Raw genomic sequence first — 576,716 nt, 5'->3', positions numbered from 1 at the left:
GATTCACACTATAAGTTTGATGAGGCAAGCACTCTCTGCTTGTGATACTTTTGCAGTTATTGTAAATCATCTGTGAGATTAGTCTCTCTATATCATCTAAAACCTTTTTAAAATGTTTAATTACAACACAATCATCCTTTTAGTTACTTTGATATATTTTGCAACTCACATCTGTTGGAGTCATTAATTTTACATCAACCTGTATTCATCAATTCACTTATAAAAATTACTATTATAGAAATTACTATTATAGATATTTTCTTCAAAAGGATTCACTTTAAGACTTCAATCTTTTGACCTTTTTATCTCTTATTTCTCAGACGAAAAATGTCACTGTCGTCATTTAAACACTGATCTACTTTCAAACCAATATTATTACCAAAAATGTGTTGTCATTTTATCACATTTTAAACACCTTCTCGGTGGGCATTTACAGTTACGTATTAAATGGTCCTGATGACCACCATTAAAACACTCTCGGCTCCAACTTACTGCACACCCTTGAAGCAGTGTGTCCCAAACAGGAATGCAAACCGAGCTGATAAGCAGTTCTCTGTATTCTTTTACAGTCCACCAGTGGCTGATTTAATCATAATAGCCCAATCATAATCTTCATCATTATTATTGGCAGAACATTAATTTTCATAAGCTGCAAAATATTCTAAGTTGTTTTCACAAAGTGTCTGTTTAACTTTAGTCACACTTGTCCAAGGAAATGATCTTCGACCCATAATTTAATATACTTGCTTTTTGTAATCATCGTAAGCAATACAAGGCTAAACATTTTAATTTTTCAGTTTCTTTGTTTGTTTGTAGCCAGTCAAGTTGTTGTTTAATTTTCCAAACAGAAGCAAAACTTATCAAGACTGCCATTTAGCCTAATAATTTCTGCAAATTTCTCTGAAGTGAGGGCTTCAGAGCACAGCTGCTTACAGCGTTCGCTCTTTTCTGTCTCACTATTAGTTTCAGGACTGTTCAGGTTACTGATCAAGTTACTCAGTTTGTCTGCCATATCTTAATAACAGTTCAAACTCACCTGAAGTCATTGCAGAAATGGAGGCGGCGATCTTTGAACAACACAGCTTGGCTTCTCCGTGATGAAACTGCAGAGTATACTCCAAAATCACAGTTACATATACTGGTCCATGCCAATTTGGGTCACAACTTTTTTTTTTCTTTTTTTTTTTCTCTCGGGATCGTTCCTGATGCATCCCTGGCAAACAACCCTATTTTTGTTAGTATCCCTAACTGCCTGATTCACTAAATTCGGGGATCCCCTATCTGAGATGGAAGTGATTGAGCAGGTTTACGGTGCCACTGGACCTTCCGTCCAGGGACGTACTCTGCTGGGGTGGTGCTACACCATTAATGCCCAGCGGGGCCCACACAGAGCACGCTTCGCTTGCGCTATCTGCTGCCGTTACCCTTAACGACGCTCTCAGCGACTTCTTATCCTCTCAGCAGTAGGCCTACAACTTACTCCTTCACTCGCCTCATCGGAGTGAAGGCTACTTACTCCTTCACTCGCCTCATCGGAGTGAAGGCTCTCCCGCTCTCCTTCAAAATCTCTTCCAGTCAGACAGCCCTAACAATTAATAAAAGCTTACTACCTTGTGTGTTGATTTGCCAGAGATGTCACCACGGAATGATTGCCCGCCGCATCCTCCACCAAACTGTAAGGGGTATACAGTTAAAGACCCAGAATCAGATATGAAGAATGAAGACCCAGAGTCAGAATTATAAAAAATTAAAGAAAATATTTACTGAAGATAGTTTGCAGTTTCATCAGCAGAAGTCAGCTTCAATACTCGCACAGGAGTTCGTAGGCCGCCCCGCTTACAGTTACAAAGATCACAGCAGTTATACGATTTCCAAGGTCTAAGCTACGTCATTGCTTACAGGATGAATGATTCTCATTGGCTATGAAATAGATAAACACAGTAATTTTCCACACATATACAGATAGACTGAAGCATATCTCCATCGATTATGCAGCTGAAGTTAGGCACGTCATGACCTTCCAGGTCGCAGATTTGGGTTGCTGGGCGCCAGCATGTCCAGAACAACGACTCAGTCAATCTCCAATAATGCCAGTGGTTCCTTAACCTGTAACCAAGAAGACTAACACACACACCGACACACAGCTTTTCCAAGGTTGGATTTGGCCAGGCTCTCACTATAAACAGGAGAGTCCTCTCAAAACATCAAGATAATGCGTTCTTTCTCTCAAGGATAGCTAAACTTTACTCTAACTGGAAAGAAAGGCTTTAACAAAGAAATGGCCCCTTAAACTATTGGCTTCAATGACCCCTATATGTTTTAACACATTGAAGACCTTTCTCAAACACAAAACAAGTCCCTATTTCATTTCTGGAAGCTGGGTTAAATAAGCAAGCACTGCATTCAGATATCAAATACAGACATTAAAGAATACATGAAAAGAACATTTCAGTAATCACAATGGTAACTTATATAAATAAAGTAAAATCTCCAGAGAAGTCATTCAACTCATTTGATATTTAGAAGGAAAAATATTGATTAATACCTTAATTATAATCAATCATTACATATACATTGAAGCAGCAGTGGATTCCAATCCACCCCCTTCAAAAGCTATTGAGATTATTCTCAATAATAGTACATTTCCTTCCCCTTCACCCACTATTAATGACATCAGTAACGTGTATAAGTATTACATGGACAAATGTCAATCACTCCCGTCTCACATACTGGCCACGCCCCCTTGGTCCACCAACATAGAGACAACTGCTCTAGCAAATTATCCATCCACTGCTCATTTCACTCTTGACGAAGTAGACAAGGTTATGACCCACCTGCCAAATAACAAAGCCTGTGGATATGATGGAGTAAAATATGAGGACCTTAAAACCACAAAACCCTGGTCCACCCATATACTCACCTGTATTTTTAACACCTGTTTGATTAATGGAAAAGTACCAGATTCATGGAAGGGGGCTCTTGTCCATAGAATTCCAAAGAAAGACAATATCCCAAGTGACCCATCTACATGGTGAGACATATCTCTCCTCCCCACTGTTTATAAGGTGTTTATGAAATGCCTGCTTGCCCGAATCCTTCCATGGCTTGTGGATGCAGGCATCCTCTCACCCAAACAAAAAGCTTATATAGATAGACAGGGTATGAACGAACATGTGTTCTGCCTGAAAACTGGAATTGACGATTTCAAACATGAATCATGTAAACTCTATATCGTATTCCTGGACTTCAGAGATGCCTTTGGGACATTATCTCACAAACTGTTGCTTAATGCATTAGAGGAGATCCATCTACCTCAGCCTTTTGTGGACATCATAACGGATGTGTACAGAGGATCTTTTTTGCAAGTCATTTGTGGTAAACAACTTACAAAACCTATACCTCTTGAGGTGGGGATTAAAACAGGTTGCCCATGGAGTGCTGTTAATTTCATTCTGGCTATCAATCAGTGGATGAAATGGATCTGTCAGTGTGCACCACCACATATCAGATCCCCAAACCCTGTCCAGGGATACGCTGACGATGTTGAGGTTTCTTCTAGGGAGGAGAATGTCATCCAAAATATGCTGGCCAGAACGGATGAATTCCTTCAGTGGTCAAAGTTGGAGGTGAAACATACCAAATGTGCAGCATTTTACGAACGGCGAAGCGGTGGAAATCGGTGGTACAAATCTAAATCTGATAACCCCCCCTCCTTTAAAATAATGGGACAGCCTATCAGGGTCTACTCTCGTCATGAAACATACACCTACCTTGGACATAAATTCAACATTGCAGGTGAGTGGGGTGAACAGGTACAGGAGTTATCCTGTGCCTTTAAGAACAGGATCGATCCGATCGACTCCTCCCCTCTACCTGTAGTCATGAAACTGGAGGCCGTTAGAGAAGTAGCTCTGGCAAAGATACAACACCTCTTTGTAAACATTCACATTCCACAAAATGTCCTACGGGGCATGAATAATAAAACAGTTGAGGCCGTCAGGAAATGGCTGGGACTGAATTCACATTCCACCAGGGACATAATCTTCCTCACACGCAAGGAAGGGGGTCTGGGGGTCCCAAATGTGGAATTGACGTACTCCGTTACAAGACTAACACACCTGATCCGCATGCTTAACAACGACGATGCTGCGGTCAGAGAGTTAGCCAGAGCTTCCCTCTTACTGGACCTCAGGAAGAGAAAAATCCCTTTGGCCACCGGTGATCAAGACAGCTTCCTAGGCTTCAGGAGGAAGAGCAACAGTAAACTGGACACACAAGCCGCAGGTTTCGGAGTTCGCTCAGACTGGCCGGACTTAAACGACTTGTGCAATAGATTGGGTGTCCTTGAGTGTCAAGAAAGGCGCCTATAAATAAAATGTATAATAATAATAATAATAGATTGGCCGTTAAACTACAGTGGACACCAAGCAACTCACAAACCGCACCAGAGGTATCTGACGCAGTGGTCACAGACCCATCTGTTACTGTGAAGGCCACAGTCTGTCACAATGACACAACACACACTACAGAGCACGACAGCAAGAAGATCTTTAATGAACATCAAACAGATGGACACAAAACAACACTGGACTGGACTAAAAATGCAGGGAAAACTGGCATTTCTTGACTTTGCTGACCATTCTACCTCTCATTCTATGTACAGAAATGCTGCAATAGGGGCGGATATTCTTTACTTCACTGTCAAGGCCAGACTACAGGTGTTACCAACCAGATACAATCTAGCATTATGGTACCCTGAAAAGTACTATCCACATTGCATAATTCATTCTAACTCTGATCACCTTGAATCAGTTGCCCATATTGTAAATGGCTGTAATATGTACAAAGGGTTATACACAGCACGCCATGACCGTATTGTAGATCTCATTGCAAGTGCTGTTCAAAGCATATTTCCAAAAAATATGCCTATGTATAAACATTCACGAGTAATACCGGACTGGTTTAACAGCTCTGATGATTTGTTTAGAAACATCTCTAACACCCCTGACGTTGTGCTCATGGATACAGATAGAAAGGAGGTGCTAGTCCTTGAAATAGGTTGTGCTTATGATTTGTATATGGACATAGCCTTTTTAGAAAAAATGACTAAATACCAACCCCTCCTTGCAAAGATTAGTGACCTAGGCTATGCATGTAAGTTTGTGGCATTGATATTTGGCAGCCTGGGACATGTCCACAAATCGGCTGTTAGTGGACTGAGACTGGCAGGGCTACCCAAAGGAAAGTCTAAACAGCTGGCAAAATTTTGCTCTATATCTGCTGTGATAGGCAGCCTTGCTGTGTGGCGTAAGAGATGCTTTATGTACCCTTGAATGTCAAAGCTGTGTTATCTCTGAGAATATTTGAACCCTTTCTGTAAGAAATTTGATTGGTGGATTCAGATAAAGAAATCAAATGTGTGTGTGTGTGTGTGCGTGAGTGAGTGAGAGAGAGAGATGCGCGGGCGCGATCGAACTGTGTGTGTGTGTGAGTGTGAAAGAGAGAGAGAGAGAGAGAGAGAGAGAGAGAGAGAGAGAGAGAGAGAGAGAGAGAGAGAGAGAGACGCGGGCGCGATCGAACTGTGTGTGTGTGTATGTGTGTGAGAGAGAGAGAGAGGCGCGGGCACGATCGAACTGTGTGTGTGCGTGAGACAGAGAGAGAGGCGCGGGCGCGATCGAACTGTGTGTGTGTGAGAGAGAGAGAGAGAGAGAGAGACGCGGGCGCGATCGAACTGTGTGTGTGTGTGTGTGTGTGTGTGCGTGTGTGAGAGAGAGAGAGGCGCGGGCGCAATCGAACTGTGTGTGTGTGTGTGTGCGTAATACATGTAATAAATAAATAAAAGTGCGTATAAATATAATTTTGGACACAAGAGGGCAGTATAGCCCTATTTATGATTTTGTGTTTAAACTATCACTGGAAGAGACCACCCCCCGCCACCCCTTTCCTTCTCACCCTCCCTACACAGACACACACAGAGAATGGCAGGGAACACTCTCTCTGTCAGAGAGAGGGAGAGAAAATTCTCAGAATCCACATTCAAACAACAATATCTGACTTTCTGTTGGTCGGAACTAATAACTGTAAATTAGAAAGTTGTTCGGCTTGAAGAGAACAATATACACGCCAAGTTTTGTAACTGTAGGTAAAACTAACTGAGTTATAACACACTTTATATGTCCATTTTAGTCATAAATTAATTTCCTCGCCACGGCCAAACCGTTCGAGATATCAAAAATCCGCTGGCAATTTATCATCCTCAATGTTTTGACTTCATGCTGACTGAGTTTCGTGGTGTTTGGATTAATTCTCTAGGAGAAGTATATAAAAAATAAAATTATGCATTTTCCAAACAACCCATAATAGCTGACTTCCTGTTGAGCTGTCGTTAAACTTAGAGCACGAAAGTTGTTTGGCCCGATGAGATCTAAATATGTACCGAGTTTCATATTATTACATGCAAGCATGTTTGATATATGGACAAGTGTTCGAAACGCATTCCAGGGGGCGCTGTCGAGCCCCCCTGCCACGCCCGGGTACCAGCTTCAGCCCGGCCCTGATGGCCGCGGGTTCTGACCTGTGTGCAAAGTTTCAAGAGTTTTCGAGCACGTTAAGGGCCCCAAAACCTTGAAAAACAAAAATAAAAGCATTCTCACTCAGCAGACAAATCCCCCTCCCCCCAAACACACGGAGATACGTAGGGTCAGAGAGAGAGAAAGAGAAAATTCTCCAAAACATCCACATTCAAACCAAAATATCTGACTTCCTGTTGGTCTGAGCTAATAACTGTCAATTAGAAAGTTGTCCAGCTCGATATGAACAATATACATACTGAGTTTTAAGATTGTAGATAAAAGTATAGACCTAACTCCCCCTCTTTTGTCAAAAGGTGGCGCTGAGCCCCTGCACCACGCCCGTTTCTGAAACCTTGCACATGCTAACTGGCTAATAAATGTGATGTGTCTGTCGAGTTTCATGCAATTTCAAGTATGCTAAGAGTCTCAAAAGCATCAAAAAATAATCTTAAAGTTTGATGCGTTACCACGGCAACAGTATCTAAGATATCAATAATCCTTTCACAGGTCTACATCTGCCGTGTGTTTACATTATACACATAAAGTTTTAAGCAAATCGGGTAAAAATAAGAGGTTGTTTTAAAAGCATTTTGAAAGTGACACACTTCCTGCGTGACTTTGACTCACAATAGTCACATCCATGTGATCGGCCTCTTACAGCGAACACACTGCTGAAGTTTCATCAAGATCAGTCAATGTATGCAGAAGTTATAACACACTTCTTGTTTCCATTATTCGCCATCAATTTGTTTCCTCGCCACGGCCAAACCGTTCGAGATATCAAAAATCCCCTGGCAATTTTTCATCCTCAATGTCTTGACTTCATGCACACCGAGTTTGGTGACGTTCGGGTGAATTCCCTAGGAGAAGTGTTTCAAATTCCTGAGCACCGAGTACCGAGTTTCATATTATTACATGCAAGCGTGTTTGATTTGATTTGGTTTGATCAACCACTAAAGCATACACTTATCGCCATAACGGTGGCTTACAATTTGTGATTGTATCCTTCAGTGATTCTGCTTGTTAACATCAGGTGTCTTCAATAATGGTCAATCATCACTCAATCAATCACTTAATTATCTCATTAACTTTAACACTATTGAGTGTTAATTTAACACTCATTTTAACACTTTAACACTCTTGAGTCTGGAGCCAAATAAACTCTTAGGGAAGTTAATTTAACACTGAAGTTTTTGCTGTGTGAGTTCATGGGTGGAATAAAAATATGGCAGGACTTTTACTTTCTGACCCCTGGACTTTCCACCTCTGCTTGATGGTAGGGACTTGAGACTTGACTTACTCCCATCTCTGGCGTGAGCAACCTTCTGAAACCTAAAATGAAAAATGAGACAGCCTACGGTCTCATGGATTTAACGGACACATGAAATAAGTACACAAGACCGAAAATTCATATGTGTTATGAATGATCCACTGGAGGCGAGCTGGTGAGGACCCAAACGCAAACTTTAATACCAATAATAAATCAACACAAAACAAAGGCAGGGCAAGGCCTGAAACAAGAACAAGGGCCGGAACATACAAGACTACAAAACATTCACATGTAACATTCAATCCCAGACAAAGACACAGGGCAAACATGAGGGCTTAAATACCCCGACTAATTACAAGACAAGGACCACCTGTGAACAATGATCAGACAATTAACAAATGACAAGACACATGGCAGGATCACATGACGAACCGGGAATCACATGACAGACAAGAACAAGACACACAAAACCCAAACCATGACAATATGAAGTGTGCCATTTGGGGACAGGGCCTATGATCGTGAACCACAATAGCCACATATATGAGATCATTTAAATTTAGAATAATTTTAAGGTCAATATGTTTTGCAGCACTTAAATGTGACCGGTCACTGAAACTAGGGACACAAGTCGGTTCTGGGGCATTTTGAGTTATTCATAGATTCTGAAAGTGTAATCTCCAAGCTTTCCAACGATGTGTAACATGTGGAAATCTGATAATACTTGGAGAAGTTGTGGCCATTTTAAAGTAGGCATTTAAAAAAGCTCAAAGATGAGATAACGACCTCTAAAGATTGTGCAGTTCTCACCTGTCTCTGCTGCTGGGGGTCACAGGGCTCATTTACATCTCATTTAGATAAGCCATACCCCCTGTAAAGCTCCCCCCTGTGCTTTACAGCTTTTTTTGCACTTCGAATGAGTGCACTTCTGCCGCACTAGGCGAAAAACAATTGTGCTGCCCCTCTATTTGCAATGTACCAGCAACAACACACAAAGACCAATATGCCATATAGCCTGCATATAACGCAAAACCAGCAACAACACACAAATACCAATATGCCATATACATATAACGCAAAACCAGCAACAACACACAAAGACCAATATGCAATATACATATAACGCAAAACCAGCAACAACACACAGAGACCAATAAGCCATAGGCCTACATATAACGCAAATAGAGCGCAACGCTCCTGTGCCCAAAATGTCAACAATATTAAAGTTTATGCAGGAGGTAAATGCCTGCTGGCATTTTTCTTTAAGCAGTCATGACAGGAATTTTCCAAATAATCACATTTCACCTCCTCAAATTACGGTTGCAAATCTCTTTACACCACTTTCTTATGTGCGTATACACACACAAATGAAATGTCCGCAAGCACATTATATCATCAGCAGGTTCAGCATCTTAAATAACGACTAAAGAACAAATGAAGCTTAACTTACATTTCGGAAACACGCACGGCAGGCCTTCATCGCAGCAAAGGTCTTAACTGCATCCTCTATTTCGATTCTCTGTGCCAGTTCATGTTCTATGGAGATTGTTGCCAGTCCATTAACTCTGTTCCCTGTTCACAAAACGTTCCCCATTCAAAGCAATCGGGACGTCAGTGTGAAACAGCCAGCCACCGGTGTCAATGAGCCGAGCCGCCGTATTCAAGCACTGAGGGCGCGAGCGCCGCGCCCATACCTCCGGTTCAGTTTCCCGAGCCCACGAAGTGCGGCGAAAACATTTTCGGTGTAACTGCCAGACGGTTCAGCTCGTCTGCGACAATCTTTGCGGTATCCATCTTCATCGAATTTTGATATCAGATAGAGCCGGCCAGAGCACAGCATAATAAGTAGCCATGCGGTTCACTTGGAGGGCGGGGGCAAAAGCGTCGGGTTATTCAGTATGGATATACACAAAGACAATGACACGCCACGCCCCTACTGCATGCTAGAATCTCCGAAAACAAGCCGATTTCAACCTCAAAATGTAAGCTTTTAAATATACCAATACTGCTATCTCAAACATGGAGAGGCTTCTTCGTGATTTCAATTAACAGATTCTGCAAAAAAATGAAATTCACCAAATTTGAAAAAAAAAACTCTTCTTTCTCATTTTGCTCGAAAGTTGTGCTGCCGACTTGTGTCCCTGGTTTCTGTGACGGGTCACAAATGTGTAAATCCAGAAGCCCAGTATTTATCTGGAGGTCTTTGTCCTTTGCCTGTCAACCTGGTTTGTCTCTGCCTTTTCTGTTCTGCCCTGTTTGCCATTGTTCACCCTGCCTGTCTTGACCATTCTTAATAAAAAGCTGCAAATGGATTCCTCTGGCCTGACCCTGCCTCGATACAACACATATGCTGCATCTGCTCGCTATCTGCCGATCGGCTCTGGTAGTTCGGCTTCAGCACTGATGATGTTGTAGGAATAGTGCGCTCTGGTGGGTCTGGATTATTCTAGAATTTTTATTTTATACAGAAATAATTTATTTATAATTCCTATATATATATATATATATATATATATATATATATATATATATATATATATATGGCACAGGAAATATTACTTGCCTTACCTGATTAGAACAATGAAAAAATAAATAAAAAAAACTGGGTGGCGGAATCACTAAACCAAGAGAATTATTCTGATTTGATGATACACTCAAAATATTACACAAGCAGTCCTTTAAATTTAATGATATTCAGAACAGAACAAAAATTTTAAAAAACTATAGACAAGAAGTAACCGAATAATGTAAAGCGAAAGTGAAATTAAGTGGTGTTGGGCTCACGTAACTCTCTCATTAGAATCAAACTGTTTCAACATTTGCTATGTATTTGGATGCTAAACTATTCTTTATTATAGGCTTTGTACTTCACTCACGTTCCAATATGTGTGTGTGGTGTGTGTGTGTGTGTGTGTGTGCGTGTGAGAGAGAAAGAGAGAGGCGCGGGCGCGATCGAACTGTGTGTGTGTGTGTGTGTGTGTGTGTGTGTGCGTGTGTGAGAGAGAGAGAGGCGCGGGCGCGATCGAAATGTGTGTGTGTGTGTGTGTGTGTGTGCGTGTGTGGGAGAGAGAGAGGCGCGGGCACGATCGAACTGTGTGTGTGTGTGTGTGTGTGTGTGTGCGTGTGAGAGAGAGAGAGGTGCGGGCGCGATCGAACTGTGTGTGTGTGTGTGTGCGCGTGAGTAAGAGAGAGAGATGTGCGGGCGTGATCGAACTGTGTGTGTGTGTGTGTGTGTGTGTGTGTGTGAGAGAGAGAGAGAGACGCGGGCGCGATCGAACTGTGTGTGTGTGTGTGTGCGTGTGTGTGTGAGAGAGAGAGGCGCAGGCGCGATTAACTGTTTTTGTTTGTGTGTGTGTGTGTGTGTGTGTGTGAGAGAGAGAGGCGCGGGCGCCATCAAACTGTGTTTGTGTGTGCGTGTGTGAGAGAGAGAGAGAGAGAGAGAGAGAGAGAGAGAGAGAGAGAGAGAGAGAGAGAGAGAGAGAGAGAGAGAGAGAAGCACGGGCGCGATCGAACTGTGTGTGTGTGTGTGCGCGCGTGTGAGAGAGAGAGGCGCGGGCACGATCGAACTGTGTGTGTGTGTGTGTATGTGTGTGTGAACAGTGGAAACATACTCCGTCATTTTTTTCATACAGGACATCATTCATACTGCAAACTGTTTACTTATATTTGTGTACACTCGCTATAAAACACAACATCCTCAGTCAGAAAATTCTCAGAATCCACATTCAAACCACAATATCTGACTTTCTGTTGGTCGGAACTAATAACTGTAAATTAGAAAGTTGTTCGGCTTGAAGAGAACAATATACACGCCAAGTTTTGTAACTGTAGGTATAACTATCTGAGTTATAACACACTTTATGTGTCCTTTTTTAGTCATAAATTAATTTCCTCGCCACGGCCAAACCGTTCGAGATATCAAAAATCCGCTGGCAATTTATCATCCTCAATGTCTTGACTTCATGCTGACCGAGTTTCGTGGTGTTTGGATTAATTCTCTAGGAGAAGTATATAAAAAATAAAAGCATGCATTTTCCAAACAACCCATAATAGCTGACTTCCTGTCGAGCTGTCGTTAAACTTAGAGCAGGAAAGTTGTTCGGCCCGATGAGATCTAAATATGTACCGAGTTTCATATTATTACATGCAAGCATGTTTGATATATGGACAAGTGTTCGAATCGCATTCCAGGGGGCGCTGTCGAGCCCCCCTGCCACGGAATAAGTTACCTAAAGGCACCGGAGCGGCGGTGCCACCGGCTTTGGCCCTTCATCGCTATATTTATTTATTATATATATATATATATATATATATATATATATATATATAAACAAGCCGGTGGCACCCCGGTGCCTTTGGGGTTACTGTGCATGACGGGCAATAACGTAACCCCGCTTTGACCTTTGAGAAGATGTGTGCTGTAGAGCTTGCATTGGTGTGGGCTCTGCAAAAGTGTGCATTGAGGGCACATATCAACCACAAAGTATGCGTGAGCAACCTTCTGAAACCTAAAATGAAAAATGAGACACCCTACGGTCTCATGGACTTAATGGACACATGAAATAAGTACACAAGTTTGAAAGTTATATGAAGTGTGCCAAGACAGAATATTTGCCTGATCTGATTAGAAAAATAGTTTGTGTGTGTGTGTGAGGCGTGATTGAACAATGTAGACATAAAAACATACTCCGTCCTTTTGTTCATACAGGACATTATTCAAACTGCAAAGTGTTTACTTATATTTGTGTACAATCGCAATAAAACACAACATTGTGCTTTTGTCAAACTGTACTGCTAAACTACAACTGTCACCCAACCAAAATCTCTTACACACACACACACACACACACACACACACATACACACACACACACACACACACACACACACACACACACACACACACACACACACATAGTTTAAAAGCAAAAAAATCTTTTGGACATTCATCATATTGCATTGGTTTTCATTTCTTGTCCTCGAACAGAGCCCTAATCTGTTTATTTTTTCAGTTACACATTCTACATTGATTAAAAAAGAAAAATCAAATGTGTTTTTATTTTATACATAAATAAATAATCTATCATTCTGATGAGAATAAAGTTAGTGTTAGTTCAAATTTTAAGGAAAACAAATATATCAAATATAACAAACACATTCATTTAAAATTCATTCAGGTTCAATTACCAAACATACAAATCTCAATGTAATTTAAAGCAAACAATACATTTAAAATATATGGGTTGTATGCTATTTTTTTATATAAAAAGATATATATCCAAAAAGACAAGGCCTAAACTTTAACAAGGGTTAAACAATCACTGTAACAGACACAATCACAGACACAATCACACACACACACACACACACACACACACACACACACACACACACACACACACACACACACACACACACACACACACACACACACGTCAAATCACTTACATTTTAGATGCAATATTGACTTTTATTCTGTTTCAGCAGCGAAAATAGTTAAACAAAGATCACAGCAGAACCATCGAGGATCTCACAGCAACGCGTTCTCATTACTGAATGATTCAGCATTTTGAACGAATCGGTTGACTCAAAGATTCAATGACCAATCCATAATCTGTCTCATTCATGAATGACTCAGCCGTTCGAACGAATCGTTTGAACGAATGAATCAATGACTCGCTCATTAAGACGGTCGCCTGGCGACACCTAATGACGGTTTAGTGATATGTTTAAAAGTATCATTCTTTCCAACGATTGTTAATTAACTCATATTTGAAACATAAGCTATATATATATATATATATATATATACACACATGCATACACAAAAATAAAATAAAAACACATTTGAAGCGTGTTTGCTTACTAAATTGTGAGCTGAACGAAAGTTGCAGCAAAGATCAGCAACAGGAGTTCATTAATTCATTAATCACGAGAGTGAAGAGCTGACTGAAAAAAATTATGACGGAATATTTTGTGTAAAAGCGCCTATTTAAGCGAATCTGTCATTTACTCATTTGTTGTTCTGTTTTACCTGAAAACCGGAAACAATCGACCCCCGATATGGTGCTAATTTTAAAGTGACACAAAAAAGTATGCGGCTGCACTGGCATTCATAACGGTGCGCGTCCATGGCGACGAGCGAGCAGAACAGAGCGAACGTTTTTTCATTTCTACTTCCATAGAAATTCATTCGAGCGCACTGCGAGCGCCACCACTATAAATGTCCGTGCGGACGTCCTTATACTTTACTTTCACTTTTATATTAGCGATTTAAAAGGCCTCGCTGGTGTCTAACGTCGATTAACCGGTGGGAAAAGATCCTCACAGCCACATACCTAATATATTTATATTTAATTACAAATGCCATACCTGATAAAAAAGTTTTATATACTGAGTTGATATCATTTTGGACACAAGAGGGCAGTATAACCCTTTGTATTACTTGATGTATTTATTTTTTAACTGAATAGCACATTCTGGCTGTTTTTAAACTTGTACATTATTCTTAAATTGAAAACAAGAATAAAATGGGTTTAGTTCTGATATTTGTATAATTTTATCTAGAAATAAATGGTGTATAATTAAATTTTTAGAAGATAGGCTTTTAGTGTTTATTTTTTTTACATGACTTTAATCCCTCGCCATACCAAAACAATTAGAGATATTCAATAGATATTCACAATTATGCTTCTTTAATGTATTTTCATCATGTTGAAAAAGTTTGGTGGGAATAAAATAAACCACTTAAGAGGAGTGGGTAAAAGTGTAGAGCCTGGTTTTGCAAAACATCCACATTAAGACCAAAATAGCCCACTTCCTGTTGGGCTGGCTTAAAGTTGTTTGGCCCGATGAGATCTATATGAGTACAGAGTTTCATAATATTACATGCAAGTGTGTTTGATTTATGGACCAAATTTTCTGACCAAGTTTATGGACCAAGTTAATTTAATTAAACTAATTATATAAAACTATTTTCAATGCACTACAATTCAACTGGTTATATGCCTTTACTTATTAATACAACTTATTTAAAAAATACAAGGCGTAAGACATTTATTTTCTTTTTTAATGCAGGCCAAACCACACAGCAGTGAAATGGTTAATCTAGCCCCCCTCCCCCTCCCCACACTCACAGAAACACACACACACAGAGACGTAGGCTCAGAGAGAGAGAGAGAGACATAAAATTACAATTTTCAAACCAAAATATCTGACTTCCTGTTGGTTGGAGCTATTGAGTGTAAATTAGAAAGTTGTCTGGCTCGAGGAGAACAATACACATACCGATTTTTATTACTGTAGATAAAATTAATCCCCCCACTTTTGACAAAAGGTGGCGCTACTGAGCCCCTCACCACGCCCGTTTCTGAAACTTTGCACATATCTACTGGCTAATAAATGTGATGTGTCACGTTCAGCCCGGCCCTGATGGCCGCGGGTTCTGAACTGTGTGCAAAGTTTCAAGAGTTTTCGTGCACGTTAAGCGCCCCAAAAGTGCCCGAATAGTCGTTAGAATAATAATAATAATAATAATAATAATAATAATAATAATAATAATAATAATAATAATAATAATAATAATCCTTAGGAAAACAATAGGGCCTTCGCCCTTTCAGGGCTTGGGCCCTAATAATAATAATAATAATAATAATAATAATAATAATAATAATAATAATAATAATAATCCTTAGGAAAACAATAGGGCCTTCGCCTTTTCAAGGCTTGGGCCCTAATAATAATAATAATAATCCTTAGGAAAACAATAGGGCCTTCGCCTTTTCAAGGCTTGGGCCCTAATAATAATCCTTAGGAAAACAATAGGGCCTTCGCCTTTTCAAGGCTTGGGCCCTAATAATAATAATAATAATAATAATAATCCTTAGGAAAACAATAGGGCCTTCGCCTTTTCAAGGCTTGGGCCCTAATAATAATCCTTAGGAAAACAATAGGGCCTTCGCCTTTTCAAGGCTTGGGCCCTAATAATAATCCTTAGGAAAACAATAGGGCCTTCGCCTTTTCAAGGCTTGGGCCCAAATAATAATCCTTAGGAAAACAATAGGGCCTTCGCCTTTTCAAGGCTTGGGCCCTAATAATAATAATAATAATAATAATAATAATAATAATAATAATAATCCTTAGGAAAACAATAGGGCATTCGCCTTTTCAAGGCTTGGGCCCTAAATAATCCTTAGGAAAACAATAGGGCCTTCGCCTTTTCAAAGCTTGGGCCCTAATAATCCTTAGGAAAACAATAGGGCCTTCGCCCTTTCAGGGCTTGGGCCCTAATATATAATCCTAAGGAAAACAATAGGGCCTTCGCCTTTTCAAGGCTTGGGCCCTAATAATCCTAAGGAAAACAATAGGGCCTTCGCCTTTTCAAGGCTTGGGCCCTAATAATCCCAAGGAAAACAATAGGGCCTTTGCCTTTTCAAGGCTTGGGCCCTAATAACTCTTATTTATTTTAATGACCCTAAATAATAAGTGCAGTCAGTCACAGTGCATTAAGAACTCAGTGGCAGTAGTGAAAATCCAGGTATTCATTTGAAGTTCTAAACTTCCTTTAATGTTTCAGAATCTTAGCAGTGCATACAAAAGGTACAAAAACAGTATTATTCGCTTAAAATTTCAGACTATCAAATACTTAATTAAAAAAAAAAAAAAGAGTAATAGTTGTATTGAACAGCATCACACAGAACAGTCAGGTCCAACAATTGGAGTCATGGAACAAATTACACTGACCAAAAAAAATAAAATAAAATTGTTATGCACAATTTTATCAAAAATATACAATACTTCAGTAACTTGCTAAAAATAATAATAACAAAAAAGCTAAAATAATGACCAATCAGTTAGTTCAAGATATAAATGCTAAACCAGGCAATTTTTTATTATGTCACAAAGTTAAAATTACAAACTAGGAAATTGATGTGTAAAAAATACTGCAACACACTCTATGACCAACTTTTCTTTACACTACAGCAAAGTTACAAAGCTGTGAAGAATTAGAGTTTACAATCCTATTCAAATAATGGAGTATGTCCAAAACTGTTTGTGGGAAGCTTTCATCACTCCTTTCCTCTTCAGTTCCTCTGTCATTATTCTTCATTATTCAGAGTAAATGAGTGTGGATTCATGGCTAATGTTGAGCCTCTTCTCCTGCAGAACTCCACTTATCGTGCTGAAGCTGTATTAAATGGTGATAGAGACAATAAAATAGAAACAAGAACCCATATTGCCCAAATCATTAAAGGAACAGTGATAAGTTATAGCAAACCTAAAACACTTTACAGATGGGTAACTTTTCCCTTTGGGACATAAGTGTAGTATTTTTAATTTAGACTTTTAAGAATTTTGTGAAGATCTGTAAGTTAATAAAAAAAATGCTTTTATCGCAGAAGACCTGTTTGATTTTTTTCAACAACTGTTATCTCTGTAAGTACACCATTAACTAACTTTTTAATCTTGAAAAAAATTGTCTTTGTATTGCAAGTATTTATTGCAAAACAATAATATAATAATTATTATAAATTTATTGCAAGTAAACCATAAATTAACAGAAAATTTCAATTTTTTAATTACACGACAAAGTCAGAGTAATGAGCTACCTGAATATCTTCTATTAGTTTACGGATTTATTTAACATTTGCAGTTTTTATAGGCTACCAACAGAAAGTAATAACAGAAAGTTATTATATATTTATATATTATATATTATATATAACAGAAAGTGTCCTGTTTTTTTGTTGTACGTATATGTATATATACACCATAAAACACAGAAAGTCAAACACACTGTCAATTAATAGAAAATTAAAAAAAAAAAAATTCTATGGGACCAAATCCTAGTAATGAGCTGCCAGTACTTAGAGTGATAACAAGACTTCTCGGTATAGTTGTAATAAATCATTTACCCACTAGAGGGAGGAATTGCGCCTTAAAATTGACACATTAATTGCTTTAAAAACAAAAACAAACATCAAGCTACACACAAACATTCATTAGATCATTGCAGAAGAGCGTTTCTCAGGAATTGTTTCTGAGGTTTATTAGAAAATGTTCAAAAATAATGTCTGACTATAGTCGAGTTTAAGTGAGCATTGTGCAGGGCTTTACTGTGGCAGTATCACAGTGTATAAACACAGACGTTTTTTAATATGGAAATATTTTTCTCTCAGGTCCAGTCAAGTGTGTGGTTAAAATTGTGCAATTTCATTTGACTTTGTCCCTGCATGCTTCAAACCATGATTACGATGAAGGAAATGCTGTCGATTGTTTTGTTGAAAAGAAAATTTGAATGAGTGCTGTGACTTTGAACAGCTATTGTGTCCAGCATGTCAATGCGACAATGTGGTTTGTTCCTATTTACCTAATGTCTGGCATAATAGTTTTATATAAGTGCAAATGTGAAAAGAAAATCATTATGTATGCAATTTACGCCTGTGTTTACCACGTGAAAATGTTAAACACAGAGATTTTATATAGAACACATAATAGACAAAAAGTATACAATATTATAGACAAAGAAAAAACAATGTGAACAACCCAAACCTCCTCAAAAATATGTTTTTCTTTTTGGGATATAAAATTCTGTTAAAAAATCAGTCTAATTATCAATTATCCTTTAAAAAAAAATATTGCATACTGTATTTATATTTTGCTTGTGCGGACTTACTCTTGAACTTTCTCTATATGGACTATTTTGTTTGAGTTTTATTCAAAGAGTCAACAGATTTATGTTATGTTTGCGTGTGCCTTACAAGTGTCTAAGTTGCCTTTATATTTTTAATACAATGTTTTTTTGGGGACTTTGCTGTCTTTGCAATCATGCTTTTTTGTGTAGTACTTTTGATAAAGAGTAAAAGGAAACAATAGTCAGCTCCCCTTGTTATAATGATTCAACCCTTTTATGAAAAGTTGAAGTTGTTATAACACAATGACATTGAAGGTCTCTAGGGTCACAGTGTTAGTGATAGTGTTTTGCAGTGGAAATGCCTATCTTTGATCTCCCTATTATCTTTACTGGGTGGCGGTTAGGGAAAAAGGGGTCAGAGGCAGGGGAATGCTGACGTTGTGGAGGTGCGATAAATGGGAGGAAGCTGCTTCCATTGCATCCACAATGAGATATGCAAAGTCCTCGGCTTCCTCTGAGTGTTTGGAGATGGGGAATGCGATGGAACGCCGAAAAGGGAAGGGTGTGGACAGATTAGAGGGAGAAAGGAACGATCTGGGTATGAAAAATAGGATTGGATCTGTCTTATTGCCTGTGAGAGGCTTTTGAATCAAACAACCAAGTCTCACTGCATCTAATCTGGGATTGTTTACACTACACACTAGCAATAAAAACATGTAGCGACCATGCCAAACACATGAGTGAAGAGTGAATTTATGTAATAATAAATATCCAGGCTTTTGATAGAGATGCTTTTATGTATTAAAGGGACAGTACTCCCAAAACATTTTTTGTCATCATTTACTCAAGATCATGTTGTTCCAAATTTGTCTGTATTTATAACACAAAATTGGATATTCTGAAGAGTATTTTCATCAGTTTTTGTCAAAAAGGAAGAGAATTTTCATAACATCTTGTGTTTCACAGTGAAGAAAGATAATATGTGCATGGTTTGTAACAAACAAATTTGACTTTTAAAAATGTCATCTTGCAGAACTTTAGAAAAAAGTCTGCTTTGCAAGATTCTTAATAAAGATGGCTGTTGTATTATATAAGATCTGATTCTTTATGTAGGGTTTTAATTGATTTACTTAGCATGAGTTTGTTAGTAGAAAATACATCCCCATTTTAAACAAGACTATCTAAAGTCTTATTCCTGTTTTCTCAAACATGTATGCAGTGATTATCACAGACAGAGAAGTAAGGGACATACCATTGTCCTCTCCAACTGATGTCTTACTGACTCCTAACAGCATAACACCGTCTTTGTTACTGTCTGTCCTCTGGAAAGAAACACTGAGTGCCCGCAACAACATGAAAGAACACCATTGAAAACGATAATGTGAGCCATCAAAATATAACAATAGCTCGTACACTTAAGAATTTTCATATTCGATCAGCAATTTAGTAAAAATAAGATTTTAGACAAGGGTAATGTATAGAATTGAATACTATCATACACTACTGTGCTACACTGTTCAACCCACCCAAAACGTCATTTGCAGTTCATGTTTAATATAGGGCGTGGCATTTACATTTTTAAATCCAGATTTTCGTAAAAAAAAGGCATTCTGATTAAATACTATGCGTATAAAATGATTTCCAGTTCAATCAAACTCAGCCATATCACTGTACTGATATTCAGAACATCAGCACTCTTGTTTGTGAAATATTTTACAACTAGATGGTAAAGTTCGTAGACAAACTTTAAGTTGGCTTGGAAAAGCCTACCCAGAAAGTTTGAAAAAGTTTTCAACTGTTCTAGCACGGTTTAACATGTTTCAAGTATGGTTTGCCACGTTGCCACATGATTTAGCATGTTTTAACATGAATGAATGGAGATAGGAGCAGGCTTCACTCAATGCTTAAACTTAAACTTTAAGAATGCTGGCCTGATGATTTGAATATATAAACAGGAAAGAGGCCGCACTATGCATAAATTGTTTTATTTGCACAAACGCGTTTCGGCACGTGACTTCTTTTTTGTGCAGCAAGATCAAAATGTAACCAATCTTATATACCCACACCCATTAACACACCCATAAAAAAAGAAAGATGAGTTATAAAGAAATAAAGATTAGTTGAAAATAGTTAGAAATAAATAAAAATTTATAAAATGTAGTTAGAAAGAAAGAAAGATCAGTTTGAAAAAAGAAAGAAAAAAGATCAGCTTGAAAGAAAGATTAGTAAGAAAGAAAGATTAGTTAGAAAAAATAAGTTTGGAAAAAAATAAATAAATAGTTAGAAATAAAGAAAGTTTAGTTTGAAAAAAGAACGAAAATAAATAAAGAAAAGTAAAAAAGAGGAATAGTGAGAAAGTAAGAAAGAAAGAAAGAAAAAATGATGGATTAGTTAGAAAGAAATATAGATTAGTTAGAAAGAAAGATAGATGTGGCGAGGGACGGCCGAGGGACGAGAGAGAACGGCGCGAGGCCGGTGGTGCGATTGCTAATGAGCAACGCCTGTATAGCACACCGGTCTCACATCTCTCACGGAGGAGCGGAAGCATAAAGGGGGAGCGACGACATTAATGATCGAGAGAGGAACAGGCCTGATTTTAGTTGTTCTGGTTTTTGTATTTGTGTTTTATTTTAGCCAGCAGGGAGCTGGAGGGGCGGCTGCCGTCCGGGAGGGAGCGGGGGAGTCGCCGCCGCTCGCCGTGGGCCGGAGCCTTCTGCCGTCCACCAGCAAAGGGGAGGAGCAGGGAGCGGGGGACTCCTGCCGTCTGCCCCAGATCCCAAGGAGCCGTCGCCGTCCACCGGGCGGCGGAGGAGTGTCGAGCCGTCCATCGAGGGCTACCCAGCGTCACCGCCAGGCACCGCGAAGGAGATCGCCCAGCTGGTGGAGGCAGCGCGTTGTGGGAACCGGACCATGTTTTTTTTTTTTTTTTTTTTTTTTCTCTCTCCCCTCTCTCGATCTGTCGCTCCTCATGCTTCCGTCTCCGTTTCCCTCGGCTTGTCGGTCCATACCCCCCAGGGATCGCCGCCGCCGGGGGGGAGTAGGCACAGGCTCCTGGGTGCCCCCCGGCCTGTGAGGGGCGATGGGGGTATGTGGCGAGGGACGGCCGAGGGACGTGAGAGAACGGCGCGAGGCCGGTGGTGCGATTGCTAATGAGCAACACCTGTATAGCACACCGGTCTCGCATCTCTCACGGAGGAGCGGAAGCATAAAGGGGGAGCGACGACATTAATGATCGAGAGAGGAACAGGCCTGATTTTAGTTGTTCTGGTTTTTGTATTTGTGTTTTATTTTAGCCAGCAGTCATCCGCGAGGGGCTGCTGGCCGTTATGTTTATTTTGGGTAAGCCAGCAGTCGTCCGCGAGGGGCTGCTGGCGGTATTTTAGTTTGTTTATTTTATTTTAAATAAAGTTTGTTAAATGTTCGCCGGTTCCCGCCTCCTTCTTCCCTGAACATTGTTACAATAGATTAGTTAGAAAGAGATAGATTAGTAAGAAAGAAAGATAGATAAAATAGTTAGAAAAAAGAAAGATTAGTTAGAAATAAAGAAAGATTAGTTTGAAAAAAGAAAGAAAAGTAAAATAGAAAGAATGGTTAGAAATTTTCGGAAAAAATAAAGAATAGTTAGAAAGAAGAGAGAAAGAAAGAAAATGGATTAGTTAGAAAGAAAGAAAGATAGATTAGTTAGATAGAAAGAAAGATAGATTAGTTAGAAAAAATTAAGAAAATAAAATGAAAAAAGAACGAAAAGAAAGAAAGAAAGACAGAAAAGTAAGAAAGAAAGAATAGTTAGAAAGGAAGAAAAGTAAAAAAAGAAAGAATAGTGAGAAAGAAAGGAAGAAAAATTGGCCGTTCTAGGGTTGAATCAGCTATAAACTGGCAGCACTTTATCTCACATTTATTAATATTAAAAGTGCAGAAAAAGTAAATATGCAATGCAGACATGTCAGCAATGTAGCGTAATACATTTTGAAAAGTTCATCTTTGCAGAATGCGAAGAAATAAAGAAAGAAAGAAATAAAGATGGATGGATTTGTCAGAAAGAAAGAAAGAAAGATGGATTTGTTAGAAAGAAAGAAAGATGGATTAGTTAGACAAAAAGAAATAAAGATGGATTAGTTAGAAAGAAAGAAAGATGGATTAGTTAGAAAGAAAAAAGAAGGATGGATTAGTAAGAAAAAAGAAAGATGGAGTAGTTAGAAAGAGAAAAATATGGATTAGTTAGAAAGAAAGAAAGATGGATTAGTTAGAAAGAAAGAAAGATGGATTAGTTAGAAAGAAAGGAAGATTAGTTAGACAGAAAGAAAGAAAGATATATTAGGTAGAAAGAAAGAAAGATAGATTAGTTAGAAAAAAGTTAGTTAGAAAGAAAAAATATTTGTTAGAAAGAAAGATTAGTTAAAAAAGAAATAAAGATTAGAAAGAAAGATTAGTTAGAAAGAAAGAAAGAAAGATTAGCTAGAAAGAAAGATTAGTTAAAAATAAATAAATAAAGAAAGATTAGTTAGAAAGAAAGAAAGATTAGTTAGAAAAAAGAAAGAAAGATTAGTTAGAAAGAAAGAAAGAAAGAAAGAAAGATTAGGTAGAAAGAAGGGTTAGCTAGAAAGTAATTAAGAAAGAATGAAAGATTAGGTACAAAGAAAGAAAGAAAGAAAGAAAGAAAGAAAGAAAGAAAGATTAGTTAGAAAGAAAGAAAGATAGATCAGTTAGAAAGAAAGAAAGATTAGTTAGAAAGAAAGAAAAAAGATTAGTTAGAAAGAAAGAAAGAAAGATTAGTTAGAAAAAAGAAAGAAAGACTAGTTAGAAAGAAAGAAAGATTAGGTAGAAAGAAAGAAATATTAGTTAGAAAGAATGAAAGATAGATCAGTTAGAAAGAAAGAAAGATTAGAAAGAAAGAACAAAGATTAGTAAGAAAGAAAGAAAGATTAGTTAGAAAAAAGAAAGAAGGATTAGTTAGAAAAGATTAGTTAGAAAAAAAGAAAGAAAGATTAGTTAGAAAGAAAGAAAAAAATTAGTTAGAAAGAAAGAAAGAAAGATTAGTTAGGAAAAAGAAAGATTAGGTAGAAAGAAAGAAAGATTAGTTAGAAAGAATGAAAGATAGATCAGTTAGAAAGAAAGATTAGAAATAAAGAACAAAGATTAGTAAGAAAGAAAGATTAGTTAGAAAAAAGAAAGGAAGATTAGTTAGAAAAGATTAGTTAGAAAAAAGAAAGAAAGATTAGTTAGAAAGAAAGAAAGAAAGATATATTAGGTAAAAAGAAAGAAAGATTAGGTTAAAAGAAAGAAAGATTAGTTAGAAAGAAGGAAAGATTAGTTTAAAAGAAAGAGATCGGTTCGAAAGAAAGATCAGTTAGAAAGAAAGATTGGTTAGAAAGAAAGATTAGTTAGAAAGAAAGATAGAAAGAAAGATTAGTTAGAAAAAATAAAGAGAAAGATTAGTTAGAAAGAAATAAAGATAGATTAGTTAGAAAGAAAGAAATATAGATTAGTTGGAAAGAAAAAAGATAGATTAGTTAGAAAGAAAGAAAGAAAGAAAGAAAGATAGATTAGTTAGAAAGAAAAAGATTAGTTAGAAAGAAATAAAGATATTTTAGTTATAAAGAAATATAGATTAGTTAGAAAGAACGTCCTGGTTGCGTATGCAACCCACCGTTCCCTGAAGGAGGGAACGGAGGACGTAGTCGACGTCGACTGAATTGGGATCTCGCTAGAGAGCCTGTCTTCTTCGAGTACTATTGAACGAGCCAATGTATTTGGCGTGCGTGATTCGCATCACACACTCCGCCCCCGCGGCGCGGGTATAAATACGGAAGTGGATGTACGCACTAGTTGCTTTTTCGCTGAGGAGCCGAGAGTAACCCGGGGTCAGCGGTGGTCCAGCGGTAGTGGCAAGGGGACTACGTCCTCCGTTCCCTCCTTCAGGGAACGGTGGGTTGCATACGCAACCAGGACGTTCCCTTTCAGTCGATAACGTCGGACGTAGTCGACGTCGACTGAATTGGGATCACCCTTTGAACACGCCACTAACGCTGCCACCTTCCAGTGCCTAAACCAAAGCCTCCTGATGCCCCCGCAAATTTAAGGCGGGGAAGGACAGGGCTTAGGCCAGGGAAGTCACTGCTGTTCCTACAGGACCACTGGGAAGCGTTCCCCGTACATTGGAAGGAAGGGACGCTGCGGAAGCCACGTCCAACCCAGAGGGAGGTAACGTGGAAAATACACATCTGAACTGGGCGGAAACCGGGCAGTCTAACATATGGAATGACACTGGGGTGGCTCCAGCCTAAGACGGGGGGAGACACACCGGACAGTGACGGCATAGAGACTCTGCCGAGGGAAGACACGGGCTCACCGCAGGGAGGTCGCAGGGAGGTCACTCACATATGGGGTCGCCGAAGGGACCGCAACATATGGACCCAGCCTAACACAGGTTCCACACTGCTTACGAGTGGTAGGCCTAACACCAGACGTTCCGCACGTCCGACGTCGGAGGGGTGTGGAGGAACTCAACAGGGTAAAATTTTAAGGGAACTCAACTGGAGTAGAAAGGCGCACGTATCCAGTCCATAGGAGGGGAATGGCTCAGCAAGCCGACACTTGAACCGGGCTCACGGTGAAACTGGCTTCATGAGAAGGGAGCCCACGGGAAGCAGCGGTTCAACTAGGTGTCATCCAGCCCCCAACTCTAGAATCTGTTTTAGCAAAGCATATCATCAACGCCCAGGCGGAGCACTTTACACTCATCATAGAGGAACTCAACACCTAAGTGGACATGTTGCATCTCGGATCTTTACCGAAATGAAGGCAAGCACTAAGTGCAACTTTGCATGGAAACAGCCTTCCCTCACTGCTGAATTCCAACAGATATTTGTAGAGCTGGTCTGTGGTCTATGACTTGCATTCTGTACACGTCCAAGCGAACGGACAGAGAAGCCAGGGCTGGATCTGCCTCCTCCAGGGCAGCGCTTGCAGGCTCACCACCTGCTCCTATTACGGGAGAGGTAGGAACCTTGGGCACAATCCGAGCCGGGGTCTCAGCTTGTTAGAGTTAGCCGGCCCAGACTCCAGGCACAATACGTTGACCGAAAGCGAGCAAGTCCCTACCCTCTAGTAGAGACCACGCGAGCAGGAGAACTGATATAACAGATTTTTTAACTCACTGCCTGCAGGGGCTCAGGGGCGGTCTCTGCAGTGCAGTCGCACCAGGGACAAGGCCCAAGAGGATAAAGAGGGACACAAGGATTTACAAGACCTTGCTCCTCAGGAACCTGACGATCAGAACGTGCTTCTGCATACTTCTGCAACACGATGAGCGTCGTTTAAACACCGAGACAACATCATTTTGAGGGTGAAGGAAAACAGCCTACTGCAACCCATTTTGCAGGAAAGAGAGCACTGAAGTGATCGAAAGCTTTCAGGATCTCCTCTGGAGAGAAGACGCACTCAACGACTAGGTTCCACTTCTAAAGGCGTAAGCACGCTACCCAATTCTAGGGGGTGCTCGCAGAAGTGATGGTATCTATCACATGTTCTTGTGATAGCCACCTGAACCTCCGCGTTCAGATATAAGACCGCCCGGAATCTCCGGGGGCAGAACGCGTGTGCCATCGTGCCCCGTCCCCGAAAGAGTTTTCAGGGGAAGTCAGGAAGGCTGTTGATGGGAACCAGGTCTAGTTGGGCCAATAAGGGGCAACTATGAAGACCTGTTCCTCTCCTGACTTGGCCCGTAGGTGCAAGCGACGGGCGCAAAAGACAGGAGCATTGCTCAACACAACATGTGAAGATCACTGGGCTTCAGGAGCATTTTCTGCTCAGCACTTGGGTGTGACAAGTTCACTGAGCTTCAGGAGCATTCCTGCTCAACACCGGAGTGTGATAAACTCACCGAGCTTCAGGAGCATTTCTGCTCAACACTTGAGTGCGAAGAACTTCACTGAGCGACAGGAGCATTTCTGCTCAGCACTTGAGTGTGACAAGTTCACTGAGCTTCAGGAGCATTCCTGCTCAACACCTGAGTGTGATAAACTCACTGAGCTTCAGGAGCATTTCTGCTCAACATTTGAGTGCGAAGAACTTCACTGAGCACCAGGAGCATTTCTGCTCAGCACTGCGTGTGACGAATTCACTGAGCTACATGTGATGAACTCACTGAGCTACAGGAGCATTGCTGCTCAACACCTAAGTGCGATGAACTTCACTGAGTTTCAGGAGCAATTCTGCTCAACATGAAGAGTGATGATTTCACTGACTTGAGCAGGCGCAAGGCGACCATGAGTCGCAGTCACTTTTAGAAGGCTCACTGGGGTTAAACGCATTTCTGCGGGCCCCTGGGGCAGCTGAGACCCAGTGTTTGTCCAAGGGTAGTCCGCTCGGTTTACACAAACACTGGCGGAAAAATGAAACCGGGGGGGGGCAACTGAGCGGCCCTGGAATGGTCATGACCCAGCCGGACCCAGGGGATGGAGTCTCCACTTGCCCTGGCTATAACTGTCGTGAGGCTCGATGGCGGCACGATTGAGTAAGCGGGAGGAGTGGAACAAGGCGCCCTCAGAAGCGTCTGACTCCAAGGAGGAGGTGACGGGTGAGTTGTGACATGCAGGGGAAGCTTGCGCAACGGTCGCAATGTCTAACAACTCGAGGCACGCATGCCCGTGTAGTCGGGGGTCGCCCAGGCCCATGAGCAGTGGCCCCTCTGTTGAAGAGGGTTTGGCAGCAGACCGGGATGAACTATAGTCACACAGGGTGAGCTGCTCTGCCACTGTCACCTCGGGACTCGATCATGAAGCTAGCGCTGAAGCTGTCACATATGGAGGAAGCCAATGGCTGCAACTACCATATACCCCAGGAGCCTCTGAAAGTTCTTCCAGTGGGACCCTCTCTCACTTCAAACACCACCTGAACACATTCTCATTGGAGAAACGTGTTAGACCGAGTCCATCTCCAAAACTGAAAAAGAGATACTAAGCCCGTGGGCGAGATTACTCTCTTCCAGTGGACCTGAAGACCCAACGGGCTCTGGAGCACTCGAAGGGAAGGACACTGTACTGATACTCCACCCTTACACGCAACCCACAGGATGGCCTGCGGTGCGGAAGGTAGAGATCTGTTTTTAAGCACATGTCTTTCAGGTCGGAGCTGCAGACCAATCTTGGGGCAAGATGGTCACGACCCACCACCTAGTAGCACGAAGAACGAGTTTACAACTGGCCTTCGTACCGGCTGGAGGAGCGGCTATATCAAATCCTTCGCCAGCAGGATAAGATAAGCACGCACAAGTCAGGAGCACTGCTCAACGCTCGGTGTGATGAATATCACTGAATTTTCAGGAGCACGTCTGCTCAACACCTAATGTGATGACTATCACTGACTTGAGCGGGGTAGCCGAGCCTGAGGTGGGGCAGCAAAGTAGAGAGAGTGGTGTTAGTGTGCTGTGCAACACTTACCTGTCCCCACAAGCGGCAGGGGGCGCGTGAGAAGGCGGATGACCGGGTCCTCGAACGCACCAAGCTGCCTGCTGGCGACCAAGGGGGAGCTGAGGGGTGTAAGGCTATACAGGGTCACACCCGCCAGACTGGCCCTCTTGAGACCCAGGAACAGATGAAATTGCTCTCTCTTTGAAGTGTGGGTACCGCTTGCTCCGTTTTTTTTTAGTTTTTTTTTTAGGGAGCCAGCGGCGGAACAGACACAAACACAAACAAAGGCTCCACCCGGCCCTCACCCGGGGGGAGGGAGTGATCGTGCCACTCCAAGAGCATCTCATCCATTCCTGGGCGGCCCGCTCCGGAATGCTTTCGCTGTCGCTTCCCACCTGGCTTGGCAGCGCATGGAGCGGGCTGGGCGTCCCTACTGTGGCCGGCTCCATGCTGAGGCCTGGGTGGAGGCTGCTGCGGCCGGGGAAGGATGTACCGGATGACCTCCGTCTGCGCTTGAGCGGCAGAGAACTGTTGGATGCAATTCTCCACTGCGTCGCCGACCAGCCCAACCTGGGAAATTGGGGAGACCAGGAACCGAACCTTGTCCGCATCCGCCATACCAACCAGGCTGAGCCAACGAAGGCGCTACTGGACCACCAAGGTGGACATCGCCAGACCGATCACGCACACTACGACACCCGTACCCCGGAGGGTGAGGTCGGATGCAGTGCGGTGCTCACCTATGAGCGCACGGTCTGGATTACCCTCGTGCATGCCATGGGTGCCCTAGCCTGCAGCAACGCCATGGCACGCAAGAGGAAGCGGCTTGCCCCCAGGCTTTGTAAGCTCTGCCCGTCGGAACGGACAAAACCTCACAGGCCTTAGGGGGGAGACGAGGATCCCCCCAAAAGGCAGCGGCCGCCGGACACAGGTGCACCTGTGTCGACAGACCACTCCAATGGAGGTACACCTCGCAACCCTTCACCGTTCCTCCATCAAGGGTAATGAGGGGGAAAAGCTATTCAGGCAGTTTCTGGCAGAGAAAGATGCTGTTCACCACCTGATAAGCTCTCCATGCATTTCGGGAAAGAAAGGCACTGGGGCGGCGAGCTGAGAACCAGCGCGGCCCGCCCCAAGATACCAAACTCCAGATTCCAACCGAGACTGAACGGCAGCCTCGGTGGCCCGTTTCAGCATAGCTGATAATTTTGGATCCGGCTCGGCCGAGTCATCATCTCTAGAAGTCAGCTCACCCTCCGATGCTGCAATCGGCGTCCTGTCCTCCAGGGGAGCCCCGAGTGAAACCGCTGGCCCATCCATTACAGATGGACCAGCAGACAACACAGGAGGCTCCAGTGGTTGCAGTGGAAGGGAGGAGTGAGGAGCCCACAGGGAATGGTTACCGGGCGGGACATCCAACACTATCCTCCGGTCACCCATCCCACACAGCACCCGAGGGTGGGGCATGGTAATGGGGACTCGCTCTCCGCGAACGAAGGCGAGTCTCGCCCTCAACACTGCGACAGTCATGTTCCCACAGTGAAAACACGAGCTGTCCACAAAAGCTGTCTCAGCGTGCTGTAAGCCCAAACACGTGACACAACAGTTGTGACCATCAGAGAGAGACAGGGAACGACCGCACCCAGAAACGCACGGGCGGAATGACATCTTGAAAAAGACGCAAACGCACCCGTGTTGCTCTTTCAGAAAATAGGACCGTCACCAGTGCCGGAGCACACAGGGGAATGACCGCGGCAACACTGAACAGAGAACTGAAACAGTGAAGCACTCACTTTTCCGCCCTCTAACCAGCCATCAACACACACAAACATTTAGAAATTTTTTGCTGTTAAAACAGCAGTTGAGAGCTCAAAGCTCGCGATCACCGCTGCACTCGCGCTGTAGAACACCAGCACTGGTAGAGTCTTCCTGAAGAACACCGACACACTCGCTCGTTGTAGATAACAGCACTCTCAGAGACATCAAACGATCGGCTCCGAAGCGAAAGGCAACTAGTGCGTGCATCCACTTCCGTATTTATACCCGCGCCGCGGGGGCGGAGTGTGTGATGCGAATCACGCACGCCAATTACATTGGCTCGTTCAATAGTACTCGAAGAAGACAGGCTCTCCAGCGAGATCCCAATTCAGTCGACGTCGACTACGTCCGACGTTATCGACTGAAAGGGAACGATTAGTTAGAAAGTAAGAAAGAAAGAATGAAAGATTAGGAAGAAAGAAAGAAAGAAAGAAAGAAAGAAAGAAAGAAAGAAAGAAAGAAAGAAAGAACAAAAAATTAGGTAGAAAGAAAGAAAGAAAGAAAGACTAGGTAGAAAGAAAGATTATTTAGAAAGCAAGAAAGATAGATCAGTTAGAAAGAAAGAAAGAAAGAAAGAAAGAAAGACTAGGTAGAAAGAACGATTATTTAGAAAGCAAGAAAGATAGATCAGTTAGAAAGAAAGAAAGATTAGTTAGAAAGAAAGAAAAAAATATTAGTTAGAAAGAAAGAAAGAAATATTAGTTAGAAAAAAGAAAAAAGATTAGTTAGAAAGAAAGAAAGATTGATCAGTTAGAAAGAAAGAAAGATTAGTTAGAAAAAAGAAAGAACGATTAGTTAGAAAGAAAGAAAGAAAGAAAGAAAGAAAGAATAGGTAGAAAGAAAGATTAGTTAGAAAGTAATAAAGAAAGAAAGAAAGATTAGTTAGAAAAAAGAAAGAAAGATTAGTTAGAAAGAAAGAAAGATTAGGTAGAAAGAAAGAAAGATTAGGTAGAAAGAATGAAAGATAGATCAGTCAGAAAGAAAGAAAGATTAGAGAGAAATAAAAAAGATTAGTAAGAAAGAAAGAAAGAAAGATTAGTTGGGAAAAAGATAGAAAGATTAGTTAGAAAAGATTAGTTAGAAAAAAGAAAGAAAGATTAGTTAGAAATAAATAAAGATATATTAGGTAGAAAGAAAGAAAGATTAGGTTGAAAGAAAGAAAGATTAGTTAGAAAGTAAGAAAGATTAGTTTAAAAGAAAGAGATCAGTTACAAAGAAAGATTAGTTAGAAAGAAAGATAGAAAAAAGATTAGTTAGAAAAAAATAAAGAGAAAGATTAGTTAGAAAGAAAGAAAGATAGATTAGTTAGAAAGAAAGAAATATTGATTAGTTGGAAAGAAAGAAAGATAGATTAGTTAGAAAGAAAGAAAGATAGATTAGTTAGAAAGAAAGAAAGATTAGTTAGAAAGAAATAAAGATATATTAGTTATAAAGAAAGATTAGCTAGAAAGTAAGAAGGAAAGAATGGAAGATTAGGTAGAAAGAAAGATAGAAAGAAAGAAAGAAAGAAAGAAAGAAAGAAAGAAAGAAAGAAAGAAAGAAAGAAAGAAAGAAAGAAAGAAAGAAAGAAAGAAAGAAAGAAAGAAAGAAAGAAAGAAAGAATAAAGAATTTGGTAAGAGAAAGGTTAGTTAGAAAGAATTAAAGATTAGTTAGAAATAATGAAAGATAGATCAGTTAAAAAGAAAGAAAGATTAGTTAGAAAGAGAAAAAAGATTAGTAAGAAAGAAAGAAAGATTATTTAGTAAAAAGAAAGAAAGATTAAATAGAAAAGATTAGTTAGAAAAAAAAGAAAGAAGGGTTATTTAGAAAGAAAGAAAGGTAGATTAGGTAGAAAGAAAGAAAGATTATGTAGAGAGAAAAAAAGATTAGTTAGAAAGAAAGAAAGATTAGTTAAAAAGAAAGAGATCAGTTAGCAAGAAAGATTAGTAAGAAATAAAGAAAGATTAGTTAAAAAGAAAGATTAGTTAGAAAGAAAGATTAGTCAAAAAGAAAGAAAGATTAGTTAGAAAAAAAGAAAGAAAGATTATTTAGAAAGAAAGAAAAAAGATTAGTTAGAAAGAAAGAAAGATAGGTAGATAGATTAGTTAGAAAGAAAGATAGATTAGTTAGAAAGAAAGAAAGAAAGATAGATCAGTTAGAAAAAAGAAAGATAGATAGATTAGTTAGAAAGAAAGATAGATTAGTTAGAAAGAAAGAAAGATAGATAGATCAGTTAGAAAAAAGAAATATAGATAGATTAGTTAGAAAGAAAGATTAGTTAGAAAGAAAGAAATAAAGATTAGTTAGAAAAAAGAAAGAAAGATTAGTTAGAAAGAAAGAATTAAATTAAAATGAAAGAGATCAGTTAGCAAGAAAGATTAGTTAGAAAAAAGAAAGATTAGTTAAAAAGAAAGATTAGTTAGAAAGAAAGATTAGTTAAAAAGAAAGAAAGATTAGTTAGAAAAAAAGAAAGAAAGATTAGTTAGAAAGAAAGAAAAAAGATTAGTTGGAAAGAAAGAAAGATAGATAGATCAGTTAGATAAAAAGAAAGATAGATAGATTAGTTAGAAAGAAAGATTAGTTAGAAAGAAAGAAATATATATTAGTTAGAAAGAAAGAAAGATAGATTAGTTAGAAAAAGAAAGATATATTAGTTAGAAAGAAAGAAAGATACATTAGTTAGAAAAAAGAAAGATGTATTAGTTAGAAAGAAAGATCGATAGATTAGTTAGAAAAAAGAAAGATAGACAGATTAGTTATAAAGAAAGATTAGTTAGAAAAAAAGAAAGATAGATTAGTTATAAAGAAAGAAAGATTAGTTAGAAAGAAAGATAGATTAGGTAGAAAGAAAGAAAGAAAGAAAGAAAGAAAGAAAGAAAGATAGATAGAAAGAAAGAAAGATTAGTTAAAAAGAAAGAAATATTATTTAGAAAGAAAGAAAGATATATTAGTTAGAAAGAAAGAAAGATATATTAGTTAGAAATAAAGAAAGATAGATTAGTCAGAAAGAAAGCTTAGTTAGAAAGAAAGAAAGATAGATTAGGTAGAAAGAAAGAAAGAAAGAAAGAAAGAAAGATTAGGTAGAAAGAAAGATTAGTTAGAAAGAAAGAAAGATTATTTACAAAGAAAAAAGATTTATTAGAAAGAAAGATTAGTTAGGAAGAAAGATTAGTAAGTAAGAAAGAAAAAAGTTTAGTTAGAAAGAAAGAAAGAAAAATTAGTCAGAAAGAAAGAAAGAATAAAGATTAGTTATAAAGAAAGAAAGAAAGAAAGAAAGAAAGATTAGTCAGAAAGATCGAAAGATAGAAAGATATATATATATAGTAACAGATAGATAGATTGATATATAGATAGTTTGAAAGATAGTTTGATAGATAGATAGATAGATAGATAGATAGATAGATAGATAGATAGATAGATAGATAGATAGATAGATAGATAGATAGATAGATAGATAGATAGATAGATAGATAGATAGATAGATAGATAGAAGTTTGTTAGTACATATAGAATGGTAGTTCAATTGAGTCTAGGGTTTCAGGGAATTTAGATTTGAGTTTATTTGTCGTGCACTACTGGGCCACCATAGTCTTGGCTCAATTTGAACTGTTGCAATGAAAGTCAATGGGATTTTTATGATTTTTAATATTAATTTTTAAGAAAACTGAAACTTAAATCAGTCTGAAAAGATATAGCAACTCAAGTCAGAACAGTCTGAAGGTCTGACCCGAGTTTGGTGGTCGTAGCTTTAACGGTCTAGGAGGAGATACAGTCTAAAATTTGGCTCAGAAGAAGAAGAAGAATAACTAGAAAAAAAAGTTTGATGAGACAAACTTTAAGTTGGCTTGAGAAATAGAAAGATAGATTAGTTAGAAAGAAAGATAGATTAGTTACAAAGAAAAAAAGATTAGTTAGAAACGAAGAAAGATAGATAGATTAGTTAGAAAGAAAGAAAGATTAGTTAGAAAGAAATAAAGATTAGTTAGAAAGAAAGATTGATTTGTTAGAAAAAAAGAAAGATTAGTTAGAAAGACAGAAAGAAAGATTAGTTGGAAAGAAAGAAAGATAGATAGATTAGTTAGAAAGATTGATAGATTAGCTAGAAAGAAAGAAAGATTAGTTAGAAAGAAATAAAGATTAGTTAGAAAGAAAGATTGATTTGTTAGAAAAGAAGAAAGATTAGTTATAAAAAAGAAAGAAAGAATAGTTAGAAAGAAAGAAAGATAGATAGATTAGTTAGAAAGAAAGATAGATTAGTTAGAAAGAAAGATAGATTAGTTAGAAAGAAAGAAAGAAAGATAGATTAGTTAGAAAGAAAGATAGATTATTTAGAAAGAAAGAAAGATTAGTTAGAAACAAAGAAAGATAGATAGATTAGTTAGAAAGAAAGAAAGATTATTTAGAAAGAAAGATGGATTTATTAGAAAGAAAGATGGATTAGTTAGAAAGAAAGAAAGATAGATTAGTTAGAAAGAAAGATAGATTAGTTAGAAAGAAAGATAGATTAGTTAGAAAGAAAGATTAGTTAGAAATAAAGAAAGATAGATAGATTAGTTAGAAAGAAAGAAAGATTAGTTAGAAAGAAAGAAAGATGGATTAGTTAGAAAGAAAGATGGATTAGTTAGAAAGAAAGAAAGAAAGAAAGATGGATTAGTTAGAAAGAAAGAAAGATTAGTTAGAAAGAAAGAAAGATTAGTTAGAAAGAAAGAAAGATAGATAGATTAGTTAGAAAGAAAAAAATGTTAGAAAGAAAGAAAGATAGATAGATTAGTTAGAAAGAAAGATAGATTAGTTAGAAAGAAAGAAAGATTAGTTAGAAAGAAAGAAAGATAGATAGATTAGTTAGAAAGAAAGAAAGATTAGTTAGAAAGAAATATGGATTTGTTAGAAAGAAAGATGGATTAGTTAGAAAGAAAGAAAGATAGATTAGTTAGAAAGAAAGATGGATTAGTTAGAAAGAAAGAAAGATTAGTTGGAAACAAAGAAAGTTAGATAGATTATTTAGAAAGAAAGAAAAATTAGTTAGAAAGAAAGAAAGATGGAATAGTTAGAAAGAAAGAAAGATTAGTTAGAAAGAAAGAAAGAGAAAGAAAGATAGATAAGTTAGAAAGAAAAAAGACAAAGAAAGATAGATTAGTTAGAAAGAAAGATAGATAGATTAGTTAGAAAGAAAGATAGATTAAGTAGAAAGAAATAAAGAAAGAAAGAAAGATTAGTTAGAAAGAAATAAAGATTAGTTAGAAAGAAAGATTGATTTGTTAGAAAAAAAGAAAGATTAGTTATAAAAAAGAAAGAATAGTTAGAAAGAAAGAAAGATAGATAGATTAGTTAGAAAGAAAGATAGATTAGTTAGAAAGAAAGATAGATTAGTTAGAAAGAAAGATAGATTAGTTAGAAAGAAAGAAAGAAAGATAGATTAGTTAGAAAGAAAGATAGATTATTTAGAAAGAAAGAAAGATTAGTTAGAAACAAAGAAAGATAGATAGATTAGTTAGAAAGAAAGAAAGATTATTTAGAAAGAAAGATGGATTTATTAGAAAGAAAGATGGATTAGTTAGAAAGAAAGAAAGATATATTAGTTAGAAAGAAAGATAGATTAGTTGGAAAGAAAGATAGATTAGTTAGAAAGAAAGAAATATTAGTTAGAAATAAAGAAAGATAGATAGATTAGTTAGAAAGAAAGAAAGAAAGATTAGTTAGAAAGAAAGAAAGATGGATTAGTTAGAAAGAAAGATGGATTAGTTAAAAAGAAAGAAATAAAGAAAGATGGATTAGTTAGAAAGAAAGAAAGATTAGTTAGAAAGAAAGAAAGATTAGTTAGAAAGAAAGAAAGATAGATAGATTAGTTAGAAAGAAAAAAATGTTAGAAAGAAAGAAAGATAGATAGATTAGTTAGAAAGAAAGATAGATTAGTTAGAAAGAAAGAAAGATTAGTTAGAAAGAAAGAAAGATAGATAGATTAGTTAGAAAGAAAGAAAGATTAGTTAGAAAGAAATATGGATTTGTTAGAAAGAAAGATGGATTAGTTAGAAAGAAAGAAAGATAGATTAGTTAGAAAGAAAGATGGATTAGATAGAAAGAAAGAAAGATTAGTTAGAAACAAAGAAAGTTAGATAGATTATTTAGAAAGAAAGAAAAATTAGTTAGAAAGAAAGAAAGATGGAATAGTTAGAAAGAAAGAAAGAAAGATTAGTTAGAAAGAAAGAAAGAGAAAGAAAGATAGATAAGTTAGAAAGAAAAAAGACAAAGAAAGATAGATTAGTTAGAAAGAAAGATAGATAGATTAGTTAGAAAGAAAGATAGATTAAGTAGAAAGAAATAAAGAAAGAAAGATTAGTTAGAAAGAAAGAGATTAGTAAGAAAGATAGATTAGTTAGAAAGAAAGAAAGATTAGTTAAAAAGAAAGAAAGATATATTAGTTAGAAAGAAAGATAGATTAGTTAGAAAGAAAGATAGATTAGTTAGAAAGAAAGAAAGATAGATTGGTTAGAAAGAAAGAAAGATTAGTTAGAAAGAAAGATAGATAGATTAGTTAGACAGAAAGATAGATTAGTTAGAAAAAAGAAAGATAGATTAGTTAGAAAGAAAGATGGATTTGTTAGAAAAAAAGAAAGATTAGTTAGAAAGAAAGATAGACGGATTAGTTAGAAAGAAAGAAAGATGGATTAGTTAGAAAGAAAGATGGATTAGTTAGAAAGAAAGAAAGATTAGTTAGAAATAAAGAAAGATAGATAGATTAGTTAGAAAGAAAGATAGATTAGTTAGAAAGAAAGAAAGAAAGATTAGTTAGAAAGAAAGATAGATTAGTTAGAAAGAAAGAAAGAAAAATTAGTTAGAAACAAAGATAGATTAGTTAGAAAGAAAGAAAGAAAGATTAGTTAGAAACAAAGAAAGATAGATAGATTAGTTAGAAAGAAAGAAAGATTAGTTAGAAAGAAATAAAGATTAGTTAGAAAGAAAGATGGATTTGTTAGAAAAAAAGAAAGATTAGTTAGAACGAAAGAACGATGGATTAGTTAGAAAGAAAGAAAGAAAGATGGATTAGTTAGGAAAAAAGAAAGATTAGTTAGAAAGAAAAAAGATTAGTTAGAAAGAAAGGAAGATAGATAAGTTAGAAAGAAAGAAAGAGAAAGAAAGAAAGATTAGTTAGAAAGAAAGAAAGAGAAAGAAATATACATTAGTTAGAAAGAAAGATAGATAGATTAGTTAGAAAGAACGATAGATTAAGTAGAAAGAAAGAAAGAAAGAAAGAAAGATTAGTTAGAAAGAAAGAATAAAGATAGATTAGTTAGAAAGAAAGATAGATTAGTTAGAAAGAAAGATAGATTAGTTAGAAAGAAAGATAGATAGATTAGTTAGAAAGAAAGATAGATTAAGTAGAAAGAAAGAAAAATAGAAAGAAAGAAAGATTAGTTAGAAAGAAAGAAAGAAAGATAGATTAGTTAGAAAGAAAGATAGATTAGTTAGAAAGAAAGATAGATTAGTTAGAAAGAAAGATAGATTAGTTAGAAAGAAAGAAAGATAGATTGGTTAGAAAGAAAGAAAGATTAGTTAGAAAGAAAGATAGATAGATTATTTAAAAAGAAAGATATATAGATTAGTTAGAAAGAAAGATAGATAGATTAGTTAAAAAGAAAGATAGATAGATTAGTTAGAAAGAAAGATGGATTAGTTAGAAAGAAAGAAAGAATGTTGGATTAGTTAGAAAGAAAGATAAGTTAGAAAGAAAGAAAGAGAAAGAAAGATAGATTAGTTAGAAAGAAAGGTAGATAGATTAGTTATAAAGAAAGATAGATAGATTAAGTAGAAAGAAAGAAGGATTAGTTAGAAAGAAAGAAAGAGATTAGTAAGAAAGATGGGTTAGTTAGAAAGAAAGAAAGATAGATTGGTTAGAAAGAAAGAAAGATTAGTTAGAAAGAAATAAAGATTAGTTAGTTAGAAAGAAAGATATATAGATTAGTTAGAAAGAAAGATAGATAGATTAGTTAAAAAGAAAGAAAGATTAGTTCGAAAGAAATAAAGATTAGTTAGAAAGAAAGATGTATTAGTTAGAAAGAAAGAAAAAAGAAAGAAAGAAATAAAGAGTAGTTAGTTAGAAAGAAAGATAGATAGATTAGTTAGAAAGAAAGATAGATAGATTAGTTAAAAAGAAATAAAGATTAGTTAGAAAGAAATAAAGATTAGTTAGAAAGAAAGATAGATTAAGTAGAAAGAAAGAAAGAACGAAAGAAAGAAAGAAAGAAAGAAAGAAAGAAAGAAAGAAAGAAAAATTAGTTAGAAAGAAAGAAAGATAGATAGATTAGTTAAAAAGAAAGAAAGATTAGTTCGAAAGAAAGAAAGATTAGTTAGAAAGAAAGATGTATTAGTTAGAAAGAAAGAAAAAAAGAAAGAAAGAAATAAAGATTAGTTAGTTAGAAAGAAAGATAGATAGATTAGTTAGAAAGAAAGATAGATAGATTAGTTAAAAAGAAATAAAGATTAGTTAGAAAGAAATAAAGATTAGTTAGAAAGAAAGATAGATTAAGTAGAAAGAAAGAAAGAACGAAAGAAAGAAAGAAAGAAAGAAAGAAAGAAAGAAAGAAAGAAAAATTAGTTAGAAAGAAAGAAAGATAGATAGATTAGTTAAAAAGAAAGAAAGATTAGTTAGAAAGAAAGAAAGATTAGTTAGAAAGAAATAAAGATTAGTTAGAAAGAAAGATGGATTTGTTAGAAAAAAAGAAAGATTAGTTAGAACGAAAGAACGATGGATTAGTTAGAAAGAAAGAAAGAAAGATGGATTAGTTAGGAAAAAAGAAAGATTAGTTAGAAAGAAAAAAGATTAGTTAGAAAGAAAGGAAGATAGATAAGTTAGAAAGAAAGAAAGAGAAAGAAAGAAAGATTAGTTAGAAAGAAAGAAAGAGAAAGAAATATACATTAGTTAGAAAGAAAGATAGATAGATTAGTTAGAAAGAACGATAGATTAAGTAGAAAGAAAGAAAGAAAGAAAGAAAGATTAGTTAGAAAGAAAGAATAAAGATAGATTAGTTAGAAAGAAAGATAGATTAGTTAGAAAGAAAGATAGATTAGTTAGAAAGAAAGATAGATAGATTAGTTAGAAAGAAAGATAGATTAAGTAGAAAGAAAGAAAAAAAGAAAGAAAGAAAGATTAGTTAGAAAGAAAGAAAGAAAGATAGATTAGTTAGAAAGAAAGATAGATTAGTTAGAAAGAAAGATAGATTAGTTAGAAAGAAAGATAGATTAGTTAGAAAGAAAGAAAGATAGATTGGTTAGAAAGAAAGAAAGATTAGTTAGAAAGAAAGATAGATAGATTATTTAAAAAGAAAGATATATAGATTAGTTAGAAAGAAAGATAGATAGATTAGTTAAAAAGAAAGATAGATAGATTAGTTAGAAAGAAAGATGGATTAGTTAGAAAGAAAGAAAGAATGTTGGATTAGTTAGAAAGAAAGATAAGTTAGAAAGAAAGAAAGAGAAAGAAAGATAGATTAGTTAGAAAGAAAGGTAGATAGATTAGTTATAAAGAAAGATAGATAGATTAAGTAGAAAGAAAGAAGGATTAGTTAGAAAGAAAGAAAGAGATTAGTAAGAAAGATGGGTTAGTTAGAAAGAAAGAAAGATAGATTGGTTAGAAAGAAAGAAAGATTAGTTAGAAAGAAATAAAGATTAGTTAGTTAGAAAGAAAGATATATAGATTAGTTAGAAAGAAAGATAGATAGATTAGTTAAAAAGAAAGAAAGATTAGTTCGAAAGAAATAAAGATTAGTTAGAAAGAAAGATGTATTAGTTAGAAAGAAAGAAAAAAGAAAGAAAGAAATAAAGAGTAGTTAGTTAGAAAGAAAGATAGATAGATTAGTTAGAAAGAAAGATAGATAGATTAGTTAAAAAGAAATAAAGATTAGTTAGAAAGAAATAAAGATTAGTTAGAAAGAAAGATAGATTAAGTAGAAAGAAAGAAAGAACGAAAGAAAGAAAGAAAGAAAGAAAGAAAGAAAGAAAGAAAGAAAGAAAAATTAGTTAGAAAGAAAGAAAGATAGATAGATTAGTTAAAAAGAAAGAAAGATTAGTTCGAAAGAAAGAAAGATTAGTTAGAAAGAAAGATGTATTAGTTAGAAAGAAAGAAAAAAAGAAAGAAAGAAATAAAGATTAGTTAGTTAGAAAGAAAGATAGATAGATATATTAGTTAGAAAGATAGATAGATAGATTAGTTAAAAAGAAAGAAAGATTAGTTAGAAAGAAATAAAGATTAGTCAGAAAGAAAGATAGATTAAGTAGAAAGAAAGAAAGAAAGAAAGAAAGAAAGAAAGATAAATTTGTTAGAAAGAAAGAAAGATAGATAGATTAGTTAGAAAGAAAGAAAGATTATTAGATAGATAGATAGATAGATAGATAGATAGATAGATAGATAGATAGATAGATAGATAGATAGATAGATAGATAGATAGATAGATAAGTTCATCAGTACATATAGAATGGCTGTTTAATTGAATCTAGGGCTTCAGGGAGTTTAGATTTGAGTTTTTGTGTTGTACACTACTGGGCCACCGTAGCCTTGGCTCAATTCGAACTGTTGCAATGAAAGTCAATGGGATTTTTATGGTTTTTAATATTAATTTTTAAGAAAACTGAAAGTCAAATCAGTCTGAAAAGATATAGCAACTCGAGTCAGAACAGTCTGAAGGTCTGACCCGAGTTTGGAGTTTGTAGAGTTAAAACTCTAGGAGGAGTTAGAGTCAGAAAATTTTGGTTAAGAAAAAGAAGAAGAAGAAGAAGAAAAATATTAAGTTTAAACAGGATTTTAGTAAGTTCGCTTTCACAAGCCAACTTAACTAGATGGTAAAGTTCGTAGACAAACTTTAAGTTCGCTTGGAAAAGCCTAGTCAGAAAGTTTGAAAAAGTTTGCAGAAAGAAAGAAAAATTAGTTTGAAAAAAAGAAAGAAAGAAATAGTTAGAAATAAAGAAAGATTAGTTTGAAAAAAAAGAAAGAAAGAAAAGTAAAAAAGAAAGAATAATTAGAAAGGAAAAATAATAGTGAGAAAGAAAGAAAGAAAAATCTTAGATTAAAAAAAATAATAGTAAGAAAGAGAATAGTTAGAAAGAAAGATAGATTAGTTAGAAAGAAAGAGATAGATTAGTTAGAAAGAAAGAAAGATAGAATAGTTAGAAAAAAGAAAGATTAGTTAGAAAGAAAGAAATATTAGTTTGAAAACAGAAAGAAAAGTAAAATAGAAAGAATGGTTAGAAATGTAAGGAAAAAATAAAGAATAGTTAGAGAGAAAGAAAGAAAGAAAGAAAGAAAGAAAGAAAGAAAGAAAGAAAGAAAGAAAGAAAGAAAGAAAGACGGATTAGTTAGAAAGAAAAAAAATGGATTAGTTAAAATAGAGAAAGATAGATTAGTTAGAAAGAAAGAGATAGATTAGTTAGAAAAAATAAAGAAAAGAAAATGAAAAAAGAACAAAAGGAAAGAAAGAAAAATGTAAAAAAGAAAGAATAGTTAGAAAGGAAGAAAAGTAAAAAAGAAAGAATAGTGAGAAAGATAGAATAGTGAGAAAGAAAGAAAGAAAGAAAGAAAGAAAGAAAGAAAAATGGATTAGTTAGAAAGAAAGATAGATTATAGAAAGAAAGATAGATTAGTAAGAAAGAAAGACAGATTAGTTAGAAAGAAAGAAAGATAAATTAGTTGGAAAAAATAAAGATTGGTTAGAAATAAAGAAAGAAAGATTAGTTAGAAAAAAGAAAGAAAAGAAAACTAAAAAAGAAAGAAAGAAAAGTAATAAAAAAAGAAATAAAAAAGAAATAAAAAAGAAAGAATAGTTAGAAAGAAATTAGTTTAAAAAAATAAAAAAATAAATAGTTAGAAATAAATAAAGATTAGTTTGAAAAAAGAACGAACAGAAAGAAAGAAAAGTAACAAAGAAAGAATAGTTAGAAAGGAAGAAAAGTAAAAAAGAAAGAATAGTGAGAAAGAAAGAAAGAAAGAAAGAAAGAAAGAAAGAAAGAAAGAAAGAAAGAAAGAAAGAAAGAAAGAAAGAAAGAAAGAAGGAAATCTTAGATTAAAAGAAAGAATAGTAAGAAAGAAAGAGAATAGTTAGAAAGAAAGACAAATACAGAAAGAAAGAAATAAAGATAGATTAGTTAGAAAGAAAGAGATAGATTAGTTAGAAATAAAGAAAGATTAGTTTGAAAAAAGAAAGATAAGTAAAATAGAAAGAATGGTTAGAAATGTTAGGAAAAAATAAAGAATTGTTAGAAAGAAAGAAAGAAAGAAAGAAAGATGGATTAGTTAGAAAGAAAGATGGATTAGTTAGAAAGAAAGACAGAAAGACAGATTAGTTAGAAAGAAAGAGATTAGTTAGGAAAAAATAAAGAAAAGAAAATGAAAAAGAACGAAAAGTAATAAAAAAAGAAATAAAAAAGAAATAAAAAAAAAAGAATAGTTAGAAAGGAAGAAAAGTAAAAAAGAAAGAATAGTGAGAAAAAAAAGAAAGAAAGAAAGATGGATTAGTTAGAAAGAAAGAAAGATAGATTAGTTGGAAAGAAAGAAATATAGATTAGTTAGAAAGAAAGAAAGAAAGAAAGAAAGAAAGAAAGAAAGAAAGAAAGAAATATAAATTAGTTAGAAAAAAGAAAGATTGGTTAGAAATAAAGAAAGATTAGTTTGAAAAAAAGAAAGACAAGAAAAAAGAAAGACAAGAAAAGTAAAAAAGAAAGAATGGTTAGAAAGGAAGAAAATTAAAAAAGAAAGAATAGTTAGAAAGAAAGAAAGAAAGATTGAAAGAAAGAATGGTTAGAAAGGAAGGAAAGTAAAAAAGAAATATAGATTAGTTAGAAAGAAAGATCAGTTTGAAAAAAGAAAGAAAAAATGATCAGCTTGAAAGAAAGACTAGTAAGAAAGAAAGATTAGTTAGAAAGAAAAATTAGTTTGAAAAAAAATTTGTTAGAATAAAGACAGATTAGTTTGAAAAAAGAACAAAAAGTAAGAAAGAAAAGTAAAAAACAGATAATAATTGGAAAGGAAGAATAGTAAAAAAAGAAAGAATAGTGAAAAAGAAAGAAAGAAATATTAGATTAAAAGAAAGAATAGTTAGAAAGAAAGACAAAAAATAAATAAAGAAAAATAGATTAGTTAGAAAGAAAGAGATAGAATAGTTAGAAAGAAAGAAAGATAGAATAGTTAAAAAAGAAAGATTATTTAGAAATAAAGAAAGATTAGTTTGAAAAAAGAAAGAAAAGTAAAATAAAAACAATGGTAAGAAATGTTAGGAAAAAATAAAGAATTGTAAGAAAGAAAGAAAGAAAGAAAGAAAGAAAGAAAGTAAGAAAGAAAGAAAGAAAGAAAGAAAGAAAGAAAGAAAGAAAGAAAGAAAGAAAGAAAGAAAGAAAGAAAGAAAGAAAGAAAGAAAGATGGATTAGTTCGAAAGAAAGATAGATTAGTTAGAAATAAATAAAGAAAAGAAAATGAAAAAATAACGAAAAGAAAGAAAGAAAAGTAAAAAGAAAGAATATTTAGAAAGGAAGAAAAGTAAAAAAGAAAGAATAGTGAGAAAGAAAGAAAGATGGATTAGTTAGAAAGAAAGAAAGAAAGAAAGAAAGAAAGAAAGAAAGAAAGAAAGAAAGAAAGAAAGAAAGAAAGAAAGAAAGAAAGAAAAGTAAAAAGAAAGAATAGTTAGAAATGAAAAGTAAAAAAGAAAGAATAGTGAGAAAGAAAGAAAGAAAGATGGATTAGTTAGAAAGAAAGATATATTAGTTAGAAAGAAAGATAGATTAGTTAGAAAGAAAGAAAGATAGATTAGTTAGAAAGAAAGATAAATTAGTTAGAAAAAAGAATGATTAGTTAGAAAGAAAGATAAATTAGTTAGAAAAAAGGAAGATTGGTTAGAAAAAAGAAAGACAAGTAAAAAAGAAAGAAACAAAAAGTAAAAAAGAAAGAATGGTTAGAAAGGAAGAAAAGTAAAAAAGAAAGAAAGAAAGAAAGAAAGATTGATTAGTAAGAAAGATTAGTTAAAAAGAAAGAAAGTGTCACAGTGTTGGGTTTGTGTTCCCTGATGTCCACTAGATGTCCTCCTTTCCCACGGTGTCCTTCACTTAAGAACTACACTTCCCACGATCCTTTGTCTCATCATTGCACTCAGCTGTTCCTTATCACTGATCATTGCACTCAGCCAATTCCCCATTATCATTGTCGATTCCCTGTGTATATACCCTGTCTGTTTCAGTATGTGTCACGGAGTCCTTGTATCACGCTACTTCTGTCACCCAGTCTCCTTGCTTCTTGTTTTGTTCCTGTTCATGTTGGATTGCCTTTTGGATTTTGACCCTTGCTTTGGACTGGTTTACGATTTTGGATTATCCCTAATAAACTACTGCTTTTGGATTTAACCCCTGTTTCCTGTGTGTGGATCGTGACAGAAAGCTTAGTCAGGAAGAAAGATAGATTGGTAAGAAAGAAAGAAAGAAAGAAAGAAAGAAAGAAAGAAAGAAAGAAAGAAAGAAAGAAAGAAAGAAGACCCTCTATAGTTTATAATCATGTATTGATTTTATTTATATGACCAAAAATGACGGAGTATTTTAAGTCTATGTTGCTGCTATGTGGAAAAAAAACAGCCAAATATGCCGGCGCGTTTCTCGACCCCAGAGAGTTAAAAAGAAAGAAAGATTAGTTAGAAAGAAAGATAAATTTGGTAGAAAGAGATTGATAAATAGAAACAGTTTGAAGATAGATAGATAAAAAATAGTTTGAAGATAGATAGATATAAGTTCGAAGATAGATAGATAGATAGATAGATAGATAGATAGATAGATAGATAGATAGATAGATGTTTATAGATAGAGAGATAGAAAAAGTTTCATGAAACAACTTAATGAATGATTGGTTAGAAAGATATATAGATTAGAGAGAGAGAGAGAGAGAGAGAGAGAGAGAGAGAAAGAGAAAGAGAAAGAGAGCGGAATAAAGAAAGAAATATTAGTTAAAAAGAAGATACATAGCTTAAAGCTTAAATGAGTATCAAGGGCTTCTGGCAGTTAAACAGTTCAAACAGTCTTGGACATTTGGTCAATGAAAGTCTATGGGAATTTTTATGATTTTTAATATTAATTTTTAAGTAAACTGAAACTCAAATCAGTCTGAAAATATATAGCAACTGAAGTCAGAACAGTCTGAAGGTCTGATCCGAGTTTGGTGGTCGTAGCTTTAACGGTCTAGGAGGAGATAAAGTCTAAAATTTGGCTCAGAAGAAGAAGAAGAAGAAGAAGAAGAATCAGTTTAAAATACAATATCAGTAAGTTGGCTCTTCCAAGCCAACCTAATAACAGCTAACTGGCTGTACACCATCTTTATATGATAACTAAACCTTACAATCTTAAGATTGCGATTCTGTAAACATATACACTCACTTCTCTGTTCCATTGTCAGCCATTTCTGAAAAGAGGGAAAATATATAATTATCATTTATGGAGTTACTGACAGAAATTAAGGAAATATTGCATATAGGATTCATTCAGATTTAGTCACCTGCCCGATGCTGGACTTTTTTACACTTGAATTTCAAGTATATCATTGCTGCCAGTACAATACACAGAACAGGTAACAGAATCCACAGATATATTTTTTCTGAAGATATATGAAGAGAAAGATGATCATGATTACATTTTACTGAATAATATACTGTCTGCACAACAGCAGCGGTTTGTGTAGTGATTGTGCTTTTTTTAAAATAAATATATGAATCAAATATGAATGAAAGATATATTCTCAGATTTTCAATTGAGCTTAAATATAATGGAATTTAATACACCTGATTTATCTGCAAGCTTTACTTGACTATTGGGTCCTTTTATTGGAAAATAAACACATTTTTACACACAGGTCTATTGTACAAAGCATTAAAGCAGTCACAGACACACACATACTTTAAATTGTTGTATTTTAATTACTGCTGTCATTTTCTTTGTGTGTGTTGGAAACTAATCTGATCTACATGCATTACAATATAGTACATGAAAAACAATGTTAGATTTGTGTAGATCGAAAAGTAGATCATTGTGCTAGGAATGCCGAGATCATGGCTTCAGTGCCCAGAGAATGCAAGACTTATAAAATATACCTGCAATTCAATGTAAATCACTTTGGATAAACGTGTCTGCGTAAATTTTCCTCCACAAACATTTGTAAAAATATATTAATGGCATTGCATTAGATACGAAAGTTTCAAACTATTCAACCATTTCAAAGTGTGGATTAAAGGAGAACTCCGGCGCAAAATGAACCTGGGGTGTAATAACCATAGATATCATAGAGACTAGATGCCCTATTGGCCGCTGTGGCGCAAGAAATGCGGCGGCCATCTTAAACCGGTCATACTCCTATTTGCGTTGCATAGCAGCAGTAGATGCCAGAGCACTGTGCAGCATATTCCTGCTCAAATCGGCGGACCATCACTCGGGGATTACTTTTCACGAGTAAGATTTAACATTTAACATTACCGTACTATTGTTTGTATTTTGTGAACAAAATATTCAATGTGTCCTGTATCGTAGCTACGTGTATGACCTTTGCAGCAAAAAAACCCGCGTGAAAATCAGTTCGGTATTCAGTGAGATATGATTAATTAAATGCGCTGGCAGCTCATTGCACCTGCCAACAGATTACACTGAGCCAGATTACGGGTGACCGGTTTAAGATGGTGGCCCCACGGTTCGTCCGCGCCAATAGGCAGTAGCGGTCGATAGGGCGTCTATCTATATGATGTCTATGGTAATAACACATTGGTACCGAGTACCGATAAAGACAGTACCATCGCGGAGCCATCTTTGGAAAACAGTCCCGACCAGTCGAACCACGAACGCCGTGCTACGAGCTGAACTGTGACTTGGAATCTCACAGTTCAGCTCACTTAGCACGTCGTTAGGGGTTCGATTGGCCGAAGCTATTTCCCAAAGATGGCTCCTGCCTGTATACGCGATGGTACTGTCTTTATAAAGTATATTATTATTAAACTGTCTGTACACTTACAAAGTTCTCAGTGCTTCGGTTTGTATGTAGAGACCCTCATTAAGCTACCGTGTTAGTGTGGGACTATTTTGAGCCTTGTTAGTGGTATTAACTAGCGATCTCTTTTTACTTATTATATGCCCCATTTACTAGCGTTATTAGCTAAACAGTTTTTAGAGATTAAACTCTTTACACTCGATTATCATGAAAACAAATCCCAGAGAACAGTCAACTCGGTTCCAATGTGTTATTACACCCCAGGTTCATTTTGCGCTGGAGTTCTCCTTTAAGTATCCAAATAGTTTTTGGCAGGGGCGTAATTTGTGGGGGGGATGGGGGGGATATAACCCCCCAAATATTTAAATCTATGCATTACAACCCCCCCATTATTTATACCATGATCACAATATCAGGAGGCATACCCAAACTTCAACCCCCCCAATGATCAAACCAAATCTACGCCCTTGGTTTTTGGGGTGAATATATTAATAGTTGGAGCTCCAAAAATTTTATTTATAGCAGAAAGAGTGTTTAGTACATTTCATTCAGGAATATTCCCTTTACAAAAGCCATGATTGCAAAATCTACATTTGATTGTCCTTGAAAACTTGAAAATTGTGAAGAAATGCTCACCAGGAGATGCTTTGCTTGATGTTGCAGTGATGGTTGGTTGTGGTAGTGAGGAAGGATGGCTGGTAAAAGTGCTGTTGTGATTTTGTTTTTTAGTTGGATTTGGAGTTGCTGACGAGGATACAATACAACATATAATAAATATTACTTCACAATAGAAAAAAAAAACATAACTCAGACTTTACATGAAAAAATAGCTTACTGGTAGTCAGATTGTTTACAGTAACTGGGTTTTGTTTTGATGGTGTAATGCCTGTTATTGTATTTGTGGAAGAAACAAACAATCATTATGTATTTACAGAAAGCAGAAAACAAATTAAAAATCTAAAGCATATTTCAGAAAAGTTATTGTTGCCTACACATTAGTGTCAAATATATAACAGAAGTATATTTTAGCTGAGTTGGTTAAATGAATGACATGAAGAATCAAATTATACAATAAAGACCATAACTTTTCTGAAAGAAATCAAAATTTAAATCAAGACTCAATCAGTGGAAAGAAAATGATTTTATTAAACTGTGACAAATCAAAGAAAAACTCACTGTTGGAAGTTAAAGCAGTGGTGGTAGGACTTGATCCTACACTTGAGGCTACAAAGAAGCAGATATAAACCACATTCTAATGGTCACTGATACCATTTATTGAACATGTTCAAACTGAGCATGGTAGAAACATACTCAAACAGAACATGTTGTTATGTTCATGTCTTTAAACTATTTATTGAATCTGTTTAAAATAATTGTGTATAACAACAAATGTGTATAAAACAATTCACCAGGTCTGCAAAGTGGTGTACTGTCTCTGTGTTGATTTTTGCTATAGCAGTTTACCGTTGGCTATATTTTTAGTATGATTTGACTTGTGAAAAAGTTATTTTGCTATAGAGACACCATTAGTGCCAATTGACTCTTGTCCGTGGTTTGCCACTCAAGTTTTTCTCTCACAAAAGAGCTTACACGCGGCACGTCTTTTTAAAGATGGCTCGCCCGTGCACTTCTGGTTGCGGTCCACTTGTATCTGACTCTGATGGGCAGGAGCGCTGTCTGGTGTGTTTGGGCATTGATCACGCTAGAGCAGCGCTCGTGGATGACTCATGTTCTCTCCGTGGGAACATGACCATCTCAACACTATGATCAAGACTCAATGACCTCGCAAGAGTGAGAGCCCCCTCATCCACACCACGATCTAGCACCTCCACGAGAGGTTCTACTTCGGCTGGTGGGAAGGGTGATCTGAGGGTGACTGTGTGGAACAAAGCGCCGACTATCTGTCCATGCCCCACAGCACATTTTCAGTGTTGCAACCCGCGAGTGTTCAGGGGATTGCCACGGGACCATCTTCGGGTGCCCCGCGGGTTTCCTTTGGTGATGTCAATCGCAGCATCACAAGGTGGGTCTGATTCATCTGGAAGTGATGACTCGTCACAGATGCCACATTCGGGTGTGAATACGGCTGTGGCTCAGTCTGATCCAGAGATGACGGCCATGCTTTACCGGGCGGCCGCGAGCATCAGCTTAGAGTGGACCCCTCCACCCTGTCCCGAGCGCTCGCGGCTGGACGATTGGTTTTTGGGTGCAACTGCAGGTTCCCGTCCGCAGCCTGCCCCAATACCTTTCTTCTCGGACGTGCATGATGAAATCTTGAAGTCCTGGAAGACTCCCATGTCTTCTCGCGACCGCTTGTTGGTTTCATCTGCCTTTCCTCCCCTCGATGGGGCAGCTGCCCATGGGTAGACTGGGCTCCCCCCGGTTGAACGCTCTGTTGCGATGCAACTGTGTTCTCAGAGTGCTTCTTCTCTTGGCGAGCCTAAGCACCCATCCAAAGCCTGTAGGTTTTCGTATACGTTAGTGGCGAAGTGCTGCAGAGCGGCGGGACAGGCGGCTGCCTCTCTGCATGCCATGGCCACTCTGCAGGTCTACCAGGCCCAGATGCTAAGGGACATGCACGAGGGTAGGACAGACCCAGGGCTCTTCGATGAGCTGCTCCCCGCCACCGACCTCGCTCTCCGGGCGACGAAGGTGACCGCGCACTCCCTGGGTCTGGTGATGTCCACAGCCGTGGTCCAGGAGAGACATCTGTGGCTGAACCTGGCTGACATGCGGGATGCTGAGCGGTCCCGGCTGTTCAACACCCCCATGTCCCATGCCGGCCTATTCGGCGGTGCGGTCGAGGATTTCACCCAACAGTTCTCAACCGCCCAGAAACAGACTGAGGCGATTAAGCATATTCTGCCCCGACGGCCCGCTGTTGCCTCCACCCAACCGACCGGGCAGAGTACTCAGTCTGTTCGCCGCCGAGGGCGCCCTCCTGCGGCTCCTGCCCCTCCCGCCCGGCCCAAGCAGCAGCCTCCACCCGGGCCCGGTCGCGAAAGAAGCCGTAAGAAGGCGCCCCAGCCCTCTCCATCCCGCCCCCTGCTAAACGCCGGGCCAAGCGGCGCTCCTGAGACTGACTGGTCAGGGATGATGAATGTTACTTCTCAGGAGGTGGTAGCAGGACCACTCCTTCCCCCGGTGGAGCGCCTGGGGAGAATCTTTTGTTCTCCGCTCCCCGCTGCTCACCCCTGGGTGGGCAGCACCCTAATGTGGTTAAAGAAAGAAGTAACATTTACATCTCTGAGCACACAGAGTTCTCGGACGACACGGTGCGCCGCTCCCGGGCCGTGGACACCTCTTCCTCCTCTGTCCCAGGGCCGGATGACAGTGAACGCCATCTCCTGACCGTGCCGCTCTCATCCTCCTCTGTCGCCAGCCCCCTGGCAGAGCAGACCCCCGTGGAACGTTCGTCCTTCCCTGGTCTCCCCTGTCAGGGCGCGGTCAATGACTGTGCCCCCACACCGGGCTGCTATGCCGTCCAAGTCTGGGCCAGTCATTCCGCCTCGCTGCACCACCGATGGGAAGTCTGTGGTTCGTATGACCCCGCTGGTACAGTCGTTGGGAGCCTGGCCAGAGCTTCCCAACCTGTCCTGCTGGGTCGCTCGGACGATCAGGCTCGGCTACGCGATTCAGTTCGCGCGGTCTCCTCCCCGATTAAGGGGAGTCCGCTCCACTTTGGTCGGTGGCAATGCCCCTATCATGAGAGCAGAGGTTGCTACCCTACTGGCGAAGGGTGCGATCGAGACTGTCCCTCCAGCCAAAATGAGGTCCGGCTTCTACAGCCCGTACTTCATTGTCCCGAAGAAAACCGGTGGGTTACGGCCAATCCTGGACCTGGGCATTCTGAACCGCTCCCTTCACAGGGTGCTGTTCAAGATGTTCACCACCAAACGCATTTTCGAATGTGTGCGGCCCCAGGATTGGTTTGCAGCGATAGACCTGAAGGACGCCTACATCCATGTCTCCATTCTCCCTCGACACAGACTGTTCCTACGGTTTGCTTTCAAGGGGCAGGCATATCAGTATGCGGTTCTCCCATTCGGGCTAGCCCTGTCTCCTCGCGTCTTCACGAAGGTCGTCGAGGCAGCCCTTGTTCTCCTACGGGAACACAGGGTTCGCATCCTGAACTATCTCGACGACTGGCTGATCCTAGTTCACTCTCGAGACCAGGTTCGCGAACACAGGGACCTAGTGCTCCGGTACCTAGCTCGTCTGGGCCTTCGGGTCAACTGGGAAAAGAGCAAACTTTGCCCCGTGCAGAGGATCTCTTTCCTCGGCATGGACATCGACTCGGTCGCCATGTCCGCGCAGCTTACGAGCGCGCGCGCGCAGTTACTGCTGACTTGCCTGAGACAGTTCGAGGGCAAGAGTGCGGTTCCACTGTAACTTTTTCAGAATGTAAATCACTTTGGATAAAAGTGTCTGTGTAAATTTTCCTCCACAAACATTTGTAAAAATATATTAATGGCATCGATGATTAGATACGAAAATTTCAAACTATTCAACCATTTCAAAGTGTGGATTAAGTATCCAAATAGTATTTGGGGTGAATATATTAATAGTTGGAGCTCCAAAAATTTTATTTATAGCAAAAAGAGTGTTTAGTACATTTCATTCAGGAATATTCCCTTTACAAAAGCCATGATTGCAAAATCTATATTTGATTATCCTTGAAAACTTGCAAATTGTGAAGAAATGCTCACCAGGAGATGCTTTCCTTGATGTTGCAGTGATGGTTGGTTCTGGTAGTGAAGAAGGATTGCTGGTAAAAGTGCTGTTGTGATTTTGTTTTTTAGTTGGATTTGGAGTTGCTGACGAGGTTACAATACAACATATATTAAATATTACTTCACAATAGAATAAAAAGAAAAAAAAACATAACTCAGACTTTACATGAAAAAATAGCTTACTGGTAGTCAGATTGTTTACAGTAACTGGGTTTTGTTTTGATGGTGTAATGCCTGTTATTGTATTTGTGGAAGAAACAAACAATCATTATGTATTGACAGAAAGCAGAAAACACATTAAAAATCTAAAGCATATTTCAGAAATGTCATTGTTGCCTACAAATTAGTGTAAAATATATAATAGAAGTATATTTTAGCTGAGTTGGTTAAATGAATGACATGAAGAATCAAATTATACAATAAAGACCATAACTTTTCTGAAAGAAATCAAAATTTAAATCAGACTCAATCAGCGGAAAGAAAATGATTTTATTAATCTGTGACAAATCAAACAAAAACTCACTGTTTGAAGTTAAAGCAGTGGTGGTAGGACTTGATCCTACACTTGAGGCTACAAAGAAGCAGATATAAACCACATTCTAATGGTCACTGATACCATGTTCATGTTCAAACTGAGCATGGTAGAAACATACTCAAACAGAACATGTTGTTATGTTCATGTCTTTATTTTGTTTAAAATAATTGTGTATAACAACAAATGTGTATAAAACAATTCACCAGGTCTGCAAAGTGGTGTACTGTCTCTGTGTTGATTTGTGCTATAGTAGTTTACCGTAGGCTATATTTTTAGTATGATTTGACTTGTGAAAAAGTTATTTTGCTATAGAGACACCATTAGTGCCAAATGACTGTTGCTCTAGCGATAAGAGAGGATGTAGCCTAATCCATGATGATGCAATGCAACAATTTCTGCTGCTAATAACAAAAACAGAAAACAAGAATCGTCCCGGGTTACGTATGTAACCCTAGTTCCCCGAAGGGACTACCGCTGCGTGAAATCGCAGTGGGAACGCCCTCAGCGTGACGCGTCTGAAGCATGAATGAAATCAGTCAATGGAGAGAATGAGCGTACGGCGAGTGACGTCATCGACCAGGAAGCTATAAATATCCCCTGAGTACACAATACGCCAGCTTAAAAGTTACTGAAGCAGCGACCCAAGGGGATGCCGAGAGTATGGTAGGACACGCAGCGTCCGTCCCTTCGGGGAACTAGGTTTACATACGTAACCCGGGACGTTCCCCTTCAGGGACTACCGCTGCGTGAAATCGCAGTGGGAACGCAATACCCACATCCCCATACGACCAAATCCCCGTCGTGTGTCATTAGGAGACACAAACCGACGAGAGAACTTGAGCCCCGGGAGTGGAGCTAAGATCGAGGGAATAAAATCTAACGAAAGTGTGCGGTGAGGACCAGCCTGCTGCATCACAAACGTCCTGAAGAGAAGCTCCTGAAAGAAGAGCTGTAGAAGCAGCCATACTCCGGGTGGAATGAGCCCTTACAGCCAAAGGTGAAGGCTGATGGGCCGAACCATAAGCAAGTGGGATGGCCTCGACCACCCACTTGCTCATCCTTTTTCTAGATGCAGGACACCCTTTCTTAGGTGACCCAAACAGACGAACAGTTGTTCCGATCTCCTCCACAGGGCAGCTCTGTGGACGTAAGCATCAAAACCCAAACTGGGCACAGCAAATTAATTTTCTCCTGGTCTGACGTCAGAAAAGGCGGAGGACAGAAAACCTGCAGAACTATAGGTCTAACTGAAACAGTTGGAACCTTAGGAACATAACCTGGTCTCGGAAAGAGAAAGGCCTTAACCAACCAGGAGCAAATTCCAGGCACGAGGGAGCCACCGAAAGTGCTTGAATATCTCCAATTCTTTTTAGAGATGAGATAGCGAGAAGAAGGATAGTCTTTAGAGTAAGAAACTTTTCCGAAACTTCCTCGATGGGCTCGAAAGGAGCAAGGGAGAGACCTTCTAAGATGATGGCCAGATCCCAAGCTGGTACCCTCGTGCGAACTGCAGGCCTCAGCCTCAAGGTGACACGAAGGAAGCGAGACATAAGTGGGTGTTTCCCGAGGGAACCTCCACTTGAAGGGCTGTGGTAAGCAGCTAAGGCCGCCACATACACCTTCAGTGTGGAGTGGGATAACCCTGTGGAGAGACGGTCCTGCAGGAAATCCAGGACTGTACCAACCGGGCAGTTAACTGGGTCCTGCTGGCGCTCTCCACACCAAGAGGTGAAAAGTTTCCACCTCGCGGCATATAACTTCCTCGTGGAGGGAGCTCTGGATCGGAGGATGGTCTCAACGACCTCAGCCGAGAGACCAGAATCTATGAGCTGGGCCCCCTCAGAGGCCAAGCCCACAGCCTCCATAGCTCTAGACGGGGGTGAAGGATCGACCCACTCGCCTGAGAGAGCAGATCTCTCCTGATCGGTATCTCTAGGGGAGAGCCGTTGAGGAGAGACACTAGATCCGCAAACCATACCCGGGCCGACCAGAACCTATTAGCAGGAGACTGAGCCCGTCCCGGCGAACCCTCTCCAGAACTCCTGGGAGCAGAGCGATCGGGGGAAAAGCGTACAAGCGTGACCTCGGCCACGGATGTACCATCGCATCCAACCCCAGCGGGGCTGGATGGCTGAGAGAGAACCACAGCGGGCAGAGTGATGTTTCTCGAGAAGCAAATAGGTCTACCTCGGCAAGACCGAAATGTTTCCATAGGAGTTCCACCACCTCGGGGTGAAGACTCCATTCCCCGGGCCTCGGCCCCTGTCTTGACAGGATGTCTGCCCCCTGATTTAAATACCCCGGGAGATAAAAGCTCTCAGAGAAAGAATTTTCCCCTGGGACCATAGAAGGATCTGACGTGCCAGTTTGTAAAGCGGGCGAGAACGCAAACCCCCCTGATGGTTGATATAAGAAACCACCGATGTCTTGTCTGTCTGGACAAGAACATGGTGGCCCCTTAGGTCTGGGAGGAAGTGTTTCAGAGCCTGAAACACCGCCAACATCTCTAGGCAGTTTAAGTGCCACAGACGATGATGGTCCTCCCACAGACCCTGAGCCGGGCGACCATCCATGATCGCCCCCCAACCCGTGAGAGAGGCATCTGTCATTAGCATAACGCGACGACAAGGAGCTCCTAACACAGGGCCTTGGGACAGAAACCAAGGATCTTTCCACGATATCAGGGCGTGATGACACCGTCGCAAACTCACGATCATGCAAAGCGGATTTCCCCTCGGGGAGAATCCCTTGGTCCTGAGCCACCACTGTAACAGTCTCATGTGCAAGAGGCCAAGAGGTATCACGTTGGACGCAGCTGCCATGAGACCTAGCAGTCTCTGGAACTGTTTTACAGTGGATGACTGGCCTAGCTTGACCTGATCTACTGCAGCGAGAATCAAAGCAATACGAGCAGGTGACAATCGTGCCTGCATCGTCGTTGAATCCCACACTACACCTAGAAAAGTGGTTCTCTGTAATGGAGAAAGAACACTCTTTTTGGCGTTGAGCCTCAGCCCCAGTCACTTGATATGAGCAAGAACGACATCTCGGTGCCGAACCGCCTGTTGTTCCGATTGAGCTAGAATCAAGCAATCGTCTATATAGTACAGAAAGCGGATGCCCTGTAACCTCAGCGGGGCTATAGCAGCATCCGTACACTTCGTGAATGTTCGGGGTGACAGTGCTAGGCCGAACGGAAGAACCCGATATTGGTACGCTTCGCCCCCGAAAGCGAACCTCAGGAACTTCCTGTGTTGAGGGAGGATAGATACATGGAAGTAAACGTCCTTTAGATCTATCATGACAAACCAGTCCTCGGATCTGATTTGAACATCCCCAGTGACAGACACAGCGCCCTGTAACGTACTGGCAGGGAACAGCTGGTCTGGGCACTCCACAACCCTCCTCGGAGGGGGCGAGCGTCCCTCGGGAAATCGCTCGCCGAGTCTCTCTACGCCCTGTGAAGGCAGGGTTAGTAGAGCAGACCCCTGAGGGCATCGGAAAAGGCAGGGCACCGTGTTCTTGTGCAGTGAACTCAGGTCTTTCACGATAGGGACCACCCTCAGAACCCTGACGTTCAGCACGTTAGGATTTTTTTTTTTTCTCTTTTTTTCGATGAAGTAGTATCCTAACTCCCTGCTGGGTGGGGGACCCATTCCGCCAGGAACTCTACTAAGGGAACCAGCCTCTCGAGGCTGGCCTCCGGATGAGCATCCCGAGTGACAGACACAGCGCCCTGTAACATACTGGCAGGAAACAGCTGGTCTGAGCACTCCACAACCCTCCTTGGAGGGGGCGAGCGTCCCTCGGGAAATCGCTCGCCGAGTCTCTCTACGCCCTGTATAGGCAGGGTTAGTAGAACAGACCCCTGAGGGCATCGAGAAAGACAGGGCACCGTGTTTTTGTGCGGTGAACTCAAGTTTTTCCCGATGGGGACCACCCTCAGAGTCCTGACGTTCAGCCCGTCAGGACTTTTTCGACGCGGCCTTTCTGGCGACAATGACTGTCCTCAGATCAGTCCTGCCCCGAGAAGGCCGCGCCGGAGAGCGCCCCGCCTCGTCCCTCCAGTTTCTCTGCAGGGGGGCACGAGACGTGACACTCCGCTTCTGCTGTGCTCTTTTGGAAGACGAACTCGACGAAAGACTTTGCTCTGGTTGAACATTCTGCGTGACAGACACAGTGCCCTGTAACGGCGCACCGGCAGGGAACGACTGGTCTGAACACACTAGAACCCTCCTTAGAGGCGGCGAGCGTCCCTCGGGAAAGCACTCGCCAGACCCTTCTACGCCCTGTTTCGGCAGGGTTAGTAGGACGGGCCCCTGAGGGCGCCGGGAGAGACAGGGCACCCTTAAGGGAGGTGAACGCAAGTCTCTCTCGGCGGGGACCCCCCTCAGATTTCCTTTGAGCAGGTCGGCCTGAAAAGCCTGCATAAAAGTTATCGTATGCAAACATGCAGCCGCCTGCCGAGCCACCGAGTAAGCCTTCCCCACCAGCACAGAGGTATATATATTTATTTATTTATTTATTTTTTGGTGGAAGAGCCGGTGCTTTAAGTGAAGACGATGAAGCAGGAGAGAGATAGCTCGCGTCTCCTCCGCCTACAGTATCGTCACATAACCAGCAGATTTAGCACCAACAATGTTACCATAATCATTGGACTGATTTGTGTAAATTCTGCTTGAAACCGGTCTAACCCAGGTCTTTGAAACCACAGCATGAAGATCTGGGAAGAACGGTAAGCACCGGCTAGAAGGTTGAGGTCGTGCAGACAGAAATCTATCATCTAGATTGCTTTTAATTCTAGAAACCTGTCTATCAGCTGGCCACTCGATACTGTTATTTTTTTATTTTTATTTTTTTAGCTTTTCAACAGCCCGAGATAATACATCCATCAAACCTTCTTCATTTGCAGTATAATGTGATAAACTAGTTTTCTCTGATGCAAAACTTTCGACATCCAGCTCCTCAGAACTGGAAAATCTCAATTCAACATCATCATGTGCCTCCACCCGGACAGAAGTAACCGCCGCAGCGCGTGCTTCCAGAGCCGGGTGAGAGGCACTAGATCTCGTCGGAGATAGCTGAGATAGGGCGGAGCCCGTCTCAACGTCGCCAGCGAGATCTCTCTGCGAGCCCCAAGACAAGCGCCGCCGCTCTGCCTCAACAGAAGCGGGACCCAAGCCTCGGGGAGCTCGCAGCAAATCACTCTCCTCGAAGAGTGATCGCCGCGAGCGCAGAGTTCTCAAGGGAAAACGCTCGCAATGCTGACAATCGACTCCCTCGAGAGCCGACTGGGCATTGCTGCACTCCCAAACAAGCCACACTTAGCTCGTGTGAATCCCCACCCGTGATGTACCGAGTACAGGGGGGAAAACACTTCTTATACTGCTCGCTCATATTGGTTTTTTTATATAAAATATATATAGTGAAAACTCCTGACAAAACAGACAAACACAATCGACAGATTCAGACACACACAGAGCTGCTGAAGTAACTAAAAGCTGGCGTATTGTGTACTCAGGGGATATTTATAGCTTCCTGGTCGATGACGTCACTCGCCGTACGCTCATTCTCTCCATTGACTGATTTCATTCATGCTTCAGACGCGTCACGCTGAGGGCGTTCCCACTGCGATTTCACGCAGCGGTAGTCCCTGAAGGGGAACTTAGATTATATGCATGTATGATTCTGTAACACTGATATCCACAGAAGATGAATATAATAATCCAAGGTTTTTTAAACAAGTACCAACAAGAGAGCCAACATGCAAAACAGAGTGTCAAAAACAAACAACAACAGACAATGAACAGGACTAAGAGAGGAACTTAAATACACGGTGATAACTAACTAAAAGACGAACAGTTGTGATGAATGGTGTTAGAGTCAATGGTGACAAATTGTAGCGGGAAAATAGAACAAAGGGAGACACAAACTGAAGAAATGCAAACTAAATGAACTAAACTAAACTGAACATAATGGTTGGTGACAGATGCTGCATGTCCTTTCTCTGGTTTTCCACTATTTGTAAAGTCTGTGTTTGAATAAGCTACACACACACACACACACACACACACACACACACACACACACACACACACACACACACACACACACACACACACACACACACACACACACACACACACATACACACACACACACACACACACACACACACACACACACACACACACACACACACACACACACACACACACCTAGTTTGAGCCTCACATGACATGCCAACAAACCACCCTCTGATGTATTCTGCACACACCAAATTCACAAAATCTAATTGGTTGACTTTAAACAACTTCTGGCAGTAAGGGCACACAGTTTTTACGTACAAGGTAACAGACTGATATTATGCATCCATTCGAGGAAAAACGAATCGCTGGATTTGTCAAAGTCCGTCACTCTTTAAAGATATTAAGGGTTTTGTTGATGGAATTAAGCAAGTTAACTAGATATTTAAACAATGAATGCAATTAGGACGTTTCAAAACGTCTCAGGTTACGTATGTAACCCTGGTTCCCTGAGAGGGAACGAGACGCTGCGTTGAGAAGCGGTGGGAACGCTCTGCGTGATTGCGTCGTGCAGCACGTGTATAATCAGTCCAATGGAAGAGCGAGACGTCATAGGCGGGTGACGTCATAGACCAGGAAGCTATAAAGCACACCAGAAAACAGACCACGACAGCTTCTGAAAAAGCCTGAAGCAAGTCGATCAGGGCATGCAGGAACTATGGCAGGAGAACGCAGCGTCTCGTTCCCTCTCAGGGAACCAGGGTTACATAAGTAACCTGAGACTTTCCCTTTCAAGGGAACTCGAGCTGCGTTGAGACGCGGTGGGAACCCTATACCCACTACGCCATAATGAGAAATGCCCGTTCTGGGTGAAGTCCTTGCCCACTTGCTCATTATCTGTTTAGATGCAGGGCAACCTATCTTAAGTTACCCGAAGCAGACAAATAATTGTTCCGATATACGCCACTGAGCAGCTCTGTGGACATACGCATCCAAAGCCCGGAAAGGGCATAACAGATTAAGTTTTTCCTGATCTGGGGTATTAAAGGTGGAGGACAGAAGGCCTGGAGCACAAATGACCCGCACATTTAGTAGGGAACTAAGAAAATACAACCCGACCTGGGGTGAAGAAATACTACCACCAAACCAGGTGCAAATCCAAGAATGTGCAGGCCTCAGCCTCATGTACCACGGAGAAGACGAAATTAAGGATCTCTCCTCAGAGATAACCCAGCAAAGAAACATTCATTACAGAAATCAAGTACTGTACCAACAGGGCAGAAACAAGATTGAGAAGGCGTTCTCTGCACCAGGCAGAGAACAGTTTCCATGTCAATGCATATTTAGTCTTCTCGTGGAGGGAGCTCTGGACTGGAGTACGGTCTCCACGACCTCGGTCAAGAGACCTGAATCTATGAGCTGGGCCCCCTCAGAGGCCGAGCCCACAGTATCCATAACTCCAGAGCTCCCAGAGCAAAGATATTGGGAATGCGTACAGGTGTAGCGTCAACCACACCTAATACATCACGTCCAGTCCAAGCGGAGCTGGATGCGTGAGGGAGAACCACAAAGGGCAATGCATTGTACAAACGATGCGAAAGGTCGACTTGAGTTGACCGAAGTTCTCCCTAAGAAGCTCCACCACCTCGGGGTGAAGTCTCAATTCCCCGGGCCACAGCCCGTGCCTCAACAGGATATCTGCTCTGATATACGAGACCATCAGTGTGTTGTCCGGACCCTTCGCCTAGCGACCACTCATGATTGCCCCCGACTTGTGAGGGAAGCATCCGTCGAAAGCATTATGCGTCGACAAGAAGCCCCCAACACTGGGCCTGGGCGAGAAACCAAGGTTCTTCCACATGACCGAGCCACGAAGGCATAGCCACGTGACCTTGATCATGCGAAAACGTATTTCCCCTCGGAGAAAACCCCTTGGTCCTGAGCCACTACTGCAGGGGTCTCATGTACAGAAGGCCAAAAGTAACTACGTTGGACGCAACTGCCATGAGCCCCAACCAAAGACCTTTCACCGAGCGGCCACTCATGACCGCCCCCCATCCTGTCAGGGAAGCATCCGTCGATAGCGTGACGCGTCGACAAGAAGCCCCCAGCACTGGGCCTTAGGCAAGGAACCAAGGTTTCTTCCACATGACCGAGGCACGAAGGCATAGCCGCGTGACCTTGATCATGCGAAAACGGATTTCCCCTCGGAGAAAACCCCTTGGTCCCGAACCACCACTGCAGGAATACGTGCAGGAGACAGACGTGCTTGCATGTTGTCGAATCCCAAATTACACCTAGAAAAGTGGTCCTCTGAGCTGGGAGGAGTACACTTTTAGGTGTTGAGCCGCAACCCCAACCTCCTTATGTGGGACAGAACGACATCTCGATGTTGAACTGCCAAAAGCTCTGACTGAGCTAAAATCAACCAATCGTAGATATAATTTAATACGCGAATGCCCTGGAATCTCAGAGGAGCCAGAGCTGCATCCACGCATATTGTACAGGTGCGGGGTGATAACCTAGGCCGAATGGAAGAACCCGATACTGGTATCCTTTGACCACCCTTAGAAGCCTGATAGCCTCTGCGTCAGGGCTTCCTCTTTGTCCAAGCTATTTTAGAGATAAAATAGTCCTCATATCTTGCATATCTCTAACTAGCTAGACTACTACCGCCACCCAGGTCCCCCTCGATTGTGGAGGAGCCCAAATGGTGATGCTCGTTTTGCACTCTGTGCTGTGAGGAGCTTAGTAGACCGAGACTGCTCCCACCCAGCAGTCTTGGGAACATTAGTTTGGTGAGGAAAAAACCTCGGGAACGCTGCTGAATGGATTATTTCTTAGTTTTTTTGAAAGCGGAGCGTCCAGAAGAAAATACATAAATGATCTTATTTTCTTTATTTTTGAATCAGAAAAAATATATATATATATATATATATATATATATATATATATATATATATATATATATATATATATATATATAAATATATCACTCTGTGGCCACCAGCAGGAAAACAACCGAACTGGCCGTGCTGCGACCCTCCTCAGAGAGTCGACCCCAGAGGACGCAGAGGAGAAACGATTTCTCGAAACAGTCCCTCCCCAGTATAGTTTATCTGTTTTTGCAAGACGCAATTCTCGAATAGCGTCAGTGCTGACATCCTCACATTCATCCTTGTCCTTATACTTTACCCACCAGCGCTGCCTAATAAAATGTATTTATTTAAGATGGCTGGTGGGTAACGTCGGGGTTAAAAACGATGACGCTGACTCGAAAGAGAGAAAGCTCGCAAGCGTCTCTTTAAGCCGAGGCACTGTCATACCATGATACTTAATACCCAAAGTGTTACTATAGTTTGACGTTTGGGCATTAAACACATAAAATAGAAACCGGCTTGTTCCACGATCTCAACACCTCAGTGTGGAGATAGGGAAAAACAGCAGTCCCTGACGAGGAGGCTGAGATTCTGTTTTTAGATATATTTCATCTAATAAACTCTGTTTTATTTTCACTCTCATGATGTTCAGCTGGCCAGTAAATATTTAACTAGCAACATCACTAGATAAACCTCCTTGTAAAGCTCCTCTTTATTCAACAGAGTTATGAGCTGACTTATTTATTTATTTGTTGAAAACTCAAACATCTGCCTTATTCTTAATATCTTTATTTGTTTTGTTCTCTTTTTTCTAAACAAAACACTAACGATACCAATTCCTCTGAACTGGAAATCGCCAGCACTGGATCTGACAGGTGAAAGCTGAGATAGGGCGGAGCACGTCCCAACCCCCGCTGTCAGATCCGTCCCAAAATGCGAGTCGCCGCCGTGACTCAGCAACTGCGGGACCTGCGCGGGGAGCGCGAACCGAACCGTCCTCCTCGAAGAACACCCGGCGGGAGTGGAGCGTCCTCACGGACAGCTTCTCGCAATGCTCACAGTCAGCCCACTCGAGAACTGACTGTGGCATGCTCCACTCCCAAATAGTAACAAAAAGCTGATCTGTGTGTCCCCACCCGTGATATAAAGTGGGGAGGGAACAACACAAAGCTGCTTGCTCTCTTTTGCTATAATATATATATATATATTGCAACTTGACAGACAACAATAAATATGACAAGGACAGAATACACAGATCGCTTGCTGAAGGCACAGAAGCTGTCGCGGTCTGTTTTCTGGTGTGCTTTATAGCTTCCTGCTCTATGACGTCACCCGCCTATGACGTCTCGCTCTTCCATTGGACTGATTATACACGTGCTTCACAACGCAATCATGCAGAGCGTTCCCACCGCGTCTCAACGTAGCTCGAGTTCCCTTGAAAGGGAACTGTCTAGCTTAACTAGCATGGATACACATCTTAAAGAAGGTCTGGTGAAAATGATCAAATAGATGACACAGTTACTGATGAATCATGAATTTGGGCAACATTTTTTATAAATAAAACCAAACTGGAAAAAAATCGGAGTTGTTAATTCATCTTTTGCAGACTGTATGGCAAACTCATTATTTTCTGAATAATCACAAGCTGTTGCTGCTCTTGGAGCTGCATTAGACAGATCTACAGTCTTGTTATCATCGACTTCAGTTACTGAAAATTTTCAAGAAGAGCATAGTAGAAACACATGAAGATTGAAGATCTGTTTCTATATCCATGTCTTTGAACTATTTATAAGATGTCTGAGCAATATTTAGAAAAGTGGTCCTTCTGTGGCTTTCTGCTAGCAGTTACATTAGTAACTTGTTACTTGTTAAATATGTTCCTCGATTTTATGCGATAAAATCTCTGATGTGATAATCTCTGCTTCCAAATACAAAAACATACATGTACATGTTAAGTTATTTCTCAATAAAATAACCAATGTGGGTAAGCCATCATTTAAAAAAATCTGACTCCATCAGCGGAAAGAAAACGTCCCGGGTTACGTATGTAACCCTAGTTCCCTGAAGGAACGAGACGCTGCGTGAAACGCTGCGGGAACGCCTCTTGCGTTGTGCGTCATGAAGCACGTATGGAATCAGCCCAATGGCGAGACGGAACGTCACGAGTGACGTCATCGACCAGGAAACTATAAAGCACACCCCTGAACACAATGGCGACAGCTTCTGGAAAAAGTCTGAAGCAAGTCGATCAAGGGAATGCCGGGAGTATGGCAACGACACGCAGCGTCTCGTTCCTTCAGGGAACTAGGGTTACGTACGTAACCCGGGACGTTCCCTTCCAGGAACGTCGAGCTGCGTGAAACGCTGCGGGAACACTAATACCCACGTCGCCATAAGAGCAAGTGACCGACTGTGTGAATCAAAGATTAAATTCAGCCGAAAGCACCTGCGCCCCAGGGGTGGAGCTGAGGTCTAGGTCATAAAACCTGACGAAAGTATGCGGTGAGGACCAGCCTGCCGCATCACAAACGTCCTGGAGGGAGACTCCTGACAATAAGGCTTTGGAAGCCGCCATACTCCTGGTAGAGTGAGCTCGGACAGCCAAAGGTGAAGGCTGACCAACCGACTCATAGGCAAGTGAGATGGCCTCAACCACCCACCTGCTCACCCTCTGCTTAGACACTGGGGACCCCTTCTTAGGTGGTCCAAAACAAACGAACAGCTGTTCTGATTTTCTCCACAGGGCAGCTCTGTGGACGTAAGCATCTAAAGCCCGAACAGGGCAGAGCAGATTAAGTTTTTCCTGATCAGATGATGTAAAAGGAGGAGGACAGAAGGCCTGAAGAACTATAGGTCTGGCCACATTGGTAGGAACCTTAGGGACATAACCTGGCCTGGGGTGGAGAAAAAACCTTCACCATCCCAGGTGAAAACTCCAAACACGAAGGAGCAACCGAGAGAGCCTGAATATCTCCGATTCTCTTAAGAGAAGAAATGGCAAGGAGAAAAATAGTCTTCAAAGTAATAAACTTATCAGCAACTTTTTCAATAGGCTCAAAGGGAGCTAGGGAAAGACCTTATAGGGCGATAGCTAAGTCCCATGCTGGCACCCTCGTGCGGACTACAGGCCTCAGCCTCAAAGTACCATGCAGAAAGCGAGTTATAAATGGGTGTCTCCCCAGAGAGACTCCACTGAAAGGGACATGGTAAGCAGCAAGTGCCGCCACATACATCTTTAGTGTGGAGGGGGATAGCCCTGAGGAGAAACGCTCCTGCAGGAACTCCAGCACTGCACCCGCTGGGCAGTTAACTGGGTCCAACAGGTGTTCTCCACACCAAGAAGTGAAGAGCCTCCACTTCAAGGCATATAACCTCCTCGTGGAAGGAGCTCTGGAATGAAGGACGGTCTCAACAACCTCGGTTGAGAGACTAGCCCCTACGAGTTGGGCCCCCTCAAAGGCCAAGCCCATAGCTTCCACAACTCTGGGCGGGGGTGAAGTATCAACCTGCTCGCCTGAGAGAGAAGGTCCCTCCTGATCGGAATCTCCAGAGGAGAGCCGTCTAGAAGAGACACTAGGTCCGTGAACCATTCTCAGGCCGGCCAAAACGGGGCTTCCAATAATAGACTGACCCCGTCCAGGCGAACCCTCTCCAGAACTCCTGGGAGCAGAGCAATCGGGGGAAAGGCATACAGGCGTGACCTCGGCCACGCCTGCACCATAGCGTCCAACCCCAGCGGGGCTAGATGACTGAGAGAAAACCACAGTGGACAGTGTGATGTCTCCCTGGACCCAAATAGGTCTACCTCGGCACGACCATACTGCATCCAAAGGAGCTCCACCACCTCGGGGTGGAGTCTCCATTCCCCGGGCCTCGGCCCCTGCCTCGACAGGATGTCCGCTCCCCGATTTAAATACCCCGGGAGATAAATCGCCCTCAATGAGAGAAGCTTCCCCTGGGACCATAGAAGGATCCGGCGAGCCAGATTGTATAACGGGCGAGAGCGCAGACCCCCCTGATGGTTTATGTAAGAGACCACCGATGTGTTGTCGGACCGGACAAGAACATGATGACCTCTCAGGTCTGGCAGGAAGTGCTTCAGAGCCTGAAACACTGCCAACATCTCTAGACAATTTATATGCCAAAATCGATGATGGTCCTGCCACAGACCCTGGGCTGGGCGACCACTCATGATCGCCCCCCAGCCTGTGAGGGAATCATCTGTCGTTAGCGTTACACGACGACAAAGAGCTCCCAACACAGGTCCCTGGGACAGAAACCAAGGATCCCTGCACATGACCAGAGCACGGAGACAACTCCGTGTAACTTTGATCACGCGGAGGGGGTTTCCACTCGGGGAGAACCCCTTGGTCCTGAGCCACCACTGTAATGGTCTCATGTACAGCAGGCCGCAGGGTATAACACTGGACGCTGCTGCCATCAGACCCAGCAGTCTCTGAAACTGCTTTACAGTGAGCAACTGGCCTAGCTTTACTCTTTTTACAGCTGAGAGAATCGAAGCGATGCGGGCAGGCGACAGGCGAGCCCGCATTGCCACAGAATCCCATAGTACCCCCAGAAAAGATGTTATCTGTGATGGAGATAGAACACTCTTTTTGGCATTCAGCCTCAACCCCAATTTTTTTTTTTTTGATGTGTGCGAGGACGACATCTCGATGCCGAGCCGCTTGCTGCTGCGATTGAGTGAGAATCAACCAATCGTCTATGTAGTTCAGTATACGAATGCCCTGGAGCCGCAGCGGGACTAGCGCTGCGTCCATGCACTTCGTGAACGTGCGGGGAGATAAAGCTAGGCCAAACGGAAGAACACGATATTGGTACGCTTCGCCCCCGAAAGCGAACCTCAGGAACTTCCTGTGTTGCGGAAGGATGGAGATGTGGAAGTATGCGTCCTTCAGATCTATCGTGACAAACCAGTCCTCGGACCAGTTTGACTCCTCGCTGGGAGGAGGAACCCGTTCTATAGCCTCCTTTTGAAGGAGCGTTTTCACCTCTTGTTCCATTACCAGAGCCTGCTCGGAGCCCACCACGGTGAGCAGGACCCCGTTGAATCGAGGAGGAGGAGATCTGAACTGAATGGCATAACCCCTTTCTATCGAATGCAGAACCCACTGAGATATTTTTGGAAGACTTTTCCTCTCTGCCAGAAAATCTACTAAGGGTACCAGCCTCTCGAGGCTGGTCTCTGGAATATTTTGAGCAGCAGACACAGCGCCCTGTAACGGCGCACCGGCAGGGGACGACTGGTCTGACTGCTCTAAACCCCTCCTCAGAGGGGGCGAGCGTCCCTCGGGAAAGCGCTCGCTGGGCCCGTCTGCGCCCCGACACGAAGGCGGGGTTGGCAGAAGGGACCCCTGAGGGCACCGTGAGAGAACGGGCACCGTCTGAAGCGGTGAACACCTCCCTCTCACGGTGGGGACCACCCTCAGCATCCTGACACCAGTGGCGTCAGGACTTCTTAGACGAAGCCTTCCTAGCCATAATGACTGTCCTCAGATCAGTCTTACCACTAGAAGGATTCGCCTGAGACTGTCGCGTCTGTTCCCACTGTTTAGAAGGGGGGCCACGAGACGCGACACTCTGCCTTTGTTGCGCCCTATGTGAGGAGTTAGTCGACGGCCTGGTCTGCCCTCGCCCAGCAGACCCTGGGACATGAACTTTAAGTGGGAGGAATTTTTGAAAAGCTGCAGCTTGTTTCTTTTCTTCCTGAAATTTATCTATGACCGTGTTTACCGCGTCACCGAATAAACCAGATGGAGAAAGTGGAGCATCCAAAAGAAAAGCTTTCTCTTTATCCTTCATATCAGACAGATTAAGCCACAAGTGTCTCTCTGCGGCCACCAGGGCTCCCATAGAACGGCCCATTAGTTTAGCCGATTCCCTGGTGGCACGCAGAGATAAATCTGCAGCCTGACGCAGTTCTCGAACCACGTCAGTGCTGACCTCCTCACTCTCACTCATATCTTTTAAAAGATCGGCTTGGTATGCCTGCAATATTGACATCGTGTGCAGACACGCCGAAGCCTGACCAGCCGCCGAATAAGCCTAACCCACCAGAGCCGAAGTATTTCAGAGAGGCTTGGTGGGTAAAGCTGGTTTCTTAAGAGACGAGGAAGACTCAGCAGAAAGATGGCTAGCTAGAGTCTCCTCCGCCTTGGGCATCGCCCCATAACCATATAACTTAGCCCCCGATATATTAGAATATGTGGAAGTCTGGGGGCTAAACACTCGATAACAGGCGGGTCTCTTCCACGACCTCGACACCTCGGTGTGGAGATCGGGAAGAAACGGAAGGCACCGCCGTGGAGGCTGAACGCGGGAAGGCAAAAATCGTTCGTCAAGTTTGCTTTTAGAAACATATTCCTGCCTAACAGCTGGCCAATGCTTAGTTTTGACACAGCACGAGTGAGCACCTCCATAAGCTCCTCATGTTCAGGGGAATGAGGTGACGAGTCCTCAACATCCCCTGTCTCAATACTGACAACATCCAGCTCCTCAGAACTGGATAGCTGCAGTATTGGTGCCTCAGCCTGGGGGGAAGAAACCGCAATGCGTGCTTCCACACCCGGAACTGAGGCACTGGAACTGGCAGGTAAAGGCTGAGATAAGGCAGAGCCCGTCTCAAACACCGCTGACAGATCCATTTGCGATCCCCACGACAGGCGCCGCCGCTCTGCCTCGACAGAAGCGGGACCCGAGCCGTGGGGAGCGCGAACCGAACCACTCTCCTCGAAGAGTGATCGGCGGGAGCGGAGCGTTCTTAATGGAAAACGCTCGCAATGCTCACAATCAGCCCCCTCGAGAGCTGACTGGGCATGCTGCACTCCCAAACAAACAACACACAGATCGTGTGTATCCCCACCCGTGAGAAAACGAGTACAGGGGGGAACACACTTTCTGTATTGCTGCTCGCTCGTCATACTGATATATGTGAATATATATATATAGTTTTTTAAGTGAAAAACTCCTGTCTAGCAATCACTAAGAACAGACAAAAACACAGGGACAGATTCACACACAGAGCGCTTGCTGAAGACAACAGAAGCTGTCGCCATTGTGTTCAGGGGTGTGCTTTAAAGTTTCCTGGTCGATGACGTCACTCGTGACGTTCCGTCTCGCCATTGGGCTGATTCCATACGTGCTTCATGACGCACAACGCAAGAGTCGTTCCCGCAGCGTTTCACACAGCTCGACGTTCCTGAAAGGGAACTATTTTATTCATCTGTGACAAATCAAACAAAAACTCACTGATGGATGGTAAAGCAGTGGTGTTAGGACTTGATGGTGCACTTGAAGCTGCAAAGAAACATAAACCAAAGCACATTGTAACAGTCACTGGCTCTATTTATTTTACATGTTCAAGCTAAGCATATTAGAAACATATTCAAACAGAACATGTTGTAAAGTCTTTGAACTATATGGTAGAAACATAATCAAACAGAACATGTTGTAAAGTATTTGAACTATAAGGTAGAAACATACTCAAACAGAAAGTCAAGCTAAGCATATTAGAAACATATTCAAACAGAACATGTTGTAAAGTCTTTGAACTATTTGTTAGAAACATACTCAAACAGAACATGTTGTGATGTGTTTAAACCAATTGTGTATAACAACAAATGTGTATAAAATAATGCATCATGTCTGACGTGGTGTACAATGTGTAAGCTTCTGCCATAGCAGGTGCTCTGGTTCCCTTTCATTGTCACTCCGAGTTACGTCGGATGACGACGAATGGGGTTTCGCTTAGAAAGCCTATCAACTTCGAGTATTACAAAACGAGCCAATGGCAAGGAAATGCCATGGGTCTGCGGAATTTGCATAGCGTAACACCGCCCTGGCTCCATTCGGAGCCAAGTTTTATTCTTCACTCCTTTAGCCATCTCTGATTTTGTCAGCTTCTTACGAGACGAGCAAACTCTCCAGTGTTGGTGTGATGGCGATCTCCCGGCGAGTGCACACTTCCTGCTTATCTGTACCTAGTTTGCCAGTGAGTGTGTTTCTCCGCAGGGCGCTTCAGCACTCAAGTTTTTCTCTCACGAAAGAGCTTACACGCGGCACGTCTTTTTAAAGATGCCTCGCCCGTGCACTTCTGGTTGCGGTCGACTTGTGTCTGACTCTGATGGGCACGAGCGCTGTCTGGTGTGTGCGGGCATTGATCACGCTAGAGCAGCGCTCGTGAATGACTCATGTTCTCTCTGTGGGAACATCACCATCGCAACACTACGATCGAGACTCAATGACCTCGCAAGAGTGAGAGCCCCCTCATCCACACCCCAATCTAGCGCCTCCACGAGAGGTTCTACTTCGGCTGGTGGCCAGGGTGATCTGAGGGTGACTGTGTGGAACAAAGCGCCATCTATCTGTCCGTGGCCCACAGCACCTTCTTCAGTGTTGCAACCCGCGAGTGTTCAGGGGATTGCCGCGGGACCATCTTCGGGTGCCCTGCGGGGTTCCATTGGCGGTCCAGAGGAAGATGCGATGCCCGTCCGCAGCCTGCCCCAATACATTTCTTCTCGGACGTGCATGATGAATTCTCGAAGTCCTGAAAGACTCCCATGTCTTCTCGCGACCGCTCGTTGGTTTCATCGCCTTTCCTCCCCTCGATGGGGCAGCTGCCTGTGGGTACACTGGGCTCCCCCAGGTTGAACGCTCTGTTGCGATGCAACTGTGTCCTCAGAGTGCTTCTTTTCTCTGCGAGCCTAAGCACCCATCCAAAGCCTGTAGGTTTTCGTCTACGTTAGTGGCGAAGTCCTGCAGGGCAGCGGGACAGGCGGCTGCCTCTCTGCATGCCATGGCCACTCTGCAGGTCTACCAGGCCCAGATTCTAAGGGACATGCACGAGGGTAGGACAGACCCAGGGCTCTTCGATGACCACCGACCCCGCTCTCCGGGCGACGAAGGTGACCGCGCGCTCCCTGTGGCTGGTGATGGTCGCGGAGGAAGCCGTAAGAAGGCGCCCCAGCCCTCTCCAGCCCTCCCCTGCTAAACGCCGGGCCAAGCGACGCTCCTGAGACGGGCTGCTCAGGGATGATGAATGTTACTTCTCAGGAGGTGGTAGCAGGACCACTCCTTCCCCCGGTGGAGGGCCGGGGGAGAATCTTTTGTTCTCCGCTCCCCGCTGCTCACCCCTGGGTGGGAAGCAACCTAATGTGGTTAAAGACAGAAGTAACATTTCCATCTCTGAGCACACAGAGTTCGAGGACAATAGGGTATGCCGCTCCCGGGCCGTGGACCCCTCTTCCTCCTCTGTCCCAGAGCCGGATGACAGTGCACACCGTCTCCGGACCGTGCCGCTCTCATCGTCCTCTGTCGTCAGCCCCCTGGCAGAGCAGACCCCCGTGGAACGTTTGTCCTTTCCCGGTCTCCCCTGTCACGGCGCGGTCAATGACTGTGCCCCCACACCGGGCCGCTATGCCGTCCACGTCTGGGCCAGTCATTACGCCTCACTGCACGACCGATGGGAAGTCTGTGGTTCGTATGACCCCGCTGGTACAGTCATTGGGAGCCTGGCTAGAACTTCCCAACCTGTCCTGCTGGGTTGCTCGGACGATCAGGCTCGGCTACGCGATTCAGTTCGTGCGGTCTCCTCCCCGCTTAAGGGGAGTCCGCTCCACTTTGGTCGGTGGCAATGCCCCTATCATGAGAGCAGAGGTTGCTACCCTACTGGCGAAGGGTGCGATCAAGACTGTCGCTCCAGCTGAAATGAGGTCCGGCTTCTACAGCCCGTACTTCATTGTCCCGAAGAAAACCGGTGGGTTACGGCCAATCCTGGACCTGCGCATTCTGAACCGCTCCCTTCACAGGCTGCCGTTCAAGATGCTCACCACCAAACGCATTTTTGAATGAGTGCGGCCCCTGGATTATTGGTTTGCAGCGATCGATCTGAAGGACGCCTACTTCCATGTCTGCATTCTCCCTTGACACAGACCGTCCCTAAAGTTTGTTTTCTAGGGGCAGGCATATCAGTACGCGGTTCTTCCATTCGGGCTAGCCCTGTCTTCTTGCGTCTTCACGAAGGTCGTCGAGGCAGCACTTGTTCTCCTATGGGAACACAGGGTTCGCATCCTGAACTATCTCGACGACTGGCTGATCCTAGCTCACTCTCGAGACCAGGTTTCCGAACACAGGGACCTAGTGCTCCGGTACCTAGCTCGTCTGGGCCTTCAGGTCAACTGGGAAAAAAGCAAACTTTGCCCCGTGCAGAGGATCTTTTTTTGTCGGTATGGACATCGACTCGGTCGCCATGTCCGCGCAGCTTACGAGCGAGCGCGCGCAGTTACTGCTGACTTGCCTGAGACAGTTCAACCTGCCGCCAGACCTTCAAAACTTTTCTACAGCCGGAGTGCCTCTGGAAGGAGCTTCCCGGCATGTTGTTGTTGTATTATACCCTGACCGAGGGCACGCTTGGCATGGATGCACTGGCGCACAGCTGGCCGCGGGGCCAAAAATATGCGTTTCCCCCAGTGAGCCTTCTTCCCAGACCCTGCGCAAGGTCAGGGAGGACAAGGAGCAGGTCATTCTGGTTGCGCCGTACTGGCCCACCCAGACCTGGTTCTCCGAACTTGTACTCCTCGCGACAGCCCTCCTTGGCTGATTCCCCTGAGGAAGGCCCTCCTTTCTCAGGGACGGGGCACCCTATGGCACCCTCGTCCTGATCTTTGGAACCTCCACGTGTGGCTCCTGGACGGGACGAGGCAGGTTTGAGTACCCTACCACCAGCGGCTACCATCACTTCCGCTAGAGCGTCGTCCACGAGACACGTCTATGCATTGAAGTGGAACCTCTTCGTCAACTGGTGCTCTTCTCACCGAGAAGACCCCCGGAGATGTTCGATCTGTGTCGTGCTTTCCTTCCTTCAAGAAGGGTTGGAGCAGAGGCTGTCTCCCTCCAACCTGAAAGTCTATGTTGCCGCTATTGCCGCACAATTTGACTTTGACAGACTTTTATTGTCATTCAGAATACAACAAGTGTATACAGAACGAAATTTCGTTTGCATAGGTTTTTTTTTTAGTTTTTTTAAACTTATGATCCCTTGATGACCTTTGACCATGATCCCATCGAAGGTAAGTCTGTGGGGAAGCACAACCTGATCGTCAGGTTCCTGAGAGGAGCGAGGAGACCAAATCCTCCTCGCCTTCCTCTCGTTCCCTCTTGGGACCTCTCAGTGATTTTAACTGGCCTGCAGAGTGCTCCCTTTGAGCCTTTGCAATCAGTGGAGCTTAAGTTCCTGTCAATGAAGACAGCGCTCCTGGTTGCATTGGCCTCCATCAAGAGGGTAGGGGACCTGCACGCATTCTCCGTTGACGAAGCGTGCCTGGAATTCGAGCCGCCCTACTCTCACGTGATCCTGAGACCCCGGATCAGATAAGTGCCCAAGGTTCCTACCACTCCCTTCCGGGACCAGGTGGTGAACCTGCAAGCGCTGCCCCTGGTGGAGGCAAACCCAGCCTTGGCACTGCTCTGTCCAGTACGCACTCTCCGTGCCTATGTAGACAGGACGCAGTGTTTCAGGACCTCAGACCAGCTCTTTGTCTGTTATGGTGGGAAGCTGAAGGGAAAGGCTCTCTCAAAGCAAAGGTTGTCTCACTGGATAGTGGACGCCATTGCTTTGGCATACCAGCAGCAAGGTCGACCGTGCCCCCTTGGTGTGACTGCCCACTCCACCCAGAGTGTGGCGTCCTCTTGGGATCTAGCGCATGGCGCCTCGCTAACAGACATCTGTAGAGCTGCAGGCTGGGCGACACCGAACACATTCACCAGATTCTACAATCTCCGAGTGGAGCCACTGTCCTCTCATGTACTCGCTTCAACCAGCTAGTACTGGACCTGCTCAGGTGTCTTTGCTTGCTTACCATTCCACTCCACGGACTGGATACGTGCGATATTCTCCTCAGGTGAGCTTCCCCGAAAGCCCTGAGTTCATCCAGCACTACTGACGTCGGCGCCAGTGTCTATTGCCTGCGCGTCGGCTAGGTGCCTCCCGTGTGCATGGTCCCTCCCCTGAGCGACCCCCACATGTGTATTTCCACTGTAATCCTCTCTGAGCATGTGTCTTTCCCTTGGCAAGCCACCTCGCCACCCCTGGGGTTGAAATATTCCACCTGCGGCTGGACACCCCAGTGTTTTTCCATATGCTTCCCTCCTGGTCATATGTGTATTCTCTAAGCCCCCCCCACCCCACCCCCCCAGTCTCACGACAGGGATCTCAGATTTATGCAGGGCACTGGAAGACAGCCGAGAAGGTGAAGTGATTAGACTGGTAACCCCCTTCGTCGTCATTCGACGTAACTCGGAGTGACAACGAAAGGGAACGTCTCGGTTATGTATGTAACCCTCGTTCCCTGAGTAGGGAACGGAGACGTTACGTCTTCCTGCCACTTTCCGCTGTACCCCGGGGATCGCCTGAGCTCAGTATTGGCTCCTCAGCAAAGAAACATATTTGCATGTTGCCAGCGTCCTCCTTTTATACCCACGAGGTAGGGCGGTGTTACGCTGTGCAAATTCTGCAGACCCAAGGCATTTCTTTGCCATTGGCTCGTTTTGTAATACTCAAAGTTGATAGGCTTTCTAAGCGAAACCCCATTCGTCGTCATCCGATGTAACATCTCCGTTCCCTACTCAGGGAACGAGGGTTACATACGTAACCGAGACGTTTTCCACTTTTTGGTGAGCAAGAGTTCACCACGTCCGCCGAACGCTGACTGACCCTGCTACACACATACCCTCACACACACACCCAGGAACACTCATTTTTGACCATTGTGTTCAAAGTACCTTTCTAAATGTATGAAATGTTTCTCTTGTATGTTTCACGTTCCCCATGTGACCAATTGCTATAACTATAAGCTTTATGGTGTATAATCAAACTTTTATTTTTTTTATATTTTTTTATATATATTTTATTAACAGAAGCTCTTACAAGATGTTAATTGTGTATAGGAAGGATCCACATTGATACATTGAAAGTGGTATTTCACAAAAGGAATATACAGTGTTTAATCAAACTTGATCAAACTTAATCAAAGTTCTTCGTCGTTACCTAATTTTGTTTTAATCTAAGTTTCTTTCTATTGATCTACCTCAGTGATAGTTTTCCTTCGTTCAGTGTATTCACGAACTAAGCGAATTTAAGATTAATCATCTGTCGTACGAGCTGAAGAGAGCGCAACATCTACTTCCGTCCGAACGAAACTCCGGAAATTCAGCATACGCTTCTTTTCAAACCAAATGCACAAAAAGGGCCCATATCAATGCAAGTATAATCAAAAGGAAATGCTGTTTTACGGTTGTCTAGAACTTCCTAAAGAGCATTTGGGTCTCATTTTGAAGTAACTGTTTGAACTGTTCTGTCCTGAGAAGATCTCTCTCTCTCTCTCTCTCTCTCTCTCTCTCTCTCTCTCTCTCTCTCTCTCTCTCTCTCTCACCCTCTAACTTTCTCTCTCCAATATTTCGTATTGAAATCATTTTGTTTTTCTTTGTAATTGTTTGTTTTGCTATGAATATTTACTCCTGCGTGATTTAAGTAGTTTATGTAATCTTTAGTCTTGCTTTATTAAATTCCATAATCCTTTGAATTGAATCTGTCTCATTGTTCCATAAACTTGAAGTCCCTGAAAATGTCAATTTAAGCTACAAGCTCGATTTAATTGAACTATTGAAATATCTAAAGTGCCTTACATGAAAATATCCCTCCTAATGGCCATAGGAAGGGTATTGTCGCTGTTTACAGGCCGATAAATTGTTGTGATAAGGAAATGTTTGCCTCCTGTCCGACCGGACGGACAGATTGCGTGATAAACTAAATTTGAATCACATGAAAATTTACCCTCATAATTGAACTGATTTTACCGACCTATTTAATGATTACTACGAGCAATTGTTTTAATGATTCATATATGGTGAGACTTAGCCTTTTCCCTATTTGGGATAATCTAATTTGTGTATGTGATAATGCATATTCATGATCTTATGAATAATATTTTCCCTTTGAGTTAATAATTTCCCCAAAACAAGTCATTGTCGCTACAAGATGCTTTCCAACAGTTTTTATCGTAGTTTTTGTCCAACTCCATTGACTTGATTTGGATGTTCTGTGAGGTACGTTATTACTCCGCCGACGGCAACAGAAATGGGGTTGTTTGTATTCTTTCTGTAGTCTTCCAGTCGCGGTATCGTAGGCTACGCTATCCAAACATTGGTAAAGGTGCATTATCGCCACCAACTGGGCTGAAGTGTCTATTATTCAAGCTCTCAACGGAAGAATGTCCGGTTGTGAGGCGTTTGGAAAAATAGGTCCACAGTTTTAAAACGAATGGTAAAACACCTGTTGGAAAGCATCTTTTGCAGCGATTTTTGTGTGAGCATATCAGTGAACACCCCAGACCTCTCGGTGAGTTTCACGCCTTTGTAAACTAAAGTTTAATGCGTTTTATGAATGATATTGTTCCAGTGCCCCTGCCATTGTGGAGGTGGGGGGTGCTAACACAGAAACCTAAAATTCTCGGGACAGCAGCATTTGTCCAAATTTCAATCTTAACCGTTCTATTTCATCAGAAACTATCTTAAAACAGGGCTTTAAGTGTAAAGTACCAAACTTGTCCTTTAACTAGTGTAGCAGGGTGGAATAAGTCCACCTATTGAGAGAGCGTGCGCATGCGTGTGGTTTATTGGCTGCTTGTATGAAGTATAAAAGAGGTGGGTTTTAGCGACTGGATATGCGTCTTGGTATTGACGTGATGTCACGTAATCTGTTGCCGCCGAAGGTTTAAACTAAGTCCTTGTCTTCCTGTCTGCTGTGCGCTCGGTGCCTACTTATCAGGTATTTTGTTCAGCCGTGTTATAAACAAGTGTTGACCGTGTTTAGCTGCTTTCAGTGAAATATTCATAGCATGTCATTTACAGCGGCATGTTTCTGATCGGGTGGCTGTATTCCCGCATGGTGTGCGACCATGAACGGTTTGTTTACATTGCAATGAACATCTCGCAGTATGTATAATTATAGTTTTGTTGCTTTAGTAATCTGTTACTCTTTTTAACATATTGTTGTTCTGCTCTGCAGATCTAAGGGTCTTCCCTGCCTCCTAATGGGATTCAGCGTCAATATTAAATCGTGAAGCGTCTGATTGTGACTACCTTGCTGTTTTGCCTCTACGTCTAATCTTGTAGTAACGATAACTGTGTTTATTTTCATAAAAAAGTTTATTTTTATGAATGTTTGTTGTTTTTTTGTGATGTTCATAATTCACTCTGGGCATTGTAATTTATTACTGCTGAGAGTCTGAGTGAATTGTGTTTTTATTTGTTCTCTCAGTCATTTGTATGTTTCTTTTTGTGGTTGTGTCTTGTTGTTAAATCTATATTGTTTTATAAGTTGTGTTTCTGTGTTATTTGCTTTCCAGGAGCTGGAGTTTCTGGAGAGGGGAGGCTAGCTGCTATCGTGTGTGGTGGTTACTCCTAAGCCGTGTGTTTTCTTGTATTCAATCTTCACGTGTTTGTGTGTCTGTAGGCGTGTGTATTGGGTTACTGGGGCTCCTGTTAATTTGGTAGCTAGCCTGTACCTCCAGTTCCCTTTCGTTGTCACTCCGAGTTACGTCGGATAACGACGAATGGGGTTTCGCTTAGAACACCTATCGACTTCGAGTATTACAAAACGAGCCAATGGCAAAGAAATGCCATGGGTCTGCGGAATTTGCATGGCGTAACTCCGCCCCACCTCGTGGGTATTGGTATCGGACTCTGATGGGCACGAGCGCTGTCGAGTGTGTTTGATCATGCTTGAACAGCGCTCGTGGGTGACTCATGTTCTCGCAAGGGAACGTGATCATCACGTCATATATAGGTCGAGACTCGGTGAACTCGCAAGAGTGAGAGTCCCCTCATCCACCCCCCGATCTTCGGCTGGTGGCCAGGGTGACCTGAGGGTTACGGTCTGGAACAAGGCGCCGACTATGTGTCCGTGACCCCAGCCCCCCTCTTCAATGACGGTGCCCGCTAGTGAACTGCTGATTCCCGCGAGTCTACCCTCTGGTGGCTGATTTGGGACCAGTTCGGGGACGCACAGTTAGATCTGTTTGCCTCTCACGACTCGACCCATTGCGACCTGTATTATTCCCTGACCGAGGGCACGCTCGGCACGGATGCACTGGCGCACAGCTGGCCGCGGGGCCGCAAATATGCGTTTCCCCCAGTGAGCCTTCTTGCGCACACCTTGCGCAAGGTCAGGGAGGACGAGGAGCAGGTCATTCTGGTTGCCCCTTACTGGCCCAACCGGACCTGGTTCCCCGAACTAGTACTCCTCGCGACAGCACCTCCCTGGCCGATCCCTCTGAGGAAGAACCTTCTTTCTCAGGGACGGGGCACCCTATGGCACCCTCGTCCCGATCTTTGGAGCCTCCACGTGTGGCTCCTGGATGGGACGAGGCAGGTTTGAGTATCCTACCACCAACGGTGGTGGCTACCATCACTTCCGCTAGAGCGTCGTCCACGAGACACGTCTATGCGTTGAAGTGGAACCTCTTCGTCAACTGGTGCTCTTCTCACCGAGAAGACCCCCGGAGATGCTCGATCAGCGTTGTGCTTTCCTTCCTTCAACAGGGGTTGGAGCGAAGGCTGTCTCCCTCCACCCTGAAGGTCTATGTAGCCGCCATTGCCGCACACCATGACCTCATCGAAGGTAAGTCGGTGGGGAAGCACGACCTGGTCATCAGGTTCCTGAGAGGAGCGAGGAGACTAAATCCGCTTCGCCCTCCTCTCGTTCCCTCTTGGGACCTCTCAGTGGTTCTAACTGCCCTGAAGAGTGCTCCCTTTGAGCCCCTGCAATCAGTCGAGCTTAAGTTCCTGTCTATGAAGACAGCGCTCCTGGTTGCACTGGCCTCCATCAAGAGGGTTGGGGACCTGCACGCATTCTCCGTTGACGAAGCGTGCCTGGAATTTGGGCCGGCTTACTCTCACGTGATCCTGAGACCCCGGCCTGGATACGTGCCCAAGGTTCCTACCACTCCCTTTCGGGACCAGGTGGTGAACCTGCAAGCGCTGCCCTCGGAGGAGGCAGACCCAGCCTTGGCACTGCTCTGTCCAGTCCGCGCTCTCCGCGCCTATGTAGACAGAACGCAGTGTTTCAGCATCTCCGGGGGTCTTCTCGGTGAGAAGAGCACCAGTTGACGAAGAGGTTCCACTTCAACGCATAGACGTGTCTCGTGGGCGACGCTCTAGCGGAAGTGATGGTAGCCACCAGACCAGCTCTTTGTCTGTTATGGTGGGAAGCTGAAGGGAAAGGCTCTCTCCAAGCAAAGGTTGTCTCACTGGATAGTGGACACCATTGCTTTGGCTTACCAGCAGCAAGGTCGACCGTGCCCCCTTGGTGTGACTGCCCACTCCACCCGGAGTGTGGCGTCCTCTTGGGCTCTAGCGCATGGCGCCTCGCTAACAGACATATGCAGAGCTGCAGGCTGGGCGACACCTAACACATTCGCCAGATTCTATAATCTCCGAGTGGAGCCTGTGTCCTCTCGTGTACTCGCTTCAACCAGCTAGTACCGGACCCGCTCAGGTGTCTTCGCTTGCTCGCCATTCCACTCCACGGACTGGATACGTGCGATATTCTCCTCAGGTGAGCTTTCCCGAAAGCCCTGAGCTCCTCCAGCACTCCTGACGTCAGCGCCAGTGTCTATTGCCTGTGCGTCGGCTAGGTGCCTCCCGTGTGCACGGTCCCTCCTGTGAGCGACCCCCACATGTGTATTTCCACTGTAAGCCTCTCTGAGCATGTGTCTTTCCCTTGGCAAGCCACCTTGCCACCCCTGGGGTTGAAATATTCCACCTGCGGCTGGACACCCCAGTGTTTTCCATATGCTTCCTTTGGTTCATATGTGTATTCTCTAAGTCCCCCCCCCCCCCTCTGGGTTGGCATTAATTGCATACTTCCCCTAAGCTTGGGATATGCTTCCCAGTGTACTTTGGTATTCCTGTGATAAATGGAGTCCTTTGTCCAGGCTGACAGGGATCTCGATTTACGCAGGGCACTGGAAGACAGCTGAGAAGGTGGCGTGATTAGACTGGTAACCCCATTCGTCGTCATCCGACGTAACTCGGAGTGACAACGAAAGGGAACGTCTACGGTTACATATGTAACCCTCGTTCCCTGAGTAGGGAACGGAGACGTTACGTCTGCCTGCCACTTTCCACTGTACCGCGGGGATCGCCTGAGCTCAGTCTTGGCTCCTCAGCGAAGAAACATATCTGCTTGCTTCCGGCTTCCTCCTTTTATACCCACGAGGTGGGGCGGAGTTACGCCATGCAAATTCTGCAGACCCATGGCATTTCTTTGCCATTGGCTCGTTTTGTAATACTCGAAGTCGATAGGTGTTCTAAGCGAAACCCCATTCGTCGTCATCCGACGTAACGTCTCCGTTCCCTACTCAGGGAACGAGGGTTACATACATAACCGTAGACGGTACCTCTGCTGCTGGTCAACTAGCTTAATTTAAGTAGTATTGTTGTTGTTGTTGTGTGTGTGTGTGTGTGTGTGTGTGTGTGTGTGTGTGTGTGTGTGTGTGTGTGTGTGTCTGATGCAGATTGTGCATGTTACTGTAAAATTGATTCTAAGAATCTTGCTGTGATGTTTTTAAGTATTTATTGTACAAGATAAAGTGTACACTTTTCTATATGTGACCCACATCTCTTCACCCACTCTTTGGATACGAACCTGTGCGTCCTTAGGGCTGTTATTCCCCAGTATTCTGGGGTTGCGTAGTCGATCATTGTTTTGTTCATTATAAAGCGTCTACTTTCTCTAGAAGGAGAGTGTGCTCCAAAGTCCTGCTTTGCCACACTAGCATGGATGCACATCTTAGGTCTGGTGAATATTATCAAATAGATGACACTGTTACTGATGAATTTGGGCAACATTTTTATGAATAAAAACAAACTTGGGGGGGATCAGAGTTGCATAAGACAGATATACAATCTTGTGATCACTGACTTCAGTAACTGAATATTTTCAAGCAGAGCATAGTAGAAACACATGAAGATTTTTCTTGTTATTTCCATGCATTTGAACTATTTTTAAGATATCGGAGCAATTATTCATTATGCCTAGAAAGTGGTCAGTGTGTGGCTTTCTGCTAGCAGTTAAATTAGCTACTTGTTCAATATGGCCGCTATTTGTGCCAAATCCTTTCACAAGACTATAAGGAGAAGCTATCACACAATGTCCTGTTCTAGTTAATCAAAATGCCTTTCTTATTTTCTAATAAAATTAGTCTATTAAGATGTCTGTCAACTGGATAGCTCAGTCTTTCCCAGTTCTGTCCCATCTCCCTTATCTGACCCATCCATTATCTTAGTAGTATCTCTACTAATCTTGGTATTGAAGTCTCTACTAATGAGCTGATGAGTAGAAAAAAAAGTTTACTGTTGGTTTTTCCCTTCAAAAAAGGGCTGATAAGCTTACTTACCATAAGTAACAGAAGATAGTGATGTCCGGTTTTTGAACAAATCGTTGTAACATGGCGTAAGGGATCTGGAGAACGCTACACGGAAACTCAGAAGGCGTCTCAAGCGATGCGCAACTTCCTTCCAAAGCGCTCCAGCTAAAACACCACAAGAGGGCGCAACCTCCTCGCCTAACAAGGCCAGCACCACCGGTCTCTCAGCCCCGACCAGCAGCTGAAGTCCGTCACCACTCACGCTCAGCAAAGCGCCGACAGTTCCCAGAGAGGTGTGGTCCCCGACCCAAGATTGTGTAGAACCCCGAGCCTCGCAAGCCTTCCTGGCCAGAGAAGAAAGAAACAGAGCTTAAGTCCCGCCGAGGCTGGACCAAGCTCCAAAAGACTTCTCAAACATTTCCCAGTTCCCTCTTCTCAGGCGACTGGAAATGTGAATACTGCAGTAAATGAGTCTGTTATGAAACACGCACACCTGCAAACAAACTCCGTTTTTACGGCAACGCAAATAAAGCACAAAAAGTGTATTTTCTGTCTCCGTCATATGTAGGTCACGTGCCCGCTGTGAAGCGCGCGCGCCCTCACACAAGCACTGGTTCCACAGTAACTGCTCCCCCAGTTCATGCTGTAAATGTAGATCATGTGCCCACTCTGAAGTACGCACATCTACACACAAGCACTGCAAACACGGTCTCAAGCCCTCCCTAAGCTCAGGCTGTATGTGTAAAAAGTGTAGTTCATGCGCCCATAGCGAAATGCGCGTGCTTACATATAAACACGACCAACGAGTCTTCAACTCTCTTCCCGCTCACAGCGGAAGAGTTAATAAATGTAGAAAGGGTACTAAGGGTACACAAAAAAACTGTCCCCATAGTGTTAGTTCCCCACTGTGTGTTAGTGAGAAATGTGATAAAGGAGGCGCCCGCGGGAATGCGCGCGCCCCTAAGCATAAGCGCTGCTCATGCAGCACAAAACACACAGAACAACTGGACGGCCAGGTCCCTATATCACAGTCTCTATTCAACCCCTAGCTATGTGGGCCAAGGCCTGGGAGTTTATCCCCGGTATATCACAATGGGTGTTGAACATAATAAAACGAGGCTACTCGCTTTTCGCCGTGGTCATGAGGACAGTAGAAGGGGGCGTGGCTCACGTTCTCCGCTCAGAAGTGTCGAAACTGTTAGAAAAGTGTGCTGTAGAACCAGTTCCCCTTTCAGAAAGCAAGTCAAGCTTTTACAGTCGCTACTTCCTCGTCCCATCACAGGCCATTCCTGAGATTCGCATTCGAAGGGCAGACAGTACTACCCTTCGGCCTATCTTTTGCACCCCGTACATTTACGAGGTGTATGGACGCGGCACTTACCCCCCTGAGCAGCGAGGAGTGTTAAACTACCTCGACGATTGGCTAATCATAGCTCAGTCGAAAGTGCAGTTAATAATGCACAGATCCTGGCTCCTCAGCCACCTAGAATGCCTGGGTCTCAGGATCAACACTTCCAAAGCACACTGTTTCCCAGCCAAAAAAATTCTTTCTGGGCATAGTGTAAGACTCTGTGCAAATAAGAGCGCGCCTCTCAGCAGAGCGCGCGCTCGTCATTCAGCGCCTGGCAGCATCTTTCAGATCGAACGCCTGCACTCCTCTCAAAAGATTTCAAAGGATGTTGGGTCTGTTGGCTGCAGCATTATCGGTACTCCAGCTAGGACTGCTAAACATGCGTCCCCTTCAACGCTGGTTAAACCAACGTGTACCAGCTCATGCGTGGCAATCTGGCCAACTACAAATCAGAGCGACCCACGGCTGCATCAAAGCCCTGGCTCCCTGGAAGGTGACAGACTGGTATCAGTCTGGCGTGAGTTTGGGTGCGATTTCAAGGAGAAATATGATCTCGACAAACACCTCCAATTTGGGCTGGGGAGCCCTGTACGAGGGCAGGCCCACCTCTGGTCTTTGGTCGAACCCAGAGAGGAGCCTGCATATAAACTGTCCAGAGATGAAAGCGGTCGCACTAGCCCTGAGAGCATTTCTCTCATATTTGAAGAACCACCATGTCCTGGTTCGAACAGACAATATGGCAGTGGTGTCATACATAAATCAACAGGGCGGGCTCAGGTCGAACAACCTACATATCATGGCCAAGAGCATCATTATATGGGCTCAGCACAACCTGCGCTCGCTGAGGGAGGCGCACGTGCCAGGTTTTCGGGACCAGGGTGCGGATATGTTATCCGGAGTCAACGTTCCCCCAGAGGAATGGTCTCTTCACCCACGACAGTGCAATTGATATGGAGCATCTTCAGCGAGGCAGAGGTCGACCTCTTCGCCTCAGAAGACAACGCTCTCTGCCAGACATTTTTTTTCAAAGACCCATGACTGGCCCAGCCGCCCGCTATACTTTTCCCCCGGTCACGATGCTACCACAGGTCATCGAACGGATCAGGGGGGATAGGTGCACAGTGCTGCTGATAGCCCCACTCGGGAAGACCCAGCTATAGTTCTCAGAGCTGACAGAGATGACGGATACAGCCCGATGGCCGATACCGTTGAGGAGAGACCTCCTTTTGAAGACGAACGGGTTTATTTGGCATCCCCGTCCCAATTTGAGGGCCCTTCATGTATGGCCTCTCAACGGGTATCCGAGTGTCTCACAGAGGGAGTGATGAAAACCATCACTGAAGCGAGAGCGCCTTCGACTAGGCGCCTCTATGCTTGCTCAAAAATGGGTGGTATTTTCGAGCTGGTGTAAAACACGGAGCCTGGATCCCTACTCATGCGAGATACCAGGTGTACTCACCTTTTTACAAGAGCTTTTGGAAGCGATTCCTGCCTTGAGTTTGGCCCAAACAATTCCAGAGTCGTCCTCAAGCCAAGACATGGTTATGTTCCTAAAGTGCTCTCGACTCCGTTCAGAGCACAGGTTATTTTCGTTGGTTGCTCTTTTCTCACCGGACGATGAAGGAGACGCAAACTTACTCTGCCCTGTCAGGGCTCTCAGAATTTATATGGAGCGTTCTGCCCCGTTCAGACAGTCAGAACAGCTCTTTATCTGCTTTGGTGGCCGCACTAAAGGGCTTGCCGTTTCAAAGCAGAGATTATCGCGCTGGATAGTGGACTCTATCGCGCTGGCTTATGATTCTAAGGGCCTTCATTGCCCCTTAGGCGTCAGAGCTCATTCCACAAGTGGTATGGCCTCGTCTTGGGCTTGGTCGAGTGGAATATCTATTCAAGATTTCTGTGCGGCGGCCGGCTGCGCCTCGCCGTCCACATTTATAAAATTTTATAATCTAGAAGTACCAGCTTTGCAAGCGAAGGTTCTTTCAGTATAAATGTAAACACATTTCCCCAGCCATAGGGCTCGACACATGTCTGGTTGGCCATTGAAAAAAAGGTTCTTATACACATTCCCTATATGAAGCTCGTCTTTGACTGGCTTATATTAGGCTCATATATTCACTCTGTTAAGTCTCAGGCAGTTGCCTCGGGCTATAGTAGGGCGAAGTTAGTGTGCACGGCGCTTTAAATGGGGTTCCTATAGAGTAAGCTAGCTTACGCAATACGAGAGACCTCTCGAAAGGGAACTACTTTGGTTACTAACGTAACCTCAGTTCCCTGAGAGGATGGAACGAAGTATTGCGTAACTTGCCGTGCTACTGTACTGTGTTTGTGTATCGCTTCAGTCGATTACAGCTGAGCTCCCTAGGTGAGACCTGGTCCTGTATAGACTCGGACCACGCCCATTTTGGCGGACTCTGACGTGCCAGGGCGCGAAATGCCCTGATTGGTTCGAAAATGCCTCGCCATAGGTTCGAGCAGTTTGCCGCAGCACAGCCAATGACCGCACTCGCGCTTATCTGTGTCTGCTGTGCATCTTCACTGCGTTTTAAAGTTTTGCTTCAGTATTCTCGAGAAAAGGAGTTTTCCCATAGCGTAAGCAATACTTCGTTGCCTCCTATCAGGGAACTGAGGTTACGTCAGTAACCAAAGTAGTTCTCGGATCACCAGTACAGAACCGAGAACTGTTTATTTCAGACGTGTTCGACATAGAACCAGATGAGCTGATGAGCTGCATGTGTGCAATTTTTTCAAAATGATGAAATGTTTCTTAAGTAGGCTATTTTGTTGAACATCAATACGTGTAACAAAATAAAACATGTTGGAAACATGTTTATCACATAATTTTCACTGTATTATTTTAAAGACTGGAAACATGGATTGTAAACTCTTGCCAAGGTTTTAAGGGTGCAAAGTAAATGTTTATAGTGTGTTATAATCAAAAGAACATAACGTATTAAACTGTAGTGTGTAAACACACACAGACCTACTGCTTCAGCGGTTCTCGAATCACAAGTACAGAACCGAGAACTGTTTCTTTCGGACACATTCGATACGGAGAACCAATGAGCTAGAGATACTGTGCAAGCGTGATAGTACCGTCTCTGAACCAAACTTTCTTTTGGCCGACTGATGCTGTGCTGATACACAAGCACGGGTGAACCGAGGACTTAAAGGCAGGGTAGGCAATGTGTTTCTAAAACACTTTTTGCCAAATTTGTTTCAACTGTCTTTATATAGCAATACATATCTAAAATGTAAGTACTCTGAAAAGGAGTTTATAAAAATAGAGTGTCTGTAGTCCTCTCAGGGCTGCAATAAACACAGCTCATTATTCCATTCGAACCTAGTGTTCTGAATGACTGGGCGACTGTCACTCTCCCTCGCTGCTATTGGTACCAGCCCTGCTGCAACAGGAGCTGCCCACATGCGCGCACTTGGTTGACTCGCTCTTTTCGAAAGAGGAGAGGCACGTACCGACCGCAAGCCACGTAATCTCACAATTATGGCAGAGAAAGAGCAGTCAAAATTCCCAGTACCACCTGTACCTGCATATACAGTCAGCGCAGGCAAACAAGGCAAAAAAAGGTGATGTCACTCCATGCACTGTGCTACTCTCCGCTCGGCGCTGGTAAACGCGTCCTCCGGCTGAGTGGTCGGCATCACACGTTCATGTGTTTTGGGGGAGTGGCTTTGGAAGGAGCCCAGTAGGGAGGGGGTGGGAGTTTCTCTGTTGGATACTTTCAAAATCCAGCAGTTTTCTGCTAGTTTCTCAAACCTACCTAGCCCTGCCTTTAAATGAAGGGCCGAATTTGGCGAAATATAAGTTTATTTAATAACAAATAAAATGATGAAGACGATTTACAGGGTTCATTTGCAAAACGTAAATGTAAGAAACTTATCCAAGATGATTATGATGATGAGTACTGTTATTTAACTGAAGTTATGATTACAAATGGCTTTATTTGAATGTATTTTTATCTGCCGGGATGATAGAATTGACGTCATTATGTGAGGACGTAAAAGAACTGGTGAACCGTTTTTTTGAACCGGTTAATTGAAACGAACTGTCCGAAAGAACCAGTTCGCGGAAAAGAACAGGACTTCCTATCACTAACAGAAAACAAGAGAAAATCAATTAGTTAACTGGCAACTTGTAGCTTCTGTAATATGATAAGTTATAAATAAATTAATATACAGAGATTAACAAGTAACATTTATGGACATAATGCTTCTATTTATATAATGCTCTTCCCAAAAGAGTTCCAGCCAAATTAATTGCTTTACGGTTGTTGGGTGTGGGTCAGGCTTGACAAGACATTGGTTAGACACTCATTGGTCGAGGCCTTGATCGATTGCTCCTGTCTGCCTTGCTGCTGAGTGGTTTGCTTCTGTAAGCTCTGTATTGCTTTCTGTTTTGAATCTTTATTTACTATCATTCCTTGTTATTTATATTGCTAATTATATCATACTTATCACCACACATTAATCTAACATCGCTACTTCTATCTATATCGTTATCACAAGCACAACACGCTAGTAATTAGGTTAGCCTGCACAACACGCTAGTAACTCGCTAGCCTGTTAACGCACCATCCGTCCCTGTTGTCTTTATTTTATTTATTTTTCTCGCGCGTGCTCGCGCCATCCGTGCCTGCCATCTTTATTTTTATTTTTTTTCTCACGCACTTACACCTTTTACGAATCCATCAAATAACTGTGGTAAGTATAGGATTAGTCAACAAACACGGTGAGTAATGTCTTCTCCTGTTATTGTCACTTGCACTTCATGTCACATGTATAGTATAGCCTTCTCTGTCAGCAATATAGGATTTACATGTGATAAATGCAGGGAGACAGTCAGGCTGACAGAGAAGATTTCAGAACTAGAGACACGCATCCAAACTTTCATTGAGGATAGTAAGAGAGTAAGGGCTTTAGATACGGCTTTGGATGCTACTAGCTTAGTGAACTCCGTACATTGTTCGGTTCCGATCAGGCGATCAGGGCATGCAGGAAGTATGGCAGGAGAACGCAGCGTCTCGTTCCCTCTCAGGGAACCAGGGTTACATACGTAACCTGAGACGTTCCCTTGCAAGGGAACTCGATTTGCGTTGAGACGCGGTGGGAACCCCATACCCACTACGCCATAAAGACAAATGCCCGTTCTGTGTGAAGTCTTTGCGCACACTAAGAAGCAAGCAACCTAGCCCCACTAGTGTAGAGGTCTAGGTCAAAATCTGACAAATGTGGTGAGGACCAGCCTGCCGCATTACAAATATCCTGAAGGGAAACACCCGAAATTAAAGCCTAGAGGCAGCTATACTCCTTGTAGAATGGGCCTGAACAGCCATAGTTGAAGGCTGTACGGCCGCTTCATAAGCAAGTGAGATAGCCTCAACTACCCACTTGCTCATTATCTGTTTAGATGCAGGGCAACCTATCTTAGGTTACCCGAAGCAGACAAATAATTGTTCTGATATTATGCCACTGAGCAGCTCTGTGGACATACGCATCCAAAGCCCGGACAGGGCATAACAGATTAAGTTTTTCCTGATCTGGGGTATTAAAGGTAGAGGACAGAAGGCCTGGAGCACAAATGACCCGCACATTTAGTAGGGACCTAGAAATACAACCTGACCTGGGGTGAAGAAATACTGCCACCAAACCAGTTGCAAATCCAAGTACGTGCAGGCCTCAGCCTCATGTACCACGGAGAAGACGAAATTAAGGATCTCTCTTCAGAGATAACCCAGCAAAGAAACATTCATTACAGAAATCAAGTACTGTACCAACAGGGCAGAAACAAGATTCAGAAGGCGTTCTCTGCACCAGGCAGAGAACAGCATATTTAGTCTTCTCGTGGAGGGAGCTCTAGACTGGAGTATGGTGTCCACGACCTCGGTCGAGAGACCTGAATCTATGAGCTGGGCCCCCTCAGAGGCCGAACCCACAGTATCCACAACTCGAGAGCTCCCAGGAGCAAAGATATCGGGAAAAGCTTATAGGTCTAGCGGCAACCACACCTATTACATCACATCCAGTCCAAGCGGAGCTGGATGCGTGAGGGAGAACCACAAGGGCAATGCATTGTACAAGCGATGCGAAAGGTCGACTTGTAGTCTGTACCGAAGTTCTCCCTAAGAAGCTCCACCACCTCGGGGTGAAGTCTCCATTCCCCGGGCCACAGCCCCTGCCTCAACAGGATATCTGCTCTGATATACGAGACCATCAGTGTGTTGTCCGGACCCTTCGCCGAGCAACCACTCATGATTGCCCCCAACTTGTGAGGGAAGCATCCGTCGATAGCATTATGCGTCGACAAGAAGCCCCCAACACTGGGCCTGGGCGAGGAACCAAGGTTATTCCACATGACCGAGGCACGAATGCATAGCCGCGTGACCTTGATCATGCGAAAACGGATTTCCCCTCGGAGAAAACCCCTTGGTCTTGAGCCACCACTGCAGGGGTCTCATGTACAGAAGGCCAAAAGTAACTACGTTGGACGCAACTGCCATGAGCCCCAACCAAAGACCTTTCACCGAGCCGCCACTCATGACCGCCCCCCATCCTGTGATGGGAAGCATCCGTCGATAGCGTGACGCGTCGACAAGAAGCCCCCAGGACTGGGCCCTGGGCGAGGAACCAAGGTTTCTTCCACATGACCGAGGCACAGCCGCGCGACCTTGATCATGCGAAAACGGATTTCCCCTCGGAGAAAACCCCTTGGTCCCGAGCCACCACTGCAGGGGTCTCATGTACAGAAGGCCAATAGTAACTACGTTGGACGCAACTACCATGAGCCCCAACAGTCTCAGAGACTGTTTTGCAGTGAGTGACTGACCTAGTTTTACATTCTTTACGGCTGTAAGAATCGCAGAAATACGTGCAGGAGACAGACGGCTTGCATTGTTGTCGAATCCCATAATACACCTAGAAAAGTGGTCCTCTGAGCTGGGAGGACTACACTCTTTTTGGTGTTGAGCCGCAACACCAACCTCCTTATGTGGGACAAAACGACATCTCGATGTTGAACTGCCAAAAGCTCGGACTGAGCTAAAATCAACCAATCGTCAATATAATTTAATACGTGAATGCCCTGGAATCTCAGAGGAGCCAGAGCTGCATCCAAGCATATTGTAAAAGGTGCGGAGTGATAACCTAGGCCGAATGGAAGAACCCGATACTGGTATGCTTCGCTTTTCCTTTTCACTGAAAGCAAACCTCAGGAACCTCCTGTGATGAGGATGGATAGATAAGTAAGCGTCCTTTAAGTCTATTGTGACAAACCAGTCCTCGGACTGAGTCTGTGACACAATCATATTTAGCGTAAGCATACTTTGAAATTAAGATTCTGAAACCTGCTGTTTAATTGACGCAGGTCTAGAGTAGGACGCAACCCCTCATCCTCTTTCGGAACAATGAAGTAATGGCAGTCAAACCCTGACAGTCTGCCGGGAGGAGGAACCACTTCTACAGATCCTTTGCAGAAGTGTCAGTACTTCCTGCTCCATAACCAAAGCCTGCTCAGGGTCCACCACAGTGGGGAGGAGAAATCTGGGCGGACAAGAACCGAATTCTGAACCCTTTTCTATGTTGTGCAGGACCCACCGAGAAATATGTGGCAGTAGTTTCCACGCTGCCAGAAATTCTACTCTCGAGGCCAGCCTCTCAAGACTGGCCTCTGGACTTGGTTGAACAGTCACTACGGTGCCCTGAAGCGACGAACCGACAGGGAACAACCGAACTGACTGTTCTACGACCCTCCTCGGAGGATCGTATGGGAACGCTGACACCTCGGTGCCCTGATCGGCGAACCGGCAGGGAACAACCGAACTGGCAGCGCTGCGACCCTCCTCAGAGAGTCGCACCCCAGAGGGCGCCCAGGAGAAACGATTTCTCAAAACCGTCCCTGCCCTGGAGGAGCCCTCAGAAGCCTGATAGCCTCGTTTTTTTTTTTTTTTTTTTTTTTTTTACGACAGGACTTCCTGTCTAAGCTTTATTAGAGATGACGACAGTCCTCAGATCTTCCCTACCTCTAAATAACTTAGTTCCTACGACCCTCCTCGGAGGATCATTGGAAAAAGCAGGCACCTCGGCATCCTGAAACGGCGAACCGGCAGGGAAACCGAACTGACTGCTCTACGACCCCCCTCGGAGGATCGTTTGGGGACACTGACACCTTGGTGCCCTGAACGGCGAACCGGCAGGAAAACCGAACTGGCAGTGCTGTGACCCTCCTCAGAGAGTCGCACCCCAGAGGGCGCCGAGGAGAAACGATTTCTCAAAACCATCCCTACCCCGGAGGGGACCCCCCTTTAGAAGCCTGATTGCCTCGGCGTCAGGGCTTCTTATTTGTCCAATCTTTTTTAGAGATAAAATAGTCCTCATATCTTGCATATCTCTAACTAGATAGACTGCTACCGCCACCCAAGTCTCCCTCGATTGTGGAGGAGCCCAAATGGAGATGCTCGTTTTGCACTCTGTGCTGCGAGGAGCTTAGTAGACCGAGACTGCTCCGCCCAGCAGTCTCAGGAACATTAGATTGGTGAGGAAGAAACCTCTGGAACGCCTCTGGAATTTCTTAGTTTTTTGAAAGCGGAGCGTCCAGAAGAACAGATATAATTTTATCTTATTTTTCTTTATTTTTAAATCAGAAAAACGTACATATATATATATATATATATATATATATATATATATATATATATATATATATATATATATATATATATATATATATATATATCACTCCGTGGCCACCAGCAGGAAAACAACCGAACTGGCCGTGCTGCGACCCTCCTCAGAGAGTCGCCCCCCAGAGGATGCAGAGGAGAAACGATTTCTCGAAACCGTCCCTCCCCAGTATAGTTTATCTGTTTTTGCACGACGCAATTCTCAAATAGCGTCAGTGCTGACAACCTCACATTCATCCATGTCTTTATAATTTACTCACCAGCGCTGCCTAATAAAAAAAATTATTCTTATTTAAGATGGCTGGTGGGTAACGTCGGGGTTAAAAATGATGACGCCGACTCGGGAGAGAGAAAGCTAGCAAGCCTCTCTTTAACCCGAGGCACTGTCATTCCATGATACTTAATACCCATAGCATTACTATAGTTAGACGTTTGGGCATTAATCACATAAAATAGAAACCGGCTTATTCCACGATCTCGACACCTCAGTGTGGTGTGGAGATAGGGAAAAACGGCAGTCCCCGATGAGGAGGCTGAGATACAGAGTTTTTTCTGTTTTTAGATATATTTCATCTAATAAACTCTTTTTATTTTCACTCTCATAATGTTCAGCTGGCCAGAAAAAATTTAACTAGCAACAGCACTAGATAAACCTCCTTTTAAAGCTCCTCTTTATTCAACAGAGTTATGAGCTGACTTATTTATTCATTTATTGAAAACTCAAACAGCTGCCTTTTTCTTAATATCTTTATTTGTTTTGTTCTCTTTTTTCTAAACAAAACACTAATTCCTCGGAACTGGAAATCACCAGCACTGGATCTGGCAGGTGAAAGCTGAGATAGGGCGGAGCCCGTCCCAACCCCCGCTGTCAGATCCGTTTGCGAACCCCAAAATGCGAGTCGCCACCGTGCATCGGCAACAGCGGGACCCGCGCGGGGAGCGCGAACCGAACCGTCCTCCTCGAAGAACGCCCGGCGGGAGCGGAGCATCCTCACGGACAGCTTCTCGCAATGCTCACAGTCAGCCCCCTCAAGAACTGACTGTGGCATGCTCCACTCCCAAATAGTAACAAAAAGCTGATGTGTGTGTCCCCACCCGTGATATAACGTGGGCAGGGAACAACACAAAGCTGCTTGCTCTCTTTTGCCATAATATATATATATATATATATATATATATATATATATATATATATATATATATATATATATATATATATATATATATATATTGCAACTTGACCGATAACAATAAATATGATAAGCTGTCGCGGTCTGTTTTCAGGTGTGCTTTATAGCTTCCTGGTCTATGACGTCACCTGCCTATGACGTCTCGCTCTTCCATTGGACTGATTATACACGTGCTTCACGATGCAATCACGCAGAGCGCTCCCACCGCGTCTCAACGCAGCTCGAGTTCCCTTGAAAGGGAACAAAGTTGCTGCTGGAAGAAGTGTTAGTGAGGCCAGCAGGGGGTGCTCACCCTGTGGTCTGTGTGGGTCCTAACAATGAGTAGGTCCTGACATGTGTATAGTGTATGGTATACATTATAGTGATGGGGACACTATACTGTTAAAAATGCACGTCCTTCGGATGAGACGTTAAACCAAGGTCCTGACTCTGTGTGGTCATTAAATATCCCAGGATGTCCCTTGAAAAAGAGTAAGGATGTAACCCTTTAAAAATGCCAAATTTGCCCCTTGGCCTCTGCCCATCATGGCCTCCTAATCATCCTCATATACTGATTGGCTTCATCACTGTCTCCTCTCCACCAGTAAGCTGGTGTGTGGTGGGCATTCTGGCACAATATGGCTGCAGTCGAATCATCCAGGTGGATGCTGCACATTGGTGGTGGTTGAGAAGATTCCCCTTCCATGTAAAGCACTTTTGAGTACCCATAAAAAGCGCTATACCTGTATAAATGTAACAAATTATTATCATCAGAATTACTGAGAAGTCTAGTTTTTAATATAATTCTTTTGAAGTGTTGGTGCTTAATGTAAAACTATCTAGTGTAAATGATAAATCACGTTTGAGATTTGTGCTGGCTACTGTATACATGCCACCAGGTCACCAGATAGACTTTGTCAAAGAATTTGCTGATTTTCTATCAGAGATAGTACTTGCTGCAGATAAAGTCCCAAATGTTGGTTATTTTAATAAACATTGTAGATAACGAAAAAGATCCATTGGGATCGGCATTTAACCCCCTGGAGTCGGCGCGCGATAGTCTTGCTTTTTTTTCTTATCAGTGCAAAAGAAACTGAAAATACTCTGTTAATTTTGATCTTACATATTAAGTGTTGTACATCATTAGATCCTGATAAGTGTCTATTTTTTTTGTGGATACCCACAATAAAAACAAAGTGTTGTGCTTTTCGCCAAATAAAAAATAAACATGATGTGCGTTTTGCTTTTACTCTGTCAGTTAAGTCCATTCTGAAACGCGTCCGAAAATTAACTGTAACTTAGGGGTTACTTGTCATACAGGCACGAGAGTTTTTCCATAATTAAGCTTGAACTCTCTTCTTTTAAAAGAATTAATTTATATAAAAAAACAAATATTCTCAGTGTATGTAATCTGTATGAAAAGAGAGAGATGTCAGTCTTTTTCTTTCCAGCTCATTATACCCCATTACGCGTTAATGTGCCACGCCCACGGAGACCGCGCGGTATTCAAAGGCAAATGAGCTAAGGCAAGCCATGCAAACATGCCAACGCCCACCAACTGGATTATAAAACACATCGTGTTTAGTAAGTATCTTACTACCGCTGTGTACACAGCGTATCCTTTCACTGTGAGGAATAATACTATCTAATAACCCTGGAAAATGTATCAAAAGTGCTGGTAGTTTCATTTCGAGGAGCAACGGATCCAGCTGATGTAGTAAGTCATTTATTCTTAAGTGCTTTGTTCTAATCGCGATATTGAATAGTGTCTGACTGTAAACCGCGAAAAGACTGTTTAAATATGAATTGCGTGTCTGTGTGTAGGCTAAATGATGAATGAACGGCACAGGCGCGCGCTTTGTTAACTACAGTTATACAGCGCGTGTCTGTTCCATTCATTCACTCTCGCACCTACATTAGTAAACGTTACGTTTACATGAACACATCCAAACTATATTGCTATAGCCTACTAAGATGAGTAAAAAAAGACTGAAATATGTTGAATAAAATGTCTGTATAAGCAACAAACTGCAAATTCACGTCTATATGGTTTTTTACATTAAATAGGCACGCTTTTGTTTACAAATTTCTGCTCATAGTTAAATATACTGTAGTATGATGTTTTGTCAAAACTAAAGTAGGTATATTGATTTATCAACTAAGATGTTATTATAGTGTTTGTTCCAATATTCAAACTAATGAATCCTACTCTTTTTAATACGTATGATAAAATGTATACTTTTTACAAAGAAATACAGTTGAAATATTGTTAAAATTGTAATTGTTGTTGTAATTGTAACCTATTTGTAATCGGTTACAATTTCTAATTATAAAATATGTATATATAGATAATTTATTTTGTCCTTGCATTCTTTGGGATCCTGTGACACACCTGTGTGAAAGGCTACTTAATATGCAGCACATTTGCGGCACATTATCTGGCCTTTGTCTTCTCAGGTGTGAATACGCCTCTACGCATATTGCCTTTACAAACTAAAGGTGTCTTATAAAATTTAAATCAATGCATTGTTTTTTGTAAATAATTAGGCAGGATGATTTTCAGATCATTTTGAAGCAAAAATTCTAGGCAACAACACTCATTAGTCAAAAGTCTTGTGGACACTTATTTAGTATGTGTTTTGTGACCTTATTTCAGACACTTTAAGTTTTAGTTTTTTCAATAACCACGCATAAACATTATTCTCTAAAAAATACAAACATGTACATATATGTTGCTCAAATATTACGGTAGCCCGTTTGTGCTAAATAGAGTGAATTTACACCTTTGCCATTAACATGTTTATAAATAACTGAAAAAAGCACAAATGTCAGAGCATGTCAGAACACCTCAAGGACCCCAAAAATCCCTCAGACCTCAGAGGGTTAATGACATTCTGAACTCTATTGGAGTAAGACAACACATGTCAGGACCTACTCATTGTCGTAATCATACTCTAGATCTAATATTAACGCATGGAATCAATGTTGATGCCGTTGAAATTCTACAGCAGTGCGGTGATATCTCAGATCATTATCTAGTCTCGTGTATACTTCATTTAGCCAAGGTTGCAAAGTCGACTCCGTGTTATAAATATGTTAGACCTATCACTTCTGCCACTAAAGATCGCTTTATTAATTATATTCCTGACCAGTTTCATCTACTTTTCATCCCAGATAGCTTAGAAGAACTCGATATTGAGACAGAAACTTTTGACTCTCTCTTTTCCAGCACTTTAGACACAGTTGCTCCTTTGCGCTTAAAGAAGATTAAAGAAAATAGTCCAACACCGTGGTACAACGAACAAACTCAGGCCCTTAAGAGAGCAGCCAGAAAAATGGAGCGCAACTGGAAGAAAACAATACTAGAGTTTTATTGCATTTCATGGAAAAAGAGCACGATTGCATACAGAGAGGCCTTAAAATATGCTAGATCTGCTTATTTTTCAACCCAATTAGAAGAAAATTTTCAAAACCCTAGGTATTTATTTTAAACTGTGGCTAAATTAACAAAAATTAAGTTTCCAAGCAGTACAGCAGTAATGAATTTATGAACTTCTTTACTTACAAGATTGATAATATCAGGAAGAAAATTATAACTATGCAACCGTCTACTACAGTATCGCATCAGGCATTGCACTGTAGTCTACCTGAGAAATTGTTTTATTCATTCATTGCTATAGGAGAGGAAGAATTGTCTAAACTCGTTAAATCATCTAAATCGACAATGCATGTTAGACCCTAAACCGACTAAGCTATTGAAAGAGATGCTTCCAGAGGTCATAGATCCTCTTCTTAATATCATTAATTCATCTTTGTCATTAGGATACGTACCAAAAACTTTTAAGCTGGCTATGATTAAACCGCTTGTTAAAAAAACACAACTTGATCCTACAGAATTAGTCAATTACAGGCCAATCTCAAATCTACCTTTTGTGTCAAAGATACTGGAAAAGGCAACATCCTCACAACCATGTTCCTTTTTAGAAAAAAATGGTATCTGCGAAGATTTTCAGTCAGGATTTAGCCCTTACCATAGTACTGAGACAGCTCTCATTAGAGTCACAAATGATTTTCTCTTATTTGATCATGGCTGTATCTCTCTGTTAGTGTTACTCGATCTCAGTGCTGCATTTGATACCATTGACCACAACATTCTTTTAAATAGACTTGAAAATTATGTTGGCATTAGTGGAATTGCATTAGCATGATTTAAATCAGTGGTTCTCAACTCCAGTCCTCGGGACCCACTGCTCTGCACATTTTTATGTCTCCTTTTTTAACACACCTGATTCAGATCACCAGCTCGTTAGGAGAGACATACAAAATGTGCAGAGCAGCGGGTCCCGAGGACTGGATTTGAGAATCACTTGTTTAAATCATAATTATCAGACCGTTATCAGTTTGTAGATTAAATGAAGAGATGTCTTATCGATCAAAAGTTCTGTATGGCGTACCTCAAGGCTAAGTAATAGGACCGTTGCTGTTCACTCTGTACATGCTACCCTTAGGAGATATCATTAGGAAGCATGGCATTAGTTTTCACTGTCATGCTGATGATACTCAGCTCTATATTTCTTTACGACCCTGACGAAACTTACCACTTCACAAAGTTAACGGAATGCATAGCTGATAAAAAAACTGGATGACTAGTAATTTCCTACTCCTTAATTCTGAAAGAACAGATATTCTAATTATTGGGCAAAAAACTTCCTCATGTAATAACCTAGAATACTGTCTAACACTTGATGGCTGCTCTGTGAAGTCTTCACAATCGGTTAGGAGCCTAGGTGTGCTCTTTGATACCAATCTATCATTTGAAAGTCACTTGTCTAGTATCTGTAAAACCGCATTTTTTGCATCACAAAAATATATCTAAATTACGTCATATGCTCTCAATGAACAAATGAGATACTACAGAGCTTGTGTCAACTAGACTCTCCCCTGTTTGAATCCAAGATGGCGCCGCGGATGGCTGCCTCGGTGTGGAGCTCTCCAGCTATTGTGTTGTTTTTGTTCGTTTGTTCTGCGTTTAGTCATTCTTTTCCTATCAGTTTCACCAAAGACGAACTACTGGACATTAGGAAACACACACCAGAGACCTTTTCTACAGTTTTTGATTATTCGGACGTTTTGCTGGACATTCTCGTCGGAGGTGCAGCGTTGTTGTTCAAACGCGCGTTCAGACGCAAACGCGGGAAGCGAGCCGGCGCGCTGGTTAAACTCCGCGAGCGCGGTCTGCGCACTGCACTCCCCAGTATTCATCTCGCGAATCTCCGATCCCTTCCTAACAAAACGGATGAACTTCTTCTCCTCACCCACACTAACAAGGATTTTTTAAACTCTGCTGCTTTGTGCTTCACTGAAACCTGGCTGAGTGAAGCCATACCGGACAACGCAATACATCTGCCGGGCTTCCAGCTGTTCCGAGCGGATCGCATCGCGGAGCTAACGGGGAAAACGAGAGGTGGTGGATTGTGTTTCTACATTAACGAAAGTTGGTGTTCAGATGTAACAACACTGAAGAAGATGTGCTCTCCTAATTTAGAGGCACATTTCATAAACTGTAAACCCTTCTACTCACCTCGGGAATTTTCCTCTTTCATTCTCGTGAATGTTTACATCCCTCCAGACGCGTGCGTGAGCGCGGCGCTACAACAGCTGGCTGAACAAATATCTGAAACGGAACAAAGGTACCCAGACTCTCTTTTAATCATTCTTGGGGATTTTAACAAAGCAAATCTTTCCCGTGAACTACCAAAATACAGACAGCACGTTACATGTCCCACCAGAGACAGTAATATACTGGACCACTGTTACACCACAATAAGAAATGCGTATCACTCCGTCCCACGGGCAGCTTTGGGGCTCTCTGATCACTGTTTGGTTCATCTCATACCGACCTACAGGCAGAAACTGAAATCAGCTAAACCTGGAATACGGACTGTAAAAAGATGGACTAATGAAGCAGAGCAGAATCTACAGGCCTGCTTTGATTGCACTGATTGGACTGTTTTTGAAGCTGCTACCAATGATCTGGATGAGCTCACAGATACTGTAACATCATATATAAGTTTCTGTGAGGATACATGCATTCCTACCAGGACATTCTTATCATTCACTAATGATAAACCATGGTTTACTGGGAAACTCAAACACCTTCGTCATGCCAAAGAGGATGCTTACAGAAGTGGGGATAAAATCTTGTATAACCAGGCCAGAAACAGATTGACAAAGGAGATCAGAGTTGCTAAAAGGAACTACTCTGATAAACTGAAAAACCAGTTTTCATCCAACGACCCATCATCAGTCTGGAATGGCCTGAGGAACATCACCAACTACAAGTCACCATCCCCTCGATCTGTGGACAATCAACACCTGGCTGACGATTTAAATTCATTTTACTGCCGGTTTGAAAAGCCCTCATTAACACCACACACCCGGTCTGATCTGCACTTCAAGGCAAGGCAAGGCAAGGCAAGGCAAGGCAAGTTTATTTATATAGCACATTTCATACACAATGGTAATTCAAAGTGCTTTACATAGAAGAAATTAAAATAATCAAAAGAAATCAGAATAATTAAAACAGTTTAGAATAAAAGATAAAATACAGAAATCAGAATAATTAAAACATAAAATAAAATACAGTGCAAACAGTCGGACGAACAGTGGCACAGTGCTCATTCAGTAAATGCACAGCTAAACAGATGTGTTTTGAGTCTGGATTTGAATGTGACTACTGTAGGAGCACATCTGATCTCTTCTGGAAGCTGGTTCCAGCTGCGGCTGGCATAGTAGCTAAAAGCAGACTCGCCATGCTTAGAGTGAACCCTTGGTATTTCTAGCCGATGTGATCCTAATGATCTGAGTGATCTGTTGGGTTTATATTCAGTGAGCATATCTGCAATGTATTGAGGTCCTAGGCCATTGAATGATTTATATACCAGTAATAATACTTTAAAATCAATCCTAAATGTAACTGGCAGCCAGTGTAAAGACCTGAGGACTGGTGTGATGTGTTCATATTTTCTGGTTCTGCTCAGAATCCTAGCAGCAGCGTTCTGTATGAGCTGCAACTGTCTTATGGTCTTTTTGGGAAGGCCAGTGAGAAGTCCATTACAATAATCCACCCTACTGGTGATGAAAGCATGCACAAGTTTTTCTAAGTCTTGACTGGAAACAAAGCATCTAATTCTTGCAATATTTTTCAGGTGATAATATGCTGATTTAGTTATTGCTTTGACATGACTACTGAAACTAAGGTCTGACTCTAGAGACACACCCAGATTCCTGACTTGATTTTTAGTTGTTTGACCCCTAGACTGAAGGTATGCGTTCACCTTGAGAACTTCATCTTTGTTTCCAAACGCAATGACTTCAGTTTTGTCTTTGTTTAACTGAAGAAAGTTTTGGCACATCCAATTGTTTACTTCATCAATGCATTGGCAAAGGGAGTCAATGGGGCTGTAATCGTTAGGCGATAGGGCTAAGTAGAGCTGTGTGTCGTCTGCATAGCTATGGTAAGCGATTTGGTTCTTTCTCATTATTTGGCTCATTGGGAGCATGTACAGGTTGAATAGGAGTGGCGCAAGAATTGAGCCTTGAGGGACTCCGCATGTCATGGATGTCCACTCAGACTTATGGTCTCCTATACTCACATAATAACCTCTGCCTCCTAAGTATGACCTGAACCATTTTAGGACTATCCCAGAAAGCCCGACCCAGTTTTCCAGCCTGTCAAGAAGTATTTTGTGATCGACAGTGTCAAATGCAGCACTGAGGTCGAGTAGTACCAGCACTGATAATTTGCCTGTATCAGTATTTACTTCACACTTTCACCATCACCTCCTGCACTCCAATTATCACTCCCCCCTCCTGCCATCCAACCTGAGCTTAAGGTCTGTGTGGAGGACGTGAGCCGAGTCTTCAAAAAACAGAAGACTAGGAAAGCCTCAGGCCCAGACGGCATCTCATCTGCTTGTTTAAAAGCCTGCGCTGACCAACTGGCCCCGGTCTTCACGCAGATCTTCAACAGATCATTGGAGCAGTGTGAAGTTCCCTGCTGCTTCAAACGCTCCACTATCATTCCTGTCCCCAAAAAAACCCAAAATCACTGGACTTAATGACTACAGACCTGTCGCTCTCACGTCTGTGGTCATGAAGTCGTTTGAAAGACTGGTGCTGGCCCACCTGAAGGACCTCACCACCCTTGCTGGATCCCTTTCAGTTTGCTTACAGAGCAAATAGGTCTGTGGATGATGCAGTCAACATGGGGCTGCATTATATCCTGCAACATCTCGACAGACCAGGGACTTATGCAAGGATCCTCTTTGTGGACTTCAGTTCGGCCTTCAATACCATCATGCCTGGTCTTCTCACAGCCAAACTGACCCAGCTCTCCATACCATCCTCGATCTGTCAGTGGATCACCAGCTTCCTGACGGACCGGCAGCAGCGAGTGAGACTGGGGAAACACACATCCAAGACACTCACAATCAGCACCGGAGCCCCCCAAGGGTGCATTCTCTCCCCACTGCTCTTCTCCCTGTACACTAATGACTGCACTTCTAAAGACCCCACTGTCAAGCTCCTGAAATTTGCAGACGACACCACTGTCATCGGTCTCATCCAAAACGGTGACGAGTCTGCTTACAGACTGGAGGTTGAACAGCTGGCTGCCTGGTGCAGTTATAACAACCTTGAGCTGAACACGCTCAAAACAGTGGAGATGATCGTGGACTTCAGGAGGAACAGCCCAGCACTCCCCCCACTCTCCATCATGAACAGCACTGTGGAAGCAGTGGAGTCATTCAGGTTCCTGGGCACTATCATCTCTCAGGACCTGAAGTGGGACAATCACATTGACTCCACTGTGAAAAAGGCCCAGCAGAGACTGTACTTCCTTCGCCAGCTGAGGAAGTTCAACCTGCCACAGGATCTGCTGATTCAGTTCTACTCAGCCGTCATTGAGTCTGTCTTGTGCGCTTCCATCACTGTCTGGTTTGGTTCAGCTACCAAATCAGACATCAGGAGACTACAACGGACAGTCCGGACTGCGGAGAGGATCATTGGTGCCCCCCTGCCAAACCTCCAGGACCTGTACTCTTCCAGAGTGAGGAAGAGAGCAGGTAAAATCATCACAGACTCCACTCACCCTGGACACCTCCTGTTTGAACTGTTACCGTCAAGACGGAGACTCAGATCACTGGCCACAAGAACATCTCGGCACAGGAACAGTTTCTTCCCACAGGCCATTTCCCTCCTGAACAGTTAACACTCCTCCCAAGACATATGCCTGTAAGTGCAATACTCCCACTGTTTAGTGCAATATCCTACAACTCAGGTGATACTTATATGTAGATTTATTTATTTATAATATTCAAAACACTGTAAATAGGTTCATAATCTGTAAATCTGAAAATGTCTATTCTGACTAAACCAAACTGTGATAGTTTTATTCTCATATATTCATATTTATATTTTTATTTTTTTTATTCTTATAATTTGTAGTATTATGTTTCATGTTGTATTTGTATTTGTATAGTCCACTGGAAGCCTCAGTACCAAAACAAATTCCTTGTGTGTGCAAGCACACTTTTCTGATTCTGAAAGCTCTTTCTGTGAAGGCCTCTGTGAAGGCCTCATTGACACGACACCCATCGCCGCTGATTCTCAACAAACTCGTCCTCATAAGCGCGTGATGACTCCGATCTTCAACCAGATGAACTGCATAATATAATCTTCCGATCCAATCTGACTTTTGACCTGTAATACTGCCTGAATCATAATCATACACTGTTTGTTCGTTGGCCAGAGGAGAACTGGCCCCCCGACTGAGCCTGGTTTCTCCCAAGGTTTTTTTCTCCATTCTGTCACCTGATGGAGTTTTGGTTCCTTGCCATTGTCGCCTTTTTCGCCTTTCTTCGCATTTGTCACCATTAGCTTTTGGCTTGCTTAATTGGGGACATTTAATTTTATTTTTAACAATATCATTACAATATTGTTTTCCTGTATCTCTGTAAAGCTGCTTTGAAACAATCTGCATTGTAAAAAACACTATATAAATAAAGGTGACTTGACTTGACACTCGGATGTGACTTTTCTCTCACATGTTTACAAACTTGTGAATAGTTGCATCCTGTGTCTGACTTTCTGGGGGATTAGGCTACTTTCCTGCTGACATGTCCTGTTCAGCCCTGCTCTCTGCTTGTCTGTGTTTGTGACCCTTTGCATGACTCAAGGATCTTAACACAACTGGTGAAAGAAAGATGAGTATTCAAAGTCTAATAAACTAATACAATCATCCCTTTGTGAAAAAGAAGTACACTTTTACTTACTTTTAAAATGCCTTGGGTCTGCGGAATTTGCATAGCGCAACTCCACCACACTGCATGGGTATATAATGAGCGACACTGGCAATCTTGCATTATATTTTCATGCTGAGTTGCTGAGACTGAACTCACAGCCGTTATGGTCCTCAGGGAACGAGGGTTACATACGTAACCGAGACGTTCAGTCACTCTGAGTCACATCAGTGACTGACGAAATGGGGGACCCAATTTAATCACGCCACAGCGGCTGTCTTCCAGTGCCCTGTGCAAGACTGAGCTCCCTGTCATGAAATTAGCACGGATGACGGGCTAGGCTTAACGCAGGAATACCAAGGTACACTGCGTGGCATATCCCAGGAGGAATATGTAAAACAGTGCCTACCCGTAGGGAGGACTTAGAATACACATATGACCCGAGTGCTGGATACATACAGAAACTCAGGGGTATCCAGCCCGCAGGGTGGAATGTTTCAACCTCGAGACAAGGGAAAGACACATGCTTGGAGGAGACTTATCATGGAAATACACATGTGGGGGTTGCCCAACAGGGGAACCATGCACACAGAGGCACCTACACTGGTGACAGCATCAACAGTGCAGGAGGAACTCAGGGTCTAAGCAGAATTCATCTGAGTGAAATAGCGCACGTATCCAGTCCGTGGAGTTGAATGGCGCAGCAAGTGATGACACCGAGCAGGTCCTACTTACTGCCTAGTGGAAGCGAGTACATGAGAGGACACTGGCTCTACCTGGAGATTGTAGAATTTCGCGAATGTGTTGGGTGTCGCCTACTCTGCAGCTCTGCAGATGTCGGTTAACGATGTCTGCGCTAGAGCCCAAGAGGAGGCCACACTCCGGGTGGAGTGTGCCTTCATACCAATGGGGGCATGGTCGACCCTGCATCTGGTAAGCCAAGACAATGGTGTCCACTATCCAGTGAGACAACCATTGCTTGTAGAGAGCCTTTTCCTTCTGCTTTCCACCATAACATACAAACAGCTGGTCTGAGGTCCTGAAACACTGCGCTCTGTCTACGTAAGCACGGAGGGTACATACTGGACAGAGCAGTGCTAAGGCTGGGTCTGCCTCCTCCGAGGGCAGCGCTTGCAGGTTCACCACCTGATCCCTGAAAGGAGTGGTGGGAACCTTGGGCACATATACCAGGCCTGGGTCTCAGGATCACGTGAGAGTTAGCCGGCCCGAATTCCAGGCACGCTTCGTCAACTGAAAATGCCTGCAGGTCCCCTACCCTCGTGATGGAGGCCAAAGCGACCAGGAGCACAGTCTTCATAGACAGGAACTTAAGCTTCACTGATCGCAATGGCTCGAAGGGAGCGCTCTGCGGGGCAGATAAGACCACTGCGAATTCCCAAGAGGGTATGAGAGGAGAGCGAGGAGGATTTAGTCTCCTCGCCCCCCTCAGGAACCTGACAACCATGTCTTGCTGTCCTACTGTTTTCGACTCCACAAGGTCGGGGTGCACAGAGATCGCAGCCATGTAAACCTTCATGGTGGAAGAAGACAGCCTTCGTTCCAACCCTTCTTGGAGGGAGGAGAGCACTGACCCGATCAGTCATCTTCTGGGGTCTTCTCGGCGAGAAGAACACCAGGTGATGAAGAGCTCTCGTGGACAAGGCCCTAGGTGAAGTGATGGTAGCCACCACCTGAGGTGGAAGGGTACTCAAACCTGCCGTGTCCCATCCAGGAGCCATACATGCAGGTTACATAGATCTGGACATGGGTGCCAGAGGGTGCCCCGTCTATGAGAGGAAGGAATTGGCCAGGGAGGGGCTGTCGCGAGGAGCACCAGTTCGGAGAACCAAGTCCAGGTGGGCCAATGAGGCCCAACCAAAAGGACCTGCTCCTCGTCCTCCCTGATCTTGCACAGGATCTGTGCAAGAAGTCCTACTGGTGGAAGCACATCCTTGCAGAGGCCCCGCGGCCAGCTGTGCACAAGAGCATCCGTTCCGAGGGTCCCCTCAGTCAGGGAATAAAACAAGTGGCAGTGGGAAGAGTCTTGGGAGGCAAACAGATCTACCTATGTGTCACTAAACTGTTCCCAAATCAGCTGAAACGACTGGGGATGGAGTCTCCATTCCCCAGGAAGTGTCTGAAACTGTGAGAGCTCGTCAGCTGCATGGTTCAATTCTGGCGGGATGTGCTGCGGGGCTGGAGCTGACTGGGGTGCCTTCCTTCGGCCACCTCCACGGCACGGCCCAGGTGAAGGCTACTTGCCCCGCTGCTTTATAGGATTTTCCCACCAGGATAGACGAAAATCTACAGGCTTTGGAGGGGTGCTTTGGATCACCACGTCAGGTAGAAGCGCTCTGAAGACACAACTGCATCGCAACAGAGCGCTTCACCGGGGGGACCCAGTGTACCCTTTAGCCGCGGCCCTATCAAGGGTAGAGAAGGCGGAGGAGGCCGCCGAATGATCGCAGGAAGACAATGGTGACTTCCAGGATCTCGTTACCTCCTCAAGCACCTCCGGGAAGAAAGATATTGGGGACTCGCCGACCCTAAAAACCAATAATCCAGCCGCAAGCCCTCGGGACAGGGTGGATGATTCCATTTCAGCCCGATGCTTGCGGCTGCCCGGGAAAGCATGGGTGTAAATTCCGGATCAGACTCGGGCAATGCTGGCACACCCGAAGGCGGCAGCACAGCCGAGTCTTCATCTCCGGAAGACTCCAGCCCACCTTGTGATGCGGCGATCGACATCGTCTTATCATCTGGAGCGCTGAATGAAATGCGGGAAATGCGAAGATGGACCCGCGATCTCACCCTGAACGCTCGCGGGTTGCAGTGCGCAAGAGGGGGGTGTGACCCGAGGAAGAATCGTCAGGGCTTTATTCCACACCGTCACCCTGGCCACCAGCCAAAGTATCGCAGAGGGGATAGAATGTGGTAGGCAGAGGGGCAGAGGGGGGCAGAGGGGACTCTACCTCCACGGAGGTCATAGAGTCTTGACCGAAGTACCGCTATGGTAGTGAAGAGAAGCTCTTGGCTCCGAAGCCAAAACATAATATAATATGACATAATACGAGATTGTTAGTGTCCCTCCTTTTATACCCACGCGGTGGGGCGGAGTTGCGCTATACAAATTCCGCAGACCCATGGCATTTCCTTGCCATTGGCTCATTTTATAACTCGAAGGTGATAGGCTTCTAAGCGAAAGCCCCATTTCGTCAGTCACTGACATAACTCGGAGTGACTTACATAGACTTACATGAATAAACATGTGCCTTAGAACCAATATCTGCACCTGCATAAAACAAATATAAACCAAGTCTTATGGTCGCTGTCACCATTAAGCTTCTCTGCTGTATGTGTTTTAAATCATTAATTTTAGTAAATGTTTAATTTATTTTACTACTGTTAATTTATGCTATGTTACGTTCCAGTTTTTAGAAATAGGCTGCTGGCTGCTTTTAATCTTTCTGGAGTCCTCATTGCTTCCCTACTGTTTTGCTGTGGCCGGTTCGACACTTGTTTCCACCTGTTCACACCCTCCTATTGATCTGAGGCTGAGGAGTGCGTGGATCTGCTGCCGTTTTGGTATTGCTGTTTCTCTCCTGTGAGTTGCCGTATCATATCTGGAACTCTGGAATTTGTTCAAGGATTCTACTGGAATAGATACCGGTATGCTGGTTCCCCTCGCAACACTCATTACCTTAGTCTTAATCAGGCTCATTGAAATACAGGAACTTAAACTGTGGAACGCCATTATGATAAGTTACTCATTCTCTGAACTTTTATCATTGGATTTTCAATTACCTCTCAGTGATTGTACTCAAAATGCCCTGAGAGCATCTCAACTGTTGCGTCGGCCAAAATATGTACATCACGGCTCTCGTATGGGCTTATATGACCTGCCGGCTTGTATAAATGTGCTTTGCTCCGATTCTCGAAGATTTGGACATCTAAGGTCCCGTGGCATTTGTATGTCTAATCTATCCTATCCACGTATGTCCTCTGAGAACAAGCGCGTTAAGAATGCAATCTCTAAAATTAGACTTGCGCAATTAAATGTGCGATCTATGAATAAGAAAGCAACACTTCTTTATAAAACAATCCTGGATGGAAAACTTGACTTTCTTTGTCTCATCGAGACATGGCATCACCCAAATGACTTTTATAGTTTGAACCTGGCCTTGCCACCTGGATATACATATATTGACAAACCTAGACTTACCGGTAAAGGTGGTGGTCTTGCAATTTTATATAAATCTTAACTGCCTGATGCTCTAATCACTACACCTGAAATGTCTTCCTTTGAGTGCTTGGTGGTGAAAATCAATGGCAACTCTCCTGTACTTATCATACTTATTTATCGTCCTCCTAAGGTAAATTCAGTCTTTTTTTCTGAACTTGCTGAATTACTGACTTTGACTTCGAATTGTTCAGATATTTTGCTAATAGGTGATATAAATATACATGTAGATAACTCAGACTGTTCTCAAACAGCTCATCTTATGCATGTATTGGACTGCTTTAATTTTAATCAGCATGTTGATTTCCCCACTCACAAATCTGGACACACATTGGACTTCGCCTGCACAGTCGGTTTAGAGGTCGACCAACTTAGAAATTATGAGCTATATTTCAGTGACCATAATTTATTAACCTGTGAACTTACCACCTCTACCTCTTTGAAAGCTGTTAAAGAGCGTGTCATAACATTTCGAAATATTAAGAACATTGATCCCCAGTTGCTCTTCAGCTCTACTGCCGAGCTTCCTGTGACTGATTCTGTGGACAGTTACGACTCTGCACTATCGTCTATTCTTGATATTGTAGCACTACTGAAAAAACGAGTTGTCTCTTTCGCTAGATCATCCCCTTGGTATACTAACGAATTGCGTGGACTTAAAACCAAAGGAAGAAAGATTGAGCGCTTGTACAGAAAAACTGGTCTTACTGTCCATAAACTGATGTGTGAAGAACAGAAAATGAAATATCTTCTTGCCCTTAAATCCACCAGAGAGGAATATTACTCGCATATGATTAATGAAGGTGCAGGTAATCCAAGATTGATGTTTAAAACAATTAACAAACTTTTTAAACCTCATAATCAAAACATTTGTTCCCTTTCAAGGGAACTCGAGCTGCGTTGCGACGCGGTGGGAACGCTCTGCGTGATTGCGTCGTGAAGCACGTGTATAATCAGTCCAATGGAAGAACGAGACGTCACCGGCGGTGACGTCATAGACCAGGAAGCTATAAAGCACACCAGAAATCAGACCGCGACAGCTTCTGTTGCCTTCAGCAAGCGCTGTCTGTATACTGTCCTTGTCTATTTATTGTTGTCTGTCACAAGCACATTATCTATCTATATATATATATATATATATTATGGCGAAACAAGAATTCAAGCGTTGTGTTGTCCCTTGCCCTCGTTTCATCACGGGTGGGGACACACATCAGCTTTGTGTTGCTTGTTTGGGAGTGGAGCATGCCCAGTCAGTTCTCGAGGGAGCTGACTGTGAGCATTGCGAGAAGCTGTCCGTGAGGACGCTCCGCTCTCGCCGGGCGTTCTTTGAGGAGGACGGTTCGGTTCGCGCTCCCCGGGGTGCGGGTCCCGCTGCTGCCGAGGCACAGCGAAGGCTTTCATCTTGGGGTTCGCATATGGATCTAGTAGCGGGGCTTGAGACGGGCCCAGCCCTTTCTCAACCCTTACCTGCTGGATCCGGTGCCTCTGCCCAGGAAGGAGCCCGCGCTGCGGCTTCTCCTTCCCAGGTTGGGGCACCATTGTTGCGGCTATCCAGTTCTGAAGATCTGGATGTCGTCAGTGTTGATATGGGGGATGTTGAGTTTTCGCCAGCTCATGCCTCCGATAATGATGAGGAGCTTATGGAGGTTTTATCTCGTGCTGTAGCTAGATTAAATATTGAATGGCCAGCCGATGATTCTTTGAGTGTTACTAGAAAAAGTTTATTAGATGAAAGATTTTTACCATCTAAAACACAGCCTCCACGTCGGGGACTCCCGTTTTTTCCCGATCTCCACAATGAGGTTTCGAGATCGTGGAATAAACCGGCGTCATTCAGAGTATTTAACCCACAAACTTCCTGTTACAGTAATGTTTTGGGTGCATCTGATTATGGTTATGTTAAGGTGCCTCGGGCTGAAGAGACGCTCGCGAGCTATCTCTCTCCCGAGTCATCGTCATCATTAAAAACCCCGACGTTACCCACCAAGCCATTAAAATCTACATCTTCGCTGGTCGGTAAAGCTTATTCGGCAGCAGGTCAGGCTGCGTCATGTCTGCACACTATGTCTATACTGCAGGCATACCAGGCTGATCTGCTGAAGGATATCGATGAACGAATTCGAGAATTGCGTCGCGCAACAGACCAGTCTCTCCGGGCCACCAAGGAGACGGCCAAATCAGTGGGCCGTTCTATGGCAGCCCTGGTGGCCACGGAGCGGCATCTTTGGTTAAATCTGTCTGATATAAAGGATAAAGATAGGTCTGTTCTTCTGGACGCGCCACTGTCACCTTCAAGTTTGTTCGGCGACGCTATCAACTGTGTCGTCGATAGGTTTCAAGAAACGAAAAAACAATCGGCTGCGTTCCAGAGGTTTCTTCCTCGACGTTTCAATATCCCCGAGACTGCTGGGCGAAAAATGATTGTTAAATCCGAGCAGTCTCATCCGAGTACAAGCTCCTCACAGCACAGAGTGCATCAAAAACAGAGCGTCGCCACTCGGGCTCCTCCACAATCTGGGGAATCTGGGTGGCGGTCGCAGTCCAGGCCAGCTAGGGGTAGGCAAGATCTGAGGACTGTCATCTCTAAGAAGGCTTGGGCTAAGAAGAAGTCCTGACGCCCAAGGCTTCTGAGGGTGGTCCCCTCCGAGGAGGGACGATTTCGAGAAATCGTTCATCCTCGGCACCCTCTGGGGGGCGATTCTCTGAGGAGAGTCGCAGCGCTGCCACATCGGTTGTTCCCTGCCGGTTCGCCGCTTCAGGGCACCGAGGTGTCAGCGTCCCCATACGATTCTCCGAGGAGGATCGTAGAACGGTCAGTTCGGTTGTTCCCTGCCGGTTCGCCGCTTCAGGGCACCGAAATGTCCGCACAACCGAATTCCGAGGCCAGTCTCGAGAGACTGGTCCCCTTAGTAGAATTTCTGGCAGCGTGGAAACTACTGCCAAATATTTCTCAGTGGGTCCTGCATATAATAGAAAAGGGTTACAGAATTCAGTTCGGTTCTCGTCCGCCCAGATTTCAAGGGGTCCTTCCCACAGTGGTGGACCCAAGGCAGGCTCGGGTCATGGAACTAGAAGTACTGACGCCTCTGCAAAAAGGGGCTATAGAAAGGGTTTCTCCTCCCAGCAGAGAGTCAGGGTTTTACAGCCGTTACTTCATCGTTCCCAAGAAGGATGGGGGGTTGCGTCCTATTCTAGATCTGCGTCAGTTAAACAGCAGAGTTCAGAAACTCAAGTTCAAGATGCTTACACTCAAACAGATTGTATCACAGATTCAGTCCGAGGACTGGTTTGTCACAATAGACTTGAAGGACGCTTACTTTCATGTATCCATTCATCCTCATCACAGGAAGTTCCTGAGGTTTGCTTTCGGGGGCGAAGCATACCAATATCGGGTCCTTCCATTCGGCCTAGGTTTATCACCCCGCACCTTTACGAAATGCGTGGATGCAGCGCTGGCTCCTCTGAGACTCCAGTGCATTCGCGTATTAAACTATATCGACGACTGGTTGATCCTGGCTCGTTCCGAGCAGTTGGCAGTTCGGCATCGAGATGTCGTTCCGTCTCACTTAAAAAGGTTGGGGTTGCGGCTAAACACCAAGAAGAGTATGCTCCTCCCAGCCCAGAGGACCACTTTTTTAGGGGTGATGTGGGATTCGACAACTAAGCAAGCACGATTGTCTCCAGCTCGTATTTCTGCGATTCTCACAGCCGTAAATATGGTAAAACTAGGCCAGTCACTCACTGTGAAACAGTTCCAGAGACTGGTGGGTCTCATGGCAGCTGCGTCCAACGTAGTTACTTTTGGCCTTCTGCACATGAGACCCCTGCAGTGGTGGCTCAGGACCAAGGGGTTTTCTCCGAGGGCAAATCCGTTTCGCACGATCAAGGTCACGCGGCTATGCCTACGTGCCTTGGTCATGTGGAAGAAACCTTGGTTCCTCGCCCAAGGCCCAGTATTGGGGGCTTCTTGTCGACGCGTAACGCTATCGACGGATGCTTCCCTCACAGGCTGGGGGGCGGTCATGAGTGGCCGCTCGGCGACAGGTGTCTGGCAGGACCATCAGCTTTCGTGGCATATAAACCGACTAGAGATGATGGCGGTATTTCAGGCTCTCAAATACTTCCTGCCAGACCTGAGAGGCCATCATGTGCTCGTCCGCACAGACAACACAAAGGTGGTCTCTTACATCAACCATCATGGGGGTCTGAGGTCCCTATTATTATGCAAACTGGCTCATCAGATCCTCCTATGGGCCCAGGGAAAATTACTGTCACTCAGGGCAGTTTATATTCCAGGGTATTTGAATGTGGGAGCAGATATCCTGTCAAGACAGGGGCTGAGGCCCGGGGAGTGGAGACTTCACCCCGAGGTGGTGGAGTTCCTATGGGAGAACTATGGTCAAGCTCAGATAGATCTTTTCGCATCTTGCGATACAACCCATTGTCCGCTTTGGTTCTCCCTCACATATCCAGCTCCTCTCGGACTGGACGCTATGGTACAGGAGTGGCCGAGGCTGCACCTGTACGCATTCCCCCCGATATCATTGCTTCCGGGAGTTCTGGAGAGGGTTCGCCGGGAGGGGGCTCAGCTCTTAGAATCCAGTCTCTCGACTGAGGTCGTTGAGACCATCCTTCAATCCAGAGCTCCTTCCACGAGAAAACTATATTCATTGAAATGGAAATTGTTCTCTACATGGTGTGGAGAACGTTTTTTAAATCCTGCTAACTGCCCGGTTGGTACAGTTCTCGATTTCCTTAAAGACCGTTTCTCTGCTGGATTATCTCCCTCCACCTTAAAGGTGTACGTAGCGGCTATATCTGCTTATCGCTCCCCTTTGGGGGCTTCTTCTCTTGGGAGAGATCCTCTTATTACTCGTTTTCTCCGTGGTACACTGAGGCTTAGGCCTGCATTGCACTCTAGAGCACCGGCTTGGGATTTGGCCATTGTACTTGAGGGTCTGGCCCTGGCTCCCTTCGAGCCTATTGAAGACGTTTCAGAGAAGTTCCTTACACTAAAAACTCTATTTCTTCTCGCTATTTCTTCTATCAAGAGAATTGGAGATCTGCAAGCCCTGTCGGTGGCTCCTTCATGTTTGGAATTTGCACCTGGTATGGTGAAAGCATTTTTACACCCTAGGCCGGGTTACATTCCTAAGGTCCCCACTAATGTGGCGGGCCCTATTGTGCTGCAGGCTTTTTGCCCTCCACCTTTCGTTACCCCAGATCAGGAAGGTCTCAATCTGTTATGTCGCGTTAGGGCTTTGGATGCCTACGTTCACAGAGCTGCCCTGTGGCATAGATCAGAGCAGTTATTTGTCTGCTTCGGTTCAACCAAGAAAGGTTGCCCTGCATCTAGACAGGTAATGAGCAAGTGGGTAGTTGAGGCTATCTCACTTGCTTATGAAGCGGCCGGACAGCCCTCACCTATGGCTGTCCGCGCCCATTCTACTAGGAGTATGGCTGCCTCTAAGGCTTTAATTTCAGGGGTTTCCCTGCAGGACGTTTGTAATGCGGCAGGCTGGTCCTCACCGCATACATTTGTCAGATTCTACGACCTAGACCTCTCCACTCCCGGGGCTAGGCTGCTTGTTTCTTAGTGTGCGCAAGGACTCCACACAGAACGGGCATTTCTCATTATGGTGTAGTGGACATGGGGTTCCCACCGCGTCTCAACGCAGCTCGAGTTCCCTTGAAAGGGAACGTCTCAGGTTACGTATGTAACCCTGGTTCCCTGAGAGGGAACGAGACGCTGCGTTCTCCTGCCATACTTCCTGCATGCCCTGATCGACTTGCTTCAGGCCTTTTCAGAAGCTGTCGCGGTCTGATTTCTGGTGTGCTTTATAGCTTCCTGGTCTATGACGTCACCGCCGGTGACGTCTCGTTCTTCCATTGGACTGATTATACACGTGCTTCACGACGCAATCACGCAGAGCGTTCCCACCGCGTCTCAACGCAGCGTCTCGTTCCCTCTCAGGGAACCAGGGTTACATACGTAACCTGAGACGTTCCTCTGTTGGGATGTGTAACAAATGTCTTAGATACTTTACAAAGAAAGTTCAAGATATCTATAGCTCCATGGTTACTCGTCCCTCTCGGTTGTTTAACGAGCCCCATCCTATAAATTTATCTTCTACTTTCACCATTTTTGTCACTGTTAGCACAGATGATATCTCAAAACTGATCATGTCTATGAATTCATCTACATGTTCTCTTGACCCCATTCCTACTGAGATCTTAAAAAAAGTGTTTAACACTATTGTGCCCTTCTATCACTGGTATCATTAATCATTCTTTATCACCTGGTCAGGTTCCTTTGGCCCTTAAGTTAGCTGCCATCACACCAGTTCTTAAAAAGACTGGTTGTGATGTTGAGGAATTGTCTAGCAACAAGGAAGCTTACTTTAGCCAAGTCACTTTACTGCAGAACTGGTGTCAGACTGTTGAACTGGAAATTAACGTGACTAAAACAAAATAACTTATAATAAAAACGAAACCAAGAGGGGTCAGTAACATCGCCCCTGTTGTACTTGACAGCCAGCCAGTGGAGGTAGTAGAAAAATGTAAGTACTTGGGTACAATCATTGATCGCACTTTAAGTTTTAATGTTAACTGGGAGAGTATTTTTAAGAGAGCTAACCAGCGATTGTTTTTAATTAGAAAGTTGAGGAGCTTCAGGGTCAGTCAACACATTCTTGAGACGGCATATAGGGGCCTGGTAGAAAGCATTTTACAGTTTAATATAACAGCTTGGTATGGCAACCTGAATGTGAAAGACAAAAACAAGCTTTCCAAAATTGTTATTATTGCAGGGAAGGTTATTGGCAAGTCACAAAGGCAGCTAAGCTTGGGGATGTATTTGATAGGGCGGTACTCAGGAAGGCCAGACAGATATCCGTAGACACCCTACACCCACTCAGCTCAGAGTTTGAGTTGCTCCCATCTGGCCGTAGATTCAGGGTCCCAAGGGCAAGCCGGAACATCTATAAGAGATATTTTATTCCCTATGCCATACAGGAACTTGATTCAATCTGAAAGCATTTTTTGTTGCTGCGCTGCTTTCCATTTCAGTTGTTGTATGTTGATGGTGGTTCTGTCATACTCTTAACTGTGTGTATTTTTGTAATTTTAACTGTGGCGTCTTTGATGCATGTCTGTTTGGAGAAGTCGAAGACAAATTTCCACTAAGGTGGACAATAAAATGTAATAATAATAATAATAATAATAACTATAGGCCTATTGCCCATCTACCTTTTTTGGCTAAGGTCCTGGAACGAGTTGTAGTTGGCCAACTACAGCAATACCTGTCTATGAACAATCTCCTAGAACCGTTTCAGTCTGGATTTAGATCAGGTCATAGTACTGAGACTGCTCTTGTCCGGCCCACAAATGATCTTCTCATTTCTGCTGATATGGGTGCCTGTAGTGTTTTAGTATTGCTAGACATCACTACTGCTACTTTTGACACTATATCTCATGCTGTCCTTCTTGACAGACTGTCTGTATGGTTAGGAATCTCTGGTACTGCGTTTGAATGGTTTACATCCTATCTCACAAATTGATTCCAGTTTGTGTCTTTGGGAAAAAAACAAATCTATACCAACACTAGTTCAGCAGGGTGTCTGTGCTTGGTCCCATCTTATTTGGTATTTATATGTTGCCTTTGGGTGACATCATTCGTAGGTTTGGGTTAGGGTTTCATAGCTATGCTGACGATACGCAGATCTATATCAGCATCCAAACCTTGCAGTTACAGCTCTTACCACCTGCTTGGATGAGATAAAAGCCTGGATGCATGACAACTTTCTTAAGCTCAACGAATCAAAAACAGAACTTCTATTCATCGGTACGCATACGGGTTTACTTTAACTTAACAGCTCTAATTTGATTACTGGCCATGACTTTGTTACTGCGTCCTCTCAAGTGCACAATCTGGGCCTTATCTTTGACCCAAAACTGATGTTCAATGCCTATATTAAAATGATATCAAAAACTGCATTTTTCCATCTTAGAAATATTGCTAGTGTTGTGGCAAAAATCCTGTTAAACATCATCACTGCGTAAGAGACACTCAAAAGTCAAATTAGTAAAAAGAGAAGTATTTATTCTTGCAAGAATAGGTTCAGTCTAGTACACAGAAGTTACGCTGTGCTTAGGGTTAGATATGAGACAGCCTTTACACTCTTTTCAAGGTTCCTCCTCACCCGCTGTACCTTTCACCCACCCAGATAAGGTCCTTACTGCTGTTCAGTTTCTACTTAAATACACAAACTGGTACTGAAATAAACTGGCCAAAACTGACCGTCCCTAAGGTCAGAGGTCCTGTCCCATATGTTCCTGAAACGTCACACACAAGCACGTACACACATATATTTTTATACATTGAATAGGTTCTCTCTCTTATGTTATCTGTTTCGATAAAATCGATCCATCAAAAAATTACAATATATTCAAAATTCAGCCACTCGGCTATTGACACACACAACTACTCAAACATATTTACAAGCACTTATGGAATTCAAAACACTGGTTTTAACATATAAAGCGATTCATGGAACGACCCCTGCCTATCTCTGCCGTTTAGTTACCACTCTCACTCCAGCACGCTCTCTGCGCTCCTCTAGGTCATCCATCCTTCAGCAGCCTCGATATAAATTAAAGTCAATGGGTGGTCGAGCATTTTCGGTCTCAGCACCACGTCTTTGGAATGCCCTACCATCGGGAATTAGAGACTCTCCAACATTGGACTGTTTTAAGAATTCTTTAAAGACACACCTTTTTAGAGTTGCTGATTGCAAATGAATGTATTTGTTTTATTGCATCTTATTGTTGTTTTTTTTGTATATTGTCAGGGCCGGCCCGTGACATAGGCAGTATAGGCAAATGCTAAGGGCGCCGGCGCCTTATACCCTAGGGGGGGGCGCCAGAGCCGCGTAAGGAACTTTCCGCTTTTATTGTAGGCTACTTCATTAACACTGCAACGAGTGGAGCAATTACATAAGCCTGCCAGTGGCGCAAAAAGTGGGTATACCGGTATGTGTAGCGGAGTAGGCGCCCTCATAAGATTTCATCATAGAATTTTGACAGGGGACCCCCCTCCAATAATATGGCGAGTGGGCGCGGGCGCCGTGAGCGCTGAGCGAACAGGCACGAGTAGTGAGTTGTCGTCGAAAAAGATGGATAAAGCAAAAAAGCGGCCGGGGGCTAAAATAGAAATAGCCCAATCGTTTTGTTTTGTTTTGCTTAATCGGCGTCGCTGGGTTAGTGCTGGTGTAATGCATTGGTCAAAAAAAAGTCAGCGGTAACGGCCCATTGGTTGTTTTCTTGATTGACACTGGGCTGGCCCAATCACATCTTTAATGTGAAGTATAGAAAAATACTCTTTCTATTAGTATAGAAATTAGTACAAAACTTATGAAAGTTTCCTTTATTTTTCAGTGCATTGTTTTACAATATATGAGTATTATCATGGGATTAATATTATAACTGTTATTATGTAATGTAGACAGACACTAACTAAAAGAGGTTTGAATTTTTCTTTGTTTAATTTGAACACTGAATATGGGTTGGAGCTTCTAATTTTGAACTCTCAAAGTGCACCAGATTTATTGATTTAACTTTAAAATGCACAAACTTTTCCTACCGGGGAGCATGCCCCCGAACCCTCCTAGCCTTGTAGCAGCCTAATAGATTAGTAATAGTAGTGGTGGTAGTAATTGTCATTTATCTACTACAAGTTACATGGTCCGATAAAATGTATTTGTACAATGCAACTATGTAGGATGATTGAAATATCCTTGAACGTTCTTTGTAAAAAAATCAATCTCGCCTAGGGCAACCAAAGGGCTAGAGTCGGGCCTGTATATTGTAGCGCTTTGAGTCTAAGAAAAGCGCTTTAGAAATAAAATGCATTATTATTATTATTTATTGAATATGCAAGATAAGCATTGTAAAAACATACTTCAACAGAACATTTTTTCATGCCTTACAGTGTGTGGGTTTACATGTGTGGGTTTCTGATATATCTGTTACAGATATCTGCAGTTAGCAGATATTATTGTTACTTGCTTTCAGTATGGCTGCTTCACATCCGTTTAGCCAGTAATACATTATACTCTGATGTTAGTCTGTCAGACTTCCTCTGTCAGATATCTGTCTGCTGGGGGATTGTGTGGGACCTTTCTGCTGACATTTCCTGTCCTGGACAAACACAGTTCCCTTTCAAGGGAACTCGAGCTGCGTTTGAGACGCGGTGGGAACGCTCTGCGTGATACGTCGTGAAGCACGTGTAAAATCAGTCCAATGGAAGCCCGCTACGACATAGGTGACGTCATTGACCAGGAAACTATAAAGCACCCTTGAAATCAGACCGCGACAGCTTCTGCACCTTCAGCAAGCGCTCTCTGTATATCTGTCCTTGTCTATTTATTGTTGTCTGTCAAGCCCCTTATATATATATATATATATATATATCACCATGGCGAGCAAGCAGAGTTATAAGCGTTGTGTTGTTCCCTGCCCTCGTTATATCACGGGTGGGGACACACACCATATGTGTATTGCTTGTTTGGGAGTGGAGCATGCCCAGTCAGTCCTCGAGGGGGCTGATTGTGAGCATTGCATGAGTTTGTCTATGAAAACTCTCCGCTCTCGCCGGGCGTTCTTTGAGGAGGACGGTTCGGTTCGCGCTCCCCGAGGTGCGGGTCCCGCTGCTGCCGAGGCACAGCGTCGGCTTTCATCTTGGGGTTCGCAGATGGATCTAGTAGCGGGGTTTGAGACGGGCCCCGCCCTTTCTCAGCCCTTACCTGCTGGATCCGGTGTCTTTGCCCAGGAAGGAGCCCGCTCTGCGGCTTCTCCTTCCCAGGGTGAGGCACCAATATTGCGGCTATCCAGTTCTGAGGATCTGGATGTCGCTGATATGGGGGATATTGAGTGTTCGCCAGCTCATTCCCCTGCTGATGAGGAGCTTTGGGAGGTTTTATCTCGTGCTGTTACTAAATTAAATATTGAGTGGCCAGCCGATGATGTTGATGTTGAATCTAGAAAAAGTCTTTTAGATGAACGATATCTGCCATCTAGATCACGACCTCCTCGTCGGGAACCCCCGTTTTTTCCCGATCTCCACACCGAGGTCTCGAGATTCAGGATTAAACCAGCTTCTTTCAGAGTGCATAATCAGCAGACTAGTAACTATAGTAAAGTCCAAGGGATTGATCACTTTGGTTATTTGACTATGCCTCGTGCTGAAGACACGCTAGCAAGCTATCTCTCCCCCGAGTCATCGTCTTCTCTGAAAGCCCCGACATTACCCACTAAACCTTTAAAAAATACATCTTTGTTAGTGGGTAAAGCGTATTCGGCAGCAGGTCAGGCAGCGGCATGCTTACATACTATGTCGATTCTCCAAGCATACCAGGCTGACCTGCTGAGGGACATGGACAGTTGTGAGGAAGTTAGTGCTGAGGCAATTCGAGAATTGCGTCGCACGACAGATCTGTCTCTCAGGGCCACCAAGGAAACAGCCAAATCTGTGGGCCGTTCTATGGCAGCCCTGGTGGCCACGGAACGCCATTTATGGCTAAATCTTTCAGATATTAAAGACAAAGATAGATCTGTTCTTCTGGATGCACCGCTTTCACCATCAAGTCTGTTCGGCGACGCTATAAATTGTGTTGTCGATCGGTTCCAAGAAAACAAAAAACAAGCGGCTGCGTTTCAGAGGTTTCTTCCTCGCCGGTCCAGTGTCCCCGAGGCTGCTCGCAACATAAAGCCTGAGCAGTCTCGTCCGTCTACGAGCTCCGCACACACACACAGATATCAGCAAAAACAGAGCGTCGCCGCTCGGGCTCCTCCTCAATCTGGGGTTCCTGAGTGGTGGTCGCAGCCCAAGCCTGTTAGAGGTAGACAGGATCTGAGGGCTGTCATCACTAAGAGAGCTGGGTCTAAGAAGAAGTCCTGACGCCAAGGCTATCAGGCTTCTGAGGGTGGTCCCCTCCAGGGAGGAATGGTTCCGAGGAACCGTCCCTCCTTGGCACCCTCCGGGGGGCGATTCTCCGAGGAGGGTCGCAGCGTTGCCACTTCAGTTGTTCCCTCCCGGTTCGCCGCTTCAGGGCGCCGAGGTGTCAGCGTCCCCGTGCAATCCTCTGAGGAGGGTTGTAGAACAGTCAGTTCGGTTGTTCCCTGCCGGTTCGCCGCTTCAGGGCACCGAGATGATTGTTCCATCAAATCCAGAGACCAGTCCCGAGGGACTGGTTCCCCTATCGGAATTTCTGGCAGCGTGGAAACTTCTGCCAAATATTTCTTCATGGGTCCTGCGTATAATAGAAAAGGGTTACAGAATTCAGTCCGGTTCTCGTCCGCCCAGATTTCAGGGGGTCCTCTCTACGTTAGTGGACTCACAGCAGGCTCTGGTTATGGAGCAGGAAGTACTGACACTTCTTGAAAAAGGAGCTATAGAAAGGGTTTCTCCTCCCAGCAGAGAGTCAGGGTTTTACAGCCGTTACTTCATTGTTCCAAAGAAGGATGGAGGGTTGCGTCCTATTCTAGATCTGTGCCATTTAAACAGCAGAGTTCAGAAACTCAAGTTCAAAATGCTTACACTCAAACAGATTGTATCACAGATTCAGTCCGAGGACTGGTTTGTCACAATAGACTTGAAGGACGCGTACTTCCATGTATCTATCCATCCTCATCACAGGAAGTTCCTGAGGTTCGCTTTCGGGGGCGAAGCTTACCAGTATCGGGTCCTTCCATTCGGCCTAGGTTTATCACCCCGGACCTTTACAAAATGCGTGGATGCAGCTCTGGCTCCTTTGAGACTCAAGTACATTCGCGTATTGAATTACATCGACGATTGGTTGATTTTAGCTCAGTCAGAGCAGTTGGCAGTTCGGCATCGAGATGTCGTTCTGTCCCACATAAAGAATTTGGGGTTGCGGCTCAACACCAAGAAGAGTGTGCTCCTCCCTGCTCAGAGGACCACTTTTCTGGGGGTAATTTGGGATTCGACCACAATGCAGGCACGTCTGTCTCCTGCGCGTATCTCTGCGATTCTCATAGCAGCAAGGAATGTGAGACTAGGCCAGTCACTCACTGTAAAACAGTTTCAGAGACTGTTGGGTCTCATGGCAGCTGCGTCCAACGTAATTACTTTTGGCCTTCTGTACATGAGACCCCTGCATTGGTGGCTCAGGACCAAGGGGTTTTCTCCGAGGGGAAATCCATTCCGCAGGATCAAGGTCACGCGGCTATGCCTTCGTGCCTTGGTCATGTGGAAGAAACCTTGGTTCCTCGCCCAGGGCCCAGTGCTGGGGGCTTCTTGTCGACGCGTCACGCTTTCGACGGATGCTTCACTCACGGGATGGGGAGCGGTCATGAGTGGCCGCTCGGCGCAAGGTCTTTGGCAGGACCATCAATGTTCCTGGCACATAAATCGTTTGGAGATGATGGCGGAATTTCGAGCGCTGAAATATTTCCTGCCAGTCCTGAGAGTCCTTCATGTGTTGGTCCGCACAGACAACACATCGGTGGTCTCTTACATCAACCATCAGGGGGGTCTGAGGTCACGACACCTTTGCAAACAGGCCCATCAGATCCTCCTTTGGTCCCAAGGGAGATTGCTGTCACTCAGGGCAGTATATATTCCAGGGAAACAGAATGTCGGAGCGGATATTCTGTCAAGACAGGGCCTGAGGCCCGGGGAGTGGAGACTTCACCCAGAGGTGGTGGAGCTCCTGTGGGAGAAGTTCGGTCAGACTCAAGTAGACCTTTTCGCATCATTAGATTCAACTCATTGTCCCATGTGGTTTTCTCTCATGCACCCAGCTCCTCTCGGACTGGATGCTATGGTGCAGGTGTGGCCGAGGCTGCACCTGTACGCCTTTCCCCCGATACCGATGCTCCCGGGGGTTCTGGAGAGGGTTCTCCGAGAAGGGGCTCGTCTGCTACTAGTAGCCCCTTACTGGCCGACCCGAGTTTGGTTCTCGGACTTAGTGTGTCTTCTGGACGGCTCTCCCATGGAGATTCCTCTCAGGAGGGACCTGTTGTCCCAGGCAGGGGGCACAATATTTCACCCTCGGCCGGAGTTGTGGAAACTGTGGGCCTGGCCTCTGAAGGGGCCCGGCTCAGGGAATCAGGTCTCTCGACTGAGGTCGTTGAGACCATCCTCCAATCCAGAGCTCCTTCCACGAGAAGGCTTTATGCATTGAAATGGAAATTATTCTCCACTTGGTGTGGTGAACGTCGCTTAGATCCTGTTAACTGCCCTGTTGGTTCAGTTCTTGATTTCCTGCAAGACCGTTGCTCTGCCAGATATCTCCTTCCACCTTGAAGGTTTATGTGGTGGCTATATCTGCCTACCACACCCCTCTGGGGGGTGCTTCTATTGGGAGAGATCCTTTAATCACTCGCTTTCTTTGTGGTACATTGAGGTTGAGACCTGCACTGCACTCTAGAGCACCAGCATGGGACTTGCCCATTGTACTTGAGGGTCTGGCCTTGGCTCCCTTCGAGCCCATTGAGGAGGTTTCAGAAGAATTCCTCACCCTAAAATCTTTATTTCTCCTTGCTATTTCCTCTATCAAGAGAATTGGTGATTTACATGCTCTGTCGGTTGCTCCTTCATGTCTGGAATTTGCACCTGGTATGGTGAAGACATTTCCCTACCCCAGGTCAAGTTATATCCCTAAGGTCCCATTGAATGCTGGGGGCCCAATAGTGCTGCAGGCCTTTTATCCTCCACCCTTTAATACCCCAGACCAGGAACAGCTTAACCTGTTATGTCCAGTCCGGGCTTTAGATGCCTACGTTCACAGAACTGCCCTCTGGCGTAAATCTGAGCAACTATTTGTTTGTTTTGGGTCACTCAAGAGAGGATGCCCTGCATCTAAACAGGTTATGAGTAAATGGATAGTCGAGGCTATTTCATTGGCTTATGAAGCGGCCGGACAGCCTTCACCTACGGGCCCACTCTACTCTGAGTATGGCGGCCTCTTTGGCCTTAATTTCGGGTGTTTCTCTTCTTGACGTTTGTAATTCGGCAGGATGGTCCTCTCCGCATACATTTGTCAGGTTCTATGACCTTGACCTCTCCACTCCTGGGGTGAGGCTGCTTGCTTCTTAGTGTGCGCAGGACTTCACACAGAACGGGCATTTGTCATTATGGCATAGTTGGGGATGGGGTTCCCACCGCGTCTCAAACGCAGCTCGAGTTCCCTTGAAAGGGAACGTCTCAGGTTACCTATGTAATATGTGGTGCTTTATAGTTTCCTGGTCAATGACGTCACCTATGTCGTAGCGGGCTTCCATTGGACTGATTTTACACGTGCTTCACGACGTATCACGCAGAGCGTTCCCACCGCGTCTCAAACGCAGCGTCTCGTTCCCTATCAGGGAACCAGGGTTACATACGTAACCTGAGACGTTTCTGCTCTTACTCGGTCTGATTTTGTGACCCCTTGCTTGACTTCTGCCTCTTAACAGCTAAAAGAAAAGCTGACACCTGCTTTACTGTCCTGTCTGCTAAACAACACACAGCATACACATATCTAGAAATATACTCTGAATTACATTCAAAATTAAATCACATCTTTATAAATGATCAGGGTTTGCGTAATAAAAAAATAATATCTTTGATACGGCAAAGTAGTAACTAACTTCGAAAGTACCGTGGCCAAGAGAGCTCAACGCACTGCAACTGAAGAAAACACATGCAAATAGAAAAACACCCGCAAATTAATTAAACATCTTGCAACAGTTTCACAACACACATGTGCTCCAAATACTCACAACACAACCAAATACAGAAACGCGCTGCAAATAGCACAGACCACAACGGAAATGTTTCCAGGGGATCCCAATAAGTGACGAACCCGGCTGGGGCATGCTTATTGCTCGTGAGCATCTATGCTCACTCTCTTCAAAGAGCAGAGCCCTTGAGTGAGCCGGAGTGAGCAGAAAACGTGTGTGCCATCATGTAGCTGTTTGGAACATACTTGGTGAAGGGAGCAACGAAAGACAACTTAATTTCCTCATTATTTTCACCTGGGATGTTCCCATGACATCGCAGCACGGTGTTCATCAGCTGAATAGCAGTTTTTACTACAGAAATGTCTTATTATTGCTGTTAACATAACTGTGCAAATAAATATACAATTTATAACAAAAAAAGTTTTTAAAATATGTTATACATCTTTGTGTGAGTGTCTCAACTTTAAAACTTGCCATCTTATCGTTGGACCCTGCATTACCTAAACCAGAGTCCTGCACAAATTTACCTATTAATGGGGGAAAAAAAAGAACAAGACAAAATAAAACCTTCCTGAGCCTGTCGCTCACAAACAATAGCCTATTTCTCAAGCCTCGTTGTCAACAATTTTATATACTCCACTCGCCAACTTTAATTTTACTTCATCCATAGCTACTCCTGCAACACTCCAACTAGGCTACGAGAAGCAACAACGAAAGTCGCACTGTCGCAGTGGTGACGTGATGGGTCCAAAGGTCATATCATTGTTGCATATGTGTAATGGTAATTTAGACACAAATTGCACATTTTTTTCATCCGCTACCTGCCCGCAAGGAGTTCATTATTCGCCCGCATCCCCGCCCGTGAATTTTAGGAATGTCACACAATCCACCCGTTTTAGCCACTTTTATGCGGGTATCCGCGGGTACCCGACCCGTTGCAGGACTCTGACCTAAACTACATTTTTTTTTTTACCAATTCTTACCTGTTATTAAGGTTATTCTTACCTGTTATTATTCTTACCTGTTCTTAAGCCAATTATTACCTATATAATAATTATTATAAATTATTATAACCCTGCATTACCTAACATTTCTTATGAAACTTATTTAAACATAACATGACAATTTGTACAATGTAACTGATGTATAGATTAATATCTTACCTTCTTTAGTTGCAGCGTGTTGAGCTCTCTCGGCCACCATATTAAAGGGCTGAAAATGAAACCGCTTAAAACAGCTCAGTATTTATTTGTTTTGTAACAGCCAAAAAATAGTATATAGCTGTTTCTTCCAATACACCACAGAATGAAAATGTCAAATCAACATCAGAATATTTGGAAATTGAAGCGTTATGCCGAGTTCACATTGCACGATTTTCAAAGTCGTCAGATCACTGTTCTTTTCACACTGCACGACTATCTGGGATAGCATTCAGTTGCTTCTGTGTGCACATTGCATGATGGATCGGTGACAGCGGCTCACAGATTGCATTACTTTACAAAAGGAAGAATCGCAGACAACTCTGCCTGGTCCGCAAACTACGTTTCACAAACAAACACACGAGAAGAAATAAAGCAAGATCACACGAGACGGAAATTCTCGAGCGAGACTGTAATTGTTATAATGGAAACATCAAATAGACATGTATGCTAAACTATGCAGCTTAACATTGAATTATAGAAGTCTATAATGTGTTATATGTATGCTAGGCCAAAGAGATGTGTTTTAGTCTAGATTTGAACTGACAGAGTGTGTCTGATTCCCGCACAATGTTAGGAAGATTGATCCAATGTTTTGGTGCTAAATAGGAAAAGGATCTATCGCCAGCAGTTGATTTTGATATTAGAGATATTCTATTAAATGGTGTTTTATTAACAAGGTTCGGGAGGAGCAGGTGCAGATAATTAACCCAATCAGCACAAGTGGAGATCAATCAGTAATCGACTCAGGACAAGATAAATAACAGCAGAACCCACTTGTGTTTCTTGACGGTTTTTTAGCATTTGGCCCCGCAGTAGCCTACCTTCCTATCATGTCCGAATCGAGCTCTTCCCGTTTGATGAAGAATCTTTCGTCCGTCAGAATCAGGAATATTTACCGCAATCCTCTGGTGTTATCTCGCGGGCGTCAGGCCAAACAAACGGGTCCTCGCCACCGCGGGCGAAACATCCGCAATCTACTTCCGCGTATTTCTTTAAACCGGAGCTTTCAATAATTCCTGCCATAGAGAAATGGACAATAAGGCAATGCCGCCCTCTTCACACGAAGGAACGGGCCTTCCTCCAAGGCCAGGCCGCCGCAGCAGGCCCTAAGTAAGCCGCGCTGCAGATTCAGTCCCGACCAGTCCACACTCTCAACGTCTGCCGGGTCAACTCCGTGAGTGCTCAGCTCAAAACCTTTTCGTTTCCGTCCCCGGTTGAACTTTGCATCGCTTCAGTTGTTGAATCACGAGCCAGTTATGCTATCTGGATACTCATTTTTGATCGGGGAACACTCGCTTTAAATCATTTCTGTACAAATGATTTGCCGTCATTAACGCGATGCTTCCTCGTGGCATAAACTCACACGTAAACAGTAGGTCTCACATTACGTGCATATTGCACACAGAATAATCAATAACCTATCACTAACACTGTCCTGCAATGTATCTACAAAAATCGCTTAGAAACTTAAAGTTATAGCGTAAAAGTATTTGTATTTAATTTTTTGAAGTAGCCTAATTTAAAACCACTACTTCACTATTGTTTTTCTGATTCATAACGAACAAATCGGCAGGGAATGTGACCCATAGCCATAGAAATAATTAAAATAAACTCATGTTGACGTTCCTGTTTGATGATCATCCAACATCAAACAATGATTACTGAATCAAACCGATGGGTCAGAGGTGAATATATGCAGGTTCTAAAACGTTTTAGTCTTATGTAAGCAGTCTAAACTGTTCTGAACGCGGACTGCTATCTTTGCTCGGCCATTTAAACTTCAGATGCGCATAATCCTGCAACGATTAATCTCTCACCTCCTCTTCCTCGCGTCTTTGATTAACGTGCAAGAAGACGAGCATCGGTCTGCCAGGCCCCAATCTCCTCCTCCCTTCACTCAAGCTCACACCACAGGAGCTTAATTTCTCCAGGTAAGTTTCTCCACTGCCACAGCAGTGCTGTCTCCTCTGCTCCCGCTGGAGCTCTGTTTCTCTGGCTAATTTTCTCCACTGCCCCAGCAGTGATGTCTCCTCTGCTCCCACAGGAGCTCTGTTTCTCTGGCTAATTTTCTCCACTGCCACAGCAGTGATGTCTCCTCTGCTCCCGCAGGAGCTCTGTTTCTCTGGCTAATTTTCTCCACTGCCGCAGCAGTGATGTCTCCTCTGCTCCCACAGGAGCTCTGTTTCTCTGGCTAATTTTCTCCACTGCCACAGCAGTGATATGTCCTCTGTTCCCACAGGAGCTCTGTTTCTCTGGCTAATTTTCTCCACTGCCACAGCAGTGATGTCTCCTCTGCTCCAGCAGGAGCTCTGTTTCGCTGGCTAATTTTCTCCACTGCCACAGCAGTGATGTCTCCTCTGCTCCCGCAGGAGCTCTGTTTCTCTGGCTAATTTTCTCCACTGCCACAGCAGTGATGTCTCCTCTGCTCCAGCAGGAGCTCTGTTTCTCTGGCTAATTTTCTCCACTGCCACAGCAGTGATGTCTCCTCTGCTCCCACAGGAGCTCAATTTCTCCAGGTAAGTTTCTCCACTGCCACAGCAGTGATGTCTCCTCTGCCACCACAGGAGCTCTTTCTCTGGCTAATTTTCTCCACTGCCACAGCAGTGATGTCTCCTCTGCTCCCGCAGGAGCTCAGTTTCTCCAGGTAAGTTTCTCCACTGCCACAGCAGTGATGTCTCCTCCGCTCCCGCAGGAGCTCTGTTTCTCTGGCTAATGTTCTCCACTGCCACAGCAGTGATGTCTCCTCTGCTCCCACAGGAGCTCTGTTTCTCTGGCTAATTTTCTCCACTGCCACAGCAGTGATGTCTCCTCTGCTCCCGCTGGAGCTCTGTTTCTCTGGCTAATTTTCTCCACTGCCCCAGCAGTGATGTCTCCTCTGCTCCCACAGGAGCTCTGTTTCTCTGGCTAATTTTCTCCACTGCCACAGCAGTGATGTCTCCTCTGCTCCCGCAGGAGCTCTGTTTCTCTGGCTAATTTTCTCCACTGCCGCAGCAGTGATGTCTCCTCTGCTCCCACAGGAGCTCTGTTTCTCTGGCTAATTTTCTCCACTGCCACAGCAGTGATATGTCCTCTGTTCCCACAGGAGCTCTGTTTCTCTGGCTAATTTTCTCCACTGCCACAGCAGTGATGTCTCCTCTGCTCCAGCAGGAGCTCTGTTTCGCTGGCTAATTTTCTCCACTGCCACAGCAGTGATGTCTCCTCTGCTCCCGCAGGAGCTCTGTTTCTCTGGCTAATTTTCTCCACTGCCACAGCAGTGATGTCTCCTCTGCTCCAGCAGGAGCTCTGTTTCTCTGGCTAATTTTCTCCACTGCCACAGCAGTGATGTCTCCTCTGCTCCCACAGGAGCTCAATTTCTCCAGGTAAGTTTCTCCACTGCCACAGCAGTGATGTCTCCTCTGCCACCACAGGAGCTCTTTCTCTGGCTAATTTTCTCCACTGCCACAGCAGTGATGTCTCCTCTGCTCCCGCAGGAGCTCAGTTTCTCCAGGTAAGTTTCTCCACTGCCACAGCAGTGATGTCTCCTCCGCTCCCGCAGGAGCTCTGTTTCTCTGGCTAATGTTCTCCACTGCCACAGCAGTGATGTCTCCTCTGCTCCCGCAGGAGCTCTGTTTCTCTGGCTAATTTTCTCCCGCAGGAGCCCTGTTTCTCTGGCTAATTTTGTCCCGCAGGAGCCCTGTTTCTCTGGCTAATTTTCTCCACTGCCACAGCAGTGATGTCTCCTCTGCTCCCGCAGGAGCTCAATTTCTGGTTAATTTTTCTCCACTGCCGCAGCAGTGATGTCTACTCTGCTCCCGCAGGAGCTCTATTTCTCTGGCTAATTTTCTCAACTGCCGCAGCAGTGATGTCTCCTCTGCTCCCACAGGAGCTCTGTTTCTCTAGCTAATTTTCTCCACTGCCACAGCAGTGATGTCTCCTCTGCTCCCGCAGGAGCTCTGTTTCTCTAGCTAATTTTCTCCACTGCCCCAGCAGTGATGTCTTCTCTCCAGTACCTCACTATTCAGAATTGATATTCCAGTAAAAAAAAAAAAAAAAAAAACCTAATTGATGATTTTCTCTGTCCAGTGCGCATTGGTCTCCCAGCGGACGTAGTATGCATCTGTTTCCTCTTTCTCCATCCAGCGAGCATTGGTCTCCCAGTGGATGTTGCATGCATCTGTTTCTTCTTTCTCTGTCCAGCAAGCATTGGTCTCCCAGCGGACGTAGCATGCATCTATCTCTACTCTTTTCCATCCAGCGAGCTTTGGTCTCCCAGTGAATGTATTATGTACTTGTGCTGCGTTCTATTATTTATGCGTGTCGGAGTTCCGATTAGGAAGACAGACGTTGCCTAGCAACACGCCCCCTTTCCTCAGATTTCCCAGCTCGGTAGTCAGACAACCGTGAGGACACTGAGCAAGAATTCCGATACGGAATCCAAGATGGCTGCGCCCTGTGTGACTTGTATGAATTGTTTTCATTGTTTTGGACCGCTTTGGTTGTTTAAATTACAATCTTAATCGCTCGTATTACTGCGATACCTTACTGCGTCGGTATCACTGCCTGTGGGTATGGGAATCGGCCTTGTTCTGAGTGCAATATTGAACGAAACCTTGTTTCTAACGGGTGTTACTAACGTGGCTAGCGTTGCTAACAGAAGATAACTAAAACATGAAATCAAGTGAGAATTTAGAAGTTCAAATGGCTGCGTTTTGATAAGCGCCTGGTACTCGGCCAGTGCTACCATAGCAACAGCTTTCTGGGTGGCGTCTATGTTTTTCTCCGACTCGGACGCACAAAACATACCAGAATACTTGAAGCGTAGAAGTGACGTCATATACGAGGGCCGAATCGGTTCGTTGACAAAAAATCGGTTCGTTGACAAAAAACGGTTCGTTGACATAATAGAACGCAGTGTTATCTCTACTCTCTCCCGTCCAGCGAGCATGGGTCTCCCAGCGGACGTACTATGTACTGTAGGATTACAAATTTATTAAAATGTTAATTTAGGTTCCAATACTATAGTATATAAACTGAGAAAGTTTATTAGTGTGAATTTTTATAACTAAGATAAATGTCACAAACCTGCCTGTTCCTGTCTGTCCTGATCTCTCTAGTGTAAGTTAAATTGATCAGAGCACTGAGAATATCACCTTTTGTCGTTGAATGGTCTGGCTGATTAGATTAGTTTCTATGCATTCGAATCACACTGTTAATGCCGATGAGATCAGGGCTGGGGAGTTTCAGGTAGCAGGGCGGACTCCTGTGCCTCATTTACATTCCCCCTTGAAAGATATATAAACTACAATGTATTTTGCCTTAGTCAGATCTTGGACGAAGCAGACTACAGCAATAAAGAAACCTGCTTGAAAGATATCCCAAAAGTCTCCTGGTCTTCGCATCTGAGTTCCTACACTTTAGAAGAAAGTTCACTACAGTACTTATCTCTACTCTATCCCGTCCAGCGAGCATGGGTCTCCCAGCAGACACTGCATGTATCTATCTCTTCCCACTACCTCTGTCCAGCAAGCATTGGTCTCTCAGCGGACAGCATGTATCTTCCTTTTTCATATTTCTGTCCAGCGAGCATTGGTCTCTCAGCGGACTCGACACGTATCTATCTTTCCTGCCCAGCCAGCATTTTCAAATTCATTCCACCTCGCATGTGGCCGGTAGAGCCCAATATCCTGACGCCATCGAGCCGCTCACGTCAGAAGCTACATGGACCCTCCCGGTCAGCCGTTTTTCGATTCCCGCTTCACTCACCCATTAACGCCACGGAGATATACTTGATCAAGCGATCAAGCTTATTGAAAAGCCAGCCCGCCAAATTCGCTGCATCTTTGGGGGGTCTATTGTCTGGCGGCTGTCCTTTTGCTTTTTGGGGGGAGTACTCTGGGTTCGGGCAGAAATTCCGAGCTCTGAGCCCTCCACCCGGACAGCACGCCAAGTACGCATAACCTTTACCATAATAATTATATGTAGATGTGAACTCGTGAAATGATGTTTTATTAACAAGGTTCGGGAGGAGCAGGTGCAGATAATTAACCCAATCAGCACAAGTGGAGATCAATCAGTAATCGACTCAGGACAAGATAAATAACAGCAGAACCCACTTGTGTTTCTTGACGGTTTATCAGCATCCCACCTCCACCCCATCTCCTCACTTTTAGTTTCTGTCACGGAACACACACTGGAGGCAGAAAATCCAAAAGCAGTAGTTTAATATAAAGGGCAATCCAAACTCTTAGTCATCCAGGCAGGGGTCAAAAGTCCAATAAGGCAATCCAAAACATAAAATACAAACGAGAACCAGAATGATACAAATAACGGAAGTGTGGGGACATAATACAAGGACTCCGTGACACATACTGAAACAGACAGGGTTATATACACAGGGAATCGACAATGATAATGGGGAATTGGCTGAGTGCAATGATCAGTGATAAGAAACAGCTGAGTGCAATGATGAGACAAAGGATCGTGGGAAATGTAGTTCATAAGTGAAGGACACCGTGGGAAAGGAGGACATCTAGTGGACATCAGGGGAACACAAACCCAACACTGTGACATAACCCCCCCTCTACGGAGCGGCTACCAGACGCTCCATGACAACAACAAGAAACACAGAAAACACAACACAATATAATACAAGAGGTTCAGGAGGGAGGTGGAACGGTGGAGGATCAGGGGGAGGGAAGGTGGGCCAGGTCCATGAAGGGAGACAGGAACAAGGAGTGAGGGTTTAACCGGGGACCGGGGCAAAACAAAAAATCTATCGGGCATCCAGGGGTAAACACAAAGTCTATCGGGATGCCAGGGCGAAACGCACAGTTCATCGGGAGGCCAGGGCGAGACGCAAAGTCCATCGGGCGGCCAGGGCGAGACGTAAAGTCCATCGGGCGGCCAGGGCGAAGAAGACCTCTCGGGCGGCCAGGGCGGCGAAGACCCCTCGGGCGGCCAGGGCGGCGAAGACCCCTCGGGCGGCCAGGGCGGCCCCTCGGGCGGCCAGGGCGGCGAAGACCCCTCGGGCGGCCAGGGCGGCGAAGACCCCTCGGGCGGCCAGGGCGGCCCCTCGGGCGGCCAGGGCGGCGAAGACCCCTCGGGCGGCCAGGGCGGCGAAGACCCCTCGGGCGGCCAGGGCGGCGAAGACCCCTCGGGCGGCCAGGGCGGCGAAGACCCCTCGGGCGGCCAGGGCGGCGAAGACCCCTCGGGCGGCCAGGGCGGCGAAGACCCCTCGGGCGGCCAGGGCGGCGAAGACCCCTCGGGCGGCCAGGGCGGCGAAGACCCCTCGGGCGGCCAGGGCGGCGAAGACCCCTCGGGCGGCCAGGGCGGCGAAGACCCCTCGGGCGGCCAGGGCGGCGAAGACCCCTCGGGCGGCCAGGGCGGCGAAGACCCCTCGGGCGGCCAGGGCGGCGAAGACCCCTCGGGAGGCCAGGGCGGCGAAGACCCCTCGGGCGGCCAGGGCGGCGAAGACCCCTCGGGCGGCCAGGGCGGCGAAGACCCCTCGGGCGGCCAGGGCGGCGAAGACCCCTCGGGCGGCCAGGGCGGAGCAGACACCGGCTCAGGAACAGCAGACACCGGCTCAGGAACAGCAGACACCGGCTCAGGAACAGCAGACACCGGCTCAGGAACAGCAGACACCGGCTCAGGAACAGCAGACACCGGCTCAGGAACAGCAGACACCGGCTCAGGAACAGCAGACACCGGCTCAGGAACAGCAGACACCGGCTCAGGAACAGCAGACACCGGCTCAGGAACAGCAGACACCGGCTCAGGAACAGCAGACACCGGCTCAGGAACAGCCACAAGAACTGTAATAGTCACAAAAACAGACACAAACACAGAAACAAGCACTGGCTCTGGAACAGACACTGGCTCTGGAACAGACACTGGCTCTGGAACAGACACTGGCTCTGGAACAGACACTGGCTCTGGAACAGACACTGGCTCTGGAACAGACACTGGCTCTGGAACAGACACTGGCTCTGGAACAGACACTGGCTCTGGAACAGACACTGGCTCTGGAACAGACACTGGCTCTGGAACAGACACTGGCTCTGGAACAGACACTGGCTCTGGAACAGACACTGGCTCTGGAACAGACACTGGCTCTGGAACAGACACTGGCTCTGGAACAGACACTGGCTCTGGAACAGACACTGGCTCTGGAACAGACACTGGCTCTGGAACAGACACTGGCTCTGGAACAGACACTGGCTCTGGAACAGGCATTGGCTCAGCCTCCGGCTCTGGAACAGGCATTGGCTCAGCCTCCGGCTCTGGAACAGGCATTGGCTCAGCCTCCGGCTCTGGAACAGGCATTGGCTCAGCCTCCGGCTCTGGAACAGGCATTGGCTCAGTCTCCGGCTCTGGAACAGGCATTGGCTCTGCCTCCGGCTCTGGAACAGGCATAGGCTCTGGAACAAGCATTGGCTCTGCCTCCGGATCTGGAACGGGCAATGGCTCTGCCTCCAGCTCTGGAACAGCAGACACTAGCTCCGGCTCTGGAACAGCAGACATGGGCATGTCCAGGATCCGAACCAGACGCTCCAGATAGTCCAGATCCAAGAAGGCAGACGGCACTGGCTCTGCCTCCGGCTCTGGAACGGATACTGGCTCTGCCTCCGGCTCTGGAACAGGCATTGGCTCTGCCTCCGGCTCTGGAACCGGCAATGGCTCTGCCTCCGGCTCTGGAACCGGCAATGGCTCTGCCTCCGGCTCTGGAATGGGCACTGGCTCTGCCTCCGGCTCTGGAACGGCCATTGGCTCTGCCTCCGGCTCCGGCTCTGGAACAGCAGACACTGGTTCCGGCTCTGGAACAGCAGACACGGGCATGTCCAGGATCCGAGCCAGACGCTCCAGATAGTCCCGGCCCAGGAAGGCGGACGGAACGAGAACAGTCTCTCGCTGGGCAGACGTGACGTGAACAGTCTCTCGCTGGGCAGACGTGACGTGAACAGTCTCTCGCTGGGCAGACGTGACGTGAACAGTCTCTCGCTGGGCAGACGTGACGTGAACAGTCTCTCGCTGGGCAGACGTGACGTGAACAGTCTCTCGCTGGGCAGACGTGACGTGAACAGTCTCTCGCTGGGCAGACGTGACGTGAACAGTCTCTCGCTGGGCAGACGTGACGTGAACAGTCTCTCGCTGGGCAGACGGAACGTGAACAGTCTCTCGCTGGGCAGACGGAACGTGAACAGTCTCTCGCTGGGCAGACGGAACGTGAACAGTCTCTCGCTGGGCAGACGGAACGTGAAGATTCTCTGACTGGGCAGACGGGACGTGAACAGTCTCTGACTGGGTAGACGGGACGTGAACAGTCTCTGACTGGGCAGACGGGACGTGAACAGGCTCTCGACCACCTCCTCCACTGCGACCTCCACGGGTTCCACGAAACTTAACTAATCGGGTCCCCTTAAAAAACTCCCTTCTCTCCCGCTCGGTGGCTGGGGAAGAGATATTGAGAAACATACCGCTGGATCTTGAGTGACGGAGTCCTTCTGTCACGGAACACACACTGGAGGCAGAAAATCCAAAAGCAGTAGTTTAATATAAAGGGCAATCCAAACTCTTAGTCATCCAGGCAGGGGTCAAAAGTCCAATAAGGCAATCCAAAACATAAAATACAAACGAGAACCAGAATGATACAAATAACGGAAGTGTGGGGACATAATACAAGGACTCCGTGACACATACTGAAACAGACAGGGTTATATACACAGGGAATCGACAATGATAATGGGGAATTGGCTGAGTGCAATGATCAGTGATAAGAAACAGCTGAGTGCAATGATGAGACAAAGGATCGTGGGAAATGTAGTTCATAAGTGAAGGACACCGTGGGAAAGGAGGACATCTAGTGGACATCAGGGGAACACAAACCCAACACTGTGACAGTTCCATCTCTAGTTCCATCTACTCTTACCAACGGGGGGAGTACTCTGGGTTCGGGCAGAAATTCCGAGCTCGGAGCCCTCCACCCGGACAGCACGCCAAGTACGCATAACCTTTACCATAATAATTATATGTAGATGTGAACTCGTGAAATGGTGTTTAATAGGGAGCCAATGCAGTGTTGACAGAACCGGGCTAATATGGTCATACTTCCTGGTTCTGGTAAGAACTCTAGCTGCTGCGTTTTGGACCAGCTATAGTTTGTTTAAGCATGCAGGGCAACCACCCATAATATCAATACAATAATCTAGCCTTGATGTCATGAACGCATGAACTACAGTGATGGTTCTGCATTTTTCATTGAGAGCATATGACGTAATTTAGATATATTTTTAAGATGAAAAAAATGCAGTTTTACAGATACTAGACACGTGACTTTCAAATGAAAGAGCACACCCAGGTTCCTAACCGACGACGAGGACTTGACAGAGCAGCTATCAAGTGTTAAACAGTATTCTAGGTTATTACGTGAGGAAGTTTTTGTCAAATAATTACAATCTCTGTTTTTTCAGAATTATGTAGTAGAAAATTGCTAGTCATCCAGTTTTTTATATCAGCTATGCATTCCGTTAATTTTGTGAATTGGTGAGTTACGTCAGGCCGTGAAGAAATATGGAGCTGAGTATCATCAGCATAACAGTGAAAACTAATGCCATGCTTCCTAATGATATCTCCTAAGGGTAGCATGTACAGAGTGAACAGCAACGGTCCTAGTACTGAGCCTTGTGGTACACGATACTGAACTTTTGATCGATAAGACATCTCTTCATTTACTGCTACAAACTGATAACGGTCAGATAAGTATGATTTAAACCATGTTAGTGTAATTACACTAATGCCAACATAATTTTTTCGAGTCTATTTAAAAGAATGTTGTGGTCGATAGTGTAAAACGCAGCACTAAGATCGAGTAACACTAATAGAGAGATACAACCACGATTGGATGATAAGAGCAAATAATTTGTGACTCTAATGACAGCTGTCTCAATACTATGGTACGGTCTAAATCCTGATTAAAAATCCTCTTATATATCATTTTTTTCTAAAAAGGAACACAGTTGTGAAGACACTGCCTTTTCCAGTATCTAGTAAGGTAGATTCGAGATCGGCCTGTAATTGACTAATTCTGTAGGATCAAGTTGCGTTTTTTTTAACAAGCGGTTTAATCATAGCCAGCTCAATCTTGTAAGTAAAGAAGTAAAACACATAAAGTCATTGATGCTGTGCTGCTTGGAAATGTCTGGGCTAGAAGCTTTATTTTTCGTTAGTTTAGCCACTGTTTCAAATAAATACCTAGGGTTTTGTTTATTTTCTTCTAATAGGGTTGAAAAATAAGCAGATCTAGCAGCTTTTAATATGTTTTGGATAGTAATGACTCAAATGTTACTAAGTCTTTCTAAAGGAACTACTGATTATTTGGATCAGTATTCTAAAGTGAAGATCATGGGAGCACACTAGTAATGACTAAAGTGTTACCAAATCCATCGGAAGGAATTACTATTCAAAATCTTACAAAAACCTCAAAAGCTTACAATGAATTCAGTCAATATTAGGGAGTTATCATGTTTTTCACTTTAGAATACTGATCCAAATAATTAGTAGTTCCTTTAGAAGGATGTAGTAACACTTGAGTCATTACTTGTACCGTTACCTTTTATTATAAATTATGCATTATTCATGTTAATTATGAACCTGTATATAGTAGTTCTCTGGGAGGTATGAAAAAAAATTGTAGTTACTGATTAGCTAATAGTGAACTATACATACATTGAACTGAGCGCTATTACTTACTAATTTGTTAATCAGAGTTCCCCTTCAGGGACTACCGCTGCGTGTAATCGCAGTGGGAACGCCCCCCAGCGTAGCGCGTCTGAAGCATGAATGAAATCAGTCAATGGAGCGTCACAGCGAGTGACGTCACCGACCAGGAAGCTATAAATATCCCCTGAATACACAAGCCACCAGCTTCTGTTACTTCAGCAGCGCTCTGTGTGTGTCTGGTATCTTTCGATTGTGTTTGTCTGATTTTGTCAGGAGTTTTCACTATATATATATAGTGTATATATATATATATATATATATATATATATATAAAAAAACCAAAATGAGCGAGCAGTATAGAAAGTGTGTTCCCCCCTGTACACGTTACATCACGGGTGGGGATTCTCAGGAGTTATGTGTAGCTTGTTTGGGAGTTCAGCATGCTCAGTCGGCTCTCGAGGGAGTCGATTGTGAGCATTGCGAGCGCTTTCCTTTGAGAACTCTGCGCTCGCGGCGATCGCTCTTTGAGGAGAGTGGTTTGCTGCGAGCTCCCCAGGGCTCGGGTCCCGCTTCTGTTGAGGCATAGCGGCGGCGCTTGACTTGGGGTTCGCAGATGGATCTCACTGGCGACGCTGAGACGGGCCCCGCCCTATCTCAGTTTTCTCCGGCGGGATCCAGTGCCTCTCACCCGGCTCTGGAAGCACGCGCTGCGGCGGTTACTTCCGCCCGGGTGGAGGCACATGATGATGTGGAACTTAGATTATCCAGTTCTGAGGATCTGGATGTCGAAAGTTTGGCATCAGAGGAAACTAGCTCACTTCATTATACTGCTGAAGAAGGTTTAATGGATGTGTTATCTCGGGCTGTTGAAAAACTCAGTATTGAATGGCCAACTGATAAACAGGAATCTAGATATAAAAGCAAACTAGATGATAGATTTCTCTCTGCACGTCCTCAGCCTTCTCGCCGGTGCTTACCGTTCTTCCCAGACCTTCATGCTGAGGTTTCAAAGACCTGGGTTAGACCGGTTTCGAGCAGAATATATACCAATCAATCCAATGCTTATGGTAATATTTTTGGTGCAAAGTCTGCTGGATATGTGACGATGCCGAAGGCGGAGGAGACGCTGGCGAGCGATCTCTCTCCTGCCTCGACATCTTCGCTTAAAGCACCGGCTCTTCCTTCTAGACCACTGAAAAATACTTCTGTGCTGGTGGGGAAGGCTTACTCGGCGGCTGGGCAGGTGGCTGCATGTTTGCATACAATGGCCATTATGCAGGCTTATCAGGCTGACCTGCTCAAAGATGTGTGTGAGGGGGGAGAAATTTTGGCAGATATGATTAATGAGCTCAGGCAGACTGCTGATCTCACTCTCCGGGCCACCAGGGAAACAGCTAAATCTGTTGGCCGGTCTATGGCAGCCATGGTGGCCACAGAAAGGAATTTATGGTTGAGTCAAACCTCTATGAAAGAAAAAGATAAATCTCTCCTATTAAATGCTCCCGTTTCGCCTGCGGGCCTCTTCGGTGACGCTCTTCACTCTGTCACTGAGAGGTTCCAGGAAGAGAAAAAACAGGCGGCTGCTTTTCATAAGTTTATCCCTCTCAAAGTGCGCGTCACCGGGGCTGCTGAGCGAGGGCAGTCCCAGCCGTCGAGTTCGTCTTCTAAAAGAGCACAGCAGAAGCGGAGTGTCGCGTCTCGTGCCCCCCCGCAGACAAACTGGAGGGACGAGGCGGGTCGCTCTCCGGCGCGGCCTTCTCGGGGCAGGACTGATCTGAGGACAGTCATTGTCGCCAGGAAGGCCGCGTCGAAAAAGTCCTGACGGGCTGAACGTCAGGACTCTGAGGGTGGTCCCCATCGGGAAAGACTTGAGTTCGCCGCTCAAAGACACGGCGCCCTGTCTTTCTCGATGCCCTCAGGGGTCTGTTCTACTAACCCTGCCTATACAGGGCGTAGAGAGACTCGGCGAGCGATTTCCCGAGGGACGCTCGCCCCCTCCGAGGAGGGTTGTGGAGTGCTCAGACCAGCTGTTTCCTGCCAGTATGTTACAGGGCGCTGTGTCTGTCACTCGGGATGTTCATCCAGAGGCCAGCCTCGAGAGGCTGGTTCCCTTAGTAGAGTTCCTGGCGGAATGGGAAATGCTTCCCAATGTTTCTCAGTGGGTCCTGAATATTATAAAGAACGGGTACGCTATTCAGTTCAGAACGCGTCCACCTCGGTTCAGAGGGGTTCTGCCCACGGTGGTGGGCCCCGAGCAGACTCTGGTATTAGAACAGGAGGTAAAAACTCTGCTGCACAAAGGGGCTATAGAACGGGTTCCTCCGCCCAGCAGGGAGTTAGGATACTACAGCCGGTACTTCATCGTTCCGAAAAAAGATGGAGGGCTGCGTCCCATTCTAGATCTGCGTCTCTTAAATCGCACTGTAGGGAAGCTCAAATTCAAGATGCTCACTCTCAAACAGATCGTGTCACAAATCAGATCCGAGGACTGGTTTGTCACGATAGACCTAAAGGACGCCTACTTCCATGTATCCATCCTCCCTCAACACAGGAAGTTCCTGAGGTTCGCTTTCGGGGGCGAAGCGTACCAATATCGGGTTCTTCCGTTTGGCCTAGCACTGTCACCCCGCACGTTCACGAAGTGTATGGATGCAGCTATAGCCCCGCTGAGGCTGCAGGGCATTCGTATTCTGAACTATATAGACGATTGGTTAATTCTAGCTCAATCAGAACAGCAGGCGGTTCGGCACCGAGATGTCGTTCTTGCTCACATCAAGAGGTTGGGGTTGAGGCTCAACGCCAAGAAGAGTGTTCTTTCTCCATTAAAGAGAACCACTTTTCTCGGTGTAGTGTGGGATTCGACGACGATGCAGGCACAGTTGTCACCTGCTCGTGTTGCTTCGATTCTCGCCGCAGTAGATCAGGTCAAGCTAGGCCAGTCGTCCACTGTAAAACAGTTCCAGAGACTGTTAGGTCTCATGGCAGCTGCGTCCAACGTGATACCTTTTGGCCTCCTGCACATGAGACCGTTACAGTGGTGGCTCAGAACCAGGGGATTCTCCCCGAGGGGAAATCCGTTTCGCATGATCATGAGTTCGCGACGATGTCTTCGCGCCCTGGTTATGTGGAAAGATCCTCGGTTTCTGTCCCAAGGCCCGGTGTTGGGAGCTCCTTGTCGTCGCGTTATGCTAACGACAGATGCCTCTCTCACGGGGTGGGGGGCGATCATGAGTGGTCGCCCAGCTCGGGGTCTGTGGGGGGACCATCACCGTCTATTGCACATAAATTGTCTAGAGACGTTGGCAGTGTTTCAGGCTCTGAAACACTTCCTCCCAGACCTAAGGGGCCACCATGTTCTTGTTCGAACATACAACACATCGGTGGTCTCTTATATCCACCATCAGGGGGGTCTGCGTTCTCGCCCACTTTACAAACTGGCACGTCAGATTCTCCTATGGTCCCAGGGGAGAATTCTTTCTTTGAGAGCTATTTATCTCCCAGGGTACTTAAATCAGGGGGCAGACATCCTGTCGAGGCAGGGGCCGAGGCCCGGGGAATGGAGTCTTCACCCCGAGGTGGTGGAGCTCCTATGGGAACATTTCGGTCGTGCCGAGGTAGACCTATTTGCTTCCAGAGAGACATCACATTGTCCACTGTGGTTCTCTCTCAGCCTGCCAGCCCCACTGGGGTTGGACGCGATGGTACATCCGTGCCCGAGGTCACGTCTGTACGCTTTTCCCCCGACCGCTCTGCTCCCGGGAGTTCTGGAGAGGGTTCGCCGGGACGGGCTCAGTCTTCTGCTAATAGCCCCGTTCTGGCCGGCCCGAGTATGGTTTGCGGACCTAGTGTCTCTCCTCGACGGCTCTCCCCTAGAGATACCGATCAGGGGAGATCTACTCTCTCAGGCGAGTGGGTCGATCTTTCACCCCCGCCCAGAACTATGGAGGCTGTGGGCTTGGCCTCTGAGGGGGCCCAGCTCATAGATTCTGGTCTCTCGACTGAGGTCGTTGAGACCATCCTCCAATCCAGAGCTCCCGCCACAAGGAAGTTAGATGCCGCGAGGTGGAAACTTTTCACCTCTTGGTGTGGAGAGCGCCAGCAGGACCCAGTTAACTGCCCGGTTGGTACAGTGCTGGATTTCCTGCAGGACCGGCTCTCCACAGAGTTATCTCACTCCACACTGAAGGTGTATGTGGCGGCCTTAGCTGCTTACCACGACCCTTCGAGTGGAGGTTCTCTCGGGAGACACCCACTTGTATCTCGCTTCCTTCGTGGCGCCTTGAGGCTGAGGCCTGCAGTTCGCACGAGGGTACCAGCTTGGGATCTGGCCATCGTCTTGGAAGGTCTCTCCCTAGCTCCTTTCGAGCCCATCGAGGAAGTTTCGGAAAAGTTCCTTACACTAAAGACTATCCTTCTTCTTGCTATCTCATCTCTAAAAAGAATTGGAGATATTCAAGCACTTTCGGTGGCTCCCTCGTGCCTGGAATTTGCTCCTGGTATGGTAAAAGCTTTTCTCTGTCCGAGACCAGGGTATGTTCCTAAGGTACCAACCACTTCGGTTAGACCTATAGTTCTGCAGGCTTTCTGTCCTCCGCCTTTTTTGACGTCAGACCAGGAGTAACTTAATTTGCTGTGTCCTGTTAGGGCTTTAGATGCGTATGTCCACAGAGCTGCCCTGTGGAGGAAATCAGAACAATTGTTTGTCTGTTTTGGGTCACCTAAGAAGGGGTGTCCAGCATCTAAGCAAAGGATGAGCAAGTGGGTGGTCGAGGCCATCTCGCTTGCTTACGGTTCGGCCCATCAGCCTTCACCTTTGGCTGTAAGGGCTCATTCCACCCGGAGTATGGCTGCTTCTACAGCTCTTCTTTCAGGAGCTTCTCTTCAGGACGTTTGTGATGCGGCAGGCTGGTCCTCACCGCACACTTTCGTCAGATTTTATTCCCTTGACCTTAGCTCCACTCCCGGGGCTCAGGTTCTCTCGTCGGCTTGTGTCTCCTTATGACACACGACGGGGATTTGGTCGTATGGGGATGTGGGTATTGCGTTCCCACTGCGATTACACGCAGCGGTAGTCCCTGAAGGGGAACGTCCCGGGTTACGTATGTAACCCTAGTTCCCCGAAGGGACGGACGCTGCGTGTCCTGCCATACTCTCGGCATCCCCTTGGATCGCTTGCTTCAGTAACATTAGAAGCTGGTGGCTTGTGTATTCAGGGGATATTTATAGCTTCCTGGTCGGTGACATCACTTGCTGTGACGCTCCATTGACTGATTTCATTCATGCTTCAGACGCGCTACGCTGGGGGGCGTTCCCACTGCGATTACACGCAGCGTCCGTCCCTTCGGGGAACTAGGGTTACATACGTAGCCCGGGACATTTCTTGTTAGTTAATAGTAGTTACTAGAGTGCTAATAGTGTGTTACTCATTTGTTCCTGTGCAGTTATTCATTAATGAATGAACAGTATTCTAAAATGTTACCCTATTTTTTGTAATTTGATGCAAAGGTTATACAGAGTAGAGTGTTATACATGTACATACATTTTTTAAAAATGAAAATATAAACAACTTTGCAGGATTTCAGATGCTGATGTTAAAACACGCCATCACAGTCTGTGAAAAGGGTCCATCAAGGTATTATATTCCTTTAATATAACTGGGAAGCCATAGAGACTGATAAATCTCTCATAGGTTAGAATATTGCCAGAAGCGTCAAATTCAGATAGATTGTAGATTGTAGCAGCTGGACCAATCAGACACACATAATTTGTTATATTTAATGAATAATTCAACAGACCCCTCACCCTGCAACCAAGGTTATAATCGTTAACGAAAACGAACGAAAAAACGAAAACTAGGTGGGAAAAAACATTGTCGTTAACTGAAATAAAAATAAAAACGAGTCATTACAAAAAAACGATAACTAACTAAAACTGTAATGTGTGTTTGGCAAAACTAACTAAAATAAAATTATAGAGTAAATGTCCTTAGTTTTCGTCTTTTTCAATGTCTTGGGCCGCCGCACCGGCCGCCACGTATTGCGTTTCGTTATTGATTTTTAAAAAACGCAGCCTATTCGTTCAGCTGCATTTCCTTTCCCTGCTCTCTCTCTCACATACACGCGTGCACACGCACACGCGCACACACACACACACACACACAGCCCCTCCCCTCCCCTCCGTGCACACCGCGTCTCCATGAAAACGAGTGTTCGTTGAAAGCAAGTTCGCGAAAGGTTGGTATCTCGTGAACATCTTTACACAATCACACATTAAAAAGTAGTATAACAAATATTTTAAATTCTGAATACAATTTTGTCAGTATGTTAATGTCGACCCGAGAAGCGATTGCGGCTTCTTTAGAAAGGTTGAGGTAAAATGCAGTTGGGTTGTCGATGTCAAAACACGATATAAGCTGTGATTCAAATATTAGCTAAAGCTAAATAATGTTATGTCATTTTTTTACTCTAACACTGAATGTTTGCTGCTTCAATCCAGATGAGTATTGTATAGGGTAAATTTAGTATGGCTGTGAAAATTGTACAGCTGTGGGATTTGTATAGGCTGCACATTTTGTATAGAATATGTGTAACGTAGATTTTTGGTACGGCGTGTGGATTTTGTAGAGGTAAAGAGATTGAGCTCCTAGCAATGTCTTGTGTGGCTCATAAATGTGTTGATACATGCCGTTCATGTGTGTCTTCTTTAGTCTGTTGGCTATTTAGGTTTTTTCCTGGCACACGTCACTTACACATTTTGCACTTTCTGCGGAGTGTTGTGTAGACTATTTTCATATTTGTGCTCATATGTGACCCTGGATCACAAAACCAGTCTTAAGTCTTAACTACCCATCTCCACCCCGACAACTAAGGGGTGGAGATGGGTAGGATTAGGGTTGGGTTTAGGGATTAGGGGTGTGTTTAGGGATCAGGGGGTGGAGTTGGCTAGGTTTAGGTGTATGTAAGGTGGGAGGAGTTGGATCTGGATCCGACTCCTCCCCGTGGATTTCATGTTCCGCAGTGAGAACCATCTCTATATTTGTGGGAATAGCCAACAATACATTGTATGGGTCAAAATTATAAATTTTTCTTTTATGCCAAAAATCATTAGGATATTAAGTAAAGATCATGTTCCATGAGGATATTTTGTAAATTTCCTACCGTAAATGTATAAAACATTTATTTTTGTGAGTGAATGCAGCACAATCGTGAACATAAATGGAAAACTTTAAAGGCGATTTTCTCAATGTTTCGATTTTTTGCACCCTCAGATTTCAGATTTTCAAATAGTTGCATCTCAGCCAAATATTGTCCTATCCTAACAAACCATACATCAATGGAAAGCTTATTTATTCAGATTCCATGTGATGTATAAACCTCAATTTCAAAAAAATGACCCATATGACTGGTTTTGTCATCCAGGGTCACATATGTACATTTTATGTAGCTACTGGTGTTATTGTTGAATACATATTTCTAAAATTGTATGATGTTTTTGTTGAGTAAGTATTACACAATACTTTTTTCGGACCTTCTTCAATCTTGCCCCTGACAAATAACCAAAATTACAAAAAAAGACTAAAACTAACACTAAAACTAATAAAAACTAAACTTAAACTAAGCATTTTCAAAAAATAAAAACTAAACTAAACTAGCAAATCCACTTTAAAAACTAATTAAAACTAAACTGAATTTGAAAACAAAAAGTCAAAACGAAATAAAAATAAAAACTAATGAAAAATGCAAAACTATAATAACCTTGCCTGCAACACAACTAGGTGCCTAGGTGTGTGTGTGAACAACCCGCAAAAAGCAGAACAGGCCCCTGGTTATCATGGCAACAGAGATAAGACTGGTTTTATGGCCCAAAGGAATGTATGGAGAGTTTGATTTCAACTGCATTTCCTATTGAAACAGACACAAAGGGCCCATAAAAAGGACTTATTTCCATTAATTTATAGACAAACCTTTCTATGAATGAACATGTATATCCCCAGAACAGTGTGTGTATTATTACTATCTTGTATGTCTTTGTATTGTATACTATTTTATTCATGCTTTATGATTGAACAACTGAGTTTCATGTATGAGGTTTATATAAACTCATCTATATCATGCTTCCTATTAAAATGTTCTTGAAAACTGTATAAAACTATACCACGTCTTTATACCTTCAACTATACTCTTGTTATATTAATAAGAGTATAAAGAGATGCAAAACTGCCAGCCTACACTGATCATGCAAATGAGTCAGCTTCCAAACAAAGGAACTTTTCCTGCCTAAAATAATACCCATTGTTATTGGTCAAGACAATTTGAGAGGTGTGACTGCAAAAGGTAAAAGGGCCTCTATCCCCAGTGACCTTGGCTCTGCACTCATCTTGTTGTTTGTGTCGAAAAGGCTGGAGACATACAACACTACAACACCCCGGGACTTCCCCGCGTTGGCGGGGCCACAAAGTACAACAAGCAATGTTGCAACTTTCCACCTGGGAGAGAGAACTCTCCCAATAACAACCAAGACAGACTGAAGTTTGCCATTCTTCACTCATCCTGGAAGAACCTAAAAGCATTTTCATTGCCTTTGAACTATCGAACCATTAATCAACTAAACAGATGCTTAGTGTAATCTGTAGACCCCTTGTTGCCAAGGTGCTTTAAATTAAGAAATTAATGGGGGGTTTTTTTCAGCTGGTTCCTGACACTTACGTTCAATAAATTCATTCTCCTGTTTTGGTTTAATTCATTCACTGAAAAAACAGAATTCCATTTTGCTCTTAAGAAGCTCTAAATAGAGCAATAGTAAACAGTCCTTATATTTAGTTGAAATCATTTTTGTTCAATAACGGTGTAAAGTACATACATTATGAAATGAGTTCCAATCAAACTTTTGAAAAGCAGCTTTTCAAATAACAGTGATGTTTTCATACAGCAAAGTTGAGTTCTTATCCAATAGTGTCAGTGCAGTCAAATCAGTAATAATGTTAAATATTAATATTATGGCACAGGAAAGTACACCCTTTGTTAATGTGTAGGGTTTATTTTTCCAAATAAATTCTAAACACATTTTGATATCCTTTATAGCTTTGTCACAAGGGGAGAGAGAGAGAGAGAGAGAGAGAGAGAGAGAGAGAGAGAGAGAGAGAGAGAGAGAAGATGGGAAAGCCCCACAGCTTTAGACAAAATAACTGCCATAGGAAAGATCTCTCTGAAGCCAAATATCAAGTAGGTTTTTTGTTTTTAGCATTTTATCAGAGAAGTTCAAATTATATTTTGCTTTAGGTTTCACAATATAAATGCATAAATAATTAACCTTGCTTCTAACTGGAATTTTCTTTAAAGATGTATCGTCAAAATAGTGTTGGGAAGGTTACTTTGGAAATGTAATAGGTTACAGATTACACATTACCTTATTTAAAATTTAATTGTAACTATTTCAATTACTTTATCAATGTAACTGATTACATTTGATTACATTTCTAAATTTCTACCAAATGTTTTCAACTGTTCCCTTTCAAGGGAACTCGAGCTGCGTTGAGACGCGATGGGAACACTCTGCGTGATTGCGTCGTGAAGCACGTGTATAATCAGTCCAATGGAAGAGCGAGACGTCATAGGCGGGTGACGTCATAGACCAGGAAGCTATAAAACACCCCTGAAAACAGACTGCGACACCTTCTGTTGCCTTCAGCAAGCGCTCTCTGTATACTGTCCTTGTCTATTTACTGTTGTCTGTCACAAGCACATTATATATATATTAGTGCTGTGCGTTAAACGCGTTATTAACGGCGTTAACGCAAACACATTTTAACGGCGTCAATTTTTTTATCGCGAGATTAACGCTCTTTTTGGCCTAGCCAACTTTGTATTTTTTTCAAATGTTGTTGCAACAACTAGTAACGTTGGAAAAACTACAACATCACACCGGATAGCTAGATCGGAAAAAAAACGCCGCACGTACTTTTTTGGGCTTGCGCGCCGGCCAAATAGTAGTAGGCTAACGTTACGTTTTGACTGGATGGCGCGAGCGCGAGACGCCGATTTAGAGTCGTGCACTCTCAACGCAATAGAGTGCGGCGCGGGACTAGATTTGATGGCCGAGTGCGAGGGCGGGCTCGAGCAGTAATGCACTCACTCTGTGTGCGGATACGGGAGAATAAAACGATTCGCGGGACTCCCGCAAACTAGAAATATCTATGAATAAAACATAAAAACTAATACATTTTTATTCATGTTGCAGAAAAGCAACAAGAACAACTAAAACAAAATAGAAACGATTTACAGGGCAGAGTTTCTTTTTATAACATGTTTGCAGCGTTGAGGGATGTAGCCAATCACAGACATATGTGTTGATTTCTTGAACGCAATGGCCAATCAGAAGCATTTAAAATAGACTCCCCTCACCGCTCAAAACAGACTTTTTGTTCAGTGCTGAATTCTGTATGCTGGCAAATCCTCAAATTATAACAAACAAAGTGTATATATTATGAAATATGCATTGTGCAGTCAGCTTCATTGATAATAACAGATGTGTGAGATTGCGATAAACTGATGTCAGCTTTTTAGGAATTATTAAGGGAGCGCACTTTGCGCGCATTCAGTCATGCCAAACCATGCACTCAGTAGCCTGCTTGCTTTTATGTTATAACAGTGGTTTGTGTGTTAATGCTTTAATAACAAATAATTTATCAGGAGCATTTATGCTTATGTGTATTGTGGCGACACGTAGGCGAAAGTATTTGGAGGTAGCCTACAAAAAAAAGAGTGTATTTGCGGGCGGGAGCGGGACAAAAATGTTGCGGGCGGTAGAAAGTAACATAGAAAGTAGTTGAGAACGTCAGTTAAAACGACCCACGTATTAAAAAAATGGACGGGTTTAAATCGGGCTCGGGCTCATAATTACAGTTTATGTGTCGGGCCGGGCCGGGCTCGGACACAATGCGCACGGGCTCGGGTCGGGCTTGATTTTTTGGGCCCGATCTAAGCTCTACAATGGATGACTTCAGACAGAAGCACATGGATACCACAGCTAAGAACAAACTTACTGCTGATCCACTTTTCCATGTTGACAAGAGCATTAAAATTAAAAACAATAATGAGACAAATAGAAATCAAGGGACATTTAGAATAGATAAAAATGTGCGATTAATCGCGAGTTAACTATGGCATTAATGCGATTAATCGCGATTAAATATTTTAATCGTTTGACAGCACTAATATATATATATATATATTATGGCGAAACAAGAATTCAAGCGTTGTGTTGTCCCTTGCCCTCGTTTCATCACGGGTGGGGACACACATCAGCGTTGTGTTGCTTGTTTGGGAGTGGAGCATGCCCAGTAAGTTCTCGAGGGAGCTGACTGTGAGCATTGCGAGAAGCTGTCCGTGAGGACGCTCCGCTCTCGCTGGGCGTTCTTTGAGGAGGACGGTTCGGTTCGCGCTCCCCGAGGTGCGGGTCCCGCTGCTGCCGAGGCACAGTGAAGGCTTTCATCTTGGGGTTCGCATTTGGATCTAGTAGCGGGGCTTGAGACGGGCCCAGCCCTTTCTCAACCCTTACCTGCTGGGTCCGGTGCCTCTGCCAAGGAAGGAGCCCGCGCTGCGGCTTCTTCTTCCCAGGTCGGGGCACCATTGCTGAGGCTATCCAGTTCTGAGGATCTGGATGTCGTCAGTATTGATATGGGGGATTTTGAGTCTTCGCCAGCTCATACCCCCGGTAATGATGAGGAGCTTATGGAGGTTTTATCTCGTGCTGTAGCTAGATTAAACATTGAATGGCCAGCCGATGATTCTCAGAGTGTTACTAAGAAAAGTTTATTAGATGAAAGATTTCTACCATCTAAAACACAGCCTCCACGTCGGGGACTCCCGTTTTTTCCCGATCTCCACAATGAGGTTTCGAGATCGTGGAATAAACCGGCGTCATTCAAGTGTTTAACCCACAAACTTCCAACTACAGTAATGTTTTGGGTGCATCTGATTATGGTTATTTGACGGTGCCTCGGGCTGAATAGACGCTCGCGAGCTATCTCTCTCCCGAGTCATCGTCATCATTAAAAGCCCCGACGTTACCCACCAAGCCATTAAAATCTACATCTTCGCTGGTGGGTAAAGCTTATTCGGGAGCAGGTCAGGCTGCGTCATGTCTGCAAACTATGTCTATACTGCAGGCATACCAGGCTGATCTGCTGAAGGATATCGATGAACGTAAGGAAGTCAGCGCTGACGCAATTCGAGAATTGCGTCGCGCAACAGACCTGTCTCTCCGGGCCACCAAGGAGACGGCCAAATCAGTGGGCCGTTCTATGGCTGCCCTGGTGGTCACGGAGCGGCATCTTTGGTTAAATCTGTCTGATATAAAAGATAAAGATAGGTCTGTTCTTCTGGACGCACCACTGTCACCTTCAAGTTTGTTCGGCGACGCTATCAATTGTGTCGTCGATAGATTTCCACAATCGAAAAAACAATCTGCTGAATTCCAGAGGTTTCTTCCTCGACGTTTCAGTCCCCGAGACTGCTGGGCGGAAAGTGATTATTAAATCCGAGCAGTCTCGTCCGAGTACAAGCTCCTCACATCAGAGAGTGCATCAAAAACAGAGCGTCGCCACTCGGGCTCCTCCACAATCTGGGGAACCTCGCTTCTGCGAAAGGGGGCTATAGAAAGGGTTTCTCCTCCCAGCAGAGAGTCAGGGTTTTACAGCCGTTACTTCATCGTTCCCAAGAAGGATGGGGGGTTGCGTCCTATTCTAGATCTGCGTCAGTTAAACAGCAGAGTTCAGAAACTCAAGTTCAAGATGCTTACACTCAAACAGATTGTATCACAGATTCAGTCCGAGGACTGGTTTGTCACAATAGACTTGAAGGACGCTTACTTTCATGTATCCATTCATCCTCATCACAGGAAGTTCCTGAGGTTTGCTTTCGGGGGCGAAGCATACCAATATCGGGTCCTTCCATTCGGCCTAGGTTTATCACCCCGCACCTTTACGAAATGCGTGGATGCAGCGCTGGCTCCTCTGAGACTCCAGGGCATTCGCGTATTAAACTATATTGATGACTGGTTGATCCTGGCTCATTCCGAGCAGTTGGCAGTTCGGCATCGAGATGTCATTCTGTCTCACATAAGGAGGTTGGGGTTGCGGCTAAACACCAAGAAGAGTGTGCTCCTCCCAGCCCAGAGGACCACTTTTCTAGGGGTGATGTGGGATTCGACAACTATGCAAGCACGATTGTCTCCAGCACGTATTTCTGCGATTCTCATTGCAGTAAAGAGGGTAACACTAGGCCAGTCACTCACTGTGAAACGGTTCCAGAGACTGGTGGGTCTAATGGCAGCTGCGTCCAACGTAATTACTTTTAGCCTTCTGTACATGAGATCCCTGCAGTGGTGGCTCAGGACAAAGGGGTTTTCTCCGAGGGGAAATCCGTTTCGCACGATCAAGGTCACGCCTACGTGCCTACGTGCCTTGGTCATGTGGAAGAAACCTTGGTTCCTTGCCCAGGGCCCAGTATTGGCGGCTTCTTGTCGACGCGTAACGCTATCGACGGATGCTTCCCTCACAGGCTGGGGGGGGTCATGAGTGACCGCTCGGCGACAGGTGTCTGGCAGGACCATCATATAAACTGGCATATAAACTGACTAGAGATGATGGCGGTATTTCAGGTTCTCAAATACTTCCTGCCAGACCTGAGAGGCCATCATGTGCTTGTCCGCACAGACAACACATCGGTGGTCTCTTACATCAACCATCAGGGGGGTCTGAGGTCCCGATTATTATGCAAACTGGCTCATCAGATCCTCCTATGGGCCCAGGGGAAATTACTGTCACTCAGGGCAGTTAATATTCCAGGGTGTTTGAATTTGGGAGCAGATATCCTGTCAAGGCAGGGGCTGACGCCCGGGGAGTGGAGACTTCACCCCGAGGTGGTGGAGCTCCTATGGGAGAACTAAGGTCAAGCTCAGGTCGATCTTTTCGCATCTTACGATACTACCCATTGTCCGCTTTGGTTCTCCCTCATATATCCAGCTCCTTCTCGGACTGGACGCTATGGTGCAGGTGTGGCCGAGGCATTGGTCGAGGCATTCCCCCCGATATCATTGCTTCCGGGAGTTTTGGAGAGGGTTCGCCAAGAAGGGGCTCATCTATTATTAGTAGCCCCGCACTGGCCGACCCGAGTGTGGTTCTCGGACCTAGTGTCCCTTCTGTACAGCTCTCCCATGGAGATTCCTGTCAGAAGGGACTTGTTATCTCAAGCAGGGGGCACGATATTTCACCCTTGCCCGGAGTTGTGGAAACTGTGGGCTTGGCCTCTGAGGGGGCCCAGCTCTTAGAATCCGGTCTCTCGACTGAGGTCGTTGAGACCATACTTCAATCCAGAGCTCCTTCCACGAGGAAAATATATTCATTGAAATGGAAACTGTTCTCTACATGGTGTGGAGAACGTTTTTTTAAATCCTGTTAACTGCCCGGTTGGTACAGTTCTCGATTTCCTACAAGACCGTTTCTCTGCTGGATTATCTCCCTCCACCTTAAAGGTGTACGTAGCGGCTATATCTGCTTATCTCTCCCCTCTGGGGGCTTCTTCTCTTGGGAGAGATCCTCTTATTATTCGTTTCCACCGTGGTACATTGAGGCTGAGGCCTGCACTGCACTCTAGAGCACCGGCTTGGGATTTGGCCATTGTACTTGAGGGTCTGGCCCTGGCTCCCTTCGAGCCTATTGAAGAGGTTTCAGAGTGTCCTTCAAGCGTCCTTCAAGTTCCTTACACTAAAAACTTTTTCTTCTCACTATTTCTTCTATCAAGAGAATTGGAGATCTGCAAGTCCTGTCGGTGGCTCCTTCATGTTTGGAATTTGCACCTGGTATGGTGAAAGCATTTTTACACCCTAGGCCGGGTTACATTCCTAAGATACCCACTAATGTGGCGGGCCCCATTGTGCTGCAGGCTTTTTGGCCTCCACCGTTCAATACCCCAGATCAGGAAAGTCTCAATCTGTTATGTCCCGTTAGGGCTTTGGATTCCTACTTTCACAGAGCTGCCCTGTGGCATAGATCAGAGCAGTTATTTGTCTGCTTTGGTTCAACCAAGAAAGGTTGCCCTGCATCGAGACAGGTAATGAGCAAGTGGGTAGTTGAGGCTATCTCACTTGCTTATGAAGCGGCCGGACAGCCTTCACCTATGGCTGTCCGCGCCCATTCTACAAGGAGTATGGCTGCCTCTAAAGCTTTAATTTCAGGTGTTTCCCTTCAGGACATTTGTAATGCGGCAGGCTGGTCCTCACCGCATACATTTGTCAGATTTTACGACCTAGACCTCTCCACTCCCGGGGCTAGGCTGCTTGTTTCTTAGTGTGCGCAAGGACTCCACACAGAACGGGCATTTCTCTTTATGGCGTAGTGGGTATGGGGTTCCCACCGCGTCTCAACGCAGCTCGAGTTCCCTTGAAAGGGAACGTCTCAGGTTACGTATGTAACCCTGGTTCCCTGATAGGGAACGAGACGCTGCGTTCTCCTGCCATACTTCCTGCATGCCCTGATCGACTTGCTTCAGGCCTTTTCAGAAGCTGTCGCGGTCTGTTTTCAGGGGTGTTTTATAGCTTCCTGGTCTATGACGTCACCCGCCTATGACGTCTCGCTCTTCCATTGGACTGATTATACACGTGCTTCACGACGCAATCACGCAGAGCGTTCCCACCGCGTCTCAACGCAGCTTCTCGTTCCCTATCAGGGAACCAGGGTTACATACGTAACCTGAGACGTTAATCATTTTCAAACATTTAAACCAGGTCAGGTTAACCTTACAGTAGTACTTAAAACTGATTACTGTCAGACTTTTAAAATCCTTCATCATTTGAATTAAGATTATAATAATTTAATTTTAAAGCATAACCACCAAAAACAAAAAACAAAAAAACAAAAAACAGAGCTTAGCACCTCTTTTTACATAACAATAAATAGTTTAATAGCTGTGATACTGTTTTTGAAATCAAATCTTGGCATAGCTATGAAAGGAAACGCTGGCATCTAACAATACCTTGGAAAAAAACTTTAAGTTCATCTTAAAAATAAAGCATATACATAAGCCCAAATAGGAAATAAAACAGTTAACGAATAAGCATGTGTCATATTCTGTGTGTGGTCATTATGCTACAATGCTGAAATAACTAACCAATATGGTAACACTTTATTTTGATGGTCCCTTTTGAACATTCTTTTCACTATCAATAACTTCCAAACTACAACTACATGTCAACTAACTCTCATTAGAGTATAGTAGACTGTCTGCTGAATATCTGCTAACTCTTTATTGTGATGGTCCTCCAAAAGACTTCTACTGACTATAAGTAACTTTGCAACTACATTCTACAACTTATTCTAACCCTAACCTTACCAGTTTACTAATACTCTACAAACACTCTAATGAGAATTAGTGGACATGTAGGTGCAAAGTTACTTATAGTCAACAGAATGTGTTAAAGGGACCATCAAAATAAAGTGAAACCCTAATATTAGATCTGGCATGGTTACCAACTTTATTCCAAAAATAAATATCCCAAAATGTATTTGACATACATTTATTTTGTGCTAAGTACTACAACTACAAATACACAATATTAATACCCTGGAATTGTACTTTTGGTATACTTAACTGATATACTTAAAGTCTGCTAAATTGGAACAAATGTTTTAGTAAATACTTTATTGATCTGGAAATAGTATTATCTATTAAATGTTACATTCTCCAACCCTTGACAACATCTGTAGTAGTAACAATGGCAAATATGTCTGGATTACATTCATCATACAATATAGAACATACATTTTTAGTGGTTGTAAAGAAATTACTTATTCAAAATAAGTACCTTCTCAAGAGAGTATGTGATATCAAATGCAGCATATGCAATAAGGGGGAGTTGATAAGGTTTCCTTTGCATTGATGTTAGCCAATAATAACAGTGGCTAATTACAAACAAGCCTTAAAACAGAGGCTTGGCTGTGCCTAAGGAGCCGCGCCTTAAAATTGATTTCAGATAGAGGGTCAGAATGAGGGTTGAAACTAATAGTTTTTGTCATGACCCCTTTAATTTTATATCCTACACAGATTCACTCTGACTCTAACTTTTAGGGAGCTTCTCAATTTACAAATTGATGCTTCCTTTTCCTCGCCGCTCCATCCTCCAGCATGTGACCCGGAAACTGATCACAGAAAGCCATCTTATAGGACATCTCAATTCTCTAATTGCACCACGAGGAAGTGAGGAATGAAGAGTGAGGAGACTTCCAGATGAGCTATGAGTGAAGATGCACAGGTGTATCTTATGGGGAATTATTTTTTGTCTAATATGACAAAATTATTTATTAATTAAATAATTATCTAATTATTTATGCTTTACCTTTGCTGTTTAAACAAATCATTCATCTAACATATTTCAAGAGGACATCTTGCTTTATTTATTTTTATTTATTATGAATTTCTTAAATTACCAAAATTCAAATGCTTCAGGGCAGATGCCTTAAGTGCTGATGATACTTTAAAGTGATGGCTTAACGATATATTGAAGAATATTCCAATAAACAAACAAGAATTCCTTCAATTCCTGCGTTCTCGTTTTCTTTCCTCACATCCTTCCCACACATGCTAATGGGGGTTGAGCTGAGACGCAACAAAGAAAGGAGACAAGGATGCACAAACTGTAAATAAGAAGCACCTTAGTAATCAGTTTTCTTTTAGGTTGGCATGGTATGCAAACAAATCCATACATATTTAGATTCAGTAATATCGTCTAATGCTTATGTCACAGTTCTGTGCATGCATCACTGAACAAAAATATGTAAAAGTAAATTTTCTGCATTAAAAAAGTACATCTGATTCAGGCCTAACAAATAAAATGCAGATTAATTTAAAGGGGGTAATTAACTAAATTTAACATGGATAAATAATGTGAAACATATTAAATATGAACTCTGCTCAGCATTAGCACAACAAACTTTGTATCATGTACAAAATGTTATAATATCTAAAAAGTTGTTTTATATACCATTTTTATAAAGAAAGACCATAATTCAGAGACACCATATGTACATCATCATCGTATAAAAAGCTGTGATCAAACTCAAAACCACCCTGGCACTTCAAAACACCCACTAATCTTTACAGCATGCTATAAAGGAAAAGCTTATTTCACCTGTCCAGTGGAGGAGGATACAGGAACAGATGAAGAATGAAACCCTTCTAACCATGGTGTAGTTCTTCTCTAATTACAAAAAAACAACCAGAAAACCAGAGTGTTGCTTTAGAGCGGAGCACTAAAGTGATTATAAAGAGATGTGTATCCAGCTACTCTAATGCTTATTTTAGAACTTCCCTTAGACAAAGAGGTACAGGAAACAGCAGCTACTGAGGGTGGAGGACCACGAATAGATTTGGAAGTGGGTAGTGTTTGAGTATTGGTGCTCAGCTAAGGGCTGATTTCTCAGGAACTTCTCTACAAGTCTGTTAGTGTTTTCTACTCTGACAGGTTTTCTCTGGAGGGACAACCTTAAATCCAAAAGAAGTGTTCTACTTATTTTTGAATGGCTCTGTTAGAATTAAGCAAGTTAGGCAGCATTAGGTAAACTTTCTGATACATGATGTCCACTGCTGTGGACGGAACTTAAAGTAATTTAACTGTTTGTGATTCCAGACAGTCTAAAACTTTCTTTTTTTCTTTCTGTCAGGAGTTCTGAGAGTGAGGATCCTGATACAGAATAAGCAAGATTGATGTTTATTAATAGAGCACAGCACAAGAAAGGGTGAGGCAGGAACAGTCCAAACAAAATGGCCAACGGGAAACAGGGACAGCACGTCTGTGGGGGACTGCTGGAACCAACTCCGGAGGACAACAGGTCGAAGAAATGCTGTGGACGTGACCGGGCCAGGGAGATGGTTGTGGTGAAGACAGAGCAAGGCACCATGAAGCAGAGATCTGATATTTGCTGATATTCTCAGGGAGGAACCAACACACAAAACAAGACTCAAGACAAGACAACAAGAGATAACAAAAAAAAAACAAGAACATAATCAAAACTGGCACAAAAAAAAACTGCAAAAAAATGCATTTTCTTAAGAGGGGCACGTTTGGTTTATTTTGAAAAGAGCAGGGGCTTAAAAAAATATTATGGCTGACAAATGTGGTTAAGCACCAAGTATCTATATTTTTAGTCTAGGAAATCCAGGTGAAAATAAAAATTCTTAACAAGAAAAAGGAATATCTAAGAAAGAATTTTATTTATTAACATATTTCATGTAGTTTACTTTTCATAACAAATCATGTTCATGGCTGTGATCAGTGCTTGAAGTGAGCCAGTAAAAGTTTCCTCGTGTTTTGTTTATTCTGCTTCACACATCTAAGGTGGCCCAGTAGTGCACAACACAATGAAATTTAAAAAGCAAACATAAGTTCACAACACAACGAAATTAATCCACAACACAACGGAAAATGTACAACACAACAGAAATGAGCCCCAACACAACGGAAATAAGCCACCACACAACGGGAAATGTAGAACACAACTAAATGAAGCCGCAACAAATCAGAAATGCTCCTGACAACTTGAGGGCTCTCAGAGCGCGATAAAGTTAGTTTTCCTTGCCATTGTTCTATAGAGTCAGCAGTCTAAAAAATATATCAACACCACAATTAGTTTTAACAGTATGTAGCTAACCATTGCATATCAAAATGTATTAATACAAAATCACCTACGTGCATTATAACTGCATATTTATACTCTAGACCAGTGCTTCTCAATCATTTTTCAATAACATTTTTTTTCTCAGCCAAGTACCCCCTGACCGGCCCCAATCATTTTAGATAAAAAATAAAAGCTATGGCGTTCACAGGACGAGTGCAGAATCAATGGAGGTATATGGAGCTATACCCCTCAAAATCCACTATTCTCAGGATATAATTTTTTGTCTAGTAATTTGAATGTTGTATTCGAAAGGAGATGCAAAGAAATTACTCATTGCTGGGTGTTAGGTTTTTAAGATTAAAAAGTCTTTTAAAATGTCATTGACGTCATACACATCGTACGACCAGAGATACTGCTTTACGGCAATCCTTCAGTCACTTTGGTGCTTTCTCTCTCTGCACTTTTCTCTAGAGGCATCGCAACCCAGGCTCATTGGAAATACGTTACTCTGCCTACGTTTTTGCAAAACCTGAAATACGTACCTCCAGGTACGTTTCCCTGCACTTTTCGAGTGAAAAGTCCACTAGAGGCGCTAAGTGGTATCATTTTTTCTCCGTTCCAGATGGTTAAATAAAGGTTATAAAAATGACAATACCAGTAATGTTCAGACTTCTCAGTAGCCCTATACACTCATTTTAATATAAATTAGCAATTTTTTCCACGCTTTTGAGGTGCCACACAGCCAAGTCTCATGGCAGTTCGTGATATGGTCACGTCATTTAATCTACTGGTTCGTAATACTGACACGTTTATTACGTTATTTTCGTGATATCAGCATTTTTATTTATTTATTTTATTTATTTTTTTACTAATGTAATGCACGATTCTTTCTGCCAGTCGGGCTGGAGCAGAGAAAGCTGTTTAATCGACATTTATTCACGATATCGTATCATGTTTATATATGTATTTCTTTCGGTCTTATTGCCAGGGAAGCTGGACTGCTTTGCTGTTTGTTTGTTTTTTTAAAAAGTATAAACGACTACGCGAATTTTATCAGTAGGAAATCGCGTTGAAGAAGTCTCCTTCCGAACACATCGCGATATTTGGCATCAGATCATGTGTGACAGATGTTGGTAAGTAGCAAAATACACTGTCCTAATAATGTTTGATATAATGTCTTTTCTGATGGTCGAAATGAATCAGATTAGCTCATGTTCAGTCTCTGCATTATCTGTCATCTCCACGGAGGCTTTGCGTTTCATTGCTTTCTAATTCAAAACAAGGTGATTAAACACTATCTGTCACGTGACGTGCTACAGGCCTAGACCTTCTATTAGTTAATAATATTCAAATTAGGTTTAAAGTAGGTTAGTACAATTAGTTCCAAAGTGGTATTTGTAGTAGAATCATAGTAAAAACAACACTTACCTTGCTTTTACCACAGTAACCTTAGTTTTACTGTGATAGGTGTGGTACAAGGACAGTAACCACAGAACTTACCATGCTTTTACCATATTATTTGTAGTTTTAATGTGATATTTGTTGTAAATCCATATTAACCACAACACTTACCATACTTTTACCACATTATTTGTAGTTTTAATGTGATATTTGTTGTAAATGCATATTAACCACAACACTTACCATACTTTTACCACATTATTTGCAGTTTTAATGTGATTTTTGTTGTAAATGCATATTAACCACAACACTTACCATGCTTTTACCACATTATTTGTAGTTTTAATGTGATATTTGTTGTAAATGCATATTAACCACAACACTTACCATGCTTTTACCACATTATATGTAGTTTTAATGTGATATTTGTTGTAAATGCATATTAACCACAACACTTACCATGCTTTTACCACAGTAACCTTAGTTTTACTGTGATAGGTGTGGTAAAAGGACAGTAACCACAAAACTGTCCGTGCTTTTACCTCAGTATTGGTAGTTTTAAAGTGATATTTGTTGTAAATGCATATTAACCACAACATTTACCATGCTTTCACCACATTATTTGTAGTTTTAATGTGATATTTGTTCCAAATGCATATTAACCACAACACTTACCATGCTTTTACCTCATTATTTGTAGTTTTAATGTGATATTTGTTGTAAATTTACAGTAAACACAACACTGTCCATGCTTTTACCTCAGTATTGGTAGTTTTAAAGTGATATTTGTTGTAAATGCATATTAATCACAACACTTATCATGCTTTTAATGGCAAATAATGTAACAAGAAATATTTGTAAGTTAAATCAGTAATTTTTCCATTAAATAATCCGATATATTTTATATAATGATATTTTCTTTTCTCTTTTTTTCAGCTGAAAAGACCAAAAGGGCCTTTCGGACTCAGTCAGCTCATTATTGTTTGAGGAGAAGTAAACGGGAGACGAAAAGCTAAAAAGGCAAATATTCGCAATGGTATGTATGTGTTGGTTTTAACCCTAAATCAAACATTTTATCAAGCATTTGTTGTTTCTTAAACCTTCTTACAAAACCCATAGCCCAATCAGTACAAACATAGTCTCAAAGTCTTAATAATTTACAAGATTTAACAAGTTGTCAAATTCGTACAATACTTGTACATAATCATGCAGCTTTTACTCCTAGTGCTGTCAATGGCTAGTGCCTCAATTCCTGTACAAATTTATCTCCATATTTGTAAATCAGTTGCACACCTTCTTGGAAAGTAGTCGGATGTACCATACACTATCAGAAAAGTTTATATTAATTGCATTGTATTCATTAAAATTATTACAATTTGGATCCTGTCTGTTGATATTCCAATGATACACGATGTCTCTCCACAACTCGTAACCTTCCTCTGTTTGCAAGAGTGGAAAAGCTAATCTGACTTGTCACATGACATCAGATACTCGATTATTTTGTCGTAATCAGATCAGTTACACTGCTGATAACTGTCCCATTTGCATGTAAATCATTTTTTTTTTTTTTACATGTTATCATGTAACATATTATATCATGTTATCATAATCACGTTTTTAAGTTTATATGATTATTGCATGCTATTAAAGACATACTTTTATTCATAGAAATGCCCACATATCAGTGAACTTATTACATAAAAATGCTTTTAATATATAATTATGCAACACTCCTTACATCAATTAAATCCTACAGTTATAAATAAACTGACTACTTGCAAGTTATGTATTAAAATGACCTTCCTTTCTGTTTTGCAGGATTATCTGTTTTAAAGCTCTACAATATCAAACTCAACAGCTCTTTTAGGAACCAACCCTCACAAGATCTACTAGTGAGTCGCAGCAAATCTTGCCGTGATCAGCCCTTCCCAGGTAAAGTTTCTACAATATTTCAATCAGTATTTACTTATCAAATGTTCTCCCCTGAATCGTATGGTAAATTAACTTAATTATAACTGTGTTAATTGGTATGTTTCAAGAACAATAGTAATTGCACATAGAGTAAGTGGAGACTTTCTTGTTTTACAGCAGAGAAGGAAGACCAGTCCTTATATAAACGCAAGCTAATCTAATAAGTCCTTTGTTTCGGGTCAGGAAGAAACATCTGATGCCCAAAGAAGACAGAAAGGTGCGTAAGTCCATTGGTATGTCTTGTATTTAAACAATGCTGTGTATTACATAATTTGATCTTGACAATTTTACATTTTACAGATTATCACTCGATTTTTATATGGGTTTTTCTTCAGTACATAGCTTATATTATGTGCTGCAATATTATATATTTATATATATATATATATATATATATATATATATATATATATAATACTTCAATGTGTATATTATATAATGTACTGACTGCTGCTTTGTAAATTTAAATAAGGAACAGACAACTCTGGCCCTTTTGCGTTCTCCTTTTTGAGGTGGAGAGTTTACCTCCAACCCTAAATTAAGCACATCTGAAAATTTTAACCAAAGTCTTCAGGTTTACTTGTAGACAATAGGCGGAGGGTTTGAGGTTGGAGCTAAATCTGCAGGACAGTGGACGCTGAGGGCCAGAGTAGCCCATCACTGCTTTAAATAAAGCTACACTGTGTCATTTTTTATGTTGATTCTTTGCAAAAAAACACTTTGTTCTTTCAAAATTATATGTGCTCATTCATGTGTAATTACTTCCACCAACTAATCAAGTACTCTCGTAAGTGTAGAATCTGCCATTCAGAATACATATGAGCGAGTCGCTCGAATGGTGGCAGCCATGTTGCGCCTCCATCTTGAAAATACATTAGCCAAAGAGGGACATACCTGGAAATTCAAACTTCGCCTTTCGCGCATTTACTTAGTGGCACTGTGACGAATGCGAGGGGGAGATTACTCATAATAATACGGCCACCGTAGGAGTTACAACGCCCTCGGAATGGGAGGGGCTAGAAAGTAATATTCAGTTGGTAGTCTTATACAATTTCACCGCTATATGGGAGAAAATCTTACACAATGTAGCTTTAAATAACGCAGAGCATAAGCTGACCTGACTGTTCATTAAACAGTTTAATTTGAATTGTTTGTGTTTTTTGTTTTACTTTCAGACCAGGACTGGAGAACGCCTGACGATGAGATGTTGAGACTTCTTCCTCTGAGAAAGATCTACACCACATCAGTGATCACATCTTCTGCTCATCAGTTTTACTGTAGTGCACAACTGAACAAACTGTTTAGATGAGGAAGAAGATCACGAACACGATAGAGACGTACAGGGAAGAGCAAGAAACCAGTTTAGCTGTGATAATGAATTATTTTGTTCCAACACAATATAAAATCTGTTTTCTGTATCATAGGTGACTGAATATGATTCTCTGGCACTCATTTGTGTGGCTCCAGCAGCTGTGAATGGATTAATTTGATGTTAATGTATTTTTGAAGGCTCATTGTTATTTATCTTGAATCTAATTTGTCTTTATGCTACTTTATCAACTTTATGTTGTGTCCTCAAATAAAGTGTTGTGTAATAAAGTATGGTGAATATTGTATATTGAAAGTGATGTTTGGGACAGAATTTTATTTGAGAAATTTGAATTTCTCGTTTATTTAGTTTAGTTCATAATTTAAAAACAACTAAATATAATTAATTACCATAATTAGTTTACTTAGGACATAAACATTTTGTTGTGGTTAATGATATTTGGGACAACAATGCAGCAAAAGTTGCACATACTTGCATTTATGCCAGTTTTCGGTGAAATAAAGAGAAGGTGTGTGAATAACAAGAGGCTGCAGTGGGCTATCTTTCTACAAACACTTAAAAGTATAATTGAAGATGATCCATGTTGATCATTCTAGTACATCTACTACTGCATTTAAAATGAAAGCATAGACATTATTGATGTCAGGCAAATAATCAGCAGTCAGATGGGGTGAAAAGGATATTTTGGCACTGTTTTGTTGTTTTACTGAATGGTGCATTATCCTTGTGATATAGTAATAGTTCAATATCTAAAATCTGTGTAGACTGTACTGCCCGTCCACCCTCAGGGACCCAGCAACGGCCCCCAGAAGAGCAAAAGAAAGCACATTTCAAATGGCTGTAACTCAAAGTCCGGTTAGTGTATCAAAGAGACAATATGAAGGACAACTGCTTATGCTATGTTTACTAAATAATGTTGGGCACAGTTTTCAGACATATATGGCAAGCTGGCATAAAGGTTATTTTAAAAGTGCTCGCAGTAAAATATCAAATTGCAACCTATCCCTCATATATATCATAAAGGTTTGCACAATTAACAAATTTAGATATCCAGTTGCCCATTAAAGATATTATTTATTTAACATTTACTGTTTCATTACTAAACGTTTTAAACTACATTACCCACATATCTCTGTCATTATATCAATGGAACAGGAAACATTGTGCTGTAGTTCATTGAAATGTGCAGACATGCTTAGGGTTAGGGTTGGGATCTCGGTAAAAGAGAAATTTCTCACAACATAGAGACACTTTCTAGCTACCTTAATGTATAACTAACGTAATAATAACACCAAAACATACTTTGTAACATGAAGCGCTGTTTTATATGGGTTAAAAGATAGTCCAATCACAGCGAGTTATGCGATAAAGTCACAGCCAATAACAACCCAGCTGAACAAATGCGTCTCACTTACTTGCCCAATTATGGTAAATGATGACAGATCTCTTCCGGTTCCGGCTGCAGGGATAGATTCCTTAAATATTTAATATTTGGGCTGTTAAATATGTATTGATTCTAATTAAATTATAAAACTCACATTTAAAAACAAAAAGACTCCTTTGTGTGGTTACCATCCAAAAACGTTGGATTCATATGATCATGACACAAATTTGCTTATTTGATTAGACTGATGCATACATTTGAAAGAGAAAGCAATGGCACAATGGCAGGGTAGTTTGCAGGTTTTTTTTTTTTTAAATTAAAGATAATTGCATGTACTAAAGTGCTTCTAACATTTGCAGTGTATGTATAGTATATCAAGTAAATTATATAACAAAATGTAACAAAAGCATAATGAATGCACACAATTTTTAAAGCAAATTCCAATATTTAATGTCAAACTGTTTAAAGACAAATGTAGTGCCAAAACTACTGCAAAACAGAATAAAAATCAGTTAATTGTAAACAAAACATAAAATCCAGATACAGGGGCAATCTATTATGGTGACACATACAGTTACTTTAAAAAAATCGCTGATGAAGTTATATCTTTACAAACCACGAGTTGAAATTCAACTTTGTTATGTGAAAATATATTTGTTTCTTCCCTTTAAAGAACAAATAGGTGAAAACTTAAGCACAACATTTTACATTCTCAACTTTAATTCTATATCCTTGTGATTATTGGTCACTTTTATTGTAACTAAATGAAAGGAAATCTAAAATAGTTAATTATTATAAATGTCAGCGAGAAAAGGCTTCTATAAAATACATTCAAAGGTAGGCCTGTATTACAATTACATTAACCAGGTAGTCATACAATGATAACATAGATGTAGTTATGGTGGATAAATAGTGACCACTGTAATTAAAGGTTTAATGAAGCTAAATGTAAGACATTAAGTCCATCTAAATGTAAAGGTAACAAACTCACAGAATAATGTCCAGTTGTCAAGTGTGTCATTTTTTGTAATACTCTTTCAGCACCAAACAGAATTCCATAAATATTGCTTGTTTCAAAAGGTTGTCCTGAACACTCTCACTATCTTCAATTGTTCAGATAAACACCGGCTATATACACTTGCAGAAATATACATTTGACTATTTCATCATGAAGTCGCTGCATGACTAACTAATGGATGTCAATGAATATGTCCTTTACCAAAACTCCTGAAGAGCACTGACGCTTATTTGATAAAGGCATTAGGCAGACCTCAAGTACAGTTTATGAAGATGAAAAACAAAATTTATGGAAACAATATGGAAAAAAATATAACAATATGGAAAAAGATAAATGACTATTTTAAATAATGGTTCTGCATATATCAGAGATCATAAGAGTGGGACTCCACATGCAGACTTTCAGAAACTGTGACAGAGCAAAGGGAGCACCTCGCTGGACACATCCTACACATGCCCAAACTACACAACAGAAAAACAGTTATGAAGTGGACACCACTAGGAGGATGAAGGAGACAGGGAAGACCAAGGAAGACATGGATACAGATGTTTCAAGGACAATTGAAGAATGTCAGTGTCCCATGGGAAGATGAGGAGAACTGGTCCATGGATTGAATACGTTGGAGGAAACTTGTTGCCCAATGTGCCCAGCACAGGACTTGATGATGTTGTGAGTTTATCCATAACTGTGCGATATTTTTCTGTAAGGAGTATTGCATAATTAAATGTTAAATGCATTTATGTAATAAGCTCACTGATATGTGGTCATTTCTACGAAAACAAGCATGTCTTTAATAGCAAGCAATAATCATATAAACTTGTTTAAAAATAACACGATTTACATGCAAATGGGACAGTTATCAGCAGTGTAACTGATCTGATTACGACAAAATAATCGAGTATCTGATGTCATGTGACAAGTCAAATTAGCTTTTCCACTCTTGCAAACAGAGGAAGGTTATGAGTTGTGGAGAGACATCGTGTATCATTGGAACATCAACAGACAGGATCCAAATTGTAATAATTTTAATGAATACAATGCAATTAATATAAACTTTTCTGATAGTGTATGGTACATCCGACTACTTTCCAAGAAGGTGTGCAACTGATTTACAAATATGGAGATAAATTTGTACAGGAATTGAGGCACTAGCCATTGACAGCACTAGGAGTAAAAGCTGCATGATTATGTACAAGTATTGTACGAATTTGACAACTTGTTAAATCTTGTAAATTATTAAAACTTTGAGACTATGTTTGTACTGATTGGGCTATGGGTTTTGTAAGAAGGTTTAAGAAACAACAAATGCTTGATAAAATGTTTGATTTAGGGTTAAAACCAACACATACATACCATTGCGAATATTTGCCTTTTTAGCTTTTCGTCTCCCGTTTACTTCTCCTCAAACAATAATGAGCTGACTGAGTCCGAAAGGCCCTTTTGGTCTTTTCAGCTGAAAAAAAGAGAAAAGAAAATATCATTATATAAAATATATCGGATTATTTAATGGAAAAATTACTGATTTAACTTACAAATATTTCTTGTTACATTATTTGCCATTAAAAGCATGATAAGTGTTGTGATTAATATGCATTTACAACAAATATCACTTTAAAACTACCAATACTGAGGTAAAAGCATGGACAGTGTTGTGTTTACTGTAAATTTACAACAAATATCACATTAAAACTACAAATAATGAGGTAAAAGCATGGTAAGTGTTGTGGTTAATATGCATTTGGAACAAATATCACATTAAAACTACAAATAATGTGGTGAAAGCATGGTAAATGTTGTGGTTAATATGCATTTACAACAAATATCACTTTAAAACTACCAATACTGAGGTAAAAGCACGGACAGTTTTGTGGTTACTGTCCTTTTACCACACCTATCACAGTAAAACTAAGGTTACTGTGGTAAAAGCATGGTAAGTGTTGTGGTTAATATGCATTTACAACAAATATCACATTAAAACTACAAATAATGTGGTAAAAGTATGGTAAGTGTTGTGGTTAATATGGATTTACAACAAATATCACATTAAAACTACAAATAATATGGTAAAAGCATGGTAAGTTCTGTGGTTACTGTCCTTGTACCACACCTATCACAGTAAAACTAAGGTTACTGTGGTAAAAGCAAGGTAAGTGTTGTTTTTACTATGATTCTACTACAAATACTACTTTGGAACTAATTGTACTAACCTACTTTAAACCTAATTTGAATATTATTAACTAATAGAAGGTCTAGGCCTGTAGCACGTCACGTGACAGATAGTTTTTAATCACCTTGTTTTGAATTAGAAAGCAATGAAACGCAAAGCCTCCGTGGAGATGACAGATAATGCAGAGACTGAACATGAGCTAATCTGATTCATTTCGACCATCAGAAAAGACATTATATCAAACATTATTAGGACAGTGTATTTTGCTACTTACCAACATCTGTCACACATGATCTGATGCCAAATATCGCGATGTGTTCGGAAGGAGACTTCTTCAACGCGATTTCCTACTGATAAAATTCGCGTAGTCGTTTATACTTTTTAAAAAAACAAACAAACAGCAAAGCAGTCCAGCTTCCCTGGCAATAAGACCGAAAGAAATACATATATAAACATGATACGATATCATGAATAAATGTCGATTAAACAGCTTTCTCTGCTCCAGCCCGACTGGCAGAAAGAATCGTGCATTACATTAGTAAAAAAATAAATAAAATAAATAAATAAAAATGCTGATATCACGAAAATAACGTAATAAACGTGTCAGTATCACGAACCAGTAGATTAAATGACGTGACCATATCACGAACTGCCATGAGACTTGGCTGTGTGGCACCTCAAAAGCGTGGAAAAAATTGCTAATTTATATTAAAATGAGTGTATAGGGCTACTGAGAAGTCTGAACATTACTGGTATTGTCATTTTTATAACCTTTATTTAACCATCTGGAACGGAGAAAAAATGATACCACTTAGCGCCTCTAGTGGACTTTTCACTCGAAAAGTGCAGGGAAACGTACCTGGAGGTACGTATTTCAGGTTTTGCAAAAACGTAGGCAGAGTAACGTATTTCCAATGAGCCTGGGTTGAGGCATCGACAACACAGCTGTCACAGGTACACGTGCTAGAGGAGTTTTTGTTTCGCCGTTTTAAAAGACCACGCCGAAAATACACACACACATTCTGGTCCCGCTTCGGATGCCACGATGCCATCAAGCAGTATCTCTGGACGTAATCAGTCCTTCACTGACCAATCAGCATCTAGTAGCAGAATGCTAGCGTGTAATGGGCAACAACAACTCAACCTGTAAGAAATCGAAAGGACATAAGTACTTGTTCATTCAACTTTCGACCTATAACCCATGTTGAACTTGCAAAACCTACAATCAAATCTGAGATTTCTCAACGGCAGTCGGGTGAAAGAGCCAAATTTAGCCATCTAGCTCCATAGACTCCCATTCATTTTGCACTCATGGATGATCGCCCCCAGTGGAACTCTGGTGGAACTACAACCAAATTTCGGTACAATAGGACTTAATAGGGAGTGACCAGGCTCTCGGTAGACGGGCTCTGGATGTGCCATCATTATGAGATTTATTAAACATTGTAAATGAAAAACATTTGCAATAATAAACATTTACAATAAAAAATTGGGGGAAACTCCTTTCCTCAGATTTATTGAAGCGTATATGTAAAATGCATTGCAACTGCACAGCGAGCACAGTGAGTGACGGCTCACTCATTGGCTGTGCTGCAGCAACTGCACATCCAATGGTGAAGGCGCCTCTGACGTGTGTGTCAATCAGCTATCACCACATAGACACACAGAGCGCCCCTAAAGGGAACCCGAATTCGCCATTATAGCAGGTTTAAATCGACTGAAGCGACAACTTGCCATGTTACTACAGTGCGACAGGCTACGCAATACTCGTTCCCTACTCTCAGGGAACCAGGCTTACGATGGTACCTGAAAACGTTCCCTTTAGAGAACGATCACTTCGTATTGCGTAGCTATATGCAGTGGAGACGCAATGTAAAACACCGTACCATGAGTAACTTTGTTGCCGTGAATCCCATCAAAACATAACCCTCCTGTCTGATATTGACGGTCTTTTGTTGGCTCCACTTTGGCTTTCTTTTTTTCTTCATCCTCCCCATTGTCCGCTGTAGTATTGCTACGTTTTAACCAGGATTTCATTTAAATGTCTGTTTGTTTCCAGTAAAGCAACTGGCTTCCCGCTCGGCGTAATTCAAATTCTTCTTCTCTGATTTAGGTAGTTTAAAATCACATTTAAAATAGAAACATTTTATATAAAAATGTGGTTTACATAAACATTTTATTAAACTTATTTTCGTATGATATTTTTAGTAATCATGGATGATTTTGTATATCTTTTAAATAAATTTCAATTAATTAATAATTGAAATTAATAATTAACATTTTTTTTATATAAATCTCACGTACCCCCTACAGTACCGCAATGTACCACAGGCTACCACAGCGCATGATCAGGGCCGCATTAAGAGCTCACTGGGCCCCGGGGCTATGAGTTACTGCAGGCCCCCCCCCCCCCCCACCACTTTAGGTCACCTACTACAGAGAGAGAGAACCCCCCCCCCCCCCACCCCCACATTTTTCTAAAACACTGCTGAAGTTGTTTTACATAAATTTAATCTAGAATCATTCAGAATAACAGTTGCCAATTCCTTTACAATATACAATTAAGAAAATAGCTTACCTTAAAATCTTTTTTTCCTGCTTTTGCGGGAAGAGAAGTCCTTGATAATGTCACTGAAGTCAAGGGATCGGAGAATGTCATTTTCCAGGGACATCAAAGTAAGATGGTTTAGTCTCTCTTGTAACATGGATGAACGAAGACGATTTTTGACCAAAGACAGTTTGGAAAAGGAACGCTCTCCACTGGCGTTAGTCACAGGCAAAGTCAAGAAAATACGAAGAGCTATGTCCATATTAGGGAACACAGACTGCAGGTTTTTCTTCCTCAGGAGCTGAAGCAAGGCTACGGCACTTTTGTTTTTCTCATTTTTGGTAAAGTCCTTGAATTGAGCAATTTCATCAGGGAAATCGTCTTGCAAATCCGTGTGGTATTTCTTCTGAAGACACATAGCATTAGAATGTAGTTCTTCAGAGGTGATTGTATGCATGTTGCTCAGAAATCCAAAATTTTGCTCAAAATCTTTGTATGATTTGTAGCGCTGATCAAGCTCAGCTACAAGTTTGTCAATTATGACATTAAACACACAAACTTGAAACTTCTGTCTTCCTGACATTGTACTCAGTGAATCTGCCACAGATGATTTATCTGGTTGCTTTATACGTCGTCTCTCCCTTTGTATGTCACTTTTGTATGTCTGAGATACACATGATGACATGTTTTTGGCTGTTGACTCAAACCTCTCAATCTGATCAATGAGATCTGCAATAAAATCTCTCAGGGAACCCACCAGAGCAACAGCATTAGACAGGTCAAGGGCAACCATTTGAAGTTGTGTGCTTGTTTTTTGAACACGCTGCAGCACTGTGTTCCACACACTGCACAGAATGGCAACTTGAAGCTTCTCCATCTGCCTAGAGAGAGATGTGGCCTCATTGCGAGTGGTCAGGTTTTGATGATCATCTTCTGCTATTGTTTTAAGGGACTGGAAAATGTTGTCATAATTTAGACAAAGGGTGCTGGTTGCTTGTGCATCCGCACTCCACCTTGTGTTTGACAAGGATTTCAGAGTTTGAACACGGCCCTTCTCATTTTCTTCTAGGTTGGACGTAACAATCTGCCACCTCCAGGTGGATTTTGAGCAGAAGTTAAAAAGAGACTGTACAAATGAGAAAAACTCCTCAGTCTCAAGACAACAGTTTACAGCATTTACCCCAACTAAGTTCAGAGTATGTGCCGCACAGGGAACCCATTCAGCTAACGGGTTGACTTCACGTATGCGAGATTGCACACCTTTATAAGGTGTTATTGTCACCCATCAAATTAATTAACTCCTCACACACAGTAGAAGAAAGATATGAAGGAGTCCCCTTGCCTGCATTGCCAAATCGTGCAATATGCTCTCTAAGAAATGGATCAAATTGACTGATTAGTTCAAGGCAACCCAAGTAGTTTCCATTCTGGGGTGATCCAAATTGTTGGTTGTCTCCTCTGAAAGCAAGTCCTCGTTCAGATATAAATTTAATAACAGCAACTACTCTTTTAAGAACCTCTGACCAGTACTGGCTCTCTGTTTCATACTGCCGTTTCAATTCATTGTCAATTTTACCCTGCTCTGCAGTTCTTGAAATCCACACAAGCATGCATTTGCGATGCGACTCAGATCCCTCGTGCTCGACAATCCGTTCATTTGCATGCTTCCAATCGTTAAAGCCATCAGCACATCCAAATTTTGAATGGGCGTTCTTGTCATTTACACCAAACAGCCGGCACACAAAACAATACACAGCTCCCTTAGATGGGGAATAGAGCAGCCAATCTCGTCTGACATTTTCACCGTTCAGTAATTGCAGAGGAAGATGTTACCACCTGCTGGGCATTGCTGCCTGTCGCACCTCCTCCAGTGCCCATGGGTCAGCTGCAGGGTCATCAGCCAGAAACCACCGTTCACCGACGTTTCGCTCCTTTAATTCTGGAACGTTTCCTGGTGGCGGAGCAGTGACAGGGACGTCTCCCTGTCCCCCCCTGCAGCTGATAGCTGTTTTCCCTGCTGCTGTTATCTGGGGTTAGATGTTCTTCCCCCAACACCTATCTTTCCTCCTCAGCCAGAGCCAAAAGCTACCTTTCTCTGCCTCCTCTGCCAGATCCTTTGTTGCCCTCCTTAGCCTCCCTCCGGTCACTCCTGCTTCCCTCAAGGGGGGTATGGTTGACACCCCAAGGAAACCTCGGCATCCGACCTCCACTGGGTGGATGGTCGTCTTCCAGCCAGACTCCCGGCACTCGGCAGCGAGCTCTGAGTACTTAGCCTTCTTTCGTTCGAAGGCGACCTCGATCCCCTCCTCCAGTGGTACAGTGAGCTCGATGAGGCGCGTCGATCTCGCCTTGGTTGACCACACCACTATGTCTGGCCGGAGAGATCTGGTTGTTATCTCCGTGGGGAACCGGAGCTGCCTATCACGGTCAACCCTCATGTCCCACTCCTGGTTGGGGGAGAAGGGCCTTGACGTTTCTCTTGATCTGGTGCTTCTCCTTACCCCTCCTTCCGACACAAAGATGGTGGGGTCCTCTGCTGATGGTGGTTGTTTGCTACCCTGTCAACACTCCTCAAGTACTTCGGCTAGCTTTCTCAGGACCTGATCGTGGCGCCATCTGTAGCGTCCCTGTGAGAGAGCGATCTTACAGCCTGCCAAGATGTGCTGGAGACTTGCTTTGGGAGCATTGCAGAGTATGCAGTATTCTTCATTTCCAAACCACTGGTGGAGGTTCTGAGGGCAGGGAAGTGTGTCGTAGGTTGACCGAATAAGGAAACTAAGTCTTGCCTGTGGGATCTTCCACACGTCTGACCAACTGATGTTCCGGTTCATGATTCCCTCCCATGTTGTCCAGCTTCCTTGTTGAGCCTGCGCCACGGCCTTGATTTTGTAGCGATCTTCCTCCATTCTCGTGACCTCTGCTACCACCATCTCTTTCCTTTGCTTGCGATTGGCCTTGGACCAAAAGCGTGGCGTCTCTCCCCATCCTAGACCTGCTCTTCCTACCTGAACTCTGCCCATGATCTCCCGGTGTTGTAGCCGACCGACAGCTTGATCGACCTTGGTTTGGGCATTCCAATTGCGGCCAGTAGGAACCTTGGCATTTGCGTTCTTTACTGACTCGTCTGTGGACTCCCTCAGCTCGAGAACCAACCTGGTCTTTTGTAGCCCAACTGTATGGACTGCAGTGGCAGCTGCAGCATGTTTTTTCCAAAAAGACCGGTTTCAGATAGGCACCGTGGCAACCCCACCCACTTTCGGATGAATGAGTTGGCTTTTCCGTCCGTCTTACTTACAGTTGATGAGGGAATCTCACTCATTTTCAGAGGTCCACATCACCCTCCTGTAGAGTGTAAACTGGTAGCACCAGACCTTAAACTTCCCAGGGAGTTGGCTTTGGTCGATCCTTGCTAGTCCGTCAGAGAGCTGCTTCATGACGGTTTTCCCCATTTGTTTGTCAGATAGATCTGCAGTGTAGTGCCTCCCCAGGCTTTGATCGGTTGCTCTGATAGAAGTGGGATTTTTTCCCCTCCAATGACGAAGATGGTATTGTCATTTCTGACTCCTCTCCTGAGGGACAAGGTCCGAGACTTGGAGGGCTTGATCTTCATTCTTGCCCATGACATCAATTCGTCCATCCTCTTCAGCAGTCTTGATGTGCATGCTGTTGTCTGAAGGAGGCTGGTGACATCATCCATATAACTCCTCAGTGGGGGAAGCCTCTTGCCAGTTGGGAGTTTGATCCCCCCAACCATTTGCCTTGCCCCGATGAGGATTATCTCAAAGGCTGCTACGAACATTATTGGAGAAATAGTACACCCCATCGCGATTCCTACTTCGAGCCGCTGCCATCCGGTGGTGAAGTCCTGGAGGGAAAAACACATCTGCAAGTTGCTAAAGTACTGAGCTACCAGGCTCTTGACGCAGGTGGGCATGTGGAAGAATTCCATGGCATAGTTGACCAGCTGATGCGGAACTGATCCGTACGCGTTGGCAAGGTCAAGCCAGATGACATGCAGGTCGGTCTTCTCCCGCTTGGCCTTCTGGATCTGGTCCCAGATCATAGTGGAGTGCTCTACACATCCTGGGAAACCTGGAACTCCTGCCTTCTGGCAGTTGGTGTCAACATAGCCATTCTCGAGCAGATAGTTAGTCATCCTCCTGGCTAGCACTGAGAAGAAGATCTTTCCTTCTACATTCAGTAGTGCAATGTTCCGGAATTAGCTAATGTCTTTGGAGTTCGTTTCCTTAGGTATGAAGACTGCTACTGCTCTTTGCCACTCAGATGGAATGATTTGCTTTTTCCAGGCAGTTCTCATCAGATACCATAGCAGCTCTAGTACCTTGGGGCACTTCTTATAAAGCTTGTAGGGGACCCCATTGGGGCCAGGTGCGGAAGATGACCTTGCCTTCTCCACGACTTGCCTGACTTCGCTGAGCTTGAGGGGCATGATGTTGAACTCAACCGTTGGCTTTGCCGGCTGGGGCACGTATCCTGGAGTTCCTAAAGGGACGCTCCTTTGTGGATCACTGTACTGCTCTTTGACATGCTGCTCTAGTTTCTCCTTGGTGGTTTCGAGCCTGCCACTCTTCTTTTCCTCCAGTAGTTGTCTGGCATGCCTGACAGAGCCGGCGGCAGAAACAAATCAATGGACGGGCATTTAATATTCTTGGGGGGGCCTAATTATGACAAACAAATAAATTGTGTGTGGGGGGGGGGGGGGAGGTGCTTACATGCGCTTCATGCACGCAAGGTCTCGCGCTCTCTACCTCTCTGCCGTGCGCGCTGTTTGAACGTATATTCACGTAAACTTTCGAAACTTTCGAACTTTCGAAAACCGGGACATATTCTTCGTAGCCTTTCGAAAACCGGGACATATTCACATAGCCTTTTGAATTTTTTTTTAGCCTTTTGTATATCATAATTCTTATGAGCCTTTTGTATATCAGGGAGAGTTTATAAATTTCCCGGGACAGGTTGTTAAAAAGAAGAACAATCCCGGAAAAACCGGGACGGGTGGCAACACTAGCTACAACAGTTTCACAGCGATTTCAATATCCTAACTATAATTAGCCTATTGCCCAATCATATTTCGGCTATCATGAGATATCATGTTACAGTTATAACCTATAGGCTGTGAACTAACATGAACAAACAATGAACAGCTGTATTTTTATTAACTAACATTAACAACTACAGTAACAAATGTATCGCTCATGGTTAGTTCATGTTAGTCATTAACTAATGTTAACTAATGAACCTTGTCTGCATTGTTCCGTGAACACAGCATGCTATAAGCCAACTTCCTATAATAACAGCCAAATAGTCACAAATCTCAAGTTAAGTATTAAATCAACCATGCATAATCAACTACGACACACTCACACACATATTGCATATCAGTGTCAAATGCATAATTTACACCACGTCTGGTGCAACTTACGAAGAGTAATAAAACCAACTGGCCTACTCACGTTCTTAATACAGCTGAAGTCGACGTTTTTGGGATTGGAATCTCATGAGTTTCTCTTTCCATTCGTTTCTGAATAGGCAAAACCGAGCACGTCACGTCGCTATAACTTTACCGAGATGCTGCGGTCAGAGCGGCTCAGCGGGAAACCCCTTTTTTGTAAACAATCAGTCAAACTTCCGGGACTTTTTTTTTATAAGATTAGCCTATGAGTCAAACATTGCACTTAAATACACATCAATAAATATATAAATACTGCACGTAAATTATTATTATTATTATTAAAATAATTTATTAAATGCAAATTGGATGGAGGGGGGGCACAGGAGCTCTCTAGGCGGGCCCGGCCCCCTAAGGCCCGCCCATAGCGCCGGCCTTGATGCCTGAAGGGATCCTTGAAGAAATTGGCTCGCTCTTTCTGCTTCCGCTGGCTGCGCTTGCGGATGCGTTCAGCTCTGCGAAGCCCGGCTAGCCTTTTTTTCACTAACATTCACTAGTCTGCGATTAAAAAGACTTTTTGAAAGTCTTCTCTTTAGATTTTTATATTGTTGTTCTGATGCAGAGAAATCAGCAGTCATATTTTGACAAAACTGTGGTCCTCTTTCAGCCCAGTACTCCCGAACGTCGTCGTTGATCTCTCCCCAAGTTCCAGGATCAGTGCTTGTGTACGCTGGGATATCAACGGCGTGCAGGGTAGGAGAGGAAGCCGATGCAAGGCCGCTGATCTCAGGTTGATCTGTAGAAGGCTGTCTCAGCTCATTAATATTTGCATCAACCGAAACGTTATCTACTTGCTCAGTCTCATTATCTCCAGCAGCAGATGAAGTCGATGTTTCATCTTTCTGGTGATCTGGTCAGGATAAGCATGAAACACATTTTTACACATACGCTGTTAGATTAACACTAACCTGTCAACATGGCTTGCTAATAGCGAATATAGGGGTGGGTGATGAGCTAAATGTTATATCATTATACAAGTCATTTTATCTATCTATGATATACTTCACATTTAAGTTATATTACTTTTAATATGATTTTTATCATATCAAAATTTAATGCCACTAAAATTTCATAATTCTTGTGACCAATTTCAATATCACAAAAAAATAATAGTAGCTTAAGAAAAGAATCTCAAGCTTACTGATGACAAGAGTCACAAATAACAATAGAACAAAGTCACATAAAAAATCGACCTACTTGAAAAACTTAAAGCACTGAATAATATTATATTGTATAAATTAATCAAATATACAATACATAGTTTTCACTATAAATTCAACATTCATTCTTATTTATTTTACAAAAGTGATTCAGTCAAGGTCAGTAAATTACTTTCTTTCTGATGTTTGATTAACATTATTGACACAAATGGCAACAGCAGCTTTATTAGCAGCTTCTGTCATGATCCTGGTTTTTCCTATCCTTTTCCGCCCTCTTTTGGTCACTTTCATTATTGCTTTCACCTCTCTTACACGCTCTTAATTACTTACTCTCAGCTGTTCCTTATTTTCCCGCTGCTCTGCTCCTATTACTTCACACCTGTTCCCTTTTATCTCTAATTACGTTTGCTACTTCTTCTCTCTCTCCCTCCTGTCTCTTTGTCAGGTTGTTGTTGACTACTGATGATAGAAGTGTCTAGTGATTATGCCACTCTTACCTGTCCTGTCCTGTCCTGTCCTGTCCTGTCCTGTCCTGTCGGGGACTAGAAACGTCTTGCTGCAAGTATTTGTCTGCTTATACTCTAACCAGTTCTCTGTGTACAGTGCCGTGCTTACCTATGCTGCTGCAGCTCCCGCTGTCTTCTGTCGTTACCTCTGCTGTGTGATCTAAGCCTTGCCCCAGCTGTGCCCGTGCTTCTACGACGGCTTTCGCCTTGGATCTTTTCCAAGAGGACTTCTCAGTTAGTTAATTAACGGCCACAAGTGTTGCCTGTTTTGTTGTGTTTTATTACAAGAAGATTTCTGTTCATGTTTTGCTGGCGGCTGTTCCATTACTTTCATTAAATAATTATATTGACTGTCATTTGCGACTGGGTCTTATCTATCCTTACAACAGCTTCTGTCACTTTAAGACCTCAGGGTCGGAACTCAAGTGCACTGTGCAAAACCGTCTCAAGTTCACCATGGTCTCAAAACTAGCATTTACAAAATGAATTCTCTCCCGCTGCTTACTGTGCCTGAGCAGTTTAAAATAATTTGTATCTAAACCACAATGCTTTAAAACGCGTTTAAATTATAAACTTACATCATGATGGCGCAGCAAAATTGACATATTTCTACTGGATATATTATTGCCAGCCCTCTGGCGAATATAGAGTTTGATCAAACACAAAAAGCAATATCATACATCCATCAAGTTAATAATCAAACTTACCGAAAATTGGTGGGGTCGATGATGACGGTGTGTCTTTATCTGCTCCAACATGTTGGACTTGCTGTTCCACAACTTCTCCGTGATCAGCTTTAGTAAAATAACCCGATAGCTTGGGGATTTTACTGAGCAGCTCATGTTTCCTCTGCTGTTTAGCTTTTAAAAAATTCATTTTTTGAGCCCCACTCGCACATGTTTTTTTAAAGATGACATTTTTAGCTATGCTATCGAAGACGAAGATAATGCGTGATAATTTTAAGAATAGTCTAGAATGAAGTAAAGAGTGGAGGCGATTGATTGGTTGATGCGTATATTCTAATAAGGCGGAGGCAGCCATCATCTGATAGGCCTACGTGCAGCAGCAGGTCGGTCGTTCACAAGTTAAATATAGAATAAATGTATTTGATTGGTATATCAAATTAAAACGTGACGTTTCAATTCACCATGCCCTGCTGCCCACGGGGGTGTGATTGATAGGCGACCTGACCAATCATAACACCGAATACGCAATTTTGTCCGACAACAAAGCTGTCAGTAGATTAACGTCGGTGGACTTGAACTTGAAAAACGGTATTGTTTACATTACTTAAATGACAATATTTGAAATTTGAGACTTTGTTTCATATCAACAGTAAGCTGCTCTGAGCTCTCTCTTGTATGTCGGCGCGTAGTCACTCAGTGTAACGTGTCTTTGCCCCGCTATGTATTTTTCACTGCGTGAGTGAGAACATGACGTGCGTGCCTCGTGAGAGCCGCCTGACTTGTCACAAGTAACTAAAAAAAGCGGATCTTTGCGAACGGTCACTATAATATTAATGTTAATGTAATAATATTAATACTAAAAAATAACATTAAACAGTAAAATTTTAGTCTTCAGTGTGATTTTTTTCCCCCAAACCAGTTCAGCAGAAATCCAGCCTTGCAGCTAATTCTAAAGATTTAATTGGTCATGTCAATCCCTGTACTGATTGCCTACACCAAACACTGATCCCTAAACCTACCCGTCAGTGTAACCTTAACCAATGAAATTAGCTGCAGGGTGGGATTTCTTCTAAACTGGTTTGGGTGGAAAAATCACGCTAACAGAAACAGAAGACTTTGAAGGCACAAAAAAGAGGTTTCAAAGGTGATTTTCTTTTGTAACGATCAACAATAGGCACACTCTTTGGTTGTAATGCTTGAACAGGTACTAAAGTCTGATTTGAAATTATTTAAGCTTGTTCACTGTTACGTTCGTAGAGATTTCTTTTTTGTTTTGCTTGCGTTCTCTCTCTCTCTCTCTCTCTCTCTCTCTCTCTCTCTCTCTCTCTCTCTCTCTCTCTCTCTCTCTCTGCTATCAGTTTCTTAGGTCATCCTTCTCTGCTTGCTGATTGGTCCAGGAAACTGTCAATCATCGTCAAGGGATGTGACGTGGACCTATTCGCTGTCTGAGACGTCCTCACTACCAGTTTAAAAAGACGCTGGAAACAGACTGACGAAAGTCCCGTTTTGGTTTCTGGTTCTTTTGGTGCCATTGTGATTTGTTTTAGTTTTCGTTTGGGACTCGTTTGCTTTGTTAATTTGTTTACGTTAGTTGTGTTTCTCAAGTTGTTTTGTTACTTTGTTTGATTACTTTGGGATGACGTTTTGATTTCGACTTGTGTAGAGCTGGTGCTCTTTTGTTACCCGTTGCTCCAAGGACTGGGGGATAGGGAAGATGTCGTACGACTTCCATTGTACAAACATGTAGACTAACCTTTGTATAGAAACATCAGGTAAGAGGTGAACGCCACCTTTTGTATGTTTTTGTTTTTGTGAGCTAGAGTAGGGAAGAACACGGCGCTCGGCGCTGAAGAAACAATTCTTTTCTTTCCTTTTCTTTAGCTAGGTAAGAGGGTTGAATTTATTTAGAATTGTTTTCTTTTTGTTTCTTTCTTTATTTTGGCGTCACCATAGTCCCCTTTTCCTTAAGGGTAACTTGTTGCTTATTTTCTTTGATTTTATTTATTACTTATTCTTGTTGTTTTTGTTTATATAATTGTTTACATTGCAGGAAGCTGTTGGCTTCCTTATTGTTCTTATTTTAATTTATGATTCATTCGCTGTTCCTTATATTTTTCTTTTTGTATAATAAATATAATTATTTTCATTGGCAGTTTGGTTTCGCTCATCGTTTCTTGACACACACTATCATTTCCACAGTTTTGCAAAGTTTTATTTAATGTTACTCCCCTTGCCCTTAGATTAGATTGGAGGAGTCGTAACATTCACCAACAGCCTCCATTTGTATAGCAATAGTAATAGCCTTTTTAAGAGTCAAATCAGTCTCTAATAGCAGACGTTCTCTAATACGATGACTGTTTATATTCTCTACTAATTGATCTCTCAACATTTCATCCTTATTAGATGCAGACTCACATCTGGCTGCTTGGTCCCGAAGAGAAGCGACATTTTTGCGACAGGACAGTATTGTTTCCCCCGGTGCTCCAGTCTGTTATGTTTAAATCCTGGTAAGCCTGAGCCCAAGAAAGTAATCTATTCTTAAAGATTTATTCAAATCCACAAGCAAGCCAACAGTACCAGACGTTACATAATTGGCAGCCGGTGCAACACACTTCAGTTATTACTCTACACCTTTTATAGCTAATAACATGTGGACTACAGCTCAATCTCCTGACAAGTTAACAAACACAACAGCCAGGTGTTGGAAACATGGTTTTGGCAAACAAAAATATTAACAGCGAGGCATTTACCGGCAGATGAAGTGGAGTAAGACCAGAGAAATGTTCCTGAAGATTATGCGCATCCGTCAGTCATAGAACCAGTACGTTATTAGAACCATAGAAATTTATGGCTAGAACAAGGTTCTAATAACATACAGGTCCGAGTAGCAGGGCAGAGCCAGGGGTTGAAAGGAGACAGTGGAGGCGGGGCCGAGGGACTGGATGGCTTTGGCAGGGGAGGAGAGAGAGGGAAGCTGGGAGGGAACATCTGCAACAAAGGAGACTTGGGCAGAACCATGGGAGACAACGGTGACTTGGGGCTGGTTGGAACCAGTGACGATGAAGGAGACTTGGAGCTGAGCAGAACCAATGGTGACGAAGCCGACTTGGGATAGGTGGAACCAGTGGTGATGACTGACGAGGGTGATTTGGAACTTGGGGTCGGACTGGACCAGCGGAGATAAAAGAGACAGGAGACTGGACGGGACTAGCAGAGACTAGAGACCTTAGGACATGATACAATCCAGATCATCAAACAACAAATCCTTGGGGACCAATCTCAGTGAACGCAACTCAGTGACGGGAGTATGGCCATGGCTCCAATCCATGTCATGGAACTCTACTAAAACACCCAGATGTTGGTGCCGGTTCACACACCTGGTCAGACTCCATGATAGGCTCGGGCTCCAGGACGAAATTGACTTCTGCCGTATGCTCTGGCTTTGGCTTCATAGCGTACGCGGACTCTGAGTCTGCACTGGGCTCTGGCTGATGGTCCGTTGTGTAAAGGCATGTCTGAAGGCTGGCTGGGTTCTGGGTCGATTTTGCAGTCAGGGCTGGCGATGTCCTCCTCTGCAGGACAGACTGTGAACAGGGACCCACACTGCACCAGTCCAGCACCGACCCCACATATTCTGCAAAGCTCCCTAGAGGACCTTCCATAGGCAGGTGTGCCTTGAACCACTTGTTAAGCGTGGTGTTATAGAAAATGCAGCATTCCTCTGTGTTGTCCACATGTTACTCAAGAGAACAATCTCCCTGCTCAAGTTGGAGCAGGCGAACAGCAGGTACATCGTTTAATTTTTTGTTAAATCCTATCTGGGTTTCAGTGTTCTGGCATGGGGCTCTGTAGTATAATCCCAACAACAGATGTGTACCTTGGCCAAGTAGTTGCACAACACACCGAAATTTATAAAGCAAACATAAGTTCACAACACAACAAAATTAAGCCACAACACAATGAAATTAATCCACAACACAACGGAAATGAGCCACAACACAACGGAAAATGTACAACAAAAAAGAAATAAGCCACAACACAACGGAAAATGTACAATACAACAAAATAAAGCCATATATTTATTCTGCTTCACACATCTAAGGTGGCCTAGTAATACACAACACAATGAAATAAAGCTTTCCGTTGTAAAGCCAACACAACGGAAATGCTCCCGACCACTAGAGGGCTCTCGGAGCGCAATAAAGTTTTTTTTCTTGCCATTGTTCTATAGAGTCAGCAGTCTCAATATATCAATACCACGATTAGTTTGATCAGTATGTAACCATTGTATATCGACATAAAATATTACTTCAAAATCACCTACATGAATTATAGCTGTCTATTTATACTCAAGAATGCGTTGATGCGCTACCACGGCGCATGATCCCTAAGGGAACGTCTGGCAATTTCACCAAGTGTTTAAAACGTATAATTTATTATAATATAATTTGATAAATAAAAACAAAATCCATTTGGTGAATTGCAGAATTACGGAAAGATATTGGCACAATTTCACCTGTAACAAGTCAGTCTGGTCACTAGGGAACCTACCACAACCTTTGGGACATGAAAAGAAAAACCTTTAGGTGAATTGCAGTAGGCCTAATGTTTTTATACAAAACAAATTGCATACTGTGCATACAGGGAGCTATTGGCACAATTTCACCTGTTGTAAATCAGTCTGGTTAATATGAACTACAACCTTTGAAACATGATAAAAGAAAAAACACTTTTACAGAAATTTCCTAAAAAAATAATTGTTTACTGTAAATAGGCCTACATGAAGGGAGGTATTGGCGAAAAAAGTCACCTGCTGTAAGTCAGTCTTCTACCAATACAATCAAGCTTTGAATTTTGAACATGTCTGTGTTTGAATGTTAAAAGTAATTTAAATTAATACAAATTATACGATTTAACAACTTGGAGGAATTGGCATATGTTCCCTTAGGGATCATGCTGAGCAGAGATATGGATGAGCTATATTTTGCTTAGAGGTATGTGTGCAATGTAACACGTTCACTGAGCAGAGATGTTCCAATGATGATGATACATTAAATGTTCTTTACATGGAAAGAAATGATGCAACTGATGCAAATGTACCACTAATGAATACACAGAGGGATAGTGGATTGTACCATGTGTAAGCATGAGGTATACGTTCCATTTTTAAAGATAAGCAACATGTTTTTCTACCATAGAATGAAGTTGAAAGTCGCTCAGTTGTGTATATAAGCTCAATCCTTACTGTACCACCTTAGAGAAAAATAAAGGCATGACAGGTTGAGAGGAAGGAGAAACAAAAAGGCATGATGGGGTGAGAGGAAGGAGAAACTGAGGCATGATGGGGTGAGAGGATAGAGAAATGGGTAACAGAAATCTTGAATGAAGACCTCCTCGCCTGTAGCCTTATTCTTATATGCCTGTTTCTCTCTGTCTGACACATGATACATAATAAATAGAGATCTCTTGGCAAAAGTAACTGGTGTAGCTTCCGTGATTCAAGAATAATGGGGAAAGCATGATTTTCAAATCTACAACGCCTTCTGTTAAGACTACTTCATTGACTCCTGCATGTTATCACTGTGCTTGCAAATGATTCCAGATGTCCTGCAGCTTCTTTAAAGGTGCAATAATTGTCAAAAGTTCTGGTATTTTTCAAGAGTATGCGTTTACAGCAAACACATTCAGTACATGAGAAGTGCCCGAGCTTCAGATTCTTTACATGCATGATTCAGTATTAAATAAGATAAAGTGCACTGCTACTATTCATGACTGCATCAGCCTCTGTACCTGTGGAATTGATTGTGGATTCTGGATCCTCCATTTCCATTCTGCCACAATATGTTTATGAAAAACACTTTAAACAAGACTCCTTGCTGCCTCTTTATGTTAAATTGGTGACATATTCACATGATCCAATTCCAGTGCTTGGCTGTCTACCTGTTACTGTTACCAAGGATTATATTGATGATAACTGTAATAAGTCAATCTTTATAGTTGAATTTGGCACTGCTCTTCTTGGAATGGATTTGATTAATGGATTGCATCTCAAGATTGAAGGTTTTTCCATACTTCCAGAACCTGTTCAGTAGTGTTGGGTCAGAGTCCAACTTTGTCGAGTCCGTAACCAATCGAGTCCGAGTTCAAATCCGAGTCAGACTTGAGTCTGAGTCCTTAACATCCAAGGCCCGAGTCGAGTCCGGCCGAGTCCACAAAGATTTAAATGATTTGAAATTGACCTTTCACAAAGACCTGCGCCGCTTAGTTACTGTTGCTGCTTCCGATTCTGCTCTCACTCCAGTCCACACATCATGTTCTCACACACTGAAAAATATATCGCGGAGCAAAGAGGATACTGACAATGCACCAACAGACAAGACAGATCAGGTTACTTTTCGTATGAAATAAAGTCTCAGTTTTCAAATTTTGAAATTTTTATGAAATTCAAACAATAAATACTGTTTTGTGGCGCTTTAATGTGTAGCGCCTCATTTCAAGCAGCACGTGAACTGATCATCTCTTCTAGTTATAGCACGAATTAAACATGATTGTACATAAGAACTGCAAAAAAGACGTCAATACACACCATTCTTCAAGTTCAAGTCCACTGAATTTAATCTACTAACTGGTTTGGTTTGTTTGTCGGACAAAAATGGCAGATATCTGCATTATGATTGGTCATATCGCTTGTCAATCAAACTCCGGCGAAAGGTCTCAACAATGAGCTCTTAAATTAATATTTTAACCTTTACAAAAGGATTGCAATTTATAGTTAGAGTCATACTTTTACCTATTGTTCATAAATCAAAATCTCAAAGGTAATGCTCAAGAATGCAACACGATGTGTTTAGAGCCAGGGTTAAACTTTTGAGCATGATGATGGTGATGTGCATATTTTTCTTATCTTCTTTTACATGTTAATATCTTATTTAGCCTCTGAAGGGCAGTACTAAATGAATGAATGAATTTTTAAACAAAATAAGAACAATTTAAACAATCATCCTGTTCAAAAGTTTACACGCCCTGGCTCTTTACTAATGTTTCCTTCATAAGCATCTCTGAATGTTTGCAGTATTAGAAATAGTTGTGTTTGAGTCCATCAGTTGTCACCAGTGTGAAAAGATGGATCTCACAATCATCTCTGCTAGTAAGGAGTCAAATATGCAGAAGATGCTGGAAAAGCAAAGAATGTGCAGGAGCTGGAGTATTTTTCTGAAGACCATTGGACAGTTTAACTGTTCGGGACAAACAAGGTACTCATGAACACCCATTACAAAACCCCCCAAAAAACCCCAAACAATTGTGGATCATCCAGGTAATGACACACAGGTAATCTGTTATGTGAAAAGCTTTTTCAGGGCAGTACTAAAAAACAAACAATGTTTTTATGATCCTTCTTATTAAAGGGGTGCTAAAACACGATTTCACTTTTCTAACTTTAGCTAGTGTGTAATGTTGCTGTTTGAGTATAAACAACATCTGCAAAGTTACAGCGCTCAAAGTTCAAAGCAAAGGAAGATATTTGCTTTTTAAAAAATCAATTTCTAAGGACTACAGCAAACGACCGGTTTTGGACTACAAGACATTACATGGGATATGCTGATGTCAGCATATCCCATTATTTACATAAACCCCTCCTCCGAGAATACTTAATAAGCGGGGCGAGGCCATTTTATATTGCTGTTTTGGAGATGAGTTGTCGAAAACGCTGCTGTTATTTTCATCTGGATTGCAGTTCCGCTTTGTTCAGCCTTCCTGTTACGTGTGGGTTTTGCTGTGTCTTGTATATCACGTGATTCCTTGTTTGTCATGTGACCCTGCCATGTGTCTTGTCTTTTGTTGTTGTTGCTCAGTGTCCACAGGTGTTCCTCGTCCATGTTTATTAGTCTCCCCAGGTGTTTCTTATTAACCACGCCCCCTTGTTATCTTGTTTAGCTTGTTTGTCTGTGTATTTAAACCCCTGTGTTTCTGTTGTTGGCTGTCGGTTGTTGTTTTATGTTAGATGTTCCCAGTTCCTTGTCCTGTGTGCCTTGTTCTGAGTTTCTTTGGATTACCTGTTTGCTGGATTATTAAAGTGCTTGCATTTGGATTCACTCTCTGCTTCATCCTTGCTGCATCGTAACACTTCCTAGGGACGAGGGAGTTAGGGATCAATGGTTAAAATTTATTTTTAACTCGGTCCCTCATAATTATGACCCAAATCTCGCTCTCTGTGCTGCACATGTTACGGAGGAAAGCTTTCACAATCTTCGCGAGCTCAATGCATGATTCGCACAATGGCTTGTCCTGAAAGATGGAGCAATTCCAACTTTAAAAACAGAAGCTTTTGTTTACGAGCCACAACCTAAGTATGATTTATTTTTCGTCAATGTGTTTTCCTGTAATAGTTTGTATTGTTAATTGTACGTTGTAGCAAGTAAGTAAACAAATGACAACGCTGTTTGGCTCTGCTGGTTTGGTATGCTCATTCATACTTAACGTTATCTGACAAACATCTAACGTTACAAACTTTTTTTTAAATCTCAACAGCGAACTTGGAATTAGTGTAAATTATTCTTTGATTAGAGCTTTTATGTTTATCTACATGCATGTTTATCTACAGGCATGCTAAACCTGGTTCTGTGTTTGATTTGGCAGCCGATGTTTAGTGTTCGTTTTGGGTTAATAGTTATGTCGACAGATATTTGTCTACAATCGTTATAAAAATACAAATGTAACGGTGGCATACAGTCAGAAACGATCACTATAGATCCGCAGTCTTCAAAAAAATCCATTTGAGAACTGTAGTATAATTTGTTAGTATAATTTGTTTGTAATTCTATAATAATTAGTACAATTAAATAACAGCATATCTAAAAAGTAATGAGAGAACAACAAAAAACAAACCTTTCTGAAACGTCGTTTTACAGCCGTTCTTGAACAGGTTCTGCTCGATCATCTTCACTAACGTTTCCCCGGGTCCGATTGGTTTTATTGACGCCATTGTTTATAATACACCAAAGCGCAAACTACCAGTTAAGGTATGGGGCGTGGCGTTTACGGAGAACGTGCACTAGACGGTTAGCGAATCACAAAACACTGGGCCAGCTAACCAATCTAAGCCCATTGCGTAGTTTTGAGGGACTTGCTTCACAGAACCAGGAAACCATCAGACCGTTTTTACAAGAATAAAGGTAAAATATATGAAAAATAATGTAATTTTTAAAAAACGAAGCATGAACATATGTTACAGTGCACTCCACAAACACAATCAAGCCTTAAAAAAAATGCGTTTTACCACCCCTTAAATAAATTAAGAAAAACAATTTTGGAGGTTCTGAAAAGTGTATCTAAAAGTATGACTAAAATGTAAATATAACAAAAATCATAATATTATTAGACACGAAAATGTGGCTATGTTATCACGTGATCAAGTTGCTATGGTTACTATGTCAATCATCGCAATTTCATGACTCACAGGATTATAATTTAGCGGATTCACTCCCACATTTAATTGCAGTGATCACTCCTTATACTTTACAGTGTGAACGTAATCACTGGTCCTCTAGAAGCAGGAAAAACAAAACTATTATTTAGATTGTCAATAGCACTCCCTTTAAGCCATCACTTACTTACCGTGTTCTGCACTCTCACTAAAACTCACATCATAAACAATGAAGTTGTCCGCACTGCACAGTAAATCTCTTATTTACATCGCGTCTAGACTTTGTTGTTAATAAGGGGATTTGCGAAAGGCTAAAGCTCTGATGTGTGTAAAGTGCTCATTCTGAACATACATTTTGAGTGAATTCTCCGCACGGTGACTCTAAACTGCCTCTGCGTTCATGCACTTATATCTGTGATTGGCTACAATACTCAACGCTGAAACAAAACAGTGCAAGTAGTTTCGTTTAGTTTTTGAATAACAATATATTGTGTCCTCCAGTGCCCGGACTCGACTTTACTCAGAAAATTTTCCGAGCTGTCCGAGTCCGTGTCAAGTCCGAGTACAAATTCACCCGAGTGCATGACAAGTCTGAGTTCATTCAAAATTGGACTTGAGTCTGAGTTCGAGTACCTCAACTCTACTGTTCAGTCATCTGCCCCTGCAATGCACCTTTCTGCTTCTGTGCCTTGTTGCTAAGCTAGGATGTGCAAACGGCTTTATGCATAAGGCAAAAAATTCTCCAGATGAGAAACCTGTATGTCAGAAACTCAGAGGGTTCCCATTCAAAAATTCTGTCAGTGATGAACTTCCATGGCTTCTTGTATTGGGTGTCATCGAACGAGTGGATGCATCAGTGGATTTCTGCAATTGTAGTTGTTCAGAAGAAGACTGGTGGCATTCATATGTGTGTAGATCTGCAAGAAAAAGACTGGTGGCATTCGCGTGTGTGTAGACCTGCGAGAGAAAGACTGGTGGCATTTGCATGTGTGTAGACCTGCGAGAACCAAATAAAGCTGTTGTTGTGGACAGTTATCCTTTGCCCCATATTGATGAGATGATGTCTATGCTGTGTGGAGCAACTGTCTTTTCTACAATTGGTTTGGAGAATGCTTACTTCCAGCTTTTGTTACACGAAGAAAGTAGTGATCTGTATCAGACAAGGTACTGAGTTCAGCTGGTCAGATGAAGTTCAGAAGAGTTTCAGCATCCTAAAGGAGTTGTTCCTTCAAAGCCCTACTTTAGCATTGTTTGACCCTAACTTGCCCACTGTCGTTTCAACGGATGCATCAGATTATGAGCTAGTTGTTGTACTCTCTCAAATTCATGAAAATAGCACAGAACGTATTGTTGCATTTGCTTCAAGAACATTGCCAACTGCTGAACGCCAATATTCAACGATCAAAAAGGAAGCTTTAGCATGTGTCTTGGCTGTTGAAAAATAAAGAACTAACCTCTGGGGTCAAAAATGTCTTCTACGTACAGATCATCAGGCCTTGACAGTGCTCTCTAAAGGCACAGATCACGATGGAATGAGGATAGCGCGTTGGTCAGAGCGAGTATTGTGTTTTAACTATGAGTTGAATTACTATCCTGGTTTTCAAAACCAAGTTTCTGATTCTTTCTCATCTACCCTTGCCAGTTTCTGATGAGTATCATTTAGATACTGAAACTGAGTTTATTGCATTCTTGTCTTCTTTAATGTCTGCTGTGTCTCCAACTAAATTTGCTTCTGCCTCTACATTATGTTCAGAAATGGCTGCATTACGTGCTCAAATTGTTTGTCGATGGCCTTCTTCATCAGCTGCTGTGGATGTTGTTCTACATCCATATTTTCAAGTGTGTGATGAACTTAATGTGCAAAAGGACTATGTATTTAGAGGGTCACGTCTTGTTGTTCCTGTTTCATTGCGACATGTCTTTGTGAATTTGGCCCATATAAAAACAGCCTCTAGATCTGTTCCTGAACGGTCTTCATCACAAGAGAAACGCCCTCTGCGTTGGTTGCAGGACTAAGTCACTTAGTACTAAAGTAATTGATTATTTTGAGCTAAATGAGATTCATTATTATTCCAATATGTATGGTTACAGAATGTAGAATGTATTGTTAAATCCATTGAATTAGATGTAACTATCGTATTGGATTTGTCTGTTGCATCCACTATGTATTTTAGTGGAATTTAATGTTTTAAGAAATGGTGAAATGTTGTGTTTGTGTACTTGTCAGGAGATGGTGCTGTAGTCCATATGTTGTTAGCTAAAGGTGTAGAGTAAGATTTGAAGTGTGGAGTGGGAGTGGGAAATGAGATGGAGATGGGGGAGAGGACGCGGGAGAAAGGAAAAGTGGAGAATGGTACACAGTAATGCGAAATTTCAAAAGAAAAAAGAAAAATGGAAACCTTAATGATAATCGTTGGGATTCGGATGTGGAGAGTATTGTCAGTACATCTCAAATTAGAGGGGAAGAGTTTAAGATAAGACTTCAGTTTGATTCTTCCGGCTCTGTTAACCAAACTGTATGATTAAATTGACAACCTTGGAAGGAAATTAAGTCAAATGTTTTGTTTTGGGACTAAAGAAAACAGTGCAAGGGGTTATTACAGGGATTTCAACTGACTTGCTTGCTTGCTTTCTCCTCGATTGCTCCTGTCTGCCTTGCTGTTGGTTTGTGTCTGTAGCTTCGTATATCTTTCTGTTTTGAATCATTATTTACTACCATTCCCTGTTGTTTATCCTGCTAAATAAAACTTACTTAACATCACATATTAACCTGACATTGCTAGCTTCAATCTAAATCGTTGCTAGCACAACAAGCTACTAAAACGCTAGCCTGTCAGCATGTCATCTGTGCGCTCTTTATTTATTTATTTAGCTTGCGCGCTCGCGCCTTTTACAAATCCATCAAAGCTGTGGTAAGTAGAAACAGTCAACAAACACAGTGAGTCATGTCATCTTCTCCTCTTATTGTGACTTGCATTTCATATAACATGTATAACATAGCCTTCTCTGTCAGCACAGTATTTGCATGTGATAAATGCAGAGAGATAGGCTGACGGAGAAGATTTCAGAACTAGATACATGCATCCAAACTTCAATTGAGGTTAATTGTAAGAGTGCAAGGGCTTTAGATACTGCTTTGGATGCGACTAGCTTAGAGAACACTGTACATTGTTCGGTTCTGCCTGAAGTAGAGCCCGTACAGCGGTGAGGCGCTGTAGTCGCGGGACAAAACACAGCTCTTCTGTTCCGATTACAAAATTAACAGATTCTCCCCACTCAGTGAAACACCCACTGAGAATCCTGTTGAATGTGCCCTAGTTATTGGCGATTCTATGACACGGAAAGTGAAAACAGAGACACCAGCCACCATAGTCACATGTTTGCCGAGAGCCAGAGCGCCTGACATCAAAGCAAATTTAAAAGTGCTGGCTAATGTTAATCGTAAATTCTCTAAGATTATTATTCACGTCGGCACAAATGATGTTCGACTTCGCCAGTCGGAGATCACTAAAATTAATGTTAAAGAGGTGTGTGAACTCGCAAGTACGATGTCAGGCTCTATAATTTGCTCTGGCCTCCTTCCTGTTCGAAGGAGTGATGATATAGTTAGCAGATTGTCATCACTCAATGGCTGGTTGGGCAAGTAATCGAAGCCGACTCCGTGTTACAAATATGTTAGACCTATCACTTTTGCCACTAAAAATTGCTTTATTAATAATCTTCCTGATCAGTTTCATCATCTCAGCATCCCAGATAGCTTAGAAGAACTCGATATTGCGACAGAAACTTTTAACTCTCTCTTTTCCAGCAGTTTAGACACAGTTGCTCCATTGCGCTTAAAGAAGATCAAAGAAAATAGTCCAACGCCGTGGTACAATCAGCACACTTAGGCCCTTGAGAGAGCAGTCTGGAGCGAAATGGAGGGAAACTGGAAGATAACAAAACTAGAGGTATTTCGCATTTCATGGATGGAGAGTTCGATTGCATGCAGAGAGGCCTTAAAAACTGCTAGATCTGGTTATTTTTCAACCCTATTAGAAGAAAATAAACAAAACCCAAGGTATTTATTCGAAACAGTTGCTAAACTGACGAAAAATAAAGTTTCAAGCCCAGAAGTTTGCAAGCAGCACAACAGTAATGACTTTATTACCTTCTTCACTTATATGATTGATAATATCAGGGAAAAAATTATAACTATGCAACCATCTACTACAGTATCGCATCAGACAGTTCATCGTAGTCTCACTGACGAAAAATTTGATGAACTCGTTAAATCATCTAAATCGACAACATCTATGTTAGACCCTATACCGACTAAGCTATTGAAAGAGATGCTTCCAGAGGTCATAGATCCTCTTTTCAATATCATTAATTCATCTTTGTCACTAGGATACTTACCGAAAACTTTTAAGCTGGCTATGATTAAACCACTTTTTAAAAAAATGCAACTTGATCCTACAGAATTAGTCAATTACAGGCCGATCTCAAATCTACCTTTTGTGTCAAAGATACTGGAAAATGCAGTATCCTCACAACTATGTGCCTTTTTAGAAAGAAATGATATCTGCGAGGATTTTCAGTCAGGATTTAGACCGTACCATAGTACTGAGACACCTCTCATTAGAGTCACAAATGATTGCTCTTATCATCCGATCGTGGTTGTATCTCGCTATTGGTGTTACTCGATCTTAGTGCTGCTTTTGATACTATTGACCACAAAATTCTTTTAAATAGACTCGAAAATTATGTTGGCATTAGTGGAATTGCATTAGCATGGTTTAAATCATACTTATCTGACCGTTATCAGTTTGTAGCAGTAAATGAAGAGATGTCTTATCAATCAAAAGTTCAGTATGGCGTACCACAAGGCCTGTTAAAGCCAGTACTAGGACTGTTGCTGTTCACTCTGTACATGCTACCCTTAGGAGATATTTTTCGGAAGCATGGCATTAGTTTTCACTGTTATGCTGATGATACTCAGCTCTATATTTCTTCAAGCCCTGACGAAACTTACCAATTCATCAAATTAACGGAATGCATAGCTGATATAAAAAATTGTATGACTAGTAATTTCCTACTACTTAATTCTGAAAAAACAGAGATTCTAATTATTGGACAAAAAACTTGGACAAAAATACTGCCTAACACTTGATGGTTGCTCTGTCAAGTTCTTGTCGTCGGTTAGGAGCCTGGGTGTGCTCTTTGATAGTAATCTTTCATTTGAAAGTCACGTGAATAGTATCTGTAAAACCGCATTTTTCCATCTAAAAATTATATCTAAATTACATCATATGCTCTCAATGAGAAATGCAGAACAATTAGTTCATGCGTTCATGACATCAAGGCTAGATTATTGTAATGCTCTTATGGGTGGTTGCCCTGCACGCTTAATAAACAAATTACAGCTGGTCCAAAACGCAGGAGCTAGAGTTCTTACCAGAACCAGGAAGTATGACCATATTAGCCCGGTTCAGTCAGGACCACTATCGTCAAATACGATTGACAATTAGCATACATTTTGGATTGGCGGTATGGTTCCGTTCTGGGCGAGAACTCCCTGCGCATCCATGCAGTCTAGCATGGATAATAGCAGGGAGAGCAGCAATAACCCCCCTTGGGGTAAACAGAACAGAACCAACATGAATGCATGCAGTATCGTTAATTCAAGATTTTAAAGTACAACATAATTCGAGAATTTATTCTGATTCATGGGGAAAACCAAATCCTGTCTGACGAGAGGAGGAGCTGGGGATGGAGGAGGGTAATTAGCTCATGAGAAGCGCGATAGCTGCTGATAATACTGAAGGAGTTGTAGGATTACAAATTTTATTTAAATGTTTAATTTAGATTTCCAATACAATAGTATTTTATATTGAGAAAGTTTATAAATGATGAGACCAGGAAATCTCTGCAAACGGTAGGGGTTCCCAGCGGGATATTCCTGACCGTCCCATCTCAGTACGAGAAGGCTTTTCCTGTTCTCGTTGTTTACCGGGTGAAGAGTCATGCTGAGCAAGTTTGAACACCTGCTATTTTATTACTGAGACCGTTTGTCTTGGAGTTCTTGTCTCAGTGCAAGAAGTCCTGAACCGTTCTGTTCTCATGTCTTAGCTCATTTACATGCTTTGTTCATCACAATGTAATCCCTCCCCCTTGAAATGTATATAAACTACAATGTAAAGTTCCCTTAGACTTGAATTGACTTTTGATTTTGGTATAAGCAGACTACAGCAAATAAAGAATCCTGCTTAAACAAGTCTCCTGGTTTTCGCTTCTGAGTTTTTCTACACTTAAGAAGAAGAAGGTTTACAACAGAGCTTACATATGTATACAGTGATAGACGTCGTATTCCTATAGGTAGACGTGGATCAGCTGAGGGTCTGAGACAATTAGCATATATTTTGGATTGGCGGTATGGTTCTGTTCTGGGCGAGAACTCCCTGCGCATCCATGCAGCCTAGCATGCAATAACCCCCAAAACAAAACCATATGCCAATAACCCCCAAACCCAACTGACAGTGTTATTCTTGATGCTTTTGCAGTTACCTGAGTGAGCCAAGGCAACAAGCATGTTGCCAATACCTGAAAAGCTTGAGCAACAGCATGTTACCAACAATATGGAAGCCTTAAGCAACAGTATGTTGCCCTTACCTGGATGACCTAAACGAGTATGTTGCCAATACCCGCATGAGCCATAGCAACAAGCATGTTGTCAATATCTGAAATGCTTAAGCAGTAAACAGGCATATTGCCATGAATGACATGCTTCCTGAAATGAAAAAGTGAAAATTGAGATATCAAAATTAATGAGATGCTTGCGGTTGTATATCCACAGTCCAGTTTCAGTTTCTTTGAGTGACGACTGTGAGCTAGAGATGAGAGATGGAGATTTCCTTGAATTATCCTTTTCATTGGAAATACGTCACAATACTGAAGTGATGTTTGTGGAAACGTCAGGTTCACACTGAATTAAGCAACACATGTCATTAATACAGCTGGATGGTTTGATGCAACAGCACGATGCTGATACTTAGATATATTTAGGCACAAATATGTAGGTTTACATGACTGCATACACTGTCACCTGTCAATGACGTCATAACCTTGGTTGAAGTTTACTTCTATAGAAACCAAGAAATAATTTTAATTTTTTTTTTTTTTTTACATACTACCCCCAATGCTGATGCTGATGTAATAAAAATTGTTAATACATCCTGATGTTAGCAGCATAAGTTGAGCACTATAGATCCAATAGTATGGGGGAAGCATCACCCCGAGCTGGAACCAGCAAGGACACATTACAAGCGTGTTGCTGAAGCCAATTTAACAATTGTATGGGATCTATTGGGGGAAGCTTACACCCCTAGCGGCAGAAAAAACTGATACAAGCAGCATGTTGTAGAATCGTGGAACTATTGCTAAAACTAGTGTAGTTTGGCAGGGGAAGCATACACCCTACAGCACTAGCTCGGACTAACGGCAAGAAGACTGATACAACAAGCATATTTGCATAAATCACCGAACTATTGGTAAAACTAGTGAAGTTTGGCAAGGGAAGCATACATCCTACAGCAATAGCTCTGACTAGCGGCAACAAAACTGATACAATGAGCATGTTGTAAAATGACATAACTATTGCTAAAACTAGTGTAGTTTGGCAGGGGAAGTATACGCCCTACTGTAATAGCTCCGACTAGCAGCAACAACTGATACAACAAGCGTGTTGTATAAATATCAGAACTATTGCTAAAACTAGTGTTTTGGCGGGGAAGCATACACCCTACAGCAATGGCTCCGATTACCGGCAACAAAATCTGATACAAACAAGCATGTTATATAACCATAGGACTAGTATTAAAACTAGTGTAGTCCGGTCGGGAAAGCATTCACCCTGTAGCTCTGAGTCGTATGCAGTGCTAAGCAATTAAGTACAGTGTGCTTCCTCATTCATGAATTGATTTCTGCTCCCATCGTACTGAATGCCATTGGAGTCGTCATCTTGACCTCCACAACCAATGATTCCGCACTCCTTCACAGGACCATCAAGCTATGATGTTGTTAGTGTTGAATAACAGACCTCTGCGGTGAAACCGGACAGATCAAATAGAGTTCCGTGACTCTGTGTTAAGCTGGATAAGGCTGAATAAGGGATTTTTTTCCCAGTACGTTTGAACCTGGGGTCGAAGAGGTAAAGAAAACATTAATTGAAAGTTAAAAAACTATTAAATCTATAGAATATATTTTAGTTTATGCAGTTCGCTACAGATGTGGTTAGCTAGCTCAGCCTTTGACTACCAGTAATACTACACGCTCTGACCATCCAATCAAAGGACGTGAAAATGCTGATGTTATTGTACGCCTGCTAGATGGCCCCAATGCAGTCAAATCGAAATCTGATTAGCTGTTTAAATCTGACTGATTATCTGATTGGTTAAACCAACAGTTTCATTGCCATTCATTTTAAGTTGCAGCCACCAGCACTATTGATTCTGAAGGCCTCAAGGCAGATTTCTTTGGCCATGACAACACATGATGGCTGAAATATAATTGGATAAAAGCTCTAACATAACATACACTGCTGGAAGCAGTGTAACCGAGAGAAAAGCTATGAAATTAAGAGAATGGACTATTGGGAATCATTTAATACTCAAGGAAAAAATATATTAAAGTGCAAGCCAGTGATTCTGATAGTGTTTAGGCCAGCAAAAAATACCTTGCTGGCCCTGATGGCCCACCACTGCCGATAATCTAAATAAGCTTTAACCACAAGCATGTGCTAACTTTAACACAGCAAGTTGCAATAATCGGACAGAATAAATGACAAGCATTTTTTCAATGCAACCAGATAAGCCTAAAACAACGCTTGATTAATACAGCATGTTGCTTAGGACAGTATGCGCAATAATACAAGAATCCCAAGTAACCAGCATATTATCTATAACATTTGCACTAGCAACCATCAGTACAGTACTGAGAGCAATGTTGCTGAAACGACCGCATATTGCTGATACCTGATAAGCTTAGCACAGCATGTGACACTACACCAGATATAAGCCTAAAACATAGCCATGTTCAAATAACGACTGGGTTAAATAACCTTAAAAATAGAACCATGTTTCCGATAACAACTAACAGCTTTTAGAGCAAGCAGTTTACAATAGCCACTAGATAGCCTTAGCAAGAGCAGTGTTTCAATAACATATAGTTTGATGACCTTAAAAAAAATCAGATATACAATACACCATAGCTTTAAGAACGCCTTGTTTCCAAAAACTAGATAGACCGAGCATGTCCAATACCCGACAGAATCAACGCTGAAATGACTCAACTAAATAGTGACTGTTTACTATGTATTGAGTTACAGCTGTGCCACAGCAGAAATGATTCCGTTTGCACCATGAATTGTTATTTCCTAACTTTCACCATAAGCTACTTGAATCTGTGCTGCATAGTGCTAAGAGCAAGCATTTGCAATGCAAGCAGTTGCCAATGACAACAAATAAGTAACATGCCAATATGATCGAATAAGCCTAGCAAGAGCATTTTAATGAAAACGACTTGATAAGCCCAGGCAACACAGATAGCATTAGCAACAAGCATGTTGCCATTACCTTTTAAAGCTTTTAGCAATGAGCATTAAAAAGGAACTTAGCTTAGCTTCGTGAAGACTTCAGAGATGAATGGAGAGTGAATCACATCGACTCCTGTGTCAATAATGCAGCAATGTAGACTGAAGTCACTTCCAAATCAGGCAGCTAACATTATGAAATGTGGTGAATCTCGTATTAAAGTTCACAAGCTTGAATTAATCTGAGGTGAATCCTTGTGGGGAACAAATTCCTCTGCTTAATTCCCGATTGCACGATTCCTTGTGCGATGATTTGGTTTGCCTGCCGAATTTCGCCATTTAATTAGCTCCTGAGAAACGTTGAGTTATGCATATAACTACTGTTCCCAGAAGGAGGGAAACGAGGTACAACACATTATTATGGGATATCGCGCTCTAGCGCCATCTGCTGAAGACAGAAAGTCTGAAAGGCCAATGACGCATAAAGACGTGGGTGAGGCTACCTGCTCACAGCATATAAATGCAGTCGTATGCGTCAATCCCTTAGTTTAGTCCAGCTCTTCACCGGGACCCCGACTGTGCGGGGCCCAGAGGTGTTGTACCTCGTTTCCCTCTTTCTGGGAACAGTAGTTATATGCATAACTCAACGTTCCCATTCAGTCGGTCAACTCGGTACAACACATTACTATGGGACCTATATTCACACCCCGCCAAGTCGCTGAACTAAAGGTAAGGGACCAACACCGCCACATGATCCTTTTTCAAGAGAGTGATGGCCCTTGGTCTAAAGCCCCTGCAGTAAGCACGGACCGAGCCACTGTTAAGGCAGTGACATCTAGTCGGTAAAACCGAACAAATGTGTGTGGGGATGCCCAACTGGCAGCGTCACAAATGTTGTCTACTGACACCCCTCTAAACAAAGCCCATGACGTTGCCATGCTTCTTGTAGAATGCGTCAGTACTCCGGCCGGTAGAGCTAACCCTTTACTTTTGTATGCAATTGAAATTGCCTCCACGATCCAATGTGAAAGACGCTGTTTAGACAGCGGTTTCCCCCGAACTGGATTGGCAAAACACACAAAAATTTGGTCGGACGAACGCACATCCTGCGTTTGCTCAATATACCTGCGTAAAACTCGCACAGGGCATAACGCATAGAGTCTCTCGTCTTCCTCTGGATCAATCGAGAGGTTTGACAGAGCTGGCAGCTCGAAGGAGAGCGCACTATATGCCCTTGACATGACTTTTGGTGTATATGTTTGGACGCAACACTACTCTAGACCCATCCAGCACAAACTGAATGCATGAGGGATGTACTAACAGCGCATGGAGATCACCAACGCGTTTTGGCTATGCCAACGCCAGCAACAGGGCTGTTTTGAAAGACAGCATTTTTAGACCCAATGATTCTAAGGGCTCAAATGGGGGTTCACACATAGCTTCCGAAACCACAGTCAGATCCCATGATGGTACCATCGACTTTGTGACAGGTTTCACCCGCCTCGCTCCTTTAACCCTCTGGGGTCTAGGGTGTTTTCTGAGACCTGGAGGTGTTCTGACATGCTCTGACATTTGTGCTTTTTTCAGTTGCTTATAAACATATTAATGGCAAAGGTGCAATTACACTCTATTTAGCATAAACAGGGCTACCATAATATGTGAGCAAGATGTATGTACATGTTTGTATTTTTGAGAGAATATTGTTTATGCATGGTTATTGAAAAAACTAAGACTTAAAGTTTCTGAAATAAGGCCACAAAACACATACTAAATATGTGTCCACAATACTTTTGACTAATGGATGTTCTCGCCTAGAATTTTTGCTTCAAAATGATCTGAAAATCATCCTGCCAAATCATTCACATAAAACAATACATTGATTTAAATTTAGGAAAAAACTTTTTGTTTGCAAAGGCAATATGTGAAATGGGCGTGACTCATGTATAATGGTCTGATTCACACCTGAGAAGACAAAAGACCTGCTTAATGAGCCTTATGCAAAATTATGCATAATCAGCTTTTCACAGGTGTGTCACTGAGCCACAAGAAAGAATACAAGGACACAAGAAAATATATTATATAATTATATTATATAATATAATAAAAAATACTATTTTTGTCAAGATGTTTCCAACTGTGAACCAATTTTGTAGTATATATATATATATATACTACAAAATTGGTTCACAGTTGGAAACATCTAGAAAAAAATAGTATTTTTCCACTTGCATTTTTGCTTGCCAATTTTATAATATCCAAGGTGAACATTTCTAGTTATTGTGTAGTTAATTCTCATACTGTATTTTCAGTAGGTTTGGATATGTATCCTCTCCCCAAATTTGTCACTAATAAAACACAATACAAATAATTTGAAGAGAAGGCTTATATTGACCTTTTAAGATTTTGTTTACATCTACCTTGTAAATATATTATTTGCTATTTTATTAGTCTAATATTTCTTTGTAAAAACTAAAGTATACATTTTATCATACATATTTCAAAGTTAAGGATTCATTAGTTTGAATAAAGCCTACATTGGAACTAACACTATAATAGCATCCTAGTTGATGACTTTATTTTTGACAAAACAAACATAGCCTAATATATTTAACATTTGAGCAGAAATTGGTGAACAAAAGCTTATCCAATGTGGCAGTAGTTGTCACAGCTCTGTCTTCCTTGGGTTTCCTTGTAGTTTATTGACAGAGCTGTGACACTACCCGGGTTGTCGTGTGTTTGTGTCTTGTCTAGTCTGTTGTGAGCACATGGCTGTTATGTTGTTCCTTGTGCCATGTGCTCTTCTGTCTATTGTCAGCCCCTCCAATCTCGTTATCTGTTTAGTGATTAACGTTCTTCACCTGGGTTGTCTCGTTAGTCTCCTGTGTTTGGTTCATATATAGTCTCCTTTGTGTTTGCAGTCCAGTGCTGGTTCGTTGTACATGTTACGTGTCTTCGTGTTCCTCCCGAGATGTCTAAGCCCTGAAGTTTGTACCTACCCTGTTTGTTTTGTTATTAAATCACTCTGCATCTGAATCCACGTCTCTTGTCTACCATTCCGTGTCAGAACGAACCAGCCAAACATGTGAATACAGCGGAGTGAACTTTGTCCTGCGGAGAGGGAGAACGGGATCTCCCTTTTCAAATACTTTGCCATGTGCGCGCAGAGGAATGATGAGATCAGGACAGCCGGTGATCAGTTGGGAGGAGGTGAGACCAGGACTGTGACTGGCAGTCATGTTAAGACCCCTGCTGACTCTCAGCGATTTGAGGGAACTCGGTTGGCCAGGTTCTCGGGAACCCACAGAGGCCGTAGGGGAGGAGGTGATAGACAGACTTCATCAGTGGTCCCTGTTCCGGTGGTCCCGAGTCCGATGGTCCCGAGTCTGGTGGTCCCGAGTCCGGTGTTCCGGAGAAGGAGACACGTCCCGTCTGCCCAGTTAGATACTGTTCAGGTCACGTCTGCCCAGCCAGAGAGTGTTCACGTCCCGTCTGCCCAGTCAGATACTGTTCAGGTCACGTCTGCCCAGTCAGAGAGTGTTCACGTCACGTTTGCCCAGTCAGAGACTGTTCAGGTCACGTCTGCCCAGTCAGAGAGTGTTCACGTCCCGTCTGCCCAGTCAGATACTGTTCAGGTCACGTCTGCCCAGCCAGAGAGTGTTCACGTCCCGTCTGGCCAGTCAGATACAGTTCACGCCACGTCTGCCTGGTCAGAGAAGGATCAGGAGATGCCCATTCACGTGGTCGCGAGGGAACTGATGGACTATTTGGAGCGTCTGGCTCGAATCCTTGACATGCCTGTGGTTGTTTTTCCAGAGCAGGAATCAGTGTCTGTTCCAGAGCCGGAGCCAGTGTCTGCTGTTCCAGAGCCGGAGCCAGTGTCTGCTGTTCCAGAGCCGGAGCCAGTGTCTGCTGTTCCAGAGCCGGAGCCAGTGTCTGTTCCTGAGCCGGAGCCAGTGTTTGTTCGTGAACCAATGTTTGTTTCTGTGTTTGTGTCTGTCCTTGTGGTTGTTACTGTTCCTGAGCCGGTGTCTGTTCCTGAGCCGGTGTCTGTTCCTGAGCCGGTGTCTGTTCCTGAGCCGGTGTCTGTTCCTGAGCAGGTGTCTGTTCCTGAGCCGGTGTCTGTTCCTGTGCCGTGGCCGCCCCCGCCCTGGTCGTCACCGCCCTGGCCGCCCGAGGGGTCTTCACCGCCCTGGCCGCCCGAAGGGTCTTCACCGCCCTGGCCGCCCGAAGGGTCTTCACCGCCCTGGCCGCCCGAAGGGTCTTCACCGCCCTGGCCCCCCGAAGGGTCGTCTGCTTCGTCCTGGCCGCCCGATAGACTGTCTTTGCCCCGGCTACCTACTAATTTGTCGACCCCTGTTCCTGTTTCCCTTCATGGACCCGGTCCCCCATCCCTCCCCCTCATCCTCCTTGCCACTTCCCTCCTGGATTTTTGTCTTGTTTGTTTCTTGTGGGGCATGGAGCGTCTGGTAGCCGCTCAATAGAGAGGGGGTAGTGTCACAGCTCTGTCTTCCTTGTCTGGGTTTCCTTGTAGTTTAGTGACAGAGCTGTGACACTCCCAGGTTGTCGTGTGTTTGTCTCGTCTAGTCTGTTGTGAGCACATGGCTGTTATGTTGTTCCTTGTGCCATGTGCTCTTCTGTCTATTGTCAGCCCCTCCTATCTCGTTATCTGTTTAGTGATTAACGTTCTTCACCTGGGTTGTCTCGTTAGTCTCCTGTGTTTGGTTCCTATATAGTCTCCTTTGTGTTTGCAGTCCAGTGCTTGTTCGTTGTACGTTACGTGTCTTCGTGTTCCTCCCTAGATGTCTAAGCCCTGAAGTTTGTACCTACCCTGTTTGTTTTGTTATTAAATCACTCTGCATCGGAATCCACGTCTCTTGTCTACCATTCCGTGACAGTAGTCTAGTTTACAGTAAACAGTTAATAATCTATACAAAACTAGTCAACGAAATGTTGTCTTTCATTTTACATTTACATTTATTGATTTAGCTGACGCTTTTATCCAAAGCGACTTTATCCAATTGCTATATTTCAGAGGTCGCACGCCTCTGGGGCAACTAGGGGTTAAGTGTCTTGCTCAGGGACACATTGGTGTCACACAGTGGATTCGAACCCGGGTCTCTCACACCAAAGGCATGTGTCTTATCCACTGCACCATTACCACCCTTAGAAGCATAAAAAAATTGTAGTTATTGATTAGTTAATAGTGAACTACCACTTTCATATTTCGTCTGTAGGCATATCGTTTGTTGTTTTTATGATATCCTATATTAGGGCATATAAATATTAATTTGCAGTTTAATACGTTGCTAATACAAAGACATTTTAACGTTATTTCAACATATTTCAGTCGATTTTCACTCATCTCAGAATAGCAATAGGGTTTGGTAAAAACTGTTCAGTTCATTCATTCACCCTGCTGGAAAAAACAGCATACACCAGATAGCTGGTCACCAGCATAATGGATGCGGGTTATACCAGCAAGACCAGCATATGTTGTGTTTTGGTGCTGGTATGCTGGTGACCAGCATGGGATGCTGGTATGCTGGTGACCAGCATCATGGGATGCTGGAAACTGCTTGTGACCAGCATGGGATGCTGGAATGCTGGTGACCAGCATAGGATGCTGGAAACTGCTTGTGACCAGCATGGGATGCTGGTATGCTTGTGACCAGCATACCAGCATCAGCATCCCATGCTGGTCATAAGCACAGGGATTAAAGTTAAACAAATTCTTCTGACTGAAATTTTTTTCAGGCCAAGTCATATTCCTTTAACTTTATTTAAATAGTCGAGACCAATAGCTTTTAAGGGGAGATGTTTTAAACCGCTTTAATATTGCCAGTTTGCGTATTTTAAAAGCTATTTTAATCTATGAAAAATAAAATACTTAGCTTGACAAATAATCAACCATCTAAATAACTTTTCAGTGCATGTTTTTATTTATCTTATAAGACCAAACAATGCTAAACTATATTAATATATAGTTTGTTCCATGGCAAATCGTTTTGGCTGAGGGCAAAGTGAAGTTTCGGTAACACTTTAGAATACGGTTCCTTCGTTAATGAATAACTACACAAGAACCAATGAGTAACACAATATTAACAATCTAGTAACTATTATTAACTAACAAGAAACTCTGATTAACGAACTAGTAAGTAATAGCGCACAGATGAAAGTGGTAGTTCACTATTAACTTAATCAATAACTACAATTTTTTTATGCTTCCCAGAGAACTACTGAAAAGGTTTATTAACAATCTAGTAACTACTATCAACTAAAAAGAAACTCATCTCCAGGGCCTAATGGAGTTCTGTACAGAGTGTACAAGAGTGCTTCAGGAGTTCTACGAATTCTGTGGAAATTGATAAAAGTGGCATGGGAAAAGAAGGTTGTACCTAGAGCATGGCGCCGAGCAAGTGGAGTCTTTATACCTAAAGAAAAAGATGCTACAAGCATCAGTCAGTTTCGTCCTATTTCACTATTAAACGCCGAAGGTAAGATTTTCTTCAGCATTATTGCGCAGAGATTGTCAACCTACCTATTAAAGAATGGCTTCATTGACACTTCAGTTCAAAAAGTGGGCATTCCAGGGTTCTCAGGATGCTTAGAACACATCAATGTTATCTGGCAACGAATTCAATCAACTAAAAAGGAGAGGAAGGAGCTCCATGTGACATTCCTGGATTTGGCTAATGCATATGGTTCAGTGCCACATGAGCTTCTTTGGGCAGCATTTGATTTTTTTAGAGTACCAATGTCAATAACAAATTTAGTGAAAGCCTATTTTGGAGATTTGCAATTTCGTTTCTCAACTCCAAAATTCAGCACCGCATGGCAATGCTTAGAGGTTGGAATAATGGCAGGATGTACCATTTCTCCACTGGTTTTACCATGGCCATGGAAGTAATCATTAGGGCATCAAGATGGGTAGTAGCTCTACCAGGCAAAGATAAACTCTGGTGCTTTCAGTTTTGTCTACTGCCAAGGTTGCTGTGGCCACTGACTGTGTACGAGGTTTCTTTGACAACAGTGGATAAGCTGGAAGCGTTAATAAGTTCATACATCAGGAAATGGTTGGGAGTTCCACGCTGCCTCAGCAGAGTGGAACTTTATAGTAAAGGAGTATTGCAGCTGCCAGTCTCTGCTTTAACCGAGGAGTTTAAGTGTGCCAAGGTCAGACTGGAAATGACTTTAGCAGAGTCACGTGACAAATGTGTAAGGGAGGCAGCCCCTGTGGTAAAAACTGGTAGCAAGTGGTCAGCAAAGAAATCTGTAGTAGAGGCAAAGGCTGAGCTTCAAATTGGGGATATCGTGGGACAGGTACAGCATGGAAGAGGGGGTTTTGGGCTCAGTTTAGCTCCTCCTAAATGGCACAAGGCAGGCCCAGCTCAAAGGAGGAAGCTGGTAGTCAACGAGGTGCGAAAGCAGGAGGAGAGGATGAGATGTATAAAGGCCATTTCCCAGGCCAAGCAGGGAGAGTGGATGAGATGGGAGAGTGTGGAACAACGCAAAATGGGCTGGCAAGACCTTTTGTCAATGGAAGAGAGTAGGATCAGTTTCCTTATTAGGTCAACATATGATGTTCTCCCATCACCACAGAACCTAAACCTCTGGGTAGGAGAGGATCCCTCTTGTCCTTTGTGTTCACCACCTGCCACATTAAGGCACATTTTGACAGGATGTAAGGTGGCTTTTAGCCAAGGTCGGTTTACTTGTCGCCATGACCAAGTATTGCGATGTTTGGCTTTAGCATTGGAAGGCAAGCGTAGTATGACCAATAAGTTGCCGCCTGTTCTAGCAAAACATTACGCGCAGAAGACAATATTCCTCCGCCCAGGCGAGCAACCACCAAGAAAAGGTGCTAACACCAATTCTCGCCCAGGAACACTGGAAGCTGCTATGGACTGGAAGATGCTGGCTGATCTTGATCAATGGCTTATTTTTCCACCTGAGATTGCCACCACTAACCTACGACCAGATATTGTTTTGTGGTCTGGATCAGCACGCATTGTTCAACTGATAGAGTTAACAGTGCCATGGGAGGATGCGGTAGATGAGGCATATGAGAGGAAGAAACTGTGGTATGCTCATCTGGCCACTGAAGCAGAACAGCGAGGATGGAGAGTCCAGGTTTATCCAGTGGAAGTGGGTTGTCGAGGTTTTGTGGCACACTCTACAACCCGGTTCCTCAGAGACGTCGGATTCAGTGGCCAAGGGTTGCGTCGCACAGTAAAGAACATAGCTGAAGCAGCAGAAAGGAGCAGCAACTGGCTGTGGTTGAGACAGAAAGATTCTAGCTGGCTGTGTACAGGCCGCCATGCTGCGGTTTCGTAGAATTCTTGAAAACTTGAAGAGTCTGTTGGTTTATTTGTATAGGTTGTATAGTATTTACAGTCATTACATTCCTGTGTATATTGCGTGAATGACGGGTGGTTGGGCAGATATTGTGTTTTGCAGTATGTGGTATGCCATACGGAACCGTTACCACTGAAACTGCATATTAACGCACCAGTGGGGCTCGACAGCCTTAGTCAAACGGGTTGGCGCGTATTGTTGGGTTGCGGAGAGATTGTGAGATTGTGGTTAGGTCTCAGCAGCAGGAGGGATGTAGAGGTTAGTAAGCTGGGCTGAGTTGAGTGGGGGACAGAGGGGGGTGACTCTGGGACGCCAGAGGCACTGTCGAGCCCTGTTGAGGTGTCGTGGGCTAGTCGACGAAACACTGAGGACGGAAGGTGCCACCTTGAAGACCCTAGAGATGTCCCCAACTCAGCTCAATCCAGAAGGTTGTCATGGGGGGACCGCACTGTGGTTGCAGCCGTTGTGTGTCTGACGCGTGTTAACACTAGACAGAAGGAGATTTACATCACCATATGGAAAGAAGCGTAAATGGATGGAGAAGCATAGGTTACTGTAAAGCTATGTCTAAGCTTAGTCTTACAAATCATCATGAAGTTTTAACATCTACTTTATGTAATGGAAATCTATCATGCGCCGTGCACGTTTGCGATGACGTAATATGCACGCAAACGCACCAGGGTTTAGAATCAAGTTGAGTGTGAAACCAGACCAACGCTGCGGGGGGCGCCGGGAACAAACGCGCTCGGATTCGGACCGCAGCAAACCAGCTGTAACCAGACATGCACTTCTCCAAAACTAAGATTAATTGAGTGAACACAGAGCAGTTTTTCCGTGAGCGGGAATTGAAAACCTTGAATAAGCGAAGTGATTACAGAATGCTAGAATGGAGAGAGAAACGTGCTTTCGTTCCAATCCAGGCTTTATCACATCCCCCTCAGCAGGGTGAATACACCTCGTCTTTCCTTAATTTAAGACTTATTCAAACTAAAATCAAGACATTTATTACACTATTTGAGAAATGAAAGCCTATTTACAGCCTTAAAATTCTGAAAAGTGGATTTAAGACATTAAGGACAGACAGCAACCCTGCAACTGACGGAAATCCGTCATAGAAGACTCGATGCAATTAACGGAAATCTGTCGTAGCGACGGAGAACTTTAATCCCTGTAAGCAGTTTCCAGAATCCAATCATTAGCATCCCATGCTGATGACCATTAAACAGGCAGCACCAGAATTGGATGCTGGTTACAAACATTGGAAACTACGTTGTTCAACAGTAATAGGTGTTAAGGATGGACAACTACAATGAATTTTGGTATGTTTAAAATCATGAAAATACAAGCTTACATTAATATACGTTTATTTAATACAATAATAATTATTTAACAAAAAACAACACTCTTCTGGCTCAACAAGCAAATTACGATAAAACACATTAACAACAATGCTCAATTTTTTTTTTTTTTTTCGTCCGTTAATGTCCATTATTTTTTCTGTGATGAACCGTCCAGCCTTTACCCATCTGGCCTGCAACTCTGTCTTCTCCACATTCTTTCTGTCAAGCCACTCCTTGAAGAAGACTGAAAAGAAATGTACAGATGTATTAAAATGTATTACTCCATAATAGGGGTGGCACGATCCGCTTTTTTTGCCACCGATACCGATTCCGATACCTGGGACTCAGTATTGGCCGATACCGATCCGATCCAATACTAAAATAATAATTAAAAAAACAGTGCCAAATTACCTAATAAACTGTATCTGTATGCCTCACTGTGGGGAAGAGACTGGGATTATTCTTTTGTTAAAGGCATCAAAGCTTGACTTAAACATTATTTTCCTTACTTTGTAAAACAATACAGACAAAATATATACTATATAATTAAAATACATTTATTTTAAAATTTTAAGCGCAACTTTTTAATGAAGCAGCAACATATGATACATAGATTGGACAGAACAACTAAGGCTATCAATAAACTGCCATTGCGCAAAAGTATTGTAATATGAAAGGCTCCAATTCAGAGCGGCACGAAACCTTATGCGCATCCCGTGCGCAGAATGATGCGCTCGAAGCAACATGGAGTGACGGCGCGCAGCGCGTCGCATTGAAAAGTTCAAAGCACAAAAGTAAGATATACATATATTTATTTATTTATTCATTAGTTTGAGCCTTTTAACAGTTTTAAATTTCAGTTAATGTGCGTGTGAAGAGCAATTATATCGCTCTCTACTCCAGTGTTGTGATAACTGAGGAGTTGTGTTGTGATCTAACAGACACCCGGTTGAAAGTAACATGTGAAACTCCAGCACGTTAAAGTCCTTTTATGCAAACCATAGACCTTTATCTACATATCTAAAGTATAATAATAGGAACATTGACTCATCTTGGAGAGAGTTTCATCGTGTTGACTGTTTTACCCAAGCGCGACGCGCTGTTTGAGTGCTGAGAATGACTGACAGCCGCAGCGGAGGGAAGCACTTAGGTGAAGATTAATTTATCGATTTAAATCTGTACCTCACATTAAACTATATGTAATGGCTTCAGAAATCTTGGAATACAGTACACGAAAACATTATAGTGCTTTATAATGTTTTTGTGCCTTTTGTGTTGTATAACAATGACATACGTAGGCTATACAATATCGGATCGGATTTGGATGGTCTCGTCTGGCGATACCCGATCCGGCAAATATTGCTAGTATCGGAGCAATACCGATACTGAGTATCGGATCGGCGCACCCCTACTCCATAACCCAGTACTTGGCATCCCACAAAGACCTTGTGGCTACTGCTACCTTTTAATGTCTGAAGTTTCTGCGGGGTTAAGGGCTGCCTGGTGGTTTTGGTTGTGGGGCTTTCCTTCCCTGTCAGACTTCTTTCCCCCAGAGTCTTAGTGCCCCAGATTGCCACTGCCAACTCGTTCACAAATAAGGAATCCCGAGTGCTGTTTTGGATCCTTGACCAGGCCTCTCTACGCACTCGAACGTCTCCCCCCAAGTGAATCTGACAAAATTAAAAACAAAAATAATCAAGGTACTAGATTGTACATATGTATACAAAATTCATAAAAACTTTAAGTGTACTGGTTCTTATATTAATCCATGCACACAGATGACAAGGGCAATGCTGTACCTCATCTCCTTTTGAAGATAGAGAGGGTTCCAACTCATTCAAACAGCCAGACTCTGCAACTATATACAAACTAATGTAAATATACTCAATATACATATTTACTCACTTGCACCAAGGCCTATACTTTGGTAAATATGGACCATGATCAATTTCAGATATCTGTGAGTAATATATTTTTTGCACTTACTTTGTAAGGTCTCCTTTAGGCTTGGTGGTCTAGGATCTTTGACAATTAGAAAGAGAACAAACATATCACAAATATGTTAGATGATGGAAAACATGACAACAAAGAATATACTTTGTAAACCCTCAAAGATCAAAGCTGAAACACTCCAATAAGACTCATAGTCTTCCCCAATCCCAAAGCAGTGTGCTGAAATTTGAATTTTGCTATGCACCACCCCCTCCCAAGAAGAGAAATCTTAGAGATCTCCTCAATAAATGGTCTGAAATCTCCGCCCCTTTACCGATCAGAGCGCGTGCTGACACGGAGTAAAGCCTTGTTTATACTCGACGGGTCCGCACGAGCACGAAGGTGCGTGCGGCAAAAATGATGGCATTGCTGTGTGGGCGGTCATGCGCGTTGGGTGCACAAGACCCCATTTCGCTTGGCGGTGTGCACAGCTTTTTTTGTAACAGCGCGCGATGTCCATTCCGAGGATGAACGACTTCAAGCCGAATCTGACGAGAATGTACGTCTCACCACACCAGTTTCCGCATCTAAATTGCAAAGTTCATCGCAAAGTTTTTTTTGTTAAGGTTTAGTTTACTGTGTGTGATTTATTTAAAACAAAGCACCTTCATTGCAAAGTTTTTTTTTTGGTTAAGGAATTGTTTACTGTGTGTGGCCCAGGAGGACCTATAAGGGTCTTCCCTAAGGGCCCCGGTCCTTGAACAAGATTCGCTGTCACTCAATCATCTGAAGGGGTTTCTCGGTCAGTACAGTAACAACAAATAGCGCTCTTTTCATTTGTTTCAGACTATTTCTATTATTATTATTTTTATTAGACTATGTAGCGACAATGAGTCTTACATTAAATTAGCTCAAATTATATATAGGGAATTTAATAATTAATCATGAATGATTAATATATTGCATATTACAGTTAAATTATCGAAGCTGAAAATAGATCGATTGTATATATGAATGATCACCATAATGGGTTATGGTTCGTCATTAATATATCAATAGTCTTATTACAGATCGATTATATGAGATAACCTTAAATGGAATTAATTTAGTTATCGAACAATCTGTTTGTCCAGCAAACGGCCGTAAGATTAACTTATCAATTTTCAACAAAAATTATCTCTTTCTTATAATTCCAAAAAAGCTATTTCCTGGCCATGAAAAATCACCTTCTTGTTATTATAAAATTTAGGTTACTGAAATAGTAACGAATTGTAAAGCTTTGTAGCAAAAGGGTCGAACACTTCATTGACTTTGTAAAAATGAGAACTTTAGACAATTAGCAATCAAGAATATAATGGTTTTAATAAAATGAAACTACGGATACGAGTTCTACATTTAAACCCGGGATACATGTATGTACAATAAACAGTAAAACTAACGAGACAAACGAATAACAACGGGAGTGAGAGAGAGAGAGATTGAGTGAGAGAGAGAGAGAGAGTGAAATATATATATATATATATATATATATATATATATATATATATATATATATATAGAGAGAGAGAGAGAGAGAGAGAGAGAGAGAGAGAGATAGAGGATGAGAAAGTGAAACTAACGGTCAGGATGAGAGATCACCGGGGTGATCGCAGCATGGCAAAAATCACAGACAATAACCCTTAGAGAGGCAACAAGAAATCACATCAATCAAATCAAATCAAATCAATAACCTATACTTGCGTATATGGTTCTCTTTGTGTGAGCTGAAGAACGCAGAGTCGTGTGCGTGTTTGTCCTTCGGCGCTATAGGCTTGTTCTCTCGTGTCTTCCGGGGCGAGCAGACTCGCGGGAAGTTTTAAAGGTTCACCGAACGTGAAGTTACCAAGGAAATAGTTCAGAGTTCATCTCCCTCGGGAGGGAGAGGCGAAGAATGAAAATAAAACTTAGTAAAGAAAGGAAAAGAAAAGAAACGCGGTGTAAAGCTCCCTAAGGAGCCATGGGACCGGTACCCTCTCACAGGGAAAGTGCTCTCTTTTTTTAGAAACTCCTGTGTCAGTTTCTTATAGAGAGGAGGGGTTCACGCCTGCTTCGCGTATGTGAACCAATCATCTTAGAGCATCTCGAGCGGGAAAAGTTCTTCTTTGTCTTGTCAGGATAATTGATGATGCTATAAAATTTTGTCATTTCTAGCCAGAAAGATTGTACACACAGAACAATACATTTTACTGTAATATCCTATGTATGACTGGTTTAGTCAAAACAAGACGGTCAAACAGGTACCAAGAATGGCTGGAAAGAGTAGAAGAAACATAAAGTTACATTCATATGCAGAATTACACACATTTAATGTTCACTCACACGACTATAAAGCCATAATACCGGCTACCATGACCTAGGAAAGATCAAATTCATGTTTATACATTTCTTAAGTGGTTATACTTATAGAAAATATATAATTGCAGAGTCTATTCCTCTTTCTTTATCAGAATTCAAGTGGGAGCTGTGATTCCCTTGGAATTCCTTTTGGGGGTCATAAAGTTTTATGACCTAGCAAGAGGGAGAGTTTACAGAAGATGATACTGTTAGGTAATCTTTCTTTAGAAATACACTTAAGATTTGAAGTTACAGACCAGTCTCCAATTACATCTATAGAATAAGACAAAACTAATTAGATATGCATGCATACAGGAAGGTTAGATACAATTCTGTGTTATATACATTAAGGACATTCCTATCCTAAGTTGCACACAAAGGACGTTTGTGTGCGGGTATGTGTGGTGTGTGTGTGTGTATCCTTAGGGCATATTGTCCATCCGTGGTGTGCACCACGTGAGGGTTTCGAGAACAACGGGGACCTGTTTCTTGATTGCGCAATGCGTCATAAATGGAGTTAATCAATGACCTGCTGGCAGACATTGGGGCACCATTTCACATGATTCAAGGTTTTGTGAATTAAACATATATGTGTTCATATTTGTTCAGTAGTGAAAGGAAAACAGGATTCGGTCAGTCGCTACATATTCCCCCTTTTCGTCGGATGAAGTCCCTGTGTGAACATCATCGGACGACAATCATCACAATGGCCGACTGGCAGGTGAATCCTGATGGTCATGTAGCAGGTGGACCATGGTAGTAGGGTAGCAGGTGGAACCTGATGGTAGGATGGCAGGTGGATCTTAAAGCTGAGGATTCAGCTCGATGAGGTTTGGCGTGGTCTCTGACTTGGCACCCCCTTTCCGGGGATTCCGTCTGAGACCTTCAGGCACGGCTTTCGTGAGCTCGGCTGTGTCGCATCTGGTGGAGTCTTCTGTACAGAATGAATGCCACGCATAGTGTCAGAGTGTGGCTGATTACCTGTAGAGATGCACAGCACAATGTCGGCTGAGGTCCAGCCTAGGACCGCAGATGAAGTGTTCAGAACGGGCAGTCGAGACAGTGCTTGGATGGCTGTGTTGACCGGAGAAATGTCAATGAATTGGGACCCCCTTTCCTCGATACAGAGTTCCAGTTCTGGATCTAAGGTGAAGTTGTAGTTCTTGAAGGATGGGAGTTCCAATGCTGTCTGGTACTCTTTGCTCGGAAGATGGTACAATGCCAGATCATTCAGGTGGAATATGGCACCTTTCGGGGCTTGAATCCACGTACTGTGGTTGAGCATGTTGACACGGCTGGTTGTGTCATGCTGGTCGTAAGTGAGAGTAGCTGTACGCACAGGTGTGTTAACGAGCCACCTGTCACCTACAATCTCTGCTTGCGTCTCTGTGACTTTTGCTCGAGGCTTAGCTTTGGCTGGGCAGCGTGTGTCGCTGACCAGGGGTTGCAACCCGCAGGTTCCTTAAGTGTTGTCTCTGAGGAAGGGTTTGCTAGGGCAGAGATAGTGAATGAATTTGGTGAGGTACACATGTGCAGGTTTGGGGCCAGGTGCAGCTGTCGTGGTAGGCCACCATATCTGGAATGTGTGCCTTGTTGTGGGTGTTGCTTTTCAAAAACCTGACATTGGCAATGTCTTTAAGTCTGTAGACTTGGTTTGACTCGCTGATGGATTGGTTCAAGAGCACATCCACTTCCCTCTGCTCGTGATCGACGTAGAGTAGGATGGCGCTACCCAGAGAGTAGGCCAGGTGTATTTGTAGAGGATCAGTTGGCCTGGTGATGGCGGAAACCAGCATAGTTAACACAAGGCTTAAGGGTTTCAAGTACGGTGGGATTCTACCCGTGGTTGGGCTGTCATTTGAGGAGTTAACCTCCCAAGCATGTCTGTTATCAGGGCTGTAACCAGCTGAGTTTGGGCAAAGTCATTCTGGAAGACAGTAAACAGCGGTTTCATGCAGTTCATGGTCTGATTCAGCAGGACGCTGTGAATGTTGAGAATGACCATGTTCTTCTCAATGTCTTGCCGATGGTTTGGAAAGATGCACTCTGCGTGGTGAGTTGCTCTTTTAGCTGTGAGAGTTCAGTCTGGATTTCAACCACATGCTGTTTCACAGTGGCTATGTTTGCTGTCTGGACACTTGGCATACCAGTGTCGAACAGAGTTCTGGCGGCAGCTACGGCTCCGAGCAACGCTCCCAGGAACCGTTTTGAGTGTTAGTTGGTGCTTTAGAGTCCTGATTGTGTAACAGTCACTTTCCCAAGTTGGTTGGACATGTGTTCGACCTTGGCCTTGGCGTGAGAGAGGGAGTCCTCTGTCCATCGGGCACTTGCCCAGCTGTATTTGGCTACGGTGCTGGGGTAGTGTGCTCTGTAGGCCTTGTGGGGCTGGATGAGTCGAACATGCGCTTGATGGGTGTAGGTCCTGCAGTCGGTGATCAGGAGTCTCAGTCGTTATCTCGGTGGCAGCTGTCCTCTGGATGGCTGACAGCACGGCATGGCAAACCACAGCAGCAACCTGGTACAGACAACAGGGAGAGAGAGAAAGAAAGGGGAGGAAAAAAAAACAGCGAGGGTTGTCTTTGGTTGGACTGGGCAGTCTTTTTATTTCATGGGTGGCAACTAGGTTTAGCTTGCCTTGGCCCATGTTTTGCCACATCTTGCTGCTGGCATGTCGCTTGCTTCAGTGTATTGTCAGTGGCTCTGGTGCTGTGGTTTGCAGCGCATGATAAGTCATGGACGTACATTGGCCTTATCCCCCCTTTGCGCCGTTGCATTACACGTCTTTGCGTTGTGGTGTCAGACGGCGCACACATAGAATGTAGCTCTGTGCACGCAGCATGTGCTTGGTGTCATGTCGTGTTCTGACAAATGGTTGTCAGTGAGTGTAGACGGCAGTCAAGGGTTGGTTGGAGGGGTCTGAGAGGTGGTGAAGCAAAGTCTTTATTGTGTCAGAAGCCCGCATGTTCGTTATGTTTGTGTTTGTAAACAGTGGAGCTAGCGTAAACTGCTGTGAGGTAGACAGTTTAGGTTGTAAAGTTCTTATGCTGTGTGTAATCACTTCAAACTTCAGGGTGGGTGGACGGGTTTGAAGTGACCACAGCTAGTCGTTAAGTGCGCCAGGCTTGGTGAGGGTATGGGTTTGGTCATTCAAGTCTTTGTCAAGGCCCGGTTGCCTTGAGTGTCCTTTCACCTTTTTCCAGTAGACAATCATGTTGTTTGTTCTTGTGATGTCATCGCATGCCTGGAACCGGTGTTGGTGTGTGACAGGCATGTGGTTTGAAGTCTTACAGCCATTTTGTTTCCAGCCTGGAAGTTGGTATGGGAAACTGAGTCTGGCATAGTTAAAGTCTGTGCCCATAAGGAGTTCTTTGATGTTATGCGTCAACGCGATGTGCAGCGTTATGAGGATGGCTGCTACCTCAGCATATTGTGATGACTGCGGGCCCAACTTGAAGTATTGTGGTGGGCACGGTATGTCATTTACCTACAGCATGCCCGCACCTGATTGACGGGTGCCCTCATGGTGGTAGGAATATCCATCGATGTAGGGTGTGGGCATACCTTGACACGCATTCTCTTTAAAGTACCTGTGACAGGTCAGTTGTTGTTGTTGGGGTTCTTCTACATTCACCGTCGCAGCTGGTGTGTTATCAGAGCAGTTTTGGCAGGCTGCCAGGCCGTGGCCTAGCGCACACTTGTGATTTTGAGCATAAGTGCCTCAACATTGCGCCCCTGGAGGGCCATTAACCATGTGGCTATGCGTGAATTGGTGACCACGCCATCTCGGATGCACTGGCTCCAATGTAGTTGGAGAATCTCTGGATGGCCCATACAGTGCAGAGCAGGGCTTTTTCACAGTCTGAGAATTTAGTCTCTGGTGGGAGAAGTGTCCTGATGACATATGTAACGACTCCTTTGTCTTGATCATGCCTTTGGTATAGGCCAGCACTGAGACAGTGGTTGGAGAACCCAGCTTCTAGATAGAACTCTTTTTGTTGGTCAGAGTAAGCCAGACATGGAGCTGTGCATAAGTGTCGTTTTAGCTCATTCAAGGCATTGTCTTTAACTTCTGTCCATACAAATGGGCAATCTGTTTTCAGAAGGGCAGTTAGAGGTTTTGCAATGTCTGAGTAGCTTTCGCTGAACTGCCGTGAGTAATTGCGCACCCATAGAAAGCTTGTAGCTTGAGATGTTGGTGGGTGGCTTGACGTTTTGAACAGCTTGAATACGGCTGTACTGCGGTTCGATGCCTTGTGATCCGATGAGTGGGGCCACATAGTTGACTTTGGTTCGACACCACTGTCCTTTGTGGAGGGCGTTCTTGGCACCGGCAGTGGATAATTGGTTGAAAACATAGTCTAGCTCTTTCAGGTGGTCAGCCACTGTTGTGCTTTTCATGAGAACATCATCAACGCACATAATGTTACCTCTCATTCTGGCATCTGGGCATGCCTTGTTCAGGAAGATGTTGAACTCAGCAGGTGCGTTGGCATAGCCCAATGGGTACCTGGTGAAAGTGAATTGTCTGTTGCCGAACGTGAATGCTAGCTTGTGCTGGTCTTCTGGATGCACAGGTATGGTCCAGAATCCAGAGGCCACATCAAGTGTTGAGAAGATTGTGGCTTTTCTGATTATGGGTATTTCTTGCTCCAGCTGGGTCATGGGCCATCGGGACAGTGGCACCTGTTGATTCAGTTTCCTGCAGTCAATGGTGGGTCGCCACTTGCCGTTTGGTTTGAGGACGGGCCAGATGGGGGCAGAATGGGTGCTGTTGCATGGACGGATGACACCTTTTTCAAGCCTGGATTCGATGATCTCTCGCACCGGTTCGTGTGAAGCGATGGGGATCTTGCCTGACTGCCTGACAAAAGTGGGAGGAGCATTAGGGTGCGTTGGGATGCGCACAGTGTGGGGTTCAGTGAGACCACAATCTAAAGAGTCTTTGGCAAAGGATGCTTTGAACTTGTAAAGGACTTGTCTGAGTCTTTGTAGATCTGCATCATTTTTAATTGCGTCAGCGTCTTTTAGAATTTGCTGAACTTGAGACTCAAATCCTGGGTACGGCTCCTCTGTTGGTGTGTCGTCTGTCGTGTTGGCAGGCAGAGGTGCAGCAGTGTCGTCAGTCTCGCAAGCAAGCTGTCTGGAGACTTTGTATACTGCAAGGTATTGGTCCTCTGTCAGTGCTGTTCTGCATACCTGGTCTTTGTCCATTGGCATGACCGAAGTGATGGAGATGAGTTTGAAGGGTGCTGTGAACACTGTGTGGTTTGTGCTCCCTTCGGGTATCATTGAAGATGGGATGGGCCCAATGATTGGTAGTGTGAGTTCAAAGTCATGGAAGTCGTGGCTCACTAGCCATCCCACCCGATAGACTTTTGGAATGGTGGTGTCCATCGCCACACAGTTGTTGAAAAGGATGTAGACTACACGCGATGACACTTCAGTAAGGGGTGTGGCTTCCAGCGTGAGTCCAAGTTCAGCACATTCGGGTGAAGGTTGAAAGAAGCCCAGCATGTGGTTTTAGGGTTTGACCACAACGCATGTTGAGCCGGACGGCGACCCCTTTGGTGTAAGCTGGTATTCAGTGTCCTATTCATTGATTAGGGTGCCAACCTCAGGAATGGTTTGACCTGACAGGAGGTTCTCAGTGTTGGTTGGAACAACAGGGGGCTGTAAAGTCAATGGGGCCCACACTACCTCATTAATGATGTCCACATGAGCCTTGAGGTGAGTCAGGATGTCTACCTCAATGTAGAAATCATGGGGCGGGTCCGGAAGGACCAGGAAGTAATGGGTCAGACACCGGTGGTTCCAGTTCAGGTTCAAAGCAAAGACACCTTTGGCCGTCATCATGGTTGATGGGTACGTGTTTAAAGGAAAACGGGTGCGCTTGCTGGCAGAAGGAAGGTCTGGTGTGTCTTAATGAGAGCATTGAATAGTGAGACACTGATGGCTGAGTTGTCTGCCCATAGTGCAAGTACAAAGTCAGTAGTGGTTACATCATTCAACTGCAGGTCAGTTGTGACCTTGGGGCAGAAGGAATCAGAGTCTTTGGTGAGCTGTAAGGTGCATGGTAGCGGATTCGAACCTACAGTTGGTGTTGAGTCTGTGTCTTCATGGCTGGCTGTGGGAGTTTCCGTGAACTCTGTGACTTGAAAGTCTGGTTTTGCTGGAGTTCCCGTGACCTTTGTGATCGACTGTCTGGCTGTGTCTGGAGGGGGTCAAGTTCTTGTACTTGAGCCCAGACTTTGAGCTGTTTCAAGTCCAGTAACGGTTCAAAGCGATCTAGCACGTCTTTGCCAATTAGAAGTGGGTAAGTGTTCATTTTTTAGGTGTGCACTGGGTGGATCAGACTCATAGAATCAATTGTCAGGTGGATGGGAGCTACCTGTTTGAGCCGGATGTCGTTCTGGCTGTGGGATTGCACGTTCAGTTCACAAGTTTGAGGTGTAAGAGTTCGATCTTGTCTCTTAGCTTGAAATTGGAGTCTTTTTGAAAAGGTGAGATGAGATCACCGTAAGATGTGATGCTGTGTGTTCCCTGCTCACTTCCTTTTCCAACGTGATGTTCAGGAGGAGTTACCGGCCCACCCCCTTTTCGACCAGGTTGCCCAGGAATGTTGTCATTGGGGCAGGTCTGACGATCAATGGGTGGTTAGGACCGGTTTTGTGTGAGCATTTTCTGGTACCTTGGGATAGTGGTACCTGATATGAGGAAGTGTGCTGTCTCATTCAGGGTGTGCAGCTGTCAGCTGTGGAGCTTGGGTGATGCTGTCACCTTGTGATGTGACAGTTAGCTCTGTGGTCTTTGGCTGACGAGCAGTGTTCGGGGTGCTTGGCTCAGTCAGTTGGTAGTCAGACCGGGCGTTGGTTTCGGTTCTTATGCTTAGACATAGATGTGTGGTTTTTTACAGTCTGGTTGGACACAGTCTTTTGCTTGACATAAGCTTTGTGGGCCAAGTCTCGTAGCTGTTGGGCAGACATGGTCCGTGAACAGGCCAGGTGATGACTCACTGTGGGATGCAGATTTCGGAGAAACAGAGTTCTGAAGTTGAAATCCTCTTCCATACCTGGCTTGTTCCGTGCTCCGAAGTAGGCTTGTCGGAATCGGCCGTAGTAGGTCTGTGATGTTTCAAGTCTTGTCTGCTTGAGGTCCATGGCGATGGCTTGGTCTGATTCTGGATCAGAGAATGCTCAGATCAAAGCTTGTCGCAGCTGCTGGTAGTCAGTTTTGACAGTCTTTGTTTGACGGTCTAGGAAGCTGCGCACATCACCGCTGGATGTGATTCTTAACAGATACAAATTGTCCCAAGCTGTCATGTTGGCGACAGTTTGCAAGTGAAAGTCAATGTCCTGTAGATAAGAGTGAATGTCATCACCTCCTGCAGGGTCTGGATTGAACGTAGGGATGTTTCTGGCCAGCTTGTCGAGTTCTTTGGGGGCCATGCCGTGGTTAGCGGCAGGGGTTGTCTGGAAGCTGGCTGGTGACATCTTGAGCAAGGGGCTTTTAACCCCCCCTTTCAGCTTTGAGTTTGTGGCTGAAAGGTACGGACCGGCTGGTTAGGGGAAACTTTGTGGTGTGCGTTTCCCCTTCCCGGTCATTCTGCAGTCTATAAGAGTGTTTCAGCTCTCTGTGAACAATGTCAAGTTCGTTTTTTTTAGATCGTGTCTCTGCTGAGTAAGCTCGTGGATTTCAGCTCGGGCTGCGTGCAAGTGGTTTTTGCAGGCCTTGGCTTTAGCGTCTCTTTCTTTTAGTTCAGTCTCTGCTCTTACAAGGAGAACTTCACCTTGTCGGAGTTTCTCGTTGAGTTCCTCTCTGGCGTTTCTCTCCGCTTGCTTTCTTTGGTCTGTGTCGAGACGAAGATCACACAGGGCCTTTTGAAGTCTTTCCGCTTCTTTCTGTAGCGCTGGATCTGTGTCGTCCTCTTTCTCGCCCTGGTTCTGGGTCTCGAGGAGGAGCTGATCAAGGCGACTCTGGGTTCGGGCCTGGTGCTTCCGGGCCTCCTCCGCTTGAAGCAGAAGCGCTGCTGCTTGTTGCTCCAGGTCGATGTTACTCCGTTCGCTGAGCCTTGCCTGGGGGACGAGGTTGTGTGCGATGCCTCTGACGATTCTGGCCCAGTCTTTGTAGTTGTAGCTCAGGGTTGGATCCAGGGCTATCAGCTTGTCCAGCTCGGTGTCCAGCTGCTTTTGGCTCAGATGCTGCAGGTCACTGGCGTCCTTGGGCAGGAAGGGGGTTGTCATGGCTCTCGACCATGACTGTAGGACAGGAACATACTGGCTCACTGTGGGCGAGAGGAACACAACATACACAAACAAAGAGACCAATGCAAGTCCGTTCTAAGCTTAACCTGTTAAGCTGCAAGCCCACTTTTGAAAAATCCCCAGAAATGACATACCCAAACTGAAAGAGATCCAGTTCATGAACCCTTTGCAATAAAAGCACAAGTATGATCTCATTTGAAAGCTGACACCTGGTAGTTTATTGTAAATGTAGAATTAATTATTGTCATAATGATTTTTTTTTAAATAGCTTCAAAGTTTTGTAAAGTTATTAGAAATTTATTTTTATGAAACATCTTCATAAAAATAAATTTAAGTTGGCCCTGGAGCAATCTAGAAAAGCACTGCAGCTAAAGCCATATGTGTGACCATTTTATATTTAAAATCTGAAAATGATAAGTCTAAAACTCTGGATTTAGTTAAATGTTTTTCAAGATCATGTCAACTTACTTAATTTTGATTAGACTCTAAAATGCAAACTGATGTTTAGTCATCTTCTGAGTCATCTATTCAGTCTATTGTCTCTATTATTTTGTGGTGCAAACGAGCCCCAGTCAGTGTGAGTCTCCCCTGCACACATTTACACCTCTCCTGACTGGTTATGGCTCTAAATATGCATTTCTTTTGTCTGCATTATAGCTACTAACGACTGGCTATTCACAGGCTATTCATAGGGTTTCAAACCCTAATTTCTTTTAATCAAAGTTCTCACTAAATATTTGAAACTGGTATCAAATATACTGAAACATTTCAGTAAGCATTCCTATTTATAAAAAAATCATAAAACAATAACTGCTGGTGGCAGGTGCACCTGGGCTAGCTAGCATGTTAGCTTAGCACACCATCAATACACGACCATTTATGAGATTAAAACCATGTTTGTGCTCCAAACTTACTTTATAACGCAAGTCGAGTGTTTTAAATAATCTTCTGTGATCTAATTTTGCTTCAGATAAAAAAAAATCAGACAGAAAATGTATTATTTATAGTGTTCTGCACGATGATGAAATCTATATCGATTAGCATTACATTATAAATATAATATATTATTATGAAATACCTGGCATGGCTTGAAGAACACAGGTAACTCAAATATCATTGCAATCATGTTTATTGTCTTCAAAACATCTTTATCTGCATGTTACAGCGATCTCTGTCAGCTACTGTCTGTATCAGTGACGTCTGGAATGTCACATGACTATGGGTCTTCTTCGTGATCCATATATGGACTGTTATTGTGCATATAGCGCCCTCAGGCTATTGGTATGAATTGAAAACACAGCACATCTCAGTAAGAAGCGATCATAATGATTACATCGACGCATTTGGGTATAAATTCAATAAATATTATTCCTGTCTATAGAATATGATGTGAATCTATGAGAATATATCAATATTTCTCCAAGTCTGCACATTTTTGAGCTAAAGCCCTGAGGGACGTTGTTTTGTGAATCGCTGTCATGACGACAGCACGGAGTGTTTTTTTATGAATGGACCAGCTGACGCTCATAATTCATAATAAAGGTATCGACTCATTTTTTCATTTCATAACTCCTGACACAAATTAAGACATAACTGTCACTATAAGTTTCTCAGAATACAATAGTGGTCAAATACTGCATCTTGAGTCTTATATCTTTTTAATGATGTATATAGTTTGTCAAGGTATAACATTAAATCTGATAGTAAATTTGAACAAAATAAAAAAAAAAACGCTTCAGTGCGCCGACGCTCTGGCAACGGTTAACAGGTTAACAAGCTATACTCATACGGGCTATGCCGTTCATGAGAATTTTGGGGCTAACTGATGTAAACAGTTAGCGAAGCCAATTGATTTGGGTCGACGAAGGACCCGAACTAGGGATTTGACAGGCAGTAGCCTAGCGGGTCACGTGATGACACCGGCTGCGTAATTGTCACTCTATTCTATTATTTAGCTTCCTTGGTGGCTCTCACAGGTTACTCTCTCTAAGTGAAATGAAAGAAACAAATCACAACAGAACACAGAGATAGAAGAGATCAGAGTGAAAGGAAACAATGAAAATGAATAGGTCTGAAATGAACTGGAATAAATACTAACACCGGAAGTGTTAGGGAGAATAAGGAGGCCTAAGCCGACTACCGCTGATAGGGTTTAAGATAGGGCCTACGGGTGAGTGGGGTTGTCGAGATAGCAACCTAAGAAAGTGTGGCTTGGAGAAGAGATGGGCCAAACACTTAAAATATCCGGGAGATATCCAGTATTTTGTGGCTCATAGTAGGTGGAATGGGTTTTTATTAAATTTAGTTTACCTGCTGTGAATTGAATCCACTCCGGTGAGAACCAGTGGCATGGTCAACCTCCCTGGCGCTTCCCAAACACTCAACCGCGGTGTCCTCGGCCCTCCGTTACTCTGTGTCGTGTTGCGCCCTCCCAAACAGCCTTTGTGACTTTAAACACAACTCGGCAAAGCCAAGATGTCAACCGCCAGACAACACTACAAAATTGGGCTGTTCCCCAGAACCCTCCCAGAGGAGTGGCCTCTTTTTAGGCCCCGGTTTAGGTACTGGTCCCAGAAATTGCCTTTTTGTGTCGGCTGGACTGGTTGACTACCTTTGGAGTGCCAAATTGCTGATGTCAGCACTGCGGGCCGCAACGACGGACAGAGATAAAAGAAACCGAGATTCACGCACAGTAGGGTGTTGGTAACGCTGGTCGGACAACCCTGCTGGCCGGAACACCACCAGAGATGACTTCAAATCACCAAGGGAGTACTACAATAGATACACAAAAGGATGAACAAGGGAAGCTTAAAGTGAATTAAGGCTTGTTTGTTTAAACCAAATTGAGTAATTATTTATGTAGCAATAAGAGTCGAAGGTTTTACTAAATAATAATAAAAAGAGGGAATTATGATAATGTTGGTAATTATCAAAATAACCTAACCCAAAAGAGAGGAAAAATAATTAAAATCAAAATATAAAGAGACAGGATTGAAACACTGTAGATAGAAGAAGCAGGCCGCAGTAGTGGGTTTTCACCACGAGGGGGCGTATTCCTTCTCTGTGCTTTGCCTGGGTAAACAGAATACTTGATTCAAATTCAAAATTCAAAACTTGTTTAAATTTAAAACTTAAAACAAGCAGGAAAGAATTAAAAGGGAAATCAGAATGATATCCTATAATAGCTAATAACACCGTAAAGTATCATTAATAACTATAAAATAATCAAAAAGGGGAAGATGAGATAGATGCACAATTCAAAACAGAGTGAAAGGAGGAAAAACGTGATACCGACTTAGGGGGAAAGGCCACAGGGTGGCGCTGTTCCCTCCACATGGATATCAGTGACTGACAGGCAAACACGATGTAAATTTAAACTGGTTTAAAACCAAATTAAAATAAGCGTGAAAGGAGATTGAGAAATCAGGATAAAATTTTATAATAATTAACAACAACAGTAAAGTATCGTCAATAACTGTAAAAAGAGAAAAGTAGAAATAGGCAATTCAAACAGAATTGGACAGAGAGACAAGGAGAGTTGAGTGAGACGACTTGGGCTCTCTCTGGCTGTGCTGGGATTTAGTTTAAGTTTTAATTCAAATCTTGTCTTGAACCAAACTCAAAGTAAATGTACCAGTCAAAAGCAGAACAATTTGTCTAACACAAAATAATATTCGCACGAGCAAAGGTCTAAATGGAAATAATTCTTGAGAATTTAGACAGGGAAATGAATTCCCTTAATTCACAGGGAAATGAATTCAGCAGTAAAGAGAGCATTATCTGAAACGGCCACAAGATGGAGTAATTGCGCTCATGCAGGCTGAAGTCAGAAGGCGGGAAGTAATTCGAGACTCCTAAACACTTAAAGGCCGCCCTCTGGTGTTTAGCAAGCGGAATTACAACCGACTTTAATGTGATTCAAACTAAGAGCTTTCAGCTCGCGTCGTGCGCTGAATTCCTGCAATAAATCACAAATAAACAAGCAGATCTCTGTGGATCTTTCGGTGCTGTACTGCACAAGAGCGTGAAACAGGATTTTTTCGCTGTGAAAACACGCAGATGTGAAACAACAGGAATTTCCGTCTGTTGTTACTCACATAAACATTTTTATGTATTAGATTTACATTTAAATGTATCAGATCTTTAATTGGGTAGCTAAACCAATTTTGACCAGGAGTTTACAGTTTTTGTTGAATATCACTGGGTTAACCACGAATTCAATAACGACATTATGTAAGGCCTTTTACCACTGAAGAGAGGAAACTCGCTCTCGATCAGATTTACGTCTTGCTCTGAGAAAGAGATTCTCGTCTTAATCAGGCGTTTAAATAATATTAACATGTACCAGCTGCAAAGAGTTTGCTTCGTCTTTACAGGGACAGGTATAATATGAACTGCGTTGCGCGACTTTCACTGGAGCGCGCATAAAAAAAAAAAATATATATATATATATTAATACACAATATACTCATAGATTGAAACTAAATTTGCTCATAAAACAAAGTTTGAAATGCCTCGCGATCTCCACCAAACTGTAGCGACAATGAGTCTTACATTAAATTAGCTCAAATTATATATAGGGAATTTAATAATTAATCCTGAATGATTAATATATTACATATTACAGTTAAATTACCGAAGCTGAAAATAGATCGATTGTATATATGAATGATCACCATAATGGGTTATGGTTCGTCATTAATATATCAATAGTCTTATTACAGATCGATTATATGAGATAACCTTAAATGGAATTAATTTAGTTATCGAACAATCTGTTTGTCCAGCAAATGGCCGTAAGATTAACTTATCAATTTTCAACAAAAATTATCTCTTTCTTATAATTCCAAAAAAGCTATTTCCTGGCCATGAAAAATCACCTTCTTGTTATTATAAAATTTAGGTTACTGAAATAGTAACGAATTGTAAAGCTTTGTAGCAAAAGGGTCGAACACTTCATTGACTTTGTAAAAATGAGAACTTTAGACAATTAGCAATCAAGAATATAATGGTTTTAATAAAATTAAACTACGGATACAGAATTCTACATTTAAACCCGGGATACATGTATGTACAATAAACAGTAAAACTAACGAGACAAACGAATAACAACGGGAGTGAGAGAGAGAGAGATTGAGTGAGAGAGAGAGAGAGGGAATATATATATATATATATATATATATATATATATATATATATATAGAGAGAGAGAGAGAGAGAGAGATAGAGGATGAGAAAGTGAAACTAACGGTCAGGATGAGAGAGATCACCGGGGTGATCGCAGCATGGCAAAAATCACAGACAATAACCCTTAGAGAGGCAACAAGAAATCACATCAATCAAATCAAATCAAATCAATAACCTATACTTGCGTATATGGTTCTCTTTGTGTGAGCTGAAAAACGCAGAGTCGTGTGCGTGTTTGTCCTTCGGCGCTATAGGCTTGTTCTCTCGTGTCTTCCCGGGCGAGCAGACTCGCGGGAAGTTTTAAAGGTTCACCGAACGTGAAGTTACCAAGGAAATAGTTCAGAGTTCATCTCCCTCGGGAGGGAGAGGCGAAGAATGAAAATAAAACTTAGTAAAGAAAGGAAAAGAAAAGAAACGCGGTGTAAAGCTCCCTAAAGAGCCATGGGACCGGTACCCTCTCACAGGGAAAGTGCTCTCTTTTTTTAGAAACTCCTGTGTCAGTTTCTTATAGAGAGGAGGGGTTCACGCCTGCTTCGCGTATGTGAACCAATCATCTTAGAGCATCTCGAGCGGGAAAAGTTCTTCTTTGTCTTGTCAGGATAATTGATGATGCTATAAAATTTTGTCATTTCTAGCCAGAAAGATTGTACACACAGAACAATACATTTTACTGTAATATCCTATGTATGACTGGTTTAGTCAAAACAAGACGGTCAAACAGGTACCAAGATTGGCCGGAAAGAGTAGAAGAAACATAAAGTTACATTCATATGCAGAATTACACACATTTAATGTTCACTCACACGACTATAAAGCCATAATACCGGCTACCATGACCTAGGAAAGATCAAATTCATGTTTATACATTTCTTAAGTGGTTATACTTATAGAAAATATATAATTGCAGAGTCTATTCCTCTTTCTTTATCAGAATTCAAGTGGGAGCTGTGATTCCCTTGGAATTCCTTTTGGGGGTCATAAAGTTTTATGACCTAGCAAGAGGGAGAGTTTACAGAAGATGATACTGTTAGGTAATCTTTCTTTAGAAATACACTTAAGATTTGAAGTTACAGACCAGTCTCCAATTACATCTATAGAATAAGACAAAACTAATTAGATATGCATGCATACAGGAAGGTTAGATACAATTCTGTGTTATACATTAAGGACATTCCTATCCTAAGTTGCACACAAAGGACGTTTGTGTGCGGGTATGTGTGGTGTGTGTGTGTGTATCCTTAGGGCATATTGTCCATCCGTGGTGTGCATCACGTGAGGGTTTCGAGAACAACGGGGACCTGTTTCTTGATTGCGCAATGCGTCATAAATGAAGTTAATCAATGACCTGCTGGCAGACATTGGGGCACCGTTTCACATGATTCAAGGTTTTGTGAATTAAACATATATGTGTTCATATTTGTTCAGTAGTGAAAGGAAAACAGGATTCGGTCAGTCGCTACAACTATTATTTCTAGACTTATATTACATTTGATAATTCAATTTGTATACCCAAGTTAGATTTTCCTAAAAAAACATAATGCACTGCTTAATTCAATTGTATTTTTCTTCTATTGTATTTATCTATGCTTGTAATTTGTTTTATAATTTTCTATGCAGATTCACTTTTGAATAGATTTCACTCCCCAATTATTCTATGATTATTTTCAAATAGACCTAAATAATTAATCTGATGAAATTGTTTTTATATTGCAATATATATATATATACATGAATATCAGATGATGTCACCAACGTCTCCTCACTGACGTCACACAATTCTAAAACTTGTCTTCCGCCATCTTGAGTACCTGATTCGGCAAGATCGATACGTCAGTCGCAAAGGAAGTAGAGCTTATTCTCTGGCCGAGCCCGAACTTGCGGGCCGATATTTCCCGTCACTATCCTCGGGCCGGGCCCTTGATCTAGAGATGTGCACTCCCAAAGCAAAAGAGTGCGGCGCGGGACTAGATTTGATGGCGAGTGCGAGCGGCAATGCACTCTCTGTGTGTGTGCGCGTTGCAGGGAGAATAAAACGATTCGCGGGACTCCCGCAAACTAGAAATATCTATGAATAAAACATATAAAAACTAATACATTTTTGCAGAAAAGCAACAAGAACTAAAACAAAATAGAAACGATTTACAGGCCAGAGTTTCCTTTTAAAACACGTTTGCAGTGTTGAGCAATTGTAGCCAAAAACAGACATACTTGATTTCTTCAACGCAAAGGCCAATCAGAAGCATTTAAGATAGACTCCCCTCACTGCTCAAAACCTCTATGCTCAAAACTGACTTTTTGTTCAAAGCTCTGTATGCTGACAAATCCTCTAATTGTAACAAACAAAGTGTATGAGATTCATTGTGCAGTCAGCTTAATTGATATTAACAGAGATGTGAGATCGCAATTAACTGATGTCAGCTTTTTAGGAATTATTAAGGGAGCGCACTTTGCGCGCATTCAGTCAAAATCCTTCAATCATATCATGCCCAACGATGCACGCAGCTGCTTGCTTTTATGTTATAACAGTGGTTTGTGTGTGCAAACTCTCTGTGCAGTGTTCATGTTGTCTGTGGTGAGTGGATGTATGATAATGAGCTTACGCTAGCTTAGGGCAGTGCGATATCACGATTTATGATCGTGGATTAAAATATATCCACCATCTGCTTTTGAAGAAATGTCGTAGTATCGTGCATTCTATCAGTTGCAGTTCTGGCGCCTCCGTCTCAGCATAGGCTACAACGCGACGTATATTCACATCAAATGTTAACGCAAAGGAACGGGACAATGCAGTTCACATAAGTTCATTATTTGCATGTGCTAACAAGTCATTCACGTGTTGATGCGCGGTTCTAACGAGCGCTTTTCTGAGCGCGTACACCCGATGCGCACGCGCACTAAGCCTGTCTAACAACAGCGACAGGTTACTGAACGAAGTTATTTTTCTAGTCTTATTGCGCGAATACTGTCAAATACACACAGGGTTTACATAAAAAAAGTTGGTTATGTATAAAGTGAAACAAACAGAGAAAATCTGCTTCCTAGCTAATGCCGTCAGTATTGTAGACAGTACCCGGCAGGTACTCAAGATGGCGGCAGTCAACTGGAAAAAGAGCGGATGACGTAAGAGGTCATGTGACTGATATTCATGTATAGCAGAAAAAACAAAATATGTAGTTAAGTTTTTCAATATCGTGCAGCCCTAATATTGAGCATATCTTAAATTGAACATGGATTGATAATTTGTGATACCAGATGAGATGTATATATAATAGATTTTGAACTGTACTATTTTTGTATTGCAGGTTATAATAAAGACATTTAATTATACATTTTTTAAAGATCTTGTAAATAACTTTGCTTAATATTAACATTATTATTAGTAGTATATAAATAATAATAAAAAATTCATCATGAGCTATTGGCATGTAAATGAACATGATGAGAATAGAGAGTGAAAAAAAACAGCTCTATCTAAAACTTTTCAATCAAGTCAAAGGAGTACCAGCTCCTGTTGTAAAGTTATAGTACACAGTACACACACATGAGGTACAGCCTCTCCCTACTCTTACAAAATTACAAACAACCAGGCTGAAAAACACATGTTGTATGAAGAACCAATAACGTCCGAGCTTATCGATACTGCGGTCTTCCTTAATTTGGCCCCAGGGCCTGTTTAATACTGGGTTTCGATACCCATCCCTACATATGGGTGAGTTCATATGGATGAAAGCATGTTGTGTTTTGTCTCTTGGTTTGTGATAGTGGCAGCTATTGTGAAACTCACCTTCTTCATCTACTGAGTGTGGATGGCATCAAGATCTTGCCCTGAAGAATCACAGGGCCAAACGCTAGGGATTATATCTCATCTGGTGACAAGAGCATAGCCATAACTTTAAGAACTCTAATGATATCTTTACCCCTGATATTGCATTGGGGATATAAATTCAAACATTTTAAAGGCTAAGAGTATGAGACATGAGTAAGCTGGCCAGATATCTGTGAAAAATAACTTGCTTGCCTAAAGTTGTCGACCCCCTGAACCACATTCAGCATTTATAAGTAAAAAGAATTTCAGTATTTATCAATAAAAAATACATACAAATAAATAAATACCTTTGAGTTGGACAGTAGGGTGTCTGTCTCATTGGCCAACATAATTCAAAACAGATCTAGAGAAATAAAATATACCAATGACCATGATATCCTGTTATTATAATAGTTAAATAAATTATTATAACTATGACCATTATATTTGTCACTTAATATTTAGCTGATTATTTAGCCTACAGGCTTCTCAAGGATAATCTCATTGAAAAAAACAGGAGTTAATGATATTAAAAAAGTGAGTTCCCTTTCGTTGTCACTCCGAGTTACGTCGGATGACGACGAATGGGGTTTCGCTTAGAACACCTATCGACTTCGAGTATTACAAAACGAGCCAATGGCAAAGAAATGCCATGGGTCTGCGGAATTTGCATGACGTAACTCCGCCCCACCTCGTGGGTATAAAAGGAGGACGCCGGCAACAGGCAGATATGTTTTCGCTTCGGAGCCAAGAGCATTTCTTCACTCCACAGTCATCTCTGACTTCGCTCTACGAGACGAGCTTCTCTCTCCGGTGTTGGTGTGACGGCGATCTGCAGCGAGCTCACAGTGCCTGCTGATCTGTGCAGTAATCTGCCAGTGTGTGTGTGTCTCCCTGTGCGCTTCAACATCGCGGAGTTTTTTCTCTCCTCTCATAAAAGAGCTCGCACGCGGCACGTCTTTTTAAAGACGGCTCGCCCGTGCATTTCTGGTTGCAGCGGACTGGTATCAGACTCTGATGGGCACGAGCGCTGTCTAGTGTGTTTGATCATGCTTGAACAGCGCTCGTGGGTGACTCATGTTCTCGCAAGGGAACGTGATCATCGCGTCATAAATAGGTTGAGACTCGGTGAACTCGCAAGAGTGAGAGTCCCCTCATCCACCCCCCGATCTTCGGCGGGTGGCCAGGGTGACCTGAGGGTTACGGTCTGGAACAAGGCGCCGACTATGTGTCCGTGACCCCAGCCCCCCTCTTCAATGACGGTGCCCGCTAGTGAACTGCGATTCCCGCGAGTCTACCCTCTGGTGGCCCGCGTGTTTCAGTTGAAGCTACAGAGGAAGATGCCATGTCTGTTGCAGCATCACTAGGTGGGCTTGACTCTTCTGGAAGTGAGGGCTCGTCACAGCTGCCACCTTCCGGTGTGCATACGGCTGTGCCTGAGTCTGATCCGGAGATGACGGCCATGCTTTCCTGGGACGATTGGTTTTGGGTAAGGCCGCCGACCCTCGTCCGTGGCAAACCCCAATACCTCTCTTCCCGGATGTGCATGATGAGATCTCGAAGTCCTAGAAGACCCCCTTGTCTTCTCAGGACCGCTCGCTGATCTCATCCGCCTTTCCTCCCCTCGATGGGGCCGCTGCCCTTGGGTACACTGGGGTTCCCCCGGCTGAACGCTCTGTTGCGATGCTATGTGTCCTCAGAGTGCTTCTTCTCGGCGCAATCCTAAGCACCCGCCCGTGGCCTGTAGTTTTTCGTCTACGCTTGTGGCGAGATCCTATAGCGCCACGGGACTGGCAGCCGCCTCACTGCATGCCATGGTCATTCTGCTGGTCCACCTGACCCAGATGCTCATGGACCTGCACGAGGGCGGGACTGACCCAGGGCTCTTCACTGAGCTGCGCGCCGCCACTGACCTTGCTCTCTGAGCGACGAAAGTGGCCGTACGCTCCCTGGGTCAGGTGATGCTCACCAGTCTGTGGCTGAACCTGTCTGATGTGCTGGATGTCGCGCGGACCCGTCTGTCCGACATTCCCATATCGCAGGTCGGCCTCTTCGGCGGTGCGGTTGAGGGCTTGCCCAACAGCTCTCAGCCGCCCATGAGCAGAGTGAGGTTGATTCTGTCCCGACGGCCCCGCCGTCCGCTCAGATCCCTCGTCTGCCCACCGCCGAAGGCGCCCTCCCGCGGCTCCCACCCCGCCCGTTCACGGGCCGGCTCTGGGGGCCGCGGGCGGACGCCACAGCCCTCTCCAGCCCCGCCCCCCGCTACACGCCGGGTTAAGCGGCGCTCGTGAGACGGGCACCTCGGCGATGGAGCAGACTGAGGTTGATTCTGTCCCGACGGCCCCGCCGTCCGCTCAGATCCCTCGGTCTGCCCACTGCCGAGGGCGCCCCCCGCGGCTCCCACCCCGCCCGTTCACCCGGGTCGGCTCTGGAGGCCGCGGTCGGACGCCACATTCCTCTCCAGCCCCGCACCCCGCTACACGCCGGGTTAAGCGGCGCTCTTGAGTTGGGCTCCTCAGAGATGGGACTCAGTTCTTTCCAGGAGTTGGTAGCAGGACCACTCCTTTCCCCGGGGAGGGCCGGGGAAGAATCCTTATTCTCCAAAGAGCTGATTCTCCCGTCTCTGAGCCCAGAGTTCTCGGACGTCACAGAGCGCCGCCCACAAGCCGTGCTCTCCTCGTCCCCCTCTGTCCCAGAGGTGGTTGACATGGCGTGCCGTCCACGGACCGCTTCGCCCCTGTCCCCCTCTGTCGCCAGACCCCTGGCAGAGCAGGCCCCCGCGGGACGACCAGCCTGGTCCTCCCCTGGCCCCTCTGCCAGGGCGCGGTTGCTAACTGTGCCCCCACATCGGGCCGCTATGCCGTCCACGTCTGGGCCAGTTACTCCGCTTCGCTGCCCCTCCGGGGGGACGCCTGTGGTCGCATGATCCCGCTGGTTCAGTTCCTGGGAGCCTGGTTAGAGCTTCCCCGTCTGTCCCGCTGGGTCGCGCGGACCATCAGGCTCGGCTATGCGATTCAGTTCGCACGGTCTCCTCCCCACTTGGGGAGTCCGCTCCACTTTTGTTGGTGGCTATGCCCCCATCAGGAGAGCAGAGATTGCCACCCTGCTGGCGAAGGGCGCAATCGAGACTGTCCCTCCAGCCGAGTGAGGTCCAGCCGGCTTCTCAGCCCCTACTTCATTGTCCCCAATAAAACCGGTGGGTTACGGCCAATCCTGGACTTGCGCGTGCTGAACCGCTCCCTTCACAGGATGCCGTTCAAGATGCTCAAACGCGTTTTCGAATGCATAAGGCCCAGGATTGGTTTGCAGCGATCGACCTGAAGGACGCCTACTTCATGTCTCTATTCTCCTTGACACAGACCGTTCCTTCGGTTTTCTTTCAGGGGCAGGCATCCAGTACGCGGTTTTCCCTTTCGGGCTAGCCCTGTCTCCTCTCATCTTCACGAAGGTCGTCGAGGCTGCCCTTGTTCCCCTTCGGGAACACGGGGTTCGCATCCTGAGTTATATCGACGACTGGCTGATCATAGCTCACTCTCGAGTTCAGGTTGCGAACACAGGGACCTAGTGCTTCGGCACCTAGCTCGTCTGGGCCTTCGGGTCAACTGGGAGAAGAGCAAACTTTGCCCCGTGCAGAGGATCTTTTTTCTCGGTATGGATATCGACTCGGTCGCCATGTCCGCGCAGCTTACGAGCTAGCGCGCGCGCAGTCACTGCTGACTTGCCTGAGACAGTTCGAGGGCAAGAGTACGGTTCCACTGAAACTTTTTCAGAGGCTCCTGGGCATATGGCTTCTGCAGCCGCGGCAACGCCGCTCGGATTGCTTCATATGAGACCGCTTCAGCTTTGGCTTCCCGACCGAGTCCCGAGGTGGGCATGGCAACACGGCACCCTCCGAGTAACAGTTACTCCGACCTGCCGTCAGACCTTCACCCCGTGGTCGAACCTCAGTTTTCTACGGGCCGGAGTGCCCCTGGACCGAGCTTCGCGGCATGTTGTTGTAACGACAGATGCCTCCTCCACGGGCTGGGGTGCCATGTGCAATGGACGTGCTGCCGCGGGCTCCTGGACAGGACCCCGTCGCCTCTGGCATGTCAATTGCCTCGAGTTGCTGGCCGTACGTCTTGCTTTGCGCCGCTTCCGGGCCGTGCTCAAGAACCAACACGTACTAGTCCGCTCAGACAATACCGCCACTGTAGCGTACATCAACCATCAAGGTGGTCTACGCTCCCGCCGTTTGTCGCAACTCGCTCGCCACCTCCCCATATGGAGTCAGAAGCATCTGAGGTCGCTTCATGCCATTTATTTCCACCGGAGCCCTGAACTGTGCAGCCTACGAGCTCTCACGGCTTCAGCCACTCCCTGGAGAATGGCGACTCCATCCCCAGTCGGTCCAGCTGATTTGGGACCAGTTCGGGGACGCACAGATAGATCTGTTTGCCTCCCACGACTCGACCCATTGCGCCCAGTCTTATTCCCTGACCGAGGGCACGCTCGGCACGGATGCTCTGGCGCACAGCTGGCCGCAGGGCCGCAAGTATGCGTTTCCCCCAGTGAGCCTTCTTGCGCAGACCTTGCGCTAGGTCAGGGAGGACGAGGAGCAGGTCATTCTGGTCGCGCCGTACTGGCCCGCCCGGACCTGGTTCTCCGAACTAGTACTCCTCGCGACAGTACCTCCTTGGCCGATTCCCCTGACGAAGGACCTCCTTTCTCAGGGACGGGGCACCCTATGGCACCCTCGTCCCGATCTTTGGAACCTCCACGTGTGGCTCCTGGACGGGACGAAGCAGGTTTGAGTACCCTTCCACCTACGGTGGCGGCTACCATCACTTCCGCTAGAGCGTCGTCCACGAGACACGTCTACGCGTTGAAGTGGAACCTCTTCGTCAACTGGTGCTCTTCTCACCGAGAAGACCCCCGGAGATGTTCGATTAGTGTTGTGCTTTCCTTCCTTCAAGATAGGCTGGAGCGAAGGCTGTCTCCCTCCACCCTGAAAGTCTATGTTGCCGCTATTTCCGCACACCATGACCCAGTCGAAGGTAAGTCTGTTGGAAGGTACGACCTGATCATCAGGTTCCTGAGAGGAGCGAGGAGACTGAATCCTCCTCGCCCTCCTCTCGTTCCCTCTTGGGACCTCTCAGTGGTTCTAACTGCCCTGCGGAGTGCTCCCTTTGAGCCTTTGCAATCAGTGGAGCTGAAGTTCCTGTTAGGGTTGTAACGGTATGAGATTTTCACGGTATGATAATAGTCTCAGAAAATATCACGGTTTACGGTATTAAACAATGATTATTATTATCAGCTGCAATGAACCTTAAATTAATGAAAACTGATAGGGTTTTTTGGTTGAACATATGGTTTATTAAAACAAACTTTTTTAATCTACCTTTTGAAAAAATAAGAAAGAAAAAATAAAGCTGCAGATCTCCCATTTGAACAAACATGTTTGATCAATTGAATTAATAAAATTCTTAATTTATTAATTATTATTTAAGATAATTTTTATTTTGACAGGTTGTACTAAACTCCTATGAGTTTCAGTCAGAGTGTATTTGACAATGATTATTTTCAACAAAATTATGAAATGCTTATTTAGTTCTCTCAGAGCAGCTCTGGATATGTTCATGTGTTCACATCCTTATATAGTGCGTGAGACGGCAGATGCTTTAAACACCATGAACGTCCCACATACTTGAGTGTATACTAGGTGAAACGGTGCTGCTCATTCACACAGACACGCTGAACAAGCAGAATATAGATTTACAGTTTTTTGCGCTGTTTAATAGACACACTCATATAGCGATTTTATTTATTGCACAGCAATATTTTAGATTTATTCATCCATCTATCAAATCGCGCATTTTACGTGACATCTGCGTTATATTGTAAATTCCCTCAGCAACACGTAAATAATATGGACTTAAGTTATAAATGGAACTTTATCTGCAGGGAGGGAAGGTGTTCGCGAATATGGGAGAACATATTTGACATATTTCCTCATTTTGCAGCCACTCTTCGTCCACATTTCTGGACACAACTGGATATCAATCTTCAAGGAAAAACCCACGTTCGTTTTTCGGATACCCAAAGTATTCCCACACTGCAGATTTTAACTTTTTTTTCGAAGAATTCGCAGCCTCAGTCTCAGACATTTTCTCCAGTGCACATGTATAGGTGGAGTAGTCAAGTGGAAATAAGTTGCATATGCGCATTTGAGATCTGCTTTAATTTTTTTTCCAAAACCGTGGATAAGCAAATGTTCACGATATGATAATCGTACAAGTCAATATCGCGATAAACCGCCATACCGGTATACCGTTACAACCCTAGTTCCTGTCTATGAAGACAGCGCTCCTGGTTGCATTGGCCTCCATCAAGAGGGTGGGGGACTTGCATGCATTCTCCGTTGACGAAGCGTGCCTGGAATTTGGGCCGGCTTACTCTCACGTGATCCTGAGACCCCGGCCTGGATATGTGCCCAAGGTTCCTACCACTCCCTTCCGGGACCAGGTGGTGAACCTGCAAGCGCTGCCCCCGGAGGAGGCAGACCCAGCCTTGGCACTGCTCTGTCCAGTACGCGCCCTCCGCGCCTATGTAGACAGGACGCAGTGTTTCAGGACCTCAGACCAGCTCTTTGTCTGTTATGGTGGGAAGCTGAAGGGAAAGGCTCTCTCCAAGCAAAGGTTGTCTCACTGGATAGTGGACGCCATTGCCTTGGCATACCAGCAGCAAGGTCGACCGTGCCCCCTTGGTGTGACTGCCCACTTCACCCGGAGTGTGGCATCCTCTTGGGCTCTAGCGCATGGCGCCTCGCTAACAGACATCTGCAGAGCTGCAGGCTGGGCGACACCTAACACATTCGCCAGATTCTACAATCTCCGAGTGGAGCCAGTGTCCTCTCATGTACTCGCTTCAACCAGCTAGTACTGGACCCGCTCAGTTGTCTTCGCTTGCTCGCCATTCCACTCCACGGACTGGATACGTGCGATATTCTCCTCAGGTGAGCTTCCCCGAAAAGCCCTGAGTTCCTCCAGCACTCCTGACGTTGGCGCCAGTGTCTATTGCCTGTGCGTCGGCTAGGTGCCTCCCGTGTGCATGGTCCCTCCCCTGAGCGACCCCCACATGTGTATTTCCACTGTAAGCCTCTTGAGCATGTGTCTTTCCCTTGGCAAGCCACCTTGCCACCCCTGGGGTTGAAATATTCCACCTGCGGCTGGACACCCCAGTGTTCTCCATGTCTCCTTCGGGTCACATGTGTATTCTCTAAGTCCCCCCCTCTGGGTTGGCAGTAATTGCATATTTCCCCTGAATTTGGGATATGCTCCCCAGTGTACCTTGGTATTCCTGTGCTAAATAGGAGTCCTTCGTCCGTGCCAGTCTCACGACAGGGATCTCAGATTTACGCAGGGCACTGGAAGACAGCTGAGAAGGTGGCGTGATTAGACTGGTAACCCCATTCGTCGTCATCCGACGTAACTCGGAGTGACAACGAAAGGGAACGTCTCGGTTACGTATGTAACCCTCGTTCCCTGAGTAGGGAACGGAGACGTTACGTCTGCCTGCCACTTTCCGCTGTACCGCGGGGATCGCCTGAGCTCAGTCTTGGCTCCTCAGTGAAGAAACATATCTGCCTGTTGCCGGCGTCCTCCTTTTATACCCACGAGGTGGGGCGGAGTTACGTCATGCAAATTCCGCAGACCCATGGCATTTCTTTGCCATTGGCTCGTTTTGTAATACTCGAAGTCGATAGGTGTTCTAAGCGAAACCCCATTCGTCGTCATCCGACGTAGCGTCTCCGTTCCCTACTCAGGGAACGAGGGTTACATACGTAACCGAGACGATTTCTTTCAAAAGCATAAATCTTACAGACCCCAAACTTTTGAAAAGTAGTGCCCTGTATGTTTGAGGTTTTGCTCATGGATAGCCGTGGAGATTGTCTTGGACAGGGGGTGCAGAAGTCCATCAGCATGATGATCTAGGAACATAACATGCAATTTGTCACTGAGCCAACAATGTTACATAGGATTTACAATAGAATAGAGGGTTTATTACAAGGAACTAGAGGGCTGCATTGGGATTGAGTCCTGCCGGGTTCCACGGGACCCAACGCAAATCCCGCGGGAGCGGGCGGTTTGAACCTTGCTGCGGGCGGGAATGGGCGGCTAAAAAAAAAACCTGCGGGATCGGGAGGTAGCCTAGCGAATCTATATGATGGAGAGATATCAATAAATTATGTGGTAAAGAACCTCAAACAGGTATTTACAGCACAAAACCTAAGCAAGGCTGACATTTGGACTACTATTTATCTTCCTGATCAGTGCGTCAGAATAGACCAATTTCGAGCCGACGTCACAGTTACGTCACGGCGCTAGCTAAAGGCAAAACAAAGGGAAAACTGCAGGCGGCCAATACAAACCAGCACAGATTCGGCTACATAATAAGGAGCCTAAATTGTTATTATTATTATTAAATGTCATCTTGTTGTGTTGTTTGGTGCAAGAATCAATGAAAAATGAATATGCTGTATCTGGAATTTTTATTTCTAGGAAATATTCACATCGTCAAAATTGCACCGTAATGTCAGTCTTTACATTGTTGTCTTATTGGCGCTGGCTAGGCAGAACTGCGGATCGTACCACAAAAGTCTTGTACGTGACCATTCATCACATAGTTCTAGGCATCTAAAGATTTATATGCCCTCAGTTTCTCTATCGAATAGGTGTAGAAGTCAGGCCACTCAACCGGAGGTAGCCTAGCCTTAACGTTAATCCTGTCATATCGTCCATCATTGAGTGAGCATGTAACGGCTATGGGTCGGCCAATCTGGTTCCGTCCGTTAAAATTAACTTTTGCAAATAACAATCGCGGTCCTGGACAGTGAGTGACCTTGCACATTAAGATAAAATCGGATTTTCTCCAGTCATTGTTAAAAAACAACCTAACAAAACTTGCAACAAAACGTTAGGGAAGCGGCAAGAGGGATCGTTCTGCCACCACCTAAGCTCCGCCCACAAAAAACGTTACCATGTTTACCAACTGAAAAGGGGTCTATACATGCAGGCCAGGGAAACGAAACAAACAACCCCATGAATCTCTTTAATAATAGCACTAAAAATACGTGTTTTTTCCTGCGGGATGGGAGAAGACACAAAATCAATGCATCTCTATTATTGTGCAGGAAAAAGTGTGTAACACATACGTTGCGGGAGCGGGCGGTAATGGTCAGAAATCCGGCGGGCGTGGGCGGGATGAAGAAAACAGCCCCGCGCAGGGCTCTACAAGGAACCAAGCTAGAGCAGAGGTGAAATGCAGAAAAGAGAAAGAATATATATATATATATATATATATATATATATATATATATATATATATATATATATATATATATATCTTAAGATAATAGATATTGTGAAATAAATGCATATGAAATTATTATGATGATTAAACAATAATGCAACCTTATTGTAGAGGTTTCACTTTCTTTTGATCAATATTTGTAAGTGACGTCACTGATTAACAGTACATTGCATTATATTAGGTTAAATAAATTAGCTTACTTCTAATCACCCATTGACAAATTACCAGCAAAACAAAACTATCAAAAACTGTTCTCTAACGTTACACAAAGATGTGGATAAAACCCCAAACTTTCATAAACAAGAGCTCCAGTCTATAGAGTTACCTAACGGACTTTTTCGAAGACACAAAACCATTTCTATAAAGTAAATATTCAACAGAAGCGTATCAATTACACATAAGAATGGTGTCAGGGCCGTTTGTATGTATTATTTGTGTGATTTTTTTTTACTAAACTTACCTTAAAGCAGTGAAAACAACAGCGAGAGACGCTAGTTTTGCTGTTTGTCAGTTGATGACGTTTCCTCGTTGCCATGCCATCAGCTCTCGCACGTGCTCCAGTCTTTCAATACGACTCGAATGTTTACGCGCACGCGAATTAAAACACTTCAATGGCACGCTGCATATAAATAAACATCTAGAATTAAAACATATCAAATAATTAAAAATTCATTAATATTAAATCATGAATTTAGTTTAAGAATTTAACACCTCTCTATTTTATTTGAAAACGTGCTTATTTCATATTATCTTTTATATATAAAATAAAGATGTCCTGAAAGTGCTTTAAGTTGTATTTAAGTTTAAGTAGTATTGATTATATAATAAAAAATATAAAGTAGCTTTAGAAATGGTAAACAGTGTAAAAATAAAAGTATAGCCTACATTGCAAAAACTCACTTGATTAAAACCTTTACATTAATATATTTTCATATATTTTCACATAGGTTTAAAAAAACTGAGCTGAGAACTAACTGGTGCTTAAATTTTTTTTTTTTTTGACCCTTTAAGAATTTTCTGTTCCTGTTCGAGCAGGAAAAAAGTGAAGCATGGAGTGCTATTTGAATGTATTTATTTGTTGCTGCTGAAAAAAAAATACACACTCATTACGCAATATCTGTCTATCACATGTTATGTGTTGCTTCTCAATGTTTTTTTTATTTTTTTTTACTTTGTTTTTATTTTTTATTACTTAGTAGTTAAGTATAGGTTCCCTTAAGGTTGTCACAAAAAATCTGTTTGACCAGCATCACCAGCAAGACCATGCTGTAGACCAGCATCATTAATGAGACCTTGCTGGTTGGCCAGCATCACCATGCTGTTTGACCAGCATCACCAGCAAGACCATGCTGGTCCACCAGCTAAACCAGCACCAAACCAGCATAGACCAGCATAAACCAGCATGGAAATTATGCTGGTCTATGCTGTTTTTTTCACAAAGACGCGATTCATATTCAAATTTAATCATATTTAAGTCTTTTTGCGATTTACACGATATCAGGATTAGAACAATAATTTAAAAAAAACTTACTTCTCAGATGGATCCGTTGCTCCTCGAAATGATAATAAACCAGCACATGTTCTGAGGTAAATGTCCCAGGATTAATCCTCACACAGCCTCGCAAGACAAAACAGTACATTAATTGAATTAGATATTTTAAAAGTACAAACTTAAATGATTATAAAGATGTATTGCTCATGCTTGGGTGAATAGTATTCGCTGAGCTTTGTTTAAGTTTAGAGACGTGCTCCAGAAAAAAAAAGTTAACGGAGACAGAGAGGCAGAAACCCAGCTAACACAGTTACGTTGTGAAGACGTAACAGGACCGGCCCATATTCGTCGTAGCGACGTACCACATAACGTTCCAGCAACGTAACTTTGTGATTCCCATAATCGTCTCGTCCACGTCATAGTGTACGTCGCAAAAACGTGATGAGTACGTCTTAATGACCAAACTGGCATGTTGCGAGGACCTAACATCAAAGGACCATATTATGGCGCTTTTCCACTACACAGTACCAGCTCGGCTCGGCTCGACTCGACTCGCCTTTGTTTGGTTTTCCACTGTGTAAAAGTTGTACCTGTACCTGCTTTCGGGTACTTTTTTTCGTACCACCTCCGGCGAGGTTCTAAGCGAGCTAAGGCGATACTAAAATGTGACGTGAAAACAATGCCGACTGCTGATTGGTCAGAGAGAATCGTCACTATTCACTGCGTCATCATTGCACGCGCCAGATGGAGTATCCAGAATAACCCCGCCTTTTTTAAATAGTTTAGCCAGAGATAGTTACTAAACTTACTACTATTATTATGGCAACTCGGAAGAATACGCCGTGGTCAAACGAGGAGGTGCAGACATTCCTTTGTTTGGTTGCCGAAGAGAGGATCCAGCGAGAGCTTGATGGGGCAACGAGGAACGAAAGTCGTCGCTATGACGACCGGGTACTATTTGTGGCGATACTTTCTGCAATGGAAAACGGAACGAAAAGCGAGCCGAGTCGAGGCGAGCCAAGGCGAGTCGAGTCGAGTCGAGCTGGTACTGGTAATGGAAAAGCGCCATTAATCGTAGTGAAGTGCCAAATAACGTTCCAGCAACGTAACTTTGTGATTCCTGTATTCGTCGTGGCGACGTTATTGTGGTACGTCGCAAGAACGTGATGAGTACGTCTCAATGACCTAACTGGTATGTTGTGAGGACGTAACATCAAAGGACCGTTTTAGTCGGAACAACGACAAAAATACCACGTAAAAACAACAACAACAACAAAAAACACTGCATGCATTTAATCAGCATTTATTCAGTGTTACCTGTAGGCTACTATTGTGTATGCACCGCATGCATCAATGTGTCACACACATGTGTGCCTCAAGAATCAATCAACTAGAAAACATTTATACATATATATATATATATATATATATATATATATATATATATATATATATATATATATATATATTTTTTTTTTTTTTTTTTAAGTTAAGTTATTGAGAAGTGAAAATTTGGCATATACATTCATTTTTATTAATTTGATCTTACTTTAAGGAAAAAAAATGAAAATTTCAACAACAAAAAAAAATCAAAAAGTCTTATTCGTCTTCAAAAAGTAGGAGTGTTTCATCATCTTCATCATGCTGCTGCACACCTTTTCTCTGGTCCTGCTGCTGCACACCTTTTCTCTGGTCTTGCTGCTGCAAAATGAAAAGTATTTCAGTTTTATACAATTAATTGTACAATTAATTTTTTTCATTTGACTTTTACATTTGTTGAAATTAAATGTTAGATTCAGCTGGTCAATATAATTTATTTAAAATATGATGGTTTCATTATATTAATGATGTAAGATAACTATAAATATACTATAAATCCAGTAATTGTATTTACTAAATGCAATGGTTAAAATGCAGGAAACAAATAAATGCAATAGTGAGTTTATTAGGATTAGTGGATTACAAAATAGGATATAGGGATTACGTGAGAACCAGTTCTCTTCACACTTCATGCAGGGCCGGATTAAGAGTTCAGAGGCCCCTGGGCACAATGTCTTGTAGGCCCCCCCTTAGGCAGGTCAAATGTATATTTTGTCCAAGGACATTTTAATATGGCATTTACAGTTTTACTGACTTAAAAGGAACCTCGTTGTACTATGCTGGAGTAAAGTTCATAAATCGTCGCTCTTTCCCATTGGAATTTGTAAAACTATGTTGGGTGGACCTCTGTACCCCTAGGGGGGTTCGGGGGCATGCTCCCCCACAAGAAAATGTTTGTACATTTTAAGGTTAAATGCATCAATCTCGTGCTCTTTGAGAGATCAAAATTAAGAGCTCCAACCCATGAACTGCTCATTGAACAAAGAAAAAGCATTGATTTGTACCAGTAAAATAAAGAGGGCTCAAACATCTTTTTAGTTATGAGAGTCTCAGTCTACATTACATTATCAATGGTGTTTTAGGATGCCAAACAATTATTATAATAATGTAATAATGATTTATATAATTATTCCTATGTCGTAAAATCCATATAGCCTATAAATGTACTATTTAAATGAAAATGAATATTTCAAAAGTATATTATAGTCTACATTACAGTATAATACAGGAAAATTAAAATACTTTTGTCCTAATTTCTTCACTTGCAAGAAATAAACCCTTGAGCTTTTATTTAGGAGAAAACACCAGATAACCATGCTGATCGCGTGAGCAAAGAGCGCACTTTTCTTTAAATCACGCAGCACATACAGGATGCCTATTCTTAAAGTCTTGTGCTGTTTTATAAAGGCACAAAGCCATATCATGGTTTCGATTTTAGTTCGTTGGCAAAATATAACGCTAGAGACCTTTATGTTAGGGAAGGTTATACATTTTACATCTCATATGTGTTGGGAAAAGGGAGAAGACAGAGTTCGGCAAAAGGCGGATTCGAACTCGGGTCGAGCGCATCAAAAACTGCTTTCTAGCACTTCACGCGCTACGACCTGCACCACTGTAGCTATTCCGTGAATGGCGTCTTTTTGCTAAAAAGACAGGCACTTAGTGCAAATATACGCTCCGTTATCTAAAATATTTGTTTTCTTCCCCTCGCTTGGGCCACAAGTGCACATGGCGAACTTGCAATGAATACATTTTATCAGACCGGCCCTCGCGGCCTCGAAACACTACCGGCCCACCGGGGAAACTCCCGACTCTCCCGATTGACACTCCGCCCCTGGTGCCCAGGGCCCCTTAGATGTCGTGGGCCCCTGGGCAAGTGCCCAGTTGCCCTAATGGTTAATCCGGCCCTGACTTCATGACAGTAGGTGTCGACATGCACCTATTGATGTTGGTTCGCAACCCGCCATAAAAACCACATGAAGAAGGACGTTCGGCAGTTGTTGAACGATATAAGAAAAAACTCCAGCTGCGCGCTATGTGAGTAACCATGAATCATATCTTTCATTTTAATATTTTATTTGTTGTTAGGATTGTCAGATGTCAACTATATGTAAATTATGACGAGGTGAGATGCCTTGTGCCTCCTTTTTAAATCAATATTTTGTGTCAAATTATTGATTTATTTGTTAGGTAGCCATGTAATAATTGGGATAATGTATAGCGATGCTGTTGTTATAGCGAATACAACCCCTTCAGGCGGATTCAAGACCACTCCGTTCGCGTCGGGGTCCTGATCAGCCTGTCGGATCGCTCTACATTATCCCTTACACATTTAACGTAACTTCACTTACCACAAATGTCACTGTATGTTTTAGCGGGGACAGTAGTCTAATGGACCTGAATTAAAAAACTAAAAATACGTGAACAACAATCTTTATATGAAAAAAATAAAATCAACTCGAGCTCGTCTATATCAGTCTATATCCACCACCATCTTCAACCAACAAACGTTAATTCCGTTATGGCAGTTATTTAGTATGACTGACGAGGAGGATTCTATGCATTTTTAAATGTCTTATTTCCGCTCTCACTCTGGACATAATGATATACAGTAATAGGCAATTTGGTTGGAATTTGGTGAAGGCCATATGTAGCATACCAGTAGTGCACTTAGTGTGCCCCTCAGTTTAATTGTGTGTGTATATATACTGTGATATATCATTATACCGGTATACCTTTACAACCCTAACTGGGTCAGGGGATTATGACATGCCGGTAAGTTAGGCTATAGCTTGTTAAGAATGTCTGGATTGGAAGAAAATGATGAGATACATTAGAGGGGATCCAGTGTCCAGCTGAAGCAAGATGGATGCTGCCTTACCACCAGGAGATGTTCTGGCTGGGATTAATGTATTAACATCTTGGATGATGATGATGACACTGCAGCTAATGTTGAGGCTGTTGCTCTGTGTATACATGGATAGTTCATTCATGGGGAAATTGTTTAGAGAGTGCATTCTCGCAACCTAACAATTGATGCTCATTACTGTGCCCTCTGTTTCTGTGTTCAAGTGCCTAGTGTCATAGTTTACTTCCTGGCTTGAAGGATGAAGCTGTAGGTAAGCAAATTAAAATGCCACACAACTACCTGACACCTTATCACTATTTTATATATGTGCATTTTAAGTAATATCAATCAAACTGAAGCTTTGCAACTGTTTAAAATTAATTTTGTTTTGTGAGAAGAACAGTTGCAACTTTGAACTTTGCAACTGTTCTCCTCACGAAACAAAATACATTTTAAACAAATCTGGTAGCAACACAATAACAGAAAAGTTAATGTTTTATGTTAGTTTAAGAAATGTCAAACAAATTTTGCCTACGTAGGTGATTGTAGCCCGTATAGGTATCATGCATGAGACTGTCTGAATACAGGCAGAATTCACATTTTTGTTGTAAAAAGAGACACATTATGCAGAAGTATAATTTCCTGTTATGTGTGTTCGTCAGAGCCTGCAGAGTCACCTTTTGCAGCCTGACTTTTTGACAGTTTGTCAGTTTAAATTAACATTAAATTATGGTTGTAGAATGTGATATAGCCCAAGATTACATGAGAATGTATGTCTTACCTGTATCTTTTTTGTGTTTTTGTTTTCCAGTAATTCAGCAATTGGACTTGTTTCCATCCTTTTTGGCCTCTTCTGCACTTGGAGTCATTGCTTTCATCCGATTCAGCGACTGTCGATCTGCATTTCTGTTTGCATTACTCTGCTTAAATTTTAAACCCTTAGCAACAATAAAAGGGTTTTCCATTTTGGCTGTAGTTGTAGTCAAGTTTTTTTTACCTTGATTTATTGTGCTTGTGTGGAGATTTGCTATGTGACAATTATTTATTTCACAGCAATTCATCTCTGGGAGGATGCAAAGATATATATATATACTATATATATATATATATATATATATATATATATATAGTGGCATGAAAAATAACCACTTATAAGCATTGTCATACATTAATTCAAATGTTTAATCTTGGCTAACGTTCCAGAAACGTTGTGGGCACATCCTCAAAAGACGTCGCTAGTTTATCCCATGGAGAACGTTGTAGAGACGTGGTCAACTGGTCTCCAGATAACTTTCCAGAAAATTGTGTTGCACCAATTATCCTAGTGAAATGCCATTTATATATTATTTGGGAAATGTACTTAATTCAGCAAAAATTGTATTAAGTTATCTGGTGACCAGTTGACCACGTCTTTACAACGGGATGAACTAGCGACGCCTTTTGAGGACGTGCCCACAACGTTTCTAGAACGTTAGCCAAGATTATAAAAAAATGGAACTTTACCACGACGTCCTCACAACGTTGTCATAAAGTAATGTCGCGCTGACCAAATGACGACTAACTGACGACGTCGTCACAACGTGCTGTGTTAGCTGGGAAGGACACCCTGTTTATTTTCTTTATTTTACAAAAGCACACGGTTTTGATGTTAATGAGTGTACACAAAAAAATAAGACCCTCTATAGTTTATAATCATGTATTGATTTTATTTATATGACCAAAAATGACGGAGTATTTTAAGTCTACTTTGATACTATGTGGAAAATAAACAGCAAAACGCGCCGGGGCGTTCCTCGACCCCAGAGGATTGGAACGGAACGGCCAGTGGGTGCGCTCTCGGTGCGGCCCCATTAATACCCTTGTGACAGGCCGAAATGGCTGCGAAGTACACTTTTAGAGTGGAATGTGAGCGACCTTCCTCGAAAAATTCCTGCAGAACAGTTAAAGCCCATCTTACAAGTTGAAGATACTGAATAGACATGTAGATAAATAGTGTAGGAACTCGATTTGCGTGAAGAAATTAATTATAAATGTGCATTAAAAAAGTTTTTTAAAAGAAATTGTGAGTAAAATTACTTCCGCTATCAAAAACCCTCTAATCGGACGTGACGCAACGGCCGGTAAATCTCATCTCTTTGTAATGGAGTCAGACATTGAAGAGGTTGCAGTAGGGGTTCATGTCAACACTTCCGATGGGCCATTGCCTTATAATTATGAGCCACCTAGACGAGAGAGGGGTCAGGCAGAGTTAAGGGGAAGGATAAATGACTTTGTTGTTTTTCAAGTAACCATGTATATTGTCACCATCAATGCTAGCAACATGCATCTTAAAATGTTTAATTTAGATCCCAGATTTTCCGAACTTAGCCGGCTGTTATACTACTCCCCTAGTATTTCCGACGGACATTATGTAAATGAGCTCGGATGTACTGCGGAGTATGTGTATGAAAGCAGTTAGTGTTCCGTTTAGGACGGGAATATGCTGTTCATGTAAATATAGTCATTGTTACAAGGATCTTTTATTGTCACGTGGACTGGGTGTAAGGCATGCAGATAAATGCCTGAGTTTATCTTGGCACATTTTGTTTAACAGGTGCTTGTGTGATAGATGTGAGGCTATGCCATCAGCAGTGGAGAGTGTGTGCTGTAGGGAGGTCGACGCCTAATGGGCCCTTGTCCAAAACCTAGATCCCCCAGAAGACATTACCTCCCTCACACTCCATCCAGGGTTTGAAGCATCCTGTATGAATCCTTTTGTGCTGCAGATAGCATACTTGAACTTCAGACAGGAGCATTGACCTCTCCAAGCCATCAGGCCAGAGTATGTTTTGAGCAAAAATTATTTCACACTGCAATTTAAAGAACCAGCTTTTCTACACCAAAAAAGTAAATCCTGTTAAGCATGTTTTTAAACTCAGTGGTTTCCATATACTTACTATAAAAACAACTTTGGTGTTGTGTAGTACAGTAGAATATCAGCCAACAGGACATTCAATATTTACCATTGGAATTGTTTACTATGAAAACATGGTATGATCAAAATGTAATTAGGTCCCAATCTCCACCACAGGCAGTTCCGATACACAGCATACAGGCAGGTTGTCCGCTGGGCGTACGGAATACTAGGCAGGGACATTAGGAAAGCCATACTGTCATGTGTTGTGTCAGCAATAAGGAGGCAGTTTGCAGAGGAGGGACAAACGTACTAAGGTTTCCAGTTTCATTATCATGCAGATTAATAAATTCATAGTGAAACAAACTGTATTGGTCAAAGTTATCTTTTATAACGTGTTAAAACGCGAGTGTCGTGCGAGATGGAGGCTGACTGCCTCATCCTTGGGAACCTTCTGGAGGGAATTGGTGAGGGGGGGCAGGGAAGCAGAGGACAAGACACCACTGCTAGGCCTACTTCAACTGTAGTAGATAAAAAATGGACTGGAGAAGTCACCGTCTATAATTCAGTGTCCAATATTTTAAAACCCGACGCAGCCCAAGCGAATTTCTTACCGCACAAACCAGCACAAACGAACGAGACTATTTTGGGTGAATTTGGATCATGTGGGGGGCTGGTGACCTCAGAATGACTAAAAAATATTAGTAGCCTACTATTTTATTATCTAAAAAAAACGAAGCAGCTCAAACGAAACTTTTTACAGCACAAACCAGCACAAACGAACGAGACTATATTTGGATCATGTGGGGGGCTGGTGACGTCATCAACAATGTTTTAATGTGTAATATTTTAAAACCCGACGCAGCACAAACGACAATTTTACCGGCACAAACCAGCACAAACTAAGCACAAACGAACGAGACTATTTTGGATGAATTTGGATCATGTGGGGGGCTGTGTGACCTCAGAATGACCAAAAAATATTGTTTTATTATCTAAAAAACCAAAGCAGCACAAACAAAACTTTTTACAGCACAATCCAGGACAAACGAAGCACAAACGATTGAGCCTATTTTGGATGAATTTGAAGCATGTGGGGGGGCTGAGTGACGTCATCGACCTAACCTTCAATGATTCATATTTTAAAACCCAACGCAGCACAAAATAAACTTTTTACAGCACAAAACAGCACAAACGGAGCACAAACGATTGAACCTATTTTGGATGAATTTAGAGCATGTGGGGGGCTGGTGACGTCATCGTCTATAATTCAATGCCTGATATTTTAAAACCCGACGCAGCACAAACGAAACTTTTACCGGCACAAACCAGCACAAACGAGGCACAAACGAACGAGACTATTTTGGGTGAATTTGGATCATGTGGGGGGGCTAAGTGACCTCAGTCTGCTGCCCTCGGTTGAGTGTGTGGCTACTCAGCCTATGCAGCGAGCTAAACATACAGTAAGAGAAGGTGGTTCCAGGAATGACAGGACACAGTTTATCTTCTCAGTGCCTTTACTGAAGACCTCTCTTTTATGATTGATTTGTAAAACTGTGAACGAACAAACAAACAAAGTTTATCAAAAATACATTATTTAACAAACCAAAACACATTGTTGTGCATTTACATATTGGAAATGATTAGAATACAAAACATAAGAATCACAAGATTACAGTGATTAAACAATACAGCTTGTATCAAGTCGCTATCATGCAGACTGCTGAATATACTGCAGATAATTGCGGTTTCAGTACACAAAATCAGAAGCAGCTCAGAATACAGTACAACAGGATTTTCCCTTTTAGTTAGATTTAATCAAACGCGAACTCAGACAGGATTCGTCAAATTTATACAGGAAACACCAAAACTACACGTTTAACCTTTAACAACCTATAAGTACAATCTGACGACCGGGTTGAGAGAAAACAAAACTAACATTGACTTATAGTATATTGCGCGACCGCATACTAAACGCGAAGCTAGTAACGTTATCTAAGAAGAGTTAACATAACCTCTCAAATAACAGATTATTCATAAAACAACACAGGCCATTAATTACTTACAGATTATGGCATGTCAAAGCTTCTCGAAGATATACGAGGGTCTGAGAGGAGAGGAGAAATGCAAACGCCTCAGGAACATTACCCTCACACCGCGTGAGACAAACTTTTTCTGCCTGTTGCTTCCGCACATCACTACCGAGCGTTGAACTAGCGCACGCAAAAAATCATAGAAGAAACCCAAACCCGCTGAAGGAGATACTGACCCCTAGAGGAAGGATAAAGAAATACAGCGGCGAACTAATGCAATACTAGAGAGCATAGAGAGCCAGAACACTCCCCGCCTGACATCGGGAAGATGTCATACATAACCAGCATGAGAATTCAGATAAAATACCATAAACCAAGATGCCTGATTTTTTCTAAGCGTTGTCCTTGGACACCAACAACACAATCTCACCTATAGGTCTTATGTAGGCTCTGAGTTCACCCTTGCGGAAAATCTTCACCTCTACTTTCCTAACTAGTCCATCCTCGCTTGGGAACATTTTGGTGATGAGCCCAAGAGGCCAGTTATTCCTATGCTCAAGTGCCAATTTTAGCAGAACAACATCTCCTGTTTGTAGATTTGGTTTTACTGTTTTCCATTTGCGACGGTTCTGAAGTTCTGAGAGGTATTCCCTCTGCCATCGGCTCCAGAAAACATTGGCCAGGTATTGCACACGCCTCCATTGCGCTCTGAAAAGATCCCTGCTATCAAACTGACCTGGTGGGACTGGTGGGGTCGCAACTTTTTGTGTGAGTAGCATGGCAGGGGTTAGAATAGCTGGGTTTTCTGGATCTGTAGAAACTGCTGTGAGCGGACGAGCATTTACTATTGCAGTGACCTCAGACAGTAACGTCACTAATGTCTCATGAGTAAGTTTTGCATTTCTATGTTCTAGGAGCATTGCATCGAGGATCTTGCTTGTGACCCCAATCATGCGCTCCCAGGAGCCACCCATATGAGATGCATGTGGGGGGTTAAAATGCCATTTGCAGCCAGAGTCTTTGAGAAAGCTGTGTAGCGACAATGAGTCTTACATTAAATTAGCTCAAATTATATATAGGGAATTTAATAATTAATCATGAATGATTAATATATTGCACATTACAGTTAAATTATCGAAGCTGAAAATAGATCGATTATATATATGAATGATCACCATAATGGGTTATGGCTCGTCATTAATATATCAATAGTCTTATTACAGATCGATTATATGAGATAACCTTAAATGGAATTAATTTAGTTATCGAACAATCTGTTTGTCCAGCAAACGGCCGTAAGATTAACTTATCAATTTTCAACAAAAATTATCTCTTTCTTATAATTCCAAAAAAGCTATTTTCTGGCCATGAAAAATCACCTTCTTGTTATTATAAAATTTAGGTTACTGAAATAGTAACGAATTGTAAAGCTTTGTAGCTAAAGGGTCGAACATTTCATTGACTTTGTAAAAATGAGCATTTTAGACAATTAGCAATCAAGAATATAATGGTTTTAATAAAATTAAACTACGGATACAGAATTCTACATTTAAACCCGGGATACATGTATGTACAATAAACAGTAAAACTAACGAGACAAACGAATAACAACGGGAGTGAGAGAGAGAGAGAGATTGAGTGAGAGATAGAGAGAGTGAAATATATATATATATATATATAGAGAGAGAGAGATAGAGGATGAGAAAGTGAAACTAACGGTCAGGATGAGAGAGATCACCGGGGTGATCGCAGCATGGCAAAAATCACAGACAATAACCCTTAGAGAGGCAACAAGAAATCACATCAATCAAATCAATAACCTATACTTGCGAATGCGTATGGTTCTCTTTGTGTTGCTGAGGAACGCAGAGTCGTATGCGTGTTTGTCCTTCGGCGCTATAGGCTTGTTCTCTCGTGTCTTCCGGGGCGAGCAGACTCGCGGGAGGTTTTAAAGGTTCACCGAACGTGAAGTTACCAAGGAAATAGTTCAGAGTTCATCTCCCTCGGGAGGGAGAGGTGAATATGAAAATAAAACTTAGTAAAGAAAGGAAAAGAAAAGAAACGCGGTGTAAAGCTCCCTATGGAGCCATGGGACCGGAAACCTCTCACAGGGAAAGTGCTCTCTGAGAAACTTCTGTGTCAGTCTCTTATAGAGAGGAGGGGTTCACGCCTGCTTCGCGTATGTGAACCAATCATCTTAGAGCATCTCGAGCGGGAAAATTTCTTCTTTGTCTTGTCAGGATAATTTACGATGGTATAACATTTTGTCATTTCTAGCCAGAAAGATTGTACACATAGAACAATACATTTTACTGTAATATCCTATGTATGACTTGTTTAGTCAAAACAAGACGGTCAAACAGGTACCAAGAATGGCCGGAAAGAGTAGAAGAAACATAAAGTTACATTCATATGCAGAATTACACACATTTAATGTTCACTCACATGACTATAAAGCCATAATACCGGCTACCATGACCTAGGAAAGATCAAATTCATGTTTATACATTTCTTAAGGGGTTATACTTATAGAAAATATAAGATTGCAGAGTCTATTCCTCTTTCTTTATCAGAATTCAAGTGGGAGCTGTGATTCCCTTGGAATTCCTTTTGGGGGTCATAAAGTTTTATGACCTAGCAAGAGGGAGAGTTACAGAAGATGATCCTGTTAGGTAATCTTTCTTTAAAAATACACTTAAGATTTGAAGTTACAGACCAGTCTCCAATTACATCTATAGAATAAGACAAAACTAATTAGATATGCATGCGTACAGGAAGGTTAGATACAATTCTGTGTTATATACATTAAGGACATTCCTATCCTAAGTTGCACACAAAGGACGTTTGTGTGCGGGTATGTGTGGATATCCTTATTTTCAGCATCTGTCCATCCGTGGTGTGTACCACGCGAGGGTTTCGAGAACAACGGGGACTTGTTTCTCGATTGCGCAATGCGTCATAAATGGAGTTAATCAATGACCTGCTGGCAGACATTGGGGCACCATTTCACATGATTCAAGGTTTTGTGAATTAAACATATATGTGTTCATATTTGTTCAGTAGTGAAAGGAAAACAGGATTCGGTCAGTCGCTACATATTCCCCCTTTTCGTCGGATGAAGTCCCTGTGTGAACATCATCGGACGACAATCATCACAATGGCCGACTGGCAGGTGAATCCTGATGGTCATGTAGCAGGTGGACCATGTTAGTAGGGTAGCAGGTGGAACCTGATGGTAGGATGGCAGGTGGAACCTGACGGTAGGATGGCAGGTGGATCTTAAAGCTGAGGATTCAGCTCGATGAGGTTTGGCGTGGTCTCTGACTTGGCACCCCCTTTCCGGGGATTCCGTCTGAGACCTTCAGGCACGGCTTTCGTGAGCTCGGCTGTGTCGCATCTGGTGGAGTCTTCTGTACAGAATGAAGGCCAAACATAGTGTCAGGGGGTGGCTGATTACCTTTAGAGATGCACAGCACAATGTCGGCTGAGGTCCAGGCTAGGACCGCAGATGAAATGTTCAGAACGGGCAGTCGAGACAGTGCTTGGATGGCTGTGTTGACCGGAGCAATGTCAATCAATTGGGACCCCCTTTCCTCGATCCAGAGTTCCAGTTCTGGATCTAAGGTGAAGTTGTAGTTCTTGAAGGATGGGAGTTCCAGTGCTGTCTGGTACTCTTTGCTCGGAAGATGGTACAATGCCAGATCATTCAGGTGGAATATGGCACCTTTCGGGGCTTGAATCCACGTACTGTGGTTGAGCATGTTGACACGGCTGGTTGTGTCATGCTGGTCGTAAGTGAGAGTAGCTGTACGCACAGGTGTGTTAACGAGCCACCTGTCACCTACAATCTCTGCTTGCGTCTCTGTGACTTTTGCTCGAGGCTTAGCTTTGGCAGGGCAGCGTGTGTCGCTGACCAGGGGTTGCAACCCGCAGGTTCCTTCAGTGTTGTCTCTGAGGAAGGGTTTGCTAGGGCAGAGATAGTGAATGTCTTTGGTGAGGTACACATGTGCAGGTTTGGGGCCAGGTGCAGCTGTGTGTCGCTTTTGTGGTAGGCCACCACATCTGGAATGTGTGTCTTGATGTGGGTGTTGCTTTTCAAAAACCTGACATTGGCAATGTCTTTAAGTCTGTAGACTTGGTTTGACTCGCTGATGGATTGGTTCAAGAGCACATCCACTTCCCTCTGCTCGTGATCGACGTAGAGTGGGATGGCGCTACCCAGAGAGTAGGCCAGGTGTATTTGTAAGAGGATCAGTTGGCCTGGTGATGGCGGAAACCAGCATAGTTAGCACAAGGCTTAAGGGTTTCAAGTACGGTGGGATTCTACCCGTGGCTGGGCTGTCATTTGAGGAGTTAACCTCCCACAGCATGTCTGTTATCAGGGCTGTAACCAGCTGAGTTTGGGCAAAGTCATGCTGAAAGACAGTAAACAGCGGTTTCATGCAGTTCATGGTCTGATTCAGCAGGACGCTGTGAATGTTGAGAATCACCATGTTCATGTTCAGCTACGGCTCCGAGCAACGCTCCCAGGAACCATTTGGAGTGTTAGTTGGTGCTTAGGAGTCCTGATTGTGTAACAGTCACTTTCCCAAGTTGGTTGGACATGTGTTCGACCTTGGCCTTGGCGTGAGAGAGGGAGTCCTCTGTCCATCGGGCACTTGCCCAGCCGTATTGGGCTACGGTGCTGGGGTAGTGTGCTCTGTAGGCCTTGTGGGGCTGGATGAGTCGAACATGCGCTTGATGGGTGTAGGTCCTGCAGTCGGTGATCAGGAGTCTCAGTTATTATCTCGGTGGCAGCTGTCCTCTGGATGGCTGACAGCACGGCATGGCGAAACACAGCAGCAACCTGGTACAGACAACAGGGAGAGAGAGAAAGGAAGGGGAGGAAAAAGCCAGCGAGGGTTGTCTTTGGTTGGACAGGGCAGTCTTTTTATTTCATGGGTGGCAACTAGGTTTAGCTTGCCTTGGCCCATGTTTTGCCACATCTTGCTGCTGGCATGTCGCTTGCTTCAGTGTATTGTCAGTGGCTCTGGTGCTGTGGTTTGCAGCGCATGATGCGTCATGGACGTACATTGGCCTTATCCCCCCTTTGCGCCGTTGCATTACACGTCTTTGCGTTGTGGTGTCAGACGGTGCACACATAGAATGTAGCTCTGTGCACGCACCATGTGCTTGGTGTCATGCCGTGTTCTGAGTAACTGGTTGTCAGTGAGTGTAGACCGCAGTCAAGGGTTGGTTGGAGGGGTCTGAGAGGTGGTGAAGCAAAGTCTTTATTGTGTCAGAAGCCCGCATGTTCGTTATGTTTGTGTTTGTAAACAGCGGAGCTAGCATAAACTGCTGTGAGGTAGACAGTTTAGGTTGTAAAGTTCTTATGCTGTGTGTAATCACTTCAAACTTCAGGGTGGGTGGGCGGGTTTGAAGTGACCACAGCTAGTCGTTTAGTGCGCCAGGCTTGGTGAGGGTATGGGTTTGGTCATTCAAGTCTTTGTCAAGGCCCGGTTGCCTTGAGTGTCCTTTCACCTTTTTCCAGAAGACAATCATGTTGTTTGTTCTTGTGATGTAATCGCATGCCTGGAACCGGTGCTGGTGTGTGACAGGCATGTGGTTTGAAGTCTTACAGCCATTTTGTTTCCGGCCTGGAAGTTGGTATGGGAAACTGAGTCTGGCATAGTTAAAGTCTGTGCACATAAGGAGTTCTTTGATGTTATGCGTCAACGCGATGTGCAGCGTTATGAGGATGGCTGCTACCTCAGCATATTGTGATGACTGCGGGCCCAACTTGAAGTATTGTGGTGGGCACGGTATGTCATTTACCTACAGCATGCCCGCACCTGATTGACGGGTGCCCTCATGGTGGTAGGAACATCCATCGATGTAGGCTGTGGGCATACCTTGACACGCATTCTCTTTAAAGTATCTGTGACAGGTCAGTTGTTGTTGTTGGGGTTCTTCTACATCCACCGTCGCAGCTGGTGTGTTATCAGAGCAGTTTTGGCAGGCTGCCAGGCCTTGGCCTAGCGCAGACTTGTGATTTTGAGCATAACGTGCCTCAACATTGCGCCCCTGGAGGGCCATTAACCATGTGGCTATGCGTGAATTGGTGACCACGCCATCTCGGATGCACTGGCTCCAATGGGCTCCAATGTAGTTGGAGAATCTCTGGATGGCCCATACATTGCAGAGCAGTGCTTTTTCACAGTCTGAGAGGTTAGTCTCTGGTGGGAGAAGTGTCCTGCTGGCATATGCAACGACTCCTTTGTCTTGATCACGCCTTTGGTACAGGCCAGCACTGAGACAGTGGTTGGAGAACCCAGCTTCTAGATAGAACTATTTTTGTGGGTCAGAGTAAGCCAGACATGGAGCTGTGCTTAAGTGTCATTTTAGCTCATTGATGGCATTTTCTTTAACTTCTGTCCATACAAATGGGCACTCTTTTTTTCAGAAGGGCAGTTAGAGGTTTCGCAATGTCTGAGAACTGCCGTGAGTAATTGTGCACCCATAGAAAGCTTGTAGCTTGAGATGTTGGTGGGTGGCTTGATGTTTTGAACAGCTTGAATACGGCTGGACTGCGGTTCGATGTCTTGTGATCCGATGAGTGGGGCCACATAGTTGACTTTGGTTCGACACCACTGTCCTTTGTGGAGGGTGTTCTTGGCGCCGGCAGTGGATAATTGGTTCAAAACATAGTCTATCTCTTTCAGGTGGTCAGCCACTGTTGTGCTTTTCATGAGAACATCATCAACGTAGATAAGGTTACCTCTCATTCTGGCATCTGGGCATGCTTTGTTCAGGAAGATGTTGAACTCAGCAGGTGAGTTGGCATAGCCTAACGGGTACCTGGTGAAAGTGAATTGTCTGTTGCCGAACGTGAATGCTAGCTTGTGCTGGTCTTCTGGATGCACAGGTATGGTCCAGAATCCAGAGGCCACATCAAGTGTTGAGAAGTTTGTGGCTTTTCTGATTCTGGGTATTTCTTGCTCCAGCTGGGTCATGGGCCATCGGGACAGTGGCACTTGTTGATTCAGTTTCCTGCAGTCAATGGTGGGTCGCCACTTGCCGTTTGGTTTGAGGACGGGCCAGATGGGGGCAGAATGGGTGCTGTTGCATGGACGGATGACACCTTTTCAAGCCTGGATTCGATGATCTCTCGCACCGGTTCGTGTGAAGCGATGGGGATCTTGCCTGACTGCCTGACAAAAGTGGGAGGAGCATTAGGGTGCGTTGGGATGCGCACAGTGTGGAGTTCAGTGAGACCACAATCTAAAGAGTCTTTAGCAAAGGATGCTTTGAACTTGTAAAGGACTTGTCTGAGTCTTTGTAGATCTGCATCATTTTTAATTGCGTCAGCGTCTTTTAGAATTTGCTGAACTTGAGACTCAATTCCTGGGTACTGCTCCTCTGTTGGTGTGTCGTCTGTCGTGTTGGCAGGCAGAGGTGCAGCAGTGTCGTCAGTCTCGCAAGCAAGCTGTCTGGAGACTTTGTATACTGCAAGGTGTTGGTCCTCTGTCAGTGCTGTTCTGCATACCTGGTCTTTGTCCATTGGCATGACCGAAGTGATGGAGATGAGTTTGAAGGGTGCTGTGAACACTGTGTGGTTTGTGCTCCCTTCGGGTATCATTGAAGATGGGATGGGCCCAATGATTGGTAGTGTGAGTTCAAAGTCATGGAAGTCGTGGCTCACTAGCCATCCCACCCGATAGACTTTTGGAATGGTGGTGTCCATCGCCACGCAGTTGTTGAAAAGGATGTAGACTACACGCGATGACACTTCAGTAAGGGGTGTGGCTTCCAGCGTGAGTCCAAGTTCAACACATTCGGGTGAAGGTTGAAAGAAGCCCAGCGTGTGGTTTAGGGTTTGACCATAACGCATGTTGAGCCGGACGGCGACCCCTTTGGTGTAAGCTGGTATCACAGTGTCCTGTTCGTTGATTAGGGTGCCAACCTCAGGAATGGTCTGACCTGACAGGAGGTTCTCAGTGTTGGTTGGAACAACAGGGGGCTGTAAAGTCAATGGGGCCCACACTACCTCATTAATGATGTCCACATGAGCCTTGAGGTGAGTCAGGATGTCTACTCCAATGTAGACATCATGGGGCGGGTCCGGAAGGACCAGGAAGTAATGGGTCAGACACCGGTGGTTCCAGTTCAGGTTCAAAGCGCAGACACCTTTGGCCGTCATCATGGTTGATGGGTACGTGTTTAAAGGAAAACGGGTGCGCTTGCTGGCAGAAGGAAGGTCTGGTGTGTCTTAATGAGAGCATTGAATAGTGAGACACTGATGGCTGAGTTTTCTGCCCATAGTGCAAGTACAAAGTCAGTAGTGGTTACATCATTCAACTGCAGGTCAGTTGTGACCTTGGGGCAGAAGGAATCAGAGTCTTTGGTGAAGTGAAATGTGCAGAGTGGTGAACTTGAATCTTGGTCTGGTGCTGGAACTGTGTCCCCGTGGCTGGCTGTGAGAGTTCCCGTGAACTCTGTGACCTGACAGTCTGGCTCGGTTGGCCTGTGTGACTGGAGGGGGAGGGGTTCCCGCACTTGAGCCCAAACTTTCAGTTGTTTGAAGTCCTGTAAAGGTTCAAAGCGATCTAGCAGGTCTTTGCTGAAGTTTAGAAGTGGGTAAGTGTTCATTTTTTAGGTGTGCACTGGGTGGATCAGACTCATAGAATCAATTGTCAGGTGGATGGGAGCTACCTGTTTGAGCCGGATGTCGTTCTGGCTGTGGGATTGCACATTCAGTTCACAAGTTTGAGGTGTCAGAGTTCGATCTTGTCTCTTAGCTTGAAATTGGAGTCATGTTGACAAGTTGAGAAGAGATCACCGTAAGATGTGATGCTGTGTGTTCCCTGCTCACTTCCTTTTCCAACGTGATGTTCAGGAGGAGTTACCGGCCCACCCCCTTTTCGACCAGGTTGCCCAGGAATGTTGTCATTGGGGCAGGTGTGACGATCAATGGGTGGTTAGGACCGGGTTTGTGTGGCTGTCTGCGGGTGCAGATAGCCAAAACAGCATTTTCTGGTACCTTGGGATAGTGGTACCTGATATGAGGAAGTGTGCTGTCTCATTCAGGGTGTGCAGCTGTCTGCTGTGGAGCTTGGGTGATGCTGTCACCTTGTGATGTGACAGTTAGCTCTGTGGTCTTTGGCTGACGAGCAGTGTTCGGGGTGCTTGGCTCAGTCAGTTGGTAGTCAGACCGGGCGTTGGTTTCAGTTCTTATGCTTAGACATAAGATGTGTGGTTTGTCTTTCTTGCGAGTTTTCTGTAAAGAAGCTCTTTCAGCACCTTCAGGATCTCTGCCCTCTCTGACGTGGCTGCACTGTTTTGATCTGATGTGGGCTCAGGCTTGGGCTTACCAGTGGCACGTTGAGAGGGGTTTTGATGCCGGCTTTCTGGGCTTGATGCTCCGGACAATGGGGATCGGCTATTTCTGGGTCGCCGGCTGGCTTCCCAGGTGGCTCCACCCCTTGGGTTATTGGATGGGTGTTGCCGGTCCCAGAATCTTTCAGAGCGCCCGCTCTGGTGCTTCGGACGAGCACCATTGCGGTTGTGCTGCCCTCTGCTGGCTTGGAACTGTCTTGACTCTCTGTACAAAGGTCTGTGGTGTTGTGGGGCGTCCTCTAGAGTCAGCTCTGAATAGTGTTCGGAGACAGGGAAGATGGTGTGGCTTTTTACAGTCTTTTTGGACACAGTCTTTTGCTTGACATAAGCTTTGTGGGCCAAGTCTCGTAGCTGTTGGGCAGACATGGTCCGTGAACAGGCCAGGTGATGACCCACTGTGGGATGCAGATTTCAGAGAAACAGAGTTCTGAAGTTGAAATCCTCTTCCATACCTGGCTCGTTCCATGCTCCGAAGTAGGCTTGTCGGAATCGGCCGTAGTAGGTCCGTGGGGTTTCAAGTCTTGTCTGCTTGAGGTCCATGGCGATGATGAGCCCTTGGTCTGATTCTGGATCAGAGAATGCTCGGATCAAAGCTTGTCGCAGCTGCTGGTAGTCAGTTTTGACAGTCTTTGTTTGATGGTCTAGGGAGCTGCGCACGTCACAGCTAGACGTAATTCTTAGCAGGTAAAATCTGTCCCAACCCAAGTAGTTGCATTGGCGACAGTCTGTAAATGAAAGTCAATGTTTTGCCGGTAGGCATGCATGTTGTGGCCTCCGGCAGGGTTCGGAGTGAACGTATGGATGTTTCTGGCCAGCTTGTCGAGTTCTTTGGGGGCCATGACGTGGTTAGCGGCAGAGGTTGTCTGGAAGCTGGCTGGTGACATTTTGAGCAATGGGCTTTTAACCCCCCCTTTTCAGCTCTGAGTTTGTGGCTGAAAGGTACGGACCGGCTGGTTAGGGGAAACTTTGTGGTGTGCGTTTCCCCTTCCCGGTCATTCTGCAGTCTATAAGAGTGTTTCAGCTCTCTGTGAACAATGTAAAGTTCGTTTTTTAGATCGTGTCTCTGCTGAGTAAGCTCATGGATTTTAGCTCGGGCCGCTTTGTAAGTGTTTTTCGCAGGCACTGGCTTTAATGCCACTTTCTTTGAGTTCAGTCTCTGCTCTCTCTAGGAGGGCATCATTTTGTTGGAGTTTTGCCTCGAGTTCCACTCTGGCTTCTCTTTCCAACTGTTCTCGGTGGTCTGTGTTGAGGCGAAGATCTTGCAGGGCATTTTGAAGTCTTTCTACTTCTTTCTGTAGCTCTGGATCTGTGTCGTCCTCTTTCTCGCGCTGGTTCTGGGTCTCGAGGAGGAGCTGATCAAGGCGACTCTGAGTTCGGGCCTGGTCCTTCCGGGCCTCCTCCGCTTGAAGCAGAAGCGCTGCTGCTTGTTGCTCCAGGTCGATGTTACTCCGTTCGCTGAGCCTTGCCTGGGGGACGAGGTTGTGTGCGATGCCTCCGACGATTCTGGCCCAGTCTTTGTAGTTGTAGCTCAGGGTTGGATCCAGGGCTATCAGCTTGTCCAGCTCGGCGTCCAGCTGCGTTTGGCTCAGATGCTGCAGGTCACTGGCGTCCTTGGGCAGGAAGGGGGTCGTCATGGCTCTCGACCATGACTGTAGGGCAGGAACATACTGGCTCACTGTGGGCGAGAGGAACACAACACACACGAACAAAGATACCAATGCAAGTTCGTTCTAAGCTTAACAAGCTATACTCATACGGGCTATGCCGTTCATGAGAATTTTGGGGCTAACTGATGTAAACAGTTAGCGGAGCCAATTGATTTGGGTCGACGAAGGACCCGAACTAGAGATTTGACAGGCAGTAGCCTAGCGGGTCACGTGATGACACCGGCTGCGTAATTATCACTCTATTCTATTATTTAGCTTCCTTGGTGGCTCTCACAGGTTACTGTCTCTAAGTGAAATGAAAGAAACAAATCACACAGAGATAGAAGAGATCAGAGTGAAAGGAAACAATGAAAATGAATAGGTCTGAAATGAACTGGAATAAATACTAACACTGGAAGTGTTAGGGAGAATAAGGAGGCCTAAGCCTACTACCGCTGATAGGGTTTAAGATAGGGCCTACGGGTGAGAGGGGTTGTCGAGATAGCAACCTAAGAAGGTGTGGCTCAGAGAAGAGATGGGCCAAACACTTAAAATATCCGTGAGATATCTAGTATTTTGTGGCTCATAGTAGGTGGAATGGGTTTTATTAAATTTAGTTTACCTGCGGTGAATTGAGTCCACTCCGGTGAGAACCAGTGGCATGGTCAACCTCCCTGGCGCTTCCCAAACACTCAACCGCGGTGTCCTCGGCCCTCCGTCACTCTGTGTCGCGTTGCGCCCTCCCAAACAGCCTTTGTGACTTTAAACACAACTCGGCAACGCCAAGATATCAATCGCCAGACAACACTACAAAATTGGGCTGTTCCCCAGAACCCTCCAGAAGGAGTGGCCTCTTCTTAGGCCCCGGTTTAGGTACTGGTCCCAGAAATAGCCTTTTTGTGTCAGCTGGACTGGTTGACTACCTTTGGGGTGCCAAATTGCTGATGTCAGCACTGCGGGCCGCAACGACGAACAGAGATAAAAGAAACCGAGATTCACGCACAGTAGGGTGTTGGTAACGCTGGTCGGACAACCTTGCTGGCCGGAACACCACCAGAGATGACTTCAAATCACCAAGGGAGTACTACAATAGATACACAAAAGCATGAACAAGGGAAGCTTAAAGTGAATTAATGCTTGTTTGTTTAAACCAAATTGAGTAATTATTTATGTAGCTATAAGAGTCGAAGGTTTTACTAAATAATAATATAAAGAGGGAATTATGATAATGTTGGTAATTATCAAAATAACCTAACCCAAAAGAGAGGAAAAATAATAAAAATCAAAATATGAAGAGACAGGATTGAAACACGGTAGAAAAGCAGGCCGCAGTAGTGGGTTTTCACCACAAGGGGGCGTATTCCTTCTCTGTGCTTTGCCTGGGTAAACAGAACACTTGATTCAAATTCAAAATTCAAAACTTGTTTAAATTTAAAATTTAAAACAAGCAGGAAAGAATTAAAAGGGAAATCAGAATGATATCCTATAATAGCTAATAACACCGTAAAGTATCATTAATAACTATAAAATAATCAAAAAGGGGAAGATGAGATAGATGCACAATTCAAAACAGAGTGAAAGGAGGAAAAACGTGATACCGACTTAGTGAGGAAGGCCACAGGGTGGCGCTGTTTCCTCCACAGGGATATTAGTGGCTGACAGGCAAACACGACGTAAATTTAAACTGGTTTAAAACCGAATTAAAATAAGTGTGAAAGGAGATTGAGAAATCAGGATTAACTTTTATAATAATAAACGACAACAGTAAAGTATCGTCAATAATTATAAAATAGTCAAAAGAGAAAAGTAGAAATAGGCAATTCAAACAGAAGTGGACAGAGAGACAAGGAGAGTTGAGTGAGCCGACTTCTAAAGTGGTGGCCACTAGGTGGGATACTTCTAAGTGGGCTCTCTCTGGCTGTGCTGGGATTTAGTTTAAGTTTTAATTCAAATCTTGTTTTGAACCAAACTCAAAGTAAATGTACCAGTCAAAAGCAGAAAAATTTGTCTAACACAAAATAATATTCGCACGAGCAAAGCTCTAAATGCAAATAATTATTGAGAATTTAGACAGGGAAATGAATTCCCTTAATTCACAGGGAAATGAATTCAGCAGTAAAGAGAGCATTATCTGAAACGGCCACAAGATGGCGTAATTGCACTCATGCAGGCTGAAGTCAGAATATGGGGCGTAATTCGAGACTCCTAAACACTTAAAGGACGCCCTCTGGTGTTTAGCAAGCGGAATTACAACCGACTTTAATGTGATTCAAACTAAGAGCTTTCAGCTCGCGTCGTGCGCTGATTTCCTGCAATAAATCACAAATAAACAAGCAGATCTCTGTGGATCTTTCTGTGCTGTACTGCACAAGAGCGTGAAACAGGATTTTTTTGCTGTGAAAACACGCAGATGTGAAACAACAGGAATTTCCGTCTGTTGTTACTCACATAAACATTTTTATGTATTAGATTTACATTTAAATGTATCAGATCTTTAATTGGTAGCTAAACCAATTTTGACCAGGAGTTTACCGTTTTTGTTGAATATCACTGGGTTAGCCACGAATTCAATAACGACATTATGTAAGGCCTTTTACCACTGAAGAGAGGAAACTCGCTCTCGATCAGATTTACGTCTTGCTCTGAGAAAGAGATTCTCGTCTTAATCAGGCGTTTAAATAATATTAACATGTACCAGCTGCAAAGAGTTTGCTTCGTCTTTACAGGGACAGGTATTATGAACTGCAGTTTAATTTAGCAATTAACAGTGTTCACATGTTAGACATATTTCACAGAGTCGATTTGCTTAACTGAGATCGGCTTCGTGCCGATCAGTTCTTCAGTGGGTTCGCGTTGCGCGACTTTCACTGGAGCGCGCATAAAAAAAAAAAAAAATTATACACAATATACTCATAGATTGAAACTGAATTTGCTCATAAAACAAAGTTTGAAATGCCTCGCGTTCTCCACCAAACTGTAGCGACAATGAGTCTTACATTAAATTAGCTCAAATTATATTTAGGGAATTTAATAATTAATCATGAATGATTAATATATTGCACATTACAGTTAAATTATCGAAGCTGAAAATAGATCGATTGTATATATGAATGATCACCATAATGGGTTATGGTTCGTCATTAATATATCAATAGTCTTATTACAGATCGATTATATGAGATAACCTTAAATGGAATTAATTTAGTTATCGAACAATCTGTTTGTCCAGCAAATGGCCGTAAGATTAACTTATCAATTTTCAACAAAAATTATCTCTTTCTTATAATTCCAAAAAAGCTATTTCCTGGCCATGAAAAATCACCTTCTTGTTATTATAAAATTTAGGTTACTGAAATAGTAACGAATTGTAAAGCTTTGTAGCAAAAGGGTCGAACACTTCATTGACTTTGTAAAAATGAGAACTTTAGACAATTAGCAATCAAGAATATAATGGTTTTAATAAAATTAAACTACGGATACAGAATTCTACATTTAAACCCGGGATACATGTATGTACAATAAACAGTAAAACTAACGAGACAAACGAATAACAACGGGAGTGAGAGAGAGAGAGATTGAGTGAGAGAGAGAGAGAGGGAAATATATATATATATATATATATATATATATAGAGAGAGAGAGAGAGAGAGAGAGATAGAGGATGAGAAAGTGAAACTAACGGTCAGGATGAGAGAGATCACCGGGGTGATCGCAGCATGGCAAAAATCACAGACAATAACCCTTAGAGAGGCAACAAGAAATCACATCAATCAAATCAAATCAAATCAATAACCTATACTTGCGTATATGGTTCTCTTTGTGTGAGCTGAAAAACGCAGAGTCGTGTGCGTGTTTGTCCTTCGGCGCTATAGGCTTGTTCTCTCGTGTCTTCCCGGGCGAGCAGACTCGCGGGAAGTTTTAAAGGTTCACCGAACGTGAAGTTACCAAGGAAATAGTTCAGAGTTCATCTCCCTCGGGAGGGAGAGGCGAAGAATGAAAATAAAACTTAGTAAAGAAAGGAAAAGAAAAGAAACGCGGTGTAAAGCTCCCTAAAGAGCCATGGGACCGGTACCCTCTCACAGGGAAAGTGCTCTCTTTTTTTAGAAACTCCTGTGTCAGTTTCTTATAGAGAGGAGGGGTTCACGCCTGCTTCGCGTATGTGAACCAATCATCTTAGAGCATCTCGAGCGGGAAAAGTTCTTCTTTGTCTTGTCAGGATAATTTACGATGGTATAACATTTTGTCATTTCTAGCCAGAAAGATTGTAGACACAGAACAATACATTTTACTGTAATATCCTATGTATGACTTGTTTAGTCAAAACAAGACGGTCAAACAGGTACCAAGAATGGCCGGAAAGAGTAGAAGAAACATAAAGTTACATTCATATGCAGAATTACACACATTTAATGTTCACTCACATTACTATAAAGCCATAATACCGGCTACCATGACCTAGGAAAGATCAAATTCATGTTTATACATTTCTTAAGGGGTTATACTTATAGAAAATATAAGATTGCAGAGTCTATTCCTCTTTCTTTATCAGAATTCAAGTGGGAGCTGTGATTCCCTTGGAATTCCTTTTGGGGGTCATAAAGTTTTATGACCTAGCAAGAGGGAGAGTTACAGAAGATGATCCTGTTAGGTAATCTTTCTTTAGAAATACACTTAAGATTTAAAGTTACAGACCAGTCTCCAATTACATCTATAGAATAAGACAAAACTAATTAGATATGCATGCATACAGGAAGGTTAGATACAATTCTGTGTTATATACATTAAGGACATTCCTATCCTAAGTTGCACACAAAGGACGTTTGTGTGCGGGTATGTGTGGATATCCTTATTTTCAGCATCTGTCCATCCGTGGTGTGTACCACGCGAGGGTTTCGAGAACAACGGGGACCTGTTTCTTGATTGCGCAATGCGTCATAAATGGAGTTAATCAATGACCTGCTGGCAGACATTGGTGCACCATTTCAACATGATTCAAGGTTTTGTGAATTAAACATATATGTGTTCATATTTGTTCAGTAGTGAAAGGAAAACAGGATTCGGTCAGTCGCTACAGCTGTGAAGTTTGCTGTTGTGACACCCCTGTTTGTCTATCTGCAGTTCTTTGCAGGCGCTCACAAAATTTGTCCCACAATCGGATCTAAGAAGTTTGACTGCACTCCTGATGGCGAAGAAACGACGTAGGCCATTTATGAACGACGACGTGTCCATTGATTCTATAGTTTCAACGTGAATGGCACGTGTGCTCATACATGTAAATATGACTGCCCATCGCTTAGCATCCGATTGCCCACCGAATGTTTTTCTGACCATGACAGGCCAGGGGCCAAACACATCGAGGCCTACATGTGTGAAAGGAGGGTCCGTGGACAGCCTGTCCTCTGGTAGATCAGCCATGATCTGTTCCTGTCGCCTCCCCCTTAGTTTGCGGCATGTGACCTAGTTAAATATCACTCTGCTTATTGCTCTTTTACCTCCGACAATCCATAAACCTGCAGTCCTTACCGCCCCTTCAGTAAAATGTTTGCCCTGGTGGAATACTTTCCCGTGGAAGTGTTTTATAATGAGCTGGGCAAGGTGCTGCTTTCCAGGAATGAGTATGGGATCTGTTTCGTCCGATGCCAACTGTGCACGTTTTAGTCTCCCACCCACTCTGAGGATTCTATTAGTGTCGACAATAGGGCTCAGTTTGCTAAGTGGGCTTAAGTTTTTAAGGGGCACACCTTTTTCAACTTGTCTTATTTCCTCTGCGTAAACTTCTCTTTGAACAGTGTGAATGATGGTGTTCTTGGCTTGGTTGAGTTGTTTTTCAGTTGAATGTTCATTACAGCTGTGCCAGCCGTGACAGGAGCTCTCTATGTTCGGCTTAAATGACTGGGCAATGTGTTGGAGTTTGGATATAGCTTTAAGTAGTACATTCCAACTCGAAAACCTTTCAAATCTAACACTACTGAGTCTATCCTTTGAGAGAGTGGTGGCACAAGTAGTGACCTCAGGTCGCAGTTCATTGTCAGTCTCTGGGTCTACAAGATCAAACAACTCTCCCTGTGCTTGACTTTTTCCTGAATTGGAAAGGAAAGCAGGTCCACTGATCCATGTGGAGTTAGAGAGCTGCTCAGCGGGTAGTGCTCGTGTGGCATGATCAGCGGGATTTAGATAAGTGGGCACGTAATGCCACTGGTGGGCTTGTGTGAAGCGCCTGATGCGTTCTACTCTGTTGTGCACATACTGTAAACATGAAAGCGTCTCTTTTTGTTAAAGATGTAACCGAGCACTACTTTGGAGTCGGTGTAGAAGTTCACTTGTTCGACTGCGATGTCTAGCTCCTCCAGGACTAACTCGGCCGCCTCAACAGCCAGGACTGCTGCGCAAAGTTCAAGTCTGGGTATAGTGCTGTCTGGTTTTGGGGAAAGCCGTACTTTGCCGAGAAGGAAACCCACTTCACTGTGTCCATCTCTATCTGTGAGCTTGAGGTAAGCAACAGCACCCACTGCCTTAATGGAGGCATCACAAAAAACATGGATCTCCTTCGTTAGAGCAGCAGATAGTGGTATTGAGGTGTACATTCTGGGGATTTAAAGTTGTTGTAGATAAATATCTACAACAACTTGAAATCCCCAGAATGTACACCTCAATACCACTATCTGCTGGGGGAGTCTTTCCACTGTTGCCACTGTTGTAACTTGTCTTTAGGCAGTTCGGTGTCCCATTCACAAATGTCAGTGGAAATTTCTCTCAGAATGGCCCTGCCTTCCACCATGACTGGGACGGCAAAGCCAAGCGGGTCGAACACACTATTGATGACTGACAGCACTCCCCGTTTAGTGAAGGGCTTTTCATTGACCGTTACCTGAAACTTGAACATATCTGCGGACAAGTCCCAGCCCAAGCCTAAGCTGCGCTGCATGGGTGGGGTAGTCTGCCCAAGGTCAAGGCCCTGCATGTCCGTTGCAAGGTCCTCATTTGGAAAGGCACTTGTGATGATAGGACAGTTAGATGAGATTTTGTGCAGACGTATGTTACACTGAGCCAGCATCTTCTGAGCTCTACAGAGAATGTCAATGGCCTCATCTGTGGAAGAGAACGATTTTAGTCCATCATCTACATAAAAGTGACGTTCAATTAACTCTCTTGCGTCACTCCCGTATTCCCTCTCCCCCTCCATCGCTGACCGTTTCAGTCCATAGATAGCCACCGATGGGGAGGGGCAGTTTCCAAATACGTGCACTCTCATCCTGAATTCCTGCACTTCTCCATCCAGATCGTGGTTTTTGAACCACAAGAAGCGAAGGTAGTCGCGGTGGTCCTCTCTGACTAGAAAGTTATGAAACATTTGCTCCACGTCTGCCATGACTGCGTATGGTTCCGACCTGAAACGCATCAAAACTCCCACAAGAGTGTTATTGAGATCTGGCCCTTTTAGTAGCACGTCATTGAGAGAAACATTGTTGCATTGAGCACTCGAATCAAAGACTACCCTAATTTTCTCTGGCTTTTGATGGTGGTAAACTCCAAAACTAGGGAGATACCAGCATTCTTGGTCTGTATTAAGAGCAGGAGCTGGTTCGGCGTGGCCCTTACCGAAGATTTTATCCAAAAACTCAACGTAATGCTCCCTCATTTCAGGTTTCCTTTTCAGCGTTTTGTGGAGCGACATTAAACGACTGAGGGCCTGGCCCCTGTTGTTGGGCAAACGCTGTCTGGGGGTGCGAAATGGGAGTGGAGCTACCCAATTATTTGCATCATCTTTTGCGAAACCTTTGTGCATAATTTCCAAGAACAGAGCATCTTCTGCTGAAAGTGCCACTTTGTCATCATCTGCTGTTTGCTGGAAAATGTGTCTGCCCAATTCAACTTGTGTCTTATCAAGTGTATGACAGCTGTCTGTGTATTTGTCTTTGATATAGATTTTGTTTTCACAGGGACTGAGGAAGGTAGGGCGACCGTTGCTAAGAATGTTCGTCTTAAAAGAGTTCACTGTGGGTTTGTGGGCACCTGAGAGGCAGACATCACCTATAACTACCCATCCCAGATCAAGGCGTTGAGCGTAAGGCGCACTGTTTGGACCATTCACCTGACTACGGACCTTGTGAGCTTGGATGATGTCCCTGCCCAATAGGAGAAGGATGTCTGCTGATGGGTCCAGAGGAGGAATCTGCGAAGCGATTGCCTGTAGATGAGGGTGAGCCGACACGGCCTCAGAGGGTGGGAATCTCGTCCCTGTTATCTGGAATCTGATCACATTCTGTTGGCATGGGCAGCAGCATGACACTTTGCCATTTACATTCTCAATAACAAAGTCACTGGCTCTGCGCCCTCCAGTCTCAGATAAACAAGCGAATGTTTTCATGGTATATGGGAGTATGGTACCTTTTACCTTAAACATGTCAAAGAAGGCAGACCTGGCTAAGGATGAATTGCTTTGATCATCTAACATGGCGTACATCCTCCTTTTCTCTTCAGGAGATGTGCAGGGATACAGGTTGATTAAGCAAATCTTAACGAAGGATTTACCTTTGAGGCCTTGGCCACACACTTCTGTGCAACTGGTTGTTGTTACAGGGCTCGGGGAATCGGACTCCCTGCCGTGGCTCTGAGACAGAGGGTCAGAGTCTTTAGGTGTCCACGGAGGTGGACCAGCATGCATGGCGGACACGTGCACCTCACTGTTACATTCTGAGCATTTGATAATGGCTTTACAGTCTTTAGCTCTGTGACTTGTTGAAGAACAACACTTATAACAAATAGCGTGTTCTTTGAGAATACCTTTTCTTTCGTCTAGTGTTTTTGATCTAAATCCCCTGCATTTAGCGAGTGAATGGGGCTTGTGGTCAATAGGACATTGCTTGTCCGGATTGAAAACGGATGTTTGAGCTGTGCCGTTTGTTTGACTGATATCAGTTTTATTCACTGAAACAGGAACTCTGTATCTGGTTGGTTTTACCAGTGTCTTGTCAACCTTTGGAGCTACTATGTACGAACTTTGTAACATAAAGCTAGGGTCTGTTTTCATTTCGGCATAGTCATTTACAAACTGAACAAAATATGAGAAAGGCGGGTTTATCCCCCTTGGGGTGTCAAGAAAGCTAAGGCCTGGCAGATAATTTTCACTTTGAGCATACTCTAACTCTAGCAGAAGATCTGCAAGCTCCTGCAGCAGATGAGCGTCTTTATTGGATATCCTTGGAAAAGTCTGTAAGCGTTGGAAGAGTGACGCTTCGACTACCTCTGGGGAGCCATAACTCTTGTCTAGACGCTGCCATAAACGTTGGAGGCCTGCTTGTGGGTTGTTCTCATGGACCGCCCTGATCCTCAGAGCGTGTTGAAGTGACTCCCCGCTGAGCCACTTGGTTAGAAAGTCAAGCTCTTCGTTGGGCTTGAGGTTGAGGCCTTCTATGGCATTGCAGAAGATGGACTTCCAGGACAAGTAGGACTCAGGGCGGTTGTCGAAAACCTTGAATCCCGCTGTCAGCAGATCACGGCGTGCTAGGTAGGCTGCTAGATCCGACAGTTCAGTCTGTGGAGTCACTGAAGGTCTAGGCTGGGGTGAAATGTCCATTTTTATGTGTGTAGGAGGGGACTTCAGCTGCTCCCTGTCTACAAAATCAGTGAGATGTTCTCCTGGAGAGGAAGCAACTGGTGTTTGGCTCTGTTGTAGATGGTGAGTGTCGTTATGACTGACCAGTTGTCCTGTATCAGGCTTTTCTTTTTCTTTCATTTGCAAACCGAAGTTGGTGAAGTGAGCATTCACATAGTCTCGAGCACGTCTGATGGAAGGAGGCGTCTTAGGGGAGATGCCTTGCTCGGTGAGGTCGATGGCGTGGTGCTCCTCGTCAGCTGCCGCTTCCAGGACATGAGCTGCAGCAAGTGCTGCTTCAGCCTCACCCTCTTTTTTCAGAGCGTTTAGCGTTGCCTCGATGCGCGCCTTCTCAACTTCCATGTCGATCTGGCGTTTGGCATACTGTGCTCTGGTCCGGGCAGCTTCTGCGTCTGCTCGGGCTCGTGCTGCAGCTTGGCTGGTGGACGAACGGCGTGAAGAACATGAGTGGCACTCCGACCGGGCTACCATCTGGGACATGGGCGGTGTGGTTTCAGACTGAGACATCTCAGATGCTTGATAAGTAGATAATCTTTTTACTCTGCTGCCCTCGGTTGAGTGTGTGGCTACTCAGCCTATGCAGCGAGCTAAACATACAGTAAGAGAAGGTGGTTCCAGGAATGACAGGACACAGTTTATCTTCTCAGTGCCTTTACTGAAGACCTCTCTTTTTTGATTAATTTGTAAAACTGTGAACAAACAAACTTAAAGATAGTAAGTTTATCAAAAATACATTATTTAACAAACCAAAACACATTGTTGTGCATTTACATATTGGAAATGATTAGAATGCAAAACATAAGAATCACAAGATTACAGTGATTAAACAATACAGCTTGTATCAAGTCGCTATCATGCAGACTGCCGAATATACTGCAGATAATTGCGGTTTCAGTACACAAAATCAGAAGCAGCTCAGAATACAGTTCAACATATCCGAGATCCTGACATATATTCCCATTACTGAATAAGAAAGTTGAAGATTTTGTTCTTTCTACATTCTTCTATTAAAGTATAACAGGATTTTCCCTTTTAGTTAGATTTAATCAAACTCAGCCAGGCTTCGTCAAATGTATACAGGAAACACCAAAACTACTCGTGTAACCTTTAACAACCTATAAGTACAATCTGACGACCGGGTTGAGAGAAAACAAAACTAACATTGTCTTATAGTATATTGCGGGATCGCATACTAAAAGCGAAGCTAGTAACGTTATCTAAGAAGAGTTAACATAACCTCTCAAATAACAGATTATTCATAAAACAACACAGGCCATTAATTACTTACAGATTATGGCATGTCAAAGCTTCTCGAAGATATACGAGGGTCTGAGAGGAGAGTAGAAATGCAAACGCCTCAGGAACATTACCCTCACACCGCGTGAGACAAACTTTTTCTGCCTGTTGCTTCCGCACATCACTACCGAGCGTTGAACTAGCGCACGCAAAAAATCATAGAAGAAACCCAAACGAGCTAAAGGAGATACTGACCCCTAGAGGAAGGATAAAGAAATACAGCGGTGAACTAATGCAATACTAGAGAGCATAGAGAGCCAGAACACTCAGAATGACCTAAAAATATTCTTTTAATATCTAAAAAACCGAAGCAGCACAAACAAAACTTTTTACAGCACAAACCAGCACAAACGGAGGACAAACGATTAAGTCTATTTTGACGACGTTTTGCGTTGGGTGGGGGGCCAATTTCACGCAGGTGTTCGAGCTACATCTCTGTTGCCATTACTATTGAAATGTAGGGGTGCCAAGAGAAGTCTGTAGGAGATAAGTAGATAGAACATTAGGTCTCCAAAGCTAACCCAATGCAGTGAAATGCAACAGAGATACATGACATTAATGTTTTCAGTTCAAAACAATCAATAACATTTTAGTCTGCTATACAAGACTGCATTAGTTTTTAGCCATATTCATTCTGTCATCATTTACCTGCTACAAAATACTGTATATATATTTATACATAATTAATATTATATATAAATATAATATTTTATATATAAATAACATATTTTCTTAAATATATACATGCATATGTGTGTATTTATATATATCAAAAATAATTATACAAAGTACACACACATATTATGTAAACAAACCTTTATTTTGGATGCGATTAATCGTTGCCCAGCACTAAAAAAAATATCAAATTTTATTAGTATCGATACTTCAGTGATAACACTACCTGCTGTACATCCCAAGAAAAGAAAAGCCAGTGTGTTTGGGAGCAAAGTGCAGAATGAGGGAATGGTAGGCCTCCAGGGAGAATGTCTGATGCTGAGGCGACAATTGTGGAATATCCTTTACCAGTGCTTTCCTGGCAGCTACACTCTCCAGTTTAGTGGCTGCTGGTGATCCTGAATAAAACATATTGTGTCATATAGTCTGTTGCATTTCATAACACAAGTAATTATTAGTACACATGGGGTTACGTATTGATAAAAACAAACTAAACTTAACAAGCACTGAAAACAGTTTAGCCTCAAAACATTTGACATCTTTTAACATAGGCTACTATGTTGTACCTGGTTCAAGCCACTCCTTGTTTCTTGCCTCTCCTTCCAACTGTGGATGTGCGCAGCTGGTAAATGCAGGAGTGCTGTGTTCATGTATGTCCTGTACATGATTTATCATACTCTGCCATTTTGCCTGCATTTCATCTGGATCTCCTGTAGGGGTGGAAGCTGCGGTCCAGTAGAGATGGTTGATAATGGCTGGCCTCCACAGCTTCAGATCCTCACAGTCCCTCTCTTTTGCAGCAGCATCCAGTGCTTTCTGTAGACCTGTTCCAGAGCAGACCAGGAACAGAGCAGAGCAAACTAATTATTAGGAAAGTGAACTTAACTACAAAAAACAAGTCTGTTATTTAGAACTACCAACATCACAATACATACTATTCCCAATATGCCAGACATCATGGAAATGCCTTGTTCCTTCTGAACACATTTTCTCACGTACCCACTTGGCCACCTAAAACAAAGAACCCACAAATTGATTTTATAGAATTTAGAATTTATTTTGAGTGATACTGTGCATGTCAATACTGTTCAGCTTTAGATCTCTCCTAGCATCATTACCTGCCGATTTCTGTCTGTTATCAGAGCAGACACTTGATCCTGATCGATTACTCCTGTCTGCCTAGCTGCCTGCTGTGTTTTGTTTGCTTCGAGGCTGTAAGCTCCGTCTAAGCCTCGTATTAGCTTTGTATTTCTTTCTGTTTTGAACCATCATTTACTACCATTTCTAGTTGTTTATACTACTAAATACAGCTTAGAAAACATGTCAGATTAACCTGACATCGCTAGCTTCCGTTATTGTTAGCACAACACGCTAGTAACTCGCTAGCCTGTTAACGCGCCACCCGTGCGCTCAGTTATTTATTTGTTTTTCTCTTCCGCGCCCGCGCCTCTTAGTTCATAAAAAGCCCAGGTGAGTAAGAATCAGTCAACAAACATGGTGAGTAATGTCTTGTCCTGTTATTGTCACCTGCACTTCATGTTACATGTTTAGCATAGCCTTCCCCGTCGGCAATATAGGGTTTATATGTGATAAATGCAAGGAAACAGTCAGGCTGACGGAGAAGATTTCAGAAATAGAAACACGCATCCAAACTTTAATTGAGGATAGTAAGTGTGCTAGAGCTTTAGATTCTACTTTGGATGCGCCTAGCATAGTGAACTCTTTACATGATTCGGTTCTGGCTGAATTATTGCCTGTGCAGCCAGGCAGATGGGTGACAGTGAGGGATCGCTCTAGTCGCGGATCAAAAAACCACTCTTCTGTTCCGATTACCACCACAAATCGATTTGCCCCACTCAGTGAAATACCCACTGAGAATTCTGTTGATTGTGCCCTGGTAATTGGCGATTCTATTACACGGAACGTGAAAATAGGGACACCAGGCAACAAAGTCACATGTTTGCCGGGAGCCAGAGCGCCTGACATCAAAGCAAATTTAAATGTGCTGGCTAATGCTAATCGTAAATTCTCTAAGATTGTTATTCACGTCGGCACTAATGATGTTCGACTCCGCCAGTCGGAGATCACCAAAATTAATATTAAAGAGGTGTTTGAACTCGCAAGTACGATGTCAGGCACTGTAATTTGCTCTGGCCCCCTTCCTATTCGAAGGAGTGATGAGATAGTTAGCAGATTGTCATCACTCAATGGCTGGCTGTCTAAGTGGTGTCCGCAAAATAATATAGAATTCATAGACAATTGGAAAAGTTTTTGGGGCAAACCTGACCTGTTGAAAAGAGATGGTATTCATCCCTCCTGGGATGGTGCTGCTCTTCTCTCTAGTAATTTGTCTCATAGTCTTAGAGACAAAACATGACAATCTGGGGCTCAGGTCAGGAAGCAGACAAACTGGCTAAACCGACCGTCTGCTAGCGGCCTCGCGTCACCAAGGTCGGATAAATCCCATCACATAGAGCCTCTTTCACCTACATATCATCATATAGAGACTGTGTCTGTTCCCCGAATTTGGAAATCCAAAAAACGTCCAAACCGATCTAAGGTTAAAAATGTAATTGATATTCAACAAATAAAAAATAGATATAATACAGATGAGCAAACGATAAAGCTTGGGTTGCTGAATATTCGATCCCTTACTTAAAAAGCGCTCATAGTTAATGATATGATTTCAGATTATAACCTAGATGTGCTGTGTATGACGAAACCTGGCTAAAACCAGACGATTACATTACTTTAAATGAGTCCAACACCCATGATTACTGTTATAAACATGAACCTCGCCTGAAAGGCAAAGGGGGAGGTGTTGCTGTAATTTATAGTAATATTTTCAAAACCACTAAAAAATCTAGTTTTAAATACACTTCTTTTGAAGTGTTGGTGCTTAATGTAAAAATATATAATGTAAACGATAAATCAAGTTTGAGAATTCTGCTGGCAACTGTATACAGGCCACCAGGGCACCATAAAGATTTTATCAAAGAATTTGCTGACTTTCTATCAGAATTAGTATTGACTGGAGATAAAGTCCTAATTGTTGGTGATTTTAATATACATGTAGATAATGGAAAAGATGCAATGGGATTGGCATTTAAAGACATTCTTAACTCTATTGGAGTTAGACAACACGTGTCAGGACCTACTCATTGTCGTAATCATACTCTAGATCTAATATTATCACATGGAATCAATGTTGATGCTGTTGAAATTCTGCAGCAGAGCGACGACATCTCAGATCATTATCTAGTCTCATGTAAATTACATTTAGCCAAGGCTGCAAAGCCAACTCCGTGTTACAAGTATGTTAGACCTAACACTTCTGCCACTAAAGATTGCTTTATCAATAATCTTCCTAATCAGTTTCATCGTCTCAGCATCCCAGATAGCTTAGAATAACTTGATATTGGAACATAAACTTTTAACTATCTCCTTTCCAGCACTTTAGACACAGTTGCTCCGTTGCGCTTTAAGAAGATTAAAGAAAATAGTCCAACGCCGTGGTACAACAAAAACATCCGGGCCCTTAAAAGAGCAGCCAGAAAAATGGAGCGCAACTGGAAGAAAACAAAATTAGAGGTATTTCGGATTTCATGGAAGGAGAGCTCGATTGCTTACAAAGAGGCTTTAAAAGCTGCTAGATCTGCTTATTTTTCAACCCTATTAAAAGAAAATAAACATAATCCAAGGTATTTATTTGAAAAAAGTGGCTACACTAACGAAAAAGAAAGCTTCAAGCCCAGAAGTTTCCAAGAAACACAGCAGTAATGACTTTATGAACTTCTTCACTTATAAGATTGATAATATTAAAGACAAAATTATAACTATGCAACCATCTACTACAGCATCACATCAGGCAGTGCATTATAGTCTCCCTGAGGTAAAATTTGATTCATTTGTTGCCATAGGAGAGGAAGAATTTTGCAAACTCGTTAATTCATCTAAATCAACAACATGTATGTTAGACCCTATACCGACTAAACTACTGAAAGAGATGCTTCCAGAAGTCATATATCCTCTTCTTGACATCATTAATTCGTCTTTGTCTCTAGGATACGTACCATAAACCTTTAAGCTGGCTATGATTAAACCGCTTGTTAAAAAAACGCAACTTGATCCTACAGAATTAGTCAATTACAGGCCGATCTCAAATCTACCTTTTCTGTCAAAGATACTGGAAAAGGCAGTATCCTCACAACTGTGTTCCTTTCTTGAAAGAAATGGTATCTGCAAGGATTTCCAGTCAGGATTTAGACCGCACCATAGCACTGAGACAGCTCTCATTAGAGTCACAAATGATTTGCTCTTATCATCCGATCGTGGTTGTATCTCTCTATTAGTGTTACTTGATCTTAGTGCTGCATTTGACACCATTGACCACAACATTCTCTTAAATAGAAAACTATGTTGGCATTAGTGGAACTGCATTAGCATGGTTTAAATCATATTTATCTGACCGTTATCAGTTTGTAGCAGTAAATGAAGAGATCTCTTATTGATCACAAGTTCAATATGGCGTACCACAAGGCTCAGAACTAGGACCGCTGCTGTTCACTCTGTACATGCTACCTTTAGGAGATATCATTAGGAAACATGGAATTAGCTTTCACTGTTATGCTGATGATACTCAGCTCTATATTTCTTCCAAACCTAACGAAACTCACCAATTCACAAAATTATCGGAATGCATAGTTGATATCAAAAATTGGATGACTAAAAATTTCCTACTACTAAATTCTGAAAAAACAGAGATTCTAATTATTGGACAAAAAACTTCCACACGTATTAACCTAGAATACCGTCTAACACTTGATGGCTGCTCTGTTAAGTCTTCGTCGTCAGTTAGGAACCTGGGTGTGCTCTTTGATACCAATCTTTCATTTGAAAGTCACGTGTCTAGTGTCTGTAAAACCGCATATTTCCATCTTAAAAATATATCTAAATTACTTCATATGCTCTCATTGACAAATGCGGAACAACTAGTTCATGCGTTCATGACATCAAGGCTAGATTATTGTAATGCTCTACTGGGTGGTTGCCCTGCACGCTTAATAAACAAAGCTAGTTCAAAACGCAGCCTCTAGATTTCTTACCAGAACCAGGAAGTACGACCATATTAGCCCGGTTCTGTCAACACTGCATTGGCTCCCTATTAAACATCGTATAAATTTTAAAATATTGCTGATTACTTACAAAGCACTAAATGGTTTAGCTCCCCAGTACTTGAGCGAGCTCTTAACGCATTATAGTCCTTCACGTCTATTGCGATCTCAAAGTTCTGGCCAGTTGATAATACCTAGAATATCTAAATCGATTGCTGGCGGTAGATGCTTTTCTTATTTAGCACCAAAACTTTGGAACAATCTTCCTAACATTGTCCGGGAAGCAGACACAGTCTGTCAGTTCAAAGCTAGACTAAAAACACAAACCTTTTTGACCTAGCATTCACATAACACTCTATAGACTTCTATAATTCAATATTAGGCTGCTTAGATTAGGTCGGCCGGAACTGGGAACACTTCCCTTAAATCCTGATGTACTCGTTACATCATAAGAAGAATGGCATCTACGCTAATTTTAGTGTCTTTGTTTATCCCGAGGTTTTCCCGCAGCCTGCCGGATCCAGGACGTTTCCAGATCTGACGAAGGACTTTCGCCTGGACCTGATGACAATGCAGTGCTGAAGTGCCAACTAGCCTCTCCCTATGGAGGATCCCCATACCACTCTACAGATAAAGCGTTGTGGAAAGTGATAAGATAAAATACAATTCTGCATCAAAATTTATAGACAAGACAAGTAGTTTGTTTAGGCATGGTTTGTAAGGAATTACAAACCTGCGCACATATATTCAAACGCACATAACTATAGAATCAATTCTTAATGCGCATGTGAACGCCATCAGCATCTATCACAGGTTCACGTTTAAAGTCTGTTTAGAGAGAACAGTGTCGTCTTAGCGGCCCCTAATTTAATAACAAATGATCATTTAGACGGAAGTGAATCAATCAAAACTAACTTTAGCTGGAAAAAAATTTTTTCAAGCACCACTATAAAACCAAACCAATCTCTGTTACCTTAAATTATATGTTTATCTCTGTAAAGCTGCTTTGAAACAATCTACATTGTTAAAAGCGCTACATAAATTAGGATGACTTGACTTGACTTGCATGTTTTGGTCCATCAGGAACTGCATACTCCGCTTTAGACCCTCTAGCTCACACCAAGAGCTGCTTGGGACTTCTGAGCTCTGTAAAACCAATTGATTATTACTGAACAGTATCAGTAATATCAGTAACTAAATCAGACACAAGATTTCTGTGTGACATCAACTTACTTGGACAAGTTGAACATCCAAAACTTTGTTAATCCGATCCTCAATCAAGGAGTAGCTACCATATTTGGCACAGTGTCCAGGAGAATCTGATCTAAGAACGTCAAAAACAGTTACATTTAGAGGTTAATGCAAAAACAAACTGACCTAATCTACATCAGTGACGTGAGCTGGATCATTCTACCTGCAGTCACCAGACAGGATCAATCCACCTCCAGTCTCCTTCAACTCCCTGATGATCCCCCTCTGCTCATTCCTCCAGGCCTGCACGATAGTAGGGATAGTGTTATAGCGCTGATGGCGGAAAAAAGTGCCGGGACTTATGCACTGCAGTCCAAACAGCTTCAGCATCCTGATGGTCTGAGTAGCCATGCAACCTGAGAAGTGGATGGCACCACTGAGTAAAAGGTTGCAGGCAGGCATGTTTCGATGCACCTTTTCTTGGTTTTGCTAGTAACGCTCATAACCACAAGTTCCGCAGGCCTGAAAGATGAGAGAAGATTCAAGACTCAAGCAGCTTTCAGATGAGGCAGTGAAATGCCTGTATAGTTAAGACACAAATAATTAATATACATACTGTACATTCACAATCTATAATTCAGCTCCTCACAGACAGTTGACAATTAAGACATTACCTGCTTAACTTTTATGAAGGTTCCTTCCGGGTGCATTATGTGTCCCTGGGTTTCCCCACAGCATGCAGGGCAAACCGTGAACAAGGACAGCAACTGCCTCTGGAAAATAATGAACTTGTCAACAGCACTGAAAACAAGAAAAGGAAAAAACACATTAATTCTGACTATGACATTTTTGTTACACAATCAGAAACAGTTCCCATTAATAAAAAGATTTTTACTTTGGGCCACTGAGAGATTCCAGCTCTTCTGGTTCCTCCTCAGAGGACTCACTCAACATCTCCTCCCCTGGACTCCATGACATATCACCAGAATGGTTGATGATATCAGAAAATGACCATTCATCATTAGTTTGTTCAGGACTGGCCAGTGGAGTTGATCTGCGATGCTCAAACCTTTCGGTTTGAGTCCCCACAGCCACCATCTGAGGCTTTACCTGAACAGCTTAGATGAGATTAATCTTAATAATTGTTCACCATTGTACATTCATTGGTAACAACACATGCACTATCTAATGCAACCCAGTACAAAATATATTTTTCTAACATTATGAAGTTCATAATTTTTAATGTTTACTCTCTGAAAAGTGTAAATTACAAAATAGTAACCATGGAGATCATGAAAAATATTGACATGTAATCCTTATTTGTGATTGTATATCGCATGTATGGTGAATGCTAGATATAAGCTAACTACCTAATGAACAATGTAAACATCTTATGTTGCACTGTGATCCACGATGGACCACTACTGGCTCAGGGTCCATTGTGGAGATGTCTCCATCTCCATCAACTTCAGGATCTGAAGTGGCAGTTGCAGTCTTTGCTGGCAACTCTCTCTCCCAAAATCTGAAAACAGACCAAAATTACAACTGTGAACTTTAAAAAATGTAGTCATTTCATGAAAATCCCCCATTCGTGTATTATTTAAAAGACTGCTAATCTTTTCAAAATAGTCCCGAGCTGCATCCCCGCATGTGCCCTGTTGATACCAGCTTTGATTAAAGCTCCCGTCGGCAACAATTTTTTGATCATATTCATTTAAATCGACACTATAATCCGACAGAACAACATAAATAAAGTGGTTTTAGAAAAAAGACCGAGCTTCTAACTCCACCTGGAGCGTGTTATTTGTTTTGGAAAAATCCACCCGTCCCGGATCATCGGTCCAATCAGCGCAGGGGGGTGTGAGATCTGACTGTCAATCACAGGTCGTGCACACGCCACCCCTCGCGCACGTTACAATCACATGCACACGCCTGAAGTTTGCGCAGTGATGAAGAGTGATGGCGGAAAAGATTCCAATTCCTCGGTTAACCTGAAGAGCTAGGAGGTCAAAAACAACACAGGAAAAGAGAACACTTGCTGAAAATAAAGAAGTAAAGAAAGAAAGTGCGTAAATAAACCAGGATCAACATCGGATCGGCATTTGAAAGGTGGAAAGATTTACGTGATTTAATTGGGTTCAAGCTGGATGCAGAGCTTGCAACATTTCTTCTCCACAGGTAATTGTGCTTTATCAACCAGTTACTTTATTTCTTAGTGTTATAGTAATTCCACAGGTAATTGTGCTTTATCAACCAGTACCTTTATTTCTTAGTGTTATGTTAGTAATCTAAGTATGTTTGCCCTAATGTGTTGGTATGGATAGCTAACGTTAGCACTTGTTGGGCAGGTTCGTTTGTTTGCACTGAAATCCGTGTGAATGTAACGTTAGGTGGATAAACATGTCCAGATGAAGGGATAAAGTTCGGCTTTTAGGAAGAATCAATGCTACTCTATCTTTCTTACGAGAGTAAGAACAGTAGTAAAGCTACTGTTATTGTATGTGCTATCTTACTAGCTCTCATATATAAGCAGTAGAAAAATGTACAATGACCATGTCTGCCACATACAGCAATAATAGCGTTTCAGACAGACGATAGTGTTTATTTACGTTTAATTGGTGGGTAATCCATTTCGTAACAATCTACTCCAAAATGACAAAACAACAATAACAAAATACTTCATGGTGTTGATGGATGCTGATGAGACGGGCGTGTTCACAGCAAATCTGGTGCACTGGTGCTGACGAGCATGAAGCCACGAACTCGGTGGGAGGGTATTCGTTGATAGTGGGGGAGGGGCATGAGAGTTGTAAACATTCAAAATTTTGCCTAAGTCCACTCAATCTGCAGACTTGCCGACTGGAGCTTTAATCAAAGAAAACCAAGGCAACTTCGATGTAACTAAGAAAACCAGAAAACTAATATTGCAAAGCATTACTTGGATGCGTTTCCAAAAAGATTATCTTATTAACTCAATAAAATAAGTGTCAGGAGGTAACTTAGAGTCCTGCGCTCCCGCCCGCCGAATTTCTGACCATTATCACCCGTTCCCGCCCGCGCCCGCCGAAATTTCTGACCATTACCACCCGTTCCCGCCGAATTTCTGACCATTACCACCCGTTTCCGCCCGCCGAAATTTCGGACCATTACCACTTGTTCCCGCCCGCCGAATTTCTGACCATTACCACCCGTTCCCGCAAGGTATGTGTTAGACTCCCGCCCGCAAATTTATTCCCGCACAATAATAGAGATGCATTGATTTTGTGTCTTATCCCGTCCCGCAGGAAAAAACACGTATTTGTATTGCTATTATTAAAGAGATTCATGGGGTTAACGTAACAAGAGTAAGCTGACGGCGTTCCTTCATGGTGCCAACTTCTCAAGTCAGAACAGTTACAGTCAGCAAAAGTCATGCCAAGACTAATCCATTATAACGTCAAGAAAAATATATTTGCAGAAATTACATGCAGAGCTACATTTCGACGCAACCATTTGCCAGCCTAACCCACTCTCTTCGTTGAAATCCCATGCGAAATTCCATAAGATCTCCTTGGTTGTAGCTGTCCGGTGTGAAGTGTTTTTCACATACCACCGTGTGTCTTGTCACCGAGGAGGCAGCGAAATTGCTTCTTTTTGCCTGGACGAAACGTATCCAAGCACGGAAATCTTTATGCTTCTTGTTTGGAAATCGGTGGACCCGATGACCAGACAAGTTGGAGTGGTTGCATCCAAAACAAACACAAGAATTCACCATTGTGACAATTCAAACCAACTCAACTATAACGATAACTACCGATAACTACAAGCTCTATTTTCTGTTACCACCTCTCAGACTACGTAAACCCACAATAAGAACCAGGGCAGCAACGCCTACTTGTTTGCCTGTCGTTACGTCAAATGACGTGTTCTCTCGAAAAGGGCGTTTTATTTAGCCTAGCTTAGAATAGGTACACTTTTTTCTTAATTTCTGCCTATGGGTGTTGTAAAACATATGTATTCTTATGTGTCTTTTTAAATTGACATTCTCATACAAGATTCTGTATAAATTAAGTTATACAATTAAATTGAAAGATGGCCTTTAATATTCCTGCAATCGGGCATTGACATGGCGATATTGACTTTTGTCCGCACCACTGTTCAAATATGTGCCATTTTGACGCGTAAAGCCCCCTCGTTGAAGGTGCACTAGCACTCTGTATCGTGGCCTCAACATTGATTGGGAGACCTGCTGCCATTAGATTTTCCCTCTCAGTGGGTAGGCCCGTAGATGCCACAATTCCGGTCGAGGATGTAGAATCTGACCTCCTGCTTGGGACAGCAGGTCCCGGCATTTGGGGAGACACCACAGTGTCCCTGACAGCAACGTCATGATGCCTGTGTACCATGTTTTCGTTGGCCAGCACGGGGTCACTAAAATTAGTGACAGACCCTCCTGGCGTATTCTATCCAGAGTGGGCTGTATGAGGTCTACCGGCGGAAAAGCGTACAGCAGAGTTTTGGGCCATACATGAGACAGCGCATCCACCCCCAGCGGGGCGCTGCTCACTGTTATCGAAAAGAACAGCGGGCAGTGTGTGTTTTCCCTGGACGCAAAAAGATCGACCTCGGCCCTGCCTAAACGGAGAGGAACTGCAGCCGATAGCCGCACTGAATCGTGCGAAGAACCCATGGTGTTGGTGCGCAGGCGCGTCACTGGTCCAGGCTGACAGCGAGGATCCCCGACATGACTGGGGAAACCCCCACCTCTCTTACTGAGCATTGCTGGATATCGCATATCCCTGCCTTTACCCCTTTTGACAATACATGGTTCATTTTCGGTGATTCTAAAACATTTTGATTGTTCTGACAAATCAATACATGAGGAATTGTATGATTGTTTTGACAAATCAACACATGAGGCTTTGTATGCTGAACACAACTTTTCTTTATTGAAATTGAACTTAAAGCTGAACCCGCTCTTTTGCAGGGTTTCTTTTTCACTGAGAGAAGAAGGCGGCTGCCTCCGGGCCGGTGATCCTCCCTCGACTGCGAGCTAGGAATTTGGCCGTCCCCTCCTTCCTGCGGAAAAAAAAATTCCCTTTCTCTGGGGGCGGGACTTTCTTTCCCAACCCTACCTGCTGTTTAGGTTGAGCGTGCGCTCAACCAGCCTCCCAAGCGTTGGGCCTAGGCGCTGTTGCTGCAGCCGGCCTCTTAGCTGGTGGTGGTCGAGAAGACCACCTAAACCTCGGCTGTGCAACTGACGGTGTTGGTCTATTATACTTTCTAGGCATTGAACCCCTGAGAGATTCCGCCTGTTTCTTTGAGTTCTCAAAATGCGCTTGAAACATGTCGAGACCCTCTCCAAATAGATCCGACATGGAGATCGGTTGACTGAGGAACGCATTCCGATCACGTTCCGGCAAGTTTGCTAGAGTCAACCATAGATGATACTGAGCCACCACTGTACTGGCCATCGCATGACCCAAGGATACCAACGCGCAACGTGTTGTACGCAGTATGTAGTCAGCCGTGGATCACACCTCCCCATGAGCTCATCAAATGGTCTTCCCTCTGACACAGCCTCACTTAGTTCACCCAAGCAAATAGCCTGATATGTTTGTAGCAAGGACATAGTGCTCAAGGCTCTAGCTGTGACGGCCTGATCACCATAAATCCTGCTAAGTTGCCTGTATGAGAACCTACACGGTCCTGACGGAAGAGTGGGGATGCCTGCTATACCGCTATTTTGCATTGGAGCCAGGTATGTCGCAAGCGAATGCTCCATTGGGAGGGGCTGACATTAACCCTGCTTCTTGTGCTCCTTCGAGGTCGGTGAACTTACCCATCCCCGGCACCGGAGAAAGAGGAGACATGGGTTTTGACCATGAAGCTGTAAGCTCTGCCAAACAGTCGGGGTAAAGCGGCAGATGCGTCCTTACCACCGTTTGTACCTGCGACAAATAGAACCCACCGAAGCACGAGCTTTTCTGAACCGGGGGAGGGGCTGGCCACTCCACCGACAGCTTTGCTGCAGCCCTCCGATATAGCTCAATGAAAGGCTCCTTCCTAAACTCACTTCCACCCGTCGCCCCAGAAGGTGAGGAGGAAACCGCAACCTGCCCCGGCTGGAAGTTATCGTCAAAGAATTCCTCGCCCGCTTCAAGCGAGACAGAGTCCTCCTCTCGACACTCCAGTTCCTGATTAAACCCTGGAGCTATCCCGGGAACATTGTCAAAATCATTCATAACTTCCCCGGCTTCCATGCGGTTGCCCCTTCTTCAAAGACGGCTAGTGCCGAATCGGGAACAGAAGGACAGAAGCAGACCGTGCATGTCCGCTGTACCATCGAGCACTTGCTCAACAAATGCAACACACCGCTCAAGTGTAGAGCGACGAAGCTGCCGGCAGTGTATACATGCTGCAGGGTTGGAGAGAGCCAGCTTGGCGTTGTGTGCTCGTGCATATCTTTTTCGGACAACAAGTACCCACATGTCATTGGACATGGGCAAGAATTCTTATTTTTAGCCATTTTACTCAGAGAAAAAGATGTATTAGCTTTTTTTGTTAGCAATGCTAAACTTAATGCTTTTAACACTTTTCTCTGTTTGCTTTTCGACAGGAATCACCACCGTGGGTTTTTTCTACGAAAACTGTGGCGTTCTAGCAGCACGGATGAAGAGCTGAAGAACAAAGGGAATGACGCATACAACTGCATTTATATGCTGTGGGCAGGTAGCCCCACCAACGTCATCATGCGTCATTGGCCTTTCAGGCGAGAATAAAGGTGTCTTCAGCAGATGGCGCTAGAGCGTGATATCCCATAGTAGTGTGTTGTACCGAGTTGACCGACTGAATGGGAATGCGATACCTGCTGATAATACTGAAGGAGCTTATATATGTATACATTGATAGACGTCGTTTTCCTATAGGTTGACGTGGATCAGCTGAGAGTCAGCTGATGCGACCTTGACTAACGTGACCTGCCAGAACTAACGCGATGCTTGATTTCTGTCAACACTGCATTGGCTCCCTATTAAACATCGTATACATTTTAAAATATTGCTGATTACTTACAAAGCACTAAATGGTTTAGCTCCCCAGTGCTTGAGCGAGCTCTTAACGTATTACACTCCTTCACGTCCATTGGATCTCAAAATTCCGGCCAGTTGATAATACCTAGAATATCAAAATCGACTGCTGGCGGTTGATCCTTTTCCTATTTAGCACCAAAACTTTGGAACAATCTTCCTAACATTGTCCGGGAAGCAGACACAGTCTGTCAGTTCAAATGTAGAATAAAAACACATCTCTTTGGCTTAGCATACACATGATTTCCATTACACGAGAGTAGATGTTAAAACTTCATGCTGATTTGTACTCGGCTTTCGCAAAAATAAGCACCAACTAATACATAGCTTCTCCATCCATTTACGCTTCTTTCCAAATGGTGATGTGAATCTCCTTCTGTCTGGTGTTAATAGCTACAGTGTATTTGCATACACAACGGCTGCAACCACAGTGCGGTCCCCTCATGACAACCGTCTGGATTGAGCAGAGTAGGGGACATCTCTAGGGTCCGTCCTCAGTGTTTTGTCGACTAGCCCACGACACCTCAAGAGGGCTCGACAGTGACTCTGGCGTCCCAGAGTCACCCCCCTCCGTCCCCCACTCAACTCAGCCCCGCTTACTGACCTTTACATCCCTCCTGCTGCTGAGGTTGCTCCTTCCTCGTAGTTCACATGTGACCTAACCACAATCTCTCACAACCTCTCCCCAACCCGACCATACGCGCCAACCCGTTTGATACGGGCATACTACCGCAAAACACAATATCTGTCCAAACACCAATCCTCATTCACGCAAAATACACAGGAACGTAATAACTGTAATTACTATGCAACCTATACAAATAAACCAACAGACTCTTCAAATTTTCAAGAATTTTTTGAAACCGTAGCATGGCGGCCTGTACACAGCCAGCCAGACTCTTCCGTCGCAACCACAGCCAGTTAGTGCTCCTCTCTGCTGCTTCAGATAAGTTCTTTACTGTGCGACGCAACTCTTGGCCACTGAATCCGACGTCTCTGAGGAACCGGGTTGTGGAGTGTGCCACAAATCCTCGACAACCCACTTCCACTGGACAAACCCGGACTCTCCATCCTCGCTGTTCTGCTTCAGTAGCCAGCTGGACATACCGCAGTTTCTTCCTCTCATATGCCTCATCTACAGCATCCTCCCATCCTCCCCTGAGCCACCAAGCACTGTTTTATGCAAATGAGCGGCCGGATCGCATTTAATAATTTCCTTTGAGAATGGTGCCGTGATCGTGATCGCGAACTAATGATCGTTGTGACGAAAGTGAATCAATCAAAACTAACTTAGGCTAGACAATAACTTTATTCTAGAGCTTCTGTAAAGCCAAAACAATCTCTGTTACTTTAATTTCCTTTTAAGAATGGAACAAAACAGGAGAACTTATCTATTTTATTACAATTTCACGAGGAAGTGCTGCCAACAAGAGTTAAAGAAGGGTTCATGAGCTTTCAGGTACGACCATATGTTCCACCTCCCCTAAGGTGTTTTAAATGTCAACGATTTGGTCATGTAGCAGCTGTGTGTAGAGGCAAACAGCGGTGTGGTAAATGTGGAGGAGAAGACCATGAATATGGCAAATGTAACAAAGGTACTCAAATGCTGCAACTTTGGGGGTGAGCATAGTACTGCGAATAAAGGATGTGAGGTGCACAAGCGAGTGGCAGAAGTACAGAGAATCAGAGTAGAAGAAAAGCTGACATATGCTGAAGCCATTAAGGAAACTAATGCAAAAAGAAGTATGACAGTATATCCAATAGCGAGAATGCTTGAACAGAGACAGTACCAGAATTCTAACAAGATAAGAAGAGATTATGATAGGCCCACAGCAACCAAACCAAGCATTGCAGTGCATAGTGTCGTGTTTGTAGAATTCCTGGCAGAAGTAGTCAATTGTTCAGCTCAAACACAAAGCAGAACAGAGATGATTAAAATTATCATAAAGGCAGCACAAAAATACCTTAATCTGGGGGAATTAACAGTAGATGCAATCAATAGAATACTCATAGCAGGGACACAGGAAATTCAGTCATCATAATAAATGTAACACTCATAGCAGGAGCACAGGAAATTCAGTCATCATGTGGAGAGTCAAAATGTTTTTTACAATTCTGCAATGGAATGCCCGGAGTCTTTGCTCTAATGGGCAGGAATTTAAAAAGTATATTGAAGAAAGGAGTGAGAAACAAAATGTTATTTGTGTGCAAGAAAGATGGCTTAGGCCTCACTTAGATTTTATACTACATGGATATGTGGCTGTACGCAGAGGCAGGGAAAGTGGCACTGGAGGTGGTGTAGCTATGTTTATTCAACAGGGAATAGGATATAGGATTATAAATATAAGCGAAGACTCTGAGGCGATTGTAGTTGAAGTATGGATAGGAAAAACGAACATATGGATAGTGAACTATTATAATCCATGTGGGAAATTAAGTAAAGAGGCACTTGAAAAGATAATTGGTGAAGAAACACACACGACAGTTTGTGGGGCCAATTCAGTTGGAGGAAATAGGTTTCCCTAGATGGAAATTAAGAATTGCCAACTCGGCACTTTATAATATGACATGTAGTATGAGGTTAGAAGTAATGAGTCAACACAGGTATGATAGTATAGATGATTTTAATGCAAATGTAGTAGAAATCATGCACTCCACTGCAATAGAAGTTATTGGTAAAGGAAGTGGATTAAAACAACATAAGGTAGTCCCCTGGTGGTCAGATGAATGCAATAAAGCAATTAAGGCAAGAAACAGAGGTTTTAGGAAAGTTAAAGGATTCTTTTCTTTTAATGACCTAATAGAATACAAAAAGACACAAGCAGAAGTTGGACGAGCGATTAGAAAAGCTAAGTGAAATTGCTGGAAGCAATATCCCTGGAAGTATGATAAGAAGGATGGGAGGAATTAGGAGGGAGTATACATTGACAGCTACCAAATATTATAACTAAATTATGATAACAAATAAAGATAAGGCGGAGGCTCTGTCAAAAACATTTGTAAAAGTTCATAGCTCTACAAATCTGACACCTGATGCAAGGAAAGGTAGAGATGAAGTAATGAGAGAACACTCTAGCATACTAATGGAAAAGGATGATTTTAATGGAACACTAAATGATTGCTTTTCTTTATTTGAGCTGAAAAGAGTTTTGGTAGGAGCCAGAGCAACGTTCCCTGGTAAGGATGAAATATGTTATAAAATGGTTGAAAACTTAACTCATCAAGCGCAGTTGGTGATCCTGCAGCTGCATAATCAGGTGTGGGAGTCAGGGGTATTGCCGTCAGCATGGAAACACTCTTTTGTTATCCCAACTGGGAAACCAGGGAAAGATAAAGGCGAGACAACTAGCTATAGACCTATCACACTAACATCTAATTTATGTAAAATAATGGAACATATGGTCACTGACAGGTTAACTTACATATTAGAGAGTAGGAATTTGCTAATACCACAGCAGAGTGGTTTCCGTAGAGGGAGGTCAACCATGGATCCAGTGATATGTTTTGAGGATGAAATTAGGAAGGCTCCTGCTAAAAAGGAACTGGTAGCTGCTGTCTTCTTTGATGTGGAGAAGGCTTATGATGTTATGGAAAGAGGGACTTCTTATTAAATTAGAATCCATGGGAATTGGTGGAAGAATATTCAACTGGATTATGAATTTTCTGTAAGAGGTAAGAATTGGGGTATCTTACTCCAATGTTTACTCAATTGAAAATGGGGTACCACAAGGAAGTGTATGTAGTCCTATTTTATGTAATATAATGATAAATTAGTTTTTTTCAGAGGTTGATGCTAGACTTGGGAGGTTTGTATATGCAGATTATGGGGAAATATGGTTCGTAATGCAGCATTTGTTGTAAAGAAGCTACAGCAGTCAGCACTGTTGAGAAGTGGGGAAATAGGTGGGGCTTTTCGTTTTCTGTGGACAAGACACAGATTATTTGTTTCTCTAAGAAGAGTAATAATAATCCTGCAATTCAAGTTACTCTTTATAGGCAATCAGTTAAGCAGGTTCAAAATATAATGTTTTTAGTTGTGTGGATGGACCATAAGCTGACATTTGGAGATCATATACAGAAAAATTTTACCAAATGCAAGAAGGCAGTCAATGTTATGAGATGACTGGTAGGAAGTGGTTGGGGTGCTAGTATGAACTCTCTTAAACATATTTATATTACCATAATTAGATCAACATTGGATTATGCATGCATTTCATTTAGATCAGCTGCAAAATCTCAATTGCAAAAGCTTGACCTGGTCCACACACATGCCCTCTGTCTATGTAGTGGTGCATTCAAGACTTCTTCAATCCCAGCTCTTCAAGTGGAGGTTGGGGAGATGCCTTTATCTCTGAGACGTCTTCAGCTTGCTATAGTATATTGGGTAAAGTTGCAGGGGCATAAGCAGGGTCATCCAACCAAACCTGTGTTGAACTCATGTTGGGAACATGGAAGGAAGCAATTTAACCGTTTTGGATGGGTGGGAAACAGTCAAGCCGAGAAACTGGGACTAGTTAAATTAATTTACAGCTGTACAGTGGCGTTACCTGCTATTGCTATTCCTCCTTGGATATTTCCATTGCCAGCTGTGGATCTTGAAATCGCAAAGATGTCAAAACAATTAAAGGAATATGGTGGGATGAACGATCTGGTACAACAATATTTAGGTCTCAAGCATAATAATAGTATTCAAATATTTACAGACAGTTCAAAAGATCCAAATACAGGAAAGACGGGAGCAGCTGTATATATACCACATTTTCAGAAATCAATATTAAAAAGAACATCAGACCATTTAGCGGTTTACACTGTGGAACTATAAGCTATTTTACTAGCACTCACGTGGATAGAAGAGGTTGGGCCTAACCAATATATCATCTGTTCAGACTCAGTGGCAATGTTAATAAGTATTGCAAATTGAAAATCTGTTTGTAGATTCACACTCACACTGACTCGATTTATGAAAACTTTCATAGTCTGTATAGATTACAAAATCGTAATATTACAGTGTTGTAATCGTAATATTGCTAGAGTGTTAAGCATACAGCACAGATAGTTGTTAGAAAACATTAGAATACTGTTAGAAAACGTCAAAGAATTAGGATATACACATTTATCAGTAGGGGGTTTACTTTCTTTTTCTACATTAAAACCATCAGCATGGCCAGTTCTCATGAGGTACCTAAAAGAAACAGGTCTATTTGATAGAATTTAAGATCAATCAAGAATTAATTATATATATATATATATATATAGCTGATTCGTTCAAACACACTGATTTATTCAGGAACGAAATACCACTATGGTTAATTCTACTTTGACCTTGTTTGGAACCTGTATGGATTTTGTCAGGGTAAATTCAATTTAGGCTTTTATTCACAAACAAGCATTAATCAACACAACACGCATATATCAAACTCATCAAATATTTAAAATAATATGTCTCAAATATGTCTCTTGGAAGCTCAATATTCATTCTCAGGTGTCAAGCAAGCAGGTTGAGCTTTCATGTTTACCCTATTTGTTAAGCTTTGTATGTGTGTTGATCAATATTTATTTGTGAATAAAAGTATGAAGTATGAACCATTTTAGCAGGGTCCCAAGGCATGCTCCCTCATGCTGTTTTTTTTATTTGTTTGTTTGTTTATTTATTTGTTTTTTGCAAAAATGGTATCTACACATGAAAAGTTGGTTGATACATAACTGCAATAAAGTATAGCCTAGTTAACAATTACTTGCTTTCATATAATACATGTTGTATTTTATATTATTTAAAGGCACAATATGTAGTTTTTCGCCACTAGAGGTCACCTATTCAAAACAAAGGCGTAGCTTGATGACGCCGAGATTCGGCGCAGAATCATGGGAGTTGTTGTTTTCACTTTACAGCCGGTGGAAAAGAATCCGAAGGGACTTGGGCAGAAATCAAATTCATGGATGAGATTGTTAGAGCGTTATGTAGTATGAAGCAGAGCAGGGCCGAGTGCTGTGGGAGCGGAACGAGGCCACTGAAGCGATTGCTAATGAGAGACAAGCGTGAGACACGGAGCGAGAGCAGCGGAACTTTTATTATGCCGCAGACGCCGTTTCCGCTTCTTCAGGTCTGCGTATGTGGGGTAACGCAGCGCTGTTTTATCATTTACATTTGTGTGTTGAAAATACTCTTTGCGTTCGCTCGCCGGCTGCTATGAGACACTTGTTGCACACTGCAGTAAGCTATCAATATTAGAATATCATATTAGTAAATGCTGGATGGGTTGTGTTGCTAAATGGCATGCAATTCATTTTAAAACATATTGTATGATTGAGAAAATGCTGCATTACTGTTACTAAAAATAAAGCTGCATCTGATTATGCTATGTTAGCCACTTGAAAATATAGTGTTTTTCTGAGACATGGTAAAAAATGGGACTCATGGAAAATCGAGCTATTTAACAATGATTTGTTTTCTGTCTATAAATGTATCCAAACAGTTGTTCCTTTGTCCAATATAGCTTACCTATTAAAGCATCTTTGGTGTTTCCATGGTTTCTGCAAAATAAAAACGGAAATCGAGGGTAACACAGGTACAGTATGACGTCACTTATAAGGCGATGGCGATGGATAAGGAAATGACACGGTCCGTAAAATAGCTTATTTCTCTGGATTTAAACATTCTTGAAAATCTGGGATAAAATAAGTACACAAGTCAACAAAATATATTACACTGTTCTACTGGTTTTTGGATATTTTAATAAAAAAAATCTTACATATTGTGCCTTTAAGCACCTGGAACCTTTTTGACAGAATGTTCTAATTCAAAGTCCAATGGGAAGTCAAACTATCGTAACATTTTCTTATTTTGAAATTGTTTATTTTCCTGAATTACTAATTGTTTATTTCCTACAGTTAAACAGGCTCTTAATGATTTAATCTCTTGTGCAGCTCTTGAAATATCTGCAGGCCAGGTTTTTCCTATCAGTCATCATTAGAACAGATTTTACTCATTGGTCTATATCTTGTAGGCTTCTTGCCCTTATGAAAATGTATGACCAATGATGCCTCCTCAGTACTGTGCTGGTTGGGTTGTACTTGATTACCTGTTGATGTTTGCAACAGCATGATTGTTAATGTCATAATGCTTAAAAGACTCTCTAATTTACTGTTAAATTAAACTGATCAAAGCCAGAAAATATAGGAAATAAATTAATTAATTTTACTTAACAAAGATTGCAATTCTACAACCATCCATTTAATCCATTAAATGGCCACATCACCAATCCTAGGAAGACAAGGTTGGCTCCTTAGCAGAACTTTGCTTAATTCCATCTCATCCCAAAACAGGATGTGAGAATCTATTTCCTTCCTACTCTATTGTGCCTCACAAATATACAGGAAAGGGAAATTCAGAAAACACACTCATTCGGAGTAAACAGTTAATGTTCTGCAAAGCCTGAATTCATTTGATACAATAAGGAGTCCAAAGCATATAACCAATATTAATATTTTCACAAGAACACCTTTCAGATGAGAGATAATCCAAGGTCAGGCTCCCATGAAATCACATTACATGCCTTACTTGTTGCCATTTATTATTAAAAGTGTTTTTACTGACTGAAAATTAAAGGGGCATTCGGCAACTCTAGCTATTTCTTCGCTGATTTTCACTTTTGTTGTCGCAAGTTTTCTCAACGAGCTACCTACAGCTGTGAGGCGTATATTTCACAACAATATCGTAAAAAAGCTCACTTGCGGCACCCTCCTCCCGCTTTCTTCCACTGCTCATGTGCATTTGTTATTATCGGAGCCGGTCAACTTTATCGTGTGGAGCTATGTCTACCAAGGTGGGTAATACATCATACACATTGTGGGCGGCGTGTGTTTATGTTGAATTGCCGTAAAGCAGTTTGTGTTTCTCGCTTCTCACGAGACTTCCTATTTCCAACTTACCGGGACGTTAGTCCCCATGTTGCAAGGTTGGTTTTCCACGTGGGAACGCTGGGGGGAGCGGGGAAAGTCACCATTCTCACCGGAACAGGTTATTAAACCATCCAAATGATTTCTAAATAGTTTTATTAAGTTGAGATAGTTGCCGAATGCCCCTTTCAAATCACATCCACTGATGTTACGTTCAGCAATTTTTTTAAAGGAAACAGACTTCACTACCTCACATAAACTTCCTTTCCACCCATTCAGCAAATGTGTTTTCATAATCGCTTGAAATGCATCCTCTTGTATTGCCAGATTTTTATCAAAGAACTTAATCATGTCCTTCGAAGAAAATGCCTTATGGTCATGGGGCTGCCAAGTGCTCATTTCCTATTTGGTTGTTATTCCTTGCCCAATGTTCCTGGCATTATTAATATATATATATATATATATATATATATATATATATATATATATATATATATATATATATATATATATATATATATTTCTTTTTTTTTGCTGGAAACTCATACCAATATCAAAAAGGCAAAAGTCTGCTAAATATTAGTTTAAGTGCATTACAGAAATGCTTTCATGGCAAAAGTATCAGGAATGTCCACAATCATTTGCTATTTATTCCTAGTCAAAAAACTCACACAAGCTGTTGACAAGACTGAATTTCATGCACAATTTTATTCAACAGTAATATAAAATACCTTTTTTTCATAGTTGCGAGTGCATGCGTCATCTGCCAACAGTTTGAAAGTTAAATTTTAAAAGCAAGGCTTCATTTTGTGTAGTGAATTACTTGGGCACTTAAGCATTTGTAAAAAAACAAAAACAAAAAAAACAACACATTGATGGAGTTTATTTTTTTGAGAAGTATTTAGCAATAATAAACTGATATACAAAGCAGTAATTAATCATACTAATAATAAGCAAATTACAATTTTGTCTGTGGCAACTTTATAAAAAAAAAAAAGAAAGAAAATAAATAATCTAAACCTAACAGCTATCATGCATTTTAAGTTTGACATTAGAGAAGCACAAACTTAGTTTACGTGACACCTAAACATGCTAATTCAGACTACTGGTCTTCATGCAAGCATTTGTTTAAAACCATGATTCCTCATCCATATTAATAGTAGATGCTTTGATTACAAAACAAGTTAAAGGCCTGACATCTTTTCCAAGCGTAATAGCTAAGAATGGCGGTACATTTCCAGGACTTCTCCACTAAGGTCACTACAGGTAAAAACAGGCCTTGGCAGCCAATGTAAATCAAATTTTCTTAGTTAAGTCTTATAAAACATGCATAGGCAGATCAATCACCTTTTTTCTCTCAATTTTCTTCTCAATCTTTTTTTTTTTTTTTTTAACAGAACATAGGTGCTTAATATATATATTTTGTTTGATCTCATTGTTTGAAAAGCAGGAAGAAAAAAAAAATCACACATTTTCCAGCAAGCCACAATAAATCTACCCCAAGATTTATCCCAAATGAAAACAAAGACATGTATGCAAATGATAAATGTAAATTCCAGTTTTTAACTCCAAGTAAATCCATATTCAGCAAGCTAGCTTGCAATTACACAAAAAGTAGGATCCAAGCACACACCAAAGAAACCTGAGGTAAGCATAATCTGTACAAAACCATATAACATTCCATTTTTGGCATTATAACAATGTTGCAACATTCTTTTAAGACTGCCTAATTTACTATAGAGCTAGTTTATAAGAGTAGCAAAAAATGTATCAATAAATTATCCTTACTTAGTTTGTACACCCTTTTTGTTAAAAACTTTTTTTACGTTCTGTCCATTTTTAGTGCTGTATTTTTGTAAACGTACAATATTTAGTAAGAAGTTACACACACAAAAAGAGAAACAAACAAAAATCTTATATCCAGTAAGTAAAGACCTTTTCACATAAGATCTCTCAGACACCTGCTGTAATTCTTTATGCCGAAACCCAGATAATTCCCTCTCCCACGACAACTTTTTATAGTTTTTATACCCCACCTCCCAAAAAATTTTAAAATTAAAGGCATATCCAAAGTGTCACTCTGAATTATGTTTGAAATGCTGCTCTCCCCCTCTCTTCCTCTCTCCTTTATCTCTCTTGTCCTTCTTCCTTTTTTCCTTTCCTCCAACTCTACACTCCAAATCCTTCCTTTCCCTCCATCATATATGGCATGGAAAAAGATAGGGAGGGGCTTAATCGCTGTGGCGACCGTGCGGGATTGATGCAGGATCACTGGATATTGTCGCTGCCACTGCTAGCCTTGCCCTCAGTGCCGTTGGTCTCGGACGACAAAGCCTTATTGAGAGAGTTGAGGCTGGCGTCACAGGGCATGGCGTTTCGGCGGGGTGGCATTCGCTCATTGATGCGGTCCAGCCCTTTAGCCTCCGCGAAGCTGCTGATCTTGTGCTGAGGTGAGAAACCTTTGATTGCTGTAGCAGAAAAGGAGGAAGATGGTTCAACAAGTACACACTCCTTAGTTTATTTTGTAATTTAACTGCTTGAAGTACACACAATACTTTTTCAAAGTTGAACTGCAATAATATATAAGCCAATGTCACAAAGTGTCATTTAAGGCAAATTGCAATTTTCTAACAAATTCTTTACAAAAAGTTTGAAATTTTATAACTCTAATTCAACATTGAGTATGCTACATTGTGCATATGAATACTTCACGAATCATATATACACACACAATGTCTACCAATAATGAGAAAAAGCAAAACTTCTTGCAAAGTACTTGAAGCAAGGTGTTATAATATATAAGATATATGAAGAGAAAACAAAATATCCACACTGGTCACCAATTGTAGAACTACTGGGGCAGTGCTGGGTGGTCTCGGTTCTGGAGGGCCTTCGAATGAAGTAGCATTATTTGCATCGGTCAATGAGGCACTGAACGTTTTCAAGATATCCTGCACAAACCTGAGCATTCACTGGCTATCTAGAACAGAGCTTCCCACCACTCTCAAAAACAAAAGTTCAAGGAGAATGTATAAATGAAAAGCAAGAGGATGAAATCATTTGAATAACCAAATAAAACTCTTGATAAAAGACAAAAAAGACACTTGGTGCTAAGCTAATGTCTTATTATGACTATAACCCTGGTTTCCTGAGTAGGGAACGAGATGCTGCATCAGAATGTTGACGCTATTGGGCTGTTTACAACTGTTCATTTAATGTGTTTTCACTGATAGGATAGCGATCTGATTTGTTAAAACAGTTACGTTTACACTTGCCCACTTAAATTTTTTCCTTGCAAAACGGATATATCTTCAATTCTCGTGAATTTAACGGAGTTCACGTCAGGGAATGCAACAGATATGAGCTGCATTTTATTTATCATCAGCTAATTTCAAGATCAAAAACCGCAATAGGAGAGAGAGTGGCATCAGACCTCACTACTTTTAATGAAGATAATTATATTTTGACCATATGCAACTTACTCTGTTTTATTTGCGGCAGTTTGCACATGGGCATGAAGAGATACACAGATTCATCTGCAGCGATGCGTGTTGCAGTGGCGCCGTAATATCTGGCTATAATATGTCATATAGCTTATAACACGCTCTCACACGTTTATTTTCTAACATTTTGGGAGGAGTAAAATTTAAATATGTGGTTTCAACAACCAGATGCATTTAGACTTGCCCAGTTTCATCTGGAATGCGGCCCAGACCACCTCCTGATGTGGTTTGAGAGATCGGCAATTTTCAATTGTCAAGATCAGGGCATTTACACCTGGTCTTTTCACGATCTGATAGCTATCGGATCTGAGAAAACGCATGAAGTGGACAGGTGTAAACAGGCCCTATAGAAATGCTTCCTTATGACCGGTCTCTGAAGCACATGTGAAATCAGACTAATTCTATTGACTGCCGGTAGTCATATGACGTAAAATGACTTAAAGTGGCATGACTATAAAATGGCAACTGCATTGAACATCATCAGCATCTGATTGGCTGATAGAAGACACTCAGGCATTGAGGAATTATGGTAACGAGACACAGTGTCTCGTTCACTACTTGGGGAACAAAAATATACTCAGGGTTATAGTCAAAACAAGATACGTTCTCTTTTGAGGGAACGCAACACAGTTGAATGTTGATGCTATGTGAACATCAATACCCACTATGCCATACTGAAAGGATGCCAAACTTAAAGTGCAAGAACCTAAGAACCCGTAGAACTAATATTGCGGAACTAATATTGAAAATTGAAGGTATTCCACACACTCCATAAGTCTCAGAAATAGCCTGCTCAGAAACAGGAATCTGGTGTGCTAAAGATTGCTTAGATGCCGCAGAGCCCCTACTGCACGATCCAAAACAGACAAACAGTTGTTCTTATTTACGCCACTGGCCTGAGTGGTGGACATAAATACTAAGGGCCCAAAAAGGGCATAAAATATTCAGCCTCTCCTGATCTGCAGATTGAAAAAATGGAGGACAGAAGGCCTGAAGAACCACTGATCGTGGAACTGAGGAAGGTACCATTGGAACATAATCAGGCCTAGGATGTAGAATAGTTTAGACTTCACTCTGAGGAGAAAGCAACAGACAGGGCCTGCAAATCCCCTACTCTCTTTAGCGAAGTAATGGCTTGGAGAAAACAAACATAAGATGTTTGTTTTGAGGATTCTTCTGATCCGTGAGGCTAAACTGTGCTAAGCACACACAGTGATTCCTGAAGACAAAGAAGCTGATAAGGGTTCAATGCAGGCACCATTTGGAGTCATGCAACGAGCCATTTCACGTCATATGACTACCGGCAGCCAATAGAATTAGCTTGATTTCACATGCTTCAGAAACCAGTCACGCAGAAGTGTTTCCTTAACGTCAACATTCTGATGCAGTATTGAGTTCTCTCGAAAGGGAACCACATTACACCTGTTGAAAACATGCAGCAAACTACAGGGAAATAAAAATATCAAGTTTTTTTTTAGTTTTTTTGTGAATTGTTTAACTTTCCAGTTATTTAGCACAGGGTCTCCTATGTACAATGAACACGATTTGTGTAGATGTCAGACGTAGGTTATTAGCAGTAAAGAAACACAAACACGACACAGTCACAGAGTAACCACAAATAGAACAAAAATATGGATGAGAGTATCAACACAGTTGGCACCTCTTCCTCCAGGAGAAATGTCCAAGAACAACCACAGAACACTTAGGATGTAAATAGCAGTTACAAACCTGCTATTTAACAAGCAGCTGACATTGTTCTTGCTGAGGATTTTATTCTTTTTAACTGAGACAGACCCAACAATGTGTGAGTGTTTTGAGTCTAGAGCTAATGTCTAGCCAGTTAAATGGAACATTTTTGCAAGAACAAAGGACAACTACATCAGCTCATTGTTTTACAGGGGTCCAGACAGTTTTATGGTTATAAAAATGCAATTTTACATTAATTAGACTTGTGAATAGGCGAAAGTCGTGTTTGTGCCACATTTAAGCACTGTTTTTTCAGAAAATATATGCTTATTGTAAATACACCAATATTGTCAATATTTCGAAACATAACTATTGTGATTTCAATCTGATGCATTATGTTACCGTATTTGACTGATCACAGCCTTTTCAACAAAACCTGTGTCGTCCAGAACGGTTTGATCCCCTTTAAAACAATCATAGCTTTTTTGTTTCGTCTTTTCTTTTCCTACTTCTGCTCAGCGCACTAACAGTACAATGTAATCTGGCCAAACACCCAACACACTACACAAGCTACATTGACATGGATGAACCCGGTGGAACCCTTTATCTGTTGCACAGATGCAACAGAAAGAGGGGAAGGGGCTGTAGACCTATTTACCTTCATCTGCCTCTATAGCCTCAACAGTAGCTGAAGAGAAGAAGAAGGGGGATTGCAAAACGAGTGAGAACAGGTTACATTCGTCCAGTCAGATGAACAGCAAAAGAGCCCAAATAGACACAACATCATTATAATTACACTAGGCCCACTACAAGGCCAGGATGGAGGGAAATAATAGGGGAGAGAGAGAGAGAGAGAGAGAGAGAGAGAGAGAGAGAGAGAGAGAGAGAGAGAGAGAGAGAGAGAGAGAGAGAGAGAGAGAGAGAGAGAGAGAGAGAGAGCAGGACAAATGATGGGTAGTTAGTTGCAGATGAGGCAATGTGACAGAGATTTGACTCTCACTATGAGAGATGAGTTTGGGAGACATGACATAAATTGGAAATTAATGACAAAGCCAAAGTACATCAGACTTGATGGTCAGTCTAAGCAAACAAAGGGATATGAAGGAGATCAATGATTGTGTCTTCCATTGCTTTGATTTAAAATCTGTATAATATACCAGTAGAGCTACATTTCATTATTTATTGTGAATGGCAACACCAACGCAAGGGGAAGAAGTGACCCAAAAGCTGGGTTCAAGGGTTTTTAACAGCCACTTGTAAGACTTTGATTTTGTGTTTTTTGGTAAAAATTCTTTGAAGTTCTGTCAGCTTACAGATCAAGAAAATCCACCATCCTTGCATTGTGTATGATTATTTTCAACTTACCTCAATCTACACTCACATTAGCACAATCATCACAAGTAATCATATAAAACTACAAGTATACACTTTAAAAAGTTCAGAACAGCACACACACAACACACATTAAAGCTAAACGCTAAAGACATCAGCTGTGATGGGGGCACAACATTTAAGTAAAAGCACAATGATGTCCATTTACAAGGGTGGGCCATCTGTTGTGATTCTACCAATGCTGTAGCAGAACATCGCTGACATCACTCGGTCTCTGGCATGTTCCCAAAACAGATAGCCACATGCAAACATGGCCACTCATATCAAATTTGGGTTACATGTTGTATTGTTTAAGTAAAACTAGTTTTTAAAACTAAAGCTAAACCTAAAAGAAAACACAAGCAATGAAATTACTGCATAGGATCAAATGTTTCCAAATGAAGTAATATACAGGACATGCCAGTACGACAAGAGCAAGTTTGATTTCTGCCTTGATTTGTGAAAGACAAGACCAATTAAATTTAATTGACATCTTGTCAGTTTTGTGTATTCTGTGTAAAGGGGCATGATGTTACAGATATAAGATAAGACTTAATGAAGTATCACTAGACAATGTGCTAAAATTACACATTTATTCAAGCCTCTTTATGTAATGATGACAAAACAGCATTACACATTTTAATTGTTATTTTAGGTACATTCTTCCCTTTCTGATTCACTATGTCCAGCATCACAACACTGTCATTTATTTAAATGATTACAAGGAGACTCCATGAAATCAAAAGCAGCTTTGTGTTTTTAGTTCCTATCTGTTAGCATGATTGTATTGCATTCCAAAAAGTGGAAAATGGTGTTTAAATAAAACAATTTAATTTAACAATTCAAATTTGGTCTTTCACTTTCTCTGGAAATTGGAACAAAACATTAATAACCAATCCTGCACTCTGTGTATCTAAATTTGTGATTTGTGAATCTAAATCTTAATTTTTTGTCTAGAGTGAGAATGTCCTCTTCCTCTAATACCACCTCCAACGACTATCAATAGCTATCAGCAAATCAAGTTTTTTTTTTTATTAAGAAAAAAGGAGTAAGCATTTCTATTTGAACTGTCACAAATTCCAATTTCAACAGAAATTACAGTTCCATTCAAAGTTTTGGTGTTAAGACTGCAGTTATTTGATTAAAAATACAGTAAAAAAAGTAGGCTAATATAAAATGGCGGCGGAGTGAGCATGAGTGTTTGATGCAGCCAGGCCCACAAGATGACTAGATTTGCCTTCAAATAACTTGTAAATCATTTCATTATCTCGCTACGAATGTAATTTTTCTTTGTGAACTGACGCTTTATATAAACAACGTCCTCACCTCTGATCTACAGTGCTTGTCCATCATGGAGCAAGCAGTTACCAACAAGTTTGTCGTGCACACTATACAATAACTTAAAGTAGAAATGTTTTCACACTTCGACGCAAAAATGGACAATATTCAGTCAAGCTTAACATCGATCCATGTATCTCTAACAACTTTAAGCGAACATGTAGCGGAGCTTGAACACAGGGTCAGCTCCAATGAGGACAACTTATCCGACATACAAAAATGCCTGAAGTCACTCGAGGGTAAAAATTCCTACCTGCGGGATAAACTGGATGATGTCGTAAACCGAAGCAGGGCCTTTAATCTTCGCTTCATTCATGTTCCTGAAAAAGCAGAGGGTAAAAACATCCACGGATTCATCGCCGGCCTAATCCAGCAGCTTATGGGTGAGGAGAACTTCCCAGTACCTCCAGCTATAGAGCAGTTCCACCGCTCCCCTATGCAACAGTCACAGAACCAGAAGAATTTTGCTCCGAGGCCTATCCTGGTGAAACTCCTCAGTCTTCAGGATAAGTTTAAAATCCTACGACTTGCCCGTGAAAAACATGAACTTAAGTACAACAACAAACGTGTCCATATATATCCCCCGATTTCAGTACCAGTCTTCTCCAAAAGCGTTGGGAGTTTGATGTTATTAAAAAGAAACTCTAGGAACTTGACATGAATTATTCCCTGCACTATCCTGCCACGCTCAAGATTATCTCCGATGGTAAATCGGTGCTGTGCAAGACCCCAGGGGAAGCAATAGGTTACTATCGTAACCCCGGTTCTCTGAAACATCGAGTGGAGAGATCCACCTATGGGAAGGGCATCCGTACCTGACCTCTGCAGAAGCATCCAATTGCACCAAGTCTGGCTAGACAGACAGAAGCGCGCAGCCAATGCCAGGTGAGGCCACACCCCCTCACCTAAGGGCATATAACATCTGGGCGCGCTGCTATTCCTCAGTAAGTATATTCGCTTCTCGTGCAGCAAGCGGGGCAAGGCTGGTGGATCTCTCCACTCGATGTTTCAGAGAACCGGGGTTACGATAGTAACCTATTGTTCTCTTTCATCATCTCGTGTTCGAGATCCACCTATGGGAGAGACATGGACAGCTCCCCGATTGCCCAATACACTCACAGTGAGGTTCTGAAAGCCAGAGAAAGACGGTCACCCCGGGGAGGCGGTGCCTGACACGTCCATTAATCATGAACCTGCAAAGGTGACGCCACACCGACTGCTGTGGACACGCAGGACATGAAGCATGCATGAGACACATACATGAAAGTACCCCCAACCCACCAAGGCACATAAACTAAACCCATAACGGGAAGTAAATGTTTGGTGGCAAGAATGAACATGACCAGCCGGGCCATTCACTCTTATTGGTTTCAACAGGGTACAGGGAAGAGCTAAGAAGACCCAACCCCTAAAACCGAATGTGCTACCGAGGTTCTGGTGACATCCAGCCGGTAGTAACGCACAAAGGTATGAGGAGAAGCCCAACTGGCAGCGGAGCAGATGTCCTGCAGTGACACTCCCCTAAACAAAGCCCAAGAGGCGGCTAAGCCCCTTGTGGAATGAGCTCTGATGCCCCTTGGGGGCTGCACTCCCTTTGCTTCATAAGCCATAGTTATAGCGCCCACAACCCAATGTGAGAGGCGTTGCTTCGATATGGGACTCCCTCTGTGCGGAGGGGCCCATGAAACAAAGAGCTGGTCGCTCTTCCGGAAAGCGCTGGTCCTGGTCATATAAGCCTGTAAAGCACGGACTGGACACAGAGCATTCAGCCTCTGATCCTCCAGAGAGGTAAAAGGTGGAGGGTGAAAAGCGGACAGCTCCAACACCTCCGAAGTGAACGCAGGGAAGCACTTCGGCATGAAGGCCGGGTTAGGCTTAAGGGAAACCTTATCTCCACTGAGGGAGAACTTAGTGCACGAGGGGTGAACCGAGAGTGCATGTAGCTCACTGACACGTTTGGCAGATGCCAAGGCCAAGAGCAAAGCTGTCTTGAAGGACAGCAGCTTAAGGGAAATACTCCCCAGGGGCTCAAAAGGATGTTGAGACAGTGCTTCCAGCACCATGGAGAGGTCCCATTCCGGAACAGTTCTCCTGATGACTGGCAACGAGCGGCGTGCACCCTTCATGAATCTGCGGATTAGAGGGTGCTGCCCGACAGTAGAGCCCTCAAAACCCACATGACAGGCTGAAATCGCAGCCAAATAGACCTTAATGGTGGAAAAAGACCTCCCTTTTTCCATGAGGTCCTGAAGGAAACACAAAATATCAGGAACTGAGCACTGATAAGATGTGAGACCGCGCCCATCGCACCACCCTTCGAACACGTGCCACTTACAGCCATATAAGGACCGTGTAGAGACGGCCCTGGCATTCTGAATAGTGGCGACCACACGCGGCGAAAGCCCAAGTGCGTTCAGGTTCGTCCTCTCACGGGCCAGGCCCAGAGAGCCACCCTGTCCGGGTGGGGGTGGTAAATCTCCCCGTTGGCTTGGGACAATAGATCCGTGCGAACGGGAAGGCGCCACGGCTCGGCGTATAACAGAGGAATTATCTCCGCCAGCCATGGTGCCTTGGGCCACCTGGGTGCTATCAGAATGAGAGACAGGCCCTGCTCTCTCACCCTGGCCAATGAGGGAATTATCAGGCACAGGGGAGGAAAAGCATACAGGAGCACTCTGGGCCATGGGTGGGCCAGTGCGTCTACCCCGAGGGGCGCGTCCATGTCCCTTAGAGAGAAGAACATAGGACAATGGTAGTTTTCGCGCGAGGCGAATAGATCTACGCTCGCCCGTCCGAATCTCATCCATAGCATTTCCACTATCTGAGGGTGAAGACGCCAATCTCCGTAGATTGGGTTTCCCCTTGATAGCAGATCCGCACCTCTGTTCAGAATGCCCGGAACGTGAGTTGCGCGTAACGACAGGAAAACCCGTCTGCTCCACACCAAAAGCTTGTAAGCTAGAGCGTGGAGTTTCGACGAGCGCATGCCGCCCTGACGGTTGATATAAGCCACAGCCGTGGTATTGTCGCACCGTACTAGAACGTGATGTCCCTGCAGGCGAGGCAGAAAATGATTCAGAGCTTTCCAAATGGTTAAAAGCTCTAAATAGTTTATGTGCGCTGAACGTAGTCTGTTTGGCCACAGACCGTTCACCGTTCTGCCCTCCTGGGTGGCACCCCAGCCTGTCAAGGACGCATCTGTCGTCACAACTTTCCGCATCGTAACCGCCCCCAGAGGGGTTCCCCGTGCGTAAAAGTTCTCGCTCTCCCAGTGGCGCAAGGTCGCCGAGCAGGCGCGTGTCACTGTTACCGAGCGGCAAAGGTCGCGAATCGGGCTGAAATGTAGTGACAAGACCCATTTCATGAACGCCCTCATCCTCAGAAGTCCCAATGGCACAACTTGGGTGGATGAAGCCATGAGACCCTGTAGCCTGAGACATGTGCGATATTGCACTTTCGCCCCTTCTCTGAACTGCGTCAGACAGTTCATCAGAGAGCGAACGCGCTCTTGAGAGAGGCGCGCTCGCATGGAGACCGAATTCAACTCCAAGCCCAAGAAAATGACATTCTGACTGGGCGTGAAATTGCTCTTGCTCACATTCACTTGAAACCCGAGCGATGTGATGTGCGCGAGCACACGGTCGGTGTCCTGCAACACCTTCTCCTTTGATTCGGCTATGATGAGCCAATCGTCTATATAAGTCAGGATTCTCAGACCTGATATTCTCAGAGGTGCTAAGCCCGCCTCCGCGCACAGACAGAAAGACCGGGGACTCAAACTGAGTCCAAACGGAAGAACTGTGAATTCGTAACATATGCCCTGGTAGGCGAAACGAAGAAACTTCCTGTGCGGAGGATAGATGCTTATGTGAAAGAAAGCATCTTTCAGATCGACTGATGTGAACCAGTCGTTCTGTTTTATGGCACGGGCGAGTGCGCCTTGTGTCAGCATTCTGAAATTGTATTTCCTCAAATGTTTGTTCAACACTCGAAGGTCCAAGATAGGGCGGAGAGAGCCGCCTTTTTTCGGGACCAGAAAATAACGGGAATAAAAACCCTGGTTCATCAGATTGGGAGGTACCACCTGAATCGCTCCCTTGTTTAAGAGAGATGAAATTTCCTCTTTCAGAATGTGAGAGGCGTTCTCTTCCGTGTGAGAAAAGAGAATGCCGTTGAAATGCGGGGGTTTTACTGCGAATTGCAATCTGTAACCCTGCATTACTGTACGCATCACCCACTCGGGAGCTGAAACGGTTCGCCAAGCCGCTTCGTGACTCGCGAGAGCTCCCGCTCGGGCCAGAGCGGAGCTGTGTGAGACCGACAGGTTTATTTGTGATGCAATGGCGCCATCTAGTGGGTACACTAGAGGCGACATGCAGGGGTTCGGAGGGATTTCCTCTCTCTGCAGTGAGATGAATTCTCTCTGCGGAGAGAGGTTTTCCCGCCGAAACGAATTCATTTGATTCGTATTTTTTTGTGTTTTGTGTGTTATGTGTTGGGCAAACACTGGGGCCGAAGCCTTTATTGAGAGAGTGAGGGGAACAGAGTGTGGGCAGTGTGGTGTCACTGAGCTTAAACTTTCCCTTACAAAGGGCCCCCTGAACGTGGGGGGAAAACACACATCTCTCGAACACACGAGCTGGGCAGTCTCGTTTACACACGGAGAGCTGACCCATCCGCGGGACCCCCTGGGTTTTTTGGACGGGGGTCCTAGAAGAGGAGGGGAGTCCGAAGGGCTTGCGGCCCGTGAACATGGACTCGAAGCCCCCATCGGCTGAACATCAGGCAGGCCGCTTGCGTTTCGAGTCGGTGGGGTTGGAATTCGCAGGTCTCCCGGCCGCGGCCGCGGCGGGAGCGGGCTTACCCCAGTGCTTGTGTGTAGGTGCTGGGTTATGTTGCCGAGGGGGTGGTTTGTTGCGGGGCTTTTCTCTGCCCTGATGAAACTGTCGTCCCGTGGCCGGTGGGTTAGGCAAACGCACAGGGGGCGCCTGGCGTGGGACTGACTTCCTAGGAAGGCAAAGTTTGAAGGCCTCATCCTCCTTTTTCTTATCGTCACACCGTTGTTGCATCAGTGCGACGGCGGGGCCGAAGAGAGCCCGGCCGGGCTCCACCGGCGCGCCCGCGATGCGCCGTTTCTCACTGTCAGGGAGTCCCGACAGGTTCAGCCAGAGCGCGCGCTCTCCGACCACGGAAAGCGCCATGGAGCGCCCGCAAGCTTGGACGGCCTGCCGAGCGTTACGGAGGACGAGGTCGTTCACCGTTAGGATCTCCTTCCACAGGGTTTCAGAAGGATTTCCCTTTTCCAATTGTTGCCCTAACTCTTCAAGGATCTCCGCCTGGTAGGCGGAGAGGAGCGAAGAAACGTTAAGGGCCCTGACAGCCACGGCCGAGGACTTATAAGCTGCCTGGTGAACGGAGGCAGCAAAACGGTCCATCTTGTTGGGCAAGACCGGCTTGGGGGGAGCGAGCAGCCCGCCCTGAGCGGGGTTAAGGTGCCTGGCGATGGAAGGTTCGACGGTGGGAGGTTCGCCCATACCGTGCGCCGCCATGTCCTTAACCTCGAGTCCCGTGAGACCGTGTTTGAAGTCGAGCGGGTCGCTCCAATAATTTCTCATGTGCTTCGCGCACGCCGGGAGGATGGGGAAGAGTTGTTTCCTCGGGCCGGGAGGGGGTCCCAGCACTTTCCCATCATAAATATCCCTCTCCTGGTCGGTGGCGCTCTGCGGTGCCGGCCATTCGATGTTGAGACGAGCGGCCGCTCGCTCACACACTTCCAGGAGGATGGCTTGAGGCAGAACCGCGTGGGCCGTAGCCTGGGGAACACCAGAGGGCGGGATGGCCTCCTCGTCCTCTGAAACCCCAAGAATGGCCGCATCCTCCTCTTCGCCAGAACCGGGCAGGTCGTGGACGAGAGTGAGGTTGTCCCCGAAGATGTCCTCCTCGGGGAAGGCGGGATTGGGCTGGTCAGCCCAGACGAGAGACGTTGCGCCCCGGGAGGCCCCCGGTAGCGCGTCGTCATCACCGTGTCCCCCGTCCGAGTCAGAAGGGCTGAGCCCGGTGCACTGTGTCACTGCCACCTTAAGACGGCGTTTTAGCAGCTTCCTAGGCAGCAAGAGGCAGAAACTGCAATTCTCCGGGTTTTCAAGGGCTTCCCGAGCGTGCTTAAGACCCAAACAGACCACGCAAAGCTGATGAAGATCCTTAGCTGCGATGAGGGCACCACACGCGGCCGGGCAGGCCCGTGACATGCTATCCCCTGGAGAGGCTGCAGGCTTAGACAGTGACATACCAGCGAAGAAAACGGAGAAATCCGTGGCGGGCAGCCGTGAGGAGAAACGGTGAAAATAGCGAGAGCGTGGGCGGCTCCGAATGCAAAGCAGCAGTAGTTGAAAAATAAACAACTGTCACGTCCGGCGGAGGCTGATCTGGTCGATATGTCCTCCTGAAGACACGAGGTGAGCAGTGTAAAAATCCAACCGAGCTGTGAGATGCAGAGATCGCGAGAAGCGAATGTCAACTGAGGAATAGCAGCGCGCCCAGATGTTATATGCCCTTAGGTGAGGGGGTGTGGCCTCACCTGGCATTGGCTGCGCGCTTCTGTCTGTCTAGCCAGACTTGGTGCAATTGGATGCTTCTGCAGAGGTCAGGTACGGATGCCCTTCCCATAGGTGGATCTCGAACACGAGATGATGAAAGAGAACTGAAATGTTTTTTCAGGAGTTACAACTTTTACCTGAATGACGGACTGCTCCTGTCTTGTTCAAGGTAATCTATTGATAAATAGGTCTTGGTTGTTGCTGATGATGTTTGTTTACCTGCAGTAGCGTAGTTGGGACTTATTTGTTTACATCTTGAAGGTTTATGTGATATGGAAATTACTTATATTTTTCCAATACCAGAATATTGAGACGCTTTTCTTTTTCTCTGACTCTCTTTAGCCTAAAGGGCTGTCTTAAAATGAATTGATAATCAAGTGGCTGATAAACATTACTTTTTTTTTTGCCTAGGCAGTTTCTTTTTTAGGCCTCTTACTACTAGGCTATTTATCAACTTTTCTCTTCTCATTTTTCTATAGCCTACGGGATGTCTCATAATGATGTCTGTACACAGGGAAATATTTTGGATATGTATAAAGCATTCCCAGTTAATATTCTGCGGTCTTAGCCTGCATTCTTTTTTTCTCTATTAATTCTAGGCTATGTCTTGGTTTGGCTAGTTTTGTGTGTTTTTGTGTGTGCTTTTGAGTGTGCATGGAGGTATGCGTGTGTATTATGTTTGTGTCTGTGGGTAAATGTTTGTAAATATTTGTGTGATATGCGCTCCCCTCCCCTTCGCCCTTTTCTCCCAGTTCCCCATCTATTTATTTCTGAAGATTCAGTATAGGTAAAGATTTATTTGTTATGCATTTGAATATTAGGAGTTTGGCACATAAAATTGATATGCTAAGAGCTTGGCTTTCTTACAATAAGCCCAGCGTTATCACACTTTCTGAAACATGTTTGAATAGTGATATATCCGATGCAGATGTTAAACTTGATGGTTATACTTTGTATAGACCTTATGTAGCCCCTCACCCTTTCAGCGCTGCGTTCGTTGTCTTTTGTCTTACGGTCTGTATTTTCACAGTGATCTTGCGTATTTATGAATGAACGGCTCGGTTTAAAATCTTCCCGGTCTTTTGACATTTGTCAAGACATCTGCTTTAAACATTACAAACCTCATTATATCTTTCGTTTAAACTTTACATTAAGTAAATCCACTTCAAAACCTAACTACTCCTGGACAGCAATGCCATAGAAATATACTGAGCGACCGCAGAAACAGAAGTTCAAAGACAATATTCTAAAGATGGCGGTGCCCAAGGTCTATAGAGCAGACAGGACTACTCGTGGTGGAGGAGTAGCCACGTATATCTCTTCTCATTTATCTTCTGAACTCATTATGCCAAAGGAGAGAGCTGTACATTTTGAATGCTTATTTGTTAATATTGCTTTTCATGAGAGCAAGCAGATAAATATAGGTAACATTTATAGACCTCCGAATTCCCCTGTTGAATCGACAAATTGTATTCTTGCTGCTATTAATTCTTCAGACTAGGGCAAACGAGTTGATTTTATTGGGTGATTTTAAACTCTGGAGGACAGTGGCCCTCCAGGACTGAGTTTGGACACCCCTGGTCTAAACCTTACTCAACTCATTACTGATCCAACTAGGGTGGTTAATAAATCCAAGTCTCTTCTGGATTGGATCTTGGTTACCCACCCAAATAGAATCTCTCAATCTGGTGTATTACCTGATTGTTTTAGTGATCACTCAATTGTTTTTTGTGTTTGGAAAATAAGATTACCCAGTCTGCCACCTAAAGTAATTAGGATAAGGCAGTGTAAAAAACTGAACACAGAAGCTTTCTTCCAAATTTAATAAGCATTAATTGGTCCAGATTTCAATAATCCCTTATGTTGAAGACGCTTGTAACTTCTTTCTCTCAGAGGTTCTTAAAGTCATAGATAAACATGCACCTTGGACATCTGTTAAGGTCAAAGGTAGTCATTTACCCTGGATTGACGGTGATTTAATACATAGTTTAAATAAATTTTATTTAAACTACGAGATAAAGCCTGGGTAAGATACCGCATGACAAAGGAAACTGTTGATTGGTCTGAATATAATAAATTAAGAAATGCCTGTACAACTAAAACAAGGAATGCAAAATCAATTTAAAATCAAATTACTATAAGCACTCTTAATCAGACATCAAAAGCCCTAAGCAATTCTGGAAGAGACTTAACTCCTTAATTAACAAAACCAATACAAGTCCTCCTTCCAAACTTAGAGTGAACAATAACATTATCACTGACCCTATCTTTATGGCCAATGCCCTCAATCAACACTTTTCTTCTATTTGTTGTTCTCAATCATCTGAGCTCTCCTATTCTAGCATAACAAATACTCTGAACAATATCTCTTATTCCTTTTCAACAATTCATCCCTCTGATGTTCAACAGGCAATCTCAAAAATAAAATCTTCTAATGACGCAGGTCCTGATGGTGTGGACATGCAGTTTATTTAACTTTATTCTTATGTCCTAGCATTTCCACTATGTGATTTTTTAATTCATCACTTTCCACCTGTGTAATTACATTGTGTAGTGGTATTACTTTCGCAAATTTCCACATTAAAGGTGGTGACTCACTTGATGTCAACAATTATAGGCCAATTTCTATAATTAGTAATGTAGCTAAGATATTTGAAAAGCTTATTTTTAGGCAACTGGCTAAATATATTAATGACTTTTCCCTCTTGACTCCAAATCAATCTGGATTTAGACCTCATCACTCTACAACAACAGCCCTTACAATATTTTCCAATGATATTTTTTCTGCACAAGATAATAACAAGTCTACTGGTGCAATCTTTATTGACCTCACTAAGGTGTTTGACATGGTCAATCATTATATTCTTCTTGACAAACTATATGCTATTGGTCTTTCCAAATCAGCTGTTCTCTGGTTTAATTCATATCTTCATTACAGACGTCAAAGTGTGTCTTTTAATGCTGCTCTCCCCCAGCCTAGAATAATGAAAACGGGTGTCCCTCAGGGTTCTTCCCTAGGGCCCCTTTTATTTTCCATTTTTATAAATGATCTCCCACAAATATGCTTAGACTGTCAGATCCATCTATATGCAGATGACACAGTAATGTATACATCTAAACACGATATATAAGATTCAATCTTATTCAAACATGATTCTCTTCTAATCTGCTTTAATTGAATAAAAAGGAGCCTTATAGCATGTTTTTTGCAACCAGATCTGTACTCCATAAGCAAAATAATTCTTTGGAGCTTAAATTCCTGGACGGTACACCTCAAAAGAATGTTGATGAGTTTAAATATCTGGGCCTTTGGCTCGACTCCCGACTTACTTTCAGACCTCATATTGATTCTATTGTAAAAAACATAAACTGTAGCTTAAGAATGTTATACCGCTCAATTAATTGTTTTACAAAACAGATTAGATTAAAAATTATTACTCAAATATTATTGCCTATAATTGATTATGTGGATGTTGTTTATAGGAACTCAGCCGTAACCAATCTTAAACCTTTGCATGTGATCTATAATAGTATCTGCAGATTTGTTTTGAGGTGCCCATTTAGAACTCATCACTGTCAAATGTATCAGTCATTGAATCTTCTTTCACTAAATGCTAGACGACAGTATCACTGGTTGCAGTTTGTTCACAAATGCATTTTCTCAAACTACCCATCCTATCTGAAACAATACTTGATTCCATATCAAACATCCTACAGCCTAAGAGACACTGACCATCTTTTCTTTTCCGTACCAAATATATCCAAAGAAAGTGGGAGGAGAGTCTTTAAATTTAAAGCACTCGATCTCCTCTTTTCACCAGTTTAAGATGTCTCTTCTTAATTATTTGTATACAAGCTGCAACTGTTTTCTTCATGCCTGATATATGTATATATATATATATTATTTTTTTTAATCTCAATTTTCTATATAAATGACCTTAACTGTTTATTGCCTAAATATCTTTGATCCGTTAGTATGTATCTACGTGAAGTATGTTTTTCTTGAGGTCCCCTCGAAAACGAGTTGTCACATCTCAAGGGGTTTTCCTCTTAACAATAAATTTTAAATATTAATATTGTAACATATCACAATTTGAGACAATTGGTCTCAATATATGAGAAATCAAATTACATCCAATAACTAATTTAATTTTAATATTGTGGCCTTTAAGAGTCTTTTATTTATCAAGCTATTAATAAATCTAAATGCGCTAGTTTTCCTGTTATTACATCTTTAAGACATCTTCAATCTTTAAGATTCCTTTACTGATATCTTGTCCACCAAAAGCGGTGTTAAATCTGGACACAGTGAATCTAAGGTTAAAGTACACTGAGAACATGTTCCCTGAGTCATGATTTCATCTTGTACAAAAGCATTTTTGTTGATTCACTTGGGGCTCCTTTGAATAAATGGTGGCAAAGAGTGAAATTATGTTTCTTAAGAACAGATGATCTGAATTATACTTGCACAACTTTATACCTTAATTATAAAGATTATACCTGCAGTTTCTAGGGAGACAGGAGAATGAAGAAGAGACAATATTTGAAAAAGAATGAAGAGAGAGAGAGAGAGAGAGAGAGGGAGAGGGAGAGGGAGAGAGAGAGAGAGAGAGAGAGAGAGAGAGAGAGAGAGAGAGAGAGAGAGAGAGAGAGAGAGAGAGAGAGAGAGAGAGATAAAAAGCCAAAGGAAAAGAAGCAAAGAGGAAAGAATATAAGTTTCACAACACAACCACCAGGGAGTGCAGAGAGTATACATTGAATAAACATACCAGATTGTGCATATTTGTACATTACACATGTTAAGCTGAAATAGAGTAGACTCGGCTGTAAATGTGAAAACACTATACCTTGGGAAATTAATAGATGTAAATCATCTCTAAATGTACTGATTGATACTGTGAAAATAACAGCCATGGAAAGTGCTCTGATTTGGAAAGAAATATTAAAGTGATTTACATATTTCTGACCACAAGACGAGTGTGTGTGCGCTACTTACCATTCTGGAGTTTCTCTTTGCCTCCAGATAGAACACCACTGGGCAGCATGCCAGTTGGAGTGAGACCTTTCAGCGTCAGAACGCTCTCACTCTCTTCTCTGCAAAAGAAACATGTTATCATTTACAATACTAACACACAAAGATAAAAAATAAATAAATAAAAAAACGCAAACAAAGTAAAAAACATACACAATAACTGCCAATGACAAAATAATTTAGTTTACCCTCTATAAATACTTAAAAAGCAATTTTTTTAAAAATAAACATTATATTTATATCAGAAAATATTCCCCCCCCCCCCCCCCCCCCCCCAAGTACAAATTAATTATTTTGCAGATTATTTGATGATCTTTAATTTCTCATATTTTATTGTTTTGGTTATAAAAAATAAAAAAAATTAAAAAAAAATTACTAGATACATTTCTGATTAGTAAAGCTGCCTTTTCACTATCTCTGACAAATGACAGAGCAGAAGTCATTAATTTCCAATTTCCACAAGGTGAACATTACCAATATTTTCTCACTTAAATACATTTTTAACACAGTTTCTGTAAAAATGCCGGTCATGAATAATTATATCCTAAATAACCATTTTATAATTACTGCAAATTATTGCACATATTGACAGTAATTTGTTTTAAATAGGTGAGGGTAACAGCTGATTCACAACCAATTTGAAAGTTCAATGTAAGCCACTAGTGGTCGAAACAATCGTACTTGATTGTCTGAGATAGTGGGCAATATTAATAGGAAAGGCAGATTAACTCTTCAACAATGGTAAAAGCTGTGACAAGATGTTTTCCTTAGTAGATGGTTGGCAGGTCTTTGACTTCACTTACATAAGCAAGAGTCAGATTTGTGTTTTTTGTGCAGTTCCATATGAAGTTATTAGCTACTAACAAAGTAACTACTGTATAAGACCTAATGTATTTCTACCTGCGACTGACACTTGTTCTACTAGTTTTCATTTTGCATTTGTACAAAAGGAAAAATTTGGGGCTCCATAAATACAGAAATTATTTATCGCACATTATCACTAAAAGTGATGTTTCGAACCATATGGCTCTTCGTCAGACAATGAAATTATTAGGCCCTAATACACATAACATATTAGAAATCATGACTACATCCCCTGATTAAAAAAATAAATTACAAACATATAATATGTATACCATAATGTACCATAATGATCTCAACAATAGCATTTAAACGAAAGGGCAAAATAATAAGAGAGTGAAAACATAAAAATGTACTTTTAATCATCGTCATCATTCGTATTCATATTCGTAATTCATATTCGTACTGGGAAGACATTTAAGATCCGAGTTTAAGATTTACACTTTGGACATAGTATAACTGTCACAATGCGCTCCACGACGCCCTCTCCTGGCCTCACCAGATCTCTCTCTCCTGAATTCTAGGACTTCACTTCCTATCACTCCCGTCATTAATCATCTCCTTCCATCCCTGTCTCATCTCCATCATCACCGCCACCTGTTCCCACTCAGTCTCCTTTATCTGGACCTCGCTCCCCTTTGTTCCCTGCGAAATCTTGTTTCTGCTACGGCGTGCAACTCTGAGCATTCTTCCAAATCTCTGTGTATTCCTGGTTCCTTGATCCTAGCCTGTTTCCCCGTCTACTCTATGAATGTTTGGTGCCTGCCTACGACCCTCGCCTGGTAACCTCTCCGAGTTTGGACTGCCCCTGTATATTTCTCAGCTCTGTGCTTTCTCTGTTTCTGTCTGTTTGAGTTCATCATTAAAGTGATTGCACATGGATCCGAACGCCTCTGACTCTTCATCACAATAACCTAATGGTCTCAGTGAACAGTTTGCTCTTCTCTTTAATAATTTATAAGGGCTTTTTTGTGATATTCTGTTCAGGTGCAATAAGGTAAGTTTAGTAAGTTTTTTATAGTAACTGCCATAGTAACATCCAACTCAGTCAATTGCATTTATAAATCGTTTTGCACGTTATCCATTCAGTAGTTGTTACTTACTCTTGTCTATCCTTTTGTTAATTCTGTGTGATAAGGTAAGCGGCTCTACAAATTAACAATATCTCACAAATCCTTCAGATTGGTCAGATGACGAACTTCCTCCAATTTTTATAACTCTAATTCAGACAACAATCTTCCGTGATTGTTCTTTATTGTAAAGGAGAAATTCCTTTGCTGGTGCCTCATAATAGAGAAAGGATACTCTCACACTCACCTTAGGTGATGTGTGACCAAAAACTCAATATTAATATTGATACTAAATATTAATATTTATAACATATAACATATACAGAATCGTGCTGCAAATAGCACAGACCACAATGGAAATGTTTCAAGGGGGCCCCAACATGTGATGAACCTGGCTGGGGCATGCTTATTGTTCAATGTCTACTTGTCAGTGGTGTTGATGATGACTCGGAAGCTGACATTTTTGTATATTTTAAAAAATGCTGTATTTAATGCTGATTGTAGATTGTAGTATTTGCAGAGCGTTTCGGTATTTGGTTGCATTTTGAGTATTTGCAGCACATGTGTTCAGTGCTTTAAGTGGCCCAAAAGAGGTGCCGGTACTCTATTATTAATTTTTTATTTTTTTTGCTGACTCCCCTCCTCCCCTGAGGTAACAACAACTATATTGAAGGGGTTATATATATATATATATATATATATATATATATATATATATATATATATATATATATATATATATATATATATATACAGTAAACAGACGACCTTATAAAAAATAATTTAATTGTGAATTTGGTTGAGCTAGAAAGAGCTACTGAACATAAATAAAATGTGCAAAAGGGTATTAAAAACATTTTGAACAAAATGTAGGCTACATAAAATAAATTATAAAACATAATAACCATAGAACAGTAGAAACTAAACATGAGTCTTGCTATGGTTCATTCAATTCTTTACCCGTTTCACACACTCTCTCCGGACCACGTTGAGTTGACACCATGATTGACACATGGACACTTATAATCGGATTGACGGCTCGATCGGACTAAAAAACCCTCATGTAAACACCTTAATCGATCCGATTGAGCTCGATCCGAATGACATTTCGATCGGATTGAAAGGGGTGGTTTATCCCTTATGTAATCCGATCGAGAGAACATGTAAACACTTGATTGAAAAACGAAACTGAAAGGACTGCACATGTGCAATGACGTTAAATAAACATAATGAGTATAACGCGCGGAACGAGCTGTTTTTCCTGTTGAATAAAGTGTCATGTTAATAAGCTTCAAGTCATTCTAAAATTCTCATTTTACTCGTGCGTATGTGAAGTGAAGCTGGACAACGTCCCACTAGTCCTTGTTGTGGATTCTCATCCACAGACGTTTGGTTTTGGCCGCGGGGAGGGGGCATTTTTACTTCGTGATCAGCACGGCTAAACGGTTAATATGCTCTAAATTATGACCAGAGACGAATTAATATTACGTCTGCTGTTTAAAACAAATAAAGAACCAATAGAGGAGAATATTTAGGCGCGAACAGCGGGAAACTCCGTATATTCGTGCAGTTTGTGCATGTCAAAAAATCAGATCCGATTTGAAACTTGTGACATATAAACGCGTACATAAACCTGATTACATTATTTATCATTCATGTAAACACCTTGTTCAGACTCATCAATCGTAGCTATTGATTTCATTCCAATTGTGTCCATGTAAACGTAGCTACTGACAGCGGCTAAAGCGACGCATGCTCTTTTCACTTGTAAAACTCAAGGGTGTATGGGTAATGTCGTCTCTGCTCTCGGTGGGACGAATTAGGAAGCGTGCATTGTGAAGGGCGCTCTGAAAAGCGACAGCGCAGCCAAAGGATTAAAACAGATGTGCAAATGAGCGTACCGGTACGCTAAAAGCACGTTCTGGGCGCACGGAGAGGTGGCGGTACGCTCAAGAGCTATATTTGGAAGTGGCGGTACCGGCCCACTTAAAGCACTGCATGTGTTGTCAAACTAAAGAAGATATTTTCTTAATTTGCTGGTGTTCTTTTCGATTTCCTTGTGTCTTCAGTTGCAGCGCATTGAGCTCTCTCGGCCACCATATGGCTCGAAACTTCACTTTTGTTGAGAACATGCCATGATTTTTATTTATTTATTTATGGAGCTTTGGTGTGCCAACCTTTTCCCATTTTGTTACTGTTTTATTTTTTTTGTGATTGAGCACCCTTACTGAGCTTTTTGCCAGCAGGATGTGTGCACTTTTGTCTAATTCCATTTTGCACATGTACACAAAGTCATCTTACCGAAGAACCGAGAAAACTCGAGCCATCTTTCCAATGGCACGGATCTTGTTTCGGATTACCTCCTTGCGTGCAGAAGCTGTGGCACCTGTGTGAGACGCACACGCACGCACACACACACACACACACACACACACACACACATACACATACACATACACATACACATACACATACACATACACATACACATACACATACACATACACATACACATACACATACACATACACATACACATACACACACACAGACACACACACAGACACACACACAGACACAGACACAGACACACACACACACACACACACACACACACACACACACACACACACACACACACACACACACACACACACACACACACACGTCAGTGTTACATAACAGTATACAAACAAAAACAAACATGCTTGAAGAGTCACTTCATTAAAACAAAACCAGCCACTTAATCTCCAAACCTCACAATTTCAAACGTTCACAAGCCATAATTACATCATGCCTTTAATGTCTAGAAAGACAAATGAATACATTTGGTGAACACTTCCTTTGGAGTATAATTACCCAGACTGTTGACTGCAGGGGAATCTCAGTTGGCAGAACGTGCTGTTTCAGCACACTAAGGGCAGATCAATAGAGATCCTCACAGTGGCCCACATCTCAGGACTGAAATGCATGCTAAGCATTCTGTTAGCCTGCTATCAATCCTTACAGTCATGGATATGGATAGGTTAATCATAGTGCCATCTACACAGATGCTAAAGAGAAGAATCTTGTAGGTTTTAATTGAGATTCTACCTAGTTCGTCAAGGTAAGACTATAGACAACAGTGTGATGAGAAAATAACAATACAAAGGAGTGTCTTGCGTTCGAACAGTTTCCAGCACAGAGATTTGAGATTTGCAGCACAAGAGTGTTTGAATGAAGGTTATATTTGTTTAAGCTTTGGTGATACAGCAGCCCGGAAATGTAGTCACTGTTAAAACTATTTAACTTTTAAGTGTGGCTTTTGTGTCCAAATTAGGAGTTACATCTTTTAAAAAATGACTATTTGAAAAATGACACATGCTCTCTGTTTATCCAGCACCGGCTTTGGAATCAACAATGGCCACAGACAAGGTAGAGTACGATGCATGATTTTATGAAAGTATGATGTATTGCGACATCACAAACGAGCAATTGTAGCAATTCTAATGCTTTCCGTAAAGCAAGTCAAATTAGTAGTTTTCTTATGTCTCATTAGAACTACAGAAACACGACCCGATCTGGCAATCTTACATAGCGTGGATATATCAGATAAAGGACCAAAGCTGTGGCATAAGTGCAGTTCGCCATGTCACGACTTGATGTACCACTGAAAAGATTTTGGAAACATTATTTTAAGGTAAAAAATCTTACTTGGTGTTGCTTTAAGAACTTATAGGAACCATGGTCGACCATGCTAGTTATCCAGGGCTTGTTTAATACTAGTTTACCAGTCATTCAAGCAACCAACTGAGTAGTTTTTTTTTTTTAAGTATTTCATTTTGCACATCACTAGTTTAAATACATTTTGGGATCACTGTACTTATACAGAAGTGGAAAACATGGGAAATGGCAAAAAATTGTAGGGAATGATGACAATGTGTTGTGAATTGGTATGAGTGATATATAAATATAAATATAAATATAAAAGATGAAGGCACTGTTGAGGTTCTGAGAACTGCAAAACAAGTTATAAGGTTCACATACTCTTATACTCACATCGGTGTGTTCTAATTTCAGAAAAATGTTAGTGGTCTGCCTGCTTGCATACTCACCCCACTTAGTAATCGAAATTATTGTCTTTTCAAACAGTGCAAGGAATTCACACGCAACTAGCAATGGCCTTTTAATAGCTTGACAAACAATGTCAACTACTCATCCAGTTTATGGTGACCAGGGTGCATGAAACAAAATAATTAGTACCTATGGATATTATAAGTAGGTTCATTAGTGAATTTTTGGTGTTAGCTTAATCAACCAACTAGAAAAAGGTACACACAAGAGACATGACACCGCATTGGATTGTGGGAGGTTGTACCTTTCTTGGGGCCATATATTAGCTGTCCTTCTCAAGATACACCCCCAGAAAAAAACAGAAAAAGAAAGAAGAATGATCAATGAATGGCTGAGGAATGACAGGGAGAGAAAGAGAGAGAAAAGTGGCAAAAAAGCACATCCATCAAATAAATAAATAAGAAGAAATGCTTTAAAGAACTCTGAAAAAAGAGAAAGAGATTCATTAGATGAAGCAACAGAAGTAATATTTGAGAGGGAAAGAGATGGACAAAATGAGTGAGAAAAAGAAAAGACAAAAGAGAAACAAAATAAAGATTAATAATTGGATAATATTTTTTTTTTTTTTTTTTTAATTCCTACAGAGTGATAGTGTAGCATCAGAGCATGATGAGATGTTAGTGTTTATAAGTTTGTGCTCTACCAAAGCTTGGACTCCTTAAAGATTTCTGGTCAATCGTTTATTTTTCATCGGTCAGTTTATATTTATTTGGAATGGCAATTAATTGAAAAAAAATTAATTTATGAATAAAGGTCAAAATTAAAAAAAAACTGTATCTCAGACATCAGAAAATCTCAGACATTTGGAACCCACTATATGCGTTTATTACATACTAAATATTATCATATGTTCCTGTTTTAACATCTTTCCTATTGAATCTTTATTTTGCTTATACGTTAAAGGTACTGTATGTTATTTTTGTATGCAATATGTTTGCTGAGATTTAGGAAACGTGCTAAGAGTTCAAATACTTGTTTCTCAGGGGGGAAAAAATGGTACAAAACAATGCTTCCTTTTTTGAATGTCTGTTTTTGTTTTTTGTCTGTTTGATTCCGCCAACTGCCAATTTACTCAATAGCATTTCGACATCCTGGGTTGCCAGTTGGTAACACAGCGTATTGTGGCCATGAAAGCCAGCAAATGAACTGGGTCAAGATTGCAGATTCTATCTGAACTAAAAAGCTGTCAATAAAAAAAACATTTATATATTAGCTGATCAACGTACATTGTAAGGCTTGTCGCATTCAATTGTCAAGTGTGCTCGTTCCCGTTGCGTCTTCTCAATCCGGCAACCCGAGTGTGCACTGAATCTGAGGAGGGCGCGGTGGAAACAACTCTCTCCAAAATTTTTAATTTGGACTGCAGTATCCATTTCAACCACTAGCTGTCAATATTACAAACTGCACCTTTAAAATTTGACATAAAAGCTGTTAGGAACAGAAAGGTGCTCCATATGGTGCATTTCATGCTGATGTGTATAAGTGAGTATATTAATGTCTAACATTTTGTTGGTATGATCTGCACAGGATTTAAACATCAGCTAGCTACTGACTGTCATTTAGCAGGCACTTTCCCCCGAAAGTAAATACTTCTTTCCAACATGGAGATCATAAAAGAATCAGGTCCCTCTGAGTTGTAAGACCAGCAGCATCTAAATAACTTAAGGGCAAAGGTCCAGTGATATTTCAGATTTATTTAGAAGGAATAGATGAGGGACACCCCCTTGTGAACTCAAACATGCACTTTACTTTCAAACTTCTTGTAATGATATATAGAAACAGGACGATGCATGTGCTTGCTTTGCGTTTGCCTGAATTTCTTACCATCTATCTCTTCATCAGTTGTCAGCTCATCATTGGAGCAGATGCTCAAGACATTTACCAGCATCTCAGTCACTACGGGAACAGGAAAAATAGAGAGTTTGTTCGCTGCACTTATTGAGGATTGTATGCCACATAAAATCTGTTTAAGGCAAATGGTTTACCTTTCTCCCCAACGAAAGGCAAAGACCAAGTGAAGACATCCATGAAGTTAGGCAGCCAGTAAGGATGAGGAGAACAGTTAAACTGTCGAATGTTCATGACATTATTCTCATATTTCAGCACAGCAGCTGTATTAGGAAGAGAGGTACAAAAAGAAGAGAAAGCATAATGAGAGAGAAAGGGAAAGTGGTGTTAATAATACAGCTGGATTCTGCCAAACGTCAGATCTCAACACTGTCTCAGATGTACAACAGACTCCCTTCCCTCCCTCTCTCACTCACTCACTCGCATATTTAAAAGCCAAAAAACTATAATGGATGTGGAACTCCATCTTCAAAACATATTTTGAGGTTGAATGATTTTCCTAGAACTACCAAAACAAATGAATTTGAATCTCTTAAAATAATGAAAACAGTACCACCAAGCACAAGCTATTATCATCAATGCTTCAAGGTACAGCCACAGTATTTTTTTAAGGGGAAAGACTATAAATCATTTGACAAACCAGAATATGAATTTTACTTTTAGCTCCTATGTCATGTATTTTTAATTAAACTTCCTGGAGATGGCTAACTCAATGTGATCAATCCTGTTGATGTGGCAACCGATATGCGCATGCCCTAGATCTGTTGAAAGTTGACACCACTCATTACAACTCACGGAGGGGGACTTTCATGTCCCAACATCTTACTGGTGTTTGAGAATAGCAGGTCATCAAACATGGAGTGGCTAGCAGGTGTCAATCACATGTCAAATACCAGACATAAAAGACCTGAAGATACAGTACGCTGAACATAAACACGCCTTAAATGTCATTCACGGTCCACTGCCCATAAATCTTAGCGAGATATGTATTATCAGATAATGCAACATTGCTATTAATTACATAAAATATTATCTTTCCTCAGTCTATAATTAGGTGATGGTCCACACCATAAATGCCTCCGAAAAGCTGACCTTAAAGTCCACCCACAGAAACTGCAGAGGTTGTGCCTGACAGAGTGAGAGAAACACCTAACTTCCCTGCAAACAACACAAACTTTAAAAATTAAAATGTTTCCATGGAATAACCTAGAAGGGAAGAGGAAAAGGAAAAAAAAATGCAGTCCACTACCACTAGATGTCTCTCTACATTTTAAAATCACAAACCAACTCTGTGTATGCACCATTTTAATCACCACCCAGTGTGTTTTGCAATTCACTTACAGTACATTGTCCAGTAGTGTGATATATGATTTTTTTTTTTTATAATACATATTCTGTTTAGCAACTCGGTTAATAAATGTAGAAATACTATTTTTTTTAAAGTGTTTCAGATTAAATACAGCATGTAATACCACAGTCATAATTGAATGTGATGTCATGTTTTAAATATACACTTACTGAAAGATGCCCATGTTTGATGAAATTCACAGACTGAAATCTAGAGATGTCATAAAGAGACGGCCATAGGCTATATTTTAATTATTTCATGATGAAATTTCAAGGAAAATGAAGAATACATTTGGGCTCCAATTGTTTACATATAAGATCAACATGACTTTAAATAATCAGTTAGAATACTGCATAGCTTCATAAAAAACAGGGTTGCTGAAATCTGTTCCTATAGGGGAAATCACTGGTGTGAGGAACTCCCACTTCAGAGCAACAATCAGAATGAGGACGAGAGTTCTTCTCTCTTTCATATGGCATCTTCACTTATCCTTCCCTTCATTCAGGCACACCAGTGACGACCGAACCTGCTGTGCCAAAACCTTCCAGGCCCACACAAGCTTTACCATTGATCCATGACCTGCTACGTTGTCATGGTAACATGACCTATGCAATGATACATGCTTTAAGCAATAGTAATGAAATCTAAAATCATGACAGAACCATGACATTCGGATCACGTTCCCTTACAGCTTTCTCCAATATCCTACATCTGGCAATTTCAACAAAAATGATCAAAGGAAGGAATCTGATAAATTTCTTATTTGGATTTGTAAGGACTGTGCCATCAACAGATGAAGGAACCCTCTGCATTTTAATCAATACTCAGAATAAGCTCAGCCTGCCAGCAGAGACAGTGTCCATAAGCCTGCTGCTTTCTCCTATATTCTCCATTATGAGACCCAAACAACGGATACGTGTTCAACAACGCTAGAAAACCTTGCCAGATCAGTGAAGAGCTGACTTTCATTTGTGTTGTTCTTGCTACAGAATTTTTTTTGTGCCGTGTCAGGGGTTGCTTGATTGACTATTTGCACAGTCAGGGCTGTGGTGCTCATGGTCAGCATATGATGGACGGCTGGTGCTCAATCTGGCAACCCTTTGGAGTGATGGATATCCTGGGCTTCCCCCCAACGGGCTTGAGTTACAGCGCCAGTCGATTGGCCATCAATATCCTCACACGCTCGTGTCCAGACTTCATTTGGTGTATAAAAAGGTTCGATCTTCACCCCTCCTCCACACTCGTCTACTTAATTCAGGCTTGAAGGAATAATTAAGTTTTGCTGGTCCAACTGGCCTTCAGAGAGGAAAATTGAGGGAATAGCAGACCAAAAACGCAGCAATAACACTGAAATGCAGAAATCTTTGCTTATAATCCATCTATAAAAATGAAGAATGGTTGAAGGAATTGGGGTTTTCAACCCATGATACATGATGTATCTAAAAAAAATAGGGATGGATAAATAAAATGTATATACTGTTTAAATAAAAAAAAAAAAAGCTCTTCTTTTGAACTTCATATTCATCAAAGAATCATGAAAAAACTATCTCGGTTTCCACAAAAATAATAGGCAGCAAAGGTTTCAACATTGACAATAATAATAAATGTTATTTTAGCACCAAATCAGCATATCATAATGATTTCTAAAAGATCGTGTGACACTGAAGACTGGAGTAATTGTTGTGTAAACTTACCCTTATATACTGTAGGTTTGATGAGATGTGTTAAAAGGGCTGTCTATGTTAACACGGTAAAGAATGCGATTAATTCAAAATCCTTAACGCATTAAAACAATAAAGTGCAAATAAATTACTGAAGCACGCGAAATTGCATCATTACCGTAACTTATGGCATGCAGTTAGATGATCTTAGAAGTCAGGAGTTTATCGCAGCGTCAACAATCCAGCTGTTACCCTGGTAGGCGGAAATTTCTATTCTGACCCTTTAACCCAATTACACTTCTCTGTTGCGACCAGGTCATTATAAACAAGTAAACTCCGGGAAAGTTTTAAGTCCAAAGATCCAGTACAATCCAAAACAATCTGTCCAATACAGCACTAATGTAAAGAAAACCAGGCAGAGAGAATAGAGAATCACTTTGCAATTTCAGTGAATTATTCATTCCAGTGTGTTTCTTTTTAAAACAAGCTCTGTCATATTCTGTGATTCATGTCTTGTTCATTTCTTGAAAATAACCCCCTATAATGTTGTTTTGTAACAATTTGCTGCCTCTGTCCTTTTCCATACTGGCCACAACCATCACACTGACTTACTTGGGTCTGTCCATATTGTAGCTCAGCAGAGACACTGCAGACCTGCTGTCTACTCACACATGCACCATTCAGAGATATGTGTGCATAATACCTTTGTTATTGTAGACATCTAAGTAGTTGGGAGCTGAGAAGATAGTGATGAGAGAGGGGAAGCCCGTAGTTTGACTCTTTCTGTACATGCGATAACTGTGGGCAAAAAAAGAAAACATCATCATCACTTTCCACAGAATAAACATTAAGACAATAACATTTCTTCATTAGGTCCACGCACCTAATGTGTAAGAGCATCAGATACTGTAAATTGTATCCACCTTATTCTGCTCTAAACAATGCGCGCCACCATGACGACGACTCCGGTTGCCTACTTGCGGTTCGTACTGTATTAGCAGTGAGAGAATGAGTTCGGGCTCTACATGTGCTGTTGTTGGTTGTTTTAATAATTCAAAGAAGATAAAAAACTTTTTAGAAACTAAGTGCTTTGAGCATAAGATAAAAAGGAGAGAATGCCCATGCCTGGTTCCGTACCAGCTAATATTCAAATGCTTAGTAACTTAGAGTAACTTAGACGTTTTTGGTTAGCTGCGCTAAAACTGAAGCATCCACCGAAAAATGTGCATGTCTGTTCACACCTTTTTGTTGACAAACGTCTAATACGTTACCAGTAGGGATGGGCATTTCAAGCAAAAATAATATTCGAAGATCGCTGGGTATTATTCAATTATTATTCGAAAATCGCACCCCTCCATCACATACACACACACACATGCATGTATAGGCTACACACCAGAGCATGTGAGAAAAGAGGAGCGGTGTGACGCTTAAATATAAGTTAAAAAAAAACTAAAACATACGTTTTATATTTATGTTTCACAATATAATGTTTTTTTATTTCATCTATGTTGATTATATGAAAAGGGAACCGCATGAGATGAGTCAGATAGGATCAAGATGCCCTATTCATCAGAAAACATTTGGAATGGGTCAGACGTGATTTTGACCACTTATTAAGTTTTGTTTTGTAGAAAGCCTTTCTGTAAAGTGAATTTCATTTAGTATAAATTGTATCTTCATTTTAATCAATGTTTCATCAACAAATTACCTGGAATAATAAATAAGAAGCAAATATAGTACAGAATACAATCAGGACACGGAGGCGCGGGTGCGTGAACTGGAGCGCGTCTCATTAATCAACCGAAACTCAGCGTATAAGATTTGCCTCAAAGACCTGAGAAGTATGTATAGGCCTATAGAAAGCTTAAAATGTCTACTTTTAAACAAAAAAATAAAAAACGAACAGAAATGGGCTGCTTTCTGCTTAATTCGTATGAAGTGTGCATTTCTCTCTATAAGCGCATTCACTACTGCGAAGATGGCGAGTCTGCATCGTCAACTTTATCTTTGCAGTCGACATTGACAGAAAACACTAGTTTATTAATAAACAATTCATGTTTCATGAATCATGCATAATCATTACTTTTACCGTTTTTTGTGGCAAGCTTTATGCGTGCGTTGAGATGCGGTATAGGCAATATAATTACGACAACGCTCATTATGGTTTAGCATTCTCTCCCATATAGTATAACATCCAACCCAACTTCAGTCATGCACGGGCAGCCCTACTTATTTCACATAATTTCTAACCAGCACATCACTGCGGGCGTTCTGAGTGAGCGGCGCTAATCCTCATAAAGCTTCGAACCGGAAAAGGACAACCGGCTTCTGGTTCAAACCCGCTATGAATCATGGGGGGCGTGCACCTGAGACCCGACCCGCGTCTCTCTGTAGGCAAGGGCGTGGTGAGCTGGTGCCTGCTTACATCACGCAGTACCACAACATCCAATAGGGAAAATTCAACTGCAGTAGCCACCGTTCAACCTGAAGAGGGCAGCACTCAGACGTTTTTACACCATATATTGTAGAATTAAAACACTTTATACCCAAATACTCGAATCAATAAACAGCATTAATAAAGCCCCAGTCTTACAGATCATTAACTAAAAAAAGTTGTTTTAGGGTTTAGTTACCCTTTAAGGTCATCTGTCTTTGAGATGTTACGTCACGTCCGTAAACAGAAAGAAGACTACTATATGGCGTGCTGAGGATAGAGTTGCTTGAAAAAAGATGGTACCTCTAGGTGGTTTCATACGGATTACATAATTAGAGAATATTTGTTTTTGTTTTAAATTCATTCATTTAAAAGTATACATTCAAAGCTTTCAATAGAGATATTTATCACGTCTGTAAGGCATGTATACACTGGGTTTCAGTTCATTTTTATGACACACTCCAGAAAGAAGTTTACGGATACCGAGACGGCAGAATTCGTACTGTTTTTATTATTTATCTGTTTTATTATTATTTTTTATGTTTTTAACATTTTGTAATTGTGTGCACAAATAAAAGTACAGGTTTGAATGATGTCTTACTCTTAACTGAATGACCAAAAATGAAGTTTATTTATGTTATGTTATGTTATGTTTTTTACACTGTTATCAGGAAAGAAACTAAGTGATCACCCCAAGGGGTTAAACGTCATCTAGATGGCTGATTTTATTCTAGAAAGGTCAAAACAGCAATCATCGTTGACATCTGAGGAATCACCTATTTTCAAAACCAAGAAACCTCGGCGAAGAGCCTGCATTCAAAAAGAGAAAGCGACAGAGCCCGTGCTAAAATGAGAATAAATATTGCCATGGCTTTTAAGAGGTAGTAACAACTTCGAGATCTTGAAGGGATTGAAGAACAGTAACGCAGAGACGGCTTTTCCCCCCAAGAACAGGTAAGACATTTCAGTGTCTCAATAGGCAACTAATTTGCAATGTGTGAACTGAGCAAACGCTAGATCTAAATTATCAGTAAAATTATTTATTTTAAAACATTTATGCTTTTATTTGGTCAGAAGAAAACGTACTTATTGTCATGTCGATATGACCGATCCGCACTGATGTGGTGATCAGATTTATTCGCACAGAGAAGCAGTCCGTAACACACCCCACGTAAAAAATAAATTAAAAAAAAACCCAGCAAGTAACTTGCAATTTCATGTTACAAACAGAGAAACAGGCAAATGTTCTGTACTGCAGTTTTAACTTTTATTTATCCAAATAAAACATATTTGTCAATTTGCCAGACATGATTAAATATGCTGTCTATTTAAAATAAGAGATATTTTTATGTCTTTTTGAAGACAATGTATATTATAAAATTGTTATAAAGACACATATTTACTGTTGTGGTATGCATAATAAAACAAACACTTGTGTATTAAAATGGAAGCATAAGTTATCATGCAGACCTCACATTTCTCCTATAAACAATAATACTCAGAAGCACCTGCAGTCAAATAATTATTAAATTTACATTTTCTGACATAAGTAATTTTAAAGTTTGTTCTGTATATTTCTACATTCCAGCAATATACCACATTATAATTTCAACAAAAAATATTACATGATTTAATTATTAAATTGTTTACTAGTATCTTATTCTGATATATTCTGATCACAAATTCAAACATATTTCCTTCAGTGATCTTTTTGTTTAGAGCTGTGTACTTTTAACTTTTTAATTTTAGCATTGCTTATCAGGTGCATACATATCACAGTATGTATTAGCATATTAGAATGATTTCTAACGGGTCAAAAAACAGATAGCTATTAATCAAACTGCAGCTGGGTTGTTTTGATTAAGTAATAATAACTAAAAAAAATCAGGTTACTTAAAGTTCATTCAAAGTATGTTTTTTTAATATATTAAAAGTTTTTTTTTTAGCAAAAGCAGATAACTCCACATTTTGTGTTTCAGAGTTAAACAAAAGCAAGTAATTGCTATGATATATAATAAAACATATAATAAAACCCAGCAATAAGCATTTTCTCCATCAAAAATGTCAGAGTCAAAATCTAGACTTCATTTGTCTAGTCCAGCATTGCTTTGATGTCTCTTTTCATTCGTATGAACTCTAGTCTCAGATTGCTTGTGGCAAAATAATTATGAATTATCTGTGCAGGATTGCTAATGCGAATTCCGTTCCATGAGCACTGAGTCTGGATCTCTGATCTCAGTCCTTCTGCTTCCACCGTACTGTTAAAGCAAGAGATCTTGGGCCAGAGCTGCACTAGAGGGACTCTCCTTGCAATTAGTGCATTGCAAGTAGCTCTGAATCTAGTGTCTACTAATCAGCATGTAACTTCTATTGGTGTTGCTCTAATTTCCACCACCCTGTTGCTATAATCAGGGACCAAGAGACTGGCAGAGTACAGTCTAGTCAAACAACGACTCCAGCATAATCAATGAACATGCTGAAAGCTCTAACACTCTGACTCAACAAAATTGGACAGCACGACCAAAGCAAACAGGTCCATTCTCAGCTGGAAAAGCTAGGCTGCTCCCATAATACTGTGCTATATAAGGTCTATTCATAAGATTTACATCAGGTAAAAATACAAACATGTTTTGCTATCGCTGGATGGCAACTTAAAAATGATTCTGTGGGCAATGTAGCGTCTGGACCAGTCACACACTCACAGATTGTTGGTTTTGTCTAGTGAATGGTCCTGCAAACTCACTCTTCCAGCAAGGATCTGTCTAACTTACCCCGAAGCTAACACCACTGGCAGAACTCGGACACTCACAGTGTCCTGTTACATATATGAGACCCCTTTTTACGACCTCAAAGAGTGAATTCCTGAGAGCTGTGACTCTTAATGAATTCTTACTGAGAAGGAGAAATAAACCCTGCTAATCCTATATATCCAATATATATAACCACCTGAGAATGTATAAACATGTATCTAATTTTCCCATCTCATGATTTTCCTTTTATTTTGCTTTTTTCCTTGTAAACTCAAATGGGTTAATGTTTCAGACTGTGCATACAAATATGTGAACCATATTTGGTCTCTATAAACTCCAATCTTCGTTCCCCATTTGTTAATTTACATTACATTTTGCTAACTTTGTGATGCATGGGTATTATAAGAATCTTGAAGATTCTTTTCTTAAACACCCAATGAAATTACAGATTCAAATGTGCTGCCTGAACACAAAGAGTCATAAAATCTCCCTCCAAAGGAACAACTTCTTATTGGCTCACTCACCCCAGAGGGTGTGACATCTTCACCCTTTTAATAATCACTGATCAAGATCAGGGCTCTCTCTCTCTCTCTCTGGACTCTCTTGCTCTCTCTTGTCCTCTTGGCTATCTTGTTCCTTCCTGAGAAGTCCTAATGTGAAGATGATACTGAACTAGAAGTCCCTCAAGGACTCCCAAGCTTGTGCCAGGCTGCGGCCTTGTCTTTCCATTCACCAAAGATCCTCGAACTCCCACTGGTTCTCTCTCATCAAGACAACATTATCAAAGATCAACTGGAGCCTCAACAAATTGCATCAGGACAGTTTAATCCAAATGGGCGAGACATGCAAGTATCAAACTTAGTCTCATTATTTGATACATTAAGTATCCTTACCCCTTTTTAAGAAGGGCGTGTTAGAACTAAACTGATGGTTTGCTCAAGGATGTTGATCTGCTGAACTTCAAACAATGCTATAACTTCTTGCATTCCTGTATTTTGCTTCAGCTCTCTTTCCCTTGGTAAACTGTATGCATGCATGTATGTGTATGTTAGAGTAGTTTAAATGTTTAGTCTAGTTAATAAAATCTTGTTCATGTCACACGTAAAGTTGTCCGTGTCTCAAGCTCATATCTGGAGTCACTAATCATAGATTTTGACTACTTGCTCTTTGTAGTACTTAGTAAGAAAGACATTTCCCATGCCCCGGAAATGTAAAATTCTATTAATTAATTAATAACCAATATTGAGTGTTCACAGGATGAACCAAGTAATTGGTTGTAATTTAGCTACATCAAGTTAACCCGATTAACTGATCCAAATATTCATACTCGATTATAACAAGTTACAATTGATTATTAATATTTCGTAGAGCTAATTCGCTACAGCAATATGCATCAATCTCAGCTTGAATGCCGTGTTGTATTGTGAGAATCACAACACCAACAAGTTAATCTTTCTTTTATAGTCAATGTGTTCATTCAATTATCACAGCAGAGCATAAACTCATTCAGGGGACCATAATTAACCACATCTTATAAAATAACATTTCAAAATGCAATGTTTGCATCTCTCCAGTCTTTCAAACCTAACCAAATGTTACTAAAAACAACCTAAGATGTATGCTTTTGGGCCAGACTTACCCAGCATCCTGTGCTTCATGGGCTCGGATGATAGATAATAAGTTGTTGTGTTGTAGAAAGTCACACACAGCAGGATAACTATAAGAATGAGGAAAGAAAAATGAGTTGTAAAATAAAGCATAAAGGCAAATGGACTTGGCTTCTAGTTTTAGTTCTGGGGTGCAATTTCATTTAATAATGTTCAAGATACTATTGTCGCAGTAAGGAAATTTAAAAGATTGTCAAAGTACTGTATGTGTGTAAAGGATGTAAAAAATGTGCATAAACCCTTGCTATAATTTACCTCCTCCCTCAATGGGCAACAACACTGTTGAATTCTTTTTATTTAAATGTATTTTTATGAATACTGATCATTTAAAGTCGCCCTGTATTGAATAATTGTATCCCTTAATACTCATCTTTGATCACCAAAATGACACATTTAAACATTTTTTCCCTGTGAAAAACATTTCTTCATGCCTTAAAATAACTTGAAATGTAACTACACCCTTGCTTCATTTAGTACACAGACCTATGAATATGCAAATTAGCCCCGCCTCCACTCAATCACATGAGCTCGGACTACCTGATCCACTCAGTCAACTTTAGTTTAGTAAATGCTACACAATGGCAAGTGGAAAATATAGGTTAATTCAGCCATATATGTTTAAACCAGAAACTGATTCAGAAGAAATGGAAGTTATTTACACAGGGTCGTCTGCAAGTCAAAATATCGCTCTCTATAATGTCGGACACATTTTTGCTTGACTACATTATCGAACAGCTAATAATGTGTTGCAACTATTACACAAACCATGTTCTCGTTCGCCATCTCAGTCTGCCTTCTAAAAATTCTAAATGCCATCTTAGAACGTCATTGAAGAAAGGCATATAGCTTATTATAACATTGTAATATGAATAATATACATAATTCCCCTGCTTTATTGCTAAATATACAAGATTTTTCAAATCAACAGAAAAATACCAGGGTAACCTGGCTTCACTTGAGACTCCCCTGCTTTGCAGCTTAAGTTAGCATGATACTGTATGCTAAAGCCCGCCCACATGTTGATGGGATTGGTTACAACATATTTGTTATGTCAACATTAAAAACTTGATTTTAAACCACTATATTTAACAGCAAAAGAGAACTTATTTCAGTATGTGCATGCTCTGTCTGAGAGATGGTTTAAGAGCGCACAAACCTGAAACGTGCACACATAAAGAAGCTGCTCATACAGCTTGTATTGAATTTAGTTCTTTTTGGTGCCTTATTGGGCTTGAACTGTCAAATACCCACACTTATGTGTCAAAAGCCCGTCTTTGTGAGTATCCTAGTAAAAAGTTGTTTATGTCTTAAGTGAACGTAAACAGTTGAGAAAGAAAATGAATGTGTATCAGTATATTAGATAAGTGCATTCATTCTTAGTGACAGTAGCCTACTATTCCTGCTGAAGTTTATCATTAATGTTAATCAAACAACAAAATCTCTCACTGCTCATGACTGAATCACTTTGATAACTTAAGAATAAACGTACACTTAATTTACACAGTGAATACTATGCAGTGTGTTTTGTACATTTGATTTCTTTATACATTGTATATAGTATTTCTTATTTCTTGTGTTTTTCAAGTAGGTTTATTTCATTTGTGTCTTTGTTCGATTTGAATTTTTTTTTGTCCTTTTGCTTGTAATTAGTTTCTTTGTTCTTATTTTATAACTGACTGTTCAATAACTTATCTGGTCTTAACTGGTATTTTTTTAGGGTTAGGGTTAGACTAAGGGTCAAAACTAACTAGAGGGAGATTGGGGATGGAGCAGTAACTGAAGTAAACCTTAGAAGTAGCATAATCAGTAACTTAACTTTAAATAATCACTTGGACATGTACTACACAATCATAGATTATGTGAGTTGATGTCAAATACAAATAAATAATAATCATTTTGAATAAAGTGAACAACTTAAAGGGACAAAAACATTAGATTTTACTTTCAGGACTTTAAATTTAGCACAAAAACAATTTATTTTTCTGTGTTTGTGTGAGTGTTCGTGTTTGTGTTGCGTATACTCAGCATCGGTATCGGCTCTGATACAGCCATTTTTGCCGGGATCGGGTATCGATCAGACGAGGCCGATCCAAATCCGATATTGTGCGTAGGCCTATACTATTCTGTGTTATTGTTAAGCCCCACAAAAGCACCAAAAACATTATAAAACACCATACAGTTTTCGTGCACTATATTACAAGTGTTCTGAAGCCATTATAGTATAATGTGAGATAGAAATTAACATTTAAGTCATTAAATTCAAGATCACGTAAACTTTTCCCTCCGCTGCGGCTGTCAATCATTCTTCATTCAGTGTTCAGCGTCGCGTTCGGTTACGACAGTCAACATGATGAAACTCTCCAAGATGATTCTATGTTACTATTATTATTCTTGATCTGTGAATAAAGCTCTATTGTTTCGCATAAAACAACTTTATCTTGTTGGACTTTATTGCTGTAAAGTTAACTTAATCATGTTTTGGGTCTGTTAGATCACAACTAGAGTAGAGTCCACTTTAATTGTTCTTCACGCGCACAGTACCTAAAATTTAAAACTGTTAAAAGAAAAGGCTCAAACTATTGCATAGATAGATACTGTATAATACACTACACATATGTCTTTCGTTTGTGCTTAGAACTTTTCAATGCGGACTCGACGCGCTGTGACTCCGTGTTGCTTCAAGCGCATCATTCTGCGCTCGGGATGCGCATAAGCGCTTTGAGCCGCACTGTTTTGCAGCCTTTCATATCAATACAGTGACGCAATGAAAGCTTATTAATGGCCTATCTATCATATGTTGCAGCCTCATTAAACAGGTATGCTATACATTTAAAATGTCTCAATTGTATAGTAGCCTATAGCTATATATAAAATAACTTATCTTTTTGATTTTTGTTAACTTGTTTTTCTTTAATGTATTTTACTATACAAAGAGCAATGTGTAACGTTTTACCAGATTTAGTGGTACACTTATTGTCTCTTATTTGTTTTTTTCACTAGATGTTCAGATTTTATACAATTATTGTGGACTTATGATTTTTCTAGACTAAATTTTACTGCTGAATTATCCACTAATCTAGTTTATAAAATCATTTTTGTCTAGATTATGATCATATATTTTTTAGATTTGTTTTTCTTTATAATTAAGTTGTCTGTATTAAGTAGATTGTGTTTAACACACAAAAGAGTCATTATCAGTTCAACACACAGAGAGTTATATAAATTCTACTTAATTTAAAAAAAAAAACTGTGTTGGTATCGGATCAACATCGGTATCGGTCGATACTCAGAATTTTTGGTATCGGATTGATTCTGAAAAAAGTGGTATCGGTGCATCCCTAGTTTGTGTGCTGTATTGCCATGTTGCCATCCACCTATTTTTATGTGGATTTTGGGATATCACATAAATAAATAAAAAACACTGGATAGAAACTGCTAGATGCATTTTAAATATAGGCAGAGACAGTGCATTGTATTCTCCCTGACGAAAAATTAGATTCATTCATTGCTATAGGAGAGGAAGAATTTTCTAAACTCGTTAAATCATCTAAATCGACAACATGTGTGTTACACCCTATACCGACTAAACTACTGAAAGAGATGCTTCAAGAGGTCATAGATCCTGTTCTTAATATCATTAATTCATCTTTGTCATTAGGATATGTACAGTACCAACAACTTTTAAGCTGGCAATGATTAAACCGCTTGTTAAAAAATGCAACTTGATCCTACAGAATTAGTCAATTACAGGCTGATCTCAAATATACGTTTTCTGTCAAAGATACTAGTACAGGCAGTATCTTCACAACTATGTTCCTTTTTAGAAAGAAATGATATCTGTAAGTTTCAATCAGGATTTAGACTGTACCATAGTACTGAGACGTACAATCACAAATGATTTGCTCTAATCATCCGATCGTGGTTGTATCTCTCTATTAGTGGTACTTGATCTTAGTGCTGCATTTGACACTATCGACCACAACATTCTATTAAATAGACTCAAAAATTATGTTGGCATTAGTAGAATAGCACTAGCATGGTTTAAATCATACTTATCTGAACGTTATCAGTTTTTAGCAGTAAATGAAGAGATGTCTTATCGATCAAAAACGAAACTCACCAATTCACAAAATTAATGGAATGCATTGTTGATATAAAAAACTACATGACTAGTAATTTCCTACTTCTTAATTCTGAAAAAACAGAGATTCTAATTATTGGACAAAAAACTGCCACATCATAACCTAGAATACTGTTTAACACTTGATGGCTGCTCTGTCAAGTCCTCATCGTCGTTTAGGAACCTGGGTGTGCTGATTGATACCAATCTTTCATTTGAAAGTCACATGTCTAGTATCTGTAAAACCACATTTTTTCATCTTAAAAATATATCTAAATTACATCATATGCTGCATTATGAAAAATGCATAACAATAAGTTAATGCGTTCATGACATCAAGGCTAGATTATTGTAATGCTATTATGAGTGGTTGCCCTGCATGCTTAAACAAACTACAGCTGGTCTAAAATGCAGCCGCTAGAGTTCTAACCAGAACCAGGAAGAATGACCATATTAGCCCGGCTATGTCAACAATGCATTGGCTCCCTATTAAACATCGTATACATTTTAAAATTGTATACATTGCTGATTAATTACAAAGCACTAAATGGTTTAGCTCCCCAGTACTTGAGCGAGCTCTTAACGCATTATACTCCTTCACGTCTATTGCGATCTCAAAATTCCGCCCAGTTGATAATACCTAGAATATCTAAATCGACTGCTGGCGGTAGATCCTTTTCCTATATAGCACCAAAACTTTGGAACAATCTTCCTAACATTGTCCGGGAATCAGACACAGTCTGTCAGTTCAAATCTAGACTAAAAACACATCTCTTTAGCCTAGCATACACATAACACATTATAGACTTCTATAATTCAATGTTAGGCTGCATAGCTTAGATCAGCCGGAACTGGGAACCCTTCCCATAAATCCTGATGTACTTAGTACATCATAAGAAGGATGGCGTCTCTGCTAATATTAGTCTCTCTGTTTATCCCGAGGTTTACCACAGTCCGCCGGATCCAGGCCGTATCCAGATCTGATGAAGGACCAGCGCCTGGACACGACGACAACGCAGTCCTGAAGTGTCAACTAGTCTCTCCCCTATGAAGGCCTCCTTCCCTTTACAGATAAAACGTTGTCAGAATTATTCCGGTTTGCGTGGCTATGCAGACGTGACAAATTCTGTATTGTAAATTTTTAAGCCAGACAAGTAGTTTGTTGAGGGTTGATTTGTGAAGGACTACACGCCTGCACACATACTCAAACACGCATACCTATCGACTGAACATGTAATGCGCATGAGCGTGCTGTCTGCGTTTCCCGCGGGTTTGCGTTTTTGAGGTTTGCGCAGAGATAACGGATAATCGTTTGCACCTTCGAACCTATTTCAGGGAGTGCATTCTTGAGACACCGGACACTGTTTTATGCGGATGGGCGGCCGGAGCGCGTTAAGGGTTTTTCTGTTAGAATGGTGTCGTGTTAGCAAGTTAATAACAGGTGATCTTCGCAACGGAAGTGAATCAATCAAAACTAACTTTAGCTGGACAATAACTTTGTCCAAGAGCTGTGGTAAAGCCTAAACAATCTGTTATGGTAATTCCTATTATCACTATAAACCTGCTTTGAAACAATCCATACTGTTAAAAGCGTTTTATAAATGAAAGTGACTTGACTAAATTAAATAATTTGCCCACAAAACATATGTGCTCAAATAAGGCGTATACTATTTTTTTTCGGATTAGAAAACATGTCATAAACTATGACGAAAACACATTTAGCACATAAATCCAACAAAAAAACCTTGCATGTCTTTGCCTCAACAGGGGATGTTCTTGGATAACTGGACTCACTGTACTTGGTTGGTTGTAACATTTTTTATTCACTGTTACAACTATCACCACCCCAACTGTTTTAACATGTGGATTTGATCTTGGCAAGAATTTAAAGTATCAAATTAAACTAGAGAAACGGACACTTCTGGTTTTGCAAGTCAAATAATTTGATCTAAAATACAATGATTGCTATGCAAAAAATGATCTTGATCATTTTTTTTACTTTCTTTCCTGAAAATCTGTTTTTTTGGTCATACAATCTACAATGTTCCTCACAGTCACATGTCACTTATCCTGTAAGTTCAAACAATGGTGAATGCATGCTACTCTTGGTTACACTTTATTTTAAGGTGACATAGTTACATTGTGGGCAACACTGTGGCTCAGTGGTTAGTGTTGCAAGAAGGTCCCCAGTTCGAGCCCAGGCTGAGCCAGAAGTCCTTTCTGTGTGGAGTTTGCATGTTCTCTCCGTGTCAGCGTGGGTTTCCTCCGGGTACTCCAGAGACATGGAGGTGAATTGGACAGTCAAAATTGTCAGTGTGTGATTATGTGTGTGAGAGCACTGTGATGGACTGGCCATCTGTCCAGGGTACTTTCCCCTGCCTCTGGCCTAAGAAACTGGGATAGACTCCAGCCCTATGACTAGAAAGGTTGTATAAGGAATAGAGAGAGAGTTACATTGTACTTACTCAAATACGTACTGAGTAATATTAATTAACTACATGTACTTACTATAGAGTTGCGTTTAGGGTTAGTAACTTGTAATTATGCATAATTTACTGTTATTACTATAGTAAGTATATGTAGTAACGTGTAACTACGTCGCCTTAAAATAAAGTGAGTTACACTTTATTTTAAGGTGTCCTTGTTACAGTTTAATTATACATTTAAGTACTGAGTAATATTAATGAACTACATGTACTTACTATAGGGTTAGGAAAATGGGTTGGTTTAGGGTTAGTTGCATGCAATTATGCATAAAATATAGTTATTACTATAGTAACTATACGTAACATCTGTAACAAAGACACTGTAAAATAAAGTGTTAGCCAGCTCTTTTCTGAATTGTCAAACTGACAGTGTTACATCTGACCCTGTGTTAACATGCTCTCCCTATATCGTGATATATATATTGTTTCCTTGAAATAAAATTGTTCAAATCGTGATATAAGGTTTTGGTCATATCGCCCACCCCTAATCTGATCTAATGTAATTTCAGCAGAACTTCATCTGAGCAGTTAACAGGACCTTTCAAACCCATTGCCACTTGTCTTGGTCAATGATATACAGGCCCTTCTCAAAAAATTAGCATATTGTGATAAAGTTCATTATTTTCCATAATGTAATGATAAAAATTAAACTTTCATATATTTTAGATTCATTGCACACCAACTGAAATATTTCAGGTCTTTTATTGTTTTAATACTGATGATTTTGGCATACAGCTCATGAAAACCCAAAATTCCTATCTCAAAAAATTAGCATATCATGAAAAGGGTCTCTAAACTAGCTATTAACCTAATTATCTGAATCAACTAATTAACTCTAAACACCTGCAAAAGATTCCTGAGGCTTTTAAAAACTCCCAGCCTGTTTCATTACTCAAAACCGCAATCATGGGTAAGACTGCCGACCTGACTGCTGTCCAGAAGGCCATCATTGACACCCTCAAGCAAGAGGGTAAGACACAGAAAGAAATTTCTGAACAAATAGGCTGTTCCCAGAGTGCTGTATCAAGGCACCTCAGTGGGAAGTCTGTGGGAAGGAAAATGTGTGGCAAAAAACGCTGCACAACGAGAAGAGGTGACCGGACCCTGAGGAAGATTGTGGAGAAGGACCGATTCCTGACCTTGGGGGACCTGCGGAAGCAGTGGACTGAGTCTGGAGTAGAAACATACAGAGACACCGTGCACAGGCGTGTGCAGGAAATGGGCTACAGGTGCCGCATTCCCCAGGTCAAGCCACTTTTGAGCCAGAAACAGTGGCAGAAGCGCCTGACCTGGACTGTTGCTCAGTGGTCCAAAGTACTTTTTTCGGATGAAAGCAAATTTTGCATGTCATTCGGAAATCAAGGTGCCAGAGTCTGGAGGAAGACTTGGGAGAAGGAAATGCCAATGCCTGAAGTCCAGTGTCAAGTACCCACAGTCAGTGATGGTCTGGGGTTTCCATGTCAGCTGCTGGTGTTGGTCCACTGTGTTTAATCAAGGGCATGGTCAATGCAGCTAGCTATCAGGAGATTTTGGAGCACTTCATGCTTCCATCTGCTAAAAAACTTTATGGAGATGAAGATTTCATTTTTCAGCAGGACCTGGCACCTGCTCACAGTGCCAAAACCACTGGTAAATGGTTTACTGACCATGGTATTACTGTGCTCAATTGGCCTGCCAACTCTCCTGACCTGAACCCCATCGAGAATCTGTGGGATATTGTGAAGAGAAAGTTGAGAGACGCAAGACCCAAAACACTCTGGATGAGCTTAAGGCCGCTATCGAAGCATCCTGGGCCTCCATAACACCTCAGCAGTGCCACAGGCTGATTGCCTTTATGCCACGCCACATTGAAGCAGTCATTTCTGCAAAAGGATTCCCGACCAAGTATTGAGTGCATAACTGAACTTAATTATTTGAAGGTTGACTTTTTTTGTATTAAAAAAACACTTATTTTATTGGTCGGATGAAATATGCTAATTTTTTGAGATGGGAATTTTGGGTTTTCATGAGCTGTACGCCAAAATCATCAGTATTACAACAATAAAAGACCTGAAATATTTCAGTTGGTGTGCAATGAATCTAAAATATATGAAAGTTTAATTTTTATCATGCGCGTTTCATAAGTTGACTTTTCAGTGCGAGTTAAATTTATTTGGCCCATTTTACCTGTAGATAAAACTGGCTAATAGTTATGCACATCTGAATATGAGGTGTTTTTTATGTTAAGCCCTCATCAACATTTACATAACACCTATTAATGATCGTATACAATGTTAATAGTAATTATTAAGATTGATATGGCTTTGAATTGTTAAAATGTGCTTGGAAAAAATATGATCAGAACATAATATGATCAGAATATCACATTGGCAAATAATTATGCAAGCACTGTATATTAATGAATAAACTGCCAATGTAAGCAGACCATCTAAAAAAAAACATATAGGACACATTTTTTTCAAACATTTGTTGTCAGGGTCCAAATCTGAGCTGATGTGTGGACATCAGATGTAAGAATTAAACCAGCTATTCTTCTCTTCATTTACATTTTGCGATCTCTTTTCTATCGCCAACTAAAGGTCACATCAAGCTTCCAAGTCCTATTTACTGTACACCTATTGAAACTATGTAGCCTATTGAAAATCTGACCTCATATCATCTGATCCAAAAACTATTTTTCTATCAACAGAGACAGTGATATTTCCATTAGTCCTTCCGTTGGAGGCGCATGACATCCTCCTTATTGAGGAAAATCCAACACACAACATAAATCATCTTTATTTAACAGTCACTAGAGAATCAAACAATACAGCACCACTGGATAATGGTTCTTACGTCTTATATTAGTGCTCATAGACACATGTATTCCATTTCTATTCTGTGATATGGAGGGTTTCAGAAAGACGTAGAGGCAGGAAATATCTTAATATACCCAATCTTTTTAATCTAACTGGCATGTCAATTCACTAATTTATTTCATTGTGCAATATGCTCACATACTGTAACACACAATACAAATTATTACAATGAATCTCCTGTCTAGGAATGCATAATATTTAATGTTAAAATATATTTTTTTTTTTGTAAAGTGCTTTCTGGTTTCCTCTTTGATGTGCTTTTGGTACCTGTAGAAATAGGAGCAGCCTCTCACTGTGTTGTGTGTGAAATGTTCCTGGGTCTTCTCATTCCCAAAGTCCTCTAGCGGGTCCGACCAAAGCAAGTCACACATTGGTCCATATGCGGGAGGCTCTTTGAATCTGTCTAACTGGAAAAGGTAAATACACTATATACTACAGAGTACTTCCTGGTTAGATTAAGCATCATTATTAACAGAAAAAAACAAATCAGAATAGAATAGATAAAATCTGTATATTGTGGGACCTTTTTTAATTACTGTAAGGCCATATAAGAAAAACATAGCATTTTGCAAGATTAAAGACTCCAAACCCATTTTACCAAAGTTTTATCTGATTTAGGGCCAGATAAACAGGGCAAATTAGTGTGACAAGTGCAATTCCAAAACAGCGCCGATGAGAGGGGAAAGTTCTGCGCATGATCTACTGACATTAGCATCTGGTTTAAGACATGTTTTTTGGGTGGTAAATAATAGCACAAATACCAGTAAATTGTCAAGCACAAACCTTAGTAAATCATCTTGCGTCATGATTAATTTAAATACTCTCCTCCCATAATTTTTGCATCTGAAAGGGAAACTTATATAATAATGATACATAATTGTTCACTGCGTGTCTTTAGTAAATCCTTACAGTAGTTTTTTATTGCCAAAAGAAGGTTTGCGCTGGTGCAAGCTCTTAGTATATCCGGCCCTTATGCTTTAAAGATATACTAAAGCGGTACTGCTGTTGGACTAAGGCTAACATAGTGCCAGTCACTGCCAATGCAAAGTTAATGTTTTTCTACAAGGCTAATATGTCCTTTTTGATAACAGCTTGGGCATCTAATAAAAGATTCCACTGCATATAAACTACATAAGCAGTGAAACAAATTGTTCTAAATAATCCTCAGATTAAAACTAAACTGAATTAAGAGCTCAGTGTAGATGATAAGAACTGAATTTGTTAAGAACTTCCCCCTAATTATCAATGTCTTTGATCACAGTCATGATAGCAGCTGGGCTGTGACTAAATCACTTCATTTTTGTAGTTGCTTTTCTAATAGTCTTTATTTTTTCACTTAGCAAGGGAATTGGGAGGGAAAGGTAAAAATTTTGCTCCAACTGATATAAGTCATATTTAAGAGAAAGAAACAATATAATGGCTTTTTAAATGAGGACATTTAATAGAGAGAAGGACATTGACTTAGGAACTTAGGAAAAATACTTTCGAGAGGTAGGGAGCAGTAACCTGGTCATTTTGAAAGTTTTTTCTCCATAGGAAATAGATTATTGAAATCAGAATTTCTACATTACAGTCAGTGATGAAAAGAACAGATATCAGATTCATCCTTTGTGCTCTGAACTGCAGGACCATGAATATAATGTTTTTTAAAATGGCCTCATTGTGGAAATGAACATGATTAGCACAGTATCTTTTAGCTAGAGACTTATCATGTGTTAAGGTCTAAAATGAGAGTTAATGTTAGAGTCCCTTTTTGGTGAACTAACAAGTAGGAATGTTTTTTTCTTGACGATCACTTTACTTGCACATACAATAACATGTAGCACTCCAAAGCACTGGTGTTAATAGAATAATAAATAAAAGGCTGGTTCGTTAAACAGGGAAATGACACTAGTTTGTTATATACATACTTTCCTGATGTCATCAAGGTTTGTGATTTCAGGTGACAGTCCTCCGTGCACACACAGGAATTGCTGGTTCATGAGCGCTGACAGGGGGAGACAGTCAAAAGCATCCATACATGCGTCATACACCCGCTCCGAATACTTAATTCTACCTGTCAAGAGATGGAGGAACGACACGTTGAGATGGAGGGAAAAGAAAATGACTACACATTAACACACACTCTCACTCTTAGATGGAAAGTCTTAAAAAATCCATCCAAACACTTCTTAAAAAAAAACACCTAAAGCTTTAACATGAAGTGAAGGCTTTTTGGTCCAGTCCAAAAACAATTGATTTTACCTGTGTAAACATTAAGATAAGCAAATAGAATGTCTGAATTCAAATACTGAGCCGGGAAGTGGCTTTACTTCTAACTAGAAATCCAAGAAAATAGATGGTAGTATATTTGGTATATGATGGTAGCTCCCATTTATTTTTCTTAAGGATGACAACTTACTTAACACTTTGACTGTTGCGTTTTGCAATATAAGACTTATGTACTATGGTTATCGATAATGTGGCAGTCATACTTACATTCCTGTTTAAAAGTGAAATACTCAGTTAAATGTCTACATTCGTGGTTCCCACGCAGCAAAAACAGTGTTTTGGGGTAAAGGATTTTTAATGCCCATAGGTACAGCACACACTATGGACACAAAAAAACAAACAAACAAGAGTAAAACAAAATTATTAGATTTAAAAGTACATATACAACTGAAGCGGATAAAATCTGAAAACAATTAGACATATTTGGGTCAATGTTTTTTAATTATTAAAAATTAATAGAATGTATGAAGTGCATTATTTAGTGTTCAGATAATAGCAGTGACTTACTTCAATACTGAAATATCCTCTGTCCACATAATCACCCAGAAAAAGGTATCGTGTGCTGGCTGGAGACCCTCCTACTTCAAAGAGCTTCATCAAGTCAAAGAACTGCCCATGAATGTCTCCACAAACTAGAGGAAACATACACAAACAGTTATTCTCTGTGCATTTCTATCATTATTAGTGTTATTTCATCATCATTATTAGTGCTGTGCTGAGTCTAACACAATTATGTACATATCGTGAAGCATCTGTACGTTAGTACAGTACTTACATTAGCTGACAAAAATATGAATAAAACATTAGTTGATAAAACATAATACAGATTTGTGCACAATACCACTAACACTTACAGTACTGTGCACATTACTAAACATTTTCTTCCCGTGTCAGGACTTAGAACAGCGACAATAGACATCCATCCTGTTTATGAACAACACTGCTGCAGGCTTTTTAAATAAAATGCATCACCTGGCCCCCTGTTGTATGAATAATAAATAAATATGTACTGTGTGGGCTGAAAGACATCTTTGTGTAAAAACATGTGTGCTGGCCCCTGGTAATATATCCAGCAACATAGTTTTGACATCCTAATAGAGCAGTTGGAGAGAGGAGTAAGGCTTGCTGGTGTGAGCTCTGGAAACATAGGAAAAATAAAGTTTAAATCCCCCCTGGGGACCTCACATTGACCACTGCTGCTCTGCCCTAAAGCAAGGCAATAACACTTCATCTCATCCAGCAGTGACTGTGTTTGCGTGCCTTTCCACCCTCCAGACCACTCTCACTATATAAAAAAAACATTTATTTGAGTTTTGAGTTATGTATATTTCCGGTCACAAAATGAGCAAAAAGATCTCGTAATCTGATTCAAACAATAATATAGTTTATGTGATATTTTATTAAAAGCTATGTCATCCCTAACAATATAAAATGCATTATAATGAAAAGTAAATATAAAGTGACATAATCTAGTTTCAATAAGAGTATTACTTTGTCAATTTAAGGTTGACCATTTAAAAATATTTGCCCGGTAGTGATTAACATGCATCACATCCTCTTTGCATCAAAACACTCAGTGGACTGATACATCACACAAGTTTAACCCATACCCATGCCAAGTGAACTAAAAGGAAATGTTTTATATTCTGAGATCAAAAAGGCAACATTTGAAAACAAGATACTTGAGTCAATTTCCAGGTGTTTCTTTAAGATAATATACAGTCTGATTTGTTGGTATTCTTCATTGGCAATCATTTATGCTTACAAAATTACATGTGTGAAATCACCCTCAAGACAATAGCGTGCAACAGCAGCACATCATTGTGACTGACATAACATACTGTCACGGAGAGACACTGATATAATTTCTCCATGGTAACTGAGCAGAAAGCTGGGTTCTGTTACCTTGTCAATTTGGAAAGCAAATGTTATTGAGAAAAATAGAAAACTGTCTTCAGACTTCATACAACCAATCAGTAATTTCACTCTACTTGTCAAAATGTCCATATCAAGTTACTAGATCTCAGTCTCCATCCTCCACAGGCTTTGTGCTATCCTGATTACACTAGGGCCAGTGCTAAAGTCATTTTGTTTACATGTCAATATTAGTCATTCCTTCTTTATTTCTGATTCATAGGAATGTAATTAATTTTATAAAGACCGCTTCCTCAATTATGCTTAATGTAATTTGCTTGAGCATGCAAATTCACAACTCATTCACTAGGGATCTTGAATTTAAAGTATTTCATGCTACTGCAATGAGAGCTGAGAGCTTATTCAGGCGTTTTTGGCAACTCATACAAACAGAGTTATCAATTATGATATTATGTGCACCAAGATCAAATTCTTTTTTTCCTTTTTCCCCCCAACAAGCACCACTACTACAGTAGCTGTAGTTTCCAGGGGTTGGAATATATTGGGACTTCTACTCGGTGATGGAATATTCTTGAAAAAGTCTATCCACCATATCACCAAAATGTAATCACCACCTCGTGTTGGAATAACCAGTCCGGTAACACGTTACAACTGTTCTTCTCAGGAGTAGAACTGTGTGATTGAGACATGATTGCCAGAACTAACACATATATTGAAATCCTAAATGTAATTGGCACACAGTGCAGGTACATTGTGAACTGATTTTAGGGATATTCCAGATTTTGATTGCCACGATGCATCTTGCACATTTCACAACACTAAATGAAATGCCCAGTGAGTTAAGCTAAAAGCATGTTCAGATTTATGCGAAATGTGAATCCTCCGTTTTTTTATTATGTTGGTTGTTGTATGTATCACAACAGTTCGGAAATGAAATGTCCGGTGAGTGGTGCTAAAAGTATTGGGTCACACTGTGCTCCAATACATTTGATCTTATTCATTGATTGCTGTTCCTGATCCTGATCGATTGCTGCCTAGCTGCCTTCTGTGTTTTGTTTGTTTCGAGGCGGTAAGCTCCGTCTAAGCCTCGTATTAGCTTTGTATTTCTTTCTGTTTTGAACCATCATTTACTACCATTTCTAGTTGTTTATACTACTAAATACAGCTTAGACAACATCTCAGATTAACCTGACATCGCTAGCTTCCGTTATTGTTAGAACAACACGCTAGTAACTCGCTAGCCTGTTAACGCGCCACCCGTGCGCTCAGTTATTTATTTATTTTCATAAAAATAAACTGGAGTTCATAAAAAGCCCAGGTGAGTAAGAATCAGTCAACAAACACGGTGAGTAATGTCTTGTCCTGTTATTGTCACCTGCACTTTATGTTACATGTTTAGCATAGCCTTCCCCGTCGGCAATATAGGGTTTATATGTGATAAATGCAAGGAAACAGTCAGGCTGACGGAGAAGATTTCAGAATTAGAAACACGCATCCAAACTTTAATTGAGGATAGTAAGTGTGCTAGAGCTTTAGATTCTACTTTGGATGCGCCTAGCATAGTGAACTCTTTACATGATTCGGTTCTGGCTGAATTATTGCCTGTGCAGCCAGGCAGATGGGTGACAGTGAGGGATCGCTCTAGTCACGGATCAAAAAACCACTCTTCCGTTCCGATTACCACAACAAATCGATTTGCCCCACTCAGTGAAACACCCACTGAGAATTCTGTTGATTGTGCCCTGGTAATTGGCGATTCTATTACACGGAACGTAAAAATAGGGACACCAGCCAACATAGTCACATGTTTGCCGGGAGCCAGAGCGCCTGACATCAAAGCAAATTTAAAAGTGCTGGCTAATGCTAATCGTAAATTCTCTAAGATTGTTATTCACGTCGGCACTAATGATGTTCGACTCCGCCAGTCGAAGATCACCAAAATTAATATTAAAGAGGTGTTTGAACTCGCAAGTACGATGTCAGGCACTGTAATTTGCTCTGGCCCCCTTCCTGTTCGAAGGAGTGATGAGATAGTTAGCAGATTGTCATCACTCAATGGCTGGCTGTCTAAGTGGTGTCCGCAAAATAATATAGAATTCATAGACAATTGGAAAAGTTTTTGGGGCAAACCTGACCTGTTGAAAAGAGATGGTATTCATCCCTCCTGGGATGGTGCTGCTCTTCTCTCTAGTAACTTGGCTCATAGTCTTAGAGACAAAACATGACAATCTGGGGCTCAGGTCAGGAAGCAGACAAACTGGCTAAACCGACCGTCTGCTAGCGGCCTCGCGTAACCAAGGTCAGATAAATCCCATCACATAGAGCCTCTTTCACCTAGATATCATCATATAAAGACTGTGTCTGTTCCCCGAATTTGGAAATCCAAAAAACGTCCAAACCGATCTAAGGTTAAAAATGTAATTGATATTCAACAAATAAAAAATAGATATAATACAGATGAGCAAACGATAAAGCTTGGGTTGCTGAATATTCGATCCCTCACTTCAAAAGCACTCATAGTTAATGATATGATTTCAGATTATAACCTAGATGTGCTGTGTATGACAGAAACCTGGCTAAAACCAGACGATTACATTACTTTAAATGAGTCCACCCCTCATGATTACTGTTATAAACATGAACCTCGCCTGAAAGGCAAAGGGGGAGGTGTTGCTGTAATTTATAGTAGTATTTTCAAAACCACTAAAAAATTTAGTTTAAAATATATTTCTTTTGTAGTGTTGGTGCTTAATGTAAAAATATATAATGTAAACGATAAATCAAGTTTGAGAATTCTGCTGGCAACTGTATACAGGCCACCAGGGCACCATAAAGATTTTATCAAAGAAATTGCTGACATTCTATCAGATTTAGTATTGACTGCAGATAAAGTCCTAATTGTTGGTGATTTTAATATACATGTAGATAATGGAAAAGATGCAATGGGATTGGCATTTAAAGACATTCTTAACTCTATTGGAGTTAGACAACACGTGTCAGGACCTACTCATTGTCGTAATCATACTCTAGATCTAATATTATTACATGGAATCAATGTTGATGCTGTTGAAATTCTGCAGCAGAGCGACGACATCTCAGATCATTATCTAGTCTCATGTAAATTACATTTAGCCAAGGCTGCAAAGCCTAGTCCGTGTTACAAGTATTATAGACCTATCACTTCTGCCACTAAAGATTGCTTTATCAATAATCTTTAGGGATGTAACGATTCACTCAACTCACAATGCGATGCGATTCACGATACTGGTTTCACGAAACGATTTTCTCACGATTTTTTTAACAAGTGATTAATTTAAGAAATTATAAATGAAAAAGTGTCCCTTTTATTATTTCTCAGACAAAATGCTGCACATTTCTATTTCATTTTGAAATATATTTGTCAAATAAAAACAACACGGAAACACTGCCACGGAAACACTAGTGCACCTTGTGATCTCCGTGGCTCTCGCACTTGTCGTATTAATGCCTTTTACATGAAGACGGAGGTGACTTGTGCTTCTCACGGTGGTGATTATTATTAGTCTACGGAAAGTCAAAATGCCGCCACACCTCCGATTTGATGAGTCAATATCAAGGGGGTAATCCATCAGCCGGAAGTTGAAGCCTCGCGGGAGCCGCCATTGTAGCAGAACTTCACCTGCTGTTAGCATTCCATTGACTCCCATTCATTTCGGCGTAACTTTGACAGCGAATAACTTTACATCTGAGGCGTCCAAAGACTTCATTTGTTCATTATATATTTCTAAATAAACACGACAATGTATAATAGGCTCCATTACTTTGTATCTTACGTTATGGCCCCGTAGAAGCCGTTTTTGTTAAAAACAGGCTAACGATTGCGTCATAACCACGCGACTTTTTGTCGCACAATAGAGACATTACCGTATAGACAGGAGGAGAAGCTCACAAGCAATCGGGGGGACGTCCCGTCAAGTGAGAAGCCCATAGATAATGAGTCCATAAAAGCAACGGGACAAAATATTTCTACAACGTTTTTGGGGAATTGGAAACAATTCGGTATGTGGCAAGTGAATACATATGAAGTGATTAACGTTGGCAATTTTCACGCACAGCTACTAGAGGATTTACGTCTGTCAGACAGGTTGCTCACGTCATCAAGCTTAGTTTGAGTCGGTTTGAGTCTGCGCGTCAGGAAAGGAAGTGCTAAAAATTAGCTAAAAATGGGCTTCAACTGTCTCAACTGAGTTCCAATGAGATGGCTCTGTCCACCTCTTATACTGTCTATGGTCGATATCTACGCTTGCCGTCGCCATGTGTTTGACGGCGCGTGCACACCAGTGTGGCGCACAGTGTGGCGAGCGGAGCAAACCGAGCGTTTTCAGTACATTCCTATAGTAGTTGAGCTTGGCTCACAAAAGCTCAAGTTCCATGAAAGAAGTGAAAACACTCGCTAGCTTCGCGCCAGTGTGTGCTTGCTGCTATTGTGCCTGTAAAGCGAGGTTCACAACTTCACAGTAGGCTACAGTAAACGCCCCTGCTTAAAACGTGTATCGCGATTCGTTTATCATTTCAACCGACTTGAATCGTCACACATTTTTATCGATTTTCAACCGGTTGCAAGTGTATCGTTACATACATAATAATCTTCCTAATCAGTTTCATCGTCTCAGCATCCCAGATAGCTTAGAAGAACTTGATATTGCAACAGAAACTTTTAACGCTCTCCTTTCCAGCACTTTAGATACAGTTGCTCCGTTGCGCTTAAAGAAGATTAAAGAAAATAGTCCAACACCGTGGTACAACGAGCACACCCGGGCCCTTAAGAGAGCAGCCAGAAAAATGGAGCGCAACTGGAAGAAAACAAAACTAGAGGTATTTCGGATTTCATGGAAGGAGAGCTCGATTGCTTACAGAGAGGCTTTAAAAGCTGCTAGATCTGCTTATTTTTCAACCCTATTAAAAGAAAATAAACATAATCCAAGGTATTTATTTGAAAAAGTGGCTACACTAACGAAAAAGAAAGCTTCAAGCCCAGAAGTTTCCAAGAAACACAGCAGTAATGACTTTATGAACTTCTTCACTTATAAGATTGATAATATTAGGGACAAAATTATAACTATGCAACCATCTACTACAGCATCACATCAGGGAGTGCATTATAGTCTCCCCGAGGTAAAATTTGATTCATTTGTTGCCATAGGAGTGGAAGAATTTTGCAAACGCGTTAATTCATCTAAATCGACAACATGTATGTTAGACCCTATACCGACTAAACTACTGAAAGAGATGCTTCCAGAAGTCATAGATCCTCTTCTTAACATCATTAATTCATCTTTGTCTCTAGGATACGTACCAAAAACCTTTAAGCTGGCTATGATTAAACCGCTTGTTAAAAAAACGCAACTTGATCCTACAGAATTAGTCAATTACAGGCCGATCTCAAATCTACCTTTTCTGTCAAAGATACTAGAAAAGGCAGTATCCTCACAACTGTGTTCCTTTCTTAAAAGAAACGGTATCTGCGAGGATTTCCAGTCAGGATTTAGACCGCACCATAGCACTGAGACAGCTCTCATTAGAGTCACAAATGATTTGCTCTTATCATCCGATCGTGGATGTATCTCTCTATTAGTGTTACTTGATCTTAGGGCTGCATTTGACACCATTGACCACAACATTCTCTTAAATAGACTAGAAAACTATGTTGGCATTAGTGGAATTGCATTAGCATGGTTTAAATCATATTTTTCTGACCGCTATCAGTTTGTAGCAGTAAATGAAGAGATGTCTTATCGATCACAAGTTCAGTATGGCGTACCACAAGGCTCAGTACTAGGACCGCTGCTGTTCACTCTGTACATGCTACCTTTAGGAGATATCATTAGGAAACATGGAATTAGCTTTCACTGTTATGCTGATGATACTCAGCTCTATATTTCTTCCAAACCTAACGAAACTCACCAATTCACAAAATTATCGGAATGCATAGTTAATATCAAAAATTGGATGACTAGTAATTTCCTACTACTAAATTCTGAAAAAACAGAGATTCTAATTATTGGACAAAAACCTTCCACACGTAATAACCTAGAATACCGTCTAACACTTGATGGCTGCTCTGTTAAGTCTTCGTCGTCAGTTAGGAACCTGGGTGTGCTCTTTGATACCAATCTTTCATTTGAAAGTCACGTGTCTAGTGTCTGTAAAAGTGCATTTTTCCATCTTAAATATATATCTAAATTACGTCATATGCTCTCATTGACAAATGCGGAACAACTAGTTCATGCGTTCATGACATCAAGGCTAGATTATTGTAATGCTCTACTGGGTGGTTGCCCTGCACGCTTAATAAACAAACTACAGCTAGTTCAAAACGCAGCCGCTAGAGTTCTTACCAGAACCAGGAAGAATGACCATATTAGCCCGGTTCTGTCAACACTGCATTGGCTCCCTATTAAACATCGTATAAATTTTAAAATATTGCTGATTACTTACAAAGCACTAAATGGTTTAGCTCCCCAGTACTTGAGCGAGCTCTTAACGCATTATAGTCCTTCACGTCTATTGCGATCTCAAAACTCCGGCCAGTTGATAATACCTAGAATATATAAATCGACTGCTGGCGGTAGATCCTTTTCCAATTTAGCAACAAAATTTTGGAACAATCTTCCTAACATTGTCCGGGAAGCAGACACAGTCTGTCAGTTCAAAGCTAGACTAAAAACACATCTCTTTGACCTAGCATTCACAAAACACTCTATAGCCTTCTATAATTCAATATTAGGCTGCTTAGATTAGGTCAGCCGGAACTGGGAACACTTCCCTCATATCCTGATGTACTCGTAATATCATAAGAAGAATGGCATCTACTTTAATTTTAGTGTCTTTGTTTACTCCCGAGGTTTTCCCGCAGCCTGCTGGATCCAGGCCGTTTCCAGATCTGACAAAGGACTTTCGCCTGGACCGGATGACAATGCAATGCTGAAGTGCCAACTAGCCTCTCCCTATGGAGGATCCCTATACCACTCTACAGATAAAGCGTTTTGGAATTTTTCGGTTCGCGTACCTACCCAAAGTGATAAGATAAAATAAAAATTCTGCATCAAAATTTATAGACAAGTAGTTTGTTTAGGCATGGTTTGTAAGGAATTACAAACCTGCGCACATATATTCAAACGCACATAACTATAGAATCAATTCTTAATGCGCATGTGAACGCCATCAGCGTCTATCACAGGTTCACGTTTAAAGTCTGTTTAGAGAGAACGGTGTCGTCTTAGCGGCCCCTAATTTAATAACAAATGATCATTTAGACGGAAGTGAATCAATCAAAACTAACTTTAGCTGGAAAAAACATTTTTCAAGAGCCACTATAAAACCAAACCAATCTCTGTTACCTTAAATTATATGTTTATCTCTGTAAAGCTGCTTTGAAACAATCTACATTGTTAAAAGCGCTATATAAATGAGGATGACTTGACTTGACTAAAAGGTAAATGATCTATCACGTTTGAAAATAATTTTGCACTTACACTCCACTCCACGCAGTAGACATACAGCACATTGTGTTCAGTTATGACAGTCACACGGTAAAACTCTCTCCAAAATATTAGTGAGCTATAGATATTCTACACAGATCAAGAAAAAAAGTAGGGTTAATTGCCCTAAAGTGGGACACTGCCTAATGTGGGACACCTAAGATCTAGTGTTTGTAGGTCCCCCATAAATGCATAAATGCCAGTGAAACTATGGGTTAAGCCAAAGCTGTGGTGTCATGTGAACAAATCACACAACCTCTCAAATGTCCAGTCATAAATGAGGATAGAGCAATCATCAAAAAGGAAGCAGTTTGTGTGAAGACCACCCAGAGTTCAGTGACAGAGTTTTGATAAACTTGATATCAAGGATTATACATTAATCTTAAACAAAACAAACCTGCTACTTTTTGGCCTAATGTGTTTATGAAATGTTTGTCCATCAAAAAAACTTTGTATATCTAGACTATATATTTTAATCAAATTTCCTAGTGTACCACTTTAGAAAATGCGGGCCCGAAAAGTGGGTTTTAGTGTTGTTATGCAATATTAGAATGCTGTTACCGCAGATGTTTAAAGGGTTAGTTCACCCAAAAATAGTAATTACTCACCCTCATGTTGTTTCAACCCTGTAAGACTTTCGTTAATCTTCGGAACACAAATTAATATATTTTTGATGAAATCTGAGAGCGGTCTCACTCCTTCATAGGCTACTAGGTAATTGCATCTGCCAGCCCAGAAAAGTTAATAAAGACATCGTTAAAATAGTCCAAGTGACTACAGTGGCTCAACCTTAGGTTTATCAAGTGACAAAAATACTTTTTTGTGCAAAACCCCCCCCCCCAAAAAACCTTTATTCAACTATTCATTTTCTTCCGTGTGGGCCTTTGACCTGAGTTCACGAGAACGCCACGGCGAGAACTGAGAAGTTGGGTCTCGATGTAGTGTTTAAAATGGTTCTAAAGTGTGCATTTCCTGGATGTCCGAATCATGAGAAACGAGCAAACATACGAATGTCTTACCAATGCCGCAAAATGAATGGCTTACCTTTCACACTTTCCCATCAAATGATCGTGAGCGCCATCATCTCATCTCACGTCAGAGGCCCACACGGAAGAAAATTAATAGTTGAATAAAGTCGTTATTTTTGTTGTTTTTTTTGCGCACAAAAGTATTCTAGATGCGTGATTTAGTGGCTCGTCAGTTGAGCCACTGTAGTCCCTTGGACTATTTTAACGATGTCTTTACTAACTTTTCTGGGCCGACAGATGCAATTACCTAGCAGCCTATGAAGGAGTGAGACAGTGCTCAGATTTCATCAAAAATATCTTAATTTGTGTTCCGAAGATGAACAAAACTCTTACGGGGTTGGAACAACATGAGGGTGAGTAATTACTGACAGAATTAACATCTTTGGGTGGACTATCCCTTTAAGGTTTGGGTTGTTGTTTATTAGCAAGTTGCAAGATTTTATATTTTGCCTTCAAATAGGCCTAGGCTATGCCTGTTCTGGTTGTATTTGTTTAACTAACTGTGCATTTAACTCTTTTCATATCTACATAACATAAAATTGTGACTCACACATCTGAAGAAAATTCTGTGAAATTTTTTTAAGGTCCAGTCATTCACAGGAGAATGACTATTATCAAAATTCTCCCAATAAAAAAAAAAAATGGTCCAATTTTCAGAACTAACAAAATTTATAGCATTGTTTGTGCATAAGTACATACGTAAAGGGACAGTGTCTGAAATGTAAATATGACTAATGCATTTGTCAAACAAATAAACAATTACATATTTTTGTTTAAAATAGTTATTACTGTATACGTATAGGGTAGAATCTTAGAGGAAAACCGTTGATTCAAATATTTATTGTGTCAATAGTTATTGACAATGCCATTAACATCATAAATGCTGGGAATGAATGTTGTTTAAGTCTGAAGTTTTTCCAAACCAACATCCTCAAATTCTTACTTTTTCTCATAAATACACTGCAAGGTCAAAACATACATTACCTCACTCACAATGTTTGATCTCTTAGCCAATAGCAGTCAAACCAGTGGTTACCATCACCATGGAAACATTGCTTATTGGCATGGAAACTGCCAACCAATGAAGTTCGCCCGAGCAGTGCAACTTTTTGCATTCACGCTTTACATGATCTCGGTACTGCTGTTTAGAAAGGCTGCAGTTGAGTTTTTATAATGCTTTATATAAGAGTGCATGGATAGTACAAAAAGAGCTTGTCTATAAACTCACTCAAAAAGACTGAAATGTCCAGCTGTACATGAGATGTTTTGGACAGATAAAAAGTGATATTCATCCCATGGCAGAGGTAAGAAAAAATGCGTTGTTTTGTCTGGTTAAAAGAAAGAAAAGTCTTAAAAGTATAAATGTGCATCCTTGTATTAGTCTGTTAAAAGTGTAATGTTATGGCATACATGTAGCATGAAAGCACAAGCGGCAAACATATTATAATTGAGAAAACCACTCAAAAAGATTGGTACTGAAATGCACATTCTCAGAGTGCTGCAGTTTGTGTAATACACATTGTCAAGGCAGAGTTAAGAGCACACACTCATAATAACATTCAAAGCAGGAGTCACAACCAGATCCTACATGAGATTAGGGAGTGGGAGTACATGAGAGGGAAGCGGAGAGATTGTTCTGTCTGCACAACTATCAGCAGGCCAGAATGTGGGTGAAACACATTACACAACACAGACCCACTTGCTTCAGCCCACATGAGGCCATCGCAGGGGTGCGCGCACACACACACACACACACACATGGTTAATGGCGACTCTCCATAGGCATAAATATTTTTATACTGAGCTAATTAATGTTTTTATCCCCTAACCTTTCCATCACAGAAAACTTTCTGCATTAAACCCCCAGTAAACTACAATAAATGTAGATAGTGTTGTGGTTGTTTTTATTACTGCAACACTAGATAGGGTTATCCTAATTGGCTATGTATGGTTGTGGTACAGTTGTGTTATGCACGGAATGATTAATAATCAATCCATTTCAGGAAGGGACATACAGCTGATACTTTTGTGAGACATCCACATCCTCAACAATAATCTCCTCCAAAAGCTGTTCGATGTTTTCAGTTTTACTTTTGCCTAATTGTATATTACGTATTTCCTCTAGTGTGGTCACTTAATCCATGTCTTAGATTCTTTGGCACTTACTCTATTTTTATAACACTATGAAAAGAAAAACAGTCAATACCAGCTTTTTTTGTTTTGTTTTGCAGCTCAATGTAAGGTTTAAAACCTAAATTTAAAACAGGAACATCTGATTCGTGTAGTCTCAGAGGTTATGATGGGAGTTTATCCCAGTCAGGTGTCTCTCATAAAACACATAGGTTCATTATATTTTTGCCTTCATATACAACCATTAGTATGTAAAGTATTGGACAACACAAAGCATTTTGGAAACATCAGGACAACTGGAATTGCTTTTTGAACCAAAGGAGATCATGCAAATGCCTGAGATCATTCAACAGTTATGTCCAGTGAAAGGCACTTTAAAGCCCAGATGCACTGCGGCTGAACTCTATTTAGCAGGGGATCGCCCAGCCACCCTGCGGAGAAAGCACATTTCGGCCGCCTGTATCCGGGATCTTGTCCTTTCGGCTCAAGACTCACAGCTGACCCACAGCTCATGACCATATGTGAGAGTAAGAACATAGATTGACTGGTAAATTGAGAGCTTCACCTTGCAGCTCAGCTCCTTCACCACGACAGACCGGTACAGATCCGTCTGTCAATCTCCCGTTCCATCCTTCCCTCACTCGTGAACAAGACCCCAAGATACCTAAGAGACCCCAACCTGAAGAGGGCAAGCCACCCTTTTCCAACTGAGAACCATTGCCTCGGATTCTGAGGTACTGATTCTCATCTTAGCCGCTTCACACTTGGCTGCAAACCTTCTCAGTGCATGCTAAAGGTCCTGGTCTGATGGGGCCAGCACGACAACATCATCCGCAAAAAGCAGAGATGAAATCGTGTGGTCCCCAAACCGGACACCCTCCGGCCCCTGGCTGCGCCTAGAAATTCTGTCCTTAAAAATTATAAAAGGATAATTTTTGGTGACAAAGGGCAGCCCTGCCAGAGTCCATCATGCACCGGGAACAAGTCTGCAATGCGAACCAAGCTCTTGCTCCGGTCATACAGGGACCTCAGCAAAGGGCCCCGGACTCCATACTCCCAGAGCTCCCTCCACAGGACGCCGCGAGGGACACAGTCGAATGCCTTCTCCAAATCCACAAAGCACATGTGGATTGGTTGGGCAAACTCCCATGAACCCTCCACCACCCTGGAGAGGGTACAGAGCTGGTCCAGTGTTTACATTTACATTTAGTCATTTAGCAGACACTTTTATCCAAAGCGACTTACAACTGAGGACTAAAGCAAGCGAGTCATCGTGAAGAGGCAAGAACAACGCAAGAAGTGCTCAAAATACAAAGTTCAGGCATTGCTCAGAGTAGCAAAAGCCAGACCAGGGAAGATTTAAAAGGGAAGGAAAGATTTAAAAGAGAAGGACATTTAAAAATATATATATATGTTAAGTACTCACGGAAGAGATGAGTTTTCAGTTGACTTTTGAATGCTGTCAGGGATACTGCATTACTGACGAGGGTGGGTAGATCATCCACCAGCATGGAACCGTGAATGAGAATGTTCTGGAGAGTGATTTAGTGCCTCGCTGTGATGGCACCACGAGCCGTCGCTCCTTGGCCGATCGTAGGCTTCTGGTAGGGATGTAGACTTGTAGTAGAGAGTGAAAGTAGGACGGAGCTGAGTCTGTAGTCGGTCTGTAAGCACGCGTCAAAGCTTTGAATTTGATGCGAGCAGCGGGTGGTAGCCAGTGCAGTGAGATGAACAGAGGAGTGACGTGGGCCCTTTTGGGCTCGTTGAAGACAAGGCGGGCTGCAGCAATCTGGATCATTTGTAGAGGTTTAGTTACACATGATGGAAGTCCAGCCAGAAGAGCATTGCAGTAATCGAGCCTAGAAATAACCAGGGCCTTGACGACAAGTTGTGTTGCATGCTCAGTTAGGAAAGGCCTGATCTGCCTGATGTTATACATTGCAAACCTGCATGATCGAGCTGTCTTTGTAATGTAGTCTGTGAAGGTCAGCTGGTCATTAAATATTACTCTAAGATTTCTGACCGACCTTGATGGAGTGATTGAGGATGTATCTAGCTGGATAGCGAAGTCATGCTGAAGAGACGGATTGGCAGGGAGGACGAGAAGCTCAGTCTTTGCCAGGTTGACCAGCTCAGTGGTTCATGTAGGTTGTCTACAAACCGAAAGGTTGATGGTTCGATGGTTCGAAAGGTTGATGGTGTAGATGGAGAAGAGGAGCGGTCCAAGAACTGAACCCTGAGGAACCCGTGTTCAGTTGATGTCCTTTGGATACCTCGCCTCTCCATGTAACCCTGAAGGACCTACCTCCGAGATAGGACTCAAATCAGTGGAGGGAAGTTCCTTTGATGCCCAGTGATGAGAGGGTGGATAGAAGGATCTGATGATTCACAGTGTCGAAGGCTGCAGAAAGATCCAGCAGAATGAGAACTGAAGATTTGGAAGCAGCTTTTGCGATCCGCAGGGCTTCTGTGACCGACAGTAGTGCAGTCTCTGTTGAATGGCCTTTCTTGAAGCCAGATTGGTTGACATCTAGCTGGTTGGTCAGAGACAGGAAAATGACACTTGGTTGAAAGCAACTCGTTCAAGTGTTTTCGCAATGAATAGTCGGAGAGAGACAGGTCGTTAACTCTAAAAGTGATGTGTCTAATGTTGTTTTTTTAAGCAGTGGAGTTACCCGAGCCTGCTTGAATGCTGTAGGGAAAATGCCAACGTGGAGGGATGAGTTTATGATGTGTGTGAGTGCTGGTATATGTGTGGGAGAGATGGCTTGTAGAAGGTGTGAGGGGATGGGGTCTAGAGGGCAGGTGGTAGGATGATTGGAGATGAGAAGTTTAGATACTTCTTCCTCGGTTAGCGGAGAGAAGGTAAAGAGAAGGTTTCTGGTAGTGGGAGAGGATGGTTTGGGTTCCTGTGTGTGTGGAGTTGAGAACTGACTGCTGATAGTAGTTGTTTTGTTGGTGAAGAAGTTAACAAAGTCATCAGCAGTTAAAGAGGAGGTGAATGATGGTGGATGTGGACAGAGGAGAGAGTTGAATGTCTTGAAAAGTGTTCGTGTGTTAGAGGCGCTGTTGATCTTCTTGTGGAAATATGAAGATTTTGCAGCATGAACATCAGCAGAAAAGGAAGAGAGCAGAGATTGATACATACTCAGGTCAGACGTATCTTTTGATTCGCGCCATTTCCTCTCCATTGCCCTGAGTTTGGTCCGGTGTTCACGAAGAACCTCGGATAACCAGGGCTTAGAGGGAGTAGCGCGTGCTGGCCTAGAGGAGAGAGGGCAGATATTGTCTAAAGAAGAAGTTAAAGTTTAGCATAAAGTATCTGTTGCGGTATTCACATCTAGAGATGAGAATTGTGAGGGTGAGGGAAGAGAAGATGACACAGCAGAGGAAAGATGGGAAGGAGAAAGTGTGTGCAGGTTACGTCTGAAAATAACTGGTAGGGGGGTTGGTGGAGCATGGGTAGTGAGTTGTAGATTGGAAATGATCTGAAACGTGGAGAGGTTTCACCAAAATGTTGTCTGTTACGAGGAAGGAGCAACCTCAGCAGCAGGAGGGATGTAAAGGTCAGTAAGCTGGGCTGAGTTGAGTGGGGGACCGAGGGGTTGACTCTGGGACGCCAGAGTCACTGTCGAGCCCTCTTGAGGTGTCGTGGACTAGTCGACGAAACACTGAGGACGGAATGTGCCCACTTGAAGACCCTAGAGATGTCCCCTACTCTGCTCAATCCAGAAGGTTCTCATGAGGGGACTGCACTGTGGTTACAGCCGTTGTTTGTGCAAATACACTGCAGCTATTAACACCAGACAGAAGGAGATTCACATCACCATTTGGAAAGAAGCGTAAATGGATGGAGAAGCATAGGTTACTGTAAAGCTACGTCTTAGTTGGTGCATATCTTGGCGAAAGCCGAGTACAAATCAGCATGAAGTTGTAACATCTACTCTCGTGTAATGGAAATCATGAAGATCTGGATACGTCCAATGACTGCGGTGAATAGTGCTGCTGGCAACAAGGGAAAGACCTTGCGACAGCCTGGAGAGACAGCTGACAGGAGGAAAGAGCACCCAATGGGGCTTGTAAGGGTTAGTTACCCTTGTCGGCAGTATCCAGCTCTGTGTTTACAGGATGCTGGAGACACCTGCCCAAGGCTTCTGAGAAATTAAAGAGGAAAATACCCCTAGAGTCTGCGAGAGCGGGGGCGGAAGATGACTCAATGTTGGACAACATGGTTAATGATTTTGGAATGGAAACGGATATGAGTATGGAGAGTAATTCACAAAAGACTAGTTCAGGTTCTGCAGTTAGCAAAGTCATTGAACTCCAAGCTTGTGTCTGTGGCTGGAGCAAGGTGACAACGGTCAGGGGTTTGAAGATTCATCAAGGGAAAATGAAATGCTTGAGAGAGAAGGGACAAGGGCCTCGCATTGATCAGTACTTCATATGAAGTCCTTCAAGTCAGTCGAATGAAATCCAGCAACAGGAAGCAAACCACAGTTTGCAGGATATCAGCACCCCTGTCATAGAGGAGAGGAGAGTTTGCACAGTTAGTGATGAACACATTGATACTTGTGAACCCCGGTCAGATTAACCAGCAAAAGAGAGAAAAGAACCTCAACGGGCATAGGCCTGGAGTTAGATGGCCGAGAGCTTGTGAGAAAACTGCATGGGACACGGTAAACACAGATCTATACTTTGCATCGGAACAATTAACTGGTACAGTTGAAAAGAAGCTGGATAAATTTGGGGACAACATTTACACATATGGAAGTGAGAGGTTTGGTGTGAAAAAAGGAAGGAAAAGGTACAAACTACTCCAGGAATGTCTAGACGGCAGGAGAAAATTGAAGGGTTAGTTAGAGAAAGGAGGCAGCTGAGGAAGCAATGGAAAAGAGCAGAACAAGGTCAGAAGGAGGGACTCAATCTCTTACAAAGGGCCATTAAAGATAAGCTTGCAACATTACGCAGAGCTGAGCGCCTACGGAAACGCTACAAAAAGAAGGAGCGTGCGAGGGCTAATTTCTATAAAGACCCATTCAAATTCGTAAAGAAGTTATTCACCAGTGAGAAGAATGGCACTTTAAAAGCATCTAGGGTTGAGCTATAGAGATATTTGGAGGAAACGCATTCAGATGCAAAAAGGCATGAGCCTATGTCAATTCCGTCAGACATCCCACCTATCAATCCACCAGAATACCAAATGGAGGTCTGTGCACCTAAGTGGAAAGAGATAGAGGAGGCTGTGAGAAAGGCAAGGCCTTCCTCATCTCCAGGGCCTAATGGAGTTCCGTACAGAGTGTACAAGAGTGCTTCAGGAGTTCTACGAATTCTGTGGAAATTGATAAAAGTGGCATGGGAAAAGCAGGTTGTACCTAGAGCATGGCGCCGAGCAGGTGGAGTCTTTATACCTAAAGAAAAAGATGCTAAAAGCATCAGTCAGTTTCGTCCTATTTCACTATTAAACGTCGAAGGTAAGATTTTCTTCGGCATTATTGCTCAGAGATTGTCAACCTACCTATTAAAGAATGGCTTCATTGACACTTCAGTTCAAAAAGCGGGCTTTCCAGGGTTCTCAGGATGCTTAGAACACATCAATGTTATCTGGCAACGAATTCAATCAGCTAAAAAGGAGAGGAAGGAGCTCCATGTGACATTCCTGGATGTGGCTAATGCATATGGTTCAGTGCCACATGAGCTTCTTTGTGCAGCATTTGATTTTTTCAGGGTACCGATGTCGATAACAAATTTAGTGAAAGCCTATTTTGGAGATTTGCAATTTAGTTTCTCAACTCCAGAATTGGAGTTGAGTGAGGGCAAATAATGTAGCTTACATGAAACAACAACAACAACAACAAAAAACACAACATACTGAATCTGAAAGCAATTTTTCTCACTGCCTGCCATGTTGGTTTATGAATATAATTGCTTCCATTTTTAGCAAAGGGTTGTCCTTCTGCTCTAATGAAGTCATCAAAAAGCCTCATCAGAAAGTCTAATGAAGTCTTGAATAGAATGGCCAATATGGAGTTTGAACAATAAATTCTTAACAGGAAAATGCTCCTCATTTCACCTGGGTGCCCTAGGCAGCAGTTGTCAGAAGACAAACTCATAACATCAACACGAAAGTTACATTAGAACTGAGTATAACATTTTTTATGATACAATAGGTATATGACACATATGTCATCATGAATCAGGACAATATATAAATACACATGTGAATCATTTTCTTCTTTTTGGCAGAAATCAAAATTCAACAAAGCATAGGTGTATTTATACAGGAATCATACTCTAAACGCATCTATGCTGTTGTCATGACATTTAATGTGCATTTTCTGTATATAAATTTGCATACTGTGTACCAAATACTGTACAACAACATTTATATGTATATATTTCTATCATGACAACTCTCTGAAGATTTTTAGCATGGTAATGAATATGACGATGTTAATATATTTGGTCTTGGTGGCATAGATCTGCTATGCTGCTGCTGAAGTTGATTGTTGCTGTTGTTGTAAAGCAGGTACAGGAACTTGCTACTGCCAATACTACACTGATATGCTGCTGTGATTATGCTAGACATACTGCTGCTGCACAAATAGCATAAATGAAGCATAGCAGATCTATACAGGTAGGGATGGGTATCATTAAGGTTTTAACGGTACCACTACTTACGATACTGCTTATCGATGCGGTACTCTACGATATTCTTATCGGTTATATATATATATATATATATACACACATATACACACTGTGTGTGTCAAAGCTGCGTGACCCACTGGACAGAACGGAGGGGATGATCTTATAGAGAACATATCCATATACATGTAATTATACAGATCATGATCAATGAATAATCATCATATTTTTACCCTATTTTTTCCCTATGAATAATCATCATATCATCGCCCTATTTTAACGATCTGAAACGCAAGTGTCAAAGCGCAAAGCGCAAGTAACTTTGTGGCCGGATCCCGGCGCTGTTGCTATTTTCCCGGTGGGATAAATTCCTCTTGCGCCTGGCGCAAATCTAAAAGGGGTTGGTCTGAAGTAGCTTCATTATTCATAGGTGTGGTTTGGGCGTAACGGGAAACAAACCAATAAGAGCTTTATATCACATTCCCTTTAAGAGCATGATGAACGAGGTGCGCTTGTTCCATGGCGCAATACTATTATAACGGCGCATTTACCAGGCGCGCTTCAGAATCGGTTCACAGCCGAGGAGATCGATGTTCTCGTCGGGGCCGTAAAAGAAAGAGAAGTGACATAGGGGATGGACACAAACCCACCCAAATTAGCTTCGGTTAAACATGCATATAATAATTTGGGTAAATCTGTAAGCTGTATGCCTATTTTCCCCATCGTCATGGACACAACAGGGATTTCCCTCGTGTTTTAATATTTTTCCTTATAATAATGTATAATTTGCAAAAAGTTAAATGCATCTGTGTAGATGAGAGAATCATCTACAGTGTATGCACATTGTTCACACTCTGTATGAAGCATGCGCGCTTAAAATAGCATCTGAATGTACGCGCAACGCGCCACTGACTTTAGGTTTTTTCTGGTCAGTGGCGCAATTGTTTTATAGAACAGCAAAATAGCATGAGGGAAAGTTTGCGCCAGAACACGCCTCCTCTTTGCGCTGAACCGCCCCGGGGAGCGCAAGTGTATTTCTTAGTTAACCGACGTGTGTCTGTGGAGGGAAAAGTCCGCTTTGCGCGGGTGCAAAATAGGAATGATACATGCGTCAGTGTACAAAGTCATTTGCGCCGGGTGCAAGATAGGGCCCTAAATGTGTTTAAGTGAATGCTCTCCAAGCCGGTCATTTTGGCTATTTTTGTGTGTATTAGATTGTTTAGACATGCACCGTATAAAGTGCTTGTCTAAAGTATAATTTGTTTGTCTGGTTGCGGTCAAATTCGGAGCGCACACACATAAAACTATTTAGTTAGAAATAGCATCTCTTATGCAGATTATTGTGCTTTTAATAGCTCTTTTTATTATCAAACACGTCCTGCAATTTAGCAACTGTAGAGACTGCATTTTACAACAATCACCGATTGTGCAGATTCTGACGTTAAGTTTGGATTTAAGGGAGGAAATAATGCACAACCGCTGTGAAAGGAAGAAAGGTGTGCTAAACTGAATGCAGCTAGTTTTTAATAGTTTTACCTTAAATATCTTCTTTCTATAATCCTTGGAAGCTTAAATCGAAATTGAAATTAAAATTAGATTATTATCACAGCCCTAAAGTGTAACCAGACTAAGCTTTTGTTTAGTTCTCTCGGCCATTATCACTAATTAAGCAGGGGCTTTCATGTCGTGCTCCACGTGAGCACGCTCCACGACATGTCTATAAAACATGTCGTAGCTCCACGTGAGAGATCTCTCTCTCCTGGATTGCAAATAGAAAAAAGGCATCACAGCACAGACAAATGGTTTATCGCATATAACAAACAGCTGACAAGATAGAATTTGCAATATAGTCTATATAGCAATACTAAATGGTAAGTGCATTTTCTTTATTTCTCCAACACCAACAGCAGAACAGGTACCGTCTGAGCTTATCGATACTGCAGTGTTTCATAATTTACCGGGGCTCATTTAATACCGGGTTTCAGTACCAATCCCTATATATAGGTGGAGCTGAGAAAGGGGGAGCGTTTCAGAGGAACTATGCAAACTGCTATAGTGAATGTTAACCAGCTTTTAATTTTGTGAGCGGCAAACTAATTGGCTGCAGATGCGACATGAACCAATCAGCTTGTGCCAAGTAGTACCCATTAGCCATCTAGTGTTTAATAACATAACTAGGTATTTAAATATGCATGTATATATCTGTATACACATACATATAGACAATTAACTCGTCATAGCCCGCCAAAATGGGGGTGGCTTAGCGTATAAAAGCCAGGCTCGTAGGCTGAATCACTGATTTCATCATCTTCAGCGAAGCTCTCCGCATCGCTGGACTCTGAGAGAAGCCTTCCGCCATTGAATCCAGCGACTAGCAAGCAGAGGAAAGTGCCTGAAGAAGACGGCAGTCTTCGCCACCTTCAGCCATCCGTGCCTGCTACGCCATCCGGCGTGTATCCTTTTGGATTCTGCAAACTGTGTGTGTTCGCCGCTGCGACACTCACTCTCTCTCACTAAAAGAGCGCGAGCGTTTGTTGCAAAATGCCTCGCCTTTCTTGCGTCTCGTGTAGAGCCCCTCTCAGCGCAGGAGACTGCCACGTGATTTGCGCTCTCTGCCTGGGACCGGACCAAGAAGAAGCGCCGTGCTCAGAGGATGTCTGTGGCCACAGTGAAGTGCTCGCCGGAACGTTTCCCGCCGGCCTCACTCTCTCCTTCTCCGCCCCTCCCGGACGCGCATCTGTCGACTTCGGCCCACGCTGCCGCCGCCTCAGGGGACGAAGCTGAAGGAGGCCACACAGTGGACAGCTGTTCCATCCTGACGTCGGACAGCAAGGAGTGGTCGAGTTCACATCACTCCGCCTCCTCATCCGTCCAGGAATCCAGCAGGACTCGGGCAGGCGTGGATGCCGAATTAATGCGCCTCCTTTCCAAGGGCGTCGACCAGCTCGGCCTCGCTTGGTCACCGCTGAAGGAGCCCACACCCAACAGGCTCGACGGCTGTTTTCTGCACAGCCCCCGCCCCCTGCCCGTTTCCAGATCTGCACCATTTCTGCCGGAGCTGCATGCTGAGCTGTCAAAATCGTGGAACGCACCATTCTCCGCGAGGCTCCACTCTAATGTCTCATCAACGCTCTCCCGAGTGGACGGCGCCGCCGAGAAGGGATGCACCTCTATCACCACAGTGGAAGAGGCGGTTGCAGCGCACCTTTGCCCGCCCTATGCAAGATAGCGCTCAAAGTCTGCCCTCCCGTCCAAAGCCTGCAGTACCAACTCAGCCCTTGTTGGCCGCGCTTTTGCCGCTGCCGGTGTATTATATATCAATACACAGTCCTCCCGTTTGGCCTATCCTTAGCGCCCTGTACATTTACGAAGTGCATGGATATGGCTCTCGCCCCCTTGAGAGTGAAAGGGCTGCGAATTCTGAACTATTTGGACGATTGGCTGATTTTAGCCCAGTCAGAGATGGAACTGTTATCTCACAAAGCTGCGCTTCTCAGCCATCTGGAAAGCTTGGGTCTCACGGTCAACTGGACTAAGAGCTCATTACTGCCCAGTCAGTCAGTTTCCTTCCTAAGAATAGAGCTGGACTCTGTGGCTATGACGGCCCGCTTATCGACACAGTGCGCGCGCCGTGTTCGACAGCTAGCCGCGTTTTTCCAGAAAGGCAGCATTATACCTCTGAAGGCATTCCAGAGGATGCTAGGCTGTATGGCATCAGCTGCGGCTGTGCTTCAGCTGGGGCTGCTGCGCATGCGCCCGCTACAACGCTGGCTGAACACCCAAGTGCCTCACCGGGCTTGGGTTTCAGGCCACAGACGAATCAGAGTGACTCAGAGCTGCATTTCGGCTCTGCAGCCCTGGTTACTGGCCGACTGGTACCAGCGGGGAGTGGCAATGGGGGCTGTTTCACACCGATTGGTCATCTCGACGGACGCCTCCAACCTGGGTTGGGGCGCCGTTTTCGAGGGCAGACTGGCCTTTGGCCTGTGGTCAGACCAAGAGAAACGCTTCCACATAAAATGTCTGGAAATGATAGCGGTCGAGAACGCTTCCTCCCGTTCATAGAGGACCACCATGTACAACATCTCCTCTGCCCGTCAGGGCGCTGAGGATTTACATTACGCGCTCCGCCTCTTTCAGGCGCTCGGAACAGCTCTTTGTCTCGTTCGGTGGGCGCACCAAGGGTCTCGCCGCTGCGAAACAGAGCCTATCCAGATGGATAGTGGAAACTATCACATCTGCTTATAAGTCTAAAGGTCTGCAATGCCCCTTGGGCATCAGGGCGCATTCCACCAGAGGCGTGGCCTCGTCGTGGGCTTGGTCCAGCGGAATTTCCATTCATGACATTTGTGAGGTGGCAGGCTGGGCATTTGTTAGGTTTTATAACCTGGAAGTTCCCGCCTTGCAGGCTAGACTTCTGTCAGTGTGAGCGGTGTTTTTGTTCTGCCCAGATTATCATGCGCAGACTTCTCTCACGCGACGTTAGCTCTCCTGGTTGAGCTGCACTATATGGTGAATAGTTATATGGACCGGCAACGCCTCTCTGTATACCCTATACGTGCTTATAACATGTGCTGGCCCGCATTGCTGGCCACCTGTTCCCACTTATCTATGTCCCCCGGGAATCCCTGGGACTCATGAAGTGGAGGCTGGGCGCGCACGGCGTTGACAATGGGTTCCCGTAGCGTAAGCTAGCTTACTCAATACGAGAGAACCTCTCGTAAGAGAACAATACTCGGTTACTAACGTAACCTCGGTTCTCTCAAGAAGAGGGAACGTGTATTCCGTAACCTGACCGTGCAGGCGCCAGAAGCGTTTTTTCGCTTCAGCTGATGAAACCAGAGCCTACGAGCCTGGCTTTTATACGCTAAGCTAGGGCTGGGCGATATGGCTGAAAACTGTATCACGATATAAGTGTTTCATATCGGTCGATATCGATAATTATAGATATTTTTTATGACCAGGAGACAAATATATTAGACTACATTTAAACATTTTTTTATTTTAAACCTAACCTTCCTCTGATTATAATATATTAGCAGAAATGTCAACACAACCATGGAAAACATTAAATGATTAAAATATAAACATAAGTCTAAAATCACAATGAACACTTAATTATCTCTTAAAATTAAGGTGCAAAATTAAACAATACATAAGAAATGCTTAAAAAAAAAGAGTAATAAAATAGTGCAAAGTGTTAAATAAACAGAGAAACCGACGACGGTCTTGCATTATTTGCAGACGACATTGGTCTGACTACGGTCTGACTTATAAAATCCAAAAAACTGCTACACTGGCGGGCTGACTTTTCCTGTTTTATCAACAATCGCTGCGGCACTCATTTTCCACTTATCACTCCACGCCGGCTCTGTTACTGAAGAATCCAACACGAGACAACGATATGGCGCAACCATACTATTAAGGGGGTCGCACACCGGACGAGAAGCGCCGCTTCGCGTCAAGAACAACTAGAGGTATCGCACACCGGACGCGCACTTTCTCAGTTTATGGCCAGCAATATTGTTAGGCTATGTTTAAGGACATTATGAAATTAAGATAAGGTCTGTACTATGTTATGATTGTACTGTACAATTAAATACAATCGTTGCTACACTTTACCTCAGAGCGTCCGTTAACTGCATGAATTGAGAATCTCACCTATACATCTGATAACCCCAGCAATTTTCATTCAGTCAGCTCATTTTTGTGAATGAGTGTGTGCACACTCATAGAGAATAATGTGTTCGAATTTTAAAGACATTGCGCTATAAACTGAGAAAGTGGGTGCGTGTCCGGTGTGCGATACCTGTCCTAGACGCGATGCGGCGCGGTGCTGCGCTTCTTGTCCGGTGTATAACGTGTGCAAGTGCAACCCCCTTTACATGACCGGCTGTTAGCGTGTCACCAAGTACGTTGCTAGGTTACTAGAGAGTGAGTACATTTGTTCATGCAACCAAACTTGCAACAAAACTTTCTTATGACGAAAAAAATAATAATAATTATCAAACTTTTTATCGAATGCATTTTTTAATTGATATTGATTACGTGTCTATCGCGATACATATCGTTATCGTTTTATCACCCAGCCCGACGCTAAACCACCCCCATTTTGGCGGGCTATGACGCGTGAGGGCGCTTTGGACGTGATGAGGCTCAGTGGTAGGCTGCAGCAGTTGCCGCAGGGCAGCCAATGAGCACGCAATATGGCCAGCTCTGGGTCTGCTGGCTGCTGCACTGCGTTGACAATAAATACAAAATTAAGGATAATTTTTGGCTTCAATATCTCGAGCAAAGATGACTTTACCCGTAGCGTAAGCTAGTTTACGCAATACTCGTTCCCTCTTCTAGAAAGAAACGATGTTACGTTATCCATAGAGTTTGATTTTTCCTAAACTCATTAAAATTTGAAAACTTCAATAGAACTCAAATGAGTTCGAATGGGTCTCTCTCTTTACTGGCGTCTCAGCACAGAATCTGAAAGAGAATAACTCACCTGTCACTGGGGCCTCTATGTCCAGGAGGTTCTTCTCAGAACGGAGGATTGCAGCTCCATCACCAATTAATCGCAGTGCCACACTCTCATCCACACGCCCCTCTTTGGTGAGGTGTGCTTTCAGGACATCTACTTTGGGTTTGCCCTCACTGTCAAACACCTCCTTCACAGTCAGTCGGTGGCTTGGGGGAAACGGGACAGCTAGAAGAAAAAGATATAGAAAGCACATTTATTTCATTACTGATTTGCTTAAAAGGGAAGAGTGGTTAGCAAATCACTGATTTTTTGTTAAAAAAAAAGTGTCATTCAGTATCTGTAGAAAGTTTTGTTATTCAGGATTTCATCCTATCATGTATTTAACTGTTAAGAAAAAGTGGTGGGGATTTAAACTGCACATTCCACAGTTTTTATATCCTTTTAAAAAATATAATTATGTTTCTATTCTAATTGGTTGATGAGATATAAACATTTAAATGGTGGCTATCATAAAAACTCTACAATACATGAGACATCACTAACAGGTTAAAATGGTCATGACATGAGAATTCAAATTTTCCTTGATCTTTTGACAAAATATTCAAGTGTCATACTTAAAATGTCCTCAAGAGTAAAAAAAAGTAACACAATATATAGTTATGAACTTCAGGATGAACCCAATCGCAGACAGTTTGCAGAACACACAAGGTTTATTGATAACAGAAAACAGGGAAAACAAAACCCACGAGGGGGAAAACAGTTACAAATGACTAGCAACTCTAGACTTAGACTTGACAATAAACTTCAGAAGAACAAACAGCTAATACACGATGACAACTTCACTAGACAGAATTCTTGACAAGGTACTCACAGATAAGTCTCATACAATGTATGACAACAATGAACCGGCACAGGACAGCAAACACAAGGGGATTATATAGGGAGACACTAATGACAAGAACAGGTGAAGCTGACAAGACAATAATGACAAGACGAGGATAACAAGGGGGCAGGGTTACGTAACAAGACAACACAAGCACATGGCCTTAAACAAAAGGCCATGTGCTTGTACACAAAACATGAGTCTGTCATGATCCTGCCCCAAGACTTAGGCTGCGTTTACACTTGGCATTAACATGCGATCACCGTGATCCGATCAAGCAGATCGGATCATTAGCCAATCAGGACATTGTGCGTTTATATTTGTTCACATTAAGTAGCCTCTGTATCTGGATAACCGATCGGATTTCGGTTTCCTGCATAAATTAGGTCTGTGGCACGACACCAGATTAAGAGTAAAGATGATACAAATTAAACAGTGTCCCAATTGCTTTCACTCAGACCCCATTTACACCTGGTATTAAAATGCGATCTGTATCCAGATAAGTTATCCGGATAATAAGTGTTCTGATCTTACCTTTGCGTTTACACCTTGTATTTTTAATGCGTTCTCGTTATCCACATTGAGTTTGGATCTCTGTCCTCCAGAGTGACACCTGCGCGTGAGCACTGAGGTGGCGGGAAATCAGCTGTAGTTTGTCAACATGGCAGGGGCAGAGGATGACGTTTGGCAGGTACGAATGCCATCACGTCGTACGGATTGCATTTACACCTAGTAAAGATCCAAACACAATGCGAGCCAGACTACCTCCAGATGTGGTCAGGCAGATCCGATCACAATCCGATCACAACGTATTTACACCTGGCATTAACATGCGTTTTTTATTATCCGGATAACTTATCTGGATACAGATCACATTTTAATACCACGTGTAAATGGGGTCTCACTCACTTTACTTTCAATCTCCAGTAATTAGATACAATAATTTTTTTGAACAAAGGAATACTTCCAGAGTTGATCATACAAAAATAACTGGGTTGATAAAGTCACATTGATCATCTGGGTTTAAGCTTATAGCGTGCAATGACTATATTGACAGAAATGGGAGATTGATAAACATGCTGAAACAATAAAAACATTAAACATTTAAAACATAAAAAAAATCAGATTCCGAATCCGATTATTCCTCTGGCAAAGCAGCGTGCACTTCTTCATGACTGACTGTGATTGTACAGGCGATCACCTCGTTCAGATAATGTTGCAAAATTAAAATGAAAAATGACACACATAGTTTCATGTACAGAAAGTCTAAATAAACTGTTTTAAAGATTGACGTTTATTGTAAGGTTTGCGTCTGGCCATTATTTTCTGACAGTCACACGGGGAGACTGGGCGGGGATTTATATGACGTCCACCTGTGAATGCAGACACGATGGCTGGATTGCGTTTACATTACACTGAGATCTGATCACATGCGTCCTCGACTACCCCCAAACCTGGACACACTGATTGGATAACATTCCGATCAGATGTGCGTTTACACTTGTCTTTTCAATGTGTATGTGGACAACATCCGGATACAGGTTGCATGTTAATGGAACGCAGCCTTAGAGAAAAACAAGGACTAGATGGCAGAATCATGACAGCACAGACCAAAGATCGATTTTAGAACTTAAGAAACTATATTGGTTTTCGATATTCGAAAATCATCATCCAGCTGTAATATGTTGATGGGACAAATTTCTATATAACTTCAATCTGGAAAACTTGACTAAGTCTAATCAAAATATCAAAATACACATTAAGGTGAGGATAAAAATACAGATATTGTAAATGTATCAGATTTAGATTCAGATTTAGAAGGAATGGAACTGGGACATTTTTATATTTCATATGTAATACTGAAATACTTCCAAAGGATGTATTTGGGTGGTTGACGTGACGCTCCATTTTTGTGTTCATAGTGACAAATATAAATAAAAATGTATAATATTTCATTAAAATATCTGTTTTTATATACAGTTTAATCTTCCAGAACTAATACATCTGTAATTAATGAGCATTATAATTCAAATATGTAAATATTTTGTTTTAAACATGACATTTGTCCACTGGCGTGACTGTCCGGGTTAGCATTCCTTATCTTAAAACTACTTTAATTAAATAAAAAATGAATCTAAATACATTAAAATACTTGAATAGATATTATAGTAGTGTTAACTTAATGAAACTAAAGGTTATAAGTCTTAAGGTCCCCAATTAGAATAATTATGACACATTACATTTTGTCTGCAAAACTGGTGTCCACCTGTGTGACAACATTCTGTAGATATAAAACGGGCATTCATTTGGGCACCCTATTACTGAGAGGGGCCCTTCTTCATCCATGAAGTACAGTAGACCTCACTGGAGCACATGGACTACACACAAGGTGAGTTCTGTCTCAAATATTTTGATAATATTGCTATTTCTGTGCATTGCTGGAAATGGGATCCATTATGCAGTCCTTTGGTGTGACATAATTTAAGTATTGATCTGAAAATTTTCATCAATTTATATTGATTGACCATTGAAAATAATGTAAACCTTAACACTGTCAGTCAGGATTGAAGACTGTCTCTCATAGAGCTAGGCCGCAAACTGGCCTTGATCTTGAAAACGTCCACTGGTGTGACATCAATGTCCTATAGTGTGACATGAAATCAGCGTCACACTGGTGGAAATGGCTGTCACACCAGTGGATGTAGGCTCTATCAAGGGGTGGGTCATTCTTCATTTGTGGTGGCAAGTGGTGTCCCTCTACTTTACAACAGTTTAAATTAACTTTAAAGGGTTAGTTCACCCAAAAATGAAGATTCTGTCAGTATTTTCTCACCCTCATGTTGTTCCAACCCCGTAAGACCTTCGTTCATCTTCGGAACACGAATTAAGATATTTTTGATGAAATCTGAGAGCTGGATCACTCCTCAATAGGCTTCTAAGGGATTGAAACTTGTTCCCCGAAAAGTTATTACAGACATCGTTAAAATAGTCCAAGTGACTACAGTGGCTCAATCTTAAGTTTATCAAATGACGAGAATACTTTGTGCGCAAAAAAAATAAAATAATGACTTTCTTTCAACTATTCATTTCCTTCTCTGTGTGCCTCGAGTGAGTTCACTAGTGTAACAGTGCAGCGCTTCTGTGTTTTGTACGTCACACGCATCACACACATGACCAGCGTCGGCCAATAGTGAGCCTACATGTGATGTAGCTCTACGCAATTACACTAGTTTAACTGACTAGAGGCCCAAAGAGAAGCAAATGAATAGTTGAAATAAAGTCGTTATTTATGTTTGTTTTTGCGCACAAAAAGTATTCTCGTCGCTTGATAAACTTAAGATTGAGCCACTGTAGTCACTCGGACTATTTTAACGATGTCTGTAATAACTTTTCGGGGAACAAGTTTCAATCCCTTAGAAGCCTATTGAGGAGATCAAAAATATCTTAATTCGTGTTCCGAAGATGAACGAAGGTCTTACGGGGTTGAACAACATGAGGGTGAGTAAATACTGACAGAATATTCATTTTTGGGTGAACTATCCCTTTAAATAGCAATCATTTCTAAAATGTTTGCATTTTTGTATTCTGTAGGATAAACACAATTTAACACTAGTGCACTATTAATAGATAAATTTTTGTTTTAAAATACATATTTAATTGAGTTTGAGAGATTGCATTTGTAACAAAATTGCATGTTCCCACCATACCTCAGGGAGATATCATGGAATGTAATTACAACTATATAACATTTTTAACCAAAAAAAAGTGGTTATATTGTGAATATAGATTCCATGATAGACATCATGATTTTGTGTAAAGGTCATTGCAGGTGCTGGTTGATCTGAGGGGTGCATGGGGAGTACATTCCTTCTTATTCAATTTCTTAAAGTTAGCTAAATTCCTGACAATTTCATGTGTTGCACATTATTAGTGTCTGCATGTTATGTTGATAACTTGCAGATTTTACATATTTAATACAAATTTTGATAATTGCATACTTATTAATATTTCCAGAATATCCCCTGATCTTGAAATCATCATGATGGCAGCCTCCATTTTAGAAAAGTCTGGATTTAGGCTAATTTGTCTGTGGTGTTACTGTCTTTCCTGGCAACACGACAGACTCTAGTAACTCCACAGACAATATACCAGTAATGTTGTATTTTTAATAAAACACATAGAACATCAGTAATCATATAAATGTATCTCTCTTGTCAGGTATGGCCAGATTAAGAGCTGCTGAACAGCATAGTCCAAACAGATTTTCCCCTTTTCTTCACATCCATTGATTGATGTAACACCACAGACACAAATTTGTGGAACACTACTTTTTTTCTTAGATATTACAAAATATGTATTTTTTAAAACAACTTAATAAAATTGTACATGTTAAATAAAATCTATATTCACAACATACCCACATTTTTTGGGTTAAAAATTTTATATAGTGCTTTATAGACAGCGCAGAGATGCAGACCCAGTTCGAAGAGCAGAGTTCCTTCAAAAGAAACAGCAGACCTATTTAAAAAACATCCAGTGCAAAACAAGACTGAGAATAGGAGATCTCCCAGAGAGGGGAAAGAGAGCAGCAAGGAAGAACTGGAGAATATATAAGGCAGAATACAGGGCAAGAAAGCAGAGAGAGATTTATTCACTGAAGATGTACTGATTTTTTTTTTTTATGTTTTGTATTAAATAAGTTTGTGGATACATTATTTATTCACTGAAGATGTTCTGAATTTTTTGTTGTTGAATGTTGTGTGTTAAATAGGTTTGTGGATATATGTTTTATTCACTGAAGATTTTCTGATTTTTTTATTCTTTATTGAAACAGATTCAAACATTGTGATTGCAACACAATCCATTGTGCAGACAATTTTTGAGAGAGTGAGAAACAGGTTGCAGGTTGTTTTAATTATATTTGTTATTGCAGTTTTTGTCTAAATGTTCTTTTATCAGAGCAATTACTTCTTGTAATCCTACTCATGATGAATTTCATTCTTTTGCTCAATAAACTTAATTGTTAAACCTTTTATACAATATTACATATGTGGTGTTATATTACGTCTGTGGTGTTACTTCAAAACGTATCTGACATTTATTTCCTTCAGAGTCATTTAATCTTACAATTTAATGTTTTTAGACTGTAAAGTGGTTTTAATATTTTAGAATAAAGACTATAAAAGGTAGCACAGACCATTTTCCTGCCTTTTTATGTATATACATTTTTTTTTTAAAGAAACAATTCTTATTGCCCAATGGTGTGACGGAATGTCCTGTGGTGTGACAAACTGAATTATAAGTGGAAAAGGCATTTTAATGCACAGATTAATGTAAAAAGTGTTGAATAGTATAATAATGATATCATCACTATGCACATATAAGGATGAAATGAAGCTTCATTAGGTTTTATACTAATTATAATGAATATAATCCAGACGTTAGGGTGAAGTCCCTATGTGTAAATCTTATAGTAGGATAATAACATGATTGTGAATTTGTATTGGTTACTTTTGATGTGGGAATATAGTTAGGACAAATTGATAAGGATTGTCCATATTTGTCTTATCTGTCACACAATCTCTGAATTAAATATTAACATTAAAAATGTTGTCACACCGGTGGACAATATGTGGGACTACCACACAAAAAAAGTTAATAAAATGCTAAATAAATAAGGAAGAACGGGACACATTCAGTTTTGAGTTTTTCACATATTAAGCAATATAATTATATGACATTTGACATGCATTTTATATATTTTTTTCCACTTTGGATTTGAGTTCATGTCAACCACCCATTTATGATTGATTAATACTAGCAAAAGTTACACAATGGTTGACATCAATAAAATTCCAATCACCCATATATATAAGCATTTTTTTCTGAAATTTAATGTGTTAAATACTATATAAACAAAGCATATGCAGATGCAGGGGTGACTCCTATACAACAACGCACACAATCACAAGCGCAAACAGCACAATGTCTGGAAGTGACAAATATGCATTTTAACCAAAGCTAATTAGGAATTTGAATTGGGGGATTTGACAAAGATAAGACTGGGTGGTTTGGAAGGAGTAATTGTACAGAGCAGAACATAAACAAAACCTCCCTCATTGACTTGACAACTGACTCACTGCTTTCTGTCTCAATACAACCAATGGATCAATCAGAAAATTAATGAAATAAAATGCATTTTTTTTTTAACTTGAAGATAAGTAAGCATATATGCAAGTGTTACATTTAAGATCAATTCAGGTGATTCTTGCAGTACAGTGGTGATTATTTTCTGTTTCTTTTATGCTGTAATGGTATTGTACATTCTGTATTGTACACCTGACCTGTTGAAAAGAGATGGTATTCATCCCTCCTGGGATGGTGCTGCTCTTCTCCCTAGTAATTTGGCTCATAGTCTTAGAGACAAAACATGACAATCTGGGGCTCAGGTCAGGAAGCAGACAAACTGGCTAAACCGACCGTCTGCAAGCGGACTCGCGTCACCAAGGTCAGATAAATCCCATCACATAGAGCCTCTTTCACCTAGATATCATCATATAGAGACTGTGTCTGTTCTCCGAATTTGGAAATCCAAAAAACGTCCAAACCGATCTAAGGTTAAAAATGTAATTGATATTCAATTACATTTTTCAATTCAATTCAACATTATTCAACAAATAAAAAATAGATATAATACAGTTGAGCAAACGATAAAGCTTGGGTTGCTGAATATTCGATCCCTTACTTCAGAAGCGCTCATAGTTAATGATATGATTTCAGATTATAACCTAGATGTGCTGTGTATGACAGAAACCAGGCTAAAACCAGACGATTACATTACTTTAAATGAGTCCACCCCCCATGGTTACTGTTATAAACATGAACCTCGCCTGAAAGGCAAAGGGGGAGGTGTTGCTGTCATTTATAGTAATATTTTCAAAACCACTAAAAGATCTAGTTTTAAATATACTTCTTTTGAAGTGTTGGTGCTTAATGTAAAAATACATAATGTAAACGATAAATCAAGTTTGAGAATTCTGCTGGAAACTGTATACAGGCCACCAGGGCACCATAAAGATTTTATCAAAGAATTTGCTGACTTTCTATCAGAATTAGTATTGACTGCAGATAAAGTCCTAATTGTTGGTGATTTTAATATACATGTAGATAATGGAAAAGATGCAATGGGATTGGCATTTAAAGACATTCTTAACTCTATTGGAGTTAGACAACACGTGCCAGGACCTACTCATTGTCGTAATCATACTCTAGATCTAATATTATCACATGGAATCAATGTTGATGCTGTTGAAATTCTGCAGCAGAGCGACAACATCTCAGATCATTATTTAGTCTCATGTAAATTACATTTAGCCAAGGCTGCAAAGCCAACTCCGTGTTACAAGTATGTTAGACCTATCACTTCTGCCACTAAAGATTGCTTTATCAATAATCTTCCTAATCAGTTTCATCATCTCAGCATCCCAGATAGCTTAGAATAACTTGATATTGCAACAGAAACTTTTAACTCTCTCCTTTCCAGCACTTTAGACACAGTTGCTCCGTTGCTCTTAAAGAAGATTAAAGGAAATAGTCCAACGCCGTGGTACAACGAGCACACCCGGGCTCTTAAGAGAGCAGCCAGAAAAATGGAGCGCTAATGGAAGAAAACAAAACTAGAGGTATTTCGGATTTCATGGAAGGAGAGCTCGATTGCTTACAGAGAGGCTTTAAAAGCTGCTAGATCTGCTTATTTTTCAACCCTATTAGAAGAAAATAAACATAATCCTAGGTATTTATTTGAAAAAGTGGCTACACTAACGAAAAAGAAAGCTTCAAGCCCAGACGTTTCCAAGAAACACAGCAGTAATGACTTTATGAACTTCTTCACTTATAAGATTGATAATATTAGGGACAAAATTATAACTATGCAACCATCTACTACAGCATCGCATCAGGGAGTGCATTATAGTCTCCCTGAGGTAAAATTTGATTCATTTGTTGCCATAGGAGAGGAAGAATTTTGCAAACTCGTTAATTCATCTAAATCGACAACATGTATGTTAGACCCTATACCGACTAAACTACTGAAAGAGATGCTTCCAGAAGTCATAGATCCTCTTCTTAACATCATTAATTCGTCTTTGTCTCTAGGATACGTACCAAAAACCTTTAAGCTGGCTATGATTAAACCGCTTGTTAAAAAAACGCAACTTGATCCTACAGAATTAGTCAATTACAGGCCGATCTCAAATCTACCTTTTCTATCAAAGATATTAGAAAAGGCAGTATCCTTACAACTGTGTTCCTTTCTTGAAAGAAATGACATCTGCGAGGATTTCCAGTCAGGATTTAGACCGCACCATAGCACTGAGACAGCTCTCATTAGAGTCACAAAGGATTTGCTCTTATCATCCGATAGTGGTTGTATCTCTCTATTAGTGTTACTTGATCTTAGTGCTGCATTTGACACCATTCACCACAACATTCTCTTAAATAGACTAGAAAACTATGTTGGCATTAGTGGGATTGCATTAGCATGGTTTAAATCATATTTATCTGACCGCTATCAGTTTGTAGCAGTAAATGAAGAGATGTCTTATCGATCTCAAGTTCAGTATGGCGTACCACAAGGCTCAGTACTAGGACCGCTGCTGTTAACTCATGCTATGTACTCATGTACATGCTACCTTTAGGAGATATCATTAGGAAACATGGAATTAGCTTTCACTATTATGCTGATCATACTCAGCTCTATATTTCTTTCAAACCTAACGAAACTCACCAATTCACAAAATTATCAGAATGCATAGTTGATATCAAAAATTGGATGACTAGTAATTTCCTACTACTAAATTCTGAAAAAACAGAGATTCTAATTATTGGACAAAAACCTTCCACACGTAATAACCTAGAATACCGTCTAACACTTGATGGCTGCTCCGTTAAGTCTTCGTCGTCAGTTAGGAACGTGGGTGTGCTCTTTGATACCAATCTTTCATTTGAAAGTCACGTGTCTAGTGTCTGTAAAAGCGCATTTTTCCATCTTAAAAATATATATAAATTACATCATATGCTCTCATTGACAAATGCGGAACAACTAGTTCATGCGTTCATGACATCAAGGCTAGATTATTGTAATGCTCTACTGGGTGGTTGCCCTGCACGCTTAATAAACAAACTACAACTAGTTCAAAACGCAGCCGCTAGAGTTCTTACCAGAACCAGGAAGTACGACCATATTAGCCCGGTTCTGTCAACACTGCATTGGCTCCCTAGGCATACGAAAAAAATTTGTTTGGTTCCGGTTTCCGACCGACCCTGTCAATTTATGTGCCACCCAAATTAATTTTATGAGCTTGGGGAAGAAATAATACAAATTAAATAAATACACAAAAATAAAACTTTGAGGCGAACTATTATTTATGTTTTTGTACAGCACCGTATTTGTATAGCCTGTTGTCCTCCAACAATGCGAACAAACGAGGCAGCCACGGGCGTTCACACATCGTTGTTGTCATGTAGATGCACTGCTGCGCATGTGACAGGGCGCATGAACTGAACGAGCAGAGATAGAGAGAGAGCCCCGGTCGCGCGCGCGCACTCTCTCTGCGGAGCCAGGCGAAAGTATAGGCTTCACCGTCTCAAAACTAAGCACTGTCTTGCTCTCTCTCCCTCGCACATATTAATCAAAATAAATCGACACGATGGCAAGGTCGGAAGACTAAAGTTTCATGTGGAGCATTCGGAGATTTCTTTTTTCCTGAATTACCGCTGGGTGGGAATTGTGCTAAAATATGTTGCCTTATCTTCTCTGAAAAGCGTTCCACACATTCAGCTGACATATAAACCACACTTTAAAAAAACGAAAAAACTATCCAGGGATGAATTGTTTTCTGTGATGACACAAATCTTATGGTATGTCCTAACCGCCGGGATAATCACACAACGCGCACACGTCCGATAATGACACGTCTAATTCGCGAACTAATGACTCATTTGAACCGATTCGTTTTAATGAATGGTTAAAACAACTGATCTTTCCAACACTGAACTCACGAGACGTCTGACGTCCCGTTTGCCCCCGCGCACACATTTAAAATCAGCGTGTGTGTGTGTAACATGCTGGGACACACAAGGTGGTAGAGTACATGTATAGGTAGGCTATGTTATAAAAAAATAGAGTAGCTTTTCCATCGCTACTGTAAATAAAAACTAAAAAAATTATATGAATAATTTCCTTCCTATCCCTTGCTGCCACTGGACAAAAAAAAAAAAAAGCCCCTACCGACCCATGACCTCAACTGACAACCAACCGGAACCAAACTTTTTTTTTTTTTTTATGCCCTATTAAACATCGTATAAATTTTAAAATATTGCTGATTACTTACAAAGCACTAAATGGTTTAGTTCCCCAGTACTTGACCGAGCTCTTAACGCATTATAGTCCTTCACGTCTATTGCGATCTCAAAGTTTTGGCCAGTTGATAATACCTAGAATATCTAAATCGACTGCTGGCGGTAGATCCTTTTCCTATTTAGCACCAAAACTTTGGAACAATCTACCTAACATTGTCCGGGAAGCAGACACAGTCTGTCAGTTCAAAGCTAGACTAAAAACACATCTCTTTGACCTAGCATTCACGTAACACTCTATAGACTTCTATAATTCAATATTAGGCTGCTTAGATTAGGTCAGCCGGAACTGGGAACACTTCCCTTAAATCCTGATGTACTCGTTACATCATAAGAAGAATGGCATCTACGTTAATTTTAGTGTCTTTGTTTATCCCGAGGTTTTCCCGCAGCCTGCCGGATCCAGGCCATTTCCAGATCTGACGAAGGACTTTCGCCTGGACAATGCAGTGCTGAAGTGTCAACTAGCCTCTCCCTATGGAGGATCCCTATACCACTCTACAGATAAAGTGTTGTGGAATTTTTCGGTTTGCGTACCTACCCAAAGTGATAAGATAAAATAAAATTCTGCATCAAAATTTATAGACAAGACAAATAGTTTGTTTAGGCATGTAATTGTAAGGAATTACAAACCTGCGCACATATATTCAAACGCACATAACTATAGAATAAATTCTTAATGCGAATGTGAATGCCATCAGCGTGTATCACAGGTTCACGTTTAAAGTCTGTTTAGAGAGAACGGTGTCGTCTTAGCGGCCCCTAATTTAATAACAAATGATCATTTAGACTGAAGTGAATCAATCAAAACTAACTCTAGCTGGAAAAAAACATTATTCAAGAACCACTATAAAACCAAACCTTAAATTATATGTTTATCTCTGTAAAGCTGCTTTGAAACAATCTACATTGTTAAAAGCGCTATATAAATGAGGATGACTTGACTTGTATTAACTCTGTGTCCTGATTCCCTCCTCTACAATTATCCTCCACTTATTCATAACAAATGGATAGAAAATACTTTGGTAAATAGCAATTGGAGATTCCACAACAGTTTTAGCTTCACTGAAGCAATGGTAGGTGAATATGACAACATTTTTCAGACACATATAAAAAATACAAAGCTATTTATCAGTATTACCGGTATTCAGTATTTTTGTTGGGATTTCATTTCAGATAAATACAGGTACAAGAAGAATGCAATTTACCAATGCAACGTCCAGAAGCCTGTTTACTTTACCATCACCATTTTACAGACCCTTTTACACGAAAGCATTTATTTGAAATTGTCTAATTTGCTCCACACTCAAGAAGACATGGGCACATTCCGTCATCTCCATTATATAATAATCCTAGAGTGGCCAGCTGAATTCATTAATGTGTTAAAAGATATCTGTAAAATTGAAGGCAAATGTACAGTATTTCCCAAAAAAAATCAGAAAGGATTTTCTTCGGGTTCATGCTATTATAGATTGTGGGCTTGTGGAATACATTCGAATATGTTAACACAATCATCCTATTTTCAGTTTAAATGGATTTGATAGTAAATTGCCCAATTTATTGACTGAACATCTTGACAAACCTTTCAATCACTATGGGCTTGGGCAAAGAGCTTGGCTGGATGACCTTCAAATATAACCTATGTGATATTTGGTGTAATGGAAATCTAGCATCTCCCATCCATCAAGCATGAATCACAGAGCACAATGAATAGGCCTATGTCTCAAAGCCACATTGTAGTCTCTGCCATAACTCAACAGGAATGTTCTACATACATTTTGGAACTGGTCCATCAATAATTTTGGACCTTTATTCTCCAGATACAAATTTTATTGGTATTGATTCTAAACTTTGACCTTTCATTACATGATTGTTTCATTTAATCTTTGCCTATAATACCATGGCCCAGTTTCACAGACATGACTTAGACTAAGCCAGGAATGGACCTCAGTTTAATTAGGGCATTTAAGTAGCTTTTATAAACGTGCCCTAGAAAAAAAAAAGTGCAAGTTGTCAGTGCAAGTTGCTTTTCGTTAAAACAGCTCAAACATGCATTTTAGTCTGGGACTAGCTTAAGCCTTGTCTGTGAAACTGGGGAAGTCCCATTTGTCTCATAGATGACATTTGCTGATTTTACAGCTGCTAGAAAAAAAGCTATTATCAAAGTCTAGTTCAAACCTGATTCCAAATCTTAGATCCTGTTTAGGGGATGCACCGATCATGGTTTTTCATGGCCGAGAGGATTGCCATTTTTTCTTTAAGTAAATGTATTTCTTATTTATTTGCTCTATTACAGGCCAAACTGGCCTAAAAAAAGAACAGCATCGATATAGCGTTTCCTTTCTTACCACTGTACACAAAGCAGCGCTGCACTAATAAACACTACTTTAATAGGCATTATACCAAGGTAAGAGGAAAAGAAAATGCCACATAAATTTTTCTAAACACAGTCAGTTCCCTTCAGAGATACATTCATATAATCCCCATCCTCAATTCAATATTTCGGTTTTTCTTCCAATATTTCGAGAATCGCGAACAGTGAGCTTGCGGTGTCTGGAACAGTATTTTCTCTGCAAGTGCATCTGTGTTGTAGGGTTGTGCGATGTCTACCAATTTAGCATCAGACGATGTGTACAGTGAAACATCGCGATGGACGATGATATCGGGAGGAGGGGCCGGGCTAACATTCTAATTTTTCACATAAGCAATAAGCCCCCCAAAGCCGAGATGGTTCTCACTGCGGAACATGAAATCCACGGGGAGGAGTCGGATCCAGATCCAACTCCTCCCACCTTACATCCACCTAAACCTAGCCAACTCCGCCCCCTGATCCCTAAACACACCCCTAATCCCTAAACCCAACCCTAATCCTACCCATCTCCACCCCTTGGTTCTTGATCCGACTCCTCCCCGTGGATCTCATGTACTGCATTGAGGTGCTACTGGAGAAGCCGTGTTTTACGCCCGTTTCACACATATCACACGGATCGCCGGACCGCACCCGCGTGCTGTGTGAAAGCTCTAACCTGTTAACATGGGTACGTAAAAAAATACGCACCGCATACGTACTGCAAACGGATGTGTGAAACGGGCGTTTACAGTGGATTTAGAACAGCTAAGGGGCGTAGGCACAACGCGGAGATATTTTCCTCTATATCTCATCAGCAATTTTGATTTCGGCACGCTGCAGCAGCTGACCACGAGCGAATGTACAGTGACGTGACAGAACTGCCAGATTCAAACTGTGCTTTCGCTCTGTGGCTGGCGCTGAGCCAGAGACGGAAGCGCTCAGCGCTTGTCATCCATACCTGTAAAGTATCCCGTTTTGGCCGGGAAAGTCCCGTATTTAAACCTTCTTTCCCGCCGTCCTCCCGTATTAGTATTTTCCCGTAAATCTCCTGTATTTTAACCTGCGCTATTAAAAAATAATAATGGCCCGGCGGATAAAAAAAAACAAAAAAACATTCGCAATCTGAGCTCTGTCACTAGCCACGCGATAACTGCCACCTCCAGTAGCCTACTACAGGTAAAGTTGTCGCGAGGTTAGTGTGTGAGTGAGGTCATATGATGAGTGACAACGCGGGGGGGAAAAAGAAAAAAAAAATCGGAGACGGATGATGGACGCTATGACAGAGACGGAAGGCACTCCTGCCACAAAACCAAAACCCTCATGTAAATACCGCGATCAATGGGACAGCGAATTTACTTTTCTGAAGAGGAGCAGGGTAGGGGACAGTCACGCGTTTTGTAACTGCGTCTTTAGCATCTTAAAACCTGTTAACCGTTGCCAGTGCGCCGGCGCACTGAAGCGTTTTTTTTTTTTGTTTAAATAGTTCAAAGTTACTATCAGATTTAATGTTATTACCTTGACAAATTATACATAATTAAAAAGATATAACACTCAAGTTTCAGTATTTGACCACTATTGTATTCTCAGAAACTTTGAAGATGTTTCATACAAAATACATTTCTAATAACTTTACAAAACTTTGTAGCTATTAATAACTATTTTTTCATTATGACAATAATTAATTCTACATTTACAATAAACTGCCAGGTGTCAGCTTTCAAATGAGATCATACTTGTGATTTTAGTGCAAAGTGTTTATGAACTGTAGGCTATCTGTTTCAGTTTGGGTATGCCATTTCTGAGGATTTTTCAAAAGTGGGGTTGCAGCCTAACAGGTTAAAGAATGCAAAGTCTGCAACAAATTTGAACTATAACTCACTAAAAGAGTAAAGAAAAGTTGTGTGAAATGTAAAGAAAAACTGTAAAAGAAAAGCAATATGAAATTAAAAGAATGTGTGGAATGAAAATAAAATGTAAACGTAGAGACAAGCAATGTTAAATGAACAGAAAATATGCAAATAAGCCTTTAAAATAAATGCTCTTCCTATATACCCTTTTGTGTTTTCATTTAAGCTATAACACTTGTCTTAAAATGTAAGGGATAACGTGACTGGAGCTTGGTTGCGGTGGTGGGACTGCTCGCGGTGGGCGCCGGAAATTTTCCCTTATTTTCAAATCCAAAACTTGACAGGTATGTTGTCATCACACAACTATTCAGTGTTTTTAACCACATGTTTTTTTCAGGTTTCAGACATTTAAATACATATAATTTATAGCAAAACAATACATTTATAGTTTGTAAAATACACAATGGTGTCTATGGAAGTAGCAATAACAACCCATTCAAATATATTTGCCGACGGATTTTATTGATATCAGACTCACAGTGTAAGTAAAGTTAACTACAAAGTTAACTCTATTCTTCTCCCAGGTCACCGGCCATGTATTCCAGGGGGAAACTGATGAATTCACGTGCTGTAATAAACCCAACAGACAGGAATCTTTGAACTGCGGCCCAAACAAACATGACGGCGCCCATCTCACGTTACAGATCAAAATCATTTATAAAGGTTTTTTAAACGACAAAACAAACTCACTTACACGTATTTGAGAATCGGAATAGAAGATAGTCGAAGACATGGTAACCAGGTTTGTTAATATTTATACAAATATTGTTTTAATTGTTAATATTTTATAAAAGCGCTAACGTTACAATTTTCATATTTTGGCTGTGGTGAATCACGTGCCAAGCATGACGCGTAACCATGGAAACATGGGGGGGGGTATCGCGATGCTGGCTTAACATTGTGATGTCTGTCAGCCATCACGATGGACGATGATATCGTCTATCGGCACAACCCTACTGTGTTATCCTCTCCTATTTCTGTCTGTATTCAGCGTGCCCAGTCTCTTGCCTGTGTTAATGACATGTTTACAGATTTTGTAATATTTCCACACAAATGACATTTAGGGAAATTTTTGCAGTGCAGTTTGCATTATTTCTTTGAGAATGTTGCTTTTACTTTTGCTTCCTTTTTTATTTTGGAATATATTGTGTTATTTCTATAGGCATTATGTATTTTGAAATGCTGTAAGATGATGTGGAAAAAGTAAGCAGTTAAAAAAAGCTAAAACATTTAGTTCCCATGGATGCCAGGAATTACCACAAGATCCACAAATAATATACCCATTTAAACAGGAACAGTGAACAACTGCAATAAAAAGTATTTGGAATCCATGCAGATTTCTTTCTTTCTATGTCTCTGTTGAAAAATCCATTGGCTACATGTTTCACATAAATGATGTGACCAAAAGCAGTTGTCAGAGAAGCACTTGTACATTGAAATTTGTTCTGAGAAATGGGCTTGGAGTTTAAATAGAACTACGTCAAACAGAGTGATAGACACACGATGGCTATAGGCTAAAATACCTATCCTATGTCAAAACTTGGGTCAGTTTGGAGTCAGTTTGGGTCAAAATATGGGTCACAACCATATAAAAAGATTACTGAAGCTGGTTTCTAATACCACCTCATGTGTTCTGTTGTCAGGATTATACAACTTTATTAATCCACAATGGCTAATGAACAGATACTATGAGGGCTATTTACATCATGCTTTATAAAGTCATATAAAGAACAGCCCTTGTTCCCTTGTGACATACAAAAACATGCTAATTGAATGCAAATCTCAGACAGAGGCTGTGGTAAAATGCTCTTCTGTACCTCCCTGACTGTTTCTTCAAAGGAAATTCTCTCGTATCACTGCAAACCAAAGCAGCAGCCCGTTTATAAAATATCATACTGGCACATATATTTGAGGCATGGAACCTTGTGGCATTTGGAGAAAACCAGTGTGGATTGTCAAAACTAGCCAGATAAATAGAAAGCTATTCAGACTAATCAGGGGAAATGCACAACTCAATATAATTTATCTCCATGCTTGCGGATTTTCTTTTTTTGCTAACTTGGCATACATATAACACTATCACATTCCTATAATTCACATCCGCTAACGGATTGTTAGGTTTCATAAATTAGGTCAACTGGAAACAGGAACACTTCCCATAACTCCTGATGTTACATTGTAAGAATGGCATCACCGCTAATATTAGTCACTCTGTCTATCCCAGGGTTACCGTAGTCAGCCGGATCCGGTCCATATCTACATCAGATGGTGGACCTGCACCTAGACACGACCTCAACGCGTTAGCAGAGATCCTGTCAACTATACAATCCCCTGTGAAGGCCTTGTCGACACGACAGCCATCAGCACAGATATTCACTAGATACCACAAGAACCAGACAGGTCCTCTGCACAGACCCCATGGCCAGTTTCCGCTCCATGACAAATCTAATCTTCATGAAAAAGGAACTGGATGAATATTTAAATGCTACCAATCCCAATCTGATTGGAGTTTGGATTCATTGCCACTGTTGCCTCTGCCTTGCTTAGTTGGGGACACTTAATATTCAACAATATTATTGATCTGACTGCACTGACATTGTTGTATAAGAAACTGAACTGAGCAGGACAATGACATCATTTTTTTTGCAGAATTTCTTCATAGATAATATTAAGTAATTTAGTAATTGATGATCTTTACAATGGAACTGAATCAACACTGAACTGACTTCAGTCGAAATGCATTATTTTCCAGTTATCACTGTGAAGCTACTTTGAAACAATCTGTATTGTATCAAGCACTATAAAAATAAAGCTGACTTGTCTCATCTTGCACTGTGTGAACATAGACATGTCGAGCAGGGGCGCTCTGTGGGTCTCTGTGGATCCGTGGGTTAGTAACGGATTTGCTTTGCAGCTCTGTAGCAGTTATGTTACATAATATTATGAAAAAATCACAGCATCAGTCATTGTACCAGTCATCATGACATTAACTACTAGGCATGTTTTTATTATTTCTTTTGTACATTCATTTTGACAATAATAACAAATAAAATTACCAGTTAAACCATTTGGTATATATTTTTTTTTATGTGAGGATCAATCATCTCATCAGTTTAGCAAGCATGATAACTAGATCTAAGTCCATAATACCATTTTTTTTAAATGTATTCTAATGTTTTTTATATTGTATTAATATACCACTCATTACAACAAAAATGTGTCAATGAATTCAAGAAACAGCACTTTCGATACTTAAAGAATTGGAAAACACGGGTAGAGCTGTATGTTTGTTTTTTGAGTGCAGCATGACTATAGATATATTAAGATTTGGTAGGTTTCTTTATGTGCACTAATCTCTACATAACAGGATTTTATTCGGGAGAAAAAAAATCACAATGTAATAAACCATGTCATCAGAGTAATAATAATAATAAAGCCAGGGTTCGTACACCTTTTCCAAGGTCAAATTCAAGCACTTTCAAGGTCCATTTTAAAGCCTTTTCCAGCACCTTACACCACCGTAAATTACATAGCCTACCAATACATAGTCAAAATTATTATTTAGTGTTTTTATCACATTAAAAGAGATAATGCTATAAACAGGCAAAATTGTGTTTCGTAATAGCAGAAGGATCAGATATTTAAGCAAATCACAAGTTATATTTTTCAAAATGTATCACTGTCGATAATACCTATGAATAATAATTTTCATTATATTAAAGGTGGGGTATGTGATTTGGAAAACGACCGGCAGATTTTGAAAATACACAATTCAAATGGTCCTACCTTCTTTTCTCCAACGCTGGCCCTGACTCCACCCATTCGAAGAACATGGACACGCAATCATGCACGAGCGAAAACTCAGATGCGCGAGAGATTGTAATGATGATTTACTACTAATCATGGAACCGGCTTTACTGACGAGATGAGCACGTGTCACAAGCTTTGAGTATGCGCACGAAGGGGGTCACTCGCGCTGGGGGGAGGGGTGTGTGGTACAACCGTTTGATTGACGAACTTACTGTCCAATGATTCTGTCACAGTGTCTGATTGTGTTCCCTTGTTTATCACTAAAGTGCCTCGTTTTCACGGTGTCCTTCACATTTGACTTCAATTCCCAGCATTCTGTCTGTCACTGTCACTCATCAGTTCATTGCACTCAGCTGTTCCCCGTAATCATTGTTTCCAGCTGTTCTGTGTTAGTCTTGTTAGATATGTGTATATATTCCCTGTCTGTGTTAGTATGTGTACGGAGTCGTTGTTAATGTTTCACACTTCTTGGTTTGTTCCTGCCTGTTCCTTGTGTTCGTTGTTTGGATTGTTTGTATGGTATTTGACCCTTGCCTGGACTGGATTACGTTTCACGGATTACCCAATAAATATCTCACTGCACTTGGAACTACTGTCTCTCTGGTGTGTGTCGTGACAGAACGACTCCGTCCCGATGAATAGATCCAGTAGTTCGGGATTCCATAACCCTTCTCCTGTGTATGGGGAAGGAAGGGGACCACAGAGAGGAGGTTCGCAGGTCGGGGGGGAAGCGCCTCGACTAAACATTTTTCAATGTTTTGGCTTATGGGCCCAACAGACTGAGAAAGCAGCGGCGGCTAAGGCTTCAGCGAACTTGTCCATCAGAGATGGTGAGTTGTTTCTGGGGACTCGTCTGGCAAAGTTCTCCGGAACTCGGGGAGGTTGCAGGGAAGGAGGTGGTCGACAAATTCCACGACACCATCCTCCGCCTTGCCATTCTTCTGATCCGGAGCCGCCGGACTGGTCCAGTACAAGATTCTCACCGCTGGTTCCACCCCGCACAAAGTCATCATCGCGGGGCTCATCTACCACAAGGTCCTCACCACTGGTCCCGTCCAACACAAGATCCTCGCCGCTGGTTCCGCCCAGCACAAGATCTTCGCCGCTGGTCCCGTCCATCATAAAGCCCTCCCCACTGGTTTCGTCCAGCCCAAGGTCCTCACCACTGGTCCTGTCCAGTCCAAAGTCCTCGCCGCTGGTCCCGTTTAGTACTGAGGCTGCACCTCGCCATCAAGGACGGAGGAGAAGGGCCTCGTATCTCCCCAACAACCCGGTGGTCGTCCCTGTGCAGCATGCGGCCATTTCAGAGGCCGTCCCTGTGCAGCGTGCGGTCATTTTGGAGGGTGTCCCAGTGCAGCCCGCTGTTGTTCCGGTGGTCCCGAGTCCGGTGGTCCCAGTGCCGGTGGTCCCGAGTCCAGTGGTCCCGAGTCAAGTGTCTGCTGTTCCTGTTCCAGAGCCGGAGCCATTGTCTGCTGTTCCAGAGCCGGAGCCAGTGTCTGCTGTTCCAGAGCCAGAGCCAGTGCCTGTTCCAGAGCCTGAGCCTGTGTCTGCTGTACCTGAGCCAGAGCCAGTGCCTGTTCCAGAGCCGGAGCCTGTGTCTGCTGTACCTAAGCCGGAGCCAGCGCCTGTTCTTGAACCAGTGTTTGTTTCTGTGTTTGTGTCTGTTCTTGTGGCTGTTACAGTTTTGGTGTCTGTTCCTGAGCTAATGCCTGTTCCAGAGCCGGAGCCAGTGCCTGCTGTTCCAGAGTCGGTGTCTGCTGTTCCTGAGCCGGAGCCAGTGCCAGTGTGTGTTCCAGAGCTGGAGCCAGTGGCTGTTCTAGAGCCTGAGCCGGTGCCGTCTGTTCCAGAGCCGGTGTCTGCTGTTCCAGAGCCGGTGTCTGCTGTTCCAGAGCCGGTGTCTGCTATTCCTGAGCCAGTGCCAGTGTCTGTTCCAGAGCCTCTGCCATGGTCGTCCGAGTGGTCTTCATCACCCTGGCCGCCCGAAGGGTCTTCACCGCCCTGGCCGCCCGAAGGGTCTTCACCGCCCTGGCCGCCCGAGGGGTCTTCACCGCCCTGGCCGCCCGAGGGGTCTTCACCGCCCTGGCCGCCCGAGGGGTCTTCACCGCCCTGGCCGCCCGAGGGGTCTTCACCGCCCTGGCCGCCCGAGGGGTCTTCACCGCCCCGGCTGCCCGAGGGACTCTGTGATTCGCCCTGGCCGCCCGATGGACTCTGTGTTTTGCCCTGGTCCCCGGTTAAGCCCTCACCCCTTGTTCCTGTCTCCCTTCACGGACCTGGCCCACCATCCCTCCCCCTGATCCTCCACCGTTCCACCTCCCTCCTGAACTCTTGTGTCATGTTTTAGTGTTGTCGTGGAGCGTCTGGTAGCCGCTCCGTAGAGGGGGGGGGGGGGGGTTATGTCACAGTGTCTGATTGTGTTCCCTTGTTTATCACTAAAGTGCCTCGTTTTCACGGTGTCCTTCACATTCGACTTCAATTCCCAGCATTCTGTCTGTCACTGTCACTCATCAGTTCATTGCACTCAGCTGTTCCCCGTAATCATTGTTCCCAGCTGTTCTGTGTTAGTCTTGTTAGATATGTGTATTGTTCCCTGTCTGTGTTAGTATGTGTACGGAGTCGTTGTTAATGTTTCACACTTGGTTTGTTCCTGCCTGTTCCTTGTGTTCGTTGTTTGGATTGTTTGTATGGTATTTGACCCTTGCCTGGACTGGATTACGTTTCACGGATTACCCAATAAATATCTCACTGCACTTGGAACTACTGTATCTCTGGTGTGTGTCTTGACATATTCTAGGTGGTCTTGGAAATGATTGACTGGAGTTGTTCGAGTCCTGCCCGTTCCACAGATGATTAAATTGCTTAATTTTCATTTCAGTGCTTCAACCTCAGTGGCTGTAAGTGGGTTAGAAATAGGATTTCAAGTTATTTTGAAAAAATAGACAAAAAAGAGAATCAAATACCCCACCTTTAATGTCCAAATATTGCTTCCCAGATAATATGATTTTCAGGCTGTAAAACTAAAGACATTTCAAGGGCTGAAAATATTAAGACAGGATTTGAACAGAAATATTTTACAGGCCTTGATTTGGGACACATTCTTGATATAGACAAGGTTTGAACAAAATCTGAGACAGTGCAACAACAACTTGTAATTCAATTTTTAACCCAGAAGATTCTGACAGTGCACAGGCCCTGCCTGATAAACAGCCTATATTAATTGAAAAAAATATTATTATTATATTAATATTACTACTATTATTATTATCTACTGGAATAGAGCAGTGCAAATATTGCATAAGACCATCATCAACCTTACAGTAGGATAACGTTACTTGTATGACACTCCATCTGACACGATGTCTGTTCAGCAATCAACGATTGTTGTTATGCACTGGGCTAACGTTTGCGGGTTTTAATTTGCGGGAAGTTAACGTTACAGTTAGGCTACTGTGCTGTAACTTTGGCTATGTTCACTGCATTCTCCACAAATTGAAACGTGCCATAACGGACATGCAATACTAACATTAGCTACATTATCACACCAAGTAGCCTACTTTCAGTCACTGGCTGTTTACACCTGACCACTTCATGCGTTTTCTGTGATCGGATAGCAATCCGACCGTGAAAAGACCATGTGTAAATGCCCTCCGAAACGTATTCGAGACGGGTTTGAATCCGATCGCTCAAACAACTTCAGGAGGAGAAACTGGACAAGTGTAAATGCATTTTTACACATCCTTTTGAGCTACATTCATCTGTGGTTGAAATCCCATTCAAATCCCATTTCTGGAAATATGTTTCAGTCTGACTGCTCTGATCAGATTTTGCATGGTGTATGTGACTTTCTCACACCACATGAAACTTTTATGTTAGATTTTGTTACAGGAAAAAGGCTGAAAATCGCTGAAAAGAAGCAAGGTTGTGTTGTTGCAAAGTACCAGACAAGCAGAAAATGACAATATAACAGAGACGCGTTTTGAAACCGGCGGAGAGGACTGCACAGAATAAACCCATGCATAGCAGCCTCCTACGGTTATGCCTCCTATGTTATAAATAAGACAACACCTGTATTGCAAACCCCATCCATGTTGCGGTTGTTCTTGTTTTTGTACTGTTCCTACCAACGCAACGTCATTGCCATAGAAACCAATGCAGCTATTCTGGAAAACGAAAGAGCTGCATGGACACACAAATCGGATCTGAACAGTTGCGATACACAATGTGGACAGTAAATAGTTTTAGATCAGATTCCAATCGGATACAAAATTAATCGGATTCGGACTGACAGTGTGAACGTAGCCTCAGAGAGTCCAGAGATGCAGTAGGCTACACAGCCGTACAGGAGAAAGAGGAGCAATCTTTATTGCACTAGTTTGTGGTATCTAGTTCATTAATTTATCAAAAGTGTACTGAGGTGAGAAAGGTTATTTAAGTTTACATCCAGAAATGGATGTAAACTTATGGTTTCATTTTTTAATTCTGAGAACTGTTTAATGTATTTGCTTTACTTTAATGATACTGAAACATCATCTTTGCCCAAGGATTTGTCTAAGAACAAGAAACTACTATCAAACACAAACTGAATGTTACTGCACAACGCCTAGAAAGACAAACATACTCCTGAATAACATGACTAAGACCTTACCAGGCACAACAAAACACTAGCTTGGACTAAAACCAAAATGTTGGCTTTGGTATGATACCAGCCTGTAGTAGCTCACTATCAATACTGAGGTTTAACACAAAAACAACTAAAGAAGCTGAGTGTGACTGATGAAACAAACTAGTCAATACATGAGTATTAATAATTGAATCTAATGTTTTGTTTACATAAGTTTAGGGAAAGAAAACAAAAACATTTACAAGTCTGAGGTTAAGTAGTTAATTTAGATAGGCCATGAACTGCATTTAGTTTTTTTACAATGTTATTTGCGATCCACTTATGTTATCAAATTTTTTACATCAAAAACATCCTAATTAAGAAGTAATAGGCTATTTTATATCCTGTTGTTTCTGACCCTCTCTTTGAAACACTGTTTTGATAGGTATGCCGCATAAGAGTTGGAAGTAAACTGCTATGATTGCATATTCAAATAAATTAATGTCCGCACCATTACAAGTGCAGAATTGTGTTGAAATCTTCAGATGTTGAAAAATATCGTTACATAGTTGAAACATTTATGTGTACAAATGCTTTATAAATCTTGGTTGTGCATAAAGTTTAAGTACTTGGAGTTACCAGTTATAATTGACAAATGATAACTTGCGGTGCTTCGTGTGCACAGAATTATAAATGAATGTACCATCACTTGACACTCTGTCCTTCTTAGGGCATTCATCGGCTCAGCCTCTTTTATAAAGTGAAAAACGTATACGTTGTAATTTGCATTATTGTGTCTTTAATATACAGTAATGAATCATGTTGTAATGTCTTACTAATAAAAAAACTGAAGCTGTCGCTCACTGAAAATTTGATTCAGGATTACAGCAAATGGTTTAGATAAAAAAAAAAAAACAATAACAAATGCAGCGTTCTCTATGTGCTTTCTTCTTGCATTAACCCCATTAATGCTGAAGCAAAGGAAAGAACAGCAAATCACAACTATTCAGAGCTTGACTGCTCATGTATGAAGGTAAAATGATGACATAAAGAATCGCATGCGCAGGGTAAGATTTGTGAAAGAGTACATAAGATTGCAAGCAAGAGAAGATTTGTAAAGGTGTAAATCGCCCTTCAAGTGTAAGAAAAAAATATTTGCAACATTTAACTGTTATTCGTAAGTGTAATTCATGTATTTTGAAGCTGCAGCTTCATTCCAACGCAAAATAAATAAAATCTGTATTCTTCAGACTTTCATTTTTCCGCGCTTACACTTTTGGCACGGTTTTTGCGCACAAATGCGGCCAAAAGCATTGCAGGCCTGTGAACAGCAATTTACAAGCGAAAACAACAGAGGCAGGAACTGGAAAACAGATGAATTGCATAAAATCAAACTTTGTGTAAAAAAAAAAACTGTTGCAAATGTCTAAATGACTTGTGTGCATGGGGAAAAAGGTTCCCGAAAAAACCCGATTTGTACAGTTGCGTCTTTCTTTTTCCTGCGCTTCCAATTTTGGCACGATTCTCTCACTCACTGAGTTTTGCAAGCGCGAAGAGGAGGGCGGGTCCACCTTCATCATGTAGCCAATCAGATGAGCTTCTCGCTGACTCTCGTTTTACTCTGATCTGATTGGTTCAATAAACACGCCAGTCACCAGAACACATCTTTATCTTTATTTGGCTCAGAAATGTTCTCATTGCCGAAATGGCACACATAGGCATACGCATTCGTGCACACATAGGCTACATGTTAAATAAATAAATAAATAAATAAATAAATAAATAAATAAATAAATAAATAAATAAATAAATAAATCATGATTGCTAAATAAGCTGTGCACCATTAGGCTGACTATATGAGCCAAAACTGAATTTCGAGCTGGTGTGTTGTTGCATGTCTTATGAATTACACAGCAACTGCCATTTGCGAATGCAATGCTTTTTATTTAACCGCTCTACTTGTCAACACGATCCCGCATTCTCAACTGCCCACATCCGTGTGTGTGTTCCGTACATGCGCAACACGGGGGGAACAGACGTTCTTAAAGAGCCCAGCACATTTAAAGTAACATGTTAATAATACACAAATTATATTGTATTTCTGTACAGATCATTTATCACAATGATCTACATCCCTTTCCTTTAGCTGAAACTACCAATCGTAGAAAGAGAATAAACATACTTAACAACGATCAATACTGTAGTATGAAATTAAATTGATCACACATCCAAGAACATGAATGACTTCCTTTGTAACAATGTATCCTTTGCCATGAACAACTGTACAAATGCAAAACAACAGATGCAGATCAAAATATGATCTCTATATGCACAAAGAAAACACATAATTAAGAATGTTGCTGACAATATGGATATGAGCCTAAACAACACATTTATCCGGCACTCAGAATAAGAACTAGAGCGAGTGTCACTAATTCTCCATTTGTTGGTACCTTGGATTTGGCTTACAAATGCGACCTGAACGCGTTATGTAAGGTGCATTATTGACCTTAGTGGGAGACTGTACTGTGTTCTTTGTCAACTTAGTAGGTGTGGATTCTGGTTGTGGGAGGTGTGTTTGTGGTGAGTTCAGTATATGGGGAACAAAGTCCTCTGTATGGGTAGTGGTGCTTTGAAAGTCAATGTTCTCTGGGGTGAGCCGGGATGGGGGGGGGGGGGGGCGGGGCTCTGCTACAGGAAGGAGGTGGCGTCGGTTCCTCCTGTATGTTCTCCCATTGCATTGGATGGCTCCTTGTTCACCTCTTTTACCATGCCAAGGCGCTCATATCCTTTTGGCGTTTGCATTCTAACAACTTGTCCCTCTGCCAATGGCTGCAGAGGATGACTTGATGTATCGAAGTATCGCTTTTGGGTCATCCTCTTTGCAAGAAGCTGTGCAGTGACTTGCTTGGTACATTTTGGGGCTGGCTCCAACAGTCTAGAGTTAACAGGAATGGCTGACCGTGTCTGTCGTGACAACAGGAGTTGTGCAGGGGAACCCAATGTTGGGTCACGAGGAATGTTTCTCAGATTCAGGAGGTTAAGAAACACGTCCGTGCCATCTCTGTGGGATTTCTCCATCAGCTGTTTTGCGCTGCAAACCGCTCTTTCTGCCAGGCCATTCGACTGTGGGTACTCTGGACTACTTGTAACATGAATGAAGTCCCACTGTTTGGCAAAGTCTCTGAATTGCTGACACGTGTACTGACTAGCATTATCAGAAATGAGTGTATGGGGTGAGCCGTGCACTGAGAAATGCCTCTTTAGTTTCATGATTACAGCTGATGACGTTATGTTGCGGAGCAAGTCAATCTCATACCAACCCGAGTATGAGTCCACAAGCACCAGATAATTTTGTCCATGCCACTCGAACATATCTGTTGCCACCGTGGACCAAGGCAGGTCTGGAACTGGGTATGGTCTTAATGGTTCTTTTTGTTGGTGCGGCTTTGTGCTGTTGCAGATTGAGCATGAGAGGAGTTCTGCCGTGATGTCAGCCGTCATCGTTGGCCAGGAAATGATACCTCTTGCTCTGTGTTTGGTAGCGTCCAGCCCTGGGTGGCCTCTGTGGACTATTTCGATATATTCTCTCTGCAATGAGCGAGGAATGACTGTTTTGTGGCCTTTCATCACTATTCCGTTTTCAACAGCTAGCTCATCTCTGTAGGGACGCACAGTGGGCCACACGCCATGTTCTTTAATTGGCCAACCTCGTTGAATCACAGTGCTTAGATCCTGTAACACATCATCCTCCGCCGTATGCTTTCTGAGTTCTCCCAGTCTAGCAGTGGAAATGTAGTTAATAGACATGACCTCGAATGTGTCATTTTCAGTGTCTGGTTGGACTTGAGTGTCTGGAGCTCTAGATAGGGTGTCTGCAAGGTACATGAGCTTACCCTTCTTGTACACCAGGGTGATGTCATAGCACTGTAACCTGAGCATCATCCTCTGCAATCGTGCAGGAGCTGTGTGGATTGATTTTTTCAGAATAGTTACCAGGGGCTGGTGGTCCGTCTCTACGAGTGTAGGTTTCCCATATACATAGTCCCTGAACTTTGTACAGGCAAATACGACGGCTAGCAGCTCCTTCTCTATCTGCGCATACCGTGTCTCTGTGTCTGTGAGTGTGCGAGACGCATACGCAACTGGTTTTCCCTCCTGCATGCATGCAGCACCCAGCCCGAAGCTGGAAGCATCACAGGTTAACGTAACTGGCTTCTTCACGTCGTAGTATGATAATACAGGTGGAGTGGACAAACATGACTTGAGGGTGTCAAATGCTTGTTGGTGTTGCTGGTACCAGCACCATACTGTCTCTTTGTGTGTCAGGTTTCTGAGGGGCGCAGCAATGTCGCTGAAGTTTGGGATAAATTTCCCCAGATAATTTACCATTCCGAGGAAGCGCTGTAATGCAAGGACATCCTTCGGGGCTGGCATCTCAGAAATTGCTTTTGTTTTGGAAGCATCTGCTTTTAGGCCTTCTCCTGTAAAGATATGGCCCACATAGCTGACTTGGTCCAGCCGAAATTTGCATTTGACAGGGTTTAGCTTGAGTTTGATCTCACGTGCTCTGTTCAAAACCCTTTTCAGGTTGATGTCATGTTCAGCAGGGTTGCGACCTCCGATGATGATGTCATCAACAATAATTGCACAGGGGTACCCTGAAAAGAGCTGCTCCATTGAGCGCTGGAACACCTCGCTTGCGGAGTTAATGCCAAAGGGCATACGGAGAAATCTATAGCGCCCAAATGGAGTGCTAAATGTTGTCATCATGGAGGACTTGTGGTCGAGGCGTACCTGCCAGAAAGAGCTCTTTGCGTCTAGCACGGAAAATACGGTTGCTCCTGACATCCGAGATGCTACTTCCTCTACGCTGCGCATAGGGTGATGGGGTCTTTTTAAAGCCATGTTAAGATCTTTTGGGTAATACACAACCTGATTTCTTGCCTGTCCTTTTTGTGTGTAACCACCATGGACGAAACCCAATCCGTCGGCTCTGAGACTGCCGTTATGACGCCAAGGCTCTGCATGCGGTCCAGTTCTGCTTTGACACGGCTTTGCATTGCCAGAGGAATGCGATGAGCAGGGCGAACTACTGGCTGCACGCTGGGGTCTACTGTCATAGAATACGTGATTGGAAGTTCTCCGAGCTGGTCGGTAAATAAGTCCTTGTACTCTGTAAGAATATCTCCGGTGCTGCCCTCTGTACTGACATGATGCACATCTGGGCTGATTGTAACGATCGCCATGTCAAGGCATGCACGGAATCCCAACAGAGGTTGAACATCTTTATCCACCAAAAAGAATGACAGTGGATAATTTTGCCCATTTAGGCTACATTGCAATGAGACCAAGCCTTTCGTTTCAATTTTAGCTCCACCATAAGCTACAAGGTTAGGTGTCTCTGAATGTTTCGCTGGCCGTTCGTTGTTGGCAATTTGTTCGAAAGTCTTTTGTGAAATTACGTTACATTTTGCCCCAGTGTCAACTTTCATCTCAATTGGAGTTTTGTTTATGTGTACAGTGACAAATCCCTCCTCCAGTACTGGCATGTAAGGGTTAACAACGTTGACACACTTGTCAAATTCAATGCCATCAACATAAAAGGTGTCATCATGGTCAGGGGGTTTGTCTACCTCAAGTTCATGTACTGCTTTCCTGTGATTAAATTTCTTCTGACCAAATTGACTGCGTGCTTTGCAACAGTTCTTGTAGTGATTCATTTTCTTGCAGTTATGACATTGTTGTCCGAAAGCAGGGCATTTTTCTTTCTTTGCTGCATGATTACCTCCGCAATTTCTGCAATCGGTTATAGTTGAATCATGTTGTTCTGTTCTTTGTTTATGTTTTGTGTTTTGGCGCCACCTGCTGGAAAATGGCTGTGTTGCATCAACGTTAGTTGCAGTCTGAGGTAGGCTAGTCAACGTCTTATTATTTTCTTCTGTCATTTCATGTATGCGACAAATTGAGATTGCTTTGATCATAGTTAATTCGCTGTCTCTTAGCAGTACTTTCCTTAAGCTTTCATTGTTGATGCCACACACAATCCGATCACAGATCAGCTCATCTGTCAATTCTCCAAAATGACAACTTTTAGCTTTAATCCTGAGATCACTAATAAAAACCTCAATAGCCTCACCTTGTTTCTGATTCCTTGAGTGAAACTTGTGCCTCTCCATTGTTTTATTTTGTTGAGGGTTGCATATTTCACAAAATTTCCTTTTCAGGCACTCCGGATCCTCTCTGGATTCCGCGGGAGTTACGATCGCGCCTCCCTCGCCTGGTGCACGCACCTCCGCTGCATAGACAAATGAACGCTCCCGTTCAATGGCTTCCGACCCTGCAAGATTGAGGAGGATATATGCCCTTGTCCTGGCAGGCTTGTCATAGTGTGCTGCGGCGATGAAAATGTCATATTCTTGCTCAAAAATTCGCCAATTGTCGGCGATATTTACATCAAAAGTGAGCGGGTCTGGTCTTCTAAAACAGTCCGCCATTATCACTCACTGCGTGCGCGGTCGTGAGAAAACTATAACGAGCAGTTCAGCCTATGTCTTCGTACACCGTTGGTTCACTCACGGGCGAAAGGTTCGTGTCGTCTTCTGACACCATGTTGCATGTCTCATGAATTACACAGCAACTGCCATTTGCGAATGCAATGCTTTTTATTTAACAGCTCTACTTGTCAACACGATCCCGTATTCTCAACTGCCCACATCCGTGTGTGTGTTCCGTACATGCGCAACACGGGGGGAACAGACGTTCTTAAAGAGCCCAGCACATTTAAAGTAACATGTTAATAATACACAAATTATATTGTATTTCTGTACAGATCATTTATCACAATGATCTACATGTGTTAAGAAAGAAAATTTTGGTGTTTGCAACAGTTTATTTTTTTTACACAAAGTTTGATTTTACGCAATTCATTTGTTTTCCAGTTCCTGCCTCTGTTGTTTTCGCTTGTAAATTGCTGTTCACAGGCCTGCGATGCTTTTGGCCGCATTTGAGCGCAAAAACCGTGCCAAAAGTGTAAGCGTGGAAAAATGAAGAATACATATCTTATTTATTTTGAATTAGCATGAAGCTGCAGCTTCAAAATACATGAATTACACTTATGAATAACAGTTAAATGCTGCAAATATTTTTTTCTTACACTTGAAGGTTACAAATCTTCTCTTGCGCATGCAAATTTATTTTACGCTTGCAATCTTATGTACTCTTTCACAAATCTTACCCTGTGCATGCGATTCTTTATGTCATCATTTTACCTTCATAAAAATGCCTTTCTGTTGCGACATTGCTGTCGTAGCCTATATAGTCGGCACGGCATCATCTTTTATTTCAGTCTCTCTGAAAATCCTGGGCAGAACGGTGTCTTGTTTAAAAACAAATGAAGCAAAAAATCAAACACTGTCTTAATGACGCAGACTGGAACCTCATTAAAAATAAAGTCCACGCTTTCTTAATGTGAAAGATCCCAAGGAAAAAAAAGACAATGTGAAAGACAATGCAAAGACTGTTTCCACAACTTGGCACTACAAAACCTCTTGAAATTCTCGAAGGCATCACTATTGTTTTGTTGCTGGAGTAATCCTGTGTTTGCGTCTCTCTCTTTTTGCCATGATGTAAACATAGGCATTGATTCTCTTTGCATTGGCAGTCTTTCGTCACACTGATGTAATAATGTGACAAAATCCGATATTAGTTGTTTTAGCAGATTTGTTTCAATAAAAACTGTTTTTGACCAAACAAGGAAGTTTTGAGCTCTGAAACTTACAAAATATTGTTATAGTACAATGACTTCTTGATGTCAAAAGATCAAGTAAAATTTGATTTCTCAAATGATGTCCCCTTTTATAGAGTTAAAATAAGATGGTACGTTTAAAATGTTATCATTTACTCACTCTCTTTAGACTTTTGTTCAACTTCAAGACACTTACATAAAGCACATCAAATATGGTAAACATCAACTGCTTGACACAAGTGGGTATGAGCGTTGATGCGCATTGATCCAAATCTGAATTCTGATGCAGCCTGAATCATAATCATACCGTGTTCATTTAACACCCCCCTGACTGAGTCTGGTTTCTCCCAAGATTCTGTCACCTGATGGAGTTTGGGTTCCTTGCCACTGTCACCTCTGGCTCTCTTAGTGGGAACACTTAAAGGTGCCTTGTGTAATATCCGCAAAAATCAATCAATTCATACTCCACATTCCATACCAGATGGTGGCAGTCTACCTCCAGAAAGTGAATTGATCTACTCTAGAGTAACAAACGAGAAACGGCGTAGTCTCTATGCTCCGCCCCTACCTTCACAACGACCCTAGAGCCATAGCCGAAGCCGAGTCAACTCCTAATAGAGGACGTTTTGAGTCAAGAGGAACATTGGTTGATGTCAAGTGATTTTTAAATGACATCTTCAAGCTACTCCCCTTCACCAGTGAATGTTCATATTCGTTTTGTTCATATTACATTTTTATTGTTAGTTTGAATTACATTAATTTGACAGACAGCATTCGCTGCTATTGACCAAGCTAGCGCCATTCAGAGCTGCCAACTCTCACGAATTCACCGTCACCGATTCTGTCAATGTTATTACGCAATTCAAACAAAAAATACTGTTTTGGCGCTTGTAAATGTTAACGTTACACGACAGATCCCTAGGGCACGTGAATCGATCATCTCTACTAGCTAATAGTAAAAACACACGAACACTGTAGAAAGATACAGTATGCTACAACTTACCAAAATGTATTCTTCATACATAATACCGACCAATCATTTTTTTAATCAGCGTCCAGAGGTCAATAACATAGCTGGAGAACAAATATATCAGATTTACCTCAGGAAAGCAATTTAGTAAACATAATATAGCTCACGTAGTTCTCATTACACCTTTCAATGTAGCCATCGCTAACTTTAGAACTTATATCGAACAGCCTTCGATACATTTCTATGTTATAACTTCCCGAAAAAACTAAACAAACATATAAAACAAACTTCTAGCGAAATACTACCAGCATCTTACTTACCAATCCAAATGAAATGTTGCAAGTTCGGAGTCAAACCTCATTTCTTTCATTTCCATTAGTTGTCTCCAACGATGGAAAGCAGTGCCAATGTTAACTCTGGTTCTGCTCCTTTTTTCCCCCCGATTTTATTTGTGATTCCCCTGCAGCGGATGGTTGTGGTAAGGGTCTCTTGCCAAGGGCTTCAGCCATTCTTCCGCTCTCTTCCCTGAACTGAACTGTAGTAGTGGGGTGTACTTTCCACACGATTGACATCAGGTTCAAATACACCCACAAGCCGTGCGACTTATTCGTGTATTGGAGTTTGGCTGGTGTTGCCCGCATACCGCCTCCCATGGTCGAAACTGGTATTATGACATCTGTCGGGCCGGGGCTAGTAATTTAGCATGCTAATTCAGGTTGATATCTCTGCAACACTATAACTTTTCATTTTTTTAATGACATCATCGCCCTTATTTCTTCTCATTCTTTTGATCCGTGTAACTCATTTTTTGTATATTTTTAACTCAATTCCGAAACATGGCACCTTTAATATGTAAGGAATAATTGACGACGGGCCGTTGAATTATTAGAAAAATAATGCACACCCGGGGTGGTAATGCGGTCACGACGAGAAGCGGAGTGGCCGTTACACCTCGGGTGTGCATTATTTTTCTAATAATTCAACGGCCCGGAGTCAATTATTCCGCTTATACTACAGTTACCACACCTCGAAACATTGTTCAGATGATGTGATTCTAGACGTTTGTCAAGTATTTGTCATTAAAACGCACTTGTATGTAGGACTAATTTCTTACACATCTAATCCCATGCCTCCGTTGCTAATTCCAAAACGTCATTTTAGAGTTAGTAACGGAGGTTTGAGCCACTGACAGCAGACTATGCAGTTATTAGTGTAGTTATTAGAGAGACAGAGGTTGTAATAATGAGACTGAAAATCATGTGCGTCATATTATTTAATTTATTTATTAATTCATACATTATAATTCATTCGTTAATTCGAACGAATTCATTTATTAAAATTAAACTGCACGTTTCCATTGATGGTGAAGTCAGACATCGAAAATGGCAGATCAAGCACATTGGGCTGCATGTTAGCAGAGGTTTTTTTTTTCCCTGGTGAGCCTTGGCTTGATTTTCGTTTGTACTTTTGTTTCCTGAGAGGATCAAGCTCCATGTCTTTCTTTCTTTAGCGGAAGGTGCCCAGTAGCTTCTCAGGCTTATTTCACACTTGTGCCCTGTGACAGACATGATCTGTCTGCTCTCCAGCCCTGCCTCTGACAGCATTTGAACTGCAGTGCTTCTTAATGAATGGTTGGTGTATCTTTTGGATAAGCCGACTGCCCCACTGATACGCGGAAGCATGTTTCCAAGATAGTTTACACCCATCGGTTCGTGGGAATACCAGCAATCCCTCCCATCAAGCTCCTCCTGTGGGACTTTCAGTGTATGAAGGTAGAAGGATGTGGCATTAGGTGGGCATTTGGCGATGTACTTTCTGAAACTTTTAACAGGGCAAAGGGAGTCCCCTGTATTGGCAAACATGAATCCTCGGTAGCAGTCTTTGTTGGGATCGGTGGGCTTTTTGTGGTTTTTTGTTTCTGCATTATAAGATAAGCAAATATATTCATCATAATTTTCGTCTTTTTTAATGATGAACGAATGCTTTCTTAATTCCCGATTTCCTTCACGCCCCCTCCTTGCCAGGTTCAGCTGAATATCAAACCAGACTTTGCGAACCAGCCTGGCTGCTGTGTCTGGTGACAGATACATAGAGTTGCGAATGCGCTCTATTTCAGCGGTCAAAATGGGAGAATGATGAGAACTGGAGTCTTTCCCAGCCTTGTGAAACTTTTTCAGGACGGCCTTGAATACGTCGTTGGATGATTTGAATTCTGTCTGTCCTATGATATTGTATTTGGATATATAGCGGTTCAGTCCAGCTCGTAGGGAGAGAAAACTTGACACTGAATACTCTGCGCCAGATGCGTTTCGGACAGTGGCATAGAAAGCCCGCCGCTGGGTATTTAGAGAGTCTGCCCCGTCTCTCTCTCTAGTTTGTCCACAGTATTTTTTGGCTTAAGCCAGTCGTTAAACACATTGACAGCCCAAGCTGTTGTTTTTTTTGGTGTTTTCTTCATGTTTTTCGCCCTCGAGTCGGTCTAGCTGTTCTTCGCTGATTGTTTTATGTTTTTTGTTGTTGCCGGCTGCCTTTGATGTCCTCTTCCGTTTATTTGTTTTTTCATCTGAGCTATCCAATACTGCGGTCGCCCAGTTGTTAAAATGTTTATGTTCACCATAAATATTAAAATTTACTTCCGGAAAATCAAAATAGTCAGTCATTTTTTTTCCTCTTGAAGTTGAAGTGGATTTGTCGCTGTCACTTCTTGTTATGAATTGTATCCTTTTTTTCGTTATTACAGTTGTCTTCGCGAAGTGATTTGGAACTGTAATGCGGTCAAGACCTGCCTGGAACTACTTTAGCCGTGCGTTTCCCTGAAAATAATTGCACACCTTAGAACGTTCTCAACCAATCAGAATCAAGCATTCAACAGCCCTGTAGTATAATCAACTGCTGACTGCACTCACGCTGCTGTATGAGAACTGAACTGAGCTGGACGATGACATAATTTTTTTTGCAGAACTGCTTTAAAGATTAAATGAACTAATTAAATAATTGATGATCTTTACATTGGAACTGAATCAACACTGAACTGACTTTAGCTGAACAACAGCTGAAATGCCTAATTTTCCTGTTATCACTGCAAAGCTGCTTTGAATTGAACAATCTGTATTGTATAAAGTACAATAAATAATGGTGACTTGACTTCAATGTTTATGTATATGTTGCCCTGTCTTGTTGTGTGAACTTTAAAAAGATGGACAAATATAATGGGAGAATATTAAAAATGTTAATTTGCATTCCAAAGATGAACAAAAGTTTTATGGTTAGGAACAATCTATAACCAATCTCTTTTGGTTTGTTTGTTGTGAAACCTTACAACTGACCAAATAGCTAAGTGTTGGACAATCTTCATCACCATCAACCTTTGTACCTCTGTTCAGCAACAGATAAGACTGGTTTCCTTAATTTTATGAACTGTTTGTGCTCTAACAGCAGTGGACTGTGCTGGACATTGCACCACACGTACATATACTTGCACATGGCAGAAAACAATGAATTGCATCTCTGTATATATGGGTGTATGATGTGCAATATATTGGGTTTGTGGATAATGAATATGTAAATATTTTGAATACATGCAGAAAGAAACACCACTCTTGTTTGTACAATAATTTATTTAATAATAGACCTCTTTCAACTGAGACCAACTTAAAGGTGGGGTATGCGAGTCTCTTTTTTGTCCATTTTCTTCAAAATAACTTGAAATCCTATTTCTAACCCACTTACAGCCACTGAGTTAGAAGCACTGAAATGAAAATTAAGCAATTTAATCATCTGTGGAACGGGCAGGACTCGAAAAACTCCAGTCAATCATTTCCAAGACCACCTAGAATCATTGGACAGTAAGTTCGTCAATCAAACAGTTGTACCACACCCCCCTCCCCCCAGCGCGAGTGACCCCCTTCGTGTGCATACTCAAAGCTTGTGACGCATGCACATCTTGTCAGTAAAGCCGGTTCCATGATTAGTAGTAAATCGTCATTACAATCTCTCGCGCATCTGAGTTTTCGCTCGTGCATGATTGCGCGTCCATGTTCTTCGAATGGGTGGAGTCAGGGCCAGCGTTGGAGGAAAGAAGGTAGGACCATTTGAATTGTATATTTTCAAGATCTGCCGGTCGTTTTCCAAATCACATACCCCACCTTTAAGTATTGGCACAAAAGGTGATCTCCCCTTTGAATCCTGTAGCTTGACCAGTGCAAATAATCTGGGACTGTTATAACTCATTTAACACATCCATTCAAGACACAATCACCACACTACGTGAAAAAAAAAAATCATAAAAAACTACATAGGAAACCTTAAAGGTGCTCAAAGCGATGTCACACGTTTTTTAGGCCAAAACATTTTTTGTCACATACAACAAACATCTCCTCACTATCCGCTAGCTGCCTGTCCCCTGAACACACTGTAAAAAAACACGGTCTCTGCAGACACCCCAGGCTCCACAAACGGCAACAAAAACAAACTGGGCTTACCTGCACCACGAAACATAACAAACTGTTCCAGCCAATAACCGATAAGAAGGGTTTGGGGGGTTAGTGCATGATGAGGAGGAGGGAGGGTCTAGCTAGCCTTCGTTTTGTTTGACAATACTTTAAACGTCAACAAGAAGTGATGTCACCCAACATCGCTTAGAGCACCTTTAAGGGTTTGTTATATGTGCCTATTTATAAAATAAATGAAAACAAAAATTGTTGCTCTTGAAAGCTGTGGTCTGTTGGGTGTTTACAGTTCCATACCAACAGATTTTGGAAGGACTGAAGTGCTGCAAAGGCAGAGGGAAGTTTAATCTCCTCATGGTTGTGGCGTGGGTGACGGCACCAGGCTGGCAAGGCAACATTCCTGTCAGCACTTTCCCCGCACACCAACAGAGGAAGGAGAAGCAGGGATAAAACGATTTTTCCCACTACAACAGCAAAAGTGTGGCTGCAACAGAGAAGGGGATAGCTAGCTTAAAGAGGTCATGACATGAGAAGTCAAATTTTCCTTGATCTTTTGACAAAAATACGGAGGTCTTTCTACCAGTAAAACATCCTGCATGTTTCATAGCTTAAAATGTCCTCCTCATTATAAAAACACATTTATGTAATCAAGTTTCCAAGTGCTTGTTTGGATCCTGTGGGATCTGTGACATCACACAGGGAAATACATTTGAATATGACTGCCTCTAGAGCAAGACATCAATGAATCGTTTTACGTTATCGCACCATAGACCCCACCCAAAGGCTGACACATCTACACCGTATACTTGAGCATTGTGTCACGTCTAAAGCAAATAGAACCCATTATAATCACTGACGCTGTCTACATACAGTATACAGATGCCTGTTCCATTTCTGACATACTCCAAGCGCTTAAGTCTGCTGACAACCGGCCAAATGGAAGAATACACGTAAGTTTGCATTCACACGTCCTGTTTAAACAGATCGTTTGCGTTTCTATATAGACTTCAGAATTACTACAGCATTAGGTACAAGTGGATACTACACTTTCAATGGCCTCCCGAATTGCGGTGGATGATATGTTTATTAGGAGCAGATTGTTTGGTAAATACAGCGGGGGAAATAAGTATTTGACCCCTTGCTGATTTTGCAGGTTTGCCCACTTACAAAGAATGCAACGATCTATAATTTTAATCATATGTACATTCTAACAGTGAAAGACAGAATCCCAAAGAAAATTCCAGAAAATCACATCATATGAATTTATAAAAATTGATAACCATCTGATGAGGAAAAACAAGTATATGACCCCCTACCAAACAGCAAGTATTCTGGCTCCTACAAGCCAGTTAGTCTTTCTTTAAGACACAGCCCCAATCCCAACCAATTATCTACATCAAATACACCTGCCTCACCTCGTTACCTGTATAAAAGACACCTGTCAACACCCAAACAACCAGCATCCAACATCACCACCATGGGCAAGACCAAAGAGCTTTCTACGGACATCAGGGACAAGATTGTTGATCTGCATAAGGCTGGGATGGGCTACAAGAGAATCGGAAAGCAACTTGGAGAGAAAAGATCAACTGTCGGTGCAGTTATCAGGAAATGGAAGAAGCACCACACCACCGCCAACCTCCCTCGGTCTGGGCCTCCACACAAGATCTCGCCTCGTGGGGTGTCCCTGATCATGCGAATGGTGAGGAATCATCCCAAAACCACAAGGGGGAACTGATGAATCAACTGAAGGCAGCTGGGACCACAGTTACAAAAGAAACGGTTGGTAACACACTACGCCGTCATCGATTGAAATCCTGCAGCGCACGCAAGGTCCCCCTGCTCAAGAATAAACATGTACAGGCCCGCATGAAGTTCGCCATTCACCACCTGGACGACTCAGATGAGGCCTGGAAGAAGGTGATGTGGTCAGATGAGACCAAAATAGAACTTTTTGGCCTCAACTCAACTCGTCGTGTTTGGAGGGCAAAGAACACCGAGTACAACCCAAAGAACACCATCCCCACCGTCAAGCATGGTGGTGGCAACATCATGCTTTGGGGGTGCTTTTCAGCCAAGGGGACGGGACAACTCCATCGTATTGAGGGGAGGATGGACGGGGCCATGTATTGTGGAATTCTGGACCAACATCTCCTTCCCTCAGTGAGAGAGCTGAAGATGGGTCGAGGATGGGTGTTTCAGCAAGACAACGACCCTAAGCACACCGCCAAAACAACAAAAGAGTGGCTGAAGAAGAAGCACATCAAGGTTCTGGAGTGGCCTAGCCAGTCTCCAGACCTGAATCCAATTGAAAATCTTTGGAGGGAGCTTAAGATTCGATTTGCCAGGCGACAACCTCGGAACCTGAAAGATTTGGAAGCTGTCTGCAGGGAGGAGTGGGCCAACATCCCTGCCGAAATGTGCACAAACCTTGTCACCAACTATAAAAAGCGTTTGACATCTGTGCTGGCCAATAAGGGCTTTTCTACAAAATATTAACATGCTGTTTGTCCAGGGGGTCAAATACTTGTTTTTCCTCATCAGATGGTTATCAATTTAAATAAATTCATATGATGTGATTTTCTGGAATTTTCTTTGGGATTCTGTCTTTCACTGTTAGAATGTACATATGATTAAAATTATAGATCGTTGCATTCTTTGTAAGTGGGCAAACCTGCAAAATCAGCAAGGGGTCAAATACTTATTTCCCCCACTGTACGGTACAGTGAAATGGAGAGTTTCAAAGAAAACTATTAGATCTGACAGCAGCTACATCGCAAACTGCATGTAAAAATTTGATGAGGCTTTTCCTTTAAATGAGGATTTTATATAGATAATAGGGATCCACCGATCCAATATTCAGTCTCAGCATCAGCTCTGACTTAGCCATTTTTGCAGGATTGAGTACCGGTCAGACAGGACAGATTCCAAATCCAATGCTATGTCTACTGTATTGTGTTCGGAAGATGAACGGAAATCTTACGTGTTTAAAATGACATGGGGTGAGTAATTAATGAAATAATTTTCTTTTTTGGGTGAACTATACCTTTAACAGGCTATTTATTAATTAACATTTGTTAATTCATTAGTTAACATACGCTGGCAATGTAAAATATTTCTAAAGCATTTATTAATCTTAGTTAATTTTAGTTTCAACATGTAATAATGTAATGATACATTATGAAAATCAAAACCTGAGCTAAAATGAACTAAGAATGAACGGTTGTATTTTAACTAACATTATCAAAGAATAATTGCTCATTGTTAATGCTAGTTAATGCATTAACTAACATTAACTAATGATCCCTTATTGTAAAAGGTTACCTATTGTTCTTTATAATTCTGTTAAAAACTATAAAACTTTATAATGATTTGTTTACTTTATAATTTTTTTTAATTGTATATTTAACTGTTCAGTTCTTTTTGTTAAAAGTTATAGTACCTATATAAGAGTATATATAAATACCTGTTATAGTATGACGTTTTCTTTTGCAACTTATTTCAATATTGTGATAATACCATACACATGATAAAAGCTTCAGCAATTATTGCAACATGAAAAATTTATACCGTCACATGTCCACTTGCATGGAGTTTATTGCTGTTTATAAATGATGTGGTACTCGCTACCAGGTCTGTTAGATCACAACACTGGAGTAGAGAGGACTATGAATTGGCATAACACACACAGTGACTGGAATTTAAAATTGTGAAGAAAAATGACTCAAAAACTGTTAGATATATAGATATAATACACTAGGGGCTGTGCACACAATATATCTTCCCTTTGTGCCTTGAACGTTTCAATGCAGAGCGCTGCATGTGAGTCCATCATTCTGCCCAGGACATGCAAAAGCGGTTATTAATAGCCCATCTTGTTCTGTCGCATCTATCATATAATGCTGCCTCATTAAAATGTTGTGCAATACATTTAAAATAAATGTCTTTTAATTTTATAATATTTATTTTCTACAAATGGTTTCTCATTAAAGGGTTAGACCCTCATGTCATTCCAAACCCGTAAGACCTTCATTTTCGAAACACAAATTAAGATATTTTTTATGAATTCCAAGAGCTTTCTGACCCCTCCATAGACCGCAATGCAACGACCACTTTCAAGGCCCAGAAAGGTAGACATCGCTAATATAGTTCAACCTTAAGTTTATGTTTTTAACATAACAAAAATAACGACTTTATTCAAAAATTTCATCTCTTCCCTGTCGACAAATTATCTATGTTTTTTTTTTCTGAATTACCAAACATCTGCAAACACACTAGATGGAAAACATCCTTCCACAGAATTCCAAAAGATTGGGCCTGCTGCTTAAGTTCCCCTCCTGAAAAATAAGGCCATATTTTTGGAACTGAATTAAACCAGGCTTTGAACCAGGCGATATGATACGCATCACGATACAGGGGATGCAATACAATATATTGCAATACTGTAAGAAAGGCGATATATTGCAAAGAGGATCACATTTTTTTTTAACTGTCAAAGAACAAACAACCATATCCATAAAACCTGTGCAAAAACTTTGTTTTATTTATTCAAAACAGTGGGATCTGCATTTGGATTTATATACCTAATCCCTATTTTATGCAATCTAAGTAAAGGGAAAATAGTAAAGTGCTTACAGGATTTAATAAACATAGTTTGTATATATTCTTGGATACCACTTTAAAGGTTCACAGTTTTTAATTTCCCAAGTATTTGAAATTAAATTTAAAAAAAATATCTAGGATGTTTTGGCTACACTTCCATTATAGCAATGGCCACTTCTCAGGTCTTTCACTTCCCCAATCAATAATTCTGTAATTTAATGCTCAGAATTAAAGTTAGTTCACAAATTATTAGGAAAACCCTAATTTTCGAGGAATCCATACACTTTTCCAACAAGTGTTTTCTGGTAGCACATGCAATATGAATAATATAAAGAGGATTACTAGAACATTTAAGCCAATGATTGTGGTTGCCAGTTTTCATTTAGTGGTAACTACAAGGGAGGCAAAGCCAAAGCACAATCAGAATCAGAATCAGAATCAGAAAGAGCTTTATTGCCAAGTGTGCTTGCACACACAAGGAATTTGTTTTGGTATTGAGGCTTCCAGTGGACATATACAAATACAAATACAACATGAAACATAATACTACAAATTATAAGAATAAAAAATAAAAATATAAATATATGAGAATAAAACTATCACAGTTGGGTTTAGTCAGATAGACATTTTCAGATTTACAGATTATGAACCTATTTACAGTGTTTTGAATATTATAAATAAATAAATCTACATATAAGTATCACCTGAGTTGTAGGATATTGAACTAAACAGTGGGAGTATTGCACTTACAGGCATATGCCTTGGGAGGAGTGTTAACTGTTCAGGAGGGAAATGGCCTGTGGGAAGAAACTGTTCCTGTGCCGAGATGTTCTTGTGGCCAGTGATCTGAGTCTCCGTCTTGACGGTAACAGTTCAAACAGGTGGTGTCCAGGGTGAGTGGAGTCTGTGATGATTTTACCTGCTCTCTTCCTCACTCTGGAAGAGTACAGGTCCTGGAGGTTTGGCAGGGGGGCACCAATGATCCTCTCCGCAGTCCGGACTGTCCGTTGTAGTCTCCTGATGTCTGATTTGGTAGCTGAACCAAACCAGACAGTGATGGAAGCGCACAAGACAGACTCAATGACGGCTGAGTAGAACTGAATCAGCAGATCCTGTGGCAGGTTGAACTTCCTCAGCTGGCGAAGGAAGTACAGTCTCTGCTGGGCCTTTTTTACAGTGGAGTCAATGTGATTGTCCCACTTCAGGTCCTGAGAGATGATAGTGCCCAGGAACCTGAATGACTCCACTGCTTCCACAGTGCTGTTCATGATGGTGAGTGGGGGGAGTGCTGGGCTGTTCCTCCTGAAGTCCACGATCATCTCCACTGTTTTGAGCGTGTTCAGCTCAAGGTTGTTATAACTGCACCAGGCAGCCAGCTGTTCAACCTCCAGTCTGTAAGCAGACTCGTCACCGTTTTGGATGAGACCGATGACAGTGGTGTCGTCTGCAAATTTCAGGAGCTTGACAGTGGGGTCTTTAGAAGTGCAGTCATTAGTGTACAGGGAGAAGAGCAGTGGGGAGAGAACGCACCCTTGGGGGGCTCCGGTGCTGATTGTGAGTGTCTTGGATGTGTGTTTCCCCAGTCTCACTCGCTGCTGCCGGTCCGTCAGGAAGCTGGTGATCCACTGACAGATCGAGGATGGTATGGAGAGCTGGGTCAGTTTGGCTGTGAGAAGACCAGGCATGATGGTATTGAAGGCCGAACTGAAGTCCACAAAGAGGATCCTTGCATAAGTCCCTGGTCTGTCGAGATGTTGCAGGATATAATGCAGTCCCATGTTGACTGCATCATCCACAGACCTGTTTGCTCTGTAAGCAAACTGAAAGGGATCCAGCAGGGGTCCAGTGATGTCCTTCAGGTGGGCCAGCACCAGTCTTTCAAACGACTTCATGACCACAGACGTGAGAGCGACAGGTCTGTAGTCATTAAGTCCAGTGATTTTGGGTTTTTTGGGGACAGGAATGATAGTGGAGCGTTTGAAGCAGCAGGGAACTTCACACTGCTCCAATGATCTGTTGAAGATCTGTGTGAAGACTGGGGCCAGTTGGTCAGCGCAGGCTTTTAAACAAGCAGATGAGATGCCGTCTGGGCCTGAGGCTTTCCTAGTCTTCTGTTTTTTGAAGACTCGGCTCACGTCCTCCACACAGACCTTAAGCTCAGGTTGGATGGCAGGAGGGGGGAGTGATAATTGGAGTGCAGGAGGTGATGGTGAATGTGTGAAGTGCAGATCGGACCGGGTGTGTGGTGTGAATGAGGGCTTTTCAAACCGGCAGTAAAATGAATTTAAATCGTCAGCCAGGTGTTGATTGTCCACAGATCGAGGGGATGGTGACTTGTAGTTGGTGATGTTCCTCAGGCCATTCCAGACTGATGATGGGTCGTTGGATGAAAACTGGTTTTTCAGTTTATCAGAGTAGTTCCTTTTAGCAACTCTGATCTCCTTTGTCAATCTGTTTCTGGCCTGGTTATACAAGATTTTATCCCCACTTCTGTAAGCATCCTCTTTGGCATGACGAAGGTGTTTGAGTTTCCCAGTAAACCATGGTTTATCATTAGTGAATGATAAGAATGTCCTGGTAGGAATGCATGTATCCTCACAGAAACTTATATATGATGTTACAGTATCTGTGAGCTCATCCAGATCATTGGTAGCAGCTTCAAAAACAGTCCAATCAGTGCAATCAAAGCAGGCCTGTAGATTCTGCTCTGCCTCATTAGTCCATCTTTTTACAGTCCTTATTCCAGGTTTAGCTGATTTCAGTTTCTGCCTGTAGGTCGGTATGAGATGAACCAAACAGTGATCAGAGAGCCCCAAAGCTGCCCGTGGGACGGAGTGATACGCATTTCTTATTGTGGTGTAACAGTGGTCCAGTATATTACAGTCTCTGGTGGGACATGTAACGTGCTGTCTGTATTTTGGTAGTTCACAGGAAAGATTTGCTTTGTTAAAATCCCCAAGAATGATTAAAAGAGAGTCTGGGTACCTTTGTTCCGTTTCAGATATTTGTTCAGCCAGCTGTTGTAGCGCGACGCTCACGCACGCGTCTGGAGGGATGTAAACACATCCTGTTTTTACCGTGCGATCCGCTCGGAACAACACAAGTAATCCTTCTTCAGATCCCTCTACCCATAAACACAGTTTGCCTGACATCACCCTGGCAACTTTAACCAGAAGTCTTACATATTCGCAAATCACCTAAAACAGAAACACAACTTTCATATACACTATATGAGAATACATATGCAAGCATTTGATTAAAAAAAAATAAACAGAACTTTCATGAACACTATATGAGATATCTTGCAAGATGGTGCAGCCGATGGCTGCCTCGTTGTGGGGCTCTCCAGCTATTGTGTTGTTTTTGTTCGTTTGTTCTGCGTTTATTCATTCTTTTCCTATCAGTTTCACCAAAGACGAACTACTGGACATTAGGAAACACACACCAGAAACCTTTTCTACAATTTTTGATTATTCAGACGTTTTGCTGGACATTCTCGTCGGAGGGGAAGCGGTGTTGTTCAAACGCGCGGTCAGACGCAAACGCGTGAAGCGAGCTGGCACGCTGGTTAAACTCCGCGAGCGCGGCCTCCACACTGCACTTCCCAGTATTCATCTTGTGAATCTCCGATCCCTTCCTAACAAAACGGATGAACTTCTTCTCCTCACCCGCACTAACAAGGATTTTTTAAACTCTGCTGGTTTGTGCTTCACTGAAACCTGGCTGAGTGAAGCCATACCGGACAACGCTATACATCTGCCGGGCTTCCAGCTGTTCAGAGTGGATCGCATCGCGGTGCTAACGGGGAAAACGAGAGGTGGTGGATTGTGTTTCTACATTAGCGAAAGTTGGTGCTCAGATGTAAAAACACTGAAGAAAATGTGCTCTCCCAATTTAGAGGCACATTTCATAAACTGTAAACACTTCTACTCGCCTCGGGAGTTTACCTATTTCATTCTCGTGAATGTTTACATCCCTCCAGACGCGTACGTGAGCACGGTGCTACAACAGCTGGCTGAACAAATAGCTGAAACAGAACAAAGGTATCCTGACTCTCTTTTAATCATTCTTGGGGATTTTAACAAAGTAAATCTCTCCAGTGAACTACCAAAATACAGACAGCATGTTATATGTCCCACCAGAGACAGTAATATACTGGACCACTGTTACACCACAATAAAAAATGCGTATCACTCTGTCCCACGGGCAGCTTTGGGGCTCTCTGATCACTGTTTGGTTCATCTCATACCCACCTACAGGCAGAAACTGAAATGAGCTAAACCTGTAATAAGGACTGTAAAAAGATGGACTAATGAAGCAGAGGAGGATCTTCAGGCCTGCTTTGATTGCACTGATTGGACTGTTTTTGAAGCTGCTACCAACGATCTGGATGAGCTCACAGATACTGTAACATCATATATAAGTTTCTGTGAGGATACATGCATTCCTACAAGGACATTCTTATCATTTACTAATGATAAACCATGGTTTACTGGGAAACTCAAACACCTTCGTCATGCCAAAGAGGATGCCTACAGAAGTGGCGATACAATCTTGTATAACCAGGCCAGAATCAGACTGACAAAGGAGATCAGAGTTGCTAAAAGGAACTACTCGGAAAAACTGAAAAAACAGTTTTCATCCAACGACCCATCATCAGTCTGGAATGGCCTGAGGAACATCACCAACTACACGTCACCATCCCCCCGATCTGTGGACAATCAACACATGGCTGATGATTTGAACTCATTTTATTGCAGGTTTGAAAAGCCCTCATTCACACCACACACCTGCTCAGACCTGCACTTCACACATTCACCATCACCTCCTGCACCCCCATTACTCCCCCCTCCTGCCATCCAACCTGAGCTTAAGTTCTGTGTGGAGGACGTGAGCCGAGTCTTCAAAAAACAGAAGACTAGAAAAGCCTCAGGCCCACACGGCATCTCATCTGCTTGTCTAAAAGCCTACGCTGAGCAACTGGCCCCGGTCTTCACGCAGATCTTCAACAGATCATTGGAGCAGTGTGAAGTTCCCTGCTGCTTCAAGCACTCCACTATCATTCCGGTCCCCAAAAAAACCAAAATCACTGGACTTAATGACTACAGACCTGTCGCTCTCACATCTGTGGTCATGAAGTCGTTTGAAAGACTGGTGCTGGCCCACCTGAAGGACATCACTGGACCCCTGCTGGATCCCTTTCAGTTTGCTTACAGAGCAAACAGGTCTGTAGATGATGCAGTCAACATGGGACTGCATTATATCCTGCAACATCTCGACAGACCTGGGACTTATGCAAGGATTTTATTTGTGGACTTCAGTTCGGCTTTCAATACCATCATGCCTGATCTTCTCACAGCCAAACTGACCCAGCTCTCCATACCATCCTCGATCTGTCAGTGGATCTCCAGCTTCCTGACGGACCGGCAGCAGAGAGTGAGACTGGGGAAACTGTGATGAAACAGTTCGGATACAAATGCAAGTAAAAGGCGTTTATTGAAGATGGTCAGGTCAAACACTGAACACAGATCCGGGAACAAACACTCAGGTGGAGAAGTGACACAGGGACGTTGATGGGCAATCCGGTGAGTGGTGGTGATGATCAGCGTGCTCAGGAACCAGGAACAATAAACAATCCAACAGGCGAAGACAACGAAGAAGATCCACACGAGGAGACGAAGAGAGCCACACAGGAACAGGACACGACACCAGGGAAGCCACAACGATCTGACAACATGAGAAGGATCTTACTGACATATAAAGGGAACGGTGATGAACAGCAGCTGGCACGGACAATCAATGGGATTGGAAAACCACGCCCACACAGACACGCATACACACACACAAAACAGCAGAAAGAGACAGTGGATCCATGAACCGTGACAGTACCCCCTCCCCTAGGAACGCCTCCTGACGTTCCCAGCCACACTTACCTGTCGATTGTAATCATTGATAAGGGAGTGATCCAAAATGTCTCTAGCAGGCACCCAACTTCTCTCCTCCGGACCGTAACCTTCCCAGTCCACCAAGTACTGAAATCCGCGTCCCCTTCGCCTCGAGTCCAGAATACGATGTACCGAATATGTAGGTTCCCCATCTACGAGTCGCGGCGGGGGGGGGGGGAACTGGGACTGGCGGGTTAATAGGAGAATAAAACACGGGCTTGATTTTAGAGACATGAAAGGCGGGACAAATTCTCCTGTACGCCGGAGGAAGTTTGAGTCGGACTGCCACCGGACTAATAATCTTGGTGACAGGGAACGGGCCAATAAATTTAGGAGCTAACTTATTAGAAACGGCACGGAGCGGAATGTTCTTGGTAGAAAGCCACACCTTTTGACCCACGACGTATACGGGAGGCTTTGACCGGTGGCGATCGGCCTTGGCCTTCATGCGCCCCCCCACCTGGAGCAGAGTCTCCCGGGCTCTGGTCCAAGTGCGGCGGCACCTCTGGACGAATGCGTGGGCGGAGGGAACCGCGACTTCGGATTCCAGACTCGGAAATATTGGTGGCTGGTAACCTAAACTACACTTAAACGGAGAGAGGCCCGTTGATGACACTGGTAACGAGTTATGTGCGTACTCAACCATAGAAAGTTGCTGGCTCCAGGACGAAGGATTCTTGGCTACCAAACACCGTAACATTCTCTCCAAATCCTGGTTAGCTCGCTCGGATTGACCATTGCTCTGGGGATGATAGCCCGAAGACAGACTGACCGTGGCCCCCAATAACTTACAAAACTCCCGCCAAAATTTGGACACAAATTGGGAACCCCTGTCAGAGACCACGTCTTTCGGGAGGCCATGTAACCGAAAGACGTGATCAACGACTGTGACCGCTGTCTCCTTGGCTGAAGGTAATTTGGGCAAGGGAATGAAATGTGCCGCCTTCGAGAAACGGTCCACTACGGTCAAAACAACCGTCATGCCATTAGAGGGCGGGAGGGCGGTGACAAAATCTAGCGCGATGTGGGACCAGGGTCTCGAAGGGACAGGCAGCGGTCGGAGTAGCCCATCAGGAGGTCGGTTAGACGTCTTGCAAGTGGCACAGACCGAGCAAGCCAAAACAAAATCGCGAATATCACGGGTCATTAACGGCCACCAGAATCGTTGCTTGACCAAACCGCTGGTACGACTTACTCCTGGATGACAAGCCACGTTGGAACAATGACCCCACCGAATAACGTCGGACCGTAACCCCTCCGGAACAAACAAACGACTCGGTGGGCAACCGGGCGGAGGCGTTACCCCTTCTAAGGCTGTCTTGACCTTCGACTCGACCTCCCATGTGAGTGCGGAGATAACTACTTTCTCAGGTAAAATACACTCGGGAGTAACCGGGCGTTCGGATGGATCAAAAATACGAGATAAGGCATCGGGTTTGATGTTCTTGGAACCCGGGCGGTACGAGAGAACAAAATCAAAACGTCCGAAAAAAAGTGCCCACCGAGCCTGCCTGGAGTTGAGTCTTTTAGCAGATCTAATATATTCAAGGTTCTTATGGTCGGTCCAAACGATAAAAGGTACCCCTGACCCCTCTAACCAATGTCGCCATTCCTCCAACGCTAATTTGACCGCCAACAACTCTCTGTTACCAATGTCATAATTACGTTCGGCAGGTGACAAGTGATGGGAAAAAAACGCGCAGGGATGCATTTTGTCGTCTGAGGAAAAGCGTTGGGAAAGAACTGCGCCTACCCCCACCTCTGACGCGTCGACCTCCACCACGAACTGACGTGTGGGATCAGGGGTGACAAGAATGGGAGCCGAAATAAAACGACTCTTGAGTTTGGTGAATACTGCTTCCGCAGTATCGGACCACCTGAACGCAGTTCTGGGGGAGGTCAAGGCGGTCAGAGGTGCGGCTAGTTGGCTGAAATTGCGAATGAACCGCCGATAGAAATTGGCGAACCCCAGAAACCGCTGTAGGGCCTTACCGGAATCTGGACTTGGCCAATCCATCACAGCCTTAACCTTGTCAGGATCCATGCGCATTCCCTCAGAGGAGACGATGTACCCTAGGAAAGAAACAGACTGTGCATGAAAGTCGCATTTCTCCGCTTTGACAAAAAGCCCATTCTCTAACAATCTCTGGAGCACTCGTCTGACATGTTGAACGTGTTCCTGGAGAGACGAAGAAAAAATCAATATGTCATCCAGGTAAACATATATGAACTGATCGACCATGTCTCTCAACACGTCATTAACGAGTGCTTGGAAAACCGCTGGGGAGTTGGACAGACCGAAAGGCATGACCAAATATTCAAAATGCCCCCTAGGGGTATTAAATGCGGTTTTCCATTCATCCCCCTTCCTGATGCGAACCAAATGATAAGCGTTCCGTAAGTCCAATTTTGTGAAAATGGACGCTCCCTGCAACCTCTCGAAAGCTGAAGACATCAACGGCAAAGGATAAGTATTCTTTACCGTGATGTTGTTCAGCTCTCGGTAATCAATGCAAGGTCGCAGAGAGCCATCCTTCTTTCCAACAAAAAAGAACCCCGCCCCCGCAGGAGAAGAGGAAGGTTGGATGAACCCAGAGGCTAGAGAATCAGAAATATATTTCTCCATGGCCTCCCTCTCAGGAACAGAAAGAGAGTAAAGTTTGCCCTTAGACGGAGACTTACCTGGTAATAAATCTATAGCACAGTCATAGGGACGATGCGGAGGAAGAGAAGCAGCACGAGACTTACTGAACACTTCCTTCAGGTCGAGGTACTCCTTGGGCACGTTAGACAAATCCACTGCCTCCTTCTGAAACACAGAACCAGACACAGATGAACAGGCAGACAAGAGACATGACTCATGACAGTGGTTACTCCAGGAGGTAATGTAATTGTTGTGCCAGTCGATACGTGGGTTATGTTTGGTGAGCCAAGGATGTCCCAAAACTACTGGTGCTAACGGTGAGTCCATGAGAAGATATGAGATATTTTCCGTGTGATTGCCCGACGTGATGAGTGTGATGGTCTCAGTAGAGTGAGAGATCCTGAGAAGTTCTTGTCCGTTAAGTGCGTTGACAGATATGCGGTGCGTGAGAGAAGTGATGGGAATCTGGAGCTTAGATGCAAAACTGAAATCCATAAAATTACCCTCTGCTCCCGAATCCAATAGTGCTTGAGTGGCGTGCGTTGAGGTTGCCCATCTCAGTCTTACCGGGAGGAGGGTCGATGATGGTGATGAGGACTTCTCGGCGGAGATCCCACCCGATAGTAGCCTCATACTTACTACCGGGCTTGCTCTTTTACTGGACACGAGTAGAGGAAATGGCCAGCCTTGCCACAGTACAGGCAGAGTCCTTGGGACCTCCGCCTTTCCCTCTCCTCCCGGGAAAGCCGAGCTCTCCCTACCTGCATGGGCTCATGGTCGAAAACTGGGCTGACCGCGCCCCGCTCGCTGGTTCGTGGAACCTCCATAGTTGGACTCGAACGCACCCGATTCGCCGTGCGATTCAAACGTGAATCGACCCTCAGCGCCAGCTCCACCAGACCATTAAGAGATCTAGGCAGGTCCAGGATATAAATCTCTTTCTGGACGCGGTCAGCCAGCCCATGCAGGAACATGTACCACTGTGTCTCCTCGTTCCAAGGGCTGAATCGGCGGTGTGGGCGGCGCAGCGGAAACATGTAGATGTTGAAGACGTTGGGTGAGCTCGGACACCTGTGTCACGAGTGCTTGAACCGCGCGACCTGTGTTCGCGATCTCCTCTCCTTGTTGATCCATCCTTGTGGTGCTGTGCGCGAGGAAATCACTCAGACTGGCCGAACTTGCTGCATCCATGGCTGGTCAGATCGTTCTGTGATGAAACAGTTCGGATACAACTGCAAGTAAAAGGCGTTTATTGAAGATGGTCAGGTCAAACACTGAACACAGATCCGGGAACAAACACTCAGGTGGAGAAGTGACACAGGGACGTTGATGGGCAATCCAGTGAGTGGTGGTGATGATCAGCGTGCTCAGGAACCAGGAACAATAAACAATCCAACAGGCGAAGACAACGAAGAAGATCCACACGAGGAGACGAAGAGAGCCACACAGGAACAGGACACGACACCGGGGAAGCCACAACGATCTGACAACATGAGAAGGATCTTACTGACATATAAAGGGAACGGTGATGAACAGCAGCTGGCACGGACAATCAATGGGATTGGAAAACCACGCCCACACAGACACGCATACACACACACAAAACAGCAGAAAGAGACAGTGGATCCATGAACCGTGACAGAAACACACATCCAGGACTCTCACCACCAGCACTGGCGCCCCCCAAGGGTGCGTTCTCTCCCCAAGGCACTTCTCCCTGTACACTAATGACTGCACTTCTAAAGACCCCACTGTCAAGCTCCTGAAATTTGCAGACGACACCACTGTCATCGGTCTCATCCAAAACGGTGACGAGTCTGCTTACAGACTGGAGGTTGAACAGCTGGCTGTCTGGTGCAGTTATAACAACCTTGAGCTGAACACGCTCAAAATAGTGGAGATGATCGTGGACTTCAGGAGCAACAGCCCAGCACTCCCCCCACTCACCATCATGAACAGCACTGTGGAAGCAGTGGAGTCATTCAGGTTCCTGGGCACAACCATCTCTCAGGACCTGAAGTGGGACAATCACATTGACTCCGTTGTGAAAAAAGCCCAGCAGAGACTGTACTTCCTTCGCCAGCTGAGGAAGTTCAACTAGCCACAGGAGCTGCCGATTCAGTTCTACTCAGCCGTCATTGAGTCTGTTTTATGCACGTCCATCACTGTCTGGTTTGGTTCAGCTACCAAATCAGACATCAGGAGACTACAACGGACAGTCCGGACTGCGGAGAGGATCATTGGTGCCCCCCTGCCAAACCTCCAGGACCTGTACTCTTCGAGAGTGATTAAGAGAGCAGGTAAAATCCCCACAGACTCCACTCACCCCGGACACCTCCTGTTTGAACTGTTACCGTCAAGTCGGCGACTCAGATCACTGGCCACTAGAACATCTCGGCACAGGAACAGTTTCTTCCCACAGGCCATTTCCCTCCAGAACAGTTAACTCACCTCTCAAGGCATTTGCCTTTAAGTGCAATACTCCCGACGTCTAGTGCAATATCCTACAACTCAGGTGATACTTATATGTAGATTTATTTATTTATAATATTCAAAACACTGTAAATATGTTAATAATCTGTAAATCTGAAAATGTCTATTCTGACTAAACCCAACTGTGATACTTTTATTCTCATATATTTATATTTTTATTTTTTATTCTTATAATTTGTAGTATTATGTTTCTTGTTGTATTTGTATATATCCACTGGAAGCCTCAGTACCAAAACAAATTCCTTGTGTGTTCAAGCACACTTGGCAATAAAGCTCTTTCTGATTCTGATTCTGAGAATACGTACACAAGCATCTAATTTTATTTGTTTCTGTGGATCTAAATCTACAGGGCTTTTGGAGATGTTGGCTTTATCACTCTTGCTTGTTCCTGTTTTTATGCAGAAAGGCATTCATTATTATGTTTATAAAACACAAGCAGCTTAACATAGAAATATTCACTTAGTCCTCTTTCTGAGGACCTAAATTCCTGTGAAAGGAGAGCCAGAATCAGAGGATTGCATAATAACTAATAACAGAGAAGCGCTTAAAAGATATAGTCACCATATGACCCTTTAACTTTGGGTGTGGGATATCAATGCACAAAGAAATAATTTCACAAGTGCCTAAAATGAAAGCCTATAGCTATCTGCAGCTCCTATTGGCATTATGACATTATGATTAAATTAAAGCACAATTAGTGCTGGGTGGTATACCGTTTCACATGGTATACTGGTTTCAATTTTGTGTACGATATGTATTTTTCAAAAAGCCATACACAAACCCTTTGAAATTGAACAATTGCTTCATCTATTCGGAGGCCATGAAGAGCACTATGTAGAGTGTACTGAGAGGGGACCTCTATTAACTGTATAGACTTCTTACTAATTGTTATATCTTTATAAGACAACAATAAACTTTCTCTTTTTAATATGGCAAATACCATGTAGAACCCTACAATTTCTGCATTCGGAAAACTTGGACAGAAACATTGAATCCATTCACAAATGGAATTCATTGTATAAAGCGGACTGTCACAGAATTTTGGATGAAAAATCCAAAGTAAGGCTGTAAAATGAATCAAATCATGATATGGATTAGTTTCTGTGAATATTAAAACTGAAAAAGGCTGCTATTAAAATATAAAGTCTGCATGTCTATGTGTGAATAATGCAGCAGTTTTTGTCGACTACTGAAGCACACATGATACTCGTGGTGTTTTTAGTGTCTGCTGTCTCACTATATGAGGACACAAACACTGACACATGAACTTCATTTGCTCTGAGAGTCACTTCACAAGCATTTCACTATTTCATTTAATAAAACTATCATCAGATACATACAGAAACTAAAAGGTCTTAACGTCAACCTAACAAAATAAAAGTTCGGTTTAACTTATATAGACTAAAGGATATATAAATGATCACAGAAATATATTACCATTGCACAGTTGACTGTACTACTAGTAGAAGTAGTAGTTTTATACAAATACATACAAATGCATAAAACTAAATTTTTTATATTTAGAATACTTTCACATTGAATCTCCAAAATAATGTAGAAACAACATAAAGACAGTATATTTTAAATATTTGTTTAATGGCATTTTTTTTTTACTAAGTACTATGAATGAAGGCCCGTATCACTGATCCCAGTAATAATGTCTCTATTAAATGGATTTTTACTCAATTTTAGCCATTAATTATAACCATTTAATATTATTTAATAATTGAAAGTTACCCATTTCTGACCTGCCAACCTTGGGATTATTTTTTTTTTTTTGAGTACCATCAGTGTGACGGGACACAAGTTTGGCAGGAGGCGTTTCTGCCTGAATTGGTCTCAAATCTTAAAAAAAGAACAAATTAACTCTAGGGGTTAAATCTGTAACAGCCAAAATTCTTAAATGTTTTTTTCCCCTCTATGTGACGTAGGCAGTCTCCAAGAGAGACACAAACACGCATACGCCTATCCTCATAATTCTAGTTTTGACTGTTTTGAATTTGACCCAATTAAAAAAATTCGCTTGCACTGCGCTTTATTATAATATACAGTGAAAGTCAAAAGTTTGAATACACCTGCTCAAAACCAGTTTTTTTATACATGATTAATATTGCATTGCATAAAATATTGCACAATGTGTGCATGCAAACTGATGGCCACAAGTGAATCACATTCAATTATTTAATATAAATGGAAATCATTTTTTTGTTTGCAATTTCAAGTATTTACATTAAGGATGTGCGCTACAAGCTAATTTGACAGTCGTTTAAACAGAGGTTTTGTAATAACGTATGGATAATACGAAATGCTTTCTGACATTTTGACAGAAAAAAAAACAAGCAAGAACAAAATTTAAACCTAGCACGTTAATTTTCATTTTACAATTATTTTCTCTCTCTGTGCACATGCTTGTTGTTTGTGAGAGAGATAAGTAACTAATGTGCTAGTTTTCAGACAAAATAAATATGTAACATAATTGGGTATTTCAGTTAGTATTAACACAATAACATAACACATGTAGGCTATGTTTCTCAATAGTGAGAACGAATAAATAAACGCCTGTTTCCAGACTTGTGCTTGTCAGTCATCCATGACTTCAGTTTTAAAATCTTTGCTAACCTGCATATTATGTTGTGCTGAAGAAAGTGGATGTCTCCGACTGGAAAGTGATGTCTATATTATGGCCGAATTCCTGTTAAGGCAGTATGTCCGAGTAAACACTGGTCACTAACCAAAAAACTAGGACAATACTCATATTTACAGTATGTCTGTCTTTATTTTCTCCATTCTCTCAAAAAACAAAACAAAAAAACACTTACTACAGTACCTTAAATGGTAAAACATCCACCCCAACCCGTTTACATTAAGGAGTTAGAAGTACCATGACTACTGTACTGTCCTCGCTTAAGAAATCAGTCTTTGCTTTGGTTTCTCACGTGACCTTGGTTTCCTGAGATAATGGGAACGAGCTTTGCGACATAGAATTTTCTCTGATCGGTATGGGGAAACTCTGTTTTCTCTGAATACTGAAGCCTGATTGGCTGTGGAGTCCACTATCCATTGGGACAGTCTGTGCTTCATAGCTGGCAGCCCCTTAGAGCGGCCTCCAAAACACACAACTAGCTGTTCCAATTGCCTGAATTGGCTGGAGCGCTCAACGTAGACCCTAAGGGCCAGGACAGGGCAGAGAGGGTGTGGTGAAAGATCTACCTCAGCTGAGGGGAGAGCAGAGAGCGATATAATCTGTGCTCTAAAGGCCATGGAGAGCACTTTAGGCACATAGCCTTGTTTGGGTATAAGGACTACCTTACTGTCATTAGCCCCGAATTTAAGGCAGGAAGGGTCCACTGAGAGAGCCTGCAGATCACCAATATGCCAATCACTAATACGCAGAGCCAGCAAGAGAGCGGTCTTTAGTGAAAGAGGAGAAAGGTTGACTGTCAAAAGCGACTCAAATGGGAGGCCTCTGAGTGTCCTATGAACAATGGACAGATCCCAGGAAGGGACTGTGTTGGGGTGGGTTTAGCCTCCTGGCTAAGAAATCTGGCCATCAGGTCATGTTTCCCAATTGATTGGCCAGCTATAGGGTCGAGGTAAGCAGCGATAGCTATAGGGTCGAAGTAAGCAGCGATAGCTGCTGTGTATACTTTGAGCGTAGACTGAGTGTGTCTGCTGTCCAACTGCTCATGAAGAAAAGAAAGAATGGTGTCAATCTCGCAGGGCATGGGGTCTATAAGCCGGGCTGAGCACCACCCAGAAAATATAGGCCACTTTTGACTATAAAGACACCTGGTAAAGGTTCCCGAGCCTCAGCAATTGGGTTAATAACCCTCCGAGCGAGGCTTGATTACTCCCGTAGAGATACCATAGGTGGATGCTCCACAGCTCAGGCTGGGGGATGAACCCTTTCGCTTGGGAATGGATATCCATTCTAAGAGGCGCGGCATAGAGACGCAGAGGAGGCCAACTGTGGGCCAATGCATCCTTTTTCTTTCGAAAAGAATATCAGATAGTGGGTATTCTCTTCTGATGCAAAGAGATCCACTTCTGCCTGTCCGAAAAATGCTCCAAATCATGCGGACCGTCAGGGGGTGGAGTCTGCAATCCCCTGGAGGCAGTCAGTTCCAGGACAGAAAATCTGCCCCCGTGTTCATGGAGCCCGGCACATTCAGAGCTCGTATCGAGCAGAGATTGTCCTCTGTCCAAAGGAGGTGGCGGCACGCCAGTCTGCTTAGAAGACGAGACCCGAGACCGCCTTGACGATTTATATAGGCTACCACTGTCATGTCCACTGTCATGTTGTCCGACCGGATCAGGTAATGGTGCCCCTTGAGCTCCTGTTATAATTGCTTGAAAGCATTTCCAGGCAGTTGATGTGCCAGTTGAACATTGGTTCTGTCAATGAACCAAAGGCCGGCCTGCCATCTGAAATGTTTTAAAAGGGATGTTGCTCCCCGGTTTGAAAGCTGTCGCTAGCTGGTGAATTTTCAGGGAGCGATCCAGCCATGTCTGCAAGCTGAAGCTCCTTTGATCCGCTGAAGAAGCTGTTCTTGATGGCGAGTAGAGACTGCTTCTTCTTCAGAGTCAGCGAAGAGATGAATCTTCGTGCTGAAGGAGAGTAAATCTGACTAGATGGTTGTTCAGTGCGACTTAGGCAGACGGACCTGCCCTTCGTGGAGGGCTGAAAGGCCATTTGTCTGTGAAATTCACAGACGTGAACCAGTCAGGCTTCAGATTTCAGAGAAAACTGAGTTTCCCCATAGTGATCAGAGAAGATACTCTGATGCAATGTGAAGTGAACCATATAGAATGGGATTTGGAGATTATTTTATATTGGGTAAATGAGAGGGTCTGGGGTTTTAACATTGTAGAAAGCGTAAAGGCTAACTTGGATCACGTGAGGCACCTCAGCCTATCGTTTAAAGGCAATGATGTCAGTGCCCCTGTTCAAAGTTTTATCATGACAGTCAGTTACAGTTTACATTAATCAGTTTCTTGTGGATTAGTGCATTGGTCTTGTGAATACATGTTCTATATTTGGTGTTATATCGCTAGTAAACGTACAGTAGGACTGTATTTTTTTGTGCAATGTCCTTTACTGCGGTAAAAAAAAGAGTGCAAATATCTCTATTAGCTGCAAAGTACTCACTGAGGGGCGCATACAACTACAATTAAGATTACATTAAAAACTTAATTGTGATTTAAAGGTTGTATCAGTGATTTCTGGCCCAAAAATAAATGTCTAATCTTTCCTAACGATCCGCTAGATGCCCGCCCCATAAGCATGCCGTCCAAAAACCGCGTCTCTGTAGGCAGCCTAGGCTCTGAGATCTGCACACAAAAACAAATGGGTACAACCACCACTCTAAACCAAAATTAACAGTGTTCCAACCAATCACTGACAGGAGCGGGTGTTGCTCCGATTTCGCGTCCAGCCGTGCACGAGCGCAAAACCTCACAACACCCACCCCTGTCAGTGATCGGTTGTAACACTTTATTTTGGTTTAGAGTGGTGGTTGTCCCATTTGTTTTTGTGTGCAGATCTCAGAGCCTACGCTGCCTACAGAGACGAGGTTTTTTGACGGCATGTTTATGGGGCGGGCAGCTAGCGGATCGTTAGGAAAGATTAGACATTTATTTTTGGGCCTGAAATCACTGATACAACCTTTAACACATTTAATTCATTAAAATTATATGTATTTTTTTTTACATTTATTCACTAAAAAGCATTATATTTTTAGTATAATGGGAGTATAATCCGATCCGATACGATCACGGACCTCAGTCCTAAACTGTCATACAAATGCTTAACAACACGTGAGAGACGAGCAAGAGAGAGAGAGAGATTAGAAGCATGCGTCATGCAGGGTTGCCAGATTTTCACAACAAAACCCGCCCAATTGCTTCTTAAAAAATAGCCAATCGTGTTTCGGGCTGGGAGAGGGACTGCGGACTTGGCAACACTGAACGTGAACGGTAGCTAGAACGTGAGTGAGGTGAGACCTGTCAGTAATTATCATGTCAGCTGTGTGGAGTCATTTTAAACTCAAGGAAGAAAAAAACAAAGCCGAGTGCAATTTATGCAATGTAAACGTTTCAAAAGGTGGCAGCATCGTTGAAGCTTCAACACCACAAACTTGATTAAATACTTGTAGAAGCATCATGGAAAGGAGTATGCTGAATTTATACAGGCGACGAGTGCCAAGAAGAAAAGTATGCCGCAACAACAAACATTGCAGGAAACAATTCAAAAGCGTGAGAAACTCCCCCCAGACAGCAACAAAGCAAAGCTGATAATGATGAGAGTTTAATTTGTGAGTGCCTTCTTGTTTGTTATATTGTACATTTTATAATGGAGATAACATGAGATACCACCTTTTGGAGCGCTCTTTTGTTTTTGTTTTTCTTGTTTATTCTTTTGTTATCTTAATGCCTCTCGTAAAGAGGTTTTATTCACCTTTTTTTCGTCTTGTATGCTTGTTTTGTATGTGGCCGCGCCTGTGTGTGTGTGTGTGTGTGTGTGTGTGTTTGTGTGTGTTTGTGTGTGTGCGTGCGTGTTTTTTTTTTTTTTTGTGTTCTTGGGATAATGCTTTCTTTTTTTATCTTTTATGGGATTTAAAGATTTGACATATGATGGAGATGATATACATCATTGTATTGATGTTGAAAAAAACATAACCTGTAAATATTACGACCCTGAGCATGTAAAATGTCTGAATATAGTAAATAACTTTTCATTTCTGCACTTAAACATAAGAAGTTTGAATAAGCATTATGATGAGTGTGGCGGGGGAGGTGTGGTTCAGCGAGGTCTGCGACGAGAGAGAGAGTGGCGAGACGAGCGGCGGTAAGTGGGTCAAGTGCAAAATGACTAACACCTGTGTCTCGTTGCAGTAATTGGCGTGGGGAGACCGTATAAAGTCAGACGGAAACCAGCATTCGGGGAGAGAGGGCTGAGGACTCGTGGGATCGTGGGACCGCGGAGGAAAGAGGACTCTATTTGACAAGTTACTGAGTACTTTATACTGTGAATGAGTTTTATGTTGACGAGCGCATGTGGCGCGAGTGATCTGAGTTTATTAAATAAAAATAACCACGAGCCTCAGCCAGCCGACCCCGGTCTCCTTCCTTCTCGCACATACATAGAAGGGAAGTACAACACTGGTGCCGAAACCCGGGAAGGAAGGAGAACGCCGCCGCCAAGATGCAAACTCCGTCAGGAACATCGGGAACGCCATTTGCGGACATCATTACATCGCTCGCGGGTCTGCATCAGGAGAACCACCAAGCCCTGCTGGACTTGCGGGCGGATCAGGAAGGTCGGTTCCAAGCCATATATGCAAGCCCAGCAGGCGGACCGCGAGCTGTTCCGGAGCTTGCTGGACCGGGAGGTTCGGACGGAAGGGGCTTTCCCCAGCTCCACTCCAGGCGCTCACATGGCACTCATGAAGATGGGTGCCTCTGACGATCCCGAAGCCTTCCTGGATTTATTTGAAAGAACGGCTGAGGCATGTGAGTGGCCATCGACCAGCTGGCCGGTACGGCTGATACCACTGCTGTCGGGGGAAGCCCAGAAGGCTGCTCAACAACTGCCTGTCCAGAACCTCCTGGTATACGCCGATCTAAAACGAGCCATTCTCCAGAGGGTCGGCCTTAACCCTGAACAACACCGTCAACGTTTCCGTTCACTCGAACTGGTAGAAGTAGGCCGACCCTTTGTCTTGGCGCAGCAGCTCCGGGACTCGTGCCGCAAATGGCTGTTGGCCGGAGGAGGCGGCGCCGAGGCCATCATCGACAAGGTGGTACTGGAGCAGTTCATCTCACGTTTACCGAAGAGGACTGCCCAGTGGGTCCAGTGCCACCGGCCGGCGTCGCTGGATCTGGCCATCCAGCTTGCGGAGGATCAACTGGCGGCGTGCTCCGGGGTCGGCGAACCCTTGCCATCTATTTCTCTCTCTCTCTCTTCCCCTGTCTCTCTCTCTCTCCCCATTCCCCTAAGCCCGTTCCTTTTCCCAGGACCCGTTTCACCGGACCACCGAGGGCACCTCCCCGTTGGAAGGCTGGAGCAGAGGGTCCAGCCGGGACGCGTGGATCCGTCAGGGGAGGGGGGCCGGGACATCCTGAAGGGCTCGACACAGTTCCTGCGCTCTCCCCACGCCAATTCCTTGACCCGCTTCCTGCCACTAGGGCGGCGGGGAGGCCTGGGCCGACCTGTTGGCGTTGCGGGGATCCGGGCCATTTCGTGGACCGCTGCCCGGTCATGGAGGTTGGGACATTGGTCCGGATCCCGGACGTCCCACAGGCCACCCCGATCAAGCCGGGTTATACCAGATACCTGTGAGTATTAAGGGGGGTACCTATCAGGCCTTGGTGGATTCAGGTTGTAACCAGACCTCCATCCATCAACGCCTGATACAATCCAGGGCATTGGATACGGGCCGCATGGTTAAGGTGAGGTGTGTGCACGGGGATATAGTGGAATACCCCTTAAAGGCCATCACTATTAATTTCAGGGGACAAAATCATTGTGTGGAGGTGGCAGTTAGCCCGCGCCTCCGGCATCCGTTAATTTTGGGAACGAATTGGCCAGCTTTTGAACTATTATTGGGTTGTTTGACAACGGATGTCTCTGGGAAAAAGAAAAGGCGGGGAAGGGGGGCGAGCGCTCAGGTTGGAAAGGCTGTTCCTGGACCCAGCGGAACTGGTTCAGGGGAACCGAGCGGCTTGGCAAGGCTAAACCTCTCCACCCGCGATGACTTTCCCCTGGAACAGTCCCAAGATGAGACGCTCAAACATGCGTTTGAACAGGTCCGTACCATCGATGGGCAGATCCTCCAACCTGACCGCCCGCTCTCCTATCCTTATTTTGCCATTATTAAAGATAGGTTGTATCGGGTGACCCAAGACACTCAGACAAAGGAAGATACAACCCAATTGTTAGTACCACGGGGCCGTCGGGAAATGCTTTTCCAGACGGCACATTGTAATCCGATGGCGGGGCATCTAGGGATGACAGCTACGTTAAATCGTTTAATGACCCGATTCTTCTGGCCGGGCATTCACGAGAACGTACGCAGGTGGTGCGCGTCGTGAATGTCAGTTGGTAAACCCACCGGCCGCCCCAAAAGCGCCGTTGCGCCCTCTACCTCTCGTGCAGGTCCCCTTCGAGAGAATTGGTATGGACCTCATCGGGCCATTAGAACGATCGGCACGGGGACATCGCTTTGCGTTAGTTATAGTAGACTACGCAACGCGATATCCTGAAGCAGTGGCGCTACGCACTATATCAGCGAAAAGTGTGGCAGACGCCCTGTTTCGTTTAATCTCCCGCGTGGGAATCCCGAAAGAGATTCTCACGGATCAAGGCACCGCGTTTATGTCACGCACGTTAAGCGAATTATATGAGTTATTGGGCATTAAATCGGTGCGTACCAGCGTCTATCACCCACAAACGGACGGACTGGTCGAACGATTTAATCGCACATTGAAAACAATGATTCGTAAATTCGTACAGGAAGACGCGAAAAATTGGGACAGATGGCTAGAACTCCTCTTATTCGCCGTGCGAGAGGTCCCGCAAGCCTCCACGGGGTTTTCCCCCTTTGAGCTTCTTTTTGGACGTCAGCCCCGTGGGGTGTTAGACGTCCTAAAAGAGACTTGGGAGGACGGACACTCAGATGGCAAAAACGAAATTCAGTATGTCATGGACCTGAGAGCAAAACTCCATACACTGGGGCGGCTCTCTATGGAGAATTTGCTTCAGGCTCAGGACAGACAAAGCCGGCTGTATAACAGGGGAACTAAGCTTCGAGAATTTACACCGGGAGATAAAGTGCTCATTTTACTACCAACCTCCAGCTCCAAATTGTTAGCGAAGTGGCAAGGACCCTTTGAGGTCACACAGCGGATAGGGGATCTCAATTATGAGGTAGTACGAACAGACAGGGGTGGTTCACGGCAAATCTACCATCTCAACCTCCTAAAAAAATGGAGTGAGGAGGAGTCAGTGTTGCTTGCGATGGCAGTGAGTGGAGAGGAGGATCTCGGGCCAGAGGCGATCATCAAAGGGAATTCTCTCGCCCTGGCCCCGGGGGGGGATCACCTCTCGCCCTCGCAGCTCACTGACATCACAAGGTTGCAAAGAGAGTTTGCCGATGTGTTTTCACCCCTGCCTGGTCGTACTAATCTGATCCAGCACCATATTGAGACAGAGCCGGGCGTGGTAGTTCGCGGCCGGCCATACAGATTGCCTGAACACAAAAAAAAAGTTGTTCAGACGGAATTAGAGGCAATGCTGGAGATGGGAGTAATTGAGGAGTCCCACAGTGACTGGGCAAGCCCGATAGTTTTAGTTCCTAAAACGGACGGCTCGGTACGGGTTTGTGTGGACTATCGCAGGGTGAATGCAGTGTCGAAATTCGACGCTTATCCAATGCCGCGGATTGACGAGCTGCTTGATCGGTTAGGTACGGCTCGCTTTTATTCGACGCTGGACTTAACGAAAGGATATTGGCAGATCCCCTTGTCTCCCATGTCCAAAGAAAAAACAGTCTTCACCACGCCGTTTGGATTACACCAATTTGTAACACTTCCTTTCGGGTTGTTCGGGGCTCCCGCCACGTTTCAGCGTCTCATGGACAGAATTCTGCGACCCCATGCTCCATATGCCGCTGCATACTTGGATGATATCATCATCTACAGTAATGACTGGCAGCGGCATGTGGAGCATTTAAGGGCCGTCCTCGGGGCGCTGAGACGGGCGGGGCTAACGGCCAACCCGAAGAAGTGTGCAGTTGGGCGGGTGGAGGTAAGATATCTGGGCTTCCAGTTGGGTCATGGTCAGGTGCGTCCCCAAATTGACAAGACAACAGCAATTGCAACCTGTCCTAGACCTAAGACCAAAAAGGAGGTGAGGCAGTTCCTGGGGCTGGCGGGATATTACAGAAGGTTTATTCCGGACTATTCGGACCTCACCAGCCCGCTGACTGACCTCACTAAAAAGGAGGTACCAGATGCGGTCCAGTGGACGGAGCAGTGCCAACAGGCTTTTACCCAGGTTAAGGCTGCTCTGTGTGGTGGCCCGCTCCTGCACTCTCCTAATTTCTCTCTTCCTTTTCTGTTGCAGACTGACGCGTCGGACAGGGGGCTGGGCGCTGTCCTGTCCCATGAGGTGGAGGGGGAGGACCGCCCGGTGCTGTACATTAGTCATAAGCTCTCGAAGAGAGAGACTAAGTACAGCACCATAGAGAAGGAGTGTTTGGCCATCAGATGGGCGGTCCTCACCCTGCGCTATTACCTCCTGGGGCGGGAGTTCACCCTCTGTTCGGACCACGCACCCCTGCAGTGGCTCTACCGCATGAAGGACACCAACGCGCGGATCACCCGTTGGTATCTCGCTTTACAGCCTTTTAAGTTCAAGGTGATCCACAGGCCGGGGGTGCAGATGGCTGTGGCTGACTTCCTCTCTAAGAATGGGGGGGGGGCTGCAGGCCGGATGGCTCCCCGGCCTGAGTCGGGCGGTGGGGGTATGTGGCGGGGGAGGCGTGGTTCAGCGAGGTCTGCGACGAGAGAGAGAGTGGCGAGACGAGCGGCGGTAAGTGGGTCAAGTGCAAAATGACTAACACCTGTGTCTCGTTGCAGTAATTGGCGTGGGGAGACCGTATAAAGTCAGACGGAAACCAGCATTCGGGGAGAGAGGGCTGAGGACTCGTGGGATCGTGGGACCGCGGAGGAAAGAGGACTCTATTTGACAATTTACTTAGTACTTTATACTGTGAATGAGTTTTATGTTGACGAGCGCATGTGGCGCGAGTGATCTGAGTTTATTAAATAAAAATAACCACGAGCCTCAGCCAGCCGACCCCGGTCTCCTTCCTTCTCGCACATACATAGAAGGGAAGTACAACAATGAGCTTGTCTCCCTACTCCTAAATACTAAATGCTGCTTCAAAATAATCGGTTGTAGTGAGACGTGGCTAAATGACAAATCGTACATGGATGCCTTAAACCTCGAAGACTATAAATTATATCATAAGGACAGATTTGGTAGATCTGGTGGTGGGGTATGCCTCTATGTACGTTCGAACATGCATGCCGATGTTTGCGATCTTGTTGTAATTGATAATCATACAGACTCTCTGTTTATTGAGATAAAAAATGACAAAGGTAAAAACATTATTGTGGGCGTAATTTACCACCCCCCAGATTCTGATTTAAACATTTTTAATAATAAACTAGAAGAAATTCTATTACATATAAATAAATTGAACAAAGACTGCGTCCTCCTTGGAGACTTCAATATAGATGTCTCCAAGGATGATGCAGTCAAAAACGACTTCATTAATACACTACACTCTTTCTTTCCAACTATAAATATATTTACTAGAGTCACAAATACTTCTACAACTGTTATTGATTATATTGTTACAAATATACGAAATGTTAAGCTTGAATCAGGAGTTTTGCTTTCTGATATATCTGATCATTACCCAACAATACTGTACTTTAATTTTGATTATAAATGTTTACCCTTGTGTCACCCGATAAAAATTTAAGTAGTATATGATCGAAAAATGCATAAACTTAAGGCAACTCTGCAAGCTAAAGCATGGAACACTGTTTATTGTTGCTGCGATCCTGACACTGTATATGATTTCTTGGTAAATGAAATAACAGACTCCATTCGCTGCTCCATTCCTATAAAAACTGTTACACGCAGAAGGGCAGAACACAAACCCTGGCTAACAAGGGCAATTTCTAACTCCATTAAACAAAAGAATAAACTTTACCAAATATATGTTAAGAAACCAAATATAGAGAATAAAACTAAATACAATGTTTACAAGAATAAATTGTTATATATAATCAGAAAAAGCAAATATAGTCACTATTCTGAACTTATAAAAACCTCGCAGGGAGACTCCAAGAAATCATGGAAAGTGCTGAATAATGTTTTGAATAGGGACCATAAAGACACCGTGCTCCCAGATACAACAAATAATGCTGATCTTGCAAATAAATTTAATAATTATTTTGGATCAATAGGGGCAAATCTCTCAAAAAATATTACTCAACCACCCAGTGTCTCTTACCAACAATATATGTCAGGCAATTATCCAAACTCCTTTTTCCTAAAGCCTACTGACACCACTGGATTGTATAATATCATAATGGCTCTGACGAGCTCAAATTCTGCGGGAGAAGATGAAATTAGCAATAAAATATTAAAAAGTATTGCCAAAGAAATAATTTAACCACTTACACGTTGGGCCCTATCTTGCACCCGGCGTAAATGACTTTGTACACTGACGCATGTATCATTCCTATTTTGCACCCGCGCAAAGCGGACTTTTCCCTCCACAGACACACGTCGGTTAACTAAGAAATACACTTGCGCTCCCCGGGGCGGTTCAGCGCAAAGAGGAGGCGTGTTCCGGCGCAAACTTTCCCTCATGCTATTTTGCTGTTCTATAAAAACAATTGCGCCACTGACCAGAAAAAAACCTAGTCTAAAGTCAGTGGAGCGTTGCGCGTACATTCAGATGCTTTTTTAAGCGCGCATGCTTGGCCATAATACAGAGTGTGAAGAACGCGCATACACTGTAGATGATTCTCTCATCTACACAGATGCATTTAACTTTTTGTAAATGATACATTATTATAAGGAAAAATATTAAAAAACGAGGGTCATCATTGTTGTGTCCATGACGATGGGGAAAATAGGCATGAAGCTTACACATTTACCCAAATTATTATATGCATGTTTAACCGAAGCTAATTTGGGTGGGGTTTTCCCATCCCCAATGTCACTTCTCTTTCTTTTACGGCCCTGACGAGAACATCTATCTCCTCGGCTGTGAACCGATTCTGAGGCGTGCCTGGTAAATGCGCCATTATAATAGTATTGCGCCATGGACAAGCGCACCTCGTTCATCATGCTCTTAAAGGGAATGTGATATAAAGCTCGTCTTGGTTTGTTTCCCGTTACGCCCAAACCACACCTATGAATAATGAAGCTACTTCAGACCAACCCCTTTTAGATTTGCGCAGGCGCAAGAGGCATTTATCCCGCCGGGAAAATAGCAAAAGCGCCGGGATCCGCCCACAAACTTACTTGCGCTTTGACACTTGCGTTTCAGATCGTTAAAATAGGGCCCTTTGCATTAATCTCTCAGTGCTCACAGGAACTGTTCCCAAAATGATAAAAATTGCAAAAATAATTCCAATTTTCAAAGCTGGTGATAAAAATGACATAACAAATTATCGTCCCATATCCATTTTACCAACTCTTTCCAATATATTGGAAAGAGTGGTTTATAATAGACTTATTAATTATCTTAATACACTGAACATACTTAACCCATCCCAGTATGGCTTTAGGAAAAAAAACACCACCTGTATGGCGATCCTTGATCTTACTGAAAAGATCAATGATGCCATTGAAAAGGGAGGTTTACTCGCACAGCAACTACTAGCTGGCCTCCGTTACACAGGCAAAGCAAAAGGAGGGTGGGAGAAAGATGGCAAGGGACAGAGAGAAAGTATTGCATGCCCACTGGCAGGTTTGAAGGCTGGCTTACAGAACTGTGCCAATGTCAGGCAATACCCACATGCCTCTCAGTTTGCGTCCCTGGCACTGTAAGGTTGGGAGGAAGCGGAGGACTCAAAGACTAGAGAAGAATGGACCTTATCCAGCTGGACATTTTGATATCTGGTTGCATAAATTCAGTTGGTGAGAGGGAAGAAGTGAAAATCACAAACCCAGCACAAACAGTATTTTATTATTAGAAATACTAATACTATTTAATACTAATTTAATAATATCAGAAATTCTAATACTAACAGAATTAGAAAACCTATTAATGTCTGTGTTCTCTTTCAAAGGTTCACTTGACGCTGCATCAGTAGCTGATGCTAAGGTAACACCTGTGGGTGGTACCGATCATCTGAATCTTCTGTAGAATCACACCAGTTCATTGACAGATGATGCAGACACTGCTCCAGTAAAACATCCTGTGTCACTCACACTATATAAGCATCACTTCTCAGGTATCTTTTTCTTCAAAGAAGTGATTTTTCTGACCTGTGGTGTTGTTTGTTTTGTGCGCTTCAGCATCTAGATTTGCACTTGGACCATATTGTGCCAAGTGGAAAAAAGTTTGAGAACCAATGTTCTAAAATATCACTGGACCCCAATGACTCTCATTGTATAGACAAAATAAACAGAATTTTTTTTTTTTGAAAATATATTTTTTTGTTTCCAACAGAAGAGAGTCATGCAGGTTTGGAACGATATGAGGTGAGTAAATGGTGAGAGAATATACATTTTTGTGGTGAATTATCCCTTTAAGTCCTTGAATAATAATGGAAATGTTATTCTGATCTGACTCTATATTATTAACATGTCATTTAAATGTATCAAATCACAGATAGTACTGTGGAAACATACTGTTGTGGCCTGAGGGAATCTAAGCTCTTTTTTAAAAAGCAGTGACACACAATAGCACGGTTCCATTTTCCAAGAGCTGGAATTCTGCTTTCAAGTATGCTTTAATTCCACACAGCCATGTAAATGAAGACTAACATTTCAACCCATCAGCATCTAGTTGTGTCCAAGAGTTTCCCCCGCTTCCGACCATCTCAAGGGAATGCAAAGGGAGGAAGTGGACGTAACATGATCATACGGGATGAGGAAATGTATGGCAAAATGATTTGTGTTTATCCCTACAGGACCTCAACCAATTTAAAAAGCTTAACATCCAAATAATCCAGCTTTAAATAGGACACACAAAGTACAGTATTACATTAATGGACTTCAAATTGAGTATGGCTGAATATGGCTTAGAATTAACTATAACATTATTACACAGTTAATCGACATGATTAATCTTTGCGATTAATCTTTCTGCACACAATGCACAAAAAACATCTGCCATTCATCGCACTTTATAGCAGTGAATAATGCATTTCTTAAACCTAATGTGTGAAACACATTATCCTCAGTACATGACTCACGCCTGTTTCACACTGGACGCATAAGCAGAGCAGAAGCTGTACATGGCCATTGTGCTTTCACATTGGCAGTGTTTGTCATGAGCAGCAGAACTGCTGCTTTCCATTCATTCTCTTTGTTTTCCATGTAGTTTTAGTTGTAGAGAAAAAAGATCATATCGCTTTATCTGTAGCTCCGAAGTTTACAAAGACGATGCAGTGTTTGGGTGCACTCAGTCAATCACAGTAGGTGAAAATTCGACTTGACCGCGAGGGGCACTTGAGGGGCACCAGATGAGTGCAGAGCAGATGGTAAACATTCTTTCTCTGATTGGAGCCAACCTTACAAAGCAAAATACAACTTTCAGAATTGTATTACACTTTATTTTAAGGTGCCCATGTTACAGGATAATTATGCATTTAAGTACTGTCTAATAAAAATTATTAACGTATTTGTAACGTACTGGTTAGGATTGGGGTTTGGTTTATGGTTAGTTACATGTAATTATGCATAATTTATATAGTTATTGCTACAGTAAAGTGCAACAAGGAAACTGTAAAATAAAGTGTTACCCAGAATTGTGTACACAACCAGCCTATAATAGTAAAATACACTAAATCCTTTTTCAAGAAATTCCCCATAAATCAGAAACAGTTTCTAAAAATGATCGTTCGTGTTTTCAACCAATTGTAATGTACAATGGAACAAGCCCCACTCACAAATCACAAAGCAAAACATTATTTGCGGACAGTATGAGGCGTAAAGGCACCGCCCTCTTCTAGGATTTGGGGTGGGGAACAGCCGTTCATTTGCATTTAAAGACACAAACACAAAAACACTAAAGGGCCCAAAAAGGGCCCTCTAACCAAAAAGGGCCAATTAGGGAATGGTATAATAAATTATAGGCATAATAGTTTATGAAAGTGTCATGAAACCCGCCTATTTTAGCCTGGTTGTTTACACCTCAGATTTGAAAAAGACTGAAAAAAAAAAACAAAAAAAAACAAACAAACAAGAGTTGGGGGCATCTTGATGTATTTTAAAACTGTAACCCTATGACAAAAAACTCACAGAAATGTTAGTAGACACTACTAACAATTATCATGAACAAATAAAATACGTTTTGATCAATTATTCTTAGAAATAACAACAAATCCGAATTATAACTTTGCAGAGCTATTGGTGTATATGACAAATCAAATAAGGAAGAACATTTAAAAGGTTGAAAATATTTTCATTACGTTTACAAGGACTACAATCTCTCAACAAATAATACACTTCAGTTTTACACAGAATAAAGGTATAACTATTTTTTATCCATTCTTCTTTTCATTTTTGGTCAACATCATTGCCTTCTGTTTATCAGAATAATGTATTGTCAATGCGTTCATGATCATACGAACTGCTGTAGCATTGTCCTTCTTTGCACATCTATATTTAATTTGAACAAGACGTAATGAAATATGTGCACATACACAGTGTTGGTTGATGTTTGGAGCAGGAGAGTATCTGAAATATGTCCGTAAAAACTAAAAGCCCACTTGCTCCGTTCCAGATATTGTATATGAACTGTGATCTGCCTTGCAAGTGTTTTTAAACTCATCACTGTGTTCTGCACAGAAACTGCTTTCATGCATGTCCATGTGTTGTTACTTATTAAATATTGTTACAGTCGTGTTGATAGTCAAACTCCAGGTCTGACTGCATCATGGGGAAAATGCACGTACAGGTCCTTCTCAAAAAATTAGCATATTATGATAAAGTTCATTATTTTACATAATGTAATGATAAAAATTAAACTTTCATATATTTTAGATTCATTGCACACCAACTGAAATATTTCAGGTCTTTTACTGTTTTAATACTGATGATTTTGGCATACAGCTCATGAAAACCCAAAATTCCTATCTCAAAAAATTAGCATATTTCATCCGACCAATAAAAGAAGTGTTTTTAATACAAAAAAAAGTCAACCTTCAAATAATTATGTTCAGTTATGCACTCAATACTTGGTCGGGAATCCTTTTGCAGAAATGACTGCTTCAATGCGGCGTTGCATGGAGGCAATCAGCCTGTGGCACTGCTGAGGTGTTATGGAGGCCCAAGATGCTTCGATAGCGGCCTTAAGCTCATCCAGAGTGTTGGGTCTTGCGTCTCTCAACTTTCTCTTCACAATATCCCACAGATTCTCTATGGGGTTCAGGTCAGGAGAGTTGGCAGGCCAATTGAGCACAGTAATACCATGGTCAGTAAACCATTTACCAGTGGTTTTGGCACTGTGAGCAGGTGCCAGTTCGTGCTGAAAAATGAAATCTTCATCTCCATAAAGCTTTTCAGGGGATGGAAGCATGAAGTGCTCCAAAATCTCCTGATAGCTAGCTGCATTGACCCTGCCCTTGATAAAACACAGTGGACCAACACGAGCAGCTGACATGGCACCTCAGACCATCACTGACTGTGGGTACTTGACACTGGACTTCAGGCATTTTGGCATTTCCTTCTCCCCAGTCTACCTCCAGACTCTGGCACCTTGATTTCCGAATGACATGCAAAATTTGCTTTCATCCGAAAAAAGTACTTTAGACCACTGAGCAACAGTCCAGTGCTGCTTCTCTGTAGCCAAGGTCAGGCGCTTCTGCCGCTGTTTCTGGTTCAAAAGTGGCTTGACCTGGGGAATGCGGCACCTGTAGCCCATTTCCTGCACACGCCTGTGCACGGTGTCTCTGGATGTTTCTACTCCAGACTCAGTCCACTGCTTCCGCAGGTCCCCCAAGGTCTTGAATGGGTCCTTCTCCGCAATCTTCCTCGGGGTCCGGTCACCTCTTCTCGTTGTGCAGCGTTTTTTGCCACACTTTTTCCTTCCCCCAGACTTCCCACTGAGGTGCCTTGATACAGCACTCTGGGAACAGCCTATTTGTTCAGAAATTTCTTTCTGTGTCTTACCCTCTTGCTTGAGGGTGTCAATGATGGCCTTCTGGACAGCAGTCAGGTCGGCAGTCTTACCCCTGATTGCGGTTTTGAGTAATGAAACAGGCTGGGAGTTTTTAAAAGCCTCAGGAATCTTTTACAGATGTTTAGAGTTAATTAGTTGATTCAGATGATTAGGTTAATAGCTTGTTTAGAGACCCTTTTCATGATATGCTAATTTTTTTAAATACAGGACCTGTATATGCATACTCTCCAGCCACAGCAGAAAATCAACTACTCCGAATTAATGAATTTACCTAAATTGTGAAGTTTAGTTCAACTTTGCTTTTTAAACTGGTGGAACTAAATAGCTTAGAGAAACAACCAAACAATTACAAAAAAATACCATAATAATAAACATCATGAGTGTTTGTTGTTTTCATTGATGTGCAGCCTTGTACATATTTTTTAGTGGTAGAGCTTTTGCCAAACATGTCAGAGGTTATGGGTTCTAATCCTCACTCGTATAGTTTTTTCTCATCAAAACTGAATATGTTCATCAGTGGTTACAGTCTATATCAAGCAGGGACACGTTTGTGTGCATTTTATTTTGCGCTTTCACCGGAATGAATAGAGTCCGCAACGGCGATAGATTGAAGCGCGCGTCCGAGTGAAGACTGCGCGAGCCACAGACAACACTGTCCATGACACTGATAGATGCGGCAACGAGCGCTCAGCTGGATAAAAACTAATTTTAGCGCTAGATTTCTTATTTAATAGCGAATTAAATGAATGCTCTGCTAGTTAACTGGAGATGTTTTATTTATTTGTATTAGGTACATCAGTGCCTCAATGTTACAAAAATTGGTGGGGTATACTATCGATCGTTAGAAAAAGTGGTGGGACACGACTTCACTGGATCTAAACAAATCAATCTAACCATAGATGTGACCATTAGTGGTGGCTTTCTTAATCTGTTTAAAATAATTTTGCAAGGCTTCTTGCAAAAAAAAAAAAAATTACCAAAATATTGATATTTTGGCAGAGAAATTAATCTAATAATCTCTATCCCCACTCTCTCTTTCTCTACCTCACTCTCCCTCTCTAAATGCCCACAAAAACTGAGCATCCAGAAAAAAGCAAAGTTATAGATAGATAGATACAGATATGGAAGTTGTTAGTTATTTGTATTTTTTGTTTCTGTGTACTTTACTACCTGTGGTCCTTTAAGTGTATTAGAAAAACTGATGGCTGACTGACTCAAAACATTATTTTTGCTATAGCCTTTTTTGTTGCAGTTTTTAGTTTAAAGTAGTCTAGCTAAATGTAAAGCCTCAGATGTTCTGTCTTTTATCTTTTTTATTTTATGTTCTACAGGAAACTTGTATTTGTCAAGCCCTAAGCTGTTAAGCACATGCTGCTAAGTTAATATGCTGGACATGTTGCTTGCAAATAAATACAAAGGTGTCAATTCATGATGCATTGTCTTTTCTTAATTGTAATACTTAATGTACATTGTTGTTAAATATAGTTTAATAAATATGCTACATGATAAATAGAAGGCTTCAAATAGACCCTGTAATCGGTGATCGGTATTGGTATCGGGTGATACAGCTTCCAGTAATTGGAGATCGGTGATTGGCCCCAAAAATCGTGATCGGAGCACCCCTACTTTTCTTCTAACAGTGTATGATAAAAACAATCTTAAATTTGAACTATATCCTTAGTTTTAATCATTTAAACAAGCTTTTGAGATTTTTCAGGTACTCTTATATTAATAATATTATATTTTATTTTATAATACTGCCATTATACACTGACTCTGCCACTTCTGCTCTGCATCTGCTATGCACTGCAACACCACCTCGACGTGGTCACCAGAAAAAAAAAGAAAAAATAGTAAATAAAAAAATGCACTGCTTACACATCAATTGTGGAATGGGCTTTACATTTTACTGTTGTTTCCTCATCTGTAAATGTGACACGCTTATTTTCTTTCTGTATAAAGGTTCGTCTTTACAGCAAGTGAGTCTCCATTAAACTTCACAGTGAATGAGCATGACCGGCATGCACATGCACGTCAAACAGACAGACCGAAATACAATGAGAGCACAATAATTCTGACTAAAATATAAAGTAGAGATGCACCGATTACAATTTTCTAGGCCGATTCAGATTTCTCATTGAGTTTGACCTGTCGGTACCAATTTTAGCCGATTCCGATTTCATTTTTCTAACCACTTTACAGCACACACAAATATTTATTTTCTCTCTTTTCTTTAGTAGAACATTTTGCATAGAACATTTTTTGAACAGTAATCGCTATAAAATAGAACTTTATAAATTACTCCTGGTGTTGGAAATTCAAACACATCTAAAGTGCAGTGTTATGGAAGAACCATTTCCTTCTTTTCACATCCAATATCCAACTACAAAAATGTGTTCATTTCAAAAAGAAAATTAATTTTCTTTTTCTGACATAGCCTACTCCAGTTCTTGTTAAAACACACCAAACATGCAAATTCTGTGCATTTTGGGCACTTTTTGTATGAAATAATATTTATTTTGTCCATCGAAAGTGTGCTTCCACTTTAATTGAGCGTGAGGAGTGCAGCAAAAATAGACGCTCCTGCTCGACGTACGGCTCCTGCTCCCGGTGTGAATGCACTTATTGATTAACATGCACGGCGAAAAAAAAAAAAAACCGCGCTGCTCACGCTTGCGGTGTGAAACGGCTGTAATTCACGAGGTTTCGTGTGCTAATGCTGCACGATGTTAATCATGACATCATTTGAGTACATTTGACCGACATAAAATCGGCATGTGTCAGACTGACCGGCCGGTCGCCGGTCATGGCCGATCACGTGAATATGTCAATTCCGGGTCACGAGCCGATCAATCGGTGCATCTCTACTATAAAGTTTTCTAAGAAGGATATTAAATGCAAGCAGTAAGCAATTAATGCAATCAGTTTTTTACCTTTTTCAAATAATGTTTAATTGCACATAGCCTATATATAAATACTGTTTGGAGGATGTGGAAAAACAATTTAGTAATTGTATTAAAATTTGTAATTAACATTTTATTTTAAATAATTAATATTATGATTTTTTTAATCCAATTAACCGAAAAAATTACCAGATGACTATATTATAAAAAAAATCGCTAACTGCAGCTTTAATGCAATCCCTGAACCGCTCAATCCTGCACTAATCTATTTTCCTTCAGTCACATTAGGCTTTGAGTAGGGCTGGGCATTGACACCCATTTCACAATTCGATCCAATTTCGATTCACAAGCTTGGCATACACAACACATTATCACAGTTATAACTAATGATCGTTCTAACGGAAGTGAATCGATTAAAACTAACTCTAGCTAGACAATAACTTTATTCTAGAGCTGCTGTAAAGCCAAAACAATCTCTGTTACTTTAATTTCCTATTATCACTGTAAACCTGCTTTAAAACAATCTTGCGCTATAAAACTGAAGGTGACTTGACTTGACATTTCTATAATTCAAATCCATTAAAAGAATGTTAGGCTGCCTAAATTAGGTGAACCGGAACCATAAGCAATTTAACACCAGATGTGCTTGTTACATCATAAGAAGAATGGCATAATATTAGTCTGTCTGTCTTATCCTTATCCCGAGGTTACCGTAGTCCGCCAGATCCGGGTGGTATCCAGATCAGATGGTGGACCTGTACCTCGACACAACCACAACACATCCCTGAATGTCAGACCGTGTTAACTAGAACAATCCCAAGTGAAGACCTTGTCGTCACGACAGCCATAGGCCAGGTCCTTAGCAAAGCACACAAGAACCAGACAAGCCCTCTGCACAGACCCTATGATCAGCTTTGTCTCCATTCCAGCGTGAACAATCCAATCTTCAAGCAGAAGGAACTGAATAAAATATTTTGAATGCTACTGACACACAATCTGACTTCTCACTTGTGATGCAGCCTGAATTATAATCACACTGTGTTCGTCCGTTGGCCAGAGGAGAACTGCACCCCTGACTGAGCCTGGTTTCTCCCAATGTTTTTTCTCAATTTCTGTCATCTGATGGATTTTGGGTTCCTTGTCAATGTCATTTCTGGCTTGCTTAGTTGGGGACACTTAATATTCAGCAATATTACTGATTGGTCTGCACTGACACTACTGGATGAAAAATCAACTTAGCTGGATGACGCCATCACTGCTTGCTGCAGAGCTTAATGGATTATTGGATATCTTGAATTATGTTGCCATTGCGGGGGATAAAATGAAGGTCAAAAACGAAAGTCACTCATATGTTCTAATGGCTCGTTTCCACTGAGCGGTACGGTACAGTTCGGTACGGTACGCAATTATTTGCGTTTCCACTGTCAAAAGTTGTGAATGGTACCAAAAAGCCGAACCGGACCGTACCACTTTTTGGGTACCCTTCCGGTGGGGTACCTAGCACAGGTACTACGGTACTAAAGGGAGGAGCTAGACTCACTGCAGAACATTGATTGGTTGACAGAGTATCGTCACTTGCGCGTGCTACAAGGGGAATGAAAACATAAGAAGCGCCATTTTTTAATATACAGTTTGAATATAATACTACGGTTATTCTTTCACGAAATGTAGTTTTTTAAGAGTTTTTCAGGCGAGAATGTTGTTGTTTAAAGCTCAAATCTGTGGTTTATTTATAATGATTTATGATAATTTGATCCATTCCAAGGATCACCGGGCGCTCGGCGCTCATGTTCCCTGCTGGAACAGCCTTTCCTCGGCTAGTCGTTCTGACGTTTGCCGTTGACTCTGTAGTGGTAATTTGTCTTGTGTATATAACGGGTGATCTTTGGTCTCGTGAATCGATCATTCGTTCCCTGGCCAATCGTTTTGGCTGAGGGCTAAGTGAAGTTTCATATATTTAGGCTATTTAACTTTTCCGTTGTAACATTAACGTTAGAATAGCCCTGAATTTGTATATTTGACTGAATTGTTTGCTTTATTTTTTATTGTATAGATACTTGTAACGTTACCTTTTACTTATAATGGCTATTATTGATAAAACTGAAATTTAACTGGGTTGAGTTTTGTCATTTTTTATTTTATTACAAGATTATCACTGTTGTTTATTGCAACATTTGTACAAATGCACATATTGGAATATGTTTAATATTTTTTAAATGTAAACGAAAACATGCAGGGTTGTGTTTTATATTTCATTTTGTTATAAATAGGCTAACGTTAAACATGCAGTAAATAATATAATCAGGTCTATACATTGCCCGAGCCACATTTGTGTGCCTATAATGTTTAATATGTATATAAATGAAAACGAAAAGAGAAAGAGTAGTGTTATATAATATATTTCGTTTTATTGTTGCCTAAAATGTACATGCAGAGCGAGCTGAGCGATGCTTTCAAGAACGCGCTGTTCCATTTGGAGAATTACCGGACTCGCGTCCTCGGGAGTCCTTCTGCTGAGAACTTTGCGTACTTGGTATTGAGAAATGCCTAATGTCGGCGCTTCTCTTCTTGTGACAAACATGCCGAGAAGTAAGGACAATATCTGCTGTATGCCACCCATTGGTGTTTACTTTGTCGCTTTCTTCTTCGCGCGAAAATGACGTTTATCGCTTCTTTCCGGCAAACACCACGACTATCAAGAAGGGTATTGTTGGAGGTGGAAACGCTAGCCGGATCATGGGGTGCTTCTCATTTCTTGTGCATCCTCGTTTCCTTTCCTCGCTTCCTTTCCTAGCGTCTCAGCTCCACCCCCTGTAGGATACGAGGGAAGGCTGCAAGGAAAGAAAACGATGACGGAGGAATCGAATGAAAGCTTTTTTATACATTGGAATACTTGATCACTCGAGCGTCACTTCACTGCGTCATCAGCAGCGCTCAAAGGATCTGCCCTCATGTTGTTGAAGTATGTTTATTTAAGAATTTCATAAAAAATAACAATAAAGCAAGATACCTTGTTGAAATATTTTAGATATGTAGTTTATATAAACTGCAAAGGTAAAGAATAAATTAAAATGATTGTGATCGATGTGAAGGGAGAGGAGAATTGACACGTGCGTCACGTTTAGTCGATAAAACACTTCCGCATAGGATACACCTGTGTATCCTCGCTCATGACTCCTCTGGAAGCCTCCTCACTCCTCGATCCTAAACTCCTCGCGGTGCAATTAGAGAATTGAGATGTCCTTCAAGATGGCTGCGCTCGATCGGTTTCCGGGTCATAGGATGGAGGACAGAGGAACGAGGAGACGAGGAGGGATATTGAGAAGCACCCATGGTTTACTGACCCTACCCGAACCATACTGTACCGTACCATACTGCTCAGTGGAAACGAGCCATAAGTGCCTTTGTGCATTGCAAAATTCACCTCTAAATTATACACCACTTCTACATAAAATACAAATATTAGGAAAAGACACATTTTATTCTTTTTCAATTAATACAGCATATTTTAGTGAAAAATGGGCATATAAGTGACATCCAGATGAAATAACTCAAAATCAAATACAAACTTTTTGTTTGTATCGCACTGACAACATAATTTTATACTTAGTTTAATAATTAGGTTAATCAAATATATTAAAAAGACCTTAAGATAAATACGTTTTGTATTTGAAATCGACCTGTGACAAAATTATCTCAATTTAAATGATCTCATGGATATGGCAATTGTGGTTTGCAATAGTGGCACCAGCTGGCTGCAGTAAATGTGTCATTTTCAAATCATATTTCATATTTACCTGCTTTAACTGTTTTCCTAAATCCATCAGGGTAGTGGTGGTGCCAGTGCTTGGGCCTGATTGCGGCTTGCAGCTATTTTCATTGTTCGAATTTTATAATAAAATTAAAAGAATTTGAAAGCTGAGACAAAAGTAACAAAGCATACTGCGATTTGTTGAAGTTTGCGCAGAGATAACCTTGAAACCTATTTCAAGGTTTGCGTTCTCGAGCCGCCAGGCACTGTTGTTGTGCGTATGAGCGGGCCGGAGCACGCTAAGGGTTTTCTGTTAGAATAGTGTTGTATTAGCAGTCCCAAATAACTAATGATCTTTGCAACGGAGGTGAATCAATTAAAACTAACTTTAGCTGGACAATAACTTTATTCTAGAGCTGCTGTAAAGCCAAAACAATCTCTGTTACTTTAATTTACTATTATCACTGTAAAGTTGCTTTGAGACAATCTATATTGTTAAAAGTGCTATATAAATTAAAGTGGCTTGACTCGTTGGATGGTAGGTGCACTGCAATGTTTAGTGAAGTTTTGTTTACACATCAACTGAAAACAGCATCGACTTGTCACGAGACGCACACAAAAGGGTGATAGTCCAAGTGCAGTTTATTGGGTAATCCGTAATCATAAATCCAGGACAAGCAAAAGGTCAAGGCGGCCAGGGCGGTGAAGACCCTTCGGGCGGCCAGGGCGGTGAAGACCCTTCGGGCGGCCAGGGCGGTGAAGGCTCTGGGCTGGACGGGACCAGCGGTGAAGGCTCTGGGCTGGACGGGACCAGCGGTGAAGGCTCTGGGCTGGACGGGACCAGCGGTGAAGGCTCTGGGCTGGACGGGACCAGCGGTGAAGGCTATGGGAGAGCGCTGGCGAGCAGCTCGAGCAGAGCTGGCAAGGCGAGGCGTCTAGGTGACGCCGACAAGGCGAGGCGTCTGGGTGGCGCCGTAAGGGCGAGACGCTTGGGTGGCGCCGTCAGGGCGAGATGATTGGGTAGGGTCTGCAGAGCAAGGCGCCTGGGCAGCGCGGGCAGAGCAAGGCGCCTGGGCGGCGCGGGCAGAGCCGAAATGATCAGATTTAGCATTCGTATGGAAATATGATAATGTTTTGTAATTATCATTTAAATCTGACAAATTTTCTAATTATTTGTCAGAAATCAACATCTTCGAAAAATGTTATGGGGTTTCAAATCGGAAAATGACATTGTTAGGAAACAGGGCATGGATTTCATACATGACCTCTGAAGAGGACACCAGGACTAACATCATGGCATATCAGGCATTTTGAAGACAAGTGAATATGGAAAGAAACTATATCAATATTTTTTATGAAATATGAGATATTCTTATCAAAATATTCCCAATTATTACTCCCATTATTGCACACATTGTTCCATTACGTTGACCCAAGAACACATTAATACGCAAATTAGATGCAGTGTATAGGAATGTCATTTATGTCCATGTTTACATACATATTGCATAAAGTAAAATTGTATACCAAATCATTCTGTTACATCTATCTTAATAGTTGAGAATAATATTTATACAAAGTCTGGATTAAAAAAGCTCGAAACCTAAAAAACAACAACATTGTTTTTGCCTATTCATGTATTTTAATTTTCTTTATAAATGGGTCCTGGTGTCCACTACTGAAGACATAGCATAACATTGGAATAGGATTTAAATTTTTTATATATATATATATATATATATATATATATATATATATATATATATATATATATATATATATATATAAGTATACTCCAAGCAATCTAATGACCTAAAAATACTAAATTCACACACACATAAAAAAATCTACAAGAGTGCGACATCTGAGGTTCGACATTGTGATATGTAATCAAAGAGGTGTGTTCCGAACAACTCATGTCTGTCCATGAATCACAAGAGTATCACTGTTGAACACTGTTTCTATAGTGTCAAAAATGATTACCATTCCGAAACAGTTACCACTTGTGGTAGAGAGAGAGAGAGAGAGAGAGAGAGAAAGAGAGAGAGAGAGAGAGAGAGAGAGAGATAGAAAGAAAGAAAGAAAGAAAGAAAGAAAGAAAGAAAGAAAGAGAGAGAGAGAGAGAGAGAGAGAGAGAGAGAGAGAGAGAGAGAGAAAGAGAGAGATTTTAACTCCCGAGGAACAGGGACCTCTTCAGCCTGGTGTATCCTGTGGTATGTGTGAAATGCTATGACTCGGCGAATAGCACTGGGATGACATTTCTCTCTTTTAGCCACACACACTTAGCGCCCACAGTGGCCCGACACTAAGTGACGCAGTGACTGACCCACATTAAGCAGAGCCTGAACCACTGTGTCTACAGCAGCTAAGGTAATTACAGCACTCAGTCACTGACAGGACCGCAGGTGGAAAGCAGAGCTGTTAGCTGCCTTGATATAGCTGCTAGGACATGCTTGGCATTAAGGGAGCACTTATACCACCCAAACCAGGCGTGGTTCTATAAAAATCTTTATTCTTTAACTAAATTATGTAGGGGTCGACTGATATATTTGCCGATATTTGGCTTTTTTTTTGTTATATTGCCATCGGTCGATTCGTTTTTCTTATTGGCCGATGTTTTCGAAGCGGGACTTTTATTTTGACGAGCAGTGCTGAGAACGCCAGCACCTGATCACACAGCACTCACATTCTCCATCTTCATGCAATCTCCTCATATCTAATACGTTAGTTAGTAGACCGCACTGCTTAACAAAGAAAGTAAACGGTACGCAAAAGAGTAAAGCGTTTGCTTATATATTATTATTAACAGAAAGGAAAACAATTAAGCTATAATACTTTCTCATTTACAGTCAACATTCACCAAATATGCATCTATATCATTTCAACAAATCTCTGAATATCTTTTTTTTATTGAAAGGAGTAAAGCAATATACAGTGAAACCATGAAAGTTACATTTTCCCTCCTTCTAATTTTAACTATAATAACCCCCCTCACCCCCCAAACAAAGTCAAAATATAACCATTATGCCACTACACCATTTCAAGGCATGTACCCATGCATACCAACCAAAACAAAAGTAATGATGATAAAAGTATCACTATTACAGTATAAATGCATACACAAAAGAGAGAGAAGAAAAAATGATAATAATTTTGCCATTCTGTGAGACAAACTACACTGAGGTCAAAGCAGCAAATACGATGACACAACAAGAAGTACAGAGAGAGATACATGGAAAATAGGTTAACTGGGTAATTCTCTCTCTGAATATCTTTTAAACATTTATTTTCACAGACATTGCAGATTTAATTGAATCCAGCTGTGAGATCTAGTGAATTGTGCATTTGTAGCCTGCATTAACATGTTACTGTGTGTGACGGTCGGTTTGTGCAAAGCTGACAGGAGAGTTCAGCTTCACTGGAGATCCAATCGACAAACTTTAAAATAAACTGCGCTATATCCAATTGCCCACTGTCATGTTCATATAGTTTTCACTGTGTGCTGTAAGCTAAATTAGTGTTACCTTGTCTTTATTTGAAAAAAAATATGATTTTATATTTGTATATATATATATATATATATATATCTTATATATAAGATATCTGCATCGGCCATCAATATGTGCTATTGCTGTCATTTGATTTCGTATATGACCCCAATAACATCTTGGCTAAAGCCTATAGCAGACTGTGTGAGAAATTAAAAGTCTTTAATATCAGACTGTACAATATATGACTCTTAACCGAGACTCTGTTCACCATTGGCAGTGATGACTGGCATTTTACAGGACCTCTGGCTTATGTTCTAGGGAATAATGATGGATATATACAGTATATATCCAATACTGAATGACTATCACAATATCTTTTCACTTCACAACAATTGTGGCGAAAAGAATTAATGATATTATAAGGTGGTATTACAAAATATTAATCGCAATATCTACATAAATTCTGAGAAAAATAAAATAAAATAATGCTATCAGTCATTACATCTCTGTTAATTTAGTGTTTTCTCTTTTTTGGACAATTAATCACATCAATCAAAAATGAGTAAGGAAGCAGAGAGAGTTTCTGACCATAACTTTAAAAAAATAAAAAAATAAAAAAAAAAGTAAAAATATTAAACTTACTGTTGATCTGCACTTCATGTAGTATGGGGTGTCTGAAACCCTCTTTTTTAATATAATTTATGGCTTTTGTTGGTCATCTCTGTAATTATTTTGAGCTGCAGTAGTAGCAGGATTATCGAATTTCAGAAAGAATTTTTACATCAGTGCATTCCTTTTATGTTCTGATAAACTTATTGACAAACCATATTTAAATATCACCATGGAAACAAAAACCTTGTACTAATTTTGCATCCAGCTTGTCACAATAAGTCAATAAATAAATAAAACCAAGCAAAGAGTATTTTTATTGGTCATTTGGTTTGTTTCTGTTGTGTAGTCCTAGCCTGGCAACCCAGACCTATCAAGAAAGTTAGGTCTGGGAACTCACAATTGGCGTACCTCAATCCGAGGGGCGGGATAAACAGTTGTCTTTCAAATTCCCTCTGCAAGCAATAGGACAGCGCTACAACCAACCAGAGCAATGGACAGCTGTGGCTGAGTGAGTCCCATGCGTTTTTCCACCAGCGGAGCTAGTTGATGGGCCTATATTAAACTTTTGCCGTATCCGGTCATCAAAACTCCGAACACATCTTCCTTTTTTTTAGATTGACTTAAGTGACCTTCTCTTAACTCCAAGTCATCCAGAGTCGCGGCCAAAGCCGATTCGAAAGACCGCTGTTCACCAGCAGCATCTTCTTTGTTTTCAAGTAGCAGATCACCTATGGAAATCACGCGGAACCGTCAAAACTCTGCCGTCATTATGTTAAGCCCGCCCACCAACTCTATACATGATGTGATTGGCCTGACCAGAGTTTGGTTTTTCCAGCTCGAATGCCAACGGAGAGTTGCTAGACCACACTTTGCTGTAAAATAATTTTTGCTGCCGCTAGGGTGCGTCTAGTTCTCTTACGAGAGTATCTCTCATACTGCGTAATATCTTACGCTATGGGGAAAACGTCTTTTCCACGGGATATTGAAACCAAAAATTATCCTTAATTTTGAATTAATGTAAAATGCTGTGCGGCAGCGTGCAGACATTGGCAAGACGGCTCGCGCGCCTATTGGCTGCCCTGCGGCAACAGCAGCAGCCTATCGAGAGAGGCCCTGCGCGACGTGATACCCAATGGGGGCGCTTTGCGCCCATTTCGTCATATCCTGCCAGAATAGGCGTGGCCTTGGCCTATAAATATGCTCGACAGGCTGATACAAAATGACTTTCATCTCTTCAGCGAAGCACTACTGCATCGCTGGATCCGGAGTGAGAAGCCGCGCCGTTGACAGAAAGCCTTCTTGCGGGACGAGCCTTCGAGCCTGAAGCCGCTGGCCTTCAACTCACCGCCTTCAGCCGCCGTACCTGCTACGCTTTCCGGCATCTATATCCTTTATTGCTAGAGTGTGTGTTTGCCGCTGCGACTCACACTCTCACTGTTTATCTCTCTCTCCTAAAAGAGCTGCGTCTTTTTTAAAGATGCAAAGATCCTGCGGCTCGTGCCGAGCCACACTCAGCGACGGGGAACGTCACGTCATCTGCGTTTCCTGCCTGGGTGAGGATCATGCGGCTCTCGCTCTCGTCTACGGCGGATGCCCTCATTGTGAGCTATTGCCTATGGTGACTCTGAGGACTCGCCTGGCATCATTCTCAGAGCCTGCACTTCAGCCCGCTGTAGCGGCGCGCCGTAAAAAGCGCCGTGCTCAGCGCGGTCCCGAGCTTTCTCCTGCCGCCAAAGCTCGCCAGTTCACCCGCCAGCTTTGCCGGCATTGCTCGAGTCGCTCACCGATGGACAACGGCCGCCGTCTGCCGCCGCTTCCGCCATTGAGATCGACGAAACAGCCGAGGCCTGTTCTATCCTGGCATCAGACAGTGAGGATTGGGCGAGCTCCGTGGACCTCCCCCCGCTGCCCGCGAGCCTGCTGGAAAACGGGCTGGCATTGAATCAGAGCTGATGTGTCTGCTCTCTCAAGCCGTCGATAACCTCGGCCTCGACTGGGAGGCGCCCGCGCAGCCTGCGCGCAACCGTCTGGACGGATGCTTCCTCAAAAAGGACCACGCGCCGTCACACTCTAGACCCGCGCCTTTTCTTCCTGAGCTTCACGAAGAAGTCGCGAGGTCTTGGAACGCCCCCTTCTCGGCCAGGATACGTACCTCTGTCTCTGCTGCATTCTCCACTGTGGACGGTGCGAAAGATAGAGGGTAACTTTCTCTTCCTCCAGTGGAAGCAGCGGTAGCATCACATCTCTGCTCGCCCTCCGCTGGACGGTGAGCGCAGACAGTGCTGCCATCCAAAGCCTGCCGAGTGACGTCAGCCATGCACGGTCGCGCTTACACCGCTGCCGACAAGCTGTGTCAGCGCTGCACACAATGGCCATAATGCAAATCTTCCAGGCCGACCTTCTCCGTAAAATGGACGAGGAAGGCGTGGATTCGATCAGCATCGCGGATTTAAGAAGCGCTACGGACCTGGCTCTACGCGCTGCGAAATCTGCTTCACAGGCGATGGGGCGGAACATGGCATCTCTCACTGTTGCTGAGAGACACCTTTGGTTGACGCTGTCTGAGATGACGGATTCAGAGCTGTTTCTCGACGCGCCCATTTCGTCAGCGGGCCTCTTCGGATCTGCCGTCAAAGATTTTGCGGACAGATACCAAGAGGTTCAAAAGACATCACAGACGATGAAGCACTTCCTCCCGAAGCGCTCTAGTTCCGCAGCAGGTCAGTTCCGCAAACAGCCATCTGCCCGGAGCTCCCAGCCGCAGCCTACACCATCCGCTGCCGCCGCTTCTCAGCGCCGTCAGGCCCGAGAACAGAGACCGCACTCTCGCTCTGCCGCACGTTGCCCCCCTTAGCGCGGGCCCCGGCCGAGGATTGAGATCAAGCCCGAGGTCCCAAAGCCTTCCTAGCCATCCTAGGAAAGCGACGGTGTTCAGATCCCGCTGCGGCCGGATTTTCACCGAAACGATTCGCTCGTCCAGTTCCATGCAATGTGACTGTTCCAGTGTATTTAGCAGTCAACAAGCCGGTTCGTTTGCCCGCTTGCCTGCAAACAAAAGCCGTTTCTACCCAGATAAATCCAAAAAAGAGTGTATTTTCTGGTGTTCCGGTCACAGCCGATGGTGTTATGAGTGTTGTAAGAATGCCCACGTCTCAGTGCCCATTGCCACACACAGACACAGCCCGCCTCAGTTCAGGGCTAGCACAAATAAAATCGACTCATGTCGATTGTGCGAAAAATGTAGTGAATGTGCCCACTTCACAGAGCCCACAAACACTACACGATGCGTGTCCCACGGTTTCTGTAAAAACGAAACCAGCACACATTCAGTCAGCACAAGCCGACGGTGTTCTCAGTGCAGTGAGTGTGCCCGCTGTCCCGCGCCCACATTCCCTCACAAACACGCTCAACCCTACGGGGTTTGTCCCGCTCGCTCTCTCTCCACAATCTGTTATAGAGAAACCGATCGCAACCAGGCTGCCCGCCGTGATCGGCGCGCCCCGCACCTCGCACGCTGTAAACACCAGTGGTGGACAGTAACGAAGTAAATGTAATTCGTTACTGTACTTAAGTAGCTTTTTTGCGTATCTGTACTTTACTGAAGTATTTAAATTTGGGGAGACTTTTACTTTAACTCCACTACATTCCAAAGTCAAATATCTTACTTTTTACTCTACTACATTTTCAAAATCAGTCGTTCCTTTTTATTTATGAGTGGATAAAAACGTAACTGGTCAAACGAGCCACCAATCACAGTGCAGCACGGGCGCTTTGTTTTGAACTTGAATTGGCGCTATCTACTAAGTGCGAACCAGGGGTGCGTTTCCCAAAGCCAACTATGGTCGCAAGTTCCGTCGTTACTAATAGAGTTCAATGGAAATTGCGACATAGTTGGCCAACGATGCTTTTGGGAAACGCACCCCAGAGCCGTTATAATGAGAGTTGCGAACATAGACGGTTGTGACCCAGTAGCTGTGTCCGAAACCGCTCACTCGTTCACTCATTCACTCATTCACTAATCCCTATATAATGTATGGCATTTGAGTGCACTATATCTGCAAGGAGTGAACAAAATGAAATGAGTGAATTCGGACACTGACGTTTACACTGTGCGTCGGAGAGCTGGAGCTGTCGAAGAATGCTTCGTCACACGTAAGTTACTCCTATTATCTTAAATTACATACTTTATAAAATAATATTATCAACAATAACAACCATAGTGATCTCGCCACCGCACAATCACGGGATTCGTGTAGCTAGTTCCAAACAAATCGTGTTGCCAAATATTTTAAGCTGGGCAGAGAGCAGCATGTAGACTATTTATGTGTGTGTGTGTGTGTGTGTGTGTGTATACATATATACATATACATACATATATATATATATATATGGCGTTGTGCAGGTTTATGTGAACGTATCATAACTTTAGGATGTTACTAATTATGACCATATAGACGCTTGAGAAAAATATATACAGTAAATACTGTAAATGTATTATACCTTATGGGAACAGTCCCCTTCCCTCCAAAATTAAACACAGAAAAGATGTATTCAATTCAAATATATAGGCCTATATATATATGGCTGTTCAGCAATGTACCGGTGCAACCTCCTCATTTTGTATTTTTTTCATAAACTAGGAGTTTTTCCAGTTATTACTTTGTTTTTGTCAACACCGTCAGACTCAATAAAAAGCTAAACTTTTTTTTTTATTTGGTCTAATATGTATTTAGAGTTTTTAAATCATTATCTGGCATTCTTAGTACACATATATGCGGTTAAATGTTGAATATTCAATTTGTTAATTTTTTTATACTGTTTCACGTGTACTCCCTTAAAAGATATAACATCATACAATGTTTACTTTAAGCCTAAAGACAAAAAAGTAGGCCGATGGTATAGTTCATCAATGGTTATATCGCAGTAAGGTCCAGTCTAATTATTTAGAATCATTTAATTATTTCTGATTGGCCCGAGAGACGACCTAGGATGCACTTTGAGTGAGGATATCCATGCACATCCTCACTTGACCATAGAATCTTCACTGCTCACAGTTGATAATCACTCCACCTTTCTTTTCAAACTGCGCAATGCGAAGATTCCAAGTTCAAAGACAATGAAGCTGCGGAGCAACCAAGCTGGTTGTTTGGAACTAATTTTTAGTGCAAGCGAAAATCTAAATGAATGTTATAAAACACAATTTAATCGCTTTAAAAACGTGTTCAGATGCAAGTGGAACTGCTGTATAAAAGCAATATAGCGCTCGTATTCATGAGGATGTTCATGGATATCCTCACTCTCACTCGCGCTATATTGATTCATAGTAGCATGCAGTGTAGGTATGTATGGAAGAAATATAGGGGGAATTACATTAATAAAAATATAAAAGAGGTTAATGACACATTACAGGTCATATTGGTATTTATTGTGATCAACAATTATATTCTAGCCTTCGTTGAGGACCATTTGGAGGTTTTTGTCACCGCCGTCAGACAGAAAACTTGATGGTGGTGACAAAAAGCTACTCTTTCACATGATATGCATGAGTTGTTCACATTAGCCATCTTGTTTCCCCTCTGTTGCTAGCAACTTCAGACCTCTTCTTAAAAAGTATACATTTATGTCATAATCAAATCTAATATTTTTTATACAAACGATACAGTGTTGACATATTATAGTTGTGACAGTAGCAGTGTCCAAAAAAATTAACAAGTTTAAGAGAAAATAGAAAACTTATGAGAGCTTGAGGATCTTGAAGCATGCAGTAGAGCTGAAGGTTTGAAAATGGGGTCCTCAGGAATGTAGTTGACCTGTAGTTGCCTGATTTTATTGCTTTTTATAAATATCTGACGGTGGTGACTAATATGTGGAACACATTCTGAGCAACCACGACATAATAGTAAATACTGTTCAAAACTCACTGTTTGTAGTTTTTAATACATATTACAATGTACTCTTTTATGTGGTAAAGATATTATTTAATTCAATTATTACTTTTTGTTTTTTTAATCAAAATGAAAGGATTATCTCCTATCCAAGGACAACTGATTTTGTAGGCAATCAGACAACATATAATTATTAAATTAATAAAAAATAAAAATAAACCTTTAAAAGAACCTTACACCTGTGCAAAGGACCTGACTATAACATTGATTATTTTTATTCATGAAAATGTTATTAATTTCCAACAGAATTAGCACTTTTCTTAGTGGGACATGTTTTTTTGCCAAAGTTTCAAGAATCAGTGTAATGTCATTTTGTTAATAGATTGGTGTGCCAAGAGTGACATTAGTCTATAGGCTATAGGACTATAGGACTATAGGAAGTGCTCTCCTTCCTTCAGGAGCTGCTGGATAAGGGTAGAACCATATCCACGCTCAAAGTATACGTGGCGGCCATAGCGGCGTTTGCAAAACCGACGTCTGGCCAGTCACTGGGGGAAAACGACCTGGTCGTGCGATTCCTCAGGGTAGCTCAGAGGCTGAATTCTCCCAGACTCCCCTCAGTCCCTGTGTGGGACCTTTCTACGGTTTTGTAGGCCATGAAAGGTGCTCCATTCGAGCCAATCCATTTGTCAGACATGAAACATCTGTCTTTCAAAACGGTGTTTATTATGGCTCTCGCTTCAGTGAAGCGCATAGGGGACTTACAAGCGCTCTCAGTAAGCGCGTCATGTATGGAGTTTGGGCCTAATGACTCAAAAGTCATACTCAAACCAAGGCACGGGTACGTGCCCAAATCCCTCAACACACCGTTCAGGGCCCAGGTTATTTCCCTGTGCGCCCTCCCGGTCCATGATGAGGAGGAGGATGCAAGTCTCCTTTGCCCTGTCAGGGCACTAAGAGCTTATGTATCCCGGTCGTCTGTCTTCAGACAGACCGAGCAGCTCTTTGTTTTGTTCGGCGGACGCTCCAAGGGACTGGCCGCATCAAAACAGAGCCTATCCAGATGGATAGTCGATGCCATAGTGCTGGCTTACACTTTTAAGGGCCTGCAGTGTCCTTTGGGTGTCAGAGCGCACTCCACGAGAGGAGTGGCCTCGTCGTGGGCGTGGTCTAGCGGGATTTCCTTGCAGGATATCTGTATGGCGGCAGGCTGGGCCTCGCCGTCTACATTTATAATGTTTTATAACCTAGAGGTTCCCGCCTTACAGGCCAAGCTGCTGTCGGTCTAGAATTCAGTCCTATCTGCCCCGCTGTGCCGGCGCAGAATGCTGAGTTTTGCTTGTGCATTGCTCACTGATCGATAGAACAGCTCCATGGGTGTTGAATAACCCGTACTTATACCCAGTTCAGGCTGAACACGTTCACCCTGTCTGCGTGAAACACTGTTAACACAACTAGCTCCTGTGGAATGCTATTTCATGGGGAATGATGCTTGTAGCCTCTCTTCTCCGACTCTCTGTCTACGGTGATTATGCACTATATGATCCCCGGGCTACTGCCCTTGGGACTTTGGTGTCGGATCCCAGTACGCACGGCGTGTTGCATTGTGTTCCCCATAGCGTAAGATATTACGCAGTACGAAAGATACTCTTGTAAGAGAACGTACTCGGTTACTAAAGTAACCTCGGTTCTCTCTAGAGAGGGAACGAGTACTGCGTATCTTGCCGTGCATACAACAGCGCTGGTTCGCTTCAGCGATGAAAACCAATTTGTATCAGCCTGTCGAGTGTATTTATAGGCCAAGGTAGGGCTGCACGATTATGGAAAATAATCTAATTGCGATTTTTTTTAACCAATATTGCGATTGCGATTCAATAACAATAATTTAATAATAATGATTTAATTTACTTTAAATTCTTTACCATCTGTATTAGTCGACAAGGACAAGCAATAAATCATTGTACAGTAGGGTTGGGAATCTTTAGGCAGCTCATGATCCGATCAAATTGTTTTCTTATTAATTAATCTTAATAACACTTAATATATGTATTTAATTACATGTGTAAATACATACTTTAAAAAAAAGTATATATATATACAGTATATATGTGTGTATATATATATATATACTGTATATATAAAACATTTAATTAAACCAATTACATGTTAAGAATTTTAAATGGGCTACAAACTAATATAGCTTCAAAATATACAAGCTAGTTATAAATAAAGAGGAACAAAGAAAAACATTACAAGCAATAAACAAAGAGTGATTTCAGTATTTAAATGTAGGCAGTCTGAACATTTTCCATTCAAGAGCTGGAGTGATTTTCCCCCTATACGATAAGCTGCATTCACACTTATGCACATATCTCTTTTGAAATTGTAAATGTGGTTTGTCCTGTTGGTTTAAGATATAACTGACCGTGTTTACATTCATTTTGCGTCAAAAGCATTTTGAGATGTAAGTACATTTAATCAATGAGTTGCTCACAGCCGCAAGCACGAGCACTCTTCACAAGGAGCGCGCAAGTATTTTAAAATGAAAGCAGCTTTCTCAGTGATTTTCATATTTTTAATATATAAGCCAACTGCATTCCAAAAGACATAAATAATGCCTTTGTGGAGCATTTGTAAGGAAAATTCCGGCGGCCAAGACCGCGCACTTCAAGAGTAACATCAAAACGGCAAAACCTGTGCAATGAAGCCCGCGACTGTCCTTGTAATTCGCTTAAACCCCGAACTTTATGAATGCTTATTTTTCGGAAGGTTCGAGCGGTGTCGTGTGTGTGTGTGTGTGTGTGTGTGTGTGTGTGTGTGAGAGAAATTAGAAGCAAGCAGAATGCGGTTGTTTCTAAAGCACGCAAAGCGTCATCACACATCCGTGTTTAAAAACTAAGCTCAGACTCGATTCTGAAATTCTCTGAATCGATCCAGAATTGTTGGAGAGAAACTAAATAACACAATATCACATACATAAAAAATAAACTGTTCTTTCCTGCATGCCAGACCTATGCGTAGCGTGCCAAGTTGATGCTTGATCTGCAGACTGCTTTTCTCTCGCGTATCACGTGACCAGTGTAATCGCAGCTTTTGCGGTTACAAAATCGCATTTCATCATATCGCGATATTATCGCAAATGCAATTAATTGTTCAGCCCTAGGCCAAGGCCACGCCTATTCTGGCGGGACGTGACGAAATGGGCGCGAAGCGCCCCCATTGGGTATCACGACGCGCAGGGCCTCCCTCGATAGGCTGCTGCTGTTGCCGCAGGGCAGCCAATAGGCGCGCAAGCCGTCTTGCCTATGTCTGCACGCTGGTGCACAACGTTTTACATTAATTCAAAATTAAGGATAATTTTTGGCTTCCCCATAGCGTAAGATATTACGCAGTACTCGTTCCCTCTCTAGAGAGAACCGAGGTTACGTTAGTAACCGACTACGATTTCTAGGCTAGTGTAGTCCTGCCATTGGTCCCAAATGCTGCTGCACATAAACATGTAATTCGTTAACATTTGTTATTTTGATTCTTGAGGAAGAATGTTGACTTTTTGAAGGATAGAAAAAAATACTTGGAAAAATGTTGCCTGGGTAGGACACAGAGTACTGAATTTTTTTACTCAAAGGGAGATATGTACAATATGTCTGCAGAGCAGCTTTGTGAAATCTTGTGCATAATTACTGAAATAAAGAAAAACAGACGAGGAACCTTTGTTCTGTAGAATCATCATCAGGTAGCCACAACCAGTGCAAACTATAATTGATGAACATCACCATTGTGAACCCCACAGGAATTAACTTGGAGTCACAGATAACATTCAAAATGTGTTGTATTTCTGGTAATTCTGGTATTTATATATGAAAGAAATAACAGATTTTAGACATAAAGAGTAGACACAAAAACAAACCCACAGTCAAACCCAAAGCAATTAAACCCAAAACGAGAGAGAAATAGACTAACAAGAGATGACTTAAAAGGCTTAAAAAGCCTATACTTAGAGTGACAGTTAAGATAGAGGGTTAGACTGAAGGTGAGAGAGAGAGATCTCTCTCAGCAAGACCTCTGCTCGGACTCAGCAAAAGAGTTCACTTGCAGAGTATTTAAAGGCTCCTGACACAGTGCTAGAGGCATTCACCATTATTATGTTGCATTTTAACAAAAGAAAGGAAGCATGTAAATTGACTCCCTTTACAATATCCTTAAACCAAAGGAACTGTTAATAGACTGTATCTAAACTAGCGGCATAAAGCTCACAAATGTCCATACTGCAGATACACACTAAATGCATTTCTTGCACTTTATAGAACTGACTTAGGCAATGCCTTCACTGTTTTATGGATGTGCATGCGTGGAATTACAATGGTACGTATGATAGATCAGATAAATAGCTGTGTGACGATAAATGGTCTTATTTTTGAATGCCCATTTGTGCTCAAGACTAAATGAAAGAAGAGGATCTAAGGCAGGTTTTTCCTCACAGCTGACCTACCTCAAAGCCCCTAGAATTGTGCACTACGGGGCTTGACACATTTTTGTTGACAGTTTTTTCCCTCAAAGGGCACGTGTGCTTGCAAGTTGAAAAAATTAGGAGTGCATTAAAAAACTGTAGGGATGCAATGATATTAATCAAAAAAAATGTTTTACCTTAATAAATGGATTAAAAAATTATTTAATTTATTAGAATACAAAAAGGTTTTCAAATATTTCTCCTTCAAACTGTATTTATTCATGCAATTATTTATAGACCTACTTTAAACTGAATATATATTAGGCATGTGATAGTGTAAAATTTTCATATCACGATAATTGCTTTGAAATAGTTTTGAAAAGTTACAAAACTATTATTTATGAATCTTTGTTAACATTAGTTAATAAATATACAGCTGTTGATTGTTAGTTTATGTTTATGTAATAAATATACATATACAACTTTTGATTTTAATTATGTTTTAGTAAATGTTGAAATTAACAATAACTAGGATTAATAAATGCTTTAGAAGTATTTTGTATTTAAGTATTAAGTATTTGGTGCTAAGATTAATAACTGAATACACAAAAATGAATGGCTGTTTGAAACATTTAAATACTGTTCAGAAACAGAAAGTAGCGCAGCCTGCTTTGTTTATGGGGTTACCGGGGTAACAACTTTATTTCTCCTGTTCAATAATTTTTGTGCAGATGTTTTATAGGAATCACAATACTTGCTGGAGCCAAGACAGATGCAACAAACACAGAGGGTAAAACAAGTGGGAAGGTCTCAGAGAATTGATCCCCTGCTGATTTTGTAAGTTTGCCCCTTTACAACGAAATTAAGGTTCTATAATTTTTATTTTAGGTTTATTTTAACGGATAGAGGCAGAATATCAACCAAAAAATCCTGGGGGAAAAAACACATCATATAAGGGTTATAAATTGATTAGCTGTTACGGAATGCAGACACAGACAAGAATGATGGGAGAAAACAGGAGGTTTATTATGGAGGCAGATCAGTATCAATAGTAATTTACGCAAAAAACATGGTTCACACATGTGTAGACAATTTCACATGCATGAAACAAAATTTATGTGCACAAAAAAGCAAATCACGTGCGTGAAAAAATAAATTCACAAAAAGCAATTCACATGCGCAAAATTAAATTATATAGGAAATAACATAAATGCATATTATAAATGCAAAACACAATTCGTAGATATACAACTGTGCACAAAAACCTTTGGATGTTTAAAATGTACGAGTTTATCATTGAATGTGAATGTGCAAATCGTTATTCATGTGTGAATCGCCTTGGATTTGTGTCTGTTTTTGAGACTTTCCTATCAGCTCTCTCCTCCTACACGGATCAGTCGTACTCTTTAGCCAATCAGATTTAAGCTTATCAATCATCCAATCAGCATCACGTGAGGGCGTGCCTACCTGCATGTTACGTCATCAGCTTTCGACCACAGTTCATTGCTGAGCAGATGAGTGTAATTGATCGGTTCATCTCTGTGTGTTTACTGAAGTTAAAAAAGTTAGAGATCATTTGAAGCAACAGTTTATGAACTATTAACTGATGTAAGCAAGTGCTGTGCTTGCCAACAAGGGCTTCTACACCAAGTACTACGTCATGTTTTGCTTTGTATTGAAAGTTAATGTTCTAATCAGAATATGGCTTAAATGGCTTTTAAAAAACAGTTATTTGTAGCTATTTTGTGATACTGTTTAATTTTTATTTTAACAGTTGAGAGACTGAAAATTGTATTTTACCAGTAAAAGCCTTGCAATGCATTGCTGCCGGTTTTAATAAATATTTACGTGCATCACCCTTGGCTTGGTTTTTATTTATTTGTAAATATATTCAGATACTGTTCATCCTAATGCATTTTGATCAATGTATTACAGTTTACTGTTAAGATTACGTAGATACTGTTAAGATCTTCACAGCATTTTCAATGTTAAACTATCACAACATAATCTTGAGTTTTATTAACAGGATTTTATTGGCAACTTTAGTAAATACTGTACTTTAGTGAAATAACAAAAAAAACTGCTGTAAAATATATTTACGGTACTATTTTTATTGTGCATTTAAGATATTTAAGACATTTTATTCACTCTTGTTTACCTAAATATTTTTTTTACAGTTCACACATCTATTTTTAGTCGTAAATGCGAGTGAAGCACTCACACTGTCAAACCTTGCACTATAAATAAAGATGTCCTCTGATAAACACTTTGCACAAGCTTGTGCTTGTGTCTTGTCCAACTGCGGTCTTACACGTATGCAAGTTCTTATGCTGAGAGGGACATCCAATCCTTCAGTTTAGAGTCCAATTCTGGATTTGGCAATCCCACAGGCCTAAAACATACCAACCACAGTTCAAGTTACCTGCTACAGCGAGCAGCAATGTAACAAGTACTGAGCTACAAAAGGGTTACTAGACACAACAATATACCATTGTCTCCACAAATACCAAAGAACTCCAAAAGTACAAAAATGTTTTTATTGTATTGAACTTTACTAAGATAATTGGTTACCCAAGTATCTTGACAACCAAATACAAAACACTACAGGGTTACTAGCGAGTGCAAACTTCAAGATTACAGATCCCGACATGCTGCGTGATTAATAAGCGAGTGAAAGCTGCAGAATCACTGGATAGGTTAGCAAGGGTGTAACAGCCAGGCTTGTGCAAAATTCAGAATTTCAGAATTGGCCTCCATTCAATTCATGAATTGGAATTTGAATTGAATTGACTCCGCCCCACAGGAAGTTGGATTTGAATTTGAATTGGAATGACAGGAAGTGGAATAAATTCATGGCAATTCAAAGAAATTCTTCACAGTCACACATAGGGTCAAGTCAAGTCAAGTCAAATCTATTTATATAGCGCTTTTCACAATACAGATTGTATCAAAGCTGCTTCATAGTATCAATCAAAACAACTTAACAATGTTTGTTTATTACTGGAAAAAAAGACATCCAAGTTTGGTAGAGCTAATCAATGGTATGATTGGTTAATTCATTTGAGTATCCCCAACTGAGCAAGCCAAAGGCAACAGTGGCAAGGAACCGAAAAACTCCATCCAGTGACCTAATGGTGTCCTAACACCCCATCAAATGACCCAATGGAGAAAAAAAAACCTTGGGAGAACCCAGGCTCAGTCGGGGGCCAGTTCTCCTCTGGCGTTTATGAACTAGAGGCCGAATTTACAGTAACTGTAAGATAAAAATGTATATGAATGCCTGGCTAAATAGATGCGTCTTCAGTCTAGTTTTAAACTGGGAGAGAGAGTCTGAGCTACGAACAATATCAGGAAGGCTATTCCAGAGCTTCGGAGCTAAATGTGAAAATGCCCTGCCTCCTTTGGTGGATCTGGATATCCTAGGAATGACCAGAAGCCTCGAATCTAGTGATCTTAAAGAGCGCGATGGATTGTAAGGCGATAGAAGATCCGTTAAATAGACTGGAGCTAAACCATTTAGAGCTTTATAAGTCAAAAGCAATATCTTGTATTTAATACGGAACTTTATAGGTAACCAATGAAGTGATGATAAAATCGGTGTTATATGATCATATTTTCTTGATCTAGTAAGCATTTTGGACTAACTGTAGCTTGTTTATTGAAGATGCAGGACAACCAGCTAATAAAGCATTACAGTAATCTAGTCTCGAGGTCATGAATGTATGAACTAACTTTTCTGCATCAGAGACTGATAGCATATTACGTAGCTTAGCAATGTTTCTAAGGTGGAAAAAGGCTGTTTTTGTAACATATGAAAAATGCTTTTCAAAAGACAGGTTGCGGTCTAGTATAACACCCAGGTCTTTTACTGTAGCGGATAAAGTAACAGGGCATCCTACTATGTTAAAGTCGTGCTGTGAAGGGTTTTGTGGACGGTTTTTAGAACCGATAAGTATTACCTCTGTCTTGTCTGGATTTAATAAAAGAAAATTACGCGTCATCCAATCTTTTATATCATTAACACAATCTGTCAATTTGAATAATTTAGCGTATTCATCTGGCCGTGATGAAATATATATTTGAGTGTCATCAGCATAACAATGGAAACTAATTCCATGTTTCCTTAGAATATTACCAAGTGGCAGCATATATATTGAGAATAATAAAGGGCCTAACACAGATCCCTGCGGAACTCCATAGTTTGCCGAAGTTATAATCGATTTTTCTCCATTTAAGTAGACGAAATGGTAGCGGTCAAATAAGTATGACCTGAACCAGCTTAATGCTTGTCCTTGAACACCAGTGTAATTTTGTAGTCGATCTAAGAGTATTGTGTGATCTATAGTATCGAACGCAGCACTAAGATCAAGTAAAACTAGTACTGAGATACAGCCTTGGTCCGAAGTAAATCCTTTGTGATTCTAACAAGGGCAGTTTCAGTGCTATGATGTGGCCTGAATCCAGACTGAAACTTTTCATAGATGTCGTTTTCTTGCAAGAAAGAACAGAGTTGAGCAGCCACAACTTTTTCTAATATTTTTGACATAAATGGAAGATTCGAAATGGGTCTGTAATTTGCTAGGTTATTTGGATCTAATTGTGGTTTCTTAATAAGAGGTTTTATAACTGCCAGCTTGAAGGTTCTTGGAACATGACCTAAAGATAAAGATGAGTTAATAATATTGAGAAGAGGCTCTTCCACTATAGGTAACACTTCTTTCAGTAGTTCAGTTGGTATAGGATCTAATAAACATGTTGTTGTTTTAGATGAAGTGCTAAGTTTATTTAACTCTTTTTGTTCTATGGTTGTAAAGCAGTGTAATTGTTCTTGCGGGGTGATAATTGCGGCTGAATTATAAGGCGCGAGCAGAGATCGAACGTTTACGATTTTGATTCTGATGCTTTCAATTTTCTCGGTGAAGAAGTTCATGAAATCATTACTACTAAACTGTAACGAGGTATTTTGTTTAGACGACGTCTGTTTATTTGTTTGTCTAGCCACGGTATTAAATAAAAACCTTGGATTATTTCGGTTGTTTTCTATTAATTTGCTGAGGTGCTCCGCCCTGGCCGTTTTAAGGGCCTTTTTATAACGTGACATACTGTCTTTCCACGCGATTCTAAAGACCTCTAAATTAGTTTTTTTCCATTTACGCTCTAAATTACGGGTTTCTCTCTTTAAAACATACGTAGTATTATTGTACCATGGTGCTATACTTTTTTCTCTGACCTTTTTTAATCTAATGGGTGCAACAATATCCAATGTTCTAGAGAGAATGGAGCTCATAGTGCTAGTGAGTTCGTCTAGTTCATCTGTTTGTTTGGGTTCAGGCAGCAGCTGGGACAGATCAGATAAGCTATTTGAGAAATGATCTATGGTGGATGGACGAATTGTTCTACCTGGTCGATAACGTGGCGCAGCATGACATATTATAGCAGTGCGTAATATGCAAGTTACCAAGTAGTGGTCAGTGACATCATCACTTTGCGGTACAATATCTATATCGGTTGGATCGGTTCCATATGATATAATTAAATCGAGTGTATGATTAAGACGATGAGTTGGTCCGGTGACGTTTTGCTTGACCCCGAAGGAGTTTAATAAATCTGTAAACGCAACCCCTAACGCATCATTTAAATTATCTACGTGTATGTTAAAATCTCCAACAATTAATGCTTTATCGACGTTGACCAAAAGATCTGATAGAAAGTCAGCAACTCTTTTAGGAAATTGGCGTAAGGCCCTGTAGGGTGACCACCATCAAACAAACCAAATGTGGGACGATGTGGGACATGTTACCAACACTAAAACATAACCTGAAACTGTTATATAATGTCCATTTAACTTAATAAAAACATTTGTATTCTGCATTACAGCTGATAAAAATACTTGAATATTTGAATTCAACATCATTGAGCAAGGCAGCACGCATCATGCAGGTCACTATTTTTGAAACAGTTCTGACTAAGTCCAACTAAAATCCAACAAAATAAATAATGAACAAATAAAATATAAAACAACATGAAATTAGTTTATTGACAGCCTTATATATTAAGAATATATTACACCAAACACTTTCATATTTTTAGAAAGGATGTGAATTAAAACACCTACAGCAGTCAATAAATTGATACATTTTGTTAAATTAAAATTGTAATTTACCGAATTATCCATTTGTTTTCTGACAGGGAACACATGGAACGAATCACCGCTCAACATTTTGATTGACAACCTACTAGTGACCGTGTTTACTCCTTTCTTTTCAACCATTGGATATGATTTTAAAAACAGCTGTTGTATTTGTACTTCTGACGAAGCGCTGTTAAATATAGGTGAAAAACTACGGTGCAAAAATAATAAATAAAATGCTTTCTTAAAAAGGCAAAAGAACGCATGCACATTTCCTTAAAATGATAATTAAAACAAACAGACTGATAAAAATGCGGGACATTTTCTCAATATGCGACTTGGGGGACAAGGGGTGAAAATGCTGTGCGGTACAACACAAAGTGTGACGGGTGGTCACCCTAGTCACACAACAGAAAGAATATGTTGAATCTCACATACATTCAGCGTTAGGAAGGTTACTTTGGAAATTTAATTGCTTACTGCTATAAGTTACCCATTATAAATGTGGTTTGGGTTATTTTATTTGGATTACTTTATCAATGTAAATCAATTTCCTTTTAATTTGATTAGTAACTAATTAAATTACACATTTTACCTCAGTAATACAAATAAATACAATTACATTCATTTTGTAATTCAATAACATAATTTCATTACAGTTAACTCACTCCTCAACCTACACTCCTACATACATATATATATATATATATATATATATATATATATATATATATATATATATATATATATATATATACAAATATCCACCTAAAATTCTTTTTTTTCTTCTAAAGATTTACTAAAGTAATTCTGGGAGTCATGTTCTATCATGTTCTGAGTCATGTTCTATCATGTTCCACAAAAGTACAATTACAATAAATCAAACTTAATTATTTGTTCTGTGACTAGAGCTTTTAACATTCATTGCTGGGGGAAAATATTTCCTGTTAATGTAATCTGTAAAGTAGTTCAAACTAATATCATTTATAGAATATGTAATGCAATCATATCTGATATATACTGTAAAGCTTCACTGTTAAACACCTTTAATTCAAATTCGAATTGTAATTCTAGATCCTGTTTTTGACATCAATTCAAATTCAAGAATTTAATTGGAATTTAGGAGTCATTCTCAATTCAATTCTGAATTGTGTACAAGCCTGGTAACAGCCTTTTGCAGAATGTAACATAGTTGAATGCTAAGAAAGGATATGGCAGTAAACTAGCTTGGCTAAACAGTACAGATATGAACTATATCAGGCAATTAACCACTGCTTACAAGTCACCGAAGCTGTTTGGTAAGCATGTATAATTCTAATACTCACCCAAGATGTGCTATATCAGGGATCCTCAAGACCACTGCCCTACAGAGTTTAGCTCCAACCTTAATAAAAACATCTGTGCAAGCTAATTAAGGTCTCTAAAAAAATGCTGGCAAAAGAAGTCGGAATATGCACAGGCTAATTTCAAGCTCAGGCAAAACAAGTGAAAAACGTACATTTTGGTTGATTTTGAAGTTTTTACAAAAATTAGTTCATTAAGCCCTCGGCAAGCGATCTCATTGCTCCAAATAGCAAGTAAGCTTCTAAAAGTATCCCTATTTGTGAGTTTTCTGAGAGGAGTACCTTTCCTTTGTCCATGAAAAATGCTGAACCTCTGCTCGCATTACAACTGAGTATTACAACTGAATATTCATGGCGAATTCTCGATGGCATTTTCGATGCTGATTTTTAAACTCATGCTGATATAAACAAAACTTACTTGCGCTGACTGACAGAGCCGAAGCTGGGCACAAAGACGCCTCAGACACCCCGCAATCCCAATATACACAAAATTACAGTATTTCAAAATATCTGTCTTGGCGAGTATTCATGCAAACATTATTTGTTTTGTCTTAAATAAATGTTTGGTTAACTGTTGGAGAAAATCATCTGATGTGTAACATTATTACATTTATACATTATATTTAATCAAACAATTGTGGTATCATGGAAAAAAGGTTGAATATATATGTTTCCTATAGATATTTGGTTTTGGTTTTATCACCAAATTTGGTGTTATTACCATGGCTTTTAAGGGATGGTTGCTAGGTGATTTTGTTTGGGAACCTTCAGAAAACTTGAATGTGATTTTTCTCAAAATTGACTTTGCTGACTATCGAATTCAAACAGTTAATATATAATGTTTTATAACAATAACTAATTTTTTTAAAATTTGCTCATTGCAACAAATTTTGCCAGCACGGGTCACAAATACAGATGGATTAGTTTGACCAGGGATTGAGCTTAACTCGGAAGACCAGTTGCCCTCCAGCGCCACATTTGATGAATAAGAGCGGTCACCGTCAAACTGACAGATATGGTCTGGAAACAAGATAACCTCAACATTTGCTTTTACATCAAGCAAATAATCTGGACTATAAGGGGTTTGCAGAATATCTGGGCATTCTCAATCATCCGGTGTTATGTAGCACAGTGGCTAAAGCTAAATCTAAACCTAAAAAAAGGTTGGTAGTTTGAGCCCCTTCAACTTTGTGCTCTTGGCACTAGTTTATACCATGTAATAAGTGTATTGTACTTCTGCTAAAAAGCTAGTTACTACTAACTTACTGTAAACAGAAGTGGTGTAACGTTTCCCTGTAAAAAAAAACAAAAAAAACAAATGCACTGTACCGTTTTCCACCAACTTGCACCACGGTTAATCTCAAATCTGATGACGCATCTATAATCATGGCCGTAGCCAGCTATGAGGTCACCAAGATCCGGACCTCTGTCATTTTTTACATTCAAAAATAAAATGTCAAGCTCTCTGAATGATTAATTAGCCGTGTTTAAACCACCTCATATGAGTGTTTGCAATTCATGTTGTTGCGAGAAGCTAGCGCAGTGAACGGGGCTTGAGAGCGCGTTGTGAGTGAGGGCGCGGGTGCAGCCTCCGTGTTGCCAGATCCACCTAAGAGAAAGGTGGCAGTAGTCTCCAGGAGCTGTTTTTCTGATTTAATGTGACACTTTAGGAAGTTATTAAAATGGAAAGTTGCATGTAAGCTTTAGTCATGTATTAATCGTATTTCCAAAACACAAGCTTTGAACTTATTTCGGATTATTATTATTATTTTGTTTTGCTTGTTTTTCGTAGCAATTTCTGGCAACATTTTACTGTCGGCATTAATAAAATAAAAAAGCTTATAGACAAACTGTAATTGCATAAAGCTACCACATTCGGTAAGACAAACGCAATGATCATCGTGATTATCTGTAAGAAATGTATAACACTATCAAAAACAATAGCATAATACAGATCTGTTTGTAACAGAATGAAATTTGACAAATAACTTACTGGCCAGCAGGAAGACGGTTTGTGTTTGATCTGTGTGAATTACAGAAATATAAGACTTGCTTGACCTACTTTTTTTCTATATTTCTTTGCACAAAACTCTCCAGAAAGTGCCATTTAATGGTTTATTTTTCAAAAAAAAATCCCAGGGGGGCATACCCACGGACCCCCTAGTGAGAGACTGCCCCACACATAATTATATATATATGTCAAATATATGTATTTTTTTTTAAAAGGGTCCAGCTTAATGTCCATGGGGGAATGTGGGTCCAATGGCTTAACCATTATAGCACAATTATTTACACAACACCCCGGACCTCACTAATTTTCAAACCCTGGTTACGGCCTTGTCTATAATATGGCTTGTTGCTATTTTGTGGCTTTTTAATGTGTCGTGACCAATTGCACTTTTTTTCAGTAAGCTAGGCCTGTGTGTTTTCAAGGCTTCAAGGTTTTATTGAATGCTATCTCTGACTAAGAATGCATTACTTTGCACTTGTAGCCTATAGTCTTTTATTTGGGAATTTTAAGAGCAATAAACACATTGTAATTTGAAGGGATTCATGTTTTTTTTCATTCAGATATGTAAATCAACATGTATAAATTGCTATTAGTCAATTAATGGGGAGATAATCGATAATCGAATCGGACTGAAAAATGAATCGTTAGATTAATCGATGAATCGAAAATAATCGCTTGATTAATCGTTTAAAAAATAATAGTTTATCCCAGCCCTAGTTATAGTGCACGAGCGCAGGTGAGACCGAAAGAGCACACATTTCCTGTGGATCCGTGCATTATGTATTAACGTGACAGCAGCCTAAAATTCCTGCTGCTGTCTGTGTTTTTAATGTTAATCAAACAACAAAAGAGAAACATTGACTCACTGCTTTTGACTTAATAACTTTTGTAACCTTCACACGGATTCATCTTCATTTAATTTATACAGTGAAGATTATATGAAGTGTTATTTTACATTTGATTACATAGATTTGATTACAAATTCTGTACCTGAAAAAACTGAAAAGCACTGTTTATTAGGTGTTCAAGCACGAAGTGCTGAAAACCTATTGTAATTGTACTGATTTTTATTATTATTAGGTCTTCAAGCACGAAGTGCTGAAAACCTATTGTATTTGTACTGATTTTTATTATTATTATTATTCTGCCGTAAAACGCATCGTGCAGCCCAAACCATAAGCAACCAAAAGCGCCAAACTGCTCATAACTCCTAGACCCTATGTCGTAAACTCAAGTGTCTTATATCATTGGAAAGCTGGACGCCTGACGAACAAAACGTATATCTCCGATTTCATTTCCGCCATGATTGATTTTCCGCCATTTTGAATTTTGTCAAAAACTACTTTTGCGAACTAGTCCCTGGTTTTTCGCCTGATCGGAAACAAACCAGTGCAGAAATGTTCTCTGGAGTCTGAATATCAATAATTATTGAAAAAAAGTTTAAATTTTGATTCAGGGTCGCTAGGGGGCGCAAAATGAACGTTGTGGGCGAAGCCTATTTTACTAAAATGGCTATAACTCCAGAAGTTAATGAGATAGCTTCACCAAACTCGGTACACATGTGAATGAGTTCATTCTGAGGTTACAGTAAAAAAAATGCGTCGATTTAACACTAGGTGGCGCTATAACATTAAAAAAACATAAAAAGGGCTATGACCACCTGACCGTTAGTCCAATTGACTTGATAATTGGTATTTAGTGTCTTGGTCCAAGGCCCCATGTATGTATATAAGGACATTGGCGTATCTCAAAAAACATGGCCGCCATCGGCCAATGAATTTGCGCACCTATTAGACAAGGTTAACGGAGGTCGATCAGCTTGAAACTCGTTGGGCATGTTCAACTCATGGCTCAAGAGGTCTGTAAGAGTTTTGAAAGAAATCGGCCATTAGTTGGCGCTAACGAGTTTTACGGCTCTGTAATCATGTGGTGCTGCACACATCCCCACAATATGCATATCATTTGATAGATCTCCTCATGCTGAACAACTTTGCCTCTTGAACCATTGCTGTCAATCAAATCGTTCATTAAATATTCACAAATATGTTAAAAACCTACTTTTGCGAACTAGTCCCTGGTTTTTCGCCCGATCGGAACCAAACCAGTCTAGGCCTATTCTCTGGACTCTGTAGATCAATAATTATCGAAAAACCCATAAAACGTATCGTGCAGCCCAACCCGTAAGGCCTAGAGACTTGAACCTCGGCCAGATGGTAGGCCACACTTTTGGGGAGAACCTATCAGAGTATGACCCCAATTGGCCCATAGGTGGCGCTACAGCAACCAAAAGTACTAAATTGCTCATAACTCCTAGGCCGTTGGTCCTAGCCTCAAGCTTTTTACACCACTGTGATCCTTGGCTTAAGACGGACAATATATATATATATATATATATATATATATATATATATATATATATATATATATATATATATATCCGATTTCGATTTAAGCGGAAAAAAAAAGTTATGTCGGATTTTGTCCAAAACCTACTTTTGCGAACTAGTCCCTGGTTTTTCGCCCGATCGGAACCAAACCAGTCTAGGCCTATTCTCTGGACTCTCTAGATCAATAATTATCAAAAAAATTGGTTGAACTTTGTCCTTTGGATTGCTATAACAGGGTCATTTAGAAAAGGGGCGTGACAAAATACACTCAAAAGCCTATAAATCATAAATAAAAACGATACTCGGTTACTAACGTAACCTCGGTTCTCTCTAGAGAGGGAACGAGTATTGCGTAAGTTTAGCTTACGCTATGGGAAATATTCATCTTCTCGAGATACTGAAGCCAAAAAATTATCCTTAATTTTGTATTCCTTGTCAACGCAGTGCAGCAGCTAGCAGACCTAGAGCAGGCCATCTCGCGTGCTCATTGGCTACACCAGAACACCAGAATACACCTCTCCTTCAGACTGACAACAGTTTAGCCTGCAAGGCAGGAACTTCTAGGTTATAAAACCTGACAAAGGTAGACGGGGAGCTCCAGCCCGCCGCTACACATATGTCATGGATAGAAATTCCACTGGACCATGCCCACGAAGAGGCCACGCCTCTCGTGGAATGAGCCCTGATGCCCAGAGGGCATTGAAGACCTTTTGACGCGTAAGCGGCCGCTATAGCGTCTACTATCCATCTGGACAGGCTCTGTTTCGAGGAGGCGAGACCCTTGGTGCGCCCACCAAACGAAACAAAAAGCTGTGCCGAACGCCTGAAGGAGGCGGAGCGCGTAATGTAAAACCTCAGCGCTCTGACAGGGCAGAGGAGATTCACATCACCTTCGCTATCAGATGCTGGGAGAGCTGACAAGAAATAACTTGCGCTCTGAATGGAGTGCCCATCACTTTAGGGACATAGCCATGTCTAGGTCTGAGGATGACTTTAGAGTCATTCGGTCCGAACTCAAGACACGACGCGCTGACAGACAGCACATGCAGGTCCCCTACACGTTTTACTGACGACAGTGCAGTCAGAAAGACGGTTTTCAGTGATAAATATTTCAACCCCACGGAGTCTAGTGGTTCAAATGGAAAAGCTTTCAGGGCCTCGAGGACCAATGAAAGATCCCACATGGGAACCGACGGGGGGCGCGGCGGATTCATCCTTCTAGCTCCTCTAAGGAAGCGGATGACCAACTCGTGTCTTCCCAATGACTGGCCGTGCGTCGATTCTGCGAACGCTGCCACGGCCGCCACGTATACATTGAGCGTGGATGGGGACCTTCCCTTATCCAACAGCTCTTGTAGGAAGGTGAGCAGATGCGCCACCCCGCATGTCCGCGGGTCCAGACCTCTGTCGGTGCACCATCCAGAGAACACCGACCATTTAGACGCGTAGAGCCTTCTCGTGGAAGGGGCTCTAGACTTCGTGATCGTGTTCCTCACTCCTTCTGGCAGGGCAACGAGTACCCGTTGATCAACCATGCATGCAGAGACCAGCGCTCTGGATGGGGATGCCAGATCGTGCCGCGAGCCTGAGAGAGGAGATCTGCCCTCACCGGATTCGGCCACGGAGCTGTATGTGACAGCCGTGCTAGTTCCGGGAACCAAATCTGATTCTCCCAACGCGGGGCTATGAGGAGCACCGAGTGGCGCGTTTCCCTGATTCTCTTGATCACCTGTGGCAACAGAGAGACTGGAGGGAAAGCATATAGCGGGAGGCTGGGCCAAACCTGGGCCAGCGCGTCCTCGTCCTTCGAAAAGACTGTCGGGCATTGAGCGTTGTCTTTTGACGCAAATAGGTCGACTTCCGCTCTGCCGAATAGGCGCCACAGTTTCTGGACCGTTTGGGGGTGCAGGGACCATTCCCCTGAGGGAACATTGTCGCTGGACAGTTTGTCTTGGCCGTCGTTCAAATGGCCAGGCACATGCGCCGCCCTCAGCGAGCGCAGGTGCATCTGAGACCAAATAAGGAGGCGTTCCGTCAGATTGCAGAAATTTCTAGATCTGACACTGCCCTGACGGTTTACGTAGGATACCACAGACATGTTGTCCGAGCGGACAAGAACAAGCTGGTCCTGTATGAACGGGAGGAAGCACTTCAGCGCGTTCTCGACCGCTATCATTTCCAGACAGTTTAAGTGAAAACCCTTCTCCTGGTCTGACCACTGGCCAAAGGCCAGTCTGACCACTGGCCAAAGGCCGGTCTGCCCTCGAACAGCGCGCCCCAACCCGAGTTGGACGCGTCTGTCGAGATGACTTTACGATAAGAGATGGTTCCCATCATTACTCTCTGCTGGTACCAGTCGGCCACTAACCAGGGCTGCAGAGCTGCTATGCAGGCCTGAGTCACTCTGATTTTCTGGCCGCCAGACACCCAGGCTCGGCGGGACATGCAAGCATTCAACCAGCGTTGGAGCGGGCGCATGCGCAGTAGGCCCAGCTTGAGCACCGCTGCAGCTGATGCCATACAGCCCAACATCCTTTGAAATGTTTTCAAAGGGAGAAAGCTGCCCTTCTGGAAAGATGCGGCTAGGTGGCGAACACGGCGCGCGCGCTGTGTCGATAAACGAGCCGTCATGGTCACCGAGTCCAGTGCTATTTCTAAAAAGGAAATTGACTGGCTGGGCAGTAATGAGCTCTTGGTCCAGTTGACCGTGAGACCCAAGCTTTCCAGATGCCTGAGAAGCACTGTTCTGTGAGATAGCAGTTCTGTCTCTGACTGTGCCAATATCAGCCAATCGTCCAGATGGTTCATTATTCGCAGCCCCTGACTTATCAGGGGGGCGAGCGCCGCGTCCATGCACTTTGTAAATGTACGGGGTGCCAGGGACAGGCCGACCGGCAGGACGGTGTAATGATATACCTGACCGTCGAAGGCGAATCTCAAAAAAATGCCTGTGACGGGGTACTATCTGAATCTGATAATAGTCATCCTTCAGATCAAGAGAAATAAACCAGTCCCTCGGGCGAACGTGCGCGAGGATTTTCCTGGTCGTAAGCATTTTGAACGGTCTTTTCGCAAGCACTTAGTTCAAATGTCTCAGATCTAGGATAGGTCTGAAGGCTCCGTCCTTCTTGGGTACGAGAAAATATCGGCCCCAAAAGCCTGACTCGCTCGGAGAAGGCGGTACCTTTTCTATAGCCCCTTTGCACAGCAGCTTTGCTATTTCTGCGTGAAATAGGTGTGCTACTTCCGCATTCACTATCGTCGCGGTCCGGGCTTGAAAGCGCGGGGGACAGCGAATGAATTGAAGTGTATAGCCCTGCTTTATTGTGCTCAACACCCATTCTGAAATCCCTGTGATAGTTTCCCACGCAGCTATGTGAGCCGCTAGGGGGCGAATGGCCTCCGGGTTCAGACCGCCGCCATTTGCGGGCTTTTGAAACTGAACCGGAGCCGAAAGCGTGGTGCGCACGCTCTCGGTTCTGGGCAATGGCTGCTCGCTGAAAAAGCCGAAACCAGGTGATTTATGTGAGATGTCCCAATCATAAGGGATGGGGAACATTCTTTTGTCATATTTTTTTTTTTTTTTTTTGACGCGCGAGCAGCGCTCCGGGCGGAAAAGCTTCCTGTAAGCATGAGCGCGGGCACGAGACTTACAAGTGTATTTGATGCCCCGATCATAATGGATGGGGAGCGTTTTTATTAATGCCCTGCGTTTTGTGATAACACTTAAACGCGCGGGCGGAGCCCGGGGGGAGGTTAGTGTTATCAAGCGTGAACGCACTCTGGCGGGCACGAGACTTACATTCATAACCTGCTTTCTTTTGTGAAACTGACCCGGAGCCGAAAGCGCGGCGCGCACGCTCTCGGTTCTGGGCAATGGCTGCTCGCTGAAATCCGAGACCGGCTGATTTATGTGAGATGTCCCAATCATAAGGGATGGGGAACATTATTATTATTATTTTATTTTTTTTTCACTTTTTGACGCGCGAGCAGCGCTCCGGGCGGAAAAGCTTCCTGTAAGCGTGAGCGCGTGTGCGCGGGCACTAGACTTACAAGTGTATTTGACGCCCCGATCATAATGGATGGGGAGCGTTTTATTAATGCCCTGCGTTTTGTGATAACGCTTAAAACGCGTGGGCAGAGCCCGGGGGGAGGTTTGTGTTAGCAAGCGTGAACGCACTCTGGCGGGCACGAGACTTACATCCATAACCTGCTTTCTTTTGTGAAACTGACCCGGAGCTGAAAGCGCGTCGCGCGCGCTCTCGGTTCTGGGCAATGGCTGCTCGCTGAAAGCCGAGACCGGCTGATTTATGTGAGATGTCCCAATCATAAGGGATGGGGAACATTCTTTTTTCACTCTTTGACGCGCGAGCAGCGCTCCGGGCGGAAAAGCTTCCTGTAAGCGTGAGCGCGTGTGCGCGGGCACTAGACTTACAAGTGTATTTGACGCCCCGATCATAATGGATGGAGAGCGTTTTATTAATGCCTTGCGTTTTGTGATAACTTAAACACGCGGGCGGAGCCCGGGGGGCGGTTTGTGTTAGCAAGCGTGAACGCACTCTGGCGGGCACGAGACTTACATTCATAACCTGCTTTCTTGATCGTGTAACAGAGTGTGCAGATAGTGGGCACAGACTTGTGGACACATTTCTTACAATCAACACTCGAGCGGGTTTTCGTGGCGCTTTATGAGAGTGTGCTCTGCGAGGTTTGGAGTGCTTATGTGTAGGCGTGAACACTGGGGCGTGGGCACTCTCACTACACTTACAACACCGACGGTATGAGCCGGACCAGACATTAAATATTCTTTTTGAGATTTTTTTGGGTCGCCGTGAAAACGGCGTTTGTGTGCAGGCGAGAGGGTCAACAAACCGGCTCGTTGGCTGCTAATTGAACCACTGCAGTAGCCTGTTTGAAGGGGACTGACAGGGAATAAACTTTAACGGCGGTCCGGCCGCAGCGGGACACGAACGTCTTTTCGGAGGCGGTGTGTCTGTTAGTAAGCGTGAGCGCTCGTGAGCGGGCACGTAACTTACATTCTTAATCTGACATTATACTCACTTGAGATTTCTCTGGGTCGCCGCGAGAACGGCGGATGTGTGCAGGCGAGCGGGTTGCATTACCGGCTCGTTGGCTGCCAAATACACCGATGCAGTAGCCTTATCTAAGGGGACTGACAGGGCGAGACATTTCGACGGTGGTGCGCAAGCCCGTCCGGGTCATGCAGAGAGCTCGAGAGGACTCTGCATGACGCGCGAACGGGGACGCGAGGGCGGGGTAGCTCTCTTGTAACGTAAAGAGAGCTAGCCGCGTGCTCGGTGGTCGAGCAGAACTGGAACAGTGTTTGTACGAGGGCGCGCGCACGAGTAGTGGGCACGGGACCTACATGTAACACAGATGATGCCCGTCCGGGTCATGCAGAGAGCTCGAGAGGGCTCTGCATGACGCGCGAACAGGGACACGAGGGCAGGGTAGCTCTCTTGTAACGTAAAGAGAGCTAGCCGCGTGCTTGTACGTGTCCCTCAGCATCATTCTCAGATGCGACGGCAGTGAGGCTCGTGAGCGGCAGCTGCGCGTCGGCGAGGAGAGGCGGGGGGTGTTGAAGGCTTTGAGTCGAGCCCGCAGGGTCGACAGCGGAAGCGCTTCACAGAGCTCGCAGCCCCGGAAGTGCGAGGCGTCTTAAAAAAGACACTCGCTGCTCTTTTAGAATAGATTTTAGCAAGGTAAAGGATACGTCGCCGGATAGCGTAGCTCGCACGGATGGCTGAAGGTGGCGAAGACGGCCGGCTTTCTCAGCGCTGTCCTAAGCTGGCTGTCCGCTGTTCGACGGCGGCGGTGGCTCCTCTCAGATCCAGCGATGCGAAGAGCTCGCTGAAGAGACGAAAATCAGGGAAGTCAGCCTACAGCCCCTAGTGTTATACGCTAAGCCTGTGACGCTATGAAGGCGCAGGCGCCCTTCATTGGGCGTGACGTCACGCCGGGCTCACTGGTAGGCTGCAGCAGTTGCCCGCAGGGCAGCCAATGAGCACGCGAAATGGCCTGCTCTAGGTCCGCTAGCTGCTGCACTGCGTTGACAAGGAATAAAAATTAAGGATAATTTTTTGGCTTCAGTATCTCGAGAAGATGAATCTTTCCCGTAGCGTAAGCTAAACTTACGCAATACGAGAGAACCTCTCGTAAGAGAACTCAGAACTTCACAAAAATTGATGAGCATATGTGTCATAACATGGTGAATAAGCATGCAAAGTTTCATGGAGATTGGACCATAGGTGGCGCTCTAACTGTTAAAAAGCTTCAAAACCATTATTTCCTATGGTAAATTGCCTGTTTAAAACCAGTGCAGTACAATTCTCTGGACTCTCTAGAATAGATCAATAATTGTCAGAAAAGGTATAACTTCTTCATTTGGATGCCTATAATAGGGTGTAAGACCAGCTTTGATGACTACATTAAACAGCTTTGATGACTATAACAGCCAATAAGTGGTATTTTACTGCCGCCTGCTGTCATTTCATCATACTACTCCCTAATATTGTTATATATAATTCATATTTAGACTTTATAAAATCATTATTTTAACATTTACAATCACATTTTGTTAAAATTCATGTATTATTCATAATTGTGTCACAGGTAGGCTGAAAATGAAAGTATAACGTTAGGCCACGCCCTCCCAGTACAAATTCACTCATAACTCGAGAACGCGAACTCCCTGCGCGCTCAAATTTGGATGGTAAAGTCCTCTATTGGGCCTTGATCGAAATCTATCGTCGCGGGCCTCGGGAGCGCCCCCCCGCGGATAGCTAATTCGAGAGACCCCCGAATTTGAACGGCTGTAACTCGTTAGAAAGGGCTCGTCCTCACCTAGCTTCGATTCAAGTTTGGTGCGAATCGGCCAGGGCATTCCCGAGATATAAGCCCCAAAAGATATGCCTTTGAACGGGCATAACTCCCGGCCCCGATCGGCCACCAACACCGGGATGGTCTCGTTCAACAGGGCTCTTCGGACACTATCTAAGTTCTGAGTTTCAGATTTTTTCACTTTCTCGTTCCCGAGATATAAGTGAAAAACCAAATTTCCATTCATTCATTTCAACTCTATATAGGCTGTAATACCACTGTTGTCCACTAGAGGGTATTAGAGCAGGGTACTAGATCAATAATTATCAAAAACAAGTTGAAATTTGGCATTTGTTTGGCTATTACAGGGTTATTTATAAAATGGGCGTGGCAAAATTTAGTCAAAAGCCTATAAATCATAAATAAAAAAATCAGAACTTCACAAAAATTGGTGAGCATATGTCTCATAACATGGTGAAGAACCATGCAAAGTTTCATGGAGATCGGACCATAGGTGGCGCTATAACTGTTAAAAAGCTTCTAAACCATGTATTTCCTATGGTAAATTGCCTGTATTAGCTGTAAATGGTCTTTTCCATCTACGATCATATAATGTTCATATCATAATGTTTAAAACCATCATAAATCATTATAGAATGTGGCATATCATGGTAAATCATCCTATAACATGGTAAATCAAGGTAAACTAAGATAAATCATGGTAAACTATGGTGAATCATGCTAGAATCATATTAAATCATACTACAATGTGTTCAATTGTGGTACACCATACTAGAGCAGGGTAAATCATGGTGAATCATACTAGAACCTGGTATATCATTGTAAACTATGGTAAATCATGCTAGATTCATGGTAAATCATACTGGAACATGGTAAATCATGAAAAATCACACTAAAATTTGGTATATCATGGTAAATCATGCTAAAACAAGGTCTATTCCATCTATGATGTCAGTGGTTAGATGCTTGAAACTTAATGTCTTTTGATGCTTTTGAGCTTAACTGCCTTAACTGCTTGAACACCGCTAAATGCTGCTTGCAGCTTTAATTTTATTTGTATCTTTGCTCTATTGTATTTATTTGTGCTATGTAGTTTGATTATTTGTTCTTAGTTCCTTTATTTTTATTTGACAGAAGTCCTTATTTAATTTGAGCATAGCACATATCGAATCATACCGAAACTATGACCGGAAACTATGATACAAACTGAACCGTAATTTGCACAGAAGTAGAATATTGTGTGTTGCGTTTGTTTATGTGGAGTTTTGGTAACTAGCAGAGATATCAGATTTATGACATACAAAAATCTGCCGTCTTTCACTGAAGCTTCTTCCATTAGTTTTGTGGTCTGTGCACAACCCAAATGGGGTGCAAATGTGGTTTTGATAGAAAAATCAACATATTTTAATTTTTTTTGATATTATGGAGGTTGCCATGTTGCCATTTACTTTTAGTCACTGTCATTCCGGTTACAGGCGTCATTCACGGCTTTTGCAAGAATAGAAAAGGGGCTTAACTTTGGATCATATTTATCTTCGAGCCAGAGTCCTGCAAATGGGTGGGTACCAGGTATGTAAACTGCTAATATTTGATGTAACTGGTGGTAAAATATTTACACTGTCATTTGTGGTGCTGATCAGGAGTGCTGATAGGCACGGGCGTACTGCGAATCAAACAACAAAGGTTATTTTTTTTAAATTGTCAAATAATTTCAATATTTAAATTATGCACATGCATATTTATGCAGTTCAAATGTATTTATTTGCCTCTTTCTTTGATAACCGCATTGCAAAGGAGCCCTTAAAAACTCCCTCCCCCATATCATGTTTTGTATACTGGATGTAGTAGATTTATTTTATTTTAGGTGTGGATCGGATTAAGGTCTAATTGTTAAGCAGGTCGGGTCGAGTACGAAATTTAAATAGTATGGCAGTTGAATAACGAGTGGTTAAGCATTGTGGGTGCGGGGCAAACAGTACCTGTACAAGAGTCCCCAAGTTAGTTAGTTTGTTGCTTTCATTCATCAATGTAAGAAATGTTTATTTCATTTGTATCTTATATTGTATTTCTTCAATCATCTGTAATTTGCATGACATTATTTTTTTTTAAATGACAAACATAAAAAAATGAAACAAAATAAAGCGAAATAAGATTTTAATCAACCACTATTTGGCCAAATTTTGATTTTAATTTAGTCATAGTTTTTTGACTAAAATGCAGTTTAGTTTTATTCATGTTAGCCATCTGAAGTTTTAAAGTTTTAGTTGACTAAATATCACACCTCCCTCCAAAAAAAACAAACAAAAAACTAAATAAGGGGGAATTCCCTCACACTTTCCAAAATTAAATTCAGGCCCTGGTCTATAAATGTCAGGGTGAGAGATGTCTAAAATAGTGTGAGAGGAAAAATTGTAGAAAGAGCAATGACAGATAAAAAAACATGGTGGATGGAATCATATTTTTCTATCTTTAAAATATGGAGCACAGTAAAAGCTAAAGAAAATTAACTAGCATCAAGAACTCTTTAAGCATCTCTGTATTAAGTGTTGCAGCATTAGGCTGGGCTACAATGTTGATGTTGCCCACACTGATCTGCATTCACTATAGGCAGCCCTCCCACGCTCACTGTGAGGCCGACGCACTCCGCTATATCTCAGCATACGGAACAGCATCCGCTATCACAACCCTGCCATTGCCACAGCTAACAGTGAACAACAAATTAGTCTGTGACAAGCACATTAATTACACTGAACACAACAGATCTCCACACAGGCCTACTGGCAATAATGTGCTGAGAGTGTTGAACAAAGGGTCAGACAAAACTGGGGTAAGTAAGTAAACTTTATTTATATAGCACCTATCACAGATAGAAATCACAAAGTCCTTTACAAAGTGCAACAATTTAAATATAAGATAACAATAAAGATAAAACTATACATACATATATATATATATATATATATATATATATATATATATATATATATACATATATATAAAGATAAAACACAGATAAAACTATCAGAGCTAAAAACAAAACATAAAAGTTTGTCTAAATAAAACTGTCTTCCACTGCTTTTTAAAGAATCAACATATTTGAACACACGCAGCGACAGGGGGAGGGCGTTCCAGAGTTTGGGGGCAACTGCCTGAAAGGACAGGTCACCCCGAGTTTTAAAGTGGGTTTTTGGGGACCATCAGGAGGTTTTGACCAGAGGACCGCAGAGTGCGGGGGGAGGAGGAGTAGGGGGTAAACAGGTCTGTGATGTACTGGGGGGCCTGTCCATGTAGTGGACAGTTGGTAAAAGTCAAAACTAAAATTTTACAATCAACTCTATGTTTGACTGGAAGCCAATGGAGTGTGAATTAAAACAGGTGTAATGTGTCTCCTTCTGTTGATTCCTGTTAAAAGCCCGGCTGCAGCGTTTTGCACCATTTGGAGATGACTCAGAGAAGATTTGTTAAAACAAGTAAAAAGAGAATTACAATAATCTAAACAAGAAATAAAGGCATAAATAATCATCTCGATGTCGACTTTGGACAACCATGTTCTCAATTTAGAAATATTTCTCAAATGATAAAACCAGTTTCTGACCAACTGTCTAGAATGATCATCCAGAGCGATCGATTGGTCGAACAAAACACCCAAGGTTTCTAAGGCTTAACTGGACGGATGAGCCCAAGGAACAGAGGTGTTTGATTTGAGGTAGTTTTTGGTCTGGAGCAATGATTAAGGTTTAGTTATTGTTTAACCAGTTCTTAATGCAAGACAGGCATTGTAATATACCAGTTAACTTAATTAACTTTGACTCTTTAAATGAACAGCTGTACATAACATATTGTTAACATAACATACTGTACATATTGAACAGCTGTACAATAAATGTACAGCTAAATGTCGTCAGCATAAAAGTGATGACACACTTTTAAAATTATGAATTATTTCACCAAGAGGGTTAATAAACAATAAAAACAAATGGGACCTAAAACCAAGCCCTGAAGAACTCCAGATGACAGAGGGGACATTTCAGACAGAATGCTGTTAACAAACACACTGAATGATCTGTCACTCAGATAAGAGAACCATTTAAGAACAGACACAGAGAACCCCATTTCATTTCGTAACCGATTTATCAGCACATTATGGTCCAATGTATCAAATGCAGATGATAAATCAAGTAAAATCAAAAGTGTACTGTCCTGAGTCTGCAGCCATCAAAATGTCACGTGATACTTTTAGAAGAGCAATCTCAGTTGAATGGCATTTGTGAAAACCTGATTGAAATTTATCCAACAACTTTTTTCCATCACTCTATCCAGGATTTTAGATAAAAAAGTGCAGTTTTGAATAGTGTAACTATAGCAAAGCCATAAGCAGTGTTCAAAAAATGGAGAAGATAAAGGGGGCTGAGACCCCTTAATTCCAGTCAGAGGCCTCCAAGTTATCTCTAAAATCAGGCTGAGAATAATAGTAATGTGCTCTTAATAGAAGAATATCAGACCGCAAATATAACTTGTCTTTCCATTTTTTTTCAAAATCAATCGACTTTCATCCATATATATATATATATATATATATATATATATATACACACAGTATATATGGATGAAAGTCGATTGATGTTGAAAAAAAGGAAGATTCATATATATATACACTATAAAAATCCAACTTACAAAAAGTTAAACTAATGAACATATTTTAGTTAACTGGACAATTAAATGCAAAAAAGTTGCCTTAACCAGCGAAAAGAAGTTGGTTCAACAATCGTTGGACTAACCTAGTATTAATTGTTAATTCGATTTGTAAATGTAAGTTAACAAGCATACAAGTTGGGTTAAAGGTTGGAGCATGAGCGTTGTAACGACCACGAAGTTGGCGCATGTGCAATGAATCACACGCCAACTACGAACCTACGAATAGACAGGACGAAGGAGCCATTTTGAGCATCTGAGTGCGAGATCTACGGACCTTATCACAGCCAACGTGTTTCTTCTTTCTTCTGCTTTACACCGCGAAAGCCATCGTTTTATGTAAGTAATAAGTGTATGTATTTATATTGAAGACGTCTGTAAAAGTACATGTAACATATCAGCTTGATCGCAGAGCCCTGTTTACGGCTATTCATTTTTTCATGATCAGGCTTATTATTATTAACACATGCAGAAAAATCAAGAATTTGATCATATTTGCAAATGTATTTTGCTATCCACAAACATGCATTTCAACTGTAATGAATATGAACCACAAATTGTGATACATTAAAACAAAAGAGATTATTTGTTATTTGTAAAACAAAAGAGATTATTTGTTATTTGTAAATCTGCACAATCATTTAATTCTAAATTTCACAGACACAAGTTGAATGGTTTTGTTTGTGGATTGCAAAATAAATTTGCAAATTGGATCAAGTTCATGGATTTGTGTGTATTTAAAGCTGCAATATGTAACTTTTTTTCAACAGGAAAAGAGGAGGAGATGACAGGAGAAGTACTGTTTGGAACAGAAATGAAAGACCATCTCAACAAGCTTGATCAGCGGGTAACTTGTTATGACCATCATGTGTCAAAGTTACCAATAGATTGATAGTTTAAAAAACAGATTCAACAGATTTAGCCATTTGCTATTAAATAAAGAACATTTACTGAGGATATTTTTGAAGGAATATGACAATGAATGTCAAGTATACACTGGCTGATTAGACTGATTTTTGACCTGAACTTAGAATACTGAATACAATACTGATTTCCTATTTAACCCATCTAATTTGATTCAGTGGCTCATTAGCAGAGGCTCTATGACTTCAAACATACATGCAAACTCATAAAAAGTTCAAATAACAGTGCATTAAAAAAATTTTTTTTGTTGTTTTGTACCCATTTTTTTAGACCACAAATATTGTGACTCACAGAAAGCAAATTATCCTGGAAGGTCTCCCATGTTTCTCTGTGAAGATTCCTCTGGACTTAAAACATGCCTGGTGAGTATGTTGCATTACTTAAAAAGATACACAACATCTTGCCACATGACCATGAGTGACTAATAGGAATGTGCATTTTTGTGTTAACAGCAAACAGATTGTTTTAATGATTCATTGGTTTTTGATTCAAAGTATATTTTTGCAAATACAACATGATTAGGGTCTATGATTAGTTTTTATACTTTTAGATGAAATAGCTTATTCAGGGCAGTACTAAATTGAAAAAGAAAGAATTGTTATTTGTGTGTATTTAAATGCATTTACTATATAAAATGATAAAATGGACTTCAAGATGGCGCCGCGGATGGCTGCCTCGGTGTGGAGCTCTCCAGCTATTGTGTTGTTTTTGTTCGTTTGTTCTGCGTTTAGTCATTTTTTTCCTATCAGTTTCACCAAAGACGAACTACTGGACATTAGGAAACACACATCAGAAACCTTTTCTACAGTTTTTGATTATTCGGACGTTTTGCTGGACATTCTCGTCGGAGGGGCAGCAGTGTTGTTCAAACGCGCGTTCAGACGCAAATGCGGGAAGCGTGCCGGCGCGCTGGTTAAACTCCGCGAGCGCGGCCTCCACACTGCACTCCCCAGTATTCATCTCGCGAATCTCCGATCCCTTCCTAACAAAACGGATGAACTTCTCCTCGCCCACACTAACAAGGATTTTTTAAACTCTGCTGGTTTGTGCTTCACTGAAACCTGGCTGAGTGAAGCCATACCGGACAACGCAATACATCTGCTGGGCTTCCAGCTGTTCCGAGCGGATCGCATCGCGGAGCTAACGGGGAAAACGAGAGGTGGTGGATTGTGTTTCTACATTAACGAAAGTTGGTGTTCAGATGTAACAACACTGAAGAAGATGTGCTCTCCTAATTTAGAGGCACATTTCATAAACTGTAAACCCTTCTACTCGCCTCGGGAATTTTCCTCTTTCATTCTCGTGAATGTTTACATCCCTCCAGACGCGTGCGTGAGCGCGGCGCTACAACAGCTGGCTGAACAAATAGCTGAAACGGAACAAAAGTACCCAGACTCTCTTTTAATCATTCTTGGGGATTTTAACAAAGCAAATCTTTCCCGTGAACTACCAAAATACAGACAGTACGTTACATGTCCCACCAGAGACAGTAATATACTGGACCACTGTTACACCACAATAAGAAATGCGTATCACTCGGTCCCACGGGCAGCTTTGGGGCTCTCTGATCCCTGTTTGGTTCATCTCATACCGACCTACAGGCAGAAACTGAAATCAGCTAAACCTGTAATAAGGACGGACTCTCTGTAAAAAGATGGACTAATGAAGCAGAGCAGAATCTACAGGCCTGCTTTGATTGCAATGATTGGACTGTTTTTGAAGCTGCTACCAACGATCTGGATGAGCTCACAGATACTGTAACATCATATATAAGTTTCTGTGAGGACACATGCATTCCTACCAGGACATTCTTATCATTCACTAATGATAAACCATGGTTTAATGGGAAACTCAAACACCTTCGTCATGCCAAAGAGGATGCCTACAGAAGTGGGGATAAAATCTTGTATAACCAGGCCAGAAACAGATTGACAAAGGAGATCAGAGTTGCTAAAAGGAACTACTCTGATAAACTGAAAAACCAGTTTTCATCCAACGACCCATCATCAGTCTGGAATGGCCTGAGGAACATCACCAACAGTCACCATCCCCTCGATCTGTGGACAATCAACACCTGGCTGACGATTTAAATTCATTTTACTGCCGGTTTGAAAAGCCCTCATTCACACCACACACCCGGTCTGACCTGCACTTCACACATTCACCACCATTCCTGCACTGATGCAACAGGTCTGTGGATGATGCAGTCAACATGGGACTGCATTATATCCTGCAACATCTCGACAGACCAGGGACTTATGCAAGGATCCTCTTTGTGGACTTCAGTTCGGCCTTCAATACCATCATGTCTGGTCTTCTCACAGCCGAACTGACCCAGCTCTCCATGCCATCCTCGATCTGTCAGTGGTTCACCAGCTTCCTGACGGACTGGCAGCAGAGAGTGAGACTGGGGAAACACACATCCAAGACACTCACAATCAGCACTGGTGCCCTCCAAGGGTGCGTTCTCTCCCCACTGCTCTTCTCCCTGTACACTAATGACTGCACTTATAAAGACCCCACTGTCAAGCTCCTGAAATTTGCAGACGACACCACTGTCATCGGTCTCATCCAGAACGGTGACGAGTCTGTTTACAGACTGGAGGTTGAACAGCTGGCTGTCTGGTGCAGTTATAACAACCTTGAGCTGAACACGCTCAAAACAGTGGAGATGATCGTGGACTTCAGGAGGAACAGCCCAGCACTCCCCCCACTCACCATCATGAACAGCACTGTGGAAGCAGTGGAGTCATTCAGGTTCCTGGGCACTATCATCTCTCAGGACCTGACGTGGGACAATCACATTGACTCCACTGTGAAAAAGGCTTAGCAGAGACTGTACTTCCTTCGCCAGCTGAGGAAGTTCAACTTGCCACAGGAGCTGCTGATTCAGTTCTACTCAGCCGTTATTGAGTCTGTTTTATGCTCTTCCATCACTGTCTGGTTTGGTTCAGCTACCAAATCAGACATCAGGAGACTACAACGGACAGTCCGGACTGCGGAGAGGATTATTGGTGCCCCCCTGCCAAACCTCCAGGACCTGTACTCTTCCAGAGTTACCCCTTTTCCACCAAAAAAGAACGGGTTCGGAACTGGTGCTGGTTCAAAGTTGGTTCGGAGTTGGTTCAACTTGCGAACCTCCTCAGAACCTGTTTGTTTTTCCACTTCTAGAGCGCCCAGCGAACGACGTCGTTACGTCACTGTGTACGTCGCTTTACGTCTCAGCTAGAAACGCCTGCAAGTACAACATTACTTTGGGATTATCTCTAACTCGTGAACCAAGAAGGCTTTAAAAACAATTGAAATATGTAAGTCTTTTAATCTTTTCCTTTGATATGTAATCTTTTCTGGTAAGTTATGTACACCTGTCTTGTCTTTTTTTTCTCTTCGTTTATTTGTTCTATTTTGTGACTGTTTTCTTCTTTGCTTACATAATATTTTCAATAAAACATTTTTAAAAAAAAGCTAGAAACGCTTGCGCCAACTTCAAGCATAACAATTACAATGGCGGACTAAATCGTGTTTCTGCAAATGTTTCTCCTGGCTTTGCGGTCAGAAAAGATGTTTAGGACACATCTAAACCCGCCCCCAGCCCCCGACGTAAGCATGACGTGGTAAAAGAACGGTTCTCTGGTTCTAGTCCAGCAAAGAGTTTGTGCCGCTTTGGAACCAGTTTTCCTGGCCGAGAACCGGTTCTTTGGCTGTCGAAACACAAAGAACTGGTTCGCGCGCAGGCACCGGCTCCGAACCGGCTCTCAAAACGCTTTGGTGGCAAAGGGGTAAGTGAGAAAGAGAGCAGGTAAAATTACCACAGACTCCACTCACCCCGGACACCTCCTGTTTGAACCGTTACCGTCAAGACGGCGACTCAGATCACTGGCCACTAGAACATCTCGGCACAGGAACAGTTTCTTTCCACAGGCCATCTCCCTTCTGAACAGTTAACATATCTCCCAAGGCATATGCCTGTAAGTGCAATACTCCCACTGTTTAGTGCAATATCTTAAAAATTCAGGTAAAATTTATATTTATTCATACTACACAAAATACTGTAAATATGTTCATTATCTGTAAATGTTTATTCTGACAAAACCCAAATGTGACCATATATTTTTATAGTATTTTCATATTTTTTATAATTTTATTTGTAGAATTTGTATTAGTAATTGTATTACTATTACTTGTTGTATCTGTATTTGTATATGTGCACTCGAAGCCTCAGTACCAAGGAAAATTCCTTGTGTGTGCAAGCACACTTGGCAATAAAGCTCTTTCTGATTCTGATTCTGATTCTTGTGATAAACATCTTGCAGATTCTGCAAGTGGGATGCAAACCTATGGGCACATTGTATAGGATTGCTTTATGGTTCCTTAATGTATTTTTTTTGTTTTTTTGTTTTTGAGGTTAGTGTCAAGTGATATTGATTTATTCTTTATTATTAGGACAAGACTCCAGAGGACAGCCAGACCAGAGAAGGTGGGAATCCTTGTGGTAACTGAAGATGATGTCCCCCCAGCACACTGCCTAGTTTTGCCATTTGCTGCTGTGATGGAGGAGGTGATTGTACTGAGAGATGCTCCAGACTTGCAGTCTGCACTTGCAAACCAGTTTTTTCCATTTCCACACCAATGTATTGCTGCTGATTTAAAATAAAACCAGGACCAAAATATCAAACCTGTAGTTTTAGCTTTTTTTTACCTTGTAATAATGTTGATTAAAAACACATTTAAAAAATAAAATAACATTAAAAGTTTAAATTTTATAATTTTCTGAAATGTAACTATAAAAACTTAATCAGTTGAACAAAAGATCTTAAGTTGGGAGACATGTGCCCTTACTCAGTGAATTGAGTTAAGTGAACTACTTTGTTTAAAAGTTGAGTAAACTCAAAAAAGCTGTGCAGCAAGTTGCCTTACAATTTTAAGTTATGTCATTTTCTTTTTTTTACAGTGTATATTATATATATATATATATATATATATATATATATATATATATATATATATATATATATATATATATATATATATATTGGTGACATACTGTATAACACAAATAACAAGACAGACTGTATTTTCTAATGAAGCTCAAAGTTGGTTTCTTTGAGTAGTGACGAGGAAATCAATGCAATATGTTGAATGCAATGCACTGCTTTTTGATAAAGATACAAACTATTCTGGTTGAAAAAAAAATACAAAAATTAACCTTAAATAAAATACAAAATAAAAGGTTTCACTAGACAGTAAGGTTTAATTTATTAAATTAATTAACTCCATTAGTTTACTTGAACTACACATGATCAAAACTTCTACAGCAATCATTTACTAATAAATACTTAAATCAAAGTTGCATCTGTTAATAAATAAACCGTAAACTAACATGAACAAACAATGAACTGTATTTTTATTAACATTAACAAAGATTATGAGCTAAGCTATCTTTGCAATATTATAAAATGGTTAAATTGTACTTAATATATCAATGTAAAACTGAAGTTTATAGTTCAATTCTAGCTTGGTGCCCAGCTGTTTGGGACATGGCTTTAATGGCGCTTTTCCACTGCATGATACCGTGCGGTTCGGTTCGGTACAGCACGCTTTGGTGCTTTTCCACTGCATGGTATGGTACAGCTCAGCTCAGCACGGCTCACTTGTGGCGCTTTTCCACTGCATGGTACGGTACGGTACGGCTCGCTTTAAATGGTACCACCTCTGTTGAGGTTACAAGCGTACCGTACCGATACTAAAATGTGACGTGGAAGCACTGTAGATCAATGATTGGTCAGACAGACAGAATCGTCACTACCAGCGTCATTGTATTTGCGAGACATCAAACCCGCTAATTTAAATAGCCTACTTAAAACTACTTGCTTGACTTGCTTGAAGAAAAAAAACGTCCAAAAAAGAAATGGCTGAATCGTGGTCAGTGGACGAGAAGCGCAGACGTTCCTCTTATTGGTTGCCGAGAAGTGGATAAACTATAACGATCAGTCATAATCCCACCCACTTTGAAGCGGTACTAACTGCAGTGAAAAAGCAACCGAGCTAAAGCAAACCGAGCCGTACTGCGCCGAGTCGTACCACGCAGTGGAAAAGCGAAGCGAGCCAAACCGTGCCGAGCCGAACCGTACTGAGCCGTACCATCCAGTGGAAAAGCGTCATAACACACAAAATGTATTTGAGTCTAGTCTCAGAAGTGTCTCAGAACTGAACGAACATTAGTATAAATTCAGGAGGCCCAAGCTGAGGCATTATTTTGAATTGAAGTCCCTGCAGTGTTTAGTGCAGACCACAGATTGGACGGGTATGAAATACATAATTCCCAAGTGTGGGCATTCAATCAACAGCACTGGATTGATTGGCTCATGAATTGTATCTGGGGGACAACTATGTCATCTCTAAAGATATTGGTATCCAAATCCAACACTGGATTGATTGGCTCATGAATTGTATCTGGGGGACAACTATGTCATATATAAAGATATTGGTATCCAAATCCAACAGCTCTGGAATGAAGGGCACAGCACCCGGCTGAAAGTGAGGAGGTTACTTTTGAGAAATGAGCTGTGGAGGAGACTGGTCATGGGGTCAAAACAGTTAATTTGCTGTAGCAAAATTTGTGACACATCAGATGCTTGACACAGACATTATCAATCTAATGTAGGATGATAGAGGTGTCCCGATTTGATTCCGAAGTCAGTATACTGACCTATATTGATAAAACAGACTGTACAGACTAGGCTCATGTACGAAGTTTGCAAAAGGCCAAACAATAAAGACCGAAAGCTACACTCATCGCTTCTTGAAACATCATCTGGAGAGTATGATTTATCCCCAAATACTAGGGGTGTAAATCGGACAGTTTATCACGATACGATACGATATCAATTCTCTCAGCCAACGATACGATATTTGCGATACCTCAAAAAAATTCTGCGATATGATTCGATTCGATTCAGAGCAACATCGATCGATTTATCGATATTTTGATTTTATGTGCCACGTTTACACAACCAGTTACATTTTTATTAACTCACAAATGCAACCAAAATATAAAACATTAACTTTTTATTAAACTCTTTGAAAAGTTCACACCATCTCCCAATTAGGACATTTACAATAGAAGACTCCATTTGCAAAAACAGATAACTCTGTTCTGGTTCAATTTCGTGAATCATGTTTTTTTTTTTTTTTTTTTTTTGCTTTCCAAGTAATATCAATGAAACACCAGCTGGTTTGTTTTAAATAAGTAATAATAACCTTAAAATTCAGGTAACTTACAAAATTAAAGTTTATTGAATATATGTTTTTTTTATGTATTAAAAGTTTGTTTTTTAGCAAAAGCAGATAACTCCACATTTCATGTTTCAGATTTAAACAAAACCAAGTAATTGCAATGATATATAATAAAACACAAGGTTAATCTTTGTAACGTAAATCTCCTCAGCTGACATAGACGCCTGAAAAACTTTGTTGTGATTAACGTACAATACAGGGAGCTTTTCCTTCACCACCAACGTGCTGCTTTAGCAAGGTTGCTTGAAAAAGTTTCAGCTTTTAGATATCACGGGTTCATCAAATTCGTTAAAACTATCCATCCTCGATTACTTTGTCAGCTTTGACGAAACTCCTCTCAGCTAGCGCGTCTTTTCAAAGTGACTAGCAGCATCGTCACCTGACCTGAATATTGTGTGCTGATTCGCTAAAACAGACTTATCGAAATGTGTTCACAAACACCAAGGGGGCTTGTCGATTTCTGCTGTAAAACATGAACTGCGATGCCTTGACCGTGAACAATTCCGGCTTTTGTAACAAAACGTGTTTAGGGTTCAGTCAATCTTGTCAGGCGTTTATTTTAGATGAGGAGTTTAACGTTACAAAGACACACCAGCAAACAGTATGAAGAGTAAACAAAAATGCGCGCTTTGGCAGAAATGCTTTGTCGGACGTTACGTGAGGATGTGGAGAGTGTCAAAATAAAGGTACCTTATATCGATATTTTATGTGTAGCAATAGATGCATCGTATCGTTAGACGTTTGATCGATGCATCGATCCATATCGATGTATTGTTACACCCCTACCAAAAACTCCAACAAGTAGTCCTCTTTCAAAAAAAAAACTCTGTCAGGAAGATGACCCTAAAGTCTCGAATGCTGATATACTTTGTGCTGTCAATGCCCTCTGTTACGATTGCGTGAAATGATGGTAGTGAAATGAGTGCGCAACAGCATGAAGCCACCCCGTCTCCAGAACAAGAATTGTTTCTCAATAACCCAAATACCCACATTATATTTCACAAAAGAAAGTAGTTTTTAATTAACAAAATCAAGCAAAAGAAAGAAAGAAAAAGAGTATCAGATTCAGAAGGGGGTATTGCCAAAACAATAAACATAAATCAAATCTAAATCCTCATTAACCAAACTACCTAAACTTAAAGAAAAGAAAACAAAAGTACAGCAAAAAATAAAGATAACTCCTTAGCTCACTGATTCTCAAAGTACGCAGGCTCACTCTAGTGGTGCACAGAGCAAACACTGAATTTCGAACGTACGATCACACCGGTGTGATTAGAACGGTCAGTGCATCACATGATCAACTGCAGGGATGCAAACACATGTATGGTCAAAAAAGAGAGAGGTAATTGAAGCCCTTGCCCCGCGGCAAATATCTAAATACTTACATTGCCACCAACCTCTGCCATCCCGGGCCCACCCCTATAGGCACAGAGTAAAATGAAATTAATATGGAATGTTGAAAAAAATGATACTTTGAAACTAAACCGCCAGTAGGTGGCGGCAGGCAACCGTCTTAATGAGCGAGTCATTGAGTCATTCATTCAACCGATTCGTTCAAACCGCTGAATCATTCAGTCATGAAACATGGCTTCATGTGTGTTCCTGTGAGATGTGTTATGGTTCTGCAGTGATCTTTGTTTGGAACTATTTTTGCTGCTGATACAGAACAAAAACAGTCATTGCGTCTAAAATGTAATGTGACTTAATTTTAACTATTTGTTTATTGGACTGAAAACAGGACCCTGGTCATGTGATGTTTCTTAACTGTATAATATGTTATAAATAGCTGCGCGAAACTTAACAGCGCAACTGTGTTACCGTCAGTAGGCCCACATTAGGTAGGCCTATATTATAAACTATAGGCTATTAATCGCCACTTACATTAAATGAAATAAAATCTGATTCGACCGCGATTCCGGTGATTCCCTAATTATCATTTATTTTATTTTTTTTATATTGAAAATAGTTTTGATCAGGGCATTGGTCAGATTGTTTCCATGATTGGTTTTCCTTAAAGGGAATTAGGTTGTTGAAAACGAAAGTAAGAGTGGCGCATGTTTATATATAATATATATATACCTAATATATACCTGTTCCTGTCTGTATCGTTAATATTAACCAAGCAACAACAACAACAGGGGAAAAAACAAACAGTAGCCTACTTAAACTTTAAGCACAGTTTGTATTTGTATCTTTGTTGTATTTATTTGTCCTATTGTCATTTGTTTATTAGTTCTTATTTTGTTTATTAGTTCTTAAGTAACGTTTTACTTATATTAGGCATACTTATATTGCTTTTGGCTGTGGTTTACTTGATTTGTGCATTTTTGTTTGTTCTATTGTTCTAATATTTTGCATCTGACATTATACATAATATGGTAAATGTGGTATCCTAATTATAAAAAAAAAACATTGCAAATTTTTCACAAATTTCTGGAAATTACCACAACAAAATCAATAATTTTGATCGCAAAAATCACAAAAAAATAAAGCATATTCTAATACACCACAAAAACAAAATAAATACTTTGTAAAAGAGCAAAATAAGACCCCTTTAACTGAGAAGGAGTCATTGACCATACTAGCTTGTCAAACGAACTGAAACTGTACGCTCAGTCTTCAGGCAATATAACATTCATCCAGATGATTCGACTCTTATGATGTGACTCACAGTTTTGTGAATTTCGTTGTTTCACAGTTCTTTAAATAATATTGTTCGGACATCCAAATAAGTTTATTCTAAGTCTGATTTTGGTTTTAGTTGTTTAAAGATTGTTCCCCTTAACGTTAGGGGTTTATGAGACAGCATTAAAAGAAATTCCATGTTTATTTTTGTTAGACGTACTAATGCAAATATATATATTTTTTTAAAAGGGACTCATTCGTGCGAAACTGATGTTAAATGGTGGCGTTCTCAGAGTGTGGGGATCAAATCTTTTGTTGTCATGCTTCTAGCGTATTGGAATTGGTTACTTTAAAAGAAGGTAGATGGTCACAGTTGTTAAGCACAGTTGCTCAACTACATCAGACGTTCATAATAATAACAGAAAAAAACTTGCCATAGTTTTGTCCTTTTATCAGTAGCCAGTTTTGGTGTAACAAGTTGTACATTTTGTTGCCAATTAGTAAATGTAGTGGGTGTATTAAGAGGCTACAATTTCCAAATATGCCTAAGTGTAACTTGATCCCCTCCCATTAGGCTGATCTGAAGTGTGTTGGTCTGCCTGACCCCTCTTTGTTTGGAATAATTTAATGTTACTCTGCCTTATTTGGGAAAGCTGGCCTACAGTAGCCTTAAGACATCTCATTTTCTAAATACAATTAAATAAACACATTTCGACAAATGGTGCAAACTCTGCTAGATTATAGATAAAAGATTCCCATTCCCCTGCCATTCTGTGATCGGCAGTGATCGGCAATCGGCAGATCATGATTTTGGTGATCGGTAATCGGCCCCAAAAATGCTGATCGGAGAATCTCTAGTTATAATTATTCTGTCCAAGCCAAGATTATGCCTATGGAGTTCACTCATTCTATATCAGTACTAATGGGGAAATATCAAAATGCCTTTTTGATAATGTGCGGTGATTTTAATGATGCCCCAGATGACTTCTTAGTTCGTTTCTCACCACACGTTATCTTCTTCAAACTTTTAATTGGAGTAACTGTTGAAGTAACTCCTTTAGATCCTTACAATCAAGGATTGAATTATGGTTGATCAACCCAGGTTGTGTCCAATATGTAACTGAAGTTACATATTGCTTTGCACCCCTTTCTTTCAGATCATAAAATTATTGTTTTGACAGTTTCTGGCATTAAAATTTAAATAATAGTCTACGAGGATATTGGAAGTTAAACAACAATTTGCTTAGTAATGAGGGTTTTTTAATCAGGTTTGAGAAATAGCAGAGATTTTTGGAAGTAAGCTAATTACGTAAATTAAGTGTAGCGTCAGTTCTGGCAGGACACGTTAGTCAAGCTCGCATCAGCTGACTCTCAGCTGATCCACGTCTACCTATAGGAATCACTGTAGTCACATAGCCTATCACTGTATACACAAGCTCCTTTCAATATAACAGCAGCTATCGTGTTTCACAGGAGCTAATTACCCTCCTCCATCCCCAGCTCCTCCTCTCATCAATCAGGATTTTGTATTCTGATTCTCCTTGAATCAGAATAAATTCTCGAATTATGTTGTACTTTAAAATCTTGAATTAATGATATCTGCAATACATTCATGTTGGTTCTGTTCTGTTTACCCTAAAGGGGGCAATTGCTGTTCTCCCTGCTCTAATCCATGCTAGGCTGCATTGATGCGCAGGGAGTTCTTGCACAGAACAGAACCATAGTGTCAATCCTAACTGTATGCAACTGCCAATCGTATTTAACGATAGTGGTCCTAACTCCTGACAGAAATTAAGAAGTGGGAGATATTTAAGTTTAAAGTTAGGCAGTCAGCAATTATTTTAGTAAACAAGTTAAAAATCATAATTTGAATAGGGAACAGGCACTTAGGACAAAATTAGACTTTTATCTGAAAAAAGGATAACCTTACAGAGGAAGAAAAAGTTAAACTGGAGCTTTAAAAACTCAAATTGATCAAAAAAAGCAAAAGGCGCATTTATTAGTTCTTGAGAAGGGGAAAAATATGAGCTATTTCTTTACACTAGAAACACGAAATTATTAAAGATAAATGATCTCCTCTCTTAGAAAAAGATTTACTTCAAATCCGAAATTGAATACAAATTATCTAGAATATTTCTACTCCGTTTTCTCTCAATCTGTATTTGAAATAGATAAATGTTCTAGATTTTCTGAGTCAGTTAAGGTATCTGTCTCACCTACATACTCAATTGCGAGACCTTTGTGATGAAGAACTAAGAAATAGTGAGATGGTTACAGCTATCCGTTCAATGAAAAAAAAAACATTTGTCAGGCACAGATGGTATGTCCGTGGAGTTTTATCTTTGCTTCTGGGATATAATTGAAAACCCTATATTTGAAAGATATAAGGAATGTATTGAATGAAACAAATGATCAACTGGGGATGAAACAAGGGATTAATAACCCTGCTCCAAATACCTTATAGAGATCATTTGATTTTGGATAACTGGCATCCTATAACATTATTGAACGTAGACTATAAACTGTAATCTCATAGTTATGCAAACTGTATAAAAAAGGTCTAGATTTACATTTACATTTATTCATTTACAAATGAGAAAAATAGAAGCAGCTAAACTAACAGTCAGACAACAAGTGCTATGACCCTTCTCAGTTTAATCTAACGCAGTATAATTTTACATAGAAGAAATCATTAGTGAGAGTCACATAAAACACATAACTTTGAACATCAGACTAATTTTGGATTTGTTAGATTATCCAAATTTGGTGGAATCAGAGGCTTTAATAATTTTTTTAGATTTCCACAAATCTTTTGATACAATTGAGCATCAATTTATGTATAGGGCATTAAAAACTTTTGGTTTCGGGAAGATATTTATTTATATTATTTAAATGTTTCATAGAGGTATTAATAGCTCCATTCATTTATATCCAAATACTTCTAAAAGATTTCCCATTTGTAGAGGAGTGCACCAAGGTTGTCCTATATCCACTTTTCTTTTTTTTTTTGGTAGAGTTTCTTTCCATAAAAATCTTGAAATATCCAACTATTCAAGGAATTGCCATCTTCTGTAAAGAAATTAGATTATCTCAGCTTGCGGATGATTCAGTTCTTTTTTTTAAAGATAAAGATCAGCTGCACCGCAGCATTCCAGTTAATACACACGTTTTCTGGTGCGTCTGGATTAATACTAAATGTAAAAAAAAATTAAAAAAAATTATTAAATAATGTGCCTTTATGATTCAAAAGAAAAACTTTTGAGCAATATCCCAGTAAAATATAAGATTAAATATTTAGGATTAAGTTTTACAAAGGATCTAGCAGAGAGGAAATAGTTAAGTTCTCCCCTGAACTCGCTTAAACGCATGCTTTTGTCAGCTGTTTTAACCTTAAAGGATTGCTTTAAAGCAGCTTTGACAAAACCGACTGTTTAGGTGAATACTTGCCAAAATGGGAATTTGCGTGTATTTGACTGTTTAAGTGCAGTGAGCCATGAAAAAAAAAAGAACTCAATTTGGTACACACGAGCTGTTTAAAGGGTTAGTTCGCCCATTTAAGACATGAAGTTGTATGCAATCCTTACCACCACTATAGTGCATACACACTGACCCACTTTGTAGTCCCCTCCCTGGTCAGAGTTCTGGCCGCTGGAAGTTTTTCAAGAAAGTATTCCCGGTTACTTTCCGGGGCCTCAAAACTGTGCGTTTTTACGTGAAAAAATTATTTGCGTTTCAAAGCTTGATTAATTTACCACACAAAAAACACACCAGACAAAATTCATACCTCAATTTTAATCGCCACTATTTTCTTTCCATTTCTATCAATCCGCGCTGCTGTCAACGTCAACAGTCCGCACGTTCCATGGGATCATAAAGTTAGTAAATAGAGCTTACCTGTGGTACTGGTACAGCAAAACTCTTTAAAATCTGTTTTTTTCTTTTTCCTCCTTGGTTGGGGATGTAATCGTCTTCGCTGAAGTGAGCACTGCACACACGATAATCATTGATTCTGGATATTTTAGCTCCCGCAGAGTAGCCGATGGCAACCAGCCAAAGCTGTCTCGTAGCTATATCCGAAACAGGAAAACGATGGAATCTGAACGGTGATCCCGGCACATTCTTGTGGTCACAGCCTGGGAATTTACAAGTTTGCACCATCGTTCATTCACTACTTTTTACGTCGTTGTCACTCGATTGTGTAAACACTATGGAACAGCTGATCGGAACGTGCGAACTGTTGACGTTGACAGCAGCGCGGATTGATAGAAATGGAAAGAAAATAGTGCCGATTAAAACTGAGGTATTTTGTCTGGCGTGTTTTTTGTGTGGTAAATTAATCAAGCTTTGAAATGCAAATAATTTTTTCACGTAAAAACGCACAGTTTTGAGGCCCCGGAAAGTAACCGGGAGTACTTTCTTGAAAAACTTCCAGCGGCCAGAACTCTGACCAGGGAGGTGACTACAGAGTGGGTCAGTGTGTATGCACTATAGTGGTGGTAAGGATTGCATACAACTTTATGTCTTAAATGGGCGAACTAACCATTTAACAGGTGGCATTCTGTGTAGGTGCTAGAGCGAAACCTGTGGGAATGAGTAAAATAATGCGCAATACCTGCAATCCTGTGCTGAAATTCAGGCCTTGTAACTATTAGGGGTGTTGAAATTAATCGTTTCTACGATGCATCCTGATGCAGACCAGGACGATTCGGTATCAGTTCAGTAATAAGTAAAGACCATAACCGATTATAATGTACTGACGCTTTTCTGACGTCATTTGTCGCATACGCGCATTGTCACGGAAGCATACAATCAGGGAGGCGAGACACGAGTGCGAGTAATTAAAAATGCTCCAACTACTTGGAGCACTACATCTGGGCACATTTCGGCTTACCAACAACCTGGTAAGCACGACCTGGAGAAGACATGCGCTGTGTGCGCTCATGTCATGCACCAATAGAATATGCAGGAGGTAATACCACTAACTTGATAAATCACGTTAGCCGTTTTCAACGCGAGCTGTTAACGCCTGTTAACGAGTCTGACTGCTGTAGAGTAAGCGGATGAGCTCACCCGAATTCGTCACCCGAATCCGCAGCCAAAACTCATCCACCCTCCCCAATAATTTTCTCTGATTTAAGTATCAGCAAGCGATGGTCAAATTACAATTACTCTGAGTTGTTAAGCGTGATTATAAATGGATGATCGTAAAGCAGCACTATGCAGTTTTTTATAGCTTAACTGAACAGCTTCAGAGTTCTTGGAATGGTTATATGACTCTTTTCGGGTTGAATGGTGGTCGTCTCGCCCCCCTCTGGTGCCTGTGAGTGGAAAAACCGCACTTGCAACTTTGGGCCGGCGAGACGCCGGCCTCAGCGTCAGGAAGTATCGCGTGATTTCAGCTCTCGCGATGTAACGAATTGCTTTACGGCACTGCACACATTACATGCATACACGCCCCCATCCAGATCCGGCTAGCTATAAGACCAACTATCGTCATGGCTAAACTGGCATATAAGCAGAAAGCTAGGAAAGCATTGTCGGGGGAACAGAGAAAGAGGAAGCGGCAGACTGACCGAGCAAGGAGTCAGACACGAGTTAATATCGGACCTGCGTTTTCAGAATGGAGAAAAAAACGAAGAAAGCGCGGTCGGAAGAGTCTAGAAAAAGGTGCGAGGAACCGGACAAGAGTCCTACTCGCTCAGGCTTTCACTGTTAAAATTCCTGCGATTATCATGAGAACAGTTGTCAATATCTCACATAATTATCAGGACATAAATAAGCCTACACGTTGTAAATAGTGTAAATGAGCGCAATTTGCAAACTATTATGATAAATTGCAATAATCATGTCTAACAACATCATAATAAAGGACATTGTTATGAAATAATGCAACGTTCATGATGTAACTTTATTGATGTCATCTGGCATTTAGGCTCAGGTTAGCCTAACGCGGTAGGCTACTTTATTATTATAAAGTGGAGAGGCCGTGAGTGCAGATCATAGACTGTCACGCTCTGCGTGAGTTACGACAGTAACGTTAAATACAAGTACTCTACAGCGACTCTAGGGGTTGCTGTTTGACAAAAACGGAATTCCTGCATAGTGCTGCTTTAAATGAACCTTCTTCTTTAAAACAAAACACAATTTCATTTTCTTAATGGCATAAACAGGCTTTACTCCCTTGAAACTTAAACTGGAATGTCACTGTTTCTGTCACCTGCGACTTCCTGAACAGGTGAGAACGCACACATCACTATTGAAGTGAAATTGAAAATTGAGGATGCAGTGCATCGCGATATCGAATTGAACTAAATCGATGACATGATAATCGTAATCGTACCTGAACCGTGAGGCCAGTGTAGGTTCACACCCCTAGTAACTATTCGAATGAGTGAGAGGGTATGTGTGAACTCGCTGTCAAAAAAGGTGAGTTTGACTACTTTGTCTATATTTTTATCTTTGGGTTCTTTGTTTTAAACTAAATTAAATTAGAGATGCAACTTTGCGTAAAAGGTTTAACTGTGGGTTAACATGTAGCACTCCCCAAGAGGCCACCTGATGTGTTACATTTATACTTTAAGTTCTTCACAGAAACTTTCATATCAAAGCATATAGCCAAATACAATCTATAAATCATATTACTAGAAGGATATTCAACGTGTCTGCCAGGGTAGGAATTCCTAAATTCCAAAAAGAAGATCCCAGTAACCCCAAATGTACATGAAAAATGTACATAACATATACATAAAAAAATACATGACAGCGTTGTTCACTGCAAACTGCGATGTCTGGATGAGATCTATGTGAATGTTCAGCTCGATTTGTATACGTTTCTTTAGTCAAGGTTAAAAGGAATACAAAATAACTGAGGTTAGTAGACTTTCAAACTTATTTTAATAAATGAACAGATTTCTGCTGCAGAGCATATAAAACAGCTCTATGCACACCATGCCAACTCTCAGATTTTAATTAGCTGTGGATAATCACCCTGAAATCTTAAGCATCAAACAAACTCTATAAGCAACACGCTGTCTCCAGAAGCTCAAAATAATCTAGACATGGCCCTAAAAAATATGCAAAATAACCCTCAAGAAGTTGAGGCCATGGAAGTGTGCCCAACAATTTTGTGAAGCATAACAAATGTACAGCCTTTTATTAGTTGCCCTTCATACAGAGCCCATAACATGACAGTGACATTTAAAAAAAATGTATAATAATGCAACAGCACATGATAAATGTCACAGCTACCAAGCTGTGAAAACCTGCAAGGCTTAAGTACAGCTTTATATTTTAGTGATGTTATTCAGACTGAATGTGTGTGCATTGAATGCAGACACATTCTTAAACATACACAAGACTATAATAGCACACTCGTTTCAAGGACTAATGGAAGAAAGCAGGCGCACACCTGTTCACTCATGTAATGAATGTAAACAAAGGCCAATCAAGTTGCAATCAGCGCAATACAAATATACAAAATAATATTTGACTCAGCAGCTGTATTTACAAAGCTGTAATGGAGCAGAATAATGTGAGCTTCTGAGGGTGAGAGGTGACGGAAGACTGGAAGTATGTAGCTCTGGAAACTTGAATTGGGGAACCAAAAGATGTATAACAGGACTTTGCGAATTCAGTAGTTAGGCCTACAATACAATACAATGCGAGTACTCAATACCAACAATAGGGAAATTTTGTCATTTTTGAAATATGCATGAGAATTTTATAAAGCAGCATAAAACTGTAATTGTTATTTATTTCTTTATTTATTTATTTACCACAGTACTGGTACTTTTGTAATTTCTAGTAATGATGCAATCATATATTGCACTCTTTTTCTCACAATACAGCACAAATTATTCTCAGTGCTTCACTATTCAGTGTTTCAACCACAATGTGTATTTGAGACACATTTAAATGAAGTACTAATATATATATATATATATATATATATATATATATATATATATATATATATACATACATACATACATACATATATACATATATACATATATACATACAAAACACATTCTCTTTCTCATATTTGACAATTGGAATATATCATAATTCATGATATAGTTAACAAGTTTGTGAATATTTTGAATAAAAAAGGAAAAATGAGATCGCCTTAAAAACTCGCTGGGAGCTCAGCTAGAATATAGACAGTCAACTTCAAGCGTTTCTTTGGTGGAAATAAAGCTTCGCTGTTTGGTCTCTCTGCTATAGTTAATCAAGTGTGTACAGTACTAGTCTCATTGTCTCTGATAAGTACGGCACTTTAACCTGGTGCACTGCTGCTGTAACTTTATTTTCGTTTTGTGCAAGTTGCAATAGTTCCGTTCAGTGCAAAAGAAACACTCAGTGTAGTGGAGTCTTTACAATTAATGAACCGTGACGTTGTTTAAGCGTGGTTTATAGTGAAATCGTTTAATCGCTGCATCCCTACTGATGAGTTACCAGCGTAAGCCTATGTGCCGTGGCTCAGCCCAGGATGGCCCCGGCCAAATTTTACCCCTGGTTGTAACTAATACTGAAGGTATAGTCCAAAGCCAAGCACACTCTGTAAAACTGAAGTTGGACACATGTTTCTCAATGTAGAAAAGCTTTAGATTTACAGACACCCTTAAGGTGCGGTACCATTTACTGTTGTTCTGCAAATTTTCGAGGGACAAAATCCATGAAATTAAATGGGAATCCACCCGATTGTGAATTTTGCAGAATGATAAAAGGTTTAAGCAGATTTTGCAACAGGTCCAAGTTGGTCACACTGATTTGGAAGCTGCTTGATTTGAAAGTGACTTGAGAGCGAAGCTTCATACATTGCTTGTCTACAAAATTTCACCAAAATTTTGCTAATTTATAATCCTCCTGGAGTGAACAAAATATATGTGAATGTTTTATGAATATACACCTAAAAATACACTCATTAAAGCCAAACAAGAATTCAGTATGACTGACATACACAAGAACACATACATGTTGCCATCTTGTGATACTGAAATAACATGTAAGAATGCAGATAATTTCTCACTGTCCAGTGTGCCTCATTCTTTTGTTTTTTTTACAGCTCACTAGTCCCTGTAGGTTTACCAAGATTTACCAAATCTTTTAAAGGGATTTGGGAACTTAACTTTTTGCTGCATATAGTTTAATTTTATCTCAAATTTAATTTTTTTATGTTGTATTTGCACTATTTGCGAACCCTCATACTCTGGGAATGCAAGGCCTTAAATATAGCTCTCTGAATAATTGTGTGCACAACATTTTTTAAAAAGTGGCTGAGCTAAAAAGAAAGAAAAAAAGCCTATGGCTACACACGCTTTTTTTTGTAAATCATATTTTTTTTGTATATAGGTTGACCTGGTTGTACCTGTATATGTTGACATTTACAACTTGTGTTTACATTTTAAACCTTTTAAAATGCTTCATTGAGCATGTTTGTGTTTTTTGTAGTAGAAAAGCTATAATTTTTCTATTCGGATTTTGTGTTTTTTGTGTGATTTTGGGTCCAGTATGTTGATAGAGTACATCAAAGTGAAAAACTAATTGTCTGATCATATAGGTGATGTTGTGCTGAAAAAAATTATACCAAACATTGGTATGGTAAACATTTTTTTATGTTGCAAAATTTAAAAAAAAATAAAAGTACTCAAAAACGGCCAAAATAGCCCAAGACTCCGAAGGGTTAAAGGGATTTGGGAACTTAACTTTTTCACTGTGAAATCACCTCTCCAACCCACATTCAATATCTTTTTCTAGCTTCACTGAAAAAAAAACAATAAGTAGAATGTACTTCATTATTCTTTTGCAACTTTTGAGTCTGATTCGATTTGCAAATTTAAGGACTTGAGACTAGCTTGACTAAATGAAGAAAATGACTTGACTTTGACCTTGATAACCAATGCTTCGAGGTATATATACAGGTCCTTCTCAAAAAATTTGCATATTGTGATAAAGTTCATTATTTTCCATAATGTAATGATAAAAATTAAACTTTCATATATTTTAGATTCATTGCACACCAACTGAAATATTTCAGGTCTTTTATTGTTTTAATACTGATGATTTTGGCATACAGCTCATGAAAACCCAAAATTCCTATCTCAAAAAATTAGCATATCATGAAAAGGGTCTCTAAACGAGCTATTAACCTAATCATCTGAATCAACTAATTAACTCTAAACACCTGCAAAAGATTCCTGAGGCTTTTAAAAACTCCCAGCCTGTTTCATTACTCAAAACCGCAATCATGGGTAAGACTGCCGACCTGACTGCTATCCAGAAGGCCATCGTTGACACCCTGAAGCAAGAGGGTAAGACACAGAAAGAAATTTCTGAACAAATAGGCTGTTCCCAGAGTGCTGTATCAAGGCACCTCAGTGGGAAGTCTGTGGGAAGGAAAAAGTGTGGCAAAAAACGCTGCACAACGAGAAGAGGTGACCGGACCCTGAGGAATATTGTGGAGAAGGACCGATTCCAGACCTTGGGGGACCTGCGGAAGCAGTGGACTGAGTCTGGAGTAGAAACATCCAGAGCCACCGTGCACAGGCGTGTGCAGGAAATGGGCTACAGGTGCCGCATTCCCCAGGTCAAGCCACTTTTGAACCAGAAACAGCGACAGAAGCGCCTGACCTTGGCTACAGAGAAGCAGCACTAGACTGTTGCTCAGAGGTCCAAAGTACTTTTTTCGGATGAAAGCAAATTTTGCATGTCATTCGGAAATCAAGGTGCCAGAGTCTGAAGGAAGACTGGGGAGAAGGACATGCCAAAATGCCTGAAGTCCAGTGTCAAGTACCCACAGTCAGTGATGGTCTGGGGTGCCATGTCAGCTGCTGGTGTTGGTCCACTGTGTTTTATCAAGGGCAGGGTCAATGCAGCTAGCTATCAGGAGATTTTGGAGCACTTCATGCTTCCATCTGCTGAAAAGCTTTATGGAGATGAAGATTTAATTTTTCATCACGACCTGGCACCTGCTCACAGTGCCAAAACCACTGGTAAATGGTTTACTGACCATGGTATTACTGTGCTCAATTGGCCTGCCAACTCTCCTGACCTGAACCCCATAGAGAATCTGTGGGATATTGTGAAGAGAAAGTTGAGAGACGCAAGACCCAACACTCTGGATGAGCTTAAGGCCGCTATCGAAGCATCCTGGGCCTCCATAACACCTCAGCAGTGCCACAGGCTGATTGCCTCCATGCCACGCCGCATTGAAGCAGTCATTTCTGCAAAAGGATTCCCGACCAAGTATTGAGTGCATAACTGAACATAATTATTTGAAGGTTGACTTTTTTTGTATTAAAAACACTTATTTTATTGGTTGGATGAAATATGCTAATTTTTTGAGATAAGAATTTTGGGTTTTCATGAGCTGTATGCCAAAATCATCAGTATTAAAACAATAAAAGACCTGAAATATTTCAGTTGGTGTGCAATGATTCTAAAATATATGAAAGTTTAATTTTTATCATTACATTATGGAAAATAATGAACTTTATCACAATAATCTAATTTTTTGAGAAGGAAAAACATATGTAGAGCATATAACAACAAACCAAACGTGAAAAGCACGGAGCAGGTAGAGTTCACGGTGAACATAGGAACAAAGTTTAGGCAGTTTTTTCACGTTCTGGCTGTTCTGAAAGTTTTTTTCAAAATGAAAATAGCAAGATTACCTGTCCAGCAGAAATAAAGCCATCATGGAGTCCCTTTTCAGCCCCTTGAGATCCCTCAGTTGTCGCAACCGCTGGAAAGCTACACCAATATTGAGTCTCGTATGATTTCTTTATTTATCCAAAGACTTTTTGTTCATAGCCTTTTCAAATACTGTCTTCCTTTTTTTTACTTGTTTGACTTCGCTGCCTCTATATGTAGGTAACGTTACTGAGAATTTTGACTGTTCTTTCTCTGCCATAATTGTTATTACTAGCTTCCGTGCCTCTTCAAACGGGTGCGCACATTTGGGCTGCTCCTGTATCAGCAGAGGTGGTATCCATGGTAGCGAGGGAGAATGACAGTCGCCCCAGCCAATCATTTCTTTTGTCCCGAATGGAATAATGAGCTGTGTTTATTACAGTCCTGAGAGGACTACAGACACTCGATTTTTATAATTTCTTTTCCAGAGTACTTACATTTTAAATATGCATTGATATATAAAGACAGTTTAAAAAAATTTGGAAAAAAGTATTTTTGGGGTATTTCTACCTACCCTGCCTTTAATGCCAAATATGTAGCTCTTTCTAATGACAAAACAATATACAAAACTGTCAGACATTAGGGGGTTGGGGCAAAATGCCACCAGAATTAATAAATGCACCCAAAATTCAAGATATGGTGGAAAATGGTCCTAGTATAAGTGCTTTTATATATTTATAACCTATGATATTAAGCAATATTTCCAGAATATTAGCATGATTGCAAAAGTGATTTTGTTTACTGAACTCTTAAAAAAAAGCAATAAGTTAATATTGTTATAAGAGACAAATTAGACATAATATTGTTAATATTCTCTGTTTGCTCTATTTCTCCAACAACAATAGTACAAGCCACAGCAAAAGAGGTAGGCAGGGTTTTTCGTCACTAAACGAATCCAGGGTTTTGAACTAAACTGTTCAGTGATTCAGTGACCCAGTCTCTTTCTTCGTTCCAGAATGAATCTGCGTTTTGAACGAATCAGTTGAAAGAATGCTTCTATACTACTGATTTATTCATTAAGATAGTGATGATACAGTGACACAGTTCCTTGCTTCATTCCAGAATAAATCAGCCGTTAGAAAGAATCAGTTGTATGAATACTTCTATGACTCGTTCATTAAGACAGTGATTTGGCGCCACCAACTGCTTTTTAATAATTTCCTAATTAAAAGTATAATTTATCACCCTGCCCCCTCCCCCATGTCATTTTTTTTCTATATTAAAATTTCTATATTTAAATTGTTAATCTCATAACATTATTTTCCATAAAAAATGGAAATCAATTTAAGGGGTCAAATATTGGGCCTTGATTTCTGTCACTTCCCTGTAGATGAGATTCCATAAAAAAAATATGTAAGCAAAGTTAAACATATGACATTTACTATAAAACCAATATAATTTATTCATCAGACTTGTGAATTACCTCTTCAACATTTTTCATATAATTGTTATTATAATATTAATTCCAAAATGTAATAATTTTAATATGTACTATAGTAAATTATATTATTATTATTTATAGTATGGTATAAATGTATAAGAAATGTCATCTTTTCTGAGGGAAAAATAGTGGTCAAGGCCAATAAAAACTCTACTTTTTTCTGTTTGGTATTGTAAAGTAACGACTTGACTTGATCCTTAGCAGGACTTGACTTGCTTTGGTTTGTTTGCACTGCGACTTGCTTAAGACTTGTTTTACTGCAAACAAGTAAAATCAATGAACCTACTTTATCTAGGGAAATATACTAGTATTATGATTGAAAAAAAACTAAACAAACTTAGAGCTTTTGTTTAAAGAATATTGTTTTTTTCGATGGTTTATTATTAAATTGGTTATTCAATGATTGTTTATTAAATACAACAATGTTTGATGTGTTGTGCTTTCTCATAAAACATCCCAGGACGATCATGTGAAAGGTGAGACTACCTTCAAATATGGTTTCAGTGATCCAATCACAAAACATTTTACACATGCAGATGTTTACAATAGTATTTAGCCCTGACAATTTGTGATCTGAACACAAAAAAAGATGTTCATGTCAAATATAAACATGGTGTAAATTGGATCAGATTCTTCTGAGTTGAGCCATGATAACATGCTAATTTCTAATTAAGTCTAATTTCTCTGCATTCCACAGATATGCTGTCAGAGCGATGCACCATTCCCAGCCATCCACACACACTTGTGTTTATAGTATTAAAATGTATGTATTTTTAAACTACAGTATTGAAATGTGTTTTTAAATGACTATACTTCAGGGATACCGCGCTCGTGTACTCGTAATCATAAAATTGCTCTGATACCAACAACCGAGACCAAACAGACTGTGCACAGTGATTTCATCCAGACAAAGAAACACTGACAAAAGAGAGTATGATGGGGATTTACTGTTAATCCAACTACAAAAGATAAAGTAATCACTCACTGCTATTCGCTGAATATTTTTTGTAACTTTATAAAGATTAATCTATATTTAGTTTATACAGTGATGAATATGCAGTATTATTTCAGATTTGATTACTTTATTCAAATGATGTACCTGAAAACTATTAATAGCCAGTGTGGGAAATTAGCACCCGCCACCAGCCAATGGCAGGTACTTTTTTTAAAAATGCAACAGGTGACTTTGCCTTGTATACCAGCCACAGTGGCGGGTAGATTGTAAAACATATTTTTATTGGTTACTACTTAAAACATTCCTTGTAACGGATTGGACGGCTTTTGTCAAAGAATGCTGTTGCTAAGTAACAATAATACACTTTTGTCGAGTAACTAATTTGATTGGTTTTCAGCACTGTGCGTCACGGACACAGCGCACGGACAAGGCGCTGAACGGACCATGACACATATAGCTGAGCTGAGGTACAGACGAAAGGAAAATTAAAAAAATGTGGCGACATATCCCTGGTGTTAAGAGGTCCGCCGCAGAGTCAGCAGTAGCTATGAATGTACAAACTGTTGAAGGCGAAGTAAATAAAAAGAGAAGGTACTTTTCGAACAAGTGGCGCATTGATGACGAAGGGAAAACGAGGGAATGGTTAGCCTACCTTCCCGTCAAACAGTCCATGCACTGTACTTACTGTCGAACCTAAGTTATGCGTCGTCCGAAAATGCAAACAATTCGTTCGTTAGAGGACCAACTAACCTTAAAATAGAGTCAATAAAAGAGCACGAGTCATCCAAGTCTCATATCAAGTGCACTGTCATACAGCTGGCGAAGACGGGACCCCAGGAGCAAAGTGTGGCAATAAAGGCTATCTGCTCTATGCAATCCGCGCAGTTGGACCGAATGAGAATTCTATTCAGAAACGTCCATGCGATCGGCAAAAAGGGCAGACCTTTTCGGGACTACGTTTGGATCTGCAAGTAAATAAATTACTAACTTGAAGTTGTGTTTTGTGATGGCTAGATAGCTATCGTTTTTTTAGTTTAGCGATAGTTTTAGCAGCCGCGAGGATAGGAGCCGATACCGTGGGTGCTCCGGAGCTCGATTACGTGTCAGTTAAACTTTTCATCTCCAAATAGCAGATTTTTTTTAAAAAAATTTTTTTTAAAAGGGCGTGCACCTGTGAGCATCCACGGTGGAAAACATAAATTGGCGCCTGAGTGCAGCATAACTCATATTGTTAAATGGATAAACATATTTTTGAATTACATATTTGTAATGAACGTCAATGTTATCAAAGTCACAGTTCTCATTCTAACTCATTTCAGAGTGGATGAGCAGTAAGGACTGGTGATTGGGAAAACTTATCAGAACAAGAAGCAGGCCAGGGTTTTCATGCACTATATTGCTGAGGTGTCTTGAAGATGAGGAGACGTCTGAAGATGATGATGACTCTGAAGTAGGGCTGGGCGATAAATCGATTAACTCGAATGTGTAGTTTACGACGATTTTTTTGAATGAAAATCGGTTTTATCTTTAACAACCGCCGACGCTCCCATCTGGGCTCCCGTAGTTCCGACCGGGCTCAGCGCTTGCCATGATAGAGATACACAAACAACATTGCAAATGAGCAAGACCGCGGCAGCAGAAGCACACCCGCCGAAAACATTTACAAGCTGAATCTGCAGGGCCGCCAACTCTCACGAGTTCACTGTGAGAGACGCAATTCTGTCACTTTTTTCACGCTCTCACGCCACACATCCATTTTCTCACGCAGAGAAAAATCGCGAAGCAAAGAGGACACTGACACCGACAGACAAGACAGAGCAGGTTACTATCGATATGAAACAGATTCTCAGCTCTCAGATTCTGTCAATTTTATTACAAAATTCAAACAATAAACACCGTTTTGGCGCTTGTATATGTGACGTGAAAGAACGCTGGCAGATCTCACTTTAAGTGGCACGTGAACCGATCATCTGTTACTCTTTACTACCAACTTACCGAAATGTAATAAAATCGATCGATCAGTGTTTTTCAACCGCGGAAAGATGTCCATAAAACATCTGGAGAACAACATATGTCACGTAACGTTACATTTACCTCAGGATGCCTTTTAATGACCCATAGTAGCATGTTAGTTAGACGCATTATAAAATAAAAAACTCATTATATTTAATTTGAGTTAGTTTTAACCTTTAATAATACCAGCTGACAGGGCTCTCTGTTTGTTTACAGCATTAGGTGAATTTTTTTTTTTTTGGGAGAACAATTAACACATTAACGTCTCTACTGTACCTATTTATCCAAAGGAATTTATATTGAATCAAGATCAGAATCAAATCACAAGAATTTAATTGAAATTGTGAAATTTGTGTTAAGCAATAATAAAAACAGTAGCATTCCAGTAAACTTAACAAAATTATGTTTAGTTACCAAATAATTTGACAATCACAATACACTTATTGTGATGCAAGTTTTTTGTTTTTTTTACACATCCCCGCACACTGGCGGCCTTACCTATGTTTCAACCGTTTCAATTGAAACGGGCCCCGCCCTTCAAGGGGGGCCCCAACAGACCAGCAAAATCCCATTCATTTTCTCAGTTTTCAGCCATAATGTCTAAAGTAAACCATCCAAGGTCGATTGACCACGAGACGTTGTGAAACGAACGTTTCTGGGCCGGGTTTCCCGATAACGATGTATCTCTCTCTCTACGTGCAAGGTTACGAACGCTCGCTGGAATTCCACGAGCATTTCCCAAAAATGCACGTAACGTGAACGCGCGAAAAACGCTGTCCATTTGTGAAGTGCTGAAATATAACCTTATATGGAATCGTATTCTGAACGTTTAACTTAATAACCGTCATATGTTGTGGATTAGCAATCAAGACAAGCAGGGTCGGCGCCACGAGGGGGCCCAAGGGGGCATGGCCCGGCCCGGCCATCTAGGTCACTGTGCCACCTCACCTCTGGTCAGCACACCACCCTGCCTCAGAACGCGATTTAAGCCGCTGAGACTAGGCAACAGGCATCCTACCAATGTGCCCTCTTATTCCTGACAAATTATATATATATAAATATATATATTGTATATAACTATTTTGTAAATTAATTTCGTTTTACCATGATTAAATAAAGTTTTGCAACTTTGCATTTGCACTCGTGACAGGCGATTAACTAAATAACGTCACTAGCAGCTTGTAATTTATTGTAAAAAATCCCCATGTTTTCTGTGCTGATGTTGTGGTGATGCGTTCATGTAACATTTAAGGGGGGCGCTGCCAATAAAGCACCTAAAAGTTGTCACAAAGAACCGGCATAAGTAATGATTATGAATGTCGATTATAGCAAGGAAACATTTTAACTGTTTATAAACAAGTGTTTTCTCAGTCACTTTCGCCTGCAAAGATGAAGTTGACTATGCTGATCGTGATCTTCACAGTAGTGAACGCGCCAGAGAGAAATGCACATTTCATACGGATTACATAAACAGATGGCAGTCTGTTTTCTTTCGTTTTGAAATGTTCTTTTTAGAAGTAGACATTTTAGATATATTTCTCAGGTCAGTGAGGCAAGTAGGCTACCTTACATGCTGAGTTTTGGTTAATTTATGAGACAATTAAATTGTCTCATAAATTAACCGGCGCCTCCGTGTCGTGATTATATAGCCTATCTGCTATATTTACTTCTTATTTATTAAATCCAGGCAATTGGTTTTTGAAACATTGATTAAAATTAAGATACAATTAATACAAAACGAAATTCCCTTTAAAGAAAGGCTTGTGCTTTCTGTTTGAGGTCTCTGTGAAAGTTTTAAAGCAGTCTTTTAGTGCCGCTTTCAGAGCGCTCACGTCCATAACGGATTCTCCAATTTTAAAGAATTTATCCTCAACTAGTTTTGTGGTGTACGTCTACGTAGTGTATAATGTTAACTTCAAATAATAGTTAACATTATTTAAATAAATAATGTTATTTATTTTTGGCTTGTTGTTTCTGATTGCACTTTAATGGAGATCAAATCCCAGGAGGGAATATTAAAACAAAATAAAGTTAAAACTTGTTTTGAACAATTTCTTTGTCATCTGCAGATTGATTTTAAGTAGGGAGCGAAAAAATTCGAATTAAATCGTAAATCGGATTGTTTGTGAAAAAATCTGGGATTTTTTTTTTAGGCCATATCGCCCAGCCCTGCTCTGAAGAAGACTAAAGTGACTTTTTTCACATCACTTTTTATTGATTTATTATGTATTCATTTAATAGCAATTCAAGTAGCAATTCAAAATATGCTAGTGCACTTTCTTTTATATTTGAATTCCGGAAAAAGTGGCTGGTAAAAAATATAAGTGGCTGGTAAAATTGGGCATCCACCAGCCACTGTGGCTGGTGGGTAAAAAAGTTAATTTCCCACCCTATTGGTAGCCTTTCTTTGTTCTATTGTATGTATTTGTGCTATTTTGTAATTTGATTATTTGTTCTTATTTTATTACTGACTGCTTGCTTGTCTTTAATAATATGTTAAAATTACATTAATTAGGCTAGTAGTTTTTGCTGTAGTACGAAATTTGGAAGAGAATTGTGATATTCCAGTGGTCTCTAAACATTTGAACCACTGATCTAATCCTTAGCATTAAACCCTGCTGGAGCAGCTAAATATGTGCTGTGCAATTAAATGATAAATATGCAATTAAATATGCAAACGCAATTAAATAAATTATGATAGAGCAATAGAATGAACAGTGAAAGTAACAGAAGCTTATCCAATACATTTGAACATGCTTAAGCATTAAAATAACTGAAGGAAATATATTTTTGCTAAACAAATTAAGCCATCTATGAATCTAATATGATTCATATTCTTTTAGTTTCTCTACCCAATATATTTAAAAATTACAAATGCAGTGAAAATACAGGTATCAGTGTCGGCAAGTACCAAGAATTAAAGTATCGGTATCGGACTCGTTCTCGAAAAAGTGGTGTCAGTCCATCCCTAAATTATGTAATAATTTCTTCATTTTCAAATGTTAAACAATCAAGCTTTAATTTTGGCAGAAAACTGCAGGGAGCCCTTAAGCTTCTCCTTTGTTGGCAACAGGTTTATAAATTCTTCTCATTACAAATCTAGTGAAATAGGTGGTGCGTGTTGTGTTCCCAAATGAGTGCAAACAAGCTACTCCAGAGATGGAGTTTGAATGGAGCAGCATTTACTGCAAACCAAGCTACTCTAACACATTGAAAACTCTGCCTGTATGTAAATGAAGTGCTGCTCTTCCCTTAAAACAGACTGTGCATATTTAATTAAATGACGGCATTTGACCCATTACACTAAAACATAAATCGCAATTTTGCTTTAATTTAATTTAATAATTTAATCCTAGCCTATACCCAAATCCAGACACATGCACCATTCAGAATATGGGACTTCAAGATTCTCAGCCAACTTAAAAAAAAAAAAAAAATAGAATATCCAAAGTGCTCAGCTATGTACTTTTTCAATGGAAAGCTGAGATTCTGATATAGGAAGCATTTGCAATGACTCAGAATGGACATGTTGCAACACTGCTTCAGGAACGGGAGCTTGGCCCAGAATAGCACAATTTACCACACTCTAAAGAACACAAAAAGAATGTTTGTTTTTGAACAACAGAAAATAAATCCACTGGACCTCTGCAGAAAGTAAGCAGTAAGTTTTATGTTGAATATGGGCTCTAATGGGCACTCAAACAAGCGCATAGGTTTGTATCTTTCCGGCATCTGTTTTTAAAACTTGATATTTGACTGTCCTTTTACCATTATAAATTGCTGACTTGAGCTAATTTTGACAAACTGCAGAGCTCAAAGCTGCCCACTCTCTCTTCTGCTGCGACACAAGTGGTTTGGCATGAGTTCCAAACAGCTCTCTGCTAATTTACATACACACATACTCACTCACTTTTACTTCAGGTTTTAAAGCTGCAGTAGGGAGTTTTGAGAAAATGTGAACTTAGCCTGAAAATTTGAACAAGCACAACTTACAGGTCCAACCCCCTTGCTCTCTGCTGCGCTACAGCCCTCCCTCCACAGCTCCTCCCCCACAGCGGAGCCTGCCGTGAAGCAGGCTAGTAAGCAGGACCACCGATGACGGCGGATTATAAACAGTTATGGAACATTCACTAATAGGGACGAAACATCAACAATATGCTTTACATTGACTATGGCCTGCCCATACTTTGACTACAAACTTAATCCTCAAATCATTATGCATTTTGCAATACATGTAACTTTATAACATTGCACTCTTTCTATAAGATATAAATAGCTAGTAAGATAACATTAAAGGATTAGTTCACTTTAAAAAAAACTTTTGCTGATAATTTACTCACCCCCATGTCATCCAATATGTCCATGTCTTCCTTTATTCAGTCGAAAAGAAATTAAGGTTTTTGATGAAAACATTCCAGGCTTTTTCTTCATATAATGGACTTCAATAGGACACAACCATTTCAAGGACCAAATGACAGTTTCAGTGCAGCTTCAAAGGGCTTTAAACGATACCAGGCGATGAATAAGGGTCTTATCTAGCGAAACGATCGGTCATTTCAAAAATAAATAAAAAACTTTAAGTTTTATAAGCACAAATGCTCGCCTTGCTTTGTTCTGTTATGCACGTTCATGATCCTGTTCGAACTCGTTCATCAAAATGAACAAATCTTTTTTCGAGTCATTTCGTTCGTTGAATGAATGAAATGACTCCAAAAAAGACTCGTTCAAAATGAACAAATCTTTTTTCAAGTCATTTCGTTCGTTGAATGAACGAAATGACTCGAAGAAAGATTCGTTCAGTGGATGAACGAGTTCGAACAGGAGAGTCACGAACGACGGTACGCGCTTGCGCTGTGCAAGTGATCAGCGCGATTGACACTGCTAAGACATTCCTCCTGGCTCTGATCGGTTGTTTCTGACCGGGAGCGGTGTATTTCTGCAAATGGCAATAGGACCACAGGGAGGAGCCAGAGGAGCTTGACTTTTTCACAGATTATCTGTCTCATATTCTACTGTCAGGACATAATGACAGTTTTAACAAATATTTGTTTACAAAAGTTACCTACTGGAGCTTTAAAAGCCTTTTTAATACATTGTGGCCTTGATTCATTGTACTGGTGTCTGTCACATTCCCTGTCCATTTGTAGAATACTGATTCATTCATCTCTATGTCCGTTTCAGGAGCAATAGCACATACTGTAACAAGCTCTTACACACTTTTTTTGTCCCAACTCTTATTAAAAGATAGAGCTCTTTTCATTAAAATGCCTGTTCAAAGGGTCCGCCCCTGAAACGCCCACAAAAGTATGAAAAAGCAGCAAAAGAGCTAAGATTTTTCCAAATTTTCCATTGTGTTCCACAGAAAAATAAAAGCAAACAGGCTTGAAATGAAAGTAAGTAATAGGGAACAAATGGAATGTAGGTAGTTTTTTTCAGACTAGTGCTCTATTTTTCTTGGTAGTGCTGAAATGAGCGACTGTTTGAAGCAAAACAGAAAATCAAAACAGACTGTGTGCAAGGGATTGTATGTGTTCCAACATCCTACTATTCAATGAAAACAAGCACTTGGGAGTACAAGCACTGATAATTTCTTTCTGGTACTTTTTAAATAATTTGGCAATTTTTCCAAGTTCAATTAGAGCCCAAACGATATTATCGGCCGATATGAGCCTGTTGCAGATATATCGGTATCGGCGTATATGACTCAGATATGCCGCCGGTATGCACTTTTTTTTTGCAGAACATATAACGCGGATAAAATGCTTGTAAATTGTGTAACTATGTAGCTATTCCAGCAGAGCACCCTCCATTGTTTGTTACTGGCGACCCAGGTCACTGTGGTGACACCAGCCAACCCTTTCACTTCATTAATGAGGTCTCTACTTCAGACACGGTGTAAGATGTGCGCATACAATAGCTTCCACTCCACTAACAAGGTAGGAAACATGGCTAGCTAGCTAATGTAGAAAACGAGTATGATAAGCTCGTAGTGAGAGTAAAAGACGGGGACATGGTTTATTTACTTTATAGTGTCTCACCTGGCGCCAACGTAGTGTTAAATCACTATTCAACAGACTCAAGCCACCACCGCACTGCTAACTAGTAAGCAACTTACCTTTAAGACACCGCTTGACTGCTTGTCTGCTGCTGCCTGAACAAGACACCGGACGCGAGCGGCGCGATGCAACAAAATACAGTTGAACCCATTTTAATCAGTGATGTTGTTCGCACTGGATGCGGCGCGGCGCGACACAAGCGACAAAACTCTGTCAGTAAACTGATGCCTCGTTCTGTCTTGTAACAGGCGCTTTGATGCATTCAGGGTAAGCTGATGTTGAGGTGAGAGCAACAACGCCCGCATCCGGTTTAGAGTCCTTTTTAAAGCTCATTCTGTCTTTAACGCTACGTTACAACATCAAGCAATATTTCAATAATTTATATAATTATAACACTTTATATAGGGACATTTTGCATAATGAGTAGTTTCACATTTAGTACATTTTGCTGACTACTTATTTGAAATATTATTTAAGTAAAAGTATTGTACTTATGTAATTAAACATGTTTTCATTATGGTATTTTTACTTTTACTTTGGTAAAAGATCTGAGTACTTCCTTCCTTCACTGGTAATAGGAGATAACAAGGTTTTGCCAGTGACACTTTTGATATTTATTGGTAAGTAATTTTTGATATAAAGTGACTAAATAAAATGACAAAGTCATTAGTGAAGATTATGCAACAGTATTTAGAATAGAATGTAGAATAGAACATGCAATGTAAACTAGTTTGGTTACAGCTCAAATGTATCATTCTCATTATATCATTCACCCTGCCTCCATTACACATCTTTGTCACACAACTGTTATGAATGATCATTGGTCAAATGACCACAACATTTGAATGATCATTGCAAAAAAATAATAATAATTATTATTATAATTATTATTTATATTTATATATATATATATATATATATATATATATATATATATATATATATATATATATATATATGTATAGATAGTATGTTTATGTAGCTTTATACCATGGTCTGGGTGAATACTCGATTCTGATTGGCTGCAGGGTGTCCGTTAAAAAGTGATAGAGGACACCTAGTAAAGTAGTTCTGGTGAAACTGCCTGTTTACCATTCGAAATTAATAAATAAATGCGCTGCCTACAACAGCTGTGAGTAACCATAGCAACATGCAGTCAAAGTATCCGTTAACAATTTGCTCTATCAAAACAAACGTCTAACGTTAGTTAGATATTACATAGCCAGCCTACTAATACAACAATGAGCGACTTCGTTATTTCTTTTAACATTTATGGTGAATATGACAACTTTGACGACTGGGATGCTGCTGAAGAAAGAAAAAATGTAAATAAAACGGAGAAACGACACAAAGAGATAACACCGGGAGAATTGAATCAAATAGAAGACGAAAAAGATGAGATCAATACGAAAAAAAAATACGAAATGGGCAGTAAATACACTCAGAGACTTTATTGTTCAAAAAGAAATGGACTCCAGCTTTGAAAATTACACCGCTGCTGCTCTGAATGAGACCCTGCGGGAGTTTTACGCAGCTGTCCAGACAACCAAGGCAGGAGGAGAGTACAGCGTTTCAAGCCTAAGGAGCCTGAGAGCCGGTATCAACCGCCATATAAGGGAATTCAATATTATAACTGACATCAGATTCATGACCTGTAATGCTGTGTTTAAAGCAATAATTAAGCGTTACAGAAAAAGCGGTAAAGATACCACCATTCACCATCCACGTATTTCTGAGTCTGATCTTGAAATCATAAAGAATTCACCTGTACTGTCTCCCGATACGCCCCTTGGCCTGGTCAGAAAAGTCTGGTTTGACATCCAGCTGTGTTTGGCTCGGCGTGGCAGGGAGGGCAACCGGGAGCTCTCCATGCAGTCTTTTAAAGTCCAGAGAGACGAGGATGGGGTTGAGTTTGTCCCCCTGGCTTACAATCCGCACACCAAAATCCGAATGACCCAGATAAGGAAAACTTCCGAGGTTTTATGTTTGCCAGACCCGGGGATCCGCTGTGTCCGGTAAAAAGTTTCACGTCCTATGTGTCCAAATGTCCATCTGACGCAAAAGCTACCACCATCCGAAGCGCACCGTGACATCCGCTTCCGAAGTGTGGTACAGCCGGGAGCCGATGGGTATCCACTACCTCGGGAACATGATGAAAAAGATCAGCGAAGATGTATTTACAATTTATGTCAATATAAATGTATTATTAGGCCTAGTAGACCTACTTTTATTATAATTATAACTATTATCATCATCGTATTATCATAGGTGGTGGGTCTTTCGAAGGTCTACACTAACCACAGCCTCCGAAGCACCGCTGTAGGTCGACTCTCCGATGCTGGACTGGAGAGCCGTCAAATAATGTCGGTGACAGGCCATCGATGCGAGAGCAGTCTGCGGGCTTACTGGGCTCCGTCAGTCCGTGACAGACGAAGCTGGAGCAACGTACTGTCTGCATCAAGTGCCCATCATGGGCAGTACCCAGCTTTTGTGGATCCTACTTCAAAGGCCCCTATGTCTGACTGGCCGACTTTTTCAAATTGCACTATAAATGGAAACGTTGAAATTAATTGTAAATAAAAAAGCTAGCATGTAGGCAAATGACCCTCTCTTTGATCTGATTAATTTATTGCCCTCTATAAGCGCAAATCGCTGGAGCGCAGAACTAATTGTTTTTTGTTTTTTTTTGATTGTTGTTTGATTAATTGTTTTATGTGTAATAAAAAAATAACTATGCCTACCTTTGTGTTTCATGAGTTAAAAAATGCATTTTTGAACCTGAAGGGTTCTACAAGCTGAGCGGACTATAAATATCTCCTGTTGCTAAATAAACCGTCAGGCAAGTTATTATTTGTAAAAACTAGATTTAGCCTAATTAAAATATAAACTAATGTTTTAAAAATGTTTTATTTGGAAAGTGACCATGGTATAAGCGGGTTAATGCCCTCCGAGGTGTCCATTGTCAGGTTTTAATGGACTTCGGCGGAGGCAACCGCCGTCGTCCATTAAAACCTGTCAATGGACACCTCGTCGGGCATTAACCCTTACATAACGTATTCTATATACAGTACCAGTCAAAAGCACACGAATGGGAAAGTGTGTCCAAACTTTTGACTGGTTCTGTATTATAATATACACACAAATAGTAAAGCTACTGTATTATATTATACACATAAATAATATCGGTCGATATATTGTTATCGTTTTTACCCCCTAATATACCAAAAAACCATATCGGTCGGGCTCATAATGATTTCAAGACAGCTTTTTTATGATTATGAGCAACTGTAACTCAAAAGACTTAAAACTCTATAAAAATAATTTTTTATGTGCTTGTCACTAAGTTGTCAAAGCACAAACATGGTGCATACAGTCAGACGACAAATACAGGCGATCCACACTCCAATTCAGAGGGGGTGTGTGCACAGTAATGCAACGCTGTTTTCTACCAGTAAAAAGCGCTGAAGAAGAGACGATCGCTCGATATGTTTACATCTCCCAACCAAGGGGGTAATCCATCAGCCGGAAGTTGAGGCCTCGCGGGAGCCGACATTGTAGCAGAACTTCACCTGCTGTTAGCATTCCATTGACTCCGATCATTTTGGCGTCACTTTGACAGCGAATAACTTTACATCTGAGGCGTCCAAAGACTTCATTTGTCAATTATATATTTCTAAATAAACACGACAATGTATAAAAGGCTCCATTACTTTGTATCTTACGTTATGGCCCAGTAGAAGCCGTTTTTGTTAAAAACAGGCTAACGATTGCGTCATAACCACGCGACTTTTTGTCGCACAATTGAGACATTACCGTATAGACAGGAGGAGAAGTTCGCAGGCAATCGGGGGGACGTCCCGTCAAGGGAGAAGCCCATAGATAATGAGTCCATTAAAAGCAATGGGACAAAATATTTCAACAACGTTTTTGGGGAATTGGAAATAATTCGGTATGTGGCAAGTGAATACATATGAAGTGATTAATGTTGGCAATTTTCACGCACAGCTACTAGAAGATTTACGTCTGTCAGACAGGTTGCTCACTTCATCAAGATTAGTTTGAGTCGGTTTGAGTCTGCGCGTCAGGAACGGAAGTGCTAAAAAATCGCTAAAAATGGGCTTCAACTGTCTCAACTGAGTTCCAATGAGATGGCTCTGTCCACTTCTTATACTGTCTATGCTCCCAACCAGTTTTTTAACTGCAGAAAGATATCAAATAAAACAGCTTGAGAATAATATCTCACGTAGCATTACATTTACCTCAGGCATTTAGTGTGGACAGGAGGTTAGTTCATAAGAGAAATTAACTCAAGAAGAGCACTATATTAGCCTAGGGGTGGGCGATATAGCCTCAAAGTTCTATCACGATATTTCAAGAATATTTCTGATAATGATATTTATGACGATATAGACATTTTTTTTGTTGTTGAAAATTTTCTTATTATGTGTATCTCGCCTAAATGTTTGCTCACTCATTGCGTTTTTACAATGTGGTAATTTTGTTGTTAAGAGTTTACACAACACAAGGAAGCTTGATTTCAATCTTTGAATTAAATGTTATATGTGTGTAGGTCTAACACCAGTATTCAGAAATACTACAGAAACATAATAAAGTAATCAAATGTAAAATAACACAGTCTTTTAGTTCTGTTTCCTGAATAAATTAAATACATAGGCTAATAATTCTCATTCATTAAAATTAAAGCTATCTTTTGTTGTTTTGACGGCAACATTAATGACAGACGCATAGCCTATGGCTGCTGTCACTTTTACAGCTAGTGCACGGATCCATTGCTGTTTTCATTATACTGTCTGTCACACTGTCACATGTGTTTTATACATAACCGACTGTGTTTATGAGTATACTTACCAAGACCGGAAGTTTTACACAATTTTGCGTTTTTCCCCCCATTAAAGCGATATAATCCCGAAAAATAACTTTAGTTTCTCGCGAGCTGTACTCTATGTATGCACGCAGTGCAACTCTCTCAGAGAGTGCGCGAGTAGCTTACTGGATAGCTTAAAACCGCTTGAATGTTTAAACTGATAAGAATTAAGAAGACTTGAAAATTATAAACTTTAGTTACGATGCACTGATGGCCCGATTGTGCAAGAGACCATTCAGTCATGTCCCGACTCCTAAACGCGCGCGAGAGAAGACGAGCGTCGGCAGCCCCGCTGAACACTCAAGCTGTTTGTGAAATTGCTAAATCGTCATCGGAGGCTGACAGACTGCTCTCGCGCTCACACAGGTGTTGTTGTTGTGCGTGCTAGGGAACGTAAATGCGCCATACGTCATCGCGTCGCTATATCATTGATATCGCGATATGACACTTTTTTTATCATGTAAAAATGTATACCGGTATTATCGTGGACGGTATGATATGGCACACCCCTATATTAGCCTATTCATCATATTTACTTAACCTGTTTGCAATGTCTTGATTAGAGATGCTCCGATCAGCATTTTTGGGGCCGATCACCGATTACCGATCACCAAAATCATGATCTGCCGATTGCCGATCACTGCCGATAACAGAATGGCAGGGGAATCGGAATCTTTTATCTATAATCTAGCAGAGTTTGCACCATTTGTAGAAATGTGTTTATTTAATTGCATTTAGAAAATGAGATGCCTTAAGGCTACTGTAGGCCAGCTTTCCCAAATAAGGCAGAGTAACATAGATTATTACAAACAAAGAGGGGTCAGGCAGACCAACACACATCAGATCAGCCTAATGGGAGGGGATCAAGTTACACTTAGGCATATTTGGAAATTGTAGCCTCTTAATACACCCACTACATTTACTAATTGGCAACAAAATGTACAACTTGTTATACCAAAACTGGCTACTGATAAAAGGACAAAACTATGGCAAGTTTTTTTGTGTTATTATTATGAACGTCTGATGTAGTTGAGCAAAATGCTCTTTTATGAAGATACTTCATTAAAGGACATATTTAATGAGATTATGCCTGAAAAGGTTTTGGATTTTTTATCATATGTTCATTTAAAAATATATATTGTATAAAATGTCTTCTTGTTTTGTTTCGTTTTATTGTATTTATATGATATTTGTATTTTTATAATTGAATTTTTGCCATAAAAATAGCTTTGAATGCTGAAATGGCATTAAATAAAATAATCTGAATCTGATGTAGTTGAGGAACCAACTACGTCAGATAAAAAAAAAAAAAAAAATACCACCACCACTTTTGAAACATCTCGCGGCACGAATGTACCAATACAAATAAATAAAAACATCTCCAGTTAACTCAGAGCATTCATTTTGTTCATTCATTTCAGTTCATCACGTTCTGTTGTGGCTCGCGCGGTGCACGGTCTTCACTCGGACGCGCGCTTCAATCCGTTGGGAGACTCCCTATTCGTTCCGGTGAAGGAGAACTCATGTTGCCACTGCCAAGCTCCACTCTGCTGTTGTGTACCCGTGCGCCGCGCAGGCAGGTGGGAAAAAGTCGCCCGAGTAATTTACGTCACGTGATCGGCTTTTTTGATCGGCGCTTTTGGGGTTCGCCGATCAATCTATTTTTAGCCAATATCGGCCGATCATGATCGGCGTCCCTAGTCTTCGACCATGATCGGCGTCCCGAGATCGGAGCATCCCTAGTCTTGATTATTTAATGTGTGTTTAAAGGGGCATTCAACTCTAGCTATTTCTTTGCTGATTTTCACTTTTGTTGTCGCATGTTTTCTCAACGAGCTTCCCCAACAGCTGTATATTTCACAACAATGTCGGAAAAAAACTCACTTGCGGCACCCTCCTCCACGTTTCTACCACTGCTCATGTGCATTTGTTAGTATCGGAGCCAGCCAACTTTATCGTGTGGAGCTATGTCTACCGAGGTGAGTAATAGATCATACAAATTGAGGGCAGCGTGTGTGTTTATGTCGAATTGCATTAAAGCAGTTTGTGTTTCTCGCTCGTTCAGGCTTCTCACGAGACTTCCTATTTACAACTTACCGGGATGTTAGTCCTCATGTTGCAAGGTTGGTTTTCCACCTGGGAATGCTGGGGGGAGTGGGGAAAGTCACCATTCTCATCGGAACAGGTTATTAAACCATCCAAATGATTTCTAAACGGTTTTATTAAGTTGAAATAGTTGCCGAATGCCCCTTTAAATACATTTTTCCTGAAAACAAGTTATGACAGTCACTGTGTTTACAGTACTTTTTGTATTTGATTGTTGATTAGTATATCTAAAAATAAATATAGCAACAAATTCATTAATTTGGGTTCTATTGAGTTTAGAGTTTTTTTATCCTTAAGAAAATTATAATAATAATAGCAAATGTATTTAAACACATATACACATTTGTTAAAAAACAGTTTAATTAAAAAAATAAACAAATTTTTTTTTTCTCCCCCTTGCCGTCCCGAACCTGTACAGAACCGTGACTTCAATACCGAGATAAGTACTGAACCGTTATGTCTGTGTACAATTACACCCCTAAATAACAACAAGAGTGTAATAAATAAGTGTACTGTACTAACCATGGGAATGAGCACTATAATTGTAGGAGTGTTCATAGGAATTAAGCTATATAAGCTAAGAATGTTCCTCAGAGCAATTGTACAGTATGTTTCTGAAGATAATTTTGCGAAATGAGAAGCACAAAAGGCAGTATATCAATTAGTATTATTTTTCAAAAGTAAGTGGCAGGTTCTTTTTAAGGAACAGAAGCATCTCAGCATGTTTAGCTATAAGCTTGTTTCTGCTTTCATTCAGAGTCTGAGCAGAACAATCTTTTATTTTCCACAAAAGGGGCTAAAAGATATTTTTGTGTCATTTGAGCCAGAGCTGGAAATCCCAGATTATTGCTCAGTACTTGAAGGTTGTGGTTTGTCTGTACAAAGCACAGTGGTCTCTCCAAGGTATGCTTCCAGCTGTGTGGGAGCAGCTGTTGGAGCACAGCTCTCAGATGTAGAATCTGCAATTTCTTCAAAAACACTGTCCAGACTCGTACCTGTCTGGTCACTGTGTATCTATTTTTTTTTTTAAATAATTTATTGGTTTGTCAAGACTACATAAGAATTTAAAATGTAAAAAAAAAAAAAAAACATTCTTCGTTCTAGGCGCATTTTCTTTTTTTCTGCTCCCCAAAAGATAGCTTCATTTTGAAGCCATAGTCATGCGTCAAAAAGAATGTCATTATATGCCGCACTGCGTGAGTCCAAAACAGTAATTAAATACATATAGATTAAGTATTAGAAAAAAATACATTTCCACATGACTTTACCATGAAATCATCATCCATTTGCGCCATTAAGCTGATGAGAGACTCTGACTTACACTACTGGTCTAAATGTCAGTGGTAAAGCCAACTTCTTTTATGTCATGCAACAAGCTGACAACGCATTGTCACTGCATTGTGTATCTGTGGTAAGATGACATCTCATAATTTTCCCTTGTTATCCCTTGACAATATCTCGTTTTTCTATGGTTTTTCAGTGCTCACTCTTGCATTTCATTTTTTAGATGTTTTACCAGATTACTCCTATTATAAGGACTAATTTTTGTACGTCTTCTTGATATCTTTGCAGAACAAAGTTTACAGTCTGCCATGCATCGGTTGTCATCGTTCATTTTAAAATATTTACACACCGCTGAAGCTGACATTTTTTTCTGCTGCTTGCAGATGTCTCTGTGCACTGAAAGTTGTCATCGGTATCAGTTTACTGTTCAATCACTGATACTAATATTAATTTCTGATACTGTATCAGTTTTCGGTATCTGAGTATTTTTACGAGTACAAGTACATGAGCTCAATATCGGTACCAATATCAATATTGGTACATCCCTCACTTTTTGTTCTTCGTGACTTGACGGGAGCAGTAAGCATTCTGACAGCAAGTATGCAGTCTTGCTGGGTCCAAGATCCTCTTAAGATTATCACATGTTTTTTACATTAAATGAGACTGCACTGGAAGGATCAAAACACTACAATACTACTAGGATCTTCTAAAAGCCAGATATGCAGAACATGGCCTTTGCAGTGTAATAAAAATATAGCAATTTTCATCTGTCATGATTGATCACATAACAACAGATAATGTGTTATGTGCTGATACATACCTGGAAAGCAAGGAGAACACATATTTGGAATTCAATGGCTTAGAGCCGAAATGTAAAGACAGGCACTAGCTACACAAGCTCAATTTTGTACTTCGTGGCATTCTAAAATGTAATTTATAATACTATTTTTTTTTAAATAATACTATTTATAACACTGTGTCAGTGTTATACTGTCATGAAAACCTGACTGTAATGGCAATATCTTTTGGTGACGTTAATGGTCCATAAATTACACACATTTTTAATTACACACATTTAAGAGGACCACCATGAGATATGTTACTTTTATGACATTTGCCAACATGTATTCATGCATTTGCTGGTAACATGACTGGTTAACCTTGTTAAATTCAAATAGGGATGGGACGATTACCGGTTTCACTATAAACCACAATAAAATGTACTGACGGTTAGTAATATCGTTTAAAATTCAATTATCATTAAAACCGTGTTTGATTATCGCGATTTTTGTAACTCACTATAAATCCTGTCCAGCCAGCAACAGTCTGACGCAGGCGCGCAATGTTGGGTTTTTTTTTTTATTCGAGAAGGAATGGCGGAAGGTGGTGACCATTTTCGGGAGATTTTTCAGCCTTTTAAGAGGACCAAATCTGAGGTGTGGTCCTATTTCATCTTTTTCAAAAGTTCTGAGCAAAACTTAATCGAGGATGGTCACTCTGTCTGCAGAACATGCAAGAAAAAAAGTCGCTGTGATAGGGGTAAACACTTCAAATCTGCCGAGCCGTCCTGTGTGATCATCATCCACTGTTGTAGCGAACGCAAGGCAAGTTAACATTGATCTCAATACTAAAACTACGTCTGGGAAATAATTGGGCACAAAATGTTGTTTTAAGTTGAAATATTTTATCTCACTCACTTGAAATAAACTTGAAGCTTCCGCGAAGTTCGCAGCAAGTGGCTTTGAGCCAAAACGAACAAGTTCAAACATGACTATTAAGAGTGACATTTAAGAGATAATGATGTATATTCATTGTACAATTATTACACCGATTTTTTTTTACCACGTAATTACGGGGACATATTGAATAGAGATTAATGTCTCTATTCTTACCTGTTAAATCCATTTTGTACAGCATACAAAACTCATCCAGACAAGATGATCAAAATAATATTATCAAATTCTGTAAACAATAAATCAACTCTGATTTCATTTTCAATACAATCAAAAACGGAGACGCAAGATGACAAGTTGTATTTGAATGAAATGAGAGCGCACGTCCGCTGTGATAGTGAGTTATAATGCATTGCTATTGACGACGGTCATTATAAGGAAGGAAATGCCACAGAATAGAATCTTGCTTTAAAAAGTGCATAGAGCTGCTCGTTTATCTGTTGTTTGTTGATTCTCAAATATAAAACTTGTTGAAATGTTTTCAGTGTGAGCATCAGTTCTTTTTTAACACTTTCATCTTGTTTTAACAAAACCGTGATAATATTGATAATCACAATAAATTCGGTCACTATAATCGTGATATGAAATTTTCATACCGTCCCATCCCTAAATTCAAATGATTAAAATCAGCATGAAATGAAAAATCACTTAATCTATTTTCTAAATGCATGTTATGGATCTTGTTTTGAAAGATTCATCCATGCATAGGTTTCATTTTTTCACAGAGTTCTTTCTAATGATTTATGCAAGATTTCTCCAATCATTTAGTCCGCTTAAACCCCGCCCTTTCTTATAATTGACTGAAAGCTCACATTCAGATTTCCCTCAATCCAATCTACAACCGATAGATAGAACCAAGTCCCTACCCTAATTTTTTTTCTATTTTTTTTGATAATCCATTTTATTCGGATTCACATCATGTGGTGATGAGCAGGACGAGGTCGAGGGACGTGAGAGAACGGCGTGAGGCCGGTGGCGTGATTGATAATGAGCGACACCTGCGCTACAGTGAAGATCGTTGCTCGAGAGAGGAACAGGTCTGAACTTGTGTTTTGTGTGGCCAGCAGTCGTCCGTGAGGGCTGCTGGCTTATACTTTGTTTTTGTATTTGTTTATTTATTTATTAAGTTTATTAAATGTTCGCCGGTTCCTGCCTCCTTCTTCCTATAACATCTGAACCTTGTTACACATCACGATATGGAGTAATACATAAAAATATTATATGGTCATAACATGGGAATTACATTTTTCCTTGATCTTTTTAAATAGGAACGCATTTTTAAGCCTTGCAGTTCAATATAGGAACACTTCCTTCCTATAACACCCTATTAAGGGTGTCACTTTTGTGAAAAAATCCTGTTCGATTTTTGAGACATAAGTGTTCATTGAATCGATTGTAAAATCGATTTTCCATGTCTAAAGACGTTTCCATTTTCAACGCCAAATATAGGCCAATCCACAGACAACTAACAGGCATTATGACGAACGTAAAGAGGGTGCTTGAGATGCCCAAGTCAGCAATATTTCTGATGATTTATTGGCATAAAGTTTCGTGCACAATGACAAACATGGAGTGCAACATTCAGGAAAAACAATAAGCAGAGTGGACTGCCATAACATTGATGAAAAACTGCAGGCTTCAACATGGCTGTGTTTACGTAAATAAATAAAACTTAAAATTCACTGAAGGACTAGCCTACATTGAACGTGAAGTTCGTGTAGGATAAACACGCAGGACCGCTACATTCTCCAAATCAGACAGTGGACTAGAAACATCTGTCGCAGTCTACAACAGGACTGCATTTATGATTTAGGCTATTCAAAAATCTCCAAAATTATTTTACGTAATGATTCAATCCATTATAGACAACTGTTCAAAAATGAAACTTTAAATGGACTTACTTGAGAACAGGCCATGTGTTTTGTTTTTTTAAGATGATAGACCTGCACTTTGACATGACCAAAACGCAGCCCTGATGTCAGCAGAGACCGTATTTACTAGACAACAATACCCTGTGTGACCTCGTCGACATGACAGTCATCAGCACTGATCCCCACTAGAGACCACAAGAAACAGACAGGTCCTCCGCACAGACCCTATGGCCAGCTTCGGCTCCATGATGAATCTGATCTTCAAGCAAAAGGAACTGGACGAATATTTAAATGCTACCGATCCCAATCTGAATTCTGTCTTGTGTTTCAGCCTAATCATAATGACACCATGTTTATTCATTGGCCAGAGGAGAACTGGCCCCTGACTGTGACTTTTTTCCAAAGGTTTTTTTCCTCCATTCTGTCACCTGAGGGAGTTTGGATTCCTTGCCACTGTCGCCTCTGAGGACACTTAATATTCAACAATATTTTTTATCTGACTGTACCAACGCTAATGTACGAGATCTGAACTAAGCTGGATGAAGAATTTTTTTTGCAGAACTGCTTTACAGATGAAATAAACTAATTGAATAATTGATGATCTTTACAACTGAACTGAATCAACACTGAACTGACTTCCGCTGAACAACAGCCGAAATGCATAATTTTCCTGTTTTCACTGTAAAGCTGCTTTGAAGGAATCTGTATTGTATAAAGCGCTATATAAATAAAGGTAACTTGACTTATTTATTATTTATTTATAGTGTTTGACCAATATTGATTTTTTGATGGCCGATGCCGACATCTTGTGCCCGATGGCTGATATACTAATCATTTATATTAATTTTACTTAATATTTAATCAATTAGAAATAAAGAATTTTTGAAAATGACATGAATATGACAAAATGGGCAACTGTATAAAGCACAGCATAGTTTGAAATCAAGGGTTTAAAGTTTGTCATTCGTGCATCTTCAGTAAAGCTGAACTCTTCTCCTGTCAGCATTCAATTCCAACGGACCGACTGTCATGCATAGAATACATGCAATATATGCAACAGGTACCAATGCTACAATTTTCTAAATGTCATAATCATTTGATTACAAACAAGTATTCATTACTTCAATGAGCTAATTTTTTCTGCCTTTAATTATTACATTGTTTAAATTAATAAATGTTTTGCTAACTGTGATTTAATATATTTGTACATTTCTGAAATACATAACTTAGACAGTTACCTCTGATGATAAAAGATCACTCTAAATTGTAATGCAGACTCATACATTTTCTGTAAAACTGCTTTGAAATTATGTGTATTGTGAAAAGCGCCATTCAAATAAATGTGAATTGAATACGCATTTTTTGGCAGGCTACAAATGCACACTTAAGATCTCACAATAAAATAAAATAAAAATAAAAATAAAAGTCTCGCTTCAGACACATCAGCCAAACAAAAAAATTTATCACCCAATGGCGATATTTAAAAAAATGCATATATATATATATATATATATATATATAAATTAAAAGCTTAGTTAAGGTCATTAAAACAGACCATAATTAGCAGTGACATGATTTCTTTATGTGTTTGTGCTGAAAGGAATGTAATTGCAGACTTATAAACCTGTCCTAACGTGAATGAACCTGCAGCCAGAAACTACTCACTCAAAGCCATTCTGGCTGTTTTAGCCAAGCCTGGTTTTGTGAAAGAAATATGTTTGCCTAAAGCCTTTAAGGAATGTTAACCTAAAATTGCACAAAAAAGTCTTACATTGACATTTTTATTATACATATTTGCTATGAAATGGCTAAAAAGGTGATTTTTCAAATCATATAAAAAACAGCCATTGTTGCCAAGTAGATTCTAAATATTTTAATGTAAGAAATAAAAATAATAATGTAGCCTAGTTAATCAAAAAAATCAAGGCAAGTTTTCACACTGAAACATAAGGAAAATGAATAGTAGATAGTAGATCACTTTATTAACTAAAATATGCACTTGTGCAGAGGTTTAGAGACAACTTGGCACAAAAACTCGCTGAACTTCTATTACTGAACCCTGAACTAATTTAGAAAATAAAACAATGCATTTTGTCCTTTGTTGTCTATTTTGTTGTAGTAGGGTACAAGTCAGTTTTAATTTTGGTGTGTGTGTGTGTGTGTGTGTCCTGAATTTTACATTCCTGCAAAATTTTCCTTTCAGTGCATCACTAATCATGGATATTCAATATCGTCTAGACCTACAGTGTGTGTGCACATCATTTGCACAAGAAAATTAATTTAGTAAAGTCAATTTAGTTAGGTTCTTCTGAAGGAGATCAATGTACTGTGACATGCAGGAGACAAGTCATTTTAACTGAAATATTTATGAATGTGATTATTGGTTCACATCTGAACCAGGGCTCATCATCACACTATGTTCTTCATGATGTGGATTTTGGTGACAACTGGTGCCACTAGCTGCAAACTTCACAAAGCAGTTGAAAAGTTACCAGAACTCCTAAACGATTCAGTGAATATGAGATGAAGATGACAAAAAATAAACACCACTGATAGTGGTCTTGATGACAGAAATAGACGGGTCTTAAACGCACACACACGACACAATCATATCTCACAGAGCTGAACCAAATGTTCTTTCCGTCAAAATAATTTGCATGAACCACTTTTATGAGCCATTCGTGTGCAGAGCTGGTGCATACTTTAAAAAGAAGCTAGTCTATAATCATTCTGCAATATTAAAATCAGCTCTGTCAGGACATTTTCATTTATCCAGAATTCCCAGCAATCATCAGGGTAGCATTTGTAAAAAGTATAACAAGGTGTAATGCTAGTAAAAACATGTGAGATAGGTCCCATTACATCCAATGAAGTTGAAGCCCTTTCATCCATTCAAATGGTCAGGCTTTCTGCTTTCCTTTGCTCCATATCAATAACCTGTGCTAAAGTAATGACAACATAATCTAATAAGGGGTCATGGTATGCTCAGGCGGTATTAGTGGCTGTGGTATGAGGGGTTTCAGTACCAAAGGCAGAATCAACCACATTGCTGATGTCATTTGCAGGGCGACACAAAGCACCATTTAGAGCCTCAGGCTGAAATGCATAAACTAGCTCACATTCCACACCTCTTGCAACCGTTAAAACCATGCTAGCCCCACAGAGACATACTAATTGAACAACAAGGCTGAGTACACAATCTTTATGGTATGAAGTAGAAACAAGAAACTTAAATACTAGTGGATTGCACAAGTTTTGAAATGATCAAAACAGCAAATAAAAAAATAATTGACCGATAAACAAAAGAGGATCCTTTTGAAGCCGTTTTGTCTGACATCAATAGGTTACATTGAAGTTGAGTGAACTATAATATCGTGCTGATAAATTGTTTATAAGTCCCGTGTTATACAGGGTTTTGTTTATTCACAGAGATAAATAATTAAAGGCTTTGTTGTTGTTGTTGTTTTCATCTCGGATGAACTCACACCACGACTGGACTCATTTATTTAATAACAGGATGCCATTTGCAATAAAACTTCCCGGTGTTATGGACATCGCCATCTTTGATTCTGTCACTATAGTTATCCAAGTTTGAATACAGCTGTGACTTCAGCTGTTTGTTCAGATATTTAGTCAAACAGCTACTTTAAGCTGTTGAGTGAATCGGGATACATTAATTCTAAACTCGGATACTATTTTGAGTGGACTAATTGGGCTGGAGAGACAATGAAAAGCATCAAATGCTTTGAAATCTGCTGTGATGCTTCATACTTCGTATGAGCTAAGGAGTATCTCTAGCATTAGTGAGAACACAAACACATTTGGGAAGTACATAACACGTTTTTTGACACTGCGGTGACTGTAAGCACTCTTCTCTGAATTTGTACTGCAGCTTAGCAATTTCAGACACACACTTCTCCATCCCGCCAGCCTGAACAGATGGACAAACCTCCTCTCGCTGGAGGACCCCTGGGCTGACTATGTATTGCCTGACGAAAAACCTCCTCACGCATTCTGTCTGAGGCCAAAACAGGATTAAAGATACAGTATTATGTCCAGCTCTACTAGAGGGCTAGGGTGGAAAAGTGCACACTGGTTTGAGTGGGAGTGAGCCGAGGTCACCATTTGCATGTTGAGTGCACTCTAGTGGTGCTGTGATAGAGGTGAGGAGAGGGTACACATCTATTTTAGAGAAACACAGCAGAGATTGGACTGTTTTGGAACTTCAGTGACCGAGTAAGAGAGTTGTCATTGGGTGAAAGTGTCAACACAGAAAAGGCTGCTCGCGCTCCAATCTTCTTTCTTTTCTCTCCTTCCTTTCCCGTGGATCTCTGACAGAAAGACTTCCGCATGCCTGTCGCTTTAGCCCTCGTATCTTGGCAGCAGCGGAAGAGTGTTACAAACTTCCAACACCTCCACCATATTGAAAACGCTGTGACACAACACTCTCAGAAACTGTCCTACCACTGACTGCTAGGTAAGTGGAGATCTCAAGTAATATACCTACCCAGCTGACGCCTCTGAGCAACTGTCATCCATAGACTCTTCTTCACATCAAAAAGGGCACAGTACAAGTGGTAGTCATAACTAGGGACATCCCGATTTGAATTTTTGACAGTACGATTATTGACTGATGAGATAACACGGTTTCTACGATTCTATAACTTTTATGCAACAATAGACCCCCCGCCCACCCCACAAACATCACAATTTTATTTGTTAGGATATGCAGTTAAGTTACAAGGGATGGCGAAAACTAAAAAAATTCTTGACCGACCACCGAGCCTCATTAGCTGATTGAAACAGGTTAACCGATTAGTTTAAAATATGCCACGCTATTTGAAATAACAGCCATTTCGAGCTGTGTAAAAGAAAAAAAAATGCGTAAAAGACGCACCGGCCAAGGCAGCTCTAACTCACCGTGTGCCTTCTAATAACGGACAGAACAAGTCGCGTTTTCAGGTGATACATCATAGATGATGTAGGCCTACTGTATTTAAGCACTGTATCACACAAGTTGCAACTTACATCTGTGTCATTCTCTTTGATGAAATGGCCCCACACACTACTTTCTTTGCACGCTTCATCCTGCCGTCTGCCCTGGCTCTAACCTCGAGTGTTTTAACCTGTAGCCTTTACTTTTCGCAAACCTTGTGAGCACGGGAACCCAAACGCTGTGACCTCGCGCCAAATGTTTTTATTGGTTTATTAAGTAAAAACAGGCGAGTTATGAAAAATTGAGTGTGAGGTGAGGGATTTGTTCACTTTAGGGATGACGAAAACTAAAAAAATTCTTGACCGACCACCGAGTCTCATTAGCCGGTTGAAACTGGTTTACCGATTAGTTTAAAATATAACACGCTATTTGAAATAACAGCCATTGCGAGCCGCGCCTGCGTTTTCGCAACTCTGTTGCATCTCTCTGCCGCTCTGCCTCCCGCTCACACACTCACACACACACACACACACACACACACACACACACACACTGCCCCGGGGCCGCCCTTCCACTCACGTCACTTTTTTTAAATCCCCTACAGCGCGAAACATGAGTCCCGCAAACGCGGTGCCGAGGAGCTTGTATGTAATCAGAGGACAAATGGCTCCTTAGTTTCGAAATGGTTTGGATACAAGGTGATCGCGTTGAAAATAAAGGCGTTAGTATAGCGTTAGAAGCTCATTTGAAACATTGCCGCGACTCATTTAAGAAAATGACAGCTCCAAAGAGACGCCGCTTTATTTTTGAGGTAGTGCTAAGAACAATAAAAAAAGATGATGATCATCATCACCTTATCTGTTGCCACTAAAATGTAGATGTAATGTATTTCCAAATCTAAGCCCATCTTATGCGGAATGTTGCCTAATAGACTACAACATGATAAAACCAATGGATAAAACAGGCACCTTCAGAATGCGTAAAAGACCGGCCAAGGCAGGTCTAACTCACTGTGTGCCTTCTAGAGTTCTCAACGGGCCGGGTCGGCCCGACAAACCCGACGGGAACCACAGGTTCGGGCCGGGTTCGGAGCGAAAATATAAGCAAATGACTCGGGTCGGGTCGGACCTCGGGCTTAATCTTTTTTTCGCTCAGAGAAAAAAAAAACATTTATTAATCATCGCTGCTGTTCACCGTAAAGAAAGTCTGGCTGCTGCGTGCAACGTGCATCGCGGGGGCAGACCTGACGCCGCTGCGTGCACGCCTTTAGCCTGGAGAAGAAGATGGAGTTGGTGAAATGTAAACTTGCCGCAGGTGAATTCACCGTCGCTACTACAGGAGTGGGAAAATCAGAGGTCTGGAATTCTGATGGAAATTCTACAGGTTATGTGCAATGCTCAAAATGCAAGGTGCTGATAAAATATGAAAATTGCATTATCGGTTTCGGGCCGAAATAAAAAAAAAAACAGCCGAAAACGTAAACCGAAAATGATTGTCACCCGCCCCTCCCATCCGTGCGCATGCGCTTAGGTTTCACTCACGGTCAAGCTGTTATCACGCGCCTATCAAAGATAGGGATGTTTCCCGCGCTCGTGCTCCAAACCATGTAGCGCACGCCAGACAGGGAGAGAGTAAGAGACTTTGCATGTGTGTGCTAGTGTGCCACATGAAGCGCATGTAAGACCCCAGTCCAATTTTCTGTGTGTATAGCAGTTACATTAAAATTTGCGCAGTACTGCAAAACTGTGTTTCATAAGGCTACATAGGCGTACATGTTGTTTACAGTTTGAGTTTGGATTAAGTTGTAATGCTGTTTTTGCACTGTTGTTTTGCATTTTTTTTTGCACAGCAATTTAAAATGTAGTAAAAAATTGTTTACAGGAGCAGTAGAATAGAGACCCACTGCCATTCTGTAATTTTGTGTGTAGTTATTCAGATAATTGTGGATCTTTTTGCACAACTGTTAAAAATCTATTTTATTTGATGGAACATAAAACTTGAAGAATAATATTATTTGGTATTATTATTTATATTTATTGTTAAAAATATTTTAAGTTTTTAAGTTTTGTACTGTGTATATATATATCAGTATAAGTTTTTAAAAGAAGCCATTTTCGGGTTCAGTTTCGGTTTTCGGCCAAGTGCATCCTAAATTTTCGGTTTCGGTTTTGGCCCAGAATTTTCATGTCGGTGCATCACTAATAAATATACATGAATATTCATGAATATCAGTATATAAATAATGTCTTTTGAACAGTGGTCTTTTGACCATTGTTGTTTCGACAATTAAAAACATTAATTTTAAAATAAGTAATATTACAAAAGGCAGGCAATGCTGGCATTCAAAATAGGGATTGTTAGACATCTTATCTGTTGAGTGAAAAAAAGACCACATCTGGGTCGGTTTGAATTCCTTTGAATTCTCAGAGTCGTCGCCACCTCTGAAAAGTCAATCCGACATTGATAGCAGTTGTATTTTGTTTGTTACTTTCCCAACAAATATTCATTATTTTGTTAATTGTGTGCAATTAGTTGTAGCTAAGCTGCCAGAAATAACACACCGCACACATTCTTTATTTATAGAAGTGACATAACAATACAAAGATGAAAGATGTGACTCTGACATTTCCCATGAAAAAAAGGCCACAAAAAAAGATTTCCCATCCCAAAAAAGTTGAAAAGAGTATCTAACTTGATACTGATAGTCAGAATAAGGAAAACTAACACAAGGGTCTATTCTCGCAATTACTAATGGTTTGTAAGAGGTTTAATATAGAAATAATCTATAACATTCTCTTCTCTAAAGTAAAAAGTGGGTTGAGCACATATATTAAAGGTGCAGGATAAAAAGTTGAAAGCAGAACTGTGATTGTGAGTGAAAGTCAACAGTCTTCTTTCTTAAAGAAAGAAGGGAGTCTTTCTTTACAGGTGTCTAAACATTGAGGTATGTCGTGTTACTTAAGGTTCTGTTGCTAAAAATGACTCAGCTATCAAGCAGGGATCAGCTACCGAGATGGTGCAACCCCCCCCCCCCCTCCCCCCACCCCACCCCACCCCACTGTGTGCAGTGCCCATGCCTCCGTTCAAGAGTCAAATGTCACATGCTATTCGTCTTTAACTACAGCATAAAACCAGCAGACAATGGTCTCACGCTGAGTTTAGATGGACTTCACAGGGAGAAGTAAAAAACTATGTTGTCTACTTTCCAGACAGCCTGTGCTAACCTTATCAAAGTTGAATACTCTAAAAAAATATATAATACTCCCCTGACCTAAGTAAAGAGAAATGTGAAGAGTAAACAAGACCCCATCTTATCTTGTCCTTTCATGGTACACAGTTGTTGGAATGCTTAAAAACAGTCATCACTGAAACCACAAAGTAAGGGATTCTACTACTTCTGTGCCTGATACTCCTGAAACAATGTGTGAATATTTGTTTGTACTAAAGCACACTTTTAAATTAAACCTGCTTTTTGCGGAGGAATCTGTTGGTCTTAAATAAAGCCAGTCCAATCTGAAACAGCTATGCGCTTTGCGCTTACAAATAGCTTGTTTCAAACCAGGAACCACTAATGTTAGAAGCCAAGGGCTGGATAATAACCGTACCAAGATTTAAAATAGCAATCCCTCACTGAGAGACTGACATGAAACAATACTAGATCACCCTATCCAAAAAATTTAAATAAATAAATAAATAAAAACTCTGTAAACTGCAAGTAACCGATGTGGCTAGGAATGCAAAATAGACTATCATTCAAAAGTTTAGGGTTGGTAAGTTGTTGTTTTTTTTAAATGGAACAAAAGCAGCAGATATGTAACTTGGTCACATCACATTTTTCGTCGGATATATGCCAAGTAGGATGTACTTCTTATTGTTATGTCAATATACAATGCCAGATCTGCTCTGATGTGGTGATCACAGATTCATCTGCACAGAGGAGAAGTGCTGAAGCACAACCCATGTAAAAACAAACAAACAAAAACTCTACAAGTAATTGCAATTTTATGTATCAAACCGAGATGGCAATAGAGAGGCAAAAGTGCCATACTACAGATTTAAAATAAGTTATTGTAAATTAATTTTAATGTATATTTTAAATTTGATTTAAAACTGTGTCAGCAAAACTGATTTTTCAGAAGCCGTAACTCCAGTTCCCTTTCGAACGGTCACTTCGTATTGCGTAGCTATACGCAGTGGGGGGGGAAACTCCTTTTCCTCGATTTACTGAAGCCTTTATGTAAAGCGCATTTGCAGCTGCACAGCTAGAACATGAGCGTCTGGCTCGCTCATAGGCTGCGCTGCGGCAACTGCACATCCAATGGCGCAGGCGCCTCTGACGTGCAACCAATGAGATAACTCTGCGTCATACACGTCAGAGCCCGCCAAGGGGGCGTGACCTCAGTCTATAATAGCCCCCGAATTCGCCATTATAGCAGATTTTACTCCTTCAGCGACAAACTTCACGTCTCTGACCATTTATTGAGCCTTCGCCGTCGAACAAGCCTTCAGCCTGAGCCAGCTACAGTTCAGCAGACGACACATTTCACCGTGTTTCTCCTGACGCCGTCTCTCCTGTGGCTATCCGGCGATATCCTTTTCATTGCTCTTTGTATATTGTATTATTTGTACTAGCGTTGTTCAAATGCATCGTGTTAAGACCTGCGCCACGTGCGGATGCAAGCTGCACGAGGCGGACGAACACGCTAGCTGCATTCCATGCCTGGGACTTCACCACGCGGAGAATGCACTATCTGCCGGCGGATGTGCGGCCTGCGAGAGCATGCCCATCTCCGTGCTGCGAAATCGGCTAGCCCTCTCCCGTGACGGCGACGCCGCCTCTCCCGCGCTTCCTTTTCCGGCCCTACTTCAGCCAAGGAAGAAGAAGCGCCGCAGCCAACGGCAGCCGGAGAACATGGATGTTAGTGAACGCACGCCGGCCTCGTCCCCGCGTGCCTCACTCTCTCCAACCCGTTCATCTCCGGTCCTGTTCGAGGGAGATCAGCGCCCCCCCCACGTGGCGGGCCTTGTCTCCTTCGGCGGGCCTAGCGAGCACGACGACAGCCTGTCTATCGCTGCGTCTGAGGAAGAATGGCCGGGCTCTTTCGACCCCGTCATGGCTTCCCAGCCAACGCCCAACGCCTCAGCTACCAGGACTAACTCCGACGCGGAAATGCTTCGGATCCTGACGCAGGCCGTAGCGGACCTCGAGCTCGAGTGGGCCGCGCCCGCTGAACCCCCTCGAAGTCGGCTGGATGGCTGGTTTCTGCCAGGGCACCAACAGGCCCCTCGTCACAAGCCAGCGCCATTTTTTCCTGAGGTACACGAGGAGCTTACCAAGGCCTGGCGCACTCCTTATTCCACACGAGGCCCCGCAGTTTTCGTGACGCTCTCCTCCGTGGACGGAGCAGCGGAAAAAGGCTATGAGTCGTTGCCGCCCCTCGAAGAGGCGTTGGCCGCTCATCTCTGCCCGAACACAGCTGCTAGCTGGCGAACTAGAGCTGTGCATCCCAACAAGCCGTGCCGTAGCACTTCAGCCCTCGCCGGACGCGCGTATTCCGCCTCCGGTCAGGCTGCATCGGCCCTGCACACGATGGCCGTGCTGCAGGTTTACCAGGCCAAACTCCTCCGGTCTATGGACGAGGCTGGCCCGGACCCTGAGGCTTTTCGGGACCTTCGGAGCGCCACAGACCTGGCCCTGAGAGCTACTAAGGCCACAGCGCAGGCTATCGGGAGGAATATGGCGAGTTTGGTCGTGCTCGAGCGCCACCTCTGGCTTACCCTCACCGACATTAAGGACGCGGAGAGAACAAAGTTCCTCGACGCCCCAGTATCCAGCACCGGCCTCTTCGGCCCGGCAGTGAAGGGGTTCTCAGAAAGATACACCGAGGCACAGAAAGCGTCCCAGGCCATGCGTCACTTCCTGCCTAAGCGCTCTAGCTCGGCGTCGAGTGCTCACAAGCTAGCCCCGCCGACGCCTCGGCCAACAAAGCCCACGAAGCAGGCCTCTCAGCCCCGCCCTGCGGCTGATGCCCAGCGCCAGCCGAGAGCAACCAAGCGCTTCCCGCTTCCCCGACGCCAAGGCCCCAGACCAAGCGCCGCGCCTCACACAGCGCCGCCAAAGTCGTCCTAGCATGCAGGGGAAAGAGAGAGGGCACGGGTCCCGCACTCGCCGGACCACCCTCGAAGAAGTCAACAAAACTTCCCACAGCCCCTTGTTCAGTTCAGGTGGCTGGGGATTTTATTACTGCAAACAGGCCCTCCCCCGTTATAATACTGCCTTCCCTACACGCAAATGCTTGTACAGTCAGTCCAATACTCAATGTGTGCACAAATCACAATATAAGGGTATCAGGTCCCCCTTCACTAGGCGGCCCCTCCCCTGTTGTAACACTGACTTCCCCACACGCGAATGCCTGTACAGTCAGTCCAATACTCAATGTATGCACAAATCACATGATAAGGGTATCCGGTCCCCCTACATTAGGCGACCAGCCCCAGTCAGTGTGTCAAGCCCTAGCCACACGTGTTCTAGCCTGGCAAGCTATCCCCGGTGTGTCGAGTTGGGTCATAAACACTATAAAGCGAGGTTACTCGCTCCAATTCGCTCGCAGACCCCCGAAATTTCAGGCGGTTCTCGAGACTTCGGTGAGAAGCAACGTGGGTCACGTGCTTCGCACCGAAGTACAGAATCTATTAGCAAAAGGGGCGATAGAATTAGTCCCCCCCGCGCTAAAACACATGGGTTTTTACAGCCGCTATTTTCTGATTCCGAAAAAAGACGGCGGTCTCAGACCCATTCTAGATTTGAGACATTTGAACAAAGCTCTCATGAGACGGCCGTTCAAAATGTTAACTATCAAACATATCCTCGCGCAAGTGCGCACGGGGGATTGGTTTGTCACAATGGATCTGAAAGACGCTTACTTTCACATTCAGATAAACCCTCGTCACAGGCCATTCTTGAGATTCGCCTTCGAGGGCCAAGCTTATCAATACACCGTTCTGCCGTTCGGTCTATCGTTAGCACCCCGTACATTCACGAAGTGTGTGGATGCAGCGCTTTCTCCCCTGAGACGTCAGGGAGTGCGTGTGTTAAATTATCTCGACGACTGGCTGGTGCTGGCACAGTCGAGAACCGAGCTATTAGCTCACAGGGATTTGATTCTCAGCCATCTAAAATGCCTGGGTTTCACAATCAATGTGTCAAAAAGCAAACTAACCCCCAGCCAGAGTGTGATCTTTCTGGGTACAGTTTTAGACTCGAGAGCGATGACAGCGCGACTCACACCAGAGCGCGCGCTCTCAGTGCGAGCGATTACAGGCACTTTCAGAGCGCGCGAGCACGCGCCACTGAAGAAATTTCAGAAACTGCTTGGTCTCATGGCAGCAGCATCGCCAGTACTCCGCTTGGGATTACTGCGCATGCGCCCGCTGCAGCACTGGCTGAAACGGCGTGTGCCAACTCACGCATGGCAGTCAGGCAACTTGCGCATTATGGTAAATCACGGTTGTTTAAGAACCCTGATTCCCTGGCGAGCGCAGAACTGGTACCACGAGGGGGTGACAATGGGAACAATTTCCAGAAGGAAAATGGTTCTTACAGATGCGTCCAACCTGGGTTGGGGAGCGCTGCACGAGGGCATGCCTGCATCCGGCCTCTGGTCGAGCACGGAGCAGAGCTTACATATCAACTGCCTGGAGATGAAAGCAGTTGGATTGGCCCTGAAAGCATTTCTGTCGAACCTCAGGGGTCACCACGTTTTAGTCCGCACAGACAATATATCAGTGGTGGCCTACATAAATCGCCAGGGGGGCATCAGGTCAGGAAACCTGCATGCGATGGCGAGAGACCTCCTCTTATGGGCACAAACCAACCTGAGCTCTCTGAGAGCAGCGCATATACCGGGCATCCAGAATGTGGGCGCGGATATGCTTTCACGGGGCAACACTCCCCTCGGCGAGTGGTCCCTGAACCCACAGACGGTCAGTCTGATATGGAAGGTGTTTGGCGAGGCCGAAGTCGACCTGTTCGCCTCGAGAATCAACACCCACTGCAAATTGTTCTTCTCGAAGGACAGGGACGCGCTGGCCCATGTCTGGCCCAACCGTCCCCTTTATGCCTTTCCCCCCGTCTCGATGATTCCACAAGTCATCAAACGGGTCAGAGAGAGCGGGTGCCCAGTCCTTCTGGTGGCCCCTCTCTGGAAAACCAGACCGTGGTTCCCGGAACTGGTTCAGTTATCGGACACAATCCCATGGCCTGTCCCACTGAGGAAAGACCTCCTCACACAGGCGAACGGGACATTGTGGCATCCGAGACCCGATTTATGGGCCCTCCATGTGTGGCCCCTCAACGGGTACCCAAAGACCTTCCTGAGAAGGTCTTAAGCACTATATCTGAAGCCAGGGCCCCGTCGACTCGGCGCCTTTACGCTTCGAAATGGTCGGGTTTTTCCAGCTGGTGCTCGAAAAATCAGGCTGACCCAGAGTCATGTGAGATATCTGTAGTTCTCTCATTCTTACAGGAGCTGCTGGATGCGGGTCGCTCCCCGTCCACGCTCAAAGTGTATGTGGCAGCCATAGCAGCACATCATGTTCTGGTGGCTGGCCAGTCACTAGGAAGAAACGACCTGGTCGTCAGATTCCTTAAAGGTGCTAGGAGAATGAACCCCTCCAGACCTCCATCTGTGCCATCTTGGGACCTCTCCACGGTCCTGAGGGCTCTGAAAGGTCCACCTTTCGAACCGCTCCAATCGGTTGATCTAAAACCCCTCTCGCTGAAGACCGCTCTCCTTATGGCTTTGGCATCTATCAAGCGAGTGGGAGATCTGCAGGCACTCTCTGTGAGCCCTGCATGTTTGGAGTGGGGTCCAGATGACTCCAGAGTCATCCTCAAGCCCAGACATGGTTACGTTCCTAAAGTGCTCTCAACACCGTTCAGAGCACAGGTGGTGACGCTATCAGCCCTCCCTCCTTCTGCAGAGGATGGAGAGGTTAATCTTCTCTGCCCTGTCAGAGCGCTGAGAATCTATCTGGAGCGTTCTGCGTCTTTTAGACAATCAGAACAGCTTTTTGTCTGCTTTGGTGGTAGATCCAAGGGGGATCCAGTCACTAAGCAAAGACTGTCTAGATGGATAGTGGATGCTATTTCTATGGCTTATACCGCAGCGGGTCAAGTTTGCCCTATAGGCGTCAAGGCCCATTCAACCAGAGGTATGGCCTCGTCATGGGCTTGGTCATCTGGCATTCCCATTAGTGATATTTGTGATGCGGCCGGCTGGTCCTCGCCTTCCACATTTATGAGTTTTTATAATATGGAAGTGCCTTCCCTGCAGGCGAAGGTGCTTTCGGTATGATTAAGACCCGTGGGTGGCCGGTCTTGTCATATATTACTGTGCACAATCACATTCACATATATACATGAAACCCGCTGCTGGCCGGTTGTAGTTCATACATAAACCCGCTGTGGCTGGTTATATTTATATATATATAAACCCGCTTTGGGCCGGTTATATGACATATACAAAACCCGCTTTGGCCGGTTATATGACATATATAAATTCCATACATATATAAAACCCGCTTCGGCCGGTTATATTCCATAACAGATATCAACCCGCTTTAGCTGGTTAAGATTTCATATATAAACCCACTTGACTGGGTATATGTTCGTATACTAATAACCCCGACAGAGTCTGGGTTCATTGGTGTAGTATATTGGGTATTTCTACTGATGTATACTACGGAGATCTGACGGTGTCTGGTCTATTTTTACATAAATTATGCGGTTATGGCTTGTTCTGTACGCTCAGGGGTCCTGAGTTGCAGTGACAGCCAGTTACTCAGTGCGGCGTTTTGCAGGGCGTCCCCACTGCGTATAGCTACGCAATACGAAGTGACCGTTCGAAAGGGAACTACTCGGTTACTCACGTAACCTCAGTTCCCTGAGTTAGGGAACGAGTATTGCGTAGCCAGCCGCACTATGGTAACATGGCAAGTTGTCGCTTCAGTCGTTAAACCTGCTATAATGGCGAATTCGGGGGCTATTATAGACTGAGGTCACGCCCCCTTGGCGGGCTCTGACGTGTATGACGCAGAGTTATCTCATTGGTTGCACGTCAGAGGCGCCTGCGCCATTGGATGTGCAGTTGCCGCAGCGCAGCCTATGAGCGAGCCAGACGCTCATGTTCTAGCTGTGCAGCTGCAAATGCGCTTTACATAAAGGCTTCAGTAAATCGAGGAAAAGGAGTTTCCCCCCCCACTGCGTATAGCTACGCAATACTCGTTCCCTAACTCAGGGAACTGAGGTTACGTGAGTAACCGAGTAGTTCACATGCGTCACATGATCCTTCAGAAACCAGTCTAATACTGAATTGGTGCTCAAGAAACATTTCTTAGTTGAAAACCGTTGTGCTGCTTAATTTTTTCTTTTTTTTTTCTTTGTGGAAACCGTAACACCTTTTTTAAAGGACTCTTGATGAACAGAAAATTGAAAGAACAGTATTTATTAAAACAAAAATTGTAGCAATGTAAAAGTCTTAAATGTCACTTTTGGTCAATTGCAAGAAAAAAAAAACTTACTTTAAATGGTAGTATGTATCTGTATCATAAACAGCTGATATTGAGTATTTCTGTAATTTATCAGTCTTAACCGATATTTCATAATATTAGTATTTCCCATTTTTACATTTAGATTACTTGTCTTGACTTGAGCCACAATCTAATGCTCACTTAATATTTAAAAACACAAACAAAAAATTTGAGAACTGTTAAGTTTTATATTTAATCGCAAAATAAATATAAATTTTTCCATACTGTATATTATAAGTTTACTTGTAGCATTTAATATGATTGATTTAAAAAAATATGTATAAAAAAAGTATTATTAATAGTATATTAAATATATATTATAGAGTTTTAATATTGGCCATGTATCAGTTATTGGTCATTCAAACATTACTGGCTTATTAGTATTGGACAGAATTGTAATATTGGTGCATGCCTAGATGTGGCAATATGAACCAGTTGCGACATCCAAATTGTTTTCTCAGTTTGTCTAAAATGATTTTTATTAGCAAACATCATATGTGTGAATTGATTGCTATGAATATTATTCATCACAATATCTTAGAATTGCACAGTGATAGTGAATAAAATTACTCTGGATTGTAAAACATTCTCTAGGTTAGTAAAGTCATTTGTCATTTTCAGATTTCAAGTCAATAGAAACATAGGAGTTTGCAGTACAAGAACCAACAACATTGTGTTGGAAGTGGGCTAACAGAGCGCAAAAACAAAGTCTAAATAAAAGACAAGCTTGAATATTGAAATTTGTCCCATAGTGAGTCACAGCCAAGGACCATGGAAGTGTCTTTCCCAGTGTTTGTCTGTTTCTGTACCTCTTTCCCTGTCAGTCAGCATCTAAACACATGAATGCTCTATTAGCATTAGGAGTGGTGGGTGAAAGTGGCAGTACACAACATTACATAAAAGCTCCTTGCCTGGTGAAGATCATTTAAAAGCAAGGGCACCCGACTAAAAGCTTCATCTCTCAACAGCTTTGAGTGAATGGCAGATAATAGATCTGTCTGATTGAGCGCTGCTCAGTCAGAAGCTACAAAATAAATCATCAGTGCTAAACTGTTCACTTTAATTCAGCTTCTCTATCTGATCAAACTGGCCCAGTAGCCCTTCTTGGGTTATTACAGTAAAAAAAAAAATTTGCAAATTCAGATTTTTGTTAATGTTGTGAACATGTTAAAGATTGAGCTATAGAGATTTGAGCTATAGAGATTTTATAGAGATTGTCAATAGACAAAACAAAACCATAAACAAGAGAAAACCCAAGCTGTGGCAGCTGAATAAACAATACCTGAATAATTATGCAGCGCTTACAATACGAGACTTATTCCCAAACAACATTTTAAACTTAGAAAACACTGACACTAAAAGCATGGGAGTCGAATGATATGTTGAATAAAAAATAGAGAAATAGCTGTGCTATGCATTGTATTATATCACCTATATTTAAGGCTGGACAACATACAAACGTATATTATAAAAGAAATATAGCATAAACACACTATGTCTCATAGCTGAGCAGTAAGGACTTCTGGAGCTCCCATTACTTAGATTTCCCTTATCAAGCTGACACATTGTGCAATAATCTCATTGAACATTTAAGAGCAACTCCTTCCTAAGGCACTCCCAGCCCTTGCCTTTTCCATCTTCTAACCAGTGAGAGGAAACTGCTGTTTCAAGGGGGCCACCCTAAGAGCTGATATGGGGGGTGTAAACGAGTTATCTGAGCAGCCCAGGCTACTTTATGAGAGCAATCAATTCATATCAGATCCCCACACTTATAAAACCCCAGTCTGGCTACTGAATCACATCAGTGAGGGTATGTTCGTTGGGATTAGGAGGCTGTTGTATTGTTATGGCTGGGAGGGGAGTTGTCCGAGCTTGTGAGTTGTATGATCCCTTACAGCTGGATCTGCTGCAGTATTATGCCCGATGCAAAAGCCATTACAACCCAGAAGTTAATAGCCATTCATAGGATATGTGCAATAGTGTTGCTCTTCGTGTGTTTTGGTACACCAAAGTGCTGTGTTTCAGAAAATTAGATCCACTGCCGTGACAGTAACAACAATATGATAATGATAGCAATTGACTTGATGAGGAAGAACAAATGGGACATGACGGCAAGTGTCAGTGTGTCTGTTCCACTGAATGCACATAGGAGCCACAAGGAGAGGGACTGTTTCCAAACAGTCAGGGGCCCCAAGCTGTCATATGCTGCCTCATGTCCAAAATGATCATCAGGCAGTAAAAACGAGCATGCAAAATTCCTAAACCCATTGTTACGTTGGCTCCTTCAAGCTGTCAGTCAGTATTGTGCAATATCTACATTTTGTCCAAAAGAACCAGCGCGCAATAACACGTCCATTAAAACCCACGAACTACAACTGTTGCAAATATAAAAACATGTTGTTGACTTGAAAATTGAGGCTTTATATTGCGCTTCTTTGGAAAAAATAAGACATGCAACCACTCTGTTATTATTACAACTACCTTTACTTCCTACTTTTACCAATACAACCCGTCTACCACCCATTTGTCCATGGGCAGATCTCACAGCCTATTATAGAGCATTACCAAACCATAGGACGACTCTTCCAGGTACACGCATACACTCAAATCTCAATGTTTTCTCACTTTATATAGTCCGTTAGCCCGATCGGTCTTGAGTGGCATGGGATTTCTACTTACATTTAACCACTCTGTCCGTCGTGGATAACTTCGGATCATCATTCAGTTTGTTTTCAGACATTTCCAGTCAAATTTGTGTCGATTCTCTCTGAAACTGTTCTTTAGAACGATCCGATGTACTTCCTTGCTCAACAACTCAACTCTTCCCCAAACGGGAGACGGCAGTGATATCGATCGCTTGTATCACTAGCCAAAAATACTTGCAACTGGGTGACAAATTTCAACGCTGTTACTATTGCTCTGTTTGATTTACTGCAACACTGTATCAAGTTCTCAGCGAGCACAACCAAACCTACAGCCGTAAAGGACACGCCCACTACCCTGATGGCGCCACTTATTGGTGGACAGGACCCTCCCGCTCTGAAAACGTGCTTCCCCTATGGTCTGATGTGATGTCAATCATAAGTGTCTGCGTAAATATTGTCATACTACAATTGTGTACTGGACTCTGAAGAGGGGAGTATAATTAAAGTGTTTCATTTAAAATGTGCAAGACTACTCTGCGGATAAGTTTTTCTCTCTCGTTAGCTTCATGTTTCATGTCCACATAAGTGCATTGCATTAATACGCAGTCTAACAATGTGTAGGCTATAGCATACGCACATTTCCAGACGTCCATCTCTTGCAGCCTAGTATCTAGATAAGTAATTCTTCTGTCACTGCCAATATGATCCGCCTATTAGAGAGCGACGGTTCCATGATACTGAACGAACAAGTTCAGATTTGAACAGATTTGCCCCAATACCAAATAAAGATTGTGTGTGAGAGAGAGAGAGAGAGAGAGAGAGAGAGAGAGAGAGAGAGAGAGAGAGTGAGTGAGTGAGAGAGAGAGAGAGAGAGAGAGAGAGAGAGAGAGAGAGAGAGAGTGAGAAAGAAATCGAAATATATTTTATTCATTAAACGTTAGGTTTTCTTGACTTAAAACAAGTCACTGACAGTTGATTTATAAGCACGCTTATGCTAGAAAACAATGTTATATGGTTGTTATCATTTTAACCCATTCTAACCAAGGTCATCTCTAATCTATCACCTATAACTTGTCCCATTCAACATAGACAGCTTGTTGAAACGTAAATGTGCTCTAAGCGATGTTGGGTGACGTCACTTCTTGACGTTGGAAGTATTGTCTAACAAAATGGAGGCTAGCTAGACCCTCCAGGCGCCTGTTTCAAAAAGGAGGTTAGGTGGAAACTCTGAGTATGTTAACCCTGAAATGAGGGAAACTTTGGGTTTTCTGTTTCAGAATGGGAGGTAAGTCAAACCTGAGAAAGCAGGATAAGTCAAGCCCGTTTCTGAAATAGAGGTAACTTATACATGAATATCAGATGATGTCACCAACGTCTCCTCACTGACGTCACTCAATTCTAAAACTTCTCTTCCGCCATCTTGAGTACCTGATTCGGCAAGATCGATACATCAGTCGCAAAGGAACTAGAGCTTATTCTCTGGCCGAGCCCGAACTTGCGGGCCGATATTTCCCGTCACTATCCTCGGGCCGGGCCCTTGATCTAGAGACGTGCACTCCCAAAGCAAAAGAGTGCGGCGCGGGACTAGATTTGATGGCCGAGTGCGAGCGGCAATGCACTCTCTGTGTGTGCGCGCGTTGCAGGGAGAATAAAACGATTCGCGGGACTCCCGCAAACTGGAAATAACTATGAATAAAACGTATAAAAACTAATACATTTTTGCAGAAAAGCAACAAGAACTAAAACAAAATAGAAACGATTTACAGGCCAGAGTTTCCTTTTAAAACACGTTTGCAGCGTTGAGTGATGTAGCCAATCACATACATACGTGTTTATTTCTTTAACGCAAAGGCCAATTAAAAGCATTTAAGATAGACTCCCCTCACCGCTCATAACCTCTATGCTCAAAACGGACTTTTTGTTCAGAGCTCTGTATGCTGACAAATCCTCTAATTGTAACAAACAAAGTGTATATATTATGAAAGATTCATTGTGCAGTCAGCTTAATTGATATTAACAGAGATGCGAGATCGCGATTAACTGATGTCATCTTTTTAGGAATTATTAAGGGCGCACTTTACGATATCACGATTTATGATCGTGGATTAAAATATATCCACCATCTGCTTTTGAAGAAATGTCGTATCGTGCATTCTATAAGTTGCAGTTCTGGTGCCTCCGTCTCAGCATAGGCTACAACGCGACATATATTCACATCAAATGTTAACGCAGAGGAACGGGACAATGCAGTTCACATAAGTTAATTATTTGCATGTGCTAACAAGTCATTCACGTGTTGATGCGCGGTTCTAACAAGCGCTTTTCTGAGCGCGTACACCGCTTCGCACGCGCACTAAGCCTGTCTAACAACAGCGACAAGTTACTGAACTAAGTTATCTTTCTAGTCTTATTGCGCGAATACGGTCAAATACACACAGGGTTTACATAAACAAAGTTGGATATGTATAAAGTGAAACAAACAGAAAATCTGCTTCCTAGCTAATGCCGTCAGTATTGTAGACAGTACTCGGCAGGTACTCAAGATTGCGGCAGTCAACTGGAAAAAGAGCGGATGACGTAAGAGTTCATGTGACTGATATTCATGTATACTCAGAGTCAGTTACCATGGTAACTTACTCTGTGAACCTAACCTGGTCGGGAGCAGGTTTACTTCCGTAAACCCATAGTTTATTTCGGTCTCCTCCCCTTTTTAAAGAGGAAGCGGTGTTTAAACACCTCATTCATTCTTTCGGTACATTTATTCATTTCTGTTTTTTTCCCCAAGTTTTTTAATAAGATGAGGTCTGTATAACTTCTTAACTGGCAACTGAAAATACAGTAGATTAGAGTTGTATCATGTAGTTCTAAACAAATTCTACAGAATTAAACTGTGTCATTCACTTAAAATCACTGAACTGTGTTCATCTGTGCACCAGAAGTTGATGGACCTTCCTCCTACTGTTCTTCCACACTCTGGGGACGGGGGAGAGATAAGAATATCCGTTTATACTTAAATATAAACTTAGATTCTATAGGCTACTCCATATAAATAATGTGAAGAAATGTGAATGTGTAGATTGTTTGATGTTTAATAATGATGTTCGATACATAATATTAACATTTCCTCTGTAGGCCTCTCTGTGAAGATGAGTATTTGGTTGAGCACATTTTATAATACTATTTGTCATAATTTCTGGTGTATTGAGTAGGCTACTTACAACTGTCTGGGGTTCTGTTGGGACAGGAGGCTCCAAAAGACAGATATTACTGTGACGGGTCGAGGGCGATGAACGCCAGATGACCGGCCGTTCCCACCCCCGACTCATGTACCATCGCGAGGAGCCAACACCACAGAGGACACAGAGGCAACAGCAATTTAGAAAAACACAGGATCTTTATTGAATAAATTATGCTAAAACAGACTCCGGCAGGCCGAGAGAAGGTGAGGATTCAACAGTATAGCTGGCTCTCTCCTCAGGGCTCAGGCAGACAGAGCAAGGGTGTAGGTTCAACAGTATAGCTGGCTCTCTTCTCAGGGCTTAGGCAGGCAGAGAGTAATGGTGCGGATTCAACAGTATAGCTGGCTCTCTTCACAGGGTCCGGATAGACGGAGAAGAGTAAGGGGTCAGCAGTGGAGTTGGCTCTCTTCTCGGGGCTCAGGCAGACAGAGAGCAAAGGTGAGGATGCAACAGTATAACTGGCTCTCTTCACAGGATTCGGATGGACGGAGAGGAGTAAGGAATCAACAGCGAAGCTGGCTCTCTTCTCAGGACTCAGGCAGACAGAGAGAAAACGTAAGGATTCAATAGTATAGCTGGCTCTCTTCACAGGGTCCGGATAGACGGAGAGGAGTAAGGAGTCAGCAGCGCAGTTGGCTCTTCTCGGGGCTCAGGCAGACAGAGAGCAAAGGTGAGGATTCAATAGTGTAGCTGGCTCTCTCCTCAGGGCTCAGGCAGACAGAGCAAGGGTGTGGGTTCAACAGTATAGCTGGCTCTCTCCTCAGGGCTCAGGCAGACAGAGCAAGGGTGTGGGTTCAACAGTATAGCTGGCTCTCTTCCCAGGACTCAGGCAGACAGAGAGAGAAGGTGAGGATTCAACAGTATAACTGGCTCTCTTCACAGGATTCGGATGAACGGAGAGGAATAAGGGATCAACAGCGAAGCTGGCTCTCTTCTCAGGGCTCAGGCAAACAGAGAGAAAAGGTGAGATTCAACAGTATAACTGGCTCTCTTCACAGGATTCGGATGAACGGAGAGGAATAAGGAATCAACAGCGAAGCTGGCTCCCTTCTCAGGGCTCAGGCAAACAGAGAGAAAAGGTGAGATTCAACAGTATAACTGGCTCTCTTCACAGGATTCGGATGAACGGAGAGGAATAAGGAATCAACAGCGAAGCTGGCTCTCTTCTCAGGGCTCAGGCAAACAGAGAGAAAAGGTGAGAATTCAATAGTATAGCTGGCTCTCTTCTCAGAGCTCAGGCAGACAGAGAGCAAAGGTTAGGATTCACCGTATAACTGACTCTACTCAAAGGGTTTGGATGGACGGAGAGGAATAAGGAATCAACAGCGAAGCTGGCTCTCTTCTCAGGGCTCAGGCAAACAGAGAGAAAAGGTGAGATTCAACAGTATAACTGGCTCTCTTCACAGGATTCGGATGAACGGAGAGGAATAAGGAATCAACAGCGAAGCTGGCTCTCTTCCTAGGACTCAGGCAAACAGAGAGAAAGGGTGAGAATTCAATAGTATAGCTGGCTCTCTTCTCAGAGCTCAGGCAGACAGAGCAAGGGTGTGGGTTCAACAGTATAGCTGGCTCTCTTCCCAGGACTCAGGCAGACAGAGAGAGAAGGTGAGGATTCAACAGTATAACTGGCTCTCTTCACAGGATTCGGATGAACGGAGAGGAATAAGGGATCAACAGCGAAGCTGGCTCTTTTCTCAGGGCTCAGGCAAACAGAGAGAAAAGGTGAGGATTCAATAGTATAGCTGGCTCTCTTCTCAGAGCTCAGGCAGACAGAGAGCAAAGGTGAGGATTCAATAGTATAACTGGTACTTCACAATCCCACGTAGAAATTAAAGAGGAGAAAAGGAGAGTTTCACCACTAGATGGCTTCCTCCATCGGCCTCAATCCGACAAGATGCGGACGATGTCTCCACAGCCAGGACCGCTTCCCCAATGTCACTGCATTACACTTCCACTCGTGTTCCACTGCAACTCACACAAGATTATATTGATGAACAACACTGCAAAGTCTCGTTACTCACAAACTAGGGCGTAGACAGGGGATCTAGTCCACTGCACATCACTACAATCTCTTTGACTTCTTCCGATGAGCGTGGGACGTTCAAACTTCCTCCAAAAAGACAGTTTGAGACATCATGAAGTCTTATCACATCCTCCAACAGATTTCTCATATCACAATCCAAACATCAACAGCACTTATCTTCTTATCACATCTTCCAAAAGATTTCTCATGTCACAATCCAAACATCAACAGCACTTATCTCTCGTCCACCACGGTTTTCCTCTCCACATCCAGATTCGCCCGAACACCCGCAGCTTTTCCTTTCTTTTTCTTTCTTTTTCCTCGATGAAGATGAGATATCCTTTTATCCTTCCCAAATGACAACGTGTCCCAATCGCTATCACGTTCGTCCTCTCCCGCACCTGTTTCGAATCTTTCATTAATAATTCTCCGTCTCTGCCCGGAGTTTCCGGAACTGGGAGAAGGGTCTGGCTGCAGACTGTGGGCGATTGGAGCTCCACTCTCAAACAGGAAATACGTCACCTCCACTTCGCGGGGGCGGGGCGGAGTAAATTCGCGGGGTTTTTACATTCCATACTTCGCTGTGGGGAAACATCAGCGATTTTCTCCCCTTCTATTCTAATTCTATTCTATTCTAATTCTAATGATTTTTTTTTAAATATAATGTTTGTAGAGTGTGCAGATGTGAGTATTATATTGATTGCTTGTTAATTTAAATGTTTGACATTTTTTTAGTTAAGAGATGCACAAACGCAAATCTCCATTTTGAGCATTATTTAATGGCCCGAGACCACATAGATAACATTTTAGTGTTGGTGTGTGGCAGGTATGTTTGTATTTATTGTTTAAATCTGTTTAGTGGTGATTGTTTGATTGTATTGAGAAGTGTAGGGCTAAATGTGAAGAGAATTTAACGTTATGCATTTTCAGTTAAAAAGTTTTTTTTTCTCCCACAGGTGACTTCCCCGACTGTTTTCATTCTCGTTTTCTCACTCACTTTCAGAGCTAGGCGACTTTCATTAGCTTGAAGGATGCAGCAACCTTTACATTTTGAAGGTATGTTGCCACCCTAAAAGTCGAAGGCTTTTTACACGTTTCTATTTGTCCTATTTTTTTTGTTCTATTATTTTGTTGTTTTACCTTTTTGTTTCAGGGCAAATTTTAAATAGATGCAGATTACCATGCCGTGCTGTGGGGCATTACCACTGCCCCCACTGTTCAAGGACAGTTATAAGAAGAGTGGACATGGAAAGGCATTTGGTCTTGAGTTATAATCAGCTGACCTCACAGTCTATGCAGCCTTACCCGGCTCGTGCCACTCCATCAGCCGAGCCTTACCCGCCTCGTGCCACTCCATCAGCCGAGCCTTACACGCCTCGCGCCACTCCATCAGCCGAGCCTTACCCGCCTCGTGCCACTCCATCAGCCGAGCCTTACCGGCATTGCACCACTCCATCAGCCGAGCCTTACCCGGCTCGTGCCACTCCATCAGCCGAGCCTTACCCGCCTCGCGCCACTCCATCAGCCGAGCCTTACCCGCCTCGTGCCACTCCATCAGCCGAGCCTTACCTGCCTTCCACCACTCCATCAGCCGAGCCTTACCCACCTCGTGCCACTCCATCAGCCGAGCCTTACCCGACTCGTGCCTCTCCATCAACCGAGCCTTACCCGCCTCGCGCCACTCCACCAGCCGAGCCTTACCTGCATTGCACCACTCCATCAGCCGAGGCTTACCCGCCTCGTGCCACTCCATCAGCCGAGCCTTACCCGCCTCGTGCCACTCCATCAGCCGAGCCTTACCTGCATTGCACCACTCCATCAGCCGAGCATTACCCGCCTCGCGCCACTCCATCAGCCGAGCCTTACCTGCCTTGCACCACTCCATCAGCCGAGCCTTACCCGCCTCGTGCCACTCCATCAGCCAAGCCTTACCTGCCCGGCACCACTCCATCAGCCGAGCCTTACCCGCCTCGTGCCACTCCATCAGCCGAGCCTTACCCGCCTCGCGCCACTCCATCAGCCGAGCCTTACCCGCCTCGCGCCACTCCATCAGCCGAGCCTTATCCGCCTCGCGCCACTCCATCAGCCAAGCCTTACCCGCCTCGCGCCACTCCATCAGCCGAGCCTTACCCGCCTTGCGCCACTCCATCAGCCGCGCCATCACAAGACCACTTGTATGCACGGCAACCGGTGCAGGGTGCAGCAGAGGTTTATTGGAAGTCTGTCAGGTGTCCTCATTGCAATCTTAGTCTCCTCAAGAAGAATTATAACACACACCTCTTGAGGAAACATGCTGATTTGTCTCATGACATCACTCAGGCCTGTCATCTGCAGAGTGTTATTGTCGATGAGACAAATGGCATATTTTCTGTGCAAAAAACTGGACATGGGTTTTCTGTGCCAGTCCATGTCCAGAGGAAAACATGGGGAACAATACATCAAGTTAGATGTGAGCTTGAGGAATGTGTGCAGTATCAGATGTTGGCTCAGCGGAGTGGATTAAGCTATAGTTTGTGCTCTCACATTCGCTCTGTAGACTACTGTAGTGAGATAGCTGCAGAGACATTTCTCGGAGAAGACGTCCTGAGGGATATGATTGCAGTAAAATTTTTTGGAGAGGCAAAAGCAGCTATATGTGTGAAGAGGCAAAAGGCTGCTTGTGCAGCGCATGTTCCTCTTTGTGTGCCTGTGGACTTTGGTGGGTCTCCATCACAAATATGCCTTTCGATCCATGAGCCAGACATTCATAGTTTTAGCCGACTTGGAAGGATAATGGTCACCTATAACATTCAAAGGAACACCTGGCATTGTCCCTGCACAAAGCCACGGACATCTTGTCCACACATATACATCTCAAAGTGGCATCTTTTTCAAACCCAAATAGACCTCTTCAAGTCAGAGGTGCCCACAACACCAAGCTCAGAGGGTTGCAGTCTCCTGGACACCACTGGTATAAAGAGAAGTGTGCAGTACATTTTCAAAGATAAAAAAATTCCAGAAGCACTTCCAAAAGAAGTTACAACACCAAGAATGAAGATTGAATACCCAAAGCAGTTCTTTCCTCTTGAGACTGCGTGCCAGTTATGCCTTGGACATCCTGCACTTGCAGAGGCTGTACTCGTTACCAAAAAAGCTAGGATTGTCAGCATGATGGGCTTGATAGAAAGTAAGTCCGAGAAGCATATCTAATGTAAAGAGTAAAGAGTAAAATGTATCATCTTGCGACGATAAGTCATGTTTTTTTCCCAAAGTGAGTTGTGGTGATTACTACATTTCATCAGATTCTACATTGTAAACACAATTTGGATTACAAATAATGCATCACATTTTGTAGGCAGTGCAAACAACCCTTTCACTGTCAGTCCAAGCTACGAACACTGGGCACCCTGGATTGGGAGTGAAACACGTCAAAGTGGCACTGTTCTTAACACAGAGATCAAAAAAGTGAAGCACAGCTGAGCAGTGTTACTGAGGACCATCTGATTGATGAGTTGGCAAAACAAAAGGTGATGTTGCCATGTGATGAAGCTCTCTGGGTTTGAGGGGTAAGAAAGTGTCCAGTAAATGTTCTTTTTACAGTTTGTCATAAGTACAGGTGAAACTCGAAAAATTAGAATATCGCGCAAAAGTTCATGTATTTTAGTAATTCAAATTAAAAGGTTTTTTATTGATTTCATGTAATTTTCAAATTTTCTGAGATTTTGAATTTGGAGTTTTCATAAGCCGTAAGCCATAATCATCAAAATTATAACTTTTGCATGATATTCTAATTTTTCAAGTTTCACCTGTATTATCAGGTTGGAGTTGTGAGAAAATTGTGCAAAGCCTGCAACATCGACACCAAGGGCTCCCGCTTTGATCTCATAACAAGACTGAAGGAGAACATGAAGAGCGAACAAACATATGACAAGGTCTTCCAAAGCATATGGGGTGCATCTGGTAAGTTTGTGACGCTCTGGAAACTATGGTATTAAGTTGTTGTAAATTACACACTTTACAATCTTTTGAATCTTTAATTTCAGGTGGATGGTCTGTAATACTTTGCCCACATGGCATTGTATTCAGCATCAAATTTAATCTACGTGCTGAAAGTCCCAGGGACTTTGCAGACCTGTTACTTTCCTGGAAGCACTTTCCAAATGTCTGTGTTTATGATTTCGCAAGAGGTTTGGCGACACACACCAATTTGCGGGTTCCTCATTCACTGCCTTTCCAGCCTTTTGAGGGCAGACTGTCTGATCCCACAGAAGAGAATGTGAAGGCAGCCAGGGATGGAAAATTGCTGGTATCACTGCCATGGCTACATGAAAGTGTGCACTGTGGGGAGGATAATGCTCATCCGGTCACTGGATCATCTGAGCACTATGTCTTATATGACCGCTTCCATGAGCAGAATGCCACAGATCCAAAGGACATACTACGCAGGATCCAACTTGTCCCTGAGCTGAAAGGGTGGTTGAATAGCCAAGTTGCTGAGCAGTTCTTTGCCAAAATCCGTAAAAGCAACTACTTCTTCAATAACATGACTCCATCAACCCATGCATTTCTTATGAGAAGTGTTATCTATCGTCATAACACCTCCACAAATAGAGCACTTCTGGAGAGGCAGTTAAACTCTGGATGTCGGCTTGAACTTCTAAACACCATCACCTTGTCTACTTTGGGACAAGCTGTCATAGGTGATGCATCAAAACGACGAAGCACAACTGTGGTGGCTCAGGCATCTTCAGCAACAAGTAAATTGCTTTAACATCAATGATCATACAAAGTCAGTCATATAATCTTGACCCATGTGAAGTAATTGTTTGTTTTGTCTAAAAGTTAAAAACTTCACTGAAATGCATATTCTAGTCATTTAATTGGTTCATAACATCAAATATTGTTGTACTTTAAGGATCTCAACTCACTCCAGCCGAGCCAAGGTCAACTGAAAGCATAGCTGCACAACCACCCACTGATGAAGCACAAACACAAAGTGAGCACTATGAATATGAGTTGAAATAACTAATGTCTACTACTAACTGGGAGGAGTTTAATGTTGGGGATAGGTGAATGCTACTGTCAGATCAAATGCAGTGAGATTAATGTATATTAGCATTAATAAGAGTAACTGTTTCATTTTTCTTGTAGATGTTGGCCCTTCGCACCATTGTGGGCAGCATTGTGCAACACTTACTGCCATAAGCAACCTCAGGCCCTGTAGAACAATGTGGTCAGCTGGAGGAGATCTTCCCCTCCAGGAACAGCTGGTACATAAATGCATAGCTTATTTGACAGAATTTAATTTCTTCTTCTTCCATTGAAGTAATTAAAGGATTTTGTTGATATTATTATTATTATTATTATTATTATTTAATGCTACTTTTAATTTGTCTTTCTTGTAGGTCAGCTATGTTCTGGATGAGGGTAGGCCTGCCAATGAAATTATGATTAAGGATGGCCCTACATGTTTGACCAGAGAGAACCTGTTATCTTTAGGTCTAAACAGGGAAATGGACTCAATGGTGGGTAAAAGACTTTGTTGGAATGTTAAAGTACTCCATATTTTTTAATTGTAAATGCAGTAAAAGAAAAAAACATTAAATCATGTGAACAGGTGGGAAATGCTTGTCTGAGGCTTGTTAAGGAGATGGTTGAGTTACAGGTATGTATACACATGTATTAACGTATATTTTAGAGGGACCTATGTGAGCTCTGTGCAGTACAACAAAGTCAACTGTCTTTCTTTAGGGGAAAAAGGTCTTTATTATGGACCTCCACATCCCCCCAACATGGCTCTCACCCTTGAGTTGTGACCCTCTAGGCAGTCTTCCTGTAAGTACCTACCCATTTGTACAGCCAACTCTCTACGCACACCTTGGCAATAGAATCGCCATTGGCTAGTATTTTTAATTTTTGATTAGTCGCCCAGAGTGATATTTACTTGCATATGCGAGTGATTTGCTAGCATTGTAGAGGGTTGACAGCAATAATTAAACTGATTTGAATTAACAGCAAAACTTGCTTTCTTTTAAGGTCGACTCCGCCGAGAAAGATGCACTTATATTCCCGCTGTGGACACAAGGCCATTTTTTGCTATGTGTAAGTAATGCATGCTTTCAAAGAAAGTTTCTCAAGCTATACTGTTGATGTGGAAAAGAAGCATATGAAGATTCATTTTTACAAAGCTTATTGGAATATTACACATGAAAGGTTAACTCATTGCCAAGACTATTCTCAGGTGATGATGCCAGGCAAAAGAGGAATACTGTTCCTTGATTCCCTGTTTGCACAGTGGGAACAAGGCTTTGGAAACAAGGCCTACAGAGATATATTGAGGTTACACAATGATATATTTCGGCAGTCACGTTCCCCTGACTTGCCCACATTCACACTAGAAGTGACAGAATTCCATAACTACTAGACCTGCCACAAGCGGTCATTTTTACCATTTATTGTATTAGTATATCTTTTAAAAACAACACCAAACTGTACATTGAATAACTAAAAGTATCTTAATTATAAAACATTTTATTTTAATATAATAAAGAAAATAGGCTAATAGAAAATAATTTGCGGGAAATGTAACAAATGAATACCGCAAAATTCAGTGTGGTCAATATGACAGTCTATGGCCGAAATAGGTATATGTTCTTTTTTTTTGCCTTATGTGTAATTTATATGAAAAACATTTACTAAAAAAGTGTCTGTATATTAATTTAAAAAGTCAGCAGATAGTTGACTTTCAAAGTTAGATCTTAGATCTTCCAAAGATCAAAATTATTGCAGATATAAAATTCAAAACGGTCAAAATGACTGTCATGGCACTTCTAGTGTTAATGCAATTACTTTTGGCAGTCGTGTTCTTCTGACTTGCCCACATTTATATACATCTACTCTCGGCAGTCGCGTTCCTTTAACTTGTCAAGGCTGCTTGGATAAACTTCATAGTTAAAGTACCTCACGTTCAGAGGATGTAAGCATTGTTGGCATTTCATGTTCAACCAATTTATGAATTGTATTCTGCATTTTTGAAACGGTTTGTGTTCCCCAGCTGAATTGTAAGTATCCTTCGTAACACTGTCTTGATTTTTATCAGGGCTGTTGCACAAAAGCTCATGCCTGGGCCATGGGAAGAACAGTCAGGCCTGGATGTTGAGGTAATAATCATTTGCAATGAAAATGCACAAGAACATTGTATAAGGTTGATAGTCATTGTAAATTCTTCATAATGGGTGTTCTTTCTTTCTTAAAAACAGGGGCTACCCCTACAACATTATGGGATTGACTGTGGATTATTTATGGTTATGGTGGGTTGCCAAGCTCATTTTTAGGATGTTTAGTGTGATGTCCACACAACATCCATTGTCCATTTTTATTCATCTTGGTAAATTTATGCTCATACAAATAACATGACAACATAATAACCTTTCTGCCTTTACAGTATACCTGGTACATAACTGTGGAGGCAGCCTTTGATTTCACCACAGTAAGTGCAGTCTTGGTGTTGACAAAGATGTTTAATGTTAATTGTGGTGAATCACATTACAACTGTTCTTATCTTCAGTCTGACATGCCATATCTGAGGAGTTGGTGGTGCAAAGTTTTGCTCGAGAACCTTGAGATTGAGGGGTATGGTTTGTGAAATGAAAAGTAGTACATTAATAGATAGTACTGTCAAAGTGGGAAAGCATGATGAACATATTTGGTCAATGTCAATTACAGACATGGTCGAAGATTTGCGCATTTTACACAGGAAGGCAGGAAGATGGGGGATAGAAGTCTGCCGCCTGTTTTTCGTGTCCTTAGGAAAAAGGAGATAGAGCACTTTGGTAATATTTCAGTAAAAAGTATTGAAAGTAGCATGTATTATGTAATATGCAGCTTTTTCGTAAACTTTGTTTTTCTTTGTTTTCCTTTTAAAAAAAAAAAAAAAGTTACCTACGATCCCAGCAAAGATGTTAAGGGTTTCACAGGATGGGGCTGTGGCCACTGACATTTTGCAGGTATGTGTTCATAATCACTTTAATGTTGATGAAATGGCTTACAATGACTCTATATTAAATCTTGTTTCATATCTACAGTTGCCCGATGACATTCTCCAGAGGATCCTTGTCTTTGTAGTTCTACAAGACGGCTGCTCTGCAATCCCGATGCTGGCTCTGACATGCCAGAGATTAAACAACATTGTCAGCCTGGAGCATTTTCAGCAGGAGGCACACTTCAGCTGGCTTGATAGTGAGTTCAATAAATGTGGTTGCCCCATCGTGTTTTTTTTTGTGGGTATAACAATTAGGCTAGATTAATATCACCCTCTTCCATTTCCCTAACATGAAACTTTTGGCAGTTAAAGATTTGTTAATTTATTGTCTGAATTGTGACTTTCATTGTGTTTTGAAATTGAACAGGTGTAGTGAATTGGAAAAGACTTTCAGAGAGACACCGTCAAATGTACAGAAAGCCGTGCACCATCTCTATATGCAGGTGCCTACAATGTAGCCAGCTTTACAAAGACTGTGGGGCTGGCTACCAGGGAAATGGACAACGGGGAGTGCTTTTGGGGTTTTACTCCTCAGATGACAACCCTGGCTACTGTAGCTGGGATTGCTTTTTGGATGATGGAGGTCTTGAACAGTGAAGTGTGTGTGCGCGCAGTGTTGTCTTTGATGTAACATTTTGGTCACTTTTTTGTAATTCAAGTGTGTTGTCAATATATATATATTTTTAAACAATTCAATTATCTGGAAATTATTCGTCATTATTTTACTGTGGTTGATTTGCACGTTATTTTGCTTTAAATACAAAATTCTAAATAATTATTTTTTTTATATTTGTATTTTTTTAACAGTATGGTCCCTTGCAGTTATTGTGTTGTAAAAATTTAAGATTATTTGTTTTTTGTTGTTGTTTTTTTACATAAAAACAATTAACTTAAATTGTGGAAATTATTCTTCATTATTTTACATTGGTTGATTTGTACATGTTATTTAGCTTTAAATAGAAAATTCTGGAATTATTTTTACTATAATATTATATTTAAAAGTCATAAACTGTAAAAGTTTAGTATACTGCTTTGATATTGTGTGTGAAGATTAGGTGAGGTCACGTATATATGCGCTCGGTTAAATAAATAAATAAATAAATATATATATATATATAAATATATATATATATATATATATATATATATATGCGCTCCGTCGCACTCATAAACAGTATAAGGTCGCAATAGAGGTGACGTAAATGCGCTCGGTCGCAGTGGAGGTGACGTATATATGCGCTCCGGCGCAGTGGAGGTGACGTATATATGCGCTCCGGCGCAGTGGAGGTGACGTATTTCCATTTTTGAATGGAGCTCCACTCGCCCCGTAGTCTGCAGCCAGCCCCTATTGGGAACTGGAGTCTTCCGGGTCCCACACCGGAAATTCCTCCCCTCGGAAACCCGGCCGTGGTTAAAGGTTCCACCTGCCTTCGTCACCCCGGTGACATTACCATCAGATTCTGTTGGGAGCAACAAAAAACCCAACCCAAAGTAAAATATATGGAAATATCAAATACAGCCTATATAAAAAACAACACAAATGTAGACCTCTTACATTTTATGAAGGCACTTGAATCTTTGGGAGTTACTGGCTCTGATGAAGTCCCTCCAGGAATTCCCTCAGCCATTGGCCTTCCAGTATTCAGGCTCAGGGCCATCTCCATCTCCTCTGTCAAGTCAAGTCAAGTCATACTCATTTATATAGCGCTTTTAACAAAGTAGATTGTTTCAAAGCAGCTTTACAGAGATAAACATATAATTTAAGGTAACAGAGATTGGTTTGGTTTTATAGTGGTTCCTGAAAAATGTTTTTTCCAGCTAAAGTTAGTTTTGATTGATTCACTTCCGTCTAAATTATCATTTGTTATTAAATTACGGGCCGCTAAGACGACACCGTTCTCTCTAAACAGACCTTAAACGTGAACCTGTGATAGACGCTGATGGCGTTCACATGCGCATTAAGAATTGATTCTATAATTATGTGCGTTTGAATATATGTGCGCAGGTTTGTAATTTCTTACAAACCATGCCTAAACAAACTACTTGTCCTGTCTATAAATTTTGATGCAGAATTTTATTTTATCTTATCACTTTGGGTAGGTACGCGGACCGAAACATTCCACAACGCTTTATCTGTAGAGTGGTATAGGGATCCTCCATAGGGAGAGGCTAGTTGGCACTTCAGCACTGCATTGTCATCAGGTCCAGGTGAAAGTCCTTCGTCAGATCTGGAAACGGCCTGGATCCGGCAGGCTGCGGGAAAACCTCGGGATAAACAAAGACAGTAAAATTAGCGTAGATGCCATTCTTCTTATGATGTAACGAGTACATCAGGATTTAAGGGAAGTGTTCCCAGTTCCGGCTGACCTAATCTAAGCAGCCTAATATTGAATTATAGAAGTCTATAGAGTGTTATGTGAATGCTAGGTCAAAGAGATGTGTTTTTAGTCTAGCTTTGAACTGACAGACTGTGTCAGTTTCCCGGACAATGTTAGGAAGATTGTTCCAAAGTTTTGCTGCTAAATAGGAAAAGGATCTACCGCCAGCAGTCGATTTAGATATTCTAGGTATTATCAACTGGCAAGAACTTTGAGATCGCAATAGACGTGAAGGAGTATAATGCGTTAAGAGCTCGCTCAAGTACTGGGGAGCTAAACCATTTAGTGCTTTGTAAGTAATCAGCAATATTTTAAAATTTATACGATGTTTAATAGGGAGCCAATGCAGTGTTGACAGAACCGGGGTAATATGGTCATACTTCCTGGTTCTGGTAAGAACTCTAGCGGCTGCGTTTTGAACTGGCTGTAGTTTGTTTATTAAGCGTGCAGGGCAACCACCCAGTAGAGCATTACAATAATCTAGCCTTGATGTCATGCACGCATGAACTAGTTGTTCCGCATTTGTCAATGAGAGCATATGACGTAATTTAGATATATTTTTAAGATCGTAAAATGCTAAATTTTATTTATGTTAAATCCACTATTGTTTTAAACAGAATTGTTCTATAGTCTATGCAGTATTTAATGCAATGACATCATATTTTACTTTATATTACAGAAGAATTAAGAGTTATCCCTTTAATTAAATTACAGTTTTTAGATTACTTGGTAATTACACCCAAAACTGTATAACAGTAATTAAAATGTAAACTTACACATTGACTCGAGCAACTATTTTCTCCCAAACTAACTCTCTCGATCGCCGCTGCTGCCCTGCTGCTTAAAAAAAAAAAAGTTTGCGTACTACTGGTGAGAAATATGCAGACCTCTTTTTGTCTGGCGCTGTTACCATGGTGACTCATAATATCTGTGCTCCATTGATAATGGCTTTTTATAGTTGTGGTGCACGTGCTTAACTCAGAGTCAGTCAACTTAGAGTTGATTGAACTTACTAATTTCAGCTGTTCTGAAACCGAAAAATCAGAGTTTCCCATCTCAGGGTAAGTCAACTCAGAGTTCAAGTTTTAACTCAGAGTTGGTTGAACCTCCCCGTTCACACCACCAGCGACTTTGTCGCTGTATGTCGCTCGACTCTGTACTGTGAAGTCGCTTGTGGGCGTTCGTAGTGCTGTCGCTCTAATGTTATTGGTAGACTGCACCTCTGGCCACATCTATACAAAATACCATCACAAGTGATATACAAATATATAATTTTAATTTTACTAGGAATTAGGCTCAAAAGAAACAGTATGCTGTTGGGAGAGTGTTTTTATATTACCACAGCAGTGTTCAGTGGATTAAATAGTTTATTAGATTAACGATCGATCAATCAACAAATTAAACTGTCATACAAACATACTGTCATAAATTACTTAAACGTCATTCGAATTTGACAAATAATCCATTTTCTTGTCCCTAATAGTCAACATAATGCAGGGGAAACTGTAAAACGAACTGCAGCAGTACTAAACTTGCATCATAAAATTACACCACTCGAACTATAAATGTATGAATTAAACTCACTGAGACTGTCGACAGTTTCTTTTCCATGCATCATTTTATTATATATACAGTCAAATCATATAAAACAGTGAAATCGTCCTCGAACTCTTCTGTCTTGCCTGCACTCGAGACGGTGACGTGAGCTCCAGTGAAAGGCTTCTTTCCTATTGGTTGTCACTCGTGAAACTTGCAATAAAAGTTGAAATTTCTCAACTTTTGTCGCTTGTCTCTTGTCGCTTGACACGCCCACATTCTGTCGTCAACGGTCAATGTTGCTCGTGTCGCCGGAAGTCGCCAGCGCTCCATTGAACTGAATGGGATCATGTCGCTTTGTCGCTGCTTGTCACGGTACTGATCCACTTTTCCGACACGACTGACGGTACTGATCCACTTTTGCGACACAACTGAAGCGTGGTGTCGCACGCCTCTCCACATTTGTAAGTTGATGGGCGTTCCTCAAGTTTACCGCTATGGGCGTGGTTTTGACCCAGCGGCCAGTCTAGAACAAAGGCCCCTCGAGAGACTACTTCTATTGGATAGACCCGTTGCATTTGACGGATTAATTTGCATAAAGATGGGCATCGGCCAGCTTTTTGACGCGCAGCATTTTTCCAAATGAAGCTCCGCCTTCCCGGGATGCTTTGCGGGCGCGTTAAAGTCGCGTGACGTCACCCATGGGAATAAAGCGGAGTGCGCCGCGACTGAAGTGTCGCACGGACAAGTGGATCAGTACCGTGAAGCGTGGTGTCGCACGCCTCTCCACATTTGTAAGTTGATGGGCGTTCCTCAAGTTTACCGCTATGGGCGTGGTTTTGACCCAGCGGCCAGTCTAGAACAAAGGCCCCTCGAGAGACTACTTCTATTGGATAGACGTGTCGCGTTTGACGGATTCATTTGCATAAAGATGGGCATCGGCCAGCTTTTCGACGCGCAGGATTTTTCCAAATGAAGCGCCGCCTTCCCGGGATGCTTAGCGGGCGCGTTAAAGTCGCGTGATGTCACCCATAGGAATAAAGCCGAGTGCGGCGCGACTGAAGTGTCGCACGGACAAGTGGATCAGTACCGTCACTGGCGGTGTGAATGGGGCTTCCCTCATCCGGGCACTAACCCCCCAAACCCCATCCGCAAATCCTTCTTGTCGTTATTGCCTGGAACAGTTTGTTATATTTCGTGGTAGGGGTTACCACGTTTGTTTTAGTTGCCGTTTTTGAAGCCTGGGGTGTCTGCAGAGACCGCTTTTTTTACAGTGTGTTCAGGGGACAGGTAGCTAGCGGATACTGATGAGATGTTTGCTGTATGTGACAAAAAAAATGTTGGCCTAAAAAATGTGTGACATCGCTTAGAGCAGTGTTTCCCAAACCTGTCCTGAAGGACCACCAACACTGCATGTTTTCTTTGTCTCTCTAATCAAACACACCTGATTCAACTCATCAGCTCATTATCACATGGGTTAATTAGCTGATGAGTTGAATCAGGTGTGTTTGATTAGGGAGACAAAGAAAACATGCAGTGTTGGTGGTCCTTCAGGACAGGTTTGGGAAACACTGGCTTAGAGCACCTTTAAACTGGGATAGATAGATAGATAGATAGATAGATAGATAGATAGATAGATAGATAGATAGATAGATAGATAGATAGATAGATAGATAGATAGATAGATAGATAGATTCCAAAACCATTGTGCCAAACTTATGTCACTAACCATTGCTGCAGATCTCTCTGAAGCCACCGTATATGTAAATTATGGCCTATTACCTGCCTGACTTCAGGGTGAAAATTTGCAAGAGGCTTGCATGGGTCACACACTGCAGTTGAACACAATCTGTCATTCAGATATGATGATGCTCTAAAAGTTACCATGGATCACAGCTGACCTGCACACAGAGCTGTGAAAACTGTCATGATCCTGGTTCTCTTCTCGTGTTTTATTGGTCTCTGTCTCCCTCTTCTGGTCATTCTCTGTCTCTGTTCCCTCTAGTCCGCTCTCACTTACTAATCTTCCCCAGCTGTTTCTCATTCTCTCATTATCGCACCTGTTCTCTATTTTCTATCATTAGCTACTCTCTATTTCTAGTCTCTCGTGTTTCTCTCTAGTTTGTCGGATTATTGTTGACCGTCATGTTCGTACCGCTGATGATTTCTCTTGTCGAATGTTCTGTTCAGTCTAGTCCAGTTGTCTGAGATCTACCTGCATCTATACCAGTTCTGAGCGGTTACCTGAGTAAGGTCCAGAGGACGTGTGAGGGATCTGCGCTTCATCAGTTCTCCTTTGCCCACTCACCACCAGCCCACGAGACATCCGCTTGCGCTTCTCTGTTCCTTCAAGTATATTTTGGGATTGTTTCTGTTTATCGGCCGTTGCGGCTCTGCCTTGTTTCATTAAAGACTGTTAACCTGCTTTTCGTCTCCTGAAGTTTCCTCACGCAGCAGTCCTCGTGACAGAATAATCCGACCAACATGGATCCAGCTGATGAACGACCCATTCAGAACGCGATTGAGATCCAGGGAGCCATGCTGGGGAGACACGAGGAGGAACTCGCCGCCGCTCGTCAGGCTGTTGAGACCCTGTCTTCCCAGATATCTGACCTATCTCAGCAGTTTCACTTTCTCCGAACAGACCCGGTCCGGTCTTCTGGTCCCTCCGCTTCTGAGCCACGAGTGAATAATCCCCCCTGCTATGCGGGTGAGCCTACCGAGTGCATGTCGTTTTTAACCCAATGTGAAGTTGTGTTTTCGCTTCAGCCACACACTTATTCTGAAGAACGGACTCGCATAGCCTACATCATCTCACTTCTCAAGGGACGGGCTCGTGAGTGGGGAACGGCGATCTGGAATTCCGATGCCATCTGCCTCAACAGCTATTCCCTTTTTAAGGACGATATGTTACGAGTGTTCGACCGTTCGGTACGGGGATCGGAGGCTTCTCGTCAGTTATCCTCTCTGCGCCAGGGAAGACGCTCTGTCGCCGACTTCTCTGTGGAATTCCGCACGCTCTCTACTTCTTGTGGCTGGAACGAGCCCGCACTGGTAGCGCGCTTTGTCGAAGGGCTAAACGCCGAGATCAGGGATGAGGTTCTGGCTCGTGAAATACCCTCCTTCCTCAACCCTCTCATTGATTTGGCCTTACGTGTGGAGGAACGTTTTGAGCTGCGTCGTCCCTTCCTTCCCAGCTTCTTTCGGTGCCTCTTCATCTGCACCTGCAGCGGACCAGGAGCCTATGCAGCTGGGTGGAATCCGGATCTCTGCTTCTGAACGCCAGCGCCGTATTACAAACCGTCTGTGTCTTTATTGCAGCGCTAACAACCATTTCGCCTCTTCCTGCCCTTTAAAAGACAGAGCTCCCCAGTAGAACGAGGGTTACTGGTGAGCGCATCCTCTCTAAGCCCTCCGCCTCCTTCACGGACTATTTTTTCTGTTCATCTCCGCTGGCCCGACTCTTCTATAGACTGTCAGGCTCTTATTGACTCTGGTTCCGAGGGAAATTTTATTGATGAGACCTGGGCCCTTAAGCATGGCGTTCCCCTTATTGAGCTTCAGGATCCCACCACTGTTTTCGCCTTGGATAGACGGGTTCTCGCCAGGGTTCACCGCGCTACTGCCCCCTTGAGTCTCACCGTATCCGGTAATCACCGCGAGACCATTTCTTTGCTGGTGTTTCACTCCCCTAATATACCTGTGGTGCTGGGTCATCCGTGGCTGGTGGAACATAACCCTCAGATTAACTGGTCTAAGAATTCTATTTTGTCATGGAATCTTTCGTGTCATGCTAAGTGTTTGGTGTCCGCTGTGTTTCCTGTGTCTTCTGTCTCTGTTTTTCAGGAGGAACCAGGTGATTTGTTAGGAGTCCCTGAGGAGTACCATGATTTGCGAGCGGTCTTCAGTCGATCCCGGGCGGCATCCCTTCCTCCTCATCGTCCGTATGACTGCAGCATCGAGCTTCTTTCTGGAACCACTCCCCCCCGGGGAAGGCTTTATTCTCTCTCCGTCCCGGAGCGTCAGGCGTTAGAGAAGTATCTCTCTGAATCCTTAGACGCTGGTACCATAGTTCCTTCTTCCTCTCCAGCCGGTGCAGGATTCTTTTTTGTGAAGAAGAAGGACGGCTCGTTACGCCCCTGCATCGATTACAGAGGCTTGAATGACATAACTGTCAAGAACCGCTACCCCTTGCCACTTATGTCATCAGCCTTTGAAATCTTGCAGGGCGCTAACTACTTCACAAAACTGGATCTTCGCAACGCGTATCATTTAGTTCGCATCAAGGAGGGTGACGAATGGAAGACCGCTTTTAATACTCCGCTGGGCCACTTTGAGTACCGGGTTTTACCGTTCGGCCTGGTCAACGCCCCCGCCGTATTTCAAGCTTTGGTCAATGACGTTCTACGAGACATGCTAAACGTGTTTGTCTTCGTCTACCTTGATGACATTTTGATTTTCTCTCCGTCTTTACAGGTTCATGTGCAGCAGGTTCGTCGAGTCCTCCAACGACTTTTAGAGAACAAATTGTTCGTCAAGGCTGAGAAATGCACGTTTCATGCTCCGTCTGTTAGTTTTCTCGGCTCCGTCATCTCGGCTCAGGGCATCAGTATGGATCCTGCTAAGGTTCGCGCGGTCACCGATTGGCCCACACCTGACTCCCGTATTGCGCTCCAACGTTTTTTAGGGTTCGCGAACTTCTACCGAAGGTTTATTAAGAACTTTAGTCAGGTAGTTGCCCCATTAACCGCTCTAACCTCGGTCAAATCTCGTTTTGTCTGGAGTAACGCAGCTCAGACCGCCTTTGATCGTCTTAAGACATTGTTTACGACCGCGCCGGTTCTCGTCACCCCTGACACTTCTAAGCCTTTCATTGTCGAGGTCGATGCTTCGGAGGTAGGAGTAGGAGCAATCCTCTCGCAGCAGTCTTCCGCTGACGAGAGGATCCATCCTTGCGCTTTCTTTTCTCGTCGCCTCTCTCCGTCTGAACGAAACTATGACGTGGGTAATCGCGAACTTCTCGCCGTCCGATTAGCCCTGGGAGAGTGGCGCCAATGGCTGGAGGGGTCTTCCTTTCCGTTCGTGGTCTGGACTGACCACCGAAACCTTGAGTACATCCAATCTGCTAAGAGACTCAACGCTCGTCAGGCTCGTTGGTCTCTATTCTTTACTCGTTTCGATTTCACTCTCTCCTACCGCCCGGGTTCAAAGAATTTAAAGCCTGACGCGCTGTCTCGTCAATTCTCCTCTCCCAAGACGTCACCCGTCGAGTCTATCCTTCCCCAGGAACGAGTGGTAGGGGCTGTTACTTGGGGAATTGAACGAATCGTTAAGCGCGCGCTTCCTCACGCCATAACTCCCCGTGGCTGCCCTAAAGGGTCATTATTCGTTCCTCCCTCCGCTCGTCGTGCCGTTCTCCAGTGGGGTCACTCCTCCAAGCTTTTTGCTCACCCTGGGGTTAGGGGTACTATTACGTCTGTGTCGCAAAGATTTTGGTGGCCCACTCGGGAACGTGATATCCGTCGATTCATTGCGGCGTGTCCTGTCTGTGCTCAGACCAAGGTTAGTAATAGACCTCCCGCTGGTCTCCTTAGACCGTTGCCCGTTCCTTCACGTCCGTGGGCTCAGATTGGACTTGATTTTATTACAGGACTTCCTCCTTCGGGTGGAAAGACTGTAATTCTTACGGTCGTCGATCGATTTTCTAAAGCCGCTCGCTTCGTCTCTCTTCCTAAGCTTCCCTCCGCCAAAGAGACCGCCCAAATTGTTGTTGATCACTTTTTTAAGATCCATGGCCTTCCTGAGAATATCGTATCCGATAGAGGTCCACAGTTCGCTTCCCTGTTTTGGAAAGAGTTCTGTCGCCTCATCGGAGCCACGGTCAGCCTTTCCTCGGGTTATCACCCCCAGACCAATGGACAAGCTGAACGCGCTAATCAGACCATTGGCCGTATTCTGCGAAGTCTCGCTTACCGCAACCCTGCCTCTTGGTCTGAGCAACTCCCGTGGGCAGAGTACGCGTTCAATTCCGCTCCCTCGTCCGCCACCGGATTATCTCCTTTTCAGAGCTGTTTAGGGTACCAACCCCCTCTTTTTCCTTCCTCGAGTCCTGAATCTAACGTTCCATCTGTTAATGGGTTTATCCAACGCTGCAAACGAACCTGGAGGACTGTGAGATCCGCTCTTTTAAAGTCTCGCTCCATCACTCGTCGGTCCGCTAACAAACGCCGTACCAAGAGTCCCCGTTATGTCATTGGTCAAAGGGTGTGGCTTTCCACCGCCAATCTTCCTCTCCAGTATCCGTCTCGTAAACTGGCCCCCAAATTTATTGGACCCTATCGCATAATTCAGGTCCTTAGCCCTGTCTCTATGAGACTCAGACTGCCATCCAATCTCCGCCGTGTTCACCCCGTGTTTCATGTCTCTTCTCTCAAGCCTGTTGTTCGCCCACCCCCCCGCCCAGTTAACCCTCCGGTTCGTGTCGAGGGTTCCCCTGTCTACCGGGTCCGTAAGATCCTTGATGTCCGTCCTCGTGGTCGTGGCCATCAGTTTTTAGTTGACTGGGAGGGTTATGGCCCTGAGGAGAGAAGCTGGATTCCCGCCCGGGACGTCCTGGACCGCTCGCTCATCGACGATTTCTATCGCTCCCGTCAGTCTTCCTCTTTGAGTGCGCCAGGGGGCGCACTTTGAGGGGAGGGGTACTGTCATGATCCTGGTTCTCTTCTCGTGTTTTATTGGTCTCTGTCTCCCTCTTCTGGTCATTCTCTGTCTCTGTTCCCTCTAGTCCGCTCTCACTTACTAATCTTCCCCAGCTGTTTCTCATTCTCTCATTATCGCACCTGTTCTCTATTTTCTATCATTAGCTACTCTCTATTTCTAGTCTCTCGTGTTTCTCTCTAGTTTGTCGGATTATTGTTGACCGTCATGTTCGTACCGCTGATGATTTCTCTTGTCGAATGTTCTGTTCAGTCTAGTCCAGTTGTCTGAGATCTACCTGCATCTATACCAGTTCTGAGCGGTTACCTGAGTAAGGTCCAGAGGACGTGTGAGGGATCTGCGCTTCATCAGTTCTCCTTTGCCCACTCACCACCAGCCCACGAGACATCCGCTTGCGCTTCTCTGTTCCTTCAAGTATATTTTGGGATTGTTTCTGTTTATCGGCCGTTGCGGCTCTGCCTTGTTTCATTAAAGACTGTTAACCTGCTTTTCGTCTCCTGAAGTTTCCTCACGCAGCAGTCCTCGTGACAGAAAACATTGATAACAATGACACTATCACAGACTTGTCATCAAGGTCCCTAAAGCCATGGCCATGGTGTTTCAAACAGCAGTTGTTAAACATTTGCATGGTTATAAAGCCTCATAAAAACATTGTTCCATAGGAAGGCAAAGAAAGAAAGATAGGAATAATTGTATAGGTATAACCTATGGTGCCTATAACTTTGGTGTCTATCTTGCACCTGTTATCCCTTTACTGCAGAAAAATAAATTCTTCCAAGAAAAGGTCTCCATGGATACATTCCTAGCAATGCAAAATGCAAGAGGTAGTCCTCTGGAACTTTCTTTTTCTTTAGCAGTCACTGATTGCAAGTGTCAGGGATGAGACTGTGTAGAAAATGAAAGCTTTACCGTAAGTTTTGCCGGGAAGACTCAATTGTTATGTCACTTATTACCTTCTCATCTATCCAATCGTGTTCTAATACTTGTACTATAATAGATCGGTACTTACACATGTCTGAGTTCGCAGATGCTGATGCCTACATTCACCTCCCCCTTCCCATACCTCCCAGGGGGTCGGCTGCGCCCCTGCCTTCGTCTTCAGGCAGGAAATGTAGATTCTATACCCTCGGATTGCGAGCTACGGACAAAGAACTTTATATCACAATACTTGCTTGCTGGGCTGTTAATGTATGCTTGTTGTAAATGTATGCTTGTTACGTTATTTTGCCTCCCAAGTCTTTCTGGTAGAAATGCATTTCAGCTTTATATCGGCCAATTCTTTGGGAATTTGCCACTGGCTCTTACACAGATAGTGGTTAAACATAAGATATAATCCATATATAACTCAGATCACTGGCGACAAGAACATCTAGGCACAGGAACAGTTTCTTCCCACAGGCCATTTCCCTTCTGAACAGTTAACATCCCTCCCAAGGCATATGCCTGTAAGTGCAATACTGTTTAGTACAATATCTTCTAAACTCAGGTGATATTTATATTCATTCATACAATTCAAAATACTGTAAATATGTTCATAATCTGTAAATGTTTATTCTGACTAAACCCAACTGTGAGCTTATACTGTCATACTATTTTCATATTTTATATTTTTATTCTTAGAATTTTTATTACTGTTTCTTGTTGTATTTGTATATGTGCACTGGAAGCTTCAGTAGCAAGACAAATTCCTTGTGTGTGCAAGCACACTTGGCAATAAAGCTCTTTCTGATTCTAATTCTGAATTAATTTTGTGTATATCAAATAGGCAGTCTTTGGTCTTATTAATCTATTACTTGTTCCAGATCAAATCAATTTGGCTTATGACAAAGTTAAATTTCATAACTTTATATATTTTATGAGTACTGTGCATTCAGGCATACTTTTGTCACATACTGTTTTTTGTCCTATTATACAGTAGGAAAGCATGCGATTTCGGATGCAGCCAAAGTGTAAATAGGGCCCTAGTGTCTTGTTGTGGTGAGTGAGGTTCAGAGTTAGCTCGGGACATGCACTCCTCTGTCCACGTGAGTTGTGTTGTGTGCTGAGCGTGGTGCCGAGCATGGTAAGCATGGTAAGAAATTAAGGGTCAATAATTTTAATGTTAGGTTTATTTTAATGGATAGTGACAGAATATTAACCAAACAAATCCAGAAAAAACACATTATATATACACTCACCTAAAGGATTATTAGGAACACCTGTTCAATTTCTCATTAATGCAATTATCTAATCAACCAATCACATGGCAGTTGCTTCAATGCATTTAGGGGTGTGGTCCTGGTCAAGACAATCTCCTGAACTCCAAACTGAATGTCAGAATGGGAAAGAAAGGTAATTTAAGCAATTTTAGGGGTGGCATGGTTGTTGGTGCCAGACGGGCCGTTCTGAGTATTTCACAATCTGCTCAGTTACTGGGATTTTCATGCATAAACATTTCTAGGGTTTACAAAGAATGGCGTGAAAAGGGAAAAACATCCAGTATGCGGCAGTCCCGTGGGCAAAAATGCCTTGATGCTAGAGGTCAGAGGAGAATGGGCTGACTGATTCAAGTTGATAGAAGAGCAACTTTGACTGAAATAACCACTCGTTACAACCGAGGTATGCAGCAAAGCATTTGTGACGCCAAGCACAACCTTGAGGCGGATGGGCTACAACAGCAGAAGATCCCACCGGGTACCACTCATCTCCACTACAAATAGGAAAAAGAGGCTACAATTTGCAAGAGCTCACCAAAATTGGACAGTTGGAGACTGGAAAAATGTTGCCTGGTCTGATGAGTCTCGATTTCTGTTGAGACTTTCAGATGGTAGAGTCAGAATTTGGCGTAAACAGAATGAGAACATGGATCCATCATGCCTTGTTACCACTGTGCAGGCTGGTGGTGATGGTGTAATGGTGTGGGGGATGTTTTCTTGGCACACTTTAGGCCCCTTAGTGCCAATTGGGCATCATTTTAAATGCCACGGCCTACCTGAGCATTGTTTCTGACCATGTCCATCCCTTTATGGCCACCATGTACCCATCCTCTGATGGCTACTTCCAGCAGGATAATGCACCATGTCACAAAGCTCGAATCATTTCAAATTGGTTTCTTGAACATGACAATGAGTTCACTGTACTAAAATGGCCCCCACAGTCACCAGATCTCAACCCAATAGAGCATCTTTGGGATGTGGTGGAATGGAAGCTTCGTGCCCTGGATGTGCATCCCACAAATCTTCATCAACTGCAAGATGCTATCCTATCAATATGGGCCAACATTTCTAAAGAATGCTTTCAGCACCTTGTTGAATCAATGCCACGTAGAATTAAGGCAGTTCTGAAGGCGAAAGGGGGTCAAACACAGTATTAGTATGGTGTTCCTAATAATCCTTTAGGTGATAGTAGTTCATAAAATGATTTGCATTTCAGTGAGTAAAATATGTATTTGATCCCCAAGCAATACACAATTTGGTACTTGGTGGAGAAACCCTTGTTGGCAAGCAAAGAGGTAAGACGTTTCTTGTAGTTGGTCACCAGGTTTGCACACATATCAGAAGGAATTTTGGTTCATTCCTCTTTACAGATCCTCTCTAAATCCTCAAGTTTTATTTGGCTATCGCTTGCAACTCGAAGTTTCCGCTCCTTCCACAGATTTTCTATAGGATTAAGGTCTGAAGACTGGCTGGGCCACTCCATGACCTTAATGTGCTTCTTCTTGAGCCACTCCTTTGTTGCCTTGGAGGTATATTTTGGGTCATTGTCATGCTGGAAGACCCATCCACGACCCATCTTCAGTGTTCTGGCTGAGGGAAGGAGGTTCTCGTCAAAGGTTTTACGGTAGGCCTACAAGGTCCTTCTCAAAAAATTTGCATATTGTGATAAAGTTCATTATTTTCCATAATGTAATGATAAAAATTAAACTTTCATATATTTTAGATTCATTGCAAACCAACAGAAATATTTAAGGTCTTTTATTGTTTTAATACTGATGATTTTGGCATACAGCTCATGAAAACCCAAAATTCCTATCTCAAAAAATTTGCATATCATGAAAAGGGTCTCTAGACGAGCTATTAACCTAATCATCTGAATCAACTAATTAACTCTAAACACCTGCAAAAGATTCCTGAGGCTTTTAAAAACTCCCAGCCTGTTTCATTACTCAAAACCGCAATCATGGGTAAGATTGCCGACCTGACTGCTGTCCAGAAGGCCATCATTGACACCCTCAAGAAAGAGGGTAAGACACAGAAAGAAATTTCTGAACAAATAGGCTGTTCCCAGAGTGCTGTATCAAGGCACCTCAGTGGGAAGTCTGGGGGAAGGAAAAAGTGTGGCAAAAAACGCTGCACAACGAGAAGAGGTGACCGGACCCTGAGGAAGATTGTGGAGAAGGACCGATTCCAGACCTTGGGGGACCTGCAGAAGCAGTGGACTGAGTCTGGAGTAGAAACATCCAGAGCCACCGTGCACAGGCGTGTGCAGAAATTGGGCTACAGGTGCCGCATTCCCCAGGTCAAGCCACTTTTGAACCAGAAACAGCGGCAGAAGCGCCTGACCTGGGCTACAGAGAAGCAGCACTGGACTGTTGCTCAGTGGTCCAAAGTACTTTTTTCGGATGAAAGCAAATTTTGCATGTCATTCAAGGTGCCAGAGTCTGAAGGAAGACTGGGGAGAGGGAAATGCGAAAATGCCTGAAGTCCAGTGTCAAGTACCCACAGTCAGTGATGGTCTGGGGTGCCATGTCAGCTGCTGGTGTTGGTCCACTGTGTTTTATCAATGGCAGGGTCAATGCAGCTAGCTATCAGGAGATTTTGGAGCACTTCATGCTTCCATCTGCTGAAAAGCTTTATGGAGATGAAGATTTCATTTTTCAGCACGACCTGGCACCTCCTCACAGTGCCAAAACCACTGGTAAATGGTTTACTGACCATGGTATTACTGTGCTCAATTGGCCTGCCAACTCTCCTGACCTGAACCCCATAGAGAATCTGTGGGATATTGTAAAGAGAAAGTTGAGAGACGCAAGACCCAACACTCTAGATGAGCTTAAGGCCGCTATCGAAGCATCCTGGGCCTCCATAACACCTCAGCAGTGCCACAGGCTGATTGCCTCCATGCCACGCCGCACTGAAGCAGTCATTTCTGCAAAAGGATTTCCGACCAAGTATTGAGTGCATAACTGAACATAATTATTTGTAGGTTGACTTTTTTTTAAATTAAAAACACTTCTTTTATTGGTCGGAATATGCTAATTTTTTGAGATAGGAATTTTGGGTTTTCATGAGCTCTATGCCAAAATCATCAGTATTAAAACAATAAAACACCTGAAATATTTCAGTTGGTGTGCAATGAATCTAAAATATATGAAAGCTTAATTTTTATCATTACATTATGGAAAATAATTAACTTTATCACAATATGCAAATTTTTTGAGAAGGACCTGTATACACACAGAACTAACAATCATGATGGGGAACAGCTTGGTGCAATGAACAGTGATGAGTGCAGACAAGAATTGTGGGGAATGCAGTTCCAATGTGAATGACACCGTGGGGAAGAGGACCTCAATTGGACACCCAGGGAAAAATAAACCAGACACTGTGATAGACTACAATCAGATAAGTTGGTTTTATTGCGGTTAAAAAATGTGATCATGTGGTCCAGACAGAAACAGATTTGAAAACAAACTTTTCTGCATTAATCATAGACAAACGGATCTATAAATGAACCTGCACCCCAGAAAAATTGTGTGAATGATTTACTGTTTTGTGTAGTGTTTTTTTTATTCTATTAATTTTTATTTTTGATACTGTGGATTATTTTGATAGAACCAACAGTCAATGTAACCTCACCTATACAATGTTTGGTCTCTATAACTTGGTACTTTGAAGATCAAAATGACTGTGTACATGATATGTCGATAACAACAACATATTAGTATTACATGAATCTTTCATAGTTTCTTCATCAGCTACCACCCATCCAGCATGCACATGCAAATGAGCACCCTTGGAATAAAGACCCATAAATAAAACTCTCCCGCTTGGAAACTCCACTTTTCTTATTGGTTGAACCAACCCTGATAGGTGGGACCTTTCTCAGGCTTCATATTGCATCTACACAAGCCTTTCTCTCTCTTTGGCCTTCTCGGTACTGTGCTGTCCTGTGTGGCCTCAGCAGGCCCCAGGGCTGAAAGCCTTGACTCACAACCAGCCATGTGCTCATTCAGGAGAGAGAGGACTTTCTCAACCACAACAGAATCCAGGACAACCTCAGGAGTTTGGCACAACGTCTTCATTCAACGCAGAAGAAGTCCATCGCAACTCCCACCAGTTGCTCTCTTAGTCCTCTCTTCCTCTGGCCTTCACTGCTCCTTCTTCAGGTTGCATGTCCATCCATGTCTGCATGGACACCCATGGGCCCCGGCAGGCTGTGACCGCAGCCTCCTAGGCCTTCACTCTCCCAACATAGTCGAACTAACCACGCAAGTTCATCATATCTTCTTCATACAACGGAGAAGAAAACGATTGCAACTTTAACATTTGACACTCACAGAACCAACAAACGTCTTTTTTCAACAACTTCAAGAATTATGTCCACTACAAGGCCATACAAGTATGCTTTTAAGAGGGAGCAAACCCTGAGAATATTGATTGTTATTTTCATAGTTAAATGGATCTTTTCCATAGTTCCATTTCCTACCTCTGGTTTCATTCTGTCACTTTAACCATCTACCTATGAATGCACGAATGAATGTGTAATTGTTTGTGTTAGTTTGTTAGTATGTTTTTGTGTTTTTGTTAATAAAACTTGTGCACAATATGTATTTGGTTCTGATTCTCTGCATGCATATAAAGTTTACTTTACGATTTAGATTGTGACTACATGCTTTTACTACTACTGTACAGTAAGAAATACATTTCTCTTCCACGGAAATGAATATTTCTTAGAATTAATAAACAATTAACGCTGAGTGTTCACGGGACTAACAGGTGGGTTGAAGTAAAAATTAATTTTACTACATTAAGTTAATTATATTAACTGTTCCAAATATTCATAATCAATTTTATCCAGTTATTATTGATTATTAATATTTAATAGAGCTAATTTGCTACATTTATATATATTTACATATATATACATAAATACAGGTCTTTCTCAAAAAATAAGCATATTGTGATAAAAGTTCATTATTTTCCATAATGTAATGATAAAAATTAAACTTTCATATATTTTAGATTCATTGCACACCAACTGAAATATTTCAGGTCTTTTATTGTTTTAATACTGATGATTTTGGCATACAGCTCTTGAAAACCCAAAATGCCTATCTCAAAAAATTAGCATATTTCATCCGACCAATAAAATAAGTGTTTTTAATACAAAAAAAAAGTCAACCTTCAAATAATTATGTTCAGTTATGCACTCAATACTTTGTCAGGAATCCTTTTGCAGAAATGACTGCTTCAATGCGGCGTGGCATGGAGCCAATCAGCCTGTGGCACTGCTAAGGTGTTATGGAGGCCCAGGATGCTTCGATAGTGGCCTTAAGCTCATCCAGAGTGTTGGGTCTTGCGTCTCTCAACTTTCTCTTCACAATATCCCACAGATTCTCTATGGGGTTCAGGTCAGGAGAGTTGGCAGGCCAATTGAGCACAGTAATACCATGGTCAGTAAACCATTTACCAGTGGTTTTGGCACTGTGAGCAGGTGCCAGGTCGTGCTGAAAAATGAAATCATCTCCATAAAGCTTTTCAGCAGATGGAAGCATGAAGTGCTCCAAAATCTCCTGATAGCTAGCTGCAATGACCCTGCTCTTGATAAAACACAGTGGACCAACACCAGCAGCTGACATGGCACCCCAGACCATCACTGACTGTGGGTACTTGACACTGGACTACAGGCATTTTGGCATTTCCTTCTCCCCAGTCTTCCTCCAGACTCTGGCACCTTGATTTCCAAATGACATGCAAAATTTGCTTTCATCCGAAAAAAGTACTTTGGACCACTGAGCGACAGTCCAGTGCTGCTTCTCTGTAGCCCAGGTCAGGCGCTTCTGCCCCTGTTTCTGGTTCAAAAGTGGCTTGACCTGGGGAATGCGGCACCTGTAGCCCATTTCCTGCACACGCCTGTGCACGGTGGCTCTGGATGTTTCTACTCCAGACTCAGTCCACTGCTTCCGCAGGTCCCCCAAGGTCTTGAATCGGTCCTTCTCCACAATCTTCCTTGGGGTCCGGTCACCTCTTCTCGTTGTGCAGCGTTTTTTGCCACACTTTTTCCTTCCCCCAGACTTCCCACTGAGGTGCCTTGATACAGCACTCTGGGAACAGCCTATTTGTTCAGAAATTTCTTTGTGTCTTACCCTCTTGCTTGAGGTTGTCAATGATGGCCTTCTGGACAGCAGTCAGATCGGCAGTCTTACCCATGATTGCGGTTTTGAGTAATGAAACAGGCTGGGAGTTTTTAAAAGCCTCAGGAATCTTTTGCAGGTGTTTAGAGTTAGTTGATTCAGATGATTAGGTTAATAGCTCGTTTGGAGACCCTTTTCATGATATGCTATTTTTTTTAGATAGGAATTTTGGGTTTTCATTTGCTGTATGCCAAAATCATCAGTATTAAAACCAGGCTTGTGCAAAATTCAGAATTGGCCTCCATTCATGAATTTGAATTGAATTGACTCCGCCCCACAGGAAGTTGAATTGGAATGACAGGAAGTGCAATTAAATTCATGGCAATTCAAAGAAATTCTACACAGTCACAGGTGACCACCATCAAACAAACCAAATGTGGGACGATGTTGGACATGTTACCAACACTAAAACATAACCTGAAACTGTTATATAATGTCCATTTAACTTAATAAAAACATTTGTATTCTGCATTTCAGCTGATAAAAATACTTTGTCCCTTCTAGACAAAACAATTACATCACCATTGTAACATAACATGTTTTTATTTTACTTGCCATTTAAATTCAACATCACTGAGCAAGGCAGCAGGCATCATGCAGATCACCATTTTTGAAACAGTTCTGACTAAGTCCAACTAAAATCCAACAAAATAAATGAACAAATAAAATAACATGAAATTAGTTTATTGACAGCCATATATTAAGAATATATTACACCAAACACTTTCATATTTTTAGAAAGGATGTGAATTAAAACTACAGCAGGCAATAAATTGATAAATTGTTAAATAAAAATTAATTTACCGAATTATCCATTTGTTTTCTGACAGGGAACGAATCACCGCTCAACATTTTGATTGACAACCTACTAGTGACCGTGTTTACTCTTTTCAACCATTGGATAGGATTTTAAAAACGCCTGTTGTATTTAATAGGATTTTAATAAACGCCTTCTGAAGCTCTGTTAAATATAGGTGAAAAACTACGGCGCAAAAATAATAAGTAAAATGCTTTCTTAAAAAAGGCAAAAGAAAGCATGCACATTTTCTTAATGTCACCGGTGCGGGCCCGGATGACCAGCCGCCCCTGACTTGCACACCACCGTGAGGAGCCGACACCACGGGCACGCAACAGATAGATGACGAGACCAGAGGTAATTTCAAAGGAATAACAATCTTTATTGAACAATATAATCAATGAGCATTGACGTAATAGACCTCCGGGTCTTCCAGGTCTTCTTCAGCTATGGGTAGATACTGATTACTGGTCACAGTTTCGCCCTGACGGCGACTTCACCCATAATACGGCTCCCTTCAGGACTCAGACGGTAAGTAGGACGGTAAGGATTCTTCTCAGTACAAGATACTTTCGTCGGTGCACAATAGTGAAACAGTGGTTTACAAGCTTACTTCACCAGCGATGCTGCATACTTCCAGACGGTAAGTAGAAAGGTAAGGATTCTACTCAGTACAGAATACTTTCGGTGTACAGTGGTTTAAAAGCTTACTTCACCAGCGATGCCGCATACTTCCAGACTCAGACGGTAAGTAGAAAGGTAAGGATTCTTCTCAGTACATAATACTTTCGTCGGTGCACAATAGGGAAACAGTGGTTTAAAAGCTTACTTCACCAGCGATGCTGCATACTTCCAGACCCAGACGGTAAGTAGAAAGGTAAGGATTCTTCTCAGTACAGAATACTTTCTTCCGCTCAGCTGTATCTCTAGACTTCTGATAGAGAGCAGATATAATGACTGGCCACACTCGTGTAAGCAGGGGTTGGGCCACTTCTCAGCAAAAACACATCACACTCGTGTTCACTTCAAACCCACAGCAATGAATCAATGTATATAAATAAGGCAAAAGCACTGCAATTCACTCACACGATAGGGCTGATCAGAGGCTTCAATCCATTCGTTACACTCTCGGGGGAGATATTTACTCTTCAGTTCCTCCTCAGCACACTCTGAAACACATAGATTCTCCAACAGTCGGATTTACATTCACTGCATCCTCCTTGAGCTTTTCGAATATTCGTAAGATGAAACCAATTCACTTACCTTTCTCTCTCCCTTCGCAGCGCAGATTCAATTGAGAACTCAGTCCAGCAGATTCCCACAGACGAACTCCAATCCAGTAGTGATGGGTCGTTCATGAACGATCCGTTCATTGCGTCTGTCACGTGACAAATGAACGAAAGACTCGGAAGGTAAATTAATTATTTATGTTCCCTGTAAATTATTTTTGACTGCATTATAATGATTTCTTTATTCAGAATATGATCAAAACT

At 41.9% G+C, this 576,716-nt stretch overlaps 3 protein-coding genes and 5 long non-coding RNA genes across 11 annotated transcripts; 4 read left to right on the top strand and 4 right to left on the bottom strand.

Moving 5' to 3' along the window:
• Nucleotides 1-16,385: 16,385 nt before the first annotated feature.
• On the bottom strand, nucleotides 16,386-52,069 carry LOC143736706 (uncharacterized). Its single transcript, XM_077227347.1, has 11 exons — nucleotides 52,057-52,069; nucleotides 51,927-51,974; nucleotides 51,587-51,637; nucleotides 51,380-51,487; nucleotides 47,847-47,894; nucleotides 47,506-47,556; nucleotides 47,307-47,414; nucleotides 45,195-45,293; nucleotides 45,077-45,101; nucleotides 19,728-19,810; nucleotides 16,386-17,029 (listed from the first exon to the last, which is right to left on the bottom strand). The coding sequence occupies exons 1-11, from the start codon at nucleotides 52,067-52,069 to the stop codon at nucleotides 17,016-17,018; spliced, it is 648 nt and encodes a 215-aa protein (XP_077083462.1). The 3' UTR covers nucleotides 16,386-17,015.
• Nucleotides 52,070-62,334: 10,265 nt separating this feature from the next.
• On the bottom strand, nucleotides 62,335-153,040 carry LOC143737770 (uncharacterized). The gene is made up of 3 exons (XR_013203709.1): nucleotides 152,866-153,040; nucleotides 68,113-68,160; nucleotides 62,335-62,551 (listed from the first exon to the last, which is right to left on the bottom strand). It is a non-coding gene; the product is annotated as an uncharacterized LOC143737770 (long non-coding RNA).
• Nucleotides 153,041-202,768: 49,728 nt separating this feature from the next.
• Nucleotides 202,769-234,308, bottom strand: LOC143737769 (uncharacterized). The gene is made up of 8 exons (XR_013203708.1): nucleotides 234,049-234,308; nucleotides 232,102-232,206; nucleotides 224,546-224,601; nucleotides 224,217-224,298; nucleotides 204,666-204,701; nucleotides 204,479-204,537; nucleotides 204,142-204,349; nucleotides 202,769-202,923 (listed from the first exon to the last, which is right to left on the bottom strand). It is a non-coding gene; the product is annotated as an uncharacterized LOC143737769 (long non-coding RNA).
• Nucleotides 234,309-239,492: 5,184 nt separating this feature from the next.
• LOC143736664 (uncharacterized) lies at nucleotides 239,493-240,275 on the top strand. Its single transcript, XR_013203544.1, has 2 exons — nucleotides 239,493-239,579; nucleotides 240,120-240,275. It is a non-coding gene; the product is annotated as an uncharacterized LOC143736664 (long non-coding RNA).
• A 48,524-nt stretch (nucleotides 240,276-288,799) lies between these two features.
• On the bottom strand, nucleotides 288,800-542,462 carry LOC143737755 (protein phosphatase 3 catalytic subunit alpha). 4 transcript variants are annotated; one of them, XM_077229606.1, is made up of 15 exons: nucleotides 542,154-542,447; nucleotides 362,821-363,021; nucleotides 337,634-337,758; nucleotides 337,334-337,445; nucleotides 336,766-336,911; nucleotides 335,123-335,262; nucleotides 325,364-325,441; nucleotides 319,241-319,335; nucleotides 315,666-315,791; nucleotides 315,505-315,576; nucleotides 313,925-313,951; nucleotides 311,869-311,953; nucleotides 307,601-307,698; nucleotides 293,958-293,987; nucleotides 288,800-290,578 (listed from the first exon to the last, which is right to left on the bottom strand). In XM_077229606.1, the coding sequence occupies exons 1-15, from the start codon at nucleotides 542,212-542,214 to the stop codon at nucleotides 290,379-290,381; spliced, it is 1,596 nt and encodes a 531-aa protein (XP_077085721.1). In that variant the 5' UTR covers nucleotides 542,215-542,447; the 3' UTR covers nucleotides 288,800-290,378. The 4 variants fall into 4 exon arrangements, with proteins under 4 accessions (XP_077085721.1, XP_077085723.1, XP_077085722.1 ...); XM_077229608.1 differs by lacking the exon at nucleotides 293,958-293,987; XM_077229607.1 differs by lacking the exon at nucleotides 313,925-313,951.
• Nucleotides 542,463-551,438: 8,976 nt separating this feature from the next.
• On the top strand, nucleotides 551,439-552,571 carry LOC143737745 (uncharacterized). The gene is made up of 3 exons (XR_013203700.1): nucleotides 551,439-552,117; nucleotides 552,276-552,356; nucleotides 552,512-552,571. It is a non-coding gene; the product is annotated as an uncharacterized LOC143737745 (long non-coding RNA).
• A 17-nt stretch (nucleotides 552,572-552,588) lies between these two features.
• Nucleotides 552,589-555,255, top strand: LOC143737856 (uncharacterized). The gene is made up of 12 exons (XM_077229717.1): nucleotides 552,589-552,630; nucleotides 552,766-552,885; nucleotides 552,978-553,025; nucleotides 553,112-553,195; nucleotides 553,397-553,462; nucleotides 553,602-553,699; nucleotides 554,460-554,520; nucleotides 554,620-554,670; nucleotides 554,805-554,849; nucleotides 554,928-554,992; nucleotides 555,086-555,192; nucleotides 555,245-555,255. Exons 1-12 carry the CDS (start codon nucleotides 552,589-552,591, stop codon nucleotides 555,253-555,255), a joined length of 798 nt encoding a protein of 265 aa, XP_077085832.1.
• A 36-nt stretch (nucleotides 555,256-555,291) lies between these two features.
• LOC143736663 (uncharacterized) lies at nucleotides 555,292-555,828 on the top strand. The gene is made up of 3 exons (XR_013203543.1): nucleotides 555,292-555,366; nucleotides 555,445-555,598; nucleotides 555,769-555,828. It is a non-coding gene; the product is annotated as an uncharacterized LOC143736663 (long non-coding RNA).
• Nucleotides 555,829-576,716: the final 20,888 nt, after the last annotated feature.

This window comes from Siphateles boraxobius, unplaced genomic scaffold, assembly GCF_051911475.1.
Source record: "Siphateles boraxobius isolate OS27281-9 unplaced genomic scaffold, OSU_SipBor_1 130, whole genome shotgun sequence".
Taxonomy (NCBI): Eukaryota; Metazoa; Chordata; class Actinopteri; order Cypriniformes; family Leuciscidae; genus Siphateles; species Siphateles boraxobius.
Note: the sequence above shows the minus strand (reverse complement) of the source record. Positions and strands in the feature narration are given on the sequence as shown.

Bases quoted from the DNA above. Each gene is read 5' to 3' on its own strand.
- LOC143736706 (XM_077227347.1), bottom strand. The intron at 51,488-51,586 runs GTAAGCTATTTT...TAACCTCGTCAG, and splicing joins TGTAAACAATCTGACTACCA to CAACTCCAAATCCAACTAAA. The intron at 45,294-47,306 runs GTGAGCATTTCT...ATATATCTTCAG, and splicing joins ATCAAGCAAAGCATCTCCTG to AAAAAATATATCTGTGGATT.
- LOC143737755 (XM_077229606.1), bottom strand. From the start codon at position 542,214: ATGTCTGAAAACAAACTGAATGATGATCCGAAGTTATCCACGACGGAC. The intron at 319,336-325,363 runs GTAAGTCTGGCC...TTTTGCCCACAG, and splicing joins CATGAAGCACAGGATGCTGG to TTATCGCATGTACAGAAAGA. The intron at 293,988-307,600 runs GTAAGTAGCGCA...TCTTCTCTTCAG, and splicing joins CAAAGAGAAACTCCAGAATG to CTACTGTTGAGGCTATAGAG.
- LOC143737856 (XM_077229717.1), top strand. From the start codon at position 552,589: ATGTGGTCAGCTGGAGGAGATCTTCCCCTCCAGGAACAGCTG. The intron at 553,026-553,111 runs GTATGTATACAC...GTCTTTCTTTAG, and splicing joins AGGAGATGGTTGAGTTACAG to GGGAAAAAGGTCTTTATTAT. The intron at 553,463-553,601 runs GTAAGTAATGCA...GACTATTCTCAG, and splicing joins AAGGCCATTTTTTGCTATGT to GTGATGATGCCAGGCAAAAG.